General features: G+C 37.4%; 3 protein-coding genes and 4 long non-coding RNA genes across 15 annotated transcripts; 6 read left to right on the plus strand and 1 right to left on the minus strand.

The window, feature by feature from the left end:
- Positions 1 to 3,304: 3,304 nt before the first annotated feature.
- Positions 3,305 to 10,792, minus strand: CCKAR (cholecystokinin A receptor). The gene is made up of 5 exons (XM_013177389.3): positions 10,313 to 10,792; positions 9,288 to 9,539; positions 7,064 to 7,325; positions 5,453 to 5,580; positions 3,305 to 4,810 (listed from the first exon to the last, which is right to left on the minus strand). The coding sequence occupies exons 1-5, from the start codon at positions 10,431 to 10,433 to the stop codon at positions 4,287 to 4,289; spliced, it is 1,287 nt and encodes a 428-aa protein (XP_013032843.1). The 5' UTR covers positions 10,434 to 10,792; the 3' UTR covers positions 3,305 to 4,286.
- Positions 10,793 to 30,704: 19,912 nt separating this feature from the next.
- Positions 30,705 to 77,368, plus strand: TBC1D19 (TBC1 domain family member 19). Of its 2 annotated transcripts, XM_048046824.2 has the most exons (21): positions 30,707 to 30,879; positions 39,802 to 39,874; positions 40,989 to 41,034; positions 42,017 to 42,092; positions 48,370 to 48,444; positions 49,371 to 49,434; positions 50,329 to 50,375; positions 52,670 to 52,780; positions 53,591 to 53,663; positions 54,409 to 54,447; positions 56,452 to 56,564; positions 61,980 to 62,054; positions 62,550 to 62,612; positions 66,600 to 66,684; positions 69,000 to 69,044; positions 70,219 to 70,251; positions 72,588 to 72,697; positions 73,887 to 73,978; positions 74,736 to 74,851; positions 75,903 to 75,973; positions 76,982 to 77,368. In XM_048046824.2, exons 1-21 carry the CDS (start codon positions 30,781 to 30,783, stop codon positions 77,054 to 77,056), a joined length of 1,581 nt encoding a protein of 526 aa, XP_047902781.2. In that variant the 5' UTR covers positions 30,707 to 30,780; the 3' UTR covers positions 77,057 to 77,368. The 2 variants fall into 2 exon arrangements, with proteins under 2 accessions (XP_066851835.1, XP_047902781.2); XM_066995734.1 differs by lacking the exon at positions 48,370 to 48,444 and having other exon boundaries at positions 30,705 to 30,879.
- A 16,041-nt stretch (positions 77,369 to 93,409) lies between these two features.
- Positions 93,410 to 159,431, plus strand: STIM2 (stromal interaction molecule 2). 5 transcript variants are annotated; one of them, XM_066995738.1, is made up of 14 exons: positions 93,410 to 93,758; positions 129,871 to 130,001; positions 138,633 to 138,747; positions 145,276 to 145,387; positions 146,008 to 146,123; positions 147,956 to 148,133; positions 149,059 to 149,236; positions 149,831 to 149,998; positions 150,187 to 150,287; positions 150,499 to 150,737; positions 152,382 to 152,471; positions 154,260 to 154,461; positions 154,736 to 154,884; positions 155,261 to 155,500. In XM_066995738.1, exons 1-14 carry the CDS (start codon positions 93,548 to 93,550, stop codon positions 155,296 to 155,298), a joined length of 2,028 nt encoding a protein of 675 aa, XP_066851839.1. In that variant the 5' UTR covers positions 93,410 to 93,547; the 3' UTR covers positions 155,299 to 155,500. The 5 variants fall into 5 exon arrangements, with proteins under 5 accessions (XP_066851839.1, XP_066851836.1, XP_066851840.1 ...); XM_066995735.1 differs by lacking the exon at positions 154,736 to 154,884 and having other exon boundaries at positions 93,411 to 93,758; positions 155,261 to 159,431; XM_066995737.1 differs by lacking the exons at positions 93,410 to 93,758; positions 154,736 to 154,884 and adding an exon at positions 93,929 to 94,662 and having other exon boundaries at positions 155,261 to 159,431.
- On the plus strand, positions 94,669 to 107,433 carry LOC136790652 (uncharacterized). Its single transcript, XR_010830995.1, has 2 exons — positions 94,669 to 96,314; positions 97,068 to 107,433. It is a non-coding gene; the product is annotated as an uncharacterized lncRNA (long non-coding RNA).
- A 13,421-nt stretch (positions 159,432 to 172,852) lies between the features above and the next one.
- LOC106033716 (uncharacterized) lies at positions 172,853 to 451,529 on the plus strand. Of its 3 annotated transcripts, none has more exons than XR_010830990.1 (9): positions 172,853 to 175,488; positions 252,846 to 253,004; positions 291,661 to 291,758; positions 358,983 to 359,089; positions 361,256 to 361,384; positions 365,808 to 365,921; positions 368,918 to 368,959; positions 450,176 to 450,339; positions 450,714 to 451,529. It is a non-coding gene; the product is annotated as an uncharacterized lncRNA (long non-coding RNA). The 3 variants fall into 3 exon arrangements; XR_010830991.1 differs by lacking the exon at positions 172,853 to 175,488 and adding an exon at positions 205,302 to 205,433; XR_010830992.1 differs by lacking the exons at positions 365,808 to 365,921; positions 368,918 to 368,959.
- Positions 425,170 to 437,739, plus strand: LOC136790651 (uncharacterized). 2 transcript variants are annotated; one of them, XR_010830994.1, is made up of 4 exons: positions 425,170 to 425,611; positions 426,909 to 427,023; positions 427,581 to 427,736; positions 437,637 to 437,739. It is a non-coding gene; the product is annotated as an uncharacterized lncRNA (long non-coding RNA). The 2 variants fall into 2 exon arrangements; XR_010830993.1 differs by lacking the exon at positions 437,637 to 437,739 and adding an exon at positions 427,964 to 429,394.
- Positions 451,530 to 481,581: 30,052 nt separating the features above from the next.
- LOC136790653 (uncharacterized) lies at positions 481,582 to 506,707 on the plus strand. The gene is made up of 3 exons (XR_010830996.1): positions 481,582 to 482,738; positions 503,053 to 503,173; positions 506,268 to 506,707. It is a non-coding gene; the product is annotated as an uncharacterized lncRNA (long non-coding RNA).
- The last annotated feature ends 70,009 nt before the right edge of the window (positions 506,708 to 576,716 follow it).

Here is a 576,716-nt window from a genome sequence, read left to right on the forward strand (position 1 = left end):
GACTGAGGAAAAAAAAAAAAAGTCATATTTACTAAAGTCCTGAGAAGTGGAAGAGGAAGTAAGTCTAGTCCTGAAGGCTGATGAAATTCTGTGCACCTCGATTTGTACAAAAAAGCATCAGCTGTGGAAAAATGGGCATCTGAGAAAATAAAGGGGATGAGTAGCTATTAAAATTATCTCAGCACCTAAACAAATACTTGCAAGAGGAACGCTTCCTGAGGAAAAGCATTAAAAACTGTATTCACCATAGCAGTCATGAGGTTGCAAGAGGGCTTGATCACAGCCAGCACATGTCCACCACATTCTTCTCTGCATACACATAGCAAGGTTTGATAGCAGAGTACCTTGAATTCAGAACACTGACACACGGTTGTTCATCCACATTTTCCTGGCATCCTCTAACCAAGAGGTCCCGTGAAAGGCAGCGATCTGCAGGTCTGCCTTCTGCCCAAGTGCATTTGTGAGTGTGGGCTGTGCAAGCTCCTGCTTTTAAGGGAAATAGTGTCAAATGCTGCTAAAATCCATGTGAACATTTGTCTATTTCTCTGGTCCCGCCTGAAATAGCCTATTCCAAGCTGTAAAAGGGCCATGATAAACCGTGGTGCATGACTGTGGGCTGTGCTCTCCCAGGCTCTGGGGCAGCAGGGATGGAGGAGCAGGAGGCACTGCGATGCCCAAAAGCGGCAACATCAGAAAAGGGGCCACAACTCGTGTGACAGGGATGTAAACCTCCAGTAGCTGCAGCTCGATACCTGCGTATTGGTTTTAATTCAGAGCATACAGATCTCTATTTGGCCTGAGCAACAGTGAAATATACTCGTAATTTGCCCCCCACTAAGTGCTGTATTTTTAGGCACCTGCCTTTTTATATCCACATTATTACACAGGTTGCAAGGATAATGACAGAAGTAGCAAAGGAGGATTTGGATATTATTTTAGTGTCAAATTTTTGTTTTCAGAACGAGGATATGCTGCTGTGGGAGCATGCAGGGATCTGGTACTCAAGAGAGACGACGTGGGAGCACACGTAGGGTTGTGGGAAGTGGCTGCAGGATGGCTGCGCGGGGACGCCGCAGTCGTGGGAGGGAGAGGTGCTCGGCACGATGTGCTTCGGGAGTCCGTCAGCCTGAGGCGAGGGGAGAAATGAAGCCGAGAGTGCTTTCTGGGAAATAAATCTGGGGAGGGAAATAAACCTGTCAAAGGGGAAAAAAAGATCTAGCACTTTGTGGGGGAAAGTAGCCTAGAGACTGGGAAAGGTACAGAAAAAAATGGTGACATGCAGCTGGAAGAGATAACAGAAAGATAAAAGGATGAGAAAACCAGGGAGAAAGGGGAAGAAGAAGAAGGCTTAAGAGATTTATGGGCATTCTACATCTGAAATATATTGTTTGGATCTCTTGCTTTCCAATTTGTGTGCCACATCTGGGAAAGAGCTTGCTTTTTGATACCTTTGCTGCCAATTGTCAAAGTAAGCTGTTATGATAGGATTTCTCCCTCCAAACCCTAAAAGTTAATGATGCTAAAATAAGGAAACTACATGTTTAATCTGAATTAAAGGGATTGGGAGAACTCCACGACTCTCCAGGTAAGAAATGACACCTTTCAGAGCCAGGGAAAATGCCACAAAGATGCATGCACGTTGCAAAGATCCTGAAGTCTTCTGTTCTAGGAGACCAGGCAGAAGATGACAAAATGGCTGGATTGCAATATTTTGTTTAAAAACTTAATTCCTGCTCCTGCTCCAGAATCTGGCTGAAGGCTCATGACTTTGGGAGCTAGGTCAAAGAGCTGATACAAAAAAAGTGCACAGGGGGCAATCGAGGGGAAGGGCGACACGTGCACAGAGCCAGCCTTGGGCAAATGGAAACGTGTCCTTTCTGGCAAGCTTCTGACCTTTACCTGCCTGCCTCCTGACCGTCACTCCATCAGGATCTTCCCCTACCTGCCTCTGTCATCACCTCCAAATTGTGTTCCCTGACAGTGACGAGTGGGGCATCCATCAGAGACCCTGCTCCTCTCAGCCACAGGTGCTGGAGGCTGCAGGGGACCTGTGGCCTGATTATGGCATTGCCAAAAATGTCTTTTGCCTCTCATCCGAAACCACTGTCCTCGGACTGAGCCAGTGGGAGTGGGTGAGCGGTGCACGTACTGCTCAACAGGCTCTAAAGGTACTGGAAAGATTACTCCTGCAAAAAAGAAATTGCTCTTTAAAGTGGATACAGAAGCGTGAAGGAGGCTGTCTGTGTATACAGCACATAGACAGCAATACTCACGTCCAGTGTATCACTAAAACGTGATTTTTCTTATGTAAATAACTTTTAAAACTATGTCCTGTAATAAAGCCAGAAGTTCAAATGGTATAAAATATTTTTTAAATATTTTTTTTCTCCTCTCGTAGTTCCACATAAATCCAAAAGCTGCTGCGTTTGTTCCTTCAGTTTCGATAGGCAGGACAGGTTGGTAGAGGGTTTCCTCGTGCAGCCTTAGGTGAAGTAAACTTTTCATTTCATTTCATTGTTATGAACTAAATCCCATAATTTAATTCGGTGGTTTGCAAAAGGTCAGATAGATGTCGGTAGTCTCAGCACAGTTCCAAGAACAGCGCTGTTTTATTAACATGGCAGGCAGAACATTGTTTCTATGGATTTTGCATAAATACTGTTTAGAATTTTATTTTAATTTCCTGTCTGTGGGCAAGCTGGATGCAAAAAAAAAACACCTAATAGCTAAAGTTGTGTACTAAGTTATATGGGTAAGCCACTTCGGCCAATAACTGAGTGCAGAACGTGGCTCTGGGTGCTTGGAACTCAAACTACATTTCCAATTTAAAATCATCCTGTAAAGAGATCAGATTTTTCTGATTAAAACCTTGACAGTGGTTATATTTAATATCCACATCTACATTCCATGCAGTGCTTAATTTTAATCTCTGTCTAATAACAAATCTACTTAAATGATATTGACTCAGCCAGAAGATTGAAGCATCTCCGATGGGATATTTTCACAAAACAAAATGAATTATATAACTTTTCCTGCCTACCCCATAGAGCAAAGTGCATTATCTGAACACCCACACTCGCCCATACACCACACAGTAAAGAGACTGAATTCCTTGCTCAGCAAAGCAGCAGTAATTACATCATTCGAAGATTTTTCTGTGTTGAGTCTGTTTACATATATGTATAGTTGGGGAAATTAGTTCCAAAGTTTAGGAAGAAAGTACACTTTGTGGTAAAGTCTGTCAGTCTGTGCTCATTTTCTGTGCTCCTTCTGCTTTTCTAGCGGCTTTTATTTTCGTGTGTAGTACTGCGATAGGAGTGACTGCGAATATATTTGCGAAATGTGTTATTACCATGGGCATTGTTACAGGTCTTAAGTGCCATGTCTTTTGTATGCGCATCTCTTTGCCTGTATCCCTCTGCTTCCCAGTGTGACAATTTCCTTGTCCGCCTTTGGGGTCCATCTCAGATCCTGCCCCTTGCATGCATGGGTGCTTGCAGCTGCAGGGAAGAAAGCTGCTTCTTTGTGCTTGTTCTACATTTTTTTTTGTTTGTTTTGTTTTTATTTAAACGGAAAATACATTAAATGATCTAAATTTATAGTAGGTTATTGCCAAGGTGAAGAATGCATTCCATACACACTTAAAGTCATCAATATTTATTTTCATTTTATTTAAAAAAAAAAAGGATGAAATTATTTTACATAAAAGCATTATTTTCACATGGACAAGCCCCTTCTCCCCACACCAAAATTCTGTTAATTGACTGTGACAGCAGAATGATCTCAACACGTATTAGTTCAGCTGAAACAATGTGAAAAAATATGCTACAAATGTAACTGAAAGATTTTGATTATAAGGCAGAGATATTGAAGTAAACACTGTAATACATGTATTTATGTTTGAGGAGAATCCACTAGCATCTTGGAAATTTTAAGAGATACTCAGAACTGCAGCTGAAAACGGAGCTAAACTGTTGATGTTAAGGACGCCAGTTTTTTTACAGGAGAATTTATGACAAATAAATTTATGACCACCTTTTAAGGCTTTGTATAAAGTCCCTTATCTTCAAAGAGCCCTCTTTCTCCTTTGTACTTTTGAAAGGAAAGTGATATAAAGCTCGGAGAGGGTTAGCATTCATTTCAATTCTCACCACATTTACTGTCAGCTGAAGTGTTTCATTACCTCAGAACTAAATCATGTTCAGCTGATGCCACAGTCACTTTCCCTCACCAGACAATAACCACCTGAATTTCTGCAGGGCACTTGCAGCCTCTTCTGATGCAGCTCACGGGGGTGCAGGTACGTTCATGTGTGTGTAAGAACATTTGGAGAGCGAAGCCCGTGTTGTCTTCCCCTCCTCTTCATCGCCAACATCTTTTATTGCAGGAGGCTTTTGCTTAGCGCAGCAGGTGAAAGTGGCTAGAAAGCCCATGCGGAAACGCTTGTTCATGAAGCAATATATGATAGGGTTCACGCAGGCAGAAGTGTAGGACAACAAGTGAATAAAGGAGATGGGAGCTCCCGAGAGATGCAGGTCTGCTGAGGTGGTGTCAAAGGCGCGCCAGGCATTTACACTGAAGATGGGAGTCCAGCAAAGGAAAAATAAAATCACTATCACCATCAACATGCGGATGACGAGTTTCTTGGCCATCAAGTTGGCAGAAGAGCTGCTGCTTCTCGCCCTGTCTATTTTGCTGTTGCTCAGAGCAGAGAGCTGTTGCAATGGCACTTTCCTTTTCCTTTTGGATTTTTGCAGATAGCATCCGTCCCCATCCTCGTATTTGGCGCTGCTGGTACTTATTTTCCTTTCTGTACACATAAAGTAGCACTTAATTAGATGGCAGAACATTTCTGACCAATGATTCAACATACAAAAAGAAGGGTGGAATCCAAGTCTAAATACATAATTTATGGCTGAACAACTGCTTCAAAGAAAGCACTGTCCTAATTTTGTGTCGGTCATATATTGGCTGCTCTGTGTCCTCTATCCCCCAATATTCTCACGTTTTAACTCTACACAAATTGATGCAAAAGAAGTGAGAACACTGCTCAAGTATGTACTCAAGATAGTTTTCAAGTTTCTATGCTTCTACCTTAATTTGACATTTTTTAATGGTATTTATTGATGGAAATGGTCCTAATCCATAGCCAGAAAACAAAACAAAACAAAACAAAGCAAAACAAAAAACACCTTGATGTATCTATAACAGTTAGGAATTTAAAGCATCCCACCTGGTGTTTTCTCAAACAAGCCATAGGTGAAGAATTATTGGCTAGAGAGTAATGGAATCACTTCCATCAACAAATAAATGAGTCTGACATCTTCATGACTATAGCCATATGGTCACTATAACAACATTTGCAAGTAGAAATTTTTCCTTATAGTAGCCTCAAGTTAACTGCTCACATCTTAAGCTCTAACTCAAAGAAATAACCTAAATGTGTTGTTACCTCTTGAAGATTTTCTCTGGCTGGCATCAAATTTTATTCCTCTGTACAGTTCCAAAGAAATCAGGCCATACGCAACCATCATTATAATCCCAGGTATAAGAAAGAGTATGAGTAGCAGGAAAGTGTACCTGAGGAATCGAAAGACAGGCAGTGACCAGGGAATAGTGCAAACCACAAAAGAAAAAAATATTTTGTCTCCTTATGAGAATCTTGGGAGGGGGATTTCAAGATTTTGCTGACATTGTTTTTCATGCTGATACGAGGTTTCATTTTGACAGCCCTGGAAATTGGAAGCTTTCAACTTCTCCTCCTCCCTGTTCCACCAGAAAAGCTCAGCAGGAGCAAGGCTCTCATGGCTGCAAAACACCCATCATCCTGCCTCCCGTGGCCCCGGGGAGGTGGGTGCCTCGGAGGAGACGGGCTCTCTGCCCACACGGGGCTCCCTGCCGTAACCAGACCAGTGCTGGATGCCCTGCTGCTTTGAATGGTGCAAAAGCTGCCTTGCAGAAGCCACCTTGGGTAGCTACTGACCCTCGATGGAGCCCCCGGTCCTGGCTGTCAGTACCAGAGTGAGGTTCGGTGTGCGCGTGTCTCCTGGCCGTGGGCTGCGGCACACGCAGGAGGGACAGAGCAGCCACCGCCAGGGCTCGCAGCCCTGGGGCCTTGCAGAGCCCCTTCTGTGCCAGGAGCGCCTTTTGCTCGGTTGCCCGTCAGGTTCTGACTTCATCAAAGGCAGCTTCTGTGACATGAATACTAGTTGGGGAAATCATTCTGTTTAAACACCTCAAGATCCCACATCTCTCCTGCTCGCTGGGGCTTGGGTGCAAACTCATCTGCACACCTGAGAGTCTGCAAGGGTGCCGTGCAGAAGGGAAGTTCGCCCTGCAACCTTCCCCCCCACCTGCACTCATACTGGCGAATTCCTGAGACTACTGAAAACTTAAATGCAACTTTACTGTGTCTGGGGGTACGCCATGCTGGAGTGGTGCGTACTGTAATCTGGTTCCCAGTTCCAACTGACCGTCAGGAGCCAAGAAAAAAATAAATAAATCTTTCTTCTTCTCACTGCCAGTTAAGGAGTTCAGTCATCGTGCAAGGACACAATGCCTAAATGCCTGCTGCTTGGTAGTGCTACTATTTACTCACTCTGCCTAGGTAGGACTTGGGGCACTGTCTCCCCCCTCACTTTTCTGTCCCTGTTCTCTACGAGTGACCAAAAGGCTGAGTTCTCAAGAAGGGTATTTGCAAACTCTCTGAGTTTTCATATTCTACCTCTCTGCTTCAGAGGACCCTCAGACAAACAAAATAATGTCCAAGGCAGCACACGGAAGGGTGCTTGTATGTGTTTTTCTAAGATTAATCATGGATTTCTCTGAAAATACTGTTTAATTAAGTTTACACTTAAATGAGTGGAAGCAAAAGTCATGCAAGAGTCAAAATGTAAGCAGCTTAAAAATGAGATTTTTTTTTTAAGCTTTTTAAAATAAGCATGATAGAGGTGTAAATATTTGCTGAAGGTTAATACTTGATTTTCAATAAGCTTAATGCTACCATGAAATCCCGTTTTCCACTAGATAATTATGCATTTGCAAACAGTCAGTTATATCTTACCAGGACTGCTGAATGACATCACTTGGCCAAAGGAGCCGACACATGTTTGCTGTGCTGTTGTTATACTTGGTAAAAGGTACCAGTTTGCTGTAAACTGGGTATGGTGACATGATAGTAAAGGAAACACACCAGGTAGCAGCAATCACTTTCAAGGCGTGAGATTTGGTCTGCCAGACCCTGGACTGTAGAGGCTTGCAAATGGCGCTGTATCTCTCCAGAGAGATGGCAACCAGGTTGAATGTAGATACACTTACAGAGATACCTGTATGTATGAAATAAAGAAAAAGGTTGTTTTCTTCTTTTAAACAATCTTGTTATTTTCAAATAATCTTGCTAACTTTCTACATGCATGGAGAAAAAATATAAAAATATACACTTCTGTGACTCTACAGGTCCAAGAGAAAAGAGTCATTTGAAAAAAAAAACAACACAACAACCCCACAAAATTCTGATAACAGGGAAAGAAGACACTTTTCTTTCTAACTCTTCTCTTTACTACTGTGATTTATACACTACAGTAATAGCACTTCATTTCAAACAAGTGTCTGAAACAGCGGATTATGCTGTTAGTTACTATTTTAGCACAAATGTTCATAGTCACTAGTCTATTTTATTTTTTTATGTGTCCGGCTTGATCGGTGATCTGATTTCCTCATTTAACAGAATTAAATGTTACCAATTTTATGTAAAAAATAGATGCTAATAGAGTTAAAAAAGCAGAAGAAATGAAGTCATAAAGCTGAATCTTTGTCCTCAAAGAGCCTTAATTTCTCCTGTTCATTTGTTATAAAATACAATGCAGTAATATGCATTTCTGTCACTGAGGTGTCCCAGTTTATCACTGAAAAATTATAAACATTTTTGCTTAACTTTGTCACAATTTTTTATTTCATTGAATGAACTTCCATGTAACAATTATTAGGAGTGCTTCAGTGTCAGTCAAAATATAAAGGGACAATACCATAATATTAGTTTACTTTACACAAATTGTCTGTAATTTCACACTAGTTGTCCTGCATCTTAAAACTAAAAATTAAGAGCATAGTTGGTAGAATCAATATTAGTGTCTATCTGTCAACAGAGACTTCTTAATCTGAATTGCTAATGGGAAACATTCACATTATGATTCTTAAAATAAAACACTTTCATAATTAAAGTGTGCGTGTTCAGAAATATTTCACTGTTTGCTTTTTTATAAATCTACACAATGTGAAATAAAAGAAAGATGACAATGCTTTGGTAATTTTTATGGTATTTATGGCAGCAATTCATTATAGTTGTTTAAACACGGCCTTTAGCTTTTCTGGTTTTATCTACAAAAAGATGTTGGTTTCCCATTCCCACTTTAGGTGTGTACTTTCACATTACATCAAAGTTCTCAAGGGCGCAGGTTAAAGGCAAACCTGACTTTCTGTAGCTGGAGGTCTTCTAAGGTAGCAAAAACTTTACATAATGTTCTCTTTTTCTTTTTTTTCTTTTCTTTCTTTCTTTTCTTTTTTTTTTTTTTTTTTAAGAAAAAGGGAAACCCACAAGAAGTGTTGGAACTGTGACAAAGTCATTTACACAGACATACATAGCTCAAACATTTTGAAACTCCTGGGTTGACCTTCACAACCAGAGGGGGCACAGCAAAGCGTACAGAAGCTTTACTTCCTAAAGTCAGTCTGCAAGACCTGCATCTGCACAGTCTGCATTTTGTGGTCGCCTGTTGAGCTCTGATCAGGCCTGCTCTGCTCTTAAAAAGCCCTTGCTCTGACTTCCAGCTCTGCAGAGGGTACCTGCTTTGGACTTTTTTTTTTTTTTTCCTTTTCATGTATAGCTGCTACAAAAAGTCTGTGGGCAAAACATGCCCTCAGTGAGATTGTACAGCCCTGTCATTTCTGATGGCTGATCCGGATACTGCAAATAGCTCTGTCAGTGATGGGTAAGCAAGCAGACGTGCCAGGTTCCTCGTTACAGCTTGGTCATGCACAACACTTCTCACCTAACCCAGTCCTGTAAAACGCTTCTCTGTGTAGTTAAAAGTCAGTGGGTACCTCTGTGTTTTGCTGGATCATGCTGAGGAAACCAGAACCATGAAGGTTTGCCCTACAAAGTCATTTCTTGGTGATTTTGGTAAATGTTCAATGGCAGGTGGAAACAGCGATTTGCTGGTCTTTAATGGCCTTCTCACACATATCTCGCTAGTTTATCTTCAAAATAAGTATAAACTTCCAAGACTTACCCATGAAATAAGTGGCAGTTTTGCAAACAGCACTCCCGAAAATAAAATCTTTCAGCAGGTTGGGAATGAGAGTGAATGGCATGCAGAAGAGGCAGAGCATCAGGTCGCTGACAGCCAGTGACAGCAGAAACGTGTTAGTGACTGTTCTCATCCGTTTGTTTCGTATCAGCACTGTGATTACCAGAATGTTCCCCAAAACACTGAGCAGAAATATCAAACAGTACAGCAGAATCCGGATTATCTGGTGCAAATCTGAAAATTGTCACAGTGAAAAATCAGGTATGAAGTATACAGACCATAGATGGCTATTATATGATTCATTCTTTAATCAGAAGGTAAAGCCTTTCAAAAGCCTGCCAGTTTCTAGTTTTGCTGAGGTTTATGTCTTTACATCAATATAAAAACTGCAGAATTTCTGAAACTCTTAAATTTATTTTGATCTACCTGAGTTGCATAACATTAAAATCGGACACACGCAATACAGCGTGCTCCTAGAGAATTAAATACAACTTCTGAAAAGCACGTTTTGCTCAAAGTACTTTATGTGCACTGCCCAATCACCATGGAAATCCCTCCTTTATGCAAAAGTAAGAAATGATACAGCAATCAAAAACATTTTAATACATGGATGATTTTTTTTCTAGCCTCACGGTGTTATAATTTCATATTTAATCACTTTCATACACACTCTCAGATCAGATAACTCCATTGCTATGGAACTGCTCAAAGAGTCAAAATTGTGTTTCTCCACGTCCTTACTAGAGCCGTTTACATTTTGTACCCAATATTGCTACTGTCAGTTTTCCATTCTATCTGAATTTTGTTCCGGTTGGAGGTTTACCTTGGAAAACCATACCAAACCATACTAAAACCACACTATATTCTTTCCTGCCTGTTTCCCACCCTAACTTACCAGCAGTTAGTTGATTTTGCACCTCCCTCCTCCCCCAAAAGCCTCATGTGGCTGTTTCTCTATCTTCCAGCTAGAATTAAAACTGCCCACAAGATTTACTTTCTATACATACCTCTAGAAGAATAAGGCGGATCATCCACACAGAAAAAAGTGTCATTTTCCAAGAGGATGTCACACAGGAAAGCAGTGATATTGGTGCCGTTCTCAAGCAAGCTCGCTTCAACTACTTCCATCCTTCAGGATCCACAGGTTAGCTTCTAGGAAGAAGAGGGCTGGCTTGTAACTATCTGCCCATTCTTTCAGTAAACAATATCTTTCTGAATGAAGTCTTCAGGAGGAATACCAGAGAGGCAGTGCTAGAAGTAAGCTCTTTAACCATCCGTCAGGAACACCCTGGTCAGGCTGAAAACAGATTTATGTCAGTGGCATGCGAGGCAGTTTAGCAGAGCAGGGCATGCACACAGACACAATTCACACATATGCACATAAGCACACATCCCCTCCTGTACTTTTTTAGATCCACCCTCTTCTGCTACTGGCCTACTGTTGGGATTATAAACAGACCAGAAAAAGATTACAGCGTTAACCCCTTGTAAGGTTGCTTCTGTTCACATCTCTGCAATATTTCTCAGAGGGATGCTGCTGTTCCACAGCCAATAAATCACAACCAGTGAGAGATGAGAGTGATAAATCTGTCTCTCAACCAACAACATTTGAAATGGCCAGAGGAGCTGAATAAAAAGGCTCAGAAGGGAAAAACATCAAGAAGATTTTGCACGCCTTACATGAAAGTGATTGCTTTCTTCACATTTTTCAGAGCAAACTGAAGACTGGGTATGTAATTGACTCAGGAAAAAAAGAGCTGCTACTTCTAGCTCATTTAATGAAGTGCTAACTTCATACCAAAGCTCTGTATGTGCCTGATCCAAAACCCAGTAAAGCCGCAGAAAACCTCACAAATTTCAGTGTTCCTGGATCAAGCCTTATGAAAAGTATGCCACTAGGATTGTTGGGTCATACAAGCAGAAGCCTAGACAATTTTTCAGTGCAAAGACTTGTGTATGACTTGTAAACCTGATGAACTGATAAAGTATTGCACATTAGTTATGCATTAGCGAAAATGCAGCAATCTTGACTGCTTAAAAGAAGCCCTTTCTTCTGGGTTCTGCTTTGTGAATACATAAACACCACCCTCTCTGGTGTTGCACAAAGTCCTGGGCTTTTGACTTCCAGGATACAACTTGTTTATGGGGAGGAGAAAAGAGAGAGAGAGAGAGAGAGAGAGAGAAAGAGAGAAAGAGAGAGAAAGAGAGAGAGAGAAAGAGAAAGAAAGAAAGAAAGAAAGAAAGAAAGAAAGAAAGAAAGAAAGAAAGAAAGAAAGAAAGAAAGAAAGAAAGAAAGAAAGAAAGAAAGAAAGAAAGAAAGAAAGAAAGAAAGAAAGAAAGAAAGAAAGAAAGAAAGAAAGAAAGAAAGAAAAAGAAAGAAAGGAAAAGTACGTTAATAATATAAATTAATCCCTGCTATTACTCAATTGAAAACAAATTTCACAGTTCAAATCTCAGGTCCATAATAATAGGCACAGACCTCTTAATGTTGATAACACAAAGACTGGAAGTCCTGGATTTCTTTTCCAGTCTCTCCAACCTTGAATTATAATGCCATGACTGGAAGGGAGAGTAGATTGAAAAGTTCCAGTTTCTAAGTTCCCTTTTGTTTAGCAGCTTAATTATAACGTTTCATTTTATTTTACATATTATTCTTCAGGTCTCTTTCTCTCTCTTTTTTTTTTTTTAACCGAGATAAAACAGACCCAAGCTGGCATGTCAGTGTATACGATGTGTAGCTGTCTCATCGGAAAGAAACATTCAATCCAGCAGAATTCAATTCCAGTTTCAAATTTATATTATACTGGTAGGAAATTAATCCAGAATAACATGTGTTTTATTTTTCTACTTGTGAATCTCAAAAAACTATATTGAAGAAATAAAAGTTGAAATTTGTTTCCATTTTCACATTGACTGACCATTAAGCTTGAGTGTTAGGTACCAATGTCTCTGAAAAAAATGATTTTCTCTTTGCTGCCTAATTCAGCTTTATTTATTTATTTATTTATTTTAAGACTAAATTGATGGATGTTAATAATCAACCACTCTATTAAATGACGAATTAATTTAATTTTAATTAACATTTAATTAAACAGATTTTTTTTTTCAGTTTTAGTTTTCTTTTTATTTTGAACTATTCCCGTATTTCCTGAACATCTTCTCTGTCAATTTCAAATTATTTTAACATCCCAAACATCTGAAGTGGCAGCCAAGACAGGTGCTGATTTAGTGGGGGTAATCTACAGGAAGTCACAGATGCTTTTTGGAAAAAACCTGCTGAATTTAGATTGCTTTTTCACTCTTCTTCAGAGGCAAGAGTGAGAGGCAGAAAGTCTAGTCTGAGCTGCCAAAACTTCCTGTTAACAACTTCTCTTTCTTTTGAAAATTACTTCCTGTTGAAAAAAATCAACAACAAGCCAATCTCAGCCCAAATTTTGTAGATATGTCTGCTTTTCTAAGGTGTGCTTTGCACTTTGAGGTACTGACCTTGCTTTCCGCATCTGTATGCCAGTCAGTTCATTAAAGTCTTCACATTTTAGAGCTGGCATAAGAAACATTCAATCAAAATTATTTTGACCTTTACTTTTTGGTTTGAGGCTTTTGCATGTCAAAATAAGCTATTATAATTATTTTCAATTATTATAATGGTCTGACCTGCTGCAAACCACAGGCTGGTAATTGTGTTTACCAATTCCTTTACTGAATTAAATAACCTCTAATGCAGTTAGAGTCCTTCTGTAAGCAAGATGTCAAACTGTTGTTCTGGGCATATTCTTAATGTGGGAGAGATCTTTCTGTATTCCTGGCACCTTCTATTAGATCTGCATTAGAGAAATGATTGGATGTGTTTTCAGTTTCATTTGTATTGACTGGTATTAGCAGTATTACCTTTATTACTTTTTTCCAGATGCGTTTCTGCTTGGGGTTGGATTCTCTCTCAATTAATTTTTCAGCTACAGCTTTTACACTGGTTATACCACTGTACTTTTGGGGTGGGGGGTTAATTGCTGGTGTTCTGATGAGTTGTAGATAAGTTATTCCTGTACCATGTGGAAGCAATATCTAAAGAGAAAGATTAATTTTTATTTATGTTGTTAGATATAGACTGAGACTGTGAACTTATCATCTGCTGGGCTCCAGGACTCAGTTGAAAAGAAAGGAACAGAGTGAATGGAGATACGGGGGAAGTTACAGAGACACTGTGGGAGACACAGTTAGTGACCGGGAGGGAAAACAAATTTAGGGGAACCACTGGGGGCTCTTCCAGAAATTAAGTGCTATCGAGGAGATGGCACTGAGGTTATTCTCCTGTGCTGTACCAAGACAGACAGTGAATTATCCTTCTGAAGGCAGCTTCTTCATACCTGTCACGACTTTGTCATGTTTGAAGAACATCAGGTTAGTTATTCATTCCTTGTAAACGAGCTGTTTCACACCTTACATGAGCACTGTCGCCCAGGTCTACACCTTTTCTAATTCATGTACAGTCTTTCACAGATGTTATCACATCAGGATGAACCAAGGATTTAAATAACGTCATATTGACTTTTAGTGGTTTTTGTTTTGTTTTGTTTTGTTTTCCCTCTGTTCCTTTCCTAATAATTCCTGTAATCCTATTTGCCTTTCTTATGACTACTGAGAATTGAACTGACGTTTTCAAGGAAGAATCTACTGTAAGTTCAGTAGTCTCTTTTCTGCATATTAATAGCTATTTCAGAGCTCTACTCTATTCATAAAAAAATATAATTGTTTTCTACTTGGCAGTGATTTTTATTCACCCTGTTTTATCAGAAAGAGCTTTCTGCAACTCTTCAAAGTCCTCTTTCGCTTCTCCCCTCCTTGAATGATTTAGCATCAGCAAACTCTTTCATCTCACCCCTTTTCCCATGTTGTGTTGCATTTATGAAAGTGATGAACAGCTGTAGCAAAGCTTTCTGTGAAGCTCCATTCATAATTGCTTTTCACACCTACTTTTCATTCCTACTTTTTATTTCTAATTTTTTAATGATGTTGTTCTCTGTTTCATTTCAGACCAATGGTCTCCTATTTGTCCATGTTCTTAAATTGCTGCTGAACTCCCACTTCCATAATTCTCCTAATTCTCTCATAATTCTGGCATGCAAATCCATGCCAGCTTTGCTCCCTCATCCCAAAGAAGTCTTCCAGGACTGTTTGTGAACAATGATTGCTGAATGTGCTAAACCATCCCAGCCCTTTGGAAGCTCCTGCTGGAGAAGCAATGAAGACACAAACCGAGAAGTGATACAGTAGCTCAGTAATGTGGGTTATGCTCATAGCACAGGGGAACAATGTTCTATGCTGAGGAAAGAAAACATGAAGCCCAAAGCATGCATACAAGTTGGGGCTGCCATTGATGTGTTGTTGTTAAGATCTTCAGCAGCACAGCCACCACTGAATCACCAGTTACTCATGGCTTATTGGCTGTGTCCCCACAGGATGATCATGGGAGTCGGGAACTTTGCTGCCAAGTAATTTCTTCTGATTGCCAGCCTAAGGAAAGCGTGCCTTTTTGGGGAATCATAGAATACCCTGAGTTATAAGGGACCTACAACTCCCGAACTCAAGAAGTCCAGATCCATGTTTGAATTGCAACTTCTTTTTTCTGGATGTGCAAGTTTAGGTGACATCTTTCAGGTTTATTGTCCTGAACTACAGTGTGAGCAGATGGCTTCATCCCTTATCTGCCAATGCAAGCCCACTAGTGGCGGCAGTGGCAGGCTGTGCACAAAAAGCCTGCCACAAAACACCACATGGAAAAGGATGAAAAGGATGAAGTGTCAGAGACTTTTCCCTTGTGAAGGACTCAGCATAATACTCCTCACCGATGGAAGTCTGTATGCAGCTGGTTATCAGTGGTCCATATCACTACACAGTCCCCCAGTAGTAGTAGTAGTAGTAGTAATAATAGTAGTAATAATAGTAGTAGCAGCAGCAGCAGCAGCAGTACTAGTCACTGTGCTCTCAGCTGGCTGAGCCTGGCCTGGGCTGCAGCTCAGTACAAGCTCTGTAAACCCAGGGCATCAGCCCCAGCTGTCCAGGGGTTGCGCCTTAACGGGCCCATTAACAGTGTCAAGGCATGCTTCCTAAGCACATCCAAGAGGCCTAAAGCCAGCAAGGCCTAAAGCCGTGCCAGGAGGCTCCATGTAGTCACCAGAAATGCTAAATGGACCAAACTGCTTTGGATGCAGTCTGCTTTGCGGAGCCTCTTGTCATAGTAGCAAAGTGTGCAGGGAGCAAATGAATGGAGGGTGGTGTGGTGAGAGGCACCAGATAGAGCAGAGACATGAAAGGTTGTGGGTTAACTAGTGAGCCATGATTCACTCCAGAGATATTAATTTCAGCCAAAAGCAAGTGTGGAACAAGTGAGGGACTGCTGTCTCAAGCAAATCCCAACAACTACGTAGTCACAGTTTAAACAAACTGGATCATCTTGTTCACAACTTCAGATCTCTAAATCTGCAAGGTGTGGCTTTCTTCTGCAAAAGCGTAGACCAAGTGTCCAGACATTTTTATCTGTTTCTGCAGTACCCACCAGTTTTCCTCCTGTGGATGCCAGTTTTACAGACTGGCTCTTAATCACACGGGTTTCCACTGGAGCCCTGTTTAAACATTGGCATCACATTTGCAAAAATTTTTTCTCTGGCGACAATGTAGTTGTAAGCAAGAGGATACACATCACATTTAATAATTTTACTATTTCCTTTAGAACTTCTGGATGAATACCATCTGGTCCTGGGCTGAGCTGGATTCAGTATCTGCTGGTTAAATTGCCAGACTAAATGAGTAAGAATTTGCTATGAACTCTTGACTTTCCTTTTGGAGTGGATTTCTGCATGAGACAAACTAAGATCAAAGGGTTTTGTTTTTCTAGGCATTTTTCACATAGATTTACTCAAATATACAGCCAATAATCTTAATGTTTGGACAGTTCTGAGTTGCTTTTTTAACATCATTTCTCTCTACTACCTTTGGATAATTGGATGATAGATCACTCCCTTTCATACTGATCATTATCATTCTCATTGTCTCCCTGCAAGCTTTAAGATAAAGAAAAAGGGAGACTGTTTTAATGGAATGCTTGCTTAATCATAGATGTCATTTTATTATTTAGGAGAAACAAAAATCAAATGGCTGTCCTGCTTGAACTTAATCATGCCATTATTTGGGATGATGGAAGTTTTAGGCAAGAATTTCCTTTGAGTGGGTTGCCTTTTTACCACACTGATTTATTAATAAAATTGGCTTTGATAATTAATAATTTATGTACCATAGTGTACCTTTGCATATAGTTTAGAGAAACATAGACAAAAATATTTTTTCCTGTATTCAAAGAAGAGGGGGCCTGAAAACTCATGATAGCAAAAGGATCTAATTTTTTTTTTTTAAATTCTAGTCCTAGTCTTTTTTTTTTTCCCTGTTATGTCAAAAAATGAAAACACTAGCTTACTAGCCAAAAAAGTTACCATGCTCTCTCATGCTACATGTATGATACTTTTCTCATCCACAGTCAAGCCACATCAATTTACAGTTGCCTCATACTTTTTCTTGAAGAAAAAGCACCTGCTCTGTTTTTGTAATTAATTTGCCAAAGATCTTTACTTAACTTAAATAGAAACTCCAGTTTCTATTTAAAATAGTTGTAAATAATGTTACAAATGTAAACAAAAAATAGTTGTAAAATAGTTGTAAAATAATGAATTTGGAAAAGCTTATCTTTGTCTTGTCTCATACCTAGAGACAGTTTTGAGTTTGTTGCCAGGTCCTTTTTGTCCTGGCAAATGAAATAAAATAAATTAATTAAAATAAATATATATGGAAAGTCACGGTCTACTTCTGTCCTCAGTTGCCAGTGTTATTCTGGCGTAAGGCCACTGATTCTGTGGAATTACTCATACAGATATAAACTACAAGAAGACTGGAATTAGGCCACACTTTTGAGGAACACGTGAAATTCTCAGGAACACATCTATTTTAAGTGTATTACAGTTATTTTAAGTGTATTTCATTCAGTTGTTTTTTTCAAAGTGATCTGCCCTTGAGTCTTACTAGGGTTTCAGAATTACTGCAATTAAGACAAGTTTATATAATACTTATCCAAATGCAACAGTGTAAGGGTGAAACCCATGGGTCATGATATCTGCAAGATAATTGTATAAGTGTTCTGAATAGACTGCTGAATAAACCTCTATATGTAACAATCAAGAACTACAGTCTTTTCTTTTTAGGACTCATTTAGGACTTCATTTAAGTCCATAATAGTCACTACTATTCTGCTCCTGGTCCTTTTCATTAGCAGACCTCAAAGAAGCATATGAAAGAATTTACTTATGTTATCCACGGATGCTATGAGTTTCAATTTAGGGATGAAAAAAATGAAGCACAGGAAAGTGCTTCTAAGAAGAAACCATGCTATACTCATGATGTTAAGATCAAATAGATTTTTAAGTTTCTGCAGAATTAGACAAAGAGATGTTAGGTTCACAACACTGACTAAATTATTAAAGGATTGGTTGTATGGTTAGTAGGGAAAAGCAGAGATGTTATGAAATGAAAATGGAAATAGAGAAAGTCAGGTGATATATTATTAAGTGAATTGGTACCACTACGTCTGAAGCCAGAGGTCTAACTTAAGAATACAAAGTTTGTGTGTCTTACTATCTAAGGAGAGAAGTTACTCTGTGTTTCATGACATCTGATATGACATCTACGTTTTGGAGGACTATCAGTTTCTGTAAAAGATGATAAATACCTTTAAGATAATACTATTTTAATTTGTTCATTGCCATCTAAATTCCCAAAGAATCATATAACCCTTGGCTAAAGGGAATTTAAGCTATGGTTAGCAAGAGAAATATTATTTCTATTGGAAGAATATTGAAAAATACACTTAAAGAAGAAGAATTTATTAATCAACTACAGCAGTTTTTGAAAGCTTCATTTTTTGTAAGAATCATAAGGTTTCTATGAGTAGCAGTCCTCTGAAAATTTTAGGGTATACTGCAAAATATGCCTCCTTTAGAAGGCCTCTCTACCATTACCACTGGTTACAACATATCAACTCCTCCATAAACCCCTACCAGCAATCCCTGCAAAGAAACAATGCAATCTCCCTGAAGGATCTTAACCCAAGTAGAATTTTGATCTAATAAAAAGAAAAACAAAAGATTATGTGATAGCTAGAATTTTGCTGTTTTTCCATCATCATGATTTTGCATGGTAGGGTTGGAAGGTACTCACTTGAGATAATGTGAGATAATGGTCCCATTCAAGTTCTTGGACTCCTAGGATCACAGTAAGGTGTCATGTTAGGCTCATGGTACTCTTAGGTATTTTGTTGTATACAATTTTATATTCTGACTCTTGTTCTTTTACTGTGACAATCTCAAGGCTGTTGTTTTTGGTTTTGTTGTCATTGTTTGCTTGTTTGTTTGTTTGTTTAATTCAGATAACTGGAACTCTGCTAGCTGACAATTAGCACTAATTCCTGAACCAAATAAGAGGGGGATACTGGAAGACCTTCAAGAGGGAAGGCAGCTTGTACCAGCTGAAGTTCTGCTGTTGGTCTTAATTTCTGGAATTTTTATATCTATTTGCAAATTAGCCAACTTATCTTTGCATTTTTGACTTCTTTGTTAGATATAACACTGTCCAACAACTGGATGTAGAAAGCTGTCAGTTACATTTTTTTGAGAAACTGAGAGAGAGGCAGGTCATAGTGATGCCAAATACTTGCATTTATTTCAACCATTGTACTAAGTTTTTCTGGGTGTATTTGATAATATTTCCATAGAGAGTCACTTCAAAATATTATTCAAACACTGAAAATAAATAGTAATTTCCAGAGTTGCATCACAGATGGGCTGTTACAAGACAGAATTATTGGTCTTGCCATGCTTTTGTCTATATAATTCTTAAGAAAACACACTCCAAGGAACAATTGCCATAGTTAGTTTGGACTATTTTCCCATGTTTATACAATATTACATTGTGCAGGGAGTTAATGTGACTGAAAGCATGTAAGTTTTAAATTCATTTTCATTGTTCAGCCTTTGCTTACATTACAAAACTGCTTTAAAGATGCCAAGGAGAACATTCAACTCTCAAAAGAGGAAAGAAGCAAAAGCCCAAGGACAAATTCTGCCCAGAATCCTCTATACTCACTTTTTGCTACAGCCAGCCTCAGTTAGTTGGGATGCTTAGGTTTTCCCCAAATATCCAGCAGCTTATAAATCAGACAAACCTATTGGAAGTTGGACTTTCGGGATGTAATCCTTATATATGGAAAATTTACACTTACTTGATGTACTGTCAATTTTACTTTTACAAACATTTGAGTATTTCAAGCTGATGTGGATGATTTCTTTTAATGCTTTTTTGTGTGTCTGAAGTCATTATTTTATATATGCAATTGCACATATGCTGGTTTCATCCTTCCTGTAATCACCTTCATTGGTGTTAAGTGTGCTTTGCATAGACAAAACAACGTAGAACAGTCACAGTTTGAATTGTGGATACTGCATTGTTTCTTGGATACCTAATTTCTCCTCGGTATTTTGCCTTTATTTTAAAGTATTCATTTTACAATCCTGCAATATGTGGAAGATGAAAAAAAAATGAGTGGGAAAGGTATTTCTGATGAAACCATTAGAAAAAGATCTGTGGCAGTTAGTATGTTATTTTTATAAGCTTTGTTTATTGAAGTTGCTGGAAACAAGCAAAGGATTTTAAAATATTTATATGAAAATATTCATATAAAGTGATATGCTAGTAAAATGTTCCCAGATTCTAGTCTCACTCACTCTGTTTTTAAACCTGATGGTACCAGAAGTATAGTCTTGCTCAAACCATAGTCTTACAGTGATCTTATCTCTTTAAATTTTGTTTGCAGTTCAGTGAAGAAAGCCAGAAATGTCAGCTGTAAGTTTATATCTTGTAAAGTCAGACCTCCCCAAAGTCCTCACTTAATTCTTAATGTTTGCTCATAAAAGTTGTTAGAAGTCAAATGGAGATGCTGTGGCAAAATAAAGAGGAAAGCACCATTTATTTCATTAGCTGTTAAAATGAGCCGTTTCATGCTGGAAAATCTTGTTCACAAAGACCTTATATAGAGAATGCTGGAAATTTAAAATTTAATTCTGTGGGAAATGTTCAAATCAATTCTAAAAAAAATCAGATCATAATACAAATTGCTGAATATATTTTGATTTTCTGTTTTAAGTAGGAGTAGGTCGTAGGCTGTATACATTATCCAAACTAAAATGATTAGAAGCTTTTGTACTTCTGGTCTGTTACTAAATATTCAAGGCCTTCCAGATTTAATGGCATTTGAGAAGAAACTGGCAATACGAATTGATATTTCTTTGATGAAATCCTGCTTACTTATCAAGAAGTCCAAAAATTTCATTTCCCCAAATATCAAAAGGGAGTGAGAAACAAAACAGGATTTTTCCTTGCTTCTGTTCCCCATCACCCTGTTCATTATGTGGTGGCCGGTCTAGTTAGTGACATGGTGACGACGACTTCTCCTCTGTTTCCTCTTCCATGCATCCTCATGAGTGATTCTTTAGCTATTGCCCTTTCTGTCTGTGTGCATCTTCTTCTCCTTTAAATGAACTTAACCAAAACTCTGAATTTGCAAATGGCACCTAAAGTCCTGAGTGTTTGTCCCTTGGGCCATGCAACTGAGCTGCAATCAGTACCTTGAGCAGCTACTAAATATTACTTCCACTTCTCATGAGGAAACAAATAGTTAGGCCTCCAAGATTTCCACTGCTTGTATAAGGTTATGAAAGCCAGTAGCACCTTACAGCATAAGGTACTACTTCATATATATATATCTTAAAATAGTAACTCATGTCACAGTTAAAGCTCACGGAAACTTAAAGCCATTGCATGGTTATGGATGCTTTGGGGTTTTGGTGCCCTAAACCATTCTATAACAGTGCCAGTGTTTTTCTAAGTGAGCATATGGTTATAAAGTATATACAAATATGTAAATTTACATAGAGCAGATTTGGGATGTAGTATATATGTCTGGGTCATTTTCTTCTCCAAATCCCTTACCATACCTGCTCTGTAGGCTATTTTAAGTCTTTGTCCCGTTCATATTCTTGTTGCAAACCCTCACAGATATACTTGGGGAAAAATATTAACTACTTTTTGAAAGTAGCTTCCTTCAAAGAATTGGTGTCCTCTCCTGTTATTATTTCTCTGCATGTCAGTACATATGTGGGGAGAAAGGCATCTCATTCATCTAAATCCTTATTATGCTGCCTTTATTATTCATCTAATTAAACTTAAATGAAAAGCTTCATACGTGAGTGGGTCCTCCTGCTGTTCAGCAACCCCAATGAGGATTTTTTCTGCTATATTTTAGGTTGATACTGCACACTATCCAGCAGAAATTTACCCTGCTGCAGCTCTCTGTGGGTGCAAGCCTGCATGCAGTTTCAGACAAAGACCAGAAATTATTATACACATTGGCCACTAGTGTGTAGCCACATATTTATTCAAACTGGGGAGCACCTTTTGTCCCATCTGCTCTGGAAAATATGTCTTTTGGTAAACAGTGGGTAGGAAAGTTGGCTGCAGGGATCCTTCTGATGAAGAAGAAAAGCAATTAATGATAAAAATAATTAGGGAGAGTAGGGAGACATCCCACTGAGGAGGATGGACTATGGTAAGCTCTTGACAATCAGTGGTGTGGACTCCTGGAGCTGGATCAGGGAAAATCTGGCTGTAAAATACTCTCTGCCTTAGCTGTCTAATGTACCACAGTTATCCTTCTGACAGTAGGTATTCCTGCTCTTACACTGCTCTACTCATGGCAATAACTGACAAGCTCAGCTAGGGCAAATCTGTACAGTTTTGCTGAATTGTTTTACCAGTTTCATATCTTGTATCTTCACTTTTTCTCTTTTTCTTTTTCTTTTTCTTTTTCTTTTTCTTTTTCTTTTTCTTTTTCTTTTTCTTTTTCTTTTTCTTTTTCTTTTTCTTTTTCTTTTTCTTTTTCTTTTTCTTTTTCTTTTTCTTTTTCTTTTTCTTTTTCTTTTTCTTTTTCTTTTTCTCTTTCTTTTCTCTTTCTCTTTCTCTTTCTCTTTCTCTTTCTCTTTCTCTTTTCTCTTTTTTTTTTTCTTTTTCTTTTTCTTTTTCTTTTTCTTTTTCTTTTTTTTCTTTTTCTTTTTCTTTTTCTTTTTCTTTTTCTTTTTCTTTTTCTTTTTCTTTTTCTTTTTCTTTTTCTTTTTCTTTTTCTTTTTCTTTTTCTTTTTCTTTTTCTTTTTCTTTTTCTTTTTCTTTTTCTTTTTCTTTTTCTTTCTTTCTTTTTCTTTTTCTTTCTTTCTCTTTCTTTCTGTCTTTCTTTTTCTTTCTTTCTCTCTCTCTTTCTTTCTCTCTCTTTCTTTCTCTCTTTCTCTCTTTCTCTCTTTCTCTCTTTCTCTCTTTCTCTCTTTCTTTCCTTCTTTCTTATGAATACAAATAATTTCAAACTTCCTTCAGCCCTTCAGCATTATGGAGGGCTGCCTTCTAGTTTCCTTCCAGTGCTTCTGGGAATATGTTGAAATATAGATTGCAAGATTCAGTCTTGTATCCCACTAATTAACAAAATAACACTTTTTTTTTTTTTAACATAGTGCCTCTGTTTCTTTTTTCTTTTTTTCTTTTCTTTATTTCTTTTATTATTATTTTTTTAATTTAGCAAATCCATTGTGCATTGGAAAGATTTCTTTAATAAGCTCTAACAAATGATGCAAAACAGAAAACCAAACTGCATTTGCATATTAAAAACATTTTGCCTTCAATGTGCAAAGCTTCATTTGAAACCAAGTTGCCTGGTTTTGTTTGTGCTGAATGCTGTAAAATGCATTCAGAGCTGCATTTTACGTGTGCTTGCTCTTCCACCTCCTTGTTCCACTCTTTTCAAGTTGTTGCTTTGAATTCTTGTGCACATTCTAATTATGCACTTATTTCCACAGTAAAACCTGTTCATTTACTTCTGTTTTGTGCATGCCCAACAATTCCTGGAACAGGCAGCTCTGGTATTCAAACTTCTCAGACCATTTTCTGCTAAAATCTATTCCTATATATAAATGGAGCAGCTGTGTATAGAAGTTAGGGCACAGTTTTACATTTTGACTTAACCTCTTCTGGACTAATACAGGACAATCAGTGGTGACGGAACTATGAGAAGCTTATGAAGGTTCCTGCTTGCTATGTTCAGTCCATTCAGCATTTCTCCTGGGTAGTTTATCTCACTGGCACTTCCAGCTGTCTTTTCAACAGCACAGATGTCAAGTTAAGGAAGCGGAAGTCAAGGTGAAGGATATCTGAACACTCCTAGATGGAAGTGAGGATCCCTGTGACCCAACTTAGTGTGCTGCTTTCAACAGTTACTGTATCTGATTATTTTCCAACCCTAACCATCAGGAAAGAATTACAAAAAACCTACAGGAGTTCTTCTCTTCTGTGTCTTCTTGGCTTATTTACTTCTGAATCTTCTATTTGAAAATGTAACGAACAAGGAAATCAATCAGCCTACTAATCTTTCCTAATGACAATTAAAAAAAATAGAAAGAAGAGAAATCCACTTTAATCATCATCAAATCTTAATCACAGGAATAAAAAATGCCTAAAATTGATACCCAAGGAGATATCCTTGTTGTGCCACTGAAGTTTATGGGTTTGCTTCTTAATGATTAAGGAGAGGAAGGCTGTGATTTAGACACCAAGTAATACATTCAAAGTGACCTACTGGTTGTCAAAGACTGGCAACACATATGGACATGACTCTATAATAAGTTGTAATAATGATAATTCCAGGTAGTGAACAAAAATATAACAGACAACCTTAAAAAACTGATTATACTTTTCACAGAAAAAACCTCCCCTAATGTAGTAAGTAGAATATGGTGTCAAGAAGCTATTTCAGTGGAGCAATATCTAACTTTGCATAATACGTAAACGGAAAACTGGAGTTTTAGATATTTTAAAATAGTACTTATAGAACTCTCCTACAAACATTTTTTTTTAGGCATTGTTAAAAAGAGAATACCTCTTGTCAGAAGCAAAATTCAAGTTCTGACTGTGGTTATACCATATAGGCTCACTGAAATCAATAGGCTTGAAAATCCAACACAGAATCTCGCCCTAGCATACCTATATGCTAATAAACTGTGGCCTGAAGATGTCAACTGAGAATCTCCTGAGAGTTCTTTTCAGTTGCTTACTGGCCGATTGTTTAAAGAACCATAAAAGAAGTGGCTAAAGTAAACTAAACTTACATGCCTGATTGGATAATGTTGAAGAATGTCTTCTAAAAGGTTTGGTTATGTGCAATAATTGTGTAAATTTCCAGATAAACTTGCTGATAGGTGAATATACAATTTAAAATTAAGATACATATGCCATGTATGAAGTATATACACTACTCTGAAAATAAGCTGTATCTGTGGTTCAGGATGTGTTTTTCTTCAAAACTGATCTAGGCTAATAGGCTGTTTCTTTTGTAAGCCTAAGGAAACCTGCCTCTGCGTAATTATATCTCAATAGTCTTGGTAAATGTGCACACAGGATTTTAAGAACCAGAAAATGCAGAGTGCTACTGCTCAAGCCCACGTTGCTTGATTAATAATAAAACACATGAAAAATGGACTAAAACTAATAAGATTAGAAAAATGAGAGACTTTGTGCATGTTCTATGTTTTACATGTCTGCTAACTGAATGTTGCTACTATGACTCAGCAATGCCATTAAAAAGTACCAGCAATAGATATCATGACCTGAGATACACGAACCTCTCCAGGGAGGATTATACCTATACAAAGCCAAGGTCTGGTAGGAAATTACCTAAAATCAAGAGCTGAAGCAACGTGAAACACCTAAAACTAGACTGACAATCCTTGATGTCATTGGTAGTCAAGTCTGGCTCTCAAGTTCAGCCATGTGTTAGATAAAATATATTACTTTTCATGAACAATAGTCTGCAATAAGAGATGTTTTCTGTCCTTATAAGTAAAGATACATCATCTAAGCTTCCTACATTCTTCAGATTGCATCAGTGGTATATCGACAAAAAATCTCATTACTCTATGGGAAGCAATTATTTTTAAAAAGTATTGAAACTTGTCAAAATATAGTGTCGCTTTTTGGGCAGCAATTTGAAGAAAACTTAAAATTGATGAGGGTGAGTCATTGACAGAAATTTCCTTTTTCTTGCATTTGTAGTTTTTGTTGCATCTCTCCATTATCAGCTACAAACAATATATCCTGGTTCTGATTGTATAAGAAAAGCAGTGGGCGTTGGCCAATAACTGAGATTAAAGTTTAATTTGCATTAGTCTAGTATAAGGAGTGAACACACTGAGCGAAGGACTGAATGTATTCTTCTCCGAAAGAACCTGCTTGGATGAGAAACCTAGGGAGTAGCTATTTGAACTTCATGCTTTAGTTCACGACAGAATTTCTGCTAACAATGGAGGCATGTGAACACTTCAAAAGAGATGAGACATCTAATGCCACAAAAAACTTCTGAGCCACTCAATGACAATAGTGGCAAACCTCCTGTACCCCTTAGGTTAGTGATCACAGGAGAGAAGACCTGTACTATTTTAGCTATCTATTAAAAATTATTTTAGATTAAAGAGACAGAAAATAGAAATGCATGAAGGCAACATATTTTATTTTACTGTCATATATTTTGCCCTTTGTGGTATCTCCAGTAAAAATATGCAGTTAGGCAAGTTACGGTTTGTCAAAACTATGACTAGTCAGTACTGCGTGTTCATAAATCAGCACAGGTAAGGTAAGGGGGCAGTGCCCCTGACCACCCCAAGACCCTTCACCTCCCTTTTCTTCCAGCAGAGAAAGCAGCCCTAGGTGGAAATTTTATGACTTGTTATTTCTAGAAGCAAGAGAATGAGAGTAAGGTGGAATCAGGGCAGCAGGAGTTATACAGTTAGCCAAATGAACTGCTTAGGGGAGGAGAATTCAGTGCTGTGAACTGCTCAGGAAGGAGCGGCTTGGGAGCGGCTGACCAAAAGAGCCAGGATTTTGTTCACTGCTGGGATCTGGGGATTAGGACTGCTGAGATTTTGTTGACCTCCCTCACCCATTACTCTGCTGTACGCGGCACCTGCCTCCTTTGGTGATACCTACAGACAGCCCTGGTTTTCATTAGGTTGACTAGCATAGTTGTGGGGAAAAAAAGACAAGTTTCCAGGTACTAAATGTTTCCTTTGGATGCTTTTCCTTTTTACTATCTGCTTTATATTCCAAGAAATAAAGTGGTCTTCAGAATTATGAGGAAGCGTTAAAATATATTTTGTCTCATGTGGCCTTAAAAATGACAGTATGCAATTTATGATCTGTTGCTTCAGATCCTCTCCTCTTTTCAACCTAAAATCCACCAGGGAAACAGGGAGAGACTAAGGGTGAAATATTTCAGATACCGGCTTTGCAATTTTTACTTTCCCTTGCCAAATTCTCGATGCTTTCCAGACCTACAGTGGCAGATAAATATAAGACAGTTGGGATACCAGTATCAGTTATAGCAAACTGCAGTAAGTCAACACAAAACACAGTAAAGAAAGATATTACACTGTAGATCACCGCAGCTGTAAGTGGAGGTGAGAAATGATGGGGAAGAGAGTTGGTATTCAGGCTGTAGGTCAGCGATGAAGAAAGGGAAAGATCATAAAAACAACACAAAACAAAACAAAACAAAAACAAACCAACCCAAACCAAGCAACCAAACAACCAAACAAAAAACAACTTGAAAACAAAGACACCTACACCAGATGTTCTGCCAAAACCAGAAAGCTGCCTCTGGTATGTGGCACTGGACATCATAAAACCATTCTATGCTGCCTGTACTGCAGTTGCTTACTTGCAATTTACAAGTAAATCACAATGAAAAAGCAGGAACTGTCAAACACATCACATCAACAAAGTTAAACTTGTCATGGGATCCAATGGGGGTGGGCTAAAGAGAATGCCATTCACGTTGGGATTTCTGCCAATGCTTGTTATTCAAGTGATATTTTTTAACAGTGACCCTATTTTTTCTCAAGCTGCTATGCTGTAAGCTCCTTGTAAGGAAACAAAAAAGAAGCACACACTTAAGCATGAGATTTCTTAACTGGATATGGTAAGAAGACACAAGAAGCAGTTAAGAGCACTCAGTGAGATGCTGTAAGGATGATCTCTTTATATCTCCTTTCTTTTTAGCTTTGATTGGCATTTACAAGAAGCAAGTTTTCCTACCCATATTGGAGACATAACTGACAGCAGAAAAAAAAAAAACATAGGAGGAAGGAAAACAGACTGGAAATAGCCTGGAAAAACAGGGAATGAAGAATGACAGATGTGCATGTGAAGAAGGTAACAGAGGTAAATTTGGAGTGGAGGTTGTCAGCTGTAGGAAATCACTCATCTACGCCTGACCTTAGCTTTTTCGCCTGTTTTGTTGACCCGTAGGACATAAAGATGGCTTTTGGAGACCTGAGAAATCTTATGCTTTGCACATGATACTCATCTGTTGTATGCTTCCCATGTATTCCCCAGGAGCAGGAGGACTTACACTTCTAATCAGCAGAATGTCATGGCTTCTGTCCTGTCCCATGACTCTGCCATCTAGCTGGATGTGGTGCTTACAGATCACAGCCAGACACGGTGCTGTGTTACAGGTACACAAGTACCAAATCTCAGAGTCCTCACGTACCACACAGTCCTGATAAGCGACACACTTGCAAAATGCAATGGTGTTTGCAGTCCCTCCTCCATTTTCGGCCTCTGAGTTCCAAGTATGTCTTCTCACATGTGGCAGACCACAAGTTCTCTGAAAATCTAGAAAAGAAAATGCTGCCAAAGAGTGTGCCAGGGAAGGGAGTAGAGCTTCCTCTCGTACTGGCAGCTGCAGTGTAAAACCCTGGACTGATAGACACTGAGTTACGGAGCTTGGTGGCATACCATGGTTTTCTGCATGTGCCTCTCTAACAGATAGAGTTCCTACACAAACAAATGATCCTCCTCAAAAACAAACAACTAACAAACAACAAAAAAACCAAGCAAACAAACAAACAAAAAACAGTGAGATGCACAGCCTCCATGCAAACTCTGCAGAATTTTAATATGAACTAGTACATAAAGCTATTACACTTTGTATACCTCTTCAGTTGGGAATGTAGGCAAACATTTCATTATCTCCCAATACAAGAAGAAAATCAAATGTGCTCACTGTTGCCACTAACTTCATAAATGCATGCAAGCACAGAACTGACAGACAACTTGACGTAACCAGAAGAAGTATTTAAGGCGTTGGTAGACAACTGGACATTTGATTTCCCTGTTCTCTCCATTACTTCAGAGGAGAGATGTCTTCAGTCTTTTGATTTCACATAAGATATTTTTAAGCTTCTTCTACAGTTGATTAAGGAATTTAAATTCTGGCCTTCTTTTACTGTTTTCCTTTAAACTTCATTTTATCCAGAAAAGCTTGCTGAGAAGTCAAGAGGTTGCAGAGACATGAATTCAGGTGCATTTTTATACCTGTTACATCTACTGTTGTGGTTTTTTTTCTTTTATTTTTTTTTTCTAGCAAGGTAGCTGATGATATCTATCTTCATTTCCTCACTTCTGATTTACTTGCATGCAGAGTTCACAGCAATGAAGAAGTTACAACCTGATATTTCAGAATGTTACAACATTATTTTAGAGAGGTACGGTCATCCTCAGAGCTGAAAATGAATATTAATGCTTGACTTTGGAAGCCAATGATCAGTTTTTCCATGTTAACTCCTTGAAGTCTCTTAGATTATTTAATAATGATTCTGTGCTTTACAAAATTAATATTTGGGCTTAGTAAATTAGCTTACTAAGTGAGAATTTGGTTACATAGTGCTGTTACTTATGTAGATAGGAACAGATTTCCACAGAAGCGATTAGTGTGCTGAAGCTCCTTGCTTCATACCACCCAGTGAGATATACCTGGTGCCACACAGCTGTCCTGTTTAAATGAGAACTGTATTGGCTCCTCATAATGAGCTTGAATTAATGACTTACCATGCTGAGTACACAAAATTTCAAGAGTGCAATAAAACTTTACTGGAGCGCAGGTCTACTAGTATATCCCTTGAAGCGCACAGAAAGAGGCTGTGTAGCTAAAGGCTCTTTTCAGTCCATCTGGATGTGATACCTCAGGCCCCAGACAGCAGTGTTTTAAACTCTCAAGCTTTAATGATGTGAATCCAGCTACCTCACCCTAGTGCAATGCCACTTAAACCACAGCCAAAGATTTTTTTTAAGCTTCTCTTTCTGACTGCTCAAAAATGGGTTTGAAGCCCTGTCAGTTCCAGCTGAGAAGCAATTCGAGGATGCTGTATTGTAGCTGTTGATTGTAGCAGCTCAGCTGAGATGGAATCGCTGACTGTATGAGAAACCTTAGTCCTTTTCAATGCAAAGACAGACAAATTAATTAAGCCATAATTAATGATGATGTAAAATACTGTTTTGAGTAGTTATTGAGCTAAATGTGAAATGCTAATAGCCAGTTAATCCATGGGGTCCAGAGGGCAGTGACTAGTGAGCCGCAGCAGCTACAAACACCGCCTGAGGCTGCTGCTGGGAGCCTGCATCCACTAGATGAGCATTCAGGCATGCAGGTAAGGCTGACACATTCACCCTGCCTGCTGGGACGAAGACATTTTGTCTGTCAGCTCAGCCCACACAAAGAGCAGGCCATGTGTAGGAGGAAATTCTTCACTCAGAGGGTGGTGAGGCACTGGAACAGGTTGCCCAGAGAGGTTGTGGATGCCCCATCCCTGGAGGTGTTCAAGGCCAGGTTGGACGAGGCCCTGAGCAACCTGATCGAGTGGGTGGTGTCCCTGCCTATGGCAGGGGGCTTGGAACTGGGTGATCTTTGAGGTCCCTTCCAACCCAGGCCATCCTGTGATTCTCTGTGCAGGACCCAACACGAGGTGGCTGGGGCTTGTCACTGGTATCTATGCCTGAGCTCAGGGGGGTGCTACCACATCCCTGGGTCCACTCGTAGGTTTTCCTTATGCTTCCATTTTCTTTCCTAGTGGGATATATTGGACAAAATCATTTAGGAAACGGGAGCAGTGTGGGTTTTTCACCAGAGTTATGTTTAAACTGCAGCCCATGGGCTGGAAGGAGCCTGCCAGGGCCCCGTGGGGAGGCGGCAGCCTCCGGGGCAGCCTGTCCGGCTGCACCCCATGAACAGGGCACTGGCTATCCGTGCTGGGGGGCGAGAGGGGCGCAGTGCCCCCCCCCCCCCCCCCCCCCAAAAAAAAAATAAACCTTTGACGCCGCGGAACTCTTCAGCCGGGAACCATTTTCCACCCGGCCCCCGCGGCGGCGGCCGCCCCGCTCCCTGCGTTGCCTGGTAACGTCCCCACGGGAGGCGGTGCGTTGGCCAAAGCGCTCCGGGCCGGCCCCCGGCGCGATGCTGGACCCGGACAGCGGGCTGTCCCTCACCATAGCGCGGATCGTGCGGCGCCTGCAGGGCTCCAGCCTCCACTCCCAGCTCGAGCGACAGGCCCGGGTGAGCCCCGGCCCGGCCCCAGGCCCGGCTCCCTCCCCCGTGGCCCGGCGCTTTGTGCCCGGCCGTGGGGCGCGGCCCGGGGCCTGCCCTCCCCAACCTCCCCTTCCCCGGCCGCTCCCCGGGGCTCGCTTTGTCCCTCTGGGGACGAAGGGTTTCGAGGCGAATCTCGGGGCTGCCCTCTTCAAACCTCACCCGGTCCGAAAATGACCGGGTTTGGCTTTTGTCTGAGATTTGCAAGGCTTGGAGTGCCCCCCCCCCCGCCCTAGAGAGCCCCCTGAGAAATGAGGGGATGCTGAAAAGAGCTAAAAATAAATGAAAAACTCACTCGGAAATACGTTATTGTAGCTGGGAAAGCAGTTTGTATTTGGTAACTTGTCTGCATTTGAAACCAGCTTTTTGTATTTCAGGTGAATTCCCTTTCAGATAAATTTTATTTTAGATTTCATGACCATGACAACATAGTAGTGCTGCTGTAGCTATCGTTGCGTGTACTGAAATCCTTTGGGTTGCGTTTTATAAAATCTTGGGGTTTTGTTAATGTTTTGCGAACAATGCTTAAAGTGGCACAGATTTGTTTTTAGGATAGGATGCCCATTATCTGCCTTAGTTCTGCTGGGTTTTTAAATGAATTGCGGTTTTCTTCTCTCAGTGTCCCTAAAGCCTTCCCTAGCAAGAGGCATTGCTGTGTGCCCTTTTCAGTTTTGGTCTCCAAATGCTTTTTTTTTAAAAAAAAGTATATATATATATATATATGTATCTGCCTGGCTCTTTTTCACTGACTGCTCTCAAAAAACGTGAGTAAGCAAACGTGCATGACTTCAAGTAGGCTAGATTTATGAAACAATCTGGATGTTGAGTTCCTGCTACGCGTTGGGGAATTCAGCATCCCAAATAGATGGTCTGATGTGAGGCGTGAAGAGTTAAATTCAAGACCTTGTCCTTGGTAAAGGCAACGATGGGTTTTCAGAACAGGGCTCTCTTTTAACAACTCCGTTACTGATTATAATAAAATGTTTGAGCTCACCTCTGCTTTTATTCTCTTTCCTCTGTCTCCTGCAAGGCCTCGTTTCACAGCCGTTTGGTACCTAGCATGTTCATTTTAACACGCGAGGAGGTTTGGTATGGTCAGGACTTGGCAGGGTATTTTCGTGCTGCTGGTGGATGGTTATTTTGTGAGCACCGGGTGGGCAGCCTGAGGACCTTAGCGGTGCTCCTCTGCGATCTGATGCCTGAAACGGCATTTAAATGTCTGCGTCCCTCCCTGATTCTATAGCAGGTCAGCACTGACTCGATACAAGCTGAAACTGCGTAATCTGACAGCATAAGGGTAACCTGTGGAGTAAATAAATCACAGTGTAATGATTACTGCCAAATCTGTCCTGATAGCTTCAGGACAGAAGAGAAGGACTTTGAGAGAAGGAACAGAAGAGAAGAACTTTGTGCACGTATGGGTCAGAAGATTCCATCCGTACGAAGGGCAGAGAGGAGAAGACATGTTCAGGTTGATTCTTACAGTAGGCATTTGAAGAATTTGTAGTAGAAGCTTAAGTAAGAGCTATAGCTTAGTACAGTAACCTGAAAGACTGGAAGGTCTTTAGATACACCAGCTAAACAATTTCCCAACATTAAAAGTCATCTTTCAGAGCCTGCACTTTAGATTAATAGGGCCAAAAGTACATCTGGAGTCTGTATGTTTTACTTGATCTTGATTTTTTTATAGACCTTGCATGCGTTTACATTTTTTCTTGTACAGTATAGACTAGTTCTATTTATAACGCTCGTCATATTGTCTCTGTGCTATGCAATTGCAAAGGCCCTATCAGTGTGTTCCTTATCTTTGCTCCATCCCTATTTAACTGTACGGAATTCTGAAGGTTTCCGAATTTTGCCACTGCCTGCATTAAATTAATGCTTGATTTCTCTCCCATTGCCTGGAGTGCTTCTGAAGTTGCGTTATCAAATTCAAAGTCTTTGCTGTTGCTGTGCATCGTGCCCGAACTCCCGTTGGTCAGTAGGGCATGGTGGATTTCGTTGTTTGCTGGTTACCTTTCAGTTTCTGAACAGTGCTTAGTCTCCGCTGCTAACAGTACTGAGCGATTGGTGGTCCCTTTTTAGTTAATTTCAAGTTACTTTTTGAAAGCCATACTGTATTTTGAGAAATCTGTTGAGGCAGTGTATCGGAGTAAAACTTACTGTTATGGATATTACTACTACAGTTATATTTTTACCCTTACAGCAATTGATGTTTATATGTCAGTGTAGAAACATGAGAGTCGGAATGTATTGTAAGGTCTGGTATAATATTGCCTGATACTTTTAAGATGTCATGTAGTCTCGCAAACTTTATTTTAACTTTCAGCAAAAACTGTTTTGTAAACTTATCTCTTCTTTAAAGTCTACGAAGGAGAGCTCAGAATGAACAGTTTCTTTCACCAGTTAATAGAATTTGGGGGAAAACACAACTTCCTGATGTTATTTGTGAGAGATGATGGAGTAGTCCTGCGGTTATGAACTGATTGCGCCAGCGCTGCGTTGGACTGACACTGGGAGCCCGCGCCTGTGTCAAGGACTGTGATGTGCAATCTCTTTAAAATTAGTTTGGCGTGGGCACCAAATGATTTGCTGTCACAGCTCTGGCTCTGTGGGTATCAGATAATCACATTTTTGTCCCGAGGAGTGAAACAGAGGTAGGGTCATATGCTAGCTAGAGAAGATTGGGAAAAGAAATGCTAGGTTGATTTCCTGGGTTGAGTTTCGATATATTGATGATGTGCCTGCACTTAATGTCAAGAGATTAATGCAGGTAAGAGTGAGTATAGTTTTTATTTTGGGTTGTGTTTGAAAGGAAATAGTAACAGTGACAAAGTACGGAACTATTAGCTAATAGCTTTTCAACGGGTAGGAGTGCTGCAGGGGCCATTGGAGTTTCTGAAGAGAAATCTGATTGCAATTTCTCAGGCAAAGCTTTCAGAGTGTGACACTAACCAAATTTGTTTGGTTTTGTTTTCATTCTTCCCTTTCTGGAATGTCTTTAAGGCAAAAATTAGAGGTGGTTAGGGAAACATGAATTCTTCAGTCAGAAAATGGAGTTTGAAATCAAAATTTCTTGTAACACCTTGCTTTTTTTGGGGGGGGGGCAGAATCTTCATCAGTGAGGTGAGAATAAAAATGGAACAATTCAGAGATCTGAAAAAAGTGTCACCTTTTAACACAGATATTTAACGGAACATCAAAAATCTTTGCTTTCTCACGAGCCCTAACGGGAATCTGCCCGAGTTGCCTGGAACTTCTAATGGCCGGGGCAAATAACAAGTAAAGTTTTTAAAGAAAAATAAAATGAAAAAAAATAGGAATAAAAAAGCCTAAATAACTGTTCCTAAAACAGGAGGTGAGAGAAAAGTGAAAGGTAAAGGTTCTAAACTATGGTTTAAATCTAGCAAGAAATAGCCACAGAACAAGGAATCCCTCCTGGCGTTTTGTGTGTGGACATTTTCAGATCTGTGTTTCTCGTAAGATGCCCGTGGCAGGAGTACTTTAAGGAGAAGCTACAGCAGAACAAGCTAGTAGCTGGCTGAGGAGGCTGAAAGTGGAAACGTGAGGTCTAAAGACCTAAATTATCGAGTGAGTGGTAAGGGACTTCACAAGACTTCAGCTGGGGCAAAGAAAGAGAGGAACACCAGGAATGATGCTTGTTAAAGCTGCCTGTGTGTGCTTCCAGAGGGAGTGTGGGTGAACGTTTTAGGGTACTTCATGTGGAGTGAATGATCTGCGAGATACCTGAAGGTGTGGTTTTCATGGCATTTTTTCCCAACAGTTACAAAAAAAAAAAAAAAAAAATTGATACTGATTCCTACTTAAGTAAAAGATCAAATTAAGAAAGAGAATGTTTCTGTGAAATGTAGCATTTATTTAATAAAACTTAGCAAGTAAACATAGGCTCATGAGTCATCAGAGATAATTAATGATTCCTTTTCGTGCATCGCATTTAACAAAGAGCTTGCTATCCCCTTCTGATAGAGCTCATGCTCTGGTCCAAATGGCTCAGCAGTAACATCTGCAGTATAATGAATTTTAAATTGAATGCAATTATGAATACGTTGAACAGATTATGGAGTTCAGAAACAATGCAAGCTTGATTTACAGATTTATTTTTTTTTAGTAATGTGGATTGTATATGTTTTACCTTGCATTTTATTTGCAGTGCTAATATTGCATTTAAATAAAACCTAGAAAAATAATTAAAATATCAAAATTGCATTATTAAAAATGTGTCCTGTACATCTTGCGGGAGAACTTAATGTCTGAAGCTGTTGATTACTGTATGAGGCTATTTGAAACTCTGTTTCAACTACTAGATTTTTTTAACTTGTTTCTACTTGTATAGGAGAGTTGACAACACTTTCACCCTTAGTGTAATTACTGTAGGAATGTGCAAGTATTGGAAAAACGTCAGTGTACTCAGGGATCTCCACTTCCTGAAGGTTTAGTTATGCTCAGAAGTATTCGTCTTTTGCGTACAGAAATATATATAATAAACACAAATCGCTCCCTTAAATTTCTAGGATTTTTAGGTATTTAGAGGGTGTTTACACTGAAATCGTCATAATACTTGAAGTGGTTTTGAACAAGTCAGCTCGATCCTGATAAAATCAAGTTATGGCCGAATGGAGTATATGGAAAAGGGAAATATTTTTTAGCCTTCAGTTGATTTCAGTCTGCTAAAGTTGGACTACACTTGGGATAGTGTGCATTACTGTAATTTGGGAAATAATAGCTCTAAAAGCTAAAAATATTGATCACTTGTGCAAAGTCATAATGAGGACTAATAAATGCACTGTTGGTGTGCGTACTTGTCTAAAACAGAAAGGTGTTGAAAAGGGATGATGGAGTGTAGCCAGTAAAAATATTTAGTGTGTAAAGTTAGTTGCAGAACTGTTTGCATCAGGAAAAAAAAGTGCATTCGCCTGATACAATTCCACATTTCAGTATAGATGGACCAATTTTCTGTAGTATTTATTCTTGGAAAAAAAAATAGCACTGTTGTTATGCTGTGATGCTTTATTTTGTTGTACTTCCTCTCTGTAGTATGTTGCTGGTCCTCTAGCCACTTTCCTACACTGCTTTGAGTGCTGTGCCTTAGGGGCTCATCTGTCTTCTCGCATGATCGATGCTGCTTCGATCCTGATGACTGAACGCTATTTCCAAGTTTAGACACTAATTTGCAACTCAATTTGTCCGTTTGTGTTTGCTTCTCTACAAATCAATTTTCTACACCTTTTTCCAACAAGGTCTGTGGTATCCTTTTGTTTGCTTTCAGCCAGGTCAGCGTTGAGTCTCTGGATTTTCTTCCTTGCTGACGTGCAAGTGCAGAATCTGTAATACATTTAGAGTATCACTTACGACGGTGACTGCCCAGACTTCAACAGGATACCTTACCAAAATCAAAACTGTGTGCAGAATGTAAATACAAAGTATTGCTAGTAGTACCTCATCCGCTTTGAAGAAGTTTTGGCAAATTTTTGAAGTCCAAAACTGTACTTTCTTTTCTGTACAGCTGAAGGATGAGAGTGCCAAGAAATGCCATAATGATGGCTTGGCTTCGGAAGAAATGTCCAACAGACGGTTGCTCCTTGATTTGCAAGGGCTGGCCCAAGACCTTGGTCTCTCTGTGGATGAAGGTGGACACCCAACCCTTGAACCGTGGTGTCCTAACCATAAGACAATGCCATATCCTATACTGCCTTAGACTGGAAAGGAAACCAGAAGGCATTAACATTTTTAAAAAATAATTTGTTATTGTTTGCTCTAATATGCTCCATTCATCCCTTTCTCATTTCAGCACTCTGTCTTGGCCTGACTGAGCCTCTGGATAGCATCACTTCTTCCCTGGTCTGGCTGTTGTTTTTTGCCCTCGCAATTTGTTGATTTCTATTGCTCCTGCTCCTTTACCCTGTTTTTGATAGACCCCTGAAAGATTAAAAAATAAAAATAAAAAAAGATAATCTTTCATCAAGATGTGTGTATTGAAATTGGAGAGTCTGTCATTCTGCTTGTGTGTACCCTGCATTTTGGTCATGCAGGAAATTAATTCAATTCATCAGTGCATCACCTCAAGGTGTTTTTTTCCCAATAAACTGTAGGCAGGCATTTTTATCAGTGTAAATCACAGTAATGCTTTCTATGTAAGAAAATTTTGTTAATGTGTTTTTCGTGCTACCAAAAACCCATAGTGGATGAAAATGCAAACAGTATTTCAGCAGTACATTGTAACGAGCAGTTTACAAGCAAACAAAACCTACCAAAATACCTAAATGGTTTTCGCAACATAATATTAAGAACTATTAAGATAATTAACTAATAGGAATAAGTTAGAATCATGGAACGGCTCAGGTTGGAAGGGACCTTAAAGACCATCTAGTTCCAACCCCCGTGCCATGGGCAGGGAAGTTAGAGCAGTCAGTCTGAGGGGAAATAAAAGAGTGGGAGACCTGCCCTAGTAATTTTGGAAGATGAGCTGTCTTCTTGACTCCCTAATTTAATGCCCACAAACACCTGTACGAATTCCAAAGAGGTGCTATTCTCTTAAGTTACAGCAAATTCAGAGGGGATTTCCTTTGGCCTGCTAAAATAAGTATTTTTGCCTTTGGCTATGTTATGCAGACCTGGGATGTGTTCTTCTGTGTTACAGCTGTCGCAGCCCCGAGCTGGCCTGGCTGCCAGGTTCTCGGGTATCGAATCGATCAGCAATCCAGTACGCAACGAGCCCTTAGCAGCAGCAGCTCGTGTGGCGCTGTGGCTCTGTCTGGCACTGTAGGGGTCTATTGATTGTAATCAGAAGGAACAAAAGGAAAGGTAGAAAGGGGGCTTGGGAAATGGGAAGAGGCGCTAGGGATTGCACCCCAAAATGACAGGAGTGGGACAGAAGTGTCCTCTGTGGAAACGAATGTAATCTGGGGGGAAATTTTCATGTTTCTTATACAAAAATTTGTCTCACTATTTACTATTTATCTCACAGTTTACATCTGCGGTACCGTGTGGCCGGACAGGGAAAATGGGAAGCTGTCCGTACCAACTGAGCTCCCTTTTCCCCTCTCACAACATCCTATATCAATTTCCAGGAAGCCACGCACACACACATGCACAAGAGGGGTCAGACATTGATACTGACGACCTCCTCGATGAGCCAAAAGCCCCCTGATTTTGCAGCTGTATGTGCAACAGGGAATTGAAATACTGTTCTCCTGTCTGCACGTTCGTCATTGGTACACTGCTACGCTTTCAAGGCAATCAACAAACTTGTTAGTGGATTGTACAGCTTTAACTTGTTGTGATTTATCATCTGTCAATGAATTGAGTTTCTGAGGGGTTTTTGCATATCTGGAAATGATTATTGAAGCATGTATATGCCACAGGACCCACAGATAAATGCCCCATGGACTATGACGTTAAAATTGGCACTACTTAACCCAGAAGACAAAATTTACCAAAGCGTTCAGAAAAAACTCCGAAGTAAGGCAAAAGGTGCCCGGGTTGAAGTATGTTATTTCGAATTTGTACAGGCGAGGCACTAAACTTGCTTTTAGCGATGGTCCTTTGCCGGCATTTCCATGGTGCTGAACAGAACACGTTTGTCATTTGATGTGAGAATTAAGCAACTCCCTACATTTTATGGTTTGTCTTTACAATGACCTTTCTGTCTCAAAAAGCATGCTTGCAGCCTCTTTGCTGTTGCAGTCAATGCACCCAATATAAAAGCCTTCAGTACCTGTAATAATAAGGTGGGCTGAAAAGGCGAAATGTTGATGCTGTCAGTGTCTGCATTCTAATCCCTTCCCCTTTTCAGCTAGCTGTGTATGAAGGAGCGAAAGCTTGCCGTGCTGTCAGCAGCGCTGTTAGTGCTGGCACACGGCTGATGAGCTGGCCGTGAGCGTTTATACGCAGCACGATTTATCATAATAGAATCAGCAGCTGATATGGCCACAGCATATTGCTGAGTAGCTTTTGGTAAGCGGTATCTCAGATTTCTAGGTAGCTGATGTGGCCATATGCTTCGAACATGCCTTGCTCTGGCAAGGCTGGGGAGTAAGTTTCACACGGATCTCCCAGTGGTATTTTAAAGTCGGCAGACAGGCTTGCTCTTCTTTCCCAACCCTCTAGATTTATCCTCCAGTGCCAATTGGCTATGGCTGCGCTTCGTGTTTAGGAAACTATGCATTACAGTCACTTCAAGAAACTCTTGGGTTTCTGACTGATGTCCTGCTGGAGCCTTTTGGTCTATTTTTCTTCTCTTCTTGGTCTGTCTACAGAAAGAGATGCTATAGCAGCTGCTTCTGCTGCTGCTGAAAAATCTGCAGCAACGTCTTCATGGTAGTGTTGTGGTAGGGCTGCGGAGCTGGTTGTTGGCTTGTGTCATGTGCATTTTGTTACAAGGGACTGTATATACCTTATAATCGGAGCTGCAGAGGAGAATGTTTGGTCCACAGCTTTTAGCTGAAGTTTGAAGATGGCGCTTGTTACCTGCCAGGTGAACTGTGGGAGGTTAAATGAAAACTTGTGGAATGTTCTCAGTTTGTTCGTTTCGTGTCAGTGACCAATCCTTTAATGGACTGGCGTTTGTGCTATGGATGTAGGGTGATTGCTCAGAATGTTAGGCCTGTATGTCACTGGTAGTCCCTATCCCTTTACCCACGTACAGCTTTTTTTTTTTTTTTATATCACTGATGATGTAAAAACAAAGAGACTGATTTAGGAAAACGGCTGACGTTTTTGGCTGTAGCTACCACCTTCAAGTTAGTAGGAGGCAGTTTGCTGTGTAACACTAAGCATGCATATTTCTTAATTCATAACTTAAAATACACAGATTACTTTCTTTTTAGTGAATGTTTGCTTATTAATTTATTCCTTTATGAATTTTCACATTAGGTTAGCCTACACAAACCAGAAATTAAACTGGAATCACTGAAAGAAGATATTAAAGATTTTCTGAAGACATCAGGTTTGTAATACTTCATTCTTTTTACTAGCATTCAACTAGATGACCTTTAAGGTCCCTTCCAACCCAAAACATTCTATGACTCTATGAAAAAGAAGAAGATAAAAGTTCAACAGTCTTACAAGACTCTATATTTCTACCTGATTTAGCTTACGTATCGATCGTTAGCTGTGTTTTTATATATAAGACGTGGTCAATAGAAGAAAGATTGTAGGTTGCAGAGTTCAATAAATCCAATGGAGTGAAATAACTAAAATTTACAGTAGGTTTATGCATCTGATTGAGACCTAACCCTTATTTCAGCAAGACACATCTTTGTGTGTGGAACTCGTAACAAACAATAGTTGTTATCACTTTAGGTGTGTTGTGATAAATCTAGTTTAAAATTTGAAGTTGTTTTTGAAGTTGTTAGCACTTCAACATGGAGATTGTGTTAATTCTGGACTGTGTGAGGCATTGCTAAAATATAGACAAACGGAACAGGGTTTGTGAGAACTTTATCAGATTATTAAACAGGATAGAGCAAATCAATAGGGAAGAAGTTCTTGGATTACAGCAGCATTTTGAACATGCCATGCAAAGAAGTAATTTTATCATCTTACAAAATACTGCTATTTTTTAAAAAAGTTATGAATGATACAAGAGTTTAGTCACTTTGTAAAAAGGAAAATTAGCATTCATTTTACCCCTAGGTAAATTTCCAATTTCCATTGGAAGTTGTAGGCTACATAACTATAATGTGAAGATTTGATAAGTGATACAAGATCTGTAATCACCGGTAATGCTGTGTCTATTAATATTTATAGTTGTTTTAATAATATGTTTTTGAAAAACTACCAAATAGTTCTTTAACCAAAGATGTATTGTAATTATTTGAATAGCAGTTGGAAGTAAAAAATATTCAACCTTTATACAGACTTCAACTTGTAGTTGTTCCTACCTTAATTAGGTTCATCTCTTCCTGTCTTCATCTCTTCCTGTCTGTCTGGTAGGTAGACGTGAATTGAGACAGGACAGAAAACTCTAATGATTCTAAAGCAACCTCTGATTCATATTCCATTAGTATTAATTCCTAACGTTGTCTTCTTGATTTTTTTATTTTATTTTATTTTAACAGGTTGGGAAAAGAAGCTTCAGAATGCTGTTTATAGTGAACTCAACGTGTGAGTTTATTTAGTATTTTTATCTAATAAGTTCCATTCACATGATTTACTTTTAATTCTTTTATGTTGTCATACTGATACGTTGTTATTATCTGAAAGATCTGTCATACCAAGGGTGCCAGCCTCATTTCTATTTTAAAGGGCCATTATTTCTTATTCATCCTAGTGAAAATACTGGAGTCAAATGTACAGTTATTTTTTTGTTATTTATTCTGCAAATACAAGAGTGACCTTATCAGCTAAAACTTGGGAAAACTTTGGGAGGCTTTCCCAAAATCATATGATGGGGACTGATTGAATGCATTTAAATAAATGAAAATTCAGGCTATGACAAATGCTTTTGGTAAATTTTGTTTTCTGAAAGATGTTAGAGACAATTAAAATTAAGCCAGAGGAAATGTTTGGCAACAAGTCACTGGAAATAACGTGCATTATTGGAGGATAAGTTAGTGTTGTTTTTAGTCTTGTTCCAGCTTTTATATTTTGGCATAGAGCTGTTCATGGATTGATCCTCAACTTTACTTAGATCAACACCACAAATTTCTAATTTCTTTAGACAGCTATATGTTCACTAATGATTTTTAAAAAGGTCCTTCAAGAAATAGATCGTCACTTGAAAAAAAGAATTGTTTAATGGGAATTATAAAGTTGACATCATGTTAAGAGGACATTATGTGAGAATGTCTGATTTGTTTGTAGACTTACTTGATTTTATTTTGCAAATACTTGAAATGATGAGGTGTTAGTTTTAATATCAGAAGAACTCATGTTGTAATGTTACTAATAGTATTACACATATTTACATTCTCTGTGTCCACAGGAAAGAATGAAGAAATAATTTTTAAAATAATATTTATTTTTAGTTTTGATCGCCATGCGCAGTGTTTTTACTAGTGTTCTCATGAAAGAAATTAAGTTTATAAATAATTAATTAAGCAAAATAAAGATCCGGACATTTAAAATGTACTATACTTTCTTCAAGGTTTCCTTCACCCTGTCATCCTGCAGCACCTCCTGAGCATATGAAAGAACCATTAGCTTATATGAGGAAAGCACAGGTTGGTTGTTACCAATTTTACAGTTCTTACTAGATCTTTGGTTAGGCTATTTGACATTTATTTCAATTTTAATATTATTGTACAATTTCTAGCGTTTATACCTTAGAAAAAATATGTAATTGTATGTGCGTTAAAGTTAATAATGACATTGTATATTTGATATTTTACATACATAGCAAAAATGCTCAAGTAATTCTCTAACCATGAACAAAGTAGGATATAGTGGGAGATAGCTGAATATTACAGAAAACCATGTAAAACATAACAAGAAGGAGAGTTTGATTCTGTTGAGAAAAACAAGTGTAGATATTGGACATTCTACTTAGAGTTACAAAAATACTATTTTGAAAAGCTACATGTAGGCAGTTTGGCAAAGAATGTCAACAGGCTGTGCAGATCGTGAGATCTTCAGGAAGAGGTATCTTCAGTACTTAGAAATGTGAAAGTAAGGTGAAAACTATAGAGATAAGGAGTTTAAGAAATGTTGAAGGAGAATAAGAGAAACAAGACTATAAAAGATTGAGCAAGGATATTGGATGTCAGGAAAAGAATATTTTTACTTTATTGGATTTTTTTTACATGCCATTTCAAATAAATAAAAATTCCACATAAAGCTTTTTTTTCTTTCCATATTCAAGAATACGATCTAACCAGAATATCTGAGGCGAGGATAAAATTGTATTCAACTCAGCCGTGCCTAGAAATATATTACAGTATTCTCTTACAAGTTATTCAACAAATTGTGTTACTTTTTCAATCATCTTGTTGCTTATTCCAGTAAGTCTCATCTTGCTGCCCTGGGTTTTCAGTCTGTAGCATTTGGGGACAAAGATTGTATTAAACAAATTTTCTTCTGTGTTGTGGAATGTAATGCCACAATTTACTTCCCCAAAATAATCATTCGTATCAATTTACTAATGCAAAAAGCACAGTAGTGTTTATATATGTGTTTATATATTTATATGTTTGTCTGATCAAGTTTTGTTGGTTATTATTTTATAAAGGTGTATATAATACTTACATTACACAATATTTTTAGCACTGTGTGGAAACAGCAGTTCTTCTGATAGTTTAGGAATGAAAAGAAGTCCTGTGTTTACTAGTTTCAAAGTTTCGTAGACCTATTTCAGAGTATTTCAGACCTATTTCAGGCATCCCTATCTACTTTCAAACCCTTTCTTGAAATACAGCTCTTCAATAAAAACATACAAATCCTTTTTATAGGGAAATTCTGATAAATGGTGACAGTTACAAAGTTGCATAAAGACATGGTTAGGGAATTTACATGATTTTTTCTAAGAACAGCAATTTATATGTGAGAATTTGATTTTCAAGATGTACTCATTTATCACTGTAAGTAGTAGGCCCATAAGAAAACAGGGATGATTAGAGCAGTTGAATCATAACTAAATTTCATTTTGTTACTTGTTTGAATAAAGAGCAGTGAACAATATAAAATGGTTTTGAAGTCAGTTTCCTTGATTTTGTTTTTGTTTACTTAAAATATTTGAAAGTAGCGAAAATGCAATTATACAGATTGCTGATACCTCTGGGGGTAAACTAAAAATAGAAACTTACTCATTTATTTCCCCTAGGTATCAGAAATCTAATTAATGTTTTGAAGGTAGAAGACTGGTTTGGTTTTATTTGTAGGTAGATCTTTTTGACTTTACTTGTCTGTTAGGATCACAACAGTTGGAGAAGAATATTTTGATGCTAATCAACAAAACTTGTCCTAGTAGAAAAATGTTTTCCATGTACATCATATTTGACTTTTGTTATTCACAGGCATTGTTTAAAGTGCTGTTTCTATTGTTATCAGTTTGCTGGCATTTTCTTTATCCTTTTCTATCTTAATTAATTTTGGCCTACCTCAGAATTCTGGAAAGAAGGGTAATACTGGCTGAAAAGCATCTTATTTTGATGTAATTTATTGGAATTACTTTGAATGAATCAGTAATTAAAACTCTATTTGCATTTTTTTACAGTAGATATTAAAAAGTTCATAATTAACCCTTCTGAGTAACCTTTTCTGATTCTTTTGTGGTAGCCTGAAGTTTATATATTGTATTCTCTTCGTAATATCAAAAGAAAACAGCTTTCCTGAAAATGATAGAACATTAACACACTTCTTCCCACCTTGTTAAACAGCAGAATTATTTCTTAAAACTTAACACATCTTAATGCATACTAAGTGTTAGCACTGAATTCTAGGATTAAAAAATATGGACTTGGCTAACTTGCTTTACCTGCCCTGCAGAGACTGGTGTGAGTTGAAAAGTTCTCAAATCCATTAGACTCCTGTATTAACTATTTTTATCTGTATTTTCATGAGGTGAAATGATTGCAAGCCTTATCAGCTATTTGTTTCACTCTTGGAGATCACTAGGAAAGCCTTCGCTTGATTTAGGAGAACTGTGCTGCAAACAGCAACATAGAAATGAAGTGGACAACATAAAGATAAGAAAAAACAGAGCTAAAGAGAAGAATAAGAAGCTGAGTGCAAAGAAATGTTAGGAAGTGTTTCTACAGTCTGACACCTCCCATGAAGCCATATTCTGATTGTGTCATATACAGATCTTACAAAGGTCGCAATGAGCCAAACACTATAAATCTCAACAGGAACTCTTATCATGATAGTCCCATAAATATATAACTCATAAATTTGCAATACCGTGTTTTAATCTGTACAGTTCCTTTTTCCTGTTTTTTAGCTGTAAGCCAGGAGCTTGCTGTTTCAGGTTGTGTTTTGACAGAAATGTAAATCAAGTAAATGTGAAAAGGAGATAGATAGATAATAAATGATGTCCTAGCATCCAGTAACAGAGAATAAAGAGCAAGAAAACAGGAAAGGAGAAGCCCGTTCTGTGTTGGAGTAGGTCTTGCTACCCTGTTGCTTGGAAGGTGTTGCTTTCCAGATTAAGGCAACATTAAATCAACCAGCCATCTTCAAAGGAAGCTGAGATACTGTACTGGCTCTGGAGAACCCATGTAGTTAGATGCATATTTTTGTTCGCTATTCTTTAAGGTTTTATTTTGTTATTTCAAAATCTGTCTCTAGTGAAAAAAAATGTCATTTTTTGTCTGACATTTGTGCAGTGAGAAATGTAACTCTGGGCGATCTTCTGCAGTACAGTATTCCTTCTTGAAAGTATGGCAGTTCTTAAAACTAGGGTATTGGAGTGCATTCACAAAAACAAGAATTCTAATAAGCTACATAAGGAAATCTTAAGGGTAACTCAGTGTTTTCCACTTGAGTAGCGTCAGCTACGAAGCTAAAAGTACAGGGACCTGAAAGGATAAGTTGTCTTCCAGTGGCCTGCACTTTGGACTTCCAGGAAAATAGAAGACTATAATTGCTTATGTGCTAACCAGTTTGTTCCTTGCTCCAATGGATTCTTTACCTCCATGCTTCTAGCCTAATTTGTGAAGATCTTACTGAAGTGGAGCTTTGCTAAAGCAAATCCTCCCCTCCTACTGCTCACATTTGCCTCTGTCCCTCATTGCTCATTTTCAGGTCTTGCGTTTTGAAGAAAGTCAATATATAAACAATAGACTTGATTAGAAAATTACCTTGGAGTCCATTACTATATTCGGTATAGATACTCTGGTAGGTTTTTTGCTCAACTAAGACCGGATTCCCCGTGTTGTACATGCTAAGCAGAAATAACTTTCAAAAAAGCTTTCTGACCTGTATGTTTAGAGTTACAAGACAGAGCACTCTCCAGCTGTGTTTAAAATGTGAGTAACATTACCATTGATTTCAATAAAAGCATAGGTACTAGGAACTCTCTAAAGTCTAATAGGGATGTTCCCATCCATACTCTAGTTTCTCCCAGAAGATATAAGTAATCCGTAGGGTATTTTCTTTCTTGAAACAGACTGACTGACTCTGAAAAACATTTAAATGACAATACTACATATTAAATTTTAATGTTGTGACTGCTAAAGGTCCACTTAAAACATTTTCCTTCAGTAGTCAATGCATCTTCCCTAGTTTCTAAATCTTTTTGAGAAAGCAGAGTTCATGAGCATCAGAACTAGAGCAATACTAAGATATTTGCTAGCATTTCTTCTCTTTTAGAAATCTTCTTCAGGTTTTGATTAGAGAAAATGTAGCCAATGGTATCTGTGGCCAGATACCTTGAATTCTACTTGCTGAGTAGTTCTTGTTGGGTACTCTCTGAAAGAATTACATTTCTATCTAGTCTTCTAGAAGAAAAAATTTGGGGATTCATAATAGTAGGGGGAAAAAAAGTAAGCAATACTAGCTAGTTTATGCAGTTCTGATGTATTTCTTTTTAGTTTATTTGTTGTCCACCCAGTTTCGTTTAACTTAGTTCATAAATGACTTTACTACAGCATTAAGATAAATCGTTTGTAACCATAGCAATTCCAGCAATGTGTTTTCTTAGTGTTAAATTTCTTCATAAAATTATAGGAATCATCTTAAAATATATATATATATATATCATTCCCCATCAGTGAAATGAATTTATGATCTCTGCCCCTGGCTTTTACTTCACCCCCTTGGCATACTGCATTCCGTTTCTACTCAGTGCAGGAAATTGCACTGTCCTGTGGCGCTGGGGAGAGAGGAAGAGCTCTTTTCTGGAGGGGTTGTGCAACCCTCACTTTTATTTGGATTTGGTCATTTTGTTTGAATATCTTTTACTGGCCAGAATCTTGAAGGCTGGATAATGGCACAGTTTATGAGTATCCAGATAGTATTTATTACTAACGTGCTACGTGTTTGATGCAATAACCCAGCTAATCTCTGGTCAGTCATACTGAGGGTATCAGCCTCCATTCCTCTTTGGCATGAGCGGGTGCTCAGTCTTGCAAAGCTGCTGTCATCCACCTCTGTGCTTCTTTTGTATTTTTTATAATTCGGCATGTCAGTGCTCTTCAGCAAAGCAGGGTTCCATAAATGCTTCGTTCCCTCCATGAGAGAGTAAACAGTTTGTGTTGTGCTGTTGTGTAATTGTAGCATTTGGAAGGCATTTAAGTACAGTAATACAGTGAAATAAAAATGATACAGAATATTATAAAATTTACAGTAATCTGGAAAACATTTGTTACAGTCAATACTCAGTCTGTTTTGTTTATGTAAGAGAAGGTAAAAGGATTACTTGATCGTGAGAAAAAAATCACTGGTAAAAGATAGCTATTGCGTTGGATGGAAAATGTCATAAGAGGATAATGTAAACGGAAGCTAAAGCGAAGCAATTATAGATAAGATGTAATCTTTTCTTTCTTTTTTTAACAAAAACAAAAAAAAAAAAACAGAACATTTGAACATCTGCCCTTCCCTTCATTTGTTTCCTGTCTAATAAACTGCAGCCCATTTTGGACAGAACTTTAAGCTTGAGGAGCATGTGGTTAGATGATATCTAACTGTTGTAGAATTTGTGTCTAGAGCTAATTACAAATAATAAATAGAGTTAAATGAAATTAACAGGAGTCTTTGCATTCGTTTGGTTGGGGCTTGACTCATCATCCACAGAAAACTAAATTAAATATAAACCCCACCAGTGCTGTTGTAATCACGGAAGCAAAATCTTAAGTCAGTTGACTAGGAAGTCAGTACTAGCTGGCATTAACTTCAGAGGAATTATCCACAGATCAGGCACCATATGGTAGGCTCAAAATCTAATGCAATAGTCAGAAGAATCTGATTGCTCTTTAAGCTGTCCACTTGCTACTGAAGTATTTTCTACTTCTGTTTTTCTCTTTGATATGTGAATTATTTCCTGAGCATTATTGTGGAACTACTACTCTTTCAGCATTACAGAACACCAAATTTCTAACTTTTTAAACTTCTGAGAATCATTATCATCTCAAATATCTTTTGTAGAGAAAGACTTGCATTCTGTTCAGGTCACAAAGTGGAGGAGGCGTTCTTTATGCGTAGTTCATTGCCCTGCTCATAATCATTTTTTACTCGTGAGGAATTTGTTAGATGTTGGAGGGAAGCTTGAACATTAGGCGTATGTCAAAAATCAGAAATTGTGAGATGTGTACTTTTTAGAGCTCTGAAATTTGAATAACTCACCTTCCTGATTCTATATTGTGATATAGATGATGAAATCTGTTTGCTCTGTTGTATCCATTTAAACAACCATGTAAACTTTCCCTAAATGTTTTTGCCAATGTCAATCAGTGACTCTTGCCATCCTTTCTTATATATGACTTTATAAAGCTGCATATTGTCAGTCATGGTAAAGTTGGAGGGGAAAAAAAAGAAATCATATGTAATTTTTTTAATGAATTTCAGGGAAGCTGGGAGAAGCGAATTCTAAAAAGTCTGAATAGCATGTGCACAGAACTCAGTATCCCACTAGCACAGAAGGTAATGTATTCCTAACTTTCTGTTGCCAAACTGATGTTTTTCTGGAAGTTAAGCCTGGTCTTGTATGCTTGTAACGTAGTGTTCATTTTACACATGGTTATCAAGAGCTACAAGACTGGTATCCAAATTATTTTAGTACAGAATAAATTTAAGAGATTGTGGCAGTGTATGCTTCAGCTGAATTTGAGAGAAGTCTATGGTCAGATCTTCCTCTGCTGTTGCACAAATTAGCCTCTTGAGGGAGCAGCATGTTGGAGAGCTAATTGTTAATGTTCATGGCTTTTAACAGAGCATTCCTGTGTGCAGGCTCAGCTGTATAACTTACAGCTGCATAGCCTGTGTGTAATATGGATATACTTTGTTTGCTGGCCAGCAAAGCAGCAAACTGCTAGTACTGACACATCATTACTGGTTTTATTTGTCTGCATTCTGCATTTCTTCATTTAGAAGCTTTAATTTTAAATACTACAGAACTGGATTGCAATGCCAGAATGTGTTGTTCTTTGGTTTGCTCCTGTTGCAATATGTACAATTTTTCTCTACAGTATGTAGCAAAACCTCTATGTTCGTTATAAGAGATACAGGGTGCAGCTGGCTTTGCTTTTCATGACTGTACCATGGATGGGAATTTGAGGACAAAGTCTAGCAGCTCTAGGGAATAAGCAGTAAATCCCCAGTAATATGAAACTATCAAACAGCCTAAAATTCATTAGCATACTCATAAAACTATTTAATTGCCACCTTTTTTTACCTTTAATTTGAACCTGGGACTTTCTGTGGAAAAATAAAACTTCAAGCTTGGGACTGGATTTTAGCAAAATAAGTTTGTGCTGCCAGTGCAATCTGTTTTTAAAAGTGTTACATTAATTTACATATTTTTTACTCGTTCCCTTAAAAAAGAAGAGTTACTTTCTTCTGTCTTTCAGAGGCCTGCAAGTGAGCAGAAAGAACTGCTTAATAAATGGAATGAAATAGGAACTGATGAACCAGGTAAGATCAACTAAAATTACGTGCATTAATTTTTTGTACATAGAAAAACGCCATATGCATCTTATTTATCAGTCAAAGATTAATGTAATAACTGCAAGGTAAACTGATTTCAGTCTTTTTTTTCTGGTTTGTTATGTTTTATTATGCATAAATATTCACTTCATTGTTATTTTGTTTCAAGTTACTGACCTAACTCTGAGTCAACACTTAAAGGTTATGGCATAATACTCATTATGATGCTGTAGAGATTTATACAGCAAAGGAGTACCCCTTCTAGTGTAAACTCAAGCTAATAGAAAGAAAATGTTCAGAAGTATGGATGATTAAGCTCAGACAATTTATTAACAAAATATAAAAATAACACTTGCACAGAATAGTCAATCATATCATTTGGGAGAGCAAAGCTAAATACAGTTAGTTAATTCCCAAGTTCCTCAAAGGAAATGATTTTGCAAAAGTAGTAGTTTGTATCCCATGGAGTACACAGTGACCAATACATTTCATGGATTGCTGATGATAAGTCCCTATTTTTTATTTGACTATAGCACATTTCATTCAGCAATCTTCACTATTTAAAAAACAAACAAAAAAACACCTCTTTTGAATATTATATCAATCCCATGTCTGAAAGTGGTTCAGTCTAAAAACTTACGTGGAATCGATAAAAGGCTTTTTAGGACTCTTCACTTAAATACCAAGGAAAACCAAGGCATTGACTAATAGTAGCATAATCTTGGAGTGTGCGTTGTAGTTGTGATATTTGTCATGATGTTATTTTAATCTTTGCTGTAATGTGTTATTGAAATTGCTAAGTTGTGTGACAGCTATGGGAAAATTGCATGCATTTTTAATCTCTTTTGGTTTTAACATATAATCATTGAAATCTTATTTCAGATCTAAGTCTCTTCCGGCCTGTTTATGCACCTAAAGATTTTCTTGAAGTAAGTGTCGTGAAAAAACTCAGTGATTGAATTGCATCCTTTATAGTCTTTTATGTGAGGAGGGAAAGGTAATTTTTAAGTCTCAAGGAGACTGGTAAGCAATACAATTTGCTATTATTCTAAAAAACCCCGATTGGTATGATGGAGATGATTGTAAATTGAGTGATATAATAGAAAGCTATTTATTTAATTATTTATTTATTTTACTATTATTATTATTATTATTTATTTTATTTATTTATTTATTTATTTTCTGGGCAATTGTCCATATGCATTTTTACACTGAGACAAAGACTAATAGTAGTACTGCCGGAGTCCTAGAACAAAGTGTGAGACCTACCCATATAATTCTCTTGCCCTACTGTGTTACAGTTTGCAAACCTTTTGCTACTAAAGGGTCCTTCTTTCATTCATGTTAGCTTTTGCAGCTTATTCAGGGTCTTTTCTCTTTGTAAGAACACCAGTGTCTGATTGGATCATTAGTTAAGGTTAATATCTTTTATAAGAGTAGCTCCATCTTATTTCTTCATTCATTTTAGATGTTAAATGCCAATACATTAAGCAATAAATAAAATAAATTGCAATGTGTGAAGCTGATAGATTGATTGAAATCAGGTTGAAAGGTTGGTTGAAATTTTAGGTCATCTGTGACGAATGTGAAAAATCAAACATAACAGAACTCTGTGGAATTTGAACTCTTTTATCTATAATCAAATGAGATCATTACAAAAATGAGATTATGTGATTACTGAATCTTTAAAGTCCAAAATGACAGTATTACTCATCATTTTGCATGGTTCAAACACGAAATGTCTTAATAAAACAGAACTTGCTTTACCAGCTACGCTTAGAATAGAAAATGACAATGGAGTAATAAGTCTTGTTGATGACGGTGAAGTTAATGATGACACAGTAGGAGGTTTGGGGTTAAAATGAGATTGAAAATAAAATTAAAAAAATCTGCATTTGTATATCTTGTCAGTTATACAGGAACCAAATCATCAAGAACATGACAGTGTAGATTTATAGAGTTAAGATGGCCTCCTCATTTGCAGAGTAAAATGTAGAAGTCTAATACTGAATCATCAGTCAGAGTTAATGTATCTTAATGCTTGATGTGATTTAGTACAAGTCTAATGGAATGTCTTTTGTAGTGGTAGAGAAAATGTATCATATTTCTGGTTTACGTATGAAATGTTTCATGGTTATGAATTGTCAGTACATTTCTGAATCCAACAATAAACTTTCTGTCCATTGTATTACATTTCTAAAGAGCGCCTCTTGTCCAATTAGCAATATCTGAAATTTTTAATTAAACAAATTTTAATTTTCGTTTTCCATCACTGTACTAACAGTCAAGTTGTGTATTTAATCTTGAGATTACAGGTGTTTACAGATGAATCCATTTTCATTTTGGACTTACCCAGTGACCCTTAAGACCACTTTTTAAAAAATATTTTCTTTACAGAGTTTGCAGTTTATTACATTAATCTTTTAATTTACAAGTCTGATGATGAGTTTATGTGGAATTAGAATACTTAGAAGACCGAGAATTGTAGAGATAGAATGTTATAGAATTTCATAAGAGCTAGAAACTTATCTTAGAAAGAATCCTTGTCAGCTTAACATTATAATATCAAAGTATATACCCATGGAATTAGAGTATGTAACAGACTGTATATAGTCCAGTTATCTATCTTGACATTGAGTCCTTGTCTCTTAAATTTTACCCTTACTTTAGATTTTTAATTTTGTTTAAAAAAAAATCTCAAACAGAAGGAAGTGTTTTGAGGTATTGTTATTTAGTAAGAAATGATTGTAGTAGCAAATTGTATAGTGCTTTGATTGAATGCTACATAGGATTGCCAATGTAAGAACACGAATAAAAATTCTTTCAGAAAAAAACGTAGTGCTATAGAATATTCTAGATATTGTAGCCATCAGGAGGATATTCTATGTATTCAAATGGCTTTGATGAAGAAGTTATTTTTTTTTAAGACATCACTATGTAACCGGCACTTAAGCTCATATATGAAAAATAATTTCTGTTTTTTTATTTCATAATTTGTGCTTACTTTTTAAAGTAGAATATATTTGCATCCTGAAAATTTGGCTCCTTTGTGATTTTGAAAACATTGGTATTTAGTTTGATATAATTTGGGCCTGTATATATGATAGTTTCAGGAAATGGTCTTATGCCAAATGTACAGTTTGCAATACTAATGATTTTGAGAACATTTCTGAATGTAAATTTCTGAATATATGCAAGGAATGACAGAGCTACCATTTTTAAGGTACTGATGAATCTTCGAAACCCAAATTATGAAAATGGAGAACAACCTAGTTTCAGAAATCATCTGGGGCTAATTCAGGTTCCTCTAAAAGTTAAAGATATTCCAGAATTGGTAAGTATATTCTTTCTTACAAGAGGTTTCTATAAAAATTATTTTGCCTTGCTAATGAACAAGATTCTAAACAATAAGAATATTAAAATTGAGGTAAGATTCTCCTTTTGAAAGTGAAAATCAGTATGAACGCGTAGTGGGTCAACAGTTAAAACACAGCATAGAAAAGTCTTTTTAGAAGAAGTTTTTAATGAAAAATAAAGCATAAAAAGTAAATTGTCACTTGGGAAATTTTTATTTTGTACCACACAGCTGTTGATTTGTGCCGAAAATATACCTATGTATATTTTCTCGATTTTTTTTCTCTGAAAGCGAACTCTAAACACTCGTTTTATTGTAATTAATTCTACAGTTTTATTTGAGCTTGCACGTGATCAAGTAAGCTGACAATCGGTGTCTGATATTCTCTTAAAGTAATTTTAGATCTTGTTATACTGTCAGACTGTAGATGGAAGGAAGCACTTGAATACAACTGTTATCATTGGAGGATAAGAGAGCTGTTCTTAAGGCTCCACTGAGAAGGTTCCTGAGGATTCTATGCTATCCTTAAACTGATCTCTCATTTCCCACTTTATTACATACAGGTGTAGTTCATAGTCAACATGAAAAATGATACTAGACTAAGCATTGATGTGAGATTTTTCTCTTTTTAAAAACCTGGGATCGTGTTTCATATATATGCATTTAAAAGAACTATGGTTTAGAAAATATTTGCATTAAACCTTTCAGAGGAAATTTCATGATTTAGAGAATTAAACACTATTAATTACTTTGTTATGGTTTTGTTTTGTTTTGTTTTGTTTTTTTCAGAAAGAAGATTTCAGTGAACTAGGCTTAAATACAGGACAGCTGGGTATTGATGATTCAGCACAAGTGCCTCCTGGTTAGCAAATGCTGTGTTTTAGTCATTTACTTAGAGTACTAATGCATGGAATGCAGTGCAAATATCAAGTAGCTTGTGTATTTTTTCCATAGTGAACCATAAATATTTATTCTGTATCTATGAATTTAGTGATTTTCTTGGTAAAATACAGCTAATAATAGGCAACATTGAAAATACAAAGGGTCATATTTGAAAATTTAAAATTATCATATTTACAGCTTGAAAATACGTTAATTTCAGGTGTTTGAACACTTCAGGATCAAGTCTGGAGCACAAAATTTTCTGTCTCCAAAGCTACAGAAAATATTGATAAATCTTAAGTCAACCCTGCAGTGTGACACTACTAACGGATACATATAAACACAAACATCTTCTGTTATTTTTCCTTGTATACAATTATTCCTATAGAAACAGGTCTTAAAATGGTCTTTCCATATAAAAATGGAAAACACTGAAGTTATTTTTCTTTTTAAATGGAAACTTACCTATTGAAATTCTTGGCTTCTGCATCGTAGTGCTACTTTTATATTTGTGTGCTTCAGACAAGAAGAAATTCTGGTATTACCTCTTCATATTTCTTGGAAAAAAACATTGATGCTGATGCAGGTTAATTTTTTATGACTTTACATTCAGCTGATTTTTACTGCTAGTGATGTATAGTAAAAATACAGAATACTTTAGGTGGAGTGTCTTTTTTTTTTCTAATTTATTTTTTGTAGTTCATTTCTGTTTCTTTATTTCCTAGAGTTCTTTGAAAATGAACATGTACGTGTTGGACAAAAAGGTACGGATATGTTTTCATTTGGTTAAAAGAAACAACAAATAGAAACCTATGAGTATTATGAATACAGTTTGTACTTTCATATCTCATATGCCTTTAGAATTTTAACAAGCTAGGCAGACGAGCAAAACATAGTCAGTCATACCATTGTAATTTAGACAAGGACAGAAAAGCAAGCATTGCTGTCTACCAGTAGCTGTCAGATAAATAACTCCACAAATATTTCATTACAGTGAAATAGGAAGCATAGACACATAACTTTTTGGTGATGACTTAACTTCTGCTGCTACTGAATTTCATTTTAAAATCACAAGACTCTGGACTCCCTTCCCTGCACACACAGTTCTCATTAATGTAATGGGTTTTACGCCAGTGCGTCAGAACAAAATCTTTTTAACGGATATTTGCAATTGCAGAACTTGCTAAATATTGCAGTACTTAGTTACCATGTATACAGCTTTTTCTGAAAAAAATTAGGAGCTTCCTTGAAGGCTGAGACTTGATCCGGAAAGGAAAAAACATTTATTAGTTCCAGTTTGTTTATAGGAGTGTACGTGCAGGGAATGTTTGAAACCCATCAATATATGCAACTTACTGTTTCTTGTGATTCATGCAAAACATTATCAAAGGAAAAAAACGGGGTGGATACCATCTCAAAAGTCCTCCGTCCCTTTTTGTTGTAGTAACAAAACAATGAGCTTTCTTTGTCTTCTCCTTTTGTGGTCCTTCTGTTCATTGTCTGATCTCTGATCCAAGGGCAACTCATTAGGGTACTGTCCATCTCCCTGTTCTTTTCCTTTTTCTCCAAATAAATTCTCCACCCAAGCTTACTGAGCTATTCATTTAAATTCACAATGTAATTTTTAGTCCTCATCTTTTGTCTGTTTAGAGCAGCCTCTATTACACAGATGGTCTTATCTTTTCGTATGTGCAAAGACACAGAAACTTGCAAAACTGTAAGCTAGAGTGTTGACCATGAATATTTAGGTTCATTCAGTGGGATTTCTTTTCCATACTCTATTGGATTTTAGAACATAAAGTGTTCTTTATGTCCTTGGTTGCCATGGGTGCATTGATTTTCTTTTATGCAATACATATTACCTAGTCTGAGGAGCTACATTTTATTATAATCTAATTGGTAATTCCTTTATTGTATTGTAAAACTTAATCTTGTATGTAGCAAAACTACTTTTTCATACTTTGTGTCTCAATAAGAAACAGTAAGGTAAACACTTGTGGACACTGAGATGAATCACAGTCTTTCTGGAAGTTTTGTGGGGAATACAGGAATGTTTTTTTCTTTTTGCCCTGTTCTTTAGGGTGAAAAAAGATCACACACCATCCGTGTTAGAGCTCTGATGGTTAAACAGAAAATTGGCGGACCAGTTATTCAATACTTCAGAAGAGAGAAAAAAAGATAAATCAGTTCAGTAGGTTTATGATTCCAAACCTCATCCTTCCAAACCTTTTAGATATTTTCCCTTTAGCTAATGCTTGCATCCTGGTAAACCAGATTGTAAGCCCTGTTCCTGAATCTTCACATTACATGGCTAAACTACACTCCAGCTATCAGTCAGATAGGTAGCGGACTAACCTCACTCTCTTGCTTTCTATGGTGCCTGCATGTGTGTGTTTTATTTGCCAAAATACATGCTTGAATTCTCTCCGTATAACAAACAGCACTGAAAATAAATCTTTCAGAACCATTGCTTGCACACAAAACTGTAATAAGCTAAATAAGAAGAGTAAAGAAGTGCATCAAATTCTGTTGTAATACGTTTCTTGATAATACTGTCTTTTGTTACTTTTATATTTTTTTATTGGTCTAACAGACCATTATCCACTTCAAATACATGCAAATGTTGCAGAACTCTCTTACTGTCATAGGCTGTGCAGTGTGTCTCAATTTTCAGTACTCTAAAAAAAAAAAATTGAAGTACTTGATAGTTTGGTAAACTTTGGACATCTTAAACTACATCAGTTTATTACTTGCTGTTTTTCTTGCAGTTTTAGCAGAGCAAGATAGTGCCGCAGCTCAACAATACGTCCGTCAGGGATGTCCAACAGCACTCCGAGCTGATCTGTGGGCCCTCATTCTGAATATTTCTAATCAGCCAGAGGTAAGGAGCAAAGTGAGAGTAAAATCCAGCACAAGTAGGATGTTGATACATTAGAATAGGTCCAGAGGAAGTCGATCAGAGGGCTGGAGCACCTCTTCTCTGAAGAAAGGCTGAGAGAGCTGGGGCTGTTCAGCCTTTAGGCTTCTTCAAAAGAGAAAGCTCCAGGGTGTCCTTATTGCAGTTTTCAATACTTAAAGTGGGCTTATAAAAAAGATGGAGAGCAACTTTTTGCTCAGTCAGATAATGACAGGACAAGGGGGAATGGTTTTAAACTAAAAGAGCTGAGATGTAGGTTAGAGATTAGGAGGAAATTCTTCACTCAGAGGGTGGCGTGGCACTGGATCAGGCTGCCCAGAGAGGTTGTGGATGCCCCATCCCTGGAGGTGTTCAAGACCAGGTTGGATGAGGCCCTGAGCAACCTGATCTAGTGGGTGGCATCCCTGCCTGTGGCCAGGGGGTTAGAACTAGAGGATTTTTAAGGTCCCTTCAAACCTGAGCCGTTCTATGAAAATATAAAGGCATAAAGGCATATGTACAAACACTTTTTCTATTTTACTCAAGTCCTCAACAGTGAACTCCTTTGCAGTATCAGAAAACATATCATTATCAGTATATCTAATATATTCATACCATAGGAATTAAAATCTATAGTTAAGTCTTTGGAGAATTGTCAGTACTTTGTTACATTTATGACCAAATTTACATGTATGAAGGTTATTTTTATTTCAGTAAAAGCCTTGTATCGATTTTACTGTATTTAATGTCCTTTGAGGATGTAGTCATTTTCTCATAACACCGCAGCGTTTATTGGTGACTACATAGTACGATAAGAACTTATCCATAAAAATAAATGTGAATCTTGTTCATTGGCAACTTACCTAAGGAGCACTCATGCGAAAACAAGTTTTTAATAAAGTTATTTGGTCTTGAATTAAAATTACTTAGTTTATTCTTTTTATTTTTTTGAGAAATAGAGCAGGCTTTTTGTTTCTCGTAAGTAAAAGATGAAACTCTGTAGAAGAAAGAGCTGTTGAAATAATAATGAAATATTGTAAATCTTAATCAAGATGCTCAACACAAGATTTAAGTTCTTTTAAATTATTAGGCCAGCTTGACCTTTAGAATTCTTGCTCTTTATGAGACCGTGAGTTTAATAGATATGAAATTAATGTTGTTGGTTACGCTGCATCTGTTTATATTCTGTTAAATGCTACATGCTCTAACAACATTTTTATCTTAATGTAGAAAATGAAAAAGTTGAATAAAAAAGCTGGGAATTCTGTTTAGATGACAGAAAGTCAAGAAAATGAGAAAAATAATAAAATATTTCATTTTACTTTTATGTAAAGCATGAGCTATTATTGAAATAGATTTCTTAAAATTTAATTTCTGAAATTGGCATGGACATCTTTTCTACTTCTTTTTTAAAGAGGAACAAGCTGTGTCTGTCTATTAATATATTTGTTGGCCATACTGTTACATCCTCTAAAAGTTAACTCTAGTTTTTAGTAGTTTTTAATGTGTGTTTCTATTATGCATGAAGTGTGAATATTTTAGACATTGTCCAAAGGTTAGCTTCTGCTGTGAGTGTATTAACTCAATCTACCATTAGGTAAGCTAGAGGGTAGTGCATTTGATTACATCTACTCATGGATGTGTTTTCACTTTGTAGTATTTAGTAAGGCATCTCCAATTTCTGCATGTGGACATTTATGTTAGCACAGTTAATGCACCCCCCCTGACATCATATTTACCTTGTGTTAACTTTCTACACACTTAGAAAACGATGCTCATGAACTATAGAGGAGGTAGAAAAAAACAACTTCATACACATAAAGTATTCTTTGATTCAGTGCAGTAGACATTCTGCTTTAGGAGATGTTGCACGGGGTTCAGAGCCTTGAGGTAGAGACTATTTGGCTGTATGCAGGAAATTGTTAGTGAAACAGTATTTTGTGGTGAAGATGAAAAAAACTCTAGAAAGGTAAGTGGCTAGAGAATGGTAACGACAACCTGAAAGAAAAGTAAGGATGGATGAAATAATGTTGAATTGCAAATTTGTCAAGTTTGAGATTATTGAAATAAAGGATTGGAAAACAGTTAAGAAACAAACAAACAAACAAAACAAAACAAAACAAAAACCACACCACCAACACATCAAAGAACAGAAGGAGTGTAGACAAGAGACACTATGGGCTCTTGTAAGGTAACGTAAAATATAATAAAATGCCTTGCTAGTTCAGAAAGGAAGAAAGGAAAAGGTTAGTGCAAAACAATGGACTAGTGATAGCATTAGCTGGACCCTTGGACCCACCGTATGTGACCTCAACAATCTAATGTGACCTCAAAATCTAGAATACCCAGAAATATTTTCATAATAAATATTTTCATCAATGAGTTGGGACACTTCTCACTGAACGTTTAACAAAACGTCCTCCAGTTAAAACCTGTTCACACACACATTCACCATCATCATCTATATTATTATTTTTTTCTTTCAAAATGTAGCAGATAAATTAGCAGATAGATGCATTTTGGTACTTTTCACTCATAATAGCTACTCTTGGGGCATATATTATTATCTCTATATTATTCTGCAGTTCAGTTGTCACCATGAGGTAAATTAGCTAGTTATTCAGTAAAATAAATTGTGGCTATATCTCTCTCTTCTATAGCTGTTGGTTCAATTTTATTTTTGTTTAAATTTCTAGACATACTTTACAGAATAGTATATATGGTTTAAGATATCTTAATTATAAAATAGAAAGCTGAGAGCATTCCTTAAAATGCTATAAACAAAGCCTATAGTGTTTGTATATATTTATCTTGTGAGATACTTAATTTTCAGAAATATTTCATATTCAGAAATATTTTTCATTCTTTTCTAAAAGGATTGAATGATTTGATTCTTTGATTTTGTTGCAAAAAGCAAATACAGTGATTGCTACTTACTGTCATATTTGAATGCCAACGTGTACATTTATTCTTCTGGTGTTTTCTTGACATCCACGTGAGCTCTGCTTATGACTGAAATTGCCTCTAACCTTCACTTGTACAGAGTCTAGTTCAGGTGGATTTAACATTACATTTGTTTTTGATTCTGTACTTACTGCTGGGTGTTTATTATGTAAGATTTCCTGAGAAACTGACCCATCCATCTGGTATTGCTAAATTAACTCTTTTCAATGCATTCAGTGAAAGGTTTAACATTGTTTTCTTCATTAAGAGAACAAAAGCACGAAGGAAAAAAGTGCAGCCTAGTGATATACAAACACCTTTTAAAATGAGTCCTTACTGTTTTCTAAACAATTGATTGTTGTTTTGGCATTGGGAGATGTGGTAGCAGGACTTACTTCATACAAATAAAATGCAGAGATTTGGTACTGTATTTGACTTACCTTAAAAAAAATAACTTAAGAGCTCGAACTGATCTATGAGCATAAATTCATGAAGCTTCATGGATCTATGCATAGTAGAAAAACATTATTATCCCTGTTTTACAAATTAGTAGCCAATGTAATGTGACAGAAAACTTTGTTCTAACGTGCCAGTGTTGGAACTGATCCTCAGGAGTTCCAGAGCTCATCAGGTTGCTGCCTTGTGGATCTGTATTTGAGAATCTTGTTGAATAATTAGGTTTTAAAGGAAAGGTGTCACTCGCAGACAACCTCTCTCATCCTCTTCCCATTCTGTCTTAGTATTTTTTCATAGTTAAAAATGCTTTTCTTATCTTGCTATGCATATATGAGGAATTGGCTAGTTGTTTGACAAAGGATTCACACACTGCCTTGATTGTAGACTCTGTCAAGTAATGTATCAACCACATTAGTGCTAGTGGAATTGGCAATACCTTTAAGGCATCTTGCGTACATATACAACAGAAACAGTTACTCATGCAGTATGGCTAGCATGAAAAAGAAGGTTTTGGGTTTTTTTTGCTAGTTCCTGTCATAATAGGTACGGTTATTTGAGATAGGAAAAACAAAACAAACAAAAAAAACACCTTTGTAGATTATTCATTTGACAGTGCTGCACTTAAATATACTACAGTATTGATGGTTTAAAACTATAACTTGAATATTAAGGTAGTTTTCTGTAGCTTTTAAGAACAGTTCTACATCCAGACTGCTATTAGTTTTTATTTAGTAAATTTTGTCTCACCCTTTGTAAAGTGTTAGTGTATTAATTATACCTCCTTTTTTTTTCCCCTCTAAAAGAAAAATTAAAATATTTTCCCTGTGGTAGTTAGCATTACTTAAGGAATACTGCATTTGTCCTCATTTCAAACTAAGTCTAATAATCTATTAGTTTTAAGAGATTTCTAAGTGTATGCTATTCACTACTTTTCAGTTTTTGATCAATGCAAAGAACAGTTGCAGTGTTCCCTAGTCTTCTCTTTACTTCTATTCTCTCCCTTTAAAATGGTTTTTTGAAATTTCATCTTTTTTCCCATTATTTTGTGAAATCCTTACTCCAAGCATACATCTGTTGCAAAGAAATCAGCAGTAAATATTATGTAAAGCTTGCAATATACAAGCATTTGTATGGTGTCTGGAGAGACACTGAAATAAAAAAAAATTGTAAAGTGAGAAGGAGCTTTGGGACTGATGATTTAGTGTATAAATTATAACAATTCCATCGAAAACAATTGAAACTAATATTCAATTGCAGGCATAATGGCAGAGTGGTATTTGGGGATTTAGGAATTACATGATAGTGGAACATGTAAATTTTTTTTCCTTTGCAAGATCTTTCTTAGAAGAAAGGCATAGAATAAGCAAAAGTAAAATAGTGTTTGTTCTGTTACTTTCCAGTTGTTTCCCCTTTGTGTATCTTTTTTAGACACTCAGGAAGTAACTGAAGTTTAAAAAAAAGTCCCGAGTTTTTTGTATTCTCCACAAGATTTTTGATATCTTTTCATCATTTTGATATCATTTCATCTTTTCAACATTTTTTTAGGTTTGTATTATATTAACATTAAATATTTGCAGCAGCTCACTAATGCTAGAAGATATGACAGAACTCATTACTGAAGAGGATCATGAAAGTAAAGGATAACAAAGAAGAAAGTCATAGTGATTTTGAGCATTGAAAAACTTTTGACTGTATGGATACCCAGAGGTTGGAAGATAAGAATCTTTGGTTTGAATTAGTTCCCTTATTCTCACTCGTATTAATTACCTGATATATGAATAAATATGAAGGGGAGGTCTTTTTATAAAGTCTCGAGTATCTACCTGATTACTGAGACAGAAGAAGCAGTGATAGAATACTTTCTAAATTATGCAGTGGGTATTTGAGTTTAATAAACGCTGTTATTTTATTTTTTTTATTATTATTAAAAATTAGCTTCCGTAACTTCAATACAGATTGAATTTTGTCTCATAGTGATGATGATAATATTTTTAATTTTAGGATATCTTGTACTATGAACAACTTAAGTCAAATGTGATTCAGTATGACCTTTTAGTGGACAGCCTGATTTACAAAGTAAGTAATTCATTAACCAGTGATTAAGAGATGTATATATTCATCACACCAATATCTTGTTTTTATGTTGTTGTAGTTTTTTTAAACAAAGAAAATGTTTGATGGTTTGATTTTAAGGAGTGTCAGAATAATTAGTGTCGATTCGTTATTGTAAATTCTCTCCTTGTGCCTGTGTTGGCTCTTGCATAAGATATTTGTTTGAGTTGAAGTGTTAAACAGTCGTAAAGAAATGGTAACTTCATTTGAAGGAATAACTGGTTTTGGAAGGAAGGAAAGCACTGGCATTCAAGTATTCCAAGTTTCAATTCTAAATACTTTAATAATCAAGTTAATATTATGTTTATGCATTTTAAAATATGGAGTATGTGCTTAACCACAGCTCTTTCATTATTAAATGGTGAAATGGCGTCTTCTACCACTTTGTTAAGCTTAGCTTCTGTAGGGAGTCTGAAAAGATGTCTTCCAGCTTCAAAGTGCTGTATTTTTTGATTTCAGGATGTAAAGCTAACAGCAAGCAATGATGACTACTATTTTGTATTTGAGGATTATTTATATCAGGTATGTAACTCTTTTTTTTTCTTGGAAAAGCTAGAAAGTATATTGCTGAGACAGAATGCAGTGAGACCCTAGCCAGATGCATGTGCTGCATTACATATATTGTCCCTTCGGAATATCAATACTCTAAGTTAATCTTGTACATTTAGATAGATGAAGCATGACAGGCTTCTTAAAAACTGAAGAACCCTACAAGTTGTCTCTCCAATACAGAAAATATGAAGTCTGCCATTTTCTTCCTCTTTCTAGCTTTGTAGTATTGAAATGATAAACGGGAGCTATGGAGTACAGAGAAATTAAGATAGGACCAGTATGTTTGGATTTCCAGTTTAGAAACAAAAATATTGCTTTAGAGCTATTTCAGTGACCTGCTACAGTAAGTATCAAGATATTTTACTGATGTATTTTCACACTGAAGACTTTGATTCTGCATGTGTATGGTTCCTTTTAAGATTGCTGCCATTCCAAAGCTGCTTCTAGCAATGGAGAACCCAGCTAATTTCTAAAGAATTATCTACATTGCTGCCTGTCAGATGCCCTTAAATAGAAGGAGATTACATTTATGAATTTCCTAATTTGTGGCTGATTGCAGTGTCAACATAAATGTCATGCAGCAAACTTACCATTTCCACAGTTCTTTCAATTTCATTAGTCACACCTGTTAGGTTAGGCTCGCTTAATTTTTTGTTTTAGAGCTATGTGAAATGAAATGAGTTTTTCTTTCATGATAAAACTGCTAGTAGTCTGGAGAATAAACAAAGGAAGGAGCTGTCCTTAACATTGTTTAGCCCATAGAAGTATAAGAATGTGTTAGTATTTAAACATACTATTCAATTATGTCATTATATTTTTAGCATAGTAAGGATTTCAATATTAACACTTAAAATGCTAAATTCAAGAAATTATAGCCTGTTTTTTAACTTAAAACGCTTACAATTTTAAGATCTGCATCTGAATTTGTTTCTAAATTAAAATCTGTAAAGTGACTACATGATGACAACTCAACAGTGTGTTTTTCAGTGAAATATTTGCATGTAGATTTTTATTTGACACTTAAATCGAGAACCTTCATTATTGTTATATTGGAAACATCATGGGATGTAAAAATCTCATGTTTTTCTGTTTCATTCATTATATAGGCAACTAAGGCATAACAACTAGTCATTAGCTGAGAGTTCTAAGGGACACAATTAAAATCTGTAAATGAATTTAAGCAAGTGTACAGTATAATCTTTTGTTTTAAGACTCTCGTAAATATTTTTTTCATTGGTCTCAATATAAAGTACAATTGAAAATTTTATTTTTGTATATATCTCTATTGACTAAAGGAATTATTACAGAATGGAAATCATTAAAATTCCCAACCTAACCTTAGTAATTTGAAGGGAGAGTCAACCAAAAATCTTTGAAAAATTATGTGGCTAATTTTACTTCCAGGCTTTTAGGCAAAGAATACCTTAAGCATCTAGTTATTAGTTGCTCTTGTTTTCTTTGGTATGTTGTGGCATTCCTTACGTTTTTTTTTTTTTTTTTCTAGTAGAAGGTTAACCATTTTCCTTGATCATTTTCTCTTCCAACCTATTTTGCAAATGCGTCATGAATGTGCAAATGCATCACTATCAGATGATTTTATTCTGTAGGACCTAAAAACTTTGCAGTATAGGCATCTCTCTGATATGGAATATTATTTACTGATTTCATATAGTAACTGGAATTGAATATTAGCTAAATAAAGGAGATAATGTAAGCTTTAGTTTAAACCAATTAAATTATTTCTACGTTTGCATTGTTTTTTGTTTTTTGTTTTTTGCATTGTTGTTTTAGCTTTCTTGTAGCTCATTAGCGCCTCAAAGTTTTTCAAGTCTTTAAGCAGAGTGTGACATTTGTCTGTGAATTGTTTAACAGAAAAAGTATCCATCAAAACCAGAACATTTGGCCATAAAATAATATCGAGGATGTTCCGTTGCATTGTTGGTACCTCTTTAATAGCATGCATTCCTTCCTAGGAAGAACATTGTGAAATGATGTAATTTATTTGCTTTACTGTGCTTTCTTTATCCCAAGTTAACATTTGTTTATTACTTCTTTATAACTATTGAAGTAGAGTACAGTTACATTCAGTATAGTCTTTTTTTTTTTTTAATAAAAGCTTTGGCTTTGTTTTTTGTTTTTCTCAGTCCTTTGAATTCACTGGTTTTTCTGATTGTGACTGTATTGCTGGTAAAAATATCCAATGGTTTATCAAACATCTCTATACCTAAAAAGAGGTTGTATTAGTTTCCATTAGCAGTAGCACTTTTGTGAATGAGAAGAATAATACATAAATCAAAAATTCATGATTTAATGTCAGATGTTTAATTTCAATACTGTAGTTTTACATCCTGCATAATGAATACATGCAAGGAACCTTACCCAGCAGCTTTTAGGTGTTGTCGGAACTTGTGTTTGAGAGTCTGCCTCATATAAAGATACATAGTCTTAAAGACTTCCAGATACTGGTACTGGACACTGTGTTCAAAAAAAAAAAAAAAAAAAAAGGAAGGAAAAAAGGTGGTGGGTGTTCGAGGCCTCAAATTAAGGTTACATTCTTTCCCCTATGAGAGAACGCAATTTATGTCCTTTTAAAATTAGTTCATCTTCTCTCACCTCAGTTAACATATACAGAGAATTACATTTGCCTGTGTATTGTTATTGTCAGTTGTATTTTGGCAGCTATGAAAATGATTGTGTATTGCGCAAAAATAATATTTAGCTTCAACCGTTGAAGATAAAGAAGCTATTTATTTTTTAAAAGATGTTTGTTATCTGAGAAGTAATTTTGAAATTCAGAAGAGGGAAATGTCTCAAAATAATAATAATAAAAAAAATGCAGTGGTGTTCAGGTGTCACAGTTTTGCAATGTTCCTTTTAATAAATGCTGATTTCTGGAAAATGTTTGGAATAGTTAGTTGAAGGAAAAATCTATTAATTTTATTTATAATAAATTATGTGGTAAAACACCATATAAAACATCTCCACATTTTAAACCTTGGCTACAATTTGAAGAAAAACTTTTGAAGCCTGAAAGAGGAGGGGGTTTAAGATACACAAAAATCAGCATCAAGTTGAAGAGTGTGTTACTTCTGCCCTCTTGTGTCCGTTGTTGATACTGCAGCCTTTCATTGCATCCACAACATGAAAATTTCCAAGTATAATAATTATTACATTTTTTACAACTGTATGTGGGATGAGTTTCTTTATTATTTTTTTCTAGGAATGCTTTTAATATTTAATTTTATACTCAGTTGTTCTAGATTGTTCCTTTATGTTAGCAATGAGAAATACAGATATATTTTACAAAATACAGCATACATTTAAGAAATTATGGATATGAGGTGAATGTTCTCATCTGTTCTTTTGGAAAGAATTGAACGTAGTGCAAGCATTCTGCAAAGATTTTTGGAACGAGAGACAATAAGAGGATCGGTCTTCTGGAAATGCAGACATGTTAAAATGTAAATGTTTCATTTGCTTATTCACTTACTAGGACTTCCCTGAGTCATAGTAACTGATTAGGAAAATGACCTGATAAGCATCACAGCAGTGAGTTGCATTCACAGAGCAAGCTGTTAAAGACTTAGTCGTTAAAACTAAGATGTCTAAGCAAAAACTTAGAATACTTACCAAGCATTCCAAAATGTTCCAATGAGCTGTTTATTCAGGTGTAGGTCAATATGACATGACAGAATGGTTTAAATTCATGCTTAGAGGCAAACAGGAAGATTGGAGAGTGTGGATATTTTATTGACAATAAGTGAATGTGAAGATGGTATCGTAACAAGTTCAAAGTGAGCCTGGAAATTTTAACAAGAAAGTGAATTAAGTTGGTCAATAGCTTTCAACCATATTAGCTCTTTTTAGGAAAGTATAATAGGTGCTAATTAGGGCAGGTGCTTAAATCTCTGTTTGACATTGCTTTGTTGATTGTCAGTTTATTTTTGTCTTCTACAGGTATTACTCTGTTTTTCCCGAGATACATCAGTATTGGAGCACTTTACTTACAGTAGTGCAACCCCACCAAAATCATACATACGAGGTAAAGGGAGTTGTTTTAAAAAAATAATAGTAATGCACAGACTTTTGTTGACTGCTACAGTAATGCAGTATGTGAATTTCCTTTATGTTCATTACACCCGATAGACTATGTTTAAAAGAACATTAATAAATCTTCATGACATCAGCTGACATATGCACAGATTCTATTATCACAGTTTAGAAACTGATCACATAAAGACCAGGTTGCAATGATGTTATTTTATGGTAGTTTTATGTGTGTAATTCTCCAGTGTCTTACCAAAATAAATTCAAAACACAACTATGACAATATGGTAGAATCTGGATATCTATCGTCATCATGGTTAGAAATTTAAATACGTGACATAGTCTTCTGCAACTTCAACAAATTTACCAACTGGAAGTGGGGATAGGATGTTATCTTCCCGAAGTAGAGAGTTTCTTAGATATTTGTAGACAGGAGCAGAACAAGTTGCTGAAGAATCTTGGGCTCTGTTCCAAGGTCTGGGAGAGTAGAGCTCTACCATGCAGGTAGAACACAGATTTTTTTTTTATTGTTATTATTATTTTCAAAGCACTGTGTCATCTAGAGTTTTACCCTACCTTTGGCTTTGTTTCCCTCTGTGAGTCTTATTTTTCGTAACCTAACAGTCTTAAATTTATCACTTCACGCTTGCATTCTCTGCCAGCTTCTACTGCTATGGGCTCTTCCTGGCTTCTTAGATCATCATCTGCCTTGGCTTTACCCTAATTTTGTCTTTCACCTTGAACCCTTCAACCATCCAATGCTTTTTATTTTTTCATTCTACCTTTACCTTCTGCATTCCCGTTTTCTTCCTTGGTCCCTAGTTCCAGTGTATTTAGCCTAATATGATTCCTGTACCAGGATCTCTGCTGAATTTGTTTGCCTTCTGCTGCTACTTTTCTCACTAGAGACAATGATTATTTTGTTGGGTTTTTTTCTTCCTTTTTTATTGCTTCGTAGGTCTTTTCTCTCTCTTTACCTGAATTAGGCAGTTTTTTTAATTTACTGTCTGAAAGCAGCAAGGGGCTCACCTGAGGGCAGAACAGGAGAGGGACCTGTGTCTCACCTCAGGCCATAGCAGCCCAGAAACACAGCTATAGGACTATTCCACTTATTCAGAAACAAATCCGAGGAATGAAGTTGCTGAAATCTTAGTCTCTGCTGAACCTGTGCAGTATAAATCCGAAAGGCTCGTAGGTCCTATTTTTGGCTAATTAGCCAAGAGAAATGCTTCATGCTAAAAATACTGTCCTTCCAGATTACAACTCCCTGCTGCATGGCAAGCAAACAATTGAAAGGGAAAGTAAAATTATTCTTTCAGTTTAAGGAAACAAGTAACTTCTGTTATTCAAAAATACTGCTTTTTATTTTTGTAGGGTACTGGGCAAGAGCTTCACAAAGTAATTTTGAACTTAATTCAGTTGATTCATACTACAGGAAAATATTTAAGTCCAAACCTGACAAAAGCTGTGTGTGCTAATTTTTTATGTATAGAGGAAACAAAATGCACAGAGGTCTAGAGAATCTCTGCATAACTGTACATTTTCACATAGTTTATTATAATTTCTAGTTAAATTTCTCATCTTAAAACAGAGAAATAATTTAAGTTTTTAAATAGTTGTGCTTAAAAATTTTTTGATTGCTATATTGTTAAGATTTTAATTGAGAAAGTTCTATAGTTAAGATACTGTTAACTGATGTAACATGTTCACTTTGCAAGGAAGAGAAACAGTTGTATGTTCAGTTTGTACTGTTAAAGTTTGTCTTTACTTAATTAGCCTTTTGTATCCAATAGATTACTTATTTTCTGTTGTTGTTGTTATATCACAGCTGTACCATCCATCTTCCTCTCTGTTGCAGGCTTAATGAAGCCTTGGATGTTTTTTTTATCCAGTGTTCTTCTGTCTTTTTAAATGTCTTTCCTGTCCCTAGGTCAGTCTGCCACAGCATGACAGACTTATCCCTTTAACCTTATCTCCTCAGAGAGCTTCACTGTCTTCAAGGACGCAGCAAACACCTTTAGAGCTCCTAATATATACCCAAATCAAATCTCATTGTTACAGCATTGCTGAAATGCTTTTTTTTTCCTTTTGTTTTTTTCCTGTTTGTCATCCTCCCTTGTTGGTGCTGCATTTTTGTTTTATATTTTAGAGTGTATCTGAATTCCTTACATGCTTTTGGACAATATCAAATGGTCAATGGTATTGGTAGTTATCATTTTTGTAAGTGTCACTTATAAATTAAAAATGTAAATTTTATCTGTACAAATTTTAACAGTTTAATCTTTTTAATTGTGGTTTGATGATTCACAGGAAAACTTGGAATAGAAGAATATGCTGTTTTCTATCCACCAAATGGTAAGAGTTATACTATTGCCTCCTCTAGTGGTAGATTGGAAAGATACAGGATTTTTTTTTCCTGAATACATGATAACCTCTTTTTCTATTACAAACTGTGTTTTACTGTTATTCTGCCAAATTAATTAATTTAAAGGAGTAAGATGGATTGAAGCTACTGCAGAACCATGTTCAGCTTGGTGTTAATAGTCACATACGGAGTTTGTCTACATGTGTGGGAAGGAGATGGAAAACAACTTCTGGTGCAGCAGCTTGTACTTCAGTGACAGGATGCTCCACTTAGAGGATCTGAAAGCTATGTGCTGAAACCATCTGACCCCCAGCTTTTCGGAACTCTACAAACCACACCTGACAGTCTCATTTCTTCTGAAACGTGTCCATTTTCGAAATTCCGTTATAACTATTCTATATAATTTTAAGTCAATATCATTCCTGCTGTTACTTCAGTTGTTAAAATTCTTTTTTCAGCTCTTATTTTGACCATTTAAATCCCTGTCTGTTGAATTCTTACCTTGTTTTTGCCCCACATTTTTATTTAAAGTTCAAGCTCTTTGCTCTTGCTTTCAGAGCCTCACGTCACCAATCTTAAATCTGTATCTCTGACCTTGCCTTTTTTATTTGCAGCTTAATAGCCATGAAACATTGTCCTTATGACCTTTTGCCAAAGCAGCTCCTTCTTACTGGTCCTATCGGAAAATTAATGAATGGGAGCTGAGATCAGTTGGAAAAGAGGAGACAACTGTCATGTTACCACTGCCAAGTCCTCTAAATGTTTTGTCTGAGTACTACATGAGTTACTGGAGGTCTTGGCCTCCTTTTTCTCCTGCTCCCTCCTTGTTAGTGCATGACATTTACTGGTTGTCATTTATCTGAAATTGGGTTCTGATTTCAGCAAAGCTTATACTTCATGGAAACAGAGCTTTACATGGCTTTCTAGGAAATACAGCACGTGTTACAGCACACTGTTGGTCATAGTGAAGTAAATTATATAATTCCTGTACTTAAATATTTACAAGCTTTAAATCTAAGACTGCAGGTGCTAATAGAAGGAAATATTTTATTCCTGTAGCAGGCAGAATTCAATTTAGAAACTTGGGGAAAAAAATACATTTCTTGCATGGGTAAAAATAAATACAAAAGAACGACAACAAAAAAATAAATCTTTGTTTTGTAGGTGTAATTCCTTTTCATGGCTTTTCTATGTATGGTAAGTGTGACTCATAAACTCTATCAGTTTGGGATTTCTTTTTATTGTGTTGTAGTTAAAAACTGTATGTACTTTTCTGCAAGTTTTAAACTTCTATATGTTCTGTTTCTGTGTGCATGAAAACTGTTGTATATAATTTTTAAAATTCCAACAGCTTCATATCATATACCCCTTGAGAGCTAATCGCTACGCAGATGGTCTGGTCAGAGGCTGCATCTTAATGTGTATGAGTAGAGGGAGGAAGTTTATCGACAGTCTGCTCTTTTCTGTTGCCTCATTTCTTTTGGGTAGACTAAGTTAGCTGTTAGTCTTAAAAACATGAATTATGTAAAAGGCCTGTTTCTGTATCCATCCAAAAGTAGGTGTTAAAGGAGTATTACGTGATAGAATGGTTGCTACTACTTTGCACAGACGAAAGATTAAACATCAACAAGATTTCTAGGAAAACAGCAGAAAAATCTCCCCAGTTTCAGATGTAACAAAGCAGCTAGTGCAGAGAGATGCTGAAATAATGTGAGGGAATATTTGTTCCAGGTTTCAAGTTTTTTCTTTTGATTTGTCAAAGGTATTTATGGTATTTGGGCAAGCAGATTTCAAGGTTGTACTTAAAATGCTATGTTTTGCTGATAATAAATGTTTGATTCTTAGAAATAAAATGTAATATAAATATGAAATGGAAATTTGAACCTGGGTGGGGAGTTTAAGTCTTCTGAAGTAAGGAACAGCTTAGTTACAAACTCTTCCTGAAGTGTTCACTAGGAGGCTTTCAACTTGTGTGTGAAATGTATTCTTTTCAAAATGTTTGGATTTGACTCTGCCCTTTAGAACAGCAGCTCTCAAACTGGGTGGGAGCTTCTTCCATCCCTCCTTTCCCCTTTTGCTTGGAAAGGGCACAAAACAGGCTGGCTGTGAGAAGGAGGGAGGCTGAAAAACAAGGTGGTAGAAATGCTAGTGTGAATCCAAGCAGAGCATCCTGTGTCTTGCATGCTGTGCTGCTCTAGGAGGAAGTACCCGGGACCTTATGTAAATCCTATATATTTTTGCATGCTCGCATGCATACGCTCATACAGTGCCAGCTGTCAGGCACTGTCCTGTTATCTTCCTGGCCTTTATGTACATACGCACCCTGCCAGCTCTTCCATCTTCAGTCCTTACACATACACACTGGAAACACCCTCTGCTTTTCTCAGCGCAACGTAAATACACATTTCTGTGAACATCTCACCCTACCTTAGTGCCCCACCTCTCATACACAAGTGCCATTATTTTCTATAAAGCCACCTTCCTGATATATATACACATATATGAATGAATTCACACACGCATCCACATATATCTATAAATATGCACATAGATATATGTACATGTATAGATTTTTATGCAGACGTGTGTCACTATCCCTATTTTGTGTAGAAGAGAAGTGGAGGGGAGGGTGAATGTAGAGAGACTGTGAATGTATTCAAGTGCAAGCTGCATGAATGCATCTGTAAAATGAAGTAATAGTTGAGTGATGATGACTGAGTGGAGAGATTAAAGAAAAGCTGTGAAATGCATGCAGAACAACTGTCTGTGAAATGTGCGTTGAATGAATGGAGTAAAAATCAGGGGTATCTGATTATGTTTAGGCACCATATACATGAAACAGATCTATCTATATGCCAGACTTAAAAAAAAAAAAAAAAAAAAGAGGTTTGAGAATCACTGCTTTACAAATGTAGCCAACTCTTATTTTGAATCAGGGATATTAAAAAACTTATAAACAGTAAACTACCAAATGGCCATGTTTTTCAGATCTTACAAGAAAGAAACAGGTCTCTCCTGATCAGTCATACTTATGGGACATTAATATGGCAACCAAGAGCTATTTTTAATACTTTACTTTTCAAAACACCTGTCTTCAAATAGTAAAATTATGCCTGCCTTAAAAACGGGGAACCAATTTGGAGATGGTCAGTGTCCAAAAAGCACATTGGAAGTTACAGACGGTTAAATCAAAAACTCGTACATATCATTGCCCTAACTCCCAAAGAAGCTGTCTTTAAAGTGTATTTCTTATTCTTAGGAAGCCAGCACCGTGAAAAGCAGGTTCTAAGTAGTTTAGGTTCTTGAAATGTGTAGAAATGTAAGCTAGAATGTATTGTACTCCCTTGCTTAACTTTTTACTTCTAATGGTAGATTCTATTATAAAAATCTTTCTGAATAATTTATATAGTATAATTTTTGTAAATCGTGCCAGTATAAATTACTTGTTTTTCACCATACTTCATGCTCTTAATCATTGAACTCTTTTAGCAGTTTACAGTGTTGGGTCAATTATAATTCTTTTATCCTTTCAGTTGCTCCACTTTGTTTTCTGTACCATGAACCTTCCAAATTGTATCAGATATTCCGTGAGATGTATGTGCGTTTTTTCTTCAGACTCCATTCCATCTCTTCTCATCCCTCTGTAAGTTCATTAGGAATTAAAACCCACTCACTAAATACTCTGATTGCTATGAAACAATAATATACGGTGACATGATTTTCTAGACAACTGAAAGACGTCCTTTTAAATATAATGAAATATTTCAGCAAACTTGGAAAGAGTATCGGATATTTTTTTCTACCTCAATTTTAGTCTCTGCTATAAAATGTCATGTACTTCATGTAATCTTGTATTTTATGTAATAGGCTTCTCGATTCAAGCAGTTATGTAAATGCATACTCGGTCTCATTTTAATTGATGACGTAATTGCTCACAAGTGTTTTCTGGGGTAGAGGGACTACAATATAGCCAAAGATATACAGCTGTCTTTTCAGTGATAGCAAGTTAATGTCTCTTTCTTTAACTCAACTGTTTTTGTGTGACAGTACATGCTTTTTGGCATTACTAGGTGCTGGAGGTATAATTAAATAACTTGGTGATGTTGGTGGCCAGCTGTCTCAAGTGTAAGACAATTGTAGACGTTTTTGCTTATCTTCCATTTTTGAAGAATAGAGCATAGTAAATATTTTCCTTTTCTCCCTCACAAAGTGCTGAATAGCTGTATTATATCTTGAAAACATTTCCTGGTTAAAAAAAAAAATCCTTTCCTTAATATACTGTTTCAAGGCTGGGCATTGTACTTTCAGTCATTAATAGCAGGGAAACCGGTCAGACAGGAATCTATTCATTTTCATGGTAATTTAAAAAAGAAATTTTAAAATGTATTTACATTTAACTTCGTTGAAATTATCCCTATTGCTGTTTGTTTCTAGTTATCAGACAGATTATTTCTCACATCCTCCATTTTTTATTATATATATAGTGTAACTGGGTCTGTTTCATCGAAGAGGAAATATTTCAAGTAGGTCATACTGTAATAACCCACGGAGTACTTAGACCGTGACATGCAAATATTATAAGTAACTTAGAGGTGAAAGGGGCTATCACAACATATTATGTTGCTAATACACACACAGAATTGTAGGAGCAAGGCTGTAGTGACTGGAAGCATCAGAGTTGTCTGTGCCCTGCTTACCTGAGCTGTATATTACATCATTAATGGTGTTTTATTTCTTGAATTAAAAATTTATGAATACTTATGTGCCAATACTGTTTTCTCAGATTTGACAGAATGAGTGTTAGTATTCAGGATATGATCTTGTTTCATTAGGGCATTGTGTCATTGTGTTTGCTATTTGAGACTCTTCTACAAACTCATCTGCCCCAGCTTTTTTATCACCTTCGAGAAATTGGGGCGCAGCCGTAAGTACTTCTTTCTGACTTGCTACAAATATTATGGATTAATTGTTCTGAAAATGCTGGCCGTCCTGTAGTATTTTAATTTAAAAGCCAAGAGAAATTATTCCAAAGTGCAACCATCAATGTGCCAGTTTTCCTTGAAATTCAGTTGGAGTCCTTTGTCTAACCTGTGTATCTGTGCATGGTGCATTTCCTTCTGTACGTTCTGTGAAAAAGAAAGGAAAATTGCTCTTTGTGTTCATATGAGAAAAAGAATTACTGAAACTTAGCTGAATAATGCAGCAGGTTAGATCTGATGGAGTAAATGATTTATTTCCTGGGGGACAGGAGACTTTTTTTTTTCACTGTGATATGTTCATTACAGCAGAAGCCATTGGAGGAAGGGGAAAGAGCAGGAGACTCTCATTCTCAATAGTGTATTCATGGCACCAAGTGCAATAGAACTTGAAAATCTTCCTGTATTATAACTGATATTCATAATAGTAGCAGAAATGGATGAAACATTTGAGGTGATAAAAGCTGAGGATCCCTTTAATGTAATTGTTTGGTCAGAATATTGTAATGATATTAGTTGTTTATCAAATGAGATGCTTAATATTTTTCTGATGGCTGTTACAAAGGAAAATGCTGATTATTAATGCAGCAAGAGAAAATGACCATTCTTCCTGGAGGAGAAATGCAGAAGAATTTATAGACCATCGGTCTAATCATTACGGGAGAGAGAAAAATGTAACTACTACTGTTTATCACTTGTTTGCAGGCTACGAATTTCATTTAAATGGATGGTACGAGCATTTTCTGGTTATTTAGCTACAGATCAGCTCTTGCTTCTGTGGGACAGAATCCTAGGATACAACTCTCTAGAAATTCTTGCTGGTAATGGAATTATTTTTACAAAATGTGTTGAGTCCATGTGGTAGTAAGGCAAATACATGTTAGCTCAAGTCTATTTTGTGACAAGAAGAAAACTTAGTTGCTCTTTGAATGCTGAAAGTAGATTGCATACAAGTCAAAGAGAATAACTTTTAGAAAAATAGAATTGCATAAACACTGCATCTCTAACACAAATGTGAAGTAACTTTTTTTTTTTTTTAACGATATTTCTTCTTTATCATTGTTTGCTGTGATAGTGCTCCAGAGATGATAAGTGCGCTCTGAAAAAGAGCGTAGGATGTCTTCCCAGCTTCAGTGGTACCATTTGATTTGGTAATGATTAAGATTTGAGTTCACCGCCTTTCACAAAATACAATATTTGTCTTATTCACATATGGGAAGTACTTCAGCACTTCGCACAACTGAGAATTTCCCTGGTTTTGCTGTATATCTTTATTCAAAGCCCCGTCTTTTAATAAATGTTGAAAGTTTTGTACTTACAGAGGAAATTCTGTCCAAAGATTTATGCAAGGTTCAAGATGGGTGTTCTAAAGAAGATAAGTATCTTCAGTTGGAACACATTTTAAATGCAAAGTAGATGAACAGAAGAGGAAAGGTTTTAGTTCTATTTGTACATGTAAGACAGCTAGGTAGATATATATAACTGTACAAGAGATAACTACGAATTATTTTTTCATGTTACATAATGCTCACAATTGAAATGTTGCCACTTAAGTAAATCCAAATTTTTGGCTTAGAAATTAACTATTTGTAAATTACCTTACCCTTTGTAATTAGAAGCTTGTCACATTAAATGTAAGCATTTTCACTCAAACTTTTCTAAAAGAAAATTGCATGTGCCCTATCAGTTTTAATGAATAGCCAAAGAAATTCAAACACTGACATCCACTGTATATTATTATTCAGCATCAAAGTAATTACTCTGGGGAGTGAAAATTGCTATTTTAAATCAAGATTAATTCTAATCACTAATTAACAAGTCAGCAACTTAAATACTGGGCTTCTTTTCTTCTCTTTTTTTTTTCCTTTCCAGTGCTGGCAGCTGCTGTGTTTGCTTTCCGAGCAGTCAACCTGATGGAGGTGACATCACTGGCTGCAGCTGAAGTAAGGATAAGTTTCAGTTAGGGGAGATTGAAATAGTTTCTGATGCTTTGCCAACAACAGTAACTTAAGCTTCACATGGCACGTGGTACATAGTGCAAATCTTTCTGCCCAAATTCTTACCTTAGATAAAAACTAGACTAATTATGAACATGCAGTACATAATACTGCTTTTCTGGGGGATAAGTATGTAAAAGAGCATATTTGTTACAAAAATGAAGAGTTATCAAATTATGCTGTATAATTAGATTTTTTTTTCTATTTAAATATGTAATTATGTTTGTAGGATATATTGTTTTTTAAGATATTATGGACGTTTATACTTTTTCTCAGTATATTTTAATGTTGCTGCTTCTCTGCTTTTTGATATCACAAAGATTTTACAAAGTTACTTTTGTCATTTTTGATTCTGAAATTTTGCTGCAAGTATTGTCATTTTACAGGTAGGAAATGAAGAAAAATCTTTAAGATGAAGATTATTATTGTTTATCTCTACTACTGTGTTAAAATGTATATTTTTTTCAAAGCTCTGGTGACGTATTTTTTTCAAACGTTGAGAACTTGTGATGGCTCTTTTTTTTTTTTTTTTTTAACATACTTCATCAGAAGACGTTGACTGTTTCAGTCATTACATTGGACTTACTTCACAAGTACTAGCCAAGCCACAGGATAAGGATTCTTAATTCCCAATTATTTTTAGAAGCAAGTTGAAATGTTAGACCTCTTATACCCTCATGATGCCACGTATATTTGAAGTAAGTCTAAAGGCTAAAATAAAGTTACTTGGTTTTCTATATGTAAACATATGCTTTTTCTTTGAAGTGTTAGAATGAAAAAAAAAGGCAAGAGAAGCTTTTGCACAATAACATAAAACAGCGTGATTTGTTTCTATTCAGGTAACCTAACTATTGTTACTAGTCAGTACCAAATCTTTTTCTGACTTCTTTAGCTGCTTTAAAGAAATTTGATTCAAATGTCAAGTTTAACACGCCTTTTGGGTTTTTATCCTAGGCTGTACTTGCTGACCTTTCAACCCTGAAGGTTATGCCTCTTCTTCAAATCTTCTTGTTTGCTACTGTCACTTGATTTGCTTCAACTATACTGATACCACCCTTCCAGTCTTTCATGAGAAGCTGATAATTAACTATGCAATGTCTGCATAAAACCAAAATTAAACTGTATGTATAATATTCATTTAGAAATCATGACCTTAATTGAATTTTGTAACTAAAAACAGGAACTTTGCGCACAGATGTGTGTAATGCATGCTACTGAATTTCCCTGTAACAATGGTTATTATGTGTACATTAAGAATGACTACTTGTGCAAAAACAAAGCATGAATCAGTGTCTAAAATGCATGTAATATTAAATTAAATAAATGTAATGTGATTCTTCATCTGAGTTGTGACGTTAATGTTTCAGAATTATGAACACTTTTCATATTAAATAACTTTTTCAAGCTCACAGCTTAGAGGATATCAACTCAAATACCGTAAGTGGAGAAAGTAAAGATACTTTAGCTTACAATATTTTTTTCTTATTTTCTAAGAATGCAGTTGGACAATACATCAGTTCTGCTATCTCTGTTTTACTTATTCTTCCCACAGAAGTTTTCTCTGTCTTCTCATGTTAGTTACTTATGTTTATTTTTTCATACAGAGAGTTGTAGTCGTCCTTTCCTCATTCACCAACATGCCCTCCCAGGCGTCTTCTAAACACCTACCCAGAGTCTCATCAAAGGTCCCATGTTGTAAAATATGTTCCCCTGCAGAGAAGGCCTGAGCATAGCTTCCTTCTGAACTTGTTGAAGCCAGTCCTCACATGAGCCAAAATATTCCCCTGAGAATGATGCCAAGAGTTCTTTCACGGTGCCCCACACCCTCTTTGGGAGAGCAGCGTTGTGCTTTTGCCAGTTTTCCAGCCCTGGTGATTCAACAGCTCAGGCTTCAGTTCAGAATCCAAACTCGTATCGATGTGTGACGGATTTTCACTACGCTATCAGGCTGGCTCATTGTCTGTTAGCGAGTACTATTTTGTGAGGTCTTCCAGCTTTTTCCACTGGCTTGTTTAATACCAAAGTGGGAATCACTAATCTGGTTTGATTTATGTCTTAATACCTGGAAAAGAACCAAAGTCAAAAGGATATAATGGGGAATATAGCCACTGAGGTTGCCACAGGACTTTTATCTTCATCATGTATGTTACATATATGTAGTTGTCATGCATGAATGTACATACATTCAGTATGTATGACAATAAAATATAAACCATAATTTGCTCAAAAGATATCTGAAAAGTGATCTAAGCGATAATCTCAGATAGGATAATGAGCTTTATGTCTGTGATTCTTGTTACCTCTGTCTAGATAATATAATAAGAAACTTACTGATCGTGTATAGATTTTTTACTAAATTTATAAGGCTAACTTAAAAAAAAAAAGGTAAAGTTTTGGCTTCAGCATGATCACTTCTTACATGAAGAACTAAACTGCTTAATAGGTATGACATTGAATAATATTTTGGGCAATTTTATTCTGGATAACCAAGGAAATAGATCTTTTAATATTTGACAGAAATGGTTTTAACACTTTAACTAGAGGCTTTTCTAGACATATAGTTTTTAAAAAAAGGACACACATGACAGCTTTTATCTTTACAGAAAGTATTACCCTATTTTACATATGGGCAATGGAGGCATAGAAAGATTAAGAGATTTGCTAAAGATTACAGAGTAAATTCCTAAGAGATGAGCAGTCTCTCCTGAATTCCTGTTTATACTTCAGGAAGCTTGGTTTATGTATTAACCACAAGACCTTACTTCATCTTTGGGACAGCACATCATCACATCTACTTCTAAAAATGGAGCATTTTGCAGTTTTAAAATCCGTAAGACTGGGTACCAACTTAGAAATTATAATGTTACAAAGCAGTCACAAGGACTGTGGCTCAATAAGGTCATTACAAGGTTACCATGGCTTTTAGGGAATTAAAAGTATTTACTAAATAGCAAATTAGATCCCTGGGAGCCCTGCTGGACCCGCTAATTCTTCCCACTGCTCTATGCAAGTGCATGGTGCAGAATCTGACCATTACTCTAACCCATTCCTTGATGGGATTTTTGAGCGATTCTTTTTTCTCTTTTTTAAAATTTTTTAATAGTTTTGAAAGGGTATTGATACGTAGAGATTAGAGACTGATGGGTGATTTTTTGAACAAGTAGTTCTGTGAATAAGAGATGTGGTGTGTTCTCTTGTGACTTGGCATCTCCTCATTCATTCTAACCATCTCGCTTCTCCCTTGTCTCTCTCTTCCTTCCCCACTGGAGTACTTACTTTTCCTCCTGTCCTTTACCTCTGTTTCTCCTGGTGGCTGGACAATCATAGAATCATAGAATATCCCGAGTTGGAAGGGACCCGTAAGGATCATCGAGTCCAACAACAGGGACCTTATGCTTGCAGCTAGCATGGACCAATGTGCATCATTAGCCAGACCACTCGTGCTGGCTGCCCAGGCTGGCTGCTCCGTCAGCCTGAGGTGATGCTGTGCCTCTTGCTTCAGGGTTGGCTGGAAAAAGGCTTCACGGGCTACATGCAGCCCTTGAACCATCTATTGTATTGACCAGCTGCAACAGGGAATCTCCTGAAGGCCTCTGCTGAGTTTTGTCAGATGTTTAAGTTGACTTCTCTGGGGCACAAAAAGGTACACACAGATATGTGTACAGGGATGATGAGTACAATTGCTTTATAATAAGATTAAGATAAGATTAAAAATTAACTGGATCCTCTCCTTAGACTTGCAATTGTACTCTGTTAGAACTTTTTTGAAATCTATTTTAAAAATTACTTTTACTGAAGTTTTATTGTTTTCATGTTCCCATCAGTTTCTCATTTTGGTTCCAACAAAATATTGTGTTTCAGTTTCTGGCTGATATATGTTTTTTAATCTCTTGTTTAAATAATACTCTTCCATTTTTCACTAAACAGATTGGTTTCTGTCTCACAGCTAGATACTTCTCTTGTACTCCTCGGTAGTGTCAATTGCTTAAGTGTTAATTCTTCAACTCTGGAGAGCAGTACAAACCTGTTAAAGGCCATAGTCTGTCACAGGGCTTCCTAAACCCTAAAACTCGTATTTTATTTATACTGTTATAAATCACAGCCAAATTTTGACAGTAAAATCATAAATAAAGATGCTTATATTGATTTAAATAGATATAGCTGAACCTTAAATGGCTCAGTTTAGCCAAATTGTTTTTCTTGGTCTGTTTCTCCCTGTATGAAATCGATACAAACAAATGTTTGAGTTCAAGAACCAATTGTTTCCATATTTCTAGAGAAAGATCAATTTTTGCTGCTTACCTTTGGGATTCTGGCTATGACCTGTCAAAAATTCTGTGTAATGTTAGAGACTGTTTAAAAAAAAAATGTAAGTTCAAATAGCCTTTTCTAAAAACGTACCCAAGTTATCTTATTTCAGTCCTCCAAAAAGTATATTGAAACTTTAGTCCTGATGGCTTGGTAATAGAACAGTTTCTACTTTTTACTGGATTTTTTTGGTCATAGTAACAAATTTTACTATGAGAAATGCAGGGAATTTAGAGGTTGTAAAACAGTTAGGTATCCCAGTAAAGGGAAAGGCTGGAAAGTCATCACTGCAAGACAAATTTCTGTGTTTCCAGAAACCAGCAGAAAAATGATGCCCAAGTCTCTCTTTTACTCCCTTCCAATAAAAAGAAATCGAATGAATTTTATACAGTTCTTCCAACAAGACTAAAGGGATTTCACTGAATAAATTGCTGTGTGAAGATTAAATAGGGGAAAGTCATTTAGTGAGTGGCTTATTAACCCTAAATAAGAATTCATTTAGAGCTACTGAAACACAGCGTGAAACTGCGGTAGTGTATTTTCGGTTGGGAAGGAGAAGAGCCTTTCCACCTTTTTTAACAAATCGGAAAAATACTTCTCAGCTCTTCTGTCAAGCATTTTATGTTAGGAAGCGGGGGAGGGAGGGGAGGATGCAGGAGTGGCTGGAGCTGCTGGGCTCTTCCTTTTCCCTCCTTTCTTACAGCCTTTTCCTGTTCACGCCTGGCCGCTGGCAGACGGTGCTGCGCTGGCCGCTTTCATCCCCAAAGCGGACACAGGAAAGGCAATCAGCCGAAGCCAGTGTTTGAGATCAACAGAGCTTTGTATCTGGTGTGGCCGGCTACGGCCCGCTTCCTCCGGCCCCAGAAACCCGCTTGGGGCGCAGCTGCTGGGCCGCGGGTGCAGCAGGGCCAGGCCCAGGCCCAGGGCCAAAGCTGGGACAGGGACAGGGACAGGGACAGGGACAGCACCTGGCAGGGAAACTGCCCCAGAAACCAATTCCCCCTCGAGAGTTAGCCATGCTGTGTTTTAGAAGAGGGGCTCGACGACAACTGTGCCGTTCTTTTTAGAGCTTTAGGACCCAGTATAACGGGATAAAAAAAAAAAATCCCCTTTTTCTGGTGGCGGCTTGCAGAGGTTTGGGCTTTTCACCCAAGGCCGCGCTTGTTGAGGGGCTGCATGCCTGTGAGCGGTTCTGTGGGAGCCGTGTGTTGCTGTAAACAGCCACAGAAAGTGGGAGCTCTGAGGTCTGCTGAAACCAGCGAAAGGTTTTATTTTATTTTTTTCCTGCACGCTTCATGCTTAGCTTTTTCGACACCTTCACAAAAACATTGAAGCAGGGAAAATCAGTTTGATCCAGCCATGGAGCGGTTGTGCTCTGCTTTAAAACAGTGTTAAAATGTCTCATCTTCGTATTTTTTTAATTAGTCAATGAATAATTTAATACCGAATGACTACCATACAGACCAATCACGTTTCTGGGAAGCGTCTCAGGATGCTTATGTCTGCTGCAGATGACAGGTAGTGCAACGGCATCCAGCAGACGTTAATGGGGACAGGACGAATGCATGCTTAGAAAATGATGTTTGCCTTGGATTGGTGAGCTTTGCAAAACTGCAGTGCATAAACTGCTGTAATACAATCCAGCTGTGCTAAATACTGACTGGGGATCAGTCCTAAAATGATTACAGGGTGGGTAATGCTGCTTTATGGCAAAGCTTTTTTTTTTCTTGAGTCAGCACGCAAACCCGAGGAGATTCACCTGATTCTGCATCGTATCAGACGTTACTGCCTGCAGAAGCTGAGCTTTGGGTTCTGTGATGGAGGGTGGAGCAGGGCCTCTATTTGTCCACATTTCCAAATCAGTGTGTTGTTTTAGATGTCAGGCTACTGATAGCTAGCAATTATCTCTAGAGAATTGGCTGTATAGACGACCATGGTGCTTAGCCAAGTGACATTGTGTTTGGCTGAACAGTTTGAACAAATTGTTTCTTTTGGGATTATGACCAAAATAAATGGAATATTTAACAAAGAAGTTAAATCCCACAGTTTATGCAAGACAAAGCATGCAACCAATTTCTGTGCGGTGTTTTAAACAACAAAAATTGGAATTGGATTGTCAAAGACAAAATATGTTATAGCCACCTAATGTATTTTAGTAGGTATCTGATAGCTCACTTTATTCAGCAGTGGTTTATTCAATGAATAGTACATTCTGTATTTTTTTTCTGAAAAGTACTATTTAGGGTTAAGTTACGCAGTTAATGAGTCCAGTAATGAATATGAAATCACCACAAATATATGTTGTAAAAAGTAATAGTATTTAATGTTCTATCTGTTCAGAATTATGATCTAAAATTGTTTGATTATTTGTCTAGTGTCACAAGATTTTCCCTTTTCTCTCTCTCTCTCTTTTTTTTTTTCTAGTGCTTCTGGGTTACAAAAACACAGGCATTGCTTTGAAGCCCAATTCTGGTTCATTAACACTGACATCAAACTCTGACTGGAAAATTGGCAGTGTTACAGCTTGTGAAGGAAGTTCCAGTTGCTTTCAGCATTCATGTTAGTGGTGACGTTTGCTCTACAGTTTCCAACATAAGGACATATTTAGAGATTTAATTTTAGTTTGTGATACACTGGAGACGTTCTGACCACCACATCTTGCCATAACCAGTTTCCAAAGATGTACAGTTAAGTGACAGACATGGGAAAGCAGTAGTATTGGTATTAACAGCCCTCACCCTGAGCATAGAGGCAGGAGAGCCTGTCTTCAACTTCTACTTCACCATCACACAAGTGGAAAGTGATTCTTGAAATGAAAGGCTTGTGGAAAAAAGTGTGCAAACTCTGCAGAATGTCTCTCTGCAGCACAGAAAGGGACTATTCATGATTTGTATGTTTAACAAAGCACACTTTCTTCTACTGACTTCAGATTGCATCTTCATGCAGCATGAATATCAACAAAAAGGTGAAAAGGTGTTCCTGAATTCTTTTTTTAATTTAAAAGCTGGAGTAAATGTTGTTGAATCATATGAAAGAGAAAATATATTTTTGACATATTTGTATAGATTTTGGAATTCAAGCTTTTACCACTTGATATTTTCTCCTCTAGAGCTTTACCTTCTCTTCTCCTTTTTACAGCATTTTTACAGCATACTTACATAGTTTTGTATAATCTGGCTTTCTTGCCACTGTGAATTACATTTTACAGCTTAAAAAAAACACACACATTTCTGATTAGGACTTATCTTTCCATTAGAAAGATATTATTTCTAATCAGTTATGAAGAAATGCTGGAAAGACTTTAAGGATTCGATATCAGTCTATTCCTGCATTAGGTAGTGATATGGATAAGGGTGAGTATTATACTGGAGAGTCGGTTTACAGCAGGTATTTATTTAGGCAGGTAATCAGTATTCAGACCTGCAAACACAGCATGAAAAGATGAAAGTAGTAGATGTTTGGGCTTTATAGCAGTCTAGGTTAATAAAGATCAAGAGGTTTGAAATGTTAGAAAGTCAAATCCATCAAAGACCTTCCTGTCAGTGCTGTCATCCTGAAACAGCGGGGTCTGCTGCCCAGGATGTTTTCTTGATAATCCTGTGTCACATTTCTAGATGTAAACTTGGAGAAACAGTGTGGAGAAAGGATGTACTGCGTTTCTGTCAGGTTTTCCATCAGGAGGAGAGAGAGAGAGAGAAGCAATGAAGTTACAGGCACAATAAACACTGCAAATTGTCTCAAGCTGGATGTTAGCCTATGTGTTCACTCAAAGTTGGAAAAAAACCTGTCTGAGATCATATTCAGTAGCATGGCTTTAAAACAAATCACACACAATGGTGTTTGTACTAACTTTCAAGCAGGTAATTGAAATATTCCCATTAAAACTCATTCATATTATTTGACTTATGTAAAAGGAAGGGTCAGGATGCTAGTTCCTACAAATAAACTGTTTTGGGTACAGTAGATGTTTACGCAATATTCTAGAACATAAGGAAAGGACAAAATAAAAGTATCTTTTCCAGAGAACCAATGGAGAACTGTGAAATCTGGATAAATAATAAAACAAAGATCACCTTACATGGCATGTACAATAGCAATTTGTGATGTTAGGAGCTATAGACGTTTTTCTACTTTGTCAGATACTTCCTGGTCTCTGGTAATGGTGACATTCTTCCTTGAAGACTGATCAGACTCTTGATGTTCTTAAATAATTTTTTTTTTTTTTAATAAGGAGTAAGACTTTATAGAGAGATAGGTTTCTTGTTCCCAAGTTCCAAACAGTTCAATCAAGACTATTCTCAGCTGAACTAGCCTTAAGTTTTTGTTCTTTTTGTAGAATTTCCTGTAGATCTCTCAGAAAACTGGAGCCAGCCCAACTGAAATGAGTGCATTCTCAATGCAAATGTAAGTCATCTTTTCAATTGTCTCTTGACTGAAATTTTGCCCCTTTTTAGAAATCAGTGTAGTGAGATTATTAAATAGCAAGTGCAGGGTGAATATCTCTTTCCTGACTTCAGTCCAGACATTTAGACAGGGAGATGGTTATTGATACTGCTGGGGAAATTGTTCCAGTGCAAACAGGTCAACGCTGTATGCTCTGCTTTCAGTGGGACTGGGCCATTCAAAGGGAGGGCTATTATGGGACAGAGACATTACTTAAAGACCCAGTGCTGTATTAAGATTTTAGTGAGGATTAAAGCTAGACATTTTGGCTTTTTATTTCCTTCATAGTATTTCTTTTAAAAATTTACTGCTCCCTTTATTTCAGTGTGGTGACTTTACAGGCCATTTATTAGATCTAAAAGGGGGTGCTGTTAGGATTTAAGAAGTGCACCTCATATCATGCTCTTCTGTCCAGCTTAAAGACTCCCAGGACAAGGCCACTGTCCTGCTTTAAGGAACAACACCCACCGTCATAGTTTGTGGATTGCTGCCACGTCTCTCCAGTAACTCTGGACAGGTTCCACAACTACCTCAAGTCTTCCTAATTGAGGGGGCATTAGATACCTAATTTTTTTGTTTGGTAGCTGTTTCTTGAGCTTGCCCTTCTTTGTCAGATTACAAAAATATCAAGACTGCATAGAAGGCATCAGTCCTGGCATGATACTGAACCCTTAGTTCTGAAGGACCACAAATCGTAGTTCCTGATGAAGCAGAACATTGCTGGTGTTAGCACAGCTAATCCCATTGGGAATGCATCTCTGGAGCCAAATGCTTCTCTGAGTCTCTCTTTAGTCCTTCAGGATTGGTTCTGAATATATCTTCTGAACTAACTGAGGTGTAAATATGATGACAAATAGGAAATCATCAGAACAGATTTACTCATTGCTACTGGATGTGTAAGTAAGCTGTAAGCATTCATCCTTGTTGTTTTCCAGGTATATCAGTAAGTAACAGTAGTAAGTAGTAATACTTCAGTAAGACCTAAAGGCATTGATTCCTCTCCTCTCCTTCCCTCCCCTCCCTTTCTCTCTTCTCCCCTCTCCTCTCTTCTCTACAAAGTGCAGCAGTTAAATTACTAGATAGTTTTTCAAGGTTCCCTTTATTGCCAGTAGAGTGAAACAAGTATTTCAAAAGAAAATTTATCTTAGACATTTGTTTTAGTGTGAAATGAACAACCTTCTGGAAGTTCCAGTCTCTCTCCATTGATTCTAAAGTGATCAGGATTTGACTGTCTCTATGGTGGTTTCACACTGCTGGGCAGCTGAACTCCACCCCACCGCTCCCTCACTCCCTGTCCTCAAATGAAGAGGGGGAAAAATATGATGGAAAAGGGCTCAAGGGCTGATACAAGGACAGGGAGATCACTCACCAGTTATCATCATGGGCAAAACTGACTCAGTGTAGTGAGATTAATTTATTTTATTGCCTATTACTAATAGGCTAGACCAGTGAGAAACTAAAAGCAAACTAAAAACACCTATCCCCCCGTCCAACTCCTCCCCCTGAGTGGTGCAGGTGAACGGGGAATGGAGGCTGCGGTCAGTCCTCAACGTTTCGTCTCCGCTGCTCCTTCATGGTCACTCTCTGCCCCTGCTCCATGTGGGGTCCCTCCCACGGGATGCCGTCCTTCCTGAACTGACCCTGTGTGGGCTTCCCACAGGCAGCAGCTCTTCAAGAATTGCTCCCACACGGCTCCATACCATGGGGTCCATCCCCCAGGAGCAAACTGCTCCAGCACGGGTCCCCCATGGGTGGCAGCTCCCCCCAGACCCCTGCTCCTGCGTGGGCTTCTCTCCACGGGCTGCAGCGTGGAGATCTGCTCCGTGTGGGACCCATGGGCTGCAGGGGGACAGCCTGCTCCACCAGGGGCCTCTCCAAGGGCCGCAGGGGAACTTCTGTTCCAGCACCTGGAGCACTTCCTGCCCTCCTGCTGCACTGACCTTGGGGTCTGCAGGGCTGGTTCTCTCACATTTCCTCACTCCTCTCTCCCAGCTGCTGTTGCACAGCAGGTTTTTCCCTTTCTTCAGTCTACTCTCCCAGAGGCCAGAAAGAAAGGTTGCATTTGAAAGTAGGAAGTCAATCCGTTTCCAGTGTTCTTGTAACTGAGGATACAGCCTTCAATGCTTTTTTTCCTATTACCTAAACCAAAGAATTAAAAAATAAAAATAAAGCAAGACAAAGACAAAATATCTGTTATTTGATTTTCTCAGCAGTAGTTTCCATATCACCTTCAACTTTCTGAGTGATTTGAGAATAGCTGTCTCTGCCTCTGCAGAATGAACGTATTTGTTATGTGACACATCACTCGTGGTACCTGGCCGCACATGCCATAGCAGTCTGATGGATCTAGGGAGAGCTTCTGTTTACAGGATGTGCGGCTTGCCTTCAGAAATTCCAGGAAATAATCTGATTGCTGTGACCTCAGAGCAGCCATTTCAATTTACTACAAAACAACTGATAATATAATTGTATTTACAAACAATGTACACATTCACTAGGCTTTTTATCTTCCAGTCATAGATCACGAGAATACAATCTCCTCCTCACTCAAGTTCTGGCCACCGAATGAGTGGTTGCTTGTTCCACCTTTCAATCAACAGCTGCTAAAACTACCAGAACCACATTTGAAGCAAATCTCTGATCACTTCCTTCTTGCCTGCTCATGAGGTCATATATATTCTTTGTTCTTATCCCAAATATTTACTTAAAGGGGTGAAAGATTTCCATTTTAAACAACTGAGCTGACAGCATTTTCTTAGACCCCGCTCAGTAAGATAAAGAACACCTCTCTGCATTAGAAGCTAGCAGGGCTCTGGCTCTTTATTTAGACAGACAAAAATAATGAAAGTTACTAAACACGTTAGTTTTAATGCAGCAGTTCCCTTGGTTACAGCCAGTTCCCCAGAACACCTCTACCAGCCAGAACAGGCAGACTCCATCCCAAACAGCTCCTGCTACAAGTGAGTAGGAACTTTTTCTCCTAATGAAAACATCCCCAAACATGCCCCAAGAGGCTGTCTTCACTACTTGCTGTGAACATATGAGCACATGCTAAATTAGTATGCCCAAATTCCTTTTTTTTTTTTTTTTTTAATTTATTGTGTCTTTTACTCTAATTTTTTGGTGGTGGTGGTGCTGGTCGGCATGCTTAATTTAAAATAAAAGCTAGTCCTGTTCGGTAGCAACTCTATCATCTCCTGGTTGTACTTTTTTCCCTTGTTTGCTGTCTAGCAGGAAGGAATTGGCAGACACAAAGCACTTTCTGTCTCAGCTCCCGGTATGTGTAGATTTAGAGATTTACTGAGATTTAGAGAAAGTGAAAGATTATGTACATACTGGGATTCTTTTTTATATGGCAATTAAATCATTTGTACACCCGTCCCTCTGAGATAGCCTTTTTTAGTAAGTCATCTCAATAAAGAGTGAGAAGCTACCACTTCTGTCTTGAAATGGGCTGCATTCATACATAGCTTGAAAACAGAAAGATGGCCAGCACGTTATTTTAGTATGTAGATTGGTTGTGTAATATTACCTATGATTAAACATTAAGAATAGTTATATTCATTATTTAAAGACAGGTTTGCAAATGAACTGATTATGACTTTATTGGGGATGCAAAATTGCCACAATCAAAGCCCTCTTAAAAAAATTAATAAAATGTCTGGACTTTTACAGTCTGGCACCCAATTTTGGGAAAAAAATGAAGAAAAAAGAGTAGAGTGAGGTGCATGCTTTTAGTATATCAGATGAAGAGAGGGACTTAATCATATCTAGCTAGCTCTCCAAGGTTGTCCCTTGGCAGATAAGCATACTTCTGACCACCCTAAGCTGTAATATGCTAATTTCCACAACTGTTTTTGTGTTATTTTTGAATGTTCCTGTAGCTGTCAAAACATATAACAACCCATCATTTTGTTGTAATCTAACTGTCACGCCACATAATATTCAGTCAGATAGGAAGATTCCTGCTCCTCCATTGCTAATACGGTTGTGTCCTGGCAAGCTGCTTGGCTCCTACTACAGATTCCAGAAATTAAAGTGCTGCCTCAGATATTTTAGTCACTTGTTCTGCCATTGTTTTCCTTCAGATTTGGTATCTCCGGATATGCCTCAAGGTATTGCATAAACAGATTGAGTCTTTGTTTGTTTTTGAACTAAACAAAATTCAACCACAGTCTGCCTAGCCTACATCTAGTAGCTGGAATGGCATCTTTGCTCCCATAAAGAACTCAACAGATTGAAAAAAACAAACATAAGCAAAGCTTCCATGCTAATGGGAGATTCAGCCGCAACAAGCATTTGCTGAACATTCTGGGTTCTTCAAGATTTTTTTGTACTTATTGTACTCTTTAAGTGTTAGAGAAAAGAATCTGCAATACTGCTGATAACGCTATAATTGGGGAAAAAAATAAAATGAGGAGACATAATCAACAATTTCTCACAGAACTATAGCCCTAGCTTGCACTTAATGACTGTTCCTTCTCACTGATTGAAAGAGATTTTGTCATTTTAGCAGCATTTTAGGTTATTACCAGGCAATTTGCTCATTTGAGAGATGCCTAGCTCCCTTGATAAGAAGATCATAAGGGCTAATATGCTCAACAGATGAGAACGTTTAATTTACTTCCATTCTCTCAGTTCCAATTTCATTATTGGAACTTGATAATATCTATGGCCCATAATTTCTTAGTCCATTAAGGGCTGGGAATACAGGACCATTTAAAATACTTACTATAGTTTTCTCTGCAGTTAACAGCCTTCCTTCCCCAAAATATAAACTTCAGTAACTGAGCAACAACTGAGAATGGGGTCCTAAACTAATCCTCTCATCCTGGCAAATATAAAGACTATAAAATTCCATCTTTGCTCAAGGTTTTATCAGTACACGAAATCAGAGAACTTGGAGGCGTGATTTTGTATAATTTGGGTAAAGATATGAATAACTTCTCTAGTCAAGAAGATGGCTGAATTTCACTCTCAAAACTGAAAGTCATTGTTTCCTTTCATGGCATTTGTGGAATTAAATGCTCTTTAGACAATTTATCAGTAATCTGGTGGTCATAATGTATTTGAATACACATGAATTTACTGTCAGTTTTTATGTGCAATGTTTTAATAAGTAAATCTGATTGCCTTCATTTCTACCTAAGCGTTTGCTTTAAGTCTTTTCTGTTATCTGACCTTCCTTCCCCTTTTTTTTTTTTTCAGTCTATGATTTGCTTCCATTTTGTCCCCCAGGTTTCTTTGTTTCTCATCTCTTATTCTCAGTCTGTTTCTATATATGGTTAATATTTTTCCTTTTGAGTCCTCAGATATACCCAGAGCATTCTCATCTAGTTGGCTGGAGAGACCGTAAATAGCAACGAATAGCAGAAAAAGTATTTAGTTTTTTGCTCTGTTGTTCAAGCCTGCTTCCTGGGTCTTTTAGGACTGGCCAAATGTAGCTATTGGAAAGCACTGTGGGCATTAAGCAACTCTGAAGATGATTTCCTTTCCCTTATTCTATTCAGATAAATCAATGTGTGCAAGTAAGCAAGGTGGATAAAATTTGCTGACTGCAAATTGTTAATGGAAATGACAACTCAGAGCAGTAAGATATAGACTATGAAAAAAAAAAGAAAAAGATTAGCTTTCTGCTCTGAAGATCAATGAAAGAATGGGAGACAGGACTCAAAAAGAATCCTGGGTTATCCATACAGCAAAGCACATTCAGAGCATTTGACCAAGACTATACAAGTCCAATATTGATCAAGACTAAAGACTCTAAGTAACATAAATGGCTTAACTCTAGACCTTGAGATGATGAGTTTGCTCTTTGCAAAAAGAGAAAATTGTCATGGTGGGAAATACCGTTGGTGGGAAATACCGTTGCAACACTGTACCAGCATTGTACCACATATCAGTGTTGGAACGGTTTGAGAGGAAGATGGTTTTATTTAAAACAGAATTTGCAGTGAAACACCTTTAATTCACATCCTCACAGTTTCATGCTCAGGAACACCAGGACATGTGTGTTTGGGAAGTCTGTACAGCCATGTGGCACCAAGGCAGAGATGCTCAAGCTAACTGTCCAGCCCTATGGCACTGTCATGCCTGGGTCCAGCATCCCTTGCAATTACATACAGGACAAATGACACCAGCTTTGAAGTCCTCGTGTCTCCTGGGTTATTATGAGGTTGGCAACCGTGTGGAGATTTTGGAAATGACTCTGTGGAGTCTTTAGGAGCTGATAGTGATAGCATCTCTATTCTGTCTCACCTCTGTGAGTCATCAGGATTTGTTCATTGCTCTTTTTCTCCAGATCTGGGTGTCCTGTAAAACTGCACATAGATGTGCTGTGGACTTGATAATCTGCTAACATGGTTGCCATTAGCACAGGCCCTGTTGTTGCTGTGTGCTCAATCTGTTGCCTGGACAGGAGGTGCACGTGAAGGTGCTGAGGAAGCTGACTAATGAAATTGTGCTGGTCCTATCATCTCTGAAAAGCTGTGGCAATCAGATGTGATTGCCAGGTACTGGAAAAAACAGCCTTGTGCAGCCGCTCTCTTAGAGAAGATGATGAAGGAAATCTTTCTGGAAGCCATTTCCAGGCTGATGAAGGACGAGAAGTTGATTTGGAGAAAACAGCACAGAGCTACCAACATGTTTGTTTTCTATGATGAGATGATTGGCTCTGTAGATGATGTGATCAGAGCAGCATACCCCGATTTTAGCAATGCTTTTCACACAGCACCTGCTAACTCCAAAGAGGGTGAAAAAGAGCCAGAATCACTTTACACAAAGAGTAGTGATCAACAGTCCAGAATCAAATTGGCACATGGTCATAGGTGTTTCTTTGGGTTGAGTGGGTGGGTTAGACTAGATAACCTCTAGAGGTCGTAAATTACTCTGTGATCCTGTGATCAAGGACACTCAGCCGTATTTGGGTCCTCACACTGAAATCACGAGGCACTTAAGTTTCTGTGGATTAACGGGTCAGGCTGCAGCCCGGTGCCGGTACCTTCCCTCGCTCTGACCTGGTGTGGCTGAATCCATGTGAGGTGAAGCAGGAGGGCCCCTGGAGATGTTCCCACTCAACGTGCCCCTCACCATCAGGTGCCTACCAGCACCGGGCTCCCCCAGCTCCCAAACGTGCTCCTTGAAGATAATTCATCCCAGGCTTCCTGGTCTGAGGACCCTGTAGCTGAAATCAACAGGTGAAAACAAACCGATTTTGCAAGATTTTTAAGGAGAATCGTTTTCAGCTTCATACCCGCAGCATTTCAGTGAAGCTCACAGCTATTCTGATGCATGGCATTTCTCTGCAGGACTCCTGCGGTCCGTAGCCTTTGACTCCAGCGGCTCTCAGTTACAGCAGCTCACATTCATCCAAGAAACTTCCCTGTTTCGTGTACCCTTTATGAATACGTCTCTTTTTGTATTTTAAAATTACCTAATTAATTAAAATAACAGCTGGTTTCTTTGTTTCCTTCTGGGGAATTTACTCTGCTCCAGCTCCCCTCCCTAAAGTCAAACAACGCCGAGTGAGCTTTCGTAAGATGCGGGCGTTTCATTGTTCTCTCTGCACCAGATCTGCTCAGATACTGCTGGTCTTTAAAGGCTGCTGCGTGCTAAGGCTACGAAGTCACTGTTAGATGCATTTTCCAAATCTTCATATGCTATATGACTAAAGTGTTTGTGTGTGTTTTTTTGTTTTTATTGAAACGTTTTGGCTGAAATGGGTGTGCAAGCTGACTGTGTCGCTGAGAAGTTATTTCCTGCTGTATGTGACTGCTCTATAAGGCAGCACTGTGAGCTTTTGGGATTGTGCTTTTGGGATTGCGAGGCATGCGATGCCTCCATCTCCTGCTGGGCTCGCGTGGCAGGTCAAGGCTTTTCTGAAGAACCTTTAAAAAATACTTCTGCTGTTACTTCTTAGTTGGTTGCACTAGTTAATTTTATAGTGAGGGTAAGGTTTATATAGCTTTTGCCATCCATGCTGCATTGTTTGATGTTGTGTATCTGCGGTATTACATGGGATGCAGGCTTTAAAGGCCTTGTTATTCGTCGTTGAACGGATCAAGACAGAGGGGTTGATAATCCCATGGATTTGGACAGCACGAGGCACAACACAGATTTTATTCCTGTGCAGCGGCTTGATGGAAATGACTTGAGTAAAAGTGTTTTTGTTTTTGATTTTTTTGCCAAGGCCCTAAGCACAGTTAAATCGGGGTTTAGCCTTCACGAGGGCTTGGCGTTCCTGATTTAAGTTGCTCGGGACCAGACTCCAAACCCCTTTCTGTGGCTGCCCTGAGGAGGCTGTGCGTGCCGTGCTAGGTTTTCTCTCACACCTTCGTGTCTCTTGGAGAACCCTCCTCAGGCGGCCGCTCTTCGGGCAGCGCCGGTGTGGTTAGGGCAACTTTCCGGGACTCAATTTTTTCTTTTTTCCTGCGGTTAACCGAACTGTTTCAAAACACCGCGCCCCGCCTCGCTTCACCTCAGCAGCCCACCCCGACGTGAGGCACTCGGGGCAGCGACCCCGGGGCTCCCCTCAGCCCCCCCCCCCCCGCCATGTCGCCCCCGCTCGGCGCCAGCCCGCCCTGGCACCGCCCCCCCGGGTGACGTCACGGCGCGGTGACGTGTCGCCCGGGCGGCTCGGCGGCGGTGGCGGCGGCCGCCGGAAGCGGCGCGGGGCCGGCGGCTGCAGCGCGGTGCGGCGGAGCGGCTCCGGAGCCACTCCGGCTCGACTCCGGCTCCTTCCCTCTTCCCTCGCCGCGGCCGGCCGTCACGATGAGCGGGCTCCGAGCGCTGCGCGGCGCGGCGGGGACGCCGCTGCCGACCTGCCTGCTCCTGCTGGGGCTGCTCCTGCCGGGGCTGCTCCTGGCCGCTGCGGGCGGCGAGCAGGAGGCGGCGGCGGGCGGGCGGCGGGGGTCGCGGGCGGGCGGTTCTGCCTCCTCCTCCTCCTCCTCCTCTGCGGCGGACACCGCGGCGGTTGTGGCAGGTAACGGGGGCAGCGCGTCCCGGGGCCGGGGGGGGCACAGCCGCCAGTCTGCGCTCCGTTACCGGGCGTCCCTTCCCTTCCCTTCCCTTCCCTTCCCTTCCCTTCCCTTCCCTTCCCTTCCCTTCCCTTCCCTTCCCTTCCCTTCCCCTGCCCTCGGGTTGCGGCAGGCTCCGGTGGCCCCGAGCCGCCCGCCCGCCGTCCGGAGCCGCCCCGTAACGGAGCTCGCGGTCCGCAGGCTCGGGGAGAGGGGGCTGGGGAGCCGCCGGAGGGGGCTGCGAGTTGGCCGGGTCCCTTAGCGCGTGTTTTGGGGAGCCCCGCGGCTGGAGCCGGGAGGGGGAGCGGCAAACCCCACAGCCCCTGCGAAGCAAAGCAGGCTGCGTTTCCTGCCGGGGCAAAACCCGGTGCTGCCTTAGCCAGCGCCCTGAGCCGAAATTGCTGCTTTTCACTAGATGTTCCCTTAGCCTCAGTGTGAGGTTCTGAGATCGCCGTTGCCTGATTTTTGTTTGGCTCGCCGCAGAAACTGAGGAAGTTGGAACATCCGCAGTCTGAAGCAGGAGTCGCACCTCCCAAGGGTGTTGGGGAAATGCCGTGTTAGATCAGCTTTTTTTTTTTTTTTCCAGAGCATAATTAATCTGGTTGTAGGTGGCATTAAGTGGTTCTCGCTATGTGTAGCGCTGATGCTGTCTGCGTTTCACGCTCAGTCACTCTTGAAATGTCAATTTGTAGGGAGAAGTATTTAAAAAATATTTTTGGACTGTAAAACCACTGCGATGCTTGTCAGCTGCTGTGGTGCCTCCCTCCCCCACCCCCGTGCACTGGATCTGGTGAGAAAATCCATTTGAGAAATCTAACACATCACAAGTGGATTTACTATGTTACATGTGTGAGCGTGGTCTGGAGAAAGGTATGTTTAAGAGCCATCACAGAATCAGTTTTAACCTTTTAGAGGTTTTTAACACGGTTCTGCGTTCATCCACTTGCTGGATTTGGTGTTGATAGTGTGAATTGGCTGCCTGTCTGGTAGCTAACCCAAACAGTTCTAAGTTACTCTTTGCAAAGTCGGAAGGAAGAAGCCTTGAAAGCTGGGGGAGAACCAGATGACTGTGCAGGGAGTGATTGTAGTTATATTATCTCTCATTCTTTCCTCCGAAGATTAAAATCTGCAGATGTGACAGCAAGTTAGGAGGGACTGCAAGCGCTCTGCTGGGTGAAAATAGAACGAAAACCAAATTCCATAGGCTTGAGAGGTAAAATCCAGAAGATGAGTCTGTTAAGTATACAATGCTGTGCCCAGAAGACTCTCAGATGCTCAAATACAATGTAGGTGTATAGTCAGCACAGCTGTAGGAAATAATCCAGGGGTGATGGTTGCAAATTGGTCTGAACAAGCATCATAATGCAGCTGGCAAAAGCGGATGCTGTCCTGGGATGTGTTGATCTGGCTTAAATTACAGAAAGCTCTTAATTTATTGTTCTTCATTGCTCTTTTGTGCATCGTCTCGAGTATTAAACAAGCCAAAAAAGTCAGAAAAGTAGCAATGTGGATGGAGAGGCTTAGCATCTGACTAATGTATTACTTTATTTGGGGGGATGGAAAAGGCTGTGGGAGGGGTGTGTCACTATCTAAGAAATCAGTTCACGAGAGGATATTGATTTAATTTTTTTTTCCATCTGCTGTGGTTAAGAGGTGGGTTAAGAGGAAGTGAATTGTACGGGGGAAGATTGAGGTTAAATATCAACTGGAAAGTTTTTACCAATAACATTCAAATTACAGAAATGGTTCAACAAATCCCATCATTAAAGGGTTTTTAATGGGTTAGAGAAGCAGCTGGCAAAGGTAATCTAGAGAGATACTGACATGACAGAAAAGTGACGTGCAACTAATTTTACGACTTTATGATTTTATAAACAGCCATATTTTATCAGATATTCAGGGACTTAATCGTTACTATTGTCTACTTGCGTGAGTGCGCCTTTTAATCGTAACTTGTAAATGATAACTCTACATATGTTACATCTGAAGATGTTTAGTCACAGTTATAAAAATCAGATCAATGAAACTGTTTCCACGGATTGGAATAGGAATACTGCGAGGTTATTTTCTCTTCATTCTGACCCTGCTTGTTTAGTGGAAATTTTTTGGTGGAAAGTTTTAAGGAATCATCTATCCAGACCTTGAAGATAAGTCTGGGTTATCATATTCTGTTTATTCTGTTATTATCTGCTTCACAGTTCTGGAGGATTGTGGTTTTTTATGTCTAAATTTAATCAATGATCAGAAAATCTGGCCGTCTTTCAGGCGAGACAGAGAACCTGGAACTGTATCTGGCTAATAAAATTCTCTCAAATAGTAGCTTATAATATTTAGCTAGGCCATTCTTAACTGTAGCTCTACATTGTATTTACTGCAGAAACAGTGGATGCCACCATGTAACCGTTTTCTCAAAGTGAAAGATGTGTCTTATTCACTGAGCTTCCATTTTGGAACTGCCCCATCATGTTGTGTCAGTGCTCTGTGATCCTCAAATTTCTGTCGCTGGCACTAGAGAAGTGAAGGTTTGTGTAAAACACTGTTTTTTTCTGGAACTTCATAACGAATTGAAGCCATTTTAATGCGGGTGGCTGTCGAAGGGTGGCTTTTCTCTTTGGAAGCTGACCCCAGCTGGCCGTGCTAGCAGGATCAGTGCGAGAGAGCAAGCAGGAGGACATCCTGGTACTGGGAGGGAGGGAGTTTCCTGCTCTTTCTGCTTTGTGCTTTTTTTTGTCCCCAGTGCTGTGATGAGCACTGCTGCGTTAGCTTGCAGGAATGTGAGAGGGGCAACAAAAAGTGATGGTTTTCTTATCAGACTCTTTCCTGGCATGCTCTGAGCACCAGCAGCAGTGCAAGGAAGAGGGAGGATGGGGCTGCATGGGTGGGGTCAGCGGTTGGTGATGGCAGTGAGTGAATAAATGAGCCTCCCTGCCCATGTAATTGCATCTGAAGGTGACTGAAACTGCTCTGGTGACCTTTTTTAGCTAGAATAATCTGTTAGGAAGTTGGCGTGGTCACGTGTGAGACTTTACGCTTTCTATCACTCCACCGTGTGTGTAGTGATTTTAATCGTGCAGCAAAACAATCTTTGATTACGTGTGCATGCACTGGTCTTGTACGACTGAGCTCCATGACTGGTCACTTCCCTAGCAGACTGCTTTTTAAGGCCAGTAGATTTTTCTAGTGACAAAAATTGAGTACCTCAAGCTTGTTTTGTTCTGTTACTTCTATTTGTATGCCTGTAGCTAAGCTCTTTGTGATCTGCTTCTATCATTTAGGTTGAGAGGACAGAAATATGGGTCCTTTCCCCACTAAATGATGCCGACCTGAAGCTGTTGGTCGCTTCCCGGCTGCGTTTCAGCGTAGTTACATGAAGTTCTTTGACTCAGTATCATCCCTCCATCAGCAGGTTTTCGCATTGCTCTTTCAGCTGTAAGCATTCTGAAGCAATCTCTGCTTTTCTGGGGACCTCCTACTAGGCTCTGGCTAGCTACTCCTACGCAACTTGGGCATGACTCATTTTCTTCTAACTAACAACCTATCCTAAGTAGGTTGAGCTGCCATGCATCTGTCAAAAGAGAACTGGACCCAATGGCAGAGGCAGCGGATCACGTTAAGATTTCTCATGATGATACTATCGCTACGGAAAACACCTAAAAATGCAGTTTCCTTTTTAAAAAAGTTTGTATGAAGTAAACCAATTTGATATCCTTTTAATTGTTTTTTTTTTTTTAGCATGTGTGCTGCACTTTTTATGTCCTTTTGTATTTAATATGGTCTCAATCAGCACCAGGGGAGAAGAACATATTGTCAAGAGCTGTGATGCTGTGGGAAAGCTAGGAAGATTACAGGTTTAATCTTTTTGTAGCTTTTAATGCACTGTCTAAAACTTCTCAGAAGTCAAGTGTGGTATTTTACATAAGAGTTGAGTCTGAAACTTGCTGCAGAAACCCTGATGCACAAGCCTTCAGTGGGATTAGTCTGCATCATATCTGTGAAACGCTTTTTAAAATACAGGAACTTGAGATGTTTATCTTGACCGCACATGGTATGTGTTAGGAGTAAATAATCATTACGAGTGTTGTCCTAAAATAAGCACCTGTGCGTTTTCCAAACAAAGGTGAGTTTCGAGCTGTTACATAAGTTGGTGTTATTCTGCCTTGGTGGATGCTCCCAAGTCTCCCGTGTTGCTATGGAAACTATCTTTGCATCTCTGCAAGGGGGAGGGTGCATAAAACAAAATGCATATTTATAATTGAGAACCAGCAAAAATGGAATGGGATGATTGCCTGGGTACTCTACAACTTGCGTCTGTTTACTTGATTTCTGCCAGCACTTCAGACTTAACTGAAGGATGTTTGTTCCTGTTTCTTTAATGCTTTTTTCCTCCCGTTGGACCTTGCTCCTTTGCCTTCCAATCACAAAAGCAGGCACCTTTCAGAGGCCTGTTAGAGGGATCCTTAATTCTGTATAATGAGAAGTAGTCCAGAATTTTAACTAAAATTCATCGTGGAAATTGCGTATAAGGTGCTTGCCAGGACAGTTACAAACTTGGGTTAACGCTAACATTAACAGAAGCGTTGACTCAGCAGAATCTGAATTAACAGGTAGGAACCACCGCCTTTTTTAAAAAAAAATAATAAAAATCTCATCCTTGCCGTCTCTAGCAACGATTTTTAGGTACCTCATGAGGAAACATCCTCTGTATGCAGACGGTGTTACACTCCTGCAGGTGAATCGTGCTTCTCCGGGGATCCCTGGGTGCAGGGGTGGAAGGCAGTGTCACTGGCTGTTGCGGCTTGTACTGCAAACCACAGGCAGCACCACAGAAACTTGGGTAAACTGGAACAGTTGTCGAGGCTACCGGGACTGTGTGAAGCTTTAACTTCTGCTGTAGCTTAGAGTTTATAGGAATGCAAAGACAGCTTTGACCCTTTTCCTCTAGGCCGTGCTTTCTGTTCCCTACTTCTGCATCATGAAGCAACTCACAACTGATGGGGGCCCAGCCCTATGGTACTGTGTCCAGTTACAATTTTAATACATGATTTTTTTGTGTACTTTGTTTCTGTGGTTAAGTCTTCAGTTGTAAGAAGCTGACATGTGCTCAGGTTCCAAAACTGAGATCAGCAAAAACCATCAGTTTGTCTGAAATGATTTAAAGCTGTGTTTAAAAGCAAACAGCCTTTGGTAGAGTATAAATTCAAGCAAGTTTTTTGTTGAATAAAAATTTGGTGAAAACATTTTGGGTTTCTAAACTCTGGGTACTTTCTCCTTAAAATTGGGAACTTTGCATACAAGGTGTGGTATGAATGTTCTTTCTTGCTTTGTGGTTTAGAATAAAGGAAGGGGTTAGTCTTATGTAAATTATTCAGCACATGTAATAACGCTACACAGAAAAAGGAATAGGTTTTCTTCAGTTCCATCAGGTCACTGTGTGAACTGAATTACTTAAAATTTGGAATTTTTCGCAAGTTCGGGGAATTTTCCCAATAACATTATTTTGTTCTTGATATCAAATAACTCCACTAGATGACCTTTGAGGTTTGTCATCAGTAACTCCTGACCACTTCATCTTTTTTCCAGCATGTGTGGTACTTCATGAATGAGGGAATGGCTCAGCAAGCGTGTCTTATATTTACGCTACCATCTCTGTTTACATGTAGAAGTGTTTGGTGAGTTTTGCTGGGAAGTTATCAGTGTAACTTTTGTCAGTGTGCTGACACTTTGTTCCAACCATAGCATTTTATTTGAAACTCATTCTTCCCACGTGTACCCTCGCTAACTTCAGTAAGCAGGTGAATTTGCAGGTTGTGTGCCCAACCTAAAGCAGATTAAGATAATTTTATGTTGCTTCTCTATAGTTATAGCCTGAAATGACCAACTTGGTTTGCTTTTGCCTGAATTTGCAATGCTGCCTCGTATTTGAAGAACAGCAAGCAAGAAATATTATACTGTTAACAAACAGAACCACCCAAACTTTGTGGTCTTTGAGATGATTTTGAAACAAATACTGAAGTTAATCATTCTTAGTAGGAGACTTCCTTCTAGTGTGGTTTTAATTCTAGATTGCTATATATAGAAGGCTGCGAGATAACTTCTTACTGTAGCGTTGTGTGCCTGTATGAAAAATACTGTTGGCTAAGTTAGTTTTTGTTGCCTGGACTCAAATGATTTTGAAGTGAAAATGAAGCAGTTCGCTTTTTCAGCGCTAAGTATGGTGTACTCTTTTGTTAAATATGAAAATTAGACTATAATATCATGTAGCTCTGATACTTACATAAAGATGTGACGTGAAGGAAAAAATATCTTTATATCCTCGTCTACTTGTATTTTTTTAGGTGCGATCGAAATGCATCAAGGCAGCTCTGTCTTCCCCCATGTATGTATGTTTGACTTACGAGGGGGGAGACTTAACTGTTGTCAGTGCTTTTTGGGAACATCTGTCTCACTTTCCTTTCTCCTGTCTGGTTTGTGTTCCCTGAAGACATCTCCTGAAACACTGCTGGCATAGCCACAAAGGGCATTGTGGTTAAACTTCTAACAACTGAATAATATGTCAGTTTGTAGATGAGAGACAAAGGCATTATTTTGCTGTAGGAACCTGTGTCCTGTATTCTCTGGGACTACATTCTAACACTGCATTTTAAATGAATGTTTTCGTTTTGGTCTTACGAAACTGCAGTGCCTGTAATTGGCCTTCCTTTGGTTGCATTGCAGGCAAATGACAGAGTCACGCTGCAGTCTTTGAAGGATGTGGCTTTGTTATCAATTTAAACTGACCTCAGTGCAGGCTCTTGCTGCAGAAGAGGATATTCCCTTGTGCCTGTTGCGTTCTCTTCCTCCCTGCCTGTTCTGTCTGTCCGAACTTCTTCCTTAATATTGTTGTGGCTGAGGTAGTCCGGGGGAATGCAGTGAGCTGGAAGTTGTCACTCGTGTTTTAGCAGGGTCAGGTCCTCGCTTCATTTCACTGCACTGCTGCACAAGAGCATCTGTGAGAAGACAACAGTGCTGGAGGGAAGGTAGTGTTGGCCGTTTCAGTAGAAGCCCATGCATGCCAAGTAGAAATTTTTGTCTTCAAATGAAAACTTCCAGGAGCCAACTCAGTTTTTACCAGTTGATTGTAAGAGAGCTTATCTCAAAAGCCAAATCACTTGCTTGGCATAACTATTTAATCACATAAAGCAAACTAATGAAATATGATTTTTATTAATACGGGATAAGGAAGGCATCTTCTGATTGAGCTGTAAATGTTTATCAGCTTGAAAGGAAAAAAAAAAGAGCCAATCTGAACTCTAAATTCATCTGATTACTGCTTTTAATCTTTGTCATATAGGAATCTGAGTATAACTGGTTTGTTTCCTGTATTAAGTAAACATCTTTCCTAAGAAACTACATCTGTGGTGTTTCCTTTTTTGTCACAAAAGCACTCAGATACTTGTGTTATGCTGCCTCATGTCTGTGTGTTTATGGTATCCTGAGATCAGTAGTCAAGGCTCTAATTTCTCTCTGTGTTGAAGAGTGGTAAGATTTCCTTACTTCAACAAAATGGAGGCTCTATACACAACCTGGCCTGTTACGAGATCCACAGAAACTGCTATTTCCTTACAGATGAGTGATAAGCAATCACAGCTAATGTGTGACCTTAATGGGAAGAAAAGTTATGCATCTTCAAAGTACTGGATGATGACAAATGGAGCGTTATCCTAATTAGCTTAAGGGTGAGTGGAAGTTTGACGCATGGCGGGATGATGAAGGGGGCCCTGACATAAACTGCTGTTGACTGCACAGATATCTGAAGGTATTGCATGATACTGTGTGATAGGGTAATGAAATGGTAGCTGAGATTGTCTCAGTGCAGAAAACAAAATAACAAAAGCGAACAAAACGCTTGGGGAGGAAGGAATTGGATATTTTCATACTCTAAAGTAAAAGCTTGTATTGAATTTAACTGTATAACTGGGGCTTGGTTGACTGTTACCGTTTTGATTTTGGAAGTAATTGTGGATTGTCCTTTGGAAAAAGCCTGGCATTTCTTCAGGAATAAATATTACAAATTATGAAGAAAGGAGGATAGCATACGTACAGTTATCATTTGAAAAGGACATGAAAAACTAGAAAAGGTCTGGATAAAGCTGGCTGAACTTCTTGTATATATGCTTTTGTGTATGAAGAGGCATTAGGACCCCTTGCTTTTAAAAGACCTGCCCTGTGGCCATGGTTATTTGAAAGCTGAAGCCAATACACGTTAACAGCTGGGGTTTAGGCCTTCAGCCTGCGCTCTTCTTCATGCTGAGCGATTTCAGTTAAGTAAACTGACATTTTCTACTACAATAATTCACTGAAACTGGTTAAGTGAAGGTCATATGAGCCCCAGGCTGGGTCAGGGAAGGAAGGAGGGATGTGTGGCACTGTGGCAGCCAGGTGGGTTTTGAGTGGTAGGGATTAGTGGTGAGGATGTAGTAGACCTGTTTGAAAACATGAATATTTTAAAGGAGGCAACTATAGGAAGACTGGTAGGTTTTTTTTCATATGGGACCTAGGGGCATTGATTGAAAATCAGAAGGTTTAAAATAGGCATCCCACCTGCCCCGCACTTCCTTGGAGGGAGCAGACCTCTGTGAACAGCTGGAATTAAACTGGGAAACTCGTTGCAGTTGTGTTTGAAACAAGACAGTTTGGCAGATGCTGTTTTCCATTAGCTCTTCATTTTTGGTTTTGTGCAAATGTTTAAAGTGATTGCTACTGCAGAAAGAATAAGGTTAAAATGCTCGAAGGAGAATGTCATAGTGTTGTAGTAGGCTGCATCGTGATTTATACAGTAAGTTTTTTTGGGAGATGTTACTAAATGAAGGTTTTCAACTTGAGGGCTTGCAGAATACTTGCTGGCACCAACTTTGTAAATTGATTTTATTGAACTGTTTTCCTTCCATTGATTTGCATTGGTTTGCAGGCTCCTAAGTGGTATCTTAAAGCTGAAATTTCTTTCCTGACAGAAGTTAATAAAATTACAATGACTTTTTGTTTTTGATTTTTTTCTACCGTTCTTAGTTTTCTATGCCCAAAATGCTGTCAGCAGCAGATTAACATTCTTGCTGAAGCCAAGAACAAGACAACCATTGTCTCGTAACCCAAATTATTGCTTTAAATATTCTTTAAATATGACCCTGCCACTCTTACTTGCAGGGTGATGAGGGAAATTAACTTTTCAGAGCTTGTGGTTTCTTCTTTTTTTCCCCTCCAAAAAAAGGTTTCAAAGGCTTATCAGAATAAAAGTGACCATTTCACTGCTTCTTGTGCAGTTGAGAACATTTTAAGTGAAATTATCTGGTCTTGGCATGGGTTCTGGTCTGAAAACTGACTCTACAGAAACATTTCATGAATATGTCTAGTTCAGTTTGCCTCTTTCAGAATTGTTTACTGTGCACACTAAAAATGAAAATGGAAGTGAAACTCTCCTCTAGTAACTGGGACGCTTTGCAGATGGAAACTAACAAAAATCTGGTGTTTAAAGCAATGAAAGTTCAGCTTACTTTTCCACATCTGTGCTGTGCTCTCAGTATTCATAAGGAGAAGCTTAATTCTGGCCTGTTTATTAGGAGTGTGGTAAGAGACTTGCTAGAAGCAGGAAGGAGCATGTATTGCACCATCAGGACAGAGCTCTAATTGTTTTCCTTGGCAAGTGTTGTAGTCAGAATTTTGGAGAAGACAGTCTTCAATACGAAGTTCTTTGGCACTTTTTGCATACAGATGAGTTAGAAACATCAGCTCTGAACTGCTGTAGAAATCGGTGGCATACATATGTCCTGAGATCACCGTGGAGGCTGCCGTTTGCACGAGTGTTGGGAAATCTCAAAGAGCTCCTTATGTGAGGCCCGATAGTGAGCTGAAGATCGGAAGTTGAATATATAGGGCATTCTGTATCCTGTGGAACTAAAACAGAGCATTTCTCTAAAGTACTTACTGGATACGTAATGGAGAGGAATATTTCCTGGATATTTTCTTAATGTCAGTATGTGAAGTAAGTGTAAGTTAGAAATATGGTATAAGGTGAATTGCAACATTCATACAGGTGCCAAGTACCAACGCTAATAATGAAGTGTTCAAAGTATTGCAGTTTTAAGTGTTGGGCTGAAGTGAATACTGTACTTTCGTAATGCACATTGTCCAAGAGTTGTAAGTAGCCTGTTATATTTGCATGAATAACAAACCTTTGGCTCTGACATATTTGCTTGTTTTATGAAATAGCCTCACCTGATGATCTCAAGTTTCTCATTTACTTAGAAATATTTTGAAACTTGCTTCCTCTTTGTTTAAGAGAAGTTTGAGATAGGCCACATTACTTCAAAGGGCAAGTTCTCATTAGCTGGTTTGTTAAACAGGCAAAAACCCTTGATTTTACTGATTGTGCATTAGTCATTTTCTATTTACTAATTCAAATGGATATGAAGTGTAGTTGTAACGATGATGTCAACCTCAATTATTTTTTTTACTGACCTGAAAGATTTTAGATATCTTGAGTTATCTAGGTATAACCAATTTTTCTATGATCAGAGATTGTATGTAAGATGTCATCCAAAGGATGACGTTCGGGAATCCTCCAGCTTTTATCCGGTTGCCATTTCTGTCAGAGGATGTAGGCAAATAACGATTTGCATTTGTTGGAGCAGGCAGAAAGCTTTGCTGTCAGTCCCTGTGCTGTTCCCAGACGGGGCTGGAAGCGTGTGGGATGGTTCCTGGTGGCGTACGGGCCCCAGCAGCGGTGCGTCCCGCCCGGCTGTTCCAGCAGGAAGCCTGCCTCCATCCCCCTGGCTTCTCTGCCTGGCCGCTGGTCGTGCCAAGGTGGTTGGTGTCATACCCGACCTGGAGAATGCCCTCATGTTGAGAATGAGCTGCTGTTTCAGACCATGCAGATTTTAGCATATTGGTGAAGAAACATACTCGGGTACCAATTACTCTGCACTGTTTCCTGCTCAATTATTTTCATTTGTTTTTTTTTAAACATGGTTAAATTAGTAGGGCTCAGACATCTTTAAGTGCTTAGTAGGGCTCAGACATCTTTAAGTGCTTACCTGTGATGTTACTGATCAGAAACTTTAAGGATTGGATTCCTCTCGCAGTTCTTGAGGTGTTCGTGTCTTAGCTAGGAATCTGGGCTCCTTCTCTAACACCGTACAGAGAGCAAACATGCTACCCTGAGGTAGCCCCTGCTCGGACATGTGGATCACACCACTGACTCTATTCACTGTCAGTTATATTCATGTTGAATGTAAAGAGGACACTTCAGATGCAGGCAAAAAATGTGTGCTCCCAGCTCTATGTGAAAACTCTTCCAGGAGCAGTGCCTCAACCTGTTTAAGGAGCCTCCAACCTGTTGAAGGTGATATCTGACCTTAAACCATAATCTTATATCTAACATTAGACACCTTTTGAGTCATGCAAAAAAAAATTACCTGCCTTTAAGTTTTTGAATACTGCAGACTGAATAATTACTGCTTGGGTTAGATATTAATTTAATATTTACATTCATAGTGCAGCTTAAGTGTGCTAAAGTCTTGTTTCCTGTCATTTAGCTTCAAAATGCTGCAGGATTAGGTTTCAGCCAATCAGTAATACTAGCTAGGAAGCTATAATTAATGTCTTAGGGAAGGGGGGGGAGGTGTTAACTCCTTCTCATCTTTGATATCCTTGTTAGCCATAATTTATTACTTTGAGAAGGTTTGGGAGTTCTCGGTAGATGACTTGGTAGAGAAGATCTATCTATGCGTGAAGTCACTTCAGCTTTTGCGCTGCTTTACAAACTTGATTTGAATGGTTGGATTGCACTGCAAGGCCTATTTGCGTGTGCTCAGCTGGTTTTGGACCTACATGCCTGTGTTCATAAGGAATACCAGAAGACTACGCTGCCATCAGCTCATGTGGCTCTGAAAGTCTTTAACATAAATGTTTCAGATCTGCAGATAAGAGAGAAGCACAGCTATGAAAAAAGGGAAAGAACAATTCCACCTCTGCATTAATTGCATCTGGGAACTCGAAGTAACACTTTGTACTTCAGAGCAGAATGTTGTGCTAAATTGGAAATGGCGATATTCTCGCCCACAATTGTTCGGTCTCATGCAACTGTGATTGGTTTAGTCACAAGCAGAATATTGGTCTGCCTACTCTGTCTTTGCAAGCTACCACGGCACTGGAGTTGCTGTTCGTGGTTCATTAGTATTCATAGGAGCTGTGCCGTAGGAAGGATGAGAGTTGTGGGCAGTGTCTTTTAATGGCATAGATTAGTCTCTGAGAGATAGCAGAGAGCTGGAGAAAAACTGAAATCTTCAAGCGTGGCTGGGGACGATTATAGCTCATTTGGAGGCTACAGTTGTCTTGTATTTGAGTTCTTCAGAATATCTGTTACTGTGCTTTTCTTGGGCTAACGTTGGAACCTGCAGAGAACTTATAGCTGTTCTATTTGACTAGTGAAAATTGTAATAAATCAGCATTTATGCTGAAATTTTGTAAAGTACTTTGAGCACAGTTGGATTTGCTTCACATGTAATCAAGACATCCAGAAAACTGCAGGCTAACTCTTCAGATGCAATCTTCCAAATATATACTTACTAACAGCAGCAATTTGTCTAGTATACGGTGACTTCTGTCATGTAATTTTCAAATTATTTTTTCTTCCTCTGGCTTTGGGTGCCTGTCCACAATTACCCTCACTTCTGCTTATGCTTGTTACTTGCCTCAGTTGAGCGTCCAGTGGAATTTTTGAAGTATTGTGTTTAAAAGAAAAGCAAAAGCTGCACAGAAATCTACTTTTGTATTTTTTGGTGTTTATAAGCTGATTCAGTGAAGGGGTGAATGAAGTGAGAGTGAATATTTGAGGAATCTGGAGTTTGTATTCTAAATAAACATGATGCCAATCCATTTAGATTAGTTGAGGCCTTGTAACTGTCTGAATTTACTTAGACTTTTTGTAATTTCTGCTCAACTTATGACCACCTGTAAAATTTGTGCTTTTATTCTGTTCTATTATTGCATTTAGAGTTGATGGTTGACTCATCACCTAATGTGAGGAGTAGCTTTTATGTCTAACGTGAGGAATAGTTTTGCATTCAGTCTAACACAATATATGCAGAAGGATTTAGCATGTGATATAGCGATAACATCCCCTCTGAACTAGGACTCTACTTGTGTATAGTGATTCTAGTAAATAGCAAGTGAACTGTTCCATACGAAGTAAGGAAGTCAGCTTTCAGCAGAAGGTGACTCAAAATGAATTCTTCCATTCTGTCCATGCACCTGCTTGGCTTTAATGTTTAATATGCCAACCAGCTGTCACTATTGCCCAACCAGATTGTAGAAAGAGGGGATGAAATAAGAATATTGGAGGAAAATAAGAATAACGAGAGGTTCTCAGCATGGCCTTCTGAATGTTCATCAGAAGATTGATGATGGCAGAACATGGTTAGAGAGACTAAATAGAAGTTGCTAGTGAAATGTGGGCTGGGTGAGGGTAAAGCTACATCAGGGGAGGGGGGTGAGGATTGTGGATGCTGGAAAGGTGAAAACTCTGAATCTTTCTGAAGAAATACTGTGGTGTTAGTGGTGTTGGAACATACAAGTCATTAGGATAGCCGTGGTGACAGACTGCTTTTGTATAGCATTTAAAGGGTTGCATGCACAGCTCCCGGGAGCGAATGAGTTGGCGAGGCTGGGAAATGCTGCTTCAGTTTATTCCTTGCCTCTCATTTTCTTTGTGCCTTCATGTAAATATGTAGCGTTTTGTCCTAAGTGTTTAAGAAGGAAGCATAAAGCAAAGCAGAAATACTAAGCTAATAGTTTCATGACTGTGTGGTTCATATTTGTATAAGAAATATGGTGATTATGAAATTTTCTACTTTGAGGGTGCTTGGCATGGTATAGTGTTTATTCTTTGCTCGTGGCAGAATATTTTGCATATGTCTTGTGACTGAAAGTTGTTAGCTAATTCACTGATTAGGGTCGGGTTTAGTAATCAGTTTACTAAAAACCACCAACCCTGGCTTAGTGGAATTTGAGTCTGTGTACTCACCACTGATTGTTTGAAAATTAGTACTGCTGAAATTATCCTGCAAAAAACCCCAAGGTCGTTTTTTCACTTTTCCTGTGAATAATCTAGTCTTACTGATGGTACTTTTACACTGCTAAAGACTTGGATAACAAACAAGAAGGACTGTATGCATAGGTCACGTTCTTCATACTAACTTTTTAAAAGAATTAACGGAATTGAACTTTGAATGTGACTGTAGACTTTTACAGATCACTGAAGTGTTTTTTGAGTTAAGTGATCTCAGGCAATATTTTTCTTTCTTTTATAAAAGAGTAAAGTTACTTGCATTTCTGCAGGCCATCTATCACTCTCACCTGTTACCCAGAACCATTTTGCTAAAAATTTCACTCACTGATATAGGAGAAGATTCAATTCCTGTGGCATCGGCTTTTATTAAAACATTGGTGTCTGCTGCTTTAAGAGGAAAAAACATGTATATTCCTTATGGTTTAATATGGAAATACATGGGGTTGTTTAGAAATACTGGAATTGTAGTGTTTTTTTCACAGACCGCTCTTACAGGGAACAACTGACACTTACTCTTCCATAAATATTATCTTCAGGTATATCATCATGGGCTTTTTTTCTCCCCCTTGTTGATCCAGAAGTGGATTAAAAGGTTAAAACCTTGTTTAAGAACATAGTCATCTTACAAAATCAGGGAAGTAGCTTATCTGAAGTCTTGAATTAACTGTCTACCTGCGGCTTGAGAAGAGGATATGGAGAGAAGTCTTAGCATGTGGTTGCAGCACGTGGTCTTCAGGAAGACTCTTCCTAACAAAAAACATTCATGGGTTGCCTGATGTCCTAGTGAAGACTTGTTCCAGACTGCTTGTTTTTAATTATTTAAAAAAAAAAAAAATGGTTCCATCACATAGACCTTGCTTTGGAAGGAGTTCTTGGTGTCTTGAACATGATGTTTATCAGTAAACTCAGTGTAATAATTGAGCATCACATCATGTAAAGGCAAATTTTTTTTAAACTAGTAACTTTTCAAAATACTATCAATTGGTTAAAACATAAATAAATTCAATGTCTGGCTTATTTTCTCTGCTTTTTCTCACATTGCTTGTAAGCCCTTTGCATGTGAAAATCTCCCCCCTTATTTTCCTTTGGAATTAGGTTCAGTCTATTTTGAGATGAGCAGAACCAAGCAGCGTACCTGGGCAAGGGAGGTATAATTACCTCTGCATTGCTCTGTTTAGTAACTCCTAACAGCTGCTTATTAAGCAAATGACTTAATTGACTTAATACCTATTAGCGATCTTTCTGGTAAGAAATTTTCTGCTAAAACAAATTCCAGTGCGTATAATTACCTCAGGTGACTTACTGTGCAGATCAGCAATGGTCTGTTTTAAACTTCTGTGCCTTCCCCTCCACTTCTCCCTCTCTGCAGCTCTGGCTTGGATTCCTCCTGAAAGCATTGTAGGTGGGATTTGCTGTTGACGTACCTGATCAGCAGCAATATTCAGGAGGAAGAAGATTGTTATGCTTGGTATCGGTTCTGCAATTGAACTTGTAGCTACTCAGCGTTGATGAGGGGAAAGAGGAAGTCCTTAGCTTTGTTTTGGGCATAAACTGAGAAACCCTTCAAGTAGAAAAGATTGGTTCTATACCTGCTGTTCAGTATTTCTCTGCTATGTTTATAACCTGCCTCTGAACAGTTGTCATTTGTCTGGTTTTACAAGTCACACCATCTCTTCTGCTGAGTGCAACAACTTACAAAAAGGATTGGGTACCAGTTTATAGGCTGTTGAATTAAACTTCAGGTAAATTGCTAGATTTCCCCTAAGGAGCAAAGGCAGCATTTCCCAGACAGATCTGAATGTAGCTGTTTTCTCCTAGAATGTATTTATGCAGCGTTTATTGTATTGATAAGGGAAGACAAAAATAGAGGCACTCTGGTAGGCTGATTACAAGGAAGATATTAAGGGGAAGTGTAGCTTTTCCTTCTTTGGTAAATGTTTTATGTTAAAAAAGCAAACAATTGGAGAACATGCTGTCAGGGACCAATCGGCTCTGTGCAGCCAAGCACAACTGTGGATCCAAATTGAAACAAAGGAGAAAAAAATCTTAATTTCTACTAATAAATTGTTTTACCTACCAAATGATGAACACTAACATCTGTGTTTGGAATAACTCCTGCTAAGAAATGGCCTTTTTATTTACGTGCTGCATAACTTCATATTTTGTGTATATTTTTGCACAAGCCTTTGATAAAGTTGATTACATTCTAGTTAATTAGTTTCTACTATTCTGTATATGGTTAGGGCAACGTTGTTTCTTCTAGCGTCATACTTCTTCTCTAGATTCTGTTCCCTAGTAGAAGGGAAGATCTCCTTTTTTTTTTAAAAAAAAAAAAGCATATAAACTTTCGTCGTGCAAAAAGTGAAATTCTGTTGCTTTTTCGGGGAAACGAGCAAAGGGAAGCTGGGACACTTGCAGGCTTTTTTCCCACACTGTGGGCTAGCTCAGTGGAGGAAAACTCTAGGTGTGCTAAACGTAAATGTTGAGATTTTCTGGTGTCTGTCTTCTAACAATAGTCCTTCTAGCATCGTTATGCAGAAATACTAATATGGAATGGAAGAACGCAACCACTGTTCCCGGGTGAAAAAGAGGTGCACAATGGCCCAAGTTTTATTGTTTGAGGGAGTTCTTTGCTGAGACCTCTGAGTCTGAACCTTACCTGGGAATCTGCACAGCACCAGGCAGTCCTAACAGCCGACGCTCTGAGTTTGAAAGGCAGGGCTTTTTGGTTCACGCATGGAATTTCTTAAACAGATGAACTACTTTAGTACCACAGCAAGACATCTGAAGGTGTTTCTGCCCTGATGTTCTCTGCATATGGAATAAGGACGCTCCTGTATGAGCGTTGTTGTCATGCTTACGCTGACTTACGGTGATCTTCCCTTACAGTGGCTGGCAGTCATCTTTGTACCTCCGGAAGACTTGTCTTTTTTAGTTAATCCAGCCTGCCTGTAAATCACAGTTTCTTAAAGCTTAAGCCCTGAAGTGGCAGGGGAGAAGCGAATAGTTATGGATTTATGACCGTAAGATTTTTGACTGAAGCTTAGAGAAGACACGATTAAATTTAGCAGGTCACATTAAAATAAAAAGGCATGCAAGTAAATTTTATGAAGGGTTCTCACAATTGCTCTGTGGCCATCTTTGTTCTCCTTCACCTTAAATAAGCTAAACTCTTGAGATGAAAAGACACTGAAGAGGCTACAAATGAAGGAAGATGTTTAAAATTTAGCACTGTTGTGGTGTTAACAAAGACGTATAATACAGAAGTTTGTACCTCAAAGTCTGTATTTGCTTTTGGTGGCATTTGAGAAGATTCGTTTTCCCTTGCATGTAAATAACATCGCTATTCAAGTGCATCTTTAAGATAAGTGTATGCTTTGTGCAAGTTTACGGAAGGATGACATTCTGGATAGGGGTCTCATCTTTGCTATTTCCAGGCAGTGCTGTTACTCCGGAGTTGCTCCCTTGCTGGGTCGGAGTAGCTTGTTATTACTGGGATTAAATTGTCCTCATCCGTGTAATGATACTGCCTTTGTTCTCTTCTGCAATGTCCAATTTGAACAATTAGATTTCAGAATTTTTCCAATTAAAAATTAGTTCTTAACGCTGTTTGGAGAAGTGTATGTATGCACATGTGCAAAAATTACTTTGTCTGGTTCAGTGAAAAAGAACACCTGATCAATAGTGTTTAGTTACACATTTCTCATTCTGTTGTTAAAATGAGAAACTAACCAGAATGAGTCACTCTACCATTGCCAGCCAGTGGGAAGGATACAGCGGAAAGACATCTTATAATGTGAGGAACTGAATTTTTAGAAGGAGGGGCAGAAGTTAGAAGGTCTTTATAATCAACTAAGAGCTGATAGGTCACCATATGAGACATACGTGGTTTTTTTTTGTTTTTAAGTACAGTACGATGATGAATTTGGTACCAGCATATCAAAACTAGCTGGCAGGGAATCTTAATACTTCTTACACAGATAAGGAGACTGAGAAACTGGCATGAAAACCCTGTGACACTTGGAATGAACTGGGAGAGGTGGCATTGAGAAGACCTGGAAAAGAAAGAGGAAAATATGAGCAAAGCAGGGAGGGAATATGTGTGTGTGTGAAGGTTGGAGGGAGAAGGGGCACAATCTAATTTGTTATAGGAACCGATGGCACTGAAAGTAGGACGTAACAAGTTACAGTTGGCTTTCTATTCATTTTTAAATATTAAGCCTGTTTATAGTAGGAATAAGCACGATGTGTTTCTCCTGTCGCCTTGTTACACACTACAGTATGTGTTGGTAGCCCTAGCTATCTGGCAGTGTGCGTAGCATCTTGTAAACTTGTTTTTGTGCTAGATAACAAGTTGAGTGTTTGGAGCACTAGATATTTTTGTAGCTTGTTCCAATAATGCTGCTTCCTGGCTGTGAACTGAGCACGCAAAACCACAGGCTGGTGGTTCTAGCCATAGACTGCTCAGTGATGTGCTAAAAGCGACTGTTTGCTTCGCAAGTCCTGCCTGAGGCATATGCAAGCAGACTTAAATGTTTGCATCCATACAGAAAATCTTGATACTGATTTCCTACATCAGTTTTCTATTGTCCTGGCTGGTTAATGGCATGGCGGAGGCTGAGGTTTTTTCTTCCACCTCGTGCTCATGCGACGTGCTTGGGCAATGGAGCTTTGACTGGGGAAGAAAAGGAGCTGATGAGAAGCTTTTTTTTTTTGTAAGCCAGTTCATAGCTGCTCTACAGAAACTGCTGGCCGAGCCAAGTGCACCTGTGATGTGCCAGCAGAGCTTTGGTGGTACCGTGAGGTTTGGGCTGACTGAACAAATTCTGGACCCGGGCAGTATTTCTAAGGAAAACACAACACGAAAGTCTTGCCCTGGCCTGCTGTCTCTATATTGTCATCAGGCTTAATTTGGACGAGGTTGAAAACTGTTCTTGAATTCTTCACCTGTCTCTGTTTTGACTGTGCTGCAGCAGGTGGTTTCTTAAGTAGGTCAATGGGCATGTGCTTGGCTACTGGTATGCAAAGCTGGCATGGGTTCACGTGGCATGTAGCAATACCTGTGGGATTTGAAAAAACCACACGTATTCATGTGGCATGTAGCAATACCTGTGGGATTAAAGAAAAGTATTAGAGAAAAGGTAAGCCTTCAAGAGACGTTTGTGTCAAGATGTCCCTGTGGAAAAACTAGCTAAGATCCTGCTTGTCTTTGTTTTAATTTTATCTAGTTGCTGGCTTTTTGTTGCCTAGCATATCTTTTATTTAGCAGTTACGTACATGGTTATTTTCCCTTGTGAGTGTACTGACTTTTGTGCATACATAAAAATGAACAATTCTGACAAATGGCCATCTAATCCAAAGAGTGCTAGTGGGTGTTTAAGTGTATAAAAATATCATCTTTTTTATGACAGTCCACACTCTTGCTATCTCTTTTGCAAGTCATTTCAAATTAGGCTGCAGGTAGAAAGTAAGAAAACACTGTGCTTGCATTCCTTCAAGGATTTTTTTATTAAAAAGTAGATATAGAGTTGCATATTACAGGGTGGGCACAAATTTTTACTTGTTTTTAGAAAAAACGGGATGCATGCTTTTAGACTAAAAGTATGGGGACGATGTATGCTCTGGAGCTGGGTCTTTTGTCAACTTAGTGGTCTGAATTTATGTGATTTTGTTCCATTCGTTTGACCTCTTATATGGAAAGGCACACTTAAGTGTTGGTGAGAGGGATTTTGAACAGTGTAGATTTCTTGGTCTTTACTGATGCTTGTAGAATTGTCATTGTTTGAAAGATTGAACGTAGGTCTGAACTTTCCTGATATCAAATATTTTGTAGTTTAATTGCTGCAACTTTTTGACATTCTGTACTTGAAATAATAGGTACTTAATTTTTACTTTGGTATTGTAGTCTTGCAGTCATGTCTGTAACTTCAAAATAGTAGTGTATTATTTTAATTGGCAAGCTCAAAGAATTCTTTTTAATTGGGTTTTACTAAAACAGATGATCCTTTGTAAGGGATCAGTAAACCAATAGCCCGTGTGATCTCATATGAAACAAGGGAATTTAAAGAACTCAAGTGTTTAATTTTTTTATTAAAACTTGGGTGGAAGTACTTGCTGTTTTAAAAAATGAACAAATAATCCTTTATGCAATGCAGAGATTCAGCTGTACCGTAACTTACATAATCTATTCACTTTGGTATTCTCAAAATCTGTAGATTAAAAACAAACAAACAACGAACCTTCCAGTTCACGTTAATAAATTCAGTTAACTTTAATGTTTGATACGTTATTTTTTGTCAGCTTGCTGTTTGAGACTGATTAAATACTGTTACTTAAAAATGTTAATAGCTTTATTCTCTTTACTACGTAAGCTATTCCTGGCAAGCCTTAGAGAAAAGGTTTTAAGTGCATTAAAGCCCACCTTCCAATAAATAATGCTCAAGCTCACAGCTTGTGCAGTTGCATGGAACAGCTGATGCTGTTCAGAAATGGTTGGAATTAATTCTTATCATAAACCCTGAATTGGCTTCCTCTCTAAGGTGCTGCTGCTGCAGGTAGTTACAAATGAGCTCTCAGCTCACTCTTTATCCTGTTGAGGTGGAACTTCTTTCAATTTTTGGGAATAGATTTGGGTATTTTTTTCAGGGTGTTGGTTGCATTAATTCTGCAGATCTCCTTAACTTCCCTTCAATTTATTTAATTTTGGTTGTTTTTCTGCTTTAGTGCATTTCATTTACAATTGTTTTTAAACCTTTCTGATCAAAAACTATGAAGTCTTAAGGTTACAAATTCTTATTTCTATGAATATATTAAATGTTTTAACCTGTTTTTGTTACTTCTCTAAATCAGTACAATTTAGTTCACTGTATTTCTTTTTCTACTGTTTGCACACACTTCTTTCCTCTCCTCCTTCTGTTGGCTGCAAGTTAGCTAACAGCATCTTGAATCTTATTTTTGATCGAGATTGCAGTTCTAGTGCAGTAAGTTATGTAACGCTTTTTCATAAATTACGTTTTCTGCTTATAGAAACAGCGATAGGATTTTGAAACAACCCTGTTTTTTTCCTCTGCTTCCCTTCTACTTCTGCCAACGAAGTTAACCCTTCTCAAAGCCTTTAGCTTAAAAACTGTTGTGTGAGTTGTGGAAAAACTGCTGTGTTGTGTGAACAAAGCCATTAAACCTTTTTTTTGTCTTCATGCCTAGAGAGTCTTAGATCAGTTGGTGAAAGGAAAGGTGATGTTTCTTGTATATCAGGTACCGAAATATCACTGAATCCCATTGGAGCTTTAGACAACTTAGTGTCAGAAACTCTTTGCTTTTAATCATGGCAGTAGGCTGTAGACTTCTGCAATAGAAATTTCATTTTAAGAGTACATGCCCCCATTTCTTTGGGGCTAGACATGGCCATGACTAAGTAGAATTTTAGCTTTCTTTTCACAAGGATGTGTGCATAAAGTGTCTCCTCATACAAGGTAGTTTTTATGGAATTATAAGATGCAAATCAATGTTATACAATATACTTTGTTTTTCTTTTCCCTTAAAAAAAAAAAGCTATTAATGAGCGAACATGCCTACTCATGCCTTCATTTGTGATGAATTCTTTCTTCTGAATGGTTATTACCCTGTTCTCAAGCTCTGGGCTTTTACAGGCATGCTAATTCTATCATCCTGTTCTCATTATTGTCTTTTTAGCCTGTCTTAAGTTCTGCTGAAACTCATTTCTCTTCATTAGATGCAATGATGTGATGGTGAAGACCTGCAGATGTTGTGAAGGCATTCCTACGCAGAGTTCATATGTGTGCATGAGTACACACATTCTTTGCCCAGGCATGAGGAATACACACGCATGCTTAAAGGCTGTAAAACCCATGCACAAATGTCAACGCTGTAAGGTCTGGTTTGGGATTTGTTCAGGATTTTGCAACAATTTCTTCACAGGCATGCCTTGTTCTTTTCCTGTTTGTAATCATTAGGTATCTACTTAACATTTCAGGTTGTAAATGCGGTGGATCAACAACTTCTTTATAACAGCGTGCTTCTTAGGAGTGTCCTAAGAACACATAGAGAGAAAGATACAACTAACACTTCAAAAATAAGAATGATTACTGCTGTTACACCTTTATTTATATTTGTGAAGTGGAGCCGTCCATTTTGGGGGCAGTCATAGAATCACAGACTCATAGAATCACAGAGGTTGGAAAAGACCTCCAAGATCATCTGGTCCAACCATCTCCCTACTACCAATGCCATCCACTAAATGGTCCAACCATCCCCCTACCACCAATGTCACCCACTAAACCATGTCCCTAAGCACCACGTCCAGCCTTTTCCTTGAATGCCCCCAGAGACAGTGACTTCACTGCTTCCCTGGGCAACCCGTCCCAATGCCTGACTGCTCTTTCTGAGAAGAAATGTCTCCTAGTTTCCAATCTAAATCTCCCCTAGCATGACTTGATGCCATTCCATCTAGTCCTATCACTAGTCCTCCTAGAATCTGCCTTTCAAAGGAGATGACAGATGCTGGTTGAAAGGGAGCACTGGAATTCAGACTTGTGCTCTGAGCCAGAATGTCACCCTGACCCGACAACAGCAGGTCATCCATAGCTCTCTGGCTAATTCATGGAAGTCTTCAAGAATGGAGTTTCTAAATCTTCTGGATAGCCTGTTGTAGTGCTGCAGTGGCCTTCAGGGGTGGGGAGAAGCTTTTCCTGATGTCCAACCTGATCTTCCCAATGCATAGTTTGACTGTTCGTCCATGTTTCATGGTCTGCCAGTGCTGAAGAGGCTTTGCCATCTACTGTGAAGTGGTTGCAGGTGACTGTTAGATCACCTTAGCTTCCTTTTCAGAAGACTAAGCAAGCCTAGTTTCCTGAAAATAAGTGGCCTTCTTGAATTTATGTAGGATTGAAACTTTGTTTTCTTAAGCCTAATAAGGTTGAAGTTCATTAAACACAAGATTTGGAAAATCAGTATTACCACACATTATTATAACTTTTGATTAAAAATGAATCTCAAAAAAAAAAAGGCTGTAACTAGCTGCATGATGCAAGTTTGCGTTCATGTGTATACATAGTCAAACAATGCAATATTTTAGTTAAAGGACACCAACAACAGGGGGTTACTTGGAAATATTAGAATGTCATTTGGCTTATTGCAAAATCTTTTTGTGTAGAGGATACCCAACTTTAGTCCAAGTACTTCAGAATGTACATTCTTGAGACAACCTAGACTATTGGATATGAATAATGTAATAAACCAGTAAGGTGCGGGGAGAGACCAGATGAAATCAATATGTAGAAAGGTTGTTTCAGCTGAATTTAAGATGATGTGTAAGCAGAAAATCGGATAACTTTACTCAGTGAGAAAAAAGAGTGATGGAAAGTTTAGCACTCAAAACATCAGAATGGCTTCAAACTGTTTCTTGAATATTATTTTGCACAAGAGATGGAATTAGTAGCTCAGAGAAGTAAATGTGTAGAGTTATTTAAAAGATGAATTGTTTTAATTGAGATGCCTAGGTGGAAGATTCTTTTAATGCGTTGATGCTTTCGGCCTTAAATAGATCATAAGTTTTTGGTTAAGCAAAATTAAAAAAAAAAAAAGGCAGAAATTGAAGTTACATGATGATTACTAAGCTAGTAGGGTAGTAGGCCACTGCTGTAGTCTGATGTAGGCTGTTTGTAACATAGGTATTGGAAGTGAGAAAATTCTGTTAGATAGTTGTTTGCTTAGGATATGGCAAGCTTTAAATTTGTGATGCTGCCACTTCAAAGCAAGAAGTGAAAGCCGTGCTTTTAAACTCAGGTTCACTTCTCTTGTGATAGCCCCATCTCTGCTACACAGGCAAATGTTGCCATTCTTTGGTCTGTCTCCAGCACGTCTAGGACTTCTGCTTTGTGTATTGCAGAATACCTGTAGATTTTTTTTTCTGAGCGTATCCTCCCAGTTTGAAAACTTTTTATTAATTTCTTGATAAAGGTAACTGAGGAGGGAACCTAACTTTGGTTTGGTATTGGTAGTACAACTTCACTTGTGTGGAGAGAACTTCAGTAAACAGTTTAAATGTTGGTAGTTTTTTTTATTATTTTCATGTTAACTGGCAACTCCTTCACGTGTTAATATGTGCTAATTTAAGTATTACTAAAGAAATGAGACTTAATGAAAAGCAGATACTGTTTCCTTGCATTTTAATAAAATAAATGAGAAACTTGCTATAACCCAGAGCTACAAAGGCATGTTTTTTGTACCTATTTTCTGATATCTACTATATGTTGGTTGTGCTCTGTATTCAGAAATGCAGAATTGACAAACGTTGTCCTTCCCTGCCTCCTGCAGATGACAGTATAAAAACTGCTTTGAAGTCTTTACAGACAAAAGCAGGTTCAAAGCAAAGACTTGTATTATGTGAATCATTGTGCTAATACACAAAGGATGAAAACATTTGTACTGGTTGTTACATGTGACTGAAGTGGAGTAGTTGGTTTTCAGGTGTCAGCTTTGGCAGGTGTTGCATTTAAGGCATCAGAATAGATCTCGAAAATGAGGTAAAATCCCTTGTATTTGATTAAACCTGAGAGAAACTACAAGGTGTTACAAAACATGCATCTATTTGAGATGTGAATGATGAACTTCAGATGTGTTTTATTATCTATGGAGGCTGTATAACAGCAATAGGACACCCGATGAAACAAGACAAGCTCCAACATTTTTAAAACAATCTTAATTTAGTGTTTTTATATGTTCTATTTGTGTTATATTTCTGTTTCTGTGGGAGACAGAAGGCCTTGTGTGAAATTCATTTTCTAGGGTTTTTGAAAATGGGACCTAATTGAACATACCGAATTAGAATTCGTCTTTCATGTCTCTGGCTTGCTTTTGCTTATGTTTAATGAAAGTCAGGTTGCTTTCTATCTTCCAGAAGTTTTCCTTTTTGATAATTGGAAATGTTGGACCACCTGTACTTTTTGATATTTGGTATATTTTTATAAAAAAGTTAATGTAGCAGAAACACTTCTATTGGAATTTGTTTGGCTCTGGGCCTGTTTTTGTACTTCTGTGTATTGCAGGGAGCAAGGAGCAGCAGAAGCATTGGTAATGCAGTGCACAGGGGATCCAGTTCCAGTATGTGTCCAGCAGAGTTGGGGAAAAAAAATCTAGTATGTCGTTTGTCATGCTTCAGTCTTTTCAAATCTGACAGATACAAATGACTATTAGTGTTTAAAGTCTCTTTTAAGACTCTTAAAATTTTAGTAAGCTTTACTTATGGTTGTCATGAAGCACCTGTAATTACTCTTGTAAGAATAGTTATTATCTGGAAAAAGCTTACTGTCCTTTGTTTCATCTTGATTTTTTTTCACCACTGCAAGTCAGGAACAAAGGCAATCACAAGTGAGGACTTAAGAAATATGGATGTATCTCTGAAAGTAACCAAAGACATTAAATTGTATTTTATACTAATAATCTTTTGCAGATGGTTGTAGCCTCAGTTGCCACAGTGTTAAATGTAAAGAAAAAACACACTTTAAAAAAGCACACTTTCTTGTGCTTTCCCTTGAGATCTTTGTAAATATCTGCCTGTTTCTTCTCTTCAGAAAACTTAAAAAAACAAACAAAAAAACCTTAATATTGATATCACAACCAAACAGAGATGATGAGAACAAAAACACACACCCACTTGGCTTTGTGTAGCCAGGTGTTGCAGTGTGTTGGCTTTGGGAGAGACCTGTGTGTGTTCAGGTCTTGCATTTTGAAATCTTACTGCATATTCTGGCTCCTAGGTTTTGGAAAGCAATCAAAACAACTGGAGCTTGACTTATGGAGCTACATAAACTAAACACAACGTGGACCTCTGTATTGCTATAAAGCTCAGCCATGCCATCAGCTTGCAGTTAACTACGTATGCCACGTCTCCTCCGCTTGGTAGTTGTCAGCTGCAACGAGTCTTCCAGGGCACAGTAGGGAGGGCAAGGATTTAAGATCTGGAGCTGCGGTTCCCCACTCAGGTAGAAGCATAGATGTTGTTCCACTGCATTAATTCCGTTTTTGTTTATTTTGCTCACTTGCTGCATTGGTGGCCAGGTTCAGAGGACGCCACAGGACCAGGGTTTAGAAGCAGTGCTGTCTGTGAAGTGCTGTTCTGCTCGCCCTCCTGCCCCCCTTCCTCTGCTGTCGCAAGTCTTTGTGCAGGAATATAGAGAACCAATTCAGGCTGAATCAGTTTCCTGAGCCTTCCTCTGCAGCACGACAGCACAAATGTGCTTCTGTTGTTACAAGGAAGGGGATAGTACAGGGGTAGGAACAAACGGTGGGGGTACGAACAGTTAGGAATCCTTTTGGCACCAGACTTCGGCTTGTTCTGCCTCAGAGCATATGTGAAATTATTGCCTTGGCTCTTCCTTGCATCCTGGATGTGTTCGTGCTGTTGGGGAGCAACTGATGTTATTTGAAGCTGCACAAGTAGTGTTTGGCAATGTGCGGTGCTCAGGCAAATGTAGAGTACTCAGGAGCTTTACGCTTTGCTTTTGTGAACAGTTGCTCAAAATTTGTCCAGAGGTGTAAGCCTACCGCTTTAAGCTTGTGTACAAATTATATCTGTGTGCGATGGGAAGAGCTGTGTGTTTTCAAGTATGCACCATTTAACTGTCAGCTTGAGCTAATCCTAACTGATGTTATGGAACTTACTCTGAGTTTTGGAGTCTTTAATTGAACCAAGTTTCCCCTTTTCTCCTCTGCATGACTGCAGTGCATGATGTTAGGCACATGATGTTTGGTGTATGCTCATTGTGTAAGAACTGGATTCTTTTTTAATGCCCATTTTAACAGCCAAGGGAGTAGATGTTGGAAGACAATACCTTTCAATACCCTTTGCTATTACTTCCATGGGCTCCAAAATACATTTATTAAAACCCTGTCATCCAAGAAGAATCTGAGATATGTGCATCTAGAGTTTATTCTGACTTAATTGCAAAATCAATATCTGTGGTAAGTTTGAGCAGTAGCATAATGGTGATGTTACACAGATATGTGAATCTCTCTTTTTTTTTTTTTTTTACATTCTGAAAACTTAAAAAGAATATGTGAAAAGGAGAGGGCTGTTTGGATCTTATCAGCATCAAATAAGCCAAGGTGAACTGGGACAGCATCAGTAGGTTTGTCAGCCCAGTTTAACACTTGGCAAAATTTGTCATGAGAAAAATATTTAGCAGCATATTAGTTAGGAGCAAAACTGCCAGTTGTGCAATCTGGATGCGAGTGCTAACTGCGGGGCAGTTCATGTAAGCTTCTGGAAGTAGGATAGTCCTCTACTAGCCAGCAATCTGCACCACTAAATCTTCACATAAGCTAATGCAACTATTTAAAGAAACTATGATATTTGTACTTGCTCAATTACTTATGTGTTGAATGGTGCTGAAAGGAAAGGTTTAATTATGGTCTTATCAGTTAAATAAAATGAATCTCTGCAGTCAGCACATTTGTATTTCTAAAAGCATAGACACTGCACAGGCTGACAGATTTAATGCTCAAATGCAAGAATCCTAACAGATTGTGCGTAATAAAAAAAACGTGCCTTGATGCTAAGGGCACACTGTATTGTAAGTATAATGTTACAGTTTTTTAAATTTAGGTTTCAGTTGTATAATTCTGATATGCTCTTTTAAAGTATAAATACATTCTGACAACATGTTGTTACAGGAACTCTAAGGGAGCTGATGATGCTACAGATGGTGCTCATAGAGGATTAAATTTGATTCCTTCCTAAGAACAGTTAATAATATACGTACTGGATCGGATGGTGTAAAAGACTTGACGTGAGATTGAGTAATGTCAGCAATGTCATGCTTACTTGTCTGATTCATGGATATAGGATATGATATGAATCACATGTGAAAACAAATATCACCAAAACTAGTGTAGTTAAATGTCTAAGTGTAAAGATGTAGTTTATATGAAAGTAGCTCATGACCTTAAAACTTCTCTAACATGTAGCTTTCACATGCTCTATTATAATTGCCTGAAAGTGTAATGATTTAGGTCTTAAAAGATATACTTTTAAATCTTAAAACCACACTTATAAAACTTACGTCTCTTACTAAACTTTTCTTTCAAAAATGTTTAAGATGGGAATCCTTTCTGAAGTGCTTTTGCTCCCTCATTTTCATTATAAGAAGTTTTTAAACTACAATTCCAACATGGAAAAAATTTGAACATTTCAGTTGTCAGCCACGCTAGAGCCATGAGGTTGTTCTGTTCTGCAAATCACTCTCCTCGGGAGAGAGGTTCAGTGGCTCATGCTCTGCCTAGCTTGTGAACTATATGTGAATGGAAATCGGTACACATCTTCTGTACGTTTTCACCAGAAGACCTGGGTATGAGATTAATGCATAGCAGAGGTGTTAGTAAGTATGGAATTCTAAGCCAGAAGATGAACTTTTATCTAGGAAGTAGTTACTAGGAAGTTTGCTGCAGAAATTACAAATAACAGTAGTTAAGCATTTATGGGTCATCTTTAATCATCTTTAAATCTGATTTCCTGACCAAAGAAAGCGGCTTAAATGCTGTGCTGCTTATCTTTCTTCTGAGTTGACAAGCTATGTGGGTTCAGGTAGATGATCAGGGATATACCGCATCTTTTCTAGCTTCCTGCTGTTGGAAAAGGTGGAAAGTTACAACAGGAGAAAATGACTAGTTAGACCTAGAATATGTAGAAAGCTTAGCTGTCTGGTATATGCTTAGATGTGTTGTGCCCTGACAGTCACTTAATTTATATGAATATGCACCTATAGTTTGTTTAATCAGCTCAATTGATGTTCTGTTGACAAAAAGTAGATTCACAGTCCTGGTTCTATGATAGCTGTAGCTTCTAAGAGGTATGGAATATAAGGCAAAAAGAGCAACGGTTTTGTTCATTTTGTCTGAGTTGAGGTTTTTCTTTTAGGTTAAAAGATAACCTATGTACATTATACCTTCATCTATGTGAATGTTTTTTCTTGGAGCTATTCTAACTTCAGATGTCAGAGATTACTATAATGTGTGAGGAGTATATCATACACTTTTTTATGGGTATATTAAGTAATTTTCATGACAAAATCAAGATACATGAATGAAAATTTCAATGTAAACTGAATTAAATATTTCCCTTCTCGGTCTTGTGATAAAGAGTAGTAAAGTGAGACGTTTTGTATTGCTAAGAGGAGATATCAGACATCTTTTTTACTGTTCTTACAGGTTTTCACAGTAAGTGTTGATACCTTATAGGTAAGGTTGGTAAGAGGGGAAAATGGGGAATTTTCAATGGGTGGCATAAGATAACATCTCCATCCCCCAGTTAGCTCTCATACTGCTTTGTTAGGTTGGCCAGAGTTTCTCTTCTAAGTCAGCTGTCTTTAACCATTTTATACACATTGTTCAGCTTCCCCCCTTCAGACTGACACGGGCTCAGAGGGGTTGTGCAAAGGAGATGGAGGCGTGAATCCATCATCTTGACTTTTGTCTAGACATAGAGAAGAGTTGTAATTTGCTAATTAACTTCCTAACAATCTGAATGTTTGTACTGATATCTTGTTTTGTCAGAGTAATCCATGAAATGATTAATGTATTCAAAACCCTTTATGTAACTTCCTCTTCAAACAAGCATTGCTGATTTGGGCTAGTTGGAAGATGCTTGCTTTGAATTCTGTTTAATTAAAGCAAAATTAGATTTGACATCAAATTTAATTCTCTAGAGAATTCCTTTCATGTCTTTTCAGTTGGTGCTGAAAAGTTCTTAAATTATGTGAGATGCTTTGAATGTCTTAATAGGTGATCAGAAAGTTAATCATATCTGCTGTTGTTTTTCACAGCTTTTTATCTGACAAAGATTAGAGAAGTGCCAATCGAAACCTGCCTTAACACTTGGGTTTGCTAGTGGTATTATCTGATTGAATTTCTGCTTTAAATAATGTACTGTTACTTCACTGTTTTCTTGTATATAAAAAAAGAAATTTAAATTCACAGTTAAAGAGCTTTTTTGTGGATGTGGTGAAAGCAGAGATAAATTGATGGCGATTTTGGGAAAAAGTCTTTCTTGCTTCATCAAGTGTATGTGTAGATATATAATCAATTTGCATATACTGAAGATAAACAGAATAAATGGGCACTTCTCAATAGTTAAAGAAACAGGTTTGAAACTTGCACATAAGCATCACTTATATACACATTGAAGGGGTATTGATTTATTTTAAGGTTGTTTTAAGTGTTTATGGGAGGGATATTTAGTGGATTTTTAAGAACTGTGGCAGTTTTTATGGAGCTGAACTGCAAATAGCGTAGTTTTTTCCCCTCAGTGGAGTGTTACTAATCACTAAACTTTATATGTACTCAGAAACAAGTCTTTCAGGTACCAGGTTTTGCAGTCAAGAGTTTCATTGTTGAGTCTTATCGGCTATTGTACGAGTTTGTAAGCATCCTTTCAGAAATTACCTGATTTCTAATATACAGTGGCTGAAAAGCCTAGTGTGAAGCTTTGCATATCTTTAATTCAGAGACAACAGGACATTGTTGTGTCCTCTCCTTTTGCATTACACCCCTTCCCCTGCTGTCATTAGTATTATTGTATGTTCCTTTTCAAGAAGCTCATTTAAGTAACATGAGTGTTTTGATTAGAAGATAAGTGTGTTCTGCCCTTTTTGTCAAAATTTTGTCTGTTGCTTTAACATCTTTTTTAGTAGAAAGATGTGCTGCAGTGATGAACTTTTTTCTCTCTCATCATTTAAATAAATGTCACAAATGACATTGTCAAGTTAACTGTTATCCTGCTCAGCCTACTTGCCATATGGAGGAGTTTAATTATTAAGAGTAGGAGTGATTTGCTTTGGGAGTTGTTAATTGAAAGATTAAATGAGGCTCACTGAGGATCTCTCTTCAAGCATTTGAAGATTTTAATGACACCTTATGTAAGCGTTTAAGATAAAAGCTACATGTTTGTTGCTTTTATTGTGAATAGGCGTTTTGAACATCTGGTGAAATTTCTGAAAACACTTGCTTTCCAGTAATTCAAATAATCCCCACTGTATCGTTCAGAGTTGTACTCATGTCTTTAAAAATCATCATTCTCTTACAGTTTTTTTTGTCTTAAATAATTTTGAACTGATGGAGAAACTGTAGTATATTAAAGAAGGGTGTAAAACTAAAACACAAAAGAAATGTAGCTGTAAGGAGTAGGAAATCCTAGTGAGATGAAGATGCATTTGGTGGTGGGGGGAGGCAGGAGGGGATCTTGTGGTCACCTGCTTTGGCTCTGGAAACTGCAAAGAAATCCTACTTCTGTCGTCAAGGCTTGCTGAAACATAGTTATTTTAAGCTCAGAGTATGTGCTTAAGAAGCTGATGCTTCAGTATAGTGCTTGCCTGTGAGGTTTCCCTTTATTCCAGATGGCTTCTTAGGAGTGAGGAATCATAAAACTAGCAGAACGTGGCACACTCCTGAGTTTGTCAGGAAAAGGACAGTCACGGAAACATCATAGGCTTCCATGGAACTACTGCTTGTCAGCTCTTCCTCTTGGTGGGTGCTCAACAGAAGTGATGTGTAGTTGCCCATCTCTCCAAGCAAATCCCAACAGTCAAGTTCCTTTCAGCAAACCAATTGGGAACCTGATTCCAGGTACTTCGGAAAATCTTGAAGGTTTTGCGTGTTCTCGTATTCTTTAACAAAAAAAAAAAGCTTCTCAAGGCACTGAAAGCCTTGGGGATGCTTTGAAGACTAGCTGGGAGCTGCAGGCACCTGGCAGGAGTCCCTCTGTCACACTTAGGCACAGTTGCAGCACTTACGCACCAATGTCTGTATGCAAAAGGGGGGTAAATAACTGCAGGGTTATCTATTTGTGGGACTGTCGGGCCTTTTCATTCTGAGATCTGCTATGTTCCCAACACTTTAAGGAAAAGCAAATGCAGGATAGATAAGCCTGTGCGATGATCATATACCCTCCTGCTTTGGAGCCACGTGCATTCCTAAAATAAATGTCAAGGGCTTTGCTGACATGAATGCTTGAAGATACGGGTAATTAATTTTCCTTACTGGCTTGTGTTGACAGTGTCGCTCTGCAAGCTTAACATCCTGTTACCGTCAGGAAGTGGGATGAAAAAGCTGTGATCCCACAGTTCAGGAGAACTTCTAACTGGACTTTTTCTTGTAGCCTTGCCTTATTTTAGCTCCCTTTTAAAATGAAAGGGGGGGGGAAGCCAAGTGTTACTTTCCCCTTATTTGTGTTCAAAACAATCAGCTTCCTGTGTACTATACTGGATAACTCTGAACTCAGTTCATTATCATCATCTCCTACAAGAAGGGTCAGTAATCATGGCTTTGAGCAGCTCTCTGGCCAGGCACAGATGCTTTCTCCTGCTCTCAGAGCTAGGAGGCGGTTCCTGACCTGCTCAAGGCAGGAGGAAGGCTTCCTTCCAAAGCCTCCACCAAGTTTGAGCCATAAATTTCACATTTAATATTTCAGTGACAAATTTCCCTCGTTATCATGACCCTAAGGTGTGAAATCCCCTCACTTCTGACCAATGCCCGAAGAGATGCTGTGTAACTCCTGCATGTCCTGACAGCATGGTGTGCTTGTAGGCACATGGTATGTGTGCTGTGCTATTGCCAGCCTCAGCTGAACATCTTTTACTTTGGTTTGCTTTGCTCATTTCTCAGTGATGCTTGTTAAAGGAAGCACCAAATCTGAAATCATCAGGTTCGCTTAGTGAATGATATCACCTCTATTCTTTTCGGTGACGACAATTTTGGACCGTGCTTATTTATGTATGACAACACACCAGACCAGGGCAGACATCGTGGTCCAGGCCTAAAAGTTAGCTTTGTCCTTAAAGTATAATAAAAGGTTTTGAATCCCAGACACCTTTGGCAGCGTGGATTCAAAGTGAGATATGAATTGCCAAGAATTATCAAGTGTTACTTGTTGCTGAGTATTAGGCTTTTGATGATGGTACTTGCTGTATATTAAGATGTTTCCCCCTTGACTTATTCTAACGGACTGGACATTTGAGAAGTCTTTAATAGTACTTCATCTAGTATTAATTTAAATTGCTCCTGCCTTGCAAATGAGGCAAAATGCAATGTTTTAAAACCTTCTGCAGAGTTACAAATGATCACGTTTCTATCAGTTGTTTTTTGGATTTGGTAGGGGTCTGTAGGTATTCCTGTGAAATGCTTTTCACTTATTCTGTAGGTTGTGGCTTTCTAATTTTTTTTTTAAATTGTTCTGTGAAGAAAGGGATGACCAAGTGTTGTCAGTCTGGGAACGTTATTTTTTAACTTCACTGCATGAAAATTAGGTTGGAGTAAATCTGGATTCTGTTTAGAGTGGATTAATTTTTATTGCAGTCAAGATGTCCTGCTGGATGTTTCTCAGTCCAAAAAGCAGCAAACTGGAACTCAGTCTGTTCTTCGAGAGAGATCAAATGTTTCTGGGGCCAGGGCATGGGGCATTTGAACCATAAGTAGCCTATTTACTTCTTTTAAGAAGAGCTATAGCTCTTTCAAGTGCTTTCATGTTTAAATAACCAAAAAAGGCTTGGGGAGGTTCAGGCTGGACTTCAGGAAAAATTTATTTCCCGCGAGGGTGGTCAAACACGTGAACAGCCTTCCTAGAGAGGTGCCTGTTGTCCCATGCCCCTTGGTGGTCAAGAGGCATTTGCAGAATGCCATCTCGTTAATATGCTTTAACTTTGGGTTAACCCTGAAGTTGTCAGGCAGGTGGATTCAACCTTTGGGGGTCCCTTCCAACTGAACCACTCTATTCTAACACACATTTATAAGTACTCATTAAGATTAAGAAACTGATCAACCTCAATGTTGAGAAAGCGTAGCCCGAGGAAAAGTTGTGACTTGAAAAGCGGGCATTTCAGCTGAACAAAATGGAAAAGCATTTGAGTGGGTGCTTGCAAACTGTGAACTCCATTTATCTGATGTATTCCACTATGTAAGAGTAGGACTAAATACAAATTAAACAAGTTGGGTGTGTTGGAGGGACCAGTTTATGTTCTAACAATTGGGCTTTCTTCTAACTTAAAGTGTATGTAATCTTGCAGTACAAATATGTTATGATTCCGATATATTACTGTTTTTAAGTAGTGCCATACTCCTTGGCTACTGGAATTCAATAATTAGCAGAATGGTGTGGTGATTCATTACTATTGCAAAGGAAGCCTTTCTATACCAGCCACTGTATTCCAGCGATAAGTCCTTAAATCCCCCAGCGATCGTAAATTTCTCATTGCAAGATAAAAATGTAAATGCCATCTAATATGCAAATTAAACATTTTCTAATGAAACAAAGATGGATAAATAACTGATTTTTCTAATGTTAAAACAAAACCCTACAACCTTAGAAGAGCTTCAGTTTATTTCAAGGTGGTCTGATTGCATTCCAAAGCTGAAAACTTTGTGATAGGCCTGGTTTAGTATTTAGTAATTTGTCTTTCTGAGTTATGTGAAGTAGTTGTAAAACAGATAACATTTCTATCTCTGTGACTGTGTCGTTGTGGTTTTTGATTGATATGTGGACACAGATGGAACTGTTAACTTCTGTGTAATAAGATTGGTATAGAAAGTAAGAGTGCATTGACTCATGTCTGTCTGTAGGGATCAGTCCTGTTAATGTCCGAGATCCCAGCTGTGACTTGGTTGCCAGCTTTATTATACTTCTGCTTTGTAGCAAGTGGAGTTGTGTCAGCATCTCTTATTGTTATAAATTAAAAAAAATAATCAACTGAAGTCAGAAAAGCAGAATCACGCCAATTCGATTAGTATGGAATACTAAAGCAATAAATTTTTCTGTGCAAACTCAATCCTATCAATTTCTGTATGTTTTTTTCATTACTTGTGCAAATGAGCCTTTAATAACTTCAGTAGTAGCAAGAAAGCTCAGTCTCTTGATAGACTAGAAGAAAAAAAAAATAATCATGCCTCCTCAAACTATATTTTTAATGATATGACTGAAGCTGAGTGTACCTAATTGTAGTTTATGGGAATAGTGTATTTTTATAATGATTATTATGTTGGGAAATCATCTCAGTAATGAACTTAGAAAAAATGATTTCTGTATCCTTTTCCACCTCCTATTCTTTGAAGGGTTTGGATGCATCAGAACAAATGAAAGTTAGCTACTAGTTGATGCAAAGGTCTGTGAAAGGCAAGTCTTTGATGATGGGTTGATCATCGTGCATTATAGAATTTAGCAGCATTTGGCATGTGTATTGTGGCAAGGAAAGAAAAATGGTATACCAAATCCTGACACGCTGGAAGCAGAGCCATCAAATGGGCACAAATCATGAGCCTTCAGTAACAAATATGGTTGAACACGTGCTATTTGTGACCTGGGTTCCCGCTCTGTGGTGACTGCTGTTTTTTATCAGAGCATTCAGGGCTGTTGGGGTATCATATATTCTTGTCAGCTGAATTTTCTTTGCGGTGTGCTTTCTTCTCTTGCAGTCCTTCTTGAGTATTTTGTGTTTAGTAGTACTGCCTAAGGTACTACTGCGCTGTGGGTATCGTTCCTTTATCTGCTTACAAAGCTGTGATTGCGGGACATTATAATCTATTGTTTTTATCATCCTCATCTGCTTTCTGTTTTCCTCCAGCTTCCAACTTTATTTGCTGTTGCAATGATGTATCATGCGAGGTGGTTGACAGATAGGAGAAGAGGTGGAGATTGTAGTTATAGGGTGGGGGGAGTGAAGGCAGAATTGCAGGAGTCAAACTATACCAGTGTCTTCTGAGAGCTTTCTTACTGCATAAAAAGAGGGTGTGCTTTCACTTTTTTGTAAGAATTCTTCTTTTATGGCTAAATTTGTCATCTATGAACTGGAGGCTATGTGCGGGCAAGTAACATGTATACAAACAAAATCTTAAGTTCTGTGTTATGCTTTGGGACTTTCGTATTCTAGAGTGACAGTAGCTGATATTTCTGTTCTGATTTGTTTTCCCCCCTTTAGATCCCTGCAGTTCTCTCAGCCCACCGTGCTTTACTGAGGAGGACCGATTCAGCCTAGAAGCTCTCCGCATGATACATAAGCAAATGGATGACGACAAAGATGGTGGTATTGAAGTAGATGAAAGCGATGAGGTAAGAATATAAAAAGCCTTCACTTGTGCATACCTATCCTTTTCTGCCTGTTTTACATAGCTGCTCTTTATGTTCCAGAAACTGAGTAGTTGTTTCTTTTTAAATTCAGCCCTTTCTGCATCAAAATGCAGAAAGTAAGTCAGAAATGGAAAATTGTTGTCCACTGTTACAGCCTAAAAGAAAAAAAAAAAGACTATAAAAGCTGTTATTTTTGAGATTAGCGTAAAAGGTCTTGGTTTGGCTTGCAATGAGGGTTACTAAGCGTTGATATAATCTACCAACTGTTATTTTAGTTTCTTCGCTTTAAGATTTTCTTGATTAAGGCATCACCGGGCTTTCCTGTTTACCTCACATTTGTTCCAGGCACTTCATGGTGCAAAACAGTACCTGTGAAAGACAGTAGTCTAAATGCTTTCTTATCTTTTTTTGCTCCCATCTTATGGGCAAGTAGTAAGCACCTCCTGCTAAAGGTTAATGGTAGATTGAGGTCTATGAACTGAGGAATGTTATTCAGACCTGCCTGAAGGATCTTGTGATTGTGCTTGAATGAGTTCAGTAGGCAAGCTCCTGGTGGCCCTGACAAGGGACTTGCTCTTGTACTTACGCAACCCTACCATCTGAATTCTCAGAATTACTGGGGAGGAAAGGAAATATATCCATGTAGTTTCACTGTTCTTGCTTCTCCTGCTTTCTGGCAGGAGAAAGGAGGGGCTGGGAGGGAGGAGTGAAGATGTCCCCTGATCTCCTGTCTGCTAAAAATGAGTGGTACTGCTATGTGGTTCTGAAACCCATTCTCACTGAAGGTGAGTGGGAGAAGAATCTAGCCCTGGCTTCTCATCCCTTCTTAGCCCTGGCTTCTCATCCCTTTTTTTGTTAACATCTCTGGGTAGATTTGTTTTCACTGAAGGAAAGAAGTTGTGAATTGTCATGGTCAAGTCTAATGTGATGCCACTTTGAGTTCTGTGTGACTATGTACAAAACAGCAATGATGCTTTCTGAAGGAATACAATAGAATACAGAAGACGTTCCAGAGTAAAATAATGTATTCCTGAGGAAAAAATCTGCCCTGTACCTTTAGGCGTGTCATGGTGCAGCAGTTCAGGCACTGAAAATATTCAGTAACGTCAGAGCTAGAGTGTCTGTTACCACGAATATTTGGGAGAGGCACAATCCAGTCTGCAAACTGAACCATTACTGACTGTGAGCTTTCTGAGCAGCTTTTCAACATTGCACTGTATTTGTTACACGTGAAAGTTAAGAAAGTTAAAAGAAAATATTGAAATGCTTGCACATTGAAAAGTTTCTAGTTGTATTCAAAAGTCCTGTCCTTGCTTGCAATGGACCTCTTCAACTTCATCTCTGAGATTGTTTCTTCCTGTTGCAGAGGAGTGTCAAGGTGAATCAAAGCAGCAGAAGTTACTCGTAAATTTGTTAAAGTGACTGAAGTTTGAATAGTTCATGAGGAATGCAATTATAGCTAGGGTATGAGATGAATGAAGCTATATATTCAAAGTACTCACCATACATAAAGCAAGACAACTGAAATGTAGCCCTTTCTCTGTGCTTCGTTTTTAAATGTTGGTGTGTTTAGTAAGTGCTAAATTAGCTTTTTTCTGTATTTAGTATCTTGCAGATCAGTGAATACATATTTGCACAGATGTACTAAGACGTTACAAGCAAACCTAAAATTAGTGAAAACTGTAACTTAATTGGAAGATAAACTAGTAATCTATATGTTCCTGTTCTAACTAGTTTTTATCTTAATCTTCAAAAATCTGACATTTTAACAATAAAGTTATCTAATTACCTTATTACTTACTGTTCTGAATATATATTAAACATGTTGCAATAGACACTGCTTCCAAAACAGCTGTCTTCTCTAACTGTCAGTGTGGATAATACTGCTTGTCTTGATTAAAGATGAGAATAGATAATAAACCACGTAATTATAAATAAAGCTTACGTGAGATACAGGAATCTTTCTTAACAGCAAGGCAATGGATTTCTTACTGTTTTCATGCTGCGTGGCTTTTGTTTACAATAAGACTCCTGGAAGAGCAGTATATTGATATTCACCAGCTCTTTTTAATTATTTGGCAGGAAAAATGACAAGATATATTAACTTTCTGCTGTTATACCACTAGTAAAACAGTGTTATGGATTGCAAGCCTATATTTACACTGAGGAAGGAAGTTCTTGTAAATAAGTTATTTTGAGAAAGGAAAGGTGACAAGAAATAAAGATGTTGAACTACTTTAGCTATTTTAATTTGCTAATCTAGTTGAGAACCCCTGGCAGTGATTCCAGAGATCTTGCTTGCATACATCTCTTTTTTGTAAAGCTTCTCATGCCCTGTTTTTGTTGTAGTTTTTTTTATGTAAAATAGAAGTCTCACATAAAACTGTTCCTTAGAGAACGAATTTTTTTTAGGAAGTAGGAAAACTTGAACTTTTATAAGAAACTTTGTTTCCTCAAAAATTAGTAAAGAATTAGTATGAGAATTAGAAGAACTAGAAGAATTAGAAGAATTAGAGTAAAGAATTAGCAAAATATTTTAGGGGAAAAGTGCATCTCTGTGTTTAACATATTGGAAAAATGAGGGGCTGGTAGATAGTGCGTATGTATAGGCAGTTGATGGAATAAATGGACATGACAGACTTCTAGCTTTTGCAAACGTTTTAGAAGATAGGGAGGCAGAGAAGTTACAACCTCCCTAAATTTAGCCAGAGACTCCTGAGGAAATACATCAAAATGTTCTTAAACTGACACGTGTTTTTTAAACTGTCACTTGTGTGACGTAGTTGGAGAGCTTGATCTGCCTTTGTTAGTGCCTCTTGGGACCTCGTTAAACTTCAGGAGCTCACCCCAGGTGTTGTAACTTCAGCTGGGAGGAGATCTACTGTGAGCTCTTGCTTCCTCTTGTTGCCTGCAAATATACACTCAGCAAGATGCGAAATGTCCTTGAAGGTTCCCTTAGTATTCCCTTAATGCTTTGGCATTATCACTTTTATAATAAATGTCCTTAAAGTGGTGTTTGTAGTCGTGCAAGGTAGTTAATGCTTCAGAGTCAGACTGCTGGGCAAAATTGTGTGTTGTAGGGAAATGCCTACTGCAGTGGCTCAGAAACAGTACAACTGTTTTGCATCATCCCGGATATCTCCTGAGCGCGTTTTACATCTCGCTGTGCGAGAACACTATGTGAAGAACATTGATCTTTCAGATGAGTACGCTGAGTGTCCTACCCAGTGCGACAGCCCTCTTCCCCCAAAGCTATCTGCTTACTCTAAAATTCCATTAGTTTTAGTAATCAGCTACATTTCAGCTGCAGGCGTTTTAGTAGAGGTCTTGCTTTTATTGAATTTTATCATTCAGCTGCTAATGCATTTGTCCCTGATGGTTAAAAGGCAAACTCTTCTATCCTCCTGAAGTTTTGCAGCAACTCAGCATGTCTACAGAGTCTGTGCTTTTCAGAGCCTGGTAGGTGGGAGGCAGCCCTGCCCTGAAAGCACGATGGCAGTGCTAGTCTGTGGCTGTATCTGTGCAAAGAAGTCCAGTGGAGCGGCAGCGTCTGTTATCATGGGTACGGTTGCATAGAAACTCGTGCAGACGTGTTTTGGATCAGACCTGCCTCATGCCTTGCCTCCTAGGAGGTGCTTAAGCTAATGTGTAGCTGTCTGCACCTGTTACGTAGCATTGCAGGCAGTTAGTCCTGCTGCAATTAAATGCTCTCTTGGAAATTAATTCCAGCTTCCCTTTGAAGGCATTGCACAGTTTACAGTACGTTTACTGAAAACTTGTTTTAAGCCACAATGTTTTTTTCCCCAGTAGAACTTGTAGATTACTTAAGATACACTTACTTCCACTTTCGTTAGCTACAGACTTTGTTTTTTTGGTGACGTTTACTTTATGCTTGAATAAATTGCCTTATTTTACTCTGTAACACCTTTAGAAGCTATTTCTATGGAGGGAAATGGTGAATGCTGTTGTACCTCAATTGCAGCGTGTTGCCTGTTTAAAAGCACACTTGCCATCAGAACATGGTAAAGCTTGACAGTGCAATAGATGGAGTAAATCTGGTAGCACGGGATGGGACAGCTTTGTAAAAGGCCATTTAAGGGTGACTGCTGTTAGGACTGCCTGTATACTAAGGTAGGGTTAAAGGAAAATTGAGGTTTTGACTTTTTGCAGGTTTTCTTCAAAAGAATTAAAGCTAGAGGAAATAATAAAACCGAAAGGAATAACACTGTAGAAAGGAATGGTTGCTCAAGGGAGGATGGTAACACTTAGCCAGGAGATGTTACTAATTGCTCTTAAAGTAAACTTGTCAGTTGGAGGGTCTATTTTAAGTTTGTGAAACTGAAAATCATAAACTTGTGTCTTTATCCAGAACGAGGAATAAACATAGCATGAGTGCTTCCTTCTGTAGTTAGTGAATGTGGTTAATTTTACTTTTCCACTGTTTAGCAAAAGTATGCAATTGTTCATTTGCTCCTCAAGGAGCAAGGATGTTTTGCAATTTTGCATCTTCCATATTTTTCTGCCCTGCATGCATCTTTGTCATGGATGGCTTTAGTATGTCAGTGCTTCCTTGGTGTCAGACCTGTATTGCATTTTGGTGTCTTTTTTCCTCTTTGGAAGGGTCAGAAGTTTGTGGTTCTTGCTTCAGGCTGGTTTTTAGTTGAATTGGCTGGTTTTTGGTGAATGTTACAGAACTAAAGGCTCTGTGGAGAGGAAGGTGGTGGCTCACCTGACCTTGCCTTGAACTGTTCCGGAGCTCCAGCTTCTGTTGGTGCCAGGAAGAAAGTTTTTCTTCTCCTCCACTTTATTACACTGAATCCTGGGCTCTGGGATGTGATTTTTTTTTTTTGTAGGAGCACAGTTGTTAATGTTACTTCTGGGATCAGAACTCCGGGTTTGATTTTAGGTGTGTGGCTTTCTTTAAAGTAATTTTTACTTGTTTTTGAATTACCTACCTCAACTAATGGCTATTTTACACTTCTTTTTACGTAACTCATCTGCTTTCTTGGTTTCAAATTTGTAGCCTTTAAAAGGCCTTCTCCCTGTTGAATAATTATGTTGGCTAAGATAATACTTAGATGTGTTTTGTCAGAGCTAATTCTTTTAACCTCCCAATTTAGAGTTATTTTTCTAACCTCTTCTTTGTGTACTTAATGGCCAGGGCAACAGAAGAGAGATTAGCTGCCATGAGAAGGAACAGAAAATTCCTCTTTCTACCAGAGTTGTTCTGTTTTTATGGCTTTCTTCAATTTAGGATGCAATTCTTTTTCTTAACAAAGAACTTCCATATTAGGTCAGCTCTTAAATAAAGGTATTTTAAGCAAAAGAGATGTTTGTTGACTGTCTCATCTCTTCATTAGTGAATGCATTTCTTCTTTGATGTTTTCTTATCCAGCTGTACACTCTAATTTTGCCGTTGTGGCTGTCCTGTGTTGTGACTGTCTCAGACCTTAGAGCAATATAGGTGGCATTGAACAGGAGACAGGCACTTTTTTTCATGGAGAAATCCTCAAACACAGGACTGCTCCTGTGGAGTTACTGCAAACTGATTATTAAATGCAAGTTGCTCGAGGTGTTTGTGTGTGGACACCTTGTTTAATAACAGCTCAAATGGGAAAAAAAAAATATTTAGTCAAATACCCTAACAGTCTTTCAGTGTAAATTAGATCTTTTCCACTGTTCTTCTCTCCTTCTGGAAAATTTTGTACTGTGAACTTGGATTTTTCTGTATTTGTGGTGAAATTTGAAATTAGGCTTTCTATCTTTCCCCTCAAGCTTGCATAGCTGTGTTCCCATCAGTGCTGAGTGTGAATGCATCTGTTAACTCCTGCTCCCTCTGCTGGCTTTGTAGCCCAACAACACGAAACCTTGAAAGTTTTCCATTCATTCTTTGCATTGCTTAACTGGTTGTTGGGGTAACCCATGTTGCGTTTTTAAAATTAGAACGCTTTCCTATATAACCTTATAGGGCTCTTGTGTGATATGTAACACCCTGAAGCTTTTCTGTGTATCAGTTGGCATCTGTCATCTCTTTGTTCCTAGCCCTGTCTGTAGCATGATTTTCTTAACAGCAATTCAGACTTTTCCTTGACAGCACCTGTAACTGTTCAGATGTTCCTGTCGTGAAATATTTTGCTTTTGCTGTCAGCTAGCAATAGATGGAAGCAAATTGAAAGCTCTGAGGTATGAGCTTTAGCTGAGGAGGTGCAAAATGTGCTGAAACCTTTAGCTACAGCATGTATTCCGTTCTGTTCCCCTTCGGAAACCACATTGGCCTTTTTAAAACAAATGTCTGTGCCTGTCATAGACACCTTCGATTGTACATTGTGTGCTGGTTGTGGGAATTGCCAGCTTCAGAGTAGTTGTGCCAGTCTGGGAAGTACTCAGAGTTCACACTTGGACTGTGGAATATGCAGCAGATATGTTTCCATATAGTTGCAGCAATCACTCCTTTCTGTGCTTACTGTACTTTTTTTTTTTTACTACTGTTGGACCAGGGTGTTTGAGAAGTTCTGCAAATGGCTCTGCCCCAACAGGCTGCGTTCTCAATTTTCTCATTTAGTACATTTCTCAGATATTTCTCATATGCATGCGTGTGTAAACATGAGCATGCCTTCTTATACATGTATGTAGTAGTAGTTCAAGTGCACATGAAATTATTATTGGCTAAACAAATATTTGAGTAATCAAACTGCTTTAGAAAGCTATTGTCTGTCAGTCAAAAATGCTCTGAGGTGGTAGATGAAAGAGGGTTTGTACCCAACCTGTATTTGGAACCAAAAGATAAGTATGGTATTTATGATTGGATTCAGGAAGGCAATTAGTATTTTATCTGAAGTAGCAGTTAGAGGAGAGGCTTGAATCCCTTCCTGTATTTTAAGACTTCTTATTTTCTTGTAAGAATGAAGATTTTTAATAAGGGGATTTTGGTGTTAGTTTCTTCTTGCATATTTCTGCTATCATACATTGACTGCTTTTCCATCTCCTGCAACTTGAATTAAATCATACCTAGATTTTTTAGGAATGTGGGAAGATCTGCAGATACTTTATTCCAGGAGTAAAGTTTAAGTGGGGCATTTAGCAGTTCACCACTTGCGTGGCATTCTTTGTCACCTTTGTTTGAAGTGGAGATGGCGCATGGACCTGCCACATAAAAAGCTGTTTTTTGTTAGCTGTCTTGACTACCTATAGCAGGTTTTGGTTGGGCTGCATATTCTTCAGGGAACGAGGAAAGCAAGTAATCTCCTGTGAGATGACTTTGCTCTCATGCTAGTTTTCTGGTACTGCTGATAATAAGGTGTCCACCCACAGGTGTGTCTGATGGTGTGCTTTTTAGGGTCTGATACCAATGCAAGGTTAAAGGGAGATGGCTTTGCTAACCAGCATTCCAACTTTTCTAGGCTCTGTGTGAAACAAAAAATAAGCCCGGCACCTATTTGTTATGTTCTGTTTTATTCTTCTGTTGTCTTGCTCGCTTTGTCCACTAGGAAAGCTTCATTCATACCTGCAGTAAGTTTTTTCAGTCTCTCCCTCTCATAATTTTCCCTACTTCAATTCTGACTTGCAGCTGAAGAAATTTCAGTTATGTTGAAACTTGGAAAAAGAATGGGAAGCAGTAGACAGGAGAAGAATTTAGGGGTTTCTCTCTGGCATAGTGCTGTACTACACTGCAGGAATAGTATGGTTTTATGCACACCCAATAATGAATGCAGTATAAGAGCTAAGATTGTTGACTAATGGATATTTAGCACTCCTCAGCTTTTGGGGGAGGGAGGAAGGTCTTCATGGTTGTGGTATCCATTTTTCCTGACAGTGGCCCTACCTAAGAGGATATATGCTAGGGTCTTGCACTTCCATGCTTTTTCTCGCTCTATGTATAAAGAGAAACCATTTGCAATGACTTGTGAAATATTGATACAACACTGTTGTATAATGAGATTGCAGGATCTGTTTTGTTATGCTTACTAACATGCAAAGCTTAGTATTTTGACATAGGCTTTCTATTAATTATTGTAAATGAAATGCCATGTGTAATACTTCTGTGCTTGGAGTATAGCCACTGAGGCATCATTATTAAGAAGAAAATTGTCCCTAAGATGGCTTCTGTTTTTAATTTGAAATGGAACTAAATTTTGTTACCTACTCAAAAGACTAATATTAGTTAACACCTTTCTAACATTCCACAAGCAGTCGCTTTTAACTGCTATAGCAGGATTCAGGTATTACTCCTCATCCTTAAAGGTCTGGTGTGTTTTCAATTATTACGTAGTCATCTTCATCTATTGAAGGTAAGACCAAATGTATTCAGAATGGAAAAGCATGCAGTATGATTTGTGCGGTGCATACTCAGAATCACCAAGTCTAAGGTATATGAATAATGTTGGTAAACGTTGTATACTAGCAATTGCAAATTCAGTTTTCCTAGAGTTTAATAATTGCAGAATCAAGTCTTGTAAGAGTGTTAAACTTCCTTTTTGAGTCTTTGACATAGTCAGCTTACATGAATTGTGTGCTGCTTGCTTGGGGAAGAGATAGTAAAGAATTTTTTTGCCCTGATATACTTGCAGCTTCTGTTTAGAAAGTGATGTTATTTAATTTGTTTTCCTTCTTCAGTTTTTAAGGGAAGATATGCAGTATAAGGATGCCTCTAATAAACATAGCCACCTACACAGAGAAGACAAACATATTACCATTGAGGATCTATGGAGACGCTGGAAAACATCTGAAGGTAGGTTAAAAAAAAAGTGGTTATTGAAATAGACACAACCAATTTTCCACCAAGTTGTTTAGAGTAGTAAGTGGATGACCTCTTCTTCAGCATCTTTATGAATCTGTATCAGTACCCTGATTCACAGGGGTGGGTGTATAAACCCAACTGAAAGCTCGCTCAGTCCAGCTAGTGTTAATTTCTTCTGGACGTGCTGGGTGTATTGTGAGTATGTTAGGATAGCTTTCACACTCATCGGTGTGAGGTTGTAATTTATGGAAGTGACTGTTGCAACCATTGAATTCCAGATGTGTTTTTATTTAGTGAGCAAACCCTACGGATTGCTATCAAGGTGTTTTTTAACATTAATTATACACTGTACTAAGTGGAAAATCCAATGTACTTCTACTGTGTAAATTGTCTTTAGGCTACAAAGAGCCAAAATTCTTTTAGGACTAAGTATTTTGTAAAAATCTTTTGAAACTTGGAATACAGGACAATGCAATGATGACCCAACGTGCATTCCTTGATTTGAATGAAATTATAAGCCACATACTCCAAATATCAAAACACGTACTTGATGAATGGTATACTGTTCATTGCTGAGTATGTTCCAGGATTTAGCGATTAAAAAGTAAATTTGTAGAGGTCAGGAATGTTGGTCAGAGTTAAGAGTAAATTTTAACATTCATAAGCTATTGCGCTAATGATGTGCGCTTAAAGATCTATAAATTAGTATCAGTTGAACAACCAAAGGTTGGACAGAAGAGAAACGAAACTAGGAAGATGACATTCATTCAGCTAATGTAGGCACCTATTTAAGTGCAGTCTGAGGTTATACATTGCAAGTGTTTGCTGTGTAGTAAACCAGTTGTATTTTAACCAGTGGATGTTTTTTGCCTCATCTCTTGCAAGTATTCTTTAGGTACTTGCTCACAGAAGATTTTGTGCAATGAAAACATTGCAACTAAATTCTCTAAGAAGGTTCTCTCTACAATTTTGTCTGACCTACAGTAACTCTTCAAAAATGTAGGCTGTAGTATTATCAGAAGTATCTGTATATAACTTTGTTCTAGGTCTCTTGAGTACAGTGAGCAGTGTGAATAAGACTCAGATTTTGAAAGGACTGTCTGGTCTTCCTGCGTCTGCTTGCAGTGGCTTTGCTCTGCACTGTTCAGGACCATTATAGATACTGAAGTTCTACCACAGGGAAGCCCTTAGAATGAGTCTCCCTAACAGTCATATAAAGGGTGCTTTAGGAAAAGTGGAGTTTATGCTAACAATATTTAAATTTTATGTTGCTAATTGAAATATAACTGTTAGATGCTTGATTATTTTCTTTTTTTTCTGTCTTTTAATTGTACACTAAGAAGTAAAGTTGTTTGTTTTTTTCAACTTCTCACTTAAGCTGCCTAAATTCTGAGATTTCCAAACTCATGTTTTGGTGATTAATAACCTCCTAAGTATTTAGCTTTTTATGTGATGTTCCTCTTTACTGCTTTTTGAACTTAGAAGCAAAGCTATGTGGTCTTGAAATGTCTTTTTTTTCCTCCAATACAGAACTTTTCAAAGTTGCCTCTGAATTTTTTATATGTATATGCACGCTTGGTTTTGGTAATGGTTAGAAAGCATGAAGCCTCTCAAATCTTAAACTATTTTCATTTAACTTTAAGAAACACGTAAGATATTGCTTTTCCTTCCTAGATGTTTTAGGAATACTGATTTAAATGCTGCTAGTTTATAGTGCCAGTTTAATGCAATTTGACAGCATGAAGCAAGAGTGTGGACAGTAGTGTAAATGGTGGTATCAGTAATTTGAAACTTCGTTAAGTAGTCTGTTGAAGTATCTGTGAGAGTTACAAGCTCTAAATAGTGCCCTTGACAGTGCCTATTACTGCTTATGCAGGAACGTCTCCTGGATTTAGTGCTTCTTATTTTATGCTGAGTAGAATTGTCCTTTCTTCCCCATAAAGATAATTTTCTCCAGATGTTTGTCTTTTTGTTTGATACAAGGTGGACAAGATTTGAGGGAAGAAAGAAAAAAAAATACTGCTTTTTCGTTATTTCTGTCATGAGGCCTGCTTTTGGTATCCCCCCCCAGCTTAAAATCCATAAGTAATAGTCTGTACTGGTGCAAGTTAAAGGGATTTCAAGGCTGCTCTGAGTTTTGCCTGCATGAAAGGAATCACAGCACAGTTTAAATCAGCACCCAGCTTATTGTTGCTCTGTTGCCGCACAGTTTCAAGGAGTCTTTTAGTACAAAACAACTGGCATTCAGTTTAGTTGATGCAACTGACCACTCAAACTTTTAAATCTTGTGATCTAATTCTGTAGAGACAGAACTCTTTAGAGGATTGGCTAGGAACTGGCATAACGTGTAAAGCATAGAAAACCCTGCTTCCTAAAACTCCTCTGTTTTCTGTTACTGTGTCTGTTCTTATGTATGCCTGTTCCTTATGTTCCATATGCTTGTTGTGTGGTGGTTGACTGTCTTTTTAACTAACCAGTATTTATTTATACATGTACAGAGTCTGTCAGCTATTCTCAAGTATCAACCTTAGTTATTGTCGAGTTAAAGTCCAAGTGCAGAGTCGGTATTTATTCTGCCTTGAAGAGGTGGGAGCTGGGAGTTCACAAAGGTGATGGATGAACACTTGCTTTGATGTCTAAAAGGTGATTGAGCAGAAACTGGCATTCAAAGTCCGGTCTCGAGCACCTGTGGCCCTGGCCCTTGTATTCTGCACCCCTTACACCACCCAGATCAAGTCTGCATGAATTTGACTGCTATTAGAAGAGAGATGTTTAAGTATTTAGTATCAGTAGTAAGGCAGTCTGTAAAATCGGGGTAGGAACCTTCAGCTGGATAGCGCCCTGACCTGTCTGGGTGAATAGGGCAGGGAGCTGTATTCTTGGCAATGTAGCATTGTCCCATACAACTTAATTGTTGTGGCAAAACAAAACTGTAGTGGTCAAACCTGGAATTCTTGAGTTGTTTACTTTTGTCAGGCTAACTGTCAGTCTTACAAAAAGCTAGTTTCTACAAACTGTTTTTTTAAAGAAAAAGCGACTATTGTTCTTTGCCATTATGGCTTATTTGACATTTAATGTCATACATCCTGTAGTCTGTGGACTGTTCTGTAATACAAAATAGCTTGTATTATATTTTTTGTATTTGTCTTGTATTTTTTCTTTCACTTATCTGGGGAAAGCAGAAGGTGACCTGAAGTCTACCTTCTTTGGTAGTGGATAAAGATTTTTTTTAAAGGGTTTGTTTGTATATGTGATTACCTGTTTTAATCTGAGGTAATATTTCATAAGTATTCTTGCAGCAGCTAGGACTAAACTGCATGCCATGGAGATGTTATGGTTGTCTTGCGCTTTGTTAATCATTTACTGTCTCAGTTTTTAAATATCGGAGATTGGAAACACACATAGGGCTTGGCTAAGGACGTGTTACCTAAGGCTGTGTGCCATTTGGAGCAGGATGAGTACAGTACTGCAGACGGGCTGTCCTGCATGAGGTGAAAAAAGACATGCACTTGGAGTGTTGTACTGTTGAAAAGATAGAGAGGAAGGTAAATGCTGACCCTGACTCTTAGTTTTTCATGCTATTTAAAACTTGTAAAAACCAGTAGCAGCATATTTTTGTACTAATGCTTTTGAATCCTTCCATGTGTTTGATAGAGAATCATTTTGTTTGTCCGTTTTTCTGTATTGCCTGGTCAGCCTGTTTTCAACTTTAAGCCCAGAATATGGCTATCATTCACTTTTTGCCAATGCTGACATTTTTTGAAATAATGCTGTTGAATGTAGTCTGATTTCTGAAAGGTGCAGGAGGTCCAAACGAGTACTGTAGCTAATACTATAATGTTTTTATTTTGCAGCCCCCTGTGCTATGTGATAAATTTAACATGATATATATAGCCTGATCTTCCAATCAGTTGTGAATAGGGGTTAACAAGGAACAGTTTTCATGGAGGGCCAATCCTGTATACTCCCTTCACCTTCAAGTATGTTATAGCTGTTTTTAAAAAACAGCCACATTGGGATACAGACTGTAACAGCTGATGCAAGCCTACAGACTGAGTGCTGCATTGGGGCGTAAATGTTGTGGCTTTTATACCTGCCTGCCCAAAGCATACTGCTGACATTCTCAATCTCAAGATAGCTATTTGTGAAAATCAGTGTGAGAGGGAAGGTTATAATGATACTTCTTTTAATGCTCTATGCTTTTAACTTACAGTAGTTGTCAGTTGCTACTCCACTATCTGAAGGACTATGCTCCTTTTGGGTGATTAAAATACGGAAAAGTCACTACCTCAGCTTGCTTATTGGAGATGTCACATTCGAATTGCCAGTGCTGATCGAGATGAATTTCAGCTGGCCAGCTTGACTTTCAGTATGCTCCTGTCATCAGTGCTCTTCTGTTATGCTTCAGTAGGCTATAAATGCTTCTGCAGGAAAAAAAAAGCCCAGTTTACTTCTCACTGTTGAAGAATAAATTCATACACTGGTCATAAGGTCTTGTTGGAGACGAGTCAAGCAATACTTCTGGCCAGTATATGCCATGTAGAAAACGCAAATGGAAAGAAACAGTTTGAAAGCTTTCACTGATTCCAGTCTCCCAGAGCTCCGCTGTGGTGCTGCAGGAAAGGGAGGACAGGGCTCCACCTGGAAAATGTGGGGATTTGTGGGCCTAGCACTAGAAATTCACTGATGCAGAAGCAGATTACAAGTGTCCGAGCAGCGTCAATAACCTACAGAAAAGTCTTCTGCAGAATAAAGCTTTCTGATGGATTAAGCACCTGTTGTGCAACCTCATTTTGGGACCTGGAGCAAATTGACTGGCTTGAAGGTTGGCTTTATAAACTGACAGGTTAAACTGCAGGTTTCTCTTGCAGTTTTTGTTTCTGTATTATAATGGTCTCGGACCCTCAAACAGTACGGATATCTAAATGAATCCCTTAAGTTGAAGGAAGCTTCTGTGGTGATAAGAGGAAGCTTCAATGGACCATTATTGTTGTATGGAATGCTTGTGTTCAGTTTCCCCTGAGAGTCCCCTGGTCTACTTCCACACCCTGATCAGTGCTCTAGTTGAAAAGTGATTTTCTGTGTATTTCAAATAAAACATAGGTGAAAAAGCAATCAGTTATTGCATAAAGTCAAAATCTAACAGTTTCTACAAAGAACTAGTATACTTTAAAAATAAATTCTAAATGTAGAAATTGTGCTTCGTGTAAATTCAAGTGTATTTCATTAGAGCCCAGATGATATTTCTTAGGTGAAAAGTTTAAAATTACTGCTGAGTTTTGTGTGTGTGTGTGTGTATATGTGTATATATATAAAAGCAATTTCACCGAAGTCTTGACAGTGTGACTACCAGGTATTTTCATCAGAAGTGAAATTTCTCAAATTTTCCATTTATCAACTCAGGGAATTGTGTTACTTCCAAAATTGCATGTTGTACTGTCAGTGAAATCTGTAGTGTGCAGTAGCTATTTTAGATACTTTTTGTATGTCAAATCAAATTGGTGCATTTGCTTTGAATCAGTTTGTGAATCTGATGTTTGCAGGATGCAATTAAGGATGATCTGGATGATCGTAGTCACCGTTTTTGAAATGCTTAGAATCAGTTGTGAAACTGATCTTTCCATATTCAAGAAACATTTAAGAATCTTTGCAATGTGCAAACGATCTGTTTACAAATAGCTGAGACATCTTTTATCAAAGCTTAGAGTATTATGACAAAACTGTCTGCTGTAAGATCAACACCTGGACAACAGCTTGTGGTGCTAAAGCAGAGGAAGAAATGGAAATAGCGTGCTGAGGAGGAGTAATACTCTACCTATACGAATGGCTGCAAGCGGTTTGTATTGTGAGTGTATTTCAAAAGCTTGTAAGTGGGTCTGAAAGGTGTTCTATTTCTAGTTATCTGAATTGATCAAAACCTGAAATGTTTAAGCTTGTTTTTCAGCTGTCCTGATTGTACGTGTAAGATGCTGTCTCTGCCCAGCTTTGTCACGTGCGAGTAGTTCTAGAGAGCAGATTTTTTCTTCTACTCTCTGCTCTTCTCTCCTTCTCTCCCCTTTTGTGGTCAGTAGGCACAAGCCTCTGAAGATTCTGGTGAAAATGGGTCCCTGGGAGAGATCTTGGTACCTTGCCTTAAATGGTTACAGCACCTGCCGACAGACATATGCTTAGTACAGCAAGAGTAGCAAGGACAAAATGATTGAGGCTGAGATCATTAAGTGGATTTGTCACAAGATGCAGTCCTGATTTAAATATATCAGTAAAATTATTCTGTGGATTTTTAATAAAGAAATATTGGTTCCATGCTTGTTTGTTTATCGTGTGCTTCTCAGAGGAAGCTTAGGCAAATAAGGAAAATGCAAAATGCCAGAAACACATCGGTTAGTGTGAATGCTAATGTATCTGCAATTCTATTTGGCTAAAGCCTAATGCTCACTAACTTCCTTTTCTACTGCTTGTCTTCTATGTCTTGCTATTGATTTTTGTGAAAATTAAGTTAATCAAACACTTTTCTTCTAGTTCATAACTGGACTCAAGAGGACACCCTTCAGTGGCTGTCAGAATTTGTTGAACTGCCCCAATACGAAAAGAATTTTAGAGACAGCAATGTCAATGGAACAACGCTTCCCAGGTGAATTTCTTCTGAATTAGTTTCAAATGATTCCCTGTAAGTTCTGCTGATTTAGTCAGTATGTGAGGCCAACTATGTGAACTTGAAGTCTAACAAGACATGGTTGAATGCAAGAAAAGAGAAATGCCCTTGTGCTTCCAAAGAGCTGGCTGTTTTTTTCTGCCAAAATAATTCCAAATATAATTTGCATCCAGCCGTTCCTTTCATTTTAGCCTTGTTTCTTCCTGTTGAAATTTCTATCAATGATCACACAATTCTGTACGTTAGCTCACTTTCTTTTGGACAACTTCCAATATATTGCATGGGTATATATCAGAACTATCTGCAGAATCCTTCTTCTTGAGCATAGTTACCAAATCTGAGTATTGTGTATATTTTCTGGAGTTGGTTTCACAAATTTATAGATCAACTATTGCCTTTAGCTGTGCCAGATGGATTAATGATTATTCCAGAAAAAGTGGAACAGGGAAATGTGGAACAGGTCAATCTATTGTATCTTTTAATTTAATTGCATGACTATAATCCATGTAACCAGAAAATTCCATACATTGTGGGTTTATTTTTTCATGGACTGGTTTGAATATAGCTTGTGAAGTAGGTAATGTTTTTGTCATTAACAGGATAGCAGTAAATGAACATGCTTTCATGATCTCTCACCTCAAAATAATTGACCGGAGTCATAGGCAGAAACTTCAGCTTAAAGCCTTGGATGTTGTTTTATTTGGACCTCTCACACGTTAGTATTTTTTTGTATTTTTTCTTGTATTTTAATTGTAGGAGTTCAACAGAAAATACTTCTAGTGAGGCTTGATGCTGTAGGTAGGATGGTTTATTTTATATTGTGGTTGCACTGCTGGATTGCTTGGCATATGCTATGGAACTGGACAATGAATTAAAGCTTGTAAGGATGCTGGAAAGGCCCACGTGTGTTTAAGACTAGAATTGTAGAATTTTAGAATGTAATAATTTTGGTGTATCCCCACTAGGCTGCATGTTGGCTTTTGTGTTGCAATAAGTACGTTCTAAATGTTTCTGACTATGTTTAAGTTACACTTCTAGCTAATGTTACATTCACCTCCAAGATATCTTGGACAGTGCAAGCTGGGATGTTGAAATGAGAGGGGGTGACTCCTCACTCCCTGTCCCAAACAGGAGGAGATTGTGATTCAAATCCAATGCCAATGTCTTTTGTGCACACTCGAGCTTCAGTGCAGTTAAATATAGTACTGCAGTTCTGCATCTAACACATTTTAGCTTTTGCAGACATTTCCTTACCACATCACCAGTGGTCTACACGCTTACTTGTACACAGTTACAGTTCTGTTGTGTTTCTGTGCGTGTTGCGTGCTCGCAAACTAGGAAGCCCTTCCAGAGCTGGTAGTCAGTTAGGAGAGTAATGAATGACTTTGCAAAAGACGGATCAGATCTGAGCTGGGGATCTAGGGGGAAAAAAACACTAGTACAGCACCTTTAATGCTTACTGGTCCATTGGAGCAGTCTTGAAGCGCTTAGTTTTGCATGTAGGAGGCTTAGCTGTGAAAATAATGCAAAACTATTTTTCTGTTCTCTAGAAGCTGCCAAAACTGCTCGTGTAACTTAAATAGCCCTGAAATTAATACAGTTTTTACAGTGTTTTACCTCAACACACTTGGCACACACCCATTGTGATATTAAACAGTGGCCCATCTGAAGTGTTTTTTTGACATCAAGATACTTGATTCTTAACCCTCGTTCTCCAGGATGCCTGTCCTCGTGATATGCTGTTAGATTAGTCAGCATAGTTTGGGTGAGGTCCTGTTTTTTGTCTGAATTCTGGAGAGAAAAAGGCTGCGTCTAGCAAAGTCTACCATCAAAATGACTCTTCTTAACCAAACAAACTTGAGAAAAAATGATGCTTGCCAAGCATGGACTCTGTGCTGCATAAGCTATATTGGAGCATTTTAACCACATGTTCTGTTTGGGAAACAGTTTTGTGGTTAAAATTCTTTTAAAAGTTTGTGTTACAAAAAGTTTTTGTTTTTTATAGTTCAAGTAACTATAAAAGTTGTGCTAACAAAGTAGCATATGTGAATCTTGGATATAATACTTTGACAATTGAGATTTTGCTTTGGAAAAGTGCTGCTACTAGCTAGTTGCCTTCTAAAAATCCATTTTGTACAAGAAAACTTTTAATTTAGCATTAGGGTATTTCAGAGGGCACAAATGGAGGAGAACTTACTGAAATATAACTTAAAGTTCTTCCCAGGGTGATAAAGTGTAATTGGGAAAGCTCTCTTAACTCACTGAAATATATCGACCATGTAATTTAAAAATTAGTAAGTTTTCCTCAATGTAATACATGTTTTAGTATAGACTGTAGATTGTATTAGAACAGAATGGCTTATGTTGCATGAGAAATGCTCTGGAATGAGAGACAGTTGTTGAAGATAGTTTGAGATAAATGAGTTGGAATTTTGTTTAGCATCAGGTTCCATCACCTTTTAGGCTGCACAGGAAAAACAAAAAAAACTCTGCAGTGTATTCTGTGTATCCATGAAATGGTTAGTGATCATGTTATTCTCTGCACAGGTCCCCCTCACAACTGGATGAAAGATTTTGTATTAACAGTTTCTATAGTTATTGGTTTTGGAGGCTGCTGGTTTGCATATACCCAGAACAGAACCTCCAAAGAACACATCACAAAAATGATGAAGGACTTGGAAAGTCTCCAAACAGCAGAACAAAGTCTTCTTGACTTGCAGGAAAGGTATGAAAACAAAGCTTAACGTTTAGTTGTCCTTGACTTCATTTTGTGGTGAAATATAAATACAGACCATTCATGCTCATAAATACTGTGCCTTAAAGCTTCCTTTGGATTTTGTTAATCTTTTTACATGGAAATTGTGATGTCAGTGATGAAGGGTTTTTGGGTAGATATTGCTCCTGGATGTTTTAGAATATAATAATAATGGTGAGAGTAGAGAATACATGTTCAGCCTTTTTAATCTATTGATTTAGAAGTACGTGTTGTTATATTCATATAATCAGTTTATTTTGGAATCTCTATTTTCTTTACGTACATTGAAATGAGAACATGGAACTATCTTTTTCCTGTTTTAAGCTTTTAAGTTTGAAATAGACTTTGGCTGATTACTTTGTATTGCTTATTTAGCATTATGATAGTTCATAGGCTTCTCTTGTACATACATAACTCAATTTTCTATGAAGACTGCTATTTTGATCTTATTAAACTTTTAATGAAGGTTCAACTGAAAGTTGGCATATTTTGTCTGACACTGGACATTTCATTGTGATGCTGCACATTCATGCAGCTTGTACAGTCTTGATTATTACAGAATTGCAGAATGGTTGAGGTTGGAAGGGACTTCTGGAAGTCATCTGGTCCAACCTTCCTGCTCAAGAAGGGACACCTAGAGCAGGTTGCTCAAGATCATGTCCAGGTGGCTTTTGAAGATCTCCAAGGAGGGAGACTCCTTACTGGGCAACCTGTGCCAGTGCTCGGTCACCCATACAGTAGAGTAGTATCTCCTGATGTTCAGAGGGAAACTCTTGTGTTCCAGTTTGTGCTAACTGCCTGTTGTCCTCGCGCTGGACACAATTTCTTCTCAAGAGGGTGGCAATTTTTAACAAACATGCTGTGTATTTTCTCATTTTTCTGTTCGATTGTGAAGGCTTGAGAAGGCACAGGAGGAGAACAGAAATGTAGCTGTGGAAAAGCAAAATCTGGAGCGCAAAATGATGGATGAGATCAATGATGCAAAACGAGAAGCTCATCGCCTAAGGGAGTTGAGGGAGGGAGCTGAATGTGAGCTCAGCAGACTCAAATATGCAGAGGAAGAGCTAGTACAGGTACCTGCAAACTGTATGTATTTTAATGTTGACTTTAATTTGGTCCTTTATTAGATCTTTAGGGTTTAAAGCAGCCTTTCTCTGACACTAGATTTGAATGGAAAATTCTGAAAGTACTAAAAGCAAAAGTCTGTCAATCATGTCATAGTTTCAGGAGTATTTTGCAACATAAAAGGACATCACTATATATTAGTGTGTTATCATAATGTAACTGGATTCATGGAACAGGATATAAGAGAGCTTGTTTTCTATCTTGTTACCACATGAGAAGTAGTAGCTTTGTATCACTCTTGAGTAGTAATAGAGGATTTATAGTGCTAAATCAGTGTGTTGTCTTACAAATACTTGTAAGCTTCAAGTGAGTGACTATATATCACCAGAGAAAATCTGAGTGTAATATAGTACATGGAAATTCACATGCCTTAATTTCAGAAATGCCTCGTCTGCCTTCCTGACAGATGGGCACTTGCCAAAGCTTGGTGTAAAGCCTTAATACGTTGCTCTGGGTTTAAAAAGGTGTTTATATTTTATTGTCTTCTGCTGTCAGTTCTAATGAGAATCTTGGTGATGCTTTTATTTCTTTTTGAATGCTAGGTTCGCATGGCTCTGAAAAAGGCTGAGAAGGAATTTGAGCTGAGAAGTAATTGGTCTGTTCCTGAAGCTTTACAGAAGTGGCTTCAGTTAACACATGAAGTTGAAGTACAATATTACAATATCAAAAGACAGCACGCAGAAATGCAGTTAGCAATCGCCAAAGATGAGGTACTAATTTTTACTTTTTGGTTACTTAAGAGCAATATCTTGCTAGGTAAATGAAAACAGTAAATGCAAATCATTCAGATAAGCGTATGGATATTTTTCTGCTCTGAGATGATGTATGCTGCCTATCAATATTGCTAATGTTTTGCTGTCTGCAATAAATATATAACATAAGCATTTCTGCTTTATAGGCAGAAAAGATAAAAAAGAAGAGAAGTACTGTATTTGGAACATTACATGTTGCACACAGCTCCTCACTGGATGAAGTGGACCATAAAATCCTTGAAGCAAAGTAAGACTAATAGCAGGATGCATGTTTTTTTTCTGACTGTATTCCTGAAATTTGAACTTACTATCTTAGTGTTTTTGCACTTTTATGTGGAACAGCTTAAAAGACATTAAAGTGGGAATATTTGCAGTCTTAATGGGCCTAGAATGACTGCACTGGTGTTGCTTTGCTATTAAGAACAGAATAAGTAATTTTAATGCTTGCTTTTCTTCAGGAAGGCGCTCTCTGAGTTGACAACCTGTTTACGAGAGCGTCTTTATCGATGGCAACAGATTGAGAAGATTTGTGGTTTTCAAATTGCACACAACTCTGGGCTACCGAGCTTGACCTCCTCTCTGTACTCTGATCACAGCTGGGTAGTTATGCCTCGAGTTTCCATTCCTCCATATCCAATTGCAGGGGGAGTTGATGACTTAGATGAAGATACTCCTCCAATAGTTTCACAGTTTCATGGTAAGTGTTAAGTTCGGTAAAAATGATGGGAAAGCTTTGGAACATGGGATTTTAAAATTAGGTGGGAGGAGCATCCTAAAATCATATAGGGTTGGATGAAAGAAGCAACAAAATTCTGTGTAACTTTTCAGATCTCTTTTGGGACTTGCATAAATTGAAAATAAGGTTTTGCAATAAAGATGAAGGAGAAAAAGCCTTTGTTCACCCAGGTGGGGGTGGGAGGCACCAAGGGTACAGAGTCAGCTAAGGTTTCTAAAGTCTACTTGTCATGCTTGGTTTTCCAGTAAAACAAAAACTTATCTGTAGTGCTGATTTTTTTTCTTCTTAGCACGTTTATTCTTTCAGATGGAAGGGATGGAGTTTGCCTAGGGTTCCTTGTGCTACATAGCTTTTCAAACATTCTTCAAATCCTGTTGTTGTCCAAGTGAAGCTTTCAGGGAGAATGTTTGTGTTGGGATACATTGGGTGGTTTGAGTGTGAAGCACAGAGGCCAAATGCTGGAGGGAGGGAAATCCAGCTTTGGTTAAACTATGATGAAAGTATATACACTGGGGATTCAGACCACCCTGGTATCTTGAGTCATTACGTCAATACAAGAGCCTGTTTCATGGAAGTTTTGATTAACTGGACTCTGGAGGCATATCAAAAGATGAGCTTCCATGTAGCTTTTTAAACAAGCAATATCAAGCTGGGGAATAAGTAGGGAAGAAATCTTTGTTATGTGTGTACATTTTTCTTCCAGGGCTGGAATTCTTAGAATCAATTAGAATTTTAAAAGCACATAAGGAGAATGCCATTTTGCTGGCTTTGTTTCATGTGCTTGGGGCATGTTTTCGTTCTAAATATACCAGTGTTTTTGCATGTATTCCGTGGAGCCCTTTGAAAAGTTTAATACCAATGCAATGCTATTTTTTCTGCAAGTTATGGTTACTTTTAAAGAATACTATAGCCTTCTCTATAAGGGCTTTGATTTAAAGCTTAGTAACAAATTCCTTGGATGACCCAGTAAGATGTGGATTCCAACGTCCAAAATTCCAAGAAAGAATATGGAGTAACCTGTGATGTGATTTTAAAACAGAGCTCCATTTACTATCGTGACCTTCCAGATAGTCTAAAATGGCAAACCACTGAAATGTGTATGTAAGACTTCAGACGTGATTTCAGTCTGTCTTCTTGTTCAGGTCTTGCATGAAAGTGAAGCCAGAGAGCAACAAAGTGCAGCTGGTTCAGAGGAACTAAGATTAGAAGGACTGTATAGTTTCGAAGAGCACATGTAGTTGAAACTTCTGTTTTTGTTAAAATTTAGTTTGTCTTTTTGGAAGTGTTTAGCTAATGAGCGGTATCTCAGTGAATCGGTGATGAAAGTTACCTAAATCATAATAACATTACAGGAACTTTAACTGTGTTTTCTGAGTTTTGATGAAGCATAAGTGTCTGCTTTTTGTACAAGTGATTGCATGAGAGAAGTAACTTTTTAGTTTACTAGCTTTTACAGTTTGTGCTATTTTCAAAAACAAACAAACTGGAAATGTTTGGGACTGGGGAAACAGAAAATATGTTCAGTGATGTTCCTGAAATCCATTCAGGAAGAGTCAAATTATCATGTGATACGTTGGTAACTGCTAAATTATTCCCATCCTTTAGAGAAAAATGACAAATGCATACAAGGAAGGACAGAAGCAAAATGGCTTGTCTCACTCATGAGGCTTCAGGCAAAAGGCAGTATGCAGACAGGTCAGTTACAAGCAAGACTTTCAGCATCTGGACATAACTGAACTGTCTGGTCTAGGCTGTTACCTGGCCTTAGCATCCTTTGATATCTACTTAAGGTTGGCATAGTTGGCAGTCAGATGGACAGACTTCTTTGCGCTTCGGCAAGAAATATGATAGGCTAAAATGGTGTGAAGTAATGGATCTGTTTATTCCTGAGCTGAAGAACAGCAGGAGGAGATAAAGTAGATGAACAAGGCTGAAATGAAGTCATTACAAGAAAGGGATAGTGAAATTTTCTGCTTTCCATTGACTGGCTAGGGTTCAGCTGACTCCTTGATCTAGTGGGTTTCATTTGCACTATAAAACTGATTCTAAGTTGTCATAGCTGAATCCTTCATAATCCTGCACATATGCACCTGTAAGGAAACAAAATGCTTATAATTTCTCTTAAAAGTCAGTGGTGGTCTTGTTTTTTACACCAGCAAGTAGGATGGCATCTTATTTACCTGGACACACAGTACAAATTTCCTAAATAGATTCTGTATTCTTCAGTAAACATTTGTTTTTTTAGGAATTTCATTAGTGACACAGGCTTATTTTTTAGCTACCAAAACCTGCTTTTCCAAGTCAATAGGGAATCCATCAAAGTAAAATCAAAAATTTGATTTATGTGATAACTGTCATGTTGGGACTTGGAAGCCACTGTTTATCGCTCAGCCCAGCAGGACACAAAGTCTATGTGCCGGTGAAGGTGCAGTTATTTGCAGTTTTGTGAACGTTACGGCTTCCTGCACTGAAAACAGGAACTGAACCTTTCCTGAGATTCCAGGAAGGGAGACTGTAATCTACCTGATTAACTGGCATCTCAGAAAATAAGATGCACTTTGTGTCAGGCTAGAAATCTTTGTCTACAGTAAATGTTGAATTCTGTTGGTGTGCTAGGTAAACATCTTGAGCAGCAGTAAAGGTGTGGTCTGTGTTATGTTAAGCAAAGTGATGCATTCTGTTGGACAGTGTTAAGAGATACACGAGAAGTCCTGAGGCATAACAGATATCCTGAAAATAGATCTGTAGGTTTCTTTCTGTAAAAGCATTGATGCCTAATCAGTTTCCGAATGAGGAATTGTATGAGAAAGATCATAGTTTGTCACTTCCTGTTAGGTGCTTGAATGGTCAACTCTTGTGTTGCTGTCTCCACCCATTATTTTTTTCCTGAAATTCTTAGCATGGAAAATTAAAACATCAGATAAGAAATTTTTGAGCTTGAAATAAGGTTGAATTATGTATTTGCTATTTTGTTATACATAATATGATTTAGTCTTCCATGTCTAATGTAATTTTCAACTAATGCAGTGTATTTCAGTGCTTGGTTAGGTATCACCTACATTACAAAACTTTTGTGTGCGGTGATATGGAGCTTAAAGAATACAAGTAAAATACAGGATGTTGTGTAATATGCTAACTTGAGTACTGCTATTTTTAGTTTATAAGGGTTTGCAAGTCTCATTAGTCTCTTCCCTCCCAAGGGAGGGTAGTGAGGCAGTGCTGCACATGGTCGGAGTAGTATTTGGCAGGCACAAAACTGCTGCAGTTGGTTAGCTGCTTCATCTAATGGTAGAATGTGTAAGGTGCTGTTGGTCTGCCTTCTCTCTTAACAATAGAGCAAAGGTCCCCTAAATAATCGAGCAATGTCAAAGCTGTTTTAGAATCACTGTGACTGAAGTAGACACCTGCTATTTAGTCTTTAGAGTAGATTTTATTAACATCAATGTCACATGGGGGGTTTGGTTTGCTTTTTCTTTGCCTCAGGGTCCATTGTAAAACCTCCCAGCACACTGGCAAGAAGCAGTAGCTTGTGTCGATCAAGACGCAATGTTGTGCCATCATCTCCACAGTCTCAGCATGCTTTGCACTCCCCTGACCCTGACATCCTTTCTGTGTCGAGCTGCCCAGCTCTTTATCGAACTGAAGAGGAGGAGGAAGCCATTTACTTCTCTGCTGATAAACAATGGTACGGGGACTAGTAAACAGCACTTGGGAATTTGATAGGAGTGTTTGAGGCTATCAGTTTAGAATTAGAGGTTGAACCAAGATGAAAGTTAAAGTAATTTGTAGGATAATATAAATGAATGTAGCCAAAAGGAGCAGAAAGTGTTCATGTCTGGTATGTGTATGTAAATAGCTAGCATGTCATATACAGTTAAGTAATGTTACAATCCAGGGTGCACTGAACTAACCCTGATTCTCCATTACAATATGTTACTGGCTTTTACATCTGAAACTAGGATCAAAAGCAATGTCAGCTACTGGGCGAAGAGAAGATGGATGGTAACACAATTCTTACAGCATGTTGAGCGTGTACCTACTCTTGTTACATGGCCTCATAGGAAAAGGTTAAATTCCTTTTGGAAGGAGCAAATGAGCTTGTTGAAAGGTAGGGACACTTGTCCTGAAGAAACTTTTTGTATATGATAGACTTAAATCTCCTCCTTTCATTTCATAACTTTTCTGACTTCACGTGCCAGAAAGATAGTTTTTGTTCTTTGAAGTGAGATGCAAATGACTGATTCTGGGCAGATCCTGCTGCCCACAAAAATGAAATTGCAGAAAGTAATTATTTTAAGTTTAGGTAATGAAATGATATAATGCAAGTTGTAAGTTAAAATGTTGGACTTAATGTTTTTGTTAATTAACTACTAAGGAAAAGTGGGTGGTGCTTTTAGACTGATATTATTGATTCTAAATTTCCTTTTAATTGCACGGTGGAAATAATAGTTTCATTCTTTTCTCCTTTGTTTGCTCTGACTCAGGGAAGTACAGGAAGCAGGTTCAGAATGTGACTCCTTAAATTCATCCGTTGGAAGGAAGCAGTCTCCTCCATCTAGTCTTGAGATGTACCAGACGCTTTCTCCTCAGAAAGTATCCCGGGAAGAACTCTCACTGGAGGAATCATCTACAGGAGACTCCTCTTCTCTAACTGCAGATATATCCAGGGGTTCTCCTGACTGTGTAGGCATGGCAGAAACTAAGAGCATGATTTTTAGTCCTGCAAGCAAAGTTTATAATGGAATCCTGGAGAAGTCCTGCAGCATGAACCAGCTTTCAAGTGGGATCCCAGTCGTAAAGCCTCGGCACACCTCATGTTCTTCAGCCAGTAGTGACAGTAAACCCAGCCACGAAGCTTCTTCTGTCCCTAGGATAAGTAGCATCCCGCAGGACCTGTACCAAAACGGTGAAAAAAACAAAAAGCCATCAAAAATAAAAAGCCTCTTTAAGAAGAAGTGTAAGTGAGGTGGGCAGAAGAAGCCTTGTAGTAATGTTATAAGTACTGTTTTTTAAATCTTTAGGAATGTAATTCCATTTGAGCCTTCCAGACTGGGTGCGCTAATGGAATACTCTGTAGGTGGATTCTATTTAACTGACTCTGCTGTCAAAGTTTGTGCCAGCTGTCAATGAGAAATCATTAAAAATTTCAGACAGTTTACATTCATTTCTGCCTATTTATTTCTCTTTTTTTAGTTTATTCATAAACCTTTTTTAAGCCACTTTGGACTTCCAAGCTTTAATGAACTAGTAAGCCCTCCTGGGCTTGCCAAAGTTTCTTGTTTACCAGAGCATCTTCCTATCTTTCCATAGAGCTACAACATTTACCTACTGGACTTCAAGAAAAATAAAAGAACTAATTGAATTGCACTACTGTTTTACAGACTGGAAAAGTCTCTCTGCAAGTGAAACTGAAAGACTTGTATTTGAGAAGATGAATCTTTTCACTTTTAGATCTTTGGGGTTTTTAAGTAGAACCTAGAATTTCTAATTGACTTGATTTCTGGAAATGGAAATGCCACGCTTTTATTATGGGAAGCTTTGTTAGATGCATTTATTATTAGAATGGTTCAAGTCCTGCTGTAAAGATCATGTTTTTCCCAGGACTTTCACTGTGATTTCACTTCACTGCAGGCTGTATGATAAATATATATATATATATAAAATGTAATTTAACAAGAGAAGAGGCTCTTGATTCCTTATGCAAGTGATGGATATGAAACTTGACTGAGGACTAAAAATATTCGCTCTCTTAAAACGAGGAGGTGGGGGTAGTAGCTTTTGTTTACAGACTGACAGACAACGGACATTCGGTTTGTGAAAGTTTGTACTGTGGTAAAGATAATAAATTGGAAACATCATTGTGCTTGGGAATGTTCCAATTTTAGCTGATGCTCGTTTCAGAAGTCCTGTTTATTGAAAGCTGTTGTAGGCTACATTGCTTATGCTTACTGCTGTGTATAAGTTATTGTTATATTTTTTGGATTAGCTATTAATGTCTTAATGTCCTCCTTTTGTAAGATTTCATACACTTTATTTTTGTATAGTTTGAAGATTTAGCTGTTCAGACATGTCTGAAGTAAATGGTATAATTTTATAATGCATACTGTTATACTAACTCATAATTTTAGATATAAAGATAGCTATAAAGGTGAGACTCGACATGCTTCGGAAAAAAACAGTTTTTGTTGAGCTTTTATATGGAGAGATGAAATTACTAAGAGATAATAAGGAAGCCTTCTTAGGGCAACAGTTGCTAGTTGCTTGAAAACCATTTTTTTTTCCAACAGTTGGAGACAACAAATGTACTGCTTGAGTAACAGTGCCTTTTATTCAGTTTGTCTGAAAATGTTAATACTGAGCAGGAATTTATTTTGAGGTACATTCCAAAGAAATACTTCTTGCTCTAATGAACACAAGCAATTTACCCAGCAATGACTAAATAGTTTCAGCTCTTCCATAGGGGTATGCTAGTTGCCTCAGTAACAGGTGCCACTGCCAGCAGCCTGTGATCAGGGGCTCATTCCTCGCCAATATGTACATGCTGTACTGTATGAAAGAATTAATTCACTGATTGCCTAATCTTTTTTTGCTAGTAAGGAGCCTTCAACAAAACCTGTAGCTAATTGAAATTTAAATGATACATGTTTTTCTATAATTTTCTATTTAGGTTCCATTGTACATAAACGATGTGTCAGTTCTGTCCTCAATAAGTGGTGGTGATGTTAACAGAAGCATTTACTGTGGCTAGTAAATGGTTAGAGGAGGAGGGTTAGAAGAAGAGATGGAGACGCTACCTATGCAAGTACCTTTAAAAGTCCTGGAACATTGGATTCTTCCTGTTCTCTTACAGAATTAATCAGATTTTTTTTACTGTATGAAAATAAATGAGCGTCATCTATATAAATAAGCATAGGGCAAATAAAAGATTTGCTAAAGTTTGGAGAAGAGACAAATTGGTGGAATAGTAAGTAATGAAATTATATTGTCCCATTCTCTGAATCATCATTGAACAACTGTGGCTGCGGAAGTAGTGATCACAAGGTAGCAATGGTGTCTATAAACTAAGATTGTGCACTCTGTACATGTTAGACTGTCCAAAGGCAGCTATGCAAAAAGACTTGTGCCAGAGAACCACCTCACTGCTGAGACTTCAGAGTTGTAGTTAAAAGCCTGATGAAGTACTTTAAACCTGTACAAAGGGGAAATGCATAAAACTAAGGCACTTCTTTTGGCTCCACAACAGCACAGAAAAGAATACTACCAAAAATGTTCAATTTTGATGTCTGCATTTAAGAAGGCTATAGCAATAATTGAGTTTAAGGTCTGGGGCTGGATAGTAGATCTTGCGGTGTAACATTTGAGGAGTTCTGTCTCTATCATTACCAAAGAAGATAAAGCAGCTTTTTGATACTGGAGAGTAAATATGTACACATGGAGGAAAAAAAAGATTGGTACTGAGGAGAGGGAGGACAGCACTTTCTTAATCCTGACATCAAAGTCATGCAAGCTCAAATACAGAGAAGCCAAAACAGACAAATCCAGTGTTCTGTAGTAACAAAAACTGAAACAGAGGCAGCGGTAAGTTCTTCATTAGCTGTGAATTTTTAAAGTGTTAAGTATCTTTTGTGAAATACACAATTTAACCAGCTTCTAGGGAAAAAAGATAGCATTGTACAAACAAATGAAATTATCATAGTGATAGGTTTTGGCTTTATAGTGGCAAACTTTTGGAGCACAGACTGCTCTCAACACTCAGTTTATCACCAGCTGTCCTGTAACTTTATAGCTGCTACTTAATAAATACAATAGAACTAAAAGCTTAAGTTAATACGATCAGAAGTGGTGAGTAGTGGATGTTGGAGCATAAACTGTAATTGGTTTTAAGTTCAAAGAGCTTTTTTCATTATTTTAATAGAATCCTTATACATTTTGCCACCTTAATTTGTCCACAATCTAAGTGACTTGCATTGCTGCTATTATGGCTACTGTAGAAGTGTTTGTCTTCAAACCTTTAGCATCTTCCTTGTCTACTAAAAAAAAAATAAAATCATTTGGCTTCTACCCATTTTTGGTAAGGTAGAGAAAGGAAATAAGAAGGAAATGTATGTAGAGATCACTGATACCAGGATAGATCCTCACTGGTAGACATCAACTCCAGCATTAATGCTGAAGTACCTGGCATATGTCAACATCTCAGGAGATGATGTGCTTTATAAGGTCCTCCAAGTTTTTCCTCTGTTTGCTTAATGCAAGTTGAACCAGTTGGCAGTCACTGTCCACGAGGATTTCTGTAAGATGTTAATCTGAGACGATCTAGTGTTGTCATTGCTTAGCAGCTCAGGACTTCCTAAGCCCTAAACTCAGAATGGTTGTGGTCAGAGTACTTTTTTTGAGCTTTTATAGCCAAAATACATGTTTTATTTTAAATTCTTCAGTACATTTTCAGAAGATAAGGATCTTTCTTTAAATATATTGTTAAAGAATCATTTGTCAGCACAGGGGCCCCTTTGTAGACACTGCCTAAATGGTAACCTCTTCAGGGAAAATCCTCTTAAGTATTTAAGTCTTTCACCTGAAAGAGGAAGAAATGTCAAGAATGTGATTCTATATCAAGAAGTGTACCGACAATTAAAAAAAGGGGCAAAACCCAACGAACTCCCAACCTTCTAGAACCAAACTTTTCGCTAGTTCTTTCTGAAGACTGGGATTTTTCTCTTCCCTAATAATATGAAAAAATGTAGGAAAGTTATTCCTGATTGTGTGGGGAATGCTTTTGACTAGACTATTGTGAACCTTGAGATTAAAGCAGTTGATTCATTTTCTGTGGTCAGTGATGGAATTTAAAGCTGCGTATGTGCAGTTCCAGGCATATCAGTACATTTTTCTTTCCCCACTTCACTGATACCTAGGCAGCAGATTGCTTTCTGATGGACAATTTGCTGAAACAGGGAAGCTTCTCCATCATAGTCAAGGTTATAATGATCCTTCCTCATCTGGAAGCCTTGGAGATGGTGAACCCAAGAAGACTTCGGTTTGTGATATGTATGGATGCAAGCTTGAGTTAGGCATTAATTTTGTGACTGACTAAAAGCCTACAAAGACAATTAGAAATTAAGCTTACAGTATTTTGCCCTTTTGCTTCTCAACCTGTGGGAAAGGAATGTGCAGAGGAGAGAGAACCCTAATTAGCATTTCTCATACCTCCAGCTTTTAGAGCTTCAGGATAGTTTTATTCCATTTCCAAGATACATTACTGAAGAAGGATTACTACCTTAATTTTATAATGTATGCAAAGAAGCATTTATTTTCCATTTACTTACAAGAAAGGGAGAAGAATGTAAATAAACCTGAGTGTTTAACTTTTTTTTTGAAGCTAAATAGAGGAATCACTGGTTCTTGGACCTCTTTACTACTTGCTTATCTCCTTGTACAATATGTTAAGTATGATGAACGAGGTTTTCTCATCTGTTCCGGTTGCACTGACTGAAGTGATGTGTGTTTGAAACACAGCTTGCTCAGAATTTCTCTAAGCATTTTAATCCTGGGTATTGCATCTCCATTGAATAATGGTTAAGCCTCTAAGGCTGTTTGATTTCAAGTGCTGGTAAACTTTTCTGCTAGTAACTCTTAAACACTGACTTTTTGGTATAACCAATAACCAAAAAAGGCTTTTGCCTGTAGTGTTTGTGTGCTTGATAGCATGTAAATGTTTAGGTAACAGTTCTTTTGAGGCTATAGTGCCAATTCAACAGTGTCGTACACATTTTCATTAGATGGCTTTCCCTTCAAGCCCTTTTTGAGATGGTGCTGGTCTGAAATTCCACTTAGTCCTTTCTTGCATAAACAGAATGTAATGATTCGTATAAATTAAAACAACTTTAAACTGTTATTCCCAGTTGCTCTTGCATCTGACATCGCTTAAGCGAGATGGCAGCACTCACCAATCTGCTGTCTTTCAGCAATAAAACGGATGCATTCCATTTTTTGCTCTCTAACTGCGAGTCCCATGCTTACCAAATCTGGAGTGTGTGCTCTGTGTATTCGATGCCTCTCTGAAATGAAAAATGGTTAGGTTGGCCTCAGATGTTAAGGGCAGCACAGGGGGGAAAAAAATTCCTTTTGCTCATTGCATAGGATGAAAAAGAGTGCCAAGGTATATCACCTGCTTCTAAGTCAGAAGACTAAATAATGCTCACAATTTATATTGCTGGAGATGAGAGGTACATTCAATCTCAAAACTTTTGGATCAGTGACTTTGTCCAAGAATTAACCTTTCTTCTGTAGAAATTTGCAGGGCATTGACTTGACATTTCCATTCTATTTTCAATCCAGCATTAAATTTGGTAGTTATAGCACTAACTTGTGATTGCCAGAGCTCAGAGCTGTTTCAGATAATGATTTCAGTAGTGTGTCTTAAAGCTGATTTTGGTTTAGTATGTGTTGAAGAAATCTGAATTAACTCTTTCTCCTTTACATTCCTTTTACTTTAATTCAGCTCAGTTCTTTGTGATCCCTCTACTGTTACAAAATAAATACAGGTACTGATACTTGATTAATGTTTGTTTAGAATACATTTTTTTAATTAGTAATTGTTAATTACTAATAGATAAGTGATAGAATAGTTACTGCTTTTAAAGACTAAGTCATGGTTGGATATAGTTGTAAAAATGCTGCTGTACTTCAGTTGAGCTAGGTACGGCATTGACCGGTGCAATTTCTGTATGAGTGGTGAAGTTATCCTTCTTAAATTCTCCTTTGTTTTGTATCTTAACTTGAAGCTGCCCAATTATTTTCAGACTTGAATTTGTTTAAGGTCAGTATGTCTAGTCCTGACAAAGGTTGGCCAGTTGTCAGCCATCAGCCCGTTCTTACTGGAATTAATTAAAAGTGGTCTTCTGCAGAAACAATCATCTTGAATATTTGTACTAGCTTGTTAGATGGTAGAACAGGTTCCTGGAGGTCTTCAGGTGGAAGGCAGAGAACTGGAGTGAACCGGGTAACCTGTGTTCTTTTCTCAGCTTTGAAATCCATCTCCCAGTAGGACTGAGTCTCCCCAGGGGAGTGTAGATGTACTTACTGCTTGAAACTCTGTAGTTAATTATATTTGGCTAATTCTAATAACTTGCATGTGCGCTTTGCTTGCTTGCTTTTCAATAGCTGACCTAAGCCATGGGAGATCTTAGGGGTTTGTTTAAAAATTGGTGTTGGGGTGGGAGAAATCTGCCAGGTTATGGACTGACTTGAACAAAAAACATCCCAGCTTGTGGTTTAAAGGACTTGTTTAAATAGTTCTTAATGAAATGAATTGGATATCATGTGTTTTCATACTGCACTCCTGCAAGCAACAAAAATAATTACATTTAACCCCACATTTTAGCAAGGCTATTTGGGAGATGTTTTTCCCTGCTTTTATTTTCAATTTAAAAAAAAAAAACACACAAACATTTAGTAGTGAGCGTTCAGCATATTAATGCCTGACTGAAAAGACTAGCAGAATGAGTGATTTGCATTGTTTTTTTTAATTACAGCTTTATAAAACTGTAGATACTTGCATAAAGCCCATCATTGGATATAGGTTGTTTTTCAATGACATAGCAAGAAGAGGACCAAGACAAGTAAACAAGTGCACAATCTAAATCTTTCTTAAAATGCTTTACTGTTCTGGGAAGTTATGTTGTCCTCCACGCAGATTCTGCTCTTCCTCTACTTGCTCTTAGCTGCTGTTTGTTTTCATTAGCCGAACTAAAATAAGAAACAAAGCCCTGAGACCGACCAGTTTCTGTCTCTCTAATATATACACAATGTACTTGCTTTTAACTTCATCTACTGCATGTTGTTAATGCTGTACACAGATGCAATTGGAGTATTTCTTTGGTGTTGTACAGCATGATGCATTTCATTCCCCTTTCTAGTTTACCTCCCATTGGCTATATATTGCTTTACAACTGGAAAAAACTGAGTTTTTGGGAATTGAGTCTGTTTGCATATGAAATCTTTTTTTTTCCTGTGAGTCTTATGAGAAATGTCCTGCTTGGAGAGTCTCAGACAGTATTTTCCTGTGTTTATTCATGTTATTTTGCTTTATTTTATAAGTGGATATTGATTTCTGATGTGTTGTTACACTTAATGTTGAATAAATCTGATTTCCGTTTTGAAAAGTGAAACTGTGTTAGTGAAAATGTTATGTAATGCTAATTCACTTTAGACTTTTCCCAGAGTATATAAACTTTGATTTTTTTATTTTTTTAAAAACTTGAGAATTTTTTTTTGTTATGCTTAGGAGTCTGGCCAGTATTTCTTTGCTTACCATGTTATCATTAAATTTGATATCAATTGTACTGGGAAGAGGAAGGTGGAGACACTTTGGGCAGATAGGGTGCTACAGTTAGGCTTGGAAATGCTGAGTCTTAGGGCTCTTGCTTGAAAGATCCTTTGACTTTGTAAGTTGTTTCATACTATGAAGATTTAGGATTTGGGGGGGAGTGGGGTGTTTCTTCTGAACAAAGTGAAAAGCCTTTCCAATTAACTATTGGTATGGTGCCTTGTGATTTTGATCGTAAGGAGTAGTTTGAGAATCCTTAGGCTCTCTTAAAAGTTCTTACTGTTTAATATTCCTTACGTTGCTAACTCTTCACAACTCTGAGAAGAAGCACAAGAACAGTTTTTTTTAAAATGAATTGTCTTGTAACCACTGCTGCAAACTGAATGCCTTACATCTAAAGTCCCACCTATCTGAAGGTGTTAAAATTGCAGTGAGATAAGCAGGTGAATGACAATACAGGTGAGGGACCATGGAAACAGTGTGATGGTGTTCAGACAACTTATAGTGCAAAATAAATTTTCTTCCCTGGAGAGAAACGGGTTATTGGAAAGCAAAACTATAAGTTATTCCCAGTTGTAGTCCAATACAGCCCACTTCAGAAGCAATGATGTGGTGGTGTGTGAGATGGTCATTGGCTTCACTTCACTTTGTCCTTAGTATCTTTGGTTAAACTTCATATATGAATCAACTCTGCATCTTTAGAGAGCTAAATTACTTTCTGTTGGGGACCGACCATTCATTTCTCTGGCAAGTTGTGAATGAACTTATTTTAGCATAGGCTGTAAAAAATGTCTTTTTTTTTTAGCTGTTAAATTTGGCACCCAGGCAAGTGGACCACAGAGCATTCTAATCCCATGGGATGATAGTGCTGAGCTTTGGATAATGACCAGTTTCAGCAGGCTGGGATCCAGTCACTGAAGTTAGATTTCTTTCATTCTAGATGAACTACTTTTGATTACTACAGAATTAAAGTCCATTTCCTGACCCTGTCAAATTTAAGCTTTTAAACTGACAGTTTTAACAGTTCCACTGGGTGCTGGCATTGCTTGCGAACGTCTGCAGTATCCTGCTCAGCCTTAGTGAGGTGAAGGCCAGGGGTCTTCTGTATTCAAGGAGTGGCTGAAAGCATTCCAGAAATATCTTCAGAATCTCATACTGGATTTCCGTTTGTTCCATACATTTTATTTAAATCTACTCATTCTATAACTTCTGTCATTAGTACTGGTTTTATACAGGGAAAGCTTAGTGATATGAAAATATTCTAGAAGTTGTATGCCACAGTTACCACGTGTGGGTGAAGGTGTGTGAATACACAGGTGGGTGAAGAAAGGCTGGAGACAGGGGGTCAGGAGAAGCTGTATACCACAATTTACCTGTGCTCTGAAATGCAATCTAGAGGAATCATTGGGAAGATGAGTTGTATGCAAGGGACGTTTGAATACAAACTTTTTAATTGCTGAAGAACTATTTTTTTTTTCTTACCCCCTTCTAGTGTCATGATAAAAATCCTCTTTTAAGGGTTCAGAGGCAAAATCCTGAAGAGGATTGTGAATAAAAATACTGGTTTGGGGAAAAAAATCCATTCTGTTTTCTGCTCCAAATATAAAATACGTTAATCTTTTTCTAGTATTTTTAGAGGAAGTAGATGAAAAGAATGAATGTTATTTGGGATGTTTTATTTGTCTGTCTCCAATGGTATGTATATCCAACGTTATCTGCCAGAAATGCTTCAAGATAGATGGGTACAGAATAAAACACACCAGATCTTGTGGTGTTTAAAGCATGTTCTTTTTTTTTAGCCTGCTGTTGTCTAGTTAAAGTAGATAAAAGCTTGGATAGCTGTAGTTTACGTTGCCAGAGATTTTGATTAATTTCTGTTTGGGACTGAAGAAGCAGCAGAGACATAAGAAAGAAAACACCAAGTCTTGGAGAAAGTTGATGAAAATTAATGAGTCACCAGTATGTAACAAGCAAAGGTCCTCTGAAAGTAGACTTCTCATGAGGCTTATCGCACTTCCTAAAAAAAACTTCCATTAATAAGTCCACAATGAATTGTTCAAAGGTGTGCTTTAGCTGTAGCGTTTCTGCTTTGTGTGTGTTTGGATTCGTAAACAGCAAGAACTCCAAATTTAATTAGAAGTAAAAAGAACAACCAGCTTCAGCTATGAAACTTCAAAGAGGAAAGAATACATCATTTAAAGATGAGTTTTCTAGCGTAAAGTAACCAAATACAGCAGCAAGCTGTGTATCAGTAAGCTTGATTTCTTTTGATAAGCTGCTCAATCCATCATTATCTCAACGTGAAGTTGTTTTGTAGCAAAACTGACTTTTTTCTTGTGTAATGCAAAGAAGAGTCTCTGGAGTGCAATTTATCCCCTTAAGTGTGTACCTTCTGCAACCTCTGTTGCCTAAGCAAGGCCTGGGATACCTCTGCTGCTTTGCTCTTGTCAGTGTATTTCATCAAACTACAGGCAAACCCAAGATTTTTTTTGAAAAGTTCTAAGTTTTTATTGGAATTTTGTTTTGTGGAGCGTGGAATACTTCATTTTAAGATTCCTGGCAGGTCTAGCCAGAGCTATTGGGCTTTGCTAGAGGCCACAGTCTGAGCCGACTGCTGTGCCTACTCAGTGCATATATTGCTAATATTAGCCATAGACAAGCACGTTAGTTTTGTTGAGACTCTGTAGGGAGTGGAAACAGTTCTCACCAAAATATTGAAATGTTTTCTATCTAAAACATGACAGTATAGGAGGAAGCCTTGAAGTAGATCTACTTACTTCAGCTGACTCAGGTTATTTTTTGAACAGGAAAATCAATATTACTCTGTCCTTCAACATCCCAAAGTAGTGAATAAAGGAGAACATAATTTCCTCTTACAAAGGGCTACCAAAAAAATTGTTCATGACATAGATGCCAAGAGTTAAGACACTAAAAGGAGTAAAGTAATATGCTCGTATAGCTGATAGGAACAGTGAAGGCACCATGGTTCCATGTTAGGTTTATCGGTATTGAACTTCGTTAATGATGGAAAAGATGAAATGTAAGCAAAGGAAGCAAAAGACATATTGGAAATTCAGTGTAAACAAGACAAATATAAAGAAGTGTAGATGAGTGATTAGGTGATTGGTTTTGATAAATGTAAGTTAGAAATGTCAACTACTCGATCCCTAGAATGCTCTGGATGTAATTCATTACTCGTGAAAGAGACTTGGCAGTCCAAGTGAGAACTCGGTGTTCAGCTGCTTGAACATGTAAGATGTCGGGATTGGAACTGGGTATATAAAAAATGGCGATTGTGCAAGGTGATCGTTAGCTGCCATGACACTAATTTCTCTTAAAAGCTAATTTTGCTCTTCTTGAATCAGTCATGTTGAGGGATTTAGTATATACTCTTCAAAAACACTTGGCTCCAAAGCCCCACCCAACCTGGCCTTGAACATTTCCAGGGATGGGTCATCCAGGGCTTCTGTTCCAGTGCTTCACCATCCTCAACGCAAATAATTTCTTCTTAATATCTAATCTAAATGTACCCTCTTTTAGTTTAAAACTGTTACCCCTTGTCCTATCACTGTATTCCCTGATAAAGGGTCTATCCCTATCTTTCCTCTAGGATCCCTTTAAGTACTGCTATAAGGTTTCCCCAGAACCTTCTCTTTTCTAGGCCAAATTATCTGAACTCTAACTGCCTGTCTTCATAGGAGACTTGCTCCAGCCCTCCGATCATCTTTGTGATCCCTTTGGATCAGACGATCATCTTGGCTTTTTGGCTTCTGCCAGATATTTCAGTATTCCTGTGGAACAAAATTGTTCTGAGATTTGTATGGAAATAAATCAACCTTCCTTGGCATGAATTAGCTGCAACTGCAAAGGCTATTTTGGATCTGTATCTGCTGTAGTTAAGAATACCCAAGAGTCCTATTTTCCAAGGGAGCTCCAACAAACCTATTATCAAAGAGCTGTGATTGATTTTGTTGCATTACAACCGAACGTTAATTTTCTTCTTTTGTTCCACAGGGAGAAAGGGGCGTATGTTTTCCATCCCTTTAAGGATGATCTTCATCTCCAAGAACTGTGTAAGCTGGCATATGTTAAATTCTGAACATCAATGGAGAAGGCAGCACTGTAATTCACACATTTTGATTTGACAGCTAGGTCGCAAATATGCTAACGTTCAACTTGTTGGTTATTATTGCTGCTCCTTTTCACAAGGGAAAATTAGTATGCACATTTGAGGATGGCTTCTTTACAAAGAGTTATATAAACTAGGCAGGCAGCTCAATTTCCTAGCTGTTTATGAAAAGGCCTTTTATTTCTTACTATATTCCCAGTCTGGGAGAAGTCAAACATTCATTTGAACAGAAAAGCTTGGAAGTTGAACAAATAGCTCCTTCACTTAAATGCAGCCCGAACTCTTCTGAAACACTAGCTGTTTCTATTTTTTTCTTTCTTGAGGGTTTTACAGTGTTGAATCACTGTTTTAGTGCTGTGTTCAGGATATATCACATTCAAAATTCGTCTACGGAAGACTTTAGGGAAATCTGTGTGTCCATGCTTTTCCATGCAAGGAATAAGCAGATGAGAGAATTTCACTTCGCTCTTAGGTCACCTAGCTATGGAGGAAGGAACAAGTCAGTTGCATATTAATAAGAGGCTTCTCTGAGTCTGAAATAAAACCAGAAATTCTAAAAGTAAACTAAGCAGAGAAAAGCCTAATAGGAAATAATATAACACTAAAATTTGACTGTCCTTACTACTTGAAAATAGCTGTTCCCAATGCATTAGTTCCTAGACAGTTGCAGTCACAGACTCTGCTTCTTAGATTGAACCTATTGACCTTTGAGGTATGACTTCCCAAATTCAAACAAAACCAATGTGAAGCCATGTGGTGAATGGGGCTTCTTGACTTTGTCATTCCCAGTCTTTGCATGGTGTGTCTATTTCTCGCAGCAGCTGTAATAGTTTAAAGCTCCTGGTAACTGTGTTAGGAGCTACCCTCAGCTTGTGCAGGGTGATTAATTGCTTTGAGGAGATCACTAAATTCTTAGTGGCCTCCTGTTGTCATTGAAGCTGTGATGTTTGTAGTGGTTTGCAACAGCAATGGACACCTGATTTGATCAATACTCCACCGCAGGCTGTAGTTAGTGGAAGCAATGAAGAATTCAGAGATGGAAGAATAGGACAGTCAGGAATTGAAAAACTGAATCAGTATTAGTTTTCAGTGAAATGCTGCTGCTGGATTGTAAATCTAAAATCAGATGCCTCCTTGAATTTCCATAGCTTAATTGTATGGACACCAGAAGGATTTGCCAACACTCGTTTTTAAATTGTTTTTGAATAGTACCCTATTCACTTGAAGCACTTAAATAGTGCCCCATTAACTTGCCAGCTTCAAACTATAACTCATGCAAGTTACCTTGGTCATTTATTTTTCCAAATTATCTTATTGGAAGACTTTTAATTACTATCACTTCTACTACATTTCTGCCCCATCTCTGCTAGCATTACATGGTCAGCTGAAACTAGCAAATTTTTGCTGAGTAATGCTGGAAGTGTGACAAGACCTTAATTACTGAAGTTTTGTTTACTTTCCCTCCACAGCACCATAAAACTGGATTCTGCAAATGCAGAGAAAATGGTGTCATGTATATGACTGCATGTCTTTATAGCATAAGGATATGCCTTACTGTTACACGTGCTTTGCACCATTGCAAATCATTTGCTCATTGTGCTTAGTGAAAATGAAGTAGTATAGTGTTCTCCTTAATTTCTGTTTTCCAGTGGTAAAATACAGCTGTAATATCTTGCTCACAACTGTCAACAGGTTAGCTTCATGAATCTTTATGCAGCCATTTTCACTGGATGTGGTAACGAGTACTCTGCAAATACCCTACAAAACTACAGGTCTTACAAAGCTGCTTTTAATGAACCAGTGGGACTTGGTTCCTTTGCTTTCAACAGCAGCCAGCCCCAGCTGAGCTTTCCTCGTGTACTTCAAGTCTGTATTTGATCACCCTGTGTAGACTGCAACTGCTTCTGCTTTGTCCATTTTGAGGCCCTTACTTGATAGGACACAACCCAGAGCAGTTCCTCTGGGTTCAGTCTAATGAAATAGCTACTACCTAGCACAGCAAATCTTACAGTAATAAGGTGGGGGGGGGGAAGAAGACTTCCTTACGAGAAATTCATGTTGCCCGCTTTGGACTCTACATCAGCTAACAATGTGGGCATTGACGTACATATGTATATGTAAGGTGTATGGCTAAAGTTTAGAATAAATTCCCACTAACACCTTAGGACAGCAACGCGGCTTTCAAGTGGAAAAATTCTGTTGTTTTGTCTGTCACTTTGAAGTGGAAGATTTCTGTTGTTTTCTGGTCCTTCAAAGGTAACTATCAACACAGGTAGTACCTTTGGATCTTTGCTTTAATGAATGCAAGTAAATAGCGTAATACATTTCGATTAAGCTTCACATGGGAGGTTCAAATCTAGTTCTTACTGTTGCTCATTTGCTTTGTGAGTTTTAATTAAAACACTTCAATTGTTCTGTAAAATAAAGGTAATAGTGACTTGCTTCCTGCAGGGGGTTGAATAAATGTTAAGCTTCTGTTAATTGAAAGTGCTATTCTGAGTTCTAGGTATTAGTAATTCACTGGATTAAGGGATGAAACTCTTCTGAGAGTTTCCTCCTGCAAAGAAGCCTTGATTTTCAAAGCTACATGAGACTCTACTCTGTCTTTCAGGACACACTAATCTATTCATTTTCAAAAAAAAAAAAGTGGAAAGTAAAATGAAAAGCTAGGAAAGAGTATAAAAATAACAAGTGGGTTTGACCTTTCTTCATCTTAAACAGGGAGTTTCAGAAAGTGACAGATGATGGGGGAAGGAAAGGAAATCTGAGAATGTAAAGTGGCATGGAACTGTTACAAAAACTTTCAACAGTGCTCTGTATCTATTTCACAGATGTATTGCTAGTTATTTTGAAAACCACTGTAAATTAATGGAGTAATAGAAAGGAATGCACAGGCTTATCCTGACATTGCTGCTCATTAGCTGAAGGCATGGACATGTACACTGCTAAAGCAGATTCCCTGTTTCTGGAGTTTGTTTCCTTTGCAGGAGGAGAGCCTTGCAGCTTGACTTGTTTGATATGCATGTTCAATGAGCCCACCTAGAATTTCAGAATTATCGAGATGTCTGATTAACCTGCTAGTGGATTGCAGATAGCATATGTTTTCTGAGAATGTTGGGCTGATCTCCTTCCATATGTTGATTTTGAAGTGTACTGAGGGAAAATGTCCCTCCCCTCCCTTTTTTAAACCTTTATTCACTCACTAGAACATGGATCACAAAAGCACAGAACTGCTAAGATTGGAAGAGACTGTCTAACACGATGGCCCTTTTTTCAAATTGCTGTTTCCCACAGCAGGCTCTTAGGGCTGTGCTCAGTTTGGTTTTGAGTGTCTTTACAGCTGAGGACTCCACAGCCTCTCTGGGCAACCTGTCCTGTGTGTGATCAGCCTCAGTTAAGGAAAAATAAAAAATTCTTGGATGGAATTTCTCACTTGAAGTTACGGCCATTTCCTTGTGTCTTTTTACTGTGTACCACTGTGAAGAGTCTGGCTTAGTCTTTTATTCTTGCTCTCACCAGATACTGATGCACATCGACAAAATTCTCTGAGCCTTCTCATCTATAGGCTAAACAATTCCAGCTCTCTGAGCCTGAAATATAGTGATGAAAGTTGCTCCTGTCTTGCAGTCATAAACACGGTCCCTTGCTGGAGCTGTTCCATTATGTCCATCTCTCTCTTGTACTGGGGAGCCCAGTACTGGTCACAGCACTTACAGTGTGACATACCAACGGCACTGAGTGGAGTGGAAGTATTACTCCCCATTGCCTTTTGGCAATGATATTCCTAGTGCAGCCTAGGAGGCGGCTGGCCTTTGTTTCAAGGGTACGTTGCTGGCTCATGTTCAATTTCTTGTCTACCGGGATCCTCCAGCCTTTTTCTGCAGGGCTGCTTTCCTTCCAGTTGGTCCCCACCCTGTGCTCGTGCATGGCGTTGCTCATCCCCCGGTGCACAACTTGGCGTTTTCCTTTGCTGAGCTTCACAAAGTTCCTGTTAGCTCATTTCTCCAGGCTGTTGAGGTCCCTATGAATGGCTGCATGCTCTCCAGTGTATCAGCTGCTCCTCCTCATTCCCATATCATCTGCCAACTTGATGGTGTGCTCTATCCTGTTACCCAGGTCATTAATGAAGAGTTTAAGCAGAATTGGGCCCCAGTTATCAGCCCCAAGTGTGTGCCACTAGTTACTGGTCTTCAGCTGGACTTTGTGCTGCTGATCACAACTTGTTGAGCTTGGCAGTTCAGTCAGTTTTCAGTCTGCTTTACTGCCAATTTATCTAGTCTGTATTTTGTCAGTACGTGTATAAGAACATTATAGGAGGCAGTCAAAAGCCTTGCTGAAGTTGAGATAAACCATATCTGCTGCTCTCTGCTCACCCACTGCACTCATCGCTTCATTGTGCACTCCACTGCACCCTTCATTCAGTTAGCAGCCTGTTCAGGCATGATTCCTGTTTTGTAAATTCCTGCTGACCAATCACTTTTGGAAATGGCTTCCAGGATGATTTGATCCATCACCTTGTCATGGTTGGAGGTAAGGTCAAGTGGTCTGTAATTCCTTGGATCTTTCTCCTTGTCCTTCTGGACACTGATGAACTGTGATAATTCACCATACCCACCCTTCACAGCACTTGAGCTGTGTGAGCTCTCTCGCCACATCTCACTGGGGGCATGGAGCCCTACAACTGCATGCAGACCTCTAATTTTTACTGTTTGCTCTGTGTGCTGACAGTGTTAGTGTACAGGCAGAGAGGCAGTCATACTAATTTCCTGTTGATACCATGACCAATACTACAGAATACTACTACCACAACACAAAAAAGTTATTGAAACTTTAAGGAAATGCTCTTCACTTTTTCTCTGCTTTGGCGATGAGAAGAAAGGAAGTACTGGAAGACAAGGGATATCGGTTGCTGCTCTCTATTGCTAAGACCTTTTTACACCCTGTTTTTAACAATAGTAAGCAGTCAGCTCCCCAGCAAGCCCAAACTGCACTGCACCGTTAAGAAATGTGGCAAAGGTTGAGAGGGGAAAATGTTCATTGACTACTGGAAGAACGGTCAAGTGAAAGAACGTGAGGGATAGGGTGTTTGGAGAAACTGTGATGCTCAGACGGCAAATGATTGGAAGTAGGACAAGACTAGCAGATTTGAACAGACAGGTGAATGTAAGAAGAGAAGTAGTGAGAAGAGATGAGAGTAAACAAACAATTGGATGGGGAAATGTTAATATATAGTCCCACAAGTGGCAAGAAAAAATGCTCAGAAGAAACTACTACTCTGAAAAGTATCCATGCTTCATAAACCATATAAAAATGAAATGCTCTGTTTTGAGTAATCCTTAATTTTTAATTGCTCTGTTCTGGGATGTATGTATGCTGATGTGATTTGAATGGAACCGGAGACATTGTTCTTTCAAGGGCTTGCTTCCCCATACTCTGCTTTAATGCCTTTCTTTCCTGCGTTCCTTGGGTATGATAATAGCATTCAGTGAATCATATCAGCATGCAGAGCTTAATTACTGTTTGCAGAACACTTAGGTCCTCAGATGAGGTGTACTATGTGCATCCGGTGCAACATATTATTGACAATAAACACAGGCTATTTTTAATTCCGTCAGCAACTCCTTCTTGGTGCTTTTCCTATCACAAAAGCAACTCTATGAGGATGGCTGTGATAAGTCATGTCAAGGTCCAGCTATCTCACTATCTAGTCTCCAGGAATAGCAGGTGTTTAAGGAAAAGAACCGTGAAAAAGACAGATGCTTTATCAGACAAACCCTCCTGGCTTCAAGCAACAAATATTTTAAAGATCTTGCAACCCAGAAGCTGCATCGAGTACCTGCCTCTGAAGGGAATTCTTGTCCCTACCTTTTCAACCAGTGCTTGGTGAGCTGGGGATTAACCCTGCAAACACTCCTAAGGGTGTTGTTCTTCTCTGCCTGAGAGAGAGAACATAGAGGAAAAGAAATCATATATTTACTCTGTTTAGTTGGAAGTAAATCTCCATCTACCATGATGATAAATGTATTTTGGTCACCAGAGGAAAAAATATTATGCACTATTTGGTACTTTGACATAACTGTTCGTGGAAGAGCTAAGAGTATGTCCTTTCAGCTCCCAGAATAAGATGATTTATTGCTTTAAATTTATCTGAATCTTTAAAACAATAGGTTCATATCCAAGGAGAGACCAGTTCTTCACCCTTGTGAGCTACAGAACTGGAGTCAGATGCATTAATTCATTTAATAAGATGCTAAAATTCCAAGGTTTTATATAAATTAAAAAAAATATATATCTGTGTAAGGAATTGCTTTGCTTTGCCGTGTCCTCCCTTTTCCCCTCCCAACTGATGGACAGTGTTTTGCATATCCACTGGCAGCAGATTTTTTTTATTCCTGAGGAATAGAGATATTTGGAAATGTGATACATATATGAACTGGAACCATTTTTATGTTAAATTGGGTTACAATTTCTCAATTTGCACAAATAAACCAATTTGTAATTTAAAATCCTGTGAAGAGAATTCTATCCCATTTGTATGGGGAAATGGATAACTACTCTGTGAAATCTTGGAAATATTTGGACATGTTTGTAATGAAAGGGCCAATAAAAATGTAAATGATCTCAACTGTATTTATATATTTTGCCTAGTTCTCTGGCAATGCTGCTGATTTTGATAATGAGCAGCCTACTAAGCATTTTTTAAGCATGATTAAAAACAAAACAAAACCACAACTACAATATTTGCATTTAGTTATCTGCCACCGAAGGTATCTCTTCCATTTCAAATTAGTCAAGCAGATAGTAAGTGTTCACCAAATCTTTTCATCTTGGTCCTAGATTTTACTCTAGGTGGCAGAGTTGTTCTATCTATATTATGTGAAGAACAGACTAAGAAACAAAAAATGGTTAATGATGTGTAACTCCTCGTTGTGAATAATTCTTGCTTCCTAAATCAGTTGCTTTATTTTTCCAATAGTGTCAGCTTTATCAGTAAGCAGGTAGGATTCATAAGCTGTGTTTTTGAGAGAAAAAATTGTTTTCTTCATGAATGCTGCATGACTCAATTAGAAGCTGCAGAATATTTTGTAAAGTATAATTGCTACGATAACACTGATACTGGGAGCATGTTTTGGGGAGTGTGCATGAACTGCCACGTGTATAGTTTCCTGGGAAGGACTGAGGTTGGGGGAAGAGTTCATCTTTCCAACAGTTCCAAGTGTTATGCCAATATGTAATTCTACAGAAAGTACAATCATGGGCTAAATGCTTGCCTTTGGTTTGTGGACTGTCTTGACTTGTTTTTCTCTAGTGTTGGCCTGTTGCAGTACTGTCTGCCCTGTATTTTGAATTGAACTCACCCTTTACTCACACTGGGTGTAACTTTTCAGTACTACACAATTAATACAGTGTTTGCCTGAGCATACCTGAAGCAAACGCAGAAGGTGCAAAACACCAATGGCAACTCGTCTGTTGATACTTTTGAAGTGTATTTTACTTTATCACATAACATTAATCAGAAATCTGTAAAGGTATGTGGAGTATGGGATTTTTTTTTTTAAATTTTATTTTTTTAAGATTATCCAATCTAAGACCTTGTCAAATAGGATGCTAAGAAAAAGTGGGAAGCAGTAACCGAAATAGACATAGACCTGTCAGAAAAACATAGCATGGATGAAGACAAGGAACAAAATAATTGATGGGCTATCAGCAAACTGCAGGCAAACTTTTCAGGTGATAAGGATGAAACCTGAGGCTCTAGGGTGCTGCAAGGATTTATGGAGCTATGCAAACTTATGGGGCAATGTGCAAGGGAAGGGGCTTAGGGAGGAACAAAGGGGGAGTGGACAGAAAGGGGTGTAAAAGGGGCTGGTAATATGTAAAATGGGGCCAGTCAGTGCTCTTACCTGAGTCCTGTGCCTGATCACAGCAGTCTGTCCTAGCCTCTTACAAAATCCTTTTTAAATCTTGTTCACCTGTGTATGCGAGTGCTGCAAGGACAAGGTGTCAGCTAGTGGGGTCTGGTGTGAGTGGATCTGGGGCTTGCGACTGCAGTCAGACCAGGGGTGTAGGTGCCCTGCAGCCGGTGGGGGTCCTGGTCCCAGCTACTGGAGCTTTGCGGGACTTACTGGGGACTTGGTGCCCAAACCCCTGGGGCAGGAACAGTGCGTGCCCCCCATCAGCTGCTGGGGGAAAGAGTGTGTGCATCTCCCCAAACCTGGTGAGCCTGTCATCTGCCAGCAAACCTCCAGCTGGAGCAGCAGGTGAGTGAAGGCCTGCTGGGCGCGTGAGAGGGCTGGGGACCTGGGCAGGGCTGTTGGATGGGCCGTGCTGGTACATGGGGATCTGGGAATGTGTGTGTGCTGGTAACCCGGTGAATGTTGAGCGTGTGCCTGCACCTGTGTGTGCTGTCTCTGCCAGCTGAGGAGGAAGGAAGGGGGCCTGGCTGGTGGTGCTTCTTTTATGGCAGTCCTGTGCGTGGGTGCTGTTGAAGACAGCGACTTGTCGGTGGCGGTCTGTGACCAGCCATGTCAGCATGCCCTCCGTGTCTGTTTGTGGATGCAGGCTGTGTTTCTGCGTGTCTCCAGGGCATGCTCAGCTGGGTGAACCTGCAGAGGGGAAAGCAGCAGCCACATCCCCAGCCCGGGCAGAGACCCTGGGCACTGGGCCTAGCAGAAGGGGCCTGCGCCAGAGCAGCCTGAGGAGGCCGCACCCACCGTCCCTAACAGGGTTCTTTGTTCTGGAAAAACATCAAATAATGAGAAAAACATTATGCTGATATATTTTTTTTTTGATTGTGAAAAGGGAAAGGAAGTCTATAAACTATATTTTTGACGTAAAAGTTTTAGGAAAATGTGAATATTTGAATTTTTGAAAAATATGTAAGTTAGCTTGACTCAAAGGCTCCAGTATTTTTAAAGAGGAATGAAAGAATAGTTTGCCTGTTTTTGAGCTTCGATTTTATGTATAAATCCTCAAAGCCTACAAGTTTAGCATTTCTATGGGCTATAAAAGCAGCTTTTTATTGACTAAAAACTGTACGAATTTGTACTCTTAATGCTTCTAAAAAATGTCAACCCGATTACTGAATAAAATTGAAGGCTGCCTTCAATTGCTCAACTTGTTTGTAAGAAATCTGTTGTGTTTACCTTACAAAGCTGTAATGAGTGATATGTATTTGTGGGAATATTTTATCTCTCAAGGGATTTTGGCACTCTGCATGCTAACTAGCACCACTGCAACGTTACCATTTATCATTAGGGAGCTTTGAAGGTCTACAGCATTAATGCTGCTATGCACTGCTTGGCATGACAAGACTAGTGTTTCTACAGATTACTCATGCCATGTTGTCAATGGGAAAGGTCATACAGGACTGAATTCTGCTTAATGTAATCATATTTCTTAATTCATAGTTTCTTAAACAAAATGCTTTCTCCTTGCTATAGGACAATTGAACTAATAGCCTTTAGCTTGTTACTGTAATTCTTGCAATGTTCTATTTTGGGAGAATAGGTTTATATTATTGCCTCTCTATAAAAGTGTTCGGAGGTCACCTTTCGAGACATCATTTTTCTTCTTGTTTGCTCCAGTCACCAGGAGGAGATTCTGTTCTCTGAAGTGGGAAGCTCTATGTTAATATGGTTTAATGTCTTTTCCAGAGGGAGTTGCTATCAAGTAACATAATGTGATGCTCAGGAAGTGAGGGTTACTACGTTCATAGCTGCTCTCTGTGCTAGAAGAATTTCATGTTTTTTACATCTTTTGAGTGTTAATGAAGCTATCTTACAAAAGGGTTTTGACTTTGAATGTGTTTTATCCTCTAGAAAGCTGAAGTGAAACCTTTACACCTGTTATCTTACCAAGCATTACACAACTTTATTTAAACAAACTTCAAACAGGATTGGTATCTATTTCACTCTTGTTAATAAGACACTAAGAAATAGGAGCAACAAACTTGTTTTTTGTCTTTGCTTCTCTAAGAAACATCTGTGTCCTGACCTTTCTCTTTATCAATTCCCCCCCTCATTTTGCTTTAGCAGTACCGTTTCAGACATCAACCAAACACACTGATTGCAGTGATTTGCCTTGCCTCTTGAAAGCAGCATGCAGTGCCTTACTACTGCCCACCTCAGTGAGCAGCCTTGCTGCGGCACTGCTGCAGAGGCCATCCAGGAAGCCTGGTGAGGGTTGGAGTCAACTTAGCAAAAGGTATTTGCTCATATACTTTACATTTTCATCAAAAGAGAAAAGTCAGTTTTCAGAGTCCTTGTTTTTTTTTTTCTTTTTCCCCCTTTTTTCTTTTTTTTTTCCCTTCCTTTCTTCCTCTCAAATTGAAGCTTTGTTTTCCATGGAAAGCATACTTTAAGAGAAGCACAGGTCTGTTTAGTGGTTGGTTGGAACAACATGTCTGATATGACCCGCAGAGGAAAGAAAGGTGTGAGAAATCTCTGCCTAAAAGTACTTTAGGGCAAGCAGTATAATGATTTATAGGTCTGATGACTTTAGATCTACAAAGAGACTTCAAAAGAAGTTCTATTACCAGCTTATAGGTATAAAAAATAATTTGAAGTTGAGTAGTCTTCAAAATGTTAACTGAGAAAAGCCATATAGTTTATGCTGCATCTCAAAACAGTGTAGAACTGGGGGGAAGAAAGAGTCAAGGAGAATGACCGGTTATTAAAAGGGAATATCACAATATAGTAAATGCTGAAAAAGTTCTCATCCCAGTAGAGGGGAATGAAACCACATTTCTCATAGGTATGTTGTACCGTCTATTACAGAGTTATACAACCTGTCACAGGCTTACGTGTCACATACAAATACGGAATATTGTGACCATAGGATACTGTAATAAAGCTCAATTTCTGATTCTTCTTATCACCACTTGGAAACCTCTTTGGGACTGATATATTCCATATTTTTTCAACTCTTGGATGTGTGGTAGGCTTTCCTGAGGAAATTTTATTTAAATTTAACACAGCCAGGTAAGTTCCTGTACAGATCCGCAGTACTGTTCATTCTCTAGCTCCTCTTGAGCTTCCAATATTTTGGGATTAAAAGATGTTTCAATGAAGTTTGCATGCTGGAATGTTGTGTAGTTAATGATAACATTTCAGCATTGCTGGCTTACCTAAAATGTGCCCCTTGCTAAAATTACCTTATAGCTTTGCCCTTAAAATGTGCCACTTATATTTTCTATATGTGTCATATATGTTTCATATATATGTGCCACATACATTTTCTTTGCCTTTCAAAGTAGAGGGTCTCATCTTCCTCCTGCAACCACTGTCAGTCTTGACAAGTCGTTGATTCTCAGGAATGTCTTAAATGAAGAAGACACCATTTTGCTACTGTTGCCTGCCCTTCTTTCATACAATGGAAATACTGCCTAGACCCTGAATGTCTGATCAGTCTGTGTATTTTCAAGCTGAATTTTTTGCACTCAGAGAAAAGAGAGCAGATGGCTGTGTCTGCTTGCATTTTAAGAGAGGGTTTAGCTTTAAAGAAAAGTGAGAATAGGATTTGTTTCTTGTTTCAGATTGCAGGTTTACGGTAATTACAGTGTATCTCAATTTACAACTCTTTTAGGGAAGGTAAAACAGAGAAGACCAGCCTCTGGGGATAAATAAAGAAGAAATTGTTGAAGGGCATATCTAGCGCTTCCTTTCCCTCTTAAGGAGGAGAGGAGTCAAAGGATTTGCTTAAGAAATGCCAGCTGTGATATAAGACGTCATTTAGCTTCAACCTAAACCTAGTAAGATGTTAGGAGAGAAGGATTGCCTTCCACCTAATAACATTTCAAAATCCATGCAGATGCACCATTCTTCTGTTTTTGAAGAATAATTAACACTAGACCATCGTTAACAATTGAGAACAGCCAAGTTGAGACTGGGTGGGTGGCACGTGCTGGGAACTGAAGGGTCATGAAAAAGAAGGATTATTGTGGCAAGAGGGGATTGGATGTCCTTGAACATGTCATTTACAGACTGGATTTTCTGAAGATAAAGATTCATTTTTTAAAGTAAGGCAATTTATATGAAGATGCTACCTGAAAGCTAAACAGTTTCACAATTTTAGTTCTCACAAGAACTTTTTCCTGGCTGAGAAATGCGTTCTTGCACACAGTCGTACTTAGCAGAATTGTAATGATGATTTTTTTTTTTATCCAGTTCATGGGAAAACCACTTCTCTCAATTCGCTTAAAAATGGATGTTTGGGGTGGTGGGAGAATGGGGAGAAATAGAAAATTATATGGAAAGAAGGCTATTCCATCTTAAAATGTGCTTAGCTACATAAAACTCTTATCAGAACTGACTTTCTGGCTGCAGGGAATAATTTGTATTTTTTTTTCCTGCAAGCAGCACAAGAATGGGTTTTATAAAGTTTGTTCAATATGCTAAAACTCTCTCCATCACACTTTGAAATAGGAGTTTAAGCTGCTCTAGAGGTAGTTCAATACCAATTTACTTGCATTTCAGTACAGCAGTTCTGCAGGATTTCTGAAGTCTGCTGAGTAATACACGTGAATACCTGACGTTTCACACAGAGGTCTACGCTAGTTCTTGAATCAACCTGGAAAAACAAAACAAACAAGCATTTCAAGATCTGCTTAGAAAAAAATATTTCCATGCCCTTCCTCTGAACAAATTCTTAAAGTGGTGTTTGTTCATAGTAATTGGAGTGAAAGTATTTTAGACAGCAAAGAAGCCTATCTTTCCTGATACTCAGGATGGCTGAACTTCTTCCAGGCTCCTCCAGTTCTGGCAATGAGGCTCCGTCTGCCCTTCTGCAGACCTAGGTCTTGCTGCCTTGCTAATTTTTCCCCTGTAAGCTTTAGGGTTTTTTATCGTTTTGAATTCCACCATCTCCCCTACCTCTTTAAAGGTTGCTGGCCCTGGAATGGGGAAAGTGAAACCGGAGGAGCTTGAAAGAAAACAGCCTGGTGTCAGCCCTGAAACCAGCCTATCTGGCATGGATAACTTGGGTTTCTGTGGGTCTGCATATCTCAGATAAAACTCCTGAAGCAGCACACATGGTTGGATTCACCAAGAATGTTAATAATCTGTGGCGGTGGGGAGTGGAGGAAACAAATTTATTTCCCGATTACACACTGAAACCTTCCTTTTTTTTTTTTCTGCTTCATACCAGGCCCATGGTTTTTATGCCATTAAATCTTGATTTCTACTTTAGAAATATATATATATATTTCATTATCTGTGAGAAGGGAATCTAGCTTGTCAACTAAGAGACCTCCAGTGCTGTACCCAACCAGACTGATGTGCTCTGTTCTTCTGCATGGTCCCTCAGAATCAGCTTGACTAAAAGCAGGGACAATCCATAACAGTCAATATTGACTTAATCTAAGTACTTGTTTAGTCATGTGCCTCTGAAGTGGGAACAAATTTCTCCGAAGATCTTTGGTATCTCTATTCTGGGGAATGTATCGGTGGGTATAGCAGAATAGGGCAGACAGTGCCATTGTCAGATGGTGCCCCACTTTACCTTATTTCACTGCGTTATAAAAGCTCAGAGGCTGTCACTGCAACTATCCTTGTTATTTGGAATGACTCTGGAATTTAGGAGACTTTTCTTGATTGTTGTTGTTAACAATAATAATAAAAAATCTCACTCAAGATATCCTATTTAAATAAAATAAATAAATAAAGAGTATGCTAGACTTATTAAAGAAGGCATAAAACACCGCCTGTGGCAGCGTTCCCCAACTTTGCTGGCCTGGGGGTAGTGATATTGAACGAGTCGTGTGCTGTAGGCATGTTGTGCTTTCTTCTTCCCTTCAGCTTGAATTCAACTTTTTAATTTCCTGTGCCTGTGAGCACGGTTGGAGGGTGTCATGGGCAAACAGCGCTCACGAGCAGTAAGCTTGGAAGGCTGGCCTACGGTGAAGCTCCCTTTGCTGCCTCATCTCTATCGCATTTCTGCTGCTCGGTACGAAGTTATTCCTGGAGCTAGCAAATTCCATGAAAAGTTTCAAAACCTGAAAACTAAGCCAGCAGAAAAGCACATAACGTGAGACCTGTTGTGCGATGCTGTTACTAATGCGCACCAGGGGGCACAGTTACGCTTTCCCTTGCAATTTTTCATGGCTTAGTTTCCTGAGATGCTATAGATTAAGGAAACATTCTTCTGTTCTCTGGAAATAGCGGGGTGTTTAGTGTGATAATATGTTAAGATATACGCATTCTGAGCTGGCATTTGTAAGATGCAAAAATGTAGTTTAAACCCCATATTTATAAACAATTACTATGAAAAATATCTTTTTTCGATCTTCAGAATTTGTCAGTAGAGCACATTTCGTATAGGTGTTACACACAGTAACTGTGACTTATATGGCCAGTTCTGAGTTGTTGGTTTTCATCCACCTGAAACAATTAAAGCCGATTTTGATAGCCTAGCTTTCCATTCTCATGGGCTATTGAGAAAGGTTAATTTAATTATCTGTATCACCGTAATCGTCTCATCATCATTTTAGGAAATCTTAGATTTGCATAAATTAAAACATCCATGTTTTGTAAGTTTCTTTGTTCTAAGGAAGAAGAAATGCACAAAAATAAAGCAGCATAAATCTTCATAGTTTTTCTGATAAAGAGCACAACAAATGACGAGTTGTGATGCTACTAGAAATGAATTTGGAACAATGATGCATGAACACTGAAATGTCTCCATTATGACCTCTTTGGAAAGCTTGTGTCCCTTTAATGTGTGCCATCATTTATATGCAGCATAGGGTGAAACTGGACCTAATAATATTTTGGCTTATTTTCTACACAGATCTGCTCCCCAGAAAAATGTGTTTATGCTATCTGTGGCCAAATCAGATGTAGGTTCTGCTTTAGATTCAGTGATGCCTACATCTTGCAAATGTTAAGCTAATTTAACCCCAAATAGTGAAAAGTAAATAATAAAAAATGCATGGTATTTCATCTTCAGCCAAAAATTCAAGGATGGCTACTTCACGAGCTTCATTTAATTATTTTCTGCCTTCACTAGAGATTTGGTTCAGGTAGGAGCAGATGTAAGCATAAAAATTTGAACTGAGGTCCTGACATTTTTAGACAGGGACTTCAATTCTTGTTTTTGTCAATTCCTATTGTCCTCAGTGCTGTGTCTTGGTTTCCAAATAAGAGCAAAAATAAAGTGAGATTTTTATACGCGCTGAAGAAAAGTTATTTATGCCTGAATTGTCTCTGTGGCAATTTATAGAAGTATGCAATTATTATCTTAAATGCTTACAAGTAGGGCTCAATCATGTTGGAGTGCAAACACAAAGCAGTAATTGGTCCTTGTTTCAGAGATGCTGTAAGTTAAATGGACCTGGTGGGGATACAAGGAAAGTAAGTTATGTGGTGGCGGCATGTTAATGCCGTGATTGTTTAAATGGTAGGATCGAGTTAAAGCTTTGCTGAGTGGAAAGGGAGGAGAAGGCAGCAGGTGGGTGGGGTCCTGTTCTTCCACAGCTGTCAGAGAGCCCTGAATGACACGGGCAGGAAGATGAGCCTTTGCCTAAAACAGCAAAGCGTGAGTGTGGAAATGGTCCGTGTGAGGGAGGGGTGAGTGTCCTGTTGTGCTTAGCTGTCTGTTTCCAGTAGTTACGTGCTCAAACAAGAGTTCAGCGTAGTCCTAGAGGGCTGCTTCCTCTCCTGAAGAGGTAGGGCCAAACGTGCGTGGGGAGCCTGAGCCTGCCGGAGCGTGGCCAGAAGGAGACTTGCACTGTAAAGCCAACTGGACCACCGAAACCAGTGGGAAAGCTCGTATAAGCTAGGGCCTACAACTACTGCTGAAACAGAGTCTGGATGCTCTCTGTACTTTTTGGAGGCTGTCCCAAAAGCGTCCTGAGGCACCTAGACCCTGGCTAACTACAGCTTCACCTAGCAGGTAGCTGTCATCCTATTGAAAGCCCGCAGTAGCCACATCCCCTACCACTGCTGTTTCACTGCTTTGCTTGGGAAAACAGGTTTGTATTTCACCTGAAAATTGACTTGTATGCCTTCCTCTGAACCTGCTACAGAAAGGACTGTTTCTGCCTGCTTTAGGAAATGTGACTAAAGCCAACAGAAAGTTTTCTTGCCTTAAGAGACTGGTTTCAAAGCCCAGCACTTTTGCCAATATAACTCATGTAAAACAAACTTGGATTCAAAAATGTTTGAGGACCTAGGACCTGCTGCCTCCCAAATGCTTGCAGATACAGTGTTGGAGGGCTGACTTAGCACAAAAGTGCTTATCCATGCTATGGCACAGGCATGACCTGTAAGTATATATGAGGTCTAACTGGAAACCACGATCAGCAGAGTAGAATTATTTATATTGTATATTACTTTATATTGTATGTAAGTTCGTATTATGTAAAATATGCATATATCTGATTTTCAATATATACACATGTGCATATGTTTGTCAGCGCGGTGATAGTAATTATAGGCCAACTGTGCTCATTTGTTCGTACAACCTTGCAGCACTCTCAGGTGTTAACACTTGGTGTGTTCTGACAGTGCGGATGTCAGCAATAATGTCTCTCTTTCTTTGAGAATGCCTCTACAGAGCTCTGTAAGAAAGCCAATAGATACTGAACTTATACTAGCCTACTGCACAAGGTCACCATTAATTTTTAAAGAACAATTGAAATGCATTAAAAAAAAATCTAGACATACTTATGCTATAATGAGTATTGAGCAGCAAAGCAGAACCGCCGCTCCCCTTCCCCAGCCATCAAACCACCAGGTACCATTTCTGAACAGCAGCCAGGCACTCGTCATTCCTTTCAGTGCTGTGAGTTTTGAATATGGGCTGTGGAACAATGGATGTAGCTGCCTAATTTTCAGGAGTGTTGAAGCTGAAGCTTCTTTTCTGTTGTTGAGCCAGTAACTTTTACATCACAAGGATGCTTGCAGCTTCATGGTGAGAATCTCTGTGAGGGAAAACGGTTAACTGATTCCCATCTGCGATCAATATGAAGCTGACACAAAGTCTTTGCTTTAGCAGCTCCAATGGAGGTGATGAGCTGCTAGATGAAGGGTTTATACTGGTGTTATTTTTGCTCCTTCGCTTGTGTATTATGCGTATGTGATGTAAAAGGGAGTTGAATGTTTTCTTTGTTGCTTCCTCTGTGCCTAGAGGAGCTTGCAAGATTAATTTTCAGTGCGTGACAGAGAGTGTCGCTGGCTCTGAAGACTCTTTATTCACCGAGAATCCGAAAGATGTCTCCCAAAGACTGTGTGTAGGTTGGCGCTGTTGTCTGAGCGCAACCAGCTGAAGGTTCTTTGTTTGTGAAATGAATGCCTATGCTTTTTGTCTGCACTTTTGGTTGAATCTGAGATTATCTCTGAAATGATCTCTGTGTATCGTGATTGAGTAACCAGAGTCACAGCTAGGGGAGGATGCAGAGGCAAATTCTTGTTAGCCAACATAAAGAGTAGTCAGATGAGGAAAAAAGCCATACCCAGATGAGCTGTGATTTTTAACACTACAATCAAGAGCAATGAACATGCAGATTGAAAATAACTATGGGTTATAGCTGCTTTTGGAAATACAGCTAGGGAGAAGCTGTGAGAAGTTAGATTTAGAAATAATGCATAGGAAACTCCAGCTTAAAACCGAGGGGTAAATATCTTGGGGACAATACATATTCCTTGCTTCCAAAAAGGCTTTTATTTATTTATTTTTTTCCAAGTCAAATCCTTTATGAGAAAAATATCTCACCTTGGAATATTAGTAGGTTGCAATATGCCTTAGTGAGAAGCAAATCTGGGAAGGGGTAATGCGGCTTCTGTAGGTGGAGCTGAGGGAAGTTGATGTGATGTGTCTGATCAAGAAAAGATCAAAGGGAAATGATTTCTGGAGATGCAAGCTTTCCTTTTCACTGTTACTGAGGCAAAGAATGCCTACATTGTCTAGTTTCTGAGAAAGATAAGTCTGGATGTGTTGTTAAAACTGATTTTGCTAGTGTTCACTGATCTTATTGATCTTTTCAGAAAGCTCTGGATAGCCTCACATGCTGTACGATGTAATGTGAGAAAGAACCTTCAGCAAAAGCTGGAGGAGACCATCTGAAATGATGGAAGGAGAAGTTTTACCTGATTACTCTGCACTTAATAAAAAACTTCTGTTTCTCTATAGTCATATCTTGTTTATCTGACTGCTGGCTGCAATAACTGAGCATCTCAGCATTTAATCAGCTTCTCTTGTAGAATCCGTGAAGTACAGAATGATGTTTTACCCTTTTATAAGCTGGGAGTAGGGAAAACAAGTTGCTGAATATTTTTAAGCATCCTGCTTTAAGGTCTTTGCTCAGGACAGTAGAAGTATGAATCTCCAGTGGACAGAGGTCTCCCAGTTTTCATTAAATTATTGATGCACAGTGGAGGTGTAGGAATTAGTGTCTTTTGTGTCCCAACCAGAGCAGCTTGCAGAAAGCCAATGAGACAGGAATGAGTGCCTTGTGTGGATGGTTTTCTGGGCAGCTATACGATGAATGTAAAATTAATAGTTTTCAGAAGTTTTCAAAGTGGCTGATGCTGATATATGAGTGGGTCTGTCAGATGTCTAGGAAATAACTTCCTTAATGGTAAGATCTGCTGCTACGAGCTAGGACTTCAGAAATTAGCTCCATAGCTTTGTCCTTGCATTTACAATCTCATGGTGGTAACAGAGTAAATTAGATGCCAAGATGTTTCTATCTTTAAAATGGCTTTAGTGCCTCTCTTACTGGATATAGTGAGGATTGGCACATATATTGAGACTTTCAGATGAACAGCAAAATGGAATTGCAAAGGTTACTAGTTTTACTGTTTGCTAGCAGTCTAGAAGGTGCTTGCATTCCTAAGGGTTAATACAAAAATAAATTTAGCTTAGCACAGTTGTCAGCCAATTTAAGGTGAAGATTTCAGAGATTAGTTCTGACAATCCTGTGGAACACACCATATGTCATCTTTTGAAAACTGAAGACAGTATTCCTTCTGGTCTTTGTTATGAACTTAATGAGGTTAGAGAAACGTCCTCTGCCTCTTACCAGACACAAGGGTAGGTGGCCTTGATTTGAAAAATACTGATCAACAATGTATCTTTAGTGAGAAAACAACTTGAATTATGCTGCTGGTTTTGTTCCTACGGTGCCTCTCAATAAAAGCTTCATCACAAAATGATTTAATTGCAATTGCTCGTAAAACCCACAATTTATTACAAGCCAGAGCAGAATTCAGCAGGGATGACTGGCTGCTTGTTTTGAGCTTGCTTGTTGTGTTTTGGAATATCGAAGCCTGATGGGACAGACCTAACAGCTGTAATGCAGGTGTAGGAGATGGCGGCTGCAGAGATCTTTCTGGGTGGGGTTCGCTGGAGGACAGAGCCTCAATCTTCCTCTGACTGTAAGAACTGACGTGCCCTGATGCCAGCATCCTCCAGGCCAATTACAGCATGATGATGTTTTATTGTTTCACTGCTGCAAATATAATGAATGGTGCTGCTATGACAGAGAAATAGTCTTTAATACGAGAAAGGAGATTGGAAATAAATTGTGCATCCAGCTGCCTTGCTGGCTGTACTTTTTTTGCTATCCGAGTCTCTTAAATGACAATTTGAAGGCTACCTAGTCACTGCGTTATCTACTCTGATCATTTTGGGTATATGTATCTCTTTCATCTATCAAATGGCCAAAAAAAACGCTATTTTTCAATCTTGGAAGATCCTGAAAACTGAGTCTTTAGGTTTTGATTATCGTTCTGTAGTTATTATTCTGTACACCAAACTGGAGCCAAATGTTTGTATTTTGATATTTATCTATCTTTAGCAAGTTACAGTTAGAAATAATCATAGAGATTCTCCTTCCATTTTTAATAAAAATTGCCTATCATTTTAAATCAAAAAACTTCTACAACTTCTGCTGTCCATTTGATCTCACCTTTTTTAATCAAACCTGAATTTTGAAATATGGGATTTAGGGATCATGCTAGGTTCTTTTTAATTTAAAACTAAACCAGGAAAAATAAAGGAAATCTCATCACATATTTTTTCTTTCACTGTTGAAAGTATTTTAAGCAACTGAAATGAGAAAAATGACATAAATGAAACCTAGGTAATGTTAGAAATAAAGTACTTTTTTTCAGACTGTCTAGGATTTAGATCAAGAGATTGGAAGTTTTTCTGACTTTGCTATTGATTTGTTAGGGGATGGTGTTTAACTTCTGTGTGTGTTTCTGCAGTTGCCCTTACCTCATAAGATTTTCTTACACTTTGCATCTGTGATTTTTATTAACTGATTTGTGGAGGGAGGGGAAAAGTAAATAAGGTGCAAAGGAAGAGGCGCTGACTCCTTACTTGTCCAAATACTTTCAATCTATAAGCAATCCCACTTTTTGGAAAGAGGAGTAATCTTCAGAATACAACATTGATAAATCTAAGTAGATTGAAGCCTGCGTGTATTTAAGATGAGTGATCAAAAGAGCCAAGTGGCACAAAGCACAAATGGGATATGAGAAACAACAGCAATAATGAAGGCAATTAGTTTACTTTCTCTGAGAGAACAAGATGCTTGCTGCCAAATGAATATCAAATTGCTTGGCAGCTGGGGATGGTGCACGAGGGGGCAGGAGCAGAGTGGTAAATTGGCAGCAGTTATCCTTTTCTCTGTTTCCCAAAGAGGTTTTGGGGCTGGAGCAGATGGGAGAAGGACATCCCTTTCTGGCTGAGCGGGGCCGACCTGCCCTGCAGGACAGAGGGGACGTGTGCTGGTGAGCTGGAACTCGCTGCACGTAGCTCTTCTCAGGAGGTTCTTGTAGAAGTGCCTCCATCCCAGCCCTGGGGGTGAACTACTGCTTTCCTAAAAGCCAGAATATCAGGATACTTATAAGTCTGATGACATGAATTTTTGACAAGGGGAATGAGGTGGGGAGGGTTTGGTGAGGAGAGATGGGTATCTTCCAGAAGATGAGTTTTGTAAGTCTGATTTCAGTGCTGAAAGTGATGGCTAAACCTGCCTATGATGTGAAACAAAGTAAGAAAGCAGTGATGTACATGCTGAACTAAAGAAAGCCAGAAGGCTAGAAATGATTTTCCTATGGCTGTTGTTCTGCAGGAATTGATTACTAACAGTTGAATATCAATGAAACTTAAATTCTTTGATGAAACTGTCCTTGGACAGCTCTGTAGGAAATATATTTATCTTTTAAAAGGCAGCTAAATGAAGAATAAGTATTCTCTCATATTCCAAAAGCTAGCCTGTGGTGGAAACCCTTCTCATTGAGTATCTCTAGTATGAAAAGCTTTACTTTTTTGCTGGTAATCCTGCTGATAGTGAAATACAAGTGTAAGGTATGCCTTTTTTAAAAATAAAAAGCTATTTACCATATCTTTATGGAGAAATTACTCATAAATTATGAAGTTCAGAGCCTCCCTAGTCTGGTTTTAGAAATTTCAAGTCAATGAACTGCACATGGCCTTTGTCTTTTTACAGAAACCTTTTCTTATGTGAAATTATTATCCAAATTAAAAATACATCTTTTTACATTTTGTACAGAAAAAGCAGGAACAGACAGATGAGCCTTTGCTTTCACAGCATGCATATGATTTATCAGGCATTGCGTTCTTTCCCTGGGGGAAGGTAGGTCAGCTGAAGTATGCAGTGGGGGATGATGTAAAGGTTTTTTTATTGCAAGAGATGTTTTGTACACATGTGTCAAGATAGCTTTCATTAGGATTGTTTCAGAATTAGCACCACTGAGAGCAAGCCATGGGATTTAAAACTTGTATGTTGCTGGTAAGAGTTCTCTATTGTGGTTTAAAAAAAAAAAGTTATAAATTATTTTCACAGAAAAGACAAATGCATGAAAATACTTGTTACTGTGTGAGACGACAGTTCTATGATATTATATTTCGAAAAGCTGCCAAAAAATATTGTATGAATAACTAGCGATGCTCTGAAATGTCTAGTGCTGTGCCTGCAAATTGCTCCTTGGCATGAAATGTGTTTTGCAGCTGTTATAAAGGTACATCAAAGCCTGGGCTGGGGGAAAATTCAAACTGGCGGGCAAAAAAAGTCCTGGGTGCAAATAGTTGATCTGCCCAGAGTGAGACGAAGCCAAATATTGTTTGCTCTGCATTGTTTGACAGAAGCATCGGGCAAAAATTACAAGCAGGCCAAATTCACTGCTTGCATAAACAAGCTGAATGTCACTGAAGTCAGCTGTTTGCACTGACAGTGAATTTGCCTTCCAGGTTTTAAATGACTCTTACATCCTTTAATGTCAGAACATAAAACAAATTTCATTGTGTGGTCTAAATTAACTAATTATACGAGTTTCCCATCTCTTACTGTAGAGGTGGGAGAAAAGCTCCTTGTTCTACTGCTTAGCCCTGTAGGTTGTTTCAGAGCTACGGAGGTGAGAAGACACAACGCCTGTTGCCTCTCTACCTTCGATTGCAGCTGCTTGAGGGATGAGAAGGCAGCTGGGGACTGCTTAGGGTGGTGCATCTTCCTGGGCTGCACGGTATGATGCACTGTGCAGATCCCCAGAAAGGCTAGAGGGGTCTCCTGCCCTGGTTTGCATCACTTGGATACTTTCCAGGGAAGTTTTCTATGGAGGGAGGTGGCTTTAGAGGGTTGGGGTCAATGACCACATGCAAGGAGAGGCTACAGGCAGATCCCATAGGGAGTCAAACTGGAGAACAAAACAGCCAAAGGAGGTTACAGCAGGTGAGGTGAGGAACTGCATTAATTCCTATTGTCTTGACTGGGTCAGACCTGAGCCCTCTGATGATGCTTCTCACCACTTGTATATGTATAATACGCCTTAGATCTGCACTATCTACCTATGCAGATCAGTCCCACAGCTATTTTGAATTGACAGCTGTAAGGCTGGCCCTAATTTTTCTTGTCTTTCAGCCCTACCTTGTGAGTGGGTAATGTTGGGAGCCTGCATGAGGGATCGGTTTGGGGCTCATCAGGAGCAGTGTTGCTGCCACCTGCACCAGCATCTCTTCCCTCTCCTGCTCTCTTCCCACTCCCCTGCAAGCACTGAGGTGTGTAAACAGGGAAATCACTCATAACTAGCTAATAATCTGCAGGATGTGTCCTGAATACAAGGCATTTGATCCTCACCAGGTATAGAAATGTGCTGGCAATTGAAATCTGTTTTATTATTCAAATCCCTAAGTATTGATACTAACACATTAACTTAATTTACAAGCTAAAAGAATAGTTTTGCCAGATAACGATGGCATAATATACTATTCACATCTGTTAGTAAGGTCCTCTGGGAGCTTCTATTTAACTCCCTTTCTCAAAGCATCCTGCTTTCACTGTTGTTGGCTTTTATTTGACTATTTCTCTTCCAAAAAGAGCAATAGGTATTCTTTTACTTCTACTGGTTCTAAGTGTCTGGAGGCTCTTGGAGGACTGATCAAAAAATCAAATACTAACATTAAAAAAACCCTTCCTACCCAAAGATGCGATCCTTACTACTCTTCGAGCATGGTCAATTTTCTATGGAAAAAATTTCAAATTATAAAATTCTGTATTTTGCATGGGCTAAATGAAACATTTTGTTTCAGAGTAATAATTCCTGGTTGAAATATTTTGGGAAATATTTCAACTTAATCTTGTTCTTGGCTGCCTCGTGGGAACTAGAGGTAGTTGATGAGCTGGATTCCCTTGCTTTGCTGTGCCCTCCATGTCTCCATGTCCTTCAGAAGGAAACAACAATGCCAACATACCAGAAGTACTTGTTTCAAAGTTGGGGAAGCCTCTCTTTCTGATTAGCTTGACGCTATCTCTTAAAATTTTATTATTATTATTTTTACTGATTATTGATAACACTCTGTGCTTTATAAGCCATGACAAACACCATACTTGCTGTGTGGCTCTTACAAATATCCTAGTGAAAAAGAATGAATGAGGTTTAGTAAAAAATCAGACTTAGTCTCCCACAGTGATGTGTTTAAGCATGCTAAGTTTTTAGGGATGGTTTGAGTGAGAAGTAGTAGTTTCATAACTGTGGAGTGCTAACGAGGGAACAGCAGTTTTCCATTTTCTTGACAACAAAAATTTAAGCTCCTGAGTGAAAACTTGGCACTAAGGTAGGAGAAGTCATTTATTTGAAACTAATTCAGGATATAGTTAATGTTTATTCTAAGGATTTACTTTCAGAGAAGGGCATAATTTACGTGGCAGCTGAGGAGCTTTTGCAACATTAAATAGAGAGGGGCACTGCCTGTATGCTGCTTCCTTCTGATCTGTTAGCACAGGCACTGAGGGTGCCCTGTCTAATGTGCCGCAGCCAAATCCCGTGTTAGTGCTGACTGGTAAGTTGAATATATCCAGAAGTGTGCCCTGGCAGTCAAAAGGGCCAACCAACCACACCCTGGGGTGCAGCAGGCATGGCACTGCTAGCCAGTCGAGGGAAGGGATTGTCCTGCTCTGCCCTGTGCTGGTACAGCCTCACCTCAAGTACTGTGTACAGTTTTGGGCACCACAGTATAAGGACATAAAACTCTTGGAGAGGGTCCAAAGGAGGGCTACAAAGATGGTGAAGGGCCTAGAGGGGAAGACGTATGAGGAGCGGATGAGGTCCCTTGGTTTGTTCAGCCCAGAGCAGAGCAGGCTGAGGAGAGGCCTCATGGCGGCCTGCAGCTCCCTCACGAGGGGAGCGGAGGGGCAGGCGCTGAGCTCTGCTCTCTGGGGACAGCGACAGGACCCGAGGGAACGGCATGGAGCTGGGACAGGGGAGGGTCAGGCTGGGTATTAGGAAAATGTTCTGCACCCAGTGGGTGGTTGGGCACTGGGACAGGCTCCCCAGGGCACTGGTCACAGCACCGAGCCTGCTGGAGTTCAAGGAGCATTTGGACAGTGCTCTCAGACACATGGTCTGATTTTGGGGTGGTCCTGTGTGGAGCCAGGAGTTGGACTTGACTATCCTTATGTGTCCCTTTCAACTTGGGATATTCTACGAGAAACAGCAAAAGCTGTTTGTGGAACCTGAAACATTACTTTGAGGAACAGGCAGGTACCCTCTGATTTGGGATGAGTCCATGTCCAGAGCCACTGTGTAGAATATTGTCCCTGGTCTGAATTTCTGAGGGTTCGCTGAAGGAAGCTTTAGTTTTTTTAACTAGGAATGGTAAAGACGCAAGCATCACAGTGGTGCCTGAGTAAGCAAGAGGCTGTTAAGAAGTGGGGATGAAAAAGTTGGTTATATGAACTGAATGTTTTGGCTTAGTAACTTCCTTTACTGCTACAGAATTTCTGTTTGTGAACGTATTTCAATACCTTGTATTTTTGTATTGAAATGTAGGTAAAGTACTTCTATACTGCAAACACACTATGGTGAAGAAAACTACTTTAAAGACTGGTTTCCAAATGTTAATGGCACTGTTAATTCTATAGATTTAGACTTCCAGACTTAGGTGTCTGAGATAGAGCTTACTAATGACAAGGGAAGGGCTACTGTTGAGTTTGAAATGGTTGAATCGGTAACGTAATGTGATCTACTGTAATGAAAGAAGATATTAAATTATATGGCACAACAAGATTTTAGAAAGCCTATAGCCTGTCAGTAGGTTACTTTTTGAGCTATGTATCTTGATTTTCAGACATTTACAGATATGTTTATTTTTGTACAAGCTACCATTAAAACAGTATTATTTTCCACCTGTTCTTTACAGCAAAGTGAAATGAGAGGAATTTCATTGTTTGTTATTGGAGGACAAGTCAGGACTGCTGGGAGGAGGAGAAGTAGGCAAGCAACCACACTTCACATATAATATATGAAATTGATTTCATAAATAACAGAAAAGTCCTGAACTTTGATTAGTGTGTTTTCTGAATGGAATCTCTCTGGAGGACATTCATTTTACTTGACTTTATTTTAAAAGTAATATTGTAAAAGCTAGGAGAAATGGGATATATAACTTCCAGATTAATTGTATTTTATAAGGAAGTTGCATTCTATTTAATACACATTGTTGGATTTTTCTAAACCAATTCAATCTAAATACCTTGAAGATTTAAGTCTTAAAGTTTCATTTCCGTCTGCATTGATTACTTTAGCAGGTCTTTGGATAAATGTCTAAAGAACTTGGGAGGCAGAATAAGTATTTGATCCACTGAAATCTTCAGTTTTCTCTGAGAAAGATCAAGTTATGAGCAAATACTATTTATACTGCTGCTTTCACTAGTATGAAGATCAGTGAAAACACGTCTATAATAATGTTCAAGGAGAATGGGTGTCGCATCTATTATGCAGGTATTATAATGTTTCAAAACCAGATAAAAATAATGTACTCAATAGACATTACAAAATGAACTCCAGTCTAATTGCTCTCAACATTGTATTATATCACTCCCATTTGCACCTTGTTAATGATTTCAAATGTTCAAACAAGCCATTTTTAAACTGATCAAAGTCTATTGCAGTTCTAACACTGATTCATTTCACCATCTAATCAGGTCTCCGTCAAATTCCTAAGTACTCATTTCCTTGGAAGTAATTTGCAAGTGGTGCTACTCGGGGTATTATGAATTGATGCAATATCCAGCTGCTTGTTGAAAGAAACGGCATGAACCCTGAGTTTAGAAGAGCATAAAAGATGAGCTCACTTGGTCAAACACGTTTTGCATGTTATGGCATTAGAGCAGACTTTGCATGTATCCTTGAATGTACTTTGCACCTGGTTCTTCATGTCTCTTGTAAATGTACAGCTGTTATGGCATCTTAGGATATGAGCGCCTGTAGCATTCTTGCTCTTTGAAATGACTAACCGCTCTGAGGCTTTTTTGGGCAGGGCTTGTTGAGGGGAGGGTCGTGATGAGGCAAGGATTTCTCTGCCACTGTCCTGGTCATATGAATGAAAGATGTATGAAGAGGAATATGTATTAAATTCTGCTTTCTCCTGGACAGGATGCAATTTCTTTGTTTGCATATTTCCAAACCTTCTAAGACTACTGCAAACTGAAATGCTCTTGCGCTTTCACCATTGCTAGTGGCAGAACCTCACAGCTGCCACTTACTTTTCAAAAATACTGCGCATGTATGAAGTCTCGCGGAGTCCCTTCTCACCCTGCTTGTGAGTTGTGCTCAGGCTGTCTTCCATAAATGTTTTTTTTGCAAAGTGCTCATAAAGGAGCATTTATTTGCTCCCTCATCGAAGTGGAGTGTCTAGTGATTGCCATGGATCACACAACTGCCTTTTAACAGAAACAAGACAGTAATTTGTATACTGTAAAAACCTATTAACTTGATCAGAGGCTTTAAAGAAATTGGAGGTAACTAGAATTGTAAGGCTCTGGTAACCTTTGGTTTGCACTAATGTTTTTTCATCACATCTTCATGGTCTTTTATGTTCTGTTTCCTTCTATAGAAGGCTGATTACTTGTGCATGTTGAAGAACCTGCAGTATTAAGCTGGACCATGTTGTACAAATTAATGAGTTTCTAAGAATTTGATATTACTGTTTTTCCAGGGAAGCTTCAGGTACACTTTAATTTTAGCTTACATTTCTTTATTTTAAGTTGAAAATCATTGCTTTTCATATCCACTTTGCTGTTTTTATTTGACAATGCAATCTCCAGTATTTTAGTGGGGCTGAAATCACAATTTGCTCATTGTACTTACCTGTCCTTCATAAGTTTGCAGTAGGGACTTTATTGATGTCAGAGCTGAGCTGACATCAGCAAAGCAGTGTTTGCTAGCCTGCCACTTCTGCTCAGGAAATGCTAATCAATTAGACTGGAACCTCTCGGATGCTTACATGCAAAAATACTTGCTGCTCTTCATCAGTTGTTAATTTCAGAGACAAAATTCTATCCATAGGTAAGATTAGCTACCGTGTTAGCTAATGACTCGTATGTGTTTATAACACTGCAGAAATTTTCCCGTAGTATTTTTTTTAATATTGAGAGGAGATTGCTAACTAGATAATAATGGTCTTTACACATCAAATTACATCCAAATGTGCAATGTTATTTAATTTGATTTAGGAATGCTTTAACTGTCAAGCTTCATAAAGTAAGGATCTGAAGATCTCAAAGAACCTTGCAGATATAAATGATTTAGACAGAAACAATCTTTAGTGGGGAAGGACTTTAGATAGTGTCCACTATCATCCTGGTTCCCACAGGCACATGAGATTGGTGAATGTTTGAGAGTTCCCTCTCATGGGCAAGAAGGATCATCCAGGGCAGATATATTCACCCACATCTTGTGGTATTTATCTTGTAGCATTAGAAAGGTCACCACTTCTCTGCTGCTGCGAGGTATTATTGGTTCTTGGATCTAACAGGCAGATGACTCTCTTTCTTTGGCATTTGCTAGTCTTGCAGGAACAAAACCAGACACAGAACTTGGAATGTAGCTGACTTCAAGGGGCCAAGCCTGAGGAAGAGAATTTTGAGGGGAATCTGGATGGATCTGGATCGTCAACTACAGGGGTAGTGTTACGAATTCCTGTTCATGACTTGCTTAAAATGAGGTTTTAAGCTTTCCTGCAGAGGAAAAAATTTGGAGCCATTTGCATTTAGATTTTTCATGTAGAAAAAAGGGCTTATTCTGTCCTTCAGGAGAGAAAATGCTGGAGCTTCCCCCCCCACAAATCTTTTGTCTTCCCTGCTAATAAAAATTGTATCTGGAATCGCTGCAATGTTTGAGGGTTGCATTTGCCCAGGACCTTGCTCCAATGTTCAGCTGGAAAAGCCAACTAGAAGGCTAGGTTTGGTGTAAAATTTTCCCTTGCGCTCAGGTACTCTGAGTAATTATAATGAAAAGAGCATAATTTCATATCCTCAAAATATCTAAAAGATGTTTTGAGGATGCTCCTTTCAAGCTCAGTCCTCCGACATCAAACTCCATCTTAGCTTTTCTGCAAACATTTTCTACCAAAATTAGGCTGAGGGAAACTGATCTTTTATAATAATGACATGAGAAAATGTCTGCATTGTGAAATGAAACTCAACAAAATATTTTAACACCAGTTATAAGTTTCTAACTCTACCAAAAGGATTTTGACAGATTTCACAATCATTCTCCATGGCTATTTTGTCCACTGCAGCACTTTCTCAAAGAATAGAAATAAAAGATACCTGACAGAATTGTTACATAGCTCAGAGTTAAATAACATTTCATTGTAAAATATAGAAATGAAAGGACTATAGATTTGGTATAAATGAACTGATGAGATGACTGAAAATAGACTTACAAATTCACATATGTATTTAAAATATCTATTTCCTATAAAATAGAAATTTCCTATTTCCATTTATAATGAAGTGAAATACTGTAGTATTTGATGACCACCAGTAAACACTGATTTTTCTAACGAGGACTACATTTAGTGATAAAAGTGTTGCAAATACTAACATTTCTTGTAATCTGACTTTTCTAGCCATGAAATCTCAAAATATTGTGAATTATGTTTACGCAGACAGTGAAATAGATTTGACATTTGGCAGCAGAGAGGCTGCATGGATGTGAAATAGTGTACTAGCAGTAGTTCTAGTCACAAAATGGTTTTGTGGGCAAGCTAACCTAAGCCTGTTATGAGAAGAGCTACGACAAGTTGTTATGGTAACTGGAACTGTACAGTAACAGGGTAGGATTAAATAGTTGATTTTCTTCCCTGTGTGGAGTTTTGTGAAGCATTGTTTTCCACATACAAAGGAGAAAAACATTTCAGAAGAAAATTAATGAGGAAATAGCCCAGACGAATGTTTGTGTAAATTGGCTGTTGTGCTTTCATGAATGGCCTTGCCCCTCATAAATGATAGGCCTTGCCCCCTTCCAGGCAGAGATGAATACACTTGCTCCACTGAAAGTCAATGTTTGTTTTGGTTGGATGTTTTCTCAGTTTTCAAGATATTGTTGCTTTTTGCTTTTCCAGTTTTATTGTTTCTCATATGGTGATTCTTTTATTGTTTCCGTATTTCTGCTCAGAGGATGTCTGTGGCACGAAGGCTGGTATCAGGGACGAGGTGCTTACGTTGCAGCACCAGAAGGCCTGTGAGTAGGAAGGATTTGGGGAAGAGGGGGACATGATTGACAGGACAGTGGCTACTGCTTCATGCCTTCTCCCAGACCCCATGGCAATTATTGAACACTCCAGTTATTCTGAATTCCCTTTGATAATGAGATATTTGTTTAATAGCTGAAAATTTGCTTCATCCATGTTTAACATTAATATAGACATATTTTATCATGATCATTTTCTGTACAAGTCACTTGTTTGACTCCTGCTTTTGTATCTGTGTAAGGCTGCTCGTTACTGCTATTATGGTCCCTGTTAGGGACTGTATATATCCCTGAGTGGGATATAACTCTTTTAGCAGTTTATCAGAACATTTGATGAGCTTCTAGTATGTTCTTTGTCTTGTGAGAATTATGGTTGCCTTTGTTTCAAGAAGCATCTTATTTTCTAAGTTTATTTTACAGAATACACATGCCAACAAACTGTATGGCCCTCTTAGCAGGGTTCACAGAATCATAGAATGAATCATAGCATGGTTTGGGTTGGAGAGGACCTTAAAGATCATCTGATTCCTCCCCCTCCCCTGGCCCTGGCTATACAAGGCTTTTTTTCTGAACCTGGCTACCCAAGGCTTTTTTGTGTTTATAGTGCTTACTAATATGTTGTTATAAATGCTCATGTCTTAGAGTTCAGGTTGCTAAACAGGCTCCATAAATTGCCTTTAACCCACTGGTTACCAGCTTTATTGGATGAGAACTGGTTATTTTTATCGTGGGTGTTTGTTTTCTAATGCAGCTTACTCTTCACATTTGCAGTCCACTTGAATTCAAGCACTGCTCAGAAATACGAGTTAAACTTTACTGGCCACCAAAGCAATCCTCTGGTACTCTAGCAGACTCTCTTCAGTTAAAAGCTGTATCTATATGATATGCTACCAATGTCATGCAAACTATAAAGGAGGTCTCCATTATGTTTATATTTCTTATGTTTATTTCCTGTAATGAATTCCACTTTTCAGATGCATAAATTTAAACTTGTGCCACTTAGGAATTTAGGCTTGCTGATTACAGAACATAAAACAGACAGCATGTATATAATATGCCAAGAAATAAGAAAAAAATAGCAGCGTAGATTGGAAGATCTCACCCTGATAGACAACAGTAAAATATGCACAGTTCAGATGACTATAACACAAATAAAACGCAACATTTTACAGAAGTGAGCCACAGCCACTGACATAGCTCTGGCACTAGCATGTGAGTAGTGATTATTCAAATGTCTCCATGATTAATTCAGCTTGTATTGATGCAAATAATCCTAGAGGAGACCTGTGAGAGCTAATGCATTTTGGTTCTGTGGCTTTACATTGATAGCACAAAACAGCAAAGAGGAAAGTCATTTTAATGATATTAATAATGGGATTACAGTATCAGGTCATTTAAAAGAATGGTGCTGACTCAGCTGTGGTAGTGCAGGGTTGAATGTAGAGATTAATTCTTGAGCATGCTACGTAGAAATCTACCGCTGGATATCTCATTGCACTAAAGTGTATTTCCTCCTTTGTAGGAAATGTTTAAAATGACAGCAGCTGATTTGATGCCTTCTGCCCTGCTGCTAGGAATTCTTTTATAACATCGGAGAGCTTTCTGTTAGAAGTGTTTACCTTTAGCCTGTGAGAGGGGGGTTTGCTTTGCTCCCCCCTCCAGGCACTGAAATCAGTTTCTTCTTTTATAATTCCCTGAAGGTCAATGAAAGTCCGAGGGGATCATAACTGCTCTGCATGGATAGCGGTCTCAGCCAGTGAATCTTATTAAAATCAGGGATGGGAAGGAGCAAACATTTCCTTTCAGTGAAAGGATATCTTCATACATGTTACCGGAGGCAGGCTCCTTGCTGGCTTTTGGTACCTTAAGCAGTTCTAGTGTTAGACACCAGTGCTTTTATTGTTTTATGAACAGGCCAATAAGCTTAATAGATGTGCAAAAATCACATTTTAGCATACGTTTCTTTGTAAGAGTGAGAAAAAAACCTACAAGCTGCCATCGATTTTTATTTTTTTAAGGTGCAAGTTACAAGTGCACCAGATAGCAATTTTGTTCCCTATGTTTAAAAATACAACAAGGGAAGAATAGAGGTATTTAAGTCAAAGTACTTAAAAGAAAAATCTGCTTGCTTTTTTATGTGGAGTTCTTGGGGACAGGCTTGAAGAAATAGGGAAAGCACATTTTTATACCTCTGCAAAGTACTCTTTCTGCATTAGTCATATTTTTGCTTGCTTTGATGGAGTGAAAATTAGAATTTTGAGGACAGGAAAAGCCTATTCATCTTTAGTAGAACTATATAATTAAAACTGAGTTGAAATTTAAACACACGTTTTTACCTTTATTTCTAACATTCCTTTTTTTTTTTCTGATCCAAAGTCATTAATGTAAGAGTGATATATCATTTATTTCTGGAGTCCATAAGAACTCATATAATGACATCTAGCCAAAACCACTACTGTATTAAACAGGATCAGCTCATGCGACTTGTAGTTTGAGCTTGCTGGTGACCAGGAAAAAAATAAGAGCATTAGTGAAGGATATTACGAGCACCATCTACTAATTAGAGACATGAATACTTCTGAAATTCTGTAACAACACTGGCAGCTGAGAGACATATCTTCCTCCTTAGCATCTTGGGTGGTAAATAATTGGGCTACTTTGGCCTGCCTGAACTTGAAAGTAAAGCTCATATTTTCTTGCTGAGAGTTTTCTTCACTTTGTGTTTTAAAATAGGTCAGAGGCATGCCTTCCCCTTTGGCTCTATATTAAGTCATATCACATAGCTGCAAACTCACCTTCTTCTCTGAGAAAGTTGCAGTTTGCTGTGTCTGGGAATACAGGCTTTGGCTGGGGGGATTAATTCTTCCTGAGCGTGCAGCATGATAGGCTCACTCCCACAAGGACTTGTTCTGCATGTACCATGTTAAGTTTCCTTCCCAAATACCTGGATACTTATAGGGTAGGACCTGGGGGGGTGGGAGTGGGGTTGTGGTAAAGCCTTGGATGTTGATTTAAATCATCTGCTGCTTTCTTCACTCTTGCCTGGATGAATTTGTAGCTGGGTGTGTTTTCCAAAAATGTCCTCTGCTGTCTCCCAGCCAGTAATAAATTCTCCTTGTTCAACTTCACTGGCCTCGCTTGCCCCTTAGCGTTTCTCCTCTGGGTTCAGGTCTCGCTTGCTCCGCTAGCTGTATCACAAGGGTTTAATGCTATTGTCTGCCTCACCAAGTACCTCCTGCAGTCAGAGATGGGTGAAATGCAATCATTTTTGAAAGGCTTCTATCACTAATGTCCAGATCATACCCGTAGTCCCAAGGGCTGTGAAAGGTCTGTGTGCAACCAAGGGGGAAGGTAAGAGCCTTGGGGATCTGTACTCTCCTGTTCTGGTATGATTTTTGAAATGAGAGTCACTCATGAATTGATTATCTTTGTACAAAAAATGTAGAAGTGTAGTTGAATGTCAAAATATTACAATGTCAGCCAGTTTCCCTGCACCAGACTTCTGCTGAACTAAATGGAGGTTGTGTGCTATTGAATGCTGATATGTGAGAGATTTGGATGAGACTGGGACGGTTGTTGTTATATTTGTCTGTGCTGGAGGACTGGAAATTGGTATATTGCCTCAAAGTTTGCACAGGTGGGCGAATGACGTAGAAGAGTGAGTCATCAAATTGAAATGGGAAAGGGGGCTAGAGAGCATTGTTTTCATGTTCAGTTTTGCTGTTGACGTGACTCTGTTGTTAACCACTTTATTATTCTACTGTAGTTATTTTTGCAAAGACATTTGCCAAGGATTAGTTTTTGTTCAGTTGCAAATATTGTATTTCAGCTGGAAGCCTTTTAATGTGGCTTTCAAAAGCTGAGAAATTGGTTGTCAGTGTGTGAAAAGTTCTTTGCCGGTACCATAAACTGCCTTTCATTGGGATGTTGTATATTTAGTGATTGCTAGCCCAATGGGGCATGTAGAATTTCCTGCTGTGGTCTTCTGTACAAATTTATTGGAGAAAGACATTGGAAAATGTTGCTGGTGTGCAACAATGCATGGAAAACTTTCACATTTGCGTAAAAGTGATGGAAATCCTCAGAAACAGTTGCTAGATTAAAACAAAGCCAAAATCTTTATGATTCTAGATGAGTTATCTGCACACAAATATTGGCAGGTAGGGGAGATGTTAGGTTTTATCACTGCCTCTGGGTAGCCAGAAAACTTTCAAATCCAGAATTAAACTGTTTTTCTTTTGGAAGAGAGAAGTAGAATATGATTTTCTCATTTGTTTGCATGCACGTACAAAATTACAAAACAAGAGCCATAAAATAAAACATACAACTTACAAATAGAAGTCCATCTTTCAGCTCTTTCCTGAAATTTTGAGATGTGTTGACTCATAAATCCTGCCCCAGCTTCTCTGTGTTTTGAGAAGCTTACTTGTCAGAGTCTGTGATTTTTTTGTTTGTTTATTTTGTTGTGACTGCAGAACCATATTGGAAAGGCATGTCTCTCTGAATGAAGATGTCAAAACAACGAATGAACTTGGAAGCATTGGATCAAATCTTTAGGTCTGACTGCGGAAAATAAAATATAGCTCAAGCTAGAGGGAAGCTGACACAGTTGTTGACTAAAGCTACTTGAATGGTTTTCTGAATTCAAGATGTCCAGGGATAAAAAGGTAGATTTTACACCAGTGGCTGGAGGGGAAGTTGGCTGGAGTGGAGGCACAAGATTTTCAAGGTGTAGATCGTATGTTAGCCTTAGCTTTAGGTGGGGTTTGAGGGTCACTTTGTAGTCCAGGTAGTGCTGCTCTTGCATTGAGCTAGAGTCTAAACTGGAGAATATATTATAAATGTATTCCACATTTAAATTTTGTATTTATTTTTTATTTTTTGTATTTTCAGCCACAGTGCAGTATTGTCTATGGGGGGCATAAATTCGTCGAGGGAGTCCTTGCATCTGGACGACCCTCCACCATTTCCTCTCCAGTAGATGATTTCTAGTCCCAGCTTTGGAGTCTACAGAAATAGAGCATGTTTAAATGTGAAATCCAGTGACTCAGGAAGCTCTAAGTGAGAACACAACATGTTTCAATTAAGCAGATACATAATTTACTTGCTGAGTGTGTCTGTCAGTGGGTCACCACGATGAAGTGCAGTGCACATGCCCTTTGAGGGAGATGAGCTTGCTTACAGTCACAGAGAGGATGAGGAATGATCCTAAGTAATTGTAGCCTACAAGTGCTTTAAGAGGGGAGTTACAAAGATGAGAGCACCAAACTTTTCTCAGAAGGTGGAGATGACAAGGGACGATGGCCACAACTTCAGGTTGGGTCGGGGAGGGTCAGGTTGGCCATCCTTTTTTGCTAGGAGGACAGTGCAGCACCCAGACAGGCAGCTGTCTTTTGAGGGTTTGCTACAGATGACCTGATTCAGTGTTGCTGATAATCCTGCTCTGAGGGCAAAACTGGACTGGAGAGCTTCAGAGGTCTCGTACAAATGACATTTCAATGATTCTCTTCCCAGTCTACTTGACCCAATTTTACCCTTCCCCTCCCCTACCCCAGCCTATGAAGGTGCTGAAAAGCTGGCTCGATTCAGCACTCCACCAAGTTCCAGTAGAAAGCTTTCAGACTTAGACACTTTGGCTCTCTGGGTAAGTGCTACTCTTCAGTGTGAACATAAGGTCTGTTTCAGCAGAGGTTGTTTAATAATCTCCTATAGAACTGCAGTAGTTGTTGCTGCCTCAGATGGAAAGTATACTCTTTTGACCTTGACTTCTCTAATATAAGCACACAGCAGCATGTATACATTTACGCAGAGAAAAACAATCCTACCAGATCCTACTTTGCATATATAATTTGGTTACAGGGAAGAGAATGAGAGAACAAGCTGCTTGTGGCAAATGTAAATAAATTAATTCATTACTACATAGCACTTCTTGCTGTGGCATGATAGGGTATTTTCAAATCTTGCAGTACAAAGTCTTATTGTCTTGGTTTGACCAGATGGACTAATGATCTTTTGGGTCCTATTATCTATGATCTGATGACTTTTTAAAATATTTGGAATCTGCATAAAGCAAATTTTAAACATAGCACTAAAAGAAAGACATGTAGTTGCATATAAGAATGCTGTTTGTTATTTTCTCTGCAGTTTCTTTTGATTAGTTCTACTTGAATGTCAAAAGTGAATCTTGATAAATCTGTGTGAAGGCAACACTGATGTAGAGACTCAAGCAGAGAGACAAAGCCACTTGCCATGGACCACACATCAAGTCAGATGATTCTCTCTCTTCATTAATTCTGATGATAAAATGGATGTGAAATCAATTCTTACACTGATCTGGAACAGATGTTGAAGATCTTTTAACAGAATCCAAGTAGGAATAGTGTCAAGCCAAAATAGCTCTCTAAATAATTAAGACACATTAATAAAACCACAAAATTCAGGGCTGTGGTATGAACACAGATTTAATACCAAAGAGAAGGGAAATCTGAGAAGAATTAAAATATTATTGACATATATATGCGGTGTCTTCTGTCTAGGAATTTATATTCTTCTCATCAGTGTAAATGCTAAATGTCTGAACAGCCAAGATTGAAGTGACTTGTGTGGAGGAGGGATGGGAAAAGCAGTTAGAAACCATGCCACAGATGATGCTTTCCTAATTATGAGGAGATCTTATCACTGAGATTTGCCAGCTGGATACATTTATTGATCCCCAATTGTTTTTGGGTTTATTTATGGTAGTGATGACCAAAGGGCTCTTTTTTTTAAAAAAAATTTGCAGCTGAAAATGTTGTAAGTTTATTTGCATTTGACTTCCGTATTGCAGTACAATTCCTCTCCAGGAAAGCCCTGCAGAAGAAATTACCTTATCACAACATATCACAAAAGATAGGTAGATCCCTGTGCATCAGAAGTAATATTCAAGCATCAGAGAAACAAGCTCTTTTGTACCACTGCAGCATTAAGATTGTCAGGGAGAGAAATGCAGAGCTCACCCTGAACATACATACCTGTTTTGTAAGTGAGGGATAAGTCTGTGCTTCAAGCGAAAGTCAGGCTACCAAAAGCTCAGGTAATTCCAGATTTTCATCTAATTCTTGACAGGCTTTTGGGTAAGTCACGTATTTCTTTGTTTTTGTGATTAAAATAAAGATAATCCAACCTTTCTCCTCCTTTCACTGTCACAGAATGCTGGTGATTTGTTCACCCTTGAGGAAAACACAAAGTGTTACAGTGATCCAAAATGCTATGCCTGCCTGTGGTTGTCGTTTTCAGCAAGATCTGTTTCTGTAGCTGCTTGCTTTAATGCAGCCAGCTCTAACCCTATGGACTGTTATCAGGCCCTGACACTTGCTCCAAAACCTCGTAAGAGGTAAATCTGTTGTTTAAGTTTTCTTTCCCTAAATCTAAAAAGAGTCACAGGGTCTCATCCTTTCTTGCTGAGCAGGGGAAAGAAAGACTGGAGTCTGGATGTCCTCTGTGGGAGTCTGGGCCCGCTGTGTCAGGCTGGTGGCCCTGCAAACATCCTCACAGGTGGGAGCTGGTGCTGAGGACTGATACTGGAGTGCTCCAGCAACAATAAGCCCTCCTCTGTCGCAGCTCTATTAGTTAGAAGGCTAGAAAGGACTGGTACGACTCCTCTTTTACACCAGTCTGTGACAGTACTGGGTTTGTGTTTACTAATTCACGTTCCCAGAGATACAGGATCTGCTTCCAGTCACTAAAATTTCCTGAAATAAACTGGAGGGATATAATGAAATGTTTTCACATGAAATGAAATCTGCCAGAATGTTCTCTGTGCTCAGCCCTGGCACCGTTACATTACATTGGGATATTTCCTTGAGCCTGCACCAGGGGGCACTTTAAGACTGATTAAGGGAAGTGGAAAACTTTGCAACACTAATTCCACATCATCATGAGCAGAGTAAACAGTCTGGTACAAAACAAAATATAAAAAAAACATAAGCAATTAAATATGTATTTAGCAGCAAGTGTGATTCGATTCCTGTTTTTCCCCCAGCAACTGCACTTGCTGAAACTGGACATGCAACTGAAAATTACTTTCTTGTTCTAAACAGATTGTATCGTTGTCTTCTTGTTCGTCTAAATAAATGGACTTTGCTTTTCAGCATCTAGCTAAACACAGGATCAGATGCTATATTTTTTTGGTTAATCAGCCCCTGTCTCTGCAGCTATCTCTGATGGTAGGTTTACATTTTTTTTGTATGTGTTTGTTTGTTTCTTCACTGGAACTGGTGAAATTTCTGTTCTCCAGCATTCTTGTTTGTTTTGTTTCTCTCAACTGGTTTTATCTGACTTGGGTCCATTCAGAACTAGGGTTCTGTTCCAGGACAGCCCTCTAGAGTGTCTCCTGAGCATGAGAAAGTGCTTTTGCTGCCATGTTAATGTCCATTCCCCTGCCAGAAATATGTGTTTGCCAAAGTGTTTGAATTCTGAAATGATTTGTCTTGTTAAGCACATTAGAAGGACATAATAATCAGAACTCCTAATTCTAACAGAATTTTTTCTTCTAAGCTTTCCTAAACTATTCAGAAGTAATCAGATTTATTAGATAAATGCTGACAGAAATGTAGCTTTGTTATACATCTTTTTCCACAAAATGAAAAATTTGCTTTCATAATATCAATGTTATATAAACTGTGAGAAGGTAGATAAGAACGACCCATTCAGTTCTCTGCAACACGAAAATGTGCAGTACATAGCCAAGATGACTTGATGTCTTGCAACAATAGGTGTACACTGATTAGCATATAAAATAGACAATAAAGGCGAAGCTTTTTTTGAGTTTCATTTGTAAGGTAGATTGTAAGTATTTGCCTTTTTTTTTTTTCTGTATCTTCTGTGCATCTGACTGCAGTTCACTGCCTCAGACACTGATGGGTTTGCTTATTTTAAGAAGATGGTAGCACTGTTCGAATATATGGGATGTGCTATTTTTTGTCAGAAAGTACTATGTTGTTGAAGCTGAAGCATTTTGGGGAAACAAGGCTTTTGATAAAACTTTGTCAGGAAAGTGTCTCAGCGTTGGGAATACTGAGATGGTGCTAAAAATATGCTCACCTCAGAACAGCTAACACCCAGTCACAGAGGATGAGTGTTGCTTTTAGTTTGGTACTCTATACTGCCTCTATATATAGAAGTACGTAGCTATACCTAGCTCAAGTGCCACCTCAATGTGTTATGTAAAATTATTCTAAGGAAAGTCTGAAAAAGTTGGAAAATTAATCTGAACGGAGAGCTCTACAGGCATGACCCAGGGGCTGCTGTAGTATCTGCATAGTCAGATGCTCGCTCTGAGCCAGCTTCTGCCTGAAGCTTTCGTACCTGCTAGCGTGCGGCAGTGCCTGCAGTAAAACGTGCTGCTGCGCGGGTGGGCACGTGGGCACGGGGCTGCAGGGCGCTGAGCTGGGGTGGGCTGACAGCCCCGGGGCAAAAGTGGGGCCTGCACGGTGCTGCTTTCCCTGAGCAGAGAGGAGGCACGTCTTAACAGCAAGCAAGAAGAGTGTGTGACTGCAAGTTGATAGGTTGAACTTAACAGATGAAAAATGAGGTCTAACTGGTGATTAAACAACACTGGTGTTTGAAGCAATTAGACAACGGTTCATTTAGCTCTCTCCTTTCTGGAGGGAAGCTAGATGGAAGAGCCTGAATTTCAGAGCTCTTGCTGCATCCTGGGATCCTTCAAATACTTCTGGGCTTTTGTTGCCCTGGCTTTGGGAAAGAGGCAAAGACCGATCAGAGAGAGATGGAGTCAGAACAGATTCCAAAAGGATGTTTCAGTTAACAGGCCTCAGTTGTCAAAAATGAATGTCTTGCTCTTTTAGACTCCCTGACCCCTCCTGTGACCACTTGTTAGCCAGGTAAGACTGCATCTTCTGAATCATTGTGATCTGAACCTTCAAGCAAAGATGCAGATAAAAATTTCTTAGATAGTCGAAGGTAGAAATGAAATAAGTTTACAAGGTTGCTGCCTCTTTGGCAGCTCTGTAGTCTACTCCTTTTCTTTGTTTATATGTGGATGGTTTACATGTAAGAATATCTTTACAGCATTATTGCATAACTAAGCCACATGCCAATTCATGAAGTTAGTTTTGAAGTTTTTATTTGGAATATAGCCATTAGTGTTGCTTTGGAAGTAGGTCGTGGTAGGGGTTACCAAGGGGTCTTGAGTAAGCTCCTGAAGTAGGATTTCTGGTCTACGCTGTGTTCTGAGCTCTGATTACACTAACAGCAGCAACTATCTAATTAGCTTAAAGATAGCTTTGGTGTGTCTGTGCAATCTGCAGTGATACCACATGTGTTTGCGCATGTGTATGTATACATCATGTAGCTGTAACACATGGTGGTGTAAGATTCACAAACAGGAATTATGTGTTTTAACTTCTCCATTTATTTAGGTGCTTCTCATTTTGTCATCTTCTTCTTTTTGCTCTTAAAATTAACTTAATTCATCATCACAGAGTGCCTTGCTCTCCTAGAATGGACTGCTGTTAGCATTATAATCATCCTGTGCAGTGTGCTCATTAAACAAAACAACAAAAAAAAAACACTATCTAGAAATACCTCCCTTTAGATTTCAATTTTTTTTCCATATATTCTGTCTTCATAGAATTCTAGAAGATGGTTGTGGTGATTGTCTACTAAGAAGCTAAAGTGTGCCTACCTTAGAACTCAGATTTCTTAGTATTTGATATTATAAAGGGAGCTGAGTCATATTAACCCTATTGACTTTTTTTTTTTTTTCCTGCTTAACATATTCCATTGAATTAGCCCAAATGGCATTGACTGGGACTCTAGAGACCATGCTTCAAGACCCTGCTTTGTCTGATTCAAAGTAAGAGAATGAACCTTCATCTTGGCTTTCCTTTGCAGATGTCAGAGTCAATGGGTTACTGTGAAGTGGGATTTTCTTTCTTTTCTTAGGGCTATTTTTTTTAGTGGTCTCTTCTTCAAATCAGTGTGAAATAAAAACTCTGAAAACTAGAAATATTTTGGAAAGTGGACAGCTGTTTTCATCCTCAGGTGTTGTGAATATGTTTTCATTCTTTCCAGTTCTTTTGTTAGCAAGTACAGTCTTGTATGTAATCAGAGTAGAGACAGAATGCAAAAATACTGCAGAAATTCTAACACAGAAAACCTTCCTGGGGAGCTCCTTCATCTCTGCTGTTATATTATGAAATCATTAGATTTTGAGATGTTTGAAACCCTCTGTGGCAAATTACAGTAAATCAGAGTAATTCTTCCTGTGCATTCCACTACCAGCAAATATAGCTTTGAATCCATAGCTAATTATAACATCTCTGTTATTGCTTAGGCTTTTTAAATAAAAGAATGTACTCTGTCAGCATTTCCCAATGTTTCTGGTAAAGTGCAGTGTACAAATGTTCCTACAGTACTCCAGGGCTTATAGGTCATGATCTTATGCTGCTGTGGAAGTGAATGCACAAGAGCGCATTCACTACTCCAGCTAAAATAGAGTGTGTTCCCATTGAGTGACCACAAGTGTACACATGACATGAGGAAAAGTTCCTGCACTTTGGTCATGTGTTTGGAAAGACAACCAAGATGATCACAGAACCTCAGACGTACTGAGGTGACTAGAGGACTCTGGAGATCATCTAACCTAAACCTCTACTTCAAGCAGGGTCAGCTACAGCAGATTGCTCATGGCTGTGTCATATCTGATTTTGAGTATCTCTCAGGAGATACTGGAGCAGGTTGCCCAGAGAGGTTGTATTTAATCGCTCTCCCAGTAAAAGTGTTGCTCAACCTGTTGCTGGTACCACTGAGAAGAATCTAGCTCCACCTTCTTTGCTGTCACCATCAGGTATTTATCCATATTGATAAGTTCCTTTCAAGTCTTCTCTTCTCCAGGCTAAACAGCCCCAGCTGTCTCAGCCTTTCCTCATACAACAGATGTTGCAGTCCCTTAATTGTCTTCACATCTCTTCAATGGACCTGCTCCAGTATGTCCATGTTGCTCTTTTAGTGGGGAGCTGTGGTGTTCTCACAGTGATACACAGTTAAGCTCCACCATGCCACTCTCTCACTCTCTCTCCTCAAAAAGAGCAGAGGGATAAAATATGATGAAAAAAGGCACATTGGTTGAGAGCAGATTATTTAAAGAAAAAAAGAGAGGGGGGAAAAAAAAAGAACAGGCCATGTGAAAGCAGAAAGAGAAAACAATTATCCTCTGCTTCCCGTCAGCAAGCTATGTTCACCCATGTCTTATGCCACCTCTTATGCTTCCTTTCAATAGTTATGTCAAAAATTCCCTGTTAACAGTGCATGTGTCCTGCCTTTGACTTTCTGCTCATTGCGATCCTCAAACTTGGAGGAGATCTTTGAAAATCAAACAGCTCTCCTGAATCCCTCTTTTCTTTAGGTCTGTGCTCCATGTGAATCTTCCGAGCATGTCACTGAATGGGCAAAAATCTACTTTCCTGAAGTCCAGGGTCTTGCAATTTGCAATGACCTCAGTGAGGTTGTAGCTCTGTAACTACACGCGTCTAATTACTACTGAGATGTCTAATTACTACTGTCTGTTCCCCATGCTGTGAACATTGGTGTACATCCACTTCAGAGAGGCACCAGTTTACTGATTTCTGAGAAAAAATGTGAAAACCTTTTTGTGTTTTGTCGTGTGTGTGCCTAGACTTGGGGCGGCCCCTTCAGCCCAGCTCCCACTCAGTTGGTGGATCCTGTCTCTTTGAAGCAGTCCTCGGTCATCAAAGAGGATGCCAAGGGTCGTTGCTCCCATCAGTGGTGGGGATTGTGGCCTACGTCATGTCACTGCCACTGCACAGGCACACGTAAACAATTTTTGTCCCCCTTCTGCACAAACTGCTCCCTAGGTACCCCTAGGTTTCCCAGGTACCTGCTGAAAGGGTGATGAGGGACTCTCCCTCATCTCCTGGTTCGGGTTAGAGCACCCCGTGATCAAGAACAGCTGGCAGAGCTTGTTAAAAACTGCTAGGGCTTGCTAGAAGTTGTGGCCTGCTGGAGGTGTTCTTCCCCGGCAGCAGCAGGAGGCTCGATGCTCCTCAGAGAGCTCCCAGGAGCCCTCTGGCAATTGCAGGGGGTCAGGAAGATTTAAAAGCAGAGCCCAGCAACTGCTGTGCAAATTGCTGCGTCTGAATTTAACACGGAGGAGGTCAGCTAGAAACAGGTTGCAGTTGCCAGGTTGATGCATTCGCCTCCCCTCCCGCCTGATCCTAAGGTGTCCCTGACTAAAAAACAAGCGGAGCGATGAGGAAGATGAACTGTACTTATACAGTGCCTCTGAACCAAGGCTGTGGGTTCACTGCCTCTTTTGTGGTACGTGCAAAGGGATAGGACATGGCATTGAAAGCCGCCTTTTGCATTTTGTCCTTAATTCGCTATTTTTTAAAAACTGTTTTCTGCATGTTCCGAGTTGCTCAGAAACAGCCTACTCTGGATGTAAGAAAACCAGCAATGTACCTAATGTTGTAGATGGCAGCCGATTCTGTCTGCTGCTGACACTTTGTTGTACTGTTTTGTCATCATAAGTACAATGGAAGAGCACTCTTGTTGTTAAAACTTTTCTTTCCATCTGCTCATTCTGACTTTAAGCATAAGCCTGCTTAGCACAAAGGGAAGGCATCCTATCTAGCAAGGAGAGGTTCAGGAGGGTTCACTGTAAACAAACTGATGAGATGAATGTAAACAGGAGCAGCATGTTCTACTACAGATGGCTACCCCTCCCTCTTGCCTTATAATCCCCATGCTCATAATGAAATATTTTTGTTCCTTAGGATCCTATAATAAAATTGGAGGTAGCAAGAAATGGATTTTCTGAAAATCAGGTTTGAATTCTTCATCTGCTACCAATGATAATGGGTGGCAGAAGAATTAAACCCCCAACTTCACGGGTTACCCTGCTTTGAGCAGGAGGTTGCACTAGGTGACCTCCTTCCAACCAGAATTTTCCTATGATTTTATGGATTATAATCTTATGGATTATATCCCAAATGAGTGGCTATAGCAACATTATTCAATATAGCAGTTCGGTATTTAACTGCACCAATAGAAGTCATAGCACTGCTATCAGGAGTATATCTTACCTTATTTCTAGCTCTTCTGTTGTATCTCTTCCATAAATTGTTAATGGAGAAATTAAGGATTTTGTGATGAATCCTTTTTCAGTCTAGAGGCTAAAGCTGTACTTCTTTAAAGATGGTGAGGGGGCTGGAGCACTTCTCCTATGAGAAGAAATTAAGGGAAGTGAGCTTGCTCAGCCTGGGGATGAGGTGACTTTGGGGGCACTTACCAGCAGCTCCCAGTACCTACAAGGAGGTTGTTAAGAAGACAGAGCCAGCTGCATGGTGGGAGGGTGAGAGACAATGAGCAGAAATTGAAATGAGATGTTTGGGCTGGATGTAGGGATAAAATGTCTTCCCTTGAGGACAGTCAGGCTCTGGAACAGGCTGCCCAGAGAAGATGTGCAGTGTCCATCCCTGGAGTTCTCCAAGATCCATCTGGATCAAGTCGTGGCAGACCTTGTCTGACCTCAGCGCTGGCCCTGCTGTGGGCAGGAAGCTGGACTAGAGATCTCCTGTGGTCCCTCCAAAATGAATTGTCCTGTCATCCTTGTGTAGCAAACTCCAGATCTGTTCAGAAGATCATATTTGCTGTTGTGAAATCCTCAAGCTTAGTTCCCCCTCTGATAAGGATGTACATGAGTGTGTTTTTTTTTTATTTTTATTATTTTTTGTTTATTTTAGCAGTAAAATGAATTTAATTAGGCTTGAATCCTTGGGTCTTGTGCTTCTTGCCTTCCCGGTTGTAAGAAGAGTCTCGACCATCGTAATCTGTGCGGTGATGTCATCTGAAGTTTGTGGAGAGAATCCAATGGAAGGAAGACTTGCAATTGTTAAATCCAGGGGAGATGATGGTCGTTACTGCTTTTGTCCCTGAGGTTAGACTTCTAATTTTGTGGTGGTGTGGTTTCTTAGTTCCTAAATGGGTATTATTGTCCCTCCCTCTGTCTTTTTGATTTCACGTGTGAGATTGTGCTGAGGGGAGGAGGACAATAACTCTCACTCTCAAATTGACATGTTGTCTGTACAAGGAGTGATTAATAGTGTAGTTTTTAATTTCTGCTCTTGTGTCTCTGATTTTCTTACATGATTTAATTTTTTTTAAAGTATGAGCATGATTCATACTTAAAGGATTTATCTGTAGCTATGAGCATAGCTATGAGCTGTAGCTGCTTATTTTTCTTGTTTTCTAGTTTATTTATTTATTTTTTCTTCCTTAAAGATGAAATTCCATAGAATTAGAAGAAAGTTGCAAAACAGGCAGGATCCATGCATGATATGCAAGATCAAGGATTATGCATAACGTGAACTCTCTGCTTTGCTTACTCCCACTACTCACCTGTTCCCCTTCTTATATCTTAATAAAACACTGAATGAAATTTCACGCTACTGCTGCTGCTTCTGCAGACTCGCAGATATTCACAATCAATACTCAGTCTGCTGAAATGCTGGTAGCATCACTTTGAATTGAGATCATTGGGCGGCTGATCTTCAGCTTGCCTTCTTGCCTTTCTAGGCTGAGTAGTTCAGAGAGATACCAGAGCTGCTGCTTCTCAGAGGAGAAGGGTGAGCATAAAGGTACCAACTCCACTCCATGTTGTGTGCTGTGATCCATACATTTATTTCGTTTAAATGGTGCCTGTAATACCTACCACTGTTCAGGGTCTAGGACAAGGTGTTGTTTTGTGGCTAGGGGAAATTATTGTGTGCTCCGGAGCATAGTTCCCTGCTCCATCCAAGCCCAGATGGTGAGAAGCCTGGCAGAACTGCAGTTCTGCCCGTCCATATCACTGCAATCTAATCCTCTGCCATGCTGCTTTCATTCCTGGGTGAAGCATGGGCTATTGATTTTGCAGTGCTGGAATTGCCTGCATTTGTTTGGAGAGTTGGACACAGCTGAGGTTTTATTATTATCGTGGTGCCTTGTCTTTGTTAGGGATCCCTGTGGAGATGAAGAGAAAAAGAAGAGAGCCTGCTCTCTCTTGAGAGAGAGAGCCTTTGCTTCAAGGATAGGCCATCAGACTGGATATGAGCAACTATACATCCTTTTGATTTAAAGGAATATTTATAGGATTGCAATGAGCAGGTTTTGCAAATCACAAGTAGTGAAGAAAGCATTTCTACCTGCAGAAATCCATATTGGAGCACACAGCATTCCTTCTGGCTGTTCTAGGACCATCTGTAGGTGGTGGTTTTGTTTGAGAGGAGCCTCTTGGCTTTGAGAAATTGAGGGTATCTAAGCTGGTTACGTGGTTGTTGCTGTCTTCAGTGGCTTTCCTAGTTACTAAAAACTCATACATTAAAGAAATATTCTAAATCACATTTATTCTTAAATCTAAAGTGAAGTGTTGCAAGCTAAAGATTTTTATTTATTTATTCACATTTATAACTAAAAAGGCCTCTCTGGCCTCTCTTTTATAAGCTCTGGGAGCTTATAAAATTAAAACATACTTGATAAAAGGAAGAAAGGTTTCAAACGTATGAAATGCCTCAACCTACCACATTTCTCTCACAATCATTCCAGAAAGTGGTCACCTATTGTACTCAAGAGCTTTGCAGATATTTTCTATAACTCTTATTTAAACCTGGTTTCATTTTGAAAGGGTACTAAGAAGTTGACTGAAATGAGGAAAAAAAAAGAAAGGATCTAATAAATGACCTATTGCAATAGAAGTCAGACATTTTATGCAGTAAGTCTAACTTCCTTCTGTTCCTCAAATATATGTGTATATGTATACCTCACTCCCATTCCACTGGTTTGTCCGAAAATCCTAGCATCCCAACCTCCAACTTCTCCATCTTTGCAATAAGCCATGTTTCTTCCCACCCCCTCCCTGCCTCCAACACCCTCAGAAACTTTTTGACACAGGCTCTAATAGGGCCAACTCTGGTTCTCCCTTGTCTTTGATTCCTATTGCTTCAAAATATCAGTAAACTTTTGATGTGAAGCAGAAAATTTCAGGAGAAAGAGGTGGGTAAGGCAGAGAGAAATAGGAGAGAAGATGCAAAGGTTGAATGACATTTTCCTGGGAAGTTTCCCAGCATAATCAGCCTGAGAGCTTCTCCCTAAAGGTCTAACTACAAAGTAAAATGTAGGTGTGATTGTAGCATACTAAGAATAAAATGAATATACTTATATCTCTCCTGCTACATATGCAACAACACAGTGTCTAATAACTAAAAATCAAACTCTCTGGGGGTTGAAAGTACACGGTTGCCAATCTGTCACTGCACCCTCATTGCTGTATTACTGTGCATACTGAAGCTAGCACAAATATACCCATGCACATTTCATTCTCCAATGTAAACTATCCCACCAAACTGAAGACATTGGCTTAACTTTACCTCACTGCCAAATTAATAGTAAAGCATGCGATGCTCATGCTCATGCTATTGATGTAGTTCAACTCTCTACTCGTTCTGTCCCATAAATGGGAATTTATGAGACTATAACCGCAGCAAATCTGAAAGCTAAACACAGAATGAGAAACTACATTCCTTGTTTGATCATTAAGATGAAATCTTGGGCTAACTGTACCATGCATTTTTTGGCAAAACTCAACATCTGCTCGGTCACTTGTCCCCACTATGCCGCACACTTCTGGGAACTCTTAACAGGCCAATTTGTTGTACACAGGTAAATTCTTTCTGTACAATGCATAAAATTGCATTCCTAATCAGAGGATATACTTTTAGAAACCTTCTCATCTTGCAAATAACAGTTCAATAATAAGCAGTTTTGGAGACGTGGTGGTATTCCTTGCTTTTCTAGTGTGTGGGCTATTAACTACAGGAATTGATTGTTAGTCATTCTGGACTCCTACTTTGATAGGAAAAAGGCTGTAACCATTTTAGAACCTCTTCTTTAGTATTTTAAGAATTTCTGAACAGTCTTTGAATTGGTTGTTCTGGCTTCTAGAGATTTTTGAACTTTTGTGTATAGTGAAGACCAATTGTTGGCATAATAACTCATGAACGTCAATTGAAAGTAAATGCTACAATTAAACTTCTTAGGCAGAAATCAGATAAAAGATCAAAACCAATACTTAGCTTACCAATTTAAACTGTAGATACTGCACCTGGGAAGAAACATTTGATTGCCTCATTTTTTGAACAAGATAGAGTTTCGACAAAATACTTCTCATTTCATTTACAATACTTATTTTCAATCCCTCCCCAAGAGATTGGCTTGGAGTTTATTATCTCATGTTTTTTTGGACACTCAAAATTTCAGATCTATTTAATTTATTCTTTGTATTCTTTTTTCCAGTTTTATTATTTTCCACAAAAATTTATTCAGCTTGGAAAACATACTTTACTTTGATTTTTTTTCACTGTTGCTTCAAATGTCTCTTCATATCCCTTTCACTTCTTCATTAGCTGTAATTGATTTTCACCTTTTAAAAACTATTTCCCTGAGAACTTTGGAGGGATTAAGCTTTTGTTTAATAAAAATTTCTAGCTTCAGGTTCAGGTTATATTGAGTTGTGTGTGTGTATAACAGGCTTGAGGCTATGGTGAGAGCCACTGACCTTTTTTGTCTTGCAAGGAAATTCAACTCAAGCCTGCATACCTACAAGGTTCATGAATGTAACATGCTTATCTAGGGTCACGTTTACTGCCAATATTAACGGTTCTTTAAAATTGTGTGCAATTACTGAATCTGGTGCTTCAGTTTTTACTGATATTTATAGTCTTTGCACACTAAAAAAAAAAAAAAAAGCCCTCCTTCCCCCATCTCCCCTTTTATATATGTATATATGTTTTGTTCAGATAAAACTGAAATACGTTGTAAATTTGTAAGATGTTTTCCATTTGAATTGTTTTCCATGGCACTGACAGATCATGGTACTCCTGCCTAGACACAAAGGCAAGAACAGCAGAAACATCACGGAATTAACCTTGTGCAAAAAAACTGTGAATAAATGATAGAGCAAACACATCCTGACTGTGCTCTGAATTCATATTGTTTTTAAAAGCTACATATTTTAGTCACTCAGAGATAGAAGAAAGTAATCCAGATGGATTACCAGACATTTTTAAAAGATGCCTAAGGAACTAGAAGCTATGCTTTGCTCTCAATAGCCTGGATATAAACTGGTTATGGTGGAGCACATGAGGGTCTTTCCAGGTGTGTTTTTGTTTTAATATGTTGGAAAGATGTGCCTTGCAAGAACAATTGCTCAGGAAAACATTATGATTAGCATAATCATTTATTTACTTATTCACTTATTTATTTAAAGTCCCTGTTGTGCAGCAAGTTCCTTCAGGTCATAAGAGTTTTTTTTTTTTTCTTTCCAAACTCCCAACACCTGCTGCTAATTTTCTAAGTGTGTTTAAGCCAATCAAATGATAGGTTAATATCTAATTTTAGAGCTAAATATTTTTTGAATTTATGTTCCTGTTAGCAACTATATATGGCTTTAATATATGATGTGCAATTTCTCTTATCTGCCAAGCATGGATGATGCATTGCTGACAAACCTCTTTGGACCCATACTGTGATTGTAAGTGCTAGTAGGTTGCAGGACACTTTTGTGGCTATACTCTGCAAAGCAGGACTGCTTTTTACAAATGCATTAAACATTAATAGAGACAAATGTGAAGTTTTATAGTGCAGAAGCTTTATTTGCTTGGACATGTATTTATTTTTTATTAATATTTCTTACCATACCTCACATTTCTCTTTAGAATTTGAACTCTGAAAATAATTCCTTGGACTTAGTAAATGTTGTTTCATATAAGACCAAGGGAACAAATGAAAATCACTCAGATTTACATTTTAGTGAAATTTCATAAGTAATGCATGAACTGGGTTTCAGAACTAACTTGTACAGGGCCTTAAGTACCTTGTAACACTCATCACCTTCCATAAAGAAGAGAAGAGAAATTCTTCCTCCTTTCTTTTCCAAACCACAGAAAACCTGGAGAAGGGTGATAGAGGCAATTAATGGTCAGGGAATGTACAAAACGCCTGTTTTTAATTATCAGGGAATGTCCTGATGTAGTTAGCTCTTACCAATTAAGGCACAGCACAGCAAATACTGAAACTTGTGTTCTTGATGCATGATGTGCAAAAGTCATTGTGAGGAGCTTTCAGTATATGACTGGATAGGTCTGCTTCACAGGAACCTGCAGATGGAAACAACCATACCAGTTCGGAACACTTATGAAAGCTTCTTTCTAAAGCTCCTCAGGTATTTTTCTTTGCTTTGCGAGGAATTGGGATTCTGACTCCAGTTTTAAAATGTTTGTTTCATCTGATATGAAAATGTTTTTCCCATAAGCCTACAATAATCCACTGTCACTGTCTGTCTATTCCTATCTGAAACTCATTCCTAAACCATGACCTGTTTTTATAATACATAAACCCTTCACATCATCTACTACTACACATTCTTTTGCATGTTAACATAATAGTATCTATCACAGCTGACCTTTATGATGTTATGTAATCCTGCTGAATAGGATCTTAACTAACATCCATACTTTTCATTCAAATATGACTCCTCTCTTGTATAAAACACTTACTAGGTTACCAGCATAAGTTCTCAGGTGCATAAATCTACTGCAAGCGTACAAAAATCTAGAAGAAATGCCAAATCGTAATCACTGAACAATGTCTGCACATATATGCAATATGAAAAGGGGAGAAATTAGATTTCAATGACAACTCTAAGCAGCTACTGTTGACATTAGAAATTCAAGGATTAAAATGATATTTGCATTGAAATGCTAACAAGTATGATGATTTAGACTGTGTGCCCTATTTCTAATTGTTATGCATAGCTTGCATATAACATAAGTAGTTGTAACCTCTGTGTGAAAAGCAAAGTCAGGAAGTGTTAACCCACAGGGAAACCATCACTTTCCTCCAACGTCCACATAGAAACAGAAACTCAGATTTCTCTTGTTCTTCAGTCTGGGGGAGAAAACATCTCTTTTTCTTTTGAATATCCCCCTTTACGCTGTGTGTGCATTAGTCAAATTGATTTCTATGAAGAGTTCTCCAGGCTGAGTTACATAACACTAACATTAAGTGCATCTGCAGTGAGAGAAATGTGAAAGGATACAAAAAAGACTCTCCGAAACCTGGAAGTAGCAACTTTATCAAATTTAAAAAGACTTGAGACTGGAGAGCCACTATGCAGCTTGTCTAGAGGGAAGGTAAGATTTTGAATCTTGAAGCTTTCTGTTTCCATCTCTCCTTTGGAAGAGCTCGTCACCTGGTGGAGGCTTGGGCTTGTGCTTGGGGCCACCCAGTAGGCAGGAATGGACTGCTACAGAAAGGTATGGCATGTACATCACCAAAGGACTGCTTCTGGCAAATATATGTAGCACTTATGTGCAGGTTCTGCTCTCTCAGGATCCATTCTGGTTACCTTTTGAATGGCTCTGGGGTAATCACTCCTTGACACTTCTGTAATATGAATTGTATGCAGTGGTTTCATCTGAATAAAACAAAATACTGTCAAGTTGCTGGAGTGCTAAAACTAGAAACTTTTAAGGATGGGTAGCATGTAACTGATCACAAAGTGGAAAAATATTCTTTCAGAGTGTAGATATCACAGAATCGTAGGGGTTGGAAGGGACCTCGAAAGATCATCGGGTCCAACCCCCCTGCCAAAGCAGGTTCCTTAGAGCAGGCTGCCCAGGTAGGCGCCCAGACGGGCCTCGAATATCTCCAGAGAAGGAGACTCCACAACCTCCCTGGGCAGCCTGTTCCAGTGCTCCGTCACCCTCACTGTGAAGAAGTTCTTTTGCGTATTGGTGCAGAGCTTCCTGTGCTCCATCTTGTGGCCATTACCCCTTGTCCTGTCCCCACAAACCACTGAGAAGAGGTTGGCCAAATCCCTCTGTCTCCCACACCTCAGGTATTTGTAAACATTGATGAGATCCCCTCTGAGTCTTCTTTTCTCCAGGCTGAACAGACCCAGTTCTCTCAGCCTTTCTTCATAGGGAAGATGCTCCAGGCCCCGTATCATCTTTGTGGCCCTCCACTGGACTCTTTCCAGGAGAAAATCACTATCAGATACCACTATCTGATTGTTCGATCGTGATCCTTGAAGCCATTGTGCTTGCTTCGTGGCTACTTCACTTGAGATTATCTGTTTTTATATTAAGGATTTATTTTAAAGTAAGTGACTTTTTGGCCTGATTTTCATATTTCTGCTCAAGAACAGTTTTTTTTCTTTTTTTTTTTAATCAACACATACCATTGCCATCACCGGTATTTCGCAGTTGAATAATTTCTTCTCACTCATCCTAAAGGCTCCAGTTTTATTGCCTTGGCCTATCAGTCAGACTTCTCCAACAAAAAAATTAGGAATATTAACAAAATGCTTGCACTTGAAAATTTTTGTTTTCTTTAATATCCTTCCGTGTTTTCTTTCTTTCATGTATTTCAGAAATATGTGCAGTGAATGGTCTGTCTACACTTGTACAATGCAGAGTTCTTGTCTATGATAAACAGCTAGCAAATAGTGTCCTCAGATTTAAACTCTGCAATTTCCCTAAAGAACAACATTTCGATTACTGAGCCATTTCCAGTGTTTGCTTTTTTAAATTATTTTTAAATTCTGCTTCAAATTTAATTGTATACTCTATTATAAGTAGTATTTTCTCATAATCTAAAACTAAGATTTTCCTTAACATTTTGGGCAAAAAATGACACTTCACGGTGTTCCCCCTCCAAAATTTCCTAGTTTTGGTCTGCACTACAGAACTTCCTTGTTTTTCTTTTAATCAAAAGCATATATAAAGGTCTGGTCTCAGACCATCCCCAGAGTCTTAGGGAAGAAAGAATAGTTTATGTTTCCGTAGAATGACTCATGGCAATAACTTAAACTTTGGCAATAACTGTCATTTGTATTCAAAAAGGTAAAAATATACATAGCAGCAATAATAGAGAAAAATCAATGGGAATAAAAGTGAGTCTGCACAATGTAGGTGCAGGCATATAAAGAGCTACGTCTGTCTTAGTCACATCAGATACGATCTGAACAAGCAAAAGGCCTCTTGAGAACTAACCCCCAAGTCTATAGACACTAGAATAAGGAGGTAAAAGCTTTGATCCCTGTACAGCTACTTGGGATTTGAGCTGGACCTGGTGGCTGCCAGGGTGAGCTAATTCTGAGGGATGGAAATGCTGAGCTTTGGGGAGGAAGAAGTATGCTTGAGGAGGAGAAACTGTTTTATGGCTCAGCTTGCATTACTGTGTATCCTGTATTTTAAAAGCATATCAATAACTCAAAGACCGAATCTGAAGCTGTGCCAGCAAAATCAATGCAATGCCCTCAAACAGAACAGGATGAAAATTAGGTCTTTACAAGGCAGAAAAATAAACACACATTAAAGAAATTCAGGATCTTGGCAATTTTAATCAGGTTTTATTCCTAGCAGTTACTTTGATTCTTCATAAACTGTTTTCTGAAATTATATTTTAATTGCTCATCATATTTTTTCCACCTGACTCCTTTAGATCAGACTGTGGTTATAGCCTTTTTTTCCTAAAATCATTTCTATTAGTGCTTTTCATTAAATTGAAAACCCGAAGTATATTTAACATTGCTATACACATTTTCACCCCCAAAATATGATGTCTGCCTCCTTTAAAAAAAAAAAAAAAAAGTAATAAAAAATGCTCCTGAGGTGAGACTTGATACGTTAAATTTCAGCTTGTAGTAAATTTTTACAGTTGAGTTATAAACCTCTGGGAAACGGTGGGGTGGGTTATCACAGAAATGCTAATACAAACCTAACTCCAGCAGTGATGTTGTAATATAAACATCATTAAGTTTCCATTCTCACGGAACGCTTGGTGTACAGAATATTTACATTTATAGTACTATAGTGTATCTTACAGTATCCCTCCAGGTAACAGTGAAATGATAGTTTCATGAGGAAAATTATGTGACATTATTTTAATATACCCATGCTGATTTAAGCTCAGAGAAGCTCAGGAGCGGGATTGTTATAATGCTTCCCTATATTAGCCTAGAAAGCGTTCAGCCCCTTTTAACTATTAGTTTGGTGGTTGCTCAGAGAATAGCAAGAATTCAGACGACTTTTTATCCCTCTGGCTTCTACAGTAATTATATTGTACTAGGTAGGCTTTTTGTTAAAATAAATCTAATATTCCAACCTGCTTTGGGTGAGGTTTAAATATGGAACAGGTTTTTCAATGCATTTTTGATACCTGTTCATATATTTATTGATTTACCCATGCAGGTTTGATATTAGCTGTCATTTACCCTCAAATGCCAGTAGACAATTGCTTTGCATTCTAATCGTAGCAGGAAAAATAGAAGAAAATCATTACACTGGAAGGCAGTGATTAGAGCTACGCTCTTTTCTTGGACTTATTTTAAAAATGGAAATGAACAAAGGAAAAAAAAAAGAAAAAAAACTTTGAAAAATGAGGTTGTGATCTTGTGTCCCTGAGGATGGACATTAAGGCAAAAAGAGCCATTGAAGAGGGAGAAGAAAGACTCAAAGTCAGTAAGGGACAATGAAAGTTTGTGTGAAGTCACTTGCAGCATTTGATCCTCATGAACTATTTGCTGGCTTTTTTGTTCACGCATATCAGCCCAGCCATGTTATTTCTGTGTTCTGCTATTCCCTAAGGACACACTTTTTTTTTTAGAAGTACATGGGGATTTGCCTGAACACAGCAAGAAGTCAATTTTATATGTTATTGAATGTCTTTCAAATATTTCAAATGTAGAGATTAATCTTGGGTCTGCTTTTCAAGGGTTGGTGCCAGGACCGAACCCCGCAAGGCTGCACAAGAAGATGTATGAGTGCATGCTGTTTACATGATTGATAGTTAGGTGGGAATGTTCTGAAATCAAGCATTTTCTTATAGGTGTAATGGTCCAGGTGGGAGTCCCATCTCCAAAAGGTAGCATCTTTTGTCCTCAGAATGTATGTGGAAAGGCAGATTGCCGTTAGAGGTGATGAAAAGGCCGTGGTAAATCTTTTGCTCTAAAAATGTGTTCAGGGTAAGGTTTTTTTTTTTTTTTTTTCCCAGAATACATCTGAAAAGCTATTTTGTAGCATTCCACTGCAATAGTAATTTACTGGAGTTATGATTGTATCCCTGCAGAGCTTTGTTTGATCTAAAACACACAGCAGCTACCAAGTACTCTTCTGTAGAGTGCACGAAGCTATAAGAGAATGACATTTGAGTTAATTAATCTGTGGAAATACTGTTAGAGAGTAAGATACTAATGTTGAGGACTTGACAGATTCTACTTGCTTTCTGAAAACACTTTCATGACAACAGATTCCAGCAACAGGCATCAGTACCAGCTAACCACCTTGCTAATCTGTTCTGTTATGTTTGTCTGCATTCAAAGAGCAATCAAATATTTTCTGTTGGAGTGACTCTCATTTTAAATTAAGAACAACAAAGTAAGAACAAAAATAAAGCTCCATCAGAGAGTGAGTTTATTTTTTTCTTCACAGCCTTCAGTGAAATGAAATGAAAATGGCTGCCAGTCTTTGTAGACTACTGTAGCTTTTCGGAAGCACAACTCATGGGAACACCAACGAAATACATAGGTAGCTAATTGCAGTTATATATAGATGTTTTCCACTTCAGTAAGACTTGCTCTAAATATTGTCATCCATGACTTCATCCTCTCAAGGTACTGAGCCTTGAGGTTGTTTCCTTAACTCTGCCCTACCCCAGTGAGGGCGCTACCTTCACAGAGGGGACATAGGACTGTCAGTGTGAGAATCAGGACCAGTATTTGACTTCAGAGGACGTAGGCTGTTACTGCTTTTGGAGGTGGATGTTAGGTGGGGCTGGAGGTTACACTCTGCAGAATAATCTTAGAGCTCAGATCTTGCTCTTAGATGTGGAGACTGTCAGCCAGCTGTCAAAGTGACTGAGAAGTATCAAAACAAAAATAACTGAACTGAGAAATAATTCTAACCTTATTACTCAGTCACTTATTTTATCATGACTAAGCTTTGTAATTTAGAAATACAGAATAAAATAGTACTTTTCCCACTGATAGGTAAACTTAAATTGCATGATCCTCTGGGACTAATAGCCTATGTCATCGCTTTCATACTGTGCTTTTCTTGGCCAGACAAGCTCTGCTGGTAAATGCTTGCCATTTTAACAATTTTTGAAAAAAAGACTTGTTATCTGAAATCTCCATGATAGAAAAGTATAAGATTATGTGTGGAGAGAAAAGAGTTAAAATTCAGAAACGCATGGGACTTCCAGAACTTCTCCTTGATTCTGGTGGTGTGCTCCTCCTCCCAGCCTGGCCTTTCACCTGAAGCCCTGCTCAGGCAATAACCGCCAGTGGTGGCTGTGAAAGATGCATCTGGTCATGATGGCTGCAGCTGGCTCAGTGTTCAGTCAGGGACAGGTAACACCCTGTAGCCAAGGGGCAAGTTGGGCAGTGTGCTCCTGACTGCAGTGCTGGTCAGTGTCTGCTTCAAGTCAAATCTGGAAGAAACTAACCTCTGCAGTTGGTATGCAGATACGACTGTGACTCAATCATCTTACCCCATAAACAGCGAGCAGCCCGGGAACCCTTTGAGCTCTCCTGTATGACGGCGGGCTGCACAGCAGGATCTCCCCTTGGGCAGGGACACCTCTCAAGGTTACACCTGCTGCAGAGATCCATTACACCTCGATACCAGGATTGATCTTAGTATCTTAGATTGTATCTTAGATTGATTGTGCACATATAATCTTTTAGACATGAAATATTGACCAAGCCTGGGATTAGGACTGGATCCAACTGCACCTGGGCTCCTTGCCTCCTTGGTTCAAGGAATTTACAAAGCAAGGGGGTCCATTCCAAACCTTGTGACTCCATGGGAGGTCTCCTTAACCTTTAGATATAAATCATTGACCAAGTCATTGACAGAGGAGCTCGCTGAACAAATTGAGAAAGTAGATGTAAGGATAACTGTAAGCATAGTCATTGCCCTGTTTTTTAACCCGTTTTTATGCTGTGTGCGCACTCTGTAACTTGTCCTGGGTATACACAGAGGCTCTGTTTGTTTTTTTTTTTTTTTTTTTTTTTTTGATCCTGGTTCTGGACAGGGAAGGAACATGGTATGCTCCAGTAGGCTCCCTGGTTTGGTCAGTGAGTGTTCTGGTTTGGGTAAAGATAAGAGTTAACTTTCTTCCTAGCAGCAGGTATAGTGCCATGTTTTGTATTTAGGATGAAAATAATGTTTATAACACACCGATGTTTTAGTTGTTGCAGAGCAGTGCTTACACTATGTCAAGGACTTTTCAACTTCTGGTGCTGCCCTGCCAGTGAGGAGGCTGGGGGTGCACCAGGAGCTGGGAGGGGACACAGCCAGGACAGCTGACCGAACTGGCCAAAGTGATGTTCCTCACCGTGTGGCATCACGATGAACAATAAAACTGGGGCAGTTGGCTGGGGTTGGCTACTGCTGCTTGCAGAAACAGCAAACCATAGTTCCCCAGAGCAACAGTCCAGATTCAGAAAGTGTTAGACAGTAGATAGTTAAGAAATGGTGGGAGAATCCAGAATCTGAGTGTTGAGGTAACGACTTCTATAAATGAGACCCGGGAAAATGTTAGTTGTCATATTTTTGGAAGTAAGATTGTCAGCAGTAACCGGTAATTCTGAATGGCAGTGTTACATACCCAGGATTGATGGGCCTCAGCTGGATCTTTTTATCTCTCTCTGTAATTAGAGATTCTGCACTTATCATGTAGCTTAGGTTTATGCTCTGCATCCTTGTGCTCACATAGGAGAGAGACTGTTTTCTGTGGCAGAGTAAAAGGAGGCGTTGAATCTGTGATGGGCTGTCAGATTGCTAGGGTATTGCCACTTGAAGTAGTTAATTATTTTAAAAGTTTTAAGTGTCCAAGAATGCATCCCTGGTGCTTTCTTACAGTAAAACCCACGAAGAGCCCTTTTATAAGGGCACACTGATTTAACTGGGCCCTTTGGAAGTCAGTACCTTACAAGTTGTATCAGTTCACATCTAATAAGCTGTTTCTTCCTTTTTTTTTCTTTTTTTTTTTTTTTTTCGTTTTCCTCATAACTGACAGGAAACCAATCAAACAGAAGCTTCGTGTCTGAGACATAATTTCCTTTCACTCCTTACTGCTTTCTAGGTACTCGCTGACTTCTCTGTCTCTTCAGGTAGTGCCTACAGCGGTACAGTCCACATTGTTCCTTGCTTGTCTTCCTATCCACGAGCCCTCACCAAATACAACTGTGAAATAAGAGGTTTTGAGAAAAGATTTTAATTGCTAACATAGACCCTCTTTTCGGGCTTCTCTGTTTTCATTTTTCTTGCTACATAAATTTCTCAAGGGAAGGAAGGGAGGCATGGGAGGTAGGAATGTTTGGTCTCAGGTTCCAGTGCTCAGCAGATGAAAGATGAGACCATTTTACTTCATTCTTCACATAAAGTCTGTTAGCTGCAGTGATCTTTGCAAAGTTTTTAAGCTGTTTTATGTTAAAGTCAGTTGGCAATTCAGTTTGTGGTAGGTTTTTTTTTAATGTTTATTTTTTATTTCCTCCCCTAAGGCATATTTTTTTCTTTGCTATTTTTCCTTTTTTTCATTTTCTTTCTCTCTCTCTCTCTTTTTTTTTTTTCTTTTTTCCCTAGGTTAAAAATACTTAACAGAGTTTGGAAAAATTACTTTGGGAACAGAAATAGTTTTTTCGGCTCAGCTTTATCTTGAACAATTCAGTGTTAGAATTTTCTTTTCCCACTGTCACTTAAGCTCTGAAAGAAGAATAAATGTCTAGCTGCAGTGAACTGCACTTCAGTATTCTAATTTTATCTTGGTGCATTCGGCCAATTGCCAATCCTAAAAACAAAACAAAGTTCCCCAACAGGAGTCTGTAGGAAACAGATCCAACTTGGTCTGCTGTACTCTTTCTGTTTATACCTCAGTTTGTCTTTCACAACAGATGCAAAGTTGATACTTTTTACAAGTTTGGGCAGGCATTTACTATTCTGGAGACAATCTGAAATCTTTGGAATGACTTTTTAAGAAGCACAGTATTTGAGTATGAAAATTAAATGTGTACATTACTTCTTAAACAAATTCTTCTAAACAACTTATTATGTCTCAGTCAACAAAATGCTTATATGTGAGCTCAACTTTGTGGTCCAAAGTATAGCTGGTATTGTGTGGAGGCATGCTAAACAGAAAAGAGAGAGAACAGTGGTTTAAATTTTGATAAAAATATTGACAAAAGTTATATCAGGTTTGAAATGCAGAGAGGGAGCGGGGAGAAAGAGCTCTTTGTCATAGAATAGCTATCGGCCTGGTGAAGAGGTCACTGAACTTTGGGATTGAGGATCCCGCTTCAAATTCTAGCCCGATGGCAGGCTTGCAAGCTAAATCTTGAAACCGAGTCATCTTTTTATTTTTCTAGCTAGCCACAGACTTTCTTGTATTTCTTAAAATGTGATTGGGAAATTGTACAAGGATGAACTGGTGAAGGTAGACTTTTCTTTGCACAGCACCTCAATCAATTGGATGTGTTGCAGTAGGCAAAAGTCTTTGCCCTCAAGTGAGAGCATTGCAGCTGGTGTTGCACAACGTGCAAAAGCATTTTCTTTGTGTATGGCAGAGACGATCTTCCTGCCTGTTATCACTGGAGCACTGTAAATAGCACCTTTGTAGAATACCACATTTTTAGATCTTCCATTTTATCTGGGGATGTGTGAAGTTTTTTTTCCTCCCCTCCCTGGATAGTTTTGTAAGTTCATCAACAGCACTATTCCTGTTTCTTCCATTTCCAAATGACACTTCATCACAAACGGCATTCAATATACTATGTTTTGAGCACTGTGAAGGCTAATATCATAGAAGACCATGGATTTTATACCCAGGAGCAGTGTTCTCAGTTATTATGATGGTAGAGGCATGTACAATACATTTCTAAGTACTTCAGAGACTAAAGCTGACCCTTTCTGGGATAACTTGCAGAGAGGTCTCTCTAGTGTCAGTTTGTCAGCGTAGTTTTCTTTCTGAAACCTGTAATTGAGAATGGAAAAAAAAGTGCATTTTGCAGGAACTCCTACAGAAATGCAAGTACTAAACTGAAGGTAGCAGTGAGCAAGGTTGCGATTGCTAGGGGAAGACGACTCCAGAATAAATTGATTTTTAAAACCAGCAGTTTTATAGCTCTCTTCCTCAAGATAATAAAGACTTGGTACAGGTTACAAAAATTCAATCATAGCAATAAAAGCTGTATAAAAGTATTCAGAAACATCTTATTTTTATAGAAATATAGCTGTGTAAAATCTAATGCCAAGTGAAACAGCTAATGCTAATTTAAATGTGACATCTAACTTGCATTGCTGTCAGTGCAATGCATATCCCCAAAAAAGGTTTATATTTTGGATCTGTGCATATTTTTAATTAGATCTAACTCCAAATTTCATATCTAGGTAAGTCGGTACTGTCTGGGAGCCTGCAGGCATTTCTGGGAATTGGAGTATGGCTAGCTGCCATTAGTCCTGGATTAGAAGTGATTTCCTCGCTCCCGTGTGATCATTTGCCTTTGTTGATCAAATGTCTTCAGTGTGATTTTCATGAATAAAGTAATACATCCTAGTACTCATGCTTACAATTTAGTGGGATTGTAGGAGACTCAAAAGCAAGTGCCTACTCTGGCTTTCCAGCAAAAAAACTGAATCTCCATTCCCTACATCATAGGCAATGACTCTAACCCTAAATCTCCTGGCTTCTCTGCAGCGGAAGAGCACTTGTATCTCCATGGTTATGATCAGAAATATTATTCCAGATTTGAAAAATATGTATTTTTTTCTTGCCCATCTTTGGAGGAACAAAGGAGGAGAATGTTCTCTGTGAAAAAAGAAAACTGACCTGTGTCTTCAATCAAGATTGTGTTGTGCTAAAATGTCAGTCAATATGCTAGCGATATTGAAATTCTGGTTTGTCCACTTGCTTGTTAACTTCAGCAATAACTTTGTGGTAGCAAAGTGTCAGCTGTGTTCTGCATTTATCTCAACACTCAACAAACCTTAGCTAACTTTATCACTCTCTGTTATACAATATATTTTTACAATCATATTACATCCTCGCTGCCCAAAGGTAGGAGTCTAAAATTAGACTCCTAAATTGCTAGGGAGGTTGGGATTTTCAAAACCTTCAAGTGACTCATAATCAATTCTTATTAAATTAATTCAGACTTCTACATTTTTAATACAGGTGAGAGCACTCTCAAACACTTTGGGCAGTAAGCCAATAAGTAACACCACTGCTTATAGATGCTTTTGTGGTAGAAGAAACCAACTACTAAGAGCACAATGCATTATTCAACTATGAAAAGTAGAACAAATCTAGCAAGAGAAAGATAAGGTAAAATGTTTTCTCCTACAGACCATTATGTTCAGTGGCAATAGGCTACATATCATATAAACAAATTGGTGTGAGGTATTCAAATACAATGAATTTCCATGGAAAAGTGAGTAGTCCATTTTCCTTTCACCTTTGAAAAAATCTTCGATACTGTTGTAGTATATCATTCAAAACCTCTTCTCTGGAGTAAACCAAAAATAAACTACATTGTCTGTAATTCAGTAGTCAGGTTTCTGACAGCCATAGATCAGGGATTTTATTTTTTTTGTCTTGAACACTAATGAAGGAGTTATGGAAAAGTCATCTTTAATTCAGAAAATAATGTATTCCTCTGAATCCCACAATTTCATGCTAAAGTTAGTTAGTTATAAGGCAGAAGCAGACAACTAAGTTGCTCTACTTTAGTGTTACTATTTTCATTTTCTTTACTCAAGGTGTTTTTCATGTCTCTGACAATAAATGGACCTTGCCCATTTATTTCTCAAGGGAATGGATGCTTTTTGTGCTTTGCTGACATTGTGGAAACATAGACGGGAGTTAGCCATTTAGTGAAATTTGCCCATCGTAAATTTGGCACTGTGTTAGGTAAAACAGCAAATCTCTAAGCATTAGGGGTTGTATACTCTGAAATCACCCATCTGTTTATTTTTGTCCAGGCTCTTTCAAAAGGTCATCTTTTGTAGCTGATGTATGTTTGTCAAGATAAAATAGAATAGTCACTTAAGCAAAAGACTAGAGACTGCCCCGTGAAAATTATTTAACTGTAGTTAATTCAATATTACAGAAGTCTTCCAGCTATAGTGACAACGCATTCTCTTAATTCTTCAGCCCTAACATTTTTTGAAGAGATGAATTTGCACCTCCAATTTTGCTTGAGAGCCTAGTAATGTACAACTGCAGCAATTTTATGTATTTTCCATTGTATTTAGCTTATGTTTTTAGAATGCACTGATGGTCATGCTTACAGTTCAGCAGGCAGATGCTTTCTGGAGGTGACTGGGCATTTCTAAGCACAGATAATGAATTGAGAAAACTTTAATCCATGGGCTGTTGCTTGAATTCTGTATCAAGTAGAGAGCTGCTGAAGCTGTGTCTTTCATGCACTATGAACCATGTAGAAGGACCCTGTGAATAAGTTAACTTGTGTACAAGCAATTGCCTACAGTATAGCTACTCAGAAGGCCAAGGCTTGTTTTCATTCTTAAGTGTACTGAGAAATTGTATGATTTCTTTCCAGCCAGTTCTGTTGCTCTTAGAAAAAATTGTTTCTCTTTTAGTGGAAAATAGGGAAGATGGGAGAGATGCATATAAATTCCACGCTGATTTTGCCTTCAGTTTGATGAAAAGTGGGCGGTTAGTGTAGGAGCTGACCCCTAAAAACTGAACAAACCTTGTATCAAAGCTTTTTGTATGTAAATATTATAGGAGAAATATCAGGCAGGGGCCAAGTTGACCTTGGAAGGCAATTAGACTCTGAAAAATATCTATTGCCAAGTAGCTGCTTGAATTCTGTCAACTGTTTTGCTCTCTGACCATTTCCAGTTGATGGGCATCAGTAGCACAAAAGGCATTGTCAGAATTGATTGTAATTGCCCCTTGTTAACAGTCTCAATAAAAAGACAGACACTGAATGTGCCTTAGGACTATGTATCTCTTCTCTCCAAAGGTGACCATCTCAGTAGATGCTGAAGAGTAATAATTTGCTGATTATGTGTGTGCTATCTCATGTGATGAACAGAGCGCCTTAGGCTGTGGCTCCATAAAATGGTAAATCTGGCTTTGAGTGGAGAACATCAAATGAAAAATTGCTCAGATGCAAAGCAAAGTACAGAAACAATGCAAGCTCACTCTGCTGTCTCAGCAGTTCTTGTTCAGTCATTTAGCATCTGTCCTCCCACAGCAGGCATAGATTTGGCATAAGCATTGTATTGCTTGCTGTGTGGGTGGCTGTAGAAATATGTAAGTGTGTGCTTGCACTTGATCCAGATCACATTTATTCTGCCAGCGGGTCAGACAATACATATATTAAGTATCAATGAATGTTGAACCATGGCTTCAAGTGTCCAGGTCTCTTTCTCCAAAGTACTCAGTTTGAAGGTTAGTAGGTTTTGTTTCATTTATATGAAATAGCAGGAGCTATTTTGGGCTCAGTAGCTGACTTTCCTTGCTATATATCTTTCCTGTAGAGAAAGCTGATATAGTTTCAATTAAAATATTGGAGAAAAATTTGACTACTGAAGTTAAAAAAAAAATCTGAGGAAATCTCCCCCATGCCTCCCACTCCACTCAGAAGGGGCAGGGTACAGGTCAAAAATGAGTTTCTCCTGGAGTTTTGAATTTTCCTTTTTCTGAAGGAAAAAATAAGGGAGTTTTAGGAGAGGAATTAAAATAGAGAGACTGTTCTTTCCCTGTATACCTTGCCGCAAAATGAGTAAAAACATTGAGGAAACAGCCCTGCTTAGCACACTTTTGATCCAACACAGTTTTTCCTTTTTTTTTCAGAAATAAATACGCTTTAAGAAAGTTTATGTAAAACAATTTTATTTATAATCTGAAATTCTTGTGTCTCCTGATATGTTTCATATAGGAATAATTCATTTGTCATATTTGTTTAGGACCAAAAAGTCCTCAGATCAAATCCACCATGCTGGATGTGATCTATTGCTGCCATTGGTGAAGGAGCAAAATGGCATACCCCAACACAGTCTGGGAGATAATCCAGCAGATATTTTGTGAAATGCTACCATAAGACTGCTGTGGCACTCTTTAGGTATTTTTGAGAAATTCAGGCCTTATCTCAAAGAAAATGTTGTAATGTATGTTTATGGTTGCTTGCATAAGGACCACTGTTTTGCTTATGTAGCCAAGGAGCTATCAGTACTTGATTCTTTAGTCTATAAGGGCCTTCAGGTTACAGCTACTTGTGCTGTGGTGTTCGCTTTAGTAGTTTCAAGATCAGTTCTTGGAGGATGATAAATGAAAAAGAAATCCAACCAAAAAACAAACAAACAAAACAAACAAAAAAACCAATCAACCCCTTCCCCCCCCCCCCCCCATATTTGCACTGTTGGATTGTTTTTAGTATTTCCTGGGATGGTAGAGGTTGAAACTTGACACTAGTGCTGGAGTTTTCATTCTTTACTCTTGCTCTAATCTTCTTCCTCCAGAATGACTTGATTTTCTCTAAAACATGGGTGCAAATTTCCTGATATTGGGAGGGATATGATTAACAGTGCAAATACAGCAAAAGGCCACTAGGATACTACTGTGCATCCTACCTTAGTGAGTATAATAATCACATCAAAAAGTTGTTACTCCCCTGTTTGGATTTAAATAGCAGGAAGCATATAGTGATATTTAGGAAACGGTGATATGCAGCATACAGTATGAAGGATAAATTTATTCAGATTTGATGGACAAAACCAGAGTTCCAGTCTATGTTGGTAGGCCAATTAATCTGACAAAATAGTGCATCGTTTGTAAGGTGAGATACTTAGAGTAAGACAATCGCGCCGATGGAAAAATTGCAGTTACAAGGAGCCACGTGCAAATGCTGTTTCAGCACATCGCTAATTAGCATGCTACCCCAGGCTGTCCCAGATTATTCTCTTGTGCTGTGTGTATTGTATATAGCTAGTAATCATGATTGATTACTGAACAGAACTGTTGCAGAACCACGGAAACCATATGATAAACTTGCTGGAACAGGACGGAGAGTTTTGCTGTACTTGTTCTGATGGCAATGAAATATGGAAAAGTGTGGTTTGGAGCCAGGTCAGATTTTAGTGACTAATGGAGATTGATTAGAAGCTGTGGAGTTTTCTTTAATTGTTTTTTTCCTTCATAACGTTAAAGCTTGACCTTTCAATTTTTTTCATGAAAAAGCAGAGAGAACCACATGTGTACACTCGAATAGGAAATACTCAGGGCATTTACTGCGAATGATGCTACATGAATTTGTTTCAATTCATTCTAATTACAGACTTGAACTTCAGTCATCCGAGTGCCTTTACAGCCATGCACTGTTTCCAGGGAGACTTTTCCCTTGTTGGGGCTGTTCCATTTTGAATAACTAATCAAACCTCCATTGAACAAGTACTCTAACATCAATTTCTTGCATCTTAAAGTGCTCTAATCACTATGATACAAACTCAGGCTTCCTCTTGATGTGGTTAAATGAATTTTTAATTTTATAGAGTAGAACAAATCCAAGAAAGAGTTTGAGAGAGCAGGTAGCAAAGTAGGTAGCAGCCTGTTTGGCAAAGACACTAACCTCATGTGGGAAACCCTGGCTGAAATCCCCGGTTTGAACAGGATATAGAAAAGATTTGCAGCCAGGTGAATTGCCAAGCCTTTTAGCCACTGATTGTTTTAGAGCTGGACTTTCTGAGAAGCAATTACTCTAGGAAAGAAGAAACATTACATGATTAAAAATTTTGTTCAGTGTATTAGAGCCCACCATGAAGCCTAGTAACTCAAAACCATGTTTTGTTCACTTTCCCTTCCAGACCCAAATGAAAATAGTCTCACACAAATCTTTTCAATCCTAATAAGTACTTCTGATTTTTATTTATTTATTTATTTATTTGGTGGGGGGAGCATAAGTCTAGCAATTTCACAAAATAATAATGTCAGTAAAAAAAAAAATACACCAAAAATGCAGCCATGACCTTACTAAATATATTAGCATATGTTAATAACCACTCATTGGCTAAATTTTTGCTGTAAGCTCTGAGATACTCAGCAAAAATATGCCAAATATAGCTATTTCTTGTGCTTGCAATTCATTCTCTGCGGTCTCACAAAGGGCAAACAGAACTTGCCCCTGCTTGCTTGCATATGTGTAAGTGGAATAGATTTTATCTATGCTCTTCTGCTTCTCTGCTGTACCTCTGTGGTAATAAGGCCTAGGACAGATGCATAAGTCGGCTTGTAAAACATTAAGGCACCTCAATGTGTGGGACAGTTGAAATTTACCATTTCTAGCCCCTCTGTTTTGCTGTGAAGTGTGAAAGGTCTAAATGCTCTTCTTGTATGTCTGCGAATTTTTTTATGTATTTCATGGTATTATTCACTCTGGCTGGTTTCTTTACTGCCTTGCTGAGGGGAGTGGATACACGGGGACTTGTCAGTATAATGAGCAAGTCATGTTTTATGAAATTCGGTACAACTGTGTCTTGATTCCAGTATCACCCACCCACTTCCCCCTGCCTTTGTAAGACAGAATATTTTCTTCTTGGGTGAAACAAGATCTGTTGTTTTGGCTTGCCCATCCTGAAGACTAATGAACTGGGATGTATTCGGTAATTAAGCTCCAATGAGAAAGATTCAACTTCAGACAGAATCCACTCACTATGCATATTATTTACTTGGGGTGTAAAACGTTGTTGATCATTAGCATGTTGATTAGTGTTGATCATTAGGTATGATCAACAATGAGGACTGATCAACAAGGAAAGCCAAAAAAAAAAAAAAAAAGGAAAAAGAAACAGAAACAGAAAAGAACAAATTCAAACTACTATTTGAACTGTTTTCTTGGAGATTCCTGTATGAACAGTATATTCCATATTTGCCTCTGATTCCTGTTTTGGCCACGGAGCATGACTTCGATGGAGGCTGTAAGGGACAGAATATGTACCATTCCTCCATTAGAACTGAGGAGTATTCTTGTTCCTATGCTATTTTCCCTCTCTAAGATCACTTCAGAGGCCTCTTCTACTGAAAGACAACTACTACTTCAGACATTTCCTTTTTTAGTCCAACATCATTTGGATAAATCGCCATAAGAACTATCTTACAAATTACCACTGGTATTACTTTAAGAAGTGGATCGATTATCCACAGATTTTTAGCTCGGTAGATTCAAAACTTCTGAATGAACTTCTGGTCATCTTGGGTCTGCATGATGATGTACTTTGCTTCACTGTACCAATGTTTCTGCACTTTTCTATGTAACTTGTCTTCATTGCAGCTTTGGTGATACCTGCCATGAATATGAACGTCTCCTTTATAGCCTTTGGAAATTCATTATTCTAGAAGATACTCCTAAAATGCCTTTCCTTTCAATACCCTGACTACTGCAAAAAGTAGAGCTAATGCAGTGTATCCATGATTTGCTCAAGTCTTAAGAAAGGGCAGAAGAACTGAGTGTTGAAACTTAAGAAAAGCTCAAATAAGTGTCAGGTAGACATGGTGATTTGAAGGAAAGGCAAAAGCTCGCAGGGTGCATTGTAAGCCACTTCCCAGGAAAGCTTCAATCTGTCTAGTGCTAAGAAAGCTAGGACAAAAACCTTGTGCCAGACATGCTTAACTGCAATAAGAAGTGAATGTGGCCCTGTTATGTGGGTTGTTAGGAGGAAACTTTCCCATGTAAAGCAGAGCGGAAGGATGCTTAGCCAGCTAACATAAATTTTGTTTCCTTCATTATATAAGATTATTTTATTTTATTTTATTTTATTTTATTTTCATTTTTAAAGCCAATTCACTCCTCATTCAGCACTTCTGCAACTGTTTCTTGCCTGAATATTGACTTGTAATGTAGAAACCACATTATGCATGCAGGGGAATACAGCTGACATTAAACTTTCAACAAGGAGAACTCTGTTCCACTTTAATACTCTACACCATATTATGTGTAAAGTGGAGCAGCAACTTCAGCTCTGTAGGAAAAATTGTGTAGTGGTCACTCCTAGGTAAACAGTCCTATCATACGCCCATAATTAGATCTGCTCTTTTGTATTTGTTATTTAGTCAAACAAACATATGGAAATTTTTAACTCTTCATTTCGGAACATGCAAACGAATCTTACCCTATTTTTTACAATAGAGTTGTAGGCTTCCTCCTCTAAAAAGGTGGATTTTTTTTTTTCTTGAAAACTAGGTGACATTTTAAGCAATTTCTGTTCTTTCAGGAAGCTGTATTAAGAGCTTTTATTTTGTGAGCATAAAAATCACACAAAATGAAGGGAAAATAAAGACCTTGTGAGGCAATAGATAATGATTGTCCATGAATATCTATGGACACTTGAGGAAGAGAATGATGGATAGGGGAGGCCAAGGTCCAGGTAGCAGCCTTAGCTATGAAAATAGTTAGTAATGAAATTGTGAAGGGGAGGTGGACTTAGGAAATCACCAGGTCCAGCAGTGCTCCAATGATTTGCTGACTTCTAAGGGAGATGTTTGTAGATCTTAGTGGCAGAAAGATTTAATCCTAGGATCAGTAATCCGTACTTTATCGGTCAGTCCTGATTTACTTGCTTCATTAGAACAAATCTGGGAAATCATTTTACTTCAAAAATAGAACAAATAACATGCCCCACACTCCACCCTCCTCAACCAAAGAAAACCCCTGGACTGTACGATAACTGGAATGAATCTTAGGGAGGTAGTTCAGACAAGGGGTTAGCCAAGGAAAAATCATAGCTCAACTTGATGTGACAAGCAAATGACAGAATAATAGCCAGGGAAGGGTCTGGCAGCAGCAGAAAGCAATGCAGAGGTAGCTATAATTCTGATGGCTTCTCTACCTTCCGCTCATTTAAGAACATTCAATGGCCATATGAGTAGCAGTATGTGTTGTAAACTATTTTTTTAATCATTGCTGTATTTTTTAAGCCACTCAGGTTTGGGGGAAATGCACATGCTTGATAATTATGTATAGCAGATGTAAAATGAGTGTGTATTTTATCCAAAGTGAAAAAAGCTGATATTTCACTATCTGAGTATTTCTAGTTAACAGATAATGTCAATAGAATAGGATGTTATCACAGGATAATGGTCTCCTGCTGCTACATAAGTGCTGAATCGAAACCACAATGTTTATTTTCAAGGCAGGGGACATTGATCCTGTGACAACTTTCTGTTTCAATGACATCCTTGCCATTACAGTAGATTGATGCACTTATGACCATTTTGTTTAATAGATATTAGTTTAGGAAAGTGACAGCTGCTTATTGTGTGTCTATTCAATGCACTAGCTGCAGTCTGATTGGCTTCGAGAACTTGTGTGATAAACAGAGGCGGTATGGATTTTTATTTTAGAAAAGGGACTCTGCTCTTATGAATGAGGTGCTTAATTTTTATTTTTTTCTTAATCTCTGTTACAAAAAGATTGTTTACTTTGCAAGATTGCCTTTTGATATAATTCTAGGCAATTTCTTCTTAAAAAGCAACAACAAAAAAGGTTAAACTAAGAATGAACATTGCTTTGCAAAAACTGATCCACTGAAAATTTGAGCTTTTCAGCTGAGAGCTTTTCCCAGGTGAAAACTGGTAATTTGTTCTTTGGAGAAAAAACAAATAACTAAAACGCTTTCAGTACTGGAATTACCATTTTACTACTCTGGAGTAGACTATGTAACACATTAAAAACAGACAGCAGATTAATTCCCAAGAGCAAAACAACCTTTTACTGTAAAACATTTTCACTGCAAGCCATGGAGTAAAGTTCTAGCTCTCTCTCCTTTTTACATTCCTGAATATTTTAGTGTCATTACCAAAGCAGAACTTTTAATATTTTGTACTTTGTTTTACCTTGTAACTGAAGGCAAAAGGCAATTTTTTCACAACATGAGTTTTAGGCCTTGAAAAAGGTTCTGTACTAAGCAGGATGTTCTGTGGGGCTAAAAGACAGTCTGGTGAACAAACATCATTTAGCCTTCAGGAAAAAAAATCTTATTTGAGTAGCAGCTAATGAAAGCCCTATTTAATTTTTCAAAATTGTCATTGCTTTCATGCAAGTAGCAGTGAAAATGAGAGAGAAGAAGAGAATAAAAGAATCTGATCCAGATTCTCAGTGGGGAGAATTTTCCTTTTTTTTTTTTTTTTAATTCTGCAAATGTAATATCAGCAGTAGTCCCATTGATTTTAACGGGTCAAAGTGTCTAATAATACTTTATTACACTGAAAGTGGAATGTAGGAATGTGACCTGGATGATCTAGTGGTAAAGCAGAGGATTTAATTATTTCTATTTTCTTGTCAGAGTGGTAATTCTACCCTGTACATTTATGAAAACGTGGGAGGAAGGGTGCATGCATTTCTACATGTGTGGGAGAAAACGAAGGAAAACGAAGTGGAACCTCCCCCCACACTGTCAGGAAGCACAACATCATATTACATTTTATTAAATTACTTCCCTTAGAAGGCCATTGTGAAAAATTTAAGATAGCTTACTTTGGAAGGGCACTGCAATAATAAGTAAATATCAAACTACAGACGTAGTTTGGATGTATGCCAACTATAATGCCTGACGGTAGTCAAAACTTCTGATTCAAAACATGTAAGGATGTGCTTGCTGATTTTTCTTTCAATCCAGATCAGATGCTAGGAAAAGACTTTTTTATTCCTGCATTTTTGCTTACTTTTCTCCTTGAAATCTATAAAAGAAAAAGAAAACACTTTGAATCTGCAGAAAGACAGAGTTTGGTATAAGATAGGGATGAAGGTTGGCTTAGGCAATATTCATACATAAATCATAAGCCAAATTTTCTACTGATACAAGTTATTTTTTATTTATAGCAACTGAGAATCTGTCTGTGTAGTTTTTTCTCTTACATGATCTCTTTTTTCAAGCGTCAGTTATCTTACATAGCTGTAGAAAGCCCACCATTTCCTTTCAAAGAGAAGTCTTCTTTTCAAGAACTGGACAGTGATTAACCAGTGCTATTCTAAAATTCTGGTTGCCCGTGGTCTGGTTTTAGTTGATGGAGACAGTAAATTGGTTAAAATGTACTTATTTTATTAATTAAGATTTTTTAGTGTGAAAAGCTAGTTTTATAAAAAATTGACTTTCAACATTCCTGAAAAATGACATGGTCTGCATCCACGTACTGTTATGTAGTCAAGTGATTATTTGTATTTTCTACTATTGGCATTTATTCATTAAGAATCATGTTAAAAACATCTCAGGTTATAGTTATTTAGGCCCAAGGAGACTACAGCTATGGGACAACAGTGCTGGAAACTGGATTTTTAACTGGTAAGAGATGTTTTGTAGTGAAATTGGCCTTTGCCAATTTCGCTTTGTAGTGAAATTGGCCTGAGATGTGGCCTTCGCTATCCATGAGGAAATGGTTGGCGACCTGCTACGGAGCTTGGATGTGCGCAAGTCGATGGGGCCGGATGGGATGCACCCGAGGGTACTGAAAGAACTGGTGGAGGAGCTGGCCGAGCCGCTTTCCATCATTTATCGGCAGTCCTGGCTGTCGGGGGAGGTCCCAGTTGACTGGCGGCTAGCCAATGTGACGCCCATCTATAAGAAGGGTCGGAGGGCAGACCCAGGGAACTATAGGCCTGTCAGTTTGACCTCAGTGCCAGGAAAGCTCATGGAGCAGATTATCTTGAGGGTCATCACGCGGCACTTGCAGGACAAGCAGGCGATCAGGCCCAGTCAGCATGGGTTTATGAAAGGCAGGTCCTGCTTGACGAACCTGATCTCCTTCTATGACAAAGTGACGCGCTTGGTGGATGAGGGAAAGGCTGTGGATGTGGTTTACGTTGACCTCAGTAAGGCTTTTGACACCGTTCCCCACAACATTCTCCTCAAGAAACTGGCTGCTCGGGGCTTGGACTGGCGTACGCTTCGCTGGGTTAGAAACTGGCTGGATGGCCGGGCCCAGAGAGTTGTGGTGAATGGAGTCAAATCCAGTTGGAGGCCGGTCACTAGTGGAGTCCCCCAGGGCTCGGTACTGGGGCCGGTCCTCTTTAATATCTTTATCGATGATCTGGATGAGGGCGTCCAGTGCACCCTCAGTAAGTTTGCAGATGACACCAAGCTAAGTGCGTGTGTCGATCTGCTCGAGGGCAGGAAGGCTCTGCAGGAGGATCTGGATAGGCTGGAGCGATGGGCTGAGGTCAACTGTATGAAGTTCAACAAGGCCAAGTGCCGGGTCCTGCACCTGGGGCGCAACAACCCCAAGCAGAGCTACAGGCTGGGAGATGAGTGGCTGGAAAGCTGCCTGGCCGAGAAGGACCTGGGAGTATTGGTTGATAGTCGGCTGAATATGAGCCAGCAGTGTGCCCAGGTGGCCAAGAAGGCCAACAGCATCCTGGCCTGTAAAAGAAGCAGTGTGGCCAGCAGGTCTAGGGAAGTGATTGTGCCCCTGTACTCAGCTCTGGTGAGGCCGCACCTCGAGTACTGTGTTCAGTTTTGGGCCCCTCGCTACAGGAAGGACATGGACGTGCTCGAGCAAGTCCAGAGAAGGGCGACCAAGCTGGTGAGGGGTCTGGAGAACAAGTCTTACGAGGAGCGGCTGAAGGAGCTGGGCTTGTTCAGCCTGGAGAAGAGGAGGATCAGGGGCGACCTTATCGCTCTCTACAGTTACCTTAAAGGAGGCTGTAAAGAGGTGGGGGTTGGTCTGTTCTCCCACGTGCCTGGTGACAGGACAAGGGGGAATGGGCGAAAGTTGCGACAGGGGAATTTTAGGTTGGATGTTAGGAAGTACTTCTTTACCGAAAGGGTTATTAAGCATTGGAACGGGCTGCCCAGGGAGGTGGTGGAGTCACCATCCCTGGAGGTCTTTAAAAGACGTTTAGATGTAGAGCTTAGCGATATGGTTTAGTGGAGTACTTAGTGTTAGGTCGGAGGTTGGACTCGATGATCTTGAGGTCTCTTCCAACCTAGAAATCTGTGTGTGTGTGAAATGTGAAATTATGCAGTTGAAGATACCAATGTGCCAATGGACATGAAACTCCTATGGAAAGGGTAAAAGATAGACTATGGCAACAACTGATAACAAATACTTGTTTTTGTTGGAAAAAAAAGTCTGTTTTGCTCGTTAAATCACTTCCATTTCTTCAGACTATTAGATCTCTCCAGTCTTCCTTTGTGCCACAGGGTTGCGTGAATGGAGACACATGTTCTCCAGATCGTATTGTCCAAGTGTATCTTCTCCTAGGAGCAAATGTAGGGCTAAGTGAGACAGAATTGTTTCACTGCCTGGATCTGTTTTGAATTTACAGTGGGGGCTCTGGAGTGATCCAGAGAGACAGCAGGCCTTTTCCAGTTTCTGTAAGAAAGGATTTCTGAGTATTTCTCTTGAAGGAAACAGGCATTGTCTATGTTCTGTAGAACTAAGAAACCAAATGATAGTAAGAAAATCTCTAACTGCCCGACACTGATTCCTGCTGTGATGGGTTGGTGGCCACAAGGCCCTACTTTATTTGTGAAGTGGGGAACAAAGTTTACCTACAGGTAAAAACAAACAGACAAAAAAAAAAAAGGCAAAAAAACCCAAGCAAAACCACCCCAAAACAAGTGTCACCTGATGGTACCGATTAGAAACTGGACTTGTTTTCATTGATTTCACATACTTGAGATAAAACATCAGTTGGAAGCAAGGCTAAGCCATTACCACCTGTCCTGGTTCCAGTTAGGACAGAGTTAAGTAGCTCATAGTAGCTGGTAGGGTGCTATGTTTTGGATTAGGATGAGAAGAGCGCTGATAACATGCTGATGTTTTAATTGTTGCAGAGCAGTGTTTACACCAGGCCAAGGACTTTTCGGCTTCTTGCTCTGTCCTGCCAGCGAGCAGGCTGGGGGTGCAGCAGGAGCTGGGAGGGGACAGACCCAGGACAGCTGACCCAAACTGGCCAAAGGGGTATTCCATACCATCTGACGTCATGCTAAACAATATATAGGGGTGGCTGGCCGGGGTGGGGGGGCCGGCTGCTCGGGAATAGGCTGGGCATCGGTCAGCGGGTGGTGAGCAATTGCATTGTGCATCACTTGTTTTCTTACACATTATTATTGTTAATACTATTACCATTATCACTATTATTATTATTATTGTTATTATTATTTTCCTGTCTTAATAAACTGTCTTTATCTCAACTCACAGGCTTCACTTTCCCGTTTCTCTCCCCCATCCCAGAGAGGGAGGGGGGAGGGTGAGCGAACGGCTGTGTGGTGTTTAGCTGCCAGCCGGGTTAAACCACAACACCACCTTGGCCCATCATGTCTCCAGCTGAGTTGTACTATTCTTAGAACATTTTGTGAAGGATGGTGCATTATACATGAGTTCAGAGTTGTGCAATATCAGCCGTAAACTGTATGAAAACAGAAATGAGAAACCAGAGCAAAATGATTTGGGCCTGACTCTCACCCTGGACAACCAAAAGGAATGGGGTAAGGAAGAATTTTGGTAACTATCGGTATGTGTGTGTGAGGTGGTTGATCCTGAACAGAACTGTGAAGTCTTGGACAGTGAACTACTGCATAAAGAACCATCTGTCTTAGGAATAGCCTGCTTATCCGAGGGATCAATTCATTTGCTATGATAAAAATGACACATCAGTCTAACAAGATACCTGTCAAAACTTCTCTCTCGATTCATTTCCTTATCTGGAATATGTGCCACAACCCTATAGGCAAAAAGAAAGACATAAGAGAATGGTTGGAAATTAGCCTGATTTGTACCCACATGCCTTCATTTGCGTCCGCTGCTATAAAGTGATTGGCAGCATAACATAAATCAAGATTTTTTTAAACTTATTAATATAATATGAACTGCAAAAAGATTAAAGTCTCATTTACATAACCTGAGATGAAAGGAGGTGAAATATTGTAATTATCTTTTCAAGCTAAATTTGCACTGCCATTTAAAATTAACCTATGCAAATGACAGGTTAAACCCCAGGAAAGCTCCAGCTCTGTTTGAAAAAAATACAATCAATTTCCAGTCATGAGTGTGTTTTTATGCTAGCCACTCAATTCGTCACTTGGATCCGTACATGTATACAAATATCATGAAAATTATTTTTCTTGCCTTTGTTTGTTCTTGGCTTTTAGCTCCCAAAAGATACTCAGGTTTCAAATTCTACATCCTTATTTGCATTGAGTAGCACTCTAAATATTATAAGGATTTTTGATACAGTAATGTAATGTGTTGCCTTAGTAAGAGAGGATAGTTAAGTGTAATTGTGTTCACAAGCAAGCTGAGAATCTATACTCTACAATTTGTAGGTGTATGGTGCGACTTTGGTAGGATTTGCATGAGAAAGAAGACGGTTTTTAAAGGGTTCTTCTGTTGTGATTCAGAGAAGAATGGAAGGTTTTCTCTCTCTCTCTCTCTCCTTTTTTCCAGCAGTACTGCAGTTTCAGAACATACCAATCACACCTTCATTACACCCTGGATTATACATGGTCTGAAAGTATTTTTCAAAAAAGAGAGCCTGTACTCCCGTGTAATTCCTCCGTAAGTTGGGCAATTTGAATACCGAGGCAGACACAGATCACCGTCTTTAATACACTGACATGTCTGATGGGGTGGATCCAAGAAAACTGATTACTTTGCATGAGCTGTGGACTTGGCCCTTAGTCATGTGCCCACAAGACAGATATTTCAAGCTTGGCAGTTGGTGGCCTCCTTAATCACAGCCAGACTCTTTTTTTTATTAAGAGGTGGATAAATAAAGAGATGGAAATTTTACTGAATGCAGGCCAATCCCTTAATCAGTGCAATAGGGTTTCATGGGAAGGAGGACTGGGATGATCTGGGAGCTCATTTGAATGTACGAGGGAACACAGTGCCTGAGACTTCCGGAATGGCAAATGATTTTTGTGGCTTCTGCAAATAAAATAACCCTGCAGGGCTTCTTGTCTGTCTTAGTAGTGTCTGCAGAGATTAAGTCAGAGCCTGAGATGACATTCTGAAATGGAAACCCCCAAATTTCCCAGCTGGTAATTGCTCATTTTTCAAATTTAGAGTTAGATAGAATTTGAAAGTGGGGTTGTATAAACTGCTGGCTCTGTTTTGGCAGCCAGTCTGAACCAAGTAGTTGCCCAGGAAAAGGAACAAGGGGTGCCTGGCTTGTTATGGGTTTGTGCCTTATGACTCCTATGGCGCCCTCTCATCCCACAGCAAGAACTTCAAATGCACCACTGAGGTATTTCTGGATCTCTCCTGCGGTTCTGAGGACCGTTCTCATCCTGCTGTCAGCCCCCCTTAATCTCAGCCTGCCTTCTGGTGACTGGCCTGGAGCACTGCATTGGGTTTAGGATAAACCACCACAAGCACAAGACATGCATGCTGGCCAGACAATAGCACACCTCTAGCTGTCAAATACTAACTCCTCTCTGCCCTTTCGTCAGTGGGAGTATTAATATGGTCTCTACTATCTCATGAGACACCGATTTTCACAAACCTCACGTAATAGCTTTGAACTCTTGACTGTCAAATTTGATCGAAATCAGGCAACAAGAGAAAGGAATGTCTGACACCCAGTGCAGTCGTGTCAGATGTTTCCTTGCCAAATCAGACTATAAAATTAAGGGGAGGGGAAGGGGAAAGGAAAGGGAGAGAATTATTCAAATAGTAATGAATGGAATATTTCTTGCTGAAATGAAAGACTGAAACATTTCATTTAGTTTGACACAAAAGGTTCCATTCACCGTGAAATAAAATATTTTGTTCTGAGGCTCTTGTGAGAAAGCAAAGAAAATGAAAGACTAGAGTCAAAAGCTGACAGAGGAAAAACCTTTCCTTTGCAAAACAAGTGCTAAGAGCTATCTCTACATGGCGTTAGAGATCTGAATTGGACTACTTTTGTATTTGGAAAGGGGCTTAACTCCTGCTTTTCATTTTGGGGATACTTGAGCAGTGCCAACCCCCAAACTTTCAGAGTATCTGAAATTCCTCTTCTTTTAGTTCTGCTTTTATAAAAGGCTTTAATAGTCACAATGGGTGCACACGGGTATGCATGCAGAGAAAGAGGAAAAGTTTTATAAACAAACTAAAACATTTGTCTGCAGGTATAGATAGGAAATTAGAATATGTCTATCCACCAGAAATATTGTATTTGACAGCTGGGCTCTCCAGGATGAATATATACATATAACTGTAGGTAGATAACTTTATTTGTCTTGGTGTGGAGGCTGAGGTATTGCTAGCCATCTGAGAATTTTTATGGGATGTTGAGCGTTTATGGACAAGCATTTAACATTTTAGGCTACAAAGAGCACCGTTCTTACTCTGATTATTTTTGACACTTGGTTATCAAAAGTTTCTTTGCACTTCTGATCTTAAAACTTAGAAACAGTCACCTGAGGTGTTATAGTACTGAGGTGTCATACTGATTTGTTGGTGCTTTTATATAAAGTATCTCAGGGCAGAGGTTACTGAGTTGCTGGTAGCTGGGTTTGAAGAGGTGGGAGGAATGCTCTTTGAATTCCTGCTTCAGCAGCCCTGGACTGCTGAAATGCTCCACCCTGACTCCAGGCCTTGGGAGGGTCAGGTGGATGTAGCTTTCCTGAAGAAGCTAAAAGCCAGAGATGAAAAGATTTAGTGGCTTGTGTAGTTCATTTGCCCATGGGAAGGGGCAAAGAAAGGGCAACTGCAGGTGTCAGGCTGAAACTCCCAGCTGGCCACAATAGAGAATAAAGGAATAATTGCTTCTCCATGCCACTGCCCAGCAAGAAACGAGGGAGGTCTCCATGGAAATTTTTACTAAAGGGTCTTTGGCATAGCACATTAAAGAATATCCTGCTGAAAGTGGAGTTTGTGTATCATGTTATCAAGAAGAGTTTTACTGTCAATTATTTAAGACCATCTGTGATGTATGACCACCTTTACTGTTTTCCTCCTCTATCAGGCCAATGAGTTCCACCTCAAAATGTGTGTCTGATTATTTCTTTTCCTAGCAAATATTCTGTTCTGAACCTGATTTGTTTTTCCCTGATTTTATAATAAGATAAATTAAGTCACTGCCTGAATATAAGTGAACTGTGATGCTTTCAAGAAGTCTGAGATCTATATCTTCTTGTCACTGATCTGTGATTGGTTTGATGAACTGATCTGACAGATGCTTTTGTGTCAGGTCTTTTATCTATTTTTTTTTCCTCATTTTATGATTATTATTTTGAAGATCTTTGGTGAAATTAGACTTTATAAGATGGCAAATCTACCCCAGATAACCTGGAACTCAAAAGTTTAGACTTTGAATGTTTAACACTCAAGAATGCTGCGTTTCTGAGTCAGTGATGTCACTCTGTGTGCCCATGACCACAATAGAGTGGCATATGAGGTGCCCAAATGAACCCTAAGTGATTAGGTCATATACTCTAAGAATTACAGATGGGATAATGGTGTGCTAATAAAGCTAATATCTTCCGCTGATAATTAGAGGTATCTGTGCTTTCCATTGATTTTTAGAGAGATTATGAAAAGGCAAGGAGCACCTTGTGTGTAAAAAGTACTTATGTGCTCTGAGCGTTTCAGTAATATGGCTATGGCTTCCAGATTGCAAGTGCCTTGCATTTAGCCAAACCATTTAGAACAACTGAAACAAATACGGTCATAATTCAACTTTAGTATGTGCATGGCCATCAACCTGATTATATAGCTTATTTCTCAGTTTTTGGAAATTGAACTGTTCTTCAGAAAATGATACAAATCAAGAATCAGGTCCTCTAGTATCTGGTAGAGGCATACCAAGAAAAGAAGCTACTGAGCTGGATTGTATGTTCATGCTTTGCCTTCATCTTCCTTTTTACATCTTTTCTAACAAGTAAAATGGCCTACTCTCTAGCAACGTGCACAGTGCAGCCGATGCCCAGTCATCACCACTTCAGACTCCCTGCAGGCTTTAAGATATCCGCGTTGTTTACATGAGTCTGAGTTCTGTGCAGGAAGCAAGTTTCAAGTTATACAGGAAAAGACATTTTTCTTCGAAGAAATTAGAAAGACTGGAGAAAACTGGAACACTTGGTATCTGTCCTCATCGTCTCTTACTAGCCCTTTGGGGGATGCTTTCCTGAGAGAGTAATGTCAGCAGAACTTCTTCCGTAACACAGTGTGCTGTAAAGGATTGAACTTTGTGCAAATAATTAGAGTAACGGAAAATGATACTCACCAGCAGATGCTGCAGGTAAATGCAGCAATAGCAACTGCAAAGAATTTCCCCAAAGAGGGAGAGTTTGGTTGTCAGCATTCTGTGATCTCTCCATCTTACCAAATTTTAGTTTGGGATCAGTTGCAAAGGGTAATAATGAAACCACTGAAGAACTGAGTGACTGGCATGGTGGTTTAACCACAGTTTTATTTCATAATAGGTTAAAAGACAGTGCTTAATTTTATTAAAAAATATCCTCGTTAATACTTAAGCACCAAAATTATTTGCAAATCAAGTAGAATTTTCCTTTCCATAGTGACTTATTTTGCTTAGGGTTAATTTCGAATGGTCTGCATTTTATTCTGTCTGTAGCCTGAAAAATGTAATTCCGGCTGTATCTACAAGAATGATCACAGACCATCAGCAACAAAGGATGAATACATTCTCTGGGTTATCACTTCAGCACTATGTACACAATATGTCAGGGTCTGAAACTTTCAGATTAATTACTAGTCCTGACGATGCTGTATGTGTTTTGTTGCCCTTCAAGTTTGCAATTAATATTCAGACAGTTGTGAAGGGAGGATAATTTGGTGATTTTCAGTTTATTCTTCCAGGGAATAAACAAGAAAAGAGAATACATATTTCTCTTTTATTGCAGCTTAGAATCAGCTGATAAAGTTTTGTCTGCAACTGTACACAATCAATGTCAGTTAGCATACAACTTTATTAAAGTTCTTTGGAATTTACATAACTTTCAGCACCATTACATGTATAATTTATCATGACGATGCAGTATCGTTGTAGGGTATTTATAAGCTTTGTGCAGTGGGGCAGAATTTCAAACTTGGTCCTTCATTTAATTTTAATTCAACAACTTAGCAAAGCTAGGTGAGCACTGATAGCAAGAAGACCAAGAGCTCTACCAGTCCTTTAAATGAAAATGCTTTGCGTTCAGTGCATTTTACAACCCTGCGGGATGAAGTTTAATGCACTCACAAAAATGTGTTTACCTTCAGTGTATTCACAAACTTTTTTTTCCAAATTCCAGCCTATGGTATGATGTCACAGCTGACTGGGTGCAGATGTGAAGTATTTCATTATAAAAATAATTTAAAAAATCATGGGGCTATTGCTTGGAAAGGGAAATGATGAGAAAAAGCTAAGTTTCCTCAGCATTTCCCATTTTTCAGTTCATATCACTTTACTAGCCATAGCTCAAATAAGAACTGATTAAGGGAAAACAAATCCTATTACTTCTAATCAAATAATAACCAATAAAGTTAATTCAGGATTTAAGCATGGTTGAGGAAATAATTTAAATTCCTGAGAATAAAGCCTGGTGGAGTGGGGCAATAGCTGAAAATCTAAGTCAGTAATTTTCATCAAGTAAAAATAAAAAAAATTAAGCTCCTGATCTTTAAATCCTTTGTGTACTTTTTGGCTGTCAAACCACAATAATGACATGAAAGGGCTTCTTCCAAGTCTTCAGATGCCCGTTTCAATTGATGGATTTCTGCTCAAGTATTTTCCTCCATTGGTAATATCAGTCACCATTCCTGATGGGGGTGATGCTCCATCCTAGTTTGTGGATTCCTGTCTGACAAAAAGCATTTTGCATATATATCTCTTGTCTTTATTTTGTTGCCCAGCTGCTGGTCCTCTCTTAGAGCAACAAAGTGCCAGGTGTTGACTTTCAATATCGGTCATTCCAGTGGTACTGCAAATGACACCAAAGGAGGCCTGGGTGATTCAGCCCTTACTTTCTTTGGGCTGGGCAACCAAAATATGTTGCTCTTTGCATATTTGTTTCTAATTCTTTCCATAAATATTTGGACTCCTTAAAACGTACTTTCTCTATTGTTTTACAACTAGAGATGCTTTAAGGGTTTGTGTTTTGTTTTGTGTGTAGAAAAGAAGAGCTGTTTCTGATAACGCCCCAATACTAATGAAGATAAAAGGTTCATTATTGACATACACATCACTGGAAACTACTCAGAATAAGAGATAACTGATCCTATACCCAATGAAATAAATTAAAAATTCAATTTCTTTCATTTTTAGTGAGTCCTAGACCAAGCTTCAAGTTAATGAAAACATATTCCACTCTGTTTTACTCGGTATTCATCACTGGAAATACTCTTCCTGAATTCAGCAGACATCTTAATCTCCCAGAAACGTGGATATTCTTCAGGTCCATGACACTCTTCTTGTTTACAAATATGTGTAAATTCTCACATAAGATGTTCCAAGATGATAGACAATGTTAAATACATGTAATGCTATTCTGAGAGCAAAGGAAAATGAAAATGCTTAAACCTCTCCCTCCTCCACCCCCAAACCTCCCTTTTCTCTGCCAGAAATAGATACTGTGATGAGAAGTGACATTGTGGCTTTGAGACTTTCTTTGGGCTGCAGACAAAAAAGAACAAAGTTAACTTTGTTATATTTTTCCTTCCATAGCCTGAAGAAGGCCTCATGGCTGAGAATTCTCTTCTTATTTCTATTTCTATTTCATTTTTTTTGTTACACTCTTCATAAAAGAACAGATTTTATAGCTATGTGTTGATCCAGCAGCCGGTTTGTTTTTTAAAGGAAAATGTTATCTGTTTGTTATTCAGATACAATTTTAGGCAGTTTTGCTCAGTGTATTCAAATCCAAAATCCTATTAAAGATGCAGTATTCCTCTTCTGCTTTGTCCCCCACTGCACTGACATTGAGTTTCTCTGTTTTAAATAGAAATATAATATTGTATATCTGCTCAGGGTGATGTCATTTCCAGCGCTGAATTACCAGTCTTTGGACAGACTATTTACCTTACTATCATGGAAATTTTGTATCCATAGACATTTCCCTCCACATTTACAAAATGCATTATTGGCCTGGCTATCTTGCAATTGCTCTACAGCAGCACTTTCATTTTAAATCTAGAAAACTTATTCCTTTGCCTCCTACCATCTGATGGAAGTCATGAGAATTGCTGAGTTAAGATAAACCCCCGTGTTGTGTGGTGGAGAGGGGAGGGGAATGAGAAGCAAAATGTTAATTTGTTTTAAAGTTAAAAGTACTGACCCATGCACTGAAGATAAGCATATCTAATTTTAAATCTTCCATATCTATTGTAATGTCTAATTGCATAGTTAAATGAGCTGTAAAAGCAGAAATGCCGCTGTAACCTCTAAACAATTTTACACAGTTCTAGAACATTTGAGATAACAAAAGAAAGCTTAAAGAAGCTTTTCTCCTCTAGTAATACTAGTACTTCGGAGGACAAAGTTTATTGAACAAGAGAGGCTTTCTGCTTGGACAGCACTTTCCTGTTACTCTGGACGCACTTTAGATTTAAGGAGGCAATTGAACGCATCGTGTGGGCTATGAACACTCTGAAAAGGTCCAAAAACATTACTGGATGTGTCATTCAGTGCTCACTTCTCATCTTGGATTGATGTAACGCTGGAATAACTTGATTGGCTTCAGTAACTTTATTCTAAATTAACATAATTGCTATCATAATTATTTAGCCTACAGAAACATCTGGAGCCCCTAACTAGGTCAGGGCACAATTTTGCCAGGCTCTCTGCATTACATACGCACACACATAGATTAATGTCAGAGAACTTTATATATAGACTGTTTCTATCTGAATACTTTTCTTGGGGCAAAATGAAACAACGGAGAGAGGTGAATCCACCGATCTGAGTGCTACCTGTCACCGACTTCCTAGAAAGTCCCATAGACTTGCTGTGCCTGTTTTCTATCCAGAAAATGCTGACAGTAGCGCTTCTCTTGTTTTATGAGAATAAGTGCGTTTAAGATTGTGAAGTGCTCAGGCACCATGGTAATGGGGATGTGTAAGCTTTGTGGATAGACAAGGTAATCTGCATCTGATTGTTCATGCTTTGCAGCCCTTAATGACAGATACTTCGGGGGAGTTGCTTGTATCCTGAAGATGAACTGTACAAGAATATAAGGTTTTTGACTACTGAAGGGTAAAAGGGAAAGGACCAAGTAACCGTAAAATAACACCTCTTCTACAGACTGTAAAAAAGCATAAGCTTAATGGTAGCATTGGCAGTTTCTAAGGTTAAATAAAATCACAACGCTGTCCTTATAGAGTGGGAATCACATACACATTGTATAGCACATCTTGTATTTCCTGTAAATGTAAGGTGTGACTTTTTGTTTCTACTCAAAAGTCTGAGTCTAGTGGTGCTTTAGGCAATAAAATCATTACTCTAAAAGCACATTATGTATTGTTTTTTAAATCTGCCCTATTGGAATTGTCATTAAACTATTTTCTTGTGCCTAGCAAATGGAAAGTACTAGGACAGGAGCAGAGTGGCTGTTGTATCAAATTAATTTGGGATTTTGAACTATCTTAATGTTCTTAGGGTGACTGGCTTCGGTGAAGCCAGGATATAATTTCAAAGCATTTGAAGATGACCTGATTAAACCTTCTTTTTATTTCCTGAACTGACGACAAGGACAGGCATTGTCCTTAGGCAGAACTTGTGAGATTCTGTGCTTTCAGGACCTGACAATTTTTGCTCGAGAGGAAAATGAGTTATGTACTGAGACAAGAATTTATTAACCCCATTTTTTTTCTCCCCATTAAGATTAGAAGGGTTTCAACCAGCTCTTATGATAACACATCTTAGTACAATGTAAGCTAGTGACACTTATCTGACCATCACCAGAGTGACCAAACACATTGTGATCGGTCTTCTGGTATCCAGGTGAAGTAAGAGTCTTTTTATCTCCTTCTTTGTTATAGGGAATCCAGAACAAATTCCTTGGCAATGTTCCTTAGCAGTACTGGCCCACAAGGGATCTGGCCCCAAATGAATTTATTCCCCAAGCAAATGGAAACCTTTTGGTAAATCAGAGGATGGAATTTGCATTCTTCCATATCTTTTACTACTGCCTTCATCACTGAGTAATTTTTCAGCTACAGGCTCTTTAGACAACTGGATAGCCCAGTGCTGTTATCAAATATTAAAATTAATATCAGATTAAGACTCAAACTTCATTAGTTTGTTCATTTCTTCATTACTCTGTGGTGTATGGAGTGAATTTGCCACTCTGTAAGAATATGGTAATGCAGCAAAAGGGCTGCCTGATGTCTTCTGTATCCAGATATAGTTTGAAAGAACAGTCTTAATATTACCGATGAAGACACACCTTTTCTGAAATTCTGGCTGTCCTATATTTAATAGCAAAACTTAGAGAGAATTCTGATGGGTTCAAGAAAGCAAATTCTTTTAGATGCTTGGATTTGTTTCCTTTTAAGTTCTTATAGAAGACCTGTCTTACATCTTCACCACTAACTGATCAGTCTGCGTTTTAAATGCTTCAATACTTTCTCAGTATCATCTTCAAAAATATTTGAGAGAGCTCTTAGGACTTTCATGGCTTCTGCATTCTTGATGCAGTGGTGTTGGCTTTTACCAAAGTCTTCTGTCATGACCTAGATGTCTGCAGCTGGGAATTTAGAGGAATTTTGTGCTCTGTGTCTCAGTATTATATAATCAAAAAGAAAGCCTTCTTGAAATACTAATGTCTTTGAGGGTACTCCCTTCTGAGTAAACAAAAGATTTCAGCTGTGAATTTCCAAATATCATGACTTTCACAGGAAAGAGTGTGATTAATCCATCTTTAGCGAGCCATGTGGTGAAAGATTAACGGATTATTTGCGTGGAGAGCAGCAGTAAGAAACGTAGAATTCTGCTTTTAAATATGTCAGAAACTTAAATATATAGTTGAATTCAAGTGTGGAAAAATCTTAATTGCAATTGTTCCTTGGCAGTTGATTTCAAATGAGAGAGACTTATGCGACTGAGCTAGAGAAGACCAAGGCATTGGCCCACTAGCAACATAAATGAAGCATAAATGTTTTTGCAGTGTGTCAAGATGTTTGTATCACTGGTTTTACTCATGTCACCATTGATAACGTACAGTTGTTGTAGTTAACCAGGGTTAGAAGGGGAAAAATTAATCCTATTAATACAGCTACAAGCTTTGTGGATCTGTGAGCAACTGAGCAACATAACGAAGGGTCACTATCTGGATTAATGATGCTTCATGTCTTGGATTGATCATATCTAAATGTTAATCAATTCCAACCAAATGCCTGATGTTGCCTTTTTTTTTTGTTATTTGTAAGTAGTTTGAAATCAAACAAAGATATTAAGCTCCAATGTCAATTAAACTGCCTTTGCTACCATAATTAGCAGCTGCTTCTTCTGATGACAAGTTTAATCAGAAATATTTATACTAGTTTTTATGTAAATTTGGCAATTTTTTCTTGATCAGTTAAAGTAAGTCTGCTTTTATCTTTACTGACAGATAGCATCCCAAGACTTCAGTTGTCACCTTATCTAACTGGAAGGAAATTGGGCTGAGTGACTTAAAGGACTCAGTGATTTACCCATTCATACAGCTGACTTTTGAGAATGAACCAGAGGATGACAATGTCAACTAAAGGTCTGATCCAATGCCATTCAGGTCAGTAGGAAGATAAACCTTAAATAAATTCCCACTGAAAATGCATTCTCTGCATTTATTAGAACACCTTCTTTTCTTGTTGAATGAGAATGGTTACAGACCAAGTACTCCTTTGTGTGTGTGATGCTTATTGGACAAGGAAGATTGATTTTCCTTTCTCAGTGTCTTTGCATTAAAATGATATTTTTTCCTCTAATTTATTTTCTGGCACAAAATCTTCTCTGGTCTTGAGCGAAGTATTTGACACCTTGACACCTTGACCACAGCTTTCCAATCATTCTTGGAGACAAAAAATTTGTATGTGAAAATTGAAAGTTTACAAGTTGACCATACGTCCCATATGCTCTATATAAGTGACTTTTATACTCCTGATTATATTCTAAATGGAGTCTATGCACAGTGTGCTCATAAACTTTACCTGTAAGGATTACAGTAAAGAATTTAGTACCATTGTTGAAACAAAGATTTCCAGGAAAGCACTGCTTTCCTCTTTTCTCTAAGTGACTACAACAGCAGATCTTCCCATTTTCTGCTTTTCACTGAATACCTGTCTGTTCGTGTTCGTAATGGTGGGATCAGGAATGAACAACACTGAGGAAGGATTTCATGTCTGAATAATGGAAGTCAGAGGTGGAGAAGACCTGTTTCATGCTGTAGTCCTTCTTCTGTTCTGGACTATTTCTATGCAAATAAATTTTTCTTTCATTGCTTTCAGAGTACTGACACCAAAATAGTATATGAACACATGAACGGGAGTGTGGTAGAGAGTTAATATTTTATCATAGAGAGCTGTGGGTGCCTGTGACAGCAGTGTGAGAAGCTCATTAAACAAGTGTGTGTGCATTTTTCCGGTGGGAGGATTGTACTGATGACACTTGCTTCTTGCATAAAGTAAGATTTTTTCTAGCTGTTTGGATGAAACTGGTTGCTTTTATTACCTGTTTATTATTGAGATTCATCTCTCCTGAGAAGAACAGCTTCTTTCATATAGGAGAAACTGCTGAAAGCAAAGACAGTCTATCACAACATTACCTTTCTGCACTTCTCTTTAGCTTCTGTGGTTCTAATGAGCTGCTAGAATGAAGTCTTAGTGACAGTAGCCTTACAATAGGTTGATTTTATTTCCGTTATGGAATCTCTGGTTTCAGTTACACAACATTGCTAGTGAGGGTAATGTGCTTGTGATCAAAAATAGATTTTGCCAGTAGAATCAGTAACAAAAATGACAAGATGGATTAGTAGTTATTAAAAAAACCTTTCTCTCATCCTCTAATTTCATTGTATTGTACTACAATTCCCACTAACCTAATTGCAAGAAAAATCATACAGAAATTGTACAGAGATGGTCGTAGACAAGAGAGAACTATATGAGCTTTGTTTCTGGAATGCACAAAGTAACTACTATTTTTTATTGTTTGTTTGTTTTGTTGTGTGTAGGGTTTTGTTTGTTTGCCTATTTTTGTTTCCTTTTTTTTTTTTTTTTTAATTTTCATGGTTATTTTCATCTCCACTGATTCTTTCTTTCGACTTCAGCTTCTGCATTAAGAAAAAAGTTTTACACTGCCATTTAAATAACATTCTGGGTCTTCCCCCCTGTAAAAAGATCTTTGGACTTGAAGAGGTTATGCTATTCCCCCTCCACCCCCCCCAACTGTTTTTAGAAACTTTATTAAAATACTTTGCAAAAGGCAAATGATAGAATCCTTCTGTCTCTAAGAATAACATTAAGAGGGTATTTTTACTATTTTTGCACTTAGTATTTTAGCATTTTAACTTCTAAGGCATACTTCTCATTATCATACTAGGGCATGGTACAGAGTTCAGTGACCAGAAGTTCCAAGAAATAATTGAAAAAAAATCTCAAATGATATCTAATTAAAAACTGTTTCAGGCAGAATGAATTAAATGTAGCCTTAAAGATGCTTATTGCATCCATCTTCTTGATGTCAGAAAGAGCTGAGTTGCAAAGGTGAATAATAAAAGTAAAAAACCCTTGCAGTAGCTAACTTCAGAAATAGAGTAATCAACAATCAGGTGCAATTTCAGGAGTAGTGAATTACATCATCAGTCTTTCAGGCTTGGCAAGAAACATGAAAAAACAAGTTTAATTGGCTACCAGATCCAGAACCATAGATGTTTTTGTGGCAGATGATAATGTTGTGTGATGTTAATCAGATGCTTGAGTAGAAGCCAATGCAAGGTATTAAGAGAAGTGCTAACGTGCTGGGATACTTTTTGCAGGTCAGCATTTTTGCTGTGGCATTTGGAGTTACCTGGTCTCTGTTCAACAGGAAGACAGGAAGAACAGCTAGCAGAGAATTATAATAATCAATCCATTATGCAATCAAGAGCAAAAAAATGAGCTTTGTATGGACAGAGTCGATTCAGTTCAGCAGCATTTCTTGGCACAGTAATGAAGATGCTCAACAGAGAATAATCTCTAAGGGCTGCTATATTTAAGCGTGATTGATTTTTTTTTTTAATGAGAAGAACCTGAATAAAGTGATCTATATATACTTTATGCCCATAGATCAGCAGTTGTGACTTATTCATACCTACCATAGTTTTTTCCTTTTCCACATCAGTGGAAAAAATCAAGAAGAACAAAGTACTAGAAGTACAGAGTAATTTTGTAGCAAAACAGTGAATTGCAAAGTCATACTTCTGGAGTGGCAATGGTTCAGTGTTCCAATATCCTGTGTTCAGGCATTTTACATCAAATCAGAATCATAGCTTTTACAGATCACTGGCTTGTTCTTGATCTTGATCTCTTTTTGGTTCAAGACCTTTAAGGTTCTAGAGATCTCAGTATTTCCACTACACACAGAGAATTCTTCTGTAGCTGAAAATTTCAAATTTTCTACGATCTTTCATACTGCTTGCCTGCCTTAGTGTCTTTCCAGAAAAAATCAGACAGAAATTAGCTGAAGATGGAAAGAATTTGAAAAAGGAACTGGGGGATATAGTAATCCAGCTCTGGACTCTGAAACCATCCTGATGTCTCACTGGCAACACTGATTTCTTCTTTGTTGTACTATTTTAGTGTAATAGTCTGATCAAGGTGATTTTTTTTTGTTTTGTTTTGTTAGTATGATATCCCAATATGCCTTCTAGCCCTTCTGCTTGAAAAGAAAGTGATTTCTTTACCTTCCTTACCTTCATCCGATGCCAGTGCCTGGCTACTTCCAGCTGTTTCCGCACTCTTAATGTAACTCTGGAGCAAGGTGTCCATTAAATAGGTGTGCCTTATGAAGAGCTGCCAATCCAAATGCTCATCTATTCCTGTAGTAACATCTTGTGTGTCTGTGATACTATTGAAAGGTATGGAACCCCAGTTCAGGTTCACAAAGCTTAAATCTCCAAAGCAGAATTTAACGACAATGACAAAAATGAATCAAAGCCATACTTTGGCCAAATTAATGCCCATTGAAGTAATTATTTAAAGAAATAGTGGCTTTGTTGTCTGGAGTCTTTGGTAAGCAACAGCTCATAATAATACTAGCATTTATATCTGCATACATTTTATGTGCAAATAAGAGTATCTGTTAGTACTATTTTCCATTCTTAATAAAAGAATTCTTAATTATTTAAAAATATATATCAGTAGTTCACTGTTCTGAGATGTATGGACAATTTACATATCACAGTTACTGAACAAAGAATATGGTTCAACTCTTTTTCTAAACACCACTAATTAAAAAATTATTACATGAATATAATGGTTAAAAATGATTGAACTCTGGATAGTTAGAAAATAAAAATAAAAAAGGATATAATATTCACTGTCAGACTCAATACCTAGAAAATTCTACCGTTGCATCCAAGAATGGCTATCCACAACTTCATGTACTGTTGAATGCGAATTGTATTATCATTTTAAAATTTTATTTTCTGTCATTCTTTAGAGAATACTTTTTGGATGCTGCTGTTTAATTAATTGCTGTAGCAAATGCCCTGTTACTTAAACGCTATGGCCAAGAACAGTATGCAGACTTCACGAGCCTGGGGACAAAAAAAGAGCCTAGCAGCAAAGCCCACTACACTGAAGACATAAAAATTAAGAAGATTAAAACTGACTGCTTTGGGCAGTGCAGAGTAATGATTTTTAGGCCAACACAAAATTCCAGATGCTCCAGGAGAATCCCATGATGAACAATGTCAACTGATGTCAAATGCTACTGAAAGATCTAAGCTAATAAATGTAGCAATGCCAGTTGGTGTTGAAAGCAGGTGGTTAGCCATGTTCCACTGAACAATCCCTATGCCGTGAAAAATCTTAAAATCAGAAAGAAATATATTTTTAGGAAACCCAAGACTATCTCTAAAATACTGTTTTTTCTTCCAGTGCCTCTGAGGCTGAAAAAAAATCTTTTTTTTTTTTCTAGCACTGAACAAAAAAAATGCCCCTGTAACTTAAAATAAATATGTATGTTAAACTGATTACTGTATGAAATACATATTAAAATATATAACAGTAGTTTATATGAAGCAAGTTTTTATGATATAAAAGGTTGTCTTCCCAATATTAATCATTATATGCACTAGTGACAGCATCAGATTTGCTGGTTTTTCAAAGGGCAACTTAGCACCTGACTGGGGAGAAGTGGTTGTAAAACAGCTGCAAACAGAAGCAGTGAAGAAGACTGAAGTTTTAATGAGAATTTTAACTTCTGTTGTATCCATTATATGAAGTGACAGAAACACGTCTGGAGGAACTTGAGTAGATCCAACGCAGGTTTCCTGTCTATTTCAATATGTGAATTAAGAAAGAAAGGAAGTACAGACTGGATGCCAGCCCTCGTTATTAACCATTGCATAGGGGAAACTGTGGAGATAAAAAGGATTCCAAAAGATTATGCTTATCATGTATTATCAGACTTCAAGGAAAAATAATCAGGTAATAATTAGCCAGAATATAAACTGTGATATAGTGTAAAACATACTGAGACAGCACAATGGACAGGAGAAAGCATGCAGACTCCAAAAGTTTTGCATTATTTCTAAGGGGCTGGTCAATCAGATTTGGTTGTCTCTTGAGAACATATGAGGATCCCATTACAGCCTGTTTTTGTTAAAATTGGTAGGAGTTTTGGTACTGTAGGTTTGAGGGTATGTGGTATGGTGTATCAACATGTTGAAGATCAGAAAATAAGATTTTTTTTTTCTTATTTATTCTTATTATTACCTTTCTGGATGTAACCCAGGTGAATTGTGGGCATGTGAGGGTTTGGGGGGGGGGGGGGGGGGGGGCAAAGCAAAGCTTGCTAAGATACAACCAGACCTTGAAGGCTTCTGGTGGAGTTAAGCATCTAGACCATTGCATTTTGCCATTTTTCAGTGATTCAGGCATTTTAGTCTTAACACATTGTTTAATGGGAAACTAACTTGTAGTAAAATCCGTGGAACTTTCTTATGACTCTTAGTCATTGGCCTTGGGTCATATATAATGAGCAGGAAAATCAGTTTCTCCTATGTCTTATATTTCCTACATTAAAAAAAAAATCCTGTCATATATAGATAGACCAGTTAATCTGAATGCAACATTTTTCAACCAGAGTATTTTCAGTGGGTGTAAAAAACAAGTCTTGTCTAAGTCAGAACCTGAATCAAGCTGTGAGTCAGTTCGCTTACCCTACACCAGACCTAGCTCTTTAAAAAGGTCCTATAAACTAATCTGCTACATTTTTAGACTGGTCCTTTCTGTGTTATGTTTTGATTATCTCTCAAATACCACTTTATTAGACACTTTTTCCTAATTGCTTTTCTGTAATCGGGAACTGCTGGCTAAGAAAAAAAGAACTGTCATATCTTGAGATATGGTATCCAGGGAGGTCCATATCATTCTTATAGGATTATATTAAGAGTGGATTAATTGAATGAGTCTCTATTCTTATTACAATCTCTCCTTATTAGAATGGATTAATTTATCACATTTTCTCTCCTCTTCACAGTCTTTGACATAAGAATGAGTTATCATACTTTTTCATTGTTTTTTTTTCTTTTTTTTTTTCCATTTGTATTTCTTCAACTGACTGATGCTTCTTTTGCTTTTCAGTCTGCTCAGAAAACACAGAGAGTGTTAGTAATTTGTTGTAATGAACTTGAATGTATTGCAAGGTGGAGGGATATGGAAGCTTTTGTTTTACAAGTGAGTGAAGCCAGAACTCCATTCTCCAGAAGATGCTGAGGACCTGGCAGGGTTCATGTTAGCGGGGTTCAAGGAAAGATGTACAGGAGCCAAACTCAGAGTGCAATTGAATACAGCCTCCCCAAAGTTCCATTTTTATTTGGTGAACTTCTTTACATTCATAACCTTAATTTTAGCTCAAGAGAAATAGCTGAGACAAAAGCACCTGACTGTTAGCTGCTGAGTATCTTCTTTCAATATCTTCAGACATACAGTAGCATATTTCATAGTTTTCATGTCCATGCACACTATGACAAGTGTGCAGTGCTGAGGTGGCTACTCTTGCAGTTGTTTATTTAATGGTAAGATCTATTTTTCCTTGCTGAAATGAAGATACCATTGTAGAAAAGAAATTTGCATAAAGCATATATCTATATTTTAAAGTGTAGGCTGAGTACAACCTTGGTCGAGCCAGGTCTGAAGTATGTTTAAGGAAAAACATTGAGCTTTGTGGTAGCTCAGAATAGTAGCTATAGGTCTTGCTATCCATGCAGGATGACTAGGAGAAGCAAAGGTGCAGACACATCTGAATAAGTTCATCAATGCAAATGTTGGTATGCATTGTGATTGACACTGGACAGCCAAGTCAAGCAGACTCCTTCATAGAAAGGCTAAACATAACACATTCAAGCCTGTAAATGGAGCTACAGAAGTCATTGTGTAACTGCAGAAATGCAGACTGTGGGTTATAGAGTGCAACCAACGTGCTTTTAGGTCAGCATTTTGAAAAACACTGTGGCTATAACCATTATGGTACACTGCACAAGCCAGAAAGCATCAAGAAAATGTTAATACCCCTATCTTTTAGGGTAATACCACTATGTTTTAGGGTAAAATTAATAAGTAAATAGCATTAAATCTTATGTGGTCTTTTTTCCATGCAGACCTAGTATGGAAATCATGCTTTTCTTGACTGTCTGTTATTACATCTCCAGCAGAATGAATGCAGTCTGGATACTGCCCAGGCACTGAAGACTCCCTAACTTGCCAATACAGATTCTGTATTTCAGTTTAGAAATGTAGGGATTTCTCCTCCAGAACTGTTTGCATAGGTAATTTTCTCTTACAGTAGTCTGTCTATTTTATGTGCTTCAGGGGTGGTAAGGCACATCTCATGCGCAGTCATGAACCATCCTATATATTATTTTTAGTTTGTATACAATGGGAAAGAGGAAGAATAATTTATTCCTTATTTCAGCTAGTTATTAGTTTGTGCTATAAACATGAGGCGTGGTGACCTTTGTAATTTATTTAATCTTACCAAGCTATTTTCTTTAGTAATATCTTAAAGGGCTGAGGCAGTTATGGTAATTATATGGTGCATAAAATCTATTCTCCTTTATACATAAAAAAATTACTTTCTTTTAATTTCATCCACTGTCTCTCCATGCTTATATTATGAGGCAATATAAGTAGAAATGGTCTTCTGTATCCCACTATAGGCATACTACAGACATTGTCAAAGTCTAGTGCCTTCCACACAAACAAAAAAAAAAGGTATTCCTTTTAATTTCTGTGTAAAGGAAACCCTGAAATCTTTCCCTTTCCCTTTCCCTTTCCCTTTCCCTTTCCCTTTCCTTTTCCTTTTCCCTTTCCCTTTCCCTTTCCCTTTCCCTTTCCCTTTCCCTTTCCCTTTCCCTTTCCCTTTCCCTTTCCCTTTCCCTTTCCCTTTCCCTTTCCTTTTCCTTCTTCTTTTTCCTTCTTCTTTTTCCTTTTTTTTCTTTTTTTTTCCCCATTTTGCCTTGTTGGCCTTTGAAAACTACCATAATTTTGCTGTAGTTTCCAACTCAATTCTCTCAATTCTTTTCAACGAGATGACAGGCATTCCATAATGTTGACCTCCTCATGACACGCTCCTGGATGCTTGATTGCAGATCTCCTTGGTATCCTGATGTCTAGGAGCTTGCTAGGCCCTATGATGCTTAAATCCCTTTGATGATTTCTTTAACTCCTATTTGTAATGTTTAGAGTGGGAGAGGAGAGCTTAAAAACCAGCCATTACACCAAAGTATATTGACTGCTTAATTATGTTCACACATTACATGGTTGATATGAATTATGGCTCTGGTGCCATAAAAATGCTCATTATTTCCTGCTAAGGGCTTTCAAGTGGTATAATTTCCGGATCTTGGCCCAGAAGTTTGGAGCTGTAGATGCAACGGCTGTGCCTCCAATGACACTTCACTAATTGGTTTGGCATGTAATGTTAATTACATTCTGTTCAGGAATTCTCTTCTCCTGAATTGAAGTACATTTTGTGTGCATGTGTGTGATATGAGTATGTTGTAATGTGCCCTGTCTGGTGAAACAACAGGGGCTCTTCACTGTGTGCCCTTTTTAGCTTGAATAGTTTCTCCGAGGTGAAGGGAGGTATAGTTTTGTATTAATTGAGGACCTGCAGAAGCATACTGGCTTGTATTTTGTACAATTTAATTTTTCTTTAGGAGAGACTGTAGTGGGAGAGAGACACAATTAAGTGGAAACAAGAATCGTTCATTTCCATTTTTCCCTTTTTATGGGTATTTAGAAATAAAGATATTGAAGTCAGAGACTTTCTGAACCAAGCCCTTTTGAACTGATGTTCTGGTTGTCTCAACGCCTCTAATCAAATCAGACAATCAAGCATAAGACCCAATTTTGACTTTGTTATTGGTGTAAAATGTAGCACGCTCATTAAAGTCAATGGATTACTGTTAAACCTGACATTAGAAACAATCCTTAAAACCTACATATTTTAATTTCTTCATTAAATCTTCAAGTTAATACTCAGAGAATTTCTTTCACCCAGTTTCCTTCTTTGATTGCACAGGAATATATATATATGTATTTCTATAAGTATCTCTTACCAATTTTATTTACAAACTTTGGAAGGAAATTTGTGGTTATATTTTCATGGGAATTACTGCTGGTATGAGGGGCAAAAGTGAAAAAGTAACTTGTAAGCCACTTGAAAAATACTTAGTTGAAATACTGACAGATTCCAGAAAAAAATCCTATATTTGTTTCCCAGCATTAGAAACTGTTCCATCAGTTTTGACAATACCATTTGGAAGCTTATCCTTCAGCAAGATCCCAGGATCTGTCAATAGTATCTGTACATAAATGGCAAATCATTTCAATTTGCCAGCTGTTCAGAAATTATCTGACCAAGCGGACAAAATCAATCCAACTCCTGCTACAGATGAATGTTTAGCTGCAGTTATAGACCCTTAGGAAGATGAGGAACCAGGCTCTCCTCTGATTTGAACTCTGTCCTTTTTATCATTATTCTATGTTTTTGATCTTTTTAGTTGTAACAAATAATACTGTGCAGTTTGGGTCTGTTGACCTTAATCTAGAAATCAAGCTACTATTAGCATCCATCTGCATGATGGTATACCAATTAAAATTAGGAGAGTAAAGACTAATGTTCCAGTTTGCATACAAATAGCAATTTGCACAGCTCTTCAAAGAGAGAAACTCAGATGTTTTGGGAACTCAGTGCCATTAATCCTTAAGGCAACTGGGACAGGATCACAAAGGGTTGAAAGGCAATGGTAGCTTTAATTTTATTTCTCCATAGTAAATGTTGAGTGATGTTGCAACTTTAGATATTTATCAGATACCTGTGATTTCCCTGAATTTAGCCAACTTGTGACATGATTATTTTGCTTTCAGCTGTGTGTTTACAGAACAGAGATGCATTTGGAGATCACTGCAATTTGGAAGCACATAGAGAAGTAACAATAAATGTTTGCAGTTGCTGGATGAAAGGATGATTAAAATAATAGTTTACCACAGTTAAGAACAACCACCAAAATATCCCTGTTAATATTTAATTCTTACAGAGAAGGCAAGGGAAAGAAACAAATGAAAATGTGAAGTCAAAAACAGTCCTAAAAGAATCTAGGATAGGGGGACCTTGTATCACTACGTACCCATCTGGCAGAGCATTGAGGCCATTCTTAGAGAGGGTGAGAAACCTCTTCGGCACTCTGGCAGCCATTAGATAGATCTACAGGTGATACTTTTGGTAACCACGCCAACCGACAAGTGTTTCTACATCTCCACAAGGCTATAGGCACCCCTGGACTGGCTTTTCTGGCAAGACGTGTACATATTTCTCTGTGCAGTGTCTCCCGTCGTTGAGTCAGGCTATAAGTGGTTGATCCTTAAGTGGCTGACATCTGTTTTTCAGTTACCAATTCTCCATTTTTATGGACTTTAAACTCTTGGGCACTGCTATCTGTTAGCATGTATTGAGAGTCTAATTCAATGAACTCCTGCACAGAGATACCTAGGCACTACTGCAGTGTAGTGGATTATGAGGATGAAATTCAATAATTTTAATAATGACTGAATCTTTACCAGTAAAAATTTCGAATAGGTCTCACAGAAACCTACATTGTGTGTTACTTATCTGTTAATATCTGGTGCAATGGGCATACTTTCCTTATAGTACACTTGACTTCGTGATGACAAAGATCTACAAAAAATTTTGAGTCTACAGAAAAAACGATCATAAGTGTGGTCTTGTTTCAGGGCTGTAAGTCAGAAACTTTGAATCCTTTTCCCTAGAAGAAAGAGACCCTGGAGCTATTTGTCTTTCTTTGTTTCTCTTTACCTCAATTCTCTCATCTGTGAAATAGTAATAATACTTTCTGTGTGATTGGAAGGTCTACTTCATTAGCGTCAATGATTGCCAAACATTAGGCTGGAAAAAAAATGGTGTATGAATGTTGCAGTTTATTATATAAGAGATTACATGTAACTATCTAAACAGAATGAAACAACTTCATATTCAGAAATCATTTTCTCTAAATAACCATAAGAACATAATTTTCGACAGGAGATGCTTATATTTTGGACAGTTAGAAATATTAGCGTCTGGAACAAATGAATGAATCATCTAAAGACAAGCCTTTTTATTAGTAGTAATGAATAAATATATTTAAAAGACATTTCATGCATAATTGCTCCACAGACTCATTTCCTGGGCTTCACTTTTAACACAGCACCTGGCAAGACACCAGTTCACTGTATTGTGCTTGAGCGCAGCGAATATGTTTTTTCTACACAACAAAAAGTAAAAAAAGAAAAAAAAAGGCAAAAACAAAAGCAGAGACAGATCTAATCTTGAAAGTGCCACGTGCATCGCCATGTATCTTTAAATGTACCGTTCAGCCTCAACAATTCACTGCGAATAATGTGATTCTGCAGCTACTATAGGAAGTTGCACAATTCATTGCAACATTAGTAAGCACAGCAAGGTACACAGATGTTTTTTGGTACTGGAGAACTTTTCCTTTCCCATCGCCAGGCACTATGTTAGATCTCTGACGCCACTTCCAGCACAGGAAGTACTGCTTTTACATGCAAGTCCTACCACAGTCATACTCTGCCCCTTGACCAGTGCTACTGCTCTGTACACATGTATGCACACACATGCTAAGCTGAATGCACTCATAAAAAAATGTTTCTTTGGGTATCTTGAAAATTCAGCTTTGTTACACAAAAGCAGAAAACCAAATAGAAGTAAATTGACTGTGACTAGACACAGGAGACACAAGAAAAGGGCAAAATCTGATTATAGTAAAATAGATATATAGTATATGAAGGGGACAGACAGAGCCTTGGATGGTTTTCTCATGTCTATGGTACTACTTATGACAGAGGGGGGAAGCTGAAGTAATATAGTACTGGGCAAAGTCAAAATCAAATGTAACCTCAATGCCAACCCAACTTGCACAACTTCATACGCCCTTCTATTAACTGCAGCAAGGCTACATGAGTGCAGCCAGACATCGCTGCTCTTTATACAGGGCATCACCAAGAAAAAGTGCGGCAGAGGGAGAGCACGAAGGAATAGATCATTTTGTCAATTTCACTTTTCAATAGCTTGTTTGTTCATTCTCCTCACCATTGTAATCACCTTTCATTAGTGACTGTATGATGTCTCTTGTGTAACATTTTGGGCGTTAGATATATGCTAATGTATTTTTGTAGCCAGGTTAATCAGTTATATTTACTGGAATATGAAATTATGACTTTGTACTCAGTAAAAAGCAACGGTGGTTGTTTTTCTTTTGATTTGCTATAACTAAATTTGACATGTAATGCAAATGGTGCAGGTTAAAATTTAGCACATAGTTTTAGCCACAGTAAACTGATTTTGTTGTATACAATATTTTTCATTATCAGATATTCCCTTAAAGACATTTAATGAGAATACTTTTATAAACAGCTTGACCTGGGTGTGTCTGGATGATCCAGGGAAAACAATGAAGCTGTTAAAAATGTTACTAAAATGTGGAACAATGATGAAGAACAGGATGCATTTAATTATAATTGCAAAATCAGAGGGACTTTAATTTAGACATGATGGATGCTTTGACAGAGGCATAAATCATGCTTCAGTATTCAGTTTTGTTATTTTGACCCATTAAAAATCTTTACTAGCTTGTTCAGGAAACTTGAGTATATTCAGAATAAGAATTTTTCAGTTATTTATGGCTTTTTCTTTCAATGTGCATTGGCTCTTTATCTCTCTCCCTTATTCACATAATTTTGGCTGATTGTAATCAGAAAATGTTTTTTCTCTCTCTTCCCCCCCCCCCCCCCCCCCCAGAATAACTTATTCAAATCTATTGTTTTCTTCGTTTATGTTTTTTTTTATTTAGTGCAAGTTCAAATATTTCCAATAGTTTCGAAATACAAAAATATACATAGATTTGAGTTGTTTTAACATTCAGTTTTTACCTAAAAATTAGTGTCACCCAAAGTAATTACCATGAAAGATGAAGTTATTGGTGTGAAGTCCCTTAGTTTTGTGATTGACCCTCCTAAGTTGTATGGAGGTGTGCAGTCAGCGTCCTGAAGGTCAGATAATGAATCCATTCTACTTTTTGTCACTTTAAAGCTGTGGCATAAAAACTAAAAATTTTGTTTGGGGTTTAAGATTGTGAAAATAACTTTTGTTGATTAGTCATCTAAGGGCTGGACCTCACTGGAATGTCAGGAGTGACCATCTAAAGATAAATATTCTGTTGAAGGATGTTTGAATGTATATATTTTATGTTTTATAAAATCAAGTATAATAAGCATTTAATATTTTATAATTAATACATTGATAATTTTTCTTGGATCTATGTAATTCTCACTGTGCATTGAATCTAAACCAAAATCTTTGTTTTACAACGTTATTTCATTTGCTATTGAGAAAAGGGGAAAAAAAAGACTTTTTGTAAAGCTTAGTGGACAGAAAGTCATGTGGGATCTGGGCAGCCAGAGTTCACGAACAATAAATTCTTGGTACAGAGTGGAGTCGTGCCAACAAGAGAAAGTGAATCACCTCAGACAGAATGGGGCAGGAAACAGCTCTCACGTCTCCGGTCTGGATCAGGGGAATGCTCCTTACCCAGGCAGGGCACGCCAGGCTAATGGCTTCTCTGTGGAGGATAGCTCTGTCACATCAGAAAATCTAGTTGGACCCAATAACTTCCAACGCTCAAAACTGGCCTGAAAGTGCTATGCCGTTTTTTTTTCCATTATTTTATTTTATTTTATTTTTCAATTTTAGTGAAAACTATTTTTTTTAGAAAATCCTTATTTAATCAGATTGCTTCTGTTATCTCGAGTCCTAGATGCTCTGAAGTGAAGCTCTCTACAGCAGCTCCATTCAAAATTGAGATTCAATGACATCCTAGCCCATGTGTTTTTTAGAATATACATTTTAAAAACATTCTGGAGCTGAGGATTTTTAAAATTCTTTTATATTGTTACTTGCTTCCAGACCAAAGGAACCAATTCCTATATCAGATGGTCTTTCATTCTAGGGTTGGGATTGATAGTGAAACAAATGAATGGAAAGAATTTACATAACACGCGTTATTCTAAAAATACAGAGTTGTCTACAGCATATGAACATTTGCCCTACATTATCTGCTGTTGTTTTAAGCTACAATATGCTGAGAAAATCTTCCAGAAGTTTTACAGTTTTTCCTGGCTCAGCAAAACGGTAAAATCTTCTAATGATTGTAAATGATGGAGTATTTCCATTCATGGCAGAAATTATTGCTGATACTTTGTGGTACAACCAGGAACACACTGTCCTACAAAGATTAACTATTGATGATTCCTTCATTTATTCAGTGGCAGTAGTCCCAGGTTTAAATACATATCACACTGTTGATCCTAGCAATTATCGTTCAAACTAAATCTACACACAAAATCTCATTTATTCAGAGCTACATTAATGAGTCAATAAAGCTCTGATGAATCTGGCTCTGTGTTCCTATATATATTATCTTGAAATTTGAGCTGCAACCAATAGACCAAAGAAGGTTGTTTTTGGCTCCTGGGATGGCTTTTTGGTTAGTTTGACTGCAGCCTTTTGTATGTTTCAAACTTTCCCTGTGGAATGATATTAAGATTCCTTAGACTGGAGATTTTAATAAAATACAGAGTTTTAAGAGTTTTATCACATTCAGTGAACTTCAGTTGGCACATATATTGCTATGCTTATGGTCCTGCAGCAAGTGTTGCTGTCAAGGGTAAGGAGATTATGTCCAGTTCCAATTTGTCCAGTATAAGACTTTTTTTTTTTTCTAATTTGTATGTGCACATTGCAGAAATATTCACCCGTACTGGGTATATTACTATGGCAATGGTGGAACTATAAAAACGGTGTGTTTCTGTGCCTGCCCTTGCTTTGTGAAATATCATTCTTTATATGGCTTCCATTTTTTAGGTTTTAAATAAAGCATAGCTTCATTTCTGATCCTGACAAAGAAAAAAATCTTTGCTTCTATATAAGTGATACCACATATTTAATAATCACACTCGTGGCCTAGAAATCTGAAGATTTTATTTTAACATAATACATGCTCAATTCTGTTTATTTGTCTTGTAATTTCTGAGCTGCTAAAGGATGATTTTCTGTGATGGTTATTCATGAACTGTGTTTTTTCAAGGAAAAATGAGGTATTGATTGATTCAAACAGCTTTCAGGATTTAAGAAAGGGTACAAATATGCAATAAAATTTTAGAAAAGGCTGACAGATTTGTAAAAAATGTTATAGCGGTTAGCAGGACTGAACCTCATAGGCCTACATTTTTATGAACTATAAAGTTCTGTCGTTGCATTCTTTTTCTTTTAATGAATTTTTGTAAAGGAAGACATGCATGGTCATGCAACATAACATAAAGCTGGGAGTGCTGAATGAGTTATAGCTCTACAAGATGCAGTTTAGTTGGAGCAGCGCAGTTTCATTTATGTAGTTCTGTGCTTGAGCTAATAAACTCATCATGATTTTTTAAAGTTTACGAGGAAGAGGAAAACATTTCCAATGACAACATTTTTTTTTTAGCTTGTTAATTCAAACATAGCCCAATGTTTTCAGACCATAACTGGCTCCTACAGAGCCAATTAGGGTGCATCTTCACTGCCTGTGAAGCTGGGCCTTCTGGCACCACAGTGTGGATCTAGCTGAGAAGCTCTGAATTGTGCAAAGCTGAGATCTGCCACTGCAAGGAACATATTCAGTAGCTTTAAGAATTTGATATTATTAGCTAGAAAGGCTGCATTCCCCATGTATTCTTGGCAGTCCTGTGTTCTTTAAGCTCTTGCTCTTCCTGTTGTAACATCATCCATTATCTCCCTAACAATGCCTCAGCTTTCAATGTCTACTTTGTATAAGATAATGAGCTTTTGAGTTCAAAGACTGTGTGAAAACTTTGTGATTTGTAAGCTGAGACATATATGTGGAGCAGTCTGAGCACCATCAGTGCTGCTGTAGAGTGTTTTATTGTGGAGCGGTGGCTGGTGAGGAATCTGAATTGCTAAATTTTTTTTCTCTGACTTTGACATACAGCTAAGCAAAAAAGGATTTTTTTTTCCTGTTTGTTGAGTTTTTGTAAAGAATGCAATAAATCATTCTCATCTATAATAAAAATTAAACTTAGGATGAGTTGGGAATGTATCAATTGGAAGAAAACATGTAAAAGGAAATCAAAATAGCTTTTTTAATTCAAATTTTTAAAATAAACCCAAGACATTCCAAAATAGTAATTTCTTATAAGGGGAAAAATACAGTTTCATTTTGAGAAGGATACGAAGGATCTCTTTTTAACTTTCAGGGCATGTTTTCAGAGTTTTCAAATTAAAATCAACCCCTTCTTTTTGTAAACCCCTGTCATGTCTTCGGAGTGGCTAGTGGAACTGAATCCATATTCAAACTGAAAAAGAAGGCTTAGGAAAAATACTAAAAATTAAAATATGTACTTTTTTTTTTTTTTTTCCTCTACAATGGTAAGCATTTGCAGGTATCCTGGGGAGGGAAGAGCAGGTGCTGGGGGACCTCAGCCACCATCACATAGGCATCCCCCACCCTGAGCCCCGTTAGATGTATCCAGGATGCTTTGAACAGCCACCTGATGACTGTGAAAGCCTTCCTCCTTCAGACTCTAGCTGTGCTCACCCCTGCTGAGCTAGAAGTGACAAAGGAGTAAATGTCTTGGTATCGATCACTTGTTATTACACTGCCAATGCAGAGCTTCTGACTTCCTGCAACAAGCCTGTGGAACATTTAAAGAACCTGGTCCAATTTAGACAGCCTAAGCTGGCTTCTTCCCAAAAGCATATTTAGAGCTTTCTAATGTTGTTTTCTTGTTCAACTTGAAAAAACACCAGATCATACTGGCAAATTACCAACCTGCAGAGTTGAACTGCCCATTAATCTGCAATTAGGAAAAAAGTGTTAAAAGGGTTACTGATTTTTATTTTTGTTTGTACAATGCCCATGATGTAAATTCTGCACTGGGTAGTCAATTTCTGTTTGTTCTTATAATGAATACAACTTTTTTTTTTCTTTTTTTTTTTTCCCCAACCTCTTCAATTTGTGATGCTTGCATTTTGCCTTAATTTTCATGTTATTTTTTTTTTTTCCTGAACAAATTGTCCTTTGCTGTTTGTATGCATCTATTTGTTTACCTAGTGGATGATACAGTAATGAGTCTATTTGGGACTTTTGGATTGTTCTTTGTTACCATTAGTAAAAATTAACAGAATGGCTATTTTGCTGGTGCATTGTGTTGTCACCTTGACTTCATGTGAGCTGTTCTTGTTATGTTACAGCATTATGAAGCTGAGATATAAAAGAATAAAGTGTAAACTGATTCCATAAGAAAAGGAAAATGAGAAGCAGATGCTACCTAATGCATGAAACCTCAGCTGCATAACTCAAAAGTAGAGGAATACCTTCATAAAATTAATTAAAAGAAGGACAGGAAAAAAAAGCTTGGTATTATAATATTAAATCAAAGAAGTGCTTTAGTTTAGGGATTGTCTGTTACATGCAGCCTCCTTGGTCTGATTCTTAGGTAGGACGCAAAGGTACTCCTTCAGAAGATGTGTTCCCTACAAAATTATGAGATTTGGTAACACCTCTGTGGTGGGTTGACCTTAACTGCCAGGCACCCACCCAACCACCCTCGCTCTCCCTCCTCGACAGGACACGGGCAGAAAACCGGAAGAAAAATGGCTGAGGTACGGACAGGGAAATCACTTACTGATTACCATCATGGGCAAACCAGACTTGACCTGGAGGAAATTAATATAATTTACTGCTAGTTAAAGTAGAGTCTGAGGGTGGGAAACAAAGACAAAAGCTGAAACACAACCCTCCAAGCTCCCACCCCTTTTTCCCAGAGTCATCTCACTCCTTCGCTCCCAGCTCCTCTTCCTCCTGTCCCCTGAGCAGCTCAGCTGGATGCAGAATGGGGGGCTATGCTCACTCTGTAACAGCTCCTTCCTCCTCACAATTCTCCTCTACTTGAGTACGGGTCCTCCATGGGCTGCTTGTGAGGATATCTGCTCCAGTTTGGTCCTCTCCTCAGGCCTCAGGGGAATCTCTGCTTTGCTGCGGGATGCACCTCCTCCCCCTCCTTCTTTTTCTTGTTGCAGGGTTGTTTCTCGTGTCTTATTCCTCGCTCCTTTCTCTTGGGTAGCATTTTGACCTTTCTTAACAATGTTTTCACAGAGGCGCCGCCATCTTAGCTGGCGGGCTGAGCCTTGCAGGTTGGTGGGGCTGTTGGGGACAGCTGGAAAATGGCTGGAACCGGCTGCATCGGTCATGGGGCGGCCTGGTCTCTCCTCTTCTGCAGTCCCCACTGCCAGCACAAGGGCACCCACACCCAAAACAATCAGTTATGGGAAGTTTCCCATCTTTTCTTCTGGGTCGTACCGTTCCAAATCTTCCTCAAGAATGGTACAAACAGGTACAGCCTGTGCTCCTTGATTCACACTGAGTATATTATTTTAATGTGAGTTTCAACCAGAAGAACACACTGAAATTAACATTTGATGTCTTATTCTTTGATATCTGGCATTTTTCACAGGCAGACTATAATAAAGAAGTCAGTTATTGCTATTAAATATATTTTAGAAGAATTCTTTTTTGATGCGTATCTCCACTTGGATTATTAAATTTAAATCACTGCTGCTATCAGTTTGAATACTAATGATACATTCTGCCAGATGGAAGCCTTTAATAATTTTTCACTTTTCTCTTAACAGTCAGCTGTAAATCTTAAATAAGAGATTTTTTTGGGGTGATGCCAGTTTTAATGCCTTATGTCCGTGCTGATTTCAATGTCATCAGTACCTGGGAGGCAGGGAACTCTTAATTGAATGCTATTCTGTCCCCTTTATTGAGGTGCAGGGCACTGCAAACTTTCTTATTTTTCTTCTTTTTCCAATCAAAAAGCATGCCTTGGAAATTTTTTTGGTGTACTGTGAATGGTTCTTGAACTGCTGGCTGCTTTCCTGCTACATGCACTTCGTGTGCCTGAGACTGTCCTTCACTGCCTTTCAGCTGCTGTGTATTCAGCTACGTTCACACTTTCGAGCTCTTTGCTGCTGCCTTGCTTGAAGCTCCAAATACCGGGGCTTGTGAAAGACAGATGACAAGGAGCTGCCTACTGGTAGGCGTATTTCCTCAAGTGGCACAAAGCTTCCTTGGCTTTAGGTGACTGCTACACTTTGGAGGGCACCAGCACCCTTTCACAGCACCTCAGGTGGAGGATGGGGGAAACTTAACATGCCAGTTTGTTTTCTTTATCAGCACACTTGCTAGCCTCTCGTCATCAACTAGCAATATTTTTCTCCAGAGTTGTCTGCTACGTTCACTTTTAGACTTCTGAATTTTTGCGCAGGGGCTCTACAGTAGCTAAAATCTGTGCTGTTGTGGGGATTTCAACTTTATATATCTTAACCATTTCCATGCTGCATTCTACCAAGGTAGGAATGGTTCCTAAATGGGGAAAAAAAAGATGCCTATCACTATACACAAAGTATAAGAAATGGTAAGCTGGAAATCATGGCTGTGGCAGGGAGGGGAGAATAAACACTAAGTAACAGCAGAGAAAATGAAATCACAGCATTCAAACTTTCTGTACCTTGGGGGAAAGAGAGAACTAAAATACTTACGTGAGTCAATAACTATTCCCAGTAGAATCCTTGAAAAAGCCTACAGGTAGAGCAAATTTTGCAGTTATTGAGTTATTTTCTCACCAGTCTGTTTCACTTATTGATTTGCTTTGCCATTAAACCTAAACGCCATACAGTTAAATCTGCTTCACGCATGCAACAGATTCTCCAAATAATTTCATTATCTAAATAATTATCTGAAGTGCCAATTACAAGAAAGTAATTAATAATATCATAACGCAGAGCACAGGTTTTGTTGAGCTTTGTGGTGGTGCTTTGTTCATCATTTTCCTGTTTTGTTCTCTCTTAGCTTCAAAGTTAGTAAAAAGGGCCCAATGAAACATCTCCGTCTTGGAACAAAAGATGTCGATTACAGAAAAGTGCGGGCACCAACAAAACATTTTAAATCATTTTAAGAAATTTTCTGACATAGTAATGGCAATTAGTATATTTCAGTTTCAACAACTGTAATTAAACCTGACCTTTGAGTTAATTATGTCTTGACATTTATGATTTTAAACTAGCTTTCCCTGTGGTGATGATGTGTTATATACAGATGCTAATAAGTAGTTTCTGTAGTGTGAGCAAGCAAATTTCAGATGTGCCTACACTGCAGTTCAGAGAACAGCATCACACACGTACCAGAATCTTCAAGTTCAGTTTCAGTTAATGCTGTGATTTTGTAATGGCATCCCGACATTGCTACATATGCAACAAAAATCACTGGCAGAATTTTGAACGGAGTTTAATGAATGTTCACACATGCTGCTATTGTTAACATTCCTTATTATTTACATAAAACCATCAAGTTAGCATTGAAATTAAGAGAAAAATAACTCAACCTTTTATAAAGTCTGCAGCATAGCATAGATCACACAAAATAGTCAACCATGGGAGTTGGAACCTGAGGACATACGAGAAAATAAATGTTGAGAGCTATTATTGCTCACGTACAGCACTAAGTCTACCGAGGTTCAAGATTAAACACAAAGGTAAGATTAGATAATGGTAGAAGAAAAATCAGTGATGGGAGGTATTGAGGTGTAGGTAGAGGCATTTCTGAACAAAAAAGAAATTTGCCAAAAGGTATGGCCAAGGTGTTTTCAATAAAGACAATAACAATCAATAAAGATAAAAGAGATATTAGAGAGCTGTGTTTATGACAATCAAGCCCACTGTGGTATATCACAAGGAGATCTATCTTGAGTAAAACAGGTCAGTATTCTTCAGGAAAGATGTTGGCCTTTTTGAAACTCCAAGGGGGGCTTGGAAGGGGTGGGAACTTTATCTCCAAATAAATTTGTCTTATGCATAGTGAACATTGTATTTCACAATGTAGTGCTAATAATGTGCCTTCAATGCTGATCTCTTAATTCGATAGAAGAAAATTTAGCTGCCCCCTTGCAGTTTACAAGCACTGCAATTTATGCAGCATCCTACATAAGTGTGTTTAATTCTTTTCTGATCCCTACATTCATCTGGCTTATATATGTAATATGTTGACAAATCTCTACTGTCTGCTTTCAGGCCACACAACTTAAAATCCATATAGAATTATTTGTATATTATACATATATATGTATATTCAAGTAGGATCAAGCCAAAAATCAAACTGGTCTGTTTTTGTATGGAAAACTAAGTGGGATAAATAATACAGCCATGCCATTTACTAGTTTTGGTAGTTCTAAGCCTTCAAAGTATATCTGATTGTTATCTCTGATTAGAACAGACTGCCCCAAAACATCCCCTGAAAGCCAACAACCAGTACACTGCACATATTGATGGGGAAATCAGGAAGCCCCTTATAACCTGTTCCTTTTCTTTCCTGTGCTAACAGTTCTTCAACAAGTTTTCTTAAACTGTTTGCTTATTTGGATAAGTCATAGTTTATTTTCTGTTTTGTTTCTGCACAAAATTTTGACATGTTTTTATGGTGGGTCACTTATGATGAGCAAAAGGTCAACAGAAAGTTTTACAAACCGAAAGGCCTAGTCTTGCTCAGACTATCTGGACCCCAGCTGCCTGACCTATTCATTGACTGTGTTTTCTAATTGGGCCGTCATTGCTACCCAACCAGCAGTGTAATGTTGTTAACTGCTAGTTTAGCCAGAACACGAAAATCAATCTGCCAGTAAAGGGCATAGCAAGCGCCATGCCTATAGAGTATTGTATGTTTGGCCTTGGCATTCAAAAGATGCTCTTTCATTTGTGCTACTCTGATGGAATACTGTAGATTTATTTCTAAAGTGACTCGCAGTTACTGATGCTATCTTTTAAATGTCTTGTTGCATTGCATTAGGAAGCGTTTCCTGATGTAAGGCAAATGGCAGAACACATATGTTTAAGAGGTATGTGACAAAATACTGCCATACTCCTTGAGCTGTGGTGAAAAGAGCTGTGCTGTGTATCCTTACATGTTTTGCCATAATTACTGCAGTTTTTCCCTTTCTGAAATACAGCTTTAGAGAGCGTGGGATCTACGAGAACTAACAGAACACATGAAAAAAGCAAGTGACATTGTGCAATAAGTATAGAAGCAACAGCTCATTTTTTTCCTGCATAAGTTTCCTCCTAGCTATGCTGTTTTTGGCATTTTAGAAAAATAAAACAATTGATCTGATCTGAAAACTGCATGAAAAGCAAGAACGCTTTCATCAAAGTGAAAATGAAAAAATAAGCCCTTGACTTTCCTATACTTAAGTTTGTCAGATCCAAAGGAAATGAGGCAAACATGTACTTGGATTGGAACTTGATTATAGAAATGACTTGGAACTTAGCCTGGAAATGGTGTTAAGCCACCCTGGCCCCATCATTTATTTTACCGTAGTGCTTTCTTTCCCTTTACATCTTATGCCCTGATGATAAGGGGAAAGGTGTTTGGTCTTTCTTTTTCCTTTCTGTTCTTCAGGTAGTAAATCTCAAATGCTTATTTTAATCAGGAAAAAATAGTTTTATGGCAATGTTCATACCATTCTTTTCAAATATGAGACCTGCATTGTCTTTAACTTAATGATATCAATTCCAGATGTAAAAGTACATAAATATATCCATATTTTTGCCAGAAATAAGATGTTGAATACAAAGTACCTCAAGAGATAGTGATTGAGTTTGGGCCCAGAGGGTAATTAATCAAATGCTTAATGTGCTCTGTGAATACCTCTTTTGAAAATGATCCAGAGGCCACAGAGTCAGTGAAGCTCCAATGTCTTTTAAAGCAGTTCTAATTCTTTGCCATAACTGTTGAAAAAGAAGCTACTGAGAGACCAGGGTCAATAGTATTGCAGGTTCTAGGGTGTGGATAAACGGGAAAAGCTGCTTATTTATTTATTTATTTATTTTTATTTTCCTAATAAGCTCTGGGGAGTATAATGTAAGACTAACAGGTGGCAGTAAAAGACAAGCAAAAAGAGACATTTTTATGCAGTGTGTAGGTAAGCTGTGGGACTCCTTTGCCATGGGAAGCTGTGGATGCCAGATGTTTACAGAAGTGCCAAAAGCAATTAAAGAAACCCTTGTAATGAGTCCAGGGCTGTTCAGCACACAGACATAATGCCAGACTTAGAATATCCCTGATCCATACATTGCTGGAGGCAGTATTCTGGGGAAATACTGCTCTGTATTTGCCATTTTCACTGGGTGCCCATCATTGGTCACAGCCTGTGATAGGTTACCAGATAAAGTGGACCTTTGGTATGACCCACCAGAGCCACTTGTAAGTTCTTAAGTAGCTGTATGAGCATCACAAATATTGAAGCTGTTTTCCTATATATGTGACACATACTTGATTTTGGCAAATGAAAAATGTGAGCTCTGATTGATGCTCTACCCACATATTTGAGCTATAAGTAGTGTCCCTATCTGTTATTTTACAGTATCTCGAAAGTACTGAGCATGTACTGCAGGGTTTTTTTCTTTCTTTTTTTTTTTTTTCCCCCTCAGGAAAGTAGTATCTTCAACACGTCTGTCCGTTTTCATGAAACATGATAGGCATTTATTATCTCTGAGCTTACTCCCATTGTGTGGGAATGTAAATGTAGCTAGAATTGGGTAGAAGGGGCTGAAATTTTTAGAGTACAAACATGGAGATACAGCTAGCCTTGATCATGTAAACCATGTTTAGTTTAGAAAGCAGGCTGAAAACAAGCTGTCCAACTGTTTCTCTATTCCAATCATAATAAAGCACAGGACAAGATTTAGTTTTATTAGCAGTATATGTTCTATACACTTTCACAGTGTTATAAAACAAACAATTAGACAAGGTCCACACCCTACAAATCTCACCACCTAATTAGGCTGGTTTCAGAACAAACAATTAGAAGCCTGACAGCGGGAGCAGGAAGGGTCAGAAGAGTTCTATGTGAAAAAAAATAACTTGTATGTAGCTGAAAAGACAAATGATGCAAAATTTCCTTCTGGCTGCATATTGTAGGGAAAATTATCTTCTGGTAAGAACTAGGCAGCTAGGATTTTCCTTATTCTTATGGCTTCTTTTTTATGAGGAGATACGCTCCTGAATCCTGTGTCCTATATTCTCGGGTTCATCAGCCTTTCACTGGAAGTTTCTTGTGAAATCTTGGGTTCAGTCAGTCGTGCAAAGTAGGCCATCTTTTCCTTCATGTGTATCAAACCCACCAAGCTTTCACATGCAATGGTGAGGTGGCACATCATCATCCAGTCAGAAAGGAAATGTACAGCTGCCACTAAGAGTGCAGGTCCACAGCAAGGAGTAGGGGGCACTTTTCTCAAGCACGTTAATGCAAAGCTAACATGTAAGAGGAGAGCTATAGAGCCCACATTACCTTTCAGAAATAGTAGAGTAGATTTCAAAGATGCATTACAATGTGTGCTCTGTAGCTTGACATCTTAAGGATGGTTTGACATCACTAGAATTTTTACTAGTGGCCAAAAGCAATGAAGAATTGCCCCACAAATACTTAGACATTTATCTGAACTCAAGTTTTAATAGCAGGTTTCCTTCTAAGAAGGAAAAAAAATGATATTAATACTTCAGCTAAGTCTGTATTAGACTAATACCAATTTGTCATTTTACCTTTATTTGATGATTTATTTATGAGGATGATTTAATTTCAAGACCTATACTATTTTCTGAGCTGTTACCATTTTAAATACTTCCATACCTCATGCTGTTAAGTCTTTGAACATACACACAATATACTTCTCTTACATCTAGCTTTCTCACATTATAGCAGAAAGCAAACATTTTTAATTTATCAAAGAATGTCTCTCATTTCTTGCCTGCATTTTGTTTCCTTTATAAATAATTTTTATGTACAGTTTTAAAAATATAAACAAATCCTCTGTGACATTCTTTCTGATCATTTACGTTCCCAGTCTCTCAGATCAAAAGTTTGCTGAGTTTCTTTGTGAGCATGAAAACTCCTAATCCACATACTCAAGAAACTTGCATTAGAATTCTTTTCTTTCCATTGTTTCTGATCTGTCTCAATAAATCTGAAAGGTAAGTGATAAATAATATAGTTCTGTTTAGACATCCGTTGAATTTAATGGACACTGTGGAGTTTAAAAGTAGTTGAACCAGGCTGAAAAACATGTTGGAAGATTTTTTTTTTCACCCAAGTAGTGAAGCTTTCAAAGCTTCTATGAAAATAATATTTGTAGAAATATACATTTTTTTTTTCTGCCAGGCAATTTCAGACTTATTTCACTTATTTTTGCATTAAAAAATGAACCTTCTTTAAAATTCAAATGTTTATCATGATATCATGAATATTGCTCATGCCACATGAAATTAATTTTGGAGCTAAATACTATATAGTAATTGTAGTGATAATAACTGATAACAAAATAAATGGGGAATTGACAAACTGACTTAATATTCTGCTTGCGGGTCAGTCACATTTCCAAGCTTAGAAGCAGAGCAAAACTTAATGCAATGAGAGGGAATGCCTGCAAAAGGTGTCTCCATTAATTGTAAGCTAGTGAATAAATAAGATATTATGGAAGGTGTGGGAAGAATGAGAATGCATGTTCGTTCTCTCCCTCCTACATTTTGTGCCTTCAGAATGAATTGATGGGTACTTCACAGTATAGGGAGCATTGTGAAAAAATGGTATTTGTTATTGCTGTCATGTCCTCATTATCTCTGCCATTTTCTCAAAGCCAATTCACCAATTCCCTTCATTTCCTTCTGCTTGTAACCTTGCTGCCCCTGGCCTGACATACCTCAACATTACTGTTCCTGCATCCATCACTATTTTAGAATATCCCCTGGAAGTTTTTTCACCCAGTGAGCTCTAAAATTTGCCACTTCCTCAAGTGAATAGTTCTCATTTTTATCTTCATTTCACAAATTTAGGGTCAAATTTATGGGACTCAAATTTCATGCTCTGCTATCAAAGACTGCGCTCACCAACTTTGCTGAGTGTGTAGTCCTGGAGGAGAAGAGAGTGGAGAGCACTTTACTGCCTCTTTGTTAAAAGAAGTCTCTAAGTAAACATGCGTGTTGTAGTATGGTTGCATCTTTGTGCCTTTATGGGATCTGATGCATTCACCCAGTGATTCAACACATGGATATATAGCAGTACATTGGGGATTCATGCACGACAATGTGAAAAAAAAAAAAAAGAAGAAAAAAAAAGGGGCTTGGAACTTATTTGTAGATTGAATCTTTTTCCTTTAATATAACAGCCATCACGATTGTACAGGTTAAAACATGAACCTAATTGCTGTTTGGGGCAGAGCAGAAGCTACAACAAAAGACTTTCTGAAATGAGCAGTACAGAGAATTCTGCATTGTGTTTCTAGACTGCAGATATGAATTATGTGTCTCGTCATTTAAACTCCTTCTAAGTATCTTCCAGAGGCCAATTTATACAAAGTCTGAGAAAGGTATTTCCAGAGAGTGCTTTATCCTTTATGTGAGGTTTTATGATTTTTCTGTCTTCCTCTGTTGATGGTAGAGGGATCTTTGCTTGGAGAGCTGTACTGTTGGATTGTATGAATTCTGTTTGAAAAGTACAGCTGTATATTACAGATGAGGCTGAGTCCCTTTAGCCTTTCAAATGCAGTGATTCTTATTAATGGATACACAGAGGGATATGTTTTCAAAGATATTTAGATGCTTAGTGGTATCTAATAGGATTTTCAAGATCACAAAAGCAGACCAGACATCTAACTTCAATTGATTTAGCTCAGGTAGGTGACTATTTCTGTTTGCCTGTATGTGTTGTTTCATAATCATCCTTAACATTTTTCATAATCTTGCCTGCTAAATTTGATTTCATATCCAAGGACTGTGTTCCATTTGAACCTATTGCATTAAACAACAACCAGGTAAAGTATGTTAAATCTCAGTCTTTAGAATCATAGAATCATTAAGGTTGGAAGAGACCTCCAAGATCATCTGGTCCAACCATCCCCCTACCACCAATATCACCCACTAGACCTTGTCCCTAAGCACCAGGCCCAGCCTTTTCTTGAACACCCCCAGGGACGGTGACTCCACCACCTCCCTGGGCAACCTGTTCCAATGCCTGACTGCTCTTTCTGAGAAGAAATTGCTCCTAATTTCTAACCTACACCTCCCCTGGCACAACTTGAGGCCATTGCCTCGTGTCCTATCACTAGTTACCTGTGAGAAGAGGCCGGCCTCCAGCTCTCCACAGCTTCCTGTCAGGTAGTTGTAGAGAGCAATAAGGTCTCCCCTGAGCCTCCTCCAGACTAAACAACCCCAGTTTCCTCAGCTGCTCCTCATAGGACTTGTGTTCTTAGATTATAGGCAAAAGAGTTTTCATTTAACTCTTGTACAGGGTCAGTAGTTTTGCAGTGTTGTCAGTGGGGACGTCATGTGGAGCCGTCAGTTCACAAGAGAACTGTTGGTACTTCTGTACTTCAGCTAACATAGTGTTTTATTTTTTATTTTTTCCAATGTTATGACAGAAAATAGATACACAATAAAGTGTTTTGCTCTTTCAGTCATGAGGATGATTTTCCATATAATGAAGCATAGTGCTTTAAATATGTTGGACAGCAAAATACTACATTTTGATGTCCCAGTGGTATGAAGCAATATCATTAATTCTTTGTTGCTATTCCCATGACAATAAGACTCCATTCAGGAAAGCTTTCTGAATGAAATTTCTACTGGTGCTAATGGGATGACCACATAGATAGGAGATATTCAGTCTCACTCCTAATTTACCTTCAATAGTTTCTTTAACTAGATCAGCATTTTATTTAAAATAATGACTACCTGATTTATTCCTCTGTCCCAGTTTTCACTTTGCTCTCATTCTGCCAGCCTCGAGTGACAAGAATTTTTTTCCTAACTTTCTTTGGACAATAGATTTTATTTTTTAAAATGTTATTTTTAAATGGGTAAGTTTTTTTAAAGAGCTGTCTGTGAAGAAAGCACATATACTTGATATGATTTGAAAAAAATTCTGTCAAATCCTAGACAGGCGTACGTACATGCTGAGAGTTACTACACATTTTAAACCTCAGTTCCTACATGCCTACAGTGTCCTTTTGTCTACATTATTGTTTTCCACTTGCAAGAAGTAAGTGGAACAACATCAATTAATTAGTGGCAATGCACATGAAAAATGAGAGGGAATTGCTTTATGCAGAAATTCAGTGTGACTGCAGCGTGCTATTCCTTAGCATAGCCCTGGGCTGCTATCTCCCTTTATTCTGCTGCTGTAACTGGAGGTCAGCTGGTTTCATATGCTTACACAGTGGGCTTCTCATATCACCAATTCTCACTAAGAACTGCAGTCAGTGGAACTGCCTGGCAATATTGATGATGTTCACAAGGTCGAGATGCAGGGTATAATGGCTAAACCCAGGCAGCTAACAGCCTGGGACTACTAAAGGAGCAGATAGATACTATAAAAAACAAAAAACAAAAAACTAAAAACTATGTCTAGATGAAGAAAAATCTATGCAGATATCATGATATTGTAATTGCACACGCGGTGTGCTGCTAGGAAATTATCTGTTCTGGTAGGATCACCCAGGAATTGTATACATTGAGCACACACTATTAAAGCCTGTCTCTGATTCTATTAGCACATGACAGAAAGACCCAAATCAGTTCTAAAGGCATTTGAAAGCAGCTGCTGCCACAACAAAGATAATATTGGTACAGCTTTTCAATTGTGTAAAGAATTGTGTAAAGAATATTTTAAAGTTCCATCCTTCATTTGTGCCATATAGACAAAATGCTGACTTGAGTCATTTTTAAAGCTAATTATATAACAGGGATTTCACAAAATAGCTCTGAACTACTTAAAATGGATATTAAAAAATTCAAAATCCTGATATGACAGCTGCAGTAATAATACCTATTGTTAAATTTTGTTAGACTTTCTTCTGTCATATATGCTCAAAAATGTCTGTCTTATTTTTCAAATATCTTCTTCCTTTTGTGACTTAGGAACAATATTTATTTATTGCATGCTCTTAACATTCAGTAGCTATGCAATAAAACCACATGCCCTTGAGTACATATTTTGTATGCATAGTTTAATAGAATGATTTCCTAGTGTGTGAGTTAAGCAGCATTTATTTTCCTTTATCTTACCTGAACTATGATGGACCACAGGCTTTCTGAATGCAACTGTGTCAAATTAAACCTGACCTTTTCTAATGGGGATTCCAATCAGTTGGAAACTGTAGAAAATAAGCTGTACTGATGCTTTTTCTGTAGACTTGAAGTTTCATGCCCTTCAGCAGATCTCTAAGGATATTTTCCATCACTGTGTACTGGTGTGCCTGAAGAGGACTTGGGGACATTTCAAGTTCTCAGACGGTTGCACTTTTTGTGAATGTCAGACACTGGTGTGAAGCCTTTCTTCAATTGAATTTGCTTCTCCATACATTAAGATCTACGTGTAATCTTTCACTAAAGTGTGTAGGATTACTCAAGTATCCATTAACATTCACACTGTGTTAAAAATAATTAGCTTTCCTTACAAGGGTTATTGTTGAGGACAGCATTCACCAAAGTTCCCATATACGGTTCGTTTAATTACATATGAACAAACAAATAGTTACTGTCTCCAATTGGAAGGTCAGTCTTTATGCAGAGATAACAGAGTTCATGTCTATAGTGAAACACTTGAATTCAAGATCATTTGTGAACATTAACTTCATTATTCTACTGTTACAGAAAACTACTTCTTTCAAATGTAATGGTGAGATTCTGATATCATGTACGTTGACAATGCTAAGAAAAAGGCTATATCTACATATTGAAAGCTGCTGAAATAAGAAGGCTGTACAACATTTAGGTTGTAAATTCAGAGAAATTTCTTCTCAGAAAGAGTAGTGAGGCATTGGAACGGGTTACCCAGGGAGGTGGTGGAGTCACCGTCCCTGGAGGTGTTTAAGGAAAGGTTGGATGTGGTGCTTAGGGACATGGTTTAGTGGGTAATATTAGTGGTAAGGGGGTTGGTTGGACCAGATGATCTTGGAGGTCTATTCCAAACTTAATGATTCTATGATTCTATGATTTAGTGTGCTATATCCTTTCCCAATCAAAAACCTCTACAAAAGGTATTGGTCTTCAGAAATAGTAAGTAAAGGTTGTGACTGTTGTATAGCTGAACTGTACTCTATGTACTCACTAAAATGTACTTGATGTAAATAGATTGATACCTGAAAATTGTTAACTAGATGCTTGAATGACAGGTTGATTTTCTGCAAATTAAGTATTTGGCTGAGTATCAGTACAGGAGCATAATATCTTGGTTATACAACCCAACCTAATCACTTCAGAGATGCATCCAAATAAGATGATATTGTCTTAGTCTGAAGATCACCGTCAGTTAGCAATTGTTCTTGAATACAATGATTCTGACTTTTGTTTTAATTGATAAAATGAATTGTCAATCACTAAGGTAGCTTTGGTAGGTGCAATTTGAATCAGGCTGAAAATGAATTTGACATTTTCCTACTTGTGTGTTTGCATGTAGCTCTTAATAACTATCCACCATTAATTTTGTAGCTTGAATTTGACAACAGCTTTGTTCTGTTCCCACTGGACCCCTTGAGAGACTTGGCTCAGTGCAAGCAGGAGCAAGCTCATACTCTTTTGATCCACAAATAATAGTGCTGTAGCTACTGCAGGCAGATTAAGATGAGAAAAGCAAAGTAGAAAATCCAGTTAATTGATCCTTTGCAAACACCTTCAGTGAAATCATGCTCTCTGTTGAAGGCAAGAGTAGCTTAACCATTAACTTCAGAGAAGTAAACAGTCTATCCATTGTCCACAATGTCAGTTCATGTGGAAGGTAAAGAGAACAAGATTGTCGTAGGTTGCTTCTGAGAATAAAAATACTTTTTTTTTTCCTTATAGTGGTGTCTAAAAAGATCAAACAAGAATTTGGCCTACAAATTTTTGTACATTTAGAAAGTAAGGAGCAAAGGAACTTTGAAGGAGCTGTATGAACAAATTTTGTGTTCTAAGTAAGATCTATAACAGGACGTATTACACGAGTTATAGAAAGCTTAAATCACTCAAAAGATGTCCATTGGAGCAAGCAATGAACATAGATCTACTGGTTTTCAGTAAAGAGTTTTAACTGCAAGACAAGTTTTTCCCTCTTTTGTATATGTTCCTTTGATTTCCAGCTGTAATGAAGTATTTGTAACATATTTTAATAACACCAGAACAGTTGATTCAGTCAGAATTTGTGCTAAAAACGTGGGTATATAAAACTGCAAACAGTAGTTCAAAAAGAATACACAGGGACACAAAGGCATTCTTTCTATCATCTCGGTACAGAGCTCAGCTCATAGAAATCATGTTTCCCTATCAGTTCAAATTACACTAGTTGCATGGAAGAAGAGTAGGATATGACCTCAGTTTGAAATAAGATTTGAAGATCATGTAGTAAAAATTTACCTAGCCTCCCACATTAGACTGAGGCAATGAAGGTAGTATGGAATTTTCCTTTTGTGTCAGCTTATTCTTGTTACTCATATTTATGATATTACCACTTTCACTTTGTTGTGCACATTGATGTTGCATCAGTAAACTAGAAAATATGGTAAATAATTTACTTCCTTGCCACACATTATCTGACTTACTTCTGTGGAGAGCTGTGCTTAAAAATGATGGCACAAATTTTAAAATACAGAAAAGACTGAATTTAAACTGATTGAAGAAGATTGCTCTTTTCAATGGAAGTGTACATTTTGTCCAAGAGAGGGCAAATGCAGCTCCTGCAAGTGAAACTCTTATAGTTTCTCCAGAAATTGTAAAATCACTGTGTATTTCTGTGGTATGTTCTGAGAAACTTTAGGGCTTATTCATTCTAATGGATTATTTACTTTTATTTATTATGTTTCAGAGTAATGCTCAGTGATTACTTTCATAGAAACCAATTCAGAAATGCCATTTTTGAAGAGACGGTGACATTTCTGTCCTCATAAATTTACAGAATGGAGATAAACACTCAGTTTCCAGGAAAATATTATCTTTATTATTTTATAATGTACTGTAATTAAAAAACTAAAATACTTACAACTCCATATTCATCAATGAATGACTGAACTGTGATTTTTTTTTTCTTTTTTAACTGACAAAACCTTATCAACAAGTCTGGGTTGTAATTCTGCAAACTTTTCTCTGCTTGAGTAATCCTATGAAGCTCAATTGGGCTACACAAATGCATAAAGTTAATCACATAATTGAAAACATAGTTTTAAGTATAATTGAGCATTTAATGCACAAAGAATACTCATTGTCAGATAAAATTAGAAAGTTAAAACCTTTGTTTCAAATCTGCAATGGATTTTTCAGAAAGGCACACTTAGAATATTTCTACTGTTATCATTATTCTTTTCACAAGATGTACATGTCATTGTCCCCAAGACAGAAAATGTACCCAAATCCACAAATATATATAAGGATGTAGAAGTGCTTTTTCCTAGTCATGCTTTAATCAACATAAGGATTCTTTAAGATTTGGGAAATGGAGTCCATTCTGCCGAACAGAATATGGCATTGCCAAAGCAGATAACTGACTATACTTTCTGACAATGTCCTTTTCATCTATTTCAGGTAGGAATATTATCATAACTGTAATGATCTGGGGCTATAAATGATGCAAGATACATGGACAGGTATAGTTTCTTTTTAAAAAAGTCATTGGAAAATTGGAAAAATAAAAGGCTTTAGTACAAGAGCCTTTCATCAGTTTTTGTGTTTTAAACCTGAAGAAGAGTTAATATGTCTGCAAAGCTGTTTGGAAATGTTGGAAGACCAACCTTTTCACTCACACTGTTTTAACTTGGATCTGTGGAGATCATCTTCAAGAATCAGAATCAGGTTCATCTCTTATCTCTTCAGACCTTGATTTCTGTGTTTACATCCATTACTAGCATGGATGCTAACAACGTGGCAGTTTTTCTGCATATTAGAAAGAGAACTGAAAGACACTGCCAATTGATTTTACATTGTAAGTGATTAGTTTGGGTAAACATCTTTCAGTCAGGACTGCCTTGAGCTATCTGGCAAATGTGTAAGTGAAAAGCTCTGTATCCCAATAGGATTCCTTTGGTTCTAATGCCCTTGCTTTTAATCTGTTTCTGAAATGGTTTTCGCTAGTTCTGATGTAATCCCATTTCTTTTATTTGAAAAAAAAAAACCAACTACTACTAAATACTTAATAAACAAATGTGACTCATTTTCTTGGGAAGGAAGTGTTGAGTGAGCCTTAGATTTTATTGTCCTTTCCATGAAATTTTAATAAATAAATGAGCAAATGAGACTAGTGGGATGGAGTCATAACTTGCAAATCTCTGTCAGATTCATGCTTGAATAATAATTAATGATTGTTTTTCGATTCATTCACAAAGAAAACTCCTAATTTACAGCAAGGAGAGAACAATGTGTACATACCAGTGACCTAATGGAGGCAAGTAAATGCTAATTGTTTGACTGTGTTGTCCCCAGAAATTAATGCTTTAAAACATTATTCTGTTAATCCAACTAAATAAAAAGACAAATGGAGTTTGGCAAAACTAACACATTCAGTGATAAACTGGTGAGCAAGGTCTATCCAGGTTCTCTTGGGGTCATAGTAAATTCCAGAGTTAACTTCCCTCTGTTTTAACTGTAGTTCAAAAGGAAAAGAATTTATTAAAATACAGAAGACCAAAACTCTCATTAAAATGGAAATATTTCATACAGAAAAAAGTCTGTTTGAACAATCAGTTCTGTTCGTAGTTCAGTTGTCCATGTACTCTAATCCTTTATGCTCATATATTTTTATTGGCGTTGATTAAACCTGTGGTATAGGTCATTCTGTGTGCCAAATATATGTTACAGAAAAAATAATTAAGTGGCAGAAGGGTATTCAAAGTCAGGTACATCATTCTGAATCAGTAGCTATTCTAAATATTCTCATTTCAATTTTAAAGAATGATGCTTAAAGTGACAGACAACAGGTTAAGGACATATATTCTTTTCAGTTTTGCTGGCAAGTTCTTCATAGGTGAAAAATAATTGGGAAGAACGTTGTTTTTTTTAATGTGAAGGGTAATGACATCAATACCCACCAAGACATTCAATACCTTACAAATTATTGACTCTAGATCATAAACTGCATTACACTTGCAGATATATTAAGTTCTCTAATGAAACCACCACTTTAATATCAGAAAATGTACAGTCAAGTAAGATGACTGAAATGTCTGCTAGCTTTTTTCTTTAAACTGTGATTTCAGTTTTAATTTTTTAAGACTTATTATATGGAAGATTAAAGCACATTTTTCAGTGTATCATTTAAATCAGTCATGAATAAGCTGATACCAGTGGGCAATGTGTTTGAATATTTCATCACAAAGTGATGGAGCGTCTTTTCTTAGCTTGTTAGAGTGCTTTTACTCACAGGTCCAGTCTGCTCTTTTCTTTGACATGACCTGAATAAAGAATGACCAAAAAGTTCAGCAAGGACAGAATCCATAAAGTGTATCAATAAGAGAAAATATATTTCAAATTCTGATGATATTATTGCCTGAATTAAATCAGCACTATGAAAATCATTTCCAAGTTATTCAAACTTTCATAATAATGTTTGGCTTGTGCAAATATAATGTACTAAAAAGAAGGAAATATTTAATCTGATAAACAGAAACTAAAGGTTATTAAAATGGATTTTATTGTCGTTGTTTTGGTAAATTGTGGATCTGGTTATTTGTCTCAAAATAAATTTGTTTTGGACTCCAATTTACATTTCTCTCTATGACAAAAGAAGCCCACCTAACCTCTTGTCAAATTAGTGAAAGAGAACTCAGTGTTAACATAGCTAAGTATTTGGTAATAGGTGATGAGAAAATATACCACAGAATCTTATGTTGCTGATGTTTCTAGAATGACTTTCCTTTCTTCATGATCCTCTTGAGATCAGAAAGTTTGGGAAGCCTTAGAAAGATTCAGAACTGTAAACTTTTTTTCTCTGGGTACTGTAAATCAGGTATAACCATTTTATGTAGAAGGCATTTGGATCAGTACAACAGTGTTACTGCCTGAATTATTACTATGCTGAATTGTTTAGATAGTGTTCTTTCAGAAAGCTTTGACAGGCTGTAATTATCAGTCTCCACTTGACATGCTTTTCCCACTGGCATGCTATTCTTTCCAAGGGACACCGTTTCCCACACCTTGATATTCTTTCTGTGAGGCTCCAAAGTCCAAGTCAGCTTAATGTGACAATGGATTTTTGCAGATCAGTGAAAACGATGTGGGGTTGAGATTTTTCTTTCAACTTCCAGATTTGCAGAACGGCAAAAAATCGTTCAAAGTGCTCTGTGGTTTGCCAAGAATGAGGAGCGTTTCTCTTTGGGTGTAGAAAGAGCAACTGGGAATCCAAGAGAGGATCCCCAAGCTGTAGCTGGGAGTGTCTGCATTGTCTGCAGACGTTACTATTAAATCCAAATGTCATTTTTTTTTTTCCTTTGTCCTAAATATCTCAACAGTAGCTGTTACTTGTAAGTTTTGTAAGAAGATTAACAGATGCTAAATCTAACAGAAACTCAGTGCAATTGTTCTGCTGGGACTTTGTGACCTGTTTTTCAGCTTTCAGTAGAGATGGCATCCAGAGGAACTTCTCTGTTGTTCTGCAGAGATGTCACTCTGCTGACTCAGGTTTAAGAGGTCATTAGGCTCGAGGTGAGCAATGGGGAGATGCAGCCTAACACATCACCCTCAGCAACCATACAGAAACAGAGCAGATGCTGAAATGTTTGACTGCCTTATGTTGTCACAGTCTGTGATCAGCAGATTTTGTTCTCTTGACTGGTGATGTTGTATTCATATATTGCCTAGAGGCCACAAAGCAAGCAAGAAGAAGTGAATATGTTTCTTGTCAGCCTGCAATTTGTCTGTATTGGCACTTCACCATAGATCTTTCATCAGATATATTCATTTTGGGAAAATCTATTTTGTTTTGCGATCCCTCACATAATAGTACACCACAATTTCAGGTTCATACTTCTGCTTGCACTATTATGAATAGCATAATATATTCATTCTGCATAGTAACGTAAGACAGCATTTGGTATATATTTGTGTGACACAAGTAATTCAATGAGCAGTGGAAATGAGGAGACCTGGCTCTTAGGGAGTTATGTCTTAAGAGTGAGCAACTCTGTGGAGCCTCTGTGTCTGAGGGAAGATGAGTTCATGCTACAACAGTGTCAACAAATAGGTACGAGGGGCTATATTTTTTAGGTAATCATAAGTGTTCATGAATGTCTTTTCATGAACGCTTCAATGTACAGTCTTTTCATAAGAGGGGAAATTAATGCAAACTCTGTCCTCTACCCTGCTACATATTTTTGTAGAAGTGGAAGTGAAGACTCTGACAGCTCACCTCCTTGGTCATGCTTGTTCTAGCTGGCCAGTAATTAACGTTAAGTTAGAGGGGAAACAAAACAGGCTGAAAAACATGCACTGAACAGCATTGCATAGGTATTATTAGGCATTTATGGAAAGTGTGATGGAAAGGGTTATGAGATAAACTAGATACAAGTCAGATATTGCAGTGGTGTAGATTGAGGATTGTTTAAATAATTCAGAAAATAGTTAAAATGAATCTTTTTCTGCAAACAGAACACTTCAGAATTCACCTGACTCCTCAAGAGGGCTTTAAAGTGATAATTAAGTGTTTGAGAGGAGCTATAATACTTGGGGGATTATCTTGCACACAGAGAGGGTCCTATTGACTCTACAGCAGTCAAACAGACATAAGTTTGAAGATCACTGAAGTTCCCTGAGAAAGGTGATGGTTGCCAAAGTTCCTCAATATAACAGTAAAAAAAAATTGAGATCATTTGTAAGATTATTTAATTCTAGTAGAAAGTAGACTGATGTAGAGGAGTGAGTGGCATCTTCTGACACGGGTGAAGTTTGCTTTTGCAAGGTAATGAATATAACTGTCCAAAATTAGTGGTGCCATTAACTGTTGGAGTTTCCATCTAGACCATGTTTGCATGGCACAAATATGCACAGGGATACTACAAGTAGCCTTGAATGTACTATCAAGGATCCTGAAAGTAGTATAGCTGTGTTAGTGCAGCCTTCTGTCAAAGCTAACGAATGAGTGCTTCTCTGCAGGCAATGTAAGACTAAGGTGAGTGTGCTAATAAGCACAGAAATGTTGCATTTTGTGTCTCTGCTGGCTGAGAAGCTTTGCAAGGCCCTGCACTGAGTTCTAAAGGTCTGCATCGTAGAAGATGCGTGCAGCATCCTCAGCAGTGAATGGCTCTCAGCGTGTGGTTATATACACTGGCCATAAGAGGTCTAATGTGACTATTTGTTGGCAACTTATAAACATAAGGAAATCAGTGCATTTATAGTATTTACAACTAATACTGCAAGTTAATACCAAGAAATGAGTTTTAAGTTCAATAGTTTTGTGGGAAATCCAATATATCTTGTATTCTGTCCTTCTGTCCCATTTTAAGTACAACAATATGAAATGCCCCAGAATCCCACTCTGCTAAATTTTTATCCTTGATTTCTGGGTATTTTGGTTGATCTGTTTGTATGTGTGTTTGTGTGCGTGTGTGCAGTTGTACAGAAAAAACAGGAATGCCCCAAATTTACACAAGATGCAAATATGGATGAATGTCTGATTTTCATGATGTAAACTGGTAAAATATGTGAGGAGAAAGGAGAGGTTGGTAAATGAAATTGAACCTGACTTTTTGATTGAAAAATGCTGTATTTCCCTCATTTCCCTGCTGTTCCTTTCTCAGGCAGCAGCTCAGATTTGACAGCCACAATTATGAAATCGGCATACCAAAGGCAATCTTTTTGTTTCAAAGAGGTAAATTCCATTTAGTCTTAGAGCTACATGATTCCACTTCTGTCCACAAAGAAAAGTTGCATTTCCCCAAGGAAACTCATTGGAAAAGAAACAATGAAAAAGTCTGAAATATTTTCCAATCATAGTAATTTATCATGGCTTTCATATCTTTTAACAGTGTTTCTAAAAAGTGCATGCAGATTATTTTTGGCTATACTGGGTTGTAGCATAGTATGAAGGCTTTAAGACTAAATGCATAGCCAATGAGAATTTGTTCATTGCATCTGGATTTATTTTTCTCAAAGTGAATGGACACAGAGAGTTTCCAAAACACTAAGCTCCATCAAATAATGTAAAGTATAAAAAAATGTAGATCAGAATTTATGTGAGCTACAGTTTTGTTGTAGAATGGGTCTGACACGGTCTGTGGATAACAACACATAGTTGGATTCTGCATACATGGTAATAGAAATAAAAATAAAAATGTTTAGTCATCTTCCTGGGCCTAATTAGAGGATGAATACGTGAGAAAGAAGAAAAAAGTAGTCTGGAATGCAATTATATGGAAAATTTAATCTTATGTCTGACTACAAAGCTTTGTATGTTTGTATGCAATTGGTGGGATTAAAGTTGAAAGAGAAATATTCCTGTATTCTTTATCCCTGATTCATCCTTGTTAATCTTTTTGTTTTTTCTCAGCAGTTTTCTGATAAAATGGTTCTTCAAAATGGGCTTGGATTTAACTCTCCATATCTACCTCTTGCCTCCTGTATTTTGGAAGGTTTGAAAACCACTGCCAGGTATGAATTTCTCTTTGATGTGTTTGATGTCTCACTCTTCTCTGTTCATATTGCCAATTCATTTGCAGGAATTTTGTCTGGTACTTTTCATTAGTGTGAATGTGAATTCTTATGAGCAAATATAAGTATTTATCAGCACAAGCTAGCAAGGTGAAATGGTAAAAATTTCTGAGTCTTTCACAAACAGAAGGGACTTTAGCTTTAGATTGGTTTATCATTAGTTAATGTAAAACAGATGCTGCTAGTCATAGGCTATGCCAGGTAGCCTTCTTTCATTGTACAGAGCAAGACTGATAGTCACAGCCCTGGCAGTCAGGTAATACTATGTGATGTCTTCCAGTGCCATGGAGTATTTTATTAATTAAGTCTGTCTGTATACTGTTATTGGGCGATGATGTAATAGCTGTCATTGCTTTTCCTTGGCCTACTGTGTGGTACCTTGTTGTATAATGTCATCTAAATATGTGTTGTGCATAATATCCCCTAATATCACCTGATTTCATTAGACCATTGTCCTCAGAAATCAAAGAAGTAGCTCTGATGCAAGCAGAATTTGTTTCAGTGACAGTGGTCATGTCTTGCCAGAAGGATGGGGGGGCTTGGTGGTTTTCTCATGCCTCCAGAACTGGAATGTTTCACGGCAGAATTTAGGAGACCAGCAGCCAATTCTTTTTCTTTTCCTGTCTTGTTGCTGTCTTTTTTTTTTTTTTTTTCAATCTGTAAAACATTTTTAGCTATTAGCAAAATAGGTGGTGTAGGAAAGTCAGAAGCCTGCTGAATAAAAAATTAAATGAGAACTTGGAATGAAAAATCAGAAAAAGGAAGGCAATGAAAAGGAGAAAAACCTGAACCAGAGAGTTTTAACAAGCTCCCACAACAATAGGGTTTAGGTCAGTGTAGTCTCTAAACATCAGTCTGAAAGTAAATCTTACATCAGTTTAAATTTGTTTTTTAATTGTCTATAGTTATGCAGATGCTGTTTATCATTCAGTGGCAGTACTGGAAAAAAAAGTCATTAAAAATAAATACTTTCACTTTTATGTTAAGGTTGGATTCTGATACTATCTAAGCAAGGGCGTGCTGGGACTAAATCTATTGAAATAAATGTCATGAGGTATATCGAAACAGATGCAGTTACATCAGAATAAGACTTGCCATTCTTAATGCTCTTCTCTGTGCCTGCAAGATGGCTTAAACATTGCTGTTGGATTAATGGTGTAAAGATCATATAAATTATATTAGAATATTAAACAATCACCAAGTGGCAAATAGATTATTCCAGAGGGTATTATGTGTGGTGGCAATTGGAACCACTGTATTCCTCAAGCAAAGAAAAATGATTAGGTTGTGCCTGTTCTAAGGCATGGGGGTCCCCCATAAGTCAGTATGATTGCAGAGGAGATGACTTCAGCTGTGAGGCAGTTAATAATTTTGCATTTGGATTAACTAAAAATATCTTCCTTGCTATGTAGAACGTTCACAAAAGCATCATCATAAACAAACAAACAAAAAATGTTTTCTGCTAATTTAAGCTAAAAAGAGTAAACAAAAGAAGTCAGGGGGATTCAGTGCCGCGCTCTCAGCCTGGTGGTAACAGTTTATGGCCTTCCTATAACATGCATGACTGAGTAGAGTGGGTTTTGTGTTGAGTTGCTACCGTATTGTATTCATTCTGATGAGAGAGAAAATTTAATAGCACTTAAACTTTGACTTGCACTGGACCCTGGAACAGATCCATCTTTATTATGTATACATTGCCTGTGCTTGCAAACCGAGAGAAATACAGCAGACTAAAAGCACAACAACAAAGAGCTTGATGAAAATGTATTCTCACTGCAAAATAATATCAGTGCTGTTATTATGTACTGTATTACCAGTCCTACCCTTCTTTTCCTTTTATTCTTAATCTTTCTTCTCCTTTCTGCTAAAATGTGAAATTTTCCATTTCCAAAGTTCTTGGTTTCCGAGTTGGAGCTCTACATCACTATTACAGTTGCTTTAAAATATTTAGAAATTGACTTGTTTTGTATTTCTATAAATTGGAAAGAAGACAGAACCAAAAATCTTTCTCCTAAAGCCTCATGAATCTGATCCATGTGCCTGACTCACTTTTGAAATGGGATAAAAGCCTAAATCTTGTAAGCTCGCATCATACAAGCCCCTGGATTTCATGTGGGAGCCTAAATACTTTAACGCATGTAGGCTCTGAACACTTCAGAAAATATTAGCAGAATGTGGCAAAAAGATTAACATTCAAGGAATCTGATTCTTTAATCCATCTTACAGATTAATGGGAACAACAGACTACTTGCTTTAGTAAGAATATTTATTTGACTAAAACTGGGCAGGCTGGGGAAAGCTGTGTTATAGATGGAGGTGCAATTTACATGTGGAATCCATTATGGTGACATAATACTTATTTACTGGTGGAGGTCATCACATGCTTCTGAAAAACAAAGCAGTATAAATAAAATCTTTTGAGCTTAATGGATAATGTAATGTCTAATGTACTGACTCTCGTCACATGGCAATACTATAAATCATTACACTTCAATTTAATTTAGTAAGGACACAGGAGAAATCCATTTACTAGCAATTAAGCTGTGTTAGGATGTTGGTTGTACTTTCTTGATTATTTCCTTCGGATTTACCACAATGACCTGAGTTACAGAAACACTATTTTAAGTTAAGAGGAAAAAATGACCTGGGTTCAAGCTGAGAACAAATGTTCTGACAACTCAAGTTTAACTCATCTGTCAGTATCTCAGAGTTGTTTGCATGAAACAAGGATTTTTTTTTCTGTTATGTTGGTTCTTAATCTTGAATATATACATGTATACTGGGAGTAGGAGGACGAAGCAAGAAGAGAAAAAAAAAACTAAATGAGGGAAAGCAAAGTAGTAGTAAAATGTAATCTAAAGTTTAACTTTGGGTAATGGAAACAGGCAGCTTGCTGAATGAAAATTTTATACCAAGAAACAGTGCTGTCTACGTGGAAATCAAAATGCTGTTGACAATAGTGGCTTCATATTTTAAGTCTGACAGGAGAGGTACAGTAAACAATTACTGCTATTTGGATTAGATAAGAAATAGCAAATTTGCTTGAAGGAAATTGTCACAAGGTCTGGTGCAGTTATAAGCTGTTATGTAGTAAATCAAATAGAAAAAGATGACAGGTGGTTTGCTTTGGTTGAGAAACATAAGAAATATCTGACCTTTGCACTGCACATATGAGTAGATTACAAAATGCAATTTAATTCAGAATGGTAACTAGGGGAGGGCACACAACCAGCCTTCCTTGCAGGAAAAGACATCTGTCTTATCCATCACTCATTGGGAACTAACAGTGTTTTGTCACATTGCACAAGGTCAGTACATCCTCATTTTCCAAAAGTAGGGAAACTTCCTGAGGCTTTATGTTGGCTTCAGACTTAATCATGTATCCTACCAGCATTACTTGCTGCCTCTGAGATGCTGCATAAACATTAACTAATTAGTCCTTGCCATAAATCTGTGAAATAGATCATTATTTTCAACATTGCCAACACCGTCATTTTTGCAGAGGGTAAAACTGAAAAATAGAGACTTTTGAAGGCATTTAAGCATTGTTTCACTCAGCATTGTGACATGGAAGACTTTGAAAGTATGTACATTTAGAGCTTCTGCAGACACTAGTATCAGCTTTAAATTACATAGTAGGGATACCAAAGCACCCAGGTGTGTGGCACCAAGACCAGTGGGCTCTGCAGGATGCCTGCCAATTCAGCTCCTTCTGGCTGTATGTCAGGATGAGGCATGGAAAACATTTTCCCCTGTGCACACCTTTATTTGGAGTACCCAGCATAGCAGTCCATGGTGAAGCTGCTGTCGCCAGATTAACATGTTTTCGTGACCAGCCCAGCTGGATTGTGCAATGGGATATGCAAACATGAGGTAAAAGATGATATTTTTGCTCTTTCTGCTTACCAGTACATCTTGAATTATTTCCTGTGCACTGGTTTGGTTTAAACAGGAGAGGTAAATCATCCATTTCTCTCCTAGAAGAGTTCTGCCAGTGATGAAGGTAATCTGAGACTGAGGAGAACATCAAGACTATTTCCTACTCCCTGATGGCTACTGGCATCATCAGGCGGGCTTTTATATAAAAGAAGCCATCACTTGTGTCAGAGACAGTGCTTTGTAACAGGCAGTCACAGCCAACATAAAAGGTACATTAATATCTTGGAAGGAATGACCAGCTTTCAGAAATGAAGCCCATGAAGCTCCGTGGGACACCAAAGATTTGTCCAAGCCTCCCTAAAGCTACATCAACAGATCCCACTGAGTCTTGTCTGAGCACAATACACAGATTTTAAGCCTCAGCTTCTTGTTCCCTGCTACTAGAAAACTAGTGAGCAAGGCTAGTACTGTCTGACAAACTAAAAATGAAAAGACCCTTTGCAAAATTAAAATGTTAAATTTGTAATTGGTAATATAGGGACCAAAAATTATAGTTGAAGTTCTGTATTAACTCAGATATAAGATATAAACAGATGACTCTGTGTCCAATCAAAATGATTACACACCGTCTGAATTTTAAATTGATTCCTATTAACCTGAGACGATTTTATGGGAATTTTTAATATAAAAGTATTCTCGGCAGAATTTGAATAATGATAATCAATAGTCACAAGTTTTGACAATTCTTACCCAGGAAAGTGCCTCAATGTATTAAACGGTCTATTCTATAAAACTTATTTGCTTAGTTTGATTGTGAAGAAGAGTAAATATTTTGGTTGTGCTGAGAGCTGTCGAACAGAAATGAAAGATGGAAAAGACATGTTAGGTCACCTTGAGGCCAAATTCACAGCTTCTGAAAGCTGGTATAATTCCATTGACGTCAATTCCTGTTCTTTTCACTTGGATCTGTGGATACGCAGCACCCCTGAAGTCCCTGACACCATGTATTCAATTTGTTCCATTTATTTCACCACAATTTTGAGTGCAGAGTCTTTTTGGCTGACTAATATGCTGATGTATTGGCTAATGTGAAAATATATGTTTTCTCGTTCCTGTACTACTGTACCTTTGCACCTCTAGCAAATTTAGTGGGTTTAGTCTTTTGCAACTAAATGCAAGTAGAATGATACCTGCACCTTTTATAGGTGTGAGTTAATCAGAAAGGCAGGCATCGAAACAGCAGAGCCTGCTAATGCATTTCCAGAGGTGTAAATTACCAACATGGCTTGAGTCTGGACGATTTTGATTAAGAGTGAGTTCAGTGAAAATGTGGCACAAAATGAAGACGCTTCGCACTGACTATCAATAAGTAATGATTTGTTAACAGTTTCGTCTCCTTTGGGATCCTTTACCACCAAACTATACTTCAAAGGAAATCCTAAAAAGTAAATTTAAGGATAAAGTACTGACAAATGTTTATATAAGTGTAAATTATAAATTAAATTTAATTTATAAATTATAAGTGGATATGTTCACTACTTTTTTGGCAATTGTTCAACTTTGTTCCTTTCTCCGAATTGTCACGTACTGGATTTACGAAAATGTGCAAAAGCAGAACACCACGGGATAGAATTAAACATTCAAAAAGAGGTATTTTGGAAAATTGTAAATATATTTAAAAAAACTACCAACTCTAAGTTACTGCTGCAGCATGATAGCACAATAGTAGCTTAGACAATGAGATGGAGAAATCGTTTACACATGTATCTGCTTCGAGTTCCAAGGAAAAATGTGGTTACTATGGCAACTGCCACATTACACTCATGCAGTCTCCGGAATAGATTAAATTGCTAAAAAACTGCAAGTTTTCATTTGACTCTTTGTTCAGAACTGCAGCTAAATGTGCTGAAGTTACTTAATCAAAGGCACGTCAGGTTGCATATTCTAATGTATTGCTGACTGAAATCTCAGCTTGCTTGTAACTTTGGCTTAGTTTTTCCGTAACATCTATTAATTCAAAATAGCTTTGTCATATTGATTTACTGTTTGTGTGGAATCTGTTTGGCCATATGCACATGTTAAAGTAGACACTGACAAGTATGAAATGTACTATAGGAAATTTCCAGCCTTATATTCATATAAACCCTAGATACAGCCAAGGGGGTAAGAAAATCAAGACTTCTTTTCCTTTCCATAGGAAACTTGTTCAGAGACCATCCTAAAATTTCATAAAAAGCTATTAATCGTTATATTACTATGAAAGCAGAAAGATCATGTGTTTTCTTTCCTATAGAAATTCCAGTGTAAGGGCTTGACACAGCTGATCAGCAGGTAAAGTCATCTAACATTCATCCTTTATTTGAAGACAAACAATTTCATCCTTTATGTTTTAAGTGTTAAAATGCAGTGATTCTGAGGGGGGATGATTTCTTCATTCCTGATGTGTTTAAATACTTCAAAAATGAAGCTACCTAACATGCAGGCAAATTTTGCTGCAGATATTTTTTGGATGGCAGTCATGCAGAACAAAATACAAGATAAACATGGGATGCAGCTGTAGAAAACAAAACTTCGCTTTGAACAGCTGAGGTGCCAGATGATTTCATGCTGTGATAAGAAAACTATAGATAATTTTAAATTGCAGGTCTTTTGGAAATCCCCAAATTGTGGCTTCAGACAGACAAAATAGATATTCTAGTAGACATACCTAGAAGAATGTAAACCTGAAATCCTGGGATTATGTGCATTTGTATGTTGCATTAGGTGGTTTTGTTGCTGTAATTCTAGACCTTTCCCTCTATTCTAGGGAGTTAATTTTTATGTATGTGCTTGCTGTTGATTCGTCTCACTGCTTAATGAACAATTTTTGTTATCTCCTCTTTTCTGGGCTTGCGCTGCTGGGACAGGGTAGAACAGTGTGCAAAGCCCGTCTGTGCAAAGCACTCCGCACAGTCAGGGTTCCTGGTTGCTTTGATGATGCTTTTTTTTTTTTTTTTTTTTCCTAATGGGACATGAAAAACACTGCCTACTTTTGACATTTTCTTATTTCTCCCTCTGGGTTACATTTCCCAAACTGTTGAGTGGGCAGTCCCTCCAGAAAGCATCTGGGTGGAGTCCTTGTAAAGGTCTGATTGCTTTGCTTCACTTCCAAAGTGCTATGAGCTTATCAGAACTGGGCTCCTGCTCCCCTTGCCTTTCTGAATTTAACACTTTCTTTACAGTTCTGTTTCCATCCTTGTGTTTTCCCTGGTAAATCCTTACCATTCAGAAGTTCTGTCTTTATTGGATCTTCTTTAGCCATGCTTATTTCTGATTTGTTTCCATTTATCTATCTGATGATTATTTGATGACATGATTGTGTCTCCTTTCTGTTTATTACTTAAAGTTTTAAACTAAATTAGTGCTTTCTTCCACCCCTTCAAGGTATTTTTTTTTCTTCTTTCCTGAGAGGACACAGTCTGGTGCTGAAACATTAGTCAGCCTTTTGTTGTGGATGACATTTATTTCATTTGCTTTCTATCCCTAATATAATAATTCTTACAGCCTATTTGAATATGCCATTTGGTATTTTACATAGAAATGCTGCATCATTTTCTTTGTAACTTCCTTGTTTGTAGATTTAACAGCACCAGGTTATTTAGGATTGCAGTTATTGGCTCTATGTGTCTATGAAATACATTATCATAAATATTCATGATTTTTGTGTGTATTTGATATTAGTTTGCAATGTTAATCCTGCCTCAGGACCAGCTTCCATCATGATAAGTACAAGAAATGCGTTCTTCTTGCCTACTTTGCAAGCTTCATAAATTAAAACTTTTGAATTATACACAGTGTCATTTGCCTTTCCGTGTCCCCTATGGTATTTCTCTCAATACCTTGTCATTGAGATTCCATAGGAGCTACTTATTTTCCCTGTAAGGTAACACTGGTTCTGTCTCCTTTGTCTTAAACTGTCACTTTGTTCTTTTGTTACCCACTTCATTGTGTCATCTCAGAAAAAAGGCTCCTGTGCTGCCACTTCCCTGGCAAAAGACATCCTTGAGCTGTGCTGGAGACTTAGGCTCTGATTGCTTGAAGGTGGGACACTGCTTTTGTTCATGGTGCTAGGGAGAATGAAGGAAGAGGACTACAGCCTCTAGACAGAAGGTAGCTGTCTTCAACTCTTTTCACTATAGATCCATCCAAAAGCAAAGCATGTGTAAAAATGCAGTTCACTGCTGGGAAGCAAACAAACACACAAAAGATACCAAAACCATTTCACTATCCCATGTTATGTTTCATTCTTCTTTTTTTTTTTTTTTCATTTCCTTTTAGTTTAAGCTGCTCACTCTTAGTCAATATTCAAATCTGTTTCTGTCTGTGGTGATCATTTTATATACTCTGTTAAAAATGTATAAATGAATAAAATGTATACAGCCTGGTTTTCTGAAACTGGCTTTCTGAGTAGCTACAGGGATACAGTAGAGTTGTACAATTGTACAATTACTTGACAATTTCTGCTTAATTTTCTTGATTATAGGCATCAAACATGCTTTTAACTATATTTCCAGTAAATTCCCTTTTTCTCAGTTCTTATGCCCAGATAACTTAGAAATTAAGGACAATTTGTAATGCATAAACCACTTGCAGAAAATGCCTACTTACTACTTTTATATTGATGATAAAGTCTCAGTTCCAAAGGAGAACCTTTTACCAGGAAGCCTTTCCTACAATTCGATATAGCCCAGGTTTCATTCACTATTAGCAAGATTCACACTTGTCAGGACCTGTCAAATATGTAACGATTTCCTTTCCTAGTGTCTTAGTTACAGTAAAAATTGAGCTCGTCGTTTATCCTGCAGCTCTCTCATTTTCTCTTACTACTAAAATTATCTCCAAGTTTTGGTTGCTACTGTTTTTTCACTAAGTAATTCCATAGAAACAAACATTGAGGACTGGCATGGAGAAGTGCTGTGGACTGACCACAGCCCTTGTTCCCTATACCTCCTGCACTGTGTGGGATGGGAGCAGGTGGAAGAACTGGGAATGGAGGGCTGAATTTGAGGCTGGGAAGAAGGAGGGGAGTAGGGAGAAGGTGTTTTTAGTTTTACATTTGTTTCTCACTATCCCACTCTATTTTAAATTATCAATATATTGAATTAATCTTCTCCAAGTCAAGTCTGTTTGGCCCCTGCTGGTAATTGGTAAACAATCTCTGTCTTTAACCCATGAGCTTGTCCATGTTATTTCTTCCCCTGTCCTGTTGAGAAGTGAGAGAGCAGCTGGGTGAGCATCTCACACCCAGCCAAGGCAAACCCACCACACATATTTTGCTTTCAGCTTCATAACAAGTAGAAACGGTCTCCGGTAGATGGATTCCTCTTGTGTCGAAACACAGCTGTGCTTTCTGTTTTACTGTCTATTGCTGTACCATTTACAATGACACCAGGCTCCACAAACAGACCTTCCCAAATTCAGTTTTGGTAAAACAGAGAACTTTATCCAAATGAAATTGATGTAACTGTGAAGAGGATGCACCCTGATGTGTTCAAAATTAATTTGAAGGACACACAAAGGGAGTAACTTTATTCCACATTCTGGAGAGAAATTTTTAGCACTGAACATGTAAAAGAAATGAAAGACTATAATTGCTTTTATAACAATGTCCCTTTAATTATGTCCTTCTGGCTAACAATCTATTCTTCTTCCTTTACTGATCTGTTTATCAACAAATTACTCTCTCTTCTTCCACTGATCTTTTAGATATTTAAAGGGTAACAATGTAAAATCACAGTAGGGCAAGCAAAATGAGCACAAAGTATGTGAGGTTTAAGAAAAAGGAGGAATTAAAGAAAAATAAAAATGCAGTGGGGTGATGTAAGGAGAAGAAAACACAAAAGATAATAAGTACTTTAAAATGAAAAGGACAGAGAGCAAAAAGAAAGGGAAGAAAAATATCCTGGAATGATAAACATTTTAAGGTAGTTATTAGCTTAATGAAACATTTGCAGGATGTACCTCAGGGTGTGTATATAGGCATGTGCCCATGGGGACTCCCAAAGCACCTCAGCTATTTATTCAGATAAAATTATAGCATTATACTTCAGCCTTCAACAGAGGTCCTTCCAAAATGCCACAAATGGATATTGCCCTTGCAATCTGTGGTTTCTGGTTACCTCTTGTACACCAGATCTCACACATAAAATTAGGTGTTTTTAAAGGAGCAATTGCAGGGTCATTCAAATAGCAGGGAGGGGGAGGGATTAGGGAAAGGCAAACATTTGTAGCGAACATGACTGAAGAAAACCTTCATGCGGCTCTGAATGCCAGAAGCAATGATAGAAGGTCTCGGTGAAATTTAAAAAGCCAGAGTGAAAGCCTAGGGATATATTAGCAAGCAATAACAAAGTGCACACGCTACTTTGGAACGAGCTGCTTTAAAACATGTGTGGGGACCATGTATATTACGCAGTTTAGCATTACTTTTTGGAATTACATTCCAACTTTTTGGTATAGGACATAACCCATGCCCTACAAACTCCTACTGGTTTTTCCTAATTCAAGCAGTGATCCATTGCAACCCCATTGTATCTTCCCATTGGCTTTCTTTTGTAAGCACAAAGACGAACACCTGTTCTGCCAGTATGAGCTGCTCATGTCCTGTGAGCTCATACTGAGTTTTAATCAGCTCTCACTTGGAAAATCATTCAGGCTGCAGTTTTTCTTCACATTTACGCTTATTGAAAAGACTAAATGCTTCATCTCAGATGGGAAGGAACTTGAAATGCTGGACTGTCTTGCTGACAGCACTGCAATCCTATAATCATTTAATGTCTTTGTAAGTATCAAAGTGAATATACAGGAATAACTTCAACTGACCATGTTTTTGAGTAAGAAAAAATAGCAGGTTTTCATGTACAGAGGTGCCAACCAGCTCAAGAGTCAGCAATGATTTTCCTTCCATCTTTCACCGAGAATACTTAGTAATGAAAACTGTGAATTAAAGACTGATTGATCTGTCAGGCCTCTTTTCTCAGAGCTTCTGCTTGATCCTTCCATCTGGATGCAAAATGACTTTTAAAGAACCTCTTTTCATTTGTGTGCAGGTTTTCAATGTGTACAGATCAGGTGAGTATTAGGATGTCCTAATTAACTACAGCAGGAGAAAGTGGAGACAGTATTTATTTATATCATCCAGACTCTGAATGCTGAAAGACCCCTCCTCCCCACGTTTTCATAACGTTTGTAAATTTAATTTTGCCATCCTAGTCCCCTTCTTGTTCTCTTCAAACACTCAGGACAAAATTTTGTCCTACTCAAAGTCACTGGACACCTTTGAAAGTAACTGATTTCCAATACTGAATTACTAAATTGATACGATAATTCATTGGACCTGAATCATCTCTGGTACAACTCTATTGCTAGTCATCGGGTCATGGATGCAAGATGTTGTGATGTGTGTGTATGTCTGTCATGGGGTGTGAGCCACAGGTCTGTTCATGTTGCAATGCTTAATACATTTAGCATGGATTATTTGTACTTTGTTCTTGTATTTTTATTTTTAATAATGAAAGGTATTTTAATAAAGCCTTTCATAGGGAAAACAGCATAATGTATTTGCAGCTAGAAGAAGTCTATATTGTATGTATTTGTATGAATACCATGTTCTCTGGTATTCTACAGGTATTTACTGGCACAAGAATTGTATATGAAATATGTTATATAGAAGACTTAGAAAGGGTATAAAAAATGAGTGCAATCAAATAAATTTCACCAGAGACATTGTTTATATTTAAAGCTTTTTTTTTTTTTGTGAGATTTTTAGGTCACTGATACAACTTGTTTTGTGTTAGAGCTTTTTAAGTAGGTGCTGCAAGAATTATTTTATAATTGGAATACATGTATTTTTCTCTCTTTTCCATAAGAGTGCCTGAACTGATTTTGTTCAAGTTATTTTTGTTTCTGCATTTTAGCATTGTGCAGAAATCATGGATGCAGTTCTGGTCTGATTGAAGGTCATGGTTAATCATTGATTAGTTTTAGTGGGGGAAGGATTATGTGGCAAGGTTTCTTACTATACTGAAACTTCTGAGAATGATGTGTAACCAAAAATAGACTTTTGAATTGAGTACTCCCAACTGCTTAAAGCTATTTTCACATGCATTCATTAAAAACAAGTCATAAAATTAGAGGAAGGAATGATGGAAACAAAAAGAAGGAAAGTTATGTTTGAGGGTAAATGCAATTAGTTTGAGCACTATAGTTCCAGAAGAAACTAAACGATGCCATAATTAGACCAAGCCAAAACATTTCAGGAGAATGTTTTTTAAAACCACAAAGCACATTGATTTATTATCTTAATGTATTTGATAAATAGCTTCAGAAAATAAAAGCAAACAACATGATTCAACAAAACAAACAACTTTCACGCCCCCTCCCAAAATAAGAAAAATGAGATGTTTAGCTTTACCCTAAAATGAAATTTTGAAATTAATCTTCCCCAATTAAAATAAATAAATAAATAAATACATCCATATATAAAGCATTCTATTTTAATTGATAAAAATGCTTAGGCTAAGCAAAGGTCATCACAGGGAGGCAGGCTGAAAAGGGATGTGAGATCTGTATAATGAACTGAAGACATATCCAGAGGTGTGACATGGTAATTTGTGACATTCATACTGTTGCTCCTTCCTAGTCAGTAATACCTCTGGGTTTACACTGGAAATAAAGCAAGAAGGAAGAATCCATTAATATGGGCAAGTATGTGAAAAAAATAAAAATCTCTTCGATCAGAATGTGCAGGGCAAATGAGAAAATTTGGTTGTTAGTGTGGTCATCTAGCTTTTTGTATTCACAGTGTTTCGGGGCATAGTCAGACCTATTTAGAATGGAGTTCTTATGTTAAGATTAATATTAAACTACATGCTCTCCAAAATACATTTTTCCATAAACTTCTTTTTATACAAATTTAAGGTGTTATGATAAATTTAAGTTAGTTGTCTGTACTAAAGCTTGTAGTTTATGCAAATGGTTATGAAAGTCATGATTACGCATTACTAGGATGAGAAGTACTGACAATTTAGTCAGAAATGTTTTCTCTATCTAAAGCAACTGATTACATTTAGAAGATGAATCATGCTTACATGTATCCTAGAATTATAAGAATTCAAATAAGAAAAGAATTGGATGGCTAACAGTAATACTTTTCATTAGGAAAAGAAGAAAAAGAAAAGAATAAGAATATAATTAGGTGCTGGACACAAATTTATTACTGTTCTGATTCACCTTTAGAAAGACCTATCCACAATACAAGGTAACATAGCAATGCATTAATAATATGCTGAGCTACCATCATGTTACCAAGTTTCGAATGATAGTAGAGCATCTCTTGTTTGCTCAATACATGGCATATATCCTTAGTAGCATGTATAGTGCTTCTGTTTGCATATATTCAAATGCCAATGGTTTACAACTAGAAAAGGATTTATGTATTTAACTGCATTTCTTGGCAAGTACTATTTTATTTTATTTTATTTTATTTTATTTTATTTTATTTTATTTTATTTTATTTTATTTTATTTTATTATTTATTTTTTAACTGAGAACTGAGAAGTTATTATCTAAGCCCATCCCTTGACCAGTTTGACTGTTCTGTCATCTAGTCATAATACGCTGGCCTGTCAGGTATATCTAGTTGGCCCAATAGTTACTTTAATCTCTCCCAAATGAAAGAAATTTCCTGGACCAGAAAAGAGACCTGTTACTTGACCAGTTTCAGAGACTTAAAAATGCTGTGTAAATAACTAAAAAATAATGAAATTCACTGTTAATAAATATAAAGTAGAGCATGCTACAGTTAAAAACTAAAGCTACTTGTACACTTTACAGCATTCTAAGCTAGGATTACTGCTTGAAGAAAAGGAGTGAAATAATTATAGGCAGTTCAGTGCACAGCTACAGTCACGAAAGTTAGCAAGATATTGGGATGCATATGAAATAGGATGAAGAATAATAACAGAGATTATTATAATGCTTCTGTGAGTCAGTAATAGGGGTTCTTGTATAATACTGTGTGCAGGGTTGATCACCCCATTTCAGAGGGATATTAAAGAACTATAGCATTTATAGCGAATCTGGAATAGCTCTTGTAAGAAAATTGAGAGGCTGTGGGTTTTCTTTGGAAAGATGAGTAAGTGGGGACATAATAAAAATATGCAAAATTCAGAGTACTGTTGAAAGATTAAGAGCTTTTTTTTTTTCCCCTTCTGTTTCATAATCCAAAACCAAAAAGACCATTAATGAAAGCATTCATTTTATTTACTTGGATTTAGAATAATAGAGATGTCTATCCAAGACACTAGGCTTCCTAACATAATTACACAATAAATATCTTTACATAAAACTTCAGCAGCACTAGGATAACCAGTTCCACAAGGACTCGGACAGTCATCTGCATGCTATACAGAAAGCAGTGCAGGAGCATGTGTAATAAAAGATAGTAAATTGAAAACTGATAATTTTTTTTTTGCACACATAATTAAACGGTAGAACTGTAGTGCGACAGAAAGTGATGAGACCACAAATTTACCAATGGGATTGCATGTTTGTAATGATAATCAGGATATCCAGGGTCATTACAGTTAATTTTAAGAACTTTGTAGATCATGTTTTGTCTCACATTTCGGAGCTTAAACTTAGCTCTAATTATGTGAGACCAGGATGAAACTCAGTGCAGACTGTAGATAATTTCCAGTCTGTAACATTTTTATACTCTGCTCTGAAACAATTTTGCTGGATGCTCTTAGAGATCATTAAGACCTGATGGACCTTGATGTGATCGAGTATTTTGATTCTTATGCTTCTATATTAGTAAATATGTTGGCATCTGCATCTGGGAAAGCAGAATTGTTATGAGGCAAGATGTTAAGAAGCACTGAATATTACACTTGCACCATTAGAGAGCCAAATTGCTTTTAAATACTCATATAGGCATTCCTGGTGGTAAGGAATTTTAGGCAGATGCACTGTTACCTCCTGTATGGGGAAATGAGTTGGTTTGATTGGAAAGATTGTATTTAAAGAGCTCAAAGTGTTAGTTCACATATTTCAAGTGCAGTCAGACTGGCTATCAGAAACGTTTTAGGTAGAAGCTATTTTTAGTGGTGTCTCTTTCAGTAAAAAGTAAACCAAATTTTGGTTTTGCTCCCTATTTTGGTTACTAGTTTCAGAGTACCTTCAGAAGCATATGCAAGAATATATAGTGCTAGACCACCCTGGTATCCATTATAAACAATTCTCCTGTCAACAAAGGGGAATAAATTTATGTGAGACTTTCTGAAGCCCCACTAATACTCTAGCATGCAATACTCTGGATGGGAATCTTTTAGCATCTCAGTTCTTGGTGGTATGTGGTCAATTGAAAAGCAGTTTGTAATATGCTGAATAAAGCTGCACCACGGCTGCTGTAAAACTTGGTAGAGCCATGTGGAAAAGAGCATGGAAAGGTGTTAAGAAACATGCCATAGAATTTGTTTCACTTTTGTTGTATATAAAAATAAAATGTTAGACATGCTGAAAGAATGGATGTGGACAAATTAGTGCTGGGTAAACTAAGGAGTGAACTAAGTATGTGTTCTTGTACAGTAGAGTGTCCACTTATCTACCCCACACTATTTGCAGAGGGATGCTTTGCCTTTATGAAGAATTGTCACAGAATAAGAAGATGTACTCAGCCAGATAATTCCACTGGAATAATTGACATGCTACGAGTTCAAATCCTAGACTTTTTGCAATAACATTTTCGAAATCTATAGATTTTATGTGGGGGCATTGGGAAAGAGAGAATTAATCTCTCTTGAAAAAAAGAAAAAACAAACAAACAAAATAAATAAAAGATAGCTCATCTATTTTAGCTTTATCAGCATATAGAGAAACTACTTTGGGCACTGTAAGACTATTTACAGCATCAAGAATATTCCAATTGCTGTGATACACAAACTAAAATGAACCAAAAAGAGAGATGCTGTTATAAGGAAAACAGGATGCAGTTTCATCAATATTTCTGAGAACACTGAAACATGCAAAGCTGCGGATAAGAAACTCTTAGCTTCCCAGTTGGCAATTTATTGATTATATGAGCTGTTCACTAATGAGATAACTAGAAGAAGCCAAAGTCAAAAAGCTTGCAAAACCAAATATGCTGACACTGTTTAACAATGAGCCTGTTTGCACAGAAACACCTGAACTTTGCTGGTGGAAGGAAAATGGCTTTGCTTTCTCTTGATTTATTTTTTTTTAGCCCATTGTAATATATTATTTAGCTCTATAACAAGGATATTATTTAGGCAGAGTCTTTCATCAGACCCAATTATACTGTCTCAACAGAGCTCTGAGGAGTAGCTGCATTTCAGAGAATTTGTATGCTACATCTGCAGGTAGTTGACTCTGTTTTTGCTAGTTAGGAGGAGTGTGGGACTCTGTTTGTACAATTTATAAGCAGTTAATTTCCATAGCAATACCTTGTGAGTACCAAGGCCTCTCATACATTTGGTTTTGCTCTATCTTGTCTTTGATTAGCTAGGAGACTCTGCCTCACCTTCACCGATGTCTTTTCCTGCATTGCCATGCCTTTGCTTAGTCTCACACGGACTATGACACCTTGAACAGAAAGCTTTGGAAAGCCAGTGACCTTAGACTGCTCTTTAAATCTACCTGTTTTCTTAAATAACTCTTCTCTTCCAGCATAGACTTCCCATTGAATGTTGGAAAAACGATATTTTGGGCTTGCATGTAGACAGGTCTATTCGAGGGTCTGTCTTGGAGCTCCCTTCTCTTCATTGTCCAAATTGGGGTCAGGCTGGAGTATACTGGAGGTTTCTTCTGGCAAATATAGATAGGATTTCTTCTGATGAGAAGCAGGGAGCAAGCAGTTGGGGCTCGTGTGTGCTGGATGTGACCAGAGCATGTACCAGGCCCAGAAGCTAGGAAATACTGCTGGGTGCTGCAGTTTAAGCGTGGCCCTCCCCCAGTCACCTGAACTCCAGGCCGCAGATGCACGATGAAGGATGTTAGGTAACTTCAACCCGACACAATATAACTCCATGGCAAAATTCAGCTTATCTGTTCAAAAACCTGAGCCTGTAACTCTGGCATGAATTCCTTGTAAGCATGGATCACCAAAAGATCCATCATCTCTCAGCTGGGATGCAGCTGGACAGCAATGATAGAGCTGTGCAGGCTCTCTGCAGTCAAATGACACAGAGTGCGTGCTATACTGATTAATTCATGTTTGCTCTAAGTGGACCATATATTTCTGTGACCTCTCCTCCCTGAAATACATAGATAGCAATATGTTTATATTTATGCATTAGAAGTACTTTGAGAATCCTATTAAATGAATTGCTCGTGTAGCTTGTCTTCTGTTACAAGAGAACACAAGTTAATCAGGTCACTTAATGCAGTGTGGTGAAGAGCATGATAGAAAATCTAAGGAGATTTTCCCTGTGACTTACACAGACTAGGGTAATGGGCATAGCATTTGTGTCTGAGGATTTTAGGTAGAAAAGATAAAATGCTTGAAGAACTCTTCATTTTCTGTGGAAGGAATACAGCATTTCCTCTTCCTTCACACACATCACTCATCACCGTGTTGCCTTCTATGATAAATGCTACAACGGGGGGATAAATATTCTAAGGGGTTAGTTTTAAAGAGGGATTTTTGGGGTGGAGTGGGGAGGATTTTTCATAGCGATTTATGGGAGATATGATTTGTGCAACTAAAAGCTAGAAAACCTTTTGTTGTTGATTTCAGTGTGCTGATGAGCTGGGATTAATGTTCTTTGGTATTTTTTTGTGCTTGCTGATGTAGTCAAACATGCAGAAGTTCTAAATTTATATAGCATGTACTGGAACCAAGCTTGCCTTTTCATTCAAATGCTGTTATGAATAGGTGGCATTTCTTACATCTAATGACTCTTAAAATGACACACACTGACGGGTGAGTCTAGAGCAATAACAAAATAAATAAAGAAGATACCTAGCTATAGTCTATCTGTAGCAACAGTAAACATCAATTCTGTTCTTTGAGACCAAGCAGAGTTAACTTCTGTGAATGAGACATAGGGATTTTTTTATTCTTATTTTTTATTTATGGCTATATATGTGTGGATGCAGACTTATATACATTTGTATATGTGACATTGTGACCAGGCATTTTTTTACTATTTCTTTTGCTGAGGGAGTTTACAGATTCTGCATTCAGAAGATTAAAAGGAACTGTTTACAAGAAGGTACACAAACACTGTCTGTAACTGATATGCCACAAAGCTGTGGTGATAATGCTGTTTTAAAATGTGTACTAGTGGGGACACAGAGGTAATTTCCATAACTACTGCAGCATCTTATGCCTCTAAGAAGAACTGGTAGCGCAAAGTTACTGTTGTGGAATACAAAGTGGAAGGTGCTTATTAAGTGTTCCAGTAACAAGAAGGAAATATTTGATATAAGGTATGAAAAGGAAGCCTCCAGAAAGGTGCTTTTAAGCTACAGTATTTCCTTCTCATTTTAATAATTTGGGTGATGAAAAAAGTCAATAACAAGCTGAGAACTCAACTTATAAACCTTGCTTTATACAAAATTTCTCAGATCCTATTTGTTGTTTTTTTTTTGGTCATCATGCAGAGGAAATTTGTTGGAACTATGCTAGAAGCAATATTCACAATGGCTGTTTCACTTTAATAAGATTAAGACACAAATATTTCTGTGCTATGTTCTTTGTCCTGAGAATATAAAAACTAATTTGCCTAGGTTTAATCTTGAAGACTAGTTCTTGTATTGAAATGCTTACTGTCTAGGCAGCCACCCTTATTATTTTTGCTATACAAGAAAGAGGGGCTGTGAAAGTGTTCTAGCATCACAACCAGCCACACAAGGATCTACCAAATGCAGAAAAGAAAATGCATCTCCTTGGTCACATCCCAAGTGACTGTCTTCACATGCCCATCTAGTTCCCTTTAAAGCAGCTTCCAGTATGGCAAGGTGTTTCCTTCCTACTTTGACAGTCCAGCACTGGATCCTCTGGATCTGTTACATACACTCCAGACACAGTTCTGGGTTCCGGTAGGTGTCACAATGTGTTTACCCTGTACGTATCAACTAAAGGAAATCCTGCTGCCAGTTCTCGGGTGACAGACAAGTTGGTTTAAAGATGTCATAGATAACTTCACATTGGCCTAGAGTGCACTAGTAGAAGTTACGATTTCAAAAATAAATTGGAGGACTTAAACGGGAAGTAAATATAAAAAATGAGATGTATTTTCATTAAATTTTAAGTGGCTAAATTGTTGTAAGCTGCATCCAACTATTAACTGCAAGATTTTGTCTTGCAGAAGCATGAAGGAATAAAATAATGGCTGTAATATTATTTATTCATAACACAAGAAGCTGTGAAATCCATTGCAGTTCAGCTATGTTTGTATTAGGATGCAATACATCCCCAAAGAAGTGAGATTTTAGTGTGATCTGATCAGTGCTGAGAGCCTGCTGTCTTCACAGCATGAATTTCAGAGGGGTTTCTTCATCTTAGCACCCAGTCTGGCTTGGTGGACTGAACGCCCGTTGGTGTTTGGGGTATGTGAGATGAGCTTCATCCAAAAGACATCCAGATTGTGTGCTCCAAGACTCTGTGATTTAAGTTGAAGTGCAGGAAGCAATCTTTCAATTAATGCTTTTGAATTAAAGCAATAATGTAGATGCATCATTTAAGTCCCCATTGTCCCTAGTCAATACAGTAGCTCTATTCAGCCCAATATTCAAAACAAAACAACAAAACAAAACAAAAAAATGTTATATGTGATCAAAACCTGTGTATGCACATCTCAGCCAGGTTCAACTGCCCAGATTTAGGCCAAAGCAGAGAAACTTGCTTACTCCACTGCACCAGGACCCTTTGCACCTGGGGAATGTGGCTCTGCTGAAGTCAGTACCCCTGTGTCTTTACAGCTGTTGGTATCCAGAGAAGTGTAAGAGTACCTATCTGAAGTCTATACAGAGGTAAAAGGGCTTCGCAGGTATAAGAAGCAGAAGTTTTTGATTTAACCCCATAAAAAGATAAGAGTTATACATGTGTTATTTATGTAACTTTATGAATTAGTGGCTAAAAGCAGAGCTGGAGAGGGCTTCTCTGAGAGACTGCATTACGGGAATCAGCCGTATAAGAGACCTTATACCTGGCACCACACAAAATGAAAACTCTGTGAGATAAGCTCTCTAGGGAGCAAATAATCACCTCATTGACAGTACTGAGCTGCATTAATATGCACCAAAAGTGATGCTAGCAGTTTCTGGAGAGCAAATTATGGTATTTCTATCTCTCACATCCTGCAGGTGTCTCTTCACTGGCAAATAAAATGGACCTTATTAAGCTGAGACATACCTCTTTGAACTAGACTTACTGTAGCATCCAGTCTGGACATATTTCAATTTCCTCATGGGGAATATAGAAAAATAGTGATTTTTTTTTTCTGCTCTTTTTCTATATTGAGTGAAATGAAAATGAGGTACTCTGGACAAATCTGAAAATCAATATTTCTTCTAGCCTTTCTGCATCCTAAGGGGACAGACTATAGGAAGAGGCTGCTTGGCTTTAACTAGTCAGTAAATGTTAAATGAAATGGCTTATCATAAAGCCTTTATCATATATATATATATATATATATACACACACACTATATATATACACATATATATACACACACTATAAACAATATATATATTAATTTTCTCATTGTTTGCAGTTTTGTTTTGGAATGTTTTTAATCATTTTTGCTTTTTTTTTAAATTTTTTATAGAAAGAATCATTTTTCATCACAGGGACACAGTGAATTTTCCTGCGTTCAACTGTCTTCCCTGTGTTCAACTCAATAAAGTGGCTGCTAATATTTTTAGGGCATATAAGGAAGCTTCAAGGCAAAGTAGGAAGATCAAGCAGTGTAATGGTGTACATGATTGGCTGTTCACAGATGACTGAGGTCAAAATCTGAAGGAAAGCTGGAAAGATGAACAGCAGAGTCGGGCTCTGGACTTCAGAAAAGCAGATTTCTGTTTGTTTAGGCAATTTCTTTGACCAAATTTCAGTTTCTGAGGCAGAATTCCCTCTGGAAGCTGCCATGAGGAGAAAAAGCGCATAAGCAAGATGGTTGATCTTTAAAGAAAACTTACAGAGGATTCAGAAACAAACTTTCTTCCATTTGTACAGGAAGATGAGAATTTTTGGCAGAAGGGTTGCTTGGCTAGGCAGGGAGCCCCTGGATGAACTGAAACACAAGAACACACAAGAAGTGGAAACCAGGCAACGAAGAAGCAACACATACAGAACTTCTTGAGCATTTGGAGGAAAATCAGAAAGACCAAGGCCCAGCTGTAGATGAAACTAGCGAAGAACATAAGGGGTAATGAGAGAATATGCTAGAATCAGTGGGATGTTAAAGGAAAATGTGGGTCCACTGATGAGTGTAGGAGAAACAGATGGTACAGAAAAGGCTGAATCATTCCATGCTGGTTTTGCCCCTGTCTTTACAAGCAAAATTTTCTGCATGTACCAGCACAGCTCAGGGAGGAGAGGGACTACAAGGAGTAGTGGAACAACAGGTTAGGGATTGCTTAGAGAAACTGAATGCTTTCAAAACCTCGGACCGGATTAGATTCACCTGAGGGTACTGAAGGGGTTGACAGGGGTGATGCAATTAGATAAGGTTGCAGAATTTAGCTCTGGTAAAGATTTTCTGGCTGTAGTGGTGTTTTTGGGGCTGCTTGAATTGACATTTTCAGCAAGGAACAAGGCTGAGGTAGTCCAGACCAGAACAAATAGCCAGAGAAATATTAGACAAGTTGTGTAATTTAGGCAAGGGGTTTCCAGAGATAAAACATAAATACATCTTTTAGTCTGAGAAACCATGTATACTGACAGAAAAAAAAGAAAAAATACTTTTTTTGGTGTGTGTGTGTGTGTGTCTGTGCGTGCATGTGCATGCATGCTTAGCCTGTTAAATTTAAAGGATGTGCTCTGTGCTGAATATTCTCATCAGGCCTGCAACTGGATGCTGTCTCATTAATGTCTGTCTATGAACAGTGACAGAAGTTTCTGTCTTGGACTTTCTGCAGACCAATGAAAATAGTTGCTGCCCTAAGTGACTAGTAAAATATCATTCTTTCTTTATCAGAGAAGTAGGATTGTGCTTTAAAACAGGAGATAGAAGCGGGATTGTTCTTTATAACAGGAGATAGAAGCATTTTTATTCCACAAGTCACCACTGAATCCTGATCGATTAACCTGTCCAGTTAAGACTTGCTCCTAAAGTATTTTTGATTCCTGTCTCCATATTGGTGTCTTTGAGTTATGTTTGAAAATCTAGACTAATACACCCATCAACTTCAATAGTGCAAGGTACATATCATGTTTGTTTGCTGGATTATCTGATCCTGTCTGACATACATCTTGTCAGGAGTGCTGAAATACCTCCATCAGTGTGTTCATGAATTCTAAGTGAATGAACTGCAATCAGCTGTTTGGTTTGACCATGTCCCTATCACTCTTTCATAGCTGTTGATATAAGCATACACTAATGTATTTTGATTGCATAATCACCTGGGAATTTCTTATATTTGTGCTACAACAAGAGCATTTATGCATGAAGAAAAATACCTGCTATTCATTGAATCACTCAGGAAACATAAGAAATAAAACAATGTAAGTAGTTGACCAGTCGTGCACTGTAGATGGGGTGAGATTGGATTTCCTTGATTGCAAAAGAAATTGTGTAATTAAAATGGTTAGAAACACATCAGTGTTTGCCAAAATGGCCACGTTTGCTGGCTTTGTCTGTTAGGCTCTATATTCTGGATTTTCTTCGGTGGAGGAAAATTAATACATTGTCCTACAAACAGTAGTTTAATGGTCAAACATGGTGTTATTACATTCTGTCTCAGTAATGAAGAATATATAAATTTGCCCTTAGGAGTACAGAACACATTTCATGTCAGATAATTTTACTGTAGGTGAAACATGAATCTCAAACTCCTTGAGCAAGTTTCTGAATTGAACCTTCTGTTTTTTTTTCTAATTTTTCTAAAGATTTTTTTTTTCTGAAATTGAGTCTCTGCTGATCTTGAACATGGTAGTTCTTCTAGTGTTTTCCCTGTTTTGAATTGAAGGGGGAGAGAGGAACACGTGTATTAGAGAGTAGGCAGTAGAAGCAGAACAACAAAGCAGAGAAAGGCCTCTGAAGCAAAGTGTCAGTGACTAAAAATTCAAAGCATAATTAGGATGACAGGTGCCATTTTCTTCTTTGTCCTTCTCTCTCTCTCTCTCCCTCTCTTTTCCTTCATGTTTCAGTTTACCTCTCATATTCTCTTCTGTTCTTGCTGCCTCTTCATTGCTTCCTGCTGTGTACCTTTACTTGCTGCATGGAGTGCGCTGTAAAAGAACAGTCTGCATTCTAGTTTATGATATCTACTTTAAGAAGATATTTTTTCTTTGTTTTAAGTTAAAAGAAAATCCTCTTGTCATGGGAAAAAAAAGAATCATATCCAAAATGAGATGTGGGAGAGATGTCTGTGTTTAAAGCCTTGGGAAATCTGTAGTCTAACCTCTTAGGTATCGATGCTGTCTGCAGAACTCAGGTTCCAGCAGCGGAGGATTCCTGGAGGAATAGTCCTTTGCCAAGCTGCCAGCCTCGGCAGTCATCTCTCACCTAACCCCCCACAGGGCCCACTGATTAGATGGATGTCCCTGACTCAAATTCCACAGAATTGTGTCTATTAAGCATGCTTAAGGTAAGCCTAACATGTGACAGTCATAACAGACTGAAGAAAAGGTATATCTGTTTCAAAAACACAGTTGGAGGAGTTTACCTCTGGTTGGCGACCTAATAGCTAGCATTTCCCTTCTAAAAGTTGGGATGTAAATGCATATTGCCTCTCTTCTAAGATAGACCTTGACAGTCAGGGAATCCTCACACAGCTCCCATGATTGTGTTGGTACTTCTGCTTAGGCAGCTGCTCAGTAAACCCATGCTAAGGGACTGACCTAGCTAACAAGGAGCCCCAAATACATGTATTTAAAGATGTTTCTTTGTTCAAACATAGCTGTACAGATCCATGGTCCAGTAAAGAAAACAAAGGAACATGGGAAAGGGAATCCAATGGCAGGGGAGGGGGAACTTCAAGATTAATTCTAACATCCAGCTATGACTCCAGCCCTTTTGTGTCTGGTCTTTGTCTGGCTGCTAGAATTTTAGCTGTATTATGAAGCTATGTCTGTCAGGATCACTCTGAATTTAATAACAGTATCAACTAAATATTTCTAATTACTCTGTATCTAAAAAAGAATCATTGTAATATTCTTAGAACCCATCCAAATGAACAATCCTAACCAGATTAATTGTGCAGCATCTTGATGATTTCTTGGCACCCGTGCAGATATTTTGTGCAGCATACAGGACCTTTCAACTATTTTATGAAATATGTTTAGGTCTTCCAGTATGCCGCTTGTGAGGCTAGTCACTGTTTCATTTTGTGAATTGCTCAGCATCTTGATAGTACTAAAGCTTTTATTTAAATTTTCTTTTCAAAATTCTGACAAGTGCAATTAATGACTTGCTGCCTTTTGGTGGAGAATCTACATTATGCTTTTAGAAGTTTTTGGTTTTTTTTTTCCCTTTTTCTTCTTTGCCTTCCTAAAGGACTGGGACCAGTGTCATAGCCTCTTAGTGATGCAAAGTAATCATTCCTGAGATTTACCCATCATAAATAGACCATTAGGTAAGTAATCTGTACTAGTGTCAGGGAATAGGCATATTTAGCTTTCATATAGCTGACTGAGAAAAATGACCATAGAAATATGATCACTTAACATTTATTTTTGGGCATTTATGGTATGTTTTATCTTCAAGTATCAAGGACAGCATGTCAGGTATATTTTTGTACCATTCTTGATTGCTCATTTATTTATAGTAATCTGGCTTCTTTGGACAAAATATGAAATGAAATTACAGCATCTCATTTGCCTGGGATGGAAATTAAACAGTAGGATCCAGCTGATCACATATGCGTCTACATAGCTATGGTTTTATACTGACATGCATCCATTTATGTACTAAGTTTTCACAGCACAACATATAAGACAGATTTTAATGTGTGACTAACAACCGGTAGAGAGCTCAGTGAAGGCGAAAAGGAACACAATATTGAGAAGGGATGTTGAAGAATCAAATGAATAACTAAAATGAGGAAGGATTGAATGAACGTGTGGGGAAAAATAGGCAAAAAGTGAGAAAGAAGAAACAAAGGAAGCAACTGACAATGAAAGGAGAATAAGTTCAGGAAAACAGCTACTGCTTCTCAGTTCCAAACTGAACAGAAAAAAATAATGTAATAGTGGAAAATGGATGGAAGTGAAAAGAGCATGAAAAGAGAACAAAAACTTTGTTTTCTCAGCCGGCTTGTGTTCCCTAGAATATGTTGTTATCCTCTGTATTGGCTTGAATGATTTGGCCCATTTTTTTTATTGTTTCTACTTCCTTATGTAATGACTCCCGAGTGGGCAGACCCTGTTAAAATGGAGGTGAAGAGCAACTGAGAGACAACTGCCACAGTTCCTGCATGTACCGTGCCCAGAGACTGCCGGGTGCGGGGAGGCTAAACACCTCTGAAATTACCAGTCAGTTGGCAGTGGCATGTAGTTGTATATCAAATCTCTTAGCCATGTCAGCATCCAGGACAAATGGCCTCCAGCTGACCTGAGCAATAGGATCACTCTCCTCTTGCTTCTCATTCAATTGAGACCACACATAGCAACTATGGTATGTACGGTCCCATGTCCAAGGGCTGTCATCTTCAGTATCATTCTGCTTAGATGATGCCAGTTCTGGGGATTATGAGGATGCAGCATGAAGCAGAGAAGCTGGGGCTGTTTTGAGGAATATCACGCAGATGGGGTGCTGCGGAGAACTGGCATACAGGCTGGTATAAAGAGTTAAATATGTGTAGGACTGCCAGGCAATGAGATTAAAACAGTACACTTCCTGTGAAAGAAAAGTAATGTAAGAAATGTTTAATTTAAGTGCCACTGAACTAAGCAAATAGCTGTTCTACATATCACTTACTGCGTGCTTCCAGATCTTCCCTTCATTGATGGTTTCTGTACTCTCCCGACCTGTTATAATAATGGCTGCTTCACCTATCCAAGTGGCTGATTGCACAATGGAGAAAAAAGCCAAGGAGCAGAAGTCCCAAGCTAGCTGCTCAATACAGGGCTCTAAGTATTCAGCGTGTTTCAGCTGCAGCAGCAGATTTACCACGGTGTTTCTAATTGTCTCATTATGGTGTAGATGTGCAATGTGTCAAAAGATGAAAATATTAATAGAGAATAATGTATCATGCTCTATAAGTAGTTTCTTGTTGCAGAGAACGAAGTTATGAGCTGATAAAGTGAAGGTTAGGATTAAATCAGCCATTGCTAAGGAGATAACTTGAGAGAAGTACAACTTCTTCCTTAATTCTCTTTTGCTGATCCTACTCTAAGTTGTAATGAAAGGATTAGATGACAAGTGTCACCAGTATTATTTCTGATGCTAAAAGATTGCTAATAGCATAATGGAAGTCTGGGTGGTGAACATCACAAGAAGGCTATCTATAGCATAGGATGGAGGGGGAACCTGCTTTTTTATACCCTGCCAACCTAATTAAAAATGCTTCTTGCTCCTTATACGCATCAGCTCTTTGATTCAGCTGCTAGTTTATTAGGTAGTGTGCTACACAAATCTGTCTTTGTCCTTCCTGACCTAAAAATGTCTGAGAGTGGATGATCTAAAGTCATGTAAAATTGGTGTGTTTTCTCCCAAAGGAATGTTGCCAGGCTTTGGGCCAAGCTAAAAAAAAATAAATAAATTAGGGATTTGGTTTTCATACATGAGCTGGCAAAAGACATGTTTGAAATAAAAGCAGGAAATTTATTTTCTTTTTCAGGCTCTACCGTGAGAAAGAATATAATTCTTGCTGCCTTAGTTTACCCAGTTCTGTTTGACAAGTGCTTCACAGAGGAGTTGCAAGGCCAATGCAGTTCAGTGTTTGGGAAGATCATCAGAGATCCCTGATGAAAGATGCTGTGCAACTTACTGTTATTGTATTTTTCCTCACAGATTTATGAAAAATTATTTTAAAAGCTTCATTCCTTCTGTTTGGTAGAAATAAATCATTCACAACTGGTAACAGCTTTACATGATATCTTGCTAGCTTACCATTTTGTGTGAAAATGGTTTTTGTTTTTGTGCGTGGCCCCACCCCCGATCATATTCATTTAATATGTTCCATTCTAAACTTTGCATTTGGGCTTCCTGCATGATTAATTTAATAATATTAAAAAGGTGATGAAATGTAAACTTTATAAATTTGAGGGATAATTATGTTTCTTATGTTACTCAGTGAAGCGAACGATGAATAAAACCACAGCGGCCTGATCAAAACTATTACATAATTTAAAATGAGGCCTTCGGTATCAGGTTGGAAGAATTATATTGAAAATAGTTGTTATCTTGATTTATAAGCTTTCTGATGCATCTTATCTCTTGCAAGGCTTTTCTCTTGAAGAATGTTAAGTACACATTTGTAGTTAATTTGCTGATACTGTGCGTACGGGTTATTACTTTTTCTTAACTTAAAGTTGTGCAGTTCATTCTTTTCAATCCTAAAAGGATAAATGCTGGGATTTTCCAAAGGAGCTTAGAGAATTTAGGGCTAAATTTTAAAAGGTTCCTGAAGATTCAGATAGATGCCAAAGGGGATTTTCAGAAGCATGCAGCTTCACATTAGAAGAAATACAGGTGGATATTGAAATTCTTGAAAATCATACTGGGTTTGTATCAGTAGCCTCTAAGTTCCTACAGGTATTAAAACTGTCTTCTTTGGATATGTCTATTTTAGTAAGTAGTGCAACACAGTAGGAACAGATTTGTAGAGAGAAATGATGCTGAGGAGCTGACATTCATATTATAGAGTTTCTGGCTGTTTTTCTTCAGATAGGCTGTGGTCCTGCCCGATAGACGAAATTCAAATTAGCAGCTAAGGCGCATTAAATGTGTCACAAGATCCCCGAAGTATTGCTTGAAGTCCTGTAGTCCAGTCTCCAGCTCAGTGGAAGACTACTGTCAGCAGGTTCAGTGATAGCTTTTTTAGACGAGTTTGCAAAGCGGCTAGGAATGGAGGCTCCACGATTTCTCTAGGGAAAGAATACTGCACTACCTTTCCAGTGAAATGTGCTTTACTAGTTCAGCTTGAGCCTCCCAAGCTGCAGCTTTTGGCTGTTGCATCTTGTGTCACTGTTCTCCACTACCAAGAAAACTTAGGCTCTGTGTCTTGTTTCTTGCCTGAGCTGTGAGCATTGGTATGGAAGCGCATGCAGCAGGAACGTGCCATTGCAGCTTTCTCTCCTGCAGGCTTTCTCCATATGCACCACTTTCCAACTTGTCTCTCGATGTAGACCCCCAAGCTTAAAGCTGTCTTCATCAGGTCACTCTGTCCGTCTCCTAGAGTAGTGTGATAAAAGAAACAAAAGCCTCTACCTTATACTGCTGTGAGATAGAAGTTACCCCTGCTATGGATTAGTTGACTTTTTGCAAGTTCCTCTCTGAGTTTGGCCCACAGAATCTTGTCTGAGTGCTCATTGCCTCAAAGAAATATATCAGAGTAGGAAAAAGTGCCTCCCCCTAGTAGAAGCTTTGCTGCTTTTTTCCTCCATCAAGCTTTACTTTTGTTTTTGTCCTTAATTAGGCTCTTAATTACTTTCTCTGAAACCACAGCAAGTCTCATTGCTTTGTAATTCCCCTGATCTCCTGTGACTTCTTATTTTAAATATAGATGGTGTTTTATGTGAACAGATTGTTATCCTCAAAAATAATTGCTGTTGTAAAGCCTGTATTTTGCATCCTTGCCTATATCAACACTGCTTCAAACTTTATTTCATTCAAAGTTTTCAAGCGAATCCAGGTTCTGTACCCTGGAGAGCCTCAAACATATTGACTGCTTTTCTGTTCTTGTGCTGTAGTCTTCATAGTCCTTCTGTACTTACTGGAAAAAAAAATGAAGAAGACACCTTCCTTTGCTCATTAGCACTACTTCATCTATGGTCAGCACTGGTATGAAGGAAACAATGGGCTAGGAAAGCAATTCCACAAAATAAATGAGGAGAAGGGAAAAAATCCACAGTGTTTTCAGCTGGTAGGTGGGTCAGCAACATCAGCCAACGAGGGGCAGGCAGAGCCTAAGACACGTCTCTTCACAAGGTGGCAGAATCAGACTTTCAGATACTGCGTCATTCCTTATAAATCCATTTAGATAGGTCTGGGCTAAGCATTGATAATAGAATGACTTCCCAGAGGAATATGCATCTGGAGCCTTCTGCCTCTCCTTTCATTAAGCTATGGCATACCTGTTGGTCTGCGTTGGACAGGAGCCTCCGAACTACAGTGACTGTTGATCAGAACACGGAGGAACAGCCTGTCTCCACTGCTTCCTCCTTTATGCACCCTCAAGGCAGTGCTGCAATTTGTCCTTCCAAGCAAGAGTAACAGTGCAGGGGCCTTGGAAGATGCAGAGTGTAGCACTGAGTTGGTGCAGTGTGGTAAAAAATGTGGAGAAGATACAGGAACATGGGCTAGGGAGGCGAGAATGTAGGAATATGTTATTTTTTTGTGTGTGTGTGGTGCAAAGTGGGTGACTAGAGGACATAAAGCATAATGCATCTAGATGACAGGGTCTATAGTGACAGGATGGTGAGCTGGGGGCAATCAGTTGAATATGGAAACTACTCTCAGGATGAAAGGCTGACAACTTTCTAAAATAGCTTCAAATAAAAGGCACATCTAAAACATTGTGTATGTGTTCTTAGGACACTTTTAAAATGCTTTTAGAATCTTACCCTAACGAACAAATAATGCTCAGGACATCAAAGTAAGTATTTAATGCACACTGCTTCCATATGGAATATCAAAAATATGAGGTTTGGTGATTTAAATGCAAAGTAGCGATCCTGTCTCTCATCCTGATGGTTGGAAACTGATGTGCTATCACTGGGACTATGAAAAAATAAAAGACCATGTGAGTGCATAGCCAGGTTCTTCACCCGTGTAACTTATCCACTGATTTCAGTGATGTTTTGGCAACTGATGCCTGTTGATGGCCCAGAGATAGCTCTTCATGTGTCTCCTGTGAGGAGAGGCTGAGAAAACTGGGGCTGTTCAGCCTGGAGAAGGAAAGGCTCGGGGTGCGTGTGTGTCTTATCAATGTGTATGAGTATTCTTTGCACCTGAAGGGAGGGTGCAAAGAGGACTGAGCCAGGCTCTTTTCAGGGGTACCCAGTGCCAGGACAAGAGGCGGGGAGTCGGACAGGGTGACCTCCTGGTGTCCCTTCCAACCTCCATCATTTTGTGATTCTGTAATTTTGCTATCAGTCCGGCTATCAATATGTTATTAAAATTAATAATCTCTGACAATTTTCTTAGTGATGCACTGGAAATTACTATGTAATGATATCTACTAGGTAAGGATCAGGAAACTTCACATAAAAAAATCTGAATGAGGTTGAGTGTTGAAGAAAGTGCCCATAGCTCTCCTGTTTTATTTCAGTTTCCTATAATTTTTATACAAGAATGTGTCTAATCTTTATATAAATATCTTTAGCACACACAAATCCCATATATTTCCTGGTATCTGAACTGAGGTTGGACATTTTTTCTAAATCCTGTTTCAGAGCATGACACTGATTTTACTGGGGATTTTTTTTTTAAGATTGCTTTTGTGAATTATTGAACTATAAAGCAGAAGTATAGCATAATACATCTTCTCCTATTTATGGATTCTACAGATATGACACTATGTGTGTGACCTTGTTCTAATATTCTTATTGTACACAAAATGTAATCCCAAACACTAGATATACATAAGAAATTGCCCTGGCAGTCATAGCTGATTTCTTAGTGTCTATTGTTTCTTTATCAGATGAGCACTTTATTCCAGGTTTTAAATCCCCTAGATGGCACTACAGAATACAGTATTTAAATGTTTTTTACAATGCTGCTGAATAGACAATGTTAAATAATTTTTGTCTTGAAAAATAAACATTAATGAGGTGTTTAACAAAATGAAATAGAAGGCAAAGAATTTGTTTAATAAATGCAGGATAATCTACATGCTTGGTGTTTTGGCATGTCCTTATGTACAAAAAGTGGAACGGCACGCTAGACATGTGCCAGATCACATACAGCCCTTTCTGCTAGTGTGGTCCAGATGGTAGCTGTCAGATTCAAATCCAGACTTGGGCCTCCAGGTCTGAATTGGAAAATAAGTGTATTCAATCCAAAGGGATTAAAAATCAGGAAAGAAAACAAGTGCTGTTGTTTTGGATTAGAAACACACTCGGCAATTGTAAGTGCTAAAAATGTATACTACAAGGAGTTGTTTTTTGAGACCAGGTAAGAGATTTTAACATTTTAATTGGCATTTAAATTTCATGCTTTAGTGGCAGGTATCTCACATGCTGGACCTCGTGGGAATCCTGATAGTTTGTATTACCCCTGAGCATTTCTTTTGCAGTTGGTGTGTCATTGTCTGCAGATCACTGCAGTAAATACTGTACTGTACTGCTGAAAAGAGAGAAAAACATTGCCATCTGCAACTACAGCTTGCAAATTACAGCTTGCAATCGTCTGCTATTAAATAAAGACACTTTAACAATATTTTGGGTTTTAAATTAGCAATTTACATCACAAGACACTGAAAATACTAGTCTTTTAATACTGCAATTTTCTTTCCTTTTAACCAGGCATCAACATGTATTGAATAAAAAAAAAGAAAGTAATACAAACCAATGTTTACTTAAACAATAGCCACTGACAGCAAGAGACACACAGATGGAAATCCAATAGTTTCTATCTCAGTGGGAGGTTTCATTTGAGGACCTTGATGGGGATGTGATTGGACTGCAGCACTCTAATTTACGTCATAGAGAATCTATCATGATGCCTTTTTTACTGCACTGCTGTGCCAAACTAGGTCTCCTATGGGAAACTGGTCTCAAGCAGGGAACAGGAAGGAAAGCCTTTAGTATGAAGAAGAGGGAAAAGAAATGGAGTTTCAGGTACTGAAAATGTAGGCTAACTTGAAATAGACTGATACTCTATGGACACGAGTAAGGGCAATGCCATGCTTTCGTTAGTTTTGAAGAGACTGGAAAAGGGAACCACACAGAGGCTATAGAGCATATTTGTTGTGCAGTGCATGTTGCCCTATAGGTTAAGGGAGGAACAGAACTGCTTAATATCTTGCCAGTAAATGGCTCAAAATGTGCTTTTTTAGTGTCAGTACTAGGCTTCCAGGGATAGAAGGAGAGAGTGGAGAGGAGTTGTCCATTATAATGAGTGCAGAGCTCATCCTTTCACCCAGGGAATCCTAGTGTCAGCAAAATGTATGGAGAAATCCTTGACAGAAAAAGCCCTGGATGTAATGGAAAGTGCCAGCAAAGAATTGTATGAGGCAAGCATAATTTTCTGTTAAATTCCATCAGATGGTCCACAAAGGCCTATAAAAGTGCTCTCCCGTTATAAATCTTGAAGATTTTTTTCCTCCAAGGGCTAATTTTGTAATCACTAATCAGCTAAAGCTCCATGTGCTTGCCTTTACCTTTGAGTACACATAAAGTTGTTTTACTTCTGGTCTGCCTGGCCTTTTGGGGAAAACAAATTCTTTATTATTGATCAGAAGATAAATCTATTAAGGGAGATAGCATAACATTCTTTATTATCTGCATCCAGAGGCCACTTGGGCAGCTGGTAACACATTGATTGTGCTTGGAAGTCCTTTACTTCCACACACTTCTGTGATACCCTTAATCTAAACTGCATAATCATTTTCTTCCTGGTCAGCTTTCCCAATATAAAAATGAGAAGTCTTTTGGCTAGGAGCTAGTTATACTTGGTTCTCTTCCAGGATGATCCCTAACTTTTTTTCCTGACATCACTTAGGCTACTTGTGATCTGATCTGTGGGTGGGTGCCATAGCACTTGGCAGGGTCCTGGTCTCTTAATTCCCATGTTTCATGGGCAGTGTGCAGTGGTGGGAGTGCACAAGGTTCCCTGGCCAGGGCACCCAAATAGGTGAGAGAGCAAGTGGAGGGCTGGTGGTGCGTATACATGTCTCCCAGTTGGGCAGTGGCTTGAGCCTCTTCCATTTCCTTTTTTTTTTTTTTTCCCCCATTTTTTCCCCTTTGTTTCCCATAATTATCTGATCATAGATATCCTAAGACCCTGGAATCAATTTTAAGACTCTATTTTAGCCAGTAGTATACTCTGTACCACCTATAATACTCTCCATATAATGTCAACAACAGCAGTGAAATCTATAGTGGAGAACTGGTAGCCACCACTGACAGACATACTGTAGTCCTTGGTAGCCCTCATTCACTCTGTAAACTCTTAGGTTCAGGACCCTAGGAGTGGAACCTCACCATTTGCTGGTATAAGGTTTAGCATTATCTCAGATGGGCCGTGTAGAGACAGCTGTGATGCAAAGGCTTTCCAAATTACATCTTTTGTTAGTGGAAATGTAAATTATTATCATTTAGCTATTTTTTTCTTAATCATTTTTATTTAAAAGTAAGGTATACAAAATATATACAACGGTATGCTGTCACAACAGTAAGTTATACAAAATTCCACAGTAAAATAAAAATAGGATGAAAAGGGTTTTTAATAAAAATCTAATCGTACAGAAATGTAGCCAGTTACATTCTATTCACATACCAGTCTCAGAATATTGTTTGACAAAAGTTTTATGAAGTGCACTTCCTTCACTTTATATCATTCTTTTGGTCTATGCTGAGTAACTAACACATTTCAGTCATGAGTCTAATCAAAATCACTACTACAGTGAGACCTGCTTAGATTCTTTCAATGATTTACTAGCAAAAGGTGCTAATGCAATTACTGACTTACTTTTCTAGACTTATTAGTCATCTGTCTGATATAATTTATCACTCTATCTTATTACTTCTCTTAAGATCTGATGCCAGAAATTCTATTTAAGTATCAAATTGGTTGAATTCAATCTTGTGATTCTTGTTCAGATAGTTTCTGTACCTAACTAACTCAATGGTTTTCGCTGCTTCAGAAATGGCATGCAAGAGGGCACTGTTCTTGGCCTTCTATTAGATGCTATTTATAGTGCCTTTTGGTGATAAGAATCAGTGGATAATGGATGGATTTTCATTTCTATGCTGATTAAGGACACATTTCTTTCATTCTAAATTTTTTTTTTAAACTGTCCATATCCTGTCACTAAAGTATATCACTGAACTCAATTTAATTTCCCATAAGAAAATGCACACAAATTCCTGTAATGTATGTGTGGCTTTAAATGGTTGAGAAATGCCATTAAGGTACTTTTAATGCTTGGAACAAAAATACAACCACTCATACCTTTGTTAATGAATGCTGAGTCTCTTCTGAACCACTATTTCTATACGAAAACTAGGTATATATTGCTTGAACTGTGGAATAGCTATAATTTTGGTATATGCTTGTTAGGAGACTGTGCTTAATACTTAAGACTTCATATAGTTCTCAGCTTGAGTTAAACATATCCTTTCCTTTTTCAAGTCCTGGCTATTGTTTCCTTTTCTATCAGTAATATGAAAATTATCTGTGCACTGCTGAGAAAGGGGAAATAAAATGTGAATGTTTACATTTGCACTCATATAATGCTTACTACACAGCTTTTGATATGAGTCTCTTGGGCTGGCTAGAGGCCAGTTTATTTCCTAACCTATCATAGAACAGCTGGAGACCATGTGTAACTGCAAACTTGCCAAATCCGACATTTTTGGCTCATGGGAATTTGGATCAGAGAGAATGTGGCAGTCCAAGACAACTTCATAGAGAAGCATAATTTAGACATGGTTCCTGTAATCCTGTCAAAGACAGTCTGCATTATCACAGGCTGAAGGTTATAGTTCTTATCGATCTGAAGAAAATCTTGGTTAAAGGTATTATCTTAGAGATGAATTTAGTTTGATAGAATTTTTCCCAGACTATTCTCCAGTTCTGACTCAGAGGATGAGGAAATAAAAAGACTTTTAAAAAGATTATAAGGTTCAATAAAAGGATAGGCACAAAATGTGTTCTAGTGTATTCTGGAAAAGGACAGATTTTCATTTTTAGATCTGTGATGGTGCAAAGATTTTGCTGATGCTAAACTTAAAGCTAGTGGGTAGAAGACTGTGTGTTCTCAACCCTGGTGACTCAGAAGCAGAGCAGGACACGATTCTTCTTTAGAAATTCTCATGTTTTTAATTAGTTTGAATATCTTTGTACAGGCAGTGATAAGATGAAGTAATGCCTTTCTCATCTTGATGTCTACTGTGTGGAGTCTATTCTATGCACACATTCAGAATGTGACCTTTTTAAGTGTATGATCCACTTTAGAACATAGTATATAAGGTAGTTTTTTAATAGTTTTTGAAAGGTGTTTCTTTGGGAGCTCAGATTTTTGGCATACTTCGGTGTGTAGATACCAGTGTTATAGACACTTCAGAAATGATAATAATACATCTAGATTACACAGATATTGGCCCAAAGGGCTGAGTGTTATTGCCAAATTCTAAAGTGAGAACAGGGCTGTACAGATTCCCCATGCAGCTTGTGTTTAATTTTACAGGAGACATTGTTTTAATTTTTCTAATGATCCCCAATATAGAAATTATATTCTAATCAGTGCAGGAGTCCAAGAATTTTTTGTGTACAAGCCAGCAAAAGGATCTTCTAAATATGAAATAGTTTTACTCAGTAGTATAAATAACTACTGGAGCTTGATTAGAAGACAATGTTGAAAGGTGTATGCTATTTTTTACTAGAGTTTTACTACTGATAATCTCTAAGAAACAGGCAGTAATTCCAAGAACAGTTCTTTGCTTGAGCGTAATCTTCTCATGTAAACTTCTGTTGATGCTTGTGCTCTTCCCCAGAGTTGGGCAGTTGGCTCCCTGCATGGTATTCATAGGCCTGCACCAGAAATCCAGGCCATTACTTTTTCCATGATTCCCCATAGTGTGGTATAAAATTCTTCCAATTGCAGGAACATTTGTGAATTTGGATTACAGTCCAGGGCCCACCTAGCCACAGCTGCAAGGGTGGCAGGACCTGTGCAGCTCTAGGGGCTATAACCTAATCTTGACACAGGTGAGTCGCCCAGAGTGACCAAAGATAATTTTTTCCCCTTGGAAACAGTGCTGCTCTTTTCTTCAGATACCAGCTGATGTGGTGGGGTACATGAGCACTTGGGGAGTAGGTCCAGATCCATGGATTGCTTCACTTTGATCAGAAAACCCTGTATTTCCCAACTTTCATTGCAGACTACCTAGTGTTAAGTAACTCTTCCTGATGAACCCGTGCTACTGGGGTTGGGGAAAAATGATGTATCTATGCAAGAAACAAGTGGGAGAAAACATGAATCTGTGACCTAGAACTAAGAAAATCTATCTGGTATGGAGCAGACTTGAGGTATTGTCCCTGACTGCAGTTATGTGTTTTAAACAAAATGGCTGCCAAATGAAAAATAGGAGTAGTGTTACTGTCCCTGTCATCACCATTTGAATATTTTCCTTCCTCTCTCTTTGATATACTTGCAAAACACCCTCAGAAGGGGGAGAGCAGTCCTGAGCTGTCAGCCTTGCTGTGTGGAGGAATGATAGTGGTTTCCCCTTCTCTGTGAGGCTGCCTGGGATTTCCCCCCGCAACCCTAGGGCTTGGCAGCCCCTTGTGGCTGGAGCACCACACCTCTGGGCCTCTGCTCCCTGGGGTCATCGGTCACCTCTTGCAGTGACTGCCACAGGGCTTCCTAAATGTGACTTCTTCACAGATCCCCTTTTCTAGATATTTAGTGCTCCTCCAGTTTGAATACTTTTTGGGAAAGTGCTTCTTCAAAGTATCACGTAGTGGCACATAGATCCACTTTTAATGGCAAGCTATAAAAAATATTCCACTCCTGCACACTTCACGTTTGGTGATTACCTTTTCTTTGCTATTACCTGAACTGCTTCTAAGGCAGATGGCACTGTCTAGTTCCTGTCATCAGCTGATGAACTTCAGCTGTCTCCAAAAGATGCTATTTAAAGAAAGCTTCTGCAGGAAAAGAAAATGTGACCCTGTTGTGCCAGTGATAAAAATCAATGTATTGGCTAATTGTCACAGAAGTTAGCAATCATACAATGACGATGGGCACCTGTGCATTACTGGAAGTTAGCTAATGAATATAACCATTTCTTTTCTCTACCTAGAGGGAGGAAAATATGCTGCTCTGTGTTTTTGTTCAGAGCTCAAATGGCCTTGTCTGTTATCAGACCTTTATTTAATGGGATTTCTTTTTCTTGTTCAGATTTAGTCCTGTGCTGATTTTGTGAATATATATTTATTTTCTTTCAGAAACTATTTTATTTCATGTTACTTTCAAATCATAGGAAAAAAAAATACATATATGTATACATCCAGTCACGCCTTTCGGACTGACAAGGTCCCAAGGCCTGCAAAAAGCAGAACACAAGGTCATGAATTGCCTCTTCCTCTGGTTCTAGTGCTGGAATTGGTAGCCCTAATAGAGTGGAAAGAGGCTTCTTGAAGTTAACAGCTTGGTCTTTCTGCCAGGAGTAGAGTCAGAGGAGATTTACAATCTGCAGCATGTGCATGGGGCCCTTGAGACTACCAGTCTCTAAATGAGTGCTTGATTTGTTTGGATGATTGAACAATCGTAATCCTAGATGCTGCTTTTTAATTTATAAAATGTTCTTACTACCTGTGGAGAACCTTAGGCTTTCAGAAGCTGTTGTAGTGTATATACATTGTTATGCTAAAGGAGAGGGAAATACTGCAAGGTTGTTGCTGTCAATGCTCAATAAGAGATGAATGTAAGGTCCCTCAGAACATTTTGCATCATTCAAATAAATGAATTTTAAGACTATGTAATGAAAGTCTGGATACTTGTGTACTGTAGAGTGCATTATTTAGAGTCAGAACATGTTTGCAGACTTGAAATACATCTCATCTTCATTATTATTATTTGTAGTTACAGCCAGAGGTCTCAGTCCTATTGTACTAGGCATTGCAGACAATGTAACATTGGTAACAAAGACGTTTTTCTGAAGGACTTTTGTACTTGAGCTAGAAAATACTTTCTAAGAGGTAAAAAAAAAAAAAAGAAAACAAAAAACTTGAATGTATTCATTGTAAGTATTTTCATGTAACAGAAGGCTTTTTTCCTCCTGTAGCTTAAAGACTGCAAGAGTGGAGGTCAAAGTCCTCCTGTATATACTTAGAGAATCTCGACAACACTATTTTATGTGCAAATATATTACCTTAGATTTATTTTATAAAATGCCAGAGGGCTCTACCTTTGGCTAACATATTTAGCTGCTATACATTTAGTTAACATCACCTAATAAAGCTCTATCATTTATTGTTGTATCCAGTACTCTTTCTCTTGAACAGCTCAGCAATCATTATAATGTTTGTGTGAAGGAAACAGGTATATGGTGTGGAACTGGATAAACTTCTTTCCATGTATTGAAAAAAATGTTTTATCATCTCTCCATAGTGGCTTAGGCTCTATGTGGAATGAGACCCACTGAACACATCTGTGCTTCTCACAAAGAGTCACCCCTGAAGAGGTTTTGCAAGCAGTGTGCTCTGTGTCCTGCTGTCATCCACATACCTGGAACGCAGACTGAGTGCAAGCCGCGTGCCTACAGGCATACAAACCTGTCTGGCACACTTCCATGATTTGGACGGCACAAGCAGGCTGTGATTACAGGTGTGCTCTCCATTTGGGCTGACTGTCTGGTTTTGAGGACATTTCTTATGTAATTCCTGTCCCAATGAGCAAATTAGATCAGAGACAGCAGATGACTGTAGGTATTCAGGAGAATAAGGGTTTAAATGTTTTCAAACTTAAATTGTAAAACTGAACGAGAAAGGAAAATTCCATTCTTATTTCAGCTGAAGCCTTTGAAAAAGGTAGTTTAACAAGAGGCAAATTTTCTTCTCTAAAAGAATAGATGTGACCTTGTATGCAGAATGCGAGCTCAAGGGGTGGCAGGTAAATTCTCCTGAGGCCATTATGGGGTATTGTTGCTTGGCAAACTGGTAGACTCATTCTGCCTGGGAGATAGAGATATTTGGGAAGAGATCTCTACAGCTAAGTCCACTATATTTCAAAATTCTTGTGACAAAATTCACCCAAATCAGTACTATCTATTTAGATTCTAATTTGCTTTTCAAAAATTCTCTAAGATCAAAGTTGCAAGAAGAAAAATTGAACACATTGCAGGTTTTTCCATGTGCTTCAGACTACAACCCCAAACTTCCAGACTGTCTCAGATCTCTCCTTTTCCATCATCAGACACAGAAGAACCTTATCTCTGGGACTGCAGATGGTTTTAATGTCAGAAAAAAAGGAAATTAAATAAATGTGACTCTAGAGATATCCATGACAATACCTTAAACTGGAACTGGTTGTGGAAAATAGTAAGCTGTCTAACAGGCTCTCAGCTTTCTTCTCATACTGTGTCAAAATACTTTGGATTATTGACTTTATCTTGACTAGAACCTAGGGAATTTGCATGGATATCTTGCCTTTGATTTTCAGTGGGATTCTTGATAAATCATTTATTTTCTGTTGCCTCAGTTCTTCAATTGGAAAAATAATAATTCCTTACAAAAATATTGTGACAATAAATGGCATTAATCTTACGAGGCAGTGATGAGGAGGACTACACAGTTATTTGGAAAACAAGTTATGAATTTGGTTTTAAATGCTATTTATGACAGTCCCTTCCTTCAATGTAATAGAAAAAAAATGTTGAAGTTTTTTGCCGATTCTGTAAAAGAAACCACAAAGTGCAATACTCAAACAAAATGGAAAGGTGTTCAGCTTAGAGAAGTGTTTGCTATAAGCAGCTTTTCAAGTTAATGAGAAATATCCACGTAAGGGGGATTTTAATAAGCATTCTCTTGCTGAGTTCTACATTTTTGATTAATTTAAAATAAGTCATCCAGGTTTAACGTAGCAAAAGACAGCTTCATTCCAACACTGCTGTTGGATTTTTACATGGAATAACATTTTTATTTTTAAAAAATGTGCATTTGAATCTCAAGGACATAATAGTTCTATTATAAGTGTCTGTTTACATTTTCTGTACAATTTTTTTTTTCTACTTCACAAAGCTTTCTGGTTTGATTGCATCAAATCTGGTAACTGTAAGGGACTAGAGAAATGACTATCATTCATTAAGTAAAAGCCCTCATTAAGAGTTATGTTAACAAGCTTAAAATAGGATCAATATTTCTATCAGTAGTGATATATGAAAACAGTTAAGTCTTTCTTATGTCAGACTTTTATATACTGTAAAATCAAGATTTTTTTTCCAAGCAACTGGTAAGGTATAATCTACTCCTCTTTATAAGAAGCAAAATTGTGTAGTCATAAGTATGTGAGAGTCAGAGAAGCATGGCTAAATTAGCAGACTTTGGAGCTTTAGAGTATATCCTGTACTATTTGATGATAATTGGAGAAGCTGCTTTAACTTTACTTTTATCAGTATGTTGTGTTGTTGACAATGCAAAGCATCTGTAAGACTTCTAACCTTTCAAAATCGTCTGCTTCACAAGCAAAATAATCCCCTGGATAAAACCACCATTTAAGCTCCTGTTGTGTTGCTATTTCACTCCCTTGGAGAAGATAACATGGTAGGTTGAATTATCTAGTAGAAAATTGTCAAGAATTATGTTCTGAATGACAGTTGCCGTGTTAGCACTCCATGATAGATGAAAGGCTGATGGACATTTTAGAGTGAGCAAGAACATTTTTTCAAAGTAAAAATTATAAAATTGTGCATTTAAAAACAAAAAAACAGGACACTACCAGCAGTATGAAGAAACTTGCTTAATTTTATATTCCTTGAGCCAAACTCTTGCTCTGGAATTGTCCTATTTCCTCAGTAACAGCTAATCACACTGGAGGAACTAAATTGCATGTGTCCCTTTACTTAACTTTGTAGAACACATAGGCAATTATGGGAACTAAGAAAGGTTATATTGGCCATCAGTCATTCTAGTTTTATACTTTATTCACCCCATGGCGCCTTGTAATTGTTTCTTAAATGACCTTATTATGTTTGTGCAACATGGAAAATAGCTTACTTCACTTGCTTAAAAATTATCCCGATTCCATGTGTTTCTATTCATTAATTTTTACATGCAGATTGCTTAAATTACTTATTATAAACTGTACTTCTGTGGGGTGTCTACACTAATTGGTAAGCCAAATTACCTACAACAATTGTTTCTTGTGGCAGTGACGATATTTATGTGCACAGACTTAGCTTCTGGTGGGCTGGCACAGACCTAACACTTCAGGCATTTTGATGTGTCCTGGTGCCTTAGGAAAAGGAAAGAAGTGCAGATCTTGTGCATCTGACTCAATTCTCTGCCTGTGTACTCTTTATCACACCTTCGGTTTTGCTCTTGCTTGCTTAAGATAAATGCCTAATACATGTTCATTTCTGTCAGGGCAAGGTGAATTTTGCCTAATAAAAATCCCACTGGACTAAATTACAGGGATCACAGGACTTCTTTGACCATAAAATATATTGCCTGTATTTCACCATTAGTTAGCAGAGTACTTGATATGCAATAACATTACTATAATGTGCTTTGAATGTTTTTATTGGGTTAATCCACTAGTAGTGAGAAAGTCTGATCCTGTGAACTGGAGTGGATTCAAAAACGGAGAGATCCAAAACAGGTGACCTCTGTCACTCTTCGGTGTCCTCCCCAAGCTTTCCCACACCACCAGCTAGCCCATAAACCCAGTCTTTTGAGGCAAAAAAATAAGCTGAAAAACACTGGTGACATTATGCTGTATAGCTGAAAGTAATTAATGGTGGCGCATCTAAGCACAAGATCTTCAGGTCACATCTGCCTCTTAAAATCACCGGGAGTAGGAAACGTTCATCGCCTTCCTGAGTTAAATGATAGACTTAGGATAGGCTTGCTTTTTTTTTTTTTTTGTGTGTGTGTGTGTGTGTGTGTGTGTGTGTGTGTGTGTAAGGGTTTATTTTGTGGAGGATAATTCTGTATCTCTTTTGTGACTGAGAGCTTGGGGCTTCCTGCTGTCAGATTTCAAGTTAATCTTAACCTCTAGTAACAGTGAATACATTGCTTCTGGGATGCCTGATTAGGACAGCAACCTTTGCCTTCCCTCTCTCCCCAGGAATGGAAGGTTTTAACTGCAAGAGCAGAATAACTTTTCTTATTGCACCAGTTTTACCACTCAGAACATTAGCACTAATTCGGCTTGGTGTGTATTGTAGCTATTTTAACCAGTAGTCTGTCACTGAACCTACAGATTTTTAACCTGAAAGATGCTTGTAGGTTCCAGCATGGACTCCTTGCTTGAGCAAGGGTGCCTGAACTAGATGACCTCCAGAGCTCTCTTCCAACCTTAACCATTTCATGACTTTGTGGCCAAGCACTACCAATTCTCATCCGTGAGGCAGAAAATATGCATTTGGCTTTTTTCTTTCTTTTTTTCTTTTTTCTTTTTTTTTTTTTTTAAATACTCAGTGTTTTTACTGTGCAGAATACACAAGCAGTTCTGAAAAGAGGAACCAGAACCCAGGAACAGTTTGCAACATATTCTTCTCATGGTTTACGTTAAAAAAAGAGAGAGAGAGAAGGAGAGAAGGAAAGAAAGAGGGAAAGAGAGAGAAAAGGAAGAGGAGAGATGGGGGAGAGAGAGAGGGAAAGAGAGAAAGGAAGGAGGGAAGGAAGAAAGGAGGGAAGGGGAAAGATAAAGAGAGAAAGAAAAAAAGAAAGAGAAAGAGAGAGAGGAAAAGAAGTGAGAAAGTGAAATAGAGGTTGAAAAAGACAAAGAAAGAAAGAGACCTAAAGAGATAGAGAGAAGCAGTGAGGAAAAAGAAGAAGAAAAGAGAGCAGGAGAGAGCAAATGAAAAGAGAGAATGGATGAGAGAAAGCAAAGAAGAGAGCAGGCAAAAAAGAGAGAATAAAAGAGAGCAAAAGAGAATAGAAAGCAAGAGAAAGAGAGAAGGAAAAGAAAGAATGAGAGAGCAAGAAAGAATAAGAAAGCGAGAGAAAAAAAGAACAAAAGTAAAAGAAAAAGTGAGAGAGAGGAAAAATGAGAATGAAAGAAAGCAAGAGAGAAAGAACAGGATAGATATGAAAAAGAGAGAGAACAAAAGAGAGAAAAGTGAAAAAGCAAAAGAGAGAGGAAAGCAAAAGAGAGAGAAAGAAAGGGAGAAGGAAACAAACAAACAAGAGTGAAGTAAATTCCCTTAGCTGCTGCTTAGGCATCTTAAAGAACAGTGTAATGGAAAACATTGATAACATTACTAATTCTTCATAGCCAGAGGTTAAGTTTTGTTTAAGAATTCACAGTGCTCGCACAGAAGACATTTTGGAATGTGAACTTTAGTCTCAGGTGGAGGTACCACACACGTGTAACTGTGGACACAGGTGTTCATGACCATAGCAGAAGTAGGATTTTGCACGTAACTTTTTTTTTTCCCTCACTCCAGTGTTCATAATCCTTTAACAAGTGAGTGCCATTCCCAAGCACTCCAGTTTCTAAGACACTGTGATGTCGAGGCTGGGAGTTGAAATTTTACCTGCAGTTCTGAGCACCTGAAAATCAAACTTGGGGATGCACAGTCTTTCCAGGACAATGTTCTTTTCTTAATACGGATTATTATTTTTTAAAATGAATTGCTGCTGCAGTGTGGGACAAACCTACTTCATTCCTGTGAAACTTTGGGATGTTTAATTTCTTATTTACCTGTTATATCTGATCATATCTACTTCTGAGAGGTGAGAACACATTAATGTATGCAGGTGCATACTCCAGTATTATGATGGTAGGGTAAGGGAACCCCATGAACGTAAGAAGATTGCAAATTTTCTGGAGTTATGTGAAGAAATAAAAATGTGTAGGATGAGATTATTGTCCTTTTCATCCACTCAGCTGTAGATGCTAATGATTGGATTTGTGCATTTACTTATCTATGACATGACATATCTTCTTGTGCAGTTGTTGCCATGGAAGATATCTTGCAAATGTCTTCTGATTTACATTTATGAATTGCTGACAGAGGGATTTACAAAGCTTAAAACATGAATTGTTCAAGTCATGGTTTCATCTTCACTTAAAGACCCATGTCCTTTTTGATATACAATAGATCTGCTGTGTTGTATTAAGTATCCTGTTTTCTTTTTTGGATTTGAGTTTTGCCTAATACTTGTATAATAAGATATAATAATAGTGTAATACATTATATAATTATAGGTATAGAGATATGTTAATTTACAATTATATTTAGTGAGATATGCTTATGTAATAAGTTATTAAATAAGATATCACAGATTTATCACTATCACCAGAAACATGTGTCTTACTGTCGAAGCCAGGGGTCAGTAAACTAATACATAATATTTTAACATGCTACAATGTTTTTAATGCAGATTTTTAAAAATTTCAGATTACAAAAAGTGCTTTGAGTTAAGCAACAACCCAGAAAACAGAGACTTCTTCCAAAAGAAAGAAAACTTCAAAAAAGAGATGACAAAACAGAAACTTACCTTCAAAAGGGCATAATATATTTTCTGAACAATATACAGTACCTTATCTTAATTGAATAGTTTTATCCTGCAACCGCTTATGGAATAGCAGAGTACAAAATGAAGTAAAAACCTCGCACATACTCAGTTTTCTTGGTCTAATTTGCAAAGCTTTGCAAATTAGGTTCTGCAAGAAACAGTCAACCTTTGCCCTTTGCAGACTATTTATTATTTTCATTTTGAGACGAAACTACAATAGCTTCATACTCTTTTCTTCATAGTCAGTGATTTGGTTAGCACACATCAAGAATAATACTGAAAAATAAGGAGAAATGGAAAAGAAAACAGCTATGTATTTTGTTTTCTCAGAAATGAAAAATTAGAGTGAAGCTGTACTAGTAACATCAACTCAGAGGAGAATACAGGGCTGTTTAACCTGGTGAGAATTTGGCAGACGGCGAGTGAATACCAAGAGACAACAAAGAACATAGTTGCACAGTCTTTTCTGTCCAAAAAAAAAAGCCATGATTTGGCTGGTGTCATACAAGTAAACATCAGGACTTCGTCTACAACCCTGCCCATCAGGCACTGCAACAACAGTGCTTGGATTCTAAGAATCCTTTTGTTCCTAAGTCTGAAAAGTGGTGATAGAGATTTAACCTTTGTCCACTGTGACGACAGTCTCTTCCCCACAGCTCACCTCGGGGCAGTGCTGCTCCCCCTACTCATATCATTGTTCATCCTTCTCCATTGAAGCATCACGAATAGTAATTATATGGCATGCTATTAACATCCCACCTCCCTTTCCCTTCCCATACCTTTCTATCCCCAATCAAAACCAAAACCTTTGCAATCAAAACTAAACAATCAAAAAATTCAAATAACTTGCAATCAACATTTTTGAATATTTTTCCCCCTAGGATTTTGTTAAAAAAATTACAAGTTCAATAACTTGTGAGAAGCTGCCCACACATTCACAAAATATGCTGCACAGGCTAAAAGAGTTTAAAAAAGCCTGAAAAAATATCCAACTCCCCCCAAAAAACTTATTGTCTTTTTATTCCTTGTATTATTTATTTTCCCCTTTGTCCACTTGCCAATGCATTTTCCAAATGACAGATTTTCTAATATTTCTCTTAGAGGAGTAACAAGGTGAATAATTCCTCTTTCACGATGATTTCCCCCCGATGTTTAGCAAAATAATCAAAACAAACGTCCTCCTTAATTTTATCTCATTATTCTTCCTGAAGCTATAACCCTTTTTGTCACTTGGAATAGTGCCTCTCCTTCTCTAATGCTTTCCCATGAAAAATTTGTAGGTTATTATTGCTCTCAGTTGTTGCTTAGCTAAGTGATATATATTTGACAGACTGTAATTGCACGAGCCCCTGGGAAGTGCAACTGCCAAGCTGCACACAGCTCTATTTGGGATACATATTACAAGGTGTGTCAAATGCAGCCGAATGTAGTGCATAAACGAGGAAAAAAAAACTCCAACTGTGTAAAGAAAGGAGAAGGAAGGGTGCTTTTTATTTATTGATTGACTTATTTTAAGCCAGTTATAACAATCTCAGCTGTCTTCTAAAGTTTTCTAAAGGTCGCTAGCGAGAGCTTGCATGCACCATTGCAGGTTCACAAACACTTGCATGTCCCCCAGATACCAGCCCAGATCCTCTCCCTGCCTGGACTCACGGCCTCCTACTTGCTGGTGGGTCCAGCTTGAGGTGTGCCAAGGGAATTCACACACCCACCAGGTCTGGGGGGACACAGACACTTGCACCCCAAGTGGCAGCAGCACCAGGCATGGGGCTGGGTTGGACAAGTGTACCGACCAGCTGTGGTTTACATGCACTGGACCCTTTTATGCCTGTTTCTGTTTCCCTTTTTGTTCCTCCCTTATTTCCTTCTCCTAAACATTCCTTGCTGAATTTTGCAAAGTCCCACAGAAATACCCTGAGTCCTCATATTCCTCTTGTTTCCCATTTCCCGTCAGTTAAAAACTACAGGCTGACCATCTCCACTGCTGAGCCTGGAGTTTCTCGATGGCCGGTCACTTAGTAGCTGGCGACTCCTGGTCTTTGCCATTGTCTTTGTCTACCACATTTGTGTCACTGTGAGTTATCGCTTCCCCTTTACTTATTATCACCTTTTGCATTGAAAAGGTCCTTGATCAGATAACCTTATAACATCAGATAACCTGCCTTCCACATGCCTTTGCAGAAGACAGTACAGTGAATTCCAGAAAATGCAAAAAGCCCAAAGAAGTCACTGAAGAAAGATTTAGAGAGAAGGGTATTCATAAAGCAGTATTTAATACCAGTCCCAGGCATTCAAAAATAATAAAACAACACCAATAATAAAACAAAAAAGTTTCTGGTCATCAAATAGATCAAAGAGACTGAAATTCTTTTAGTTAGTGTATGTTTTTAAATAAAATATTTGGGGCTATTCTTCTTTGAATATTAATGTTAAAGTAATTAGAAGGTCATCCATATTACACACTACATTCTAATATTTTTTTTTCTGAAAATCCTAGAGGTACAAAGAATTCATCTGACCAAATGTAATCATCTGCATCTCAGCTCTTCACCTGTTTTTTTTTCCCTGTATCGGTGGAGTGAAACAGGCACTTCTTGGGTGCAGCATATCTCATTCTAAAATAGACTTCTAAAATAGATCAGAAGAGTCATGCTTTAAAATTGCCTAATTCTCTTCATTGACTATAAAGGCAGCCTAGGGGGTTAGCTGAGATGTAGATGTCTACATTCTACACATATTAAATTAGGTGAGATGAATCCCACCCTTCATTTATTTTTCAAGGCGTGTAACTTGAGATTGTCACATAATGATGAGAGATCAGGCTTCAAGAAAAGCATTAAATATTACAAGAATGGTGAAATGGTGATAAAATTGTGAGACCTGGTAATAACACTTATGTACAGTAGTGACCTGATGTTACTAGGGTCATTCATGTATCATTGTGTAGTATTGGAAATGAGCAAAGTACATGTGAAAGGTATACATGCTACGTTTAAAAAAATAATTAAAAAAATAATAATACTGGAACAGAATGTAATGCCAGAGCTAAAGAAATAGACAAATGGTTTCTTCTCTCTACTGATTCCTTCTCCATTTCTGCTTCAAAGTCCAAACTTTTTTCCTCAGCACTGAAAGCTTGTATAGCTCCCCTCCTCTTCCTCATCTATTCTTCAAACATAGGAACAAAAGCTAAGAGCGATAAACTGGAGAGCTGAAAAAATCTATAGTGTAAAGAAGCAATTCAAGGAACAAGAAAGAAAAAAGAAATGTGAGAGGAGGAGGATAGAATGAAGAGAGGACAAAGGAAGCAGAACAAGGGAAACAAGTGTCCTATCATTCTCAAGACAGTATTGTCTGTCTACCCGTAAACCAGGTTTCTGGTGACTAATACAATAGACTGTTCCCAGTACGCTGAAGTTGTCACTTGACCACTTCATTGTCTTTTGTGTTTCGCTTTCTCCTGTCCCATATTTTTCTTTCTTTCTGTCTGTAATTCTTGTATGCTCTTTAACACCATAATATTTAAAAGCTTCTGTCAGTCCGTCTACCCTTTGCTTCCAATTGCTATCGTTTTTGCCTCAATACAGCTAAATTCATTGAGTTGCTTTGGAAGGAGCTCATACCTCTGGAGGCAACACAACAAAGCAGAGAAAGCTGTGAAGAGAGATGGCAGCCAGCAGAGAGAGAAGCCTGGGCCAATGGAAATGTACTAAAACCTATATCATTTCAATAAGAAAGGCACAAGGCAGAGAAGAAGCAAAGCAATTCTTTTGTGATCGGTACTAAAAACTTGAGTAGTGTGCCAATTATAACAATAAAATGGAAAAAAAAAGTACTGACTGGAGGTTAGCTCTGTTAATTATCAGAATTGAAAATGAGATGAACAGCCAGAAGCGTGGAAAAAGGGAAGCTGCCGCATCTCAGACACCTGCTTTTCTTAATCCACCGTCATTTGGAAACAAAAGTGCTTTTCTCAGTCCAAAACATATCGACAAGTAGGAGCAGGTGACTGATTTGATGACTGAAACTAAATTTTGAGGCAATCATTCTCACACAGGTTGTCACGAGGGTTGCTCTTTCCTTCAGATGCTGATTTTTTATGTCATGTTGGTGCCCCATGTCCCCAGTGAAGTTTGGCTCCCCATTGTACTCTTGCATAAACAGAGAAGAAAACTCAGTCCCTGTGCCAAAGAGCTTGCACTAAGCAAGTCTAGTGTGGGAGATAATTTTTCTGTAATGAGTAGGTATGCCTTTTTACGGCTTGTGCTCATGTTAGGGTACTAAATCATTCTTCCAGTCTCTCACTTTCCTGCTTGATAGCACCAGGGATTTTGGAGTCTGCAGCTTCACCCTTCAAAATTCTACTGTGTCTGAGGTGTAGCTAGATGTGAGGAGTTTTAGGGATGAAGGTTCCTGTACAGAAGCAGCAATGAGTGCCAATTGAGATGCCAGAGAGTGATGGTGCCATCTTGCATCATGGCACCAAACTGAAACAATATGGGGCTGAGATGCAAATGAGCTGCAAGAGACAAATCAGGGCAGAACCTGTTCAGAAGACAGAATATGGTGAAGGAAAAGAATGAACAATTTTGTTGGCAAGTGGAATCAATTTTGAACAGGTTTATTAAGAAGAGATTGACTGGGAACTTGACTTCCCCCCTCCCCATTCAGGTCTATTTTTGTTACTCAAGAGGCATTGAATTGCAGTCTGCTACTTGTCTTTTTTTTGGTGTGTGTTAGAGTTTTTTGATATTCTAGTTTGTTTTTATTTCATTTCTCAAATCAACACTAATTACTTGGGGAAACTAAAAAATTTCTTAGCAAAGATTTACTTTTCTGGAATTTTGAGACTACAACAGGTTATTATCATGTATTCCCTGGTAGTCAGAGATTTCTGAAGGCTACTGGAGCAAATTACTGACCTTTTTTTTTTCTTGAAAATCGTTCTGAAAAAGCTTTTTTCTACCACTGTCAAGAGGACAATAATGCACTCTGAAGAGGCCTTATACTATTGGGAATTGCAACAGTAGCTATTTTACATAGACACATGAAAATAATTATAAGAAAAAAAAAGTTTTAGGTATTTTACTGTTTAAGTATAAGATGATATATCTGTTATGAATGGTTTACTCAATAACTCCCATGATTACTTTGAAACTTCTCCATGAGTCTGAGATTCACCAAATGCTTGATTTAAATTTCAGTGTAAATTCAGTAAAATTCAGTGTATTCAAATACACATAATAAAAGCAGCAGCATTTAGTTTCAGAAAAAAAAAGCCAATTTTTTCAAAAGCAATTAATCCTGTTAATTATACGACTCTATATGTTAATTTTCAGGCAGTTGTTTTGAATTAAAACCAATGAGAAAATCAATTTACTTATCAAATTGATAAATTGATAATATATTAGGAATGTTTCTTTTAGAAGGGAAAAAGAAAGAAAAAGAGTGAGTTCACTTTCTGTTAGTACAGGCTCAACTTGATTCTTTTTGTGATGTTGTACTCAATCATATGTTGTTGTAAATCTGTAACAGTAGCTGTAAAACAAATGCTGTTGAAGTAAGCCTGTATATTTCTTTCAAAAAAAGCATTCAAAGCAAGAAATACACTGATTTAATACAAAGGAAAAAAAATCACAGTTTGTGGCTCTACTCTGCCACAAAGCCGTGGAAAGGACCCCTATATCATTCTCAACCTATTGTTTGGTTTATTCCATGTTCCATGAATAGAAGTGAATTGAAGTTAGTTCTTTATTCATGGATGATAAGGCATCACGCCTGCCTCCTCTATTCTCTGCCTTCCTCCTCCTTGCCCCATTTGCTCTCTCATATATAGAATTCTAATTCTAACCCAGAAATTAGATTTCCTTTTGACTAATATGCCCAGAATTCTTGCTTGTACATCACAGCTGAAACTGAGTACCTTATGCAAAACAAAGCATTTTTGTATCGAGTCTTTTACAGTATCCTCACTCATTCTGTATAGAAGCAGATACAAGATCCCTGGATGTCAGTCAGAGTCTCTTCTGTTCTGCAGGGGTCTTTGAGCTTGTTAAACATCTGCATCCGAAAGGTGCTAATCTGTATACTGCTGCTTTATGTAAGACATTGATACAGCAGTCTTCTGCTGACCCAGATTTCCCTTTTTCAGTTTGTATTTGCATGCACTGTCCATGGAAGTCCCCGTCTCTAGCCCATTAGAGGGCTATGGGCTCTTTTGAGAAGCCACTGCAGCTCTGCACTTTATGATAATCCATAACACTAGGCAGTGAGGTGGGCATTGATAAGACATTGCTCTGTGAACTCTGCATTGGCAAGGGGGGGATGCTTTTTATAACCCCCTAGCTAAGGCAGTGTGTGCAACGGTTTTGTTGTATCTATCATAAAAGAGAGTGATTTGAAGGTTACCTCTGTCATATCTATCAAATCACTCACAATCTACTTCAATTATTGCAGCAAAGCACAACTGAGAGTTACTTTATCTTGCAGTGAAGAAAATGGGAACAGAAGACCAGTAGAAAGGAATAAGCAAGACTCTCACAAATGCAAAACATACAGCAGTATAGAAAACGATAATTTCAGATTTGTTTTATATTTAAACAGAAGAGATGAGTTCCTAAGCATTACAGATATTTTTCAACAATTTAAACAAAAACCCTAAATTATAACGGATTAAAGGAGGTCCCCTAGCCACTTTTCTGGATTTGCATATAAAATTGCCTTTTATTTCCTTGGGTCCTGAAAAATGCTGAAGGAAGACATTCTCTCTCTATCCTTGCACTAATCATTGCCTCCTCAGGATTCAGGATCTGGATAACTCTAAGATATAATGCAGAGTGGGAACAAAAGGCCATCGTAATTGTAAAATGCAATTTCTCTTGCTGTAAAAATAAACTCATGAAGCTGTAGAACGTTTTGCCATAGTACTCTGTAGCTGCTAAATATCTACTTGAGACTAAGTGACACTGAAGGAATTCATGGAAAAGAGATTTGTGGCAGGGGGTACTAAATACATAGAAAACACCTAGCACAAGATGAGCCACAAAAGGCTGAAGGTTTGAAATAGCAATTTTGGGAATGATAATATATGCTAGCTCTGTTCTTGTATTTTCCACTACCCATGTGCATTTGCTTACTGTAAAAGACAGGAGACTGGTCTAGATGGGTCCTTGGATGTATGTGGTGTGTGTGCTTTTATATAAGAATCTCCACAAGAAGCAGCAGAAAGGCAAAGAAGGAAAATTCTGAAGTTATTTTTGCTTCTCTTATCCAAGATGTACAAGTCCGTTAGACCCACAGAAATGATTCTCGGGAGTTTGCAGCTGTGAGTGGGAAAACTCTATCTGCAGTGCTCCCCCAGGTCAGTGGGGGCTGACTGCATCCGATTAATGAAGGACAAAGTCTATTAACATAGTTCCCAGCACCTGAGATGTTACTGTGGAAGGAGTTTTAGTAGCAATGAAGCTTTGGTTTATATTGGTTTAGACTTCCATATATCAAACTATATGATGTAACGTAGCTGTCTGGGTGCAAACCCAGACAGTTGCTTCCATCTCTGGTTCCAACTGTGCCATCTCTAAGGAATTACTTATGGGCCACCTGACCCCTGAAAAGATTAAGACTGGAAAACAAACAAACAAACAAACAAAAAACAGTTAAGAATGCATATTTCCCTTTGTTGTTTATAACGGAAGCTGATTGCTGTGTCAAATTTGGAACCTACAATGCATGAGCCTTGCAGAAAAGAAAGCTAACGATATCGGGGGCTGCATTTGACAAAGTCCTGGGCAGTCTGCTGTGGGTGGCCCTGCTTGAGTAGGGGTTTGGACCAGCCCAACTCCACAGGCCCCTTCCAACCTCAGCCACTCCATGATTCTGTGATCACATATAGATGAGAGGGGTCCCTGGCAGCTGTTTTTTCACAGCAGTAGATACATGAAGACAAAGCCATTGAACACGAGCTTGCTGTACTTCAAGGAAACTATTTCACTTACCTTGTGCAAAGCATGCCAGACTTGTCAGATTTAACCTTTCATTGACATTCACCCTAGGATTCCTTCTTTTCATTGTACCACTCTATGTGCAACTAACTAGATTACTTGAGTCCTCCAGGCAAAAAATAGATCATTCTGCTTCTGTATGTGCATGATTCACATAATTTAGCAGAGGAACAAAGGATCTATGATTGCTGAGATGCAGAGGTACCTGTACTTATGTTACATCCTGAGTTCTGGCAACCTGATAAAAATATATATCCTTCACCATTCAGTACATTATTGCTATGGGGAGAAACTGTTGGAATTCCTGTAAGAGGAATGAGAGCAGACAGTTCTTTGGGAAATACTGAACATCCTAAAAGGATAAATAGTCCTCCTGGCATTTGTGTTTTAGGATAGCCCTGGCTAAAATATGTATATTAACATCAGCTGTCACCAACCCCAGAGAACAAAGGTACATTTATATGGCAGAACAGGTGCATACCTTGCCTTTGTTTTCTATTTTTTTCAGACATAGCTATCATAGATTCAGGTTTCTGTCAGGATTAGAGGATTTGAGTCACTTTCTGGTAAACTTTTATTATAATAGTTGTATCTTTAAACATTTAGAAACAAAATTGATACAGCAGTAATTATTAGGAAAGGCTGCCTATTTCCTTCATCAGATCCACTACATATGATGTAATGCTGTACTACAGAAAAGATCAAAGTATTTGCTCTTTCTTTTGTCCAAAGACAAAGTTACAGTCATACACAAATACATCTAAGCAGAATGTGAAATGCAGGTGGTCTTTGGACATTGCCTACATTTTTATATTGATCTGCCTGATTATTTTCATTATTTGAGACTACAGCAAATATCAAACTTTAAATCTTTTTTGTCTCCAAAGCTTTTAAAGGGAAAAAAAAAGGCAAAAATACTGAAAAGAGCAGAATTTCTGGATATGGAAAGCTTTTAAAACTGATTATATTTCTTTTGTTGTGAAAAGATTTAAAATGAAAAGGTCAGCAGAGCGTATTTTTTTCCTAAGCTCTTGAACTCTTAACGGGTGTCAGTCTGATTTTACCAATTTTTGTTAATACAGCAGTAAAGCAAAGGGAAGAACCAAGGTTAATTCCAAATAGCACTATGTTGAATTCTATTAATAAAAAGTAAGATTAGGTTGTATTAGATGAACCATGTCTTTTTAGAATATAGCTTTCTGTTAATTGCAAATGTATTCAAATTGTTCTCTAAAACAGAGATGGATGTAGAGCCTAAAATCACATTATGACCTGAAGCTACCTTAGAAGTAAGGAAATTATCCATCTTTTTCAGCTATAAAGAATTTCTGTATTCAGTGCACCTGTGCTTTCTTTTCTCTCCTTTAGACTTTTGAATCATGAAAGACCAAGAAGTAATGATACTTAGCATGGAAAGAACTAGAACTGTCACTTCCCACTAATTCCAGATTACAATTTATTACTCTTTTCAGTCCATTTTCTTATGATTCTGTTTGGTGTCTGGAAGCTTCCATGACCAGGAAAGCTGATTAAATCATGAAATAATTTTCATTACTTTTTCTGGAATCAGAGTAATTCCGACAGCATATTTTTAGAGAATACTGTGTGAACATTTGCATTTTGACAACATGCTGACTTTATTGTTTGATTCACTCTGCAGTCATAAAACAATAAAGAGAGATTCTATGCCAGGGAACTTGAAAACAAATATATTACATACACACATACATATATAGATGTAATTGTCTTATATTTTATGTGTGTGTCTGTATATACATATATATATATATATATATTAAACAGCTGTTAACCAAAAGATCTTTCTGGCAGGAATAGGATTCTTAGTGTGTGTGTCCTGACCTCCATCCCAGTTTACTATGTGGTACTGTGTGCCACAGCTTCTTTGTGCCCTCAGGTTGTGTTTCAGTAATAGAAGAACTGTTCCTTGTGTGTACAGTATTGATGTTTGTAAAATGTTTTGAGTTTCCCTGAGATTGAAGCCGATATGCCAGTTCAACGTCCTGATTACTAATGTACAGTTAAACTTCAGACATGGATTTACCAGAAGACTCTAAGACTGAATCCTCCTTGATAAAGTCTCCATTAATCTTGCACTAACAGAGATACATATGCCCTCCAGTGTCTTGATTCATTAACATGATTTCCATAATGACATACCTGGAATGAAAAAGTTCACCTTTCTACTCAGTAAATGAGTTGGAACAAATGTAGAGAACATTGACCTTACAGAGAGGCTTCTGGGTGATTAAATTGTTGAAACCATGTCAGTAAGTGCATTAGCCACTATAGAAACTTCCCTGTGGTGCTAATGAAGGAGAGAGGATAAAGATCTCTGTAAACCAATTGTCCATGTGTTTCCATCTGGCTGAGAGAGGATGGAAAAATTAAAAGGAGTTTATCTAATCACAAGTCCTTACTTTTTTCCTCCACTCTGCTGCTGTGGAATGAAACTTAAAAACAGTGCGAAGATTGTGAATTGAAAGGCCTTTTGGTCTTGCACAAACACTCAGATGTACTTAATTCATCTCTTGCATTGATTTTTCAGACCTGATCAGTGGAAATTCCAAGGTGTTATGGTGAAGGGAACCATATAAAAGCTTGGCAGATAGATAGGACCAGTAGTTTTCGAGTCTTTGAAAAAACTTTACTTTTCAGTGCATTTGTACCACATATCTTCCTGTAGATCTAGAAAGAGTCAGAGGACTTTTAGGGGGAGTTAAAGAACATAGAAAGCAGAGCAGCTTTTCACTGGCACTTCTAATATATTATCCTTTCTAAGCTTAGCTTCCTGTTTGCAGATCTACAGTTCTCTGCATAATTCAGTGCCCAGCAAGAAGTTCTGCATGCCTGTGCACAGAATATTAAATTACAATCTAATACAAAAGGGAATCTGGCCCGGTGCACATGAAGACTGGGGTGTTTTCTGTGCTGTGCTGCTCTTTTTCAGCTTATAAGCCTACAAAAATCATACAAAGACATGGCAATAGCAAATTCACAGGTTCAGTCTTTTAAAAGCTCACAATGGATATAACAAAAATGTTCATGAAAGAGTGCTAACAGAGGTTTTCCAAAATCGATTTTTTTCTTATTCTCTCTGACCACATCTCAGTCAGAACAATACCCTTGTGACCTACAAAATGTCTGAGAGAATAAAAATGCAGCAGCAGCTGAGCAAAGAGCAGAACTTTCCAAGTCAGGAAAAAAGGCAAAAAAGCAGGAGAAACAGGACAAAATGTCCAACTTAATCATATTCTACAATGTAACTTTGCTATGGCTGAAAAGTTTCAGTCTTCATAATGTTAACATTTCTCCTCTGCCAGGTGAATCGCACCTTGCCCAATAATTAATAACTAGAAAAGAGATTATTGTATGAAACATACTTGCATGAAGTAATTCATATGGTCCAAGATTATTGGCTGCTCCACAAACAGCTGAACTAATGAAGTGTTTTCTCTTAGAACGTGTCATCTGTCTCTAACCTTTTCCAGCTGAGTTCTCTTTCATGTCATCTATGATATCCCTTACAAGCAAGAGACAGCAATGCTGTGCCTAGTCTGGAACTGTCTGTGCACTGATCAGCCAGCCAGGCTGCACTTGCTGACTTGCTGGAAAGCTGCAGCCAAATGGAGTGTATACTGGCAGAAATCTGTTTGCCTTTCTCTCAGCAGGACAGCAGTTTAAACCCTACCCTTCCCTCTAACCGCTGATTTTCACAATACTTGAAGGAACATAATTATCATTGATACTTCTCTTTCATACGTAGCTGAATACAGACAGAAGGGTTCAAATATTGTGAAGGATAGGGGAAGAACAGGCAGATAACTAGACAGAGTTAAACATGATATATCACATTTCTTGTATTTGCAATATCCAATTCCTTTCCTTTAGGAAAACAGAAAAAGCAAAACAAAAGCACAAAGACACAACCTATATTTATTGGTAGAGAGTAAGTCTACAGAGCAACATAAGAAATGCAAATGATTAAATCTCTACTCTGATGAAAGTGTTTTTATCAGAAAGAAAAGATTTGTATTTATCAATTTACTGAAGCCATACCTATTTGCAGACCTGGTTCCTGTCTGTCAGCAGAATGATTTCCTTTAACTTCTGAAGGCTGCTCTACAGAGGAGACAATCAAGGTGCAGAGCCTTGATACAGGTGTTTTAAGAGCAGTCTTAAAGAGTCTTTGGTTCCTACCCCTGCATTGCTCCAAAGTCACCCACCTGGCCGCGTTAGGGCTAGTCTTCTGGTTGGAACAGCAGAAAGGTGGGTTATTTCATGCCAGGTCAGATACTGATCCAGTTTACTGTACATCTCAGAATAGTTATTCTAGCATGAGTAAAAATGGGAAACAACGTGTCAGGAGTACCTGGTGCAGCATGGGGCAAGGGAGGAAAAGAGTGGTTGTGATTAAGAAAAGGGACAAAAAGTCCTTAAATTGGCTTTCCTACTAAGCTGCTTGTACCCAGAACTACCTCTGCAAGAGATGCTAAGGTGGTGTTAATTTGAGCATAATAATTTTACCATTCCACACAGGTAAAATGAAAGGAAATTAGTGTTTGTGTTTTGATTTGCTCTGTTTTAATGGACTTTACATTACAGAGTAAATGCTATGAGTCTTTGCTCATACTAAAAGGCAATTAATTTTGCTTGGTTGTCTAATGGTTCTCACTGTCATTCACTGGTCGTGAGATCATCAATACTGCTTTGTGGAGAAAGCCCCATGGTGGTAAATAAACCTGGTGAATATAACTCATGTGGCCTGAAGAAAAGCTAAATAAAAAAAAATCAATATCTTCTGCATTTGGCCCTATAACCACAACGTCGTGTCAAGCGAGAAATTAATCATTATGGCCAAACTAATACAAAACAGTTCATTTAATGTTTTTGTCACTTACCATTGACAAACTAATACTTAGGAGTGTGCATCTTAGTATGACCATTCCTAGCTATAGGCTAAGAATTATCCTTTGCATAAAAACTCCACATGATTTCTGGTTTGGAGGGTGCTATAGATAAAGCCCATAAAAATGCTGTTTCAAGCATAAGTGTCTGGTTTAGCAGTGAGCATCAGCGCAAATGAAAACTGCAAACAGACAGCTGGGGATAACAGCACAAAAATCACATGCTGTGTAGTTGTCCTCCACATTGTGTCTCTGGCTGGTCCATTGCAGCTATGCTGTGCAACAGTCAAGAAGTCAGACACATACAGAAACAGAAAAGGCATTTCTATTGACACCTATACACTTACTTTCTATTACACTTTTATACATGAAAGAGGTGAAGCAATTAATTGAATTCTTTCCTAGTGTCTGTGGACCTACAGCAATATGTTTCAGACAAATTAGTCAAGATAGAATCAATACAGTTTATGTTTTATATGTAAATGGTTGCTGAAAATATATTGTTTACTTTAGCGGCAGTTTTGGAAGTGGAAAGCTTTGTTCAAGAAAAACAGCTGTACTCACTGTACCTGAAAGTGCTGGCTGCCTTAACCAGGTACAGGGATTTGGGAAGGAAAATCTACTGAGAGCATGATAACAGCATGGGAGCTGCAGAGTTAGTTCTAAGGCACTGGGAGGCCTCTCTGCAGTTTTAGGCAGTACTGTCTGTCTGTCTACATTATGTCAGGAACCGTTCCTTCAAAAAGCTTAATATTGGAAAGATTTAAAAATACGTCTTTCTCTGCTCCAAGGCTGCCAGCTGTATGTTGAGCCTTTTAAGATTTACCCAATAAGACTATGTAATTAAATGCCAGCAAACTTCCTTAAGAGCAATAAAATCTGGTCTTTTTTAATTTATTTTTTATTTTTATATTTCCAAGTATGTTGCATGATTGAAACGAACTATCTTTTCATGTGTAGAGATTTGTGTGCTTATGAGTTGTGTGAAATCTAGTAAATCTGATAGTCATGACTAATAAATATGTTTGTGTCTAGGTAAAGAATACATAGAACTGGATAAATGAAAAAGAGATGCCCTGATGTCATCTTTGTACTGGGAAGTCCTATGATTTCAGAGGGTTTTTCTTAGCTGGGCACACTGTGGTGACACTGTTTGGTAAAATCTGTCTCTGAGAGAAACAAGAGAAAAGGTAGAGAAGTTGAGAGAAAAGCATTTGAGGACACAGTGAGAACAAACATCGTGAATGTAGTTTTGTGAAACGCTTAGAGAAAGATCTTTTGGGCTAAGTGCTAGCTAGAAAGAGTCTTGACCCCATGGGCAAAGAAGCTGTATCTCCTGCTGTTTGATTTCTGCTGCATTCAGGGGAACCAGACTTTGTGCATTCTTTGTAAATAAACAGGATGACACTGAAGAAGTACCTGACACTATTATCAGCTTCACCTCCTACCTGAAATAGCCCTTGGGCTAACCGCTTAGGTCAAAAATGGGGCCTTTCAATACCGCTTGAAATGTATTTGATTTCAGAAAGGCTTTCATCATTGATCCCTTTACTAGTGATATGCAGTTCTAAATTTTTTCCTGTGCATCACATGTGTGCCTACATTGGAATACGGATATCTCAGAAGGGAAGAACTTGCAGTGTGTGTATTGTATTTTCAAAAGAACTGCTTTACAAGAAATTCAGAATGCGACTGAGACATAAGAAATGTAGATCTGCAGTTGCCTTAGCAGCATTAATTTCGCTTAGCAATTAATTTGGATCACCAAATCATCTACTCTACAGGTACGTATATACAAATGAAAAATGTTTTACTGAAAAATATTGAACAATTTCATCTACAAGCTATCTACAAAATTGTAAAATTAGAAATATATTGTATAGAAGCATTGTACTGAAGACAATCTAAAGATTGCCTCTAAGTAACTTGACTCATTTTGGCTTCACTGATACTTATCCAAATCGTAATTATTTTACATTACACTCTAACATCTTTGTGTTGTACAGAAGCTTGTGATGTTTCTAGTGATTTAGATAGAACTCTTCAGAGTGTAAAATGCTTCTCTTGCAAAATTTGACTCAAAGAAAAGAACAGATTTCTAATCTCTTGTTGTAAAAGTACGAATGCTCATATAATGCATGCTTTGAAACAACCAATAGTCACCATGTGAAGAACATTCATGCAAGAGAGGACAGATGTGCATTTAATTGCATGCTTTCTTAGAAAACTTAGACTCATATAGGGGGATGTCTGAAAACCGTAAGTCATTCAGCAGTTAACTGTTCCTAAACTGATAAGAATTTTATTGTGATCAATGTCTGCTCACCTTTAATATGGATAATAACTTCTGTCTATTTTTAGCATCACTTAAGCAGTACAACTGGCGTAATTCCAAAATATGTAAGTTGAATTTGCCACCAGGCTGTTAATGATCTCATTGCAATCAGGAGTAAACTGATACTATCTATATAGATAAGCCCATTCCTCTCAAAGCAAGGAACAGAGAAGGGGAAAAGGCTTCCCGTGCTTCATGTTCACTCTGTAGCTCTCTTGTTCAGCCCTTTGAGAAATTCTTGTCCTGCCCCCGGGTGACTATGGACTGCCACAGTTTTCAAAATCTTCCAGGAAGAAGAGAGGCAGTGGGAGGTTTCCTGAGCAATACACCAAATAGAAGTACTATTGGTTGAACAGTGGAGACAGTAAAATGGGCTTTTCCTTTGGCTTCCACCAGCCGTGGACAGAGGTGATTTGTACCCAACATTTCTGTCATCTTGAGATGAAGGTAGAGTTAGGCAAATATTTCTTCGTATACTGACAGTAGTCCAAGAATGGGAGACTACATGACTAATACACTTGGAGATGTGGCAGTGATGATGAAGAGGGAAAATGGCTATTGGATATTCACCTTAGTGTGTAGATTAATGGTCAATGGTACTCTGTTTTATGTGGAGAGATTTTTTTTCTATGTTTTCTCAAAACAAAGATATATTCAATTTTTAAAAACGAATTATTATTTTATTTTTGTTTCACAGGGAAGCTTAGTGGTTGTTGGTCAGGAAAAATAGTGGGAGAAAAAAAGACAAAGGGAGGTCTGATAAGGTATTTAGTGATTATAGACATTTTCAGTGAGTGTTTAGGTGGGTGTGACTTGTTCAATTTAAAAAGGATTCCTGGCTGCTTTGGATCCTGGTCTTGTAACAGCAAAAAGGATATCACTTCATGCCAAAGGAATAATACACAATAGCTTACTTGCTTTGACAACAACAAAGTGGATAACAAAATGAACTTGGCCTCTTGAGCTTGAAGTCTGGGGTTTCATCCCTGAGCACCTGCAGTCATGGAGCTTCACCTGCTCCCTTATAAATAAACAAAAATAGCTGAATGTTTAAATGACTATAATAAGTCCTAACATAACGTGTGCTTTTATACTTCCAAAACATCCGTTTAATTCGTTCAAGCTTGATCAGGAATTAAATTGTCCTTTTGCATGTTTGAAGTTTATATTTTCTTTTATGCTCTCCACTATAATTGCCACTGTAAACAGAAGCTAAAATGTCCTATTGAGGGGGGGAAAAACAATACCCCAACACCCCCAGTCCTTTTAATATCTTATAAGATCCTATTTCCTTATTTCTTATCATTATTCCTAAAAGATGCAATTCAGTTCTTACTGAAGTCCCTGGAAAGATTTCTGTTGATTTTAATGGGTGTTATATAAGGCTACTTAATAGTTTATTGTTGTGAACTCTTTCACCTTGGTCACTAGTCACTGCTCACTATGTGGTTTAGATGAAGAGCGAGGCAGTTGTGAGCATAGCAAGGTGCTCTTTTAGATGTACTTGCATAGAATTGCAAGCGCAGCATCTCGTAAAACCTGCTCTAACCTGTGTTTAGGGACTTTTAGGTAGTAAAGAATATAATTTAATTCCCTTTGAGATTTCTTTAGGAGGAATTGGCAGCCCATCTTGCTTTGGGAAGATATTTGGCATGACAGTATATTGACTTTATAGACTTTCTTTCTCACTTCCAGTGAGACACATTTACCACTGAATGCTCAACATAATGACATCCTTATAGCACTAGAATGAAGTTCCCCAAAAAGATGTTTTCATTTTGCAATAAAGTTGAATTGTTTTCTGTAAAATATTTCAGTGAATATAAACCAATTAACCCTTTTCCCTAAGTGAAGTATGTACATGGAAGGAGTTTGTTAAAGAGAAATACCAAAATATTTTCTATTTAACTTGACAGCATGCTAACACAATATACTGCTGTATCTTGATAACATATAAGGCAATAATCTGAGCAGGTTACAAAAATGTGTGCAAAATTCCATCTATCATGCTGAAAACCTTTCTGTATAAAATGTGTTTCCTTAGAATCACTGAAGCAAATCTTATTTAAATTGGCTTAAATTCCAGCACTCTGCCTTTTAGAATCAAATTTAGTTAGCTAAAATGCAGTCCATCTAAAAGGCAAATTCATAAATGGGTAGAGGTACTTTTGTTTTTTCTGCATAGTGTCACTTTTAAAAATTAAGTTCAAAGGTAGCTACCCCAAACTGATACTTAACTCTAGCTAGTCATGCCAGTATTAAAATATCCACTAGGAAAGCTTTCTGGCCACCAATATCTTACTCTGTCTTAATTGGAAGCACTGAGCAGCAAAAAGCGTCGAGAGATTCTTGCTCTTTGTAGCAATTATTCACATTACTGAGGCAAGGTTTGCTTCTCCAGGGTGAATTGCGTGACTCCATAACTGTGGAGTTATTTTGTGCAAGGTGGAAGAGCTTCCACACAAAAGACCAAAAGAGCAACCCTTTGCCCTGCTCTCCCACTGCCACACAGGGCCTGAGCGCTAGGGAGCTCTCCTGGCAGGTGGGAATGAACTGTTCGTATCTCACGAGGGACAGTTTCTCTCCGTCTCCCAGCTAAGGGAATGAGGTAACTCAGACTTGAATCTTCCAGGTCTAATGTGTCTAATGTTCTGCCAATGTAAGAAACCATGACCCACAGTAACTTTTACAGCTTGGCTATTTTAAACCTTGTGAGAACTTGTTGTGGATGAAATTACATACTTCACTCGTAAGAGAGAAAGCAGCAGATATAATGTAGTGATCTAACAAAGCTTAATCATAAATAAGACATTGACTTAACAATATTCAAGATGGCAAGGTACGCTTATTCACTGCACAGGGGACAGGGTAAGTCAGACGTGTCAGGGGGACCCTCTGGTCAAATCATGAGGTTCAGAGTGCATCCCCCTGGTTCCTAAACTCCTTGAACTGAAGAGCTAAGGAGCCTAGGTACGGCTGAATCTACTCCTAGTCCCAGACTTGGTCAATGGTTTATGTCTAAAGGTTTGAGAATTACACATGCACGATCAAAATAAGATACGATCCTAACGAAGCTTACAGAATTTAGTAAGCAATTACCAAGGATCTGTTACAGCAAGGAATCTCTCGCAAGAAGTAAGGGATTCTGCAGCAGGTGTGACCTTGAGAGGTGTCCCTGCCCAAGGGGACATCCTGTCCTGTGGCCAGCTGCCGTGCAGCAGAGCTCCAAGGCCTCTATTGGAATAGAAATTGCAGAAATGCTCTCCTCTGACAGGTAAGAGCTTCTAATAATTCTTGTTCCGAGTTGCTTCCATGACCACCTGTTTTATTCTTCTGCAAACGTTTTTTTCCTTTAGCTTAAACAGCTCTTCTGTCTCTAATGTTTAACTCTATGATGTGTTTACACAGAGCAAACATATCCCCTCTTGGCCTTTCTTCTAAGAGATTCAGGAAGCCAAGAATTCTTTTAGTGTTCCCTGTAACAGGCTGCTTAAACTTCTGATTGTACTGGTTGCTACCCCCTGTACTTGTTCCAGCTAGAATGTGATTGCTCTTGAACATGAGTGACCAGAATTGTGATAGACTGTTTCAAAGAAAATTTTGGAAGTGTGTTATATAAATGCCATGAATACTTTCTTATCTACCAACAATATTTCACATAATACCTTTGTAAGATAGCTTTGCCTTTTCACATGGGCACACTGTACTGTTGATTATTAGTAATTACATATTTATCTCCCCTCTCCCACTTCCACCTCAAATATTCTTAAGAATATTGTAAATTTGTTATAGTTCCTACAGGTATAACTTTGAGTTTTTGCATTAATTAATTTCACCTAAATTCTTTTCCTCCGGTTCTCAGGGTGTGGCACTGAGATTCTTCTTTGTGTCCTTTCTGTGGGATTTACCTCAAGCGAGGTTCAGTCGTGCAATTTCAAATAAGATGAAGGCCATTTTAAACTCTGCTGGGCCTAATTTGTCATTATGTTATTCCATTTCTGAGTCACTGTAACTCCATGGAGTTCAACAGAGTTATGCAAGTATAAGTTTGGATTAGCATATGAATCAGACCTTGTGATGTCCCCCTCCCTAATTGCAGGCCATGTTTATTTTCTCTAAAAGGTAAATTATTCAGGAAGTCAGAGAGTGTACATTTATTATTTGAACAAGTGGTAACTAACATAATGAAATCATAAGAATCTGCATTTTTCCAGAATTAAATTCTGAGTGAGCATTGTTTCTAGTTCAGATATAGGACAGTTAATCTAGAGGATAATCTCTATTGTTCATAGTCTAAGATTAGAAGAGAATAAGGGTCCTATGAATGCTATTTATAACTACAACAAAGACATTTAATCAGTCTGAAGTAATTTACTGAAAGCAAGACAGAAGCCTTATTAGGCTATTCTCTGATTTAAGTACAATATACATAGAAAGTAAGGTTCTTCACTGGAGGTGTCGTCAGGCATTGGAACAGGCTCCCCAGAGCAGTGGTCACAGCACCGAGCCTGACGGAGTTTAAGACGCATTTGCACAATGCTCTCAGACCTCTGCTTTGATTTTTGTGTGGTCCTGTGCGGAGCGAGGAGTTGGACTTGATGATCCTTATAGGTCTCTTTCAGCTCGGAGTATTCTACGATATTCATTGAAAATGTCCCTCAGTTTGCAATGGCGATTTTGAGAAGGATGGGTTGAGTGGGAGTTTGCAGTAAGAAATGACTGTCTACTGGTGTACATATGAAGCAATGAAATCAAGTATAGTAGGATGACTTGCTGTCTGATCTCTGTACCTGGTCTTGCTCTCAGTGTACAGGTTAGCTCTCATGCCAACGTAATGTCCTAACAACAGTAGCAGTATTTAGAACTGCTGCAATTAGTCCTCCGTGTGTGTTCACAGTCCAAAACCTGACCAGCTGCAGGTAGAAATACTAATGCTAGTTACCGCTCAGGGGTATAATTATCTAGATTTAAGCCTGGATGCAATTTTTCAGCAAGGGCCCGGGTTTTTATACTTGCCATTTTCTGAATTAGAATATGTTCTGACAAAGTTAGTATAATCTGCAAAATATCAAGCTGGGAAGTGACAAATTGTGGACAAAACCCATGCAACTTGCTTTACAACAAGGTAGAATACTATATAACCAACTGACTGAGCTTAATGATTGCTTTTCTGTCTGTCAGCACTGAGAAAGTTCTTTAGAGCTTTAGGTAAAAAAGGAATGCTGTACTCCTTTCTGGAGTTTTAAACCTTTGTTTCCATGTATTTTGCCTTTTACCCAGCAATTAATATACCAGAATAGCCCAATTTTAAGAAGACTATCTGGCCAATGTTTCTCTCTGATTACATGTTCCAGAAAAGAAAATTGAAATTCCAGGTAACAAATTGCATCAAACCAGCTGGAGTAAGCATGGCTGACATAGGCAATACAATACCCAATGTCTTGGTTTAAAACTGGGAGGACTGTGCTGTTTTGCACTACATAAGACAAAAACCATAAGGAGTTTCAGCTGGGCATTCTCAAAGAGGAACATGAAGGGATCTGGTGGTCAGAAACAGTGTGAAAGCCCTGTGCAAATCTTTGTGTTTCTGTTTATCTAGAGGCAAGTACTTTCGAAGGAATCTCTGAATATCTCTGTGAAGTCTATCAGCAGCTGCACTGCTAACTATACAGATATAGCATACATAAAGATCCAGATGGGTTTCAAAACTCCCATTGATCTAAATGGCATGAATTCACCAGCAATGGAAAAGGCACAAAGGGGCAGACTCACTGCCAAGGTATTTAGACACTGTGTAAAGAAACACAAGACAAGAAGCCATCTTTCCCCCTTGAGAAGTAGACAGTCCTGGTGAGACAGGTTGGATTCTTGGATCTCATGCTGGAGCTGACTGGGGACATTGGCTGGAAGATCCTCCTCAGAGCAGTGGGTGCAGGTGTGCTAATGGTGTGGTTTGTGGGGTCACCTGGTGCATGCCCTTTCTGCAGTGAGAGGAAGATCCCAGTCACACACTGTGTATGTACAGACCTCTGCAGACACCCTCGGGGGCAGCAAGTGCTGTCAGGATCGCTCTGCCTCAGGTCCCCATCTGGACCCTTTTAACTCATTTTCAGGTTTGTAACCCTAAAGTTCTGTCATGTTTTTCATTCATACCCCCCTCCAGACTCTGTTGGTTTCCCTCTCTTTCTGTTTCTTGTAGCCCTTTCCTTTCCAGTAGGGCTTGACAGTAGGGCTGACTGGGCTAGTGCCCTCAAAGGGAAAATGAGAAAAGAAGTGCAATTCCATTTACATCTGCTGAAGCTAAGCATCTCAGACACAGCCCAAAGCCGGTTTTCTTTAGTTTTCTTCAGATGTAATACTGAAGGGAGAGAGGTAGATTGTAACAATAATAAGTACCAATTTTATATGCAAAATTGATTTTGAGAATTGTAGTGTTCTTTTAAAAATACACCTGAAATTTGTAGCAGTGTCCATGAGAGCACAAACAACTAAATCTCAGCATTCTACGTTAAAATAGAGCCCTCCACTCCTTTTTATTTTAAATGCTGGAATACAGCATTTTATTAACTTGAAGGTACTCTAATAATTCAGAGGAAGAGTAAGGCTCAAAAAACAGCAGTCTTGTTTGAGATTCCCAAACAGCAGAGAACATGCCTGTGGAAATATGCAGCTGCATGGATAAAACACAAGAAGGAAGCCCCAAGTGTAGCAGCCCTGCCTACCAGTGCCTGCTGTGCAGCTGGCAGCAGGAAGCAATGAGGCCAGGGTTTCAATCACTTCATGGTAGACAGAGTTAGGTACAGGAACTAGGGCTTCACTAGTCAAAGAAATGCAGATATTCTCTGCGGGGAAGGTCACAACATAGCTAGGAGAGTAAGAAAAGAATAGAGACAACATAACAGAAATCACAGCAAAGCGATCACTCCAATATACAGAAATAAAATCAGCTTAAGAAAGATGGTCATTCTGAGCAAGTTCCTCAGAACTTGCCTTGTCTAAGTTTCACAGAAAATTGGTGTTATATAACCAATTAAGATTTATGTTTCTGTTCCTACATCCACTGTAATAAATCCTGTGTAAATATTAGGTTTCTGTATTATTGACAAGAACTGTCAAGGATTCTGAGAAAGGAGATCACCAGTAAATATGACTTCAAAATAATAATTTGAAGTGATTACATCTGAGATACTTCTCATATAGCAGAATGCATAAGCAAACATTGACAAGTTAGTCATTATATCTCCTCTCTGTGTCAAAATATTTTCTCTCCTTTCTTTCAGGATAATTCCTTTCAGAAATATTTCTTTCCTGGAGATTGGAGGTGAAACCCTGGCCCCACTGACACCAGTGACAAAGTAATTGGTGGCTTCAAAGGATCCAAAATATTGTAAGTATCATCTCGATCAACATCAAGATTTCAAAAATTAAAACCATTTAATACTGACATTTGACGGAATGGCTTTTATTCTACTATTACAAGCCCAAACTGACTATTTTGTCTGACATAGATGTAGTATAGCCAGTGGCACTGTTTAATTTCCGGCATTCCCGTATCGCCTAGACTTTGTTGCTCTCTCGCACTCTCCACAAGTAAAGGGGACTGTGTGGAACAGATGGCACCACCTGGACCACAGTCCAGAGTATGTCCTGATTTGTGATAGAGCTTAAATTTCTGAAGGTTATTCCCGAGTAGTTAAAATCCTCACTGAGAGGAAAATCATCTAATGTTCTCCGAGCCTTAGAGTTGTCTCTGGAAAGAGTGATAGTCTGCAATCAGCTGTAATAAAAGAGTGGAGGAACACTGAGTCAAAATCTATCGATTAATGTAACTCATTGTTTTTCAAAAACAAATGACCCAGCTGTATAACCTGCTAGAAAATAGATAATGTAATTTGGAGTTTTTTCTTCCTACTAGAACAACTTTTTAGGAGATCATGAATGAAATTACATGCTTTCAGAAGCACTAAAAAGTATGTTTTGTCTTTTACAAGAGGTTGGGATGCTAACATTGGCTGTGTGGTTAATTTATGTGATGGATTTTCATGAAAACATCCCTGTTGTGTAAAACCTTTGAATTTACAGGAAATAATTTGATAAAACATTTTTGATTCTAACACCGACACCTTATACTTTCTTAATTTTTTCAGATTGCTCTTCTTTATATACATCTCTACTTTAATAATACATGGCTGCTTTCATATCCTACAGGACTATATAGGCAACAGAATATAAAAACTGCCATATTGGGTCAAACTGAAGATCCATGGTCTTTCACTGATTAGACGAGTGGTCTTTCATTGACAATGACCGTTATTGGATACTTAAGAGTTTAAAAAGCCAAAGAAGAAAATGTCTTTCCTAGGTTTTCTCTCCCATTGTCTGTCAAACAAACAGAACTTCTGCAGCCCATACTGGACCAAAAGCATCATGTTTACTAGCTGTTGATGGCCCTGGAATTTCTCCAGTCCTTTCTGAAAATCACTAACTTTCAGCTTTCGCAGCATTGTGTGGTGCTGTCCCACAGTTTAATAATGCTGTAATAATTGTAGAAAGTGCCTATAATTGTTATAGTGTATTGTTACATTGTTATAATTATATACATAGCTAATTGTTATTGCTAATTGTTATATTTAGTATCCTATAAACTGTCATAGTAATTTCCTATTCACCCTCTGTGTATGATTAATGACTCAAAGACTGGAGTAATATGTATTGCTGTTGTAACTATTTCTTCCTTATAAAACAGTTTTCCAAGACATAATAAGTCTTCCTTTCTTCAGAAAGTCTTTTCCAAGCTGAAAAATCTTAGTTTGCTTAGTCTTTTCTCGTACAGAAGGCCTCCAATTCCCTGAGCATCCCTGGTAGTTTTTTGCCATCCCTTTCTGCTATGGGATAACTAAAATCTTATATATCGTTCAAGGAATGAACAGACTGTATTTACTGTATTTACATGGTGCTATTGTTTTGCTTTCTTTGTTTCCTTTTTTTTTTTTTTTTGGTCTACTGCTAACTATAGTGGTTAAAAACTGTAGTTCAGAAAACCATTCACAGTGACTCCAAGATATCTTTCTTGAGTAGTAGCTCATTCAGAGACCATTCTGTTACAGGCACACTTAGGATTTTCTCCCCATGTACACTTCTTTTCACTTATTGTCAAGTCATTTGGTTTTCCAAGATCTGTCTATTCATTCAAAATCTTCAGATCTGATTCTTTGCAGTTTTAAATTTAACAGTAATGAGTAATTTTGTCTGCCATCTGTGTTACCTTATTACCCATCCTTTTTTTTCCATACCATTTATTTCATATTCATATTGAACAGCTGTGGTGGTGTACTCCAGCGTGCCACCCCTAATCTAACCCTTCACCCATAAACCTGCATGGATGATAACCATCAGGCAACCATGATGAATATGTCCGGTCGTGATAGCTGAACCAGGCTCAAAGTGGATTTGGGGGAGATAGATCCAAGGGCTATAGGAGCATGTACCAACCACATATATATGATTGGTATGCAAGTATGACTAATAGTCAATCATCTTACCCCATAAACAGGGAACATCCCACAGCCCATTGAGCTCTCCTCTACCGCAGGCTGCATGCCAGGATCTTTTCCTTGAAGAGAGATATGCCTCAAGGTTACTCCTTGAGGTTGGAAGATTCCTTACCTGTGACAGATACTGGGTAAGTGACTAATAGCTATCTTGTTGAAACTTTGCAAATGATTTGCTAAGCATGCTGAAACTTTGTAGTCTTAGCTGAGTGATACAAAGGATTGATTGTGCATATAATCCTTTAGGCATAAATCGTTAGATCTGGGATTGGGATAGGATCCAGTTGTATCTTGACTCTTTGGAGTTTGGACAGCAAGAGGGACTCCATTCTGAACCTTGTAACTCAACGTGAGGGTCTCTATGATGCTTTTAGTCTGACCCTGTCCCCTATGCAGTATATAATCAAGTGACCTTGACATCACGGATCTTGTTAATGTCACGTTTACCATTAGAGCTTTGTTAAATCATCATCTTATTCACGATTAAGCTTTGCTAAATCACTGTTGTCATCAATAAATATATTGCTGCTTCTCTTTTCTGAGTGAAGTTCATAATTCCTTTTGCGACAGCAATGTGCAACCCCCCAGCATAGATCTCTGTGCACTCTGTTGGTAACATCAATCAAAAATGTAGTAAATTCTGATTATTGAGAAGCTGGAATGAACACAGGTCACCCACAGCGTCAAATCAATAGGCTTCTAGGAAAAAGTGAGATATGATCTTCCTCAGTTTGGTGAACACAATCTTTTCTCGTTTTCTATTTTTACAAATAGAAGAAAAGAAAACACCTGTAGTGGATTTATGTGGCAAGGTTTCGGTGGCGGGGGGCTGCATGGGGTGGCCTCTGCAAGAAGAATCTAGAAACTGCCCCATGTTAGATAAGGGCCAGGTTCATCTGGCTCCAAAGGAACTTGCCACTATCCAGAGCCGAGCCAGTGAGCGATGTTGTTTGTGCCTCTGTGAGAGCAGATTTAAGAAAGGGAAAATACTGCCGTGCAAGAGCAGCTGGGAGAGTGAGGAGTGAGAACCAGCCCTGCAGACCCCAGGGTCAGCGCTGAAGGAGGGAAGGAAGTGCTCCAGGCGCTGGGGCAGAAGTTCCCCTGCGGCCTGTGGAGAGGCCCCTGGTGGAGCAGGCTGTCCCCCTGCAGCCCATGGGTCCCACACGGAGCAGATCTCCACGCTGCAGCCCGTGGAGGAGCCCCTGCTGGAGTTTGCTCCTGGGGGATGGACCCCGTGGTATGGAGCCATGTGGGAGCAGTTCTTGAAGAGCTGCTGCCTGTGGGAATCCCACGCAGAATCAGTCGGGGAAGGACGGCATCCCGTGGGAGGGACCCCACGGGGAGCAGGGGCAGAGAGTGACCATGAAGGAGCAGCAGAGATGAAGTGTCAGGTACTGACCGCAGCCCCCATTCCCCTGTGCTGCTTGGGGAGAGGAGGTGGAAAATGGTGGATAGAGGGAGGGAGAAGGGGGAAGGTGTCTTCAGTTATTTTGTTTGTTTCTCACTTCTCTAGCTAGTTAGTAATAGGTAATAAATTTCTCTAATCTCCCTGTGCTGAGTCTGCTTTGCCTGTGACAGTAACTGGTGAGTGATCTCCCTGTCCTTATCTCAGCCCTTGAGCCCTTTTCATTGTATTTTCTCCCCCTTTCTCTTTGTGAATTAAGTTATCCATATGGATTTCTTTGTTTTCCTTTGCCAAACCCAGGAAGCTGTTTATCACCTAGCTGTAATCTTAAAACCTATTATGACACGTTTAGTTTTTTTGTTTTATTTTGTTTTTAAACAGGAACTTCTGGCAGAAATAATCCAGGCATTTTACAGCTATATCTCCATCAGTGATAGATGAGAAGACAATTACTGCCATAAAAATATCTCTCTGCCTGTCCTTAATACCAGACATGGGAGTCAGGGAAGAGCTAGTCAGAAAAAAAAAATTGGATCACCAATTCTCCAGTATTCTGTCTGAGATAACTGTGGTTTGGATAATCAGGAAACAGCTTCTTCTTGACTCAAAATGCTTGGTTCTCTGGGCCCATGAGCACAGAGGAAAAAATAAAGATGCTATGATTTCTAGGATTTTCAGTACAGTTAGTCTGGAAGCATAACACTGAAAGGAAAATAGGATTTCATGATGAAGCTTCATATATTGACAAAGTATTTGCAATAAAGCATTCATTTTTTTAAACTTTGCCTTGTCCATAAATTGTCATGCTAGTATTAATTTAGAGGAACAGATATTACTGTTTTAGGAAGAACGTGAAATATTCCTTCATGGAGCACTTCAGTGAAGATGTGACAGTATTCTGTAGGTTTGAAAAATGTATCCACAAACCTTTTCCACAACTAGTGCTCAGCTTTAGAAAAGTCTGGAAAAGCTGTATGTGTAATTTTATTAATTCTAGTTTTGTTTTTGCTTTCTGCATGGAATAAGCACAAACCCTACTCATTTATTTAAAAATCAATATCATATAGAGAACAAATTGCTTTTATGTCTTACTTTACGGTGTTATGGCTCACACTGTATTATTGCAGTAAATGCAGAAATGTTAGCACTGTTTAAATCAAAAGTGAGCATTATAAGTTGTTTACAGACAGCAAGCTCAGCAAACAAAAGTAGCATTATGGAAAAGAAAAACACATTAATAAAGTACTTTGTCATTTAATCATTCTCTGCAGTTTGTTCAAAATTAGATTTAAAGCTGTTGGCTAATAGGTGGACAATACTTTTTTCCATACATGATTTTAAATAATGTGTATTCTGCTTTTCTTATTTAAAAGCTGTTATCTGTCAATACATATAGAAACACTGATGATGGCTGGTTCTCATTAAAAATAATAATACCCATCTATTCAAGATTGTTCCTTACACTTATTATGGTTTACAGAATAGTTTTTTATTTTTTCCGAGTCAGTGACCACAGAAAGTTTTCCAGGCTTTGCAAGAGTAATGGCTAGCAGAGTCTAGCTCTGTAAATGTGACATATTAATAAGTAAACGTATTTATATTACACCCCACCAACAAATCATAAGGAATTAGATTACATTACAAGTAAAGGGTAGCCTGTAGATTTAACGCTCCAACACCATGCAGGATTTAGTGGACACAGGCCATCGCTGATTCTCACTTGCTGTGAGAGGGGTGGAAGGTATTGAAGGAAGGTGACCTTTTTCTGTGTATTGACTGCACCTGTCTTATGCTGTGATGTGTGGATTCAACCCCCTCAAGGGCTGCTTTCTTTGGCATGCTGAGATCTGCCTGAAAAAAAAAGATGCAAAGATTTTCCTTTCACTTCAACATCCATCTAGAACATATGCTTTAGGCGTTGATTATCAAGGAGAAAAGCTCACATTCTCTTTAGCTGACTGATGCCTTTCCTCTCCCATTAGCACTGCTGAGCACTACCAACGCACAGTAGGCTCCAATGCTCCCCTCCTCTGTCTGTAGCCCAGCTGGATCCAGTCCTGGCCTAGGGCTTGCTGTATGAGTAAAATGACTGCTGCAATTACAACTCATGTTGCAGAGCAGGGCAACTGATTAACTGTAACTTCTCCTATAACCACAATACAGCTGAAGTGGGGGCAGCACTGGTCCAGCTGCACTTGTGATGCAATCATACGTGGGTATGGTTATAACAGCTTCAGAGCTCCATGCAAGCATTACAACATGCTTGGGTGTGCACAACCTTGTGAACTGCACACGATCCTATAAAGTTAAACCCTTCTGGAGAATTCACCAGAAGCACTTCCAGTGATCAGACTTTTACAGAACCTGTTATTTATCGTGTTTAACACAGCTTGTAAAATAAAGTCTTACTGCAGTTTTGAGGATTAGTGAAAAAGATTGGGATTCACAAAGCATCATAATGGAGTTAAACGTTCAGCTGTCACAGACTCGTACAGTTATCTTAAGAAAACACTTGTGATTGTTTAATATTCTTTTATGTCCATTTATTTTAGAATATCTAAATGAATAATGAAAGCCATTTGATTCAACTATATTATCACCATGCCTCAGTGTACTTAAGCAGATGCATAATCTTAGCATGAGACTAGTTCCTTTCACTTTAAAGGGATCACATGTGTGCTTAGATTTAAGGACATTTAAGCATTTTGTTGTGCAGGGGGTAATATTTCAAGAAAATCATCAGCTTCTGAATATCAAATAAATGTTACGATACCATATAACTAAACGGAGGATGAATCATAAAATGCAGCAAAAGGAAAATTTGATGAATTGAACAATTTCTGCCTTAATAAAAGCAGAGAGGTAATATATAGTTATAGAATTGAACCTTCTTTGATAGCTTCCAAAACACCTTACGGAAGAGCTAGCTTCACCCTCATTTCCTAGATGGAGAAGCTGAGGTCCAATGGAGAACTATGGTCTGCATGTAGCTGCCCAGAAGCCAGTGACCAAGCCTGGAACTGACCGAGCCTCATTTTATGACGTTCTACCCTTCTGTAACCACTGGTCCACATGCAGTTTAGTATAAAACCATTTGTCTAATAGCATTTCTTATTTTACAGAATTTTCCATTGGTTCTTCTTGCTCAGGTTTGCTTTTTGATAATGGACTGGAGTAAATTTGATGCCTCTTGTGGGTCTGTTCCCTTCCATATGTTATGTTTCCTGATAACAAGACTATTATTCTTCTGCCAGTCATCATGAGTAAGTAATTTTAGTGGCTTATAATGGGAGGCACACAAAGATATTTTGCCTTAATTTAGGCAAAAAATGTATAATGTGCTTCAGCCAATTAGCAAGCAAAAAAAAAATCAGTATGAAAAAAAAAGTGTATCATTGGACTATGGATTTCTTGTTACAAGACATTTTTAAAAATATGTTCGGTTATCTGGAGGTGTCATTTCATGCTCCCAGGTAAAACTTTGTCCAGGGGATTTTTATGGACATTGACAAAATTCTTTACAACTTGGCTTAGATATTTCTGCAATGACACCGACAACTTGTAGTGGAAGTAAAACACCTATGAGTGTATAACAGGAAGCCCAGTTATTCCCTTAGGAGCTAATTTTTCTTCTTATGGCTAAGGTAGAATTAGCATGCTGTAAGATTTAAATGTTGTGTATTAGATTGTGCAAAAAATGATGCAAACACTGTTGGACAAAAAAGAAGGTGACACCTCATGAGAGAGAGAAGGGAGCCGAGATCAGAGAAGAGGGAAAGGGCAACAATGAGGGAGAAAAAATGTGTAACAGAGCATAAATTTTGTAGCCCATCAGTGACAGCACGCAGCTTGAAGTAGAACTTAGCTGAATTAGATCTTAAAGATCATGTTATCTTTAGTGAGATGCCATTTTGAATAGTTCATTAAGTAATTGATATTGACATTTTGGTAAGTAATTAATTCTGAATTTCATATAGAATGGTTTAAGTATTAGGATTTTATTCTGACAGATTGGATGACATATTTATGAAATGTTAAATCTGCTATTAATTCCTCTCAATTGGTCTATCAGAAAAAATATGCATTTCATAGAAACTGGGAGCAGGCATGCACTCTATATTTCTTATTCTTATACAATTCAGTTATAGATTGATAAAAGAAATGTCAGAGAAGTGACTGTACTGGGATGGTATCTTGTTGAAGGCAATTGTACTGCATGTGTTTAAGCTACATTGCAGTGGACTGCTTCTTGTTGAAAAATAAGAAAAGACAGAAACAATTTTTAGTGGTGCAGAATAGTTTTAAAAAGAGTGTGAACTGGTAATTTCCTCCTATTCAGAATTGTAACCTAGCTCTTCAAGGCAATGCCCCTTCCTGAAAAAATACTTTTGACTGCATCAGTAGGAGCATGAGAGGGGTACAGCATCACTTGTAGTAAGTCATGAGAAATTAAAAGGGAGAAATGACTGTGTTTTCCAAGGTCCCAATCCAGCAAAACATGGACATAAATAATCAGCACTAAGCAATTCCTTTTATTTTATTTGTAGCTAGTGCAGCCCTTCAGAGTTTGCATGAAGCTGTGATGTGAATGAAATATAAGCATGCTTTCAGAATAATTTATTAAGCTCTAAATATTTAGTATTGCCAATTCCAGATTAAAAAAAGAAAAGATTCAGACTATAAATATGACTTTTGTCACTCAAGATCTCCTCTCCTCATAAAGACAAATATATATATGCATAAATAAATAAATAAAAATTCAAGTTTTTCTCATTTGCATTTACCCTTACAGCCTTGAACATCCTCTTTTCTCACAGCCCCTCTCAAGCTTTATTCCCAAAGATGCTATTGGACTGGAAACACTAAAGCAGCTCCTAGTGTCAAAGAGCTGCATGCAGTGTTTTCTAAAGTGGCAAATCTTCTGTTTTCAGAGATATGGATGCAGGGGCAAAAGGCAGTCAAAACTTGCTGACCTCGTGGCTGGCTCCCTACATCTATTTTTAAGTTGAGCCTGAGGTTGCTGTATACTCACAGCAGATTTTAGAAAGCCAATTGTTTTGTGTCAATCTATAGAGTAATTATATAGGTTGCTAGTTTAAGCAAGAAATAAATTTTGTGGGTTATACTTTTCTTTCCTATTGAGGCCTAAAAATCATTTCCAACTTTGACAATCCTATTCTTTGCAGCACTTGTTCTAGCATTTAATTGAACTGTGGACTTTTTAAACCTCAGGCACCTCCTTCCTGAACTTTGTAAATTGCTGTTATTAGCCCAGGTACCTTTCCTTATTTCCTGCAATATAATTGCCAGAACAGCCTTATCTTGTTCTTATGTGATCATTTCAAAATCATCCGATGTGCCTTGAGTCAAAGAGAATGAGAGATGTTCCTTCAGTGAAACAGGTCATTCGGTCTATTTGCAAGACTGGCAGGCTCCCAAGACTTCCTATTTTTTTCACTTGGGAAGTACTACCTCCAAGAAAGATGTAACCTGGCGACAAAGCATTCCAGAGTAAGATAGCGTTGCTGTTGGGGAGAAAAAGTAATTCTCCTTGAAATGAGGTCAGTAGTCCCTTCCCATGTATCTCCACTATATCTCCATAATTTTTTTGTATCATTATAGCTCCTGTTTAAGTCAGAAAAAGAGACGAGGGAGATAAGGAAGAAAGGTTAAATTCAATGATATTCTATTTACTCCCTCCCCATGGCACTACACATGCTAAGGCCTCCTGTCAATGGAGAAGGCTTGATGTCCCTTTGGTATGCCTGGTCTGCAGGGTAAAAATCTCCAGTGAGACCCTTTCTGGAGCAGCCCCACTAACGCGTATCTGTTCTTTATTACTGGTAGAACACGGAGATCTTAAGCTCAGGTGACTTAATATGACATTATGTGAAAGAAAATATGTGCATTCTTTCCTTTCTGTGTCAGTGGTTGAAATCTGTGATTATCATAAGTTTAATCTCCCACCTGTAAAATGTGGATAAAGCCCCTCAAGATAATGAACCTAACCCAGTGTTGAGAAGATGAATTTGTGGTATGTCAAGTGACTGCCATAGAATCACAGACTGGCTGAGACTGGAAGGGACCTCTGGAGATCATCTGGTCCAAAACCACTGCTGAAACAGGGTCGGAAGTTGCGAGAGATTTTGTGAGTGATGAGACAAACCAACTGACCTGTTAAAATCTCCAAGATTTAAAATGTATGTTCTCTGTCGTATTAAAAGTAAATAACTCTTTTGTATCATAATTTGATTTTTAGATTTGAAGAGGACGCTTCTAAAGAGAACCCCATTTTACCTAGGTCAGTAACAACAGTGACAACCTTCTGAAAGAATTCAGCAGTGTACTAGGAATTTCCGTCTTTTATCTCATCCTGAAAATAACATTCTGAATAGCAAGTAAACTACCTGTATTACAATATTCAATATAGCAGATTTCAGACTTATTTAATTATATTTCATCAAGTGTATCTTTATCTACTGAGCAAAAAATATTGTTTGCCTCTTCTGGTATTTATACTCTATTGAATTCAACCTGTGTCTCATTGTTTATGCGTATTCTGTTTTCTGTGTGGAAAAGGGAGCGTTCATTCTTGTGTTTTATACCCATACATTGTTATAATGTAAATAATAACTCATATGAAAGCTTCAGGTATTTCTCTTATGAAAAGGCCAGAAAGTTTTCTCAAAACAACAGCAACAACAAAAAACAAGAGTGGAGAGAAAGAATTACATTATTTTTTCTTATTTGTACACCTTTAAAAAACAGTTTATTTCAAAATCTGAATGTTGCTAAATAACAAGGAGTGCTACTACATGGCACATTAGGGATTTCAGGAGCTCCTTGAAATGCTTTCAAAACTTCTTGAGTAAGAGGCAAAAATATTAACAAAATACCTGGGCTGAGAATAGCACTCAGACTGTTGCTGTACCAGTTGCACTTGCTGCAACAGACCTAACTGGGTTATTCTTAAGCTTCCACCATGAAAGCACGCTTAGCATTTTTAAAATACTTGTCTTTGGTTGGTGAGGCAGTTTTGTAAGAAAGTGCTATGGAAATCTAAGGCAGAGAAAAATCTTTTAAATCATCAGTGCTTGAACATAAGTAATGCAAGGAGGCTTTAAACTGTCTCACAGACAAATGATACTTCCTGCTGAGCTGACCCATTCTATGACACAATTTAAACGGATTTTTTTTCCTGTTTGTGATCTCTTATTTGTTCTATTACACTTCAAAGCTGTGTTCTGTAATTTCAGACAGCACCAGCAACTTTCATCTTCAGGACCTTGCATGCTTTACTTAATTAAGTGATGTACAGGTTTTAAGATCTGGAGTTTGGACATAAAGGATTATGTTAACTGACATAGAGCTGATCTGATCCAAGGTGCCGTGTGATGTTGTTATTCTTATTTTGATCTCAATTAAACAATAATCTGCCCCCTAAAAACCAGATAAAAATGACATTTTTCCTAATTCTAATCACATACAAGGATTCTAATTCTAATCACACACAAGTAATTTCTTGTTACGAAGCAGCTATTTAATAGTAATTTTATTATGTATAGTTAGACTATCCAAAAAATGTACTCTGAACACACAGTACATTATCTATTTGTTATCTATTACTCCATTCTATATATTCAGAGCCTATATATAGATACTTTGAATATATGGAAGAATACTACCATCATGAAGAAATTTATATATATATTTTAAAATATTTTAAATATTTTTTCAACTTTCAAACAAAAACAGGACCATGCTTATTTGAAGAACAGACATCATAAAAGCCAACATCTGCTGTAAATGTGTTTTATAATACACTTCAGAAGCCAAGATCATCTAGATGCCCCCTTTAAGAGCTTCCTTCTCATAAGTCCCATCACCTTTCAAAGAGTATTCTTCACAGAAAGTTATATGTAGGCAGAGGATAATGTAATGTAGTAAATTTAGTACTAAATGACTTACAAATAGTGCATGATACATATAAACCTCTTGTAGAGAATTTTTATCTTTGTGCATCTGTTTATTGCATATCCACTATTGACAGTCTTTTTAAGAAAGTAAGAAGACTAGCATTTCATCTTAGCAATAACTTTCAGAAACTATCTGCCTGAATCTGTTGATTTGACACACAGCAAATGTTAACAGCAAAGGGAAAGAAATGCTAATATCTACCACAGTCTGTATGCCAGCAGAAAGTTGTGTAGTCTCAATTTGTGTGTCACCACTGAAAGGATTCCTCTGGTACTTGGCTCTGAAATGTTAACCTTGAGGGTAACATGTTAGACAAGCTTGTGAGCATATTCAAAAGATGGTTTTCAGAATCTGTCTTCATGGTTCAGAAGATCATTTTAAAGCAATAGTGCTAATGCTACTCAAAAATAGAAATTCTTATTCAGTGGGATATTAAAATCTCTTCACACTAATTTTTTTGTCATGCATTTGGCTGAAATGTAAGGAAAATGCTGAATTCAGAAAAATAGTGATTAAAAATGTTAAAATATATCTATGCATTTAGCTGCAACACACAAATGAAGACTATATTCCAGTGTTAAGGAGATTTATTTTCACTCGTCAAAAATCATCAGAACAATATATTCAGCAGTCTTTGATGTGAAACTGAATCTCTTTGTGTTGTCTCATAGGGGTTGTGGATCAAGTGGCTCACTGTGTGGGGTAGCCTTCTCAGCTGGTCTGCCTGTAAGTCTTCACTGAATAAAAACTGCTCACCCTGAGTATAAAATGCAGCACAAAGGCTTGACATAAACTTGCTTCCCTCAATGTGACCTCTTGTATAACCTGAGCAGAGGGATGCCTCATTTCTGGATTCTGATTGTGCTTAGGTGTGGAAAATTGACTTAATTTCTCATTCTTATCTAGATCAGGTTATGGATTTCTTTATTTATTAAGAATCACAGTTGATATAATTTGGGGCACTTTGAAATTTCAGGGTATGCATCTAGTTCTGTCTGCATATGATCCTGAGTTTCTCATATGGGCCACCAAGTAATTACTTGCCTAATCCTGCAAGGTTAGCCATTTTCAGAAGAAAGACTTCAGAATCTTGAGTCATGGAAGTAATTTGGAGGCATCATTTGTTCTCTTTATTTCTTCATTATTTCATCCTTCAGATTGGTCAGGAATGACTGCCAGTGGCAGAGGGTTATTGGAAAGATTGGTTAATATTCATACAATGTTTGGAATGTATAATAAATTGATTTGCTAGGCTTTGTTTAGGCAGCAGATGGAATGATCAGGTACATTCATTTAAGCTGCTTGTCTGGAGATTACTAAGTGTAACATTTTATATGCTGACATTTATGTAGGGAAAGAAACACATATATGGAAGAAATAGAGCTGCCTCCTCTGATGGAAACCTATTTATTCACCTCTTGTAGCGGAAAATAATAGAAGACAAGGATGCTAGTGCTGAGGAAACAATTGTCAGACAGTTCTGGAAGGTGAATGGAAGCTAAAATCAATCAGCTAAAAAATATTCATTATAAATTACATTCAATCCAGCATCTGTGCCTGTAGAAACTGGTGTAGGCTCTGGGAGAAGTTGTTGGGCTGTCACTAGCAACTCTAGTGACCCTAATCTTACTGGAAGACTACTCTCCAGTGGGTAGAGCAGCTTAGACCAAGAGGTAGAAAGGCATTCAGTTTGTAAAAAGGTTGTTAAAAGTCGAGTTCATCAGCATTTTGTGTGTGTGTATATGTGTGCATGTATATAGAATAGGAAAGGAAAAATTTCTTTCAGTATATAGTGAAAGGAAAATGATTAATGATTTAGGATTCCTTTCACACTGCAGTAAAAATTAATTAAAGATGCACTGCCTTTAGGCAATTCTATGCTTACAATGATAAATATAGAAACGCGCTGCATTTTGCAGAATAAAAACCATTGTCTTTACAACACACAGAAATGAATTGTATCCACATCAAGTTTTATGTAAACACTCTGAAATTCAATTGGTAAGGGTTCAGCTGAATGTCTCTCTATGATTAAAGAACAGCAATACTGGTGGTGGCATCTTCAATAGCAATTACATTTTCTCACTCAAGAAAGAAGTGGAAACAAAAGATTTTTGTCATCTGTGGACATAAGGGCAAGTGAGAGGGAGAAGAAGGATCAACAAATACTTTCAGTAGCTAAATGCATTGCAATTATGATGAATGTATGGCAAGGTATTTTTTTTTTTTGTTTATTAAACTTAATGTCTTATATGTGAGTTCTGAATCTATTACCACAAATATGCACCCAATTCATTCCCCTTTCAGGTCTTATAAAATGAAGCTACCAAAGTAATCTTCCTTTCTATTGACACAGAGACGTAATTCCTTTTTTTTGCAAATCCCTCCAGTGGCTGTCTCTCTATTATTGCATTAAATAAAACCTCTAGTTACTGGTTTCAAGCTCCAACATAACTTTGAATATAACCGCAGCTTTCCTTTTCTCCATTGCCTTCTCCTTCTTCCCTTCCTGTAGTTGCATCTCAGGGGTGCCAGGAGAGTTGCTGGTCTTTCCTGCTGGTCACCCACCTCCTGCACAGCAGCTGCAGGAAGCTGTCCTAGGACCTGCCCGGGACAGCTCTTATCTTCTCCACCTCTGACTATCCTCTCAGATCAAACTTAGTGATGCTTCCAGAAGTAACTTGTTCAAAAAGTGCCTTTCATCTCCTTTCTGCTTGCTCATCTGTCCTTCAGGCTCACAAAGCGTGCTGCAGCTTATAATGATGGTAAAGTAAACAAACAAACAAACAAGTACAGAAAATCTTTTTTACTAGGACTCTGAGTATGCTCAGATGCTCATATTGAAAAAGTCTTTAATACTGCTACCGATGTACTGTTGAGTGAATGCGTCTGTAGGTCTGCATATGACACATCCACCTGGGAATTTAATTGGCTAAATGAGAACAGAAATATTCTCAGGAATATTTCTTGCTCCCTTAGGAGCCTGGGGATAAAGAGAAGAAGAAGGAGAGGGGAATATAGGGGAGAGTGAAGAATGTAGCTGCCTGCCAGAGTGAAAACGGGTTTGTCTGAGGATGCTGCAGTACCAGCAGCGGGTGGGGAGCTGCCTCTGTGCCCTGCTGCAGCCGTGCCTTCATGTTCTGAGTGACCTATGCTCGTGTTCCTGTTGTGTTGACCAGTCAGTCAAAAGAGACTTGCACAAGAGTACAAAGGCAGTGTAACTACACTGGCACCAGTGCAGTCATCCGCTGATGGAGTGGTCCAATTTAGCCACTTAGGAAAAGACACAGTTAAGATGTAGAGAGAAAGATTTACTGGGTTCATACAAATAAAGCAAAACACAGATATCATTTTTGGTGTGAAAGAAAATTCTCATGCAATATGGGTAAAAATGATATGGAACTAAAAATCCTAGAAAACTGACAGATGACTTTTTAGCACCTCCGAGGATGAATGTTTTGATGTAGGCGTAATGTGCTAATGAATTAGCCTTTCAAATTCAAATGGAGCAAATCTGCCTCATTCTAGTCCTAGAGCATGGAAAGTATTTGTTGAGACCTGAAAACCCATCATATGCTTTAGCAAATATATGGAACGAGTGGAAATTTCCACTTGGCCAATGCAAAACGTTAATAGCAAGTAGATTGTTGGTACAGGTTTCAGAAGTGTTTGTAAGAAAAATAGGTGAAGTTTGCATAGTTTAGGGTCACATTTTTACTATGCTTTAGTCAGTGTTGCTGATACTTGGACAGAAAAATAAAACCAGCTAAAAAGAGATGAGAACATGAGCCAAATTTTCTTGTGTGCACTGAACTATGCTATAGGAGGCCTATGACCAAAACTACTTGCTAAAGGATGTGCCCTTGAGACACATCCATGACTGCCCAGCAGATTTTCCCTCTCCCCTCAGAGTGGAGCCAGATCAGTCCCTGAAAATCCTGTTGCAAGTCTCATAGACCAGGTACTGTGTGATGGACAAGGACACCAAATCTGGCTAATTCTTAAAAGAGAAGTATCGAAATCACAATTAGGAAAGATTTTCTGACTACAATATATAAAAAAAAAAAGTGTTGGGGAACTACATAGGGTTGTCAGGGAACCCTTTTTTGATAGAGCATGCTGGGAACACTTGGTCCAGCATTGGACCTGGAGCTACAGTAGCTGGTGGACTATAGTTTAATGGGAAGCTTTTCCATGCCTTCTTTGTGGTTTGCAGCTCGTTCAGTTCTGTCTCTGCCTCTGCAACGTAAACCAGATCACTGAAATAATGTAGGTTAAAAAAGAAAACCCTCTTAAACAGGCAGGAGAAGTGAGAGGTGTTATTGGATATAAGTGTTTACGCCGGCAAGGGAACTGTGAATTGTCTTAAATGGCCAGCAGCAGCTCAGCCTCTCGGAAGCAGGGGAATGAGCGAGTGTTTGCACTTGCAGGCAGTAATTACAGCTGCTGCTTATTCTCCACTCTAGAGAAATTAAGCTGCTTCTGATTTAAAGTGTAGTTTCATGGTACAAAGTGTTAGGTCCCGATGCCGGTTGACTTTATTTTCCCTCCTGTTCTTCCCTCCTTGCAGCACCCCTCCGCGCCCTGCATCTTTGTGCTGTGTCAGCACAAGTCTGTGTTCATCTGTGAGCTGAATTGGGAATTAGGGAACTAATCTGATTTTAAACCAACCAACCAACCAATCAACCAAACAAACAAAAAAAACAACCCCTCTCCCCCAACCAAACCCTGATTACTTTCATGCCTGGGTGTACAGGATGAAATTATCGTAGCATCCCTTTGACTAGTGTTACACTTGGACTTATTATGTGTGCCTAACAGATGGCCTTATTCTGTGCTCTGCAGAGATAATGGAGTCACAGAACAAGCAGTGTAGAAAAGCATGACTATCCATCACTTCCATCCTTTCTGCTATGCGTACTGTCTGTCACTAAACATTAATAAAATCTTATTGTTACTCAGCTTTAAACCTCCAACATCAGCAGTGCTATGCCATTACAAAGTACAAATCTTATTAGGAAAAAAGCATTACCTTTTATATTTTCCCTTAAAAAAAGAAATATTTCACTGTTGCATTGATTGCTAAGAAAAGCACTATTATTTCAGTAAACTGTTTATAAACATTAAAAGAAATGGAGTGAGGTTTATGGGATTTAAACACACATTTCATTATTTGTTAACAGGATTTGGCTCCTGCATGCTACTTCAAACATCCCTCTTGAATATACTTTCCTTCAGTTTTGTGTCTTGAAAGAAGTCTGAAAAAAATGTGTTTTACCTGAGCAGGCTTTTTACAAAAATTCAGCAAGAAGACCTGATGTCAATTACAGGATTAAGCAGCTGTACAAACATTGTACTATATGCTAAAAAGCATCTTCAGTGAGTGCTTTCTAGTTACGCTATTATTAGTCATGAATATTTCAGTTATAAATTTTTTAAAATTGACTTTAATTAAGAGACATGCTAAGAAGAAAGTGCTTATAACTTAATTTCTCCTTGACTGGCCTCATCATGCATTCAGCAGCAAATTATTTCTTTTCTTGACACCAGTGCTATATTTGCTGTTGTCAGGAAGTACCAATACATAGCTTATGAGCTGAAAGGTTAACATATAATATACATTGTGCCTTTGTGGAGATGAGCAAAATTTGCAACTGTCATTTTTATATCTACAATAAAATATTTATATTTTTCATAGACAGGAAAACCCACAAACATTTATTGATTTTATTGATGGATTAACTATTTTCTTCTGAAATGCAAGATCCTTACGCTCCAACTCATATTTTTCACTTTATTGCACAGCTTTAATATTTAGTCTTGATGGAGATGGGGTAAGAGAAGTCAATAATAATTTGATTGAATAAATGTCATGCGAGAAGTTTCATAAAATAACAATCTTGCAAAGAAATTCTCCTAGCTGGGGTTTGGTGTGTTGTGTCCTCTGAGAACTGTTTGGTAGTCTCTTTAGGATGCACAGGAGCATCTCTGTAGAAGGAAAGATGACAAATCCACTGACCTCAGTATAAATTCTCTAAAGATGAAGGCTTGAAAATCATGATAAAAAGGAATGTTTGCTGGTAAAGAACAGGAAGGAATGGAAAGTTTCACTTATCTGGGAAGATGAAATTCAGTGGCTGATAAGATCTGAACATTATGAATACTGTAAAATCACTGGGGATATGGGGTTATGAAGTATATTTTAGTAGCTGAAAAAGCTGTGGTATAGCTAGATCAGTGTATAAACTAAATTGAAACAAAGCCACAGCAATACCTTGTCAAGATTTCACCATCAAACAAAAATGCAGCAGCAAATGAGGCAAAAGTGAAGCAGATTAGAAGCTTTCGACAGTTTCTGAGCCAGCTGGTGGTAGTTACCAGCATGGAGGTTTGCACAGCGCGTAGCCAGCCGTTTGTATAATCCATTGCATTATACAAATTATTCTTACTTTTTTGCTCATATTATAACTTCACAGAGAGGGCTGCACTTTCAGCCAATGAGCAGAGAATGTATCAATAGAAAATTAATAGAAGGCTGCTGCGTGGTTCAGCAAGATGATTACAAACTGGATTTCTTGTCTGTAATTTTTCAAGTGCTGAAAAAAATAACTTGGGTAGAATGATTACAGTCAAGAGAAACCAATTAAACAGATTTGTGTCCCACGGAATGTCTCAAGTGTATTAATCTCTATGTAAATGCTATTTTCAAGTAGTCAGAAAAAGGCCCTTCACAGCCATTCCTCCTAGAAAAATTGTAAACAAAATATGAAGGCTATTGCTGAATTCAGTTGTTTAAGGTATTTTTCAGCTTTCGAACACAATCAAGGACTTTAACAAAAAGAAGGTAGTTTCTATGAAAATGTAAAATTAGGTGATATCCCAACTTCTGCTGCTGCTGCTGGTTCCTTCTGTGTAATGTATTTGCTGTGGCTGTGGTGTTCTTAAAAGAAAACAAGCAAATTACCCGTTCAAAACCTGCAGGATTAAGGTTGCAAAGCCAAGTACTCAGAAGTTTAGGTTCCCATTTGAATCTAATTGTGTCTCTATACAGTTTAGATTTGCTTTTTTTTGATAACTTGTACAAATTCTCTTTTTCTAACTTTATTTTGCCATATTTTCTCTCTCTCTCTCTTTTTTTTTTTTCTTTCATTTTCTCTGAGACTACACTGCCACAGTGTTTAAAAGTCTTTATTTCAATAAAAACATTCCTGGTGGGTTGGCAGACTGTTTGTAAAACAGAAGCATGTGCTGGGGTCACGTTCATGCTGGTATCAGGTCTTCCTCTTCCTGAGCAAGCTGCCACTGCAGGTCTTTCTGCACAGGTGCAGTTCCTTCCCCGCAATCTGAGACTCATCCTTCATGTGTTTCCTACCTATTGCTCATGCTTGTTCTGTCCATATTGTATAATCCGTAAGCAAAACGAAGCCTTTCTATGATGCAGGTTCCTTTCAGGCTGCTTTCATGTAGTGGTGAAGGTGACGTGAGGAAGAACTGCAGTTTAGGGTTTGTGTGTGTGGTGGGAATGGTGCTGACTGCCTCATTATGCCCTGCAGAGCTCAGAGACATGCCAGCAGAAAGGCACAGGGTTGGGGGTGTAAGAGAAATTTGAGTGTTTTCATTTCTGCAAGTGTGGCAGGATTGCAGGGCTGGCCAGACTGGATGGTCACCAGGCTGGAGCTAAAGGCTTTGGGTTCTATGGATCTCAAAATTATGGTGGGTAGGCAATATGTTTCACTGCTAGGCTGCTGCTCTGCCTATAACTTCACTTTCTAGTATTCTTGTTATGCTGCAGTCTGTCAGAAGAATATGGCTCTTCTCCACTTAATATTTTCTCTAAAAACAAAATATTCAATTCATGCCCTTTCAAGTTGTTGCATCACACTGTTATAAACTCAAGAGTAATAATCTAGCTTTGAACAAAGGCATAGGTACAGGTAATTACGAACTTTTAACTGAGCTGTTGTGATTTAACCCGGCAGGGGGCTGAGCACCACACAGCTGCTCCTCACTCCCCCCACGTGGGATGAGGGAGAAAATCAGAAAGGTAAAAGTGCAAGACCTCATGGGTTGAGATAAAGGCAGTTTACTAGGTAAAGCAAAAGCTGTATGCACAAGCAAAGCAAAACCAGGAATTCATTTGCTACTTCCCATCGGCAGCCAGGTGTTCAGTCACTTCCAGCAAAGCAGGGCTCATCACGCATAACGTTTCTTGGGAAGACAAATGCCATCACTCCGAAAGTCCCCCCCTTCCTCCCTTTCCCCAGCTGTTATTGCTGAGCATGATGCCATATGGTAAGAAACATCCCTTGGGCCACTTGGGGTCAGCTGTCCTGGCTGTGCCCCCTCCCAGCTCCTGGTGCAGCCAGGCAGGGCAGCACAAGAAGCAGAAAAAAAGTCCTTGGCTCTGCGTAAGCACTGCTCTGCAACAACTGAAAACATCGGGGTGTTATCACCATTATTTTCATCAAAAATATGAACCACAGCATTGTGTGAGCTTCTATGAAAAAGAATTAACTCTATCCCAGCCAAACCTGTGACAGCTTTCAAGGTGAATTAATGATACCTGCAGGCTGTTTCTTGCTCAGTATTTCTGACCACAGACCAGAGAAGACTGGGGTTCTTGACCCTAACTGATAGAGAGAGAGCACAGGGTAACTTTAAGGTTAACCCTCTAGTTAACAGTGTAGATGTACCCTATGTGCTCAAAAAGGTGGATAATCCTCTCTGTTGCTTCCTCTACTGTATTACCCTGAAGCGAGATGTCAAAATCTGAATGTGAGCAAATTTCAATGGAGACAAAAGGCAGAAAAGCATCACATCACTACAGAACTGTTAGTTTGTGCTCAGTAATCTGCGAGGCTTTGTAAAGTTTCCAGGATAAAAGAACAACTGAAAACACTTGAAGACAGTGGAAGACAAGAAAATATCCCACTTAGGAAACAGGATACAGTGAAATACGTGTTTTCTCAAAAGTGCAGTGTGTCTGGTTAACCTGCTGTCTTTGTTTGGATAATAGACACATTTCAAGAAGGAAGTCTGTGCTACAGTATTACCCAGGCAATTAGTAGTTAAACTAGTGAACACAGAGATTAGCACAAGAATTATGAGGAAACGAGGAACCAGCTAAATCAGAGGTGATAATGGATTTTGTTAAAGGGGGAATATTATTAATGAAATTCCTCCAGGATCAGTCTTGCAGCTGATCTCATGTAAAATTTTCATTAATAATGTTGGCACAAAATTGAACTTGAACACAGGGAAAGTTCTCAAAGTACTCTTCTTTGAGGCATGGCTGGGACTTTCTCTGGGATAGTCACAAGTGTCTAAACCAAGAGGTTAGTGAATATGGTGGAGAGAAAAAATCATCTCCAGATGGCAGCTCACAACACCTAGGTGAGCTTCCTGTCTTGCTACCTCCCTCTTTTAACTACATAGAGGGAGTCAGGCGGGGGCAGCATGGCTCGATTCCTGCTGTAGGGAATAATGACACTGTTTATTACAGATGGTTGAAAACCCTACGTACAGACCTGCTCTAGTTCTTGTTCACAATGTTGAAACAGGGCTTGAGCACTGGCTGTGAAACCTGCCAGCCCCCTCCAGAGACTTTACTTGAGTCCATAGATAATTTAAATGTACATGAAAGGAGTAGCCTAGAGCCAATATGTTTCAAGTACTCTACTTCTTAAGTCTTTAAAGGCGGCTTTTGCAGTTAAGTTTCCTTTTGTTCCTGAAAACACATTTGTAGGACAATATCTAATTCTCAGTCTCGCTGGTACTCACCTGCCACTTCACAGGGTGCCATATACCTGCTTAAGTACTAACCCTTCCCCTCACGAATCAACCTAATTCAATTACAGGAAGAGAAATTGCTCTCATCGTCACACTTACCTTCAAGTTTGATGTTACTGTTTCAGAACTTGCCTCGTATAAAAAAATTCAGAAAACAACTCATTCCCCCTACCCTAGATAATTGTTAAGAATCCAGCTGAAAATCAATCGTAACATACTTGCAGCAAAAGGCATTGAGGATTAACAAAAAATAGTCAATATATTTATTGTCAGTTATATATATATATATATTAAGGTGTACCTTTCCATCTCCTGGCTACTCGTTGCTATTCCCTATATCATAATTTGTTACCTCCAGTCGTCCCCTTCCCAACCCCCCCCCCCCCCCCCTTTTATCTATTTATTTATTTATTCCTCTTGGGTGTGGAGGACTGTTTGGATTTGGTTTCTTTCTGCCTGGGTCATTTCTGTGACTTAGTTTACACTTTAGGCCCACATGGGACAGTGTGGTGGGGAAGGTTACAAGTAACACCTCTATTCAGAAGAGGAGACAGGATGCTGCAGGTTTTCTTAACTTTCTAAAGTTTAACTCACGGTGCAATGGTGACATTAGTCTTCCCTTATTGCTGCCAGACCTGACAATACAATCAGATGGTACTCATTCGTTATGTATGATTGATCTCACTGATCGTGTACAAAACTTTTGTAAGATATCCAGATTTCTGTCTGTGAAAGGAGTCGACTTCAGCTACTAGTGCAGGTTTGGGCACAAAATACCAGTATGGCTGATCTATTAAGCACCCTATACTAGGTTTGTATAACAAGCACCATTGTGTATAGATCACATGTTTTCTGAAAGGATTTGGAGAAGGGAAGAGAAGGATATAAAAATCAATAGAAAATACTTACTTTACAGTATGAGACTAAAATAGGTTTCTTTAGACTATAGAGCAAGGGCTAAGAGCTGGTGCATGTTCCTTGTAAATACTCCATGTTTTTAACAACAAAGAATGATAGGAGCTACTTAGCTTTTTTAAAAAAAGAAAAAAAAATGCTGTAAGGAGAAAGGGATACATGCTGTAAGGCAGTGAAGCGTGGAGGAGACTTCCAATCAAAGTAGTGGAGGTAAGAAACTTAATGAATTCTGATTCAAAGACTGATCAGTTGATGAAAAGCATGATTTTGTTGCTGTTGTGATATACATGGTTTTGTTGCCTATGTTAGGATGCATTCTAACTCACTGTCTCCAATGTATGCCAATTTTGGTTTCCTGAATTATCATTGTTTAGTCTGAAAAAAAACATTTACTCTTTAAGCTGATCTGTTGTGAACCGGTTACAAAAGAACTTGCACCTGCATTTGACTGCTTTATTTTGAACGTTGAGCCTGATCCTGCAGGAATTTGTACGAACTTAATTTAAAGCAATGCATGTACCTATAATGATTTCAGTAGCACAAACTCAGCATATTGTGAAGTACATGTGGGTTACAAGGAAATGAGCTATCACCACCTATATTCAAATAAGATCTCAGAAGACTGTGTGCTGTTAGCTGATAGAATATTTTTTGGCTATTCAGTTTACAGAATAGCATACCCAGCAGCTGTCACCGAATTAGGGTCTTGAGCTAGTCTCAGTCTGAGCTGTATAGCAATTTGGCAGGAATCACAAATGAGCAGCAGTCATTGATTTGCTGTGTAGAATATGAATGGCAGAGTACTTTGAGGGTTAACCCTGAAATGCAGCCGATAATTTAAGAAAGATTTTTAGAAAATATTTGAACAAGAGACTTCTTCAAAACAATAGGTACTGAAATAGGAAATGCATAGATAAATTATGCATTCAACCTGAAAGATCTCACATCATATAGGAACGTTTTGTCTCTTAGAACATCATACAGAAAGGGAGATGTCAGAAAATGGAGCAGTCAGAACAATCCATATCTTCACATCTAGTTTGGTTTCACTACAGTCCTGCCCTAATTATTATTTAAAACCAGCCTAGAAGGAGAGTATCTGTCAGTCTCCCTATTTACACCACCTTTAAGTTTTCTGAAGAGACTGTGAACAAAGTTGCCATGGTCTTCTGTAACTTAGATTCTTGTTTTAAGAGTAGGTATATAATCACCAAATTAATTTTGAAGAAAGCTATTGTAAAGTCAGCCACAAAAACACCTGAGAAGTCTGGAAAAGACTTATTCTTAACGTAAAAAGGTTCATAATCCATTATCGTGCTGCTGCCAGTAAGCTACTGTTAGCACATGCTTAGGCATATGCCTTTCTGAATTTGCAAATGTCACTGATGTTTCAGAGGTTTAGGGGAGTAGAATGCATAAATGACAGTTATCACTATGGTCATTAACTTCTGGGTTTGGAAAGTCTTTTGCATTATGATTGAGAACTTTCTTCCAGATGACAGCCAGAGGCAGTAAAAGATAGATGGAATCTTTAGGGAGATAGGACCCAGACATAATTCTATGACAAATTATAATGACAAGGTTGGGCTTGGGATTTGTAATGTCATGTACTGAAATAAAATCCATCTCCAGATAGGGCATGCAGGCCTACTGCTGTTTGAAATAACCATCTTTGCAAAGCACAATATACCTTCTCTTGATCAAGAAACACATTCTTTTCCTGCACCATAGTGTTTGCATATTTTATTCTCATGACCTAATATAATTCTGAAATATAAATATAGTTTGCAGGGGAATTCATATGGGTCTCTATACAGCTTAAACAGACAATAGGAATTGTATCCTTGCCATATTTGTGGAAAAGTACTAACATCAGAATTTCTCTTGCATTAAGATATTTTAAAATATATTACTTTGCATCATTATATTTTTGAGACAAATTCTACATTTGAAATGAATTCATTGCAATTCTGTCAAAAAAGGGTAAATTGAAAAAATAAAGAAAAAGAATAACTCATCCAAAAATCACCCTTTATGAAAGATACTGGTTACCCTTGCAGATAGCAAGAGAAGTTAACCTTAAAATAGCCAGGAGAAAGTACAGGGTATGCTTCTTTGTAATTGTGATCCTTATTCTTATAAATAGCAAATTACTCTCTCTTTTGCAAGTGCTAAAATGTTTGTAAGTGAAACAGCCTACATTTCCAGGGCCCAGTGAATGGCAGATTCTACCAGTCTGGAATGGGGAAGACATAGCTGGTTTTATAAACATTTTGATTTTCCCCAGTCACCAGCCTGGGTTGCTGACTGAGGAAAGACATTGCTAACTAAAGGCATACTTTTGCTTCACACTATAGATGCAGACTAAAGCAGATGGGAGAAGGAATCCTCACGATGAAACCAACTGCTATTCTCTCTTGCTGTGAGATGCTAAAGCACGAATGCACCATCTTACCCCTTGCATTACTAAAGGACTCATTACATTTACATAACATCTACTACTAATAAGCAATTCTACAGCTGAACAAGATTTTTCAGGTCTCATTAACTGTTGCAGAGGAGTCTAGATCCTTGTATTATTTCTAGAGAGTCTTTTAATTGAATTTATTATTATTGATGCTTCTGTGTCTACATATACTTTCTTCTGTTTGGCTTGCATTGAACCTTTTTGTTAATTTCATACAGATCTCTGGCAAGTCCACCACACAGTGTTGAACCTTATCTTTCAAATCTTGAAGTTTTGTCTGTCACATCACCTGCTTCTTCTTCCTTTGTGCCTGCATGTGCTTTTAAATTGCCTAAGTCTAATCAATATGATTATTAGATTAGAACACCCCCAAATTACAGTCTTTGTTGCAGCATCAGTTTTTCTATGCAGCTTCTTCTCTACCTAGTTTATCCTGGTACCCACACTAGCTCTGAAATTAACTTTACATAGAGACTGACCTCAGCCTTCTGGAAATGTTTGAATCTCTTGTGTGAATGGACTTGTGGCTGTGGCCTTCTCCCTCCCTGGATTGCCCTGGAAGAAAGGAGAATATCACACCTTTGCCTGTGTAACAGAGGATACCTATGTCTGATTATGATATGAGAGAAGATACTTGGCAGATTTCAAGTGGGCTGAAAAAACAAAATGTGTTTCTTATCGAAGCACTACACCTTAACTACTAAGGTCAAAATCAGCACTTGCCAATATAAATCACTTCCCTGATATATTCTAATATGCAAAGAAAAACATGAGGTGTAGCATAAGTAGATATCTTCCTAAATGTGTAGGCTTTGAAATAATTAGTTAGTGAAAAGGTGATATGAAGTGAAGGGCTTCCAAAGCAGATCTGGAAAAAACTGGCCTGCATATAGCTACTCTGTGTGGACTGATTATAGCAGGAAATTGATAGGTGGTAATTATATTCCATCCTTATCCTTCCAGAAACAGAATTTCTGATACATATTAGACCCTTTTCTTTCCAGAATGTAGAATCGGATCATACCTCTGTGCTGTTTATTTTTCCCAGATAATGGAAGAACACGATGTAGACTTTTAAGTTTTATAATAAGAAGATATTCTGATTGTTCTATAGTAACATTTAGAAAAAAAGCAAACAAGCAAACAAAATTTCTTTATTAAGCCTGGAACATGATTAGAAACAATGCTGAAGAATTTGGATCGGTGTGTTGATTGTGAATGTGGAGATCTACTGACAGACATGTGATAATAAATTGAAAAATCAAAAGAAGAAATACAGTATGTACAAAAAGGAAAGATATTACAGAATTCTGGCCAAAAAAAAGAAAAAAAGGCAGTTATTGTGTTAAAAATCTATAAAGTACTTAGTGTAGTACATTTGCAGTGATGAAGACAAACAAGTTCCTCATTTTGTGCCATTAGAAAGATAAAAGCAATGATGGATATACTATTTCTCTCTAAAATTTTGGTTAGACCTCACATTAAATATAATGTGAAATACCCGTATAGTGCAACTGTAAAAATTGCCTTTGAGAACACAGAGTAATATAAAAAACAAGCTCAGATTGTAAGGATCTATACAGAAGAAAAGTTTAAATCAGACTTTATTCTCACTGAAAAATGAGAAAATTCACTGAAATTTACTGAAGATTCATATTCATAATAGTAATGAATATAAAACTTAGTGGCGTTGCAGAAATACAATTATACAAAAATACCTCTATATAATTTGCTAAATTAGTGAAAACAAACAAGAAGTAATAAAATAAATTCAGGTAGATGACCATCATGTTATACAAAGGATAGCTGCTGAATGAACTAAAAATGGTGGAATACAAGGGCACAGTCTCTGGTAGTAAAGACAGCGTAAGAGGACCTTGCTTCTGAATTACCTTTTACCAGGGAACAATGACTTCTTGTGAAGCTGGTCTTTAAAATAAAATTGTTTGAGTTAAAAAATTCATTTTTTCCCCAGAACCTTCTTTCAGTGATCTGGTGGAGGTGGAAATTTGTAAACAGAGAAGGGCAACGTGTGCTATTGAATAGGGCAGCTGAGCAGTGTGGTAAAGCTGGTCTATAAGTTTCAGAAATAAGCAGATAGGGAGAGGCAAAGAGGGCTAAAAGCAAAATGGAAGTGAAAGGAAAATATGATAACTGTTGTGAGCATTGGAAACCATTTGTCTTTTCTAATACTTTTAGAAGTATAAAATAATAAAGAGTAAATATATTTTCAAGTATTTATTTGGATTTAAATAACAGTTTAAAATGATTTCCCTGAAAACATTGATTTTAGGTGGCTCCTATCATCATAACAACTGAGCATCTTAAAAACCATAAATTCATTTATCTTCATAACTTGACTTTGTAGTGAATGTTGTCCACATAGGGGAGGACAGTATTGCTTACAGTAACATAGGAAGTCTGAGACAGAACAGCAAATGGAAAGCAGCCTAACTATCTCACTAATGAGCAGCCTTTCCAGTTTGCTCAGAGTTAATCTATCTCTACAACAAATTTTTGTCTTTGTTTATTTGTTTGTTTTAGTTGTTGTTTGAGTTTTAAACTTCAGGGGTCTGAAAACAGGTCTTAATGAGGGAAGCGGTAAATACACTCACAGACACAGGGTTTATGGAAATAATGTTTCCAGTGTGGAACCAGGGAATTTAATAGGTTTTACTGGGAAGCCAGTCACTTTTGACTCCAGAGTAATAGAGAAAAACAGAGTGTGTAAGGGAGCTTATAAAGGAAATTTGTTACTCATATGAGAAAGAGGCTCAGATGGCATAACTATTTGCTTGATTCTGTTCGAATCATGGACCCAGAGTTCATGATATGCTCCACGTATGACACCTGAAACTCTGCCCAGGAGTCTTGTACTTTTCCATGTTTCCTGCTTACAGTGCTCATAGAATCACAGAATCACAGAATCATCTAGGATGGAAGAGACCTCCAAGATCACCTAGTCCAACCTCTGACCTAACACTAACAAGTCCTCCACTAAACCATATCACTAAGCTCTACGTCTAAACGTCTTTTAAAGACCTCTGGGGATGGCGACTCAACCACTTCCCTGGGCACCCATTCCAATGCCTAACAACCCTTTCAGTAAAGAAGTTCTTCCTAATATCCAACCTACCCCCCCCCGGCGCAACTTTAGCCCATTCCCCCTCGTCCTGTCACCAGGCACGTGGGAGAACAGACCAACCCCCATCTCGCTACAGCCTCCTTTAAGGTAACTGTAGAGAGCGATAAGGTCGCCCCTGGGCCTCCTCTTCTCCAGGCTGAACAATCCCAGCTCCCTCAGCCGCTCCTCACAAGACTTGCTCTTCAGACCCCTCACCAGCCTCGTTGCCCTTCTCTGGACTCTCTCGAACACCTCCATGTCCTTCTAGTCATCACCCTAAGCTGTCTTCATGTTGCGGAAAAACAGAAGATATAAAATGCTGCTGTGTGTGATGAGGTACAGCTAGAATAGAGGCGGTAAAGTCTGGACTTGTGGCTGAAGGTCACAGTAAAACTTCACCTGAATGTGACTGAACAGAAGACAGAAGAAGAAAGCCTGCAACTGCCACTTTGGCTGTAAGTGAGAAGACTGAATTTCATACTCATGCTTATGAATGAGTTTATGAGTAAGAGTTGTGAACATCAGGAAGCTGGACAGTAATTAACTACGATGTCAGTAAGAGATTTCAGCTGCATATATAAATTAAGTTTCATTAATTTCATTTTCTTATGATTATTGCAATTTGTCCCACAAAAACTACAGTTCCATAATCCTGAGGACTCCAGAGTAGAAGCAAAAATCAGAGAAGACTAAAGTTGTAAAATGTTTAACTCCTAAACCATGGCAGTAAATAAGATTTTAAAAGGGGATTTGAGGTGGTCAATGTGTTTACAGCCATGGGATTCCAGGATTCTGAATGCAGATATTTTGGATAAAAAGGTAGCAATTATTATTTTTTTTAATTATTCTTTAAAATTTCTTTTTGTGCAATTACATAGCTATAGGTAGGCTATAAAGAGAAAATGCTACCGAATACTCATTGTCTAGGCTTACCAATAAATACTACAGTTTAAATAAAGCTATATCTTTGTTTTAATATATGGTAAGAAAGCAGTTCCTGCACTTAGCTTTCTTAAGACTTTTCCTTAGAGGAATGCTTCTGATTTCTAGCTGGAGTAAATTATTATTATTTTTTTTTTACAACCTTTTTGATTTTTGTTTAATTCTCCAACCTCACCAGATTTCCAGGGGGAACGAGTAGGGAGAAAATGAGGCTCCAATCTACAATCCAAACACCACAAATAAACAAAATACTTTTTTGAGGTGAGGAATATTTCTCTCTGAAATGATAAAATTTTTCAGCTGGAGCTTGACCTATGAGAGAAAAATTAATCATATATATATCCTGAAGCTGATAGTAGTATGTTTTTTCTGGACAAAACTCAATATTTTTTAAAATTCTAAAAATGTCTGGAAGGTTTAAAATTGACATATATACAAACACTAAGAAATACAAGAAAGTCAGAAGCAGCTTCAGCAATGATGAAGCTAGGAATTGGTGAAGAACAGCAATTCAGTTCCTTGCACAAATCAATACGCCTATACTTCTGACTGCATAATTACAAAATGCATTATGTTCTAAAGTGAACATTTACCAAAATTGATGAGAGAATTACCAATGTAGTTGGGCTCTCTTAAGATGTGTTGGTGATGATCATTTCAGGGATTTTGCTGGCAGGCATTCCTTATTACCAGAGCTGTAAGGGCTACGTTTTCTAGAAAGTCATCAAAAAAGACTATTCCATTAAAATAAATTTTATATGTTGAGCTTAGAAAGAGAATATGTATACATTGCTATGCTAGTAGCAGAGCCATGCAAAAAAAAAAAAGTGATGCCAAATTAAGCTCTGCAGAGTTTGCAAAGTTTCAGCTAACTAAAATATTCCATACCACACTTTTAGTAAAAAAACCTTTACTGGAAATTTTTGTTAAAGTTAGGTACATCATTTTTAGTATGTTTTCTTAACAGACTGGTAGTTTTAACAGGCAAAAACTTGACACAGTTAACTTCAAAGACCTCCTTCACAGCTGAACTGTGTCTCAGTCTTTTTCTTATTTTAAGGGTTGCCTGAGCCTACTGCCTTTAACAAATATGTTCTGAATAAGCCATTTTGGCTTGTTTTTACCAAAGCAATTAACTACAGAACTATGTGTTTTCTTCCAGAGAGCATTTTAGAATGAAATCAGTGGGCAGTTTTTTTCCTAAGTTATATTGTTGTTAAACCCAGTGAGGTAAAAGGTTCCCAACTCATGCATAAGAGAACACAGGCACAGCTTGTTGCATTCATCTGGGGATCTGAGCTCAAGACTAATGAGAAACACTCCAGTCAGTGATTTCTCCTACCCAGTGAAAACTAGGCGAAGGTTTTCTGTCACACTTTATATGGTGCAGGAGGGAAAAATACTCCTTGTAGTCATCTAGAAGAAGAGCATCCATTTGGAGGTTTCTAAAAAGACACAAAAGAGGGAAGGTGCCCAGCTTTCTATGAAACAGCCAAGAAGAGAAGTTTTAACATCCCCACTAGGCCTTACATTTATTTATTTTTAAAGAGAATTCAAGATGGAGATAAAGAGGCTGAAGAAGGAGATATATAAATGGAGCTTGAATGTGCCTGGGCTGGGCGTGGAAGGGGGAGAATCCTATAAATGTCCTCAGTAAATTCTGGGAAGTGTTAGACTATGAGTATTACTCCAAACAAAAAGTGAGTTTTCTTCCCTTTGTGTGTATATATCTTAGTTTTAACTAACATTTAATTGAAGTTGCTCTTAGGAATTTTTTAAGCCATATTTGTAATGCTGAAGTTAGAGTGCGTGTACTTCCTTTGAGTCCATTTGAGGCTGAGAGAATACTAGTGAAGATCATTAGCACAATAAAGACACGATTTCTGATTCTGAGGTTTGGTAATTACAGCCATGCGTATGAAGATTGTTGAACTGTAAGTTAAAATGGCCACATTTCATACAGTTCCATATCTCTACATTTATCCATATTTGATCCTTTTTCCCGTTTAGAAATCTTATCCGGATAGAATTTGAAAACTGTAAGCTCTTGTTTTGGGATATCTGAACAGCCTGAAGTCATTCAGGCAACCTTTATCCATGCCTGAGGTTATATGGACAGATCAATGGAAAAGGAGTATGTGCAGTGACTCAGATGCATTTTGGATAAATCAAACTTGTTAAATGTATGCTGCATGTCTTAGGCACATTTCCATCTATGAAATCCTGGAAAGAAGTATGGGAGGCTGATTTTCCACTCTGCAAAGGAGTACTGAAATGGAAAGTGAAACCCTGAATTTATTTTACTTTTAGTTTTTGACTCAGTATTCCGATCATATTCCTTTTTCTCCATCAACTGGGAAGAAATATGATAGGGAAAGGAAAGAAGCAGCACACAAAGACTTGGGAGGCAGTCTTTTATTCCTAGTCCAGCTATAGATTGGATAGAAGTGCCTCCCATTCTAAAGCACGTTCAGGTCCTAGGGCTAAAAATGATTTCGTAATGATTCTTTATTATCATTATTGTTTTTCATATTTAAACTTTGTGGTTTGTTTTATGGTTCTAATTAAGGGGAAAGAAAGAAAAAAGATGTACTGGAATGACTCATCCAGAATTCTTATACAGCAGAGTTTCAGGTGTGTCCCTTCTTTACATTGGATTACAAATTATTTACTTTCAGAGAATGCAATCAAGTATCCAACTTTAGAAAATCAAATTCATTTAAGCATATGGACAATTCTTTATTTTAATTATAATACACAACTTACTCTTTATTGTTCTAAAAAATTTCCTCTCTTTTTCTTACTCTGTGGAGGTGCAATGCAGGTCAGAACATAAGAGTTTTCAGTCTCTTACAAAATATATTTAGAGGCTTGTCGTACTCTCCAGAAATGCAATTGGTAATTGAATTTTTTTTCCTTAATAGACTGTGAGCTGAAAAGGACACTCCATGTTACTTAAATAGTCTATCTGACAAATTATGCTCTTTAATTCTACTTAGGAAACTGTCTTTTACATTAACTAAACATCACTCCCCCTCCCCGAACCTGCTTGACATTTAAAGCTTAAGCAACTACAAGCTACTTCTAACAAGTTCTTCAAGGTAAATTAATATAAAGTGGCACTGAACAAAATGATCCAGTATCAAACAGTGCATTCCTCAAAGTTTTTTTTTAATACTGTTCATGTACAAATAGAAGAATTCAATTAAAAACACACACACACACACACAAGGTACTATGCAAACTCACAACATTAGCAGAATGCAATGTAACTTGTCAGAGAGCTCACCTCATCATATATTGTTGTACACACACATATGCACATATGCATACATAGCTCTAGAATGTTCCAAATCCAAAAATGTCTTCTGGTCTTGTGATTTATGATATTTAGAATTTAATTAGGAATATCTCTCATTTTATTTGGCTCATTTAGCCTTACTACTGTGGACTTCCTCAACATCACTATCCTGGAATTTTCATTTCTGTAGGATGTAGTTAAGCTGTGTAACAACTTTGTTTGTCTTTCTTATATGCACATTTAAATAATTAGCAGGAAGGTTGCTTCTCATAGTAGCTTCATACTGTAAAGCAAATGGTATGAATTAAGCTCAAGTGTACCTCCCCAAACTCATTTGTACTCTACCTGGCCAGGACAAATTCTAACGGTGATACTGGGTGCTTGAAAACACCACTGAATGAATGACTTCTGCAGATTCTCTGTAACTTGCAGAAGTTGCTCAAAATGAAGTCTGATGTCACCTGAGACCCTTGTATTGTCCTTTAGTATCTCCTTCAGGAGAAGAGGAATAGATAGACTGACATCCCCCCAAGATGTGAAGAGAAAATGGATTCATCTTCTAAAAACACTTTGGGACATAACTATGATCTTCAGGTTCACTTGTAACCATCTCTGTGCAGTTTCAGGGAGGTAATGTATGGCAAAGTTCCCTTTTTTAAATTCACAACTGTATGCCAAACCTGCATGAGACATTTTTGAGATCTGCTCTTTGCTTTATTTCAAATTCAATGAGAATATATGTCATATGTTCAAATTAGATTGGTAATATTAATAATAATAAAAAATTGTGTGCTTACATAACACACGAGAACTATTCAGTTGGGCACTGAGAGTGTACTTGTAGGGGCAGCATATGACTGCCTCTTTCCATCATTTCTTGTTATTTTTAATGCTAGTAACAGTTCTTCCTTTGGGTTAAGTATTTATTCGTATTCATGAGTATTTTCATTTGATGGTCAAAACTGCAGATTTCTGGAAATTGAGTAAAAGTTGTTTTGATGTATTTTTATAAGCAGAGAATAATGAATTTATGGAAAATACAATTTAATATAATTTTAAGCATAGCCTACTTTATAATTGTCTAAACAGCTGTACCTCCAGCAGATAGAGACCTTTGAGTATGAAGTTTCTCTTAAGTGGTTTAAACATAGGTCAACTGATATGTCTTCTTGGCTGTGATGTGCAAAAGACCAAGCAAAACTGCTGCAATGTTTTGGGCCACATGATTGAAAATATTTCTAAGGGACTAGAAACAAATGGAGCATTGAAAATGAATTTCAGACATTGCTATTCTATAAAATTGATCCTGAAAATACTACAAAACAAATAAACATCATCATCAACAAACAACAACAACAACAAAAAAACAAAACCAGACCTGACAAAGAAAATAAACTGTTAATGTAATAATTTCCTTTTTGTCTTTTTTCTTCTGTAGTAATATGCTATTTGAAAAGATACTTTCCCATATGAGTCAGACAGGAAGTTTTAGAATTATATTAAAGAAATACCCAGGTTGCTTACTAATATGGCATACACGGTTTGTCAGTTTTTAGGACTTATTCAGGTAAGTACTTAAACATGTGCTTAGCTTTAAACACTGCTTAAATCTCTTCAGGTTTAATGGAACTTAATTACATATGCAAGCACCCTCAAAAAATAAGATAATTTCCTGTAAATCAGATTTCAAAAAAAAAAAAAGTATATATATTTTTAATGGAAAAATCTTTGTAAATTTCCAGCTACAGTACTATGTCTGCCTAGTAAATGAACTGTTGTAAAAGTAATTTTAGCTGACTTGCTTTAGTAGCAGCAAAAGCAGTGAGTGTTAATCTATTTTTTTTTTAATGCAGATCAGTGGAATAAAGTAGTAAATATGAAGCATTGCTGGCCACTTTTATCCTTGGTGTGACTCCATTGGCTTCTGTGGAGTGTTGCTAGAGGTGAATTTGGTCCACTGTTAGCAGCATACTTGTTCTGACTGCATGTGACAGCACAATTTAGTAAAAGCATATTAAATATACCATTTAGGCACCATGCTTCTAGCATTTTTAAGGTCCATAGGAAAGACGTTGAAGCACACATGTTAAATTGCTCTCTGGAATTAATGGTCTCGTTTGAATGTTGTCTACACGATTAAAAATAGAATGAAGTTTTTGAATCAGAAATTTCCGAGGAAAACTGTGAGAGTTGATAAGCACACATAACATACTATCTAGATAGACCATTGGTTTGATCTGGCATGTCAGTTCCTATGTTCCTGCAAATAGGTTTTCAGTACACAAATGCAAAGGGAATTTGGCCCCAAGCATAGGTTAGAACAAGTTAATTTTATTTTAAATTCTCATGGTTTGAGAATATTAAAAAATAGAATGATCAATTTTAGGAGAATGCATACATCTTAATACGTAAGTCCAATACATTTAAGCATTAAATAACTTCACAAATAACTTCAGCTTCCTAGTTTTCTGAGGTCATGGGAATTCATCTGCTCCCAGAGTCCGACCAACAGTTGCTGATGATTTAGAAAACAAATGCAGAGTCTGGGTTTATTTGAAGTTGACCTTATTTTATTAATGGAACTTCCTTGTCAAAGTGCATGAAAGTTGTGTTTTCAAAAGTGACCATTCTTTGTGATCCAAGGGGCAACTACTGAACCATCCAAGAGTGTAATTTGTGGACACTAATGCTTTTATTAAAGATCCATGAAACGCCCAGTTTTCAATATTGGGAATATAGTGCATATTGAAAACTATTCTTAAACAGGAGGAAAGTACCAGATGGATGATCTTTTATGGTTTGTTTGAGTACTCAAGGGATGTGTTAGTTCCTTGCATACAAGTTTGTTTTAGATGCATTACAGATTTTGTACAGCTGAAGAAAATTGAGTTAAATGTAAATTGAAAGTAGATCAGGCTCTACGCCAATATTAACCTCACCAATATTCCATATTATTATGGAAATCAACATCTGTGATAGGGTCTAAAAATCATTCAACTAAAGAACAGTTTGATATTGGCACTATGATTGACATCTGAATGAAGTCTATATCTCTGTAAAACTATATTTCTGTATCATTTGTTTCTTACATATAAGCTTAACTTCTTTGAAAGTTAAGATGGGGAAAACTATTTTTTCCCAGTTTAGTTTCAATTGCTCACAAAAATTAAGTTTGGGCCAGGTAATAGAGTAATGCCAGAAGACTTTCCCCATGAAGTTAGTTTGTAACAAAATCACAAGGTCTCAGACTTGCTGCAATGAAGAGCTGTGATTTTTGTCGTTATGTCCGCAGGTAACTGAGCTACTTAATCTTTTTTTTTTTTTTTTTTTTTTTTTTTCCCCTCGTGGTGAATTCCAGCTATGCCCTTGAATGGCTATGACCACCTGTTCTCCTACACCTGCTTCAATTTATAAACCATATGTTGCAGTCACTGACTAGAACCACTGTAGACATGATGTGCTTTCTTGTAAATATTTCATAGGCTTCCTAGTCTCTTCACTTCAAAATAATTTGGAAGCATTGATTTTGCTGAAATCAGGACTGAGACTGGATGCTTTCTCAATATTACCTCTGCTCCTTAGGCACAGAGTTATAAAAGTTGCTGAATCTTAAAATCTCTCGTGGAACCATCAGCATTTTGTTATGAGATATTAGCGCTGTCATTTGAAAATGAATCCTACTGAGATCAATGGTAAGAAAATGAAAAGTATGATGACTCTTTCTGTAACACAAATGTACTTAACCACATTGCAAATAATAATTTGCAGAATGATACTTCCTAGGTCAAATTGTTCAGAACAGTTTTGCAGTCACATGTTAATATAGAAAATTTCCTAAAATTAATTTGTATTAAACAGATGTTTGGATAGTTGGCTAAGTCCTCTAGCTCTTGTATGCTAAAACTCTTTTAGTTCTTTCATCAAAGACATACAAGTTTGTACATTTGTATTGGGTTTATGTCGCAAGGTTTTGGTAGCAGGGGGCCTGTGGGGGTGGCCTCTGTGAGAAGAATCCAGAAGCTGCCCCGTGTTAGATAAGGGCCAGTTTCAGCTGGCTCCAAAGGGATCTGCCGCTGCCCAGATCTGAGCCAGTGAGCGATGTTGTTTGTGCCTCTGTGAGAGCAGATTTAAGAAAGGGAAAATACTGCTATACAAGAGCAGCTGGGAGAGTGAGGAGTGAGAACCAGCCCTGCAGACCCCAAGGTCAGTGCTGAAGGAGGGCAGGAAGTGCTCCAGGCGCTGGGGCAGAAGTTCCCCTGTGGCCTGTGGAGAGGCCCCTGGTGGAGCAGGCTGTCCCCCTGCAGCCCATGGGTCCCACATGGAGCAGATCTCCATGCTGCAGCCTGTGGAGGAGCCCCCGGTGGAGCAGGTGGATGTGGCCTGGAGGAGGCTGCGGCCCATGGAGAGCCCCCGCAGGAGCAGGCCCCGGGCCGGAGCTGCAGCCCGTGGAGAGGAGCCCACGCAGGAGCAGGGGTCTGGGGGGAGCTGCTGCCTGTGGGGGACCCGTGCTGGAGCAGTTTGCTCCTGGGGCATGGACCCTGTGGTACAGAGCCTTGTGGGAGCAGTTCTCAAAGAGCTGCTGCCTGTGGGAAGCCCACGCAGGATCAGTTGGGGAAGGACGGCATCCCGTGGGAGGGACCCCACGTGGAGCAGGGGCAGAGAGTGACCATGAAGGAGCAGCGGAGATGAAACGTTAGGGACTGACCGCGGCCTCCATTCCCTGTTCCCTTACGCCATTCGGGGGGGAGCAGGGGCAGAAGAGAGTGGATGGGGGGGAAGGTGTTTTTAGTTTTTGTTGTTGTTGTTATTGTTTGTTTGTTTCTTACTGATCTAGCATGTTAGTAATAGGTAATAAATTTTATTAATCTCCCTATGCTGAGTCTTTTTTGCCTGTGACGATAATTATTGAGTGATCTCCCTGTCCTTATCTCAGCCCTTGAGCCCTTTTCATTGTATTTTCTCCCCCTTTCCCTTTGAGTAGGGGGAGTAAGAGAGTGGTTGTGGTGGAGCTCATCTGCCCAGCTGGGTAAAACCACCACAACATTAAGTGTACAAATAGATCATGAGTGATCCATCCCCTGATAAGGACATCTGGAAGTTCATAAACATTCAAAAACATAATGGGTTTGGGTATTCAGATATAACGTGCCTTTCATTCTGTTGGTAATGCAGTAAAAAAATGCAGAAATTAGTCGGCTTTTTACTAGGTCAGTTCTTTGGACTTTCAGTCACTTCCTGTACCCAAGTTTGGATCCCATTGCATCCCATAGTCATATTTCTTCACTAGCTTGTGCTGAATTGGCTTGGAAAGGAAAATAAACTCCTGTGCATAGGCATGCTTTCTGAAGCCATTTGCCTGTAGTAGAGAGTGGGATGGCCTTATGAAAGCCCTTTATGCTTCACTGACTTTCATCTACTCTAAAGCATTTGTATAAAATGGAATTGCTTGCAAAATGATTTATTATGGCAAGGACTCTATGTTTCACTTTTACCCTTCATAATGAACTAGGAATGTATATTTATTACACTGTGCAGGGGTAGTGAATCATCATGGGTGATGCAGAACTGAATGTTTAATTAATGTGATGGATAAACCAGAGCAATATCATGCTCTTTGCCTACTATTGTCAAAAGAGGAGCAGCTGCCAATGTAAAAAAGTCAATTACATTTGTAATAGCTTGTACTGGTGAAAAATCAAGGCTGTTGGAGGTGGTATGCATTCCCTCCTTGCCTGTCATCTCTTTCTTCACTCCTCTTTTGCTTATCTTTCACTTTTTCCACTATTGCATACTCAGTTCACACATTACTTATTCAGAGGAAAAGTTGTAGTATCAGAAGTAAAGCAAGAAGTAAAACATTGCTTTCTTACTTCTTCCTCCCATTTATTTTTTGGTCTCATATCCCATCCATCTTCATATCCTTTAGCAGCTGTATAGGTTTAAATGAAGTCAATAGATATGGCAGCATGGGGAACTGAGATAAACAGAAAAAGATAGAGCTTCTAGCTATGACTATTGTAGTTTAAAATAAATGGCAAAACAATGTTTCTAAACACAAAGCTCAGGGAATCTACAAAAAATAAATAAATTACAAATTCTCAGAGTCTGAAAACTTAATTTTTTTTAACCTTTTACAAATTTTTTTTTTTTTTTTTACTTGTCGGTAGTTTACTTTTACGGTAGTTTTTATGAGGATTATAATACTCATGCAGAAGAAAGAGAAATCTTCATCCTGATTTAGTGCATGATTTTTTAAAAATACCTCACTCTTAGTAGTGATTTCACCATTATTTCAGGGCAAGAAAGTCTTTGTAATATTTATCTGTTGGAAGCTCCAGGATCTAAAATGGAAACTTTTTTTTTAAAGTATTGTTCTCACCTTGCCATAAGTTAAAGTCCTAGATAGATGGATTCAAGTTTCCTGATGGTGTCTCTAGCAGTTGGGATCTGATGTTAGCTGAGACTTCCTTATTATCTAGACGTATCTTCTGAAAGACCTTTGGATGTCTAGGTCATCTGAATGCAAAAAGGGAACTGTTTTTGGTGACTGGTGTCTGCAGTGGAGGTGTTGATTAAGAGGTTGCTTTCTACTCCTTTCTCCCCTTTTCTTTAACATTTCTTCCTATAGTGCCTGGTTGACATATGACAGGGATATTGGTCCAAAGATGTTAGGCTGGGACCAATGGTCTGGTTATGGAATTTATATAGACAAGAGATCAGCATCACAATGTTAAGCTGCCTTGTTGCCATGAAGCACCAGGCTGGAGCTGTCCTTTGAATGAATAAGAAAATTTAACCCAGTTGGGAAATGAAGGTGTTTGATGTAAGTGAGAATGTGATGGAGACAGTGACTAAAAACCTTGCCTTCTTATGGCTGAGCTTCTAAGTAATGGCTTCTTGGCTTCTAAGTAATTACTCTGGAGACACGTGCACAGATGTGCTTCTATATGGTCATGCTATGCTTCAGACATGAAGACTTTATATATTTGACCAAACTATGCTACTTAGATACCATCTGTGTTTTGTTTTAACGCTACCATAGGAAAAAAGACAATAGCACTCATATTTGAACACCCTAACTTGTCTTCTGAAGGGCTTGACTGTAGTGCTTCTGCCCTTATATCTATGTTTGCTTGTGAAGGGTTCTAAGGCAAACCTTACACAGTATGCTGCAGATAACCGAGCATTAAAACATCAAGATGAAACACGGAAAAGTCCAGTGTGACAAAAAATGCAAGCACGCCTAAATATTTTACTCTCCAGTAGTACTGAAAGAGCCTTACACTAAGATCTTCAAAGGTATTTATACAATTTTCTACTATTGACCAAGCAAGATGGAGATTTAAAGCTTTTTTTTTTTTTAATTACCTCTTCTTTTTCCTCTTTATATTTGTTAAATTATTTTATTTATTTAATTATTTTTTATTTTTGTGACTTCATTCTATCATCACAAATCTCAAATAGCTACTGATTTAAGAAAAAATAAAATATAGTATCGGTAGGAAAGAATAGTTCACTCCACATGGTTTGTTTTCCCAGCTCCTAAAAGCAAAATGTAATTATAAGATTTCTACTGCTAGGAGGGTCACCCAGAATAACCCTCCTTGCATTTGAGTAAGTGAAAATGTATCTGTTGTTTTTCCTTTTTCATCTTTTTTTTTTTTTGGTATTTCTATACATCCAAAGTTGACAGGGATGTTTTTCCAATCAGAGTAAAGCATACATTTATTTTGCTACTGAAATAAAATTGCATTCTAGTAAACATTCTAGTGATAAAAAATCAAGCTACTTTCCCCCTAGGCCCAGGGCCTAGGGCATTGTAAGTTAAACAGTCCTCCTTCTGTTAAAAAGCTTAAGGAGCAGTAGCAACGTCCTAGAGGTGGGATCAAGGCATTATAGGGGCATAATATTTTTCTTTCATTAGGTTAAACTTGATGCCAGTGCAAGTTATTCAGTGGGAAGGTTGAAGAGAGTTCCTCAGAGTTATAACATTGATTCTGGTTAGTGATATAATGATTAATTATGTGTCACTGAATACAGTGATGTGCCAATAACAGCTTGCCGGGCCCCAGTAACAGGTATCATTAGGTAAAATATTAGTGTGATCTCTAAACCATCCTACTGTTACCATCTTTCACAGTAAAGCTTAGAAGCCCGTAACAATAGCAGAGCTACTTGGCTTTCGTTCAAATTCAAACACATAACAAAGATCATTCACAGTTACCAGTTCAAAGCCATCTAGAAGAGGCAGAAAAAGGGTAGGAAGAGAAAGAGACAGAGAAGTGATGTAGCTAAGGTAATAAATAGGGCTGTCCTGGGAAGTTTGGGAGTAGGCTAACCTGAGTGTTTCCCCTTCGATCTGACTGTAGTGGAGGCTTGGAGATCCCAGAGAACTTCTCCTGCTACAGCTCTGTCTCACCTCCCTTCTGTCTTGCCTCCTTCTGCTAAAAAAATTTAAGAAGCCCTAGCAACGTCCTAGAGCTGGGATCAAGGTATTGTAGTGGCGTAAAATGTTTGTTTGAGTTTTTCCGGGAATTACTTTTGGCTGCTCTCAAAATTCAGTAAGATCAGTGTTGGACACAGAAACATTTCTCTGATTCCCTGTAAGTACTTCAGGCACTTGTATGTTAATATACCTCAAGAATTTTTATTTTTTTTTACAGTTCCTTTATAAACATGTTTTCATGTCCAGTGAAAAGGAGGACAGGTACAATTAATCTGTAACTGCTAGGATTTCTTAACTTCTGTTTGATTTGGGCTAGTATTTAGAAACCTAAGACACTTTGATTTCTCTAAGGTTTAAAATCCTCACTGCATCTGAGAATCTGGCTCTTGATAGGTTTTCACTTTTCAGATGTCATGGGAAAATTAGTTTCACTTGGGATGAAGAGTGGGTTTTCTCTTGACATAATTAGCCTTGTGTTTAGAATTACAGTGCAAATGGGAGCAGTTAGCACAGACCATGTAAACTCCTGAACCTGGAAACTTAAGTCTGCAGAATCCAGAATATCCTTTGTGCTAAACCATCTGGTCTGATATGACTGAATACTTTTTCCACAGTGGGAGCTCTGCTTGTTCTTGGGAGTTTAGCAATTGCTACTAATTTGTTTTGAATGATAAAACTCAATCAAATATAAAATTTGAATGAGAACACTTACAATTTTAAACCTCTCTGCTTAACAATATCTTTAAAGATATATGAAAAAGTGACTGCTTATGTTTCTGCATTTAAATGCATTTATCTGACATTGTAAAATGATTCCAATAAAAGGTAAATGAATTCTAGATCTCAGCCAAATCCACAAAATCAGTCCAGTTCATTGTCTATCTTGTCACACATTGTTTTGAATCAGAATTTATTTGCTATGCTATAGTAACTCAAGCTGAGATATTTACTTTTCGTTGTTCTTTATTCTGAGACAAGAAATATTATTCCAGAAGGATAGATTTTTGAGGAGCTAAAATAATCAAGGGTGTGATTAAAAGTTGGACTTTGCGGTTACCTATGGTATATGCTTACTTAGGGGTTGTCCCACACTGCTATAATACTTGGAGAAAATTATTTTCTGAATAAGCCTGAAACTTAATGGCTATTCAGGAAATAAAATGAAGCTGAGCAATAACTAGTATTTTCTTGTTATGACACTATGTTAGTTTTTGTTTCATCTTCCAGTGCCCTCATAAAAAAAACAAACCAAACCAATATGTTTTTGTGGGAGTTCTTTATTTTTCTTGCCCATGAGATGCTGTAGTACATCTACAGCAGTGATCTCAAATAAAATGTCTGATGTACAGGGTGATATTACAATTTCAAAAGCTCTACAAGTCAGATATACTCTTTTTTTGCAGGATGATACTACAATTTAGAAAGCTCTGCAAGTCAGATATACTCTTATTTTGCAGTATTGATCTGTTTATTCCACTTACTAGATGATGCAAGAACAAGGAGTGGCTCATTCAAACTGTGTCTATTGAGACTATAAGCACATTCTTTTTGTATTTCTGCATTAAATTGTTTTCTGTCATAGAGACAGAATGCTGCTCTTTTTTTGGCCTTTTTTTCACCAAGTATATGTATCAGAGTTTTATTACTTCATAAATTCTGTAGTTTATATCCATATATCCCCCTAATCACTCCTCTTTGTAGTCCCTTTATCTGTGATATAATAATACATGTGGAATACACCTGAAAAATTATGTCCACATATAGTAACAGTACTAGAAAATGCACTAATATCTTCAGAACATCGGTACATCTCTCTCTCTCTCTCTCTCTCTCTCTCTCTCTCTCTCTCTCTCTCTCTCCCCCTCTCTCTCCCCCCACAAAGACAAGCCACAGAATTTACTGTTGCTCTCTAGAAGTTAAATAATTGCTAAAAGGTAAGTTTGAGAAATTGAAACTAGTCATATTCAGCTACATAATTAGTTTCCTAGGAAGACACTCAAGAAAAAGAAAAAAAGCTTTTTTCTTTTTTTTTTTTCTTTGATAAAACTTATGACAAAAATAGGAAACTGTGCTGAATCTTAAATCTGAAGTCCTTTATCGTGGCAATTTAGAAATGTTAATCTCATGTTCATACCCAAGTAGCATATCTGAGATTTGGATAATTTATTGTAACTCTGCCAGATCTACCTGAACTATACAGTTCAGACCACTCTTGATTTCAATAGCAGAGAGTGTGATGTCTTCAAAGAGTAAGAAAAAAAATGTTAAAAAGATCCTGAATGCTAACAGTTATGTGTTACAGAGAGAGCAGTATGAAGAACATCCAGGAATTTTTAGTTGGTTTTCTTTCTTCTTGATTCTTAAATTTGCATTAAAATTGTTAAGTATTTTTTTTTTTCTGTATATTACACCATCATCTTCTGTGATTTACAGTTGTTAGGTTTCATGGGGAGAAAATATTGTACTAAAATGTGGTACTAAAGGCTCCTTTATCAGAGAAAATTATGACAAGAACCAACGACTGGATGTTAAAATCAAGCAAATTCAAGTTAGAAATAAAACACGCATCTTTACTGTTGTTGGTGTTAACCACTGGAATTACTTAGAGGGGGAGATGGATTATTGTCTGCCTCTTAATATTTCCAACTCAGTCCTGGATGTTTTTCTGAAAGGCATGGTTCAGTCAGAGCTATTCATTACTGATCTGACTCCAGGAGTAATTGGGTATATTGTTTAGCTTGAGACATATGCAAAGACAGACTAAACGACTCAGTAATTCCTCTTGATCTTGAAATATTTTATTAGACAAGCCTGTTCAAGTGGAATATAAATATTTTAAGAGTTGAAGTTTTAGAGAAAACTGTGTGATTTTTATTTTTGAAAGTATCAGATTCTCCACTGAAGAAAGATTTTGCCGTAAAAATATTGTAGCTGTAACTGTTGAAAACAGTTTGTGGTTTTACTTTTTCACTTTTTAATAGGCCTCTACTAGCCCTACAGTAAAACAGAAAGCTTGATTAAATTGTACCCATCTGTAATGTTCCTGCTTAAGATGTCTATACTATATTTTTCATGATTGTTCTGCATTTTGAGCCACATGAATCCGAGGCAGCTCTGAACCACAGGGCTGCAGTGGTATGGGAGGGCTCCAATCTAACATGGTTTGTTGGGAACACTGCTGTAATAATGTAGCATCTCAGGGACTTGGTTCACAACACAGGTGGAGAAGGTCCGTGTGCCAAGGCTATACAGACCACAGAGCTCCTTCAGAAGCGGCTTTTATCCCCTAAGGCATTTCACTCAACATTTTCATTTACTGCGTATTTTTTAAGAAATGTGGAAAAGAGGAGCAGATTTTTTTTGTCAGAGAATCACAGAATAGCTGATGTTGGGAAGGACCCCTAGAGACCTGCTGGTCTACCCCCTGCTCAAAGCAGAGTAAGCTAAAGCAAGTTGCTCAGGCCTGTATCTGGTCGAGTTTTGAATATCTCCAGAGGCAGAGACTCTGTGGAGTCATAATTATCAACTTTCTAAGCTCAAAAAACTATCTGGGGGCTTTCTGAAATACCTCTCTGAAAAATAATGGTAGTAACATGGTTGTTTCCAGTCTTCCAAATTCTTCTGCGGGAATTGCTAGGCGCAGCCAAATCTGGTGGACTGGAAGCCCTCCTATCCCAGCTCCGTGCATGCGAAGCTGCTGCAGATCTCTGTCCCCAGAGGAAAGATACTCCCAGGAGGGGCACACAAAGCTAATACGGCTGTGATCACCCACAAAAAGTGTGCAAAGACCTCACATAAAATACGAATCTCAGAAACAGCCCGAACCTGTGCCCCCATGGTTCCCCTGTGATCTTTCCTAATCACAGGTATTTCTGACCTGCTTACTTGCAATGGTTTTTATCACTTTCATCTCTATTTTCCCATGTGCATTTGTTTGCAATCCAGCTTGGTCACTCTCCTTTCCCATCTTCAGTTTTCTCTTAAGCATCCCATAACAAGTTTTAAACATCCTTACAACTCACTTGAAATATCCCATAACAGCATTTACACAGTCCACAAATTCTCTTCTCCGCTGCATCCCATAATAAGAGCTATCCCCTTGTCAGCAATAACCCTCTTTTAGTCTGAAGGCCTTTGAGAGAACCACTTTCTGCTGTTGTCTCATCTCAGTGGTTTTCACACCAGGGACAATCATTTTCCCATGGTAGTCTTAGGAGCAGCTGATTCAGTGTGCTCTAATTTTCACTGATTAGGCTTTCACTGATTATATTACTACAGTTACTCCACCGATCACTGTTCCTCAGATCCTTGCTGGGCCTTTGTGTTTCATTTGCTTAGCCTTTTCTCAGAGAATCTAACAGGAAATTTGCTTTTAAAGAAAGCAAACGTGGAACTGAAAAAGAACTGAAAATAAAAAAACAACCCCCAAATGTTCAGGTTTTCCTTTCACCAACCTACTCTCTATCTATTTAAGCAAGACATTACCCAGTTTGGGAACTGAAATAATAACGTACCTCTGGCTTTTTATTCAGACCAGAGGAAGGGTAGTGTGGGTAGTTCAGCTTCTTTCAGGTTTTCTGTAATCGGTACTGGAGAAGGAACATCTGCTATTAAATTCGTGTCTCTGTGTTCTGTATTGCTGGATTTGTGTACACAATTCCCTGACAGTCTGAAGTTTATCAGATATAACAAAGTCGCATTTCTGTTCACAAAGACTGCCCAATACAGTTTTATGCAGACTCTCTGCAAGCACTGGAATGGGTAATATGTGACCTGGAATAATGTCTGCAGGGGAAAAAAGTTACTTCTTCAAACTTTGGGGATCCTTTTGAACTGACAAAGTGAATTTTTCAAAGCTTTGTCTTGTGCAACTGAATTTTTACTTCGATCTTGGGTACCTTTCTACTTAATAACAGATTTACTGTTTCATGTAGCCATAGTATAAGCTGTAGGTCTGGTAATTGAAGTTGGGTGGGAGGAATGCGTACGAGAAGTAGCTACTTTTAGGGTGTGGGAGAAACTATATATATAAAAAAAAGGACCATTAAAAGCGGTTTATCTGTATTTAAAGAGCAAATAAGCATATTTCATCCACTTTACCTGAATTCTCAGAAAACGTCTTCCACAGTATGTTGCTCAATGTTTTGTGCTATATTTTGCAGATAAATTAATCACTCCACTCCAAATAGGATGTTAGACAGGGCTTAGAAATGCGGTTTATGTTCAACTTTTAACAATTCAGTTGCCACTTACGCTTTTTGATTAAACACTTGTCTATAAATTTATTAAAGGTCAATCATTGACTGATGACATTAATTTGTGATGCTCTCCTGGAGCACGCATTGCTCCTGAAATTTGGTTTGTTTATTCGTTATGGGTAGTGGCTTTTGAAATGTCCCCTATTTGACCTTTCTGTTTGACAATGATAAAAAATGATATAAGTTTGCTACTTATCCTGGACATGAAGCCTCCTGCTTGGGAGATAAAGGTCACCTGAGGATATTAATTATAGTTGCCATATATTTGTATGGAAAACGTTCATAAGTAAATTTCAGTGGGTAAGTGGCTGAAATTAACGTCATTTTTTAAAGTCAAAAGATGCTGATTAAAGGATTGCAGGGTGACTCATTTCTTGCTCTTTTGAAATTCATCTAATTTCCCTGACTTCAGATCCTTTGTAATTGCTATTGGATAGTGTAATGTTTCATGAAGCTAGCAATTAGATCACAGGATTGAAACACAGATAGGGAACTTCATCTTCTACAAAACCATTGTGTCATCATTATTGTTGTTAGACGGACAGAAGGAATAACATATTACTGTGATACTAATATATCCTGCTCACCAGTTTTATAGAGTTTAACCTATGGAAAAATTACTTCATTTCACTTCTATCATATACTACGGGGATGTCTACCACTAGTCTATGGTAAAAATGAATTGATTTTTTCCAGTGTTTCAAATACTTTGCTATTTCATAACAAAGGCTAGGCTAACAAGCCCTTGTTGAAGAAACGGAAACTGAAGAGCCATACTCAGCAAATGTTTTGGAAGTTTTTATTCTGGTAAGTTAGTATATGATAAGTTTTTTAGAGTTATCTAATTATCAGACAGAAACTTAAGGTGGTACAGAGACAACTTTTCGGAAAATTCAAACTGAAACTTAAGATATCAATTTGTACCAAAGACTTAGGTGGGACTTATAAGCATGACTTCAGTTATGGAATCATTCTCCAGTATTACATAGATGAATATTTAAATGAAATAGCATGATGTTAAAGGAAAATGTATTTCTGAATTTGTTTATATTAAAATGAAAAAAACATACAACTCTTTTTGAGTGCAATACATAGCTATTAGTAAACAATTACTTTAAAATGGTTATCACATAAGTTTTCTGCAGTTTTTATTTCTCTGATGAAACTGTAGCTGACGACTGAAATGTTAAATTAGTTGTCACTGAGGGAAAAGTAATTTTCAAAGAAAGTTTAATGTTCTTTTACAGTAAGTATGAGCATTTCTAATTGTCTCTGTTACTATAACACAACATTGTGAATTTTATGTGTGTAGCATTGATAAATAGATTTTTCATTTAAAATGTCTCTTTATTGAAATGATGTATTACCAAAGAAAAGTTTCAGTTAAACAATTAGTATAGTTATAAAATGATTCATAATTATATTAGTGTGATTATCTATAATTATAGTATCTTAAGAAAGTAGGTACTTATTCACTATCACTTCTTTTTAAAATGACAGTTATTAAAATTTTCTGACTTTTTAATATAACTTGCAGCAAAATATTTATTACAGTTTTAGCAATGGTGGAAGCAAAACTAAACTGTCCACATTCAAATGGCTAGTGACTACATTTTTCACTGATACATAAATACCTAAATATTCTTCACTAAAATGTAATTTGAATGTGTAAATATTAAAGATGAGTGAGTGCAAATATTCAAGTTTGCAGTTTGGGATAGTGCTGCCTACAAGGCAGGTAGTAAATGCTGGTTTTGGGAGTCTTCCTCTGATAGCTGACCAATATCTCTCATATCAGTCTATATTGTAAAGTTGTATTACTTCTTCACAATTGGACTCTTCTTGATATGAACATTGCTGAAGTTGTAGCTACAAGTCATTGTGGTAAAGCTGTGGCTGCAGTGGTCCCTGCTGCCCGGCTGGCTATGAACAGTGGTAGCACCCTGCTATCTGACATCTGCGTGTATCAGCAGTGAGAAGGATAGTGTTACTGTGTGCTGGCATAAAAACAGAAGAAACGCAGTAAGAAGTCATGCCTTTACACTATTTTATGCAGCACCATAAAGCCTTTAGTGAGCTGTTTTCAGTCAGTGTGGAGGACAGCGACTGAATTTGGAAGAGAGATTATTATACTCTATGTGAATTGTATTTTACTGCTTCTTCCTGCTATTTGAGGACAATGGGGACTGGGCTTGTAGCTACCAGCTCTCAGCTAGCTCCTCTCAGAGCAAATGTTTCACTGATGTACTCTTTTTCTTCCTAATCTAATTTTTGTATGTATATATACAAACAAATGGTCTTATGGTTCAGCTGGGGTTGCCTGGTCCCATTTCAGACTTTCAAATGGTTTACCACAAGGATATCCTTAAATAGAACAGCATAAAGATGCAGATCTGTGAATCAATCTCCCTTTCTGAAATGATGTGTTTTGACAAAATATACTATAGGAAAGAATGTTTCCAGAGAAGGCTTGCTGATAAGATTAGTGGTAGTGCTGATACTGGCTGTGTTTGACATAGCATGACAGACCTTCATAGGCTCTGTTTTATTAACACTCCAGTTTTAGAAAGAAAAGGATGAAAAGAAATAAAATAGCTGATCAGCCTATTTTTATATTTATAGTCTTCACCAATTACATTAATGGTAAGAATTATTTTATACCAAAAACTGTAAGAGAATACATTATCTGGGAAACAGTTTGGATATCTGAAACCACTTTAATTTCTGTGTCAGGAACTCAAGTCCAAGCTATGACCTGAAAAAAATCCTTTTGGTTTCCATGTAACACACAAACTATGGATTTCAAAGCTTACCACTGTGGTAAGGATGTGAAAGATGAAAACTTACACTGGGAGTAAAAAATATTCTGTGGCAATATCAGGAGCATAGAAATTGATCTCTTTGCAAGCCAAGAGCTTTAGCAGTCCAAGACGCTTGGCAGGCACCCATTTCCAACTAAGGCCCTGTGGTATTCAAGCGACAGGCCAATGAAGAGCCCAAACCAAGATGTGTTCAGAGCATGCTGAAAACATGAAAATGAGATCCTTGCAGAATATGATGCTATGATAGATGTTTTGTTGTTGTCAGATACCCTTTTGTAAGCTTTAAGTATGAAAGCAGACTGTCCTAGATGCTCACTGATCTGGCTGCAAATAGATACTGAGTCCTTTAGGCTGCATACTCAAAGTGGCAAAATGTGGCACTAGCTGTGCTGTTCTCAGTACTTCAAAGATTATAGGAGACAGTATATTTCAGCTCCATACCTGAAGGACCCCTTGTTCTTGGTTAAGACTTTGATCTTGACCTCTGTGTCCAGCAAAGTAATGCGTGAGATTCATGCACAATTAACATACTGAATTGGCAGATTTATACTTTTCGAAGAAATATTACTGTCTTTTGGTTTCCTGTAGAAGTGACTTTGTATAAATAAGATTTAAAAAACAAAACAACAACAACAAAAAACCAACCTTCCATTGCCTTGGTAGAAAAAGAAAAAAATAAAGTCCCCAAATTCTGGCCAACCACTTTGGTCAACAGTGTAGCACCAGTATTCACAGTAGCACTGTTAAAATTTCACTGTTCATCACTTTAGTTTAAAATTCTAATTCCATCAGCAACAAGAGCAACAAGTACATTTGGTTATGAGTGGTCAACTTGACTGCAAATAACTGATCACAACTGTTGGCTTAAATAACAAATGAAACCAAATGCAGTTATCTTGCCAGACACAGTGCAGTAACCCTGATCCACAAACTTGCTTAAAAATATCAAGATTGGTCTAAACATGTGGAATACTTGTGGTGTGACAAGGCGGGCTAATTTTCAGTCTCCATTATTTTTGCAAAATAATTAGCTGGGGAATAGAGTTTGAACCTAAATTAATATTACTCCTGCTTTGGAGAGCAAGTACAAGCAAACTAGAGTTACTGGAATCTCTTTGAATCTTAAAAATATAATAAAATATCACACACTTGTCTTCTCTTCATCTTGTCCTAATTCACACACCATGTTATTTACTGTTTACTGTGGCTTAATCTTAGGAAACTTCTGTCTGAAAAAAAAGTTAATTTTGAAATCCTTTATGTCTACAGACATGTTAATTGGTAGCTGCAGATGCTTTTTTTTTGCCTTTTTTTTTTCCTTTTCTTTGATTCAGTACTGCTTAACTTGTCTTCCTTTCTAGAGTGAAAGTTAATTCTTTGTGTGAAATAACAATAGCAAATAGAGAGACAGGTAATTATTTCCAAAAGCATGAACTGATTTGTTTGAAACTGAACATCTATGGACTAAGCTATATCAAATTTTAAAACTGCTTCTGAAAATTATGAATGTGTAGTAAATGAATGTCCCAGGGGCATATGAAGTTTGGCAGAGCAAAAGCAATGTCCCATTTTAACCATAACAATCTGCTATAAACGGTTTTGTAAAATACAGCAGTATTTTGGAATGTGGGAAGAATAGGTAGTGTCTGGCTGAGTTACCTTATGTGCAGTGCAGAATTCTTTATCAATTGCTTTAATAGGAAAGAAGGTAATCCTTTGTGAAAAGACTTATTTGTAAAGTGAAATGGTTAAAATGTTACAAAGTGGATGATTATTCTTAATTTTTGGATTACTCTAATTTGGCAGCTCTGTTATCAAGCAAATCCATATGCAAAAAACAACTGACCAGAATATTAAATATAACCTCCAGTTGGGTAAGAGGAACCCTCAGCTCTATAGATCTTTCTTTTTCTTTATAACTACTAGAGCTAAAATAGATCTCAATTAGTGAGGAAAAAGCTTTCTCAGGGTTTTTCAGATGCTGAATTGTAACAGAATGTGAATTCAGTGAGGATTAAGACCAAGTTTTGCAAGTGGGTTTAGGAGTATGACCAACATATCTTGAAATCTCTCTTTCCTGGATTTAGTGGTCGGTGTGAAGCTGGAATTTGCAACTTCAAATGGGATGTAGGTACATTGATTGTTCTTCTGGTTGCCCAGAAACTATTGACTTTTTTTTTGCATTTAAAGTGTGGTTAAAAGCAGCAGGCTGTGCTCTGTGTTATGGAAAGATGGGCTGGAGAGGGAAAAAATGGTGTGCACCTACATTGCAGCAGGGCTTTGTCTAAAGGAGGAGCCCACACTGTTGTCTGCTGCCTCCTTACAACATGGTGTGAAGTAGCAGGAGCAAAGCTATAGTAAGGTCAGATGGAGAACACACTTCAACATGGAGTATTTGTGCATTAGTCACTAGATAGAGTAGAGAAGCAGCATCTGCAGCAAAACTTTAGGCTTAAAGTTTAAATTTCCTTTTAAAACTGGAGGCACACTCAATGGTTATTGTACCTTAACAGATAGAAGAGAAAATAAATCTGTAGCTATTGATTAAAGTGTCTACAGAAAAAAAAGAGAATTATAAAAGTAAATAAATAAATAAATAAATATAAATTTATAAACCCATTGTCCTGTTAAATGACAGGAATCTACATTCAGATAGCAGAGTGTGATTTATGCTTATGGTGACAAGAAAACTTGAGGCGGAAACCAGTTTTCTGCATACACTGAACTTGCATTCATGTGAAAAAATACGACAAGTGTAATAGAACTACTTGTAGGAGTAAAATTTACTGCATAGTATGACATGTCCAGGAAGGTTTATCATATGATATATAACATTATACAGGTGCTATGCAATACAGGCTCATTCTGTGAGGTACTGTTTGTCTCCTAAATAGTTCCCTAACTCCTTAGTTCCACTGAAGCTTATGAAGATGTCATGCTTTTGTGCACTTTGAACCTCTGTTTGTTCAGAAAAGAGCGAAAGGCTGCAACACTTTTCTTCTGTTATTAGGTTCATTCAGACATGCATTAGCAACATTTGAATGCAGTTTTAAAAATTGTTTGCTTTACTTTTTAGTTAAATATATATATATATATATATATTTTTTTCCCCAACGAGCTCTAGCTATCCAGAGCTATCTGTCATACTTTGCATGATGTTACTTAGGCAGCGCTTACATGATCCTTCCCAATTGCTCTGCTGTGATGGCAATAATCTTCAGAAGGATTAAGAAGGTATTTATTGCTGTTTCCAATGCATATACATCTTAAAGCAGCCAGTTTATTGATTTCATCAGCCTTGAATATTAATATTGACTGTAAGCCAAATCCTGTCTGTTTGACATGCATACAGTAGTTCCACTGTTATATGGAGCTTTATGGAAGTAACAGGATTTGGCCCTTTCAAGTTTTAAAACACAGGGGCTTTTTAATGCTATACATCTATTTATTTATCTTTGATATATTTCAGATATGTGTAAATGTATTTGGTTGACTATAAGAGCTGCAGTGCAATAGTTTTACAAATTGCATGGGGGTAACCGTATGAAAAGACTTCTCATTTGTAAGTTAGACATTTTTGCTTTAGATATACATGAACTTCTGAAATGATACATTGAAAATGTCACAAAATGGAATATGGAGCTGGTATAATATTTAATATTATTTTTTTACTGTATATAAATATGTTTATTTATACATTTGTGTATTATATACAAAATCAGAGCATATGTAGAAAACAGTTTTGTTGAGTATATTCCCTGTACAGCTATTGAAGCTTGGCCTCATTAGTGGCTGCTGAATGCAGTAGCCTGACAGAAGTGAGGTTGCTGCAGCTCCTTTTCCCCACGTTCAGCCAGCAATGAGGCTGAGTATGTATTTCTGAGAGACATTCATACTCACAAAATGTGTATATACACTTAGATGTGTCCAGCCTTACAAATCAACACAAACAGAAACATTCAGTAGTCATGGAACACAAACACCGTGTATGGCCTCATCCTGTTAACCCTCTCCGGCTGATCAGGATGCAGGTGCACTAATGGGAATATGTATAGACACATGTACAAGGTGGATCCCTCCAGGAGCTGGGATGAGACATTCAGTCTGCCTTAGTTTGCTGCTAGATCTGAGTCTCTGCAGTTCCCTCCTGGTCCCCTTGTGCACATGCAGACACAGAGACATACACACAGGTCTCACCTGGTCCCCAGACTCCATGGACTCTCCAGCAATAGGCCTGTACCTCCAGGCTCCTGCTGTAGCTGAATCCTCCCTTGTCTCACACACAGATATACACACGAATACCCACCACAGACTTATGGCCACTTCCATGCCTGGCTCCCAAGCAATGTATCCTACTCCCTGGCTAGTCCAGGTATATTATATATATATATATATATATATCCAGATATTTGCTAGCTGATTATTAGCATCACTAGTTGATCACTAGTAGTCACTCATTGACAAACACAAACTCACAGTATGCACACAGAGCCATCTCTCCAGTTGCTGGCCCTACAGCTGCACAGTCTCTCTGGGCTGTGGTCTGACTCCAGTTCTACTTAGACTCCACTTAGACCTCCTCCCACACAAGTATACACTTGAGTCTCTCACTAGGGAAAAGAAATAGAAATAAGATTTAGCAAGACAGCTTATTTCAAATAGCAGAACAGCAAAAAGACGAAAGGAAAAGCCAGAGTAGAATCTATATACTAAATTTTCCAGCAACAACACATTTCAGTGGCTGAGCTTTAACACCACCCCCTCCTCAGAAATAACAACTCTGCTGGTGCAATTGACAGACCTATGACCTAGGGTAACAGGTACACTGTGATTCACTGGTAGTGTTCATGGATATAATCTGCTGTGATACTATACTAACCGGTATGTATTCCCTGCTCAGGAAAATGCCGTTTGCATCCCTTCCAGTGTAGTAATTCGATCATGTTTATTTCTGAGGATAATTTGAAAAGTAGGAGTCATCTTTTTATACATTAAAAACTATATTTCTGTAGAAAGCTGAAAGTCAATTTGAAGCACAAAGGGATGAATTAGTTACAAAGTATCTTAAAATAATGTATTTCTGTAGTCACTGTACTTGCTTAAAAACAACTATGTTGAAACTGAAGCAGTTATTTGAAAAAAAAAAAAAAGCAAATGTATTTTACATTGTGCATCTGCTCAGCATTACACCTGGAACCCCTCAGTACCAACAAATAGATAAACTTGGAACTTTGTTATCTACATAATTAAAACAGTTTTTGATTAAAAATTTATCAGCTAAGAGGATAGAGATGTTGTATAGGTTGCATTTTTTTTATTTATTTTGTGCATCCCCTTTGGAAAAGTTTTCAGACAGGTTTTGGTGTAAATCAAGTTAGAGGAGTTATGAGAAAGAACATAGAAATGAATACTGTTCAGACCTTTAAATCTGGTGATAATATTTTTCTGAAGAGTGACAATAAATGCATGATGATATATGGAATGAAAAAAAAGCAGAAATACCTAGTGTTTCTAAGACTAGGTCTTTTGAAACCAAAGCACTAATGTGGAAGAGACAAAGACAGTGGTGACTGGCAAAAAAAGAAGCAGCTATAGGCTATTTGTTGTGAATTCTCATTCATCTGGTGAGTATGACTGCAATTCTGTTAATGAAATTGTAGGCCATCTTGTTTGTTTGTAAATAGTCATATACTCCTGGATTTTCAAGGAGCAAAATTGACTTATGATACTTTTATACTTTTATTGCAAGTAGCTAATGGAAAGGCAATACCACAGTACCTTCGCAATGGAAATGTATTAAACACTCCCAAATCACCTCTTTCAAAGCTTCATGATTTGCTGTATCCAGAGTAGTTAGAATATTTAGATGTTTCACTGAGTGTAGAATACACCTGGCTTCTGGTTTAATCAAGAGGACTTATACTAGAGATTTAATCCTTTAAGGGTGCAATCTAAAGCTTCTGAATTTAGGAGCTGACTCCTTAAGTGACAGCTACTAAAATCAGATTGAGGCATCTGCATAGATTCTTCCTGGATGTAATGGCTTGAGAAGTGAAGCCAGAAGAAAGAGAAATTCAAATATATATTGTGAATTTATGGAATTTTTGCATTCTGTGGTCTGACAATACCTGACAGCTTTAAGGTTAGAATAAAACATATTTTCGTCTAGACTTTTTTTTTTTTTTAAAAAAATTTTATTTAAATAAACCTGAATCATAGGGTTGTGTCACATTTTAGTGGGTTGGATAATAAATGTAGGAGTAGTTCCCTCTTTGTGACTACCTCTCACCAAACATAGAATCATAGAATGACTAAGGTTGGAAAAGACCTTCAAGATTATCTGGTCCAACCATCCCCCTCCTACCAATGTCACCCACTAAAGCATGTCCCTAAGCATCAGGTCCAACCTTTCCTTGAACACCCCCAGGGATGGTGACTCCACCACTTCCCTGGGCAACTCATTCCAATGCCTGACTACTCTTTCTGAGAAGAAATGTCTCCTAATTTCTGAGCTAAAACTCCACTGGCGCAACTTGAGGCCATTTCCTCTAGACCAATCACTAGTTATCTGTGAGAAGAGGCCGACCCCCAGCTCCCGACAACTTCCTTTCAGGTAGGTGTAGAGAGCAATAAGGTCTCTTGGACATGGTCGAGTCTGCCTGACATTCCATAAAGCATAGCAAATTATTAAATAATTTAGAACTCTTTCAAAAAGTTACATACCTTTCTGCTTTAGAGGCACTTGGTCTTTTGATCAGGTATCTAATCAACTAGTATTCCATGGGTGCACCCTCAGCTTTTTCACTTGAAAAGCAACAGCTCAGTTCTGAAGTTAATCCTTCAAACATCTTATTGCACATTGTTTTGGTTTAAAGGGATGTTTTCGTATGTACAAACCAGCTGTCTCTTAGAGAAAATAAAGCTGAGATTTACATTCCGTTTGTGTAGTTCATCATAAAAGTTTAAAGTAATGATTGATTTATAACATATATGTGGTGATGACATTTGGTCCACAGGACATGATTAAAGTTAGTCTGAAGTAAAATCGCAGATCATGCAAGGTGTTACTGCTTGGTCTCATCACCAGACATTTTGATCTGTTGGTCTTCCTCTGTTGTGCTAAATGACTTGCTATTATAAGATAGGTCAATAAATACCTTTAGATATCTAGAGTGGAATAGGCAGAAACATTGTATTTGTCTTAGAAATAAATATTACTTTTATAGTATTACTTTTTAAAAATATTACTTTTATACATAGAAGCTATTTGGAAAGGTTTTTGTCCCAGCGTATAAACATGGAGGTAAAGACACAGAGAGCAAAACTTTATGTCTTTGATCTGTCCTGACCTAATCCATAGCTCTTTTGCCAGTTATGGAGATGATGGACAATCTTTGATGAATTTGTTCCTGTCTCACTGAGATAGAAAGTCAATCCAATTCTCCATTTCTCAACTCTGTGTGAAAACAATTAGTGCCAATGTCTTGTCAACAGTGCTTTCGTGCAGGTCTTTTATACGGCAATCAGTATATATTGAATGGAAAACGTATACAACAAGATGGTAGATAAAACCTGTGTCGATATTTTAGGGTCAGGTGCATCAGAATTCAGTGTCAAACAAAGCCCAAAAGTGAATATTAAGTGACTTTTTTTTTTTCCCTTAATAATATAGAAGTATATTTGAAAGTTATATGAAAGTCATGCCTATCTATGAACATTTTAAATGACCATCATAAAATTATTCTTGGACATTAAAATGTAGGGTAAAGTATATGTTTTGAAGTTATAGCACTGGGTATATGTGGCATATGGTTAGCCTACTAACCACTGTCTACAAGCATATTCCTGTGGAAGGCACTACAGAAAGCAAGCTCTTTAATTTAGCTGCAAAGTATAATGAGATCCAGTGATCTTATTTCAAGGTGAAGCTAGATAAATTCAAGGTTGAAAAAGAAAGTACATATTTTGAAAGTAAAAGTAATTAATCTTTATAAAATCTTATCTTGGGAAGTAGTGGATTTTCACTGACTGAAAACTTTAAATAAATCCTGTGTCTTACAAAAAGAGTCACTGTAGCTAAAACTAGAGATATGGGCTTATATGGGCTTAATTTTTGCAGAAATTTCTGTGGACAGACTGGGTGATTATCATGGTTCCTAAAACTCAAAGACTCAAAGTTTGCCTGTTTATAACTTAATCAAGGCTTTTGTTCAAAAAAGGAGGAAAAAAAGTATTTATCACTTTTTGTCTTCTAAGACAAAAATGTTTAAAAAGACGTTTAAAGTGATAGTTTAGTGTTTAAATGTTTTCAGTTTCAACTCAGGGTGTTTTTATAGGCAAATATTCTAAATTAACAGTTAACAAAGTTGAGGTAAGAAAAAGTGACAAATTGCTACAATGCTTTGAATTCACGAACAAATTATCACTGAGTATTTTTTTTTCCTGATGTGGATAAGAGTATCAGGTTTTGATAATACTTTGAATTAATCATCAGACTACCACTGATTATTTGGTGCATTCTTCTGAGGTGGGTAAGCAATGTCTTTAACAAATGTCAGAAGTCTTGTTATAATGACAGGAGCTAATGAGTAACTTTTGCAGTAAAATAATTACTATTATTATGAGTTTATATTACAGTGTTATTATTTATTCATCCATTCTGCAGTAATACTGCAGTTAAAACAGGTTAATTAGATTAGGTTCTTATTGTGCTGAAAAGGCAAAAGTATTTATGAGCTATTTATGTTACCATTTCTATTTCTGATTTTAAAAACAGACAACATACAAGGGGAGAACAACAGAATAGGAGTGTGGATGGGGAAATATGAGAAAATATTTTTCTTTTACAAACAGTGGGTTGTTAAAATATACAATTTTAGAAATTTCCCATTTATCTTTTTAAAAAGAAGGATAAAAGAGTCCTTAACATTTCTCTGACAAGTTTTTTAGACATTCAAAATTCAGTAGAAGAACTAGCCCCAAACAAATTTCTGAGTGCAACTGAAAAAAAACAGAGCAAAAAACATTCCCTCAGGATTTCTTAGTAAAGGACAGTTTATAGAATGGTCAACAGATCTGAACACTTCAAAGTATTGTGAAGTAATTAAAAACCAGCGAGAAGAGGAGAATCTAGACAGAGGCTTCTACCTTCGAGTTGCAAGAAATGGAGAACAAAATATTTCAGATTATGTAAATTGTGAAAAACTTTTTTGAATTATCATGACTATTATTTTCAAGGTTGCTAACAATAACAAAACATTCTGTAACAAATGCACAGGTATTTGCTGTTTGGCTAGAGATATTCTTTTAGCTTTCAACTTTCAGCTTTAGGCAGAGGCTAAGAGTAGTTAAAGTCATATTTGAGACAGTGTAAATGAATGTCTTTGACAAAGACGGTGTATGATATAGGCATACATTGTTTTATCAGAACACCAGATATTATATCTAGTAGAGGTCAATATTATACAGGCATATGAAACATTGCATTTTAAGCATAGTTAAGCAATGTAAAACATCAAATATATGTCTCATCGGGTTTTAGGCCTTTTTTTTACATGATAAAAATGTATAAATTATTCTGGGATTTATAATTGTTACAGATGTATTTGGTTACTTCAAGAAGATGTGATTGCTGGCAAACTCAGAGCAAATTTTGTCAAAGTCACCAAAGGCAGGATCTTGGAAAGAATTTAAGTACCTGAAGTGGAAGAGCAGCATATTTGAAGTCTAAGTCTAAACCTGTGAGGTCCAGAGATCCCACAGAGCTCTTTCTTATATATGACAGGTCTGTAATCTGTAAGCACTTCAGTTCTTGACCTTAAAGTTGCCCAGATGCTTAAATCACTGCTACTGCAGTTGTCGGAAGTATCTCATTCCTGGTAGTTCAGCAATTCAACTCTAACTCAAGGATCCAGAAACTAGGCACCTACTGCCTTCCTTCTTTGAGAGGTATGATCTGCTAAGCTTCCTAAGACATACTGATAACTGAGCATGCAGTGATAGCTGCTGCTTTCTTTCAAAGCACAACTAGAGGATAAACTTCCCTTTTCACTTAGAGATTTGGTTATTTTAATATGACAGTGTGAACCCAGGTTCAGTTCTTCCTTTCCTGAAAAGTAAATAAATCTTATGCTTCTTATCTCTTTAGACTCACTAACTTGGTTTAGACTACTAATTTCAGTACGTTTTTGAGCACAAATATTTTCTATCGCAAACACTAAAGCTATATGATTAATTCCAGAATCCAGAGGAACTGGAGGAATGAAAAGCAAGTTGACACAAAATCCATACCGCTCTCTCTGGGGAGTTTTTTTTGTACATTTTATTTAATGATGACATGGCGTCAGACAAAGGTGGGTAAGTCACTAGGACCATACCACATTTGGGCATGAGTTTTGAAGGAATTCGGTTTTGAAACTGCTGAACTTCTGGCAAAATACCCACTACAAGCAGCCACTCTGACATAGGACTGACAGGTTGCCTGTGCGATTCATATTGATAAAAGGGACTTTGAGAGAAATCCTGCAAACTACAGGATCTGATGTGTGAGTCTGACTTCCATTCCTTGCAAAATCACAATCTACAATGGAGCACAGGTGTTATCTTGGTGTTCAGGTAACAGTCAACATGGAGATCTGTGGCAGTGTGAATGAGAATTTAGGTAAGGGGGAGGCAGAGGACTTACATACAGACTTGAAAAGTAAAAACTTTGAGCAGCTCTTATAACAAACACCATTAAAACAAGCAAGATGTTTTGGGTATGGTGGAAAGGTACTTTCCTGGCTTTACAATATGGGAAGACAAAGGATAGAGTACAGTTTGCTTTTCAGTAACTTACTTTTTAGATTACAGAGGGGAGAAGAGTATAAGTCCCCAAGGACCAGCAATGGGTTCATTTTTATTCAGCTTTTCACTGGTGACCTGGAACAGGGACTGTGTAATCAGATGTTCAAGTTTGCAGATGATGCTGAGGTCTTTCAGGCAGTTAAATGTGACACTGATGGTGAGAAACCTCATGAGTATTTCACAGAACAGAAATATTGAGAAATGGCAGATGATGCATAATGTCAGTAAATGGGATGTAATGCAACCTAAATTGTGCTTACAGAATGGTGAATTTGGAAGTGGAAATTAAAATTCAGGAAGTAGATCTTGGAATCCTCACTGACAGTTTTCTGAAATCATCAGCTCAGTGCACAACATTGGTTGAGAACATACAAAATGTTGGGCATCAGCAGAAAAAAATATTGAGACTAAACAGAAACCAATATTTTTTTCTGTATAAAACATTGATGGACTGGTATCTTAGTTACTGGATATAATGCTTGTCCTTGCATCTAAAAAGAGATATAATGAAGTTAAAAATGGTGCAGAGAAGGCAACTAAAATGATATGGAGATGAAACACTGCTTTACAATAAAAGATTAAAATGCTTGAGCCCTTTAGTTTGGGGAAGAAAAGCCTTGAGGGAGATATAATAAATATTGACAAAGTTGTGAAGATAGTAGATAAGGAGAATATGCTGCTATTATTCATCAAATCCCACAGCTGTAGCTAACAGGATGAGAAAGTACTGTCTTACAAAGTAGTTAGTGAATTTTTGGCATGTGTTGCCACAGAAGATTATGGAGATAAGTAAGCAGGTTCTAAAAGGGATTAATCAAGTTCATTTTTGATAAACAGGCACTAAAATCAGGGGTGAACTCCCTACCATTGCTACATTGAATGTTGGAGGCAGGTAAGGAGAATGGACTGCAGACAAAGGCAAGGTTTCTGTGCTCTCCCTAAGTAACGTGCCCTGCTTCTGGAGAGAAAATAGTGGCCTGTTTCTTGACTTCCCTAGAATGGCTATCTAAACAGTTAAGCGAGTGACTCACTGAGGAGGGTCCTGGGAAACAGGAATGTAGGATCACAGGAGCTTGAAACACCTTATTTTTCATGATGAATTGAGCATAATGGAAGTGGAAGAATAGTTTGAGGTAACTTTATATCAAACTTGAGAGATTTTTATAACAACAGTAAGCACATTAGCTAAATTTAAGACCTAAAGAGAGATGCTTTCCAGCTCGTCTGTACTCCAGACTTCACGTGTTAAGAGAAAATCACCTGAATTAAATGGTTTAATTAATATTATGTTTTTGTCATGTATTTAATCAGAGGGGAAAAAATTGTTCTCAGTGAAACTTCCTTTTATTTCTAGTTATTTTTTACATTGAAGATATATTTCACTTAATTCTTAGAAAAAGACTCAGATTTACAAGTATAACTCCAGCTGTCTTCTGAAGTCACAACTATTTTCATGTAAGTAACTTATTCATCTCTGTATTTTGTAATTTTTTTGTAATTGTAATTTTGTAATTTCCACTTTTTCTTCCTAATTATCTCCATATGAAACTCAGGTTTCTCATTTATTTCATTCTTGCTTTATCTCATCTTCAGTGAAAGTTTTTTTTTTTTTTTTTTGATAAATCCGTTCTCATACAACTTACAAAATTTTAAAGCATTAAATTCAAAGTATATACATATATGCATATATATAACGTTTGTCTAGGTAAATTTCTTCCTACAGATTTCAAAATAAATGAATTGAAGATAACAGTTTAGGTGCTAAAAAGTACAACTGGAAAGGAGAAATGGAGGAATCGCTACATTTTTTTGACAGAGCAGTATAAAACAAATCCATTTTTATGTCAAAAATATAATATGCCTATGATTATTTGCTATCTAGCTGCAGTCTGTTTTCAAAATGACTTGACTTTATCTGGTCATACTTAATGAATAAGGTAAAGTTTTGAGTGCAGTCAGCCATGCCAAAAAAGCTCAAGAAATGTCATTTAATACGGCATCTTTGTTTCAGCAAACTTACTGACTTGACTTCATCTCTGTGCCCACAGAATGATCAGGGATTTAAAATAAGCAGCCTTAAAGAGATTATTTTTGAGAAGTCTTTTTGATAATATTATCATATTAGACATTTTTTTTTAAAGTACAAAAATGCAGTAAATGAGTACTATAACAGTAGCATATCCTTTTTCCCTCTAAGGTATGACGGCTGTGTTGGGAAACAATCATAGGTTAAATTGCTTGTTTTCACTGCAGAGGAAATACTCTCAGAGTAAACATCACATATGAGAAGTAATGAAGTGGGAACATTTAAAGAGAGCATACACACACACACACACAAACACAGACTTCTGTAAGTACTTAAGTAGCAAAATGAAGACCAGGGAAAATGTGGGGTTGATGCTGAATGGGACAGGACACAGAACATGGAAAAGGGTGAGGCATTGAATTCCTTTTTTGCCCGATGCTTTCCTAGAAAAAAACACCTTCAGAAATTTAAGCACTCTGATGACGCTGAAAGGCTGGACAAAGGGAAATGTATCCTTGGTAGAAGAGGATCAGGTCAGAAACTACATAAAGAAATTGAACGTTCACTCATGGGCCATGACGGGATGCACCCACAAATGCTGAGATGGTCTTGATAGGCTGCAAGAATGAGCTGACAGGAACCTCATGAAGTTCAACGAGGGAAACACAAAGTGCTGGGGAGGAACAAGCCCATACAGCAGAACATGCTGGGGGCTGAAAAGTACCTTTGCAGAGAAGGACCTGGGGGTCCTGATGATTACCAGAGTAGAATATGAGACAGCAATGTGGCCTTGCAGCAAAGAAGGTTAATGGTATCCTGGGCTGCATTAGGCAAGGTACTGCCAGGGGATCAAGGGAGGTGATCCTTCCCCTCTCTTGGGCACTGGTGAGGCTACACCTGGAGTAGTGTGTTCAGTTCTGGGCTTGCCAGTATAAAAGATCTGGACATACTGGAAGGAGTCCACTGAAGTGGCACAAAGGTGATGAAGGAACTGGAGCATCTGTCACATGAGGTAAGGCTGAGAGAGCTGAGACTCCTTAGTCTGAAGAAGAGAAGGTGCAGGTAGGATCTCATCAATCTATGTAAATACCTGAAAGGAGGGTGTAAAGAGGACGGAGCCAGGCTCTTTTCAGTGGTGCCCAATGCCAGGACAAGAAGCATCAGGCTCTAACTGAAACACAGGATATTCTGTTTGAACATGATTTTTTTTTTTTTTTTTCTTCACTGTGTGGGTGACTGAGCGCTGGTACAGGCTGCCCAGGGAGGTCGCGGAGTCTTCTATTTGGAGATATTCAAACGCTGCCTGGACATGGTCCTGGTCAACCTGGTAGAAGTGTCCCTGCTTGAGCAGGGGGGTTGGACTGGATTATCTCCAGACGTCCCTCCCAACCTTAACCATTCTGTGATTATAAATATAAATACACATTTGCATCTGAATTTTCTGCAGAGATATATCTAATTAATCTAAATTTCAGAAATGGCTCTGAATCAATCATATGAACATTAGTTTCCTTTGACTTGGAACACAAAACAAGGACATCCAATATTTTGAAAAGTTTCTTGTTCATTCCTTTATGTATAGTGTTCTGGTTTAATGCAGTCAGTGATTATTTCTACATCCAAGAGTTGTATTGTAGTTCCTGCTAATGGAGGAGGGGTGGCAAAGATGACCTCAAATTATTTTAATAATATCTCAGATATATGCTGTCATCCAATTTGGGGAGATGAATAAGGAAAAGCACTGTCATTTCTTTTGCTTTATGAGTTTTATAGTTTCAGGCTCTGAATATTTGTTCTTTATCTTTCACATATGTTTTCACTGGTGTTATGTCCCTATCATGTACTGCATCAGGATTAATAGATAAATTGGAAAGTTTTTTTTGTAATTTATTCCTTATTTCATGCACACTGAAGGCATATTGCATACGGGAAAGAAGGTCTTGTATTGGTATCGATCCATATTTTGCAATGATGTCCAGCCTATTAGGAAATCAAATAAAACAGATTTTGTGAAACGGGGTTCATCAGAGAAGGCAGAGTTTAGAAAGGAAATCCTAGTGAAGCATAAATGCAAAAATACATTGTGTGAATTATTAACAAAATTTAAGTTTTTTACATGTATAAAAAATAATCAAAAATACATTGTATATCCCTTCAGTTTAGAAAGAAATTTCCTGTTGTGATCATGTATTAAACTGGTACAAAAGACTTAAACGTTCAGAAAGGCTGCTTGTAACTTCCACAGTTAAGCCCACTATCTAGGAAGTATTTTGTGCTTGAAAATGAAGGGAGGTCCAGTGATAAAAGAATTAATATTATCCTTACAATATCTAAGTTTAATTCATGTCTATATCACAGACCTTTTGAGCAATTTGGAGAAATGCAATTGTTCTGTGCTACAATACCTCATCTCTAATATTCAGAAGAAAGACCATGTCTGCCTCGTCTGTAAAGGCTTTGAAGCAGAGGCTGTATTTTCTAGTGTAAAGTACAATGGAACCTCTGATTTGTGTTAAGGCCTTTCAGTGTTACTGTGATATGAATAAATAATAATTAGTAATAGATGTTTTGTCTGCTTTCTTTATAAAGTATAAGTCCATGAAAGGAAGCTAACTTTTCCCTGTAAGATGAAAAGAACTTCAAAGGTCAAATTTTACCTATTATTCTAATGAAAAGTGGGATGCTTCTAAAGCTGTTGGTAAAGAATGTAATTTCATAAACTTCTCCTTTCCCTTCTTAGCTTCATTAGAGTTCTTACTGTGATTTTAACATTTGAGCACACCAAAATATTAAAAGCCCACACAGCTTGCATTTTTCCCATTTAGTTGTACTGTGAAGATAGCATCAAAACCTGTCCCAGAGCCTCCAATCACTCTTAATTTATTGTAATAAATAAAAAGGAGGAAGATTTATGAAAAAGTCATTGAGAAACTTATGCAGTGGGAAATATTAACCAGTATCTATCGAACATCTTTTGCAAGCAACTTTGTTTTGCAGTCTACAGAAAGTCAGCCAAATTAAGGCACATTGCATACTTTTTTTTTTTTTTTTTGGTAATGCTGTAGTACATAGAACTCTTTTTTTTTTTTTTGTAAGTAAGACGCAAACTTAATTAGAATCAATTCCAACAGTCCCACCATGTCTGTAGATGGAACCAAGAATAGAAAGAAAAAAAAAAAAAACAAAATTATTAAGATAGTGTTTTATTTACAGTTCAGTGAATTGAAGGAAGAAAACTTCTGTCTCCAGTGATATCACCTCTTGCCTTATCAAGTTTTGATTTTCTCTTGAAATTCTCAGTTCATCAAGAGAAACAAAAGGTAAAGGATAAAAAAAAAAAAGTATGTTCAGATACTTTCTAAACTGCTTTATTATACATAAGTTTTAGAGTTAGAAATAAAATTTAATGTATCTGACAATGAAATAGGAATGTATCTCGAGAGAAGGATTTTGGAATAATTCATAAAGTAATTCTGATGTTTTGAGGTACATATACAGTTGAGAATTGTCAGTGAACTGCTTTAACATTTAATTGATTTTTATTTCCTCATTGGCTATACTGCATAGTGCTTCACATCAATAGTAATTTTGGAAATGAATGACAGGAGGGACTTACAATACCCTTCCCTAGGCTAGAAAGAATACAAGAAAGAATAAACTGTGCCCTTTGAACGTACACAGCAGTAAAATGCATAGTACAATTATTCCCTCAATTTCTCCTGTAGTTCTGTGATATCCCAGGGTTTTTAATGGGAGAATTAAGGAATTTGGTTATTTCTTTGCATGTTAAAGGCAGGTCAAATTAGAGATTTTTAATAGCAACAGCTTATATATTAGATGTCTCTGACCCCCTCCTTCTTATCATTAAAATCTTTTATTGTCTTTGGCTACTTGATTTCAGCATTCTGGTTGCTCCTCTGCTTGTACCTTGTTATCTAAAATCTTTATTATTTTTGCTAAATTGGTGAGCGTAGGATATCTCTGTATCACATCTTTCCATATGCACACACTTTCCCCAACACTCTTTTTTGTTTTCCTACCATTTCCATTAATGGTAATTGCTAGTTCACTTTCTCTTCCTTTTCCTAAACCTGAATGCTTGCTGTGAGAAACCTGCTTTAAATGTCAGCACATTTCCTTGTCTCAGCCTCATTTTCTTATGCTGTTTGCCAGCTCTGCTTATATGGGAGCTGTTGCATCTAATGCTCTAAAGCTCTCTTAGGCAGATCCTCATCAAATGTAAATTTACTTAACATCATTGAAAGCATTGGAGCTGAAAAGCTGTCTTTCTGTATTCTTTCAAATTGCAATAGCTGCATAAAATGTAGAATCAGAGAGTTGATGAGGTTCTGGAGATCTGGTCCAACCCCCCTGTTCCAAGATGGGTCAAGTACAGCAGATTGATCAATGTCATGTTCAGACAATTGTTGTATATCTCCAGGGACAGAGACTGGGCAATCTCTCTGGGCAACCTGTTCCAATGTTCAGTCATACTTACAGTAAACCCTTTTTTTTTTTTTTTTTCCTTACATTAAATTTTCTATGTTTTAGTTTTTGCCTTTTGCTGCTTGTCTTTTCCCTGGGTATTCCTCTTTCCAGGCTGGCTCTGTCCTCTTTCCTCAGATATTGATAAATGTTTGTAAGATTCCCTGTGCATTTCTTCTCCAGGCTGAATTCCTAACTCTCATCTTTTCCTCATATGACAGATGCCCTGATCCCTTCATCATCTTTATGGCCTCTCACTGGACTCTGCTTGGTAGCTGTATGTCTCTCTTGCACTGGGAAGCCTAGAACTGGGCATAATAACTTCAGATGTCTCTAATCATTGCTGACGAGAGTGGGAGGATCACCTGCCTCAAATTCCCGGCAACGCTCCTAAACAGAGTGTTACTGTTTTTTGCTGTGAGGGCACATTGCTGGCTCATGTTCAGCTTGCTGGCCACCAGGGGGCTGCAGGCCCTCCGCAAGGCTACCTTCCATTGGCCTCTGTACTGGATGGAAGAAGTGGTGGTGGTGGTTCTTCAGCTTCCCAGGGTTCAAGGTGAGGCTGAACACCTTGTAGTTCTCCTAATCTTCCTCCTTGTCATTCTTCAGAATAAGAGTGGTCACCCTTTCTCCATTCCTCAGGTGATCCGTGAAAAGTAACCAACCCTCCTGGAATCTATATTTAAATTTATAGGTATTTTTCATCTTTTATGCCATTGCTGCTGATGCATGTACATGAGTCTGTTCCTATCTGTCTGTAGAGGGCCTCATCTGCTTGGTCTTTTTGGTCAGGTGGCCTGTAGCGGACCCCCACTATAATATCACCTGTCCCAGCCCTCCCTTTAGTCCTGACCCATAAGCTTTCTGTCAGCTCCTCATCCATCCCCAGGCAGAGCTCCATGCACTACAGCTGGTCGTTGATATAGAGGGCAATGCCCCCTCCTTGTCTTCCCTGCCTGTCCTTCCTAAACAGCCTGTATCCTTCCAGGAGAACACCATAGTCATGGGAGTCATCCCACCACATCTGACAGCCCTGCAAGAATACGCATGTCTCTAACTCATCTTTTTGCTCATAATGTGTGTTTTACTGCACAGGCACTTAAGAGGGGCACCCCAACATGTTCTGTTCCTAGAAAGTGTTTGGAGGATTTCTCCACAATGGTGCCTTGTAGGCATTTCCTTGCTAACCTGCAAGTGCTTCAAGTGACCCCACTTAAGTCCCCCATTTTGTTTTATGATCCCTCCCTATCACCCCATGCTCCTTGTTCAGCAGCCCTGTGTGTCACTCCTTCAACAGGGCTGCTGAGAAAGAGTCTCAAATTTCTTCTCTGGAGAATAATTGAAAGCAGTATTTAGTATTTATTTTTCCATGCCATAAAGAGGCACTGATTGAGATGAGATTGAAAATGTGTTGTGCTGGGCATAGTATAAACATGCTTAAAGTCTAATCCTTACAAAGTTTACAATCTAAACCAGCAAGACAGTCAGAAGTCAGGAGAGCAAGAATAGGTAAACCACCCTGTCTGCACTCATGCAACTTGACAGCAGCTTAAATTTGGGTTAAAACTTTCCAGCTTTCCAGATTGCCAAGTTATTTCCATATGCAGTAAATCATGTTTCCCCTATGAAGTATTTTCTGTGCTAATACTTTTCCTGATGAGTTCAAAATGCCACAAGTGTCAATATTTATAGTTTCTATTATTTACTACATATTTTACTGCTTAGTAGAGCTCACTACCAACAATTTATTTAGATATTCTCTTTTTACATTCTTTGATTCTGTAGTAATTCATTCTATCCTCTTTGATCATTCAAAATAGTTCATCTACATCTTTTTTACTTTCATATTCTAGTTGGTGCCTCTTTACATTGCTCAGACAAGTGAAACACAGATAATATTTTAAAAATTATTTCTGTGCTTGGTGTGGTCTAAATATTCCATGAATTGTGGGACAGTCTTTCTTTCAGGTAAGCAGTATTTTCAATTTAGGATTTATAAGATGATAGCAACATTTGACTTGGCTGTGGGTTTATTAATGGAAATTTAATAGATCATCTCTCTCATTAACTGATATATTCTTAGTTAAAGTGTCCACATTTTTTCTTCAAAAGTTTAAGGCTTCTTCATATTGTCCTCTGAGCTGCCAAAGTAGCTGAAAGAAATCCATTATGTATAATGCAATGACAGTTCAAGAATCTATGCTGCTGTAAAATCATACACATTGAAAGATAGCCCCTGCTTCATAAAGCTCCTTGTTTGATATTTTTTCTCAAAGGTATTGGGACTAGCAATAAAGTCCATTGTCCCTCCTTATCACATTTTCTTTCCTTGTAACATCCTGGTAATTTGATCAAGGGATTAGTTGCTTACTATGACACTATGTCAGACAAACTCTGTTTACGCAGAAATGTTGGGCATTATTCTTAGTTTCTGGCTCCATTGCTCTTTGTCCATAGCCATGGATCAATGAGTCAGAATAATCTCCAAATTAGCTTTTCTCATTACTACATTTCTCTATCTGTAGAAATATTCAGAACACATCTGTTCTCTGATGTCCGATGACATGGTCCTCAGATTTTGGTCTTGGTTTCTACCAGTATTTCCACGTTGTTGTCTCCACAATAAAAGAAATACATTTTCACAGTGCAAGTTTACAGCTCTTCTGGCTATATAAAACAAGGTGGGTATTTCCACAATAATCAGATCAGTGTCTTGTTGTTCTCATTAGAGTTTACTCATATTTTTACCTTGCAGAGTAACTCATGTTTTCTGGCATAGGTTACCTAAATCTTGATGGTTTCTGCATGATACATGCTAAAATGTGTTTCCTAAGCTTATTTGCTAGTCTTCCTAACATCAGAGTACCTTTTTACTTCACTTCATTATCCTCATCTGTTTCCTCAACAGAATTGACAAACAAAACGTGGCTTCAGACTTGACTGTAAGGACTAGCAGTGCTTATCTTCATATGACAGCAGTATCATTTACTAATTACTTATTACTACATTTTGTTAGTACTTAGAAATATGGTTTTGTGGATCTGTAATCTCATGTAATGCAATTATAAACATACGACAAAATAATTTGGTCCTAAGGACCTCTGTTCAGTAACGACAGTGCCAAGTTTGCCATTTCATGTTTTTCCTAATGATTTAAGTCACCTTTCAAAATGGAAAAAAATGTTAGTTCTATTTTATTTTTGATAGAAATCACATCCAAAGCTGACCTATTTCTCATTGTTATACATTCCTTCTTATTTTTGAGGTAGTAGGTATGAACATACTAAAATAGTATTAGTCTGACATACTGACTGTGCCATAAAAATAAATAATGTATTTTGAGTAGATTGTTATATTCACAGATATGTTAGAGAGATTATACACATAACTGGGGGAGAGGGAAGGATAAATAAAGTTGTGATGTATCTTTTATTGACTCACTATGAAATAGTGCATTCCTGGATGAGTACAGTATCATTTACAAAGCTGAAATAAAGTATATCTTTATGTTATTGATTTAGATGTTTAAGTTCTAATGTTATTAGTAGGACAGACTAAATTTTTCAAGTGATAATGAGAATTGGCTGTGTACCATAGTTACAGTTATTACCTTAGTAATTCATTGCTACTGGGCTACTCAGATGTTAACTATTTTTTCCATGAAGATAGACATATTTGAAAACTTTGCCTTCAGTAATAAGAGAAAAATATATATTAAAAAACCCTATGATGCCTTATTTTTAATAATAATTTACTTTTGCCAGTAAAAGTATATTACACAGTTTCTGATAGTAGCCCATCAGAAATTTATGATAGTATTTTCTGGTGAAACTACTGGAAATGTTGTGCCAGAAACTGACGGTAAAAACTGTAACATGCTTATAAGTAGATCATCTTAAAGGTTTAAAAAAAAAAAAAAAAAAGTAAAGGAATCTCTCCTGGCTTTCTGTCCAGCTTTATTTAAAAGTGAAGCTAAACTTTAAAGTTATCATTGCCCTTTGACCAGGCTATAGCTGTTAGAGTTCAGAGTGAAAATGCTTTCTGATTAGAGTCTTATAATTGCCTTTTTACAGCAGTGAAGAAAATGCTAAAGAAAAAAATAAGTATTAATCCACAAACTACATCTGGGCACGGGTTCAAGACATGACAGTCTAAGTTCTACCCTTGCCTCTGACCTGTTAGGTGCTTAGTAAGTCATATGTCCATTTTAATTAACAGCTATTGTCTATTTTATTTACTTACAATGAAAAATAATTGGATTGGGGTGGTTTTATGATGCGTTTGTTCAATACCTTTGAAGTAGTATTCCAGTTTCAGTTGAGGACTCATTTTCTTACTCCAAAACAAATAATAATCGCAACTAAGAACTTTTTATAAGTCCCTTGTGTATTTCACGGATGAAAACTAAAGCAGTGTTCATATCAACTCTGATTAGATACTAAAACAATTTATGTATCATTCCAAATGCTGAAAAAAAATAATTTTAAGTACTTTCTTATAGACTTTTTTTTTTCTTTCAATAGTTACACAGAACAAAACCTACAGTTTGTTATTGATGGGTGAGAGTGTTCAGCTTGAGGACAGGAAGGCTCTGCAGGGGGATCTGGATAGGTTAGATGGATGGGCTGCATCTAATCTCATGCCATTCGGCAAGTCTAAGTGTTGTGTGCTGCACTTGGGTTATATCAACCCCATGCAGTGTTTAGCCTTGGGGAGGAGTAGCTGGAGAGTTGCCTGAAAGAAAAGGAGCTGGGGGTTGCTGGTCGGCAGCTAACTGAACAAGAGCCAGCAGCGTGCCCAGGTGGTCAAGAAGGCCAATGGTATCCTGGCCTGCCCCAGAAATAGTGTGGCCAGCAGGACTGGAGAAGTGATTGTCCCTCTGCGCTGGTGAGACTGAACCTCAAGTACGGTGTTCAGTTTCGGGCCCCTCACTACTAAAAGGTTATTGAGTTGCTTAAGCATGTCCAGAGAAGAGCAACAGTGCTTGTGAAGAGACTAGAAAACAAGACACATGAGGAGCAGCTGAATATGGGGCTGGTTAGTCTTGAGAAAAGGAAGCTGAGAGGAGATCTCATCACTCTCTACAACTACCTGAAAGGAGGTTGCAGCAAAGAGGGTGTCAGTCTCTTTTCTCAGGTGGCAAGTAATAAAACGCAAATGCAAGTAATAAAATGTATCTCAAGTTGTGCCTGGGGAGACTTAGATTGGATATCAGGAAGAATTTCTTCACATGGAAAGGAGGAGCTATTGGAACAGGCTGCCAAGAGAGGTGGTGGAGTCACCATTCCTGAAAGTGTTTAAGAGACGTGTGGATGTAGTTCTTAGGGGACATGGTTTAACTGTGGACTTGTAGTGTTAGGTGGATAGTTGGACTTAATGATCTTGAAGGTCTTTTCTAAACAAAAAGATTCTATGATTGATTGATTGAGTTACCTTGGTGACACGGGTGACCAACAGTTACAGGTAACCCACACTTTCTCTTCCTATCTCCTATAAGAGATGAATACAGAAATATAACTCAGTCTAGTGAAATGTTTAATTTCTGAGGAAAGTAAAAATTATATAATCCTTATTTCCTTATACCTGCAGTGAAGATTCTAATGAACACAATTCTTGAACATGTAATTGTAGAATGAAAGCATGTGCACTTTAGATATTTTCTAGTTTGATTGGCTAGTTTTTCAACTTCTTTCTTTATTTGTACTTGCTGAATTGGTTAAAAAAGAATGCTCAGCAAACATAACTGAACAAATTGCATTTCCCTCAGCTGAACTGTATGAAAGACCCCAGAGACAAACCAAACAAGCCTAGCATGGTCCCACAGGAAGCTAGAAATTCAGCTGGCCTTTTTAAGACTGACTTCTCTGGGGAAAAAATCCCTGCAGCTGCTTTTAAATGTTGAGGGTTAAAAGCATTTTTTGTTGCTGAGAATGCACATTGGAGCATATGTAATGCTTTAATGTGCATTTTAAAGTGAAAATACAATACATCTTTTCAGAACATTTGGAAATAATCACAGACTTGCTTCTGAGATTGAATGAATTCAGAAAGGTACTTTCAAGCAGAGCTGACTGACACTCAGAATTTCCCTTCTGGAAGAAATTTTGATATTGCAAGAAAGGTTTCATTTTGAATGAGAAGAAATATAAGAACTTCTATTTTCCCTTCACTGGAAAAGTAACTGTGGAAATTGGAAACACTTTGCTTTTTTTTTTTTTCATAAGGAAATTTGTCAATGTCTACATTTAAAAGATTGTTCCTTGGGCTTTTGGTAGGTGTTAGAAGAACCCAAGGAATTTTCATAACCCTAGAGAATCCAAAAGACTCTAAAAATGAAGAATTAGAGATGGATAATAATGTTTAGATTTTACATGAAGTTAAAAAAAAAAATCACGTTATCAGAATGTTTCATTATGTTAAACCTTTTGGAAAAGGGTTGATGGAGTTCTGGGAGACTATAGAGAGCAGGTAAGCTATCTCTCTTCAATGACTAATTTTCCCCACTCTGCAATTGATCTTACCTCATTGGGTGCATAAAGGGATTCTTCTATCGATTTCACTTTGAAGGGAAGACTTTAGTAGAATGTACTGCTGGAAACTCTGTGACTGCCTTTTTATTACCCATCCTGAAATTTGCATCCATGAACACCTTATATGAGCCAAATTGTCTCCCTTAACCCCTCCTCTCTTGGAGACCACAGTCTCTGCAGTGAATGTGCATGCAAATAAGCTCTTTTTAGCTTTGGTATTTTGCTGTGAGAATTAAAGAAAGCTGCTGGCTGAGGTGGTGGAGAAGGGCAAGAGGAGCTCTTTTCACACCTTCTCTGTCACACTGTGGCAGCACAGCTCTAGTATGCCATTGACCTGAGATGGAGAAATGGGAAGGATGGAGACAGAGTCTTAGGAAGCTTGGGCCACGTGGGTAGGGCCACTGCAGATACAGTGATATCATAATAGAATTAGTACTGAAGAATCTTAGCATCGATTACACGTAAATCTGTGATATTATGTAAAACAGTGATACTACTATGATACTGATAAGTTGCCCATCATTATTTGGCATAGATATTTCCCATTCTTTCCTGTACTATAGCTCATCTTCAGCAAGTAAGCAATGCCTGTGATGAACAGTTCTTGGGAGCATCTTAATTCTGAAAACAGTCTTCTGGGAAAGGGGAGCTGCACTCAAGAGAAACTAGGCATCCTATTTCTTGGCATGTGCTTTAATCAGTGAACGGTGGTGACAAATTGAGGTTGTTTATCCTCCTTTACCTGATGAGTATTTTAAAAAAGGGTTTTTATTATTTTTTAATCCTATATAGATCAGCTGTGTGTTGAGACAAATGCCCATCAAAATATTTTAACCTTATGTTTCTTATTTATTTTCTCTAGACAGCACCTCACTATGCACAAGAAAGTGACGAATTATCCCACAAAGGCACTAATATCTCTTTTGTGTGGTTGCTGAAGAGACCTTCATTGAGGTTCTCTTGTATATCCTTCTGAATAGCATCCGTCTTAGCATAGCTTATTTTTATTGCACATGTGCTCTGAAACATTTTGTCTAATTTCTATTTCTGCAACAGCTGTCCTGAATATAGATCAACAACCTGAAACACTCCATTCAATTCTGTAAACTAGCAGTATTCTAGAAAAAATTTAAATAACATATTTTTGAACATACAAATACTTTGAATTCTAACAGAGAAGAGGGAATTTTCTCATTTTAAGTCTATTTTGAAGCAGTAATACTAGTTAATGATGCAAATCATAACTCATTTTCAGAAAAAATGTTAGGGGAAATCCTAGTAGGTATAATGTATCTCTCCTTAGAGAGCAAAGTAATGCTGAATCTTGAATCTGTAATGGAAGTCATAATGAATCTTCCAATATTGAAGTTGTCTCTTCACTTTGCTGTACTCTCTGTGTTTCAGACATATCACATTTCGCTTATATATCAGTAGGATTTTGATAGTCATTGACCACCATAACCTAACTTTAGCTGTCAAAAAAATTGGCATCAAGTCTAAGCAATTAGTTATGCTCCCTGCACAGTCGATCGCTAAAGAGAACCATTTTCAAAACATATAGACTCTTCTCCCAGGGCTTTGAAGTAGCTGTAGAGAACTATATAAAGACTGTAGGCATATGTCAAAATATACAATATGATAATAAATAACACATAATCATTATTCTTATTTGAAACCATGGTGGATTGGCTCTAGCTAGCAGCCAGACTCCTACCTAGCTCACTCCCCCACCCATATTGGGATGGGGGAAAAAATAGGAAGAACGGGAGTGAGAAAGCTCATGGGTTGAGGGAGACAAGGAGACAGGGAGAGTACTTATCAATTACTGTCACATGCAAAACAGACTTAACTTGGGGAAATTAATTTTTTGCCAGTTAAAAAGAAAAAAATATTGCCAATTAAAATAATTAAATTATTACTGATTGGGTCACGGGAAACAAAACCAAACAAACAAAACCCCAAAGACTTTACAAACTTACACATTTCATCCCGCTTTCCCAGGCTCAGCTCCATTCAAAACACCACTTCTTCCTGCCTTGCTATTGTTGCAAATTACATTCAGTCACTTCAGAGAGGCAATGAGAAGTTTAAGAATAGTTGCAGTCAGGACATAGCAGTTTCTCCCTTCAGATCTTCCCTTTGCATTTTTCCTATGCTTCAGAGTGTGTTCTCCATGCTCTGCAATCCCCTCAGGGGTGTATCAGCTCCAGCTTGGGCTCATCCACAGTTCACAGTCTCTCCTGGAAAGTATTTGGTTAGATGTTTGTCCTCCGTGGGCTGTAGACCCTCTAAAGGGACCTACTCTGGCATTGGTCTCCCTCATGAGCTGCAGTTCCTTTGGGGAAGGGTGTCTGCTCTATTGTTGAACACCTCCTTCTCCTTTGCCCCTGCTGTTTCCTGTTGTTTCTCACTCTTGGTTCCTTCTTCCTCTCTCTATCTGGCATTTTCTGCCCTTATTTACATGTTTTAACAGAGCCTTCACCGGCTTGGTGAACTCACCATGGGCTCAACTTTGGCCTTTGGTGGGTCTGCTGCAGAGCTTTCTGGAAACAGCTGTGTGCAGCACAAGGCATCCCCTGTCCTCCTCTCACACAAGCCACCCCTGCAGCACACCTGCTACCAAAACCTTCCCATCTACACCTGATACAAAGGGCATAAATCAGTTAACTGAGAATAGAAACCTGGTGTCATCTGGTGCCATACCTGGCACATCTGTATGTCCATATGGAGACAGGAAATATGACAGAGATACTACAGAAGAACCTCTGAAGTGACAGCTAAGTCAAGGCACTAGAAGCCTAAGTGTTGACAACTGAATTGCACTCCTGAATTTCTTGGCCAGTTCATTTACATATCTTTTTACTAATTGGAAGAAGTGAGGTGTTCCAACATCTCTTTTCTGAATGTCTATAAATTTATGGACTTTTTAGCCTAGAAAGATGCAGTGTAGCACAAATATTTTACACTGTGTGAGATCTTGGCTAAAGAGAATAGAAAAATACATTATGCTGACAGCGAAACCATTGGGCTGTAAGTAAGTTACTGGTGGAGATCCTCAAAGCTGGGTTCAGAATTCATGTTATTTAATGTATTCTTTATGAACCTGACACAAACAACAAAAATGTAATGAAATTTCTTGATGACATAAAAGTGAGAGGAACAATAAATGCAAAGCAGCACTTGAATATTAATTGTATATAATTGGCTTGAACAAGACATAACAAATACCAGCTGAGGTGACGCTCTTGTTTCTTGAGCAGGCATTGCAGTAGCCAGTGGCAGCCTGCAGCCATCAGCCAGTAGCAGCAATCTTATTCTCCATCACATGGTATAGGCTGAATCAAAGTATGACGGATTATATTAGCCTTTAGAAAACAACGATGAAATTCTATGTGATTTTAAAATTTATCAGACATATATTAACAAATCTTCCTTCATTGTTATGCCCACTATTTATGTATATTTTTTAGCTTTTGCAGGAGCTTAAAGGTGTTAATACAGTTATCAGTCCTTGACTGGTTCTACTTAGAAGCAGAGCTAGTGTGCCTTTACAAGAAGTTGGCTGGAGTGCTGTACTGGTATAGGTGTAGGCGCAAGTTACTGCTTTTCAAGCCAATGAATGTTTGGGTAGCACAACTTCTGTAGATGTTGATTAAAATATTTAATTTTAGACATTTAAAACATTAAAACTAATAATTTTGAAGATCCACATTTTCCTTCCAGAAATGCTATGCTTGTGGATGCTCCCATTTATCCCTAAACTTTTCAGATTAACTAAGCCTAATTCACTAGATATTTCCAGACTTTGGTTTCATTACAGTTACAGTATTAAAAATACGAAACACGCTAGTTTCAACATTAACTGAGAAGGGAACAACCAAAATATACAGACTGAAAAAGTCCCAAGATGGTGTAAATCAGTCCCTCAGCTGGGACTAGAACTAGGGCTTGGAAGGGCTGTTCTGATTTAGACTTGCCAAAGATCTGACCCATACTTATTATCAAAACACTCTGCTGTAATCTGCAAAAATATATGAGAGAGAACATTTATCTGGCTGACAAAAGCTTATTTCTTTAGAAAAGATGTTTAGCTCATAAGTTCAGGTAGCTTTGCATGTTTCTGGTAACCTGTGGATGACATTTGAAAATTAAGTCTGACCTGAAAGTTGAGGGAGAAGTGCAGTTAAAATAGATTAGATTTATTGCAGAGGTGGGAAATGAACAGTGCAGCCAACTAAGAGAAATATCTGTTTGACTCTGTCTAGTGTTAAGATGTTACCTTGAACTTGCAGATTGAGGAGAAATAATAATGTGCCTTGGAAATACACTATTTTGATGAATGCTGTCTACTGGAAAAGAGCCAGTTGTATTTGCTTCCTTTCTGTTTGTTGTCAGCATCTCAACACTCAACATGAACTCTACCATGGCAAACTGTCAGAATAAGTTATTTCTAGTCTGTAATGAAGGCTTCTATCACATGTTATTATTGAAAATAACAGGTCTTGAATGTGTATAGTATACAATTCATTTTCTTTTTCACAAAAGTATGGATTTTTTTAAGGTTAGAATGAGTGTGAAAACCTCTCTAACAGTACTTTAACCAAAAAAGACTGAAGATAAAATTCTCTATTACATCTAGACAGATTGTGTATATGTGTGCACATCTATTGCAATAGATATTTTGAAGTGAGAGAGAAAATACCAGTAAATAAGATGGATGAGTATTACGTAGATTAAATTATCTGAAAATTTAGTTGATTAAAATGAAAATTTTGTCAAGAAAATAAAAAGGGAATTATGTAGACAATTTTGAAAACTTACCCAACTGAATATTTAAAGATATATTGCAATATTTAATGAAAATGAAAAAAATGAAAATGTAAATCTTAGATTTATATTTAGCATAAGAAAAGCTTGAACTATAGGCTGGTCAGCCTCACCTCAATCTCTGGGAAGCAGCTAAGCCTAGAAATGGTTTCCAGGCACCTGAAAGAGAAGAAAATCACCTAGAGGTGTCAGCAAGGATTTGCCAAAGGAAAGTCATGCTTGACCAACCCAATAAAGTACTGTGATGAAATGTCTGATCTGGTAGGTGAGGGGAGAGCAGTGGATATTGTCTAGTAGGACTTCAGTAAGGCCTTTGACACTTTCTCCCATAAGTTCTTCATGGAGAAGCAGGTGAAGTATGGTCTGGGTGAGCAGTGAGGTGGATTGAAAACTGGCTGAATGGCCAGGCCCAGAGGATGGTGATCAGTGGTGCAAAGTCTTGTTGGAGGCCAGCAATAAGCAGAGTACCCCAGAGGTCACTACTTGGTCCAGTCCTATTTAGCATCTTCATTAATGATCTGGATGACAGGGCAGAGTGTACATGCCCTTAGTGAGTTTGCTGATGACACAAAACCAGGAGGAGTGGCTGATATGCCAGAGGGATGTGCCACCACCCAGAGAGATCCTAACAGGCTGCAAGAATGAGCTGACAGGAACCTCATGAAGTTCAACGAGGGAAACACAAAGTGCTGGGGAGGAACAAGCCCATACAGCAGAACATGCTGGGGGCTGAAAAGTGCCTTTGCAGAGAAGGACCTGAGGGTCCTGGTGATCACCAAAGTAGAATATGAGACAGCAATGTGGCCTTGCAGCAAAGAAGGTTAATGGTATCCTGGGCTGCATTAGGCAAGGTACTGCCAGGGGATCAAGGGAGGTGATCCTTCCCCTCTCTTGGGCACTGGTGAGGCTACACCTGGAGTAGTGTGTTCAGTTCTGGGCTTGCCAGTATAAAAGATCTGGACATACTGGAAGGAGTCCACTGAAGTGGCACAAAGGTGATGAAGGAACTGGAGCATGTCACATGAGGTAAGGCTGAGAGAGCTGAGACTGCTTAGTCTGAAGAAGAGAAGACATAGAAGGGATTTAATGATATATGAAGATCTATTTGGATATTTGCATCCTGAATTTGACTATCTAAGAATTAGATATATATATTTTTTTTGATTGAACTTCTGTAGTTTAAAAGAGAAATGACTCTGTACCTCTCTGGCTGTTGTTTTACAGTGGAAGGAATTTCCTTCTGAATGAGTCTGTTTGTCTACATGAAGTGGTACTACATAGTGGTGTTAGGTTCTCCTCTGTGATAGTGTTTTCTTGAACATAGGTAAGACGGCATTTTATCAGCATTTTATCTGTTGATGACAAAATCATGCCATCAGCTCATGGCAACAATGAAAAATGTGGGCAACCACTCCTGATCTCATGCACTATCTTCCCAAAATAAACTTTTCTACTAGTATTAGAGAGCTTCTGGTTGAATAAGGGCAAGGTAGATGCATCAACAAATGATGTATAATGCAGTTGTGTGGTCTTCAGCACCACTTTTGTTGCTCTCCTAATCTATTCCTATGTCGCTGAATTACTTGCTCATGCAAGCACAACCTAAGATAATAATTTTATTCCACATCTAAAGCCCCACAGTTTTGACCTGCTGGTTTGTGAAACTGTCATAACTCCTACACAAACTAATCCTCAGATAAGCTTAGCTTTTAATTTGTATTGATAATGAAACAGATGTTTGTCATTTATTAAAAAATAACCCAAAGGAATGAAAATGTGGATGCCATTTACAGTAGGTTCTTAAGATGCACGTGTTGAAGAAACAAAGCACTGTACACGATGAACTTTTAAATCAAGCGTGTACATGGTCTCTAATCATTCACAAGGCAATAGACCCCAAATTGGGGGAAAAAAAAGTAAGTGTACTGTATAACTCAGTTTTCAGTGGAGTATTGGAAAAAAGTATGGAGAAGCGGGGCCGGAGGGGGATTAAACATTTGACAATACATAATGTAGAGCAGTTTAACCAGCAATGTGTAAACATTCTGAAGTATATATTTTTAGTCAATACTATATCTCACATCCAACCACATTCTCTCTTCAGTTTGCCCCACACATGAAAAAATTCCTCTATGAAAATTCTAGAGATTGTTAAAGAACTTCTTCAATCCTGGCATCACAGAAATAGAAATATTCACCAAGACTAATTCCTTTTCCTTCTCCATAGCAAATGATTGGAGATCAGAGCAGGTATAGACTAGTATGTTGAAAATCCCACTGTGACTAGCAGTGATGGCTAAAGACTGATGAAAACCAACTTTTGATGCTGGAACACCACAGTGGGTAGTTTCTTTGGTGAGCCTGAAAACTGGCTTTTGCTTTCAAAGTTGTGACATCAGAAAATAAATCCAGTTCAGGGAAGACTGCAAATGGGATGGAATGTTTTGTCTCTCTCCAATAATATGCCTGAAGATCTTTCTAGGTTTTGAGGGCTACTGTTTCCTCCTACACGTCTTCAGAAGTCAGCAGTGAGTGAAGAGAGACCAATCCTTCCCATATGCAGCCACCCTGCCACATGTTTTGTTGTTATACTATGCCATCCTTCTAAATTGAATTCTCTGACTCACAGTTATTTGACTGTGATATGAAATCACAGAAAAAAGAAGTATCCATGAGGGATTAAAAGGAACCATGAAGTGAAGAGTAAGAAGACTTGAGAAGAAATGTCTCCTCTGAACTTTACCCCTTTGTTCTGTACTATTCCTCTCCACTAGCGTCCTCCGCCTTCAAGAGAAGTATGTACCATCTGATCTTTTTTAAGTCACTATCAGAGTCTAATAATTCCTTGACTTACTGCATGATTCACCACATTGCCTCACTTTGGATCCTATATAGAACCACTAGAAAGAGGATTCTTAAAGTACGTGTAACTTTGGAGGTTATCTAGACAGCTGTATTGCTATCTTTAGGAAAGTCTTCTAAAGCTTTGAAAGAGACTCATGCTAATAGCAGTTTCGGGAAGAATTTTTAGAGATTCACCCAGTCTCCAGGAACCAGGAATATACACACATCATAGAAAATTTTTCTACCATTTGAACGTGTTATACATGAGTATATAGCATGCACTTTCTATGTACTGACATCAGATATTTGATTTCATTTCTGAAGTAGATGGGCTACTGAGCTAAGCAGTCTAAGTTCTCACTTGAAATAAAAAGAAAGCATTGGCTCAGTAATATGCTACCTATTATGTTTCTTTATTTTTGTTATGTCAACATCATGATTTTGTTCTTTTATTTTTCAGTGCTATACTAATATTTAGGGACTAAATACAATCTACAGACAAGCCAACATTAATGGAGCTAATGGAGCTAATCCAGAGTAGAACAGGCTTATAATATTGGTTGTATCCCAAATTAGAAGCTTTGGAAACATTCTATTTGTTTGTACTTCATACGTACTGCAGGTTATTTATTTGGCTTGGGGAATCCATCTCCTAATACAATTTGCAAGACATGCAGTTTCCTAATCACAGGGGAGGCTTCAGGCAACTACTTGCTTAATTCCAAATGTGAACACTAGATTGGGTATTTTCAAAGTATTTTTTTTTCTCCATCATGTGCTACTACTTCTACCTGCCAACATTTTATCAACTTGCTTTCAACAGGAAATTCGTTTCATACTTTCTGCTGGAGTTTATTCTAGCAGCTGAATAGCCTGAACATCTTCAACATGATAGGTCAGAAGGTGCCACTGTGTAAAGCTGTGATAAGGGAAAAAAGAAAACCTTGAAGAAAGTCAGTTTTGACTTGTTTCTTCTGGTATGTAAAAGCCAGCATTTTTTTCCTATCAGTGTTTTCAAAGTGTTAGAACTGGAAATGTAATGTTTAGCTTTATAAGGATCTTCTTACTTCAGAGATTAGTATTAATTTTTAAGAGCATATGACTAATGTATTTAATTGGAGAAATATGAATAGTTGGATTTTTGCAAAGAAGTCAGTTATTATGAACTAAAAAATATTCTAGATTTTATAACCTGTTAAGAACAATGCCTGTATAGAAGACATGTTTGCTGAGCATAATCATGTCATTTAGATATAAAATCAAGGAGCTAATCTTGCAGTCTTGATTTAGTCAAAAGTCTTATTGGAATCAATAGAAGTATTTCCTAAGAAGGAATTAATGTATTTTTTCCTTTGCATGTTACAAAAACAAACAAACAAAAAAACAGAAATAAAAACCTGAAACTGTCACCTTAATTTAGAAATATTTAGAATTAGTCCATGTATTCCTCTTATTACTGTGATTAAACCAGTGAAAAGCTAAACAGCTGATAATGCAAGGCAAAAGTATGCTTTAATAGGACATCAGGTCATAGAATCATCATAGAATATCCCGAGTTGGAAGGGACCCATAAGGATCATCAAGTCCAATTCCTGGCACCGCACAGGTCTGCCCAAAAGGTTAGACCATGTGACTAAGTGCACAGTCCAATCTCATATTATTATTCATTATATTATATATTATTATTCATTATACAGCATTATATTCCTAAGAATATTTTGGAGAAACTCTTCCATTTTTCATCGTTGTCTTTAGAATATAGAGATTTGAATGGGATAAAATACTTGAGCAGTGAATTTTCCAAATTCTTATATGATTTATTAAATCTTCCTAGACCAGCAGTTATGATATTGTATTGTTCACTTCAGTATTTACTTTAACTAGTGTCCATTTGTCCAAAATCACATTTCTTTTAGTTAACAAGAGTATGTTCATTAAAATAACTAATTTAACCTTTAGGATAAACCTAATGAATACAATACTGAGGTTTTATTATCGTTGTCAGTCAAAGGAAATAATAGTCCCACATTTGGTGAGTAAAAATGGAAACAGTTCACTTAGTTGGGCAAAAGTCTTTGGTATATATTAAAAATTTCCACTGAATGAATTGAAATTTTTCAGTTATTACCAACATTACTTACAATATGAAAAGCTTGATAGACAGAAGCAAATATTGACAACTTTTAAAACTTAAAAATAATAATAATAATAATACCTTCAAAATTTGAACATATTTTTCAATGATGAATTCTTCTTTAGGGATTTGCATTTTGGTGAAAAAGCCATTTGATCAACATATACAACCATTCTATTTCTTTTTGTATTTTGATGTCAGAAGTCTATAAGATAAAGAAAAACAAAACAAAACAAAAAACAAGAAGGATCTCTTTCAGCTTTCTTTTAAATTTTCTGTGATTTGAAAATAAATGTTTTCCAAGTTATCACTGAAAATAATGAGAACAGTCTAACAGATAGTAGGAGAACAATGTTAATTTTAATTGGCCATCTGAAGAACTAGAGAGGCTTGCTTTTTAAATTATTATTATAATATATATATATATTTTAAAGAATTTTGAATCAACATAAGTTTGGAATTTCTGTTGGTAGAAAGAAGAAAGAAAGTTGGTTCTCTTGCTTAGGTCTTAGTTTGATTCAAATTTTGAAATTAAGTATTTTTTTATAAACTGGGAATTCTGGTTTTAGCCAAATCTATTCTACAGAGAGTTGTTTTTGGTCTCATACTGGAGAAAAATTACCCATGATCTGCCATGGAGGACTTTTTCTGCACCACTATATTTTACGTGTAGACAGATCCAGTAAATATAAAATTGTTCTAGGTGAAGTAATTAATGTACAGCTTCAGGATCTGGTGGAAAGTACATAGTTAAGGGCCCAGCTGTCTCAAAATAAAGGTGTTGCTGAATATAACCATGGTAAAGCAATATCTCAAAAATGGCAGAGCAAAACAAGAAATAATGCTCAGTCCTGGGTTTAAATAGTAACTGGACTTGTAAAATAAGCTGCTTTTGACCACAACTGAAATTCAAATGTGAACACATTCCAATTTTAACTATTCAGGAAACGAGTAACAAGAATCCCCATTAAGACTTCAGGAAAAAGGCTTTTGAGAGCAAGCTTATTGCTGTGGGTCTCTCCATGCTGAAAGCCTGTAGCTGAGGGGCAAGTTTGCATGAGAAGATTGACTTCTCCAGCTAGCTTAAAAACAGAGGTAAAATGTCCCTAAGGCAAGCTGTTTTAGGAAGAAAGGCATCAGCTAATTAAACTTAATTGGGTTAGCCAGGGTAGTCTGATTAGCATAATTAATCTAGGCCTCTTAGTAGGCCTGAGGGGTGTATGTTTTTGTTAGGGATCCTGTGAGGGAGGTGTTTGGGACTCAAAGTAGGAAGAATAGTTAATTCTCCAGGTCAAGGGAGAGGTGCTCTAGACAAGTGGGAAAGAAAACATATAGAAGTACAGAAGATTTAGCACAGCTGAAGGCCATGTATTCTTTTGAAACTGGTAATGACTATGTAGAAACAGACAGGTTGAAGATTTAAGTCCACTTAGAGATGGGAAAGCAGTCTAGCCAGTCCATTACACTTGTGCTTGAAAATGCTGTGACATAAATGAAAATATGGAGTCCAGTACATAGGATTAAAAACTGACTGTGTAATAAAATGGTAGAATCCTTCACTTTGGGACAGTTTAAATAATTCAGGTTAAACTTCTGTGAATGAGAATTCTTATGTATTAAAAGTGTGCATATTCTAACGAGTTCTCTCAAATGACAGAAAAAAATTATCATCGCTTAATGACACTCCTAGTTTCACAGAATAAGTGGACTTGCAAATATGCACATCATACCTTTGATTGTAGTAGTGCTTCAATGGAGTAAATCATGCATTTGTTCTTTCCTGTGTTGTATTATTATGTCATAGTTTTACTGGGCCCAAAGGGGGGCTTATTTGAATTGTCTTCAGGCTTCAAGCCTGTTTAATAGTTTCACGAATGCATTTACATTTTGCTAAGCATTTCATTTTCAACATCACTCTGAATGTATCGGTCAAATGAGCCTTTGTCATCCTCTGTTTGTGTCCAGGAAAAATTGTGAGTGCCAGGAAGATACCTTATTTTCTCAGCCAAATTGGAAGAGGTTATCTCAATTGATAAGCTTACCCCACAGTTGATTGTTAAGAAATATAGTTAGGAATCCCCAAGGGGAAAAAAATCATTCTGCAGTGCATTACGCTTTGCCTACATACTTCTGTGGGTTCCTTTTATTATTCCCCGATCTACACTTTAAATCACTGCAGCTTCAATTGCAAGGTAAAGGTAAAAATAGGAATTCTACCTTGAAAAATCTTATAGGAAGTCTGTACACGTATTGGCAGCTATAGACTACTGTTAATAGAGATGTGAGGATTTTTCATTATATATTTGAATTGCCACTAATATATGAGGCTAATGAAGGATATTTGGCATATAATTTTGTGAGCAAAGATTTTTCTGAGATGTTACGATTTTTGACTGAATGTGATAAGGTGTTTTCTGCAATAAGGAAACACAGAATGATTAAATGTTCAGGGGTACGTAATTTATCTAAGTAAATTGAAATATTATGTTTGTAAACTAAAGTTTGAATAGTTTTTTACTTAACTTTGTTTAGATTTTTTTTAGGTGGCTTATCATATCCATCCAAATTATTCCTCAAACTGAAGTTTCCTGTCTTAAATAATGATGGATGTTTTAGCTTATGGTTTAGAGGAGAATCTCAAAATCTGTAAAGCCTGTATAAATTAAGCTGATTATACTGTAAGATGCTGTTATGTGAAAGACTTTGGGAAACTTCTTGGTTTCATTCTCACTTGAAATATTATGTAAACAATTTTAAAATGCATTATTTTTTTCTAGGGCTAGCTGAACCTGGATGACAAAAAAGACATGAAAATTAAAATCAAAATAAAGCTGATGAACCAAAACATATAAATAAATCTTTTTTTTTCTTTTTTCTTTTTTTTTAAAATATTTAGAAAGATCTATGCTTAGATCAATTCTTGCCCAGTTTTGCTTCAGAGCCATTCAGATGAGATTTTACAAAAGGAAGGAATGAGAAACATTGCTAAATTGCTTTGAGAAAGGTTAGGCACTCAACATGAATAAACTATGGATTGCTACACCACAGATATATATGGCTTGTTGAAAAATATTTTAATGAAGTAGCGAAGGTCTGCTAGAGAGTGAGTTAAAACGAAACATATAGCAGTGTAGTACACTTGAAAAAGACAGATTGATTCTTTTCTTCTTTTATATTTAAAGAAGAATTCAAACTATACTGTTTCATGTCTTTGTTTTAAGCTCTGTGGCAATTCTGCATTGTTCAAAATACATAGTCCAAATTTCAGGTTTGGCATCTGCATTATGTGAGGTATAATTGCATTTACTGTATGTAATTAGAATCAAAATTTGTGCTGTTGAAGCAGGATAGCAGGTTTTTTTTTTTTTTCCTTGGGAGGCAGTGTTAAGCATTTTGTTTTGTGCTTGGAAAATTTACCATGACAGTGCTTCATAATAGAACCAATTATCAGGAATGCTGTTACACATAGCCTTCCAGACCCCAATTTAAACAGAAGCATGTGACAATTCCTTCTGTGAAACAGTCTCCATAAATCAGCTATGTGTGAAGACTTACGTGGTTATTGAGGATAAAACAAGAAATATGAACTTCTGATAAACAAATATGTGTTTTGAAGGTGTCCTGATTAACTCTCAAACTAAAGGGATGCAGAAGATATTAACAGCACCTTCCCAAATTGCTTCCATGTATCTTTGACAGGTATCAGAAGTACTTAATTCTTTCACATATAACTTTTTAAAAAGTAAAAAGGCCACCTCCAAATACTTTAAAATTGATGCTGTCTACTTTTAGCATGATAGGGGAGACTAAAACTGATACTTTGTTTATAATTTCTGTTTTCTATAGAATGGCATACATAGCTCTTTGTTGATCTTCAGTTTTAAGGGACACCCTCAATAGAAATAAACAAATCTAAGTGACTAAAACCTCTTTTTGAAGTAGAATTAATTTACCTTTTCTTTTGAGACTTCACTGTATGAAAATGACACCCTTCCCCCCCCCCCCCCCCCCCCCCAAAAAAAAAAATCACACCCCAACACACTTTCAGGTGTACTGCTAAGAAGAGCCCATTAGTTATGCAGTGTTTAAAAAAACATGTCCTTTTTTCAAAACTGTCCAGTTTTGAAAACAAAAATATAATCATGTAGTGTTTTTGCACTGTATTACAATTACATGCTACTTTAAGTTTTTCTAAGAAGTCAATCTTTGTGCTAAGTATTTAAGAACTGAAAAAAATAGAGAAAAAAATAGGAAAGGACAAAAATGTGGGGGAAAAAAAATCAAATAGTTTAACACAATATTTTCCTGCATAAAATTTCAAAATACAGTAAATTTATACTTACATAAATATACATTTTTTTATTTAAACTAGAAGCCTTTAGAAAATAAGGAAAAATATCTTCACAGAATCATAGAACAGTTTGGGTTAGAAGGTAACCTTAAATCTAATGCCATGGGCAAAGACACCTTCAACTAGACCAAAGGTTGCTCAAAGGCCAACCTGGCTTTAAACTCCTCCAGGATGAGGCATCCACAGCTTCTCTGGGCAACCTGCTCCCGTGCCTAACCACCCTCACAGTGAAGAATTTCTTCCAAATATCTAATCTAAATCTACTCTTTTGTAGTTTAGAGTCATTGATCCTTGTCCTATCACTACTCTCCCTGACAAAGAGTCCCTCTCCTGCTTTCTTGTAGGCCCCCTTTAGGTACTGGAAGGCTGCAATGAAGTCTCCCTGGAGCCTTCTCTTCTTCAGGCTGAACAACTCCAGCTCCCTCTGTCTGTCTTCATAGGACTGGTGTTCCAGCCCTTTGATTACCCTTGTGGCCCTCCTCTGGACTCACTGTATTACCTGGAAACTTTTTCTAAATTTTATTGTCCAAAAAACCACAACCACTGTCATTAAAATAATATTTTCCTAAAGAAGGAACACATTCTTAATTAAACTATATATACTAATGGAAAATTTGAAATTATTATTATTTAAATTCCCTCTGCCTTGGACCAGCCATTAGGTCCAAGTTACATTAAAAGATCAATGGAAGAGCAGGTTGGCTGGACCAGATGACCTCTAGAGGTCCCTTTCAACCTCAAACATTCAGTGACTCTGTGATTCTGGAAGGGTCCTGAGTGATAGGCCTTAGACATTGTATTGCCTTCTTCCAGTTAATGTCATCAAAATTTTTCTCTTAAATTACATTTGGCACTGTAATTTCTATCAACTATCTTGGTGTCTTTCCTGGAGGTAAATTGCTTTTGTGGATTTTTATTCTAATTGCAATTGTACCTATAGACCTATAGACTGTAGACCTCTTCAGTTCTTTTTTTTTTTTTTTTTCCAGCCTTGTTCTTTGTATCTGTATGGAAGAAGAGACAATCATTGATATTAAGATTGATGAGGAAAAGAGCAAAAAATATCATCAGTTCAAAAGCTATTTTGGAAATAATGTAATAAATGTATCATGAGTAAAAAATGATCACGAGTTTCAAACTCAGAATTGATAGAGGTTTGCATTCTGTGTTTGAAATCATGACAAATTCAAATAGGTAGTGCCAGGCTTTCTTACTGATTGCCAAATAAATAAGTAAATAAAGGGCATTTTGTTTCCCTGCAATCCGTCATGATAATGACTGTTCTCTTCTTCCTTTCCCACACATCTGAATTTTTTGCATTTATTACTTTTAAATTAATTTTACTGTCAAACCAAACATTGCATTTCCAATTAGTAAACCATTAGAACATTGTTGTATAATATGTTATCATAGTTTGGCAACAGGTAAAGCATTCAGCATTTTTCAGGTTTCTTCAAATAATCTAATTGTGCTAATCTGAAAGGATGTGCTTTTCTTGTTCTCCCCCAGTACATATTCCACATGGGTCAGGAGAAGCATGTTGTACACTGAGTTCCTTCAATGCCTCGCCTTAGTGAGAGCATTCCTTTTCACATTAACTGCTGGACCCTTTTTTTTTTTTTTTTTTTTCCAGCTGTGTTACCGGTTATCCATACCTGCTTCTATCATCTTTGTTGTCCTGTCTGGCCTCTGAATGGCCTCCTGACTACTCTTCTTTTTTATTACTACTTGAACCATTGTTTCTCTTTCTACACCTTCAGAATTTTCTGCTAAGGACAAGGACTGTGTTCAATGTGGCAGAAAACCTTTGTCCTTACTGTCATAAGGAGGAACAATTAACAACTAGCTATTTCATTTGTTAGCCTTTAAATTGTAGACGAAAAGATGCCTTAGCTAGAGACTGGAAGGATATTTGGAGAAAATGTGTTTGCCCTGCTCTTATGCTTCCTTGTGTCTCTGTTCCTGGCTACCACTGAAATAGGGCACTGGGTCAGGTAGTCCTTGGTCACAGCCAGTAAACCATTTCTGCACGTTTACATGAGCTATCTTTAAACTGGATCAGTGAATTCCACAGAAATGAGAGGGGTATGGAACATGAACCTACACTCCATTAGTTCTATCAGAACTCATTTAGTGGTGATTTGTCTTCTTTGGAGGAATTTTCTACTTTCTCTCACCCTGTTGCTGGCAGTTCTCCAAAGTGTTTGATTAGAGGTTATGTCTTTAGTCAGTGCTTAAGAGAATGAAATACTACTTTGCAGGGTGTTTTTTGTATCCTCTCATCAAATTGCATTGTATGTTGTTCTTTTGATTGGGGGTACTTAAACTGGCAACTAGTTTGCATGCAGGTTTGCAGGATTTTACTCTTTTATATTATTTTCACTTCACAATCCTAATGATAATTTTAAGTCATCTGTATTTGAAGATAATCATATAGCAATCATATGCATTTACAGTAAGGATATAAACTGTTGATTACACCTTTCCATTATATTTTTACTTGCTTGTTTTTCTGTTGTTAGGCAATTGGTTGCTGCATACAGGGATGCTTTTGTTCAAAGCTTTTTTGTCTGCTAAGTGGAAGAAACATCCAATATCTTGAAAATTCAGTTTTCTTTTCCCCATAGTTTTTCTGCCTACACAACAAAACCAAATCCTGTAGCTGATGGGGTGTTGTGCTGAGGAGACCATGACAACTTCTCTTGTATTTACACCAGCACCTTTGATCAAATCAAAACACACAGAGTTATTAGACATGTTTGAGCAGCCCCACATTGCATTTTCTAGGCAAGTTTCCCTCAAAAACTCATAAAAATAGAAATTCATAAAAGAAAGAACATTACACTAGTGATGCTGAACGGGAAAGAATCGCTTGGCCAGCAGTCCCAACACTGGAATGGGTATTTTTACAATATCTTATATGAAACTCATCAATTTACATTGAGTGTGGCTGGAAAACTGCAACTACAGCAAAGACAAGAAAGTCAACACATTACAATAATGCCTTTCAGAACTCACTGTCAGTTTCCCAGCTAGACCTTAAAAATTTTTGTATGGATTATCTATTTTGAGATATTGGCTCTACTTAATAATTATACATGAAGTGAAATTTGTGAATAAATTTCCAAAAAAAATTCATCTACAGGTGTGATTTTTCTCATGGAAGCAACAACATACTCTATTTCACAGCTAATATGGCAAATTACGGTCATTTATTTAGCACCCTTTTTAGAAAGAGAATATGTGATATGGAGTAATTCATAGTGCTGAATATTTCAATACAGACAATTTCTTAGATTATTATACAAATATATATTTTGTATCACAGTACTGCAATAGTACAATTACTTATGTTGAATTGGCGGGAGCATGTCCTATTCATCAAACGTGTAGACCTCTAATTTTAACAGTTAAAAGTCACATTGGAAAGAATCTCATTTTATTATTTGTATTATAGTAGCACCTTTTCTTTGATCTAAAGACTAAACAGAAATATTAAAGATGAAAGTAGCCAATAAAATTAGGAGAATATTGTTAGTTTAACAGAAATGATTTCTGAGATCAATGTCAACATATTGTGCCAATATTGGGGTCTGTATTGACAAGTGATGGTTAAAATTTGAAAAAAAAAAAGTCTACAGAAAAAAAAACAAGAATGCTTTATGTTTTCACAAATTTATTTTGAAGTTATAAACTCAATATATTTGACTGTCAAATAGAGTGAGTGACCTGATAATGATTTGCAAATGGTAAAAAAAAATAGCTATTTCTGTATGTAAAGGAATGATAAACATAGACCTAAAATCTTTCATTAAAAAGAAAAATAGACTTGTGAACTTGTGGTCAGTCATTTGAATTACTTAAATCAGGAGGGGATGACTTTTTGAAACACCTGTGCTCACTGACATTGCCAGCTGGATTTAACAGAAGGGGAATCAGCTGGAGAATATGCATAGATGTTGTCCATCAGGACTTTGGTGGCTGTGGAGATGATGATCAGGAATAGCTTAAAGCATGCAAAAATCTTTACCAGGAGCTTGTGGGGTTTCAAACATTCATGTCATTAACAGGTAAATGTCTAGAGAATGTCCAGCATTCCTTTGTTGATCTGGCCCTGTGAGTAGAGGGATCTGCTAATGGAAATATGGATACCAAAGAGGATTTATTGTAAACAACGTGTAGGGACAGTGGGGTTTGAAGGTATGCATCCTTGCAAGACAAATATACGAAGATACTAGATAGAGCTAGTTCAAATATTAGAATCATCTACAGTGCTTTGTACATGCATCTCATTAGCTTGCTAAGTCAGAAATCAACTGAGAAATTATCTTTTAATTAGAAGGCTAGACTAAGAGATGTCTGTTCATTTCCTAGAACTACTCTCTGTAGTGGCTTTGCCTGAGTAATTGCATTTTCTCTATTTTTCTTTTCTAGGTGTGAAATGTGAGCAATAATTACTTCCTGCACTGCAAAGCTATTGAGAAGTTTCAAGGCATACAGTTCTGGGTGACGAGAAGCAAAACTGAATGAGTAGAAGAAATGTGATCAGAAAAACAATAAGAGCACGCCTTGATCTGTTTGAAGGAAAAGGAAGAGAGGTACGTAGATTTTGAAGTTTTTTAAAAAAGTAATTAAAATAATTTATATTTGCATCTGAATTGTTTCTAGTCTACATTTTTTCAGGTAATGTTGAGAGGAAAAAAGTTGGTACTGATCTGTATTTATATTTAAAAAGAGAAAACCTTTCACTTTCAAAGTATATTGTAATTCACATTTTCTCTTCTCGGATAAATATGCCTGCTAAAGATAAATGGACCCATTATAGGAATCAGAGTGGAAAACTAAGGTTGTGCTATGTTAATGCATGCTAATGTACATATGTGCTATCATGTAAACTTCCTTGAGAAACAGAATTCCCTATTCATAGAATTTATCTTCTGTTTGTTTTTCTGTCCCTTCTTTTTATCACCAGATCAGAGAGGAGTATGACTTGATGAGTCAGGTGAAGTTAGGACCTATCAAGATGGTGTACTGAAAGGCGTATTTAGGAGCTGTAAGAAGCTGGACTTAATCTTACAGGTTTCCAAGTATCCTTGCTGAGCTTCTGAGTATTCCTAATTTATATAGATATCAGAGGAAACAGAGCATATTAACAATATAAGCTAAATGATACGCAGATTTTTAAGTCTTTCAGAGAACAAGCAGCTCATGCTGTAAAGTTCTTAGATCTTCTATTGAAGACAGATATTTAAAAGCATTGATTAACGAGAAAATAATAATTGCTCTAGATGAAAACATGAAATATTTAACACCATCCAGGCAGATCACACTCAATGTATTTCTTGTAAACAAAACAATCACATTTTGAAAGTAAATAGAAGCATTCTCTCAGGCAAAGCCATAGAAGTAACTGAATAAATACAGCATAAGAAATAAGCAATTGATTTTTCAAACTATATTTTGTAACATTTTAGACCCATATTCCATTAGGAGAATGATAAACATTCTTTGAAGGTACTACTATACCTTCATTACAGTTGTAATGTATTACATTTTATAAAATATAGTATCTTTTTACCCTTTGATTTTAGTCCGCAAAGAGTTTCATAGAAATATAGTGATAGAAAATGACTCAACTACTTTTCTTTGTATAATTCTAATATTGCCTAGAACTGGATAGAAAATAATACTTTATTTCTTGGGTGATTTTGGCACTTAAAAGTGTGCTTTTTTTTCCAGTAATCAAAAAAAAAAAAAAAAGATTTTTGCAGTGTGAAATTCCAGAATACTTATATGTGGAAATATCGAAGTTAACTTTTAGAAAACATTGGCATATTTATTTTTGGGATACTAAAAATAAGTTATGTAAACTATTTTATTTGGGTATTGAACAGAGTTTTCCTGCCTGTTGCTCATTTTTGCCCCCCCCCCCCCCCTTTTTTTTTTCCAAGACAAATGTAGCAAAATGTAAAACCAGATGTTCTACTGCCATTTTGTTGCATAAAAATACAACTAACTGAAGTTTTTATAGCAAATCTTTTGCTTTTCTAGGAAACTGAAAATACCAAAAGAAGCCTTGTCCAGTCATTATGACATGAGATTCTGGTAGACTTATTGATGACATCTGCTGAGAAACGTGTATTTATTCTTTTAAAGCCTCTGTCAAGAGACAGAAGAAAATATATTATAGAATTCCATATCATGGATATATTTGGTCAGCAAATTCAAAACTTTACTTCAGAAATGATATATGTGTGCTTGCACACATATTCAGTATAAGCATTGAGCTTTCAAAAGACTTCAAATGAATTTCCAAATCCAATGAAAATTTTGTCTGATATTCAACATGCTTAAAAATTGTGAAGGTTTAAAAAAAAGAAAAGAACTAATTAAAAACTTTTACCAAAAGGCTGTTTTAGAAGAGAACTTTGGCAATCTAAAGATGGTATTAGTAAGTAAATTCACATATCAGCATTCTGCAATAGCTAAGCAGAGGAAAAATAAAGATAAAATTATATCCAATGTGAGTGTAAAGTAGCAACCAGATTGTGAGCTGACATCACAGAGATACATAAAAAAGGCCTAAACATTCTGAATTTAATTCCAGCTATCACAAATTAGGCTATGCCAGAGTTGTACCAAGAGAGAGAAAAATATTTTTTCTACACCCCGCCTTTTATTTCGAAGATTCTGCAATCTAAGTCCCAGATAAACAATATAAATATAATAAACCTAAATATTCAGTCCTCAAGTTGTGTTCACTCTTTCTTTATTTTTTTTATTTGCATTATAAACATGGTGACTTGCTGTGCTTGATGGAAGAAATGTATAATAAAGTGTTGAATTAAGAGTAAGAAGAAATTTGCATGAATAGCAGAAGGAAAAAAGATGCTGAGATGACAGGTAGCTGTTCCATATGCACTAGGATTAGGTATCGTCAATTCTACTTGTGTCCACTCATTAATGGAATTAAAACAAGAAGCAATGGAAGAGAACGTTGGGCACAACTTGAAACAAACTGATGTATCTGTACTATCTTTATTTTCTGATAAGGACTGGAAAAACAAGATATGGCCATAAATCACACCTGAGTGATTACAGAATATATACTTCAAAGTGTGCAGGAACTAAAAATACTTTATAGTGACACCAGAACATGTCACAGTGCATGAAAGGGACAAATGTAGACCTAGCCTCCTGAATAGAAACTAATCATATGGAGAGCAGATAAAAGAAATAAGATCTATAACTAATTTCAACATGAGGAATGATCTTTCTAGTTCAGTTATCTGAATGCACAAGAATGCACACCTACTTACTGACAGCTGTGATGCAGTGTGTTTCTTGTGGTGTTTTTGACAGTTGTGGAGGATTTTTAACTGTGGTCTATATATGCTTTTCTGAATATATATAGGTATGTCTATACACATGTTTTCTTGAAGACTCTGTATCAACTGTAATAGTATTTTGCATACATTTAGAGGAAATAAACATTCCCATGCTGTAATTAATATTATTGGACAAAGCAGAAGGCTCTAATAACAGCAGAAAAGGCCTGTGTGATGAGATCCTCCTAAAAAGAGATAATCATTGCAGAGTTTAAAAGCTATATTAACATTGTAATTAAACCTTCAAATGGGGATGCTTTCTAACTAAAGACAGTTAATTAAAATAATTATATGGTAATATCTCTTTAAACTTTTGAAAGATTCCAAAAGGTAGGTGTGAGAAAGAATCAATACGAGACAAAAAATTTCTCATAGTATTTACAATAGGTGGTAGCATTGGCTGAGCAATGTGTAAAACCAGTTATGTTTTCCTTATTCTTATCTGCCAAGTGGTTGACTGAACATGAGCTTCATACTCTCATATGGATGGATGCGATAGAAAGGAATACTGACTCATTCCTCTTTTCTTTTTCCTTTTATAAGAATGGCTGTTTAAAATAACAGAGAGTAAAATCTTGAGAAACTAACACGAAGTTTGACAAAGGGGCCTAGTATTGAAGATCAATCTATCTCGTGAAAAATACTGGGTGGATCTTGATGGTTGGGAGTTGAACTTTTAGTCCCAAACCTATACATGGCATGCCTGCAAACATGCAGATTGAATATACATTTGATGTAGCTGAAGTGAAAAACAATAGAACTTTTTGTAGTTCCAGGCTGCAATTATTTTGTTTTCCCTTCCTTTCTGTGCATATGGTTGCTTGTTCTAGCTATGCCATTTAATTTTGCTGTGATAGGAAACAGAAGAAAAACCACTCGCATCTTGAGTCATGATTTCAGCTGGAAAGCAGACACCAACAGCTCTTAGACTACTGTGAGACATCCTCCTTGCCTGAGTAATGCCCGACTGTGACAGAGCTCCTTCTTGACTTTGTGTCAATGCAACATTCAAGCCTAAGCTTCCAGCTGTTTGCTCTCAATGGAGTTGTGGAGGGTCTTATGTAAGCAGACTTTCTTGCTTAGCTATTAAATTGACACCTTCTGTAATAAATATTCCTGAACACTGATAGGCATAGGCTATCAGCCAACTCTCCAGGAAGCTTGTTTCAGTGTTTGACCACTCTCATGGTAAAGAATTTTTTCCTATTGTCCAGACTGAAACTTCTCTGGCACAGCTTTGTGCCATTCCTGTGTGTCCTGTCACTGGTTACCAGGGAGCAGAGACCATCACCTCCCTCTCCACTTCCCCTCCTCAGAAAGCTGTAGAGAGCAATGAGGTCACCTCTCAGCCTTCTTTTCTCCAGACTAGACAACCCAAGTGTCCTCAGCCTCTCCACACAGGACATGCCTTCCAGATATGTAGAATAACTTTTTAGGATAGAACATTTAGGCAATAGTAAAAATAAATTTTTAGGTGTTGTTTGAAATTCACTTTGGCAGAAACATTTAACCTTTTAAAAATGATAGTGTTCCAAAACAGCTGTGAGGAAGTCCTAATTGAAAATTTCAAGATAGAAAACTATTTCTTTTCTGAGATTGACATTTTTCCTTTGGAAAATTGGCATCTAATCTTGTGTATGTGTGTGGTTGTGTGTGAGCATGCTCATGTGTGCATATACATCCTTACTTTTTGAAATATGAAATAAGAAGAAATGAGAAAAGACCTTTAAGCAACAAAACACAGAAATACAAAGCAAATTAAGTAATCCAGACATTTTCTGAAAAATGCTTTCTATACTTGTAGTATTCTGAAATCTAGATATTGATCCCAGTTATTCCCAAATGTACTTCTAGACTAATTTCACTAACACTGGAGCTCTTCTGTCTTTATTTTTAATGAGAATGGGACCAAATTTTGTCTCTATACTATTTATCCAAAGTTAGTCATTTCTAGAACTAAAGATGTGTGACATTTAGCACTACTCAGAAATTACCGTGAGGTGGTTTCTGAGCATCTTTATCATTATTCATTGGTATTTGTCTTTTGCATTTTCTTGCATTCAGCATGTTTTTATGTTTCTAGTTTCCTGACTACTTGTGAAATTTTAATTGAATATATTATCCAGCATTCATCAATTTGTTAATCCCATGTCCTGTTGTTATTGGAAATGAGCAATCTCTAATGCCACCTTCTTGCATATTCATATAGGTTATATTTGTAATCGAGGTCAGAATTTACACAAACAGCTACTGTCAGGAAGTAAATTTTTAAATACTAATGAATGTAATATAGTCTGAATACTGATACACTGGAACAAAACTGAATGCCTTCACTTCTGTAGTTTCCCTTCATTTCTCTAATGTTAATATCATTATATTCCTGCCAGCTTGTTTTATGAAGGAATTGAAGTTGAAAAAAAAAACACAAACACAACAACGCCGAAACAGTGCATTAGCTAACTTTACTGCCTGGACACATGGTAATTCATAGGATCATTAGGAATAACACATTAGCCTCAATGATGTTTTCTGAAGGCTTATATGGATTTCATCTCTTGTTCCATGTTAAAAATACACATATTGTTTCATGTCACCTTACAGACTACGCTGAGTCTACAAGTAACTCATTTACCCAAGTTTTATTCATCTGGAAACCTACACAGAGCAGCTGCACACCATAAGCAGATCATTTCTGTCAAAAGTTTCTTGATTTGTCCATCAGCATGTCCCCTTCCATTAGCAAAGGCTGTTCATCCACTTTGAAACCAGGGAGTCTGACTGTGCTCATAACTATCCATAAGGTGTTTCCATAATGAGATTTATTTGTATGAATAGATATTCATAGGGAATATTAGGTTACCACATAGCAGTCATTCCAAAGAAACAATGTCAGGATTGAGTAGTTTAATAGTATTCACTACCCTACCATTAGATTGGGCAGCAACTTTGCTGTTTGTCTGACTGACTGGTATTGCCATTGAGTTAACCGAGCTCCCTGGAGCAGTTTGGCCATGGCAGCACAGGCTAGATGAGCTCTGTAAAATTCTGTGTTACTGAAGTTTTTTTATGGATAGTTCAGATACTTTTCTGCTACACTGAGATCTGTAGTGCCAATACATCCTAGGTGTAACAGTTTGAAACCCTAAAAATGGGTTCTAATATCTAAGGAGGAAATATGTGAAGTAGTTAAACAAGAATGCAATTTATATAAAGAACCAATGTGGGAAAGAGAAAAAAAATGGAGACTGGGGACAGGTAAGAAAGAGCCAGGGAGGGACAGTTCCCACCATAGACCATTATTCCCTTGGACTAATCTGTAAATTTATTCCTATATGGTCTTCAGTTGTCAACTTATGTTTATTAGCAGCAAGGTATATATGTGCATATTTCTTTCTGACAAAGACAGTGTGAGATGTCATCAGTTTTGGCTATTCTTTCTTACATCTCTCTCCCTGGCTTTGACTTGCTATACAGTATTTTTTATATACAAACACTTATATGTGTGTATGTATATACTGTGGTATGTAACACTGCAGGTAGCAGTACTTAGAGAACAGATCTGGTGGCGAACTGATGCAGGGTGTTGTGGGAGTTGCAAGGTTGACTGATTTGCATCATGGACTTCTTAAAACAGCTTCACTACCATGAAAAGCCAGATGGAACTGCAGTCCAGTTCTGAGTATCTCATCACGAGCTGGTCCACAGAGCTAACTTAGTAGCCCAGTTGTGGCAAATAAGGCCAGGTGAACAGAATACAGGTAAGATGGAAAACAGAAAAAAACAAAACAAAACTATTGTTTGTAACTAATTAAATTGATGAATATCTGTCATTAGGTTTAAACCTACAATAAATATGTAATTCTGCCAATGCATTTATGAATTTGAAACTGCAATTTCAGTAAATGCAATACTTTCCTTAGTAGTTCTTAGCATTTCTTCTATAGAAACATGAAACTTGTGCTCATGCTCATGGGGTATGAACTAGAGAGTGATGTGAGGTATAAACTCTTCTGGTTTATGAAACATTTCAGATTGTTTCCCTGAGATGTTTTCTTCATGAATTATTTACCAAAAGCTGAGAGATGATACCAGGTATTCTCCCTGATAGCTGGCATCCCATTTGAAAAGACTTTTCCAAAAAAATCCCTGATTGTTTTTAGTGTATGTTGAAAATTAGTATGCTGAAGTTTGGCTAATAGAATATAAATAAAATAATGAAACATTTAGATTTTAAGTTGAGCGTGTAATTTAAGTTTTTCTTCCATTTTGAATTCACTAGATGAGCTAATATCTGTGTATACACAGAAGTATCAATTAGATCTAAAGAACTACATAAGTGGATGTTGACTGTGAAGATCAAAATAATTATTAGGCAGGACAACACTTTTCAGTGATTCATTGCACTTCTGAAATCTGTGGACAGCTTTCTATTAACTTTAATGGAACTTGAATCAGGCCCTTGTAATGTTAACTAAAAAGCCTATTATTCACTATTTGGAACTCCCAAGAAACCTATGTTCTTCACCAGCTGTTTCACTGATCACTTGACTGCACAGAGGTGTTTTCACACTGCTTGTGTATTAAAGAATTGCACAAACTTTTGAGGTGGCCATATTAAGAAAGTGAGGAATAATAGCACGTCATGTAACAATTTCAGTTCATCCACAGAAATGTAGATTGTAATGTTTATTCGAAACCACCCACATCTTGCATAATGTCCTTGTGATTAGAGTGTTAACTTAGGAAGCAGAACCTGGCTTCTTAATCAGTCCTTCATCCTGCAAGGTTTCGATTCATCATTGAACAGGACTGAGGGCCACAGTGTTTATATGTGTGTATGAGAAGGAGTGTCTCTATTTCTCCAGCTGAACTGGAGATTTGCACCCTACCAGTAGACATGCAGAGATCACTGGACTGTACAGTACAAAATGAATACCATTTTTAGCAGATTGTTTCCCTGAACAAGTGTAGGAGCAATTCTCATGCAAAGTACCTATTAATTTCCCCTTTCTCTGACTTTATGGGAAGCCTGGACATCTACTTCAGGCAGCCCAGTTTGATGTTCTGGTGCTAGATACCTGACCTCTAGATGCTGTCATGACTAAATAAGATTTTTTGGTCTTGCTTTAGTTCATTTTAAGACACTTCTCATTTTAGCAGCTATCAAATCTTACTGCTCCTGAAGGTAGATATGAATATTGGATTAATGTCTTTTAACATGTTTCTATGTCAATAAATCTGAATAGAAATGCACAGTCTGACACAGGGTTCCATTCTGCCATTTGTTTTTTATTTGCATTATCAAACACTGGTTGTCACCATCTTAGCTGAGGCATGCTTACATCTATTTAGCATCTATATAATGACAAATAAATACGTAGGCCGTTGTAAACAGTTTCTTATTTCTCACTTAAATTTAGATTGTCTAATGAACAAAACCTTGGAGTTTTATATGTCACATTAGTTTGATTAGTTTGATAAGTTAGATGATTAGTTTGATTAGTGTTTTTTTTTTTTTTTTTTTTCTTTTTTAAAGGACTGGCTCCAGTTTCAAAGTTCAAAGTGTAAAAAGAAATTGCCCTGGGGAAAGTTGCTTCCAGTTTGTGAGATTATAGTTGTTCAGTAATTATTATAACTCGTTAACCTGTTTTGAAAACATTTGGTCTCCTATTGCTCACTTGGTGTAAGTAGCTATAAAGTCTTCTTCCAGTAACAATATTTTGAGCTAATAATTTTCTTGGATTCAGTAGAGGATCATGTCAAAGCTTTCATAACAATTAATATTACATCCCAAGCTTATGCGTATACATGTATTGGGATTTTGGCATTGCTAATGGCTGCATTTCTTTCATGACAGTTGTAATTAATGGGTACAAACTGAATTTGTGAGAGAATGAAAGTTGAAACTTCAGCTAAATGAGTTCTAATAGGCCTAAGCAGAACAACATGAAAATATTCTACAATGTAATTAAGAATTACAGTTGCTTGGCTGGTTCTAGGTGATTGTTTTTTCCCCAGGCTGAAGTATGCAAAGCTTTCTCATTTTCAAAGAAAATTATATTTGAGAACTCCTTTTCTCACTACTGTTTAACTTTTTATTTCAAGACATTGGCCGTTTCTTCCCAAATATCTACTACCCATAAGATTAACATTTTGTAAGGTTTCCTAGCTTTTTTTTTTTTTTTTTTTCCAAAATGTTACTGAACCAAAGTGGTTCTGAAATACTTTGTAAAAGATGAGAGGAAATATAGTATTCCTACTTGAAATGCAGTAAGATTCCTAACAAGATTCAGTAAATGCTTTATTGGAGTTCCTTAAAAACAAAACATTTTTTTTCTGGGTTGAAGAGCATATGAAATAGACTCTATGGCACTTGTTTTATTTGTTCAAATAGCTTTCTCTTTTATGATACAAGAAATGTTCTTCATTGCTTGAGTAGAATGATGGTGGAATATAATATAAATGAGAAAAGGTAATATATAATATATATTACATCAGATGTGTTCCAGAATGCGCATGACTGGGTTTGAGTCTTTCCAACTAATGAAACTTGATGTGCATTACAAGTACATTACTCTCTGAAGCTCTTTATTTCATTGTCTAAAAGTCAGAGGAGTTAATTCCAAATGCCCAGTGAATAAAAGTAAACAGAAGTTATCTGCTCAAATGGTCACTGAAGTTAATTCTTGTCATTACTGGTTGGTCATGAACCCAGTAATGAAATTTCAGTCTTAATACCCAGTAGAATTGTCAGTGACCCGTAGCTTGTGAACTTATTTATGACCATGTTTACCAGTAATTATTTAGATCTACACTGCAAACGTATAAGTAACCATTTTGCAGAAATGTGGTAAAGACAGCTTCCACTGCAGTTTTGGCATGCCCACAAGACTGAGTTTCTTCTGGTTACATGGTACTTGTAATGGTATATTTAATTACAGCTTTTAAAACCTTGAAAATTTTGGAACAGTAAAATATTATGAACCAGGCAAGTGTCAGTAGGCATTCATACTGTGATTGCTTTTCTGGTGCGAAACTTGTTGGGTCTGAAGGTTTCTGGGATTAATTTATAATTTTATCAGGTTATTCTTTGAAGCTTTTCACCACCTTACACTGCCTGTAGTTTGAAAAGTGGACAATTAGAATAGAATCATTCAGTTGGAAGAGATCTTCAAAGATCATCTTTTCCAACTGCCTGACCACTTAAGGGCTAACCAAAAGTTAAAACATATTAACAAGGGTGTTATCCAAATTCCTCTTGAATATTGACAATCATGGGGCATCAACCACCTCCGTAGAAATCTTGTTTCAGTGTTTACCTCTCTCACAGTAAAGATTTTTTTTTTTCTAATGTCCAGTCTGAAATTACTCTGGCACAGCTTTTTGCCATTCTTGTGTCCTGTCATTGGTTACCAGGAAGAAGAGATTGGTATTTCCTTCTCCGCTTCCCCTCCTCAGGAAGTTGTGGATAGCAATGAGATCACCTCTCAGCCTTCTTTTCTCCAGACCAGACTAGACAACCCAAGTATCCTCAGCCTCTCCTCATAGGACATGACTTCATGCCCTTTTACCAGCTTTATTGCCTTCCTCTGGATGCTTTCAAGGACCCTAACATCCCTTCTGTGTTGTGGAGAGCAGAAATGCATGCAATATTCAAGGTGTAGCCACACCAATGCTAAATATGGCAGGAGAATTGCCTCTTTTACCTGGCTGGCTATGCTGGTTTAATGCTTCTTAAAATACAGATTGACCTCTTGGCTGCTGTACACTGCTTATTCATGTTGAGCCTGTTGTCAACCAGCACCCCCAGATCCCTTTCTGTTACTCTCTAGCTGCTTGTCTGTACCTGTGTCCAGCATTATTCCATCCCAGGTACAGAACCTGGCATTTTTCTTTGTTGGACTTCATGCCATTGTTAATTGCCCAGTGCTCAAGTCTACCTAGATCCTTCTGCAAGCCTCTTGTCCATTCAGGGAGTCAATGGCACCTCCCAGTTTAGTATCATCAGCAAACTTTCTGAGGATGCCCTCCACTCCTGCATCCAGGTCATTGATGAAAATGTCAAACAGGAGCGGACCTAGTACTGAGGCCTGCGGAACCCCACTGGTGACTGTCAGGCAAATCATGTCTGACCAATCTATTAGCCTTCTATGATGGAGTGACTACATCAATTGTAAAGGGAAGAGCAACTGATGTCATCTACCTTGACTTCTGTAAGGCCTTTGACATAGTCCTACACAATGATCTTGTCTCTAAATTGGAGAGCAATGGATTTGATAGATGGACTATTCAGTGGATAAAGAATTGTCTGGATGGCCTCATCCAGGGAGTTGTAGTCAACAGCTCTATGTCTAGGTGGAGTTCAATGATGAGTGGTGTTCTTCAGGGGTCTGTATTGGGACCAGTACTGTTTTTGTAATATATAAATATAAATATATATATATATAATATTTTATAATAATATATATCTTTATTAATTACATAGATAGTGGGATTTAGGGTACTCTCAGCAAGTCTGTGGATGACACCAAGCTGAGTGGTGCAGCTGATATCACAGAAGGAAGGGATGCTATCCAGAGGGACAGGGACCTGGACAGGCTTGAGAAGTGGGCCCATGCAAACCTCATGAAGTTCAACAAGGCCAAGTGCAAGGTGCTGTACCTGGGTTGGGGCAATCCCAAACACCAGTACACACTAGGGGTTTGAGAGTGGTAATGTGGAGAAGGGCTTGGGGGTACCGGTCAATGAAAAATTGGATATGAGCCAGCAGTGCACACTTCAGCCCAGAAAGCCAATTATATCCTGGGCCGAAACAAAAGAAGAGTAAACAGCGAGTTGAGGGAGGTGAAATATCTACCCTTTTGAGACCCTACCTTGTGTACTGTATCTAGCTCAGGTGTCCCTGCCGGTGGCAGGGGGGTTCGAACTAAGTGGTTTGTAAGGTCCCTTCCAACACAAATTATTCTATGACTCTGTGAGTGACTGGATGGTATCATATTCCTTCCTACTCCATAACGTAGTCATATCTGTGCTTTATACTGTACAACCAGCAGAGACCACTTCCATTACACAGTTTAAAGATGAACTTGTTCATCATGTTCTCTAAAAATATTCAGATTCCTTTGAAAGTTGACAATGACCAATGGAGATATTTAGTGATTTTATTTATTTATTTATTTTAAATTTAAGGATATTTGGGCCCAAACTGTCCATTGCTAAGATGCACCTTCCTGAAAAATCTTTTTATTTTTTCATACATAGACAGTTATACAAGTGTGTGGAGTTGAAACCATAAATCTTATTTTGTTCCATATGTTTCAGGTGATCAACATTTTTCCCTCAAGGGTAAGGCACTTACCAGTATTCTGGGGGACGATGGTGTTTGTGTAAGGGATTCTTGTAGTTGAGCCTTAACTGGTAAACAGTTTAGATTAACCTGCATGGGCAAGTTAGTTTTCTCCTGTGTCAAACTGAGAAGACAGCTCAAGGAGGCAGGTATTAGCTAATGACCATGACCTACCTTTAGCCAATGGCACATTAAATCCTGCTCTTGGAAGAAGATGAGAAAGGGCAGAGAAAATATATCTCCCATGAATATATATATATACATATACATGTTAAGTTTGGAAAGATATAATTTGAATACAGCATGAAATGTTTAAACTGCTTTCAGAATGAAAATAAAAATAACTATGCTTGCAGAAAAAAAAAAAAAGAGGATTTGTGGGAACAATGTAGAAATAGGTATTTAGAACTATGATTAGAAATTTTTGTGGTTTGTCACAATTATGGAAAGAAGGGAAAGGATATGAAAGGGAAAGGAATTAAGTTCTGAGACAAGAAGACTTGTAATGAATGTGGGTAGGATCCAGAATTATTCATGTATATTTCTGTCCCCTGTGTTATTCTGCATCGAGTTCTACAATTGCCTGTGTTTTATTGTCTCTCTCTAATGTTTTGTACTTTCTGTGTTGAGATACTGTAGTGTGTTCATGTGTGATCCCCACTTTTTGGGAATCACCTTCATTTCTTCCCCTGCACTCTCCCCTAGAGGTTTATGTTTCCCTCTGCTGCCTCAGCATACCTAGGTCTTGGAAGAACCTTTCATTACGTTGAAATAAAAGTGACTTCCTCCTTTTTTTTTTTTAATAAGTGAATTTGTTGCATTCTTGTCTTTCTATAGGTATATGGCTCAGCCTTTCTATTGCAATTCCATTGGTGCTTAAACCATCCAGAACACTAGTGCTGTCATGGTACTATCCTCCTGTCTCCCTGCCATTTATTCTTACCTTTTGTCTTCGAGATCCCATAAGCTAGGACTGATGAATGAGCTTGTTCAGGGAGTAACCCGCCTAAATATAAATGCCACAGAAATGTGATTAGCACCTGGCAAGCTCCATGCAATATTTTTGCATGATTACTTGGCCACCAATAGTTAGCTCATTGGGTTAAGTTTGAGTCAACATGTCATTTAGGTTGTTGTAAAAGATGGTGGTATTTTTGCTTAATATAGGCTTCTGATCCAAGAATGGTTTATTTTTGCCAATATAAATCTAGACATCAGAAAAGAGCTTCAGATAATAAGGAAAAACCTGATGTGCCAGTAGTCCCAGAATGCTGATGAACTGATGGAGAAAAGGAGATGAATTCAGGATAGCTGGGGTACGTTTCGTGTTGTGAAACATGCCTGGCAATAGTAAAAAGGAAGAAGAAACGGAGAAAAACTGTTAGGCTTTTTGTTCATTTTGTTTGTTTTGAAGTGACTGCACTGTAGTACAACTGTGAAAATTTGAAGGCATGCCTTTGCTTTCACTTATGGACATCTATACAAATTCATGGCCCCGAAAGCATTCCAGCACAGTGATTCTGTGAAAAACAAGGCATATTTTATTAGAATTAACTTTATATAACTGCAGGAACATCTCAACAGCAGACTTTTGTGTTAACAGCATTGTTTATGTGAGGACATACCCTACAAGAAGCCATTATCTTTCCTTAAACAATCAACTTAAACAAACAAACAAAAACAGTGATCTGAATACTAATGTGCAGCTAGGCTCATCTGATTATAAATGGTCTCATGTCAAAACATGAAGTTCACAGAAACTCAGACTTATGAAAATCAGTAAATGATGTACTGAGAGGCTTCATGGCAGTGATCAATTAATAAAAAGTTGCCATTTTAATTAATACTAAATTACTATAAAGATCTAACATATAGAAAATATTACAAGATAGGTAATGATTTGTGTAGATTCAGACTGGGTAGAAGGGATTGTATTTGGCTGGGACTAATGCATATCAGTCATTTCTGTCTGCGGAGAAAGCTTAGATGAACTTGGCTGGACTTAACAGTTCTACTGACAGGTGATAAAAGCTCATGATAAAAAGAGACAAAAAAAAGACATATGAAATAAAGGACACAGAGTTTGGAAATTATCTCAGGAATTTATCACACCCAAGATTAATGCAAGACCTTGCTTATCACAGTTAGTTTGGTAATAAGCTTCCAAATTTTCAGCGCAATTTGACGTGTCTCACTTCTGATAGGTTTCTTTAACTGTTATTCTTTCTTCAAGAGCATTTGTAAAAGGATGCTTAGAAGAGTGTACCTTCATCCTATTTGTCCAGTTTCCAATTTTCAGCACAGGGGACCTTGAGATGTTTTTCATTTCTCAGTGATTTTTTCCCCATGAATTTTCCTGTAGACTTCATTCAGATATCCAGCACACATAACCTTTGGCAACAAGTCTCCCAGTCTTCCTCTCTTTAATTTCTTCCTTGAATTTCTAATTATTATTAATATTTTTATTCTTATTTTTATTTGTATCTGATTCCTTCATTCTATTCTTCAAAGTTTTGGCATTGTAAAACACAGAGAAAAATTAATACCTACTCAGTCAGTTCATGACACTCAGATACTCTACTCTGTACTCTATTCATTCTTTACAATAATTAATCTCTTTTCCAGACTGAAAAGTTCCAGTCCACTTAGTTATTTGTTATAAAGAAGCTGAACTACATCACTGAGCTTTGTTAGCTGAACCTTTTACATATCTGCCATCACACAGAATGTCTTTGTCAGTCATGTCAGAGGTATTTTAATCCGTGTACAAATTCTGACAAACTTTTAATGAAAACCACATTTTTTTGCTCAAGCTGTGTTGACCTACTGATATTCTGAAATACTGAAGAATTCTTCCTTCAAGAAACCACAAAACATCATTTGGGGAAGTTAAAGTATAAAGTTCTTCTCTAAATTAATCAGAGACTCTACCTGAATGAATATAATCATATACCAAATTTGTTAATTTTTAAAAGGAAAATTTTTTCTTCAGCTCCAGATTCTTCCAACCACCATTTGTAGTCCTGATTAAAATATTATCCTACAGTGATTTAAATTAGGTGCACCCCATTGACTTCAATGTATTGTAGTAGGCCCACTGATTTCAAATTATACAAAGATCTGGGCTTTTATTCAAAATACATGCCACAAATCTGATATTTTAAAAGGCACAATATTTAAAATACACAACAGGAATTAGTGTTGTTATGTTTAGTAAACATTAAACATATTTATGTTTAGTGTTTTAAATGTGTAAATCAACCAATGCTTGAGTAAGTGTTGCAACACTTCATTATGATGTTCGTTTTTTTTTTTTTTTTTTTTTTTTTTTTTGTGGACATGTTTGTTCTGACGATATGACCAGTTCATGCAGACTTCTGATTTGTAATGGTAATTTAATGTATGTGTTATACTAAAAATATCCAGTACAGATGAATTAACAGATATTAAAAATTTAACCAATTTCTAAAAGAGGAAATGTTACCTTTTGTAAAGAATCAGTTTTAACACAGCAAAATACAGAGTGTGGAAAGGATAACTTAACACTGGAGGATAGGAAAAAGTTTTATTAAAGTCATTAAAGTTCCATCTCCTCTTACTGCAGTAGAAAGAATCAAAACCACAACCTCCTTTTGTCTAGAAAAAAAAAAAAGTAAAGAAAGACTGAAAACCATGCTTGGATCTATGGAATAGAGGGTTGATGGACAGGTAAAAGAGGAGCTGGAAAGCTAAAAGAAAAGAATATATTAAGTACTGAGAGACTTCAGGGAAGAGTGTGAAGGACATACTGAGGAGGAAATGTTCCTGTGCCAATATTTTGTGATTGTAACAAAAATAAATATCTGACTTTTAATAAAGAAAAACTCACCAAAATTAGTTTGTTTTCCTTATATGTTTGAAAGGTGTAATTATATATTTCTATTTCCTGAGTTTTCTTAGATTTGCCTGCCTGTGGAGGAAGTAACCATTGTATAAGCCAGAATGGCATATAATGAGTAACATAACCTTAGGAATTTGTAATCTTCAAATCCCTAAAAGAAATTATGTAAAATGCCTGAGATTTCCAAAAGAGAAGGAAGGAACATGCTCAATTTACAAGTGTGGATTTTTTTTTTCACCTTGTTCTCTCTGGAAGGTTGCTTTTCCATAGTATTCAGCATGCTGAACAGCTCATTTATTCATTTATTTTCACTAATTAATGACTTTTTTTTTTTTAAACCTATGACTTACATAACACATTTTCTTACAAGCAAACCCATTTTAAATGATTTAACATCTGCAAAATAAAGCAGATCAAATTTATTAAGCCTGTGAAGGGAAGCACTTGTAGGTACATTTTTGTGAGCAGCACAGACAAGCTGATTGTTTGACAGGCTCATCTAATATACCACTGTAACCTGTGCTAGGGTACTCATTCTGGAATAAAGTGAACTAAAGTGGAAATGTCAAGATAGGTTTATATGAGTAAAAAGGAGATCACTTCTTCATAACATGTTTTTCTTTAATTTCATCACAATAACTCTTTTCTTTAGTGTGAGTTCATAAATACTTTGCACTATATAATAGAGTATGTGACGGGTCCTATTCAAACACATCTGGAAGCTTTATTATTATTATTATTATTATTATTGCCCAAGCTTGATTCTGGATTCAGAATAGTCACTGCAGCCACTGGTATCATGCCAGACTGAACGTGAAGAAACTGAGTGAGATTTAGTTCGTGATTTTGTAAGGGAGTAAGTCCAGTGCTCTCAGAAAGTACACAAAATTTACCTTTGAAAGGAGGGAAGAAAGGAAGGACACAAAGTAGGAAGTTATACAGCTAAAATTGGCTAATGATAGGAGATAGCAAATCTCCAGCCTTTATCAAATGGGTTAAACCTCTTTCCTAATAGTACTTAGGGCTTTAAAGTGACCCCTCTGTCTTAAGAGCAAAATTTTGAATGCACTGAGTGGGAGGACTGTGTTTAAAGTCAAGGAGCTACTTGACAACCTGATGAAATTCTGCCAAGTCTTTATTATTGAGTCCTGACCATAGATGAAAGAGAAGTATTGTTTCCTTTGCAGGAATGGATTTGGAGGATTTAGTTTATACTGCATTAAAAACATTTTTAACCCCTGTTCTTTCCCTTCTGCCCCTCCACCCTGATATGTAAAAGCAAGAAAAATCAAAGATATATTTTCACCTTAAGCATTTTCAAAACTTCTACAATTATAGAGTTCAACCAATTGAACTCCGATGGTTGATTTCTTTTGAAAGAGAAGTCACAATTCCAGAAGCTTTTTCAAAAATGACAAACTAAGATTATTATTATTATTATTATTTTTTGTAGGTCATAGTGGAACAATAAGTGGAATAAAAAAGAAAATCCCAAGAATGCCAGATGTAAGGGATAAAAAAAATGTGGAAACGTGTTTATTGTGGTAAAGACTGTTGTTATGTCAATTTGCAGTAGATGGTGCTGATGGGCTGGAAGGCATAAATTAATGCTGTAGGGCCATATTCTGATGAGGCTGCTTTATGGAAGTGCATATATAAATAAGGTTTTATTTGGTGCAACTATTAATACATTCTATTTACTGTTCACACATTATCATTAATATATTTGGTATTTGGATTTTAGCTGATTCAGCTGGTATTAAAGCGGATGTCATACTACTCATCCTATCCTGAAAGATAAGGGAAGAACGCAGGGGAAGATATCAGTGGGAAAATTATTAATATTATGTACAATAACAAATGGAAACAGGAAAAGAGTCTTTTATACATGGAAGAAGCATGCTGTAGATTTGATGAGAAAACTGAAAAGCATGTTGATAGTAGCAATAGCTCTGTTGGTGCTGTGTGTATGCTTATTGCTGTTCTTTGGAGCATGCAGTTGATTTGGTCTGATAGGAAAAGATCTCTTCCATGTTTACTATGCTATAAAAAGGCTGAAAAAATACTGCTGAGGTAGCTAGTTAGCAATAGCATTAGTGGGTATCTGCTACAGTCCCATCATATTAGTTGCATCTTCTTTCCTCAGAAGATAAAGAGGGAAAAAATTATTTCCAAAATCTAATCATTAGGCTGGAGCCTTATATTTACAGCTCAGTGAAACGACATCCAATCTAAATGCAGAAATTGCTTCCTGAAACATGCAAAAAAAGAAAGCAATTAGTAAAATGTGCCTTAGCAACTATGAATACATATATAGTATTTGTTCTGATAGATAATGAATATAAGTTACTGCATAAGTAAGAAAATTACAACATCAGGTTTCAAACATTAATCTTTCAAACACAGATCTTAATCTTAAAGTTCTAGGATGGGGTTTTCATCTGTGCAACTTTTTGCACTTTAGGTAAGGCACTTTAGGTAAAGTTTTCCACTACTTTGCATGAACTCTGACAAGCAATCACCCAGGCGTTACTTAGGTGGGAATTGAAATATACAAATGATTACTCTTTTTCCCACTGCTCATCGGTCAGATTTTGACCAAAACGTGATAAGGTTTTATTTCAAGTGACTTAGTGTGTTACTTCAGACTTTGTTTTGTTTTGTTTTGTTTTGTTTTGTTTTCCTTGAAGGAAGCAATGTCCAAATATGCAGACTGGACTAGGGCTCTGTAGATCTGCTCCTCACCTGCTGGGACATTTCTCTAAATCCCCAATCTCTCTGCACTTCACCTTTGCTAACTGTTCTAGTGTTGATGACAGTCATTCTGTTATTTTGTAAGGAGTTTCAAATCTATGCATGAAAAGCACTAAATACATCTGTGATAGCAGTAAAGATCTATTGTTAGATTCACTTACTGCCTTACTAAGACACCCATATGCCTTAGGTACGTGCATATTTGCCAAACAGTACCTTAACTATTAAGGACTATAAAGCTGAATGTCTCCTGTATATTATATGAATATATTATATTATATTATACTTCATCAACACTTTCCTTCGGAGAGTGATAACGGCTATTAACTTTGTGTGTGAATGTCATTTAAATTTTGCATTCCTTTCCCTCCTCCCAGTGATCAGCAGTAAATTAAAGTACTTCCCAGCTTGTTTTTACAGATGAAGAGAGAATTAAAAGTGGTGCATGAGGGAGTTTTTATTCCTTAAGACCCCATATAAAACAATTTAGGTTGAATGAACTTTCTAAAAGAAAAGTAACAGAACATTTAAAATTTATTCCTCCACAACTCTCTTATAGTTTCTTAAGCTGTTTTTAGAAGTATGTTATTACTTTTGTACACATATGAGAATAACTGGTTCAAAAATACTTAGATTTTGCTTTTCCCTCTACTCAGTTAGCTGTATTATATTTTAATTAATTAAATGCAGTGGCAGCCACTGAGCCTGTGTGTGATACTGAGTCTTTGTCAGCAGTTTACTTATGGCTTTCCTGTTTAATTAAGTGGGAAGCAATGAGTGGTTCATGCACTGTTATGTATGGTATGTAGGACAAACTACACCTGCCACTCTGAATAAAATCTTCGTAATGCACATGATGAAAGTGCACATGCATAAAGCATATGTGTATATGCATAGATATTGTGAAGAGTTAATTCCTTGACAAGGTATTTGTAGCTCTTCTTACTTTTTGAACACTCTAACTCCTTATCTTGCATTTTCTTCAGTTTATTTACAGAATTTTAGTCTGCTTGCTGTGGTTTAAGAATCTCCTGAGCAAGCAGACTGAAAATTCAGTAAACAAGCTGAAGAAAACTTGAGATAAGGAGCTGAAATATCCAAAAGAAACAAGAGCCTTAGAGCTCAGAAGGCAGAACTAAACTTTCAACATCATGGATTTTACGCAGTGTGCAAAACATTTCTCCTTATACTGTAAACAAGTTATACTACTCAGCTGTTATTTTCTTAACCTTTATTTTAACAAAATAACAATGCTAAAATGTTGGTATCCACAAAGTGTTGACCTCCTCACTGGACATCATTCATTGTATGCTGCATATACATTTTCACTTTACATATCATATTTTCTGCCATTAAGTTTACCATTGTAAGCTACAGCATTTTACTATTTCTGTTGCATTTCAGGGCCTACAGCTCAGTTTACTTTTGTCCTGAAAAACAAATAAAAGTGATAACATAATGCATTGGTATTTTGTGGTTCAATGTCCAATTTCAGATTTCTATTACCTTCTCTTCCTGAAGAGAAGCAAAAGTGTTTTTTCTCCCTGTTCTCCCAACATGTTCCCCCCCCCCAAAAAAAAAAAAGGCTGAAGCTCTTCTGTAAAAGTAAACAACTAACAACAAAATGGTTTGTTTTGTATATGTGCTGCTAAGCATATACATCGATGTACATCCTCAAGTCCAGCATTGGTCAAGGCCTGAAATGGCTTCTGAATAATGCATTTATCTCTCCGGGTACACCATTTTACTTTCAGATCAGAAGAAGCAACGTGAACTTATCACACTGCCCCTTCCTTCACATTCGTTTTGCTGCTTGACATGTCCCTAGGCAGATTGTGTGAGACAGACCTTTCCTCTGTAAGATCCTGCCATTTTCGGCAGCCTTCTGACATACTGTCTCTTCATTGTCTGCACTTAATTCTGGATCTCAGCTGAACCCTGAATTTTGTTATTACCTTCCTCATCCTGTTCTCACCCAGTTCTGTAATGTTACCTTGTGTAATAAAATAGTCTCAGTTGTGAAAAAGGATGGTGTGTGAGGGAGCAGAAATAGATTTTCCTTTAAATCTTTTCATAACTCACTTGCATAAGAGCTTGGGGGAAGAGGTGCAAACACGTGCCCTGTGGGTGATATTCAAGCCTCCAGGCTGGAATAATAAGGACATTTAGACAGCCTGCTTGACAGACTGGTTCCACAAGTCTGCTTGAAGGTAAGTAAAGCTTTTGAATCAACCTACATTTTTTTTTTCTCCCTGATTGCCCTCAGTATTTAAATATTTAATGTTGACCACTCTGTCCTGCATTCTTTCCCCAGGTTTTGTCTGAGCACTCTGTCCTTGTGTCCTTCGGCACTGAAAATGAATGTGTGCAGAAGGCTTTGCCTTGACCTTCTTGATAATTTTTACACTTCTAAACAAACAAACAAACAAACAAAACCCAACTTCTTATTTAACGTTATACACGTTTCTGCACAGCTTTTAGCCCTAGTGATAAAAAGCAGGGGGGTTGAAACTAAGTGATCTTTAAAGGTCCCTTCCAACCCAAAACATTCTCTGATTCTATGACTGTGAAAGTCAAAAGGAACAAAGACTCCCAAGTATATTGGAGTTCAAGAAAGGATTAAACAAATTTTGGGAGGATTGGTAGATAGGAAACAAAATTATCTAAGTATAGATTCTGATTCAGAAAATACTAAGACCTTGATTGATCACTAGAACAGAGGTACTCCAAGGGCAGTTCACTATGTGATATCCACTGCTACCTTTTTGATTTGATAGCTTAATAGAAAATATTATATTTTTCATGATGAAATGTTTGCTTAAGCCTATCCAACTGAAGTTATCCTTCCTGCGTAAAGAAAGTGTGAAACTTAATTTATAAAGATGATGTAGTAACCAGAGGTTTAACAATTTTAGGCCATATTTCAAGCATTTTACATTACTATTCAAACTATCAGTGCCACTTGTTTTGCTTAAGGTATTGAAACTCAGTTGAATAAAATTTAAAACTGAACAGGCTGTTCATAGGTGTAGACATATATTTGGGGCTATAAAGGCCACATAAATGGATACATTGTGCATATAAAAATAGACTTGTTTTCCCATTACTCATTATAAGCCAGTGCTGTCTAATGGGAATAAACCCGGTTAGCAAACTGCTTTTTCAGCATTTACCTTCACAGCTGAATCCAGCTGTAACAATAAGATAAATCATACACAAACATGTTCAGATAGCAAAATTACAGGCAAATTAGTTTTGTTCTCCTTTAAAATTGTATATCACATTTGTAAAACCTTTCATCTACTTCGTAATGTTCTGTTGTGACTCCTTTTGTTATAAATTACTGCAACCTAAGTGGCTTGCTAGCAAAAAGTACACATAGAGGACATTTCTCCTCTGGAAATTGAATTAGCAATTGGACCTTGTTTTATTTGTCTTTCTTTTTTATAACAAGTTTTTAGTATGGTCATCTAATTAAACCTAGGGATCATGACCTACATAATTACTTGTATTTTCAAAACAGTAGCAGAAAAATTCAAACTCAATCTATTATTTGTATAATGTGTATAAAAATGGAGTTTTAAAATGTGCTTACAAGGATAACTGAAAAAAAAATCTTAAAATATTTTGAAAATGAGGTAATAGTTCATGAAAACTTTCTATTTATGAAAACTATACTATAGTGTATAAAAGTCATGTCATTCTTACTGAAGACCTTTGATTAATTTTAGGCTTCTAATTATTGAGTATATACATTTGAAATAAAATCCTAAGGTATTTTTGAGACACAGACGCTTATATACCTGAAGGATAATTTATGGGCAAATTAGAAGACCAGAGGCATCACCACTATCTCCACTACCTTGGTAGTGGAGAGACATGGAGAGACACTTAGACAAGGAAAGGCATGAAACAGATACCCTACCCTTCAACAGATTCCCTACCCTTAAAACTCATGTGGCTCGTGTTACAATTATTGCAATAAATGTCCCACTTGCTCTTTAAACAGGGTCACCGTCATACTGGGAAAATCTTTCCCTGCTAGGAACAGTCTGTGCTATTCCCTGAACCACACTTTGGAATTTTTTTGAAGATTGCTATTTTTTGTCCATATGAGCAGTAGGAACAGCCTGTCCTATGGCCTGTGTCTGACACTCAATCAATTTTTAATGGAGCTGCTGTCTAAAAAACCACCCTAGCTCTTTGGCCATAAAATATAGTTGTGAAATTAGAAACCTTCTACTCTGAGTGTTTGGCATTCCTGGAAGACAAAGACTCCTGGAAGACTTGTACATTTTGTCTACTGATTCTTAATGTAAAGGATAAATAAATAAGCTGTCCCCAAAGTGCAAAAAAACTTGTTTCCCCTTGCTGTCTGAGAATAACTTAAAGTCTGGCAACATCCAATTTTTCTTGTACACCCACTGACTGCTTAGACTGTAACTTATGCATTATTTTTAAATGCTGACCCAGTCTTAGATGTACACACTGAGAAAGATCCTCTCCCCTCTGCCATATGAATTACCTGCTGTTCAACAAAGACCATAATCTTGCAGGACAGGATGACATTCTTGACCTGATATTTTGAGACCCCTCTGAAACTGAAAAGGCCCAGAATACATGTTATTTACACCCTGGGGAGCATCTAAAAGTAAAAGAAATTAATTGCACAGTATATGTTCTGGCCACTACCAGGATGGGCTTCTAAATGACAGTAATTCTGGACTGTGAACTTAACTAAGTCCAGACAGTGTCAGGGTATCAGTCATACCTTTTCTTTCTGTATATGCTGAGACCTGGCTTAGGTGTCTAACTAACCTAACCTACTGAACCAGCTTTTAGATGTTGTATTTAAGCATGGACAATTCTTCCCATTCAAGTGATTTAGCGATTTAGATGGTCATTTAGATCACCAAATCTTCTATTCCTGAAAGCTGTTACATAGCATTATCCATGGGAACATTTGGACCTTCTGCTAAATATTAAAGGTTTACTCATATTTTAATATTTCATATCTCTTTAAGATTGTTCACAATACTAAAATCTAGTCTTCTACTTAATTCTCTCAGGCCTGAGTCATTCTTATACACAGAGCTACTGCAAACTGGAAACAGCCACTGTCAGCAAAAACAATATATCTGAAATTTTACAAAGCTTCACAAGTCTTAACAGCTTAACAGACTACTACAGAACAGAGGTTTAAAGTTTACTGAAGTTCAGTTGATTAGAGTCATATGCCAATCTTAGCTGAAAAGCAAAGGAAAGGGACATTTATAAATGTTTGGAAGGTCTTTCAAGTAGTTGGTGAGCACAGCTCCCTTGAAGATATCCCTGTCTTTGTCATATTGGGACAGATCTGTAAGTAATTTAATATAGCACAGATCCGTCTTTTTCAAAAGTACATCTGGGCTTGCAAAAGCTAAGACTCTCACTCTGTAAATTTCAGAGCACAGCAGGGGCTCATTTCGTATCCATAAAATACTGCGGAGTTAAAGTTATTGCTTAACAATCATACATTTTTTGACTAGAGTGGTATGAATCTTTTGGCTTGAGGTAGCAAATTTGTCTGGAATATATTTAGCAAAACCTCAGGGAAAACTGACCAGTTGGGAAAGATATCTTGATTTAAGTAGAGCAATAGACCTTTCTGGAGCTATGAAATATCACAAGTCCAGATAAAATTCATAGCAGCCAGGGACAAGTGTACAGGAGAGAGGCATTTCTCAAAACTCCCAAGTAAGTAGGAAAGTTCTCAGGGTCAAATGCAAGAATTTCACTACTTCCAACCACTATTCAATCACAAGTTGTATTTATATATTTAAATAAAACAGCTGGCTTAAGTATTCTTTCCTCTGTGGATGGAAAGGTGCAAACCAACAGAGGAAAAACTTTCATAGTGACACGCTGGTTTTTATCCAGCTCAGGATATCTAGCTGAATGTGGGGGCTGCAGCAGGAGAAAAAAGAGCAAATGAGGCTTTGCTTTAAAATTATTGAAAAATATTACTTCACTACAGGGAGATTTTAGATATGGGAATATAGGTCATGGAAAGCCTAACAGGTATTTTACAGCAATTTACAATACTGCCACTGACCAATAAAGTGCAAATGTAAGGGGAAAGCTTGTTCCCTCTGAACTTTATAAAATTTTCCCTGTAATAGACAGATTGCTTGGAAACTTGCAAAGATTTTGCCTGAGGAAGGCCCTAGATGATTTTTTTTTTTCCTATCGTGGAACCAGTTTTTAAAAGATTTCAAAATATTACCCTTAAAATACTGAATATTTAAATAGTGAATGAAGATAACATTGAATCATAGAATGGTTTAGATTGGAAGGGAACTTAAACATCATCTAGTTCCAAACCACTGCTGTGTGCAGGGACACCTTCCACTAGGTCAGGTTTCTCAAAGCCCCATCCAGCTGAGCCTTAAACTTCTCCAGGGATGGGGCATTCACAGATTCTCTGGGCAACCAGTTCCAGTGCCCCACCATCTTCGTAGTAAAGAATTTCTTTCTTGTATAGATATAATCTAAATTTATGCTTTTTTAGTTTAGAGACATTACTCCTTGTCCTATCACTACACTCCCTGACAAAGAGTCCCTCTCCTGCTTTCTTGTAGGCCCTCTTTAGGTACTGGAAGGCTGCAAGGAAGTCTTCCCAGAGCCTTCTCTTCTCCAGACTGAACAATCCCAGCTCCCTCAGCCTGTCTTCATAGGGGAGTTGCTCCAGCCCTTTGATAATTTTCTTTGCACAAGGCCATGTAGATGATATCAGTTGCTCTTCCCTTATCCACCAGTGCTGTAACCCTGTTGTAGAAGGCCTTGGGTAGAAGTTACAGATTGTGAAATGAAAATATAAAACTATGACTACATGATTTAGTTTGTTACACTGGGCATCCTTTACGGAGGTTGAAATAGGAATCAGAACTCTGTTAGTGACTGCTTAGTTCTTGCACAAAAAGAAGAATGTGTTGGCTGCTCAGAACTTGAGGGCTTTAAGAGACTACCTCAGAGGATTCTGCTGCAAATGGCAGCTAGTGCAAACACTAATCAGCTGTTTTTATTTTCGTTCCAAGAGTTCCTGTTTTTGTGTATCTTTTGTAGGATTTAAAAGGTGTTGTAAATACTATTGCTTAGTGTTAGATTAACCTGCGATTAATACTGTTCATGCTAGGAAAATGTGTTTCTTTTCCTGAGGGTGTATCTTTAAACACTTGTGTTATTGTATGCAGCTCAAAGTGACAAAAATAGTGCGAGTCATAGGGAAGAAAAAAAAACAAAACAACAAAACAAAAACCTGAGTTTATTCTGTAAAGTGTTTTGTCCTCCTCTCCTTTAATAATGTTGAAAACATAAATGTATATTGTTTAATTTTGCTTTTAAAGATATAGTTGGGGAGAGAACTGAACTAATTTTGGAAATAGAAGAAATGAGAAAATTGTGATGTTTAGGTGATGGAATTGTGCAGTGCGTCCCTCTGTTGGAAGATAAATAAGTCCAAATAAGCCAGATTTAGTAAATAAAGACAAGTGTTATACACAAATTTCAGCTGAGGTTGCAAACAGAATTTGCTGCATTAAGCTACAGTTATAAAACTAACCATCAACTGTCCTGTCAGAATTTAATGAAAGTGTCTTAAATTCTTGATTATGGAGTCAAAAACTCTTACATATTTGTTTTAGTACTGTGTCTAGTATTCTTGCATATACATTATTTTCCTATTTTCTTGACTATACAATAATAATATTTTTTTTTAAGGCAGCAACTGGAATTAGGAGCAATAGCTAGTTCCCTCAGGCAGAGATAGTACATCTTCCAGTTCCTGGCAGCCTGAACTCACTATCAAAGGCTAATCACCTTGCTATTCTTCCATCAATGTGCTTTTTAAAAGTAAAAGTTATTATGACTAGTGAGCTTTGCATTGAATAGCATCCTATCACTAAGAAAGAGGTGAGGGTATTTTGTACCATGCTGGTCACTCCAGATAAGGATTCAGAATCAAAGGACATTGAATTCCCTTTGCTGATGGAAGGTGATTTTGGGCATCGTCTAAAGCTGATCATGGGAACTCACAAGCTCTACAAGGCAACACCTGGTAAGGCTTTGGTGTCTCTAGTGCAAACAGCACTGCAGAGAAGGCTTTCTGGGTCATTTTCTTGGATATATGCAATCTGTCAGATTCCCATGAAGATAGAATAGGGATGGTCTGGATCCTGCCATAGTATTGTTAGCAAATAAATGATTCTGAAAGAATGAGATACATGGAGTGAGAGCTACCTTATTTGTCTAAAATTTAAAAATCTATGATTTGAACAAATTGTCATTTTATCTTCCAAAGAACACATTACCTCTGCTGTGTGAAATGCCCATATGATCTGCACTGTCAGATTTTATTATTATTGTGACAGATACAGTAGCATATAAATTTTAAACTAATGAAAAAAAATGTCATCTATCTTTTAGAGCTAAGTGTTCAAAGTGCATCAGCTATTCAATTTGATAGATCATACTTCAGAGAGTTTGAGAAGAATTGCATATTAAAATTACAGTGAATGAAAACCTCACTTTTATCCCACTCCACATTTTATAAACTAATTCCAAAGAACTCATGAGAGATCTACTTCCAAAAATATTTCTTTATGGAAAATAGCTGGGAAAAAAAGTAAATAAAATATTTCTCTATTAAGATAAATTTGATTGAATAGAAAATAAAAGAAGGTATTAAAACTCACCAGTGCTGATTTTCTGCTTATTATGGTCTCCTGAAAGTAGGAAAAAGGGAAGGAACAGTTGCAGTTTATTGCTTTCATACTGTTCTGTAGGTGAATAGTACCAACTTTTATGATTCTCTAATAAAGGAATGCACAGTTGGGTTTTACGGAATAAAGCAGTTGATAATAGTCCATCAAAATATTTTAATGGAGACAACTTTCGGGAAAAAAAAAAAAAGATAAAAAGCTTTGTAGATTCCAAATACAATGAAATGTTACCTTTTCTTTTTTATTTAAAGTTTAAAAAAACAACAAAAAAATCTTCTCCTTCAAGGAAAAAAAAAAAACACATCTAGAAAGCTGAAACCCAAGGTAATTTCAGTTTAAAGACATATGAACACAACCACAAGCATGCATTTATACATGAAATTTCCTAGACTGCTTCTTTAGCATGTTCATTAGCATGAGTTTTTCTTGTGTTACAGATGTTTCATTTAAACACTCCAATCAGTATTTAAAATGTCAACTGATGCCCATTATTGCTGAAGGTAAAACTATCACATTTCTCTTTCCTTTTTTTTTGTGTGACTTGTTACTCTTATCCTCTGTCTTCATGCTTGATATGTATTTCTGGAAACTTGTTGGCAAAATGTGAAGTTTATAAAAAGGATGTAAATAATCCTTAAAGTTGATGATGATCAAATTGAAATTGACTAAGGTATAACTGGAATGAAAACTAAATATGGTGTTGTTATGATCTATTTTTAAGGACTCTGGAATACATTGGATGTTTATATGATTGGACTAGCCTGTTCCTCACATTCTGAGAGCCAAAATTTGAGAAATCCACAGTTACATTCAGCTTCATTTAGCTGACATTTTCTGTTTAAAGATTACTTTTTGGGAAGAGGAAGGGAAACAGAAACACTGACAAAAAATCCACTCGTAGTAACTTGTAAGGCTCATCCTGTTAGTGGAAGGACTTATTCAGGCAATGCAGGTGGGGAAAGCAAACTTGTTACATAAATTCTCAATTTCTTTCTAATCAAGGTCCAATACTACTTTGGGAACTAGTACTGAATAAGTCAACTTCATAGAGGGGAAGCTACATGAAAGCAAAATACAAGATTTTTCACTCTAATAGGTAATAAGTTCTAGTGTGAAGTAACCTGTCAGTCTGTAAAATCGATGATATTTTAAAAATCATCCTTTTGTCTAATTAAATATGGAAATGATCTTTAGAAAAAGTGAACACTTCACAGTTCTGAGCTTATGCTCTTTATTTCCTGCAGATTCAAACTTTTCTAGGAGATATAACTAAGTCACATGTGAATTACCGTGTATCTTTAACATAAAACATAGAACAAATGATAATTAAGGAAAAGGTCAGTGAACTTTATTTCATGTTTCCTACACTTCTATCTTCTGTTATTTAAAATAAACTGTATTATTTTTGTGCTACAATAACTTCTTGCTCTGGGGTGACAAAAAATAACAGCTGAGATTTTATTTACTTTGATTCCATAATAGTTTAGTTCAATTTCTTACATTAAAAAGTCTCCCAGGAATACAGTGGTAACTCTACTACCAGATATTAAAACAGTTCTTTTTTGGGGGTGGGAGTTTTGCATGGCAATAAAGGGATTGACTCGATTCCAGCCTCATTCCATAACTACTTGACCCGTACATTACATTGGAAAAAAGTCTAGTTTTTCTAAGACTGAATTACAAATGTAAAGCTATAAATGAAATACTTTACTTTGTTTCTTCTGAAGAATTAATTAAGATGTTTTGGAGCAGAGTAAAAATACTGTATATTTTCTAATGGGAAAATAAGAAAAATATGAAGCCTTCTCTATTTACTTAAGGCCACATCAGACTTCTGTATATATGACTTCAGCCACCATTTATTAATTTATATTTTGTTCATCAAAATTATTATTATTATATTTTTGAAACATAGGAAATACCTAATCCTTATGAATGTATTGGATTAAAAATCTTCAGTATAAGACATTTGATTTCTACATAAATATTTTTACTGTATGAAGTCAAGCTACTTATTATATTTGCTCTTATTCACTTTTGATCTTTGATTTTTCTGCCTTATGCTGTAGGTCATGTTATGAGATTAGGAATACAGCCATTCTGCTACTGAATACTAACCGACAAAAGTTGTTTTCATGACCTTTTTTTGAAGATTGCTACATCTATATTTTTATTTTTGTCTTCCACTTTGTCTTGAATTTTCAAAATACTCCTTATCAGCTCCTTATCAGAAAAGTTTCAAAACCTGTATTACCTGCATTCAAAACCTGCATAAAACCACTGTACAGCTAACATGTTATAGAATACTAATTCAGGAAATTAAATTCAAAAACAGAAACAAAAGAAAGTTAATATATTTTAAGTGTAACATTAACAGGAAAGTGAACAGTATTCCAAATGACCAAAACAAATTTTTTGAAGATTTCAGAGGTCCTTCTCAAAACCTTATTCCTTCAAAGTCAAGTATGAATGTACTAGATAAGCTTGAATTCTGGATGGACTTCAAATGATCCTTGGGAGCAAGATGCTTTGGTAGCTCCAGATTTCAGCTGAAAGATATATTTGTACATGTGCACCCATTACTTTATGTTTTTTTGTCAGAACTAGAAAGCAGATAATTTTGTTTTAAAGCACTAGCATCCCAAACTACTTTTTTTTTTTCTTAATCAGAACATCACACTTCAGAGAGCAATGTATTCTTTCTGCCTGAGCAAAGCAAATATACAAAAAATTACAGATGCTACTATCTTAATGTGTATGAACAGCCTAGAATCAGTATTATTATGTGTGTACTTAAAGATGAGCCTTACTATTTATCTTTGCAGGATGGAGAGACCAACATTGTGTCTAGCTTTAATGATGTTGTTAAAATGACAGTTAAACAAATTATTAAGAATTACAGAAGCAACTTAAATTCTCTAACCAGAGAAGAGGATATAGTAGCACTGATATTTTCTCTGGCTTTAGAAGCAATGAATCAGTGTAATAAGGAAAACAGCTCTTTCTGTACTCTTCCAGTTTATAACACAAAGGTTTGCTCTGAAGTTTTTTCAAAAAAAAAAAAAACCACACAAAAAAAACCCCCACAACTCTGAAGGGTTTTCCATGGATTTAAAAACATAATTTATTTGAATTTATGAAAAAGATATTTTATGTTATTTTCTGCTTTTTGCTAACTCTATAATTTGAGATTAACATTAAATTCAATTATATTTCTCTTTTCCTTCTCCTGAACATTTTTATTTTACTTTGAAATATGCTACAATTTGACATGGATATAATACATTAGACAATGATAAGTACAGAGGCTTATGGAAATGTTTTTTGCAGTAACTATTTAAAGCACTGTATTCTATTGTATTATAACAAATGAGCAATAGGTTCTCAATATACTTCATTATAAGTACTACAGCTACTTTAAAAGAAAAGTAAAGCTTAACAAAGAATTCATTTGGTACAATGTCCAATTTGACAAGTGCATGAAATGCACTAGCTGGTGTTCATTTTAACTAATCTTATACACAAAAATGAAAGTGAAATGGCTGAAGGTTCATTTTTGTTCTTTGTTTTAAGAAAGAAGGTAACTCAGAAAAGAGACAAGACCCCTTGTACAGTAAGAGAAACACAACTTGAAAGGAGGACTTTGCTGTGCTAGCAGATCTTGCATCACTGTTTTCCTGACCTGAACAGCCTCATTCAAATAGTCAGTGGAGATAGGATGCACTACTGGGGAATTTTGATAGACTGGGTTCTTTCTAATAATTTTTATTTTGAGTATACATTTGGAATATTTCTGCACTCATTTCTGTTTTATCCTCCATCACTATCTTGTTTGAAATGCTTTGCCCCAAATTTTTATGTTAATTGATCCCTTATTGGTCATAGTAGAGATTAATATTAGTGATTTTTACTATATGTGAAATACAGAACCTGCAGATTGCAGGCTCTGGACAATTTACTATAAATCCAGTACTTCAAAAATGGCTGAAAAAAACTTTTTGTTGTTGGTTGGTTGGTTTTTGTTTCTTGTTTCTTTGTTTAGTGGAAAATCTGTCACAAAAAGAAAGCCAAGATGAACCGTCATGTAATTCATGTAATTCTTTCTGAGAATTTTCAATTCTGTATGAGCAATGAGCAGAACTATTTCACTGACTGAAATAATTCATTGTCTAAATACATTACTTCAAATACTAATAAAATACTGTATTATAGCAGATGCCAAAAATGTAAGCTGGGAACTTCTTATCAATTAAAATGTTTACAATGAGAGAAAAAATAAGTTGTAAACATATATTTGGCAAATCAATTGGGTAGGAAACAGAAGAAAGGATGCGTGCAGTCATCAGACCAAATAGCTGCAGTTTACCACCTAAAGATCCATTATAAATTAATTGTAGTGTGGGATGGTTGAACTATGAAACTCCTGGCTTCATGTGTTTTATTTGTCTTTGAATATACATGTCTCAGCAGGTAGCTACTTACACATATACTGCCATGCAGTGGGGTGATAAGGATCATAGGAGGCAAAATTCAAGCAGATTCATTAACATCATTTTATTATTAATCTAAAACTAATCCATTTGCAAATCACAAATGAACTCTGCCTGCAACCCCAGTTAAATGATGGTAAAATCAGTGTAATAAATAATTCACCTACACATGTTTTCTATTTTACAGGTAATTTCAAGATGCTTTGCAAAACATTTTTCTCAGAAAACAACTCAACAAACATTTGGGGGGTGAAGAAAATTAGATTTTTTCTGCCTCTCCAGCTGCAATGATACGTTTTTTTTCTCAGCAGTGTGAAAAAGAAAACTGCATTTACTGTATCTCTCAGATAGTTTACTTCATCAGATAATGAGAAACAAAGGTGAGTGCACAACTATGATGTTGAATCCTTTAAAGGCTCAATTCTCAACAATATTTCTGCAGAACTAAGATAGATACATGTCATTAAGCATTTAAAATAAGGTTCTGATATGTAACGTATATGTTACAAATAGGCACTTTACTTGTAATTGTCACTTTTTAAAATAGGAGATTTTAGAGTAGCTATGAGCTAAATAGATCCTTTGCATTCACATGGCTTTGTGTTTCCCATGAAAACAAATAGTGTTAATGGAAGGTAGAGCATTAATTTCAAATTCAGGGGCTTTTGCTGGTTTGTGTCATAACCATAATATTATTTAAACCCAGGAAGGTTATACTTAATTATAGATACGGCAATATTTTTGACAGTTCACCCTCTTTAATGGATTACCTTTCCTCATTTAAATATAAGCAGTATGAATAATAATAACAAAAATGAATCTACAAATTTAACAAGCTTCTTTGTATATACTTAATAACTATCTTTGAAGAAGAATACACACCATGTTGATCTTTAAAAATTGACAATATTTATTAAACCACAAAAGAGCTTATGTAGCTTTGTGATTATGGACAGGAAAGAACATTAAAAAAGGCAAAGTTAGCAAAAAAAAGCTTTCAAGTAAGCAGAAATTACATGTCAGTCATAGACATTAAAGCTGGCTGTTTTTAAACTCCAACTGCTAAGCCCTGGGCATGAAACAAGAAAATGATGAGGTAGGCTGAAAGAAATGCACACAAATGCTAATGTTTAGAACCTTACCTAAAGTTGAAATACAAATGCTTGCTTTAAGGAAAAGGTTTCAAATAAAATAAATAAAATAAAAGAATTTATCATATGAGTTTGTATGAATAGAAATATACTGAAATCTACACATGCAGAATCTGTTAAAAGAAGACTTTTCCCTTCTGTTGAGAAATATTCCTACTGTAATATTCCTACTGAAGTATTCCTATTCCTAGAGAAGACTGATATTTCATGTTTTCTGTTACCGAAGTACAAAAATAATCTTTTTCATGCTTTTTTATATTTAATTGGAATAAAACATATGGTTTGCTGAGTGTCACACTGTGATAGGTGTATGACAAGCTTTATATAGAGATCACAATCCCAAACCCAGTCGCTTACAATCTAAAAAATAAATGATATAATATAAAGCTTAAGTAAACAATGGAAAAGGGAAAGGGAAAACAAACAACTGTTCTGGACACTGTATGGTGGAAAAAGAAACTGTGTGAGAGCTAGATGACTGAATCTGAGCAAAGCACAGAGCTTATAGACAAACTAGCTGTCCATGTTTTTCAAGACAAAAAAAATCCTGTGTGTTCTATAAAACAAAACCCTCTTAACTAGCTCACGGAAAGCTACAATTAGCTTCTAGAATACACAGAATAGGAACAAGAAATTAATACGTGGAGAGGAATCCTCTTTCTAAAATAAACTTCCTTACTTTTCTCCTTTACTGTTTCTTTTATAGGCTTGTCCTCTCTGAAAAAATACTACATTTTTCTGGAACACATTCACTTGAGTGGCAGCAACCAGATACAGCAAAACAAAATTATCTCTTTGTCTGCTTTTCTATCTAACATGAAAAATAGAAAACATCTTGAAGAAGGAAAGGAGAGGATATTTTATCAATTTAATGTAGTATAATACCCTCTGTTATTGTGATAGTTGCTTACTTTATGTAATTTTTGGATTCTCTTCCACTTTAATATGTATATTATGATTTTTTTTGAAAGACGTCCCTTTTCAGATAATTTTCAGTCACCAGTGTTAGTCTATTTTATTTCCCCTTTCTTAGCATCATCTGCAATTTCTCTCCCCTTTTCATTCATATTAGCTGGAAATTTCAAATGCATAGACTTTCCCTTTCAGTAATTATTTTAAAAATTATTTTATATTACCAGTTATTTTATATTAACAGTTCCTTTAGAAAATGAGAAATAGATCACAAAATATTTTTTAAAAAATATAAGTATTCTTTTATTCCAAATTTATTCCAAATTTGGAGCAAGACTTATTGAGATACACATGATCCTTTTTTTTTTATTATTATTAATTTTATTAGATATATATTTTTTTAGTATTTATTACTCTTTTAAAATTTGTTTTGTACTTTCCTTTTGTTTTAGGAAACAGGGAATGTTTTACAGATTTAAAGTGTAAATAAATCGTATGGCAACTTAAAAAAAAAGAAGCATTTTTTACTATTTTAACATGACCAGGATCATCACACAAAATTGTTGTATTGCAATACTATCATAGGGAGTCATCTGCCATGTAGGTGAGTGATTTTAACAGTTAACAGAATGGACCAGAATATTTCTTCCAGGGTGAACAATGATGAAACTCATTTGGTTCAGGCAATCCCAAAATGTAATGCAGGTTCTTCTTAAAATCCGCAAGGACTTGAGATGTTGGATACATAAAATCTGCTTGTCAGTGGTTCCCCAGTTTCATTTTTACAATCATTTTCAAAATAAGTCCATAGCTGCCTTGGTTAAAAAGAATTTTTCTTATATTTCCTTCAATCTCATGCTTGTAAGACCACCTTAAATTAGGAGCTATGCTGGTGTAGTGTATTTTTTTGCAACTCAACATAATATATAAAATGGGGGTGGTATCTTATTAAAAGAGTAGGTTTATCAAAGTAATTAGGTGTATGTTACAAGAGAATAAATTGTGATGTATAGGGTTTTAACAATATCTCAAGGGTGATGTGATTAATTTTTCCATCAAGTGAAGCTGAATTTTGAAAGAATATAGGATATTCCTTTCACAGTAACAATTCCTTCTCCCTTGTCCTCAAATGAACAGTTTCACTAAAGAAAGCAAGAAGTAGGTAAGTCATAAGAGCAAATGTATTCTCTTAGTGGTAATGAAAATGTGCAGACTGAGAATCAGTTCAGACTGTGAGTTAACACAGCCTCCACAGTCTGTCAGAAGAACTGTAAATCCTACACAGAAGATTTGTGACCAAATGAAATGGATTTTGGCTATGTTCCTGCCCTAGATGGGTACTGTGAAGATATCCATGAACTTCCTTTTATTCAATAGAAAATATACAGAAAGATGGAGAGTCAGCACCCTGCAAACTCTGTGGCATTTCAATGCCCCATTTTTGCTGGAGGGAAAATAGTTATTTTGTACTGATTTTTGTCAAAGTGCCAGTCAATTTTTGTACAATGATAGTAATATACCATGGTCTCTAGTTCTGACTGTGGAAATACAGACAATTTGAAAACATCCTACATATCTACATCCTTGGTTTGTCAAGTGATGATTTTGAGAGAGATTGAGTGAGCATGGTATTAAAAAATGCCATTTTGCTATCATAACAAAATTGGTAAATGATAGGAACCTGAGTGGCTCATATTGGCCAAGAATGTCATAAAAATCTTTTATGGCTAAAACTACATCATTTCACAAAAAAATGAGGAAGCTACAGGATTCAGTTTATAGGTACTATTTTCTCCCCTTTCTTTAGCTTTTAAGAAAATCACCAACTTCATCAAATGAGTCTTTTTCATACCATGCTCCTAGTCACAAATGTTTCCATTTAGATTAAACCTCAGTTAGGAGACCTCTTTGGTCCATATGGAATTGGCTTAATTAAGAGAGACTAGTATTTTGTACCAAGCTAATTAGTATCTTAGCAATTGATTCATCTTTAAGGTTGTGATAGTGTCTTAAAAATACTGTATCTGAGAGGGAGACAGCTGTTCACCAATATCTAACACATTCAACCTGAAAAGGAACCAGTCTAGTTCCAGCTCAGATTTGCCACTGCAGGAATTGGAAGTCTTCTTGTCACCCAAGTATTCCTAGTGTTTCTTCCTCTTCCTAATTAGTTTCCAGATCCAAAAAGAAAGTTACAGAAGTGCATGCATGCAGTCAGTAGAAAAGGGCCAGGAGAAGAGAAAGTCCTTTTCAGAAGCAAAGCATTGTCCTGCTGCCCCATGTGGGGTTGCTGTGCTGGCACCCACCTCCAGGAATGCCAGTGCTGAGGTGGATTCTGTTCCCTCCAGGACAGAGTGAAAGATGAAAGAGGTACTAAATAATACAAATAGGACCTCCATTACTCACCTTCTTTTATTGCTGTTCAGGTTGGACTATGTGGTTGGTCTCCTTACTATTACTTGATCCTTGATTCTCATATTTTCCTTGATTTTGGTTCTATTACCTTTTTACTACACTGCATGTATTATCAGTGGAACAGGATCTGACATTTATATTATACTTATGCAGTTCTGGTAGGGCTTCTGAATGAACAAGAGGACCCCTTGAACAGCTTGTAGGTTTACAAAAGCTATTGAGCCTTGAATTTTTTTGCTTTAGTTGAAGTCAGCCATTGTAGTATACTAGCTGAATTAGGTATGTAGTCCTCTAGCTTGTGACTTTTGAAATTGTTCTGAAATATGTTTTGAAATTGTTCTGAAATCACTGTTTCCAACAAAAGAGTTGCAGCTTCTCATCATCTCAATGCTCTTTCCTCTACTGGGGAAAACTTCCTTCTGTCTAGTGGAAGCCAAATGTCAAATCCTTGGGCGATAGAGTCCTTAACCAACAGTGGTATAAATTGCCTGCAATTGTTGCCTACATATATATTTTTACCTCTATAGATGGTACTTAGAAACAAATAAATCAACCCTCAAAACTCACTACAGCTTGTGAATACTTCAGTACAAATAATTCTGATCTTAATGACATGTCAATGCATTAGAGTATCTGTATCACATTAAGAGCTCTTTTGAGGTTCATGAATTATTCTAACAATGACCCTTTGTATTAATATACATAACATTTGTTAATATCTTAGCATTATGGTTAATATAGAGATGGCATTGCTAATACAATACAGGTCTCATTTCTTTCCATTTTCTGTCATGTTATTTGTAATTTCCTCTGGATTAAGCAGCACAAAAATTTGCAAATTATTATTTTTTTCCTCACTGTAGTGTATTATTGTGGAGGTACATTTCATTTTTACTCCAGGCTTCTTAATACAATCACTGTTTCTGAAAATGTTATTTTTATAAGTTAATAAGGAAATTATTACCTTAATCTTATGTAGTTTCTTTGGTGAAGTTAAGAGTGAAGAAAAACATTCAAGGAAGTGACAGGTTTTATATTTTGTATGTTTCCTCAGTCCGAGCTTCTGCTGCTGCATAGCTTGGAACATTTTGCTTGAAATATATTTGTGTTATTTTTCTTAGTGTTTTATTTCACTTCGAATAAATCATACATCTGCTTTCAGATTTACCAAGATTAAAAGTACATCTAAATTAATGTCAACTTTAGATACCTATTATAATACCAATAGCCTGCAATGTATTATATTAATGTCAAATATATCTAGTAGAGTAGAAAGGCGAGTCTAGGAACAGGGAATTTTAGTGATCTGTTTCCTTTGCTGTAACTTCTTGCATGACAATAAACAAACTTCTGCTGGTCTGCATTGTCTGAAATGTGTAAGTGCCAAATTCCCATTGAAATCAGTTATATATAGATAAACAGATTTAAAAGATGTGACTCAGTTTCCTAACAGTAAGATGGGGTATTCAGAGAGGAGGTATCTTTACATATAGTCGTAACCAAACAGAAAAAGAGCCCAGACCCTACTAGATGTACAACCATAATGATTTCAATATGATTTTAAAGAAAATATATACCTCTGTGGTAAGGAGATCACTTTTTGAGAAAGATGGCTTTGGTCTTTTAAAGTTTACAGTAAACGTATCTAGAAATAATCAGCAAGTACCCTTGAAAATACCAACTCTAAGTAACAAAGTCTGTGAACATAATGGAAGGAGTTATTTGAATGAGGGCTGCAGTAATTGTAGTATAAGGTATCACACAGCATCTCAGAAAGTGGATTGCCTTCTAAGAATTAGATCTTGAGGAAGAGAGCTTGGTTCACAGAAAAAAATGCTGAGTCGTGTGATCAAAAGAAGAGTGTAATGGGAAAAAGAGATGAAAATTGCTCTAAAGCAATAGAAGATTAAGTTGGTATATGTTAACACAGAGAATTACTGTTCAAAGAAAAATGTTGGGAAAGCCTACCAAACACTGCAGTGTCTTTCAAAACTTTCCTGAAGTGAAAAATCACTTGGCTCTGAGAGTAGATGTTGACAAGAACTGTTTGAATTGAACAAAGTAGATCCTGGATTGAGTAAAGGAGACAGGTTTATTCAGCAGATCTGATTAACAAATCCATGTAGACACCAAGTGGAACATCAGCCAGCAATGTATCCTTGGAACAGAGAAGGCCAACAACCTCCTGGGCTGAACAGGAAGGAGTGTTTCCAGCTGGTCAAGAGACACAGCCCTTCTCCTCTATGAAGGATTCTGTGATTATTCTGTGATCTGTGATTCCATGGCTAAACTCTTCCAGTGTTTGAATTAGTTTAGAAGAAAGGGAAGCAAAGAACAATAAATTCTATATTACAAGCATAATTAATTTAAAATACAAGATACACACTACTTTGAGTATACTATTGAACTACTCAACTTGATCTGATACCTGGAAAAGAGTGCAAGACTTTGACAGACCCTCATGATTCTTATTTATAAAAAAATCTGGGGATATCTTTTTGCTCATTCTCATTCAGTCTGTTCTCAGAAAATATTGCCATGCATCATTCTGAAGAGGTTACATATACTTCAGAAAACTTTCTGTCAAATTAATGAACTGAACTTAGATACAAAATAGAAAAAGTGGAACAAATAATTACTGGTGTATCTCTGAGAAAGTGCTGGAGAATAATGTGAAGGTCGTCTAGGCATGTTAAATTTTCCTAAAATGTTAGATTACGTTTGGATGATCACATCTGAATCTGCTAGAATTAGTAGATTATAAACAATCTTTGAACTCAGAGTGGTTTGATGTTCATGCAGAGGGAATAAATGATTGATTTAAATTGAGAACAGATTTTTAGATAGGACTGTGTATTATCATCAGCTCATTTACCTATTATCTGGAGAAAAAGTAAACAGCAAACAAACAAAAAATAATAAAAAAAAACAACAACAAAAAACCCAGAGTATCTCCTCTCAAAATACAAGAGTTGCTGGTAGAAAATTTGAAAACAATGTGTATGCCCAGAGATAAGAAGTCACTCATCAAAGCATTGCTTATGATGTAGAGCAATGGTGTAATTTTAGAAGGACTAAAGAAAAAAAAATATTAGGGGGAATGGGAGGGGAAGCAGTACACCTTGACTGAGAGGGAGTAAAAAGAATGATGACAGTTAAGTCTACCCAAATGACAAAATTATTGTTACATAAATATGAAGATAAATTGAAACGTAGTGATCCCTTAAAACAGGTGAATGCTGTCTTTTTAAGGGATATTTAATAGGTATCTGAGAGTATATAATAGACCTGGAATTGCAATTGGCACTTATGGGAAGCTTGGTCACATTTGTAAAAATAAAGGTTTTTAAAGCATCCCGGTCTTTGCTATATATACATAGGTCTGAGATCCATCTCAGGCTGTGTTCCACAACTGCTAAAGCTAAAAATGTAATCTCTTTTTTCATTCTGGGATCATTTCACCTGCTTTGTTTTCATTCCACAATGCCCTCATTTTTCCTGGGTGTAAAGTGTGTGGTATGCAGTTGCTTGCTAGCTTGGATCCCTTCTACTGGGCCCTTAACAGATCGGGTCTGTAGAAGAGCCTAAACTGCATAAGACAAAATACACACACACAGAGATACTGCAATTCTAGAGTATCAGGCTTTGTGAACAGCACCTACTGATCTGTTTCTTTTTCTCCTCCTCATTCACTACAGAACATAGCGAAAATTAGGAATAAGATCTTTTAACATAAAAATAGTCTACCGTATCTAGCTTCTGTCTCCTTTCCACATTAAAATATACCTGCATTGCATAGGGGAGTGCTAGGAAATATGGTGATATTAACTAGTCCAAGACTGAACTGGTGACCAGTATTGAAGGCCACTGCAAGAGCTTGCTATTCTTTCTGTATCCTTCTCTTGTGTCCATGTGAGGTGTTCATCTTCATGCAAGGCTTTTTCTAACTTTGATACTTTGACTTACCAAGGTCAGGCTTTTAGTGAGGTTATTACCCAATTTTGTGTTGCATATATATATTTTTTTAAATTAATTTACATTATTTATGGGTTTAAAAAAAAAAAAGAAAAACAAAAAGGTAATCTTCACAGACTCATCCTGAACAATGCTAATTCTTGATTATTTAGCATTGGAAATTTCACTTTTAGCAGTTAGAGAAGTCTGAAAGATTTTTGGGTTGGAGGGGAGATAGAGGGATTGTTGTTCACTTTTTACACTGGGGATCCAGTCCTGTGATTTTCATTTATTTATTTATTTATTCATTCTTTCTTGTAGAGAAAAGTATATTGCTTTGCCTAGAATATCCAATTCATATATTCTGTTCGGTTAGAATTTATAATACTCTCACACTCTTGGCTGGGGCAGGATATAAACCTGCAGTGTGCCTTGCATTACAGCCATGAAAATCTTGCCAAGTTAGGCTGAATTATCAATATAGGAGTGCTACAATTTGACTTTGCATAGTTGCCTGTATGAAGGATACTAGAAGGCCACCAGCAGCCTCACAGAACTTGCTTCATTGAGCAAAAGCGCTGAACTAAAGCTGCAGTGAACCCTTCTACCTCTAGAAACTGGAACAAATCACAAATTCTGAGCTTCGACATCTTTTAATAGCACATTAAGTTAGCAGTATGTAAAAAGGTACTAAATGAAGAGGTTAGATTGGGAGACAGTAATATTTCATGTAGTTATATTCTTAGTTATTACAGTCAGTACTTCAGTTAGTCTAGTCTGATTTTCTTCACTTTTGAATGCTTACATTTTGAATATGTGCTCTCCATTTCTAATCTAAAAAGAGAAAAACAAGATAACTTTCTACCTTTTAATTAAAATATCAAAACCAAGGCACACAACACACAGACTATCACCCACCATTTATATATAAATTAAATCCCAAAGGAGAAATTTATGGAAAATTATAAATGACATGCCAGGAAAGATTTGTTATGGACACTCACATGGGCTCAAAACCATAAAAAAGAAGAACTCATCAACTCTAGCTATGACAAGGTGATTGTCTTAATGAATGACTAAATGGCCTGCATTGAAGAAGACAAAAAAATTACATCAGTTTCTTAATGTTGTTATGTCATAATTAGGAATTATGTAGCAAAGAGTAGCAAGATTAAACACTGATGGGCTTAGTGGACTTAATCCATTAGAACTCATGCTGATAAAAATTCTTCTAGCATCAATTATGGTCCAGATTTTCACAGGTGTTAGTGAGATCCCTATGTGAGATTTTGGAATGCTTCTGATATGTAATTCATGGTGCCTCAGGTATTTCTGGAAATCCATTCCCTTTCTGGAGACTGGATCACAGGGGGTTGATTTGCTTTGGTTTTTCTTACAGAATCATAATATAGGCCTAAATGCATCCTCTAGATAAGACCATGGACAAAACAAGCTCTAGGTTTGATATTCTAGCTCACAGTGGTGATAGTTTAGCAGAGGCTTTGGTACAGTGAGCAAAAACTGCATCCTGGCAGTTTTTAATTGTACTTCAATGAGAAGTGTATACACTCCTAGGAGTGTAACAAAGATATAATATTCTAGATTTTTTATCTGAAAGTGGATTCTTTTTCCTTTGTTCTCTTCTTAGTTAGTCTGTTTCTTCTAGATTTTGTTTATATTAATAAATTGTACCTGGCTCCTTTTTGCCCTACTTAGGCATAGTTGGTAACGTTCCTTTGTTTTTAATGTTAGACATAGATATTTCTTTTCTCATCTTATTACTTATCATTCATATTTAATGCTGCACACAGAATTATCTTTTAGACTCTTTTTACCTTTTGATTTCTTATATTTAATGACACACCCAATTGTTTGATATCCTTTTTTTCCCTAGGAACCTGTCACTGCTCTCTATTTAGCTGCTTTGAACTAGCTTTCATCTTCCAGCATTTAAATCATCTAAGTTCTCATGTATCTTACTGCATTGTTCCTCATTATTTACTCCTTTTGACTATAATGCCATTCTCTTCAAACTAGTGTTACTTTTTACTTTGTTTCCTGCTCTTTGTTTTTAATTTTCCAAGTCAAATTTACGCTTATTACATGACTCCCACACCTTAGGTATTGCCATTAACCTCAGATGTGAGACTTTATCAACAGGGTTTTCAGAAGTTTGTCTGAAGTGTCTTACCTACAGTAGCTCGTTTGTCGACTGCAACTGAGGAGAGTTATTGAATGACAGAAGGCTCCTCTCCCTGGAAGCTAAGTGCCCAACCTTCTGAGTCTTTTGTTTGAATGTAGGTCTCCAACATGGCAGACTACAATAGGAACACTTGACAAAAGGATTGATTTTACATCCAACGCTGGAAGAATGCATATAATTTCCATGTATTACATGGTGTATATACTACATAATTTGAAACATTTTTCTCTAACTACATTCAATAGCTTGTTTGAAGCCTCTGCTGACTATATTGAATATATTCTATTATAAAAAATGGCATTAGTTTTAAACTCCCAACACTGGCAGTCATTACTACTGATTTTTACCAGATATTATTGATTGATCACCTGCCAACCAAAATCCACATCATAAATGCAATGAAGTCTATGGAGAGAGCCTTACTGGAAATGGATGAGTTTATTCTGCGGATGCTTCAATAGAGGACTTTGCTTAATCTGCATTTACATTTAAAAATACTTTCAGTGCTGATGACTCATAAGGAAAAGAGTCAGTGCATAAGGAAACAATATAATAACTTCAAGAAAGTCAGTGATGCATTTTAATCCTGAATATTGCGGCAAACTATTTCTTCTTTGATGAATGGTGAAAGTAGGATGATGAAACCTCTACATTGGGAAGGAGGTAAATAATAGGTGATAGGATAAAAGCATAAACAAAAACCCAAACGTGAAAAAAATCATGTGGCTGAGAACATCTGTCTTATCCTTAACCTGTTTAAATTAGAAGACAGTACATTTAAACTGGACTTTAATCCTCACTGTCATCAAGAAAAATGCTAAAAAAATCCCCACAACTCATACCTCAGTGTTCATAGCTATATTGAACAACAGGGACCAAGTCAGGACTCTTTGGAAACAATGGTCAGAGGGCAGTTATTCTACCTCTGTCTCCAGCACCTTTCCTTAATGGTATCAGTTGCTTGCTATCACCTGAGACTATGTCTATCACCGATAACTTTAATGACACCTTCTGTTGCTCCTTGCTGCAAATTGTGTTAATAGAAAATAAATTAAATCAATTAAAACTACTGTCTTCACAGCTGACTTTAATTCAAAGAAGCTTTGAATCAAGACATAATCAAACTTTTAGCCCTGAGACTTCATAATCATTTTAGACTGATCAAAGGGGGAAGTTCTGTGTTATGTTTAATCTAATTTAATTGAGGATTGCTACTTACACAGGTGGTTCTGCTGTCCTTCCTGTCATTTCTCCTCATATGATCCTACCCTTCTTATTTCTTTGTGTTTTTGTTTGGCTCATCTTTATGATCCAGCTCTTTCTTCAGCTGCTTACTTGTTACTTCTGGTACTAAGCAGACATTGGAAATATACGCATGAGAACAGAGTAGAAGATCATGATGGTCTACTTTTGAATTAGATGAAGGATGCACACTGGTCAATTTTTCTTCTCATACACGTTTTTATTCCATTTTTTGACATGTAGATTGGTCATATAATACAGCAAATTTATTTCTTTATTTTTTACTGTGATTCATACCATAGCTCAAAATCCGCAGAGCTGATGCAATTGAATAGCTAGGGAACTCTGGTGAGTGGATGAGGGTAATTACAGACAGAATTACCCTTTCTAATGGCTCTCTGGTTTAGATGGAAACTGGCTGTGAAGTTATTGAAAAATTCCAAATTCAGGTTCCTCTAATGAGTATATTTCACACTACCTTTCGAAACTCAGAGAAATAGGTGGCATAGAAACCATAGTCTTGTACTGAAAAAATCTTTTTGTCCTAGAAAGTTCAATACTAGCTCTCTTTCTGATATCAGCATCTTAGATGATTTGGAGATATATCCAGGATAAACAATATCACTATATTGTTTCGCTATATTGTACTCAGAAATGAAAATATAACTGCTGCAGGGCAGACAGCAAACATTGAATCTGGTCCTTGCAATGACTCAGCTGACTCCAAAGATGAATTACTACAGTTAGCACTAGATTAAGTTGACCTTGCCAGGTGTTTGTCTAACATAGCAGGATACAATAGTTGGGTATTATTTGGGCTACATGGGTGAGGGTCCCTGTTTTTAGTTTTAACTCGGAGAAGAATGCTCAAGCTATACATGGCAAGAAGAGAGGGAGGGTGAGCAAGAGAGAGAAAAATACGGCATTCTGAGTATAAATATGTGTTGCAGAGTTCTGTGACAATGAGATGTATTGACAGAAGTCAGTTAAATTTATTCAGTAGAATATACATCACCAACACAGTTGTGCAGACTGTGTCTTTGCTCATCAGTATCATTTCTGTCCTATAGGTCCTGAATAGAAATCCATTTCCTGAAAATCCCATCTCTGCATTGCTAAAGACTTCTTCTTTCTACATACTTTTAGCCAAAACACCAAAATTACTTTGAATATAATTGACACTACAAACTTTTATGGCACTACATTTCTTAACTGGTTTAACTATCTAAAAACAAAAACCATAGGAGATAAGCAATAAAACTGCAAAAGGTTTTGTTAAGAGAGCTCTTGGACCAGCAGAATAAAATGTGATGTTCTTTGCTTTCCTCCAAAATTAAAAGAGTAAATCTACTAAGTAAAATCAGCAGAGAAATCACCAAAACTACAAGCAGTTTTAGCAATATTCATTGATGAAACAATCAACATTTATTTGAATTTAGTCTTTATTCAGCGTCATCAGAAAAGTTCCAAGTTGTGTTGAAACTGAACTGATATTAAATAAACATGTCTATAAAGTATAAAGACTAGGAAATTGCTTAAATGGGACCTCACTGGCCCCCATAATTGATGTGAGTGTTTGTTTCAGGAGTTTTTTGTTTGTTTGTTTGTTTGTTTTTCTGCATTAGTGGACTCATCATCCCTCGTGTAGAGATGCTTAAAACTTACACCTCTGAAGAGCTATACTTATCAATAATAGGGTTTAGGGTTTATCATTTGTTGGGTATACACCTTGACTAGTTAAAGGTAATATGAGCATCAACACAGATTCCTTATAGATCATTTCCACTGATGTTGCTCAATGAATACTTGGAAATAGATGCAGGGCTTTGTTATAATCCTCTCAAATATCTACCAGTACGAACATCCACCACCATGGAAAAAAATTCTAAAAATGTAGGAGCTTTCTGTTCATATCTATCTGTTTCCTCAAGGGTTGGATATAATCTGCCTTAGTAATATCCGTCCACCTTATATTAATAAAAACTTGGCTATATTAATAATCATCTCATCTTTCTCCCTCCCTTTTCTACATATATATATGTGTGCATTACATGTGCATATAAGAACACACAGAAACATATATTCGTGTGTTACATACACAAACATCCTTACAATAGGTACACATATATTTACATAATTTACTTTGATGATGAAGATAGAGCTATAAAAATATAAAACATTTATAATTGCAAATCACCAATGTACTTGACTCAGTAAGTTTTCATGAATTAAAGTTTACTAAAACCACCTTTCAATAGAGCTTTTAATCAAAAGGCTCTTTCCCAGATACTAGAGAGATGAGTTGCTTAATAATTCAGTGGACCCAGAATAAATGGGTTCAAATCCCACTCTGTGGTAAAGTTTCATTAATTTTTTTCTGCTTATATTGAGCTCAAAGTACCTGAAGTTCTTGTAACATAATGGCACACTGACAGGGAAGGGATGGTGCAGGAAGAAAAGGAAATTACATTATTATTTTTAGGAAGTTTCATCATTCCCACTGGAGCTGAAGCACATTATAATTGTATTCAAATGCATGTAACAACGTAATTCATTTTTCAGTGCATTAATAACCTGAAAGTATCAATAAGCCTCATAGTAACAGGTTAAAATTCATTGCACTTCTTATCATCAAATGAAAATTACATCAACTTTCAGCAGATATACAATTTCTTTGATGCTTCATACCTATTACATTGTTCATATTGTGTTACATATAGTAACTTAACACAGTATGACTCTTCAAACTGGATATGGCTCATGTTTGAAATATTGACTGGCAGAATAAATGGGATGACATGGATAGAATGAAGGACATTGATTCTGTTTGGTTTTGAACTCCTTTACATTTTTGTCTGTAAGTAAAATGCTAAAGACAAAATTGTATTTCTTTGACATCACTTGATTGAAGGTTTTAAGAAAATTAGTGTAATTATAAACTATGTATTTAATTTGAAAGAAAGAATTAATTGCATTTTGAGTTCTCAATTCACCTGAAATTTGGTGCTACTAGTGATGCTGACAGGCAGGGTCCAGGAACCAATGTTTATGCTATAAAACATTTTCATGCTGTAGGCATTCTCTTTCTTGAAGATTTCTTTAGGAAGCTTTTATAGAAGCTGATAAAGCACCAGATGTCTGAAGTGTTCAAATACCATTCTGAGAAGAGGTGCGCAGTGCCCTGATAAACATTTTGAATTGTAAAGCCTTATATCAAAATATCTTGCTACTACTTATAACCGTAGTAATTCTACAACATTTTATTACATTGTCCTGGAACAGTACATCTAACTTTGATATTTGTATGTTTATAACTGTCATCAAATTGTTTTCTTATATGACCAAATAGGCACTTGGAAGAGAAGAAAAACCCAGAAACAAAATAAAAATTTGAAAGCTACAATTGAATTTATTAAGTAATATCATCTCTAAAGCATTCTTGTTTTATTATGTTACTTGAGATATTAAGTACAAAATAATATCAAATAAAATTGAATCCATATTACATTGTTTTTGTTTTGTTTTCATATACTCTGTATATGTTTATTGAATAAAAGTGTTTATAAAACCCTATGGCTTGCAAAAGTCTGGGGGAAGCAGAGGATGATTATCATACCTAGTGAATTCTTTCACTGGAACTCAGAATATAAGTGGAATTTTCTTAATATCTAAATAGCAAACATTGATTTTTTTTTCTTTCTTTCTTCTTGTTCAGTCTCCAGTACATTGAACTATAATCTCTGACACCGACTTCCACACTGTCTGCTCCATAGTCTATACTGCTCTTCAGGCAGATGGACTGTCACTAGCAGGATTTTTGAGTATGACACTTTGTTTTTCAAATGCATTTCATATGCTGCCTTTGTTGAGAAGGAAGGCAAAACTAATCGTGGCTGATAGTAGCTAAAGAGCATATGGAAAAAATTGTAAAACATGCAATAATGGCAAAGAATATATCTTTTAAATGTTATATACATGAAACAAGTAACATGGCCAAATTGTATAAATAGACTTACTAAGATAGTATCAGAATTAGAAATACCAAATGTCATCTTTGAGAATTCAGGGACTAGACTGGGTCATTTGTAGTATTAGTTTTTTCAAGTCTCTTAAGTAAGTACCAGTATGAGATCAGAGAAATACTTCAATAAATCCTTTAGCACCTTGAGAAAAATTACAGGCGGCAAAAGTTCATAAGCAAGAAGTCATATTAAATTAACCTCCCATCAAAGAAAATTCCACAATTTGGTACAGAAGGTAGGATTAATGCAGTGGACATAATGGGCACTGCTTAACTCTTCTATTTCAAGTTCTAACCTATTAAATCAAGGGTGAATGTGAAATATTTTTCAAGAAATCATAATAAACCTTATATGTTTAGCAGTGAATAGAAGGAGCGCTTGAAACAAAACAAGTGAAGAATAATAATTAATGATATTATCTTTGGTTGGGATTAATCTCTAATTAATATTGTTCAAATCACATTTAATATCTTCATGAATACACCAGAAGAGTATAACAGAAGCAGAGCAGAGTAAATTATGTAAGGTGAACTTTACCTTTTAGGGAACATAACTTTGAATTTCTCCATCCTGATATCATACAGAGAATTTTTTATTTGTTTCTGTCACACTGCATGGAAAAGATTTGGCTCTCTGTATACCAGATTTGAGGAGGAAAATATGTGAAAGTGCTTTCACTCAGGGTAGTTCTGACTGTATTTCTTATCTTACCAAAAGGAGACAGAGATTTACAGTATAGTGATTGACTGGAAAACTACAAGTACTGAGGTTTGGAAGAAAAAATAAAAAATTAAAAAAGTTAAATATACATTATCTTTGCCAAAGGAAAGTTCAAGGGATTATAATGACAGGTCTATGAATATTTGAAGGTGTAATGCCAAGCAGGGTCATATAAAAAGAGGAGAGAGTAGGCTTATTAAAAATTACTGACCAAATCAATAAAATAATATAATATTTTCCCAAGAGGAATTTAGCATACTAAAGCCAATAGTGGAGAAAAGATAGTAAATGTAATATAGAGACCTATTCTGTACTGGCAGAGAGTTAGACTAATGATACAGTATATCTTTTCCAGTTTTAGATTTTATGTTTCTGCGATCCTTTATGGACTAAGAGAGATTGGGCTAAATATCTTCCTCCTGAGACTACTTGAAAGATTAAAGCGAGAGTTCAGGAAATTCCTCAGAGTCAGAAAAATTTACAAGATACGAAAGCCTGTGTCCACTACTATTGGTATAATTTCTCACTATGAAAAGACTAAGCAGTGATTAATAATGTTTCTGGCTCATAAAATGTATTCCACATATACATTTACATATGTATATTTTTATTCCTTTTCCTGTTGTATATATATCTCACTTTTTTTTTTTTTTTTTTGTCTATAATATCCGTAATCAGAAAGAAACCCCCAGACTGGAAGCTGGAGGGAGTTTTAGCTTCCTCTCTGATTGCCAAAGTCCAAGTGTGTCAGGGACACCTTCCACTAGATCAGGTTGCTCAGACCCCCATTCAGCCTGGCCTTGAACACCTCCAGGGATGGAGCATCCACCACTACTCTAGGCAACCTGTTCCAGTGCCTCACCACCCTCACAGCAAAGAATTTCTTCCTTATATCTAACCTAAATCTAATCCCTTTTAGTTTAAAGCCATAACCACTTGTCTTATCACTAAACTCCCTGACAAAGAATCCCTCTCCAACTTTCTTGTCAGCCCCTTTTAGGTACTGGAAGGCTGCAATAAAGTATCCCCAGAGCCTTCTCTAGACTGCACAACCCCAACTTTCTCAGCTGGTCTTCATAGGAGAAGTGCTCCAGCCATCTGATATTCATGGCCCTGTTCTGAACTCACTCCAACAGGTCTGTGTCTTTCTTATGCTGGGGGCCCCAGAGCTGAATGCAGTACTGTGGATGAGGTCTCATGGGAGTGGAGTAGAGGGGGGAGAATCAGCTTTGACATGCTAGTTACACATCTTTTGATGCAGCCCAAGATAAAGCTGGTTTTCTGGGCTGAAAACACACATTGCCAGCTCATGTTGAGTTTTTCATCAACCAACACCCCCAAGTCTTTCTCCACATGACTGCTCTCAATCTATTCCTGTCAAGCTGTACCATTCATCCCCAGGTCTGTACTGCTGTTTAGGATTTCCCCGACCCAGGTGCAGCACCTTGCACTTGTCCTTGAACTTCATGAGGTTGGCATGGGCCCACTTCTCAAGCCTGTCCAGTTCCCTCTGAATGGCATTCCTTTCCTCCAGTATGCCAACTGCATCACACAGCTTGTTGTCATCGATAAACTTGCTGAGGGTGCATTCAATCGCATTGTATATGCCATTAATAAAGATATTAAACAGTACCAGTCCCAATACCGGCCATGAGGGACACTACTCATCACTGAATTCCACCTGGACATCAAGCAGTTGACTGCAACTCTTCGAGTGTTTGTCTTTAGTGAAGCCCTGTTGGCTGTTGTGATGTCTTCCATATACCTTAGCATAGTTTCCAGGAGAATCTGCTCCATGATCTTGCTGGGAAAAGAGGTTTAACTGACTAACCTGTAGTTCCCCAGGTCTCCTTTTTTCCCTTTTTAAACATTGGGGTTATGTTTCCCTTTTTCCAGTCAGCAGGAACTGTACCAGTCTGCCACAACTTCTTAAATATGATGGAGAGTTGCTTAGCAACTTCATTCACCAGTTCTCACAGGTCCCTCAGATGCATTTCATCAGGCCCAATGGACTTGTGCACCTTCAGGTTCCTTAGATGGTCTCAAACCTGATCTTCTCCTACAGTGGACAGTTCTTCATTCTCTCAATCCCTGCCTTTGTGTTCTGCAAATGGGGGGGCAGTGTGGCTAGAACACTTGCCAGTGAAGACTGAGGCAAAAAAGTGGTCAAGTATCTCAACCTTCCCCATATCCCGGGTAACCAGCTTTCCCATTTCTTCTGGAGAAAGCCCACGTTTTCCCTAGCCTTCTTTTTATCACTGACATACTTATAGAAGCCTTTGTTTTTGCCCTTGACATCCCAGGCTGGATTTAATTCTATCAGGAGTTTAGCTTTCCTAAGCTGATTCTTGGCTGCTTGAACAATTTCTCTGAATTCATCCCAGGTTACTTGCCCTTGAGTCCATCCTCTGCAGGCTTCTTTTTTTGTGTTTGCATTTATCATGGAGGTATTCCTATCAGAGAACTTTATCAGCAATGAACTAAAAAAACTACAAAGGTAGTAACACTTTCAAAAGGCCAGTTAACAAAAATGTGAAAAAATGTGTGTTCTTCGCTTCATTTTTTTAATTGCTTTCAGATACCTTGATAATGTTCTACATATACTCACTTCCTAATGAAAATGAACAGAAATTTCAATTTATAAAGAAATAAACTGCTTCCAGAATATGTTCAAAATTTTGTGAATAAACTTCAGAGTTCCAAAGGAATAAAATAAATAAACAGGTGTGGCAATTAAATGGCAAATAGTGTGTTTGCAATTTAATTAGTCAAGATTCATAAGATATCAGGCCAAAAGTATGAAAATATTCCTTTCTTTATTGAGGATCCACTGACAGATGTATCATCCCAACTTAGTGCTTCATTACAGGCAAGAAATATTATCAATATCCACCAGAGCTACACTTTCAAAGCAATGAAGCACCTTATCAGAAGAAAACTGATGCAAGAGCACTCTGCTGACCAGAAGACTAATGCAGATGAGTCCCTGGCTTCATCAATGATGCACTTATTCACTGTGGCCAGAGAGGCTGACATTAGCATAATGAACTTACCTTCAGCCATCAGCTTTCATGTTGGTGTCTGCCTGCTGACTAATTGGTACTCAGCAGAGGTCATCAGCAGTTCTGCCACGGTCATCAGAAGCTCAGATTCGTTTCTGTAATTAGTAGTATCCACACTGTTGATACAACTGAACCAGCACCCAAACAAGGCTGATTCATAAAATATTTTTGCTTGGCTTTAGCAGTCTTCTTTTGGCTAGCAAAATGCCAGTGTCATAACAACAGTTCACACTGCTCCTTGGAGCTACCTCAGGTGCCAGTTATATCATATCCCCTTCACTCTCTATAAGTTAGGGAGACGGTTCACGTTAGTCTATCTAGTATTCTTCTTGAACCATCGGAGAAAGTATGTTGCCTCTCAGAAATAATTCATCAACACTAGTGTAAGAGTCTAAGAAAAAATGAGTTGCCCCTTGGGAGATGCTTCTCTCTTTCTTTTGACTAAAGAGTAAGAAAGCCTACATAACTTAGAGATGAGGCTACTCCCCCAAATATTTAGATATGACTGTAAGGTCAAGAGCAACCATCATCAACATAAAACTGAACTAATAATAAAATATGTAGGTGCTGCCTGACTCTTGAGTTAACAAGTACCTGTCTGCAGTGCTCGTCATTGAAAATTTGTCAGGTCTTAGGGAATGATGTGGCTAAGTACCTTGTACAGGTTAAGCATCACATAAATTCTGGGACTATACTATTCATTAGGTATGCTTTGCACTTTGCATAGGCATCAATACTGTTATACAATAAATTGCTTTTTAGGCAATAAGTTCTGCGCTGTAAGAGTCACTAAGACATCCTTTATTTTCCTGTCTCAAACAAAATCTGTCTCTCTGTCTACCAATCTAGATACTGTTACTCTGCTGACACATGAACAAAATAAGTTAACTGGAGACAGAAAAAAAGTAAGAATATGGTCTTAATAATTTTTGCTAGTACCTGCCTATAAAATTGAGTCAAGTCATTGGTCAAGTTCAAAAATATTATGCTGAACATTTGATTTTTCCTTACAGCGTGCAAACACAGGGAGGGTTTCATCTGCTGCACATTGCTGTGGTGAGATCTTTGTACATTGAACAGGGTCCTGTATGAGTAACACCATGAGAACAGAGAGCATTTATGCTGCTGCGTAAGGTATGTTGGACTAACTGGTAAAGGAAGAAAGAAAGATATTCACATTTCCATAGTACAGTGAGATTCACTCAAGTTTCACGACCAAGATGTATGTAGTTAAAAGGAATTTCTGTAATAAATTATCTTGTTCATATAAAGATTGAAATGAATTGAAATGAAATGAAATGAAATAAAATTTTCTAAAGAAGCAAAAATAATTACCAGAATTCAGGATAACAAGGATTGGTCTGGTGACGTTTTGTAAAAAGATTGGAAGGACAGCATAGCCTAGTATGAACACTGGAGTAAGGAAATTATGTTGTAGCCACATTTCTTAGGAAAACACATGTTATTCTTCTCCAAAACAGCTCCAGCAGAAAACAGCATTCTGCATTTTCAGTATAACTACAGATTTGGAAGGATTTTCTGTATCCAACTACACCATCGTTTTTCTATCTATTCTAACCTTAGACTGTAGGGAAGACTCCATTGTGACTCCTATGATCAGGGTCTACATACAACAAAATTGACCTTTAATTACGTTAAATGTGAAGTGTGAAAGAGCTTAACATGGAGGAAAACTAATCTGGAAATTTCCATGTCTACATGAAAAGACCAGGCTCAGAGCAGAGCATAAACTCTGCAGAAGAATACAGAGTGATATGCTGCAAAACATCAAATACCACATTGAGCATGTACAGGATAATGAGAGGAATTAGGTCAGGAGAAGTGGGGGCAGGTAATTAATTTTTTATCTCAGTGCAGATTGGTGAGACTGTATTTGAGTGCTTTACACTATTTTGGGTTCCATAATACTAAAAAAAAAAAAAAAAATAATGTTGAATTGGAAAGAATCGAAAAAAAGGATAACAAAAATGATTAAAAAAAGGGTTATTAAGAGAATTTGCAAACCCTCAGGAAAAAATGACTAAGGCACAACATGAAAGCTAAGTCCAAATACCTGCAAGGGATTAACAAAAAAAAAAAAAAAAAAGTGACTAGGGGGTAGAAAATGGAGAGAAACTATTTCAGCAAACAGTTCAGGTGCAAGAAAAACTATTAACTCAAATTAACTTTGTGAAAAGGAGAAGAAAAAAGGTGTCTGTGTGCAATTTAGGGTCCTGCAGTATCATGCAAGTCAGTTCCTTGACTTTCTGAGTAGGGAAACCTGAAGTGCATACAGTATCAAAGGATGTGTGCATAAAAATAGTTATTTGTCAGTGGAAAGGAAGTATCTGTCAGTGCAAGTAAGGGCCTAGTTTTCTTCTGCCTCTCAAACTCTGAATATGGGCTAAAAAATTCTGATGCTTTTTACTTTTTCTTTTTTTCCAAAGGGTTGATTCTAGCATACTTGTATCCCAAGTGCTCTGAATATTTCTGAACTGTATTTCAATGTCAGTCTAGTTAATAACTAACTATTGAGTCTTCTTTTCCAGTATTTCTAAAAAAGAATGCTAAGTTCAGGTAGAAACAGATCTAGGTCTGTGCACTTAAACCTATGCATACATCCTGAGTTATCATATGCCAGGCATATTACATACAGATGGGCAAAGAACTACTACAGAAAGAAAACCAGAAAACAGGAATTTAGGCTACTCTAATGACATGAGTCAATCTTTGGCTAGGTCCTCTATATGTATTGCATTTGCCCAAGTGTGTTGAGAAAAAATGTTCTTTTTTCATAGGATTAACGTATACATATTTATTTATTTATTTATTTTTCCCCAGTGGATATGTATAAGACAGCTCAACAAGTCTCAAAGCAAGCTGTGCCTTCATGAAGCTCTAAGAATGTCTGAATTTTCCTATTCTGTGTTTAACAGAAGTCTAAATTTGGAAACCCATCTTATTATCTGCACTTGAGAACATACACATTACTAAAATACTCCAGAAGTGTGTGGTTTACTAGACTAATAAGAGAGATCTTTGGGGATCTTTGGTCTGAGGTTTTTGTCTGTTTATCTGTTTTTCATTTTGCATTTAATTTAAATTTTGATCTTTTTCCCTGTTATCATTAAAGAGTTGTGATATAACATGGCTTCAAGGCTGAACAGCTGAAATCACAATAAATAACTTTTAATTTCTCAGAAAGATATACAAATTGAAACACAAAAAAATACAATGAAAAGGCGTCGATCTATATGTAATTAGAATGTGCAAATTGCTATCCCATGAGTAAGAATAGGTTAGAAGCTGGCTCCTGATCTCCTAAGTGGTGAAAGAAATTGAGCTGTATAATTTCTCTGGACCAAAATGGGAACTGTGTGGCTTAATTGCCAGACACTACTTAAAAATTGTGAGGGCTAATTATCAATTTCAGTCTTCTGCAATACGTGCAAAATTATATGCAGCAGCTATATGAATACATTGCAGATCTGCCAAATGGTGAGAGTAGTACACTATTAGTAGCTGAAAATATGCTGCTGGCACTAAGCAGATAATATTTATAACAATAAAATGAAATATATATTCCAGTTTTAAATTTAGCTGTGTTTATTAAGGATGAAAGAATTTCTGTGAAATTCTGTGAAAAGGATGAAAGAACTCCCTGCTCTGGAGTGTACATTTAAATTCCATATCACATCACCTCCAGCTAATTGTTAAACTGGGTCAGAGAATTCTGATCCATTGTGTTAACTCTTCATTGAGAATTTGATACCTTCCTGAATCACATACCCAACCTCAGTTCAGGAATGAATGTACTAATTAATTTGAGCAGTTCCAATTAAGTGATAATCATTTTGCAATAAGATTATTTATGGTTGATATGGGCTTTTCCTGGACCTTGCTATATTTTCCTTTCCTTAATGAAAGGGGGAAAAAAAATGAAACCTTGTATCTTTCTAAAATATATGTCTGAGGAAGAACAATCAAGTGTAATTTTTTTTAGCTTTCCTAGCACTTATAGAAATTTGTCTATGTGAAATGAGTCCAATGGCTTTAAGCCAACAGACACATCTGGATAAACCTTTTGTACGCTAGTATAAGACTGCCACAGAACAGATACAAATCTCTGTTCACCTAGAAAAGCCCACAGAATTGAATGCTCTGTGCTGCAGTTGTTCTGTTACTTTCATTTATCATTTCAAGCTGTGTTATTTTGATGGCTTTTCAGTTGCAGGACTGGCAGTGCTGATGCAGAGATAATGAAATACTGAAAGCATCAAACAACAGGGATGTCTGTAACTGGTAATGGGCATCCTTCCTCAGTTTATTAACTCCAGCTGTGCTGTTTGACAGTTTTTGTGAGGAGGTGCGGCACAATGTGAGAATACTGAACAGAGAATAAGGAAGCTAGTGTCAAGAAGTAAACTGCATCACACACTATCCCTACAAGTAGACTTGCAGAATGAGGAAATCATCATCGTCTTTTCAAAACTGCAATCTCCATCTTCAGCTGGCCATAAAGTGGCCGATTTAGAGACCTTCAGTGCAAGTCTCAAAGTACAGAACTTCTATCAAAGTTATTTTCTGGTATGAAATGCATTGCCAACACCTTGCATACAGTTCTTAAAGAAGATACATGAAAGTATCTAGTCTTTGTTAATAAGATTAGGTGGGACTTAAGATCAGATAGGTAAATGATAGCACTACCTCTGAGGGACTCATAACAAAATACTTGGGATGCATTTGTTATTATTAAAACTTTGTCCAGAATTAGATGCAGAGTTTATTATATAAAGCGGTGACCACCGAGAAGAACTGTTGATATTTTTTTTCCTTTTTTTTTTTTTCTTTCTTTGGTTTCTAAATATATGAAGGTGAATATGCTTTCAGCTGTTACTACAGGTCCATAACTATGAGTCTGTGTGTGAGGAAATAATTGAATGAACTATGTCAATATTTATCTACTTTTCATAATAAAAACTTAATTAATAAATAAGTGTTCTAATAAATTGGTTGTGATCGGTGTCTCTTCTGCGTCAGTCTCCTGCCACAAAGGTTTACAGCCCCATGGTAAACAGCTTCAGGCAGCTGAAGCCTCCCACCATTTTTAGTAGGTGCAGCTAAAGTAGACAGCACCCATCAGGAAGTGTTCTCCATTCCCAAGGTTGATAGTTATATTTAGTGTAAAGGCTCCAATCAACTCATAAAAAGTCCTCTTGTTATCAAAGGGTGCTTGGTACCTTCTGTCTTCACCAGAAATTGGTGGTGGTGCTGGTGGTAATGGAGAGGGTAAGGAAGAAAACAAAACTATTTTGAATAGATGAAGAAGATACTTTTTTTTTTTTTTTAATTGACCATTTATATAAATAGTTACAAAAATATCAAATGTTCTGAGTACAGTGTTGCTGTTGCCACTCTTACCTGAAGAACCTTCGACGTTAAGGTCAGTGTAACTGATAGACTGGAATCTGCAGGTGCCACAGTACAAGGCTGTTTCCACTCCTACCCTGGGGTTTTCTGTCAGCAGCTCTCCCTACCAGAGAGGTTAGTCCCAGCTTTGTGGACTAACATTTCACTTTCAAGTGAGAGGCTTGAAATGTTCTGTTATTACTACAGCTTGTCAGAAAATAGGGAGGTGCCCAATAGCCTGGTCATAAACACAAGCAATGGGTACAGGTAAAAATTAGTAGAGAGGGAATCATGTTCAGAATAACATTCAAGTAGCATTGTCAAACCTGATAGAAACAGTAAAATAGCACAGATTAGTAAAACATGCAGTTTGACTATACCATAGCTGAAATGGAATTTCAAAATTAGATCTGTTGGCTGTTTTTGTAGACTTCCATTTACAGCCTAATGATTGCCTCTATAAAACTGTATGTGTGTGTATGTGTATATAGAATATATGCATGTCTGTATAACCACTTGATAATAAAAATATGTATGAGTTACTGGATATAGATAGAGAGGATGGCAGAAACATCAGTGTATGTCCTTATCTCTTTGGCAAGGAGTAAGAGGGAGTGTGGTAGCAAGCAGACTCTAAGACCCCAGGATACAGAAGCCTTACTCTTAGATGGTGACTGCTGCTGAATTGTAGGCACTAACTGCCAGGATCATTCTAACTTAGCACACAGACTACGTTTTCTTGGAAAGTCAAACAGGGACAGTGTGTTAGCAAGTCATGCCTTTTAATCTTCTGGAAGGCTTACACTCTGTTGTTGCAGGAAAAAAAAAAAGGAAAAAAAAAGAAAAAAATGAAAAAAAGTTTTTTCCTGACATTAAGCAAGATCACAGGTTAGAGTTGATTAGTCCTTTACGTCTTCCTTGATTTGCTGGGAGGCTTGAGGGAGCCATGAGTCAAAGTGCTGGTAAGCTGGATGTATGCCTACTGCCTAATGGCAGTTCTACTTTGTTAAAAGGATGCTACTGGCTAATCTCAGTGTTTCTTTCCAGTACTGGGATTGACATTTGGGAAAGGTATTATTAAAAAATAATCTATCTGCCTATGGTATTGGTAACATCTGGGAATAAAGTGGCAGTAAGTGCCTCAAGAAATTCTATAACTGTGTAACAAGGAGTATTGTAAATGTGATCATAATCTTTCTATTCTGTTCATTCCTGATAGATTGCTTTTTTGATGCATCCTAAATTTCAATGAAAATGACTAGCTAAAGACTGGGCTTCAGTCTGTGTCATAAGTGGACCCTGATGCTAAAAATAGGTGAAAACCAGATGCTTGGAAAATCATCTGGCACCAAAATTTAACTCTGGGTACAATTTAGTTCAAGACTGATGTGTATAAACATATCTGTTAAAGCAGCACAGGATCGTATCACAAAAGCACAGCATATAAAAGCTGAGCTTTTTTTTTTTTGCCTTTTTTTTTTTTTTTTCTTTTCCCCGTTTCTCCTATTGGTTTGAGAAACTTGAGTTTTTTGGCTGTTTTTCTTTGGACTTCGTAGTGTCAGAAAAAATGTTTTCATTTTCACTGGTGTCATTGACACCTTGACAAGTCTGGAGCCACAAGGCATGAATGGCAGTACAGTCCTTGATGCTCCACTCAGGAGACGCACTTCTGAGCTGGCCTGAGAGGATACTTTATGCCATGCATCTGTCTGAGGCACCAGGTAGCCCTGGGCATTCCTCCTGAGGCTGGCAGCACAGAGGTGAATTCAGCCTATGATTTGTGAAAGACAGTCACCCATAGATAACAGATATGCTCCAGCTTATATCTGGACCTCATTCAGGTGGTCAATTAGTCCCTTCTGTGTTTAAAAGTCTTTTCAGTAGATTGAACCTCTCTACATCCCCAAATCACTTAAGATCGGCCTAACTCTGCTCTGATAGAAATGGTTTTGATCTTACCCTCAACCCAATATCTCCTCTAGTATCTCCTTCTCAGTCATTTTTATGGATATGCTCTTTACTCTTGTGTATATGCACAGGACATATTTTCTAGAAGGTTTTATCACTCTCCCATTTTTTGTCTGATATCAGTTTAATCTTTTTGATCCACATCATTACAATATTCTGCAAAAGAAATAACAATACACTGACTGTTTTGAAGCTGCCCACTTTGAACATAGAAAAACTAAATGCCTGAGTCTGATAGAGAAGAGAAAAAAGTTCTGCAGAAATGAAATGAAAAACTTTTCTTAACTACCCACACAATAGCTTACTCAAGCCAGTGATATCGTTTCTTTCTTTCATCGCCTCCAAATGCTTGTACAAAGGAGAAAAAAAGGAAAGCTAAAAAATATATTGCATACTCCCGCACCACTTACAAAAAACAAGTCTTGATTCAAAACCTGGCAAACCTTTTAAGGAATCTTTTGTTGTTTAAGACACTCATACATCATGTGGCATATCACCCTATTCTTCAGCAATCACTTTCTCACCTCAAAGCTATTAATTTGACTATGAAAAATGTATATATTTGTCTTTTAACTGGTGTATGGTAAAGAGTGGCAAGTAGTCTTTTACCACTGTAAATCCACCAAACCAAAGCACATTGTACTTGTCCTTGAAAAGTCAGTACATACAACTGGGCTCACTAGGGCCATAATGACCCACCACACTTTTCAATGTTCTTCCTAGACTTATATAAGTCTTTGCAAATGCTTACAGTGAATTACTTTGACTTCCAGTGCTGTGGAGATTAGCTGTGTCATAGAGGAAAACACCTTGCTTGAAATCAGAACTAATCCTTAATAACTAAACAAGCAATTTTTTTTTTTCTTCACTAAGGAGGAGATACTTTGAAAGGATTGTTAGACCTTATTTCCAGCATCTCTATCCAGATTGTCAATTAAATGCACCTTAGTCGATCAAGACAGAAAAGAAGAAACAATTCAAAGAAAAACTATTTGATTTGATTTAACAGTCCTGGCATTCAGAGAGCTAAGCCTGTTTACACCAGTTAAGTCCTCATCCTAAACAGATGAAGATATAAATGCAAAATCCTTTAAGTAATGTGAGGTTTTTTTTGCATCCCCCCCCCCTTTTTTTTTTTTTTTTTTCCCCTGAAAGAAACATATTATGCTACTGAGTAAAATATTTTTCAGCATTCCTTCTATTTACGTTGACCCAGTTCTGGGTATTTAAGGTGGTTGCTATAAGCTTTTCAATTCCAGCTTTGCAAAAAGGATCTTTCCAGATAGCAAAGAAATCAAGACTTTTCTCCAATATTAACAGCTTAACTTTTCCATACTAGTTCCAATTATTGTTTGTTTATTTATTTATTTATTTATTTATTTTCTGATTGGTAGTTCTATTTATCTATCAATGTTGAAATGAAACGATGAATAATTTGGTAACCATAAAGGAAGCTAAAATATACACTGTTTTTTTTCATCAGGGAAAACACACATTTGTATTTCTCTAAATAGGAGACATGAGTACTGTGTTAACATAAATACTTTTAGCATTGTAGACAGTGGTCAGACCTGTCTTATATCCTTTTGTAATCAAAGGAAATTGGAACTGCAGTAATTGACTGCATCTGTTGTCTAAAAATTACATCAATAATTCTGATTCAATTAAAACAAACCCTACTGACTGAACTACCTTTAGCAGTTGTACATACTTAATGTGTATGGATAGTTAAAATTTGGATGAACTGTATCTGGGTGCTTGCTGGAATCATTTAGTTATTTGTTTACATACTTACCTGACAGTTAATGGTTGAGTTTGATGTAAGCTTTCTATTTTGAAGTTGTAGCCATTTTACAAATGAGGAACATTTTCTGACAGCACTTTTCATGAAACTAACTACTCTTTGTAAATCATTGAAACCTATGCTGCTTCTGACTGACAAGAGAGCGACTTGCCTAGAAATTTATCATAACTTTAATAGGAAAAACAGCTCATAGACTACACTTTTGGAGAGACCTGTGAAATTCTCTATACAGAAGTAAATAGCATTTGGATAGTATGAAAACTCTATCAGTTTGGAGTAACAGCAACAATAAAAATATTCTTCATTCATCTAACTGGGAAACAGACAGCTAAAAATGCAAAAATCTAGCCAGGTAGGGAACTGTGTTAGAGACATTGTCTGTCTCCTCCTACCAGGTTCTAATGGGCATACCCTATTTTCCTGGGTAATTATTGCTAATTATATTGAAAATATTTATCGAACTTCTAATTATCTTGGTCTCCAGGCAGTATGGATATACAAAGGATGGGTGAGGAATTTTAACTACTCAGTTTCTTCCTGCAAATGTAACTTATAACCATGAAGCTGAACCCAATACTATTGTTTTTAAGGAACAATATTAATGAGGAAAATAAAAAGATGAGACAGGCCAAATAAAATGGACAAGGGAAAAAATTAAAACTAAACCAAATAAGACTCAGAGCCAAAACAAACAAACAAACAAACAAAAAACCACAACAAAACAAAAAAAATCAAACAACAACAAGAAGAAACCACCTCTGAAGCATTGAAAAAGACAGCAAAAAGAAACAGACACAATAAAAATAGTAAAATGAGAAAAGTCTTAGATAAATGTACAAAGGCAGATGTGTTCCCTGTGCTGAAAAAATTCAATGAAGAACTGTAGGTGAATAATTGGATTTAGTGTCTCCTGTAGTTTTTCCTGTGAGAACTGTACAGGAAGAAAACCCATCTTTAATAAAGGTATTTCTTGAAATGAAGTTTTTGTCAGCACATGTCAACTCTGGATTATGTAACTATGTCTCTACCACATAATTCCTATGCAGAAAATTCCTACCAGAAACGTGCTCTCACTGTTTGAAGAACTGATTGAATCTATCCTCAGCTCAATTTTCTAAGACTTGAAGTCATGTATGTAATATCTATGTGAGAGAGATCTATGAGAATGTAAATTTCCTTGAAATTTCTGAAGGTGCTGGCCAATAGTAACAAAATTCAACATAGAAACAGTTGTCCAGCTGCCTTGGAGGAACCCTGAAAGTGGTGGGAAGCCCTACTTTTCCCAATCAGATCTGTGTACTCCATGACAAACTACACAAATCACTGACTACACAGAGTTCTGGTATACCAGTATCCCTATTTATATGTGCTTGCACAGAGGAGAAAAAGGATATTTTTTCTTGTATGTGGTAGGTAGGGTAATTCATGAATGAACTAAAAACAACCATTACCTCTCATGCTTCAATAGGTAAGCCAACTAATCGTTGCCACAGGTTAGGATTAAACATGTATTTTCTTCTGTTGCTACCTCAAGTCATCTGAGATGCTTAAGGCAATTTTTTCCTTAAAGCCCAAATTCCCAAAGGTGAGTATCAATGCAATTTACACATTTACACTCCCGAATGGCTTTTACAAAGTAGAAATAAATGTGAGGTACTTTTTTTTTTTTTTTTCTAAATTATCTTCTGGAACATCTAAAATGGGCCACTAGTTGAAATGCTATACTGAATGAGATGGACCAAGGTTTGAATGCAAGGTCATTTCCTTTGTGACTTTCTTTCTATTACTTTAACACGGTCTGGAAATCTGACAAGACAACTAGTGGGAAGAAATTAAATAACAAATAGAGAACTTTCAAAACCATCTGTTCATGCCGTAACAGTACTAACAGCAGCAAGGACCTTTACTTCTAAGTATTTATTAGATCATGAAACATTATTTTGAGTAATGAACTTTTTGAAATGCATTAATCACCCCACATGAGACATTCAATACTTTTCAAATATGATGATCAGCATTCCTGCCCCTCTGAATTGCCCTTTTATATCACAGTACTTAGTAATCATTAAATAGTATTTTGTTTCTTTTTTTACACATAGACAAAAGGAAACAGAAATAACTTTTTATTTTTTTTTTTACCATTTTTTCACCATTTTACCAAATACTAAGTGCAGCAGTACTTAACATTAGTTCTAGTACACCAGTAGGGTGTACTAACCTTCATACCAAGCAACATTTTATTGAATTGAAGTATAATTTATGTTCTGTATACTTCTGCTCTTATTTTTAACAAGTATCATGGAAATGACAGAAAGTCTCAGGCTAAGAAAGCTGCCACTTATCTCAAAACTAACTACAGAAATAGCAGTACTGTATGCAGTATGTATACGTATGCCCAGAAGAACAGTAGGCATCATGGATAAGAAACAGTGATCTGATTAACACTGGGGTTGAAGGTATTTTAACCAATTTTCCCTGTCTTTTACCAGATGTGTCTAGCATATTCCCAGTGATTAACTTCATTGTCTCTCTGGCTTTTTGATCCTGTGTGAAAGATGTAAGGAACAGGAAAGAAGTTGTGGCACTCTGCCTATATGTTGTCCTCTGCAGGTCTAAATTGGTCCCCATTCATCGTATAAGCAAACATTTGGACACTCATCCATTACTTGACCCAAAGGACTGAGTTTCCTTACTCTCCATCTCCAGTTCTGGCATTCTTTTTGTTCACACTGGGGCTATGTTTATGTTTTTCAAGGTCTTGTATTTGTGAATCCAGCTAGGAAAGTGAAATTAGTGTTGGTTTCAAACTTGAATAAAGACCAACAAAAGTCTGGAACTCAACAAATCTCAGAGGCTCTCAAGGCTCTAAATATTTGCATGCAATACTGTCACACTGAATGACAAACATGCTCACAAAACTAGTGTTGCTTCACAAATACTCTGTCAATCTGAAGCTGCCAATATAATTAAAAATATTAACATTTACACATAATTATCCCACTGCAATTACAGACTTTATCTATAACTTTTTTTTTTTTTAATTGCTTTTGTAAAGATTAAACAAATATCTATGGATCAACTATAAGTTAAACTGACTGTTTGAGAACAAATTCCAGTCCATGATTTTCCATAATCAGAGAAAACATTGCTTTTTCACATGTACTTGGTTTCTGAAATCTGCTTATGGACCTTGTAATGACAGGGATTGTGTCATTAGACTTTGATTTTATTTTATTTTTTTTAAACACGAGGTAAAAACACTTGCTATCAAGAGTGGCATGAAACAGAGGAAGGGATTTGTAAACAATTTTATTTCTCCTCATATCCACTCAAGAAAGTGAACTGTAGTTGGACTGCAGATAAAAATACTTGAGTCCTTTCCTGAAAGCAGAGAACAAAAGCAGCTCCAGGAACATCATACCAAAATGAGGGCCACTTAACTTTATCCAGCTACTCCCCATCAACTGGATTAATCGGAGAAGAAAACTGGATGCTTTCATGAAACTGTCCCCAGTTATGTGAGAAAATGTTTATAGTATCCCAAGAAAATAACTGGTAAACTGCAAAACTTTTATATAGTGTATTAGATGTTTAGTTTAAGCGATTTTAATATCACAGCCTTGCATACTCATAAGACAAATAAGCATACCTGTTACTTTGCTTTTAATTGCCAGTATCCATTCATTAATTCAGTCTTGTAGACCCTTCAAGGCCCAGTTTTGAGCAATAAACCAAGGGGAGTGCAGGATGAATTTAATATCAATAAAAATGTTGGAGGTCTGACAGGCAACCACCACTTCAGAGGACTATATGAGAAAGAAAATTTTGTTATGGCTTGGTTCATGGACCTCAGATTCAAAATACAAAGGGCAAACAGAGCCAGCCCAGTAGGTTCCCAGGGCATATGCAGATGACCAGGGGTAGCAAAGACTAACTGACACAATGCCCAAGTACCCTCAGCAGTGTTGCAAAGGCCAGGCAGTGTACTATAGCTCAGTGATAAGAGCAGCACAAGAACAGCAGTTCAGAGATGGAGAGTTTCCTGTGGGAAAACCTGAATTATTTTAGCAGTGTCAGGAATTTTTTTTTTCTGGCTAGAGAAAGATTTATCCATAGAAGAGTAATGCAGATAGTCACTGGATGCCTTTGAACAACAGCACAGTGTCTGCAATAAAACACTTTTTGGTGTTTTTTAGAACAAACCTGATTCATATAGTTGCATCATATCTGTGCTGCTTACCACCCACTTCCTAATGCCACCCAGATTTATGGGTGAGCACTGGGCTATTTGTCTCACCATAGGAAATGTGGACAAGCTGATGTTTAGAACAAGAAACAAGAAATTCTTCATGTGGGAATATTGGCTTGGAAGAGCTACAATAAAAACAGCATTGGGAAAGGTCACAAAACAGAGAAGTTGGCAGATTATAAGATTTTTAAGAGCTAATAGGAAATATATACTTCATAAACATTACACATACATGTGACCTGCATACAAGTTTTTTCTTCTGTTGCTTTTCTGTATTTGTGTGTGTGTGTGTGCAGAACACAGCTGTTAGTCACCTGTCCACTAGATTAGGAGGATACCAATTTTCAGTGTTGTCTGGGTATGCGGAAGACAGTAAGAAGTGGGTAAGACCATAACGTACTGATGAAGAGAAATAAATGAAGTTCTCTGAGATAAATTTCATCATATTGCTCCTCTGTAAGTTTAATTTTTCATATTCTTGACAGGAATCCCTTATTCTAACAAGAGTATTAAAGGTTCAATTACTTTAAAAACAAACAAACAAAAAACAACACAAAAACAAACAAAACAAAACAAAACAAAAACTCAACAGCACCCAGACAGTCAGATTCTCTAGTGAATCTTTTTTAGTACAGATTAGCAGATATATTTCCTTCAGAGTTGAATTTTTTGCTGGAAGTAATTGTGTAACGTAGAGATTTGCATATCTGCTTTCCTTCTTCTACTTTAGAAGAGGAGAATAGCATCTCAAAGAAAACAAAACTACATGCCTCTTCTCTGTAAGTCTCTAGATGCAGTATATCCTTAACAGTTCACCCAAACATCTGTCTTCTACAAGAAAATATATTTATTACAGTCTAAAGAATTAAAAAATGTTTTTTAATATATTCTTTTGCTCTCTGACTCAGCTGAGATACTTTGGATAGACAGTATTGCTATACTGATGCTTCCAACGTTTATGTAAATTCAGTCAAGAGTCATGGTTTACCACAACGTAATAAAGTTAATAAGACATGCTAGTTGGATGTAACAGATCCGTGTGTTCTCTTTCAAGCTGCAATAACTAGGAGGTAAAATACACTGACTTAAACTTCTTTCATTAGCTGTTTATGACATGTGTGGTTATCCAGGATTAACTCAGGTCATTAAACTATATTAACTTAATGTTGTGTTCGAGCCCTGAAAAACAGTCCTTTTCAATCTATTGTTGTAGTTCACTATGTGCTAAACTTGAAGAACTCCTCAGAAGATTTTAAGGAGTAACTGAAAACAGGTGCACTTGGCACTTTCATGTCTCTTGGCAACAAAATCTCTTCAGAACAGGATTCAATTTTACTACTATTTGTTAAAAGTAGAATAAATAAATAAATAAATAATGCAGAATATCAAAAGAATGTTGAGACAGGGCCAAAGCTGAAAATGATTGCTTTCTCATGCTTAACCATGACTACAGGCTTGGTCAGTTTAGGATCAAATTAAATGTGAATAAATGTAAAAAACAAGAGATAAAAGTATTGCAAGAAATCTGTGAGCGACCTTATTTGGTAGAGGAAAGATTGTGATCTGAACTAAGATGTTGTTCAAAGAACATTTTGAGTTCACCTACTTACTCTGTTTTAACTAGTCATTAAAGAACAAAATGTTTTCAGATGTTAATATGATCTGTTTGTAATCATGCTGTATAACAGAGAAAATCTAACGCTTCGTACAGAGCAGAGTCAAATGAAGTTCAAATATTTACTGTTTGCAAGAAAAACGTTAGCAGAAATTAAGCCATGTTGTTCCTAGGACAAAGACAAATCCAAAAAGGGTTTTAATTGCTGAATTGAATTAAAAGCTATTATTACATTTTTTTTTTGTAATAAACAGAAAACATTTTCAGTAAGAAGCAGGTAAATTTCAGCATTGTTTTTTTCAATTATTTTTTGCCGAGGCATATGACACATCTGTGTTCCATTAACATTATTTACAGGAAAAACAAATTTTACTTTTTTTTCTTTACCTTCCACCCCATCCCCAAATTGGCTTCACCTTCCAAATGTGCTGCGGGTCAAAGGGCAGTGAAGACTGCTCAGCACCTTGCCTGTACATTCAGCTCCTATAGTATTTCTTTTCTAGCCATCAGTACATTTGGCTAAGAGATAATTTAGCTAGGAAAGCCAGTGTTCATGGCAGGGCTGATCTGTCAGAACAGGCATGCAAGAGAGCTGATTGCACAGGCTTCCTTGTGCCAGTTTTGTTCCTGAAGCCAGTTCTTCACTGTCTCCGTTGGAGTGCTGCATGAAACACAGTCTGCATGTGTATGAGAAGGAGTTCACTTAGAAAGACCTCATACTCTGTGCACAAAGCTGACATACAGGCCTGGGGGTCAGAGGGCATGTTACAAGGATTTCTGCAAGGTGTACAACTTGTCATATGAAATAAAACTTCCTGCTTTCTAATGTCTAACAAAGTTCTCCCTGTAAACACACGTAGAACAGCCAGGCCAATATGGAAAAATGTCTCTACTGTTAAAAAATAGCTTTTTATTCTTTTTAATTTGTCATAATAATATATATATATATATGCATATACATATATTAGCTGTTTGAATAGCACTCTTTAAAAAAACAATAAAAGAAAATAATCAATAATCTTGAAATGCAACTCCTTTTCCAAGTTACCAGATTATATAAAGTGCCAAATCAAATTGTTTTGGGATCCCTTCACAATCTTAAATAGTCTTATTAAAGTAATATACAAATGTTTTGGGAAGAAAGGGAGGAAAATAACTTATTTTATTCATGTATTCTCTTTCCAGAGCTCAAAAAGACACTAACTTTATTTGGTGATGGGGAAGAATGATGCAGAAAGACTTAGGAAAACAGGATTTTCAACCATTTGGTAAGCTCTCACTGCTTATTGTGTCTCAGTCTTTTTTTCCACTTAATTTAGTTTTTCCCTCATGGCTGTAAATGAACAAGTGAGTTGGTGGTCAAGTCTTCCTTAAATTTAGTTATTATTATAGGATACTAAAATTTTAGCACTTTTGTGTCATTAGCTGAAGAGAATAGGATTTTTGAGCTCCTGCATGTAAAGAGTGGTTTCTTTCTGGCTTCCTTAAGTGAAACTCTCTCCAGATGTCCTTAACTTGGCTGCTTGCAAACACAACCCAGCAAAAAATCGAGGCTGCCTGCCTGCCCATGGAGTGAATGGCACATAGTTACTTTATCAAAAACCCAGACATGAGCACAACAATACAAATAGAGTACAGTAATTACTTTCCAGACCTTTTTTCCCCATGGGCAAACTCATGTATTTAGCAGAATGTATCCCCTTTTCAGGTGGCTTTGCTCTTGTGGGATAGGTATGCCTTACAACTCTGTGCCTGAAAAAGTGAATTCTGCCCATTGCTATGAAACTCAAGGTTTAGTTCTGTTTTATTCATAACACTTTCACCAGTGTATCAGCAAAACACAGCTAAAATCTCGATGAAAAGTATTTTTTCTTTCAATGTACTACTTCCAAATCAAGAGATAATGGTGTTTTTATCAGGGAGCAAATGGGGTCTCCACAACAGGGGCAAGCTGGGAGTCAAAGGAGACAGCAAGGTATGCAGGGGCACCGTCCCAACCATGAAGAGCAGATCAGATCAGCCAACAGTCCATTGATTGCCAGATGAGTCAGAAATGCTGAGGCAGGTTCAAGGTGAATCCAGGAAGTCAAATCTTCAAGGCAAGTATACAGTGCCAAAACACAGTATGCATACTTTGTAGCTCAACAAGGGCTGGGGCCTGTGCTCAGATACAACTACGAGATCACAAGGAGGAGGGTGCATGGGTGACGGTCCCCAGTGAGGTTGGTGAGGGTGATACTGGTGAACTCAGGGCCCTAAATTTTCTCTCCTGGAAAGCTCGGTAATTCTCGCACCAGTGTGTCACTCATCCCCATTCAACAACAAGTCGCTTCCTCTCCAGCATTTAGTTTCCACACATTTACCTGTTTTAAGCAAATCTCATTCACAAATAAATCTGTGGAGATGTTTCTAGTACTGCACAGTCACAGTCAGGAGTGCTTGAATGCATATTCACATCTGACCTCATTTTTTTGATTTAGTTTTCAGCTGTGCATTCCAAAAGAGTTTAAAACACACTGATCTTTTATTTTTAGTATTTCAATTACATAAATGCAGTGTCTGGAAGGCTGATAAGAACTGAAATAGATCTGAGTTTGTGGAGCCATGTCAATCCATGCATGAAGTTTTAGCATTTTGCAATGGATGCTGACGAGCACTTTAACTTGTCTGACAGCTTGAGAACTGTTTTAGAGAAGTGTATTAAATGAGTCATGTAAAATATACTATCTGGATAATCAATGGGACTGATCCTTCATATTAAAAACTTATATTTCTGCAGGATTTTTAATCTTTAAATGATCCACAGTCTTGTCTGTAAACCAGATTTTAAAGGAATTAAAACAAAATTAACTCAGATTTTTCTCTTGTTTCTTGCACTGCTTATTTACTTTGACATTCTCAATATTTTTCTATCACTGTACACTGTCTATGTTTCAATCTCACCTAACATGATCATATTTTTTTTTTCTGCAAATCCCCTCATAATTTCACAAGTATATCAGAGGAATTAGTTTGTTTTTCCCAGTGCATATTTCTCTACACTTTTGTATCCTTCCTTGCAAGTTTGCCATCCCATTTCCTTTCAACAATAACAAAGGCTTATTATATCTATCAGTACCTATGAGACTGGCATTTCTTCTTTGAAAATATTTATCTATCACTTCAGTCAAAAGAGTGGTCCTAGCAGGCTGTAGCAGTGGTTGTAGTGGTCTGTAACAGACACATTATGATGATGGCTCCTGTTTAAAAGGAAGAACAAGATTGGGTACGTACATATGTCATTTTGTCTCAAAAACTGCTAGGAAATGCTGTTGCTGAAGTCAACAGGAGAAGGTAGAACCATATTATTTGAAATTAGGCTTGTGAAATTATGGTTGTCTTTGGAGTTCTGGATGTGAGAACTTTACTTTGGGCTGTCGGTACAAACTCAGAAGGTTATCTGAGCTAAATGATATAAAACTAAAGGGTAAATGCTTCTGGTTGACATTCTTCCTGAGACGTTACTCACAGCATTTCATTTCCACAGAGGTCAATAAAAAAAGAAAGGGAGAATCAAGGACTCTGGTTAGTGTCTTACACTGGCCCAGATAGCCATAATCTGCATCAATTTGAAGCGGTCCCCAAAGGCGGAATTCTTAACACTGAATGAAAATCTCTGCATCTGAGCTAATGACCCTAGTGTCAAGTGTATGTTTAGCCAAATGAATCCCATAATGCATCCTATAAGTAGCTTAATGTAGTCAGATTGTAGACATAAAGCTGGGTAAAAATGAATCCTTCCTAAAAGACTGTTATGCCCGTCTGTGTATGATTAGAGTGCAAGACAAACTACACAGTTTTCCTTCCTCCTTGTAGATGGTAACCCCCTTGCCTACAGTTTACAGGATTTATCTGTACTAAGCAGACTCAAAGTTTTAAACAGGAGCAGCGAACTGAACTTAAATTTTTATTCTAGAGAAAACTTGTTTTTTTTTTTTCATATCTTCACATATATTCTGTATTAACTATCCAAACCTCCTATACAGGCACAAGCAAAGAAATAATACTTATTTATTTCAGGAGGAATTTTGCCTGAGTACACATTCATGACAAGGTTTGACTAAAGAAGCATATATTTAGAGAAATATAAAACTAAAGATATATTCATCAAATTTAGTTACAAATGTAAAATTTATGTAAGCAATGATAAATCACAATAAACAAGCTAATTTTAATAGGCATACACAGACCGATATCTCTATCTCTTTCTGCTGTATATCTTAATGTACACAGTAACAGTCAGTGTGTTTACTCAGAACTTAAAACCATGAATGTGTCAGATTTATCAAATGTATGTACAAATTTAATGGTTTAAAAAAGGTTATCTAAGGCCTAACTTTTCTGGTTCGTGTTTCACATATAAAAAATTCTACTTTACTAAATATAGAAAGGTACATCATTGAAAACACTTATTCCTAAGCCTTGGAAGAAAAGATGATCTGCCTTTCATGCATCCTTCAGCAAAATGTTTCTCATAGGTATTGTCAAGATTATAAATGCAATTCTTGATTTCAAACCAGTTTGCCAGCAGGAAGCCTCACCATGAATGACATGTAGCAACACCTCCTGTGCCAGTTGGATCAGTAAGGTAGTAAGACAGTTAAAATAATAATAACTTAAAAAAAAAATAAATCAGCCAAAACTATTGACTGCTCCATGCATCTGCTGTCTTGAAGATCTCATATAATCAGTTTCCATCTAAGAGGGTCATGCTATGATGGAAATTTTGAACCTAATTGAAGGAAAAAACAAACTTTACTTATTTAGTCTACTTCCACATTTTTAACTATAAAGAATATATAAAAAATAACAAAAACACATTAATAAAATTTATTAACAAAATATGAAACAGAAAAAAAATAGGCTATAAGCCCTGAAATACAGTCTGCTCAATGAAGATCTGAATTTTCTCACATTTCTCCAATTACCCCTACTTTGCCAACATAAGGCAACGTAAAGCATACCTAGAGTAAGATATAATTTTAGACTATTTACTGGGTTTAATCATCTTTCGCAGACAAGAAAATATGAGGCATCTAGTTTTTTAAACTGCTTCTTACACAGTAAGTACTTTGTACACAGTAAGTACTTTGTAGTAAAATATGCTATGCTTTTTTCCTATGTTAACCTTCAATATTTACAGTGTTTTGGTGTCTTCATGTTCTGGAAAAAGAAAGCCTGCTCACTGGTTGAATGTTCTGTAAAGTACAGTAGATCTTCTGGAACAATAAGCCTCGGAAGACAAAAATACATGTTTTTATGTCACATCTATGTGGCTTTACCACCTTTATTTAGATGACAATTAAAAAAGTATATTGTCATTTTAAGCCTTGGAATTCTAGAGTTTTAAAAGGCTTTTGCTGTTATAGCAAGTCCCTCCTTTATGACCAGAAAGATATAGTCTAAAGATAATGTCTTAAGATCATTTTTGCTTTTATACTGACTTTTATTACAATCCTTGAGATACCTGTTAGTGTCATGGCTTTTTATTTGTCTTTAAATGATTAGCTAGGTACCTCTGAAGTAAACTCTTACACTTTGCTGTTATATTGCATAAATTTATATGGCTTAAGGCCAGAAGGGTGTAGTTTGATGCCCCTGTATACCACAGGCTATTGATTAACTCTCAGTTGCTCTATAGTAAGACCAGCAACTTGCACTTTTCTGAAAGATGATCTGGATGAGGGGATCGAGTGCACCCTCAGTAAGTTTGCGGACGACACCAAGTTAGGTGCGTGTCTATCTGCTTGAGGGTAAGAAGGCTGTGCAGGAGGATCTGGATAGGCTGGAGCGATGGGCTGAGGTCAGCTGTATGAAGTTCAACAAGGCCAAGTGCCGGGTCCTGCACCTGGGGCACAACAACCCCAAGCAGAGCTACAGGATGGGAGATGAGTGGTTGGAAAGCTGCCTGGCAGAGAAGGACCTGGGAGTACTGGTTGATAGTCGGCTGAATATGAGCCAGCAGTGTGCTCAGGTGACCAAGAAGGCCAACAGCATTCTGGCTTGCATAAGAAACAGTGTGGCCAGCAGCACTAGGGAAGTGATTGTCCCCACGTACTCGGCTCTGGTGAGGCTGCACCTCAAGTACTGTGTTCCGTTTTGGGCCCCTCGCTACAAGAAGGACATGGAGGTGCTTGAGAGAGTCCAGAGAAGGGCAACGAAGCTGGTGAGGAGTCTGGAGAACAAGTCTTATGAGGAGCGTCTAAGGGAGCTGGGATTGTTCAGCCTGGAGAAGAGAAGGCTCAGGGATGACCTTATCGCACTCCACAGGTATCTTAAAGGAGGCTGTAGTGAGGTGGGGGTTGGTCTGTTCTCCCACATGCCTGGTGACAGGATGAGGGGGAATGGGCTAAAGTTACGCCAGGGGAGGTTTAGGCTGGATATTAGGAAGAACTTCTTTACTGAAAGGGTTGTTAGGCATTGGAATGGACTGCCCAGGGAAGTGGTTGAGCCACCATCCCTGGAGGTCTTTAAAAGATGTTTAGATGTCGAGCTTAGTGATATGGTTTAGTGAAGGACTTGTTAGTGTTAGGTCAGAGGTTGGACTGGGTGATCTTGGAGGTCTCTTCCAACCTAGATGATTCTGTGGTTCTGTGTGATTCTGTGAAACATGCTCTGCAGCAGGCATCCTGCTGTAAATAAAGACCATGAGCATCCATACCCTCCCTTGGTATCCTTCTCTATTAGCAAATAATGTTCAAACATATTGAAACAATTGAAAACATTGTTTTAAATTACAATTTATCAGACTTCAGCACACAGCCATAGGTTGTTAATAAGCCTTTCTCTTAATTAAGAGATTAAAAAATTAACTAATAAATTATTTTTTTTTCTTGTGAAAATATTAATGTCAAATAACTTATCAGTTTGGTTTTGATTTATTCTTTTTTTTTCTTTTCTTTTCTTTTCTTTTCTTTTCTTTTCTTTTCTTTTCTTTTCTTTTCTTTTCTTTTCTTTTCTTTTCTTTTCTTTTCTTTTCTTTTCTTTTCTTTTCTTTTCTTTTCTTTTCTTTTCTTTTCTTTTCTTTTCTTTTCTTTTCTTTTCTTTTCTTTTCTTTTCTTTTCTTTTCTTTTCTTTTCTTTTCTTTTCTTTTCTTTTCTTTTCTTTTCTTTTCTTTTCTTTTCTTTTCTTTTCTTTTCTTTTCTTTTCTTTTCTTTTCTTTTCTTTTCTTTTCTTTTCTTTTCTTTTCTTTTCTTTTCTTTTCTTTTCTTTTCTTTTCTTTTCTTTTCTTTTCTTTTCTTTTCTTTTCTTTTCTTTTCTTTTCTTTTCTTTTCTTTTCTTTTCTTTTTTTCTTTTCTTTTCTTTTCTTTTCTTTTCTTTTCTTTTCTTTTCTTTTCTTTCTTTTCTTTTCTTTTCTTTTCTTTTCTTTTCTTTTCTTTTCTTTTTTTCTTTTCTTTTCTTTTCTTTTCTTTTCTTTTTTTCTTTTCTTTTCTTTTCTTTTCTTTTCTTTTTTTCTTTTCTTTTCTTTTCTTTTCTTTTCTTTTCTTTTCTTTTCTTTTCTTTTCTTTTCTTTTCTTTTCTTTTCTTTTCTTTTCTTTTCTTTTCTTTTCTTTTCTTTTCTTTTCTTTTCTTTTCTTTTCTTTTCTTTTCTTTTTTTCTTTTCTTTTCTTTTCTTTTCTTTTCTTTTCTTTTCTTTTCTTTTCTTTTCTTTTCTTTTCTTTTCTTTTCTTTTCTTTTCTTTTCTTTCTTTTCTTTTTCCTTGCCTCTGTAGTAATTTTGGTGCCTCTTATCTGCCTGATTTTCTCTTACTTCAACCCCCCCCCCCCCAATATCCTTTAAAATATGAATACAGGAAAATAAGTGGACTAATCCAATATTAATTCCTATAGTGGACACTGAAGAAATAGAAACTCTTAATAAATACTGTTTCCGTTTCTATATTTGTGGTCCTGGTTAGTTCTTTTGCCGCCACACTGTTATAAGGGATTAGATGGTATTGCTTTACAATAATATTCTCTTATGTCCATACTTCCACTTTGTAGTTGTGGCCTCCATTCCACATTCCTAGATGCAGAACTTTATATTAGTTGCGCTAAAACACATCTTGTTTGAGAATATTTCAGTTTACCAATCTAGCTGGTCCTCATGAATGTAAGCCATGACCTGATGATTCATCTGACAGTTCATATACATCTTTGTATTCAGGAGAGAGTGAAAGGCATTTTTAGGGATCTGTTTTGGAAGTTAGGTAATTCACACCCTAAAAATCATAGAATCACAGAATGGCTTGGGTTGGAGGGGACTTAAAATCATCTAGTTCCACCCTTCGTGCCATGGGCAGGGATGCCACCCAAAAATGAAATTGCCTGATGTAGCTGTTCTATTACCAACTAAATGTCTACCAACTAAATGGTAGACAACAACATCTCCCTCCTGTGAAGTACCTCCTTTACTATCACTCTAGCAGTCTTTGTACAGGAATGATTTTATTCTTATGGCTATAACTTTCATTACAAATATTGAATACTTTATTGGTATGTGAAAGAAGAGAGTATCTGCTCATTAAATAGTTTCAGTCAAGGACTTTTTCTGTGGAAAAAAAAAAAGCGATAATAAGTAAAAGAAGAAACCATGAGCAAGAACACAACAGAGAGATAAACCTGACCAACAAAAGATAAGAGAGGCAGCAGGGAGAATCAAACCTGGTCAGTCATACTGATTGGTGAGGGTGTGAGGAATGTGGGAGTATTTATTTATGTAAGATTATCTGATGCAGGACTTTGTCAGATGTGATGAAAAGGAGAAAGGAGAAGCAATAAACATACAGAGACATAAACATGACAGACAAACCTAATGGGACAAAGACAAGAAAAAAAGCCTTGCCAATCACACTAACCAATGAGCTATCAAAAAACAGCAAGCAAACCTGGAGTTTGCAGTTGATGAGGATGAAATCTGAGGGTCCAGGGTACTGCAAGGTGTGGTGGAGCGATGCCAACTGATGGGGTGATGTACAGCAGAATGGGAAGGGGATAAGGGAGGAACAAAAGGGGAATGGACAGAAAGGTTGGTAATATGTGGAATGGGGCTGATCGGTACACTTGTCTGAGTCAGTCCTGTTCCTAATCACTGCTGTCTGTCCTATCTTATTAAGTACACTGTATGTGGGTTGTCTCACTCTCTGTCCCACGTGTGTGAATGCTGCAAGGACGAGGTACCAGCTACTAAGGACTGGCGTGAGCGCATTTGGGGCCAGTGACTGCAGTCAGACCAGGGGTGTATATGCCCTGCAGCCAGCGGGAGTCCTGGTTCCAGCTACTGGAACTCAGTTGCCACCCACCGCAGCATCCGGGGTCTCAGCCCCAGGCACTGGGGCAGGAAGGATGTGTCCCAGAGAACAGCTGGTGCTTGGTGCCAGCTGCTGGGGGAGAGAGTGTCTGCATTGCCCCAAACCTGTATCTTCACGTTGTGGCAAGCACTGAACTGGACCAGCAGGTGAGTGGGAGGTCCAGGGGGTGGATAAGAGGGTCTGGGATCCTTGCACCAGTACAGGGTAGACAGAAGGGTTGTGCTGGTACATGGGGAATCTGGAAATGTGTGTTTGTGTGTGAACCTGGAGGGTGTTGAACATGTGCTTTCACAAGTGCATTCTATATCTGCCAGCTGAAACAGAGGAAGGGGACTGGGCTATGGTTATGTTTTATGTGAGACTGTTTTTTGTGTGGATGCTATGGAAGGCAGTGCCTTGTCTGTGGCTGTCTGAGTGACCAGCCATGTCCCATGTGTGTCTCTGGGATGTGCTCAGCTCCACCACTGGATGAACCTGCAAAGGGAAGGATGTCAGCTGTGTCCCTCATCCTGGGCAGAGATGCCAGCTCCCTAGGCACCAGGCTGGGCCTAAGCAGCTGGGCAGAAGGGGCCTGGGTTGGTGCTGTGAGAAGTGGTCGCTGTTCCTAACGTCCCTTAACAAATACTCTGAAGCTATATTCAGACAGGGCTTCCACTGTTTTCTGTGGAACCCTCTGAAGAACAATTCTGTTCTACAGCAGGGTCTCGCTCTCAATTTATTTCTGATATGTCATTTTGCCAGTGCTTGACAGATTTGTTTTGCTTTCTACAGATTTTTTTTTTTTTTTTTTTTATTTGGAGTAACCTTTCCAAAAGGATGATGTGCCTGCACATGAAAAACAGAGCAAGCTAGTGTACACACTGCCTTGGCATACAGGTGAGCTTTAGAGAAGACCAGCAGGATGCTGGTGACATTGTACAGCTGCCCTCTCTATGAAAGTTCATGTTGGAGGGGTGGTGTAAACCTCATTTACTCTTCAAACAAGTGTATTAATCGGGGAGAAACGTGTTCTTTTCAGATAACCTTGTTGCATAGAGCAGATTCTCATGATGTACTAGCATAGAATGAATATTTGACATTAACTGAAATCCTGCTTGAGGCAGGAGGAAAGGAAACAGTGAATCCTGGGAGGTGTCTGTTCTGTGGCTCTCAAACTTATTTCTTTGTCTTGGGAGAAGTTCTCTAACTTGCTGAGTTCAGCTCCCTGGAACAAGAAGCAATGGAGCTAGTGCTGCCTCCAGTCTAACCAAGGCTGCCTTGAAAACTGGTTTTGACCATGCCACAGAACAGTTAATCCCTTAAAGACCCACCATGTGACAAAGCTTACTTTCTCAAAAACCTTACTGTTTAGGAATCATTCCTTCTCACAATTCTCAATGTGACAAAGACTACTCTTTATGTATGCTTCGGCCTATGACAGTACAGACTGGAATGATAATTTTAGAGAGACATCTTAAATAGCAGGGCTGTGGTTGCAGAAGCAAGGATAAGTCCTGAATCTGTTAACACCAACTATAAAACTTGGATATGACCAAAATAACACCAAAAACAAACAAACAAACAAAATAAAACAACTTCTTTACCATTGTAAAAGTAACTGAAAAGGCAGAGAAAAGGCATTTTAATTTAGCTGGGTTGTAACACAGTTGCTTCTCTTATGGTAGCAATTTGATAGAGAAATAAAATTAAATTAATTCTGAATTTGTAGTGATTAAGATCCTCCACTTGTAGAATAAATATTCATAAAACTGGCATATATAAATAAGATTGTAGCAGTCATTTCTTTTATGATCACAAATGCAAATCACCAATCACCAATAATCGCCAATTCCTAAGCTCAGATAATGTGGAAAGTGGCAATAGAAAGTGCTTGGTAAGAAAAAAAAAAAAAAAAAAAACCCTGAGTATTTAAACCCTGTGTCACTTCTACAGTGGAAAACTGTTCATCATTGGTCTGAATTCAGAGTTATGCTTCTGACGTTTAAATATATGGTGCAAATCTGTAAACCAATATCCTTATTCTAACAATTTACGAAAGCTTTCAGAACTAATTAAAGTGTCTGTGTCATTTTGATGTGCATTTTTCAATATCAAGGGCTGTAACATGGCAAAGGAAATGCTTTTGTTGTACAAAGCCATTTTTAAGTGCTTTTAATTAACATTCATTTCTAGGTTGAGTTTGGGTGTTTAAAGACACTTTTGTTAAGTATTCTTGAAGATTCTTCAGTAATAGTCAAGTGACAAGTGGCTCTTGCAAATGTAAAGAAAGCTTTGTTGAAGACAAAAAATATCCTTCCATTGCTAACACATTCCTTGTTTTGTCTAAGATTTGGCATATCCACCTTTTTCTCTCTCCTTCATCATCTTCATAAATAGCAGTTCTGTGGCTTACACAAGCACGTAACTTGGCACTTGGAAGCAAGCCCAAGAGAAATTAATGTAGTATTAGCAGAAGTGGTAAGAAAAAAAACAAGAAAACATGTACATGTAGGTGGTGCCAGATGCCTTCTTGCTTGTGCACACATTGTGCATTTTGTAATTCCAGATTAAACTCATGTAAAGAGGATAAAAATTGCTCTCCTGGGCTAGCCAAGAGATCCACATGTGTTACATTTGGACTGTACAGTGTGGTTCACCTCTATATAGTTCAGGGATAATTGCATCAGAAAGAGCACAGTTCAAAGTGCATCCATGTGTTCTAAGATTTGATCAAGTCTTCTCCATGTATTAGACCTTCGACCATAATATTGAGAATAATGTATTTTTCTTATATAACTATATAATTATATATAATATGTATATTTTATATATAATTTTCTTATATAACTATATAATTATATACGTATTATGTAATTATAGTTTCATAGCCCACCTGATATGGTGTTTTATAGCATGATAGATATAAAGCCCCTATAAGTATGGGTTGCTTGATAAAGGGTGTGGCACATGACTGTGTGGATTGTTTGAGGGTGAAGACCAAGCTGAAGGAGCAGTAGAATTTCTGGGGAAGATAAGAAGGAAAAAAGATCCTGCCTGTTAGAAGCAATTCTAGGCTCAGTTACTCCAAAAGGCACACTTATTATTTCTTTTGCAGAAGGAATAAATGACACATTCATTCTGAAGGCAAACCCAAGAATGAACTGAGGATGATCAGATGATCAGTATCCTGAAGTGAAATGGAGAATTAAATGATTTCATAATTGTACGACTGTCTTGTATTCCAGCTCAACATCCTGTCTCCAACACTGGTGAATAATGGAAATCTATGTCAGGGTACAAAACTAGAATAAACACACAATGACATTTTCCCTTCTGAGCAGACAATACTCTTTGTTTTAGGTACTGACTGCTTTACAGGTAGTTTCTTTGTGTAAAATAATCCTCAATAGATTTCCATAATTTTATCCACTTTATTTTACATCCTGTGGCATGAACATCAGCAGTTTAACTAGGTGTTAATGCTGTGTCTTATAACCTCTTAGTTCCTCTAGAAGTGTTTGGTAAGGAACCATGATAAAATGTTTTTGGAAACTCAAATAAACTATCAGCTGCTTTTTGACTTTCTCCATGCTTTCTGCAGTTTGTATTGCTACAAATCAGGTAAGAACAAGAGATATGAAGTTGGAATAGAAATTAAAAATAAGAGAAGTTCAGACTTCTCTTAAAGAGAGCATTTTTCCCTCAAAGAAGACATTTCAGCTGTGGAAGAGGCCTCCCAGAGAGTCTGTCCAGTCTCAGTCCTTGGATGTTTTCAAAACCCAGCTGAGCAACTTTGTGTGACATCAGAACTGGTCCTGCTCTGAACAAGGTTTGGGCTAGAGACTGCCTGAGGCCATTTCCAAACTAAATTATCCTGTGATCTTATGTTTTTCTTCAAGTTATTAGCTTTTATTAGCTATTGGCTGCTATTAATACATATGTATTTCAATGTAGCATTATAACCTCACAGACCTCAGTGTTGGCATAAATGTGCGGACACACAGTGTTAACCTTATTTCATTAAACAGGAATACAGGTTATGTCTGATGTCAAATAATTGGCAAGATTTATTTGTTCTGCGTGACAGACACTTATATGCTTATTTCAACAAGGTGTTAAAGGATGTAAATCCACGAGAAGGCATCAGCAGAAAAGCACATTAATTTAACTATTTAGTGTTAGCCATGAAACATTAAGAAAAATCTTTACACTGGGCAACTGCAAAGTCTTGGCACCTGCTTCTCTGTTATCTGAAAACAAAAACAAAAACAAAACCAAAACAAAACAAAAAACTGGTTCTGATAAGTATGATACAAAAAGAAGATAAAAAAAAATGAATGAAATCCTTATGTTCCCCAAAACTGGAAACACTGACTTCATGTTTATAAATTTTATGTTTCAGCCAGTATTCAAAAATAGCTTGTTTAAATGAAAATATCCTATACTTTTTTTCCCAGGCTTTGTGTTTTATATCTCAAATGTTTTTTCTGTTTTCATGATCTTGTTCCATTGATGCATCAGTAGAAAGCAAATTCATCCATTTTCACTTTGAATCCCTTTCAATCTCATCTAGGAACAGTATTTTCAAGTAGCCTCATGGTTAGTATCTCTAATAGCCTGTTATCTCTCTTGAGCATGGGTGGACCTTCATTCCAGATACAGTCTAGTAATAGATTTTGAATACCTAGTGAGAAGAAATCAGTAGCAATGTTTTTCTAAGGAAATGTAGAATATAATCCATGGAAATCTTGCAGAACGAGTTAGACAGATGTCTTGTAGTAATGATGTACCTGTTTTTGTCTTGGTGAGAAGAGATGAACTAAAATTTGTCATGCTGATTTTCTAGCCCTATGGTTTTATTATTAATATATATCCAGTATCAATAATCATCTGATCTCTATCACAAGCACTTGAACAGACTCATGAGATTTTATTTGCCTTTTCAGGATGTATCTAGTAAGGTTTGTTGCTATCGACATTACTTCCCTGTATGATTCTACTCCTCCTACACAAAGTCTGTCTTGCAGGAAATGGAGAGATAAAAACCAGGAAAAGAGGAAGTGAAATAGTTTGTGCACTCAAATAACACAAATTCATACATTATAATAAACTTCCATAGCATAATTACATAAGTTTTGGAATTTTCATATTTGGTGAACTGTAGGTTGCCACTCATTGTTATATTTGCCTTCACAGTTTTGATTTTAACACCTTGAGTATCAAAATGAGAAATGAGAAATGGGTTGAATGCAATCAGAAACCTACAATCAATATCTACAATCAATATTCAAATTACTTATACTCCTTTAAGTAGTTAAAGTGGCTGAAAGACCACATGACAAAATTAACAATACCCAGCAAAGGGTGAGTTTTCCAGTGCTGGACCGATTTGTTGAGTGTTTAGAGAAAGGAAACACAGCTAAACAGAATGAAGGCACTAAATGGATATCTAAAGCAGTGCAGAACACAATAGCAGTAAGAAGGTGTTTTGAGAACAAATATAAAGGCAGGGTAGTGGTGGTATAAATGTGTGTCTTTTAGCCATCTTTTCTTACCGAGAGTTAAATCTGATCCCTCATATTTTATAGAGCTTGATAGACTTTTCACTAAATTACTTACTCACATATTCAACCTACTTTTGGTCTTTGAAGAACTTTATAGCTGTGAGATCCACAATTTAATTATACCCTGTGTGGAAATGTACTTCCTTTTGCCTGATAATTTCATTGGATGCTCCTATTTCCTGGACTCTGAAAGAGAGTGAATGATTGTTCCTTAATCAATTTCTTCATGCCCTTCACAATGCTGTGCAACTCTACCGCATGTATCCCTTTCTGTCTCTTTTGTAGGCTGAAGAGTCCTAGTTTATTAAGTCTTTCCTCCTATGAAAACTGTTCCATGTCTTTGATCATTCCTGTCATCTTTGTACTTCACAGGGTCTACCTTTGTGAGATAGTATGATTAGAACAGCAGGAAGCACTCAGGATGTGGATATACCATGAATTTATACAACAGCATAATCAAATATTGTGGGTTTTCTGTATTCTTTTGCTAATAATACTTTACATTGTTTCCTTTTCATTGCCATTGCCATGAATCTGATTTTTTTTTTTTTTGTATAGCTGCTAATAATAATGTAGGATCTCTTTACTGAGTAGAATCAGATAATTTTCCTCACAGTCTCAGTGTAACAGTTGTGTTTTTGACTATGTACATTGTTCAATCTATTGAAATTATTTCATTTGCTGTCTTATTGCACAGCCACTCCTATCACAAAACTTTGTGTAACTATTTGCAGCTAATATTGATTTTTTAAAAATCTGAATTGTTTTGACTCTCTAGCAATATTTCCTATCTTGCTATTTATTCTCTTTTTAAGTGGGAATATATCTGCATGGCAAAGTTTCCAAAAGAGACAGTAATGTACTTTCATTGATGACCTGATATGTGAAAACTTAGTGTCTCAACCCTTTGTACCAAGAGGAACTTCATTTAAACTTCTTCTGTACAGCAATATGAAAAATAATGAAGAGGGGTGAACAGATGTTTGAAATATTAGTATGGAATAAAAAATGAAATTAATCTTGAAAAAATAAGTGTTAACACACTCAGAAAACAGGCAATCAAAAATATCTACATGCAAAGAGAGTATAAGATTTCTTAACAGAATTACCTAAAAAGGTAATCTTGAATGATCTGCTACTTACTTACATAATATTTGAGTTTGATAAAAGAATAATTATGTTTTGAATTGCACTGGCAGGGGCATCAAGTTGTGGAGCAGAAAGTCTGTAGTATACAAGAGTTGAAAAGGTACCTTAGGAGGTCACTAATCCAATCCCCTGCTCTAAGCAGCAACATCAACGAGTTCAGACCAGATTTCTGACTTTTTCCATGACTTGAAAACCTCCAAGAAAAGAGATACCAGCATCAGCTGGAAATGTTAAAGCTCCAATATTAAATATCCTCTCAGCATTATTTTTTTTTCTTATCTCCCTCTGAACCACTCTTATTTTAACTTACACCTTATCCTCCTGTTAGGCACTGCTGTGAAAAGCTTGTCTGCATCTTCTCAATGACCTCCCCATAGTTGCTGAGGGGCTGCTCTTATGTACCCCTGAAGCCATTTCTTCTTTAGGCTGAACAAACCGGTCTTTCTCAGCCACAGGCCAAGTACTCCAATCCTTAGCTATCTTGCTGGCTTCCTGCTGTACTAGCTCAAGCTTATCAACAAGTTGGCATTTTGTGGATCTTTTACTACTTCAGAGCTTTTAGTTTGGTTATCTATAACTGTTATCATGGATCTAATGCTTATGTAGTAATAAAATTATATGGGACTGCTAAAAAATGCTGGTTAAGCATTTTGGAGATACTATGATTATTAATAACAATTTCTAACCAAATGAAGTAAGCTTCTAGCAATTTCTTCCTTAAAGATAACATGGAAACTCTCACAAGTCTTCTTAAATGAGTTCCTTTGCCGCATTTGTTAATGTAATGATTTTTCACTGAATTTGTTGATGTGAATGAGCCTAACACTGTTAAAATACTTCCTGAATTTCTACGTAACATATGGCCAATTATGCAAGTATATACATATATATGTGTGTGTATGTGCAATATGCATATGGCATCAATGAATAAAGAGTCCTGAATGGTTAGTTTGAATTAGTGTCTGAAATTGCGCTCATTCACAGTATACACAGCAAATATGAAAAGCAGAATAATTTAAAACTTTTGTACATATATAATTCAAAGGGTTAATTTTACTATTTTATTTTTTATTTTTATTATTATTTATTTTTCCACAAACAGTACAGCCAAGGATTTCTTAATTTAGGGACAATAAGCTTCAAATCTGATTTAGTCAAATATAACTGCAGCCAGTCAGTAATTTGTGGTCAAAGTACAATTTTCTTGATACATAAGCTCCTCTTTAATGTAATTTTCATAAAAACATCTTTCAGGATGTGCGCAGCCCTCAGGTCAGTAAAACAGATTTTAAAAGACCTTATTCTCTAAGGAAAAAATTGTCTGTTTGTATTCTTATTTGAAAGCATACACAGAAGTAGTCATCAAAACTACAGCTTCCTTAGATACATCATTAATTTATGTAGTCTTGGAAACTGCAGTTTGCGCCTGATTTTAATTTATGGTGTTCAGCAATGTGTTTATTCTGTTTGGTTCTTTAATAGCAAAGTTTAAGACTGAAATCAGGTTGTCTGATTTTTATTGTATCAGAATGATTAAATATATTGAAAGATAATTAGTGTATTTCAGATAGTGAAATTAAGGTTCCTGTTATTTATCATGCATAAAACTTTCTAGAACACAGAAAAATGTTGAATCAGTGCTTTCTGAAAGCTTTCTTTTATGAAGGTATTTGCTTATTTATTCTTCTTTCCAACTTCAAGTCGTCACTGTTTCTTTTGTAGGTGGAAGCAATGACAACACTGAAACAGCTTTGAGAGACATACAGAAACTATTCTCTGGTTCAGTGAACTGAAAATTACACATCCTCTCTTGAGGATCCGTTTAAATTTTTGAAGTGCTTATACAAAGTTTTCAAAGATGTTTGCATTAAAATAAGTCAGAGAAGAAAATAAATTGAGGACAAATCTAGCTTACCTTACCCATTCAGGCTGTCCTAGAGATGTTAATGACACTACTTAAAATGCAAAAGATGGGAAAATCAATTTTTATTATCTTTAATCTATAGTCAGCAACAGACAACATACTTTCAATCCATGAAAGAAACAATTTATTTTAACAAGGTCATATTTAAATCTATTGTTCTGCAGTAATTTCTGTAGCTGTCTATTTTCTGTGGATCATTATTACATTTCATAGTATTTCTCCATGTTAAACGGGTGACCTAGAATATAAGTTCTCAAAGGGGGTTTTCAGACAATTAAGGGGGGAAAGAGTATTGGCTTCCAAATGTTTATGACAATTTCCTCACACCAGTTTTTCAATGCTTTCTTGTGCTTTTGATTGTTTGGTAATCTCTGAGTGGATGTGAAAATGCATGTGTTAAGAAAGAAAAATCCTGTATTTCATGCTGACTATTCCTCGTCACAAAGAGAAGGAGAAAAGTGAACAAAAAGCAGGGTGAAGGCTTTTTCCACCTGAACTACAAGGATTAAGAATGAGCTTCCTTCACCATACATTTCAGGGTTTCTAAAGAGACAATATAACACAGATTTTGTTAAAACACCATTTCAGTGGATGAAAAACACACACGCACACAAACAACAAAACAACACCCCCCCCCCCCCCAAGGATCTCGAGAATTAAAATAAGAACTTCTACTTCAGAATTTACGAAGCTTCACCATAAAATTTATTTTATATGCCGATCCTAGAAATGCTTCTTGCAGAGTCAGGCAGGAATTTATATAAAGGACATAGATGCCTTCTCTACTTGACAACATTATCCATGTTCATCTTATGGAGAGGAGTATGAAACTAAATATCTCCATGGCCCTAATGCCCTAATATTCTTTTAACATAGTAACAATAAAGCATGCTAAGCTCACCAAAATAAATAAGTTAATGGTGATCTTGTATGTAGAAGAATAAAATTTTAACAGAACTGTGATTATTTTCTGCAAATACACTATGATGAAGCAGGACATATTAATCTAATCTGAAAATCTGAATAACAATGCTTGTGGCTTTAAAAAAAAGTGATAAATATTTTAATTATATAGCATGATCTTTTAATTAAATATAGTGTTGAATATAACAGCAATTTGCTGTATTTCATAATTAACATATAGAATTAATCTGGGAAAGACTATCACTATTTTTTTTCTTCTTTGATATCTGTAAAAAAATGCAACACATCTATATTATTATTATTTAAAAGAAAATCTGTATTTTAATCAATACTGTATCCTTCCAAACTATCAGAGACAGTGATTCTATGTATAGTTTCCGTAATAACAGTTCTGAGGCCTCGTGAATTCTTTCTTGCTTCACTGGTTTTGTACATAGCCTGTGGATGCATCCTGATATATTGCAATAAATATGAGGAAAATAGGGATAAGAAAGAGACTGTTTTCTAGAGTCATATACAATTTCTGTACAAATGAACAAATATACTCTTCAATCTGACACTGATGTCATACCATGAATGGCAAGAATAGGAATAGTTTTATTACTGCTTATCAGTAAAACTTTTTATTAAAATAATAATCTACGTACCAGTGGAAGAAGCAGGTAAATGCTGAGATTATTAGATTTCTGTTTTCTCTCTGAAATTTCCCCTTAAGCATGCCATTTGTTTAGCAATGGATTATGAATGGTTTCTACCTGTTTATGAGGTAATAACTATAATCATTGCTAAATAAATCCCAAGGAAAAATGCCAGAAGGTTTGTCAGATCATAGTATAGTTATTATAGAGACAAAAACAATTCTCAAGTCATTAATGAGTATTATTATATTAATTGCTACAGCTTTATAGCTTCTCATCTTTCACTCTGCTTATAAATCTATTCGGATTAACTATTGCCTTTAAAGCTATATAATGAAAATGTTTTTCTCAAGTTTTGTCTCTTTTCTGTTGTGTCCCTTGGTGAAAAGTTGACCTCACCAAGAGCAGTTCTCATTAGTATTAGATTTTTTGCATATTTGAGGTAAAGTATTTTGACATAATGGAAAGATGTGTTTGAAACGCACATGATTATATCTGTAGTGAGAATATGAATAACAAATGCAGAGGTTAGTTATCAAATTTGCCTGTCCAGGTAAGGATTTGAATTGCTAACCAGTGGTCAGTAAATCTAAGGAAGTATTGGTGATCTGTAGATTTCTTAAACTTGAGTCAGGGGGAAAATCTCTTAATGGAAATCAAGGTCATTCTTCATTTTGTGAATGTTCATTTATATTATTAAGCCTGAAAATTATAAATAGAAATGACCGTGAAATTTAACTTTTGCATGCCATGGGATATAGACAAATACAGTTAAACTGTTTGCCTTAAAAATAAGATAAAATATGTAACAAAATATTCCTATAAATAGTTGTTATCTGTTGCCATGGGCTAATGGCCACGTATGACTGTTGAGCCACTGTCACATCTAATTTATGCATGAATTCCTGCCCGGACCCTTATCTTCCCCTGCAGACCCTGATTGTTCAGTGGTTGTGTTTTGTCATTGGTTTAGCGTATGGGCCATCTGAGACAGGTTCTATCCTTGTGTTATTTCTTTTTGCAGCATCTAGTACAATGGAATCTAATCCCTGACAGAAAACATCAATCACTTTGCAAAGGATATAATTTTTGTTATGTTTCTGCCTTATCACATCTGGATTATTTATTTTTCTGCTATTTTGTATTTATCTAACTACTTTCTTTACTATGATGTGGTAATTTTTTAAGCTCTCTTCTGAGTAGATATATATGTATATTTGTGATGACTAGATCATCTTGCCTGACCTTTTAAGTTATAACAAGCCCTTGAATACAGTTACACTGTACTGAGACTAATAAAACATGTTGAATGACAGAATACATGATATACAAACATATTGAAACTTCAAGATTTAAAAAATTCAGTACCTCTCTTGGTAAGTTTTTCCAAAGATAAAATACTCACAATGTTAAATAATTCTGTCAGGTTTCTTATTTGAATGTTTGTAGCTTTTAAATTTAGCATATTAATCTTTCAGAATGAGGCCCTTAACAGTTATTATTTTGCCAAAATATAAGTTCTTATACATCATAACAAAATAATTTCTCAGTCTTCTCTTTAATAAACCAGAAAAAAATATGGAGATATCTTTGGACATATTTTCATGGTTTTGTTTGGGATAGAGTTAATTCTCTTCATGGAGGGTCACACAATGCTGTGTTTTGGATTTTTGATGAAAACAATGATGATAACACACTGATGTTTTTAATGTTGCAGTGCTTACACAGAGCCAAGGACCCTTCTGCTTCTTGTGCTGCCCTGCCATCAAGGAGGCTGGGGGCACATGAGGAGCTGGGAGGGGACAGAACCAGGACAGCTGACACAGACTGGCCAAACGGATATTCGTATCATAAGGAGTCATGCTGAACAATAAAAGCTGGGGTAAAGGAGGAGGAATGTGGGAATGTTTGGAGTGATGGCATTTGTCTTCCCAAGAAACCGTTATGTGTGATGAGCCCTACTTTCCTGGAAGTGGCTGAGCACCTGGCTGCTGATGGGAATGAATTCCTTGTTTTGCTTTGCTTTTGCTTTACCTTTAACTGTCTTTATCTCAACCCATGAATTCTTTCCAATTCTTTCCCCTATTGCACCTGGGGAGAGTGGCTGTGTGGTGCTCAGCGCTCTGCAGCATTAAACCATAACGTATTTTTCCCATCTTTTCTTCATTCTGGGGACATTTTTTTTCCTCCATCTTACATGTTTTTCCCACATATTTTGTTTCACTGTATTGTTATGCTATTCTGAATTTCATTAGTTTACACCTTTATTTCCAGTTTTCCAGTTTCTTTTTGTATTCTTCAAGGATGTCTCTTTGTTTGTTTTTTCTTTATTTTTTTTTCCCTCCCCTCCCCCCCATAATTTTACTTTTTGACATTTGCACATTTAGTGAGCATTAACCATTTAGAAATAACTCAAGTAAAACTAAAATTCTTACTTTAATGACTTATTTGTTGGTATCTCTAATTCATTTGTGGCTGGACCTCTGAAGACCACTTATGCTTTTGAACAATTTCTTCTGCATTTTATGTCCCTTAGAGCAAGATGACCTCAGAGGAAAACTTCCCATTAGCTCTACTAAATTGATCATTTTTCTCCTCTTTTTATAATCTTGTTTTCTCTCTGTTTTCTTTCTTATCCCTGCTTCATGTTGAATATAGTGTTGTTATTGCAAAAATAGTAATATACAGATTGTTTCTGTTTTAAATGTTCCAGCTTCTTGCCCCAGTGTAGCCTATTAAAATTGGCCAGACTTGATTTTGTCTCGATTGGTTCATGATGATTTCATCTATAATGTTCAGTACAATCCCTTAAGTACCCACAATATTTATTGCTCAGGGACTTCGTAATTTCTCTGGACATACTCTAGGAGGAACAAATACTATTAATACAATATTTTTAATAACATATTTAGTAAAATGGATATTTCAGTCATATTTCAAAAGCTCTTTAGTGGGCTAAACAAGAACAGAAGACAAGGTAGTAGGAAAGAAACAGATAACTTTGAAGTGAGGGTTCTGGGAGAAACAACACACATAAGGCCAATATATCATTTAGAATAAAAGGCTGCTTTACTTTCCTGTACTAGCATAGTGGTACTTAAAATGTGTTTATTTTACAGTTCCTCTATACTGACAGTTACAAAGGAAGGATTTACGCTAAACAAGAGAAAAGAACTGAGTGAAATGTGTTTGATCTTTTCCTTATTGAAAACAATGACAAATACCTAAAAGTAAGTCTAGGGCAACTAATAGTCCACAGAAACAATATGAAGATAGTCCTTTGTTGTGGTTTAACATGGCAGGCAGCTAACTACCACACAACTGTTTGCTCACTTCCCCACCTCCAACAGTGGGATGGAGTAGAGGTTAAAAAGGTAAGACTCGTGGCTTGAGATAAAGACAGCTTAGTAGGACAGCAAGGGAAGGGAAAATAACAATGACAGTTGTGGATGCTCAATCCCTGGAAGTGTTCAAGGCCAGGTTGGATAGGGCTTTAAGAATGGATGGTCTAGTGGGAGGCGTCCCTGCCCATGGCAGGGGGGTTGGAATTAAATGATTTATAAGGTCCCTTCCAACCCAAACTCTTCCATGATTCAATGATTCTATAATATACAAAACAAGTGAAGTACAATGCAATTACTCACCACCAACTGACCGATGCCCACTGAGACCCTGAGCAATGTCTGCCTCCCCCCTCCCTTGGAGGATATCAAAGGGTAAGGAATATTCTTTTGGCCAGTTTGGGTCAGCTGTCCTAGTTATGTCCCCTCCCAGCTCCTTGTGCACCACCAGCTAGTAGGGCAGTACGAGAAGCTGAAAAGTCTTAGTGTAAGCAGTGCCCAGCAGCAACTAACACATCAGCATTATTTTTGTCCTGAATCCAAAACACAGCACAGTATTTATTTTAATTTTACTTTAATCCAAAAAGTCGGTCAAATACAACTATAAAAAAATAAGAATTGTATTTTGAATTCTCTGCAAAATGGAAAAAAAAAAAGTGTATAGTGGAAAAAATTAAGTTTGATGTTGTAGTTAATTATTTAGACATTGAAAATGTATAATTCACTGAAGATAATTAAAAAAAATCATGAATTCAAGACAATTCTGTTGCTACATACATGGATTTTTGAGAAAAAAATAATTTGTCAAGGTATTTCTGAGGTAACAGAATTTGTAATTTCATTATGCATGCACAAATATGTTGATAGCCGCGTATTGAATTTACACAGTAAAAACCTCAGGTTTGAATTACTCTGAAAAAATACAAGAATGGGAGGAAAAGCAAAGGAAACGGAATGAAAGAATATCAGGTAAGAAAGAGAAGGGAAATTGGAAATTATTTCAGCAAAAGACAGTTTACTGGAGAAAAAGTGGCTAACCTAAATCTCCCCTGGCACAACTTGAGGCCATTCCCTCTAGTCCTATCACTAGTTATCTGCAAGAAGAGGTCAACACCCAGCTCTCCACAACTTCCTTTCAGATAGTTGTAGAGAGCAATAAGGTCTCCCCTGAGCCTCCTCCAGACTAAACAACCCCACTTCCCTCAGACACTCCTCAGGGGATTTGTGTTCCAGCACCTTCACCAGCTCCGTAGCCCTTCTCTGGACACATTCCAGGGCCTCGATATACTTCTTGTAGTGAGGGGACCAAAACAGAACACAGTACTCGAGGTGTGGCCTCAGCAGAGCAGAGTACAGGGGCATGATCACCTCCCTGGTCCTGCTGGCTACACTATTCCTGATACAAGCCAAGATGCTGTTGGCCTTTTTGGCCACCTGGGCACACTGCCGGCTCATGTTCAGTTGAGCATCAGCCAACACCCCAGATCCCTTTTGTCTGCACAGATTTCCAGCCACTCTGCCCCAAGCCTGTAGCGTTGCACGGGGTTGTTGTGATAAAAGTGAAGGACCTGGACCTTAGCCATGTTGAACCTCATCCCACTGGCCTCTGCTCATCAACCCATCCTGTCCAGGTCCCTCTGCAGGGCCTTCCTACCCTCCAGCAGATTGACACTTCCCCCCAACTTGGTGTTGTAGATCTTCTGTTCACAGAACAGTTTTCATCCTTGCATTGTTTACTTTCATTTCTGCCCATCAACTGTAATTACATAATTGGAAACAATGTGAAATACAAACTCCTTTCAGATATTTTAGAAACAAAATGGGATATATTCTAAATTAGACCATGAATTCAGCTACAGGCAAATCATATTTTGATAGCAGTAGTGAAACTTTTGAAAGAGATTTTCATTTAGAAGGTCATAAAAATCAGAAAAGAAGTATTGGTCTTTTCAGAGTAGTTACTTTGCAAAACCTACACTGTGACAGTTCTCATATCTTGGATTCAAATATTTCAAAGCTTATTTTAGAATCTAATTTTGAGTTTGAGGTCTCTAAGTACAGTTGAGTCTCATCCTCTTGGCCGTGACATTTCTGCAAGACAAAAAGATGATATCAGTTAAGCTGCCCCAATTAAAACAAAAATAGATGAAACTTTTCTCATGATGGATTTGTAAGTAATGGTCCCAGACAATGACTGACTGCTTCGGAAACAGTTCCACAAATATTCCTCCAGTTATGAATGTTCCAGATAGTGAGGAAATGGGAGACTTAATCAGTTACGGTAGTGTTGGCAATTTTAGGCAATACTGCAACCTTTGTCAGTAGAAAACATGACGGTAAATGTGTAAAACAAGTTTCTGCTGATTTTGGTCTCCTAACATATTTTCTCCTTTAAAATACCCATTTTGGTAGAAATAATTGTTTGCATTATATATTTATACTGTGGTTTCTATGTGATAGACAAAATATGCTTTCTGTCCTGATGAACGGGTAAGTTGCAGGAAAGAAGTTACAAAGAAAGAATGTCAAAAAGTTCAGGAAAGAAACAGCCTAGGATTTCCTGATGATGACAGAAATGAGAAGGAATAAGCTGAACAGGTATTCTGTGAAAAACTAGTATAAACTCACAGCAGATATAAAGAATAAAAAATATGAAATACTACTGTAGTGTTAGGTTTTATTAATGAAATTAATCAACAGATAAAACAGTTAATTAGAGAGGATGAAATGAGCTAAGAGTAATAGATATAAAATATATATAGCTTTCACTATTGGTTAGTTGAAGTTTAGGTTCATGACCTACAGGTATTGAAGTGATAAAAAATCATTATTTGCTCACTGTTTTATCTAGCTTAGATCAGCACATACAACTTTCCATTCTGATTCCAGTTTTCCTGTAAAAGTCTTCATTTAAAGTGGATAACTCTCTTCCCAGTTACAAAACAATCCAAAGGCTAAAATGACTATGACTTCATATAGTCACTCTCGTAAAAAATACCAAAATACAGTCATGTATACATCCATGATATGGAACATTGTGCAAGATTAGGGCTAGAGGGAGTGGTCTCAAGTTGCACCATGGAGGTTAAGGTTGGAAACAGAAGACATTTCTTCTCAGAAAGAGTATTCAGGCATTGGAATGGGTTGCCCAGGGTGGTGATGGAGTCATTGTCCCTGGGGGTGTTTAAGGAAAGGTTGGACATGGTGCTTAGGGACATGGTTTAGTGGGTGATATTGGTGGTGGGGGGAAGGTTGGACCAGATGATCTTGGAGGTCTTTTCCAACCTTAATGATTCTATGATTATGTACTGGTTAATTTGATTAACAAAGTTAATTTTAGTTAGATGAATATTAAGCAGCAAGGTGAGATAAGGAGTGAGATTAACATAGGACAGTTATACAACCCAACCCATACAGTCTTATCCATTCAGTTCTTCTCAGGCTAATAAATAGCCTGCTTAGTTGTGCCTTATTTGCCCTTAACAGTTCTATTCTGAAAAACTAAATAAATATCAAACTGTTGAAATAAGATGAGGTTAGCAGTTTGAAATACTGAACAGCAGTGGAGAACTGTGTGCTTCATATAAATTAATCCATCCCTTAACAATAATCTAGCAGCCAAACAGAATTCTCCCTTAATCCAAATAGTTTTATAATGCATTTTAAATCATGGAAGTCCAGGTGCCTTACTCTACTTAAACGAAAAGTAACAAGGAAATTTCATCTTAAGATTATTAAGTATTTATAGCAACGGCTAGGGGGTATCACCTAGCAACAACATGGTCCACAGAGTAAATCTAATAAACTGCAGCTCATCCTTTCTCTCATCAACGATCAAATAATCAAGACAGGAAAAGCACAAGTAGTGATGACATTGAGAGAATCCAATGATAAAGTACAGGAGCATTTTAGGAGACAAAGAGCATGCTTAGATAACAGAATATAGTCTGCACAATAATTAGGATAAGGCAAAGTTGGACTTCAGCCATAGCAAGCTGAATGGAGAGAAAAGATTGAAGTGAGGAGGAGGGGGAAGAAAACTGGAGGAAGAAGATAAGCGATTAAACATGGCAGAGATAGGGATTCAGGAAAAGTAAGCAAACTAAGATGCTGTCAAGGCATCTTTCCTGAGCAGACTTTTAAAAAAGAAGGGCAGAGAGATTAAAATTTTATCAGATAGCTTAAGAGATTATGGTAGTTGTACCATAAAACATAAAAGCTACTTTGCAGGGCCTTATGCAATTCAGCAGGATGCTGTTGGGTCAGAATTGATATCAGCAAGGCACTGCGGATAAGTTTGAAGTTATCATACTGTAGAAAGGAGAAAAGTTCAGCCCAAGATTTGCAATAAGTAAAAAAATATAAATGTTGCACCAGGGTTTACAGCAGATAAAAAAAATGCATTAGAAATGTATGTAATTGTAGTTAAGTACTTATCGTTTTGGAAAGGTGGTATTTACTCAGGTTTACACTGTACAGAGACTTTGCTCTTTTTCGTTCAGCATTCACGGTGATGAATTCCACATGCAAGCTAACTAAAATCAGGGGTATTCTTCTGTTAGAATACTTCATATTCCACACTACCAGTCTCTATCTATAGGATCTCAATCAAATAATGGTAAAGGCACATATTCATAATCACAGGAAACTGTATATACTTCATATCTCTCCAAGCACTGAATTTTCTCTTTGTCCTATTCAGCACAAACCAGTCAAATGAAGAACAGACTGTATCCCTGCCTGATAATGACTTGAATGAGTGGTCCCTGAAAAAAAATAATTCTGAAGCTCCTATATTGTCAGGCTTGTCCCAAAATACCTTCTGCAACAGGTAGTGCTCGATGTTAGTGTCAATGTCGTTCTTTCATCTAGACAGAGAGAGGTATAGGGAAGCCTCATGGAGAACTCTTCTTTCCCTGTAGTTAGGGAAGAGCTGGAGGTAAAAGGTAAAAAGAAAATGTGGGCATCCTTAAGTAGAAAAGCAGTGATGAAGGAATTGCCATCTTATCTTTAATTACCATTTCCTCAGCACAAGAATATAATGTAACTATTTAAAACAGTGTTATTTCAAACAGTTTATTTTGACCAATTTATCAGTCAGAAACAGTAAATGATACTTTCAAGGATCAGCAATTTTCACATATCCACTGAAGGTTGCATTATTTAAAACTGTATGAAGAAAATCTGTATCATACATTATACAGGGAACAGTTTATTCATATTACAATTTAGAACTAAAATAACATCCACTTAACATGAACTACATTCCTCCTTAAAGGACAGACTTGCTCTAAATTAGTTCTTTGGAATAAAATGAACGTTGAAGTATTATTTTATGAAGGATAACAAAAAAGTTTAAAAGTATTATTTAACACTTAGGGCTTGAGTCGGTCACATACAGATGTCTAATACCATTTGACTGTACAAAACCTTTCTGGTCCCCAATCCAACCTTAAAATTGTACAAGTTTCATGCAGTCTTTGTCATAACTGTCACCCCATGCAGATACCTTATTTACCCTAGAATATCTCAAAAAATGGGTGGATAAATGAGTTAAACCTCAGTTTCAGCAGATTCAAAATTAATATTTAATCTCCAAAACAAAGACCAAGAATTTTTATGAAGCTAATTTGTCATACAGAAGTGGAACACAACATTACTGAGCCAGAAGTCATCTTTAATCATTAAAAAAAAAAGACATAGTATTGCCCTGCATAGTAGCAAACTTGCTCTCTGCAGGGGGGCATTTCAATTAAAGATTAGGTAGCTAGAAGAGAATATAGTCATAGCTGAGAAACCTGAATCTGAAGTAATGATTCATTCTTTCCCATCGTCGTCTTAGCTGTTGCCTAGGCACATTAAGAACTTCTGGCTCTGATTGTAAAGATCTGTTGGCATTTATAGCTCTTCTGTGCAGGCACAGAACTGCTTTAGTTTATTTGAGTTTGTTGCCTCACCTTCATAAAAATCCAGAATTATTATTATTTTTATTTTCCTGCAAAAATAACCTATTGGAACAAAAGGCCAGTGCATACAGGATATGGGTCTACCACAAAAAGCTGCCAAAGTGCTGCACTGTTGGAGAGGCATATCTGTTACAGAAGATAGCCTTATAAGGTAAAGATGATCAAGAAGTAAGAAAAGCAATTCCATTCTTTTCTCATCTGGACTGGGGTAAGACCCATAATTCTGAGTCTACCAAATTCTGGCAGACTATAGAAGGGCACATTGCCATCTTCTGTTGTCTAGTGAAGGGAAAGCTGTCAGTACAAAATGGGATTTTGTTCAAATGTGCAATGGTAGTAACTTTCTAAGTGTTACATAAATGCTATATGAATAGGGAATGTCAGATATAGCTCAGACATAGCTTCAGTTTCTAAAACTGTTTTTGAGACAATCTTACTAATTCAGCATGCAATTTTGAGACATTATAAGACAGTAATAGATCCTTTTCTGTATCTTCTCTCCCTTCTCCCTTTCCTTGCTATTAGTAGAGTAGAAAGTTTATAGTGAATATAAGGAAATCAAAGAGAGAGGTAGAAGGATGTAAAATTTTGTATAGAACACAAACCTGGTTGCTGATACTCATCTGCAACAACTGTGTGGCCTCTTTTTTGTGAATGTTTCAACATCTGACAATTATTTATAGGACCTAAATCTAATGGGACAGAGGTCTTGTGTATGAAGTTTGTGGGTCTTGAGTATTTAAGATTTTCTGAGAAAACAGTTGGACTACATCATCTTTCAAAGTCCCTTCCAACTGAACGATACTGTTCTATTCTATAACAAAAACAATGTTTCCTGATATTAAGGAAAAAGCAATATAAAATACAAAAAATTGCATCAATGTCTACTTTAAACTAATCGAAAAGGAGTCTGTGCTGCTTGTTTTAGGAGAATATCCACTGAGCTTTGTTAAAAAAAAGGCTTTCACTTACAATCTTATTAATATAAGATTTTAATACAATACAATACCATACCAGATAAAACTAACCTACAATAAGACTCATTAATGTTTTTTTAAGTGACAGTAATATTTTTAAAAACTGGCTGTACATTTGGGGAAGATATTTTTGTTTTTGTTTTTGTTTCTTTTGCAACAAAATTAATATTAACTAAGTTGAGTTTCAAGGTCACAACAGAGTTTTGCTCAGAAGGTGTATTTTTGTTTTTCTTGTTTATTTTTGAACATTTAGTTCAGTTTCCTCTCATACTCCTCTCATTCTAAAGGTTTCTTCAACTCCTTTTTTTTTTTTTGGTGATCAAACAACTTTTTGCATTTTATTTTATTTATTTTATAACTTAATACACTGCATTCCTGGTATTATACATTATTGAAAACATTTTATTTTTTTATTAAGGTTCTCAGAGTATAGTCAGGACCTCCAGAAATGTTAATGATTATGAGATCTAGAAAAGTGAGTGAAAGTAAATCATGCTGCCATAGTTATATTTTCCATTAACAACACCTGTCGATTTATTCCCCAAATGTTAATGTCAAAACCCCCATTCATTTCACAGTATGCCAAACAAGCTAATCATCATCCAGATTAGACACTTATCCAGACTGTACCATGTCTGTAGAAATTAGGTGCTTAAAAATGTGATCTTAACCTGAACACAGAGACCACCCCATCACCCCCCCCAAAAAAAAAAAAAATAAAATGGAGCACTGCTTAAATTCTTCAAGATTTGAATTTTGAACCCTGTATGCTTTGTGAAAAGAAACATGCATCTCCTAAAAAAAATACACTAACCTACACATCTGCGTTCTGCTCACTTTAGAATTTATTTAATCCTAGGTTTTACACTTGGACGTATTGAAAAACTGGCCATATTTGTTTGAACCCCCTCAGACAAAGAGACTGAAATCATATCTTTAACACTGCAGAAATATTCTGAAGCTAAACAATTGAGAAGAAACAGGCATCATAAGATGTTTAAAGAGGGTGCTATATTTTTAGAAGCACTATGTTGAGATATTCTCAGCACACTTCTATCAGATCAGACTCTGTAAATAGAAAACAGGCAGAAAAAAAATGTCTTTTTTTATGACTTCTGATGGTCCTCAGGGTGAATTAGATCTTAAACACCAAGAAGTATATACAGGGGAGGAATTTTACGTGTCTGAGAAACTTTGATGTTAGAAACTACGACCACTGCAGTGTTTATGTGTTTCTGAGGTCAGCTGGCACGTGAGGGATATAAATCCAGTCTGCATTCAGATATCTGATCCTTCTCAATACTATTGAACATGAATAAAATCTTAGATGGATCTGGAATAGTTAGCAATAGAGAATTAGTACCTGGAACACATGCAGCTTCTTTGCAAATTTCCCAAAAAGCCTCTCTCATTTTGCATTCCTTGAAAGGAAAAAAAAAAAAAAAAATCTGCACTTTAACATTTCAGCTTATGCTCAACTTTAGGTATGCAAGTGCAGTGAAAGTCATGGAAGAATTCAGAATTTACCTTCTTATGAAATCCTGAAAATAAACCTCATCTAGAGATTTTTTTACAGGAAGGATCGAGCTGATCTGTAAATCACATTAAAATTCATCAGAAAGCCTGTTAATGTACTGTAACATGTTCCTATGGTTAAACTGATATCCAGATTTGGAGTTAAGAGAGAGATTTTTCCTCTTGTCATGCTGACAGGAATGGTTATTTTATTGATTCTGGATATTTTGCATGCACCTTCTTCTGTAGTATGGGAGATTAACTGCTTCTTTGATTTATCTGATTGTCTTAATTATAAAATTCCTGCTAAAGCAAGGACTTAGGAAAGCAGGAAGGCTCCTCATCTCTCGCAGTTGTCTAATAGCAAACCAGAGTTCTGATCTTGTACTTTTAATTGTGGGACCTCAGTTCACTACAGAGCACTGGATAGTGGGTTGTATATGAGGGCACAATGTTACAAACAAAATCAAAACTACAGAAATGCATCGTGAGGCCTATGGTTGAGAAGAATTAGAATACTAGGCAAATGTTCCTAAACTCTGATTTCTGGACAGTTTTGCATCTTTCCCAGAATCCCAAAGACATGGAAAGACAGGAAAAAACAAATTTTAAAACAGATATGGCAAGGAAGTCATGGTCTTAAAAAAGTTCCTTCTGATCTCTTTTCAAAGGCAGTAGCTTTTCAAACACCAAAACAATAAAGGACTCTCAAGCACTTTCACCTTCCTACTTTTCATATGCTACTGTAACAAGTATTATTGAGCAAGAATATTTTTAAAATAAAAATAAAATGTAATCAAAGTGTCACAATTTGCAGTGAAAATCCAAAGGCAATGCAAAACTATATATAGGAATGTAATGTCAGGTTTTGATGTTGATCAGACTGTTAAAATAAGTTTTAGCATATTGGAAAAGCTGGCAATTATGTACCCCAAATAATTAGAATGGCATGACAAAAAATAGTATCTAAGAGAGTATATTTCATGCCAAATTATCTGCGTCTCTCTTCTGTCTCTCTTCTTGACCATTTCAAAATCCTAAGAAGTAAGGAGGAGTGTTTGGTTGATTAGTCTATCAAAGAAATTTATGGCAAATCTGAAACAGAAATATGTCTTGTGTTTGAAACTGTTTTCTCAGATGAAAAGATAGGGGAGAAGAATGGACAGACATTCTTACATAAGGAGATATCAGACTTCAATGACTCAGATAAAAAAACAGAATTTTACTTAGAACTCATAATGCTGTTTATACTCATCAGCTTTCCAAAGAATATCATCAGAGGGTCAGATTCTGATATTGCCAGAAAAGATGAGTTTCTCAGATTTCTATCTGATGTGAATTTTAGGCGCATTACTGCTGTTTATCTTCAGTAAAAAGGAAAATTATAGATCTGATAAAACTACAGGTAACTAAATTTTAAACCCAGAAATTCAGAATAAGTATTTGCACATACTAAAAACTATAGAAAATTATATTTGCTTGATTTATTTATTTTTTATTTTATTTTTTTGAAAATGTCCATATCAGAAGGCCAAGGCCTGGGACATCTTCACATTAGGATAAATTGATTTGAATATTTGTGTTTTCAGATCTAACTGATGGACTGAAATTTAGTGCTGTAGTGATAAAAGATTTGGAAGAAGAAAGATAAAGTCTGAAAAAGGAAAATATTTTTTTTTTTCTTGAGTAAGGAATGTCGATGTATTGCTCTTTAAAGCAAAAGAATAAGAACAAATATGCTTTTTTTTAGACAACAATAATGTACTCAGGAGATGTTCACTGTGAAAATCAGAGTCCTTCTACAGTTATTGTATCCAAGAATTTATGTAACAATACAAGAGTAGTTGCAAGAAACTATTTTTACAGCTATTGAAATAGCTGGATTTTTAGTGTGGCATGAACTTTTAGAACTGAAGAAAAAAACTACCTCTGTAAGCTTCAAATATTTCACAAAACAGTACCATCTGCCATTTCAGTCACCATTAAGCATCTTTCCTTCTTAAAAAGACGGTAATAGAGTCAGATAAGGAACTTGAGAAGGGTTAAACACACTTCTGTTTGTAGTTAAAGAACTGAAGTTTCTTTTATATGCATTTAATGTCTGGAATATTTCCCTTACATAAATATACTTTAAAGTCTCAATTTTGGAACAAGGATTACATATATCATTGAACATGAGAAACATATTCTGATTACTTTCAACTGAGTGTGAGGCATAGTTAAAAACATAAAATATTTAAACTATTGTCACAGAAGCAACAAAATATTTTTACCATGTCAAGCAATATTCAGGGAGAACATGAGGGCCTATTATACCCTAGTCCCATTATGTCTGCTGTAAAGTGTCCTTGGTCCACCCCCTCTCCCATGTTAGGCTTTCAAACTGTTTGCTCCTTCTTAGCCTTAAATAGCAGAACAAGATTTGTCCTGTCTGCATTGCAGAGAAAGACTCACAGAACTCATTCTCTCAATGACAGCACATTGTCTCATCCCCTATTCTGAAAGGAATTCTTTTTAATTATTATTTATTTATTTACCCATCTATCTATTTATTTATTTATTTAAGAATCCCCTCACATTACGTTTTATATTAATGAAAATTCAAATTTTGTACAAATTAATTTATATCCTTATTATTAATGAATTAGCCTTGTCATTATTCATTGAGCTTTTCCAGCATTTCAGCAGGAATTGACATTTTGAAAAGGAAGAAATTACATCAAGTTTAATGGCATTATTAAATTAATATATAGGTGGAAATTTACCTATATAACTCTTTCTGACAGAAATATCACTCTTTGTTTCTTTTATTTCTTATTTTCTTGTTCTTCTTAAGCGTCTGCTGAAAACGTTGAATGACATTTGTGTAATAAGTGACAGAAACTATGTTTGTGATGCGCGTAAAGTGCTTGGTACACATTATTTAGTAATGACATCAATTAATACATTCTCAAATGTTATTTGTTGTTATAATTGTTCAGCTACTTGTTAAATATCAAAGTTTTATTTTTCTGCCTATCAGATCAGTGAATCTGCTTTATATAATATTGGGAATGCTCAGTAGGATTCCTCCAGTTTTATTGCATTGATTCCTGTTTTTTTTTTTTTTTCCTTGAGTAATGCAGAAAATATTTAAATCACATGGAAAAATATTTTGCAATTATTTACAATTAGTGAAATATATTGCAAGTGCTATAGCTATTTTTTTCCCTTCAATTTGCATCTGGTGCTGATTTTTCATTAAACGAAAGGACAAAATCCTAATGAATGCTAATAAAAATAAATACACAAAAGTGTCAAAGCCTTTTTGATTGTCCAACTGAAAGCAAGTATTTTTCTGTGTAATAGAAACAATAGTACTTATTCTTGTTAGCTGATTCAGATAGTTTAGATTCTCTCTAATACAACAGCAATGTTATCCCTCTGCATTTGCTAATAATTAATTACCAGTAAATTACAGCATGATTAATCATAGAATCATAGAATATTACATGTGGGAAGAAACCCACAAGGTTCAAGTCCAACAAGGTTCAAGGTTCAAGTCTAACTCCTGGGTCTGCACAAGACCACTCAAAAATAAGACTGCATGTCTGAGAGCATTGTCCAAATGCTTCTTAAACTCTGCCAGCTTGGTGCTGTGACCACTTCTCTGGGGAGCCTATCCCAGTAACCAACTTGGTGAAGAACCTTTTCCTAACATCCAGACTGAAACACCCTTGTCGCAGCTTCATGCCGTTCCCTCAGGTCCTATTGCTGGTCATCAGAGAGAAGAGCTCAGCACCTGCCCCTCTGCTCCCTGCTCCCCCCTGTGAGGAAGCTGTAGGCTGCGATGAGGTCTTCTCTTAGTCTCCTCTTTTCTGGGCTGAACAATACAAGTGACTTCAGCTGCTCCTGATACATTCTCTAGACCCTTCACCATCTTTGTAGCCCACCTTTGGAAACTCTAATAATTGTATGTCCTTTTCATACTGTGGTGCCCAAAACTGCCCGCAGTACTCGAGACGAGGCCACACCAGTGCAGAGTAGAGCAGGATAATCCCTTCCCTTGACTGGCTAGCAATGCCATGCTTGATGCATCCCAGGATACGGTTGGTCCTTCTGGCTGCCAGGGCAGACTGTTGTGTGGAATCATAGAATGGCTTGTGTTGGAAGGGACCTTAAAGATCATCTAGTTGCAATCCCCTTGCCCTGGGCAGGGATGCCACCCACTAGATCAGGTTGCCCCTCCCCATCCAACCTGGCCTTGAACACTTCCAGGTATGGATGTGTTCCACACACAGCTCCTCTGGGCAAACAGAGTTCCAGTGGGTTCCAGTGCCTCACCACCCTCTTGGTGAAGAACATATTCCTGACATCCAATCTGAACCTCCCCTGTGGCAGCTTCTTGCCATTCCCTCAGGTCTTATCACTGGTCACCAGAGAGAAAACAGCACCTGCCCCTCCATTCCCCATTGTGAGGAAGTTGTAGACCACGATGAGGTCTCCCCTCAGTCTCCTCGTCTGCTGGCTGAACAATCCAAGTGACTTCAGCCACTCCACACGTCTTCCCCTCTAGTCCCTTTACCATCTTTGTTGCTCTCCTTTGGACACTCTCTACCAGCTTTATATCTTTCTTACACCGTGCTGCCCAAAACTGCACACAGTGCTTGAGGTGAGGCTGTACCAGTGCAGAGTACAGCTGGAGAGTCGCTTCCCTTGATCAGTTAGCAATGCCGTGTTTGATGCACCCCAGGATATTTTTGGCCCTCCTGGCCACCAGGGCACACTGCTGGATCAAGTTTGGCTTGCTGTCAACCAAAACCCCCAGATCCCTTTCTGTGGGGCTGCTCTCCAGCATCTTGTCCCCCAGTGTGTATGTATAACCAGGGTTGCACCTTCCCAGGTTCAGAATCTGACACTTACTCTTTTTAAACTTCATATTGTTGGTGATTGCCCATCTCTCTAATTTGTCCAGATCTCTCTGCACCACCCTCGACGGAGCCAACAGCTCCACACAATTTGGTACCATCCATGAACTTGCTCAAAAAACCTTCAAGTCCTTCATCAAAATCATTTATGAAAATAATGAAGAGGACTGGTCCTAAAATGGAGCCCTGGGGAACCCCACTAGTGACAGGTCGCCAGCCTAATGTAACCCCATTTACAAGAACCTCTAGGCTTGACCCATCAACCAATTGTTCACTCATCTTATGCTTTTATATAACTGTATTCTGGTTATTTTGTCCAGGATGATACTGTGAGAGACAGTATTGAAAGCTTTACTGAAATCTAGAAAGATTCCATCGACTGCCTTCCTTTGGTCAACTAGCTGGGTGATCTTGTCGTAGAAGGATATTAAGTTTGTTAGACATGACCTTCCCCTAGTGAACCCATGTTGGCTCTGACCAATGTCTGTGTTGTCCTTTATGTTTTTTTTTCAACATCCCCATCTCTCTCTCACTTTGTTCATAGGATAGGTTCTCCAGCCCTCTGGTCATCTTCATGGCCCTCCTCTAGTCCCGCTCTAACAGCTCTACATTTTTCTGAGATGTACAATACAATACTGTAAGTTCTTCTGTTCTATCATGTTATTTGCATGCACTGTGACTTTCTGAAGTGTTCCATGTCAGACAGAATCAGTAGGTGAAGAAAATTAGTCACATGATAGCAGCATTTATACCTCCAAATTAGACTGTCAAATGTCTTTTGGATGCTGACAGCTGCCTGTACAAAGGCAATGAAAACAGTCCATTGAGGGATATCAGATAAGAAAATTTCCTGTGTTGAACTCCGAGAAGGAGTTTTCCTAAACCTCTGAACTACTCTTCTCAATATTAGCTACTGTCCGGAATGATTAAGGTCAAATTTCAACTTCTCAATTTAGTTCACTAGATCAAATGTAACTACATTAACATTGTCATAATGCAGACCATTGAGATTAAGTTATTTTCTGTATGTTTGGAATAGAAACAGTTTGTCCTATACATCCTTCCAATTTCAGAAAAAACAAATAAACAAGCAAGTAAACAAATCAACAAAAGTAAATATTAGATTTGGTGATGAGAAAGACAGTATGGTACATTAAATGACACAAAATCATGGGTTAAAGGTACAGAAGTCCTAACATCTGAAATAAATATGGATGCACATGAGTAAGGTATAGCTATTCATATGTTCACATCAGTTGCACATCATATGCCTCTTAAAGTGCAGTAGATTTTGAAGGAAGTACTTTCAACAGACTCATGTTCTGCTACATAAGGATTTTGGAAATAGACGGGCATAGGAATTACTGAAGTAATTTCATCTGCCTCAAAGTCATGGACAGCACTGCTGCAGCAACATCTCTTAACATAATAGCTGGTAGAGGACTACCAATGGCATCCACCAAATCAGTATGTTTCTCAGAAGGCACTCAGATAAGAAACTACAAGCTTGCTAGACCTGTGTATCATGAGAAAACCACAGTTTAATGTAGGATCTTTGGTTATTTAATAAGAAAATGTCTGCTCATACAATACAGGCAACTTCATGTTCCAGTTATTGTTTGGCTCTGTGTTCTCCATGTTCTCTCCATGTTCTCCATGTTCTGCTCCTGCCATTATGTTCTTCCTTTGCCTGTCATATTTCCTGCCAGCTTTATGCCAATTCCTTTTATACTCATTTCACAGCACTTAGAAATCTTAGAAGGTGCAGAGGGTGGGGAGGTGGGGAGAACAGAAGCTCCTTCTTAAATCGAAACCTTTTGAAATCAAACCAACAGAAGTTAAATTTATTCAATATCATTTTTCCTTAGAAAGGACATTACTATGAGTTTTTAATAGCTCTCATTTGTACCAGAACAAGAAATCGAGTAAGTGTACAGAGATGAAACATATGGAACACATTGGAGAGTTTTTGTCTATAACTTCATAGTTTATATATAGTTTATACTGTTATTCATATAGGTCAAAAGTTTATTTTATTTTATTTATGTATTTATTTATTTATTTTTTAGCAAGCATGGCTTGGGAGATAGGGAGGAAGAAGAACTCTGAACCAAAAACAAATGAAAACTTAATAGTCACCAAAATAAATCATCAGCCCTCCATCTTTTTTATTGCTTTTGATCACATGTAATGTGCATCCCACCATTGATCAAAATTATTCTGAGATTATGAGAAAACAACTTTCAGTTTACTTTCAAATGTAATTGTGACTATTACACATCCTCAGTATCCTCAGATACTTATATCCCCAGATATATATATCCTCAGTATCCTTAGATACATATAGCAAACACTATAAGGACCAACAGAAAAACAAGACAAAACAAAGAAAACCAAAACCAACAAATTTCTGTGATTGTTCACAATTTACATTAATTTTGGAAATGAACAGGTAAAACATGAGAACTCTGCATTTGGCTGGAAAATTGCAAGTGATATTTCCACTTATTTGACAAAGCCACGTCAAAGTGTAATGGTAGAAAATTAGACTTTCCTTTCAGATCTCCAAGGCAAAGTCTGGCTTGTAAATTAGCATGTTTACCAATGCCATCTTCTAACATGAAGTATATAGAGAGTATACATACACATATATGTATATATAAATATATATAATCAGAATCGTCGTTTGTTAAAGGAGAGGGTCTTTCAATTGAATAAATAGCTTGGGAAGTCTCAAAACCACTTACACTGAACCTCTAGTTGTATAACTGGATAAAAAGAAGCATTAACTTACAAAAATGGAAAACCCTTGTAATATGGTCTTGTAATCATGGCACAAAGAAGTAGTAGGGAGCCCAGGACAGGAGGGATATGTTATGATGTATCAATCATAAGTCAGGAAGAAAAGCAGCCTAGGTGGTCTGAGCAGACTGGCCTAAAACCCATGCAATAAAACCTGGGAAAGTGCAACAAATTCTCTAAATGCCGTAGTATGAATGATGCCCTAATTCCTATGTTGGATTAGATGCTATAGGCATCACAGGGAAGTTCCGCTACAGCCCCCTACCCTAGCTTACTTTGACGAGTGCCTGCTTTTTATCTTTTCATCCCATTCACACATTTTCTCTCACAAAATGATTACTTGGGCTTTTAGGGTAAAGTGAATTTTATCCTGTAAGAAATAATGTATTGTATTGTATTGATGAAAAGACTCCATTCTGTTCACAGTTGATTTTGTCTCTCCTTTTGTCTCTCTATTGTGTGCATATATATTTAAATTACTCTTTAATTGATGTAGTCCTGGTGTCTTTCATTGAAAGAATGTCTAAAGTTGTGTGAAAGAGAATGGATCCTGAGAGCCTGTGGATGTAAAATGAGGTTCAGGCTGTGCATTTTAAAGCAACCTATTTTCATAAATGAAGAAACTATTAGCTTCTTTGTGAAATTTAACAATGTGTATCTGATCTATAGGATTGTCATTAATTATATTTCAACAAGCAAAAAGGCCATGAATTTGCAGTATGAAATACTTCCCCAGCACTTGCAGTTTCTGAACTATGCAGACAATTTGCTGCTATGTCAAATATATTTGAAATGTAGGCTTATCTGGAACCATTACCTTCTGGCTTCTGAATTCTTTGTCACACTCATTTCGTACTTTAAAGACATATTTTTATTATGTGTGACCTTAACAGTAATTCCAAGGAGAAGGTGCCCCACAATAATAATAATAAAAAAATAATTTATACTAGATGTTAATTTTTAGGACATGAAGATAGAAGTTAGGGACACTTTATGGTATTTGTGAAAGCTATTGATTGTGACCAACTTAATAGTAGAATAAGGTTAATTTTCTGCCTATCATGTTCTGCATATATTCCATTACCTGTTGCTCTCTTTTCTCAGTGCAAATTTATAAGCTGTAACATTGTGATGAGTTATGGAATCACAAATTTAAGATAAATCTTTTTAGCACATTATATGGAATATCTAATTCTTATAGAAAGTGGGAAATGCTTTCTTTTCATTACAGCATAATCCAGTGTTTATAAGAGAATCATTCTGAGACACTGGCATTACTATATCATTAAGACTTTTCCTGTTTTGTCTATGTAGGAAATTTTGCCTTACAGAAAGAAATTCCATTTTCCTAACAATAATTTTAACATTTTCTCTCCAGAGCAATAGCAAAGGTGAAGGTAAATCTGTGCTTTCTTTAAATAGGTGTAGTCTTTGCTTTAAACTATTGCCTCAATAAAGGCATTTGCCCATCCTTAAAAGAAAACAAAAAGAAACCTCAGACCTGCACAAAGACCTGTTATTAATATTTTGCTGTAAAATTGCAATATAAATACCATGGATTTCAGAAATCTGTACTTGGTCAAGCAATATTTGGTATTTTCATGAAAGATTGAGATAATGACACTAAGAATAGAAGTATAAGTTATGCAGATAATGCAGAACTAAGAGGTTTTCCAAACACTTGAGAAGACAGAATGATTTTCATAAATCAGAGAAACAGTCTGAAACAGAGACTATTACATACTATAAAGACAAAGTACATAATCACACTCATGTTGGAAACATCAAACATATAAAATGAGAAGTATCTGTCAGTCATTAACACTAAAGTTGAAAGATTTTTTAAAAAGAATCACAAGTTGGTGATGCTTTTGTAGAAAGTGAAATGTAATTCTGGGCTACTTTTAACAACACTGCCATATAGCACACACAAATTTATTACTCAGTCCTACCATGTGATACTGTAATCACAGTGGGAACAGGGTACTTATTTTCCACCAGAACACTAAAAGAAGCATTAAGACAAACTAGACAGAAGACAAAGCGCAGTAATAGGAATGATAAAACTTTTATAAAAGTGACCTAGCCATGCAAATTGTAAGAACAAGGTTTTCTTAGTGTAGAAGAAAGAAGACTGAAAGAAAGAATTTCAAATTTGTCTGTCATGCGGATAAGCAAACACCAGGACAATGTGACAACGCTAAGCTCAGTTTATGTGTGAACTATAACTCCATTACAGAATACTGTTTTTTGTCAATGGCCTCCTATAATTTCTTGTTTGTAGCTATGGATTTTTGTAATGGTTACTTCACATTATGTTTGCGCATAAACTCGTTGCATTTATTTCCTCTCTGAGCACAAATTTAATGTCCGTAATAAAGACCAATAAAATTCAAATGAAAAATTCCATACGTATTACCAAGCATCTAATTACTGTAATATTTAGTCAGTTGCTCACTCATGCTCATTTTGTTAATCTCACCATTTATTGTGTCAATGGCATCTAGGGAAGAAGACTAAAATACAGAAAAAATTTTAAAAAATCTGAGGATATTAGCAGAAGCTTCACAAGTATATCTGTTTATGACTGTGCTAAAGATCCTAGTTCACCAATAAAAATAACAAAAACTTCTGAGTGGTATTTGAACAGATTTTCATTATAAAAAATCAAACTATTTGTGCCACTTATGTTATGCCATGTTTTACAGATTGGTGTTCAATGCATCTCATGATTTGTTTCAAACATGTTATCATTCATTCTCTATCACCTAATCTTTTACTAGTTATACCTGAAATAATCCCTGTCCTTTTTAATAATAATTAAAAAAAGAACTTAAAAATGTTCCAGAAAGATTTATTACATCTGTTTCTTTAGAATGATTCTTGGGTTGTTTTTTTGTTTTTTCATTTTTTTTTTTCAGCTACATTATATAATGTATATTGCTTTTTTTTTTTTTTTTTTTGTGGTAACATTTAATTTCATTAAGATTGTATAGGAAAGAGAAGCTGGTACAGTATAATATTTCTTTCACTTCTCTCTTCATCACAACCCTTTCCTCTCTAATGGCAACACAGCTTCATTCATTAAATATTCAGCCAGCCACCAGTTAGTTACTTTAATCGTGGTGGTTTTGTTCATGATGACATGGACATGATTATGACCTATTTAGCTCTTAAGTTAATTAAGTTTTCCATGTCAAAAATTATTTAATCACCCTGGATAACAACCTGTATATCACCGATTTCTAAACTTGTGAACTTAATCTTAACTCATAAACACAGAATTATTGAACAAATTTTGAAAAATGTATCAAATTTCAATATAACTTTCCTCACACATATGGGCTTTTGAACCTGTCAGTTCAAGAAGTTTCTTCCCCATGTCTTAATTTAAGGGAATAGCTGTTGAAGAAGCCTTGGGTTTTTCCCACTATAACACTACAGTTAGGTCAAAGCTGTTTATTTCTCTGATGACTATAATGAGCATGAAATAGTGGAGCTCAAGACTCTGAGGTGAGTGAGTGAAAGCAAGTAGCTGAGTATTGTCCCTGGACTTCAGGAGTGCAGATTTTGTCCTATTTGGGTATAGCTGGCATCCCATGCAGCTCTGCATGGCTAAGCTTCCCAGGAGAACTGACAGCATACCCTGAAGATCAGCATATGGTTGTGCAGACAGTACTGACAGTGCTGCCTAAGTCAGGAGCTGTGATGATACTTCCATTATGCAAACTGGGAGTGTTTCTGAAGTGAGTTGATTCAGTGATGAAAATAAAATAAACCTTTGGAATAGTAGAGGAAGTAGAATATAAAATTACAGCAGTGTACTGTTCTCTTTTTCTGGGTTTCAATGTGAAGGCCTTGAGCGCTTCTTCTCCCTCCAAGAGGTGTAGCTGCTGGGCCTTGGGGCCAGCTTAGCAGCAGCATGGCAATTTCCTGCCCATGGGGACTGATTTTGACTGAGGGACACATGCTTGGCCCCTGCTAGGCCAACAGCCCTTTCATGATGCAGCCTGTCCTGTGCTCAGCCACAGCACACCACCTGGGCCCACAGCCCGGCCTAGCCATCCTGGGGCTGTGTCTGACCCTCATATCCCTCACCGGGCGTGATCCAGGCTCCCACTCATGGACCAGCATCCCAGTCCAACTTGGCCCATCACTGTCCCCAGGGAGGTGCCTAAAGCCTGGACTTGGGATGGTGCAATGGGCCCTTGTTGCCAGACCCTGCCCTGCTGCCCTGGGGCAGCCACCACAGCATCAAGCTCCCAGCCCAAGGGAGACCCCAGACCACAGCATGTGTGGAGAAGGTATTAATTACCACAGTTCTCATGAGAATAACAGATACAGAAAGCGGCATAACTGACCAAGAGCACTATAAGTAAAGCTAAACTCATCTATTTTCTGGTGTGTTAGTTAGGAAACGTGGTTATTACACATGATGTGCTTGTCAGAGATTTAAATTTGAGATCTGCTCTTGGATGTCCATTCTTTTCTTTCTTCAAGGACTCCAATGACATTGCATGGCAGCAGGCTGCTTCTTTGTCCTAACAATTCCTTATTGTCTATTGTCTCCCTCTTAGTCTGTATTAATTTGGATGTGAGACAATGGGTTGATTGAGGAATCTCTGGTGATAGAAAGTATATAAATTACTACCCTCTGTACCCTTTAGCTATTTTTTTTTGTCTTTTTGTCTTGTGAAAGGGGATAATATAGGATTCTGTTAAATTCTGTAGTCTGAAGTGAAGAAACTACTATAGGAGGATACAATCATTAAGATAGGTTTTTGGAAACAACTGCACTATAATTTGTTTTTGATATCAAAGTGGGTTCCTGGGAATCAGTCCAGAAAAATAATTATCTTGGGCAAAACAGAGATTCTGAAGTCCTTCAAGGAGTTTAGGAGGAGGAGATTTTATTTATTTATTTTTTTATTTTATTTTTTTATTTTTTTTTTTAATATTTCAGTTCAAGAATAGCTAGCGTGCTAAATATTCCTGAAGATGCAGGCTATCATCTGTAAAATCTCTAACCCTATCAGCAAATAAAGATGGCTCACAACATACATGCATGTTTAGATTATACATAAGGAAGAAATTCTTAACTATGAGGGTAGTGAGACACTGAAACAAGTTGCCCAGAGAAATTATTGATGTCCCATTCCTGGAAGTGTTCAAGGTCAGGCTGGATGGTGATTTGGACAACCTGGTCTAGTGTAAAGTGTGCTTGCTCAAGGCAGCTAGGTTGGAACTAGATGATCTTTCAGGTCTCTTTCAACCCAAGCCATTTTATGATTCCAATCATTCTATGACTCTGTGCTTTGACAGGAATAAACTAAATAAAATTATTTAGTTTATTTATAAACTAAATAAATAAACTAAATAAAAATTATTCTAACTAATAGTTGGTTTAGATGTTTCTTTAGCCTAACTGAGTGAATTTCATTTAATTTTCAAGGACTTTTAACTGCTGCCCCAGATGAGAATTCAAAAAACAGCTGCTATTGTGGAAGAGCCTGGAATGAAATGAGACATATTTCAGTTTATCAGGAAAGCAATACAAGTGGGGTATTTAAATATACAGCCTTATAGCCCTACTGAAACTAATTGGCTATAATGTTTCTTAGCTGTATTTGAAATTAAACAAATTGGTAAATTAGAGCTGCAAAGAGCTGTACCCCAGAGATCTAAACTGCAGTACTAGCTCCCTATTCTTCATCCATTAGGTTAATGGCTTACTTGCCTCACTCATTTCTGCTGTTTGTGTTTATCTGTCTGTTCCTGTCAGAAACTGGAGAGAATATATGTTGCTATTTGCCAGCAAAATTAGACACTGTTCTGCATCCAAGCTGCAACAGTCAGTTGAATTTGACATGGAAGCAGCAGTGATGCATGCTGGATGCTGGGTTTGTGACAAGAAATAGGTGTAAAATAAGATTCAAGATTAAAGACGCAGAATTGGGAATGCTCTACAGTTTCACTGCAATGGTTTAGGTTTTCTTTTGCCATACATTTTAAAAATGGGTTTAAAATGAGTGATCTTATTTCCTCTGTTTCATTTCAGAACCATAACTTGTTGATAGTGAGACGTGTTACCTAAAGAATTCCAGTCATTCTGGTTATAGATTTTAGGTCAAAAAAGTTCTGAAGAATAACATGATTAACTTCTAATAGGCATGTGAACTGTTGCCCTTACTGAAAGAGTCCGATTTAATTGTACAACTTTAATGACTTCTACTGCTAATATTAAAAAGGGAAGGTTATCCTTAAGTGTAAGTAATCTCACGTCTGAAATGTCTGCCATAGATTTTTATGTCTTAAACCTAACAGGCAATACTTTCTGTCAAAATGACAACCGTTAAGTTTCCTGGTTACAGCAAAATTGTTATGAAAGACTATTAAGAACAGTCCTGCACTGATAGGGGCAAAAGTGCATGTTCTAATTTTGACCCATAGATAAATGATTTTGTAATGCTTTTATATGTTAAGGTTTCATCATTAACATTTCATTTTAGAGAATTCAGAGAATTTGGCTGCAGTATAAAACTATGTTTTCACCTTTCGTTGTTTTTATCTGGATTTCATATATCCTATGTATAAACCTTTTAAAGGTTTTTTTTTATTTTATTTTTTCTTTCCTAAAGGCAAAATCCTAGTAAATAATCTTGGTTTTATTTCCTTGTAGTCTCAGCTGTAATGTGTAGTCTTCTTTGGACTCTGTTAGTCTAAGTTTCTTGGTCATCTTCTGCATCTTCTGGTGAGCCGAGGCTTAGGGAAACTCAGATCTTCCTACTTTAATAACCTACTAAACTGAACACTATAGGATGGGAAAGTTCGGAAAAAGAAAGATCAAGTTGTCAAAAAAATAAAAAGTAAAATTAAAAGAACTGTAAGAACTGACTTGGAGTATTCACAGTGAAACTGTCAATTTATGTAGGAAAGCAGTAAAGCAAATCAATTCACTTAACAGACATACCAAATAACACTACAACAGGTTTTTATAAGGATGGTAATTGGCCAATATGCAGACATTTCTTAAATTCTGCTGATCAAAGACAATCTATCAAATAAGAAAGTCAGAGGTAAGAGGACAAAGCATTATTCTTATCACTCATGCAAATAATGATCAGCAGCTGAAACAGCAGCACAAGCAAATTAGTGATCAATAACTGTAAGTAACTCCTCAGTTGCATGGACTTACTGTAGAACACAGCGTCATTGTTAGAAATCTACTAATGCTACGGGAGTTATGCTAAAGATAGTAGAATCCAGAACACACTGTATTATCCTGCATTGATGGAGGTAGGAATATCTATATCAATATCCTTCTGTAGGCAAATAATTTATCTGTGATCTGATGCATTACCATTTCATCACTAACTGAAGCAGAAAGTGAATTTAACTATTATTTTCAGTGAGAAGTCACAGTCTTTTAAAAAATGTCATAGGATTTTTCTAAGGCTGTGTGCCTTCTAAATTTGAATCTTATAAAAAGTATTTTTGTAGCAATGCCTACTAAACAAAAGGATTTTTTATGCATATAATAAACATAAACTTAAGACATTTCCATGCAGTATATTGTAAGTATGTCATATGTAATGCACAGGTTGGTGTAATCTGGAACTCTTTTTAAACATATACTAATGTTCATGAAGATGAGTTTAATTCTATAATTTGATACTCAAAATATTAAATGGAGAGCTACCACTTTGATTTTTTTCCTGAATACTTTGACTTATAGGTTAATTTAAGTAGCCATCATACAATCTGAATTCACCGCATATTAAAATATCAATTGAAACCTTTAATAGACTTCTGTCACAACTAAACCATGATACAATGAAGTTTAGAAGCAAATAGCTTCATGGATACTGGGTTGGATTAAAGATTTTGTCTTAGAACTAGGGTTACATCTTGACCAATAAAACCAATTCAGTTTGGATTGAGAACAGGCAACATATTTACCTAGGATCAAGGTTGCAATTACATTTAGAGAAACAAGATGCTGTAGTACAAGGTTTAAATGTGAAACCAGTGCAAGCCTGTGCCTTAATGTCATTATTTAGATCTGAAGAAATCCCTGTCAAAAAGTTGAATGAATGTGAAGCAAGGAATACATGATGAAAACGATTTTATCAAGTATGTTATCTACACTCTTTAGCTGTTAAAAAATATCTGTGACTAACAGGATTTTTAATGTGAAACAGTATGTTCCTGAGATTGTTTAGGCATTTTCAGACTTAAAACTGCAACGGTTACAGCTAAAACTTACACCTCTAAGATTCCCTGCATCTTATACACTGCCAATCCTGGAGCCTCAGACTTTGCATATTTCTGCCAGTAGGAGACAGAAGAGAGTTTGATATTTATGGGGAAATATTAGGTGTGAGTTTTAAGGATATCTAGGAATGGAAAAAATTGTGTTAAGGCTATTGCAATGGGTAGTCATGTCAAAATAATTAACAAGGCAAATCATCATCTATGAAACTTGGCAGCTTTCAGGCCACTGACATATATTCTTGGCACATCATGTTTGCATATTCTCCTTCTGTTTGTTAAGAAATTGGTGTCTAAATAATATGGCATCTTGTCAGCAGATAAAGTTGGAGTGAGTTAAAATGAAAGTGAGAACTAAAGAATATGTTTATTAAGTTAAAAATGAGCTTAAAACTGATTGGAAATCACACAAGACACTCAAAATTGATTGTTCAATCAGTGAGCAGAAAATGGCAAGATCAAAATTTTATGACTGGCAATTTTATAGGTAACCATTTGCTCCTAGTTCAGAAAAACAGTAAAGACAAAACTTCTTATACTTGCTGATGTATAAGAACATCACATCAGGAAACACTGAAATGAGTTAAATTCAACAGGATTTTTGAACCAAACTGCCTTGACATCTAAGTGAGTTTAAATCAAAATATGTTATCATCAATGAGCTAAAATTGGGTCATACAAACAGAATGCAAACACTGAAGCAAACTGATGAAACTTGGCAAGTTTCATCGATACAGACATTCTCTGCTAAGATCTATGCTAAATTTGACAATAGCTCTGTATTGTTGGATTTCTATTGTGAAAAGACAATCATAGTCTATGAGCAGTCATATGAATGATGGTAATCCATTCTGACCACAGTGGAAGTACAAAATGGTTGGCATAAATTTTGATAAATATCTAATAGAAAATTAGTGTACTTTCACTAGCAGATGATTTGAAGAGTACAGGACAGAATTTAAGTATTCTAGAAAAGTGCAAAAATTGTATGTATGCATGCTCCTAACAGGAATCAGAATTTTTATCCAGGTGTTACTCAAGTATGTTCCTTAGGCTTTTCTCACATTAGATATGACTATATGGGTGAAATTCCATATCTACTATCTCAATTTCTTGACTGCCTACTGAATTGAAATAGAATCAATGAAATCATGAATTGCTGAGGTCGTCTTTTTCTGAGTGAAGAGGTAGGAGATACAACTAATAGAGGTTGAAACATGAGCAAAATTAATGACTCTTTTCAGTGTCTCATTCACTTGTGTATATGCCCAATAACGTAGAGATTCTCTGCACAATGAAAGAGACAATTTAAGGTCCCCTAAATCAGTTTAGAAACTGGTTTAAGCCAAGTCAGAATCAAATCCCAGCTGTGACAATGGAGTATGATAACTACCTAAAGAAGAACACAATAATTTATACAAAATGATGCTTTATTGTGCTACATGCAGCTTGTAATTCTATTTCAGGTCTTGTAAATTTCTGTCTATACAGTCTATATTTCTCAGTTTGGGTAGGCTATAGAAATCTCCTAGGCTTCCTCTCCACATCCATTTGTAATTGATTCTGGCTTTAGTATGGTATATATGTACAAAAAAGTTCTGTTAAAAATAGAAATCTATGCTTCTGATAGGCCAGATTCAGCACTGATGCTAAATCTGATTTGATCTACTCTCATGATAAAAGGCAGAATAATTTCCAAGATAAGTTGCTAGTAGTGTACTTGCTTCCTGAAAACAGAACAACAAAAAAGAAACCATGCACATTGAGCAATCCACTTCTGTATACTTTCCACCAATTACAGCTCTGGGTTGTAGCTAAAACTGAACTAATGTAGCAAACATCTCAATATCTACAATTAGTAGCTACAATTATGAGTACAATCTTACAAAGCTCTGCACGTATGTGTGTTCCTCATCTTTGGCAGATTAGACACCAGAGGTAGTTTTAAAGAACCAGCACAATGGATTTTGCTGCAAATTCTGTATTACGGCTTTAAGATACGGAAACTTGCTGAAACACTTCAGTGGAATATGGCTTAGAATTACTATCAAAGCTGCAGTGCCTGCCAAGAACTAATTAAAAAGAAGCTATCTTGGATAAACTGGATTTAAAAAACTTGTAGACATGGCATTCAAGTTAATTATCTCATCTACTTGTGATTTTAAAGGTACAGTAGTAGCTTATGTAGAATATAATATTTCCAAAATTTTGATACCTGGAGAACGCATAGTGTATCAAGATGGGTCAATATGAGAGCCACTGTGTCGAATGTACTTTCAATGGGGGAACTCATAGAAAATTTATCTAGATTTAGTACATCCCACTACTAGGCAACTATTAGGACAACAGCTATGAAGTTCAACAAGTCTAAGTGCAAGGTCCTGCAGGCAGGACCTTGGGGGCAATTCCAAACATCAATACAGACTGGATGAAAAGTACAGACTGTTAAGGACTTGGGGTACTGATGGATATAAAAATGAACATAATCTGGTAATGTGCACTTGCAGTCCAGAAAGCCAGTCATATTGAATGCAACAAAAGAAGCTTAGCCAGCAGGTTGATTTTCCCCCTCTACTCTGCTGTTGTGAGACCCCAACTGGAGTGCTGCCTTCAGGTCTGGGGACCCCAACATAAAAAATACACAGACACGTTAGAGTGGGTCCAGAGAAGGGCCACAAACATGATCAGGGAACTGGGACACCTATGAAGACAGGCTGAAAGAATTGCGTTTCTTTAGAGAAGAGAAGTCTCCAGGGACACTGTATCGCAGCCTTCCAGTACTTAAAGAAGGCCTACAGGAAAGATGGAGGGGGACTCATTGACAGGGGTGTAGTGGTAGGACAAAAGGTTTTAAACTAAAAGTTAGTGGATTTAGATTAAATATAAGGAAGAAATTCTTTACTATGAGGGTGGTAAGGCACTGGAACAGGTTGCCCAGAGAATATGGATGCCCCATCCCTGTATGTGTTCAAGGCCAGGTTGGATTGGACTTTCTGCAAACTGACCTAGTGGCTGACATCCCTGCCCATGGCAGGGGGTTTGGACTAGATGATTTTTACGGACGTATGTGGCAATGGTAGCAGGGGGACTGCAGGGGTGGCCTCTGTGAGAAAATCCCTGAATCTGCCCCATGTTAGGTAAGAGCCAGCTCCAGCTGGCTGAAAAAGGGACCTACCAATGGCCAGAGCTGAACCAATAAACAACATTGGTTGCACCTCTGTGAGAGCATATTTAAGCAAGGGAAAAAATAACTGCTGTGCAAGAGCGGCTGGGAGAGCAAGGAGTAAGAAACAGCCCTGCAGACCCGAAGGTCAGTGCAGAAGGAGGGCAGGAAGAGAAGGAAGTCAGTGCAGAAGGAGGGCCCCCGGACAGGCCCAGGCCGGAGCTGCAGCCCATGGACAGGAGCTCACACAGGAGCAGGGGTCTAGGGGTGCTGCCACCTGTGGGGGACCCATGTTGGAGCACTTTGCTCCTGACCGATGGTCCCCATGGTATGGACACATGTTGGGAGTAGTTCTTGAAGAACTGCTGCCTGTGGGAAACCCACGCAGGATCAATTTGGGAAGGACGGCATCCCGTGGGAGGGACCCCACGTGGAGCAGGGGAAGAGAGTGACTGTGAAGGAGCGGCAGAGACAAAGCATCAGGGACTAACTGCAGCCCTTATTCCCTGTTCTCCTGCGCTTCTTGGGGGGACAAGTTTGAGGGGGCGGAGGTGTTTTTAGTTTGCTTTTAGTTTCTCCCTGTTCTAGATTGTTAGTAATAGGCAATAAATTATTTTAATCTCCCTATGCTGAGTCTGTTGTGCCCGTGATGAGAATTGGTGAGTGATCTAACTGCCCTTATCTCAACCTTTGAACCCTTTTCATGGTATTTTCTCCCCCTTTCCCTTTGAGGAGGGTGAGTGGGAGAACAGTAGTGGTGGAGTTAACTGCCCAGCAGGGTAAACCAGCACTGTTCAACCCAAATCATTCTATGATTCTGTTATTCATGCTACCTCCGTATTCAGCATTGTGTATGAATTGTCCCCCTTTCTGCACCATGGAATATATATATAAATGGAAAATATCAGAGTGGTCATGGGGCGATATAGAATACACTGAACAAGAGGCTTATATCTAAAGCCAGTTTCGGATATGGTGACTTGTCTACAACCCATAAGGAGAAAATCAGTATATATCTCTTTCTCTGCCCTGTGTGGGGGCATAGTGTGGTATGTACAAAATTTTGCTCTGGTTCCCAAAAGAGTTCTTGGAAATAGTCTCCTTGATTTTATTTATTATTCATTTGTTCGTTGAATTACAATTTTACAGCACTGTTTTTTTCTTTAACACTATCCTGTATAGTGATTTTCTAAAGAACAAGATTGGCAGAAGAAAAGTTCAAAGTACTCAGAGGAAGACTGTCTTCCTGGCTACAACTAGGAAGTATGAATATCCAAAATGTGAGGAAATTTTGCTGTTTCAGCCTGCAGGTCTGCTTCTTTAGTGGAGCACTACCTGATAATGTAGATATAGTCTCAGTTTCCTAAACTCCTATTTCTCTGTGTGATTCATTTTCCCCTTGATAGCACAAATGGAGAGGAGAAAGGAGTATGTGACTGTAGTGCCATTTTCCAGTTACTGAACTCCTTAGCAGAAATCAGTAGCAGAACGAGAATCCTCAAGGAGCCACGAAAAACAGATGTGTCTTTGAACTCCAGCCTACACAGTGTGTATTGCTAAATCAATGTATAGATATTGTACTTACTCACTTAATCTTAAAGCTTTTTAACAAATTGCAGAGATCATTTTATCCTTCTAAAAGTCATTTCTTATTAATTTCAGTCAGTTTTGAATTATATCATAGGAGAAACAGAAATATCTACCTGTCCTTCTTTGTATCATAAAACCTCAGCCACTTTAAAAACATATTAAAACTCCGTTCCACTTGTGCAATGCATGCATTATTTCAATTTTTGAAGCAAACCATTCCTGCATTTTGAAAGTAAATGTTTCTTTCGGCATACTTTGAGCAGACAAGATAATTATTATTATTTTTTTCTCTCAGATCTTTGTGAATTTTGCATAATGCTACTGAAGTCAAACAAGGTAAAATTATGCTGAGGTCAGAATCAAAGTATAATGGTCAGATATATCTGCAAAGAACAAAGCCAATATGAGAGTTGTGTGAACTTTTACACTTGCCTCAAGATATTTTTGATCATCCCATTGTCTTCCTCCAAACTATGAATGTGTACAACAACCACAGGAACGGGCACACAAGAGATAGCCAAATGATTATTAACGAAACAAATATGAAAGCAAACAGGTAAATACACACATGCACACACACTGGTACAAAAACATGATTGTCCATCTTTGTGTTTTAATCTGGTTTTAAAAGGAGTTTGAGCCCTTAAAAGAGATTACAAGCATGTTTCTTTTCCTTCTGCATGGTGACATTTTATTATAGGCATACTGCAGTAGAATATGCAGCCTTTTCAGAAAAGGCTGAACATTGTCAGCCAGAGATACAAAACATAAAATTTGCTTTGACATCAGATAATGAGCTTCTGGCAAAATTGTGTCTTCTCCTTGAGGCTGTCTTTGCAAATCATTCACCTCAAAAAGAGCAATGTGCAGTATATCTAGATTCTGACCAGATTTTATGGATTAATAAAACAATTTTATTTGTGTTGTGTTCTGTTTCCTGTCTGTAGCTAAGTGACTGAGAATTAAATTGTACTGTCATGGATCACATTGGAAGTTTTATTCTTCATGGGGAACAGAGTTTGTTCCTACATATGCAAGTGGTTTTATTTAATCTTTGGATTAATACTCTGAGACAATTAATACATTTTTGAAAGAATGGGAAAATAACTCCACCTTATATCTGCATTTATAACTATCAAATGTGGATCTAGGACAAATGATTTGTCAAAGTATGAACAAAAATAATTATTAACTGCAATGCCCATCTGGCTCAGATAAGATGTCATGCCCAAAAGCTTAGTACTGAAAGAAAAGAGGAAAGAAACAAATCTGGAGGAGACATGATACTTCCCAGGTTTTCCTATTTGTGCTGAGCATGTGTGTGAGCATAATGTCCTTCACCCTCACCCTTGATAAGTATAGAATACTCCTGTATAGCCAACATTTTTATTGTGCACTTGCAGTAACTGTGCCTTTTTTCCCTACCAAAATATTGTTGGTAGGTTTCTTCTGAGGAAAATATCTTAACCAATAACAATAACTGTGATCTAAATGAGACCTGCAGTTCTGGCATTTTTTTCTTTAGTGGATTGAACAAAAATATAAGAATGAGTTCTAGTAGTCAGGCATTGGAACGGGTTGCCCAGGGAGGTGGTGGCGTCACCGTCCCTGGAGGTGTTCAAGGAAAGGTTGGACCTGATGTTTAGGGACATGGTTTAGTCAGTGACATTTGTAGTAGGGTGATGGTTGGACCAGATGATCTTGAAGTTCTCTTCCAACCTTAATGATTCTGTGATTCTATGATTCTAAGTGCCACTGGAACAAATAATATTTTCATATGAAGTTATGAAGACCTCAAAAACTGCAAGAACTTAAAGGAAAGGTGCACCTTGCTTGTGTTTATAACACCAAATTCCGTCACAGGTGTCTGAATGTTCTGCTGCCAGTATATTTTATGTATGTATCCATCTGTCTATCTATATCAAAACAAGATGTGCTTCCACATCTTGGACAGAATACATGATATTACCACAGTGTTTTTTTGTATGTTTGTTTGTTTAAGTTTTAAGACTCAGAATCAAACCACCTCCAGAGGAAGCCATACATTTTGGTAGTGAAATTTTGGTCCCCATTACTTGAGACCAAAGTAGTGTTTATTTTAATATTAAGTCTAATGATTGTAGTGAACATAAAAAACATTTTTTCCCCCCTCAGGCACAAAGTTTTAAAAATATACAAAGTGACATAAATGTGTGCAGTGACTTTTTAAAAATATGTAGTGTCTTGTTAAGTATACACAGGTGCTGAGCAAAGCATTGTCAAACCCCTGAGGCTTCTATTCCATAATTAGTATTAATGTTTGATTATCTTTTACACAGAGTTCCTACTGTAGTTAGGGAATGGGTTTAGGATATAAAACATCTTTTTCTTTAATCAAATACTTTGGCAAGGTCATTAGAATAAACTATCAAAAGTGTCTTAGGAATATAAAAGCTTAGGTCATACTATAGAGTAGTGTTTATGTGATATAAAATGCAGCACTCCCATGTGGGAAGTAGGTATAAGATTGATCAAAATGCTTGTGAAAGCACACTGAGTTACTGTTAATATCCATATGTGCATTGTTTTTTTTTTCTTTTTTTTTTTTTTTTGCTTCTGGTCCTATGCACTTGTCATGTTAAAATCAAAGCCATAGTTTTCGGTCGCATAGGTATGGAGGTTTTTCCCTAACTCTCAATAACTTTAACTGAGTCTCACTTAATCTTTTTCAGGGTTTAGGGTTTCCTTTCAAAGCAGAAGCTCAGAAGCTGTCATCCTTTCTTCAGCAGGCCAGTTTACACAATCAGGATTTCAACTGAGAGTGCATGATAGAACATAGAGAGTGATGATAGGTAAGCGTTTGGAACTTTTTCCAACTCTTTGCTTTTTAGTACTGAGTATGAGATGTCCTTACTGCTTTTTGGAAGCCACATCTGAAATACTCCAAAGTTTGAGCACATTGGATTTTCCTATCTGTTTCTTTGTCAAACGCTTACACTATGCCACTGAACCTGAGTATTACCTTTGACCCTAATGTATTATTATAGTGCTGTAGTCAACAAATGGTGATGTTGTGAAGCCTCATTCTAGCAGAGAGAGACACCAGTAGGTTTAAACTCTTTTGAATACGGATGTCTTTTCACCAACTAGAGACATACAATTGAGACCTTTTTTAAATAGAAGTTTTCTCAGAGGTCACTGATATTTATATTTTAAGTGGAAACTCGGAGCAATATTAAAGTGTTCAAACTCTCAGAGCTGTATGAGTGGTTTTAGTGTTCCTGCTGTGCATGACAAAAATGCTGACAGGGAACCCTCAGGCCACCTGCTAGGCATAGTAGCATTCACTATGTGCCACATTAAGGGCTGAATGGCAAGGTTGACACTGAGTTGCTCAATAAAATAGATCTTTCACATCCTGCAAGAAATGAAACCCTAGTGTTTCAGGACAAGCATCTATAACCGTCCAAGAGAGCACTGCAATATTTGTATTTTTAAAATGGGATTTCAGTCTTCTATCTCCTTCAGCCTCCAGCTGGCAATAACAGTAAGGAGTACTGACGAGTGAAATCCAAGAATTCAAACAGTATTGAGGTATTTGTTTGTTTTACTCCATATTTATAGTCACGTTACATGCCATAGATACAACATTTTGACATTACCTAAGCTTTGCATTTGAATGAAGTAGTAGCTGCTTGTTGCATTACAAGATTTCTATTACAAAGGACTGTTGCTTCATATTAGAAAAAGTCTGCAAACCTTATTTGATTTTAATTTATTTTAAATTGGAAAAAAAGAATGAACAAGAATTAAAAGAAAAAGAAAGGAAGAAAGGAGGGGAAGGTGGGAAGGAAGGAGAGAAGGAAGGACGGAAGGAAGGAGGGGACGGAAGGAAGGAAGGAAAGAAAAAGAAGGAAGGAAGGAAGGAAGGAAAGAGAAAGAAAGAAAGAAAGAAGAAAAAGAAGGAAAAGAGAAGAAAAGAAAAAGAAAAGAAAAGAAAGGAAAGAAAAGGAAAGGAAAGGAAAGGAAAAGGAAAGGAAAAAGGAAAGGAAAGGAAAGGAAAGGAAAGGAAAGGAAAGGAAAGGAAAGGAAAGGAAAGGAAAGGAAAGGAAAGGAAAGGAAAGGAAAGGAAAGGAAAGGAAAGGAAAGGAAAGGAAAGGGAAAGGAAAGGAAAGGAAAGGAAAGGAAAGGAAAGGAAAGGAAAGGAAAGGAAAGAAAGGAAAGGAAAGGAAAGGAAAGGAAAGGAAAGGAAAGGAAAGGAAAGGAAAGGAAAGGAAAGGAAGGAAAGGAAAGGAAAGGAAAGGAAAGGAAAGAAAAGGAAAGGAAAGAAAAGAGGAAAGCAAAAGGGAAAGGAAAGGAAAGGAAAGGAAAGGAAAGGAAAGGAAAAAGAAAAGGAAGAAAAGGAAGAAAAGAAAGAAAAAGGAAATCTCATCCTGTACTTAGGCTGCTCATCCTGACCACCAGGTCATTATTCTTTTGCCCTTGCAGAGAGCATTAGAATAGCAGCACAGCAGAAGTATATTTTCAAGAAGATCAGGCTGCAGACTGTGTTAAGAGTTGACTTTCCTATTGGAGTTAATAGTGAGTAATTCAGAATCTAGCCAGACTTGCACTAAGTAATTGTGCAATAATTGCCTGAGGTGACTTGGAAATTAAACATATATTCACATTTTAAATAAAAGGCACAGCATTGAAGAAGTTTCCAGGGTGGAATGTGGCTGCACTACATAGAAGTTCCCTAGGCCTCAACCTTAGATGTTAATCACACAAGGGGAATTTTGTGCGCGTACCCTAAGAGGAACAGCATGGAGTGTGGAGCAGGGCGAAGATGCTGTCGCCAGGCTCTGTGATAAGATGGGAACTTGTGCACACCAAAACTGATAAGATGCACTTTTGCTACTCTGAGCCAACGGCCTGACATTTTTTTGGAAAAAATGCTGTACTTTGGTGAACTTTGCTTATTATAATATCATTAAAATACCAAAACACACCTCCATCCCAAAGGCTACCCACCTCCATGTGCGACCATCCCTCACTGAACATGAGCTCTGAATTTCTCAGAGCCTATACCTTTAAACAGAAGCAAGAAAATTTTGCACCGATTGTAACCAAGATATGCACGACTAGAGTCACCCAAGCTCCCCCTAAAAGATAGAAAATAATATAAATTGGCTTAAGAGGGAGAGGTTATCACGGAAGATACCATTGTGAAGGATACATTCTGACTTCTGGGATAAGTTGACGGGCTGAGCCTCTCTTCCGCCCCATTGGGACGCCTTTGGGTAAGATTTGGACACTTGGTTATACCTAGTGCCTCCCTGGGAAAGTTGGAAATCTCTGTAGAGATTTTAACACATTTATAGCCAGTCTGTGTTACTCATGCTTTTGATATTTGTATGTGCTTTGCAGACAGTGAATTCATCACTGGCAATCCAAAGAACCTGTGTACCTGTTGCTTTAGTAAATTGCACTACATATTAAATCTAGCCGTGGTAGTTCTCATTGAACGCGACCAAACTCTTTAAGTGTGGCTGTGGTTGCTCATGGAGTGCGTCTAGATTGAGGGTGTATTAAGTTATTTGTGCATCTGTAATCATGATAGTTCAGTACTCTTGACATGACTGGACTTATAACGACAAATTGGGCATCACTCCTAATTACTTTAACCTTTAACACCACAGTAATATGTGCAGATCAATGGTGTAATGCTGTTGTAAACATTGTCGTAATGTCAGCCACTGAGTGCAATTTGTAATATTTCCTTTGAAAACTTGCTACTATCTAAAGCCGTTCAAATGAAAAGCAAATTGCATGTGAGAAACAACTGCTTGGTGGCCCTACTGCAATTGGAAGATGATATATATGGTGGTATATATATATATGGTGGGATGACAGGAAGAAAGGCAGCTGTGGAAAAAAAGCTTCAAATCTTTAAGGCTTCTTTTTCAGGGATAGCATTTGGCTAAACACTTTTCTCCCCCCCCCCCCCCCCCCCCCCCCATCATATTGTAATTTAAGAAATTGACAGAAGAATATGAATCATTTTGATATTGTATATCTTTGTTTTCCATTTAACCCAATCAATTCCCTGTGTTACAGAACATCAAATCTGAAAGAAAATTTTCAGCTGTGAAAGATGATACACCACATAGTGATGTCCATAGATGGACAATTAGAAAATGAAACTATGGTGAGGGATAAAAAATATATATACACACAGAACCCACTTTGCTGAAGCAGGAACCTTTAACATTACTTGTCAACATTATCCTTCCCTTTGGAAGATAGCTTAGGCACATCAAGCATGTACATTTTCATGGAAGCAAAGCATTTTCAATAGATAAAAGACAAAAAATGATAATGAAAAATGTTCTGTTTCTTCTAATATATTCTAAATCAAACACTATAGTACGATATGTTTTAGGTTAATTAGTTTAATCCATTTTTAATTAAGCTGATGTTTCCATGCCAACAAATGGTTTTTAAATTGTGGAAATCTTGGTGATTTAGAGTGTGAGTAAAAAATTAATTGCCTAAAACATTATTTTGTTGTAATTCTTTTAGCTAATATGTGAAGTGTCACATTTGGAGCACAAGTTCAGCTAATGGCCACAGTTCCAGTTTAGTGAGGGAATCATTTAGCTAAACCATGCTCATACGTCAATATTGTACCACAACAACAACTTCTCTAAAATTCCATCTTTAAATAGGCATGTGCTGGAAATGAGATATTCACTACTAACAGGTCCTGCACATAGGTCCAGACAACTTAGACCTCTTATATATATATATATATATATATATGCTGTATATATATATTTATATATATATGGATTGTTTACTACTATTTACTACTATTTACTATTTACTACTATTGTTTACTACTAGATAGTTTAGTAAGTTAGGATCAAATGTTGCATCAGTGGTTTTAGGCATAACTGTAGTGTGGAAGAGAAGGTGGTCTTGGTGGAAAATAAAGAAACCTTAAATAGATTTTGGGGATTTTCTTTCATTCTGAGTAACTCGGTTGTAAAATGTGTCACATGAACTGTGCAAATAGGATATAACTGGTATGACCAATGTGGAATACATTTATAAGTATAAAGGTAGTTTATCAGTTGAAATAAGGAACTCTGTGATTTCTTTGGGGAAAATACTTCCAGGCAGGTAAACTGGATGCCACAGCAACTCTCCATCATGCTGACAAGCAATATGTCTTACTTCCTTTCCCTTTCCTCCAACCCCCTCCCCATCTCTCCTTCCACTTTCTACTTTCTACTACTTTCTTTCTACTTTCTTTCTACTTTCCACTTTCCACTTTCCACTTTCCACTTTCCACTTTCCACTTTCCACTTTCCACTTTTCCACTTTCCCTTCCCTTCCCTTCCCTTCCCTTCCCTTCCCTTCCCTTCCCTTCCCTTCCCTTCCCTCCCCTTCCCTTCCCCTGAAATGAGTCTCTCTCTCTCTCTCTCTTTTTTTTTTTCCTTTTGTGTTTATATTCACTGCTTATATTACTTATTTTTCCTACTAAAACATAATGCTGATATTTTTTATCTGACTTCTGAGCACTGTGAAAACGCTGTTACTTTTGGAAACTATCCACAAGAAAAGAAGT

The sequence above is a fragment of the Anser cygnoides genome, chromosome 4 (assembly GCF_040182565.1).
Source record: "Anser cygnoides isolate HZ-2024a breed goose chromosome 4, Taihu_goose_T2T_genome, whole genome shotgun sequence".
NCBI lineage: Eukaryota > Metazoa > Chordata > Aves > Anseriformes > Anatidae > Anser > Anser cygnoides.

What these genes read in the sequence shown, in the direction of transcription:
- CCKAR (XM_013177389.3), bottom strand. Translation starts at nt 10,433, where the DNA reads ATGGAAGTAGTTGAAGCGAGCTTGCTTGAGAACGGCACCAATATCACT. An exon ending in TCCGCCTTATTCTTCTAGAG is followed by an intron (nt 9,540 to 10,312) that starts GTATGTATAGAA and finishes GACAATTTTCAG; the next exon opens with ATTTGCACCAGATAATCCGG. An exon ending in CCAGAGAAAATCTTCAAGAG is followed by an intron (nt 4,811 to 5,452) that starts GTAACAACACAT and finishes TTATGTGTACAG; the next exon opens with AAAGGAAAATAAGTACCAGC.
- TBC1D19 (XM_048046824.2), top strand. Translation starts at nt 30,781, where the DNA reads ATGCTGGACCCGGACAGCGGGCTGTCCCTCACCATAGCGCGGATCGTG. An exon ending in TGGACAGCCTGATTTACAAA is followed by an intron (nt 62,055 to 62,549) that starts GTAAGTAATTCA and finishes TTTTGATTTCAG; the next exon opens with GATGTAAAGCTAACAGCAAG. An exon ending in TGTTTTCTATCCACCAAATG is followed by an intron (nt 69,045 to 70,218) that starts GTAAGAGTTATA and finishes TTTGTTTTGTAG; the next exon opens with GTGTAATTCCTTTTCATGGC.
- STIM2 (XM_066995735.1), top strand. Translation starts at nt 93,548, where the DNA reads ATGAGCGGGCTCCGAGCGCTGCGCGGCGCGGCGGGGACGCCGCTGCCG. An exon ending in CACCGCGGCGGTTGTGGCAG is followed by an intron (nt 93,759 to 129,870) that starts GTAACGGGGGCA and finishes TCCCCCCTTTAG; the next exon opens with ATCCCTGCAGTTCTCTCAGC. An exon ending in AATGGAACAACGCTTCCCAG is followed by an intron (nt 145,388 to 146,007) that starts GTGAATTTCTTC and finishes TGTCATTAACAG; the next exon opens with GATAGCAGTAAATGAACATG.